The sequence below is a fragment of the Halichoerus grypus genome, chromosome 11 (assembly GCF_964656455.1).
Source record: "Halichoerus grypus chromosome 11, mHalGry1.hap1.1, whole genome shotgun sequence".
NCBI lineage: Eukaryota > Metazoa > Chordata > Mammalia > Carnivora > Phocidae > Halichoerus > Halichoerus grypus.
In genome coordinates this window covers 65154471-65731186 of record NC_135722.1, presented here as the reverse complement: position 1 = coordinate 65731186, position 576716 = coordinate 65154471, and the positions used below count along the sequence as shown (strand labels likewise).

The 576716-nt window shown below is 42.1% G+C and overlaps 3 protein-coding genes and 2 pseudogenes across 5 annotated transcripts; 2 read left to right on the top strand and 3 right to left on the bottom strand.

The window, feature by feature from the left end:
- Positions 1-175707: 175707 nt before the first annotated feature.
- Positions 175708-177214, bottom strand: LOC118541664 (hsc70-interacting protein pseudogene; annotated as a pseudogene).
- A 28269-nt stretch (positions 177215-205483) lies between these two features.
- On the bottom strand, positions 205484-470024 carry TMEM135 (transmembrane protein 135). 2 transcript variants are annotated; one of them, XM_078058656.1, is made up of 15 exons: positions 469242-470024; positions 441912-442039; positions 439275-439367; positions 422483-422516; positions 373212-373277; positions 299408-299454; positions 237833-237874; positions 226181-226327; positions 222988-223057; positions 219283-219450; positions 216540-216603; positions 215483-215559; positions 211149-211247; positions 210278-210345; positions 205484-208446 (listed from the first exon to the last, which is right to left on the bottom strand). In XM_078058656.1, exons 1-15 carry the CDS (start codon positions 469380-469382, stop codon positions 208314-208316), a joined length of 1377 nt encoding a protein of 458 aa, XP_077914782.1. In that variant the 5' UTR covers positions 469383-470024; the 3' UTR covers positions 205484-208313. The 2 variants fall into 2 exon arrangements, with proteins under 2 accessions (XP_077914782.1, XP_077914783.1); XM_078058657.1 differs by lacking the exons at positions 422483-422516; positions 439275-439367; positions 441912-442039.
- Positions 470025-470576: 552 nt separating this feature from the next.
- On the top strand, positions 470577-471243 carry LOC118547075 (cofilin-2 pseudogene; annotated as a pseudogene).
- Positions 471244-497963: 26720 nt separating this feature from the next.
- Positions 497964-535058, bottom strand: LOC118547070 (uncharacterized). The gene is made up of 5 exons (XM_078058658.1): positions 534946-535058; positions 534400-534486; positions 533089-533869; positions 532390-532517; positions 497964-502829 (listed from the first exon to the last, which is right to left on the bottom strand). The coding sequence occupies exons 3-5, from the start codon at positions 533091-533093 to the stop codon at positions 502450-502452; spliced, it is 513 nt and encodes a 170-aa protein (XP_077914784.1). The 5' UTR covers positions 533094-533869; positions 534400-534486; positions 534946-535058; the 3' UTR covers positions 497964-502449.
- A 128-nt stretch (positions 535059-535186) lies between these two features.
- On the top strand, positions 535187-544367 carry FZD4 (frizzled class receptor 4). 2 transcript variants are annotated; one of them, XM_036110224.2, is made up of 2 exons: positions 535187-535856; positions 537969-544367. In XM_036110224.2, the coding sequence occupies exons 1-2, from the start codon at positions 535572-535574 to the stop codon at positions 539295-539297; spliced, it is 1614 nt and encodes a 537-aa protein (XP_035966117.1). In that variant the 5' UTR covers positions 535187-535571; the 3' UTR covers positions 539298-544367. The 2 variants fall into 2 exon arrangements, with proteins under 2 accessions (XP_035966117.1, XP_077914781.1); XM_078058655.1 differs by lacking the exon at positions 535187-535856 and adding an exon at positions 535867-536309.
- The last annotated feature ends 32349 nt before the right edge of the window (positions 544368-576716 follow it).

Genomic DNA, 576716 nt, shown 5'->3' with positions numbered 1-576716 from the left:
TTGAGTTCAACAAAGATGATGCAGATGGCCTCAAGAGCAGCCTAATCCCAGAACTTGCACATCCCTTGTGGAAACATTGACATTTTCATTAACATTAGGAAACCACCAAATACATTAATCCTGTCCAACTCTGCTGAATGGGCTAGACTTGGCATATATCTAGCCAGAAAAGGGAGCCAGAGAAATAAGAATATACCAGGGCTGCTCAATCTCTAACATAAATATATTAATCAACTTATGGATATACTATAACCTTCCTTTTTTAGAAGTCAACTAGATTCAGGAATATGTCATTTTCAATGCTGTATTGGTTTAGGATATATGATTTTAAGATCTTCCAATGCTGTACTAAAATTTTTTTTTTTTTTGAGAGAGAGAGAGAGAACGCATGCGAGTGTGCATGAGCGGGGGCGGGGGTGGGGTGGCTGGGAGGGGCAGAGGGCCAGAGAGAATTTTAAGCAGGCTCCATGCCCAGCGAGGAGCCTGCCCGCAGGCCTCGATCTCACAACCCTGATGACCCAAGCTGAAATCAAGAGTTGGACGCTTAACCCACTGAGCCACCCAGGATGCCCAAGTGTATTAAAACATTTCAGTAAAATCATGGACTTTTTCTTTCATTTAAAAAAAAAAACTATATAAAATTGCATGAGTTTTCTTTATAATAAATACAACAATGAGTCACAAATTTGAAGCATTTAAATAGGCATTCTGGTTCCTTTTTTAACTTTCACATTAAACTTTTCAGTCATATTCACTCCAAATATATTTATGTTTTTAATACCAGTAATAATTAGACAAATCAAAACTTTGATTTTGATTCAGCTATTATCTGTAACTATTATTTATAATTAACTTTCTATGTCATTCTTTTTATACCTTCTATATGCCTGAACTTTAAGCATTTTCTGTTTTAAATAATTTTGTTCACATATAATAATGTAACTTGTTTTTGATACTGAGTGACTTAGGTGATTACAATATAATCAACAGAATAGAATATTTTAAGGCTTATCAATGTACTCAACTATTTTAAATCTAATTCATCTCTATTTATTGCCAGTCTTTTAGCATCGTTAATTATGGTTTTGCATGTACTGCTTTTCTCAAATCAAATAATTTAAGAAGATAAATGAAGAAAAAGACTGGACAAAGAAATTTGAAGCTGAATTATAAAGCACGGTAGAGTAATTAAACTCTTGAGAAGCACTACTGATACAAGAAATTTTGTGTCATAACTTGTAGTCAAGGTTATAACTTTTAGTCAAGGTTATTTTTATTCTTATGAGAAACAAACACAGAGCTTTGCATATACCTTTTTTTTAATGGTCAGAGATGGCATATAATTTATCTTTCCCTTCCTCAAGAAATAAGCAATACAGTGTTTTCTGTGTATTAGCTGCCCGATAAAGAAATGACTGTTGAGCGAATAAAGATAGATGATGTAATATTTAATCAATATTTGAGTTTCCTTTTAATCAATTCAGTGATTAAAAATGGACAGAACTCTGAAATTGATACTTAATGCATGTTTCTTTCTTTCTTTCTTTTTTTAATCCTTGTAGTCACCTAATTATCCATGTTGATTGGGGATATAGTTTCTGAAAATTTTAATCTAAACTATCTACTTTAGTTAGTAATTTTACAAAACTTTTACAACAGTGAAGTTGACTACTTTGAGTTTACATTCTCTGCCATTGTGGGGGTGAAATAGAGATGAATAATTTGCACTGTTTAATCTGTTCCTAAGTACTCAAGTATTGATGTTTTAAATGAAACTACACAATATATAAATATATACTTGTAAAAAATTTTTTAGTAATATATAAATAGAGAGTAAAAGGTTATGTTCTTTTCATGCATCTTAACCCATTCGACTTCATTAGGTAGCCTACTATCAAGGGTTTCAGATATTTCTTTTTGACCACTTTTTCATATGTATATAAACAACATTTTTACGTTTTCTCATTAATTATATTTCAGCATTGATATTTAATATAGATAATAATGTAACATTTAATCATTATTGAGATTATATCTATAGAATTCCTTCTTTTATTTGATGGTGTTTCTTATCAGGTCTTTCTATAGCAGACTAATCCAATAGTTGGTCTTGTAATCTTAAAGTTAAAAAAGAAAAGGTTCCCTTTGAACCTTTGCAGGAATAAGTTCCACATCAGTAAGTATTACAAAACAATAAGCAAATGTAATAATATTAGTAGCAGGCCAGTAATCTCAAGGCAAATTCAGGGGGGTTTTTTGTATGGTTTTTAAAAAATTTTTTTATTCTCGATGGTGAGATCAATTTTTTGTTTATGTTACTAGTGACAGAATAATTCATTCTATTTTTCTATTGTGATTTCTAATAACACTAGCAGTAAATAAAATGATAAAATAATTGGTAGAATTTCAGAATTAGAAGACATTCAGTCAGTCAATTATGAAGGTAATTTACTTCCAGGCTCTTGTTTAACAGACAACAAAATTGAACCCTAAAGTTAAATGATTTACTCCAGGTTGGTAGTGAAGTTATGACTGTGAATCATTCAAATCAAGAGTCTTTTCCACTGTAGCATGCACTGCCTTCAAGAAATATTTTAAAGATTTATTGAGTACTACATCTTTTATATTCCATTATGTTTACCAAATAAAAAAAGTGGGAAACAAAATAGTTTTCATTGTTTTCAGCTTAATAGAGACCGTAATGATATAGCACATGTACATATCAGATTTTATGTTGGTGTCAAATGGTGGGGTGTTCTTAAAGATTTCATAACTGTATAGAATGATAGGAATGAACATCAGCTGTAATTAAAAGTCTAATATGACAATATTTACTTGTGGGAATTTAATGCAATGTAGCTAAGATTAACAACATTTCAAATGTCAGTAAATGTGTTTTTAAGGGAAAACATGCAAAAAATGATAAATCACCTCACAGAGCTACAAACTCTTCAAAAAATGGTTTACTAGTGACATCTGCTGGTGTAATTTGGTAATAAAAATAAAAGTATCTCCTGGAAATAATCTCATGGAAATTAAGCGTGAGACAAAGAATCTTTGTGGGCAAATTGTTTTGTTTTTTTTTTAACTATCATTGACACTTACAATTTAAAAAAAAAATTGTGTTTGTGGGTTCCGCCTCTCATTGGCATTTGACCAAGTATATTATTCTAATAACAGTATTAAACTTTATACTTTCTTCTCCACAGTGTATAATTCCAGCCTGAACCTCTCTAATAAGTTGTGTATCACCTAAGTTGTTTGATATGGTGCTGCACTTTTTCCTCCTCCTCTTTCCTGAACCTTGCACATAACCTTGCAAATGTAGAGATTCAGTAACTACGATTGACTCTTACTAGATATTTATGCCATTTATAGGCTAACTAATAGAAAAGTCTGTGTGTACATGAGTTATAGGCATTATATTTATGCACGCTCAAAAATAAAAATGAGACTTTGTATTAGAGAACAATTTCTTTAGGAAGAGAAATGACTTTGTTTTTTGTTTTTTTTCCTATGGAACAGATTTTCTGCACTATAAAATAATAGAGAAATAAAATACACTCAGTCCCTGGGTATTTTCTCTATTGGCACTTATTTCCTAGATGATTGTACTGTGGATTTAAGTTCTACTTATAGATGAATCACCCCTCTTCCTTGACCCCCAAACCTGTACAGCAGCCACTTGTTTCATTAACATTTCCATTTGTAGGTAACAGTCATCTCAAACTTACCATGTCCGAAATAAAACTGATTTTCTCCTCAAACCTGTTCTTCCCGTAGTCTTCCTCACTTCAGTAAACAGACGTTTTATCCTTTTGCTTGCTCAAATCAAAAATATTTTAATAATTTGTAAATTTTCTCTTTCTCTTGTACCATCAAGGAATTCCACCAACTCTATTTTTGAAATACCTTTGGAGTCTTACCACTTTTCTCTACCTCTACCACTTAATGACCTAGTCAAGCCACAATCGTCTTTCCCCTCCTAATTCACCTCTTTGCTGGTTTTTTTTTTTTTTAAAGATTTTATTCATTTGAGAGACAGAGACAGAGCACAAACAGAGGGAGAGGCAGAGGGAGAGGGAGAAGCAGACTCCCCGCTGAGCTGGGAGCTGGGGCTCCATCCCAGGACCTGAGATCATGACCTGAGCTGAAGGCAGACGCTTAACCGCCTGAGCCACCCAGGCACCCCTCGCCTCTTTGCTGTTAACCTTGCCTTCCTGTGGTTTGTTTTCCAATGAGCAACCAAAGATTATCTTAAAATTTAAGACAGGTCTTTGTCACTCTTCTGCTGAGGTTTTGTTTTGGTTTTTTTTTTTTACCATGCCTAAAGGGCCCTACCAAGAACTTTGGACCACTCCTTCCCTCCTCCACTGTGACTGTGACCTCCTTTCCTACCACGGCTTCCCTCCCCTCTTTTGTTCCAGCTACAGTAATCTACTTTGCTGTTCTCCTTCAGTGCCACGAAAACTCCTAGTCAGGAGCTTTGTGCTTGCTCTTCCTTCAATCAGATACTCTTCCCTCCATCCTGTAAGGCTTCTGATCACATCATCAAATTTCACCTTCTTGGAGAGGCCCTTCTGGATTACACTACCTAAGATAAGAAGGCCCGACCACATCTGTTTCTCCTCTTCCCCTGCGTCGTGTTTTGCCATAGCACTTATCACCACCAGATATATTTACTTGTTTTCCTCGTACCTTTCCCTGGCCCAGAATGTCACCTGTATGGAAACAGAGATTCTGTATTGTCCGCTGTTACCTCCTTAGATCTGAAACTAGTGCTTACACATAGTAGGCATTCAGTCAGTATTTGTTGAGGAAATCAGTGAGCCTTAAGACGTGAATGTAGAAAGTAATTTGATTTGCATTATAATAACTGGATCTGTTAAATAGTGAGGCCCCTTCTAATGGGGTCTGTTCTGTATAAATCTTTCTGTGCATACCATACTTTTTACATTTAACTCAGATTACGATAGTGTTTCATAGTTAGGCTAAGGCTCAGACAATACTCTTGGTATCAAAATGCAGGGCGATATTATTATTTTAAAGATTCTTTTTAGGGGAATAATTACTTTTTTGTTCTTTTGACATAGACATCTGACCCTCAATTACATTAACAGACCTTATACACATGAATGGAAAGAAGAATAGCCCCTTTTGAATTCAGGCTAAGACTTTATCAATATGAAGTGCTTCCCACAGGGTTCTGCTGAAAGAACCAAACTTCCATCATAATGAAATTGCAAATTCATTTGTACATGCCCTTTTTTATTTGAAAGCTACTTTTTGATGTTTGGTCTGCAATTAGATTTATTGTTTAAGGTCACAAATATGCAATCCTGACTAGACCAAGTTGTCAGAATCCTTTATCTATTCAGCATTGCACAAAGATAAATGGCTATCTCTTAACAATAGCATACCAAAGCCAAAATTTGTTCCCACTTGTATATAATCTTTAATCAATCTGCTGCTTTCTGTTTTCCAGTCAGTAGACGCCTAGCCTAACCCGCTCACCACCCCACCTATCTAGAAATTGCCCAATTATGGGTTTTAAATTACTGAGAAACACTTCAGATGGAAAAAAGATAAGTTTAAGAATGTTAATGCTATAATTTTCTCATGCATATTTTTAGCTTAACATATGAATTCTTTTGCCTTTACCCTCATTCTGTGTGGGGTGAGTAATTACGTAGTATGTTAGCTAAATTCTGTGATTACATTTCTCACTGTTAACATGATCGCAAAGTAGATCATGTTTCTTAATTAAAATGAATTCTTAAGTGTTTTAAAAGATCTATGCACACGAATTAAATTCTTTTCTGAGATTCTGTGTGTCCCCCAGTAAAAATATCTACATTTAGACTTGTTCAGAAGGACTTCTTATATTTTTATGCATTTCCTTTGTGACCTTTCATATAAAAGGTATACTGAGAGAGTTGCCCAATTAGATTTGAGGCTGTACTTTTTATCCAAGAATATCCAGTGTCTAAAATTAACATACATTTGAGCATCATTGTATCACCAATCTCTATAGTTTCTCCAAAGGATTCTGATACTAGATATACAACAATTCTTTAGTAACTTGATCATACTTATAAAGCAGGCCATTAAGACTAGTATAGTAATGTCCCCATTTTAAAATCTTGTTTAAATATTTTTTGCAGATCTGAGAATCTTTTTTTAATTGTCATGCAGTTTGAACCTTCCCCCAGTTAAAAGGAATACACTATTTCAGAAGGAGGTATAAGAGAAAACCACCGTTTTTAAGTCAGAGGAACTTTTTTTTCCTGAATTCCGACTATTATTTATTTTGTGACCTCTTGGAAGTTGCCCGTTTTGGGGGAGGGGGCCTCTGCCCAGCTATAGAATAGAGAAATACTTATTCATAGAGGTGTGATATAATTAAATGAGACAACACATATAAAGTGCCCAAAACAATGCCCAGCAATAGTAAATACTCAATAAATATTATTTGAACTCCTGCCTCTGTGCCCTCCCCTTACCCCCACTCTGTTCCCGTTGCTATGTTATCCATTCTGATTGGGCTTACTCAAAAGTTAAAACTGTTGAACTAAACTTGAAGCCTTTTTGTGCCTGCCAGCTCTACATTGCTCTGCATTCACTGAATTAATAAGTAGGGAGAAGTCAGGACCTTGAATTGATCTATTCATAATACCCAGCAGGTGTATGTGGCCTTTTCTTCTCAACAATTTGCTCCCCCAGGGATTGGGTAAAATGAATATTCCACTCTGAGCCTTCATTTTAAGTCCACATGGAGCCCTTAGAAGATATACTTAAATCTCTCTTCCACCTGCAAATAGGAGAGTTGAGCCTTAAATTATGTTAATTTGACATAGGAAATTTTAATCATCCTGTGTAAGATGGCTTGCTTGTTTGTTGCATTTGTACTGCTCAGATCACTGTCCTAAAAGTTTCACCTTTTAAAAGTAATCTGTTTCAGGGGCGCCTGGGTGGCTCAGTCGTTAAGCATCTGCCTTCGGCTCAGGTCGATCCCAGGGTCCTGGGATTGAGCCCCACATCGGGCTCCCTGCTCGGCGGGAAGCCTGCTTCTCCCTCTCCCTCTCCCCCTGCTTGTGTTCCCTCTGTCGCTGTCTCTCTCTCTCTGTCAAATAAATAAATAAAATCTTTAAAAAAATAAAAAAATTTAAAAATAAAAGTCATCTGTTTCAGAATAAATTTTAATAGCTACTTAATATACTACTTTATATCTCAAAAATTGTTACTTTATCATAATTTTTATTGTTTTAGGTGCAAAGATGGTTTGAAAGGATTTACATTCTCTGCTCTTAGGTAAGTAGTTTATTTACCTTATGTTAAGAGAGAATTTGCAAGTTAACTTTTTCAAAAAGTAATATTATTGCGCATAATTACAATAGATGTTTATCGACTCAGTTTTCTAGCCCAAAATAATTGCAGGAGTCACAGTCACTTTTACGATATTTTATTAAAAGAGTCTAATTTATTGGATTTCTTTCCCCCTAAAAATCAGTCAATCAACAACTCTTTTTGGAGGTGCCTGGGTGGCTCAGTCGTTCAGCGTCTGCCTTCGGCTCAGGTCGTGATCCCAGGGTTCTGGGATCAAGCCCCACATCGGGCTCCCTGCTCAGCGGGAAGCCTGCTTCTCCCTCTCCCACTCCCCCTGCTTGTGTTCCCTCTCTCACTGTGTCTCTCTCTGTCAAATGAATAAGTGAAATCTTTGGAAAAAAAAAAAAATCAACAACTGCTTTTGGGACCTATTGTGTGCCTCATATCACTGGGTGTTAGGAAAGAATTAGAAGAACTCTCTCTTCAAGGAGCATTGGAAAAACAAAGCTACATGTGAATAATTACTGCAAAATTAAATACTGAATTGTGTGGTACCACATTATGGGCTTCATTAGGACAGGGCTCATGTCAGACACATTTTGAATCATAAGCTTCACTAGAGTCACTAGAATCTGCTTTTCACCCTGTATGCCATCTCTTGCCATAGTTATTGGCCGATAGTAGTAGATAGTGTAGAAAAGTTGGTTGGCAGCACTTCCATTGTATTTTACAGTTCACCAAGCATTTTCACATAGATTAGAAAATTTTCACAGCAGTTCTGTGAGATGGGTATTTTTATGCCCATGTGACATGAGGCTTAGAATACTTAACTAATTTAATGTCACACAGTGACTGCATATACTTACTTGAAACCTAATGCTCTTCCAGTTTGTATTATAAATGTTGCCTCTTTTATTCTCCTAAGTACATATAGTAGATGCTTAGTGAAGATTAGGTGTGGAGTATTTATTATAAATATAGGAGGGAAAAATTAGGGTAGCCTTCGGTATGCTAGAAGATTTCATATGACTGTCTTTTTTAGGTTATTTTGAGGATCAAATGAGTTAATGCATGAAAAGTGTTTAGAACTGTGCATGGCACATAGTGCTCAAGAAATGTTGGCTATTACTGTTATTATTATTCTTATGGGGGTAAGCCTTAAACTGCACTTGAAGGATAGCTTTAGAGAACTAGAAGGGAAGAGGAGGAACCTTCTGGGTAGAAGTGAATAATGTTAGCAAAAGTATGAAAATTATAAACATGAAATATGAGGTAAGAGTGGGAAAATCAACTTAATTGGTATGAAAAGCTTATTTTAGGGGTCATAATGTTTTGTGGGGTTTTTTGATTTTTTAAATGATGGTCAGAGCAGGGCCAGATTTTGGAAGACCTAAACAGAAAAAAAAGAAGACAAATTTGAATTTGATAAGATGGGCAGTAGAGAGCCACTAAAGGGTTTTGAGCAGGGTAGTTGACATTGTTTCAGAAAGATTAGTCTGGCCACAGTATTTGGGACAGACATTGTGAAAGAGAGAATCAGAAGGAAGAAAGATGAAGTGATAAGGACTGGGATTTGGCGACAGTGGAGGATTAAAGAGAAAGAGGCAAAGTTGAGACTGGTGTCGAAGGAAATGAAGACCTACTGATTGATATTTTCCTTCTTCCTCTTTCCCTCCAATCCTTGCTACGAGCCAAGTTTTGAAAACCTAAGTACATGAGAAAAGGTGCTATTAACAGAAAATCAGATGGTGTGCAAGGAAGCTAGTTTGGGAGGGGACAAATTGAGTCCCCTGTGTGAATAAGAGTATCTTTGGTTGTGGAAACTCTGTGGTAACAGTAACTAAGTCATAATACACAGTGGTAATTTTTTCATATTATATTTTTCATTGAAAGATCATGAAACATTTCAGAAAATAACTTTTTGTTGTTGTTGCATTGAATGTGAAGATTCTATGTTATGTCAAAAGTTTATAACAAAACCAAAAGTTGGTTTTCCTAAAGAGAAAACTTTGCCTTTTCCCGTGTCTCTCCATAGGCTCCCAGAATCCTTACAGAAACTCAAAATGTATCCGATATTTTTGTGTCTCTTCGTCAAATCCACTCAAAATAAGGGGCTGGATAACTATTTGCACTTAGAATTTACTCTGTATTATAGGAAAATATTCTGGAAAAAAATGGTTATTAATTCTTGCTAAGTTAGTAGAAGTTATGAGAACAGATAGAGTCAAGGATAGAGTCAAAGGCTGGGAACCAGTTCAGGAGCCTTACGGTATACCAAACCTGCATCAACATAGTTTAATACTTAGAAGTGTATAGGCAGCTTAGTGATTAAGAGCCCAGGCTTTAGAGTCAGACAGTTTTTTGGGTCCAAGTAATTGTTTTTGGATGTGGTCAAATGCTTTTTCATGCTAACTCTCACGGAAATGATGGCACCTACTTACTTCGTAGTGTTGCTATGAGGATTAAATGATTTAATCCTCTGTACTGTCCTGTCATATAGTAAATGTTCAGAAAATGCTCATTATTACTATATTTGATCATTCAGTATGTATTAATTAAATTTTTACTATGTGCCAGTCCCTGGGGTGTAATAGCAAAAGATGTATAGAGTCTCACAGACCCACAGTTTAATGGGGGATGCAAACTACTAATAAGGTGCTTCTGCTATTGGGGACTCATTGGGCTTTGATAGCACAAGGGAAGGATTGCTAACTCACTGCAGCTTGGGCGGGGACAGTTTCTCCAAGGAAGTGACCTCTAATCTGAGATGGTCAGTCCTGGCCAAAAGAGAAACAGTGTTATGAACAGTGTGAGAGAGATGATTTTATCTGTTCTAACATAGTTTTTGTCTTGTTTATAAAGAACAGTAGTACAGACCTTGAACTCTCCATGCACACCCATGATTAAGAACCAAATTCTTTTGGAATAACAGCTACTGAGACTGCACAGCTGCCACCTTGTGACAATCTCATTACATGCCCTTTATGATTTAATAAGCTAGATATTTTACCAAGTTTGTCCGAATGAGATGGGATACACTTGTTGATAGTAATAGCTTGTTTCACCTCTCTTTTCTGAGTGTTTACATTTTCTTATTCTATTTGTCATAGGTCCCATGTTCCAGAACCTTAGTGTAGTATTACTGATCCCTTGTTTTTGTCTGCATTTTATGGTATTTTCTGAAAGTTCAGCAGGTAGAGTTCTCTTAAGAAAGCTTAGTTATTCTTTATAAGAGCAATGACTCATAGTGAAGGTACAAACAGCAAAAATGGAAAACTAGTAAAGGATACTGATTGAATGACATCTAATGGTAGCAACTCTTTTTTTCTTTTCTTTTCTTTTCTTTTCTTTCTTTTCTTTCACATTGTCTGGGGAAAAAATACTCCAGTTTTGATGAGATAAGAATAGTGTCTTCTCCCAGATATTAGGTTTTTCAGAAGAGAAATAACTAGATTAGAATAATATTGAGTTTAAGGTTTTCTAATGAAATTATGTGAGAATGCATGGAATCTTGACCATTTTATGATTCTCAGTCTTTAGTTTCCTCCATTTCCCTGAATATCTTTATATGACCTAATATTGCATTGCAGCTATTTTATGACTCAAAGTGACATGAGATATAACTTTATACTGAAAAATGAGAACCTCATTCAATTGTAACTGTTAGTAGAATTTAGACAAAAAGATAGAATTTTTTGATCAACTAGTAGACCCAAGTAAATATTTCACCTGCTTTTTTGTTTGAAAAAACTTCAAGGTGTGTAATATCTTTAAAAAGTGGTAACTTAAGTTAAAAGGGTGCATCATAAAAGTGTTATGCTGTATTTTACTTGGTTAATTTGATTTTAAAATACGTGCATTGTTGGGAAGCTTGGGAAGATGGTGGAGTAGCAGGACCCTAAGTTCACCCCATCCCATGTTGACAACTAGATATCACTCACATCCGTGTAAATACGCTAGAGGGCAATCCAAAGATGGGCAGAACAAACTCCACAACTAAATGTAAAGAAGCTGCATCTGAGGGGGTGCCTGGGTGGCTCAGTCAGTTAAGTGTCTGCCTTCAGCTCAGGTCATGATCTCAGGGTCCTGGGATCAAGTGCCATGTCGGGCTCTCTGCTCAGTGGGGAGTTTGCTTCTCCCTCTCATTCTCCCTCTGTGCTTTCCCTCTCTCTTTTTCTCTCTCAAATAAATAAATGAACTCTTTAAAGAAAAAAAAAGCTGCATCTGAGAGGTTACCAAGGGTAGAAACAGTGGTTGGGAGCTGCCCACAGGAGGGAGGGAGCTACGGGTGTAGAGAGGGGAAAGAAAACAGTCTCTCACACTAGGGATCCCAAACCATAACATCTGGCTTTGAAAACCAGAGGGGCTGAATTCCATGAGTTTGTATAAATCACAGGATTTGGAGTCTGGAGCTTAAAAAGTCAGCTGACTCAGCACCGGGCAAGATGGGAGAGTGAGTGATAGCTGGATCCTGCCTTTAAAGATACAGCAGCCCATAGAGAGGCAACATAGAAATGACAGTTTGCATAGTGCCTGGGACAAACAAGAGGAAGATATGTTTATACTGATTTTGAGTGTGTTAGGGGACTTCTCTGGGAACAAAGGAGGTGGCAGGCACCATTTTCCTCCCCTGCTGCCCAGCATAAACACAGGGCCACCTGTGGGCAGCACTGCGCAGACACTTGCTACCTAACCTGCTAGCAGTGTGCCTTGCCCATGTGTTCTCCTGAGGACTGGCACACTCCAAGCATGCTGACCTCAGCCCTTAGCTCACCTGATGTCTTCTCAGAGCTCGCAGCCTGTGTCTCACTAACACCACAGAAAGCAAGCAAAGCCCACAACAGATACAGAGTCAATGAAGATGTCTGGACTGAAAGAAAAAGCGACTCAGACACAACACAAGCAACACAAACAGGAGATTCCCCTGAAGTGCCAGGTTCTGGTGAACAGGGGACACTATACTGCAGAGCAGTACAGGACCTCTTCTTCATGAAGCCATTACTTTCAAGAGCAGAAGGTGTAGCTGCTTTCCTAACAAAGAGAAACTGACACAGATAGACAAAATGAGGAAACAGAGGAATATGTCCCAAATGAAAAAACAGGACAAAATCACAGCAGGAGATTAAGTGAAACAGAAAAAAGTAAGATGTTTGATAAAGAATTTAAAGTAATGCTCATAAAGATAGTGGACTTCAGAAAAGCGTGGAGGACATCAGTGAAACTCTTGACAAAGAGATAAAAAATGGGTGCCTGGATGGCTCAGTCATTAAGTGCCTGCCTTCAGCTCAGGTCATGATCCCAGGGTCCTGGGATCGAGCCCTGCATCGGGCTCCCTGCTTGGCAGGAAGCCTGCTTCTCCCTCTCCCACTCCCCCTGCTTGTGTTCCCTCTCTTGCTGTGTCTCTGTCTGTCAAACAAATAAATAAATAAACTCTTTAAAAAAAAGAGAGAGATAAAAAATAACGTATCAGAGGTGAAGAACTCGATAAATGAAATTAAAAATACAATAGATGGAATAAATAAACAGTAGGCTACAGGAAGCAGAGGAGCCTGTAAGTGACCTGGAGGATAGAGTAATGGAAAGCAATCAAGCTGAACAGGTGAGAGACAAATAAATACTACATAATGAGAATAGACTTAGAAAATTCAGTGACTCCATCAAGCATAAGAGAGAAAGGGGGACAGAAAATGTATTTGAAGAAGTAATAGCTGAAAACTTCCCACATCATGGGAGGGAAACAGAGATCCTGATTCAGGGGCACAGAAATCCCCCTGTTAGGATTCAACCTAAGGAGGTACACACCAAGACACATAGTAATTAAAATGGTAAAAAATAGTGATAAACGAAGAATTTTATTTTATTTTATTTAAAGATTTTATTTATTCGACACAGAGAGAGAGAGAGCGAGAGCAGGAACACAAGCAGGGGGAGTAGGAGAGGGAGAAGCAGGCTTCCCGCCAGGCAGGGAGCCCGATGCAGGGCTCAATCCCAGGATCCTGGGATCATGACCTGAGCCAAAGGCTGACACTTAACGACCGAGCCACCCAGGTGCGCCAGGAAAGAATTTTAAAGATTGTAAAAAAAAAAAAAAGACGGTTACATATACAGGAAACCCCATAAGGCTATCAGCTGATTTTTCAGCAGAAACGTTGCAGACCAGAAGGGACTGGTATGATATATTGAAAGTGCTCAAAGGGAAAAATTGGAAGCCAAGAATATTCTATCCAGCAAGGCTGTCATTCACATTAGAAGGAATTTCCCAGACAAACAAAAGTTAAAAGAATTCATGACCACTAAACCAGCCCTACAAGAAATGCTAAGGGGGGCTTTGTAAGAGGAAAACAAAAATCATAAGTAAGAGTAAGAAAAAACAGGAAGTACAAAAACAACAAAAAAATAAGTATATCTATAAAAATCAGTCAAGAGAAGCACAAAATAAAAGGATGTAAAATATGATACCAAATATCTGAAATGTGGAGAGGAGAGGAGTAAAATTAAGCAACCATTAGCTGAACATAGACTGCTATATGGGGAAGATGTTATATATAAACCTAACGGTAACTAAAAGTCAAAAACAGTAATAAATTGAATGAGATCTTGCCATTTGCAAGGACGTGGATGGAACTGGAGGGTATTATGCTGAGCGAAATAAGTCAAACAGAGAAAGGTCGACGGTAGCTAAAGCAGGCTTTCTCTACACTGTTGTTTCTTCGAGTTCGAACGCTAGCGATTAGACTTCCAGGCAAAAGTGGGGCCGCAGTGCTAGCTTGATGAAACACATGGCGAGTCGTGTTGTGCCTTCTGCTGGGGCCTGAGTCTCACTCGCAAAAAGCTTTGGACTCCCTTGCAGGGCTCTCACGCACGCACACAACAAAATGCTTCCACCCTCTGGAGTGGCTGTTTTAGCTGAAGCATGGATTCTCTAGCAAGTTTTTCCTTCGAGTTAGGTGGTTGTCTTTAAGCCTGCACGCACACCCGGGGCAACGGTACTAGCCCCATAACCATGGTGTGAGCGGAGAGCTGCCTTGTGTACCGGCCTGTCCCTCCCCCGATTTTCCGAAATGGAACCCGTCCTCAGGCTCTCTCCCACAGTACACCCTAAACTGCTTCCTCCCACACAGAGGTCGACGGTACCTAAAGCACGGTTTCTCTAGTGTTGTTTCTCCGAGTTAGAATGCTAGCGATTAGACTTCCATGCAAAAGTGGGGCCGCAGTGCTAGCTTCATGAAACAAGTGGGGAGTCGTGTTCTGCTTTCTTCCGGGGCCTGAGTCTCACACAGAAAATGGTTTGGGACTCAGCTGCAGGGCGCTCACCCTTGCACACGGCAAAATGCGTCCACCCTCAGGATGGCTCTTTTAGCCGAAGCAGGAATTCTCTAAAGAGTTGTTCCCTTGAGTTAGGTGGTTGGCTTTAGGCCTGCAGGCACCCCCGGGGCAAGGGTGCTAGCATCAGAAACAAGAGGTGAGTTGAGAGCTCCCTTCCCCACCGGCCCGTTTCTCACTCCATTTCACGTATGGGACCCTTTCCCGGTCTCTCCTACAGGAGCACTGTAAAATTCCTCCGTCTTCAGGAACGGCAATGTTACAGAAAGGGCAGTAAGTATACACCATTGCTTCGTGGCCTTAGTAGCCTGGTAGGCGAAGGAGCTGCAGCTGGGATTCTTTACAGGCTTGTTCCTTCCAAGGCAGTGTTGAGCACGGAGCATTCCAAGCACACACGGAGCAGTAGTGTGAGCTTCAGGTAGCAAGATCTGAGTCCAGAGGTGCCTTCTGCCCGGAACGGTTTCTCCCTCGGTTTCACGTATGGAAACCGTTCCCCAGGCTCTCACCCACGGTACCCTGTATACTGCTTCCTCCGCCTGGAGGTCGACAGTAACTAAAGCACGATTTCTCTACACTGTTGTTTCTTTGAGTTAGAACGCTAGTGATGAGACTTCCATGCAAAAGTGGGGCCGCAGTGCTAGCTTGATGAAACACAGGGGGAGTCGTGTTCTGCCTTCTGCTGGGGCCTGAGTCTCACTCGCAAAGAGCTTTGGACTCCCTTGCAGGGCTCTCATGCACGCACACAACAAAATGCTTCCACCCTCAGGAGCGGCTGTTTTAGCTGAAGCATGGATTCTCCACCGAGTTTTGCCTTCGAGTTAGGCGGTTTTCATGAAGCCTGCACACACACACCCGGGGCAACGGTACTAGCCCCATAGCCATGGTGTGAGTTGAGAGCTGCCTTCTCTCCGGCCTGTCTCTCCCTCGATTTTACGAAACGGAACCTGTCCCCAGGCTCTCACCCACAGTACACCCTAAACTGCTTCCTCCCACACAGAGGTCGTCGGGAGCTAAAGCACGGTTTCTCTTCAGTGCTGTTTCTCCGAGTTAGAACGCTTGCTATAAATGTCCACAATAGCCAAACTGTGGAAAGAGCCAAGATGTCCATCAACAGATGAATGGATAAAGAAGATGTGGTATATAGATATATATATATATATATACACATACATACAATGGAATATTATGCAGCCATCAAAAAGAATGAGATCTTGCCATTTGCAACGACGTGGATGGAACTGGAGGGTATTATGCTGAGCGAAATAAGTCAAACAGAGAAAGACATGTATCATATGACCTCACTGATATGAGGAATTCTTAATCTCAGGAAACAAACTGAGGGTTGCTGGAGTGGGAGGTGGGGTGGGAGGGATGGGGTGACTGGGTGATGGACACTGGGGAGGGTATGCGTTCTGGTAAGCGCTGTGAATTGTGCAAGACTGTTGAATCTCAGATCTGTACCTCTGAAACAAATAATGCAATATATGTTAAGAAAGAAAAAAAGAAGAAGAAGAATGTAGCAGGAGGGGAAGAATGAAGGGGGAGAAATCAGAGGGGGAGAAGAACCATGAGAGACGATGGACTCTGAAAAACAAACTGAGGGTTCTAGAGGGGAGGGGGGTGGGAGGATGGGTTAGCCTGGTGATGGGTATTGAGGAGGGCACGTTCTGCATGGAGCACTGGGTGTTATGCACAAACAATGAATCATGGAACACTATATCTAAAACTACTGATGTAATGTATGGGGATTAACATAACAATAAAAAAATATAATAAAAAAAAAAAAGAACGCTTGCTATTAGACTTCCATGCAAAAGTGGGGCCGCAGTGCTAGCCTCAGGAAACAAGTGGGGAGTCGTGTTCTGCCTTCTGCCGGGGCCTGAGTCCCACACGGAAAATGGTTCTGGACTCACTTGCAGTGCGCTCACGCATGCACACAGCAAAATGCGTCCACCCTCCGGCATGGCGACTTTAGCCGAAGCAGGAATTCTCTACAGAGTTGTTCCTTTGAGTTAGGTGGTTGGCTTTAGGCCTGCAGGCACACCCGGGGCAAGGGTACCAGCCTCATAAACAAGAGGTGAGTTGAGAGCTGCCTTCCGCTCCGGCCTGCTTCTCACTCCATTTCACGTAGGGGACCCTTTCCCCGGGCTCTCATACACGAGCACTGTCAAATTCCCCTGGCCTCAGGAACGGCAATGTGAACTAAAGCGCAGTCACTCTATAGCATTGATTCTTGGTGTTAGTAGCCTGGTAACTAGGCATCCAGGCACGCAGGGTACAGCAGTGCTAATCTCCTCAAACAAGAGGTGAGTCCACAGCAGCCTTCCTTCCAGGCCTGCTTCTCACTCCGAGTTACGTTTAGGTTCCATTTCTCACGCTTTCACAAAAACACACAATAGATGAAGTGCACGCTCAGGAAGGGCGATCTTTGCTGAGGCACGGGTCCTCTGCATTTTTGTTCCTTTGCGTTGCGTGGATGACACTGAGGACTCCACGCACACACGGGAGAGCCGATCTAGTTTCCCGAAACAAGAGTTGAGTCGATAGCTGCCTCCTGCCCATGCTTATTTCTCCCTCGGAATTCTGCTGGGCCTCATTCCCCAGGTTTGCACTCAAGCAGAGTTGAAAATGCTGCCACCCTGTGGAGAGGCGAATGAGCTGAAGCTGGGATTCTTGACCGGCTTCTTTCTGCCAAATCAGTGTGGAGCACTTGGCATTCCTATGCACACATGGAGCGGTAGTGTTAGCTTCAGGTAACAAGAGCTGAGTCGAGAGGTGCCTTCTGGCCCGGACTTCTTCTCCCTCGGTCTCACGTAAGGAACCCGTTCCCCAGGCTCTCACCCACGGTAGCCTGGAAACTGCTTCCTCCCTCAGAGACGTGGATGGTAGCTAAAGCACGATTTCTCTACCGTGTTGTTTCTTCGAGTTAGAACACTAGCGATTAGACTTCCATGCGAAAGTGGGGCCGCAGTGCTAGCTTGATGAAACACATGGCGAGTCGTGTTCTGCCTTCTGCTGGGGCCTGAGTCTCACTCGCGAAAAGCTTTGGACTCCCTCGCAGGGCTCTCACGCACGCACACAACAAAATGCTTCCCCACCCTCTGGAGTGGCTGTTTTAGCTGAAGCATGGATTCTCTCCCAAGTTTTTCCTTCGAGTTAGGTGGTTGTCTTTAAGCCTGCACGCACACCCGGGGTAACGGTACTAGCCCCATAGCCATGGTATGAGTGGAGGGCTGCCTTGTGTACCGGCCTGTCTCTCCCCCGATTTTACGAAATGGAACCCGTCCCCAGGCTCTCACCCACAGTACACCCTATACTTCTTCCTCCCACAGAGGTCGACGGTAGCTAAAGCACGGTTTCTCTACAGTGTTGTTTCTCCGAGTTACAACGCTAGCGATTAGACTTCCATGCAAAAGTGGGGCCGCAGTGCTAACTTCACGAAACAAGTGGGGAGGCGTGTCCTCCCTTCTCCCGGGGCCTGAGTCTCACACGGAAAATGGTTTGGGACTCCATTGCACTTCTCTCACGCAGGCACACAGCAAAATGCTTCCAGCCTCAGGAATGCCTATGTTCGCTGAAGCAGGAATTCTCTGCAGAGTTGTTCCTTCGACTTAGGTGCTTGGCTTTAGGCCTGCAGGCACACCCGGGGCAACTGCACTAGCCTCGTAAACAAGAGGTGAGTTGACAGCTGCCTTCTGCACTGGCCTGTCTCTCCCTCGATTTTACCTGTGGAACCTGTCCCCAGGCTCTCACCCACAGTGCAGCGTAAACTGCTTTCTCACACAGAGAGGTCGACGGTAGCTAAAGCAGGCTTTCTCTACACTGTTGTTTCTTCGAGTTCGAACGCTAGCGATTAGACTTCCAGGCAAAAGTGGGGCCGCAGTGCTAGCTTGATGAAACACATGGCGAGTCGTGTTGTGCTTTCTGCTGGGGCCTGAGTCTCACTCGCAAAAAGCTTTGGACTCCCTTGCAGGGCTCTCACGCACGCACACAACAAAATGCTTCCACCCTCTGGAGTGGCTGTTTTAGCTGAAGCATGGATTCTCTAGCAAGTTTTTCCTTCGAGTTAGGTGGTTGTCTTTAAGCCTGCACGCACACCCGGGGCAACGGTACTAGCCCCATAACCATGGTGTGAGCGGAGAGCTGCCTTGTGTACCGGCCTGTCCCTCCCCCGATTTTCCGAAATGGAACCCGTCCTCAGGCTCTCTCCCACAGTACACCCTAAACTGCTTCCTCCCACACAGAGGTCGACGGTACCTAAAGCACGGTTTCTCTAGTGTTGTTTCTCCGAGTTAGAATGCTAGCGATTAGACTTCCATGCAAAAGTGGGGCCGCAGTGCTAGCTTCATGAAACAAGTGGGGAGTCGTGTTCTGCTTTCTTCCGGGGCCTGAGTCTCACACAGAAAATGGTTTGGGACTCAGCTGCAGGGCGCTCACCCTTGCACACGGCAAAATGCGTCCACCCTCAGGCATGGCTCTTTTAGCCGAAGCAGGAATTCTCTAAAGAGTTGTTCCCTTGAGTTAGGTGGTTGGCTTTAGGCCTGCAGGCACCCCCGGGGCAAGGGTGCTAGCATCAGAAACAAGAGGTGAGTTGAGAGCTCCCTTCCCCACCGGCCCGTTTCTCACTCCATTTCACGTATGGGACCCTTTCCCGGTCTCTCCTACAGGAGCACTGTAAAATTCCTCCGTCTTCAGGAACGGCAATGTTACAGAAAGGGCAGTAACTATACACCATTGCTTCGTGGCCTTAGTAGCCTGGTAGGCGAAGGAGCTGCAGCTGGGATTCTTTACAGGCTTGTTCCTTCCAAGGCAGTGTTGAGCACGGAGCATTCCAAGCACACACGGAGCAGTAGTGTGAGCTTCAGGTAGCAAGATCTGAGTCCAGAGGTGCCTTCTGCCCGGAACGGTTTCTCCCTCGGTTTCACGTATGGAAACCGTTCCCCAGGCTCTCACCCACGGTACCCTGTATACTGCTTCCTCCGCCTGGAGGTCGACAGTAACTAAAGCACGATTTCTCTACACTGTTGTTTCTTTGAGTTAGAACGCTAGTGATGAGACTTCCATGCAAAAGTGGGGCCGCAGTGCTAGCTTGATGAAACACAGGGGGAGTCGTGTTCTGCCTTCTGCTGGGGCCTGAGTCTCACTCGCAAAGAGCTTTGGACTCCCTTGCAGGGCTCTCATGCACGCACACAACAAAATGCTTCCACCCTCAGGAGCGGCTGTTTTAGCTGAAGCATGGATTCTCCACCGAGTTTTGCCTTCGAGTGAGGCGGTTTTCATGAAGCCTGCACACACACACCCGGGGCAACGGTACTAGCCCCATAGCCATGGTGTGAGTTGAGAGCTGCCTTCTCTCCGGCCTGTCTCTCCCTCGATTTTACGAAACGGAACCCGTCCCCAGGCTCTCACCCACAGTACACCCTAAACTGCTTCCTCCCACACAGAGGTCGTCGGGAGCTAAAGCACGGTTTCTCTTCAGTGCTGTTTCTCCGAGTTACAACGCTTGCTATTAATGTCCACAATAGCCAAACTGTGGAAAGAGCCAAGATGTCCATCAACAGATGAATGGATAAAGAAGATGTGGTATATAGATATATATATATACATACATACAATGGAATATTATGCAGCCATCAAAAGGAATGAGATCTTGCCATTTGCAACGACGTGGATGGAACTGGAGGGTATTATGCTGAGCGAAATAAGTCAAAGAGAGAAAGACATGTATCATATGACCTCACTGATATGAGGAATTCTTAATCTCAGGAAACAAACTGAGGGTTGCTGGAGTGGGAGGTGGGGTGGGAGGGATGGGGTGACTGGGTGATGGACACTGGGGAGGGTATGTGTTCTGGTTAGCGCTGTGAATTTTGCAAGACTGTTGAATCTCAGATCTGTACCTCTGAAACAAATAATGCAATATATGTTAAGAAAGAAAAAAAGAAGAAGAAGAATGTAGCAGGAGGGGAAGAATGAAGGGGGAGAAATCAGAGGGGGAGAAGAACCATGAGAGACGATGGACTCTGAAAAACAAACTGAGGGTTCTAGAGGGGAGGGGGGTGGGAGGATGGGTTAGCCTGGTGATGGGTATTGAGGAGGGCACGTTCTGCATGGAGCACTGGGTGTTATGCACAAACAATGAATCATGGAACACTATATCTAAAACTACTGATGTAATGTATGGGGATTAACATAACAATAAAAAAAATTAATAAAAAAAAAAAAGAACGCTTGCTATTAGACTTCCATGCAAAAGTGGGGCCGCAGTGCTAGCCTCAGGAAACAAGTGGGGAGTCGTGTTCTGCCTTCTGCCGGGGCCTGAGTCCCACACGGAAAATGGTTCTGGACTCACTTGCAGTGCGCTCACGCATGCACACAGCAAAATGCGTCCACCCTCCGGCATGGCGACTTTAGCCGAAGCAGGAATTCTCTACAGAGTTGTTCCTTTGAGTTAGGTGGTTGGCTTTAGGCCTGCAGGCACACCCGGGGCAAGGGTACCAGCCTCATAAACAAGAGGTGAGTTGAGAGCTGCCTTCCGCTCCGGCCTGCTTCTCACTCCATTTCACGTATGGGACCCTTTCCCCGGGCTCTCATACACGAGCACTGTCAAATTCCCCTGGCCTCAGGAACGGCAATGTGAACTAAAGCGCAGTCACTCTATAGCATTGATTCTTGGTGTTAGTAGCCTGGTAACTAGGCATCCAGGCACGCAGGGTACAGCAGTGCTAATCTCCTCAAACAAGAGGTGAGTCCACAGCAGCCTTCCTTCCAGGCCTGCTTCTCACTCCGAGTTACGTTTAGGTTCCATTTCTCACGCTTTCACAAAAACACACAATAGATGAAGTGCACGCTCAGGAAGGGCGATCTTTGCTGAGGCACGGGTCCTCTGCATTTTTGTTCCTTTGCGTTGCGTGGATGGCACTGAGGACTCCACGCACACACGGGAGAGCCGATCTAGTTTCCCGAAACAAGAGTTGAGTCGATAGCTGCCTCCTGCCCATGCTTATTTCTCCCTCGGAATTCTGCTGGGCCTCATTCCCCAGGTTTGCACTCAAGCAGAGTTGAAAATGCTGCCACCCTGTGGAGAGGCGAATGAGCTGAAGCTGGGATTCTTGACCGGCTTCTTTCTGCCAAATCAGTGTGGAGCACTTGGCATTCCTATGCACACATGGAGCGGTAGTGTTAGCTTCAGGTAACAAGAGCTGAGTCGAGAGGTGCCTTCTGGCCCGGACTTCTTCTCCCTCGGTCTCACGTAAGGAACCCGTTCCCCAGGCTCTCACCCACGGTAGCCTGGAAACTGCTTCCTCCCTCAGAGACGTGGATGGTAGCTAAAGCACGATTTCTCTACCGTGTTGTTTCTTCGAGTTAGAACACTAGCGATTAGACTTCCATGCGAAAGTGGGGCCGCAGTGCTAGCTTGATGAAACACATGGCGAGTCGTGTTCTGCCTTCTGCTGGGGCCTGAGTCTCACTCGCGAAAAGCTTTGGACTCCCTCGCAGGGCTCTCACGCACGCACACAACAAAATGCTTCCCCACCCTCTGGAGTGGCTGTTTTAGCTGAAGCATGGATTCTCTCCCAAGTTTTTCCTTCGAGTTAGGTGGTTGTCTTTAAGCCTGCACGCACACCCGGGGTAACGGTACTAGCCCCATAGCCATGGTATGAGTGGAGGGCTGCCTTGTGTACCGGCCTGTCTCTCCCCCGATTTTACGAAATGGAACCCGTCCCCAGGCTCTCACCCACAGTACACCCTATACTTCTTCCTCCCACAGAGGTCGACGGTAGCTAAAGCACGGTTTCTCTACAGTGTTGTTTCTCCGAGTTACAACGCTAGCGATTAGACTTCCATGCAAAAGTGGGGCCGCAGTGCTAACTTCACGAAACAAGTGGGGAGGCGTGTCCTCCCTTCTCCCGGGGCCTGAGTCTCACACGGAAAATGGTTTGGGACTCCATTGCACTTCTCTCACGCAGGCACACAGCAAAATGCTTCCAGCCTCAGGAATGCCTATGTTCGCTGAAGCAGGAATTCTCTGCAGAGTTGTTCCTTCGACTTAGGTGCTTGGCTTTAGGCCTGCAGGCACACCCGGGGCAACTGCACTAGCCTCGTAAACAAGAGGTGAGTTGACAGCTGCCTTCTGCACTGGCCTGTCTCTCCCTCGATTTTACCTGTGGAACCTGTCCCCAGGCTCTCACCCACAGTGCAGCGTAAACTGCTTTCTCACACAGAGAGGTCGACGGTAGCTAAAGCAGGCTTTCTCTACACTGTTGTTTCTTCGAGTTCGAACGCTAGCGATTAGACTTCCAGGCAAAAGTGGGGCCGCAGTGCTAGCTTGATGAAACACATGGCGAGTCGTGTTGTGCCTTCTGCTGGGGCCTGAGTCTCACTCGCAAAAAGCTTTGGACTCCCTTGCAGGGCTCTCACGCACGCACGCAACAAAATGCTTCCACCCTCTGGAGTGGCTGTTTTAGCTGAAGCATGGATTCTCTAGCAAGTTTTTCCTTCGAGTTAGGTGGTTGTCTTTAAGCCTGCACGCACACCCGGGGCAACGGTACTAGCCCCATAACCATGGTGTGAGCGGAGAGCTGCCTTGTGTACCGGCCTGTCCCTCCCCCGATTTTCCGAAATGGAACCCGTCCTCAGGCTCTCTCCCACAGTACACCCTAAACTGCTTCCTCCCACACAGAGGTCGACGGTACCTAAAGCACGGTTTCTCTAGTGTTGTTTCTCCGAGTTAGAATGCTAGCGATTAGACTTCCATGCAAAAGTGGGGCCGCAGTGCTAGCTTCATGAAACAAGTGGGGAGTCGTGTTCTGCTTTCTTCCGGGGCCTGAGTCTCACACAGAAAATGGTTTGGGACTCAGCTGCAGGGCGCTCACCCTTGCACACGGCAAAATGCGTCCACCCTCAGGCATGGCTCTTTTAGCCGAAGCAGGAATTCTCTAAAGAGTTGTTCCCTTGAGTTAGGTGGTTGGCTTTAGGCCTGCAGGCACCCCCGGGGCAAGGGTGCTAGCATCAGAAACAAGAGGTGAGTTGAGAGCTCCCTTCCCCACCGGCCCGTTTCTCACTCCATTTCACGTATGGGACCCTTTCCCGGTCTCTCCTACAGGAGCACTGTAAAATTCCTCCGTCTTCAGGAACGGCAATGTTACAGAAAGGGCAGTAAGTATACACCATTGCTTCGTGGCCTTAGTAGCCTGGTAGGCGAAGGAGCTGCAGCTGGGATTCTTTACAGGCTTGTTCCTTCCAAGGCAGTGTTGAGCACGGAGCATTCCAAGCACACACGGAGCAGTAGTGTGAGCTTCAGGTAGCAAGATCTGAGTCCAGAGGTGCCTTCTGCCCGGAACGGTTTCTCCCTCGGTTTCACGTATGGAAACCGTTCCCCAGGCTCTCACCCACGGTACCCTGTATACTGCTTCCTCCGCCTGGAGGTCGACAGTAACTAAAGCACGATTTCTCTACACTGTTGTTTCTTTGAGTTAGAACGCTAGTGATGAGACTTCCATGCAAAAGTGGGGCCGCAGTGCTAGCTTGATGAAACACAGGGGGAGTCGTGTTCTGCCTTCTGCTGGGGCCTGAGTCTCACTCGCAAAGAGCTTTGGACTCCCTTGCAGGGCTCTCATGCACGCACACAACAAAATGCTTCCACCCTCAGGAGCGGCTGTTTTAGCTGAAGCATGGATTCTCCACCGAGTTTTGCCTTCGAGTTAGGCGGTTTTCATGAAGCCTGCACACACACACCCGGGGCAACGGTACTAGCCCCATAGCCATGGTGTGAGTTGAGAGCTGCCTTCTCTCCGGCCTGTCTCTCCCTCGATTTTACGAAACGGAACCCGTCCCCAGGCTCTCACCCACAGTACACCCTAAACTGCTTCCTCCCACACAGAGGTCGTCGGGAGCTAAAGCACGGTTTCTCTTCAGTGCTGTTTCTCCGAGTTAGAACGCTTGCTATTAATGTCCACAATAGCCAAACTGTGGAAAGAGCCAAGATGTCCATCAACAGATGAATGGATAAAGAAGATGTGGTATATAGATATATATATATATACATACATACAATGGAATATTATGCAGCCATCAAAAGGAATGAGATCTTGCCATCTGCAACGACGTGGATGGAACTGGAGGGTATTATGCTGAGCGAAATAAGTCAAAGAGAGAAAGACATGTATCATATGACCTCACTGATATGAGGAATTCTTAATCTCAGGAAACAAACTGAGGGTTGCTGGAGTGGGAGGTGGGGTGGGAGGGATGGGGTGACTGGGTGATGGACACTGGGGAGGGTATGTGTTCTGGTAAGCGCTGTGAATTGTGCAAGACTGTTGAATCTCAGATCTGTACCTCTGAAACAAATAATGCAATATATGTTAAGAAAGAAATAAAGAAGAAGAAGAATGTAGCAGGAGGGGAAGAATGAAGGGGGAGAAATCGGAGGGGGAGAAGAACCATGAGAGACGATGGACTCTGAAAAACAAACTGAGGGTTCTAGAGGGGAGGGGGGTGGGAGGATGGGTTAGCCTGGTGATGGGTATTGAGGAGGGCACGTTCTGCATGGAGCACTGGGTGTTATGCACAAACAATGAATCATGGAACACTATATCTAAAACTACTGATGTAATGTATGGGGATTAACATAACAATTAAAAAATTTAATAAAAAAAAAAAAGAACGCTTGCTATTAGACTTCCATGCAAAAGTGGGGCCGCAGTGGTAGCCTCAGGAAACAAGTGGGGAGTCGTGTTCTGCCTTCTGCCGGGGCCTGAGTCCCACACGGAAAATGGTTCTGGACTCACTTGCAGTGCGCTCACGCATGCACACAGCAAAATGCGTCCACCCTCCGGCATGGCGACTTTAGCCGAAGCAGGAATTCTCTACAGAGTTGTTCCTTTGAGTTAGGTGGTTGGCTTTAGGCCTGCAGGCACACCCGGGGCAAGGGTACCAGCCTCATAAACAAGAGGTGAGTTGAGAGCTGCCTTCCGCTCCGGCCTGCTTCTCACTCCATTTCACGTATGGGACCCTTTCCCCGGGCTCTCATACACGAGCACTGTCAAATTCCCCTGGCCTCAGGAACGGCAATGTGAACTAAAGCGCAGTCACTCTATAGCATTGATTCTTGGTGTTAGGAGCCTGGTAACTAGGCATCCAGGCACACAGGGTACAGCAGTGCTAATCTCCTCAAACAAGAGGTGAGTCCACAGCAGCCTTCCTTCCAGGCCTGCTTCTCACTCCGAGTTACGTTTAGGTTCCATTTCTCACGCTTTCACAAAAACACACAATAGATGAAGTGCACGCTCAGGAAGGGCGATCTTTGCTGAGGCACGGGTCCTCTGCATTTTTGTTCCTTTGCGTTGGGTGGATGGCACTTCGGACTCCACGCACACACGGGAGAGCCGATCTAGTTTCCCGAAACAAGAGTTGAGTCGATAGCTGCCTCCTGCCCATGCTTATTTCTCCCTCGGAATTCTGCTGGGCCTCATTCCCCAGGTTTGCACTCAAGCAGAGTTGAAAATGCTGCCACCCTGTGGAGAGGCGAATGAGCTGAAGCTGGGATTCTTGACCGGCTTCTTTCTGCCAGATCAGTGTGGAGCACTTGGCATTCCTATGCACACATGGAGCGGTAGTGTTAGCTTCAGGTAACAAGAGCTGAGTCGAGAGGTGCCTTCTGGCCCGGACTTCTTCTCCCTCGGTCTCACGTAAGGAACCCGTTCCCCAGGCTCTCACCCACGGTAGCCTGGAAACTGCTTCCTCCCTCAGAGACGTGGATGGTAGCTAAAGCACGATTTCTCTACCGTGTTGTTTCTTCGAGTTAGAACACTAGCGATTAGACTTCCATGCGAAAGTGGGGCCGCAGTGCTAGCTTGATGAAACACATGGCGAGTCGTGTTCTGCCTTCTGCTGGGGCCTGAGTCTCACTCGCGAAAAGCTTTGGACTCCCTCGCAGGGCTCTCACGCACGCACACAACAAAATGCTTCCCCACCCTCTGGAGTGGCTGTTTTAGCTGAAGCATGGATTCTCTCCCAAGTTTTTCCTTCGAGTTAGGTGGTTGTCTTTAAGCCTGCACGCACACCCGGGGTAACGGTACTAGCCCCATAGCCATGGTATGAGTGGAGGGCTGCCTTGTGTACCGGCCTGTCTCTCCCCCGATTTTACGAAATGGAACCCGTCCCCAGGCTCTCACCCACAGTACACCCTATACTTCTTCCTCCCACAGAGGTCGACGGTAGCTAAAGCACGGTTTCTCTACAGTGTTGTTTCTCCGAGTTACAACGCTAGCGATTAGACTTCCATGCAAAAGTGGGGCCGCAGTGCTAACTTCACGAAACAAGTGGGGAGGCGTGTCCTCCCTTCTCCCGGGGCCTGAGTCTCACACGGAAAATGGTTTGGGACTCCATTGCACTTCTCTCACGCAGGCACACAGCAAAATGCTTCCAGCCTCAGGAATGCCTATGTTCGCTGAAGCAGGAATTCTCTGCAGAGTTGTTCCTTCGACTTAGGTGCTTGGCTTTAGGCCTGCAGGCACACCCGGGGCAACTGCACTAGCCTCGTAAACAAGAGGTGAGTTGACAGCTGCCTTCTGCACTGGCCTGTCTCTCCCTCGATTTTACCTGTGGAACCTGTCCCCAGGCTCTCACCCACAGTGCAGCGTAAACTGCTTTCTCACACAGAGAGGTCGACGGTAGCTAAAGCAGGCTTTCTCTACACTGTTGTTTCTTCGAGTTCGAACGCTAGCGATTAGACTTCCAGGCAAAAGTGGGGCCGCAGTGCTAGCTTGATGAAACACATGGCGAGTCGTGTTGTGCCTTCTGCTGGGGCCTGAGTCTCACTCGCAAAAAGCTTTGGACTCCCTTGCAGGGCTCTCACGCACGCACGCAACAAAATGCTTCCACCCTCTGGAGTGGCTGTTTTAGCTGAAGCATGGATTCTCTCCCAAGTTTTTCCTTCGAGTTAGGTGGTTGTCTTTAAGCCTGCACGCACACCCGGGGCAACGGTACTAGCCCCATAACCATGGTGTGAGCGGAGAGCTGCCTTGTGTACCGGCCTGTCCCTCCCCCGATTTTCCGAAATGGAACCCGTCCTTAGGCTCTCTCCCACAGTACACCCTAAACTGCTTCCTCCCACACAGAGGTCGACGGTACCTAAAGCACGGTTTCTCTAGTGTTGTTTCTCCGAGTTAGAATGCTAGCGATTAGACTTCCATGCAAAAGTGGGGCCGCAGTGCTAGCTTCATGAAACAAGTGGGGAGTCGTGTTCTGCTTTCTTCCGGGGCCTGAGTCTCACACAGAAAATGGTTTGGGACTCAGCTGCAGGGCGCTCACCCTTGCACACGGCAAAATGCGTCCACCCTCAGGCATGGCTCTTTTAGCCGAAGCAGGAATTCTCTAAAGAGTTGTTCCCTTGAGTTAGGTGGTTGGCTTTAGGCCTGCAGGCACCCCCGGGGCAAGGGTGCTAGCATCAGAAACAAGAGGTGAGTTGAGAGCTCCCTTCCCCACCGGCCCGTTTCTCACTCCATTTCACGTATGGGACCCTTTCCCGGTCTCTCCTACAGGAGCACTGTAAAATTCCTCCGTCTTCAGGAACGGCAATGTTACAGAAAGGGCAGTAACTATACACCATTGCTTCGTGGCCTTAGTAGCCTGGTAGGCGAAGGAGCTGCAGCTGGGATTCTTTACAGGCTTGTTCCTTCCAAGGCAGTGTTGAGCACGGAGCATTCCAAGCACACACGGAGCAGTAGTGTGAGCTTCAGGTAGCAAGATCTGAGTCCAGAGGTGCCTTCTGCCCGGAACGGTTTCTCCCTCGGTTTCACGTATGGAAACCGTTCCCCAGGCTCTCACCCACGGTACCCTGTATACTGCTTCCTCCGCCTGGAGGTCGACAGTAACTAAAGCACGATTTCTCTACACTGTTGTTTCTTTGAGTTAGAACGCTAGTGATGAGACTTCCATGCAAAAGTGGGGCCGCAGTGCTAGCTTGATGAAACACAGGGGGAGTCGTGTTCTGCCTTCTGCTGGGGCCTGAGTCTCACTCGCAAAGAGCTTTGGACTCCCTTGCAGGGCTCTCATGCACGCACACAACAAAATGCTTCCACCCTCAGGAGCGGCTGTTTTAGCTGAAGCATGGATTCTCCACCGAGTTTTGCCTTCGAGTTAGGCGGTTTTCATGAAGCCTGCACACACACACCCGGGGCAACGGTACTAGCCCCATAGCCATGGTGTGAGTTGAGAGCTGCCTTCTCTCCGGCCTGTCTCTCCCTCGATTTTACGAAACGGAACCCGTCCCCAGGCTCTCACCCACAGTACACCCTAAACTGCTTCCTCCCACACAGAGGTCGTCGGGAGCTAAAGCACGGTTTCTCTTCAGTGCTGTTTCTCCGAGTTAGAACGCTTGCTATTAATGTCCACAATAGCCAAACTGTGGAAAGAGCCAAGATGTCCATCAACAGATGAATGGATAAAGAAGATGTGGTATATAGATATATATATATACATACATACAATGGAATATTATGCAGCCATCAAAAGGAATGAGATCTTGCCATTTGCAACGACGTGGATGGAACTGGAGGGTATTATGCTGAGCGAAATAAGTCAAAGAGAGAAAGACATGTATCATATGACCTCACTGATATGAGGAATTCTTAATCTCAGGAAACAAACTGAGGGTTGCTGGAGTGGGAGGTGGGGTGGGAGGGATGGGGTGACTGGGTGATGGACACTGGGGAGGGTATGCGTTCTGGTAAGCGCTGTGAATTGTGCAAGACTGTTGAATCTCAGATCTGTACCTCTGAAACAAATAATGCAATATATGTTAAGAAAGAAAAAAAGAAGAAGAAGAATGTAGCAGGAGGGGAAGAATGAAGGGGGGAAAATCGGAGGGGGAGAAGAACCATGAGAGACGATGGACTCTGAAAAACAAACTGAGGGTTCTAGAGGGGAGGGGGGTGGGAGGATGGGTTAGCCTGGTGATGGGTATTGAGGAGGGCACGTTCTGCATGGAGCACTGGGTGTTATGCACAAACAATGAATCATGGAACACTATATCTAAAACTACTGATGTAATGTATGGGGATTAACATAACAATAAAAAAATATAATAAAAAAAAAAAAGAACGCTTGCTATTAGACTTCCATGCAAAAGTGGGGCCGCAGTGGTAGCCTCAGGAAACAAGTGGGGAGTCGTGTTCTGCCTTCTGCCGGGGCCTGAGTCCCACACGGAAAATGGTTCTGGACTCACTTGCAGTGCGCTCACGCATGCACACAGCAAAATGCGTCCACCCTCCGGCATGGCGACTTTAGCCGAAGCAGGAATTCTCTACAGAGTTGTTCCTTTGAGTTAGGTGGTTGGCTTTAGGCCTGCAGGCACACCCGGGGCAAGGGTACCAGCCTCATAAACAAGAGGTGAGTTGAGAGCTGCCTTCCGCTCCGGCCTGCTTCTCACTCCATTTCACGTATGGGACCCTTTCCCCGGGCTCTCATACACGAGCACTGTCAAATTCCCCTGGCCTCAGGAACGGCAAGGTGAACTAAAGCGCAGTCACTCTATAGCATTGATTCTTGGTGTTAGGAGCCTGGTAACTAGGCATCCAGGCACACAGGGTACAGCAGTGCTAATCTCCTCAAACAAGAGGTGAGTCCACAGCAGCCTTCCTTCCAGGCCTGCTTCTCACTCCGAGTTACGTTTAGGTTCCATTTCTCACGCTTTCACAAAAACACACAATAGATGAAGTGCACGCTCAGGAAGGGCGATCTTTGCTGAGGCACGGGTCCTCTGCATTTTTGTTCCTTTGCGTTGGGTGGATGGCACTTCGGACTCCACGCACACACGGGAGAGCCGATCTAGTTTCCCGAAACAAGAGTTGAGTCGATAGCTGCCTCCTGCCCATGCTTATTTCTCCCTCGGAATTCTGCTGGGCCTCATTCCCCAGGTTTGCACTCAAGCAGAGTTGAAAATGCTGCCACCCTGTGGAGAGGCGAATGAGCTGAAGCTGGGATTCTTGACCGGCTTCTTTCTGCCAGATCAGTGTGGAGCACTTGGCATTCCTATGCACACATGGAGCGGTAGTGTTAGCTTCAGGTAACAAGAGCTGAGTCGAGAGGTGCCTTCTGGCCCGGACTTCTTCTCCCTCGGTCTCACGTAAGGAACCCGTTCCCCAGGCTCTCACCCACGGTAGCCTGGAAACTGCTTCCTCCCTCAGAGACGTGGATGGTAGCTAAAGCACGATTTCTCTACCGTGTTGTTTCTTCGAGTTAGAACACTAGCGATTAGACTTCCATGCGAAAGTGGGGCCGCAGTGCTAGCTTGATGAAACACATGGCGAGTCGTGTTCTGCCTTCTGCTGGGGCCTGAGTCTCACTCGCGAAAAGCTTTGGACTCCCTCGCAGGGCTCTCACGCACGCACACAACAAAATGCTTCCCCACCCTCTGGAGTGGCTGTTTTAGCTGAAGCATGGATTCTCTCCCAAGTTTTTCCTTCGAGTTAGGTGGTTGTCTTTAAGCCTGCACGCACACCCGGGGTAACGGTACTAGCCCCATAGCCATGGTATGAGTGGAGGGCTGCCTTGTGTACCGGCCTGTCTCTCCCCCGATTTTACGAAATGGAACCCGTCCCCAGGCTCTCACCCACAGTACACCCTATACTTCTTCCTCCCACAGAGGTCGACGGTAGCTAAAGCACGGTTTCTCTACAGTGTTGTTTCTCCGAGTTACAACGCTAGCGATTAGACTTCCATGCAAAAGTGGGGCCGCAGTGCTAACTTCACGAAACAAGTGGGGAGGCGTGTCCTCCCTTCTCCCGGGGCCTGAGTCTCACACGGAAAATGGTTTGGGACTCCATTGCACTTCTCTCACGCAGGCACACAGCAAAATGCTTCCAGCCTCAGGAATGCCTATGTTCGCTGAAGCAGGAATTCTCTGCAGAGTTGTTCCTTCGACTTAGGTGCTTGGCTTTAGGCCTGCAGGCACACCCGGGGCAACTGCACTAGCCTCGTAAACAAGAGGTGAGTTGACAGCTGCCTTCTGCACTGGCCTGTCTCTCCCTCGATTTTACCTGTGGAACCTGTCCCCAGGCTCTCACCCACAGTGCAGCGTAAACTGCTTTCTCACACAGAGAGGTCGACGGTAGCTAAAGCAGGCTTTCTCTACACTGTTGTTTCTTCGAGTTCGAACGCTAGCGATTAGACTTCCAGGCAAAAGTGGGGCCGCAGTGCTAGCTTGATGAAACACATGGCGAGTCGTGTTGTGCTTTCTGCTGGGGCCTGAGTCTCACTCGCAAAAAGCTTTGGACTCCCTTGCAGGGCTCTCACGCACGCACGCAACAAAATGCTTCCACCCTCTGGAGTGGCTGTTTTAGCTGAAGCATGGATTCTCTAGCAAGTTTTTCCTTCGAGTTAGGTGGTTGTCTTTAAGCCTGCACGCACACCCGGGGCAACGGTACTAGCCCCATAACCATGGTGTGAGCGGAGAGCTGCCTTGTGTACCGGCCTGTCCCTCCCCCGATTTTCCGAAATGGAACCCGTCCTCAGGCTCTCTCCCACAGTACACCCTAAACTGCTTCCTCCCACACAGAGGTCGACGGTACCTAAAGCACGGTTTCTCTAGTGTTGTTTCTCCGAGTTAGAATGCTAGCGATTAGACTTCCATGCAAAAGTGGGGCCGCAGTGCTAGCTTCATGAAACAAGTGGGGAGTCGTGTTCTGCTTTCTTCCGGGGCCTGAGTCTCACACAGAAAATGGTTTGGGACTCAGCTGCAGGGCGCTCACCCTTGCACACGGCAAAATGCGTCCACCCTCAGGCATGGCTCTTTTAGCCGAAGCAGGAATTCTCTAAAGAGTTGTTCCCTTGAGTTAGGTGGTTGGCTTTAGGCCTGCAGGCACCCCCGGGGCAAGGGTGCTAGCATCAGAAACAAGAGGTGAGTTGAGAGCTCCCTTCCCCACCGGCCCGTTTCTCACTCCATTTCACGTATGGGACCCTTTCCCGGTCTCTCCTACAGGAGCACTGTAAAATTCCTCCGTCTTCAGGAACGGCAATGTTACAGAAAGGGCAGTAACTATACACCATTGCTTCGTGGCCTTAGTAGCCTGGTAGGCGAAGGAGCTGCAGCTGGGATTCTTTACAGGCTTGTTCCTTCCAAGGCAGTGTTGAGCACGGAGCATTCCAAGCACACACGGAGCAGTAGTGTGAGCTTCAGGTAGCAAGATCTGAGTCCAGAGGTGCCTTCTGCCCGGAACGGTTTCTCCCTCGGTTTCACGTATGGAAACCGTTCCCCAGGCTCTCACCCACGGTACCCTGTATACTGCTTCCTCCGCCTGGAGGTCGACAGTAACTAAAGCACGATTTCTCTACACTGTTGTTTCTTTGAGTTAGAACGCTAGTGATGAGACTTCCATGCAAAAGTGGGGCCGCAGTGCTAGCTTGATGAAACACAGGGGGAGTCGTGTTCTGCCTTCTGCTGGGGCCTGAGTCTCACTCGCAAAGAGCTTTGGACTCCCTTGCAGGGCTCTCATGCACGCACACAACAAAATGCTTCCACCCTCAGGAGCGGCTGTTTTAGCTGAAGCATGGATTCTCCACCGAGTTTTGCCTTCGAGTTAGGCGGTTTTCATGAAGCCTGCACACACACACCCGGGGCAACGGTACTAGCCCCATAGCCATGGTGTGAGTTGAGAGCTGCCTTCTCTCCGGCCTGTCTCTCCCTCGATTTTACGAAACGGAACCCGTCCCCAGGCTCTCACCCACAGTACACCCTAAACTGCTTCCTCCCACACAGAGGTCGTCGGGAGCTAAAGCACGGTTTCTCTTCAGTGCTGTTTCTCCGAGTTAGAACGCTTGCTATTAATGTCCACAATAGCCAAACTGTGGAAAGAGCCAAGATGTCCATCAACAGATGAATGGATAAAGAAGATGTGGTATATAGATATATATATATATACATACATACAATGGAATATTATGCAGCCATCAAAAGGAATGAGATCTTGCCATCTGCAACGACGTGGATGGAACTGGAGGGTATTATGCTGAGCGAAATAAGTCAAAGAGAGAAAGACATGTATCATATGACCTCACTGATATGAGGAATTCTTAATCTCAGGAAACAAACTGAGGGTTGCTGGAGTGGGAGGTGGGGTGGGAGGGATGGGGTGACTGGGTGATGGACACTGGGGAGGGTATGTGTTCTGGTAAGCGCTGTGAATTGTGCAAGACTGTTGAATCTCAGATCTGTACCTCTGAAACAAATAATGCAATATATGTTAAGAAAGAAATAAAGAAGAAGAAGAATGTAGCAGGAGGGGAAGAATGAAGGGGGAGAAATCGGAGGGGGAGAAGAACCATGAGAGACGATGGACTCTGAAAAACAAACTGAGGGTTCTAGAGGGGAGGGGGGTGGGAGGATGGGTTAGCCTGGTGATGGGTATTGAGGAGGGCACGTTCTGCATGGAGCACTGGGTGTTATGCACAAACAATGAATCATGGAACACTATATCTAAAACTACTGATGTAATGTATGGGGATTAACATAACAATTAAAAAATTTAATAAAAAAAAAAAAGAACGCTTGCTATTAGACTTCCATGCAAAAGTGGGGCCGCAGTGGTAGCCTCAGGAAACAAGTGGGGAGTCGTGTTCTGCCTTCTGCCGGGGCCTGAGTCCCACACGGAAAATGGTTCTGGACTCACTTGCAGTGCGCTCACGCATGCACACAGCAAAATGCGTCCACCCTCCGGCATGGCGACTTTAGCCGAAGCAGGAATTCTCTACAGAGTTGTTCCTTTGAGTTAGGTGGTTGGCTTTAGGCCTGCAGGCACACCCGGGGCAAGGGTACCAGCCTCATAAACAAGAGGTGAGTTGAGAGCTGCCTTCCGCTCCGGCCTGCTTCTCACTCCATTTCACGTATGGGACCCTTTCCCCGGGCTCTCATACACGAGCACTGTCAAATTCCCCTGGCCTCAGGAACGGCAATGTGAACTAAAGCGCAGTCACTCTATAGCATTGATTCTTGGTGTTAGGAGCCTGGTAACTAGGCATCCAGGCACACAGGGTACAGCAGTGCTAATCTCCTCAAACAAGAGGTGAGTCCACAGCAGCCTTCCTTCCAGGCCTGCTTCTCACTCCGAGTTACGTTTAGGTTCCATTTCTCACGCTTTCACAAAAACACACAATAGATGAAGTGCACGCTCAGGAAGGGCGATCTTTGCTGAGGCACGGGTCCTCTGCATTTTTGTTCCTTTGCGTTGGGTGGATGGCACTTCGGACTCCACGCACACACGGGAGAGCCGATCTAGTTTCCCGAAACAAGAGTTGAGTCGATAGCTGCCTCCTGCCCATGCTTATTTCTCCCTCGGAATTCTGCTGGGCCTCATTCCCCAGGTTTGCACTCAAGCAGAGTTGAAAATGCTGCCACCCTGTGGAGAGGCGAATGAGCTGAAGCTGGGATTCTTGACCGGCTTCTTTCTGCCAAATCAGTGTGGAGCACTTGGCATTCCTATGCACACATGGAGCGGTAGTGTTAGCTTCAGGTAACAAGAGCTGAGTCGAGAGGTGCCTTCTGGCCCGGACTTCTTCTCCCTCGGTCTCACGTAAGGAACCCGTTCCCCAGGCTCTCACCCACGGTAGCCTGGAAACTGCTTCCTCCCTCAGAGACGTGGATGGTAGCTAAAGCACGATTTCTCTACCGTGTTGTTTCTTCGAGTTAGAACACTAGCGATTAGACTTCCATGCGAAAGTGGGGCCGCAGTGCTAGCTTGATGAAACACATGGCGAGTCGTGTTCTGCCTTCTGCTGGGGCCTGAGTCTCACTCGCGAAAAGCTTTGGACTCCCTCGCAGGGCTCTCACGCACGCACACAACAAAATGCTTCCCCACCCTCTGGAGTGGCTGTTTTAGCTGAAGCATGGATTCTCTCCCAAGTTTTTCCTTCGAGTTAGGTGGTTGTCTTTAAGCCTGCACGCACACCCGGGGTAACGGTACTAGCCCCATAGCCATGGTATGAGTGGAGGGCTGCCTTGTGTACCGGCCTGTCTCTCCCCCGATTTTACGAAATGGAACCCGTCCCCAGGCTCTCACCCACAGTACACCCTATACTTCTTCCTCCCACAGAGGTCGACGGTAGCTAAAGCACGGTTTCTCTACAGTGTTGTTTCTCCGAGTTACAACGCTAGCGATTAGACTTCCATGCAAAAGTGGGGCCGCAGTGCTAACTTCACGAAACAAGTGGGGAGGCGTGTCCTCCCTTCTCCCGGGGCCTGAGTCTCACACGGAAAATGGTTTGGGACTCCATTGCACTTCTCTCACGCAGGCACACAGCAAAATGCTTCCAGCCTCAGGAATGCCTATGTTCGCTGAAGCAGGAATTCTCTGCAGAGTTGTTCCTTCGACTTAGGTGCTTGGCTTTAGGCCTGCAGGCACACCCGGGGCAACTGCACTAGCCTCGTAAACAAGAGGTGAGTTGACAGCTGCCTTCTGCACTGGCCTGTCTCTCCCTCGATTTTACCTGTGGAACCTGTCCCCAGGCTCTCACCCACAGTGCAGCGTAAACTGCTTTCTCACACAGAGAGGTCGACGGTAGCTAAAGCAGGCTTTCTCTACACTGTTGTTTCTTCGAGTTCGAACGCTAGCGATTAGACTTCCAGGCAAAAGTGGGGCCGCAGTGCTAGCTTGATGAAACACATGGCGAGTCGTGTTGTGCTTTCTGCTGGGGCCTGAGTCTCACTCGCAAAAAGCTTTGGACTCCCTTGCAGGGCTCTCACGCACGCACACAACAAAATGCTTCCACCCTCTGGAGTGGCTGTTTTAGCTGAAGCATGGATTCTCTAGCAAGTTTTTCCTTCGAGTTAGGTGGTTGTCTTTAAGCCTGCACGCACACCCGGGGCAACGGTACTAGCCCCATAACCATGGTGTGAGCGGAGAGCTGCCTTGTGTACCGGCCTGTCCCTCCCCCGATTTTCCGAAATGGAACCCGTCCTCAGGCTCTCTCCCACAGTACACCCTAAACTGCTTCCTCCCACACAGAGGTCGACGGTACCTAAAGCACGGTTTCTCTAGTGTTGTTTCTCCGAGTTAGAATGCTAGCGATTAGACTTCCATGCAAAAGTGGGGCCGCAGTGCTACCTTCATGAAACAAGTGGGGAGTCGTGTTCTGCTTTCTTCCGGGGCCTGAGTCTCACACAGAAAATGGTTTGGGACTCAGCTGCAGGGCGCTCACCCTTGCACACGGCAAAATGCGTCCACCCTCAGGCATGGCTCTTTTAGCCGAAGCAGGAATTCTCTAAAGAGTTGTTCCCTTGAGTTAGGTGGTTGGCTTTAGGCCTGCAGGCACCCCCGGGGCAAGGGTGCTAGCATCAGAAACAAGAGGTGAGTTGAGAGCTCCCTTCCCCACCGGCCCGTTTCTCACTCCATTTCACGTATGGGACCCTTTCCCGGTCTCTCCTACAGGAGCACTGTAAAATTCCTCCGTCTTCAGGAACGGCAATGTTACAGAAAGGGCAGTAACTATACACCATTGCTTCGTGGCCTTAGTAGCCTGGTAGGCGAAGGAGCTGCAGCTGGGATTCTTTACAGGCTTGTTCCTTCCAAGGCAGTGTTGAGCACGGAGCATTCCAAGCACACACGGAGCAGTAGTGTGAGCTTCAGGTAGCAAGATCTGAGTCCAGAGGTGCCTTCTGCCCGGAACGGTTTCTCCCTCGGTTTCACGTATGGAAACCGTTCCCCAGGCTCTCACCCACGGTACCCTGTATACTGCTTCCTCCGCCTGGAGGTCGACAGTAACTAAAGCACGATTTCTCTACACTGTTGTTTCTTTGAGTTAGAACGCTAGTGATGAGACTTCCATGCAAAAGTGGGGCCGCAGTGCTAGCTTGATGAAACACAGGGGGAGTCGTGTTCTGCCTTCTGCTGGGGCCTGAGTCTCACTCGCAAAGAGCTTTGGACTCCCTTGCAGGGCTCTCATGCACGCACACAACAAAATGCTTCCACCCTCAGGAGCGGCTGTTTTAGCTGAAGCATGGATTCTCCACCGAGTTTTGCCTTCGAGTTAGGCGGTTTTCATGAAGCCTGCACACACACACCCGGGGCAACGGTACTAGCCCCATAGCCATGGTGTGAGTTGAGAGCTGCCTTCTCTCCGGCCTGTCTCTCCCTCGATTTTACGAAACGGAACCCGTCCCCAGGCTCTCACCCACAGTACACCCTAAACTGCTTCCTCCCACACAGAGGTCGTCGGGAGCTAAAGCACGGTTTCTCTTCAGTGCTGTTTCTCCGAGTTAGAACGCTTGCTATTAATGTCCACAATAGCCAAACTGTGGAAAGAGCCAAGATGTCCATCAACAGATGAATGGATAAAGAAGATGTGGTATATAGATATATATATATATACATACATACAATGGAATATTATGCAGCCATCAAAAGGAATGAGATCTTGCCATCTGCAACGACGTGGATGGAACTGGAGGGTATTATGCTGAGCGAAATAAGTCAAAGAGAGAAAGACATGTATCATATGACCTCACTGATATGAGGAATTCTTAATCTCAGGAAACAAACTGAGGGTTGCTGGAGTGGGAGGTGGGGTGGGAGGGATGGGGTGACTGGGTGATGGACACTGGGGAGGGTATGTGTTCTGGTAAGCGCTGTGAATTGTGCAAGACTGTTGAATCTCAGATCTGTACCTCTGAAACAAATAATGCAATATATGTTAAGAAAGAAATAAAGAAGAAGAAGAATGTAGCAGGAGGGGAAGAATGAAGGGGGAGAAATCGGAGGGGGAGAAGAACCATGAGAGACGATGGACTCTGAAAAACAAACTGAGGGTTCTAGAGGGGAGGGGGGTGGGAGGATGGGTTAGCCTGGTGATGGGTATTGAGGAGGGCACGTTCTGCATGGAGCACTGGGTGTTATGCACAAACAATGAATCATGGAACACTATATCTAAAACTACTGATGTAATGTATGGGGATTAACATAACAATTAAAAAATTTAATAAAAAAAAAAAAGAACGCTTGCTATTAGACTTCCATGCAAAAGTGGGGCCGCAGTGGTAGCCTCAGGAAACAAGTGGGGAGTCGTGTTCTGCCTTCTGCCGGGGCCTGAGTCCCACACGGAAAATGGTTCTGGACTCACTTGCAGTGCGCTCACGCATGCACACAGCAAAATGCGTCCACCCTCCGGCATGGCGACTTTAGCCGAAGCAGGAATTCTCTACAGAGTTGTTCCTTTGAGTTAGGTGGTTGGCTTTAGGCCTGCAGGCACACCCGGGGCAAGGGTACCAGCCTCATAAACAAGAGGTGAGTTGAGAGCTGCCTTCCGCTCCGGCCTGCTTCTCACTCCATTTCACGTATGGGACCCTTTCCCCGGGCTCTCATACACGAGCACTGTCAAATTCCCCTGGCCTCAGGAACGGCAATGTGAACTAAAGCGCAGTCACTCTATAGCATTGATTCTTGGTGTTAGGAGCCTGGTAACTAGGCATCCAGGCACACAGGGTACAGCAGTGCTAATCTCCTCAAACAAGAGGTGAGTCCACAGCAGCCTTCCTTCCAGGCCTGCTTCTCACTCCGAGTTACGTTTAGGTTCCATTTCTCACGCTTTCACAAAAACACACAATAGATGAAGTGCACGCTCAGGAAGGGCGATCTTTGCTGAGGCACGGGTCCTCTGCATTTTTGTTCCTTTGCGTTGGGTGGATGGCACTTCGGACTCCACGCACACACGGGAGAGCCGATCTAGTTTCCCGAAACAAGAGTTGAGTCGATAGCTGCCTCCTGCCCATGCTTATTTCTCCCTCGGAATTCTGCTGGGCCTCATTCCCCAGGTTTGCACTCAAGCAGAGTTGAAAATGCTGCCACCCTGTGGAGAGGCGAATGAGCTGAAGCTGGGATTCTTGACCGGCTTCTTTCTGCCAGATCAGTGTGGAGCACTTGGCATTCCTATGCACACATGGAGCGGTAGTGTTAGCTTCAGGTAACAAGAGCTGAGTCGAGAGGTGCCTTCTGGCCCGGACTTCTTCTCCCTCGGTCTCACGTAAGGAACCCGTTCCCCAGGCTCTCACCCACGGTAGCCTGGAAACTGCTTCCTCCCTCAGAGACGTGGATGGTAGCTAAAGCACGATTTCTCTACCGTGTTGTTTCTTCGAGTTAGAACACTAGCGATTAGACTTCCATGCGAAAGTGGGGCCGCAGTGCTAGCTTGATGAAACACATGGCGAGTCGTGTTCTGCCTTCTGCTGGGGCCTGAGTCTCACTCGCGAAAAGCTTTGGACTCCCTCGCAGGGCTCTCACGCACGCACACAACAAAATGCTTCCCCACCCTCTGGAGTGGCTGTTTTAGCTGAAGCATGGATTCTCTCCCAAGTTTTTCCTTCGAGTTAGGTGGTTGTCTTTAAGCCTGCACGCACACCCGGGGTAACGGTACTAGCCCCATAGCCATGGTATGAGTGGAGGGCTGCCTTGTGTACCGGCCTGTCTCTCCCCCGATTTTACGAAATGGAACCCGTCCCCAGGCTCTCACCCACAGTACACCCTATACTTCTTCCTCCCACAGAGGTCGACGGTAGCTAAAGCACGGTTTCTCTACAGTGTTGTTTCTCCGAGTTACAACGCTAGCGATTAGACTTCCATGCAAAAGTGGGGCCGCAGTGCTAACTTCACGAAACAAGTGGGGAGGCGTGTCCTCCCTTCTCCCGGGGCCTGAGTCTCACACGGAAAATGGTTTGGGACTCCATTGCACTTCTCTCACGCAGGCACACAGCAAAATGCTTCCAGCCTCAGGAATGCCTATGTTCGCTGAAGCAGGAATTCTCTGCAGAGTTGTTCCTTCGACTTAGGTGCTTGGCTTTAGGCCTGCAGGCACACCCGGGGCAACTGCACTAGCCTCGTAAACAAGAGGTGAGTTGACAGCTGCCTTCTGCACTGGCCTGTCTCTCCCTCGATTTTACCTGTGGAACCTGTCCCCAGGCTCTCACCCACAGTGCAGCGTAAACTGCTTTCTCACACAGAGAGGTCGACGGTAGCTAAAGCAGGCTTTCTCTACACTGTTGTTTCTTCGAGTTCGAACGCTAGCGATTAGACTTCCAGGCAAAAGTGGGGCCGCAGTGCTAGCTTGATGAAACACATGGCGAGTCGTGTTGTGCTTTCTGCTGGGGCCTGAGTCTCACTCGCAAAAAGCTTTGGACTCCCTTGCAGGGCTCTCACGCACGCACACAACAAAATGCTTCCACCCTCTGGAGTGGCTGTTTTAGCTGAAGCATGGATTCTCTAGCAAGTTTTTCCTTCGAGTTAGGTGGTTGTCTTTAAGCCTGCACGCACACCCGGGGCAACGGTACTAGCCCCATAACCATGGTGTGAGCGGAGAGCTGCCTTGTGTACCGGCCTGTCCCTCCCCCGATTTTCCGAAATGGAACCCGTCCTCAGGCTCTCTCCCACAGTACACCCTAAACTGCTTCCTCCCACACAGAGGTCGACGGTACCTAAAGCACGGTTTCTCTAGTGTTGTTTCTCCGAGTTAGAATGCTAGCGATTAGACTTCCATGCAAAAGTGGGGCCGCAGTGCTACCTTCATGAAACAAGTGGGGAGTCGTGTTCTGCTTTCTTCCGGGGCCTGAGTCTCACACAGAAAATGGTTTGGGACTCAGCTGCAGGGCGCTCACCCTTGCACACGGCAAAATGCGTCCACCCTCAGGCATGGCTCTTTTAGCCGAAGCAGGAATTCTCTAAAGAGTTGTTCCCTTGAGTTAGGTGGTTGGCTTTAGGCCTGCAGGCACCCCCGGGGCAAGGGTGCTAGCATCAGAAACAAGAGGTGAGTTGAGAGCTCCCTTCCCCACCGGCCCGTTTCTCACTCCATTTCACGTATGGGACCCTTTCCCGGTCTCTCCTACAGGAGCACTGTAAAATTCCTCCGTCTTCAGGAACGGCAATGTTACAGAAAGGGCAGTAACTATACACCATTGCTTCGTGGCCTTAGTAGCCTGGTAGGCGAAGGAGCTGCAGCTGGGATTCTTTACAGGCTTGTTCCTTCCAAGGCAGTGTTGAGCACGGAGCATTCCAAGCACACACGGAGCAGTAGTGTGAGCTTCAGGTAGCAAGATCTGAGTCCAGAGGTGCCTTCTGCCCGGAACGGTTTCTCCCTCGGTTTCACGTATGGAAACCGTTCCCCAGGCTCTCACCCACGGTACCCTGTATACTGCTTCCTCCGCCTGGAGGTCGACAGTAACTAAAGCACGATTTCTCTACACTGTTGTTTCTTTGAGTTAGAACGCTAGTGATGAGACTTCCATGCAAAAGTGGGGCCGCAGTGCTAGCTTGATGAAACACAGGGGGAGTCGTGTTCTGCCTTCTGCTGGGGCCTGAGTCTCACTCGCAAAGAGCTTTGGACTCCCTTGCAGGGCTCTCATGCACGCACACAACAAAATGCTTCCACCCTCAGGAGCGGCTGTTTTAGCTGAAGCATGGATTCTCCACCGAGTTTTGCCTTCGAGTTAGGCGGTTTTCATGAAGCCTGCACACACACACCCGGGGCAACGGTACTAGCCCCATAGCCATGGTGTGAGTTGAGAGCTGCCTTCTCTCCGGCCTGTCTCTCCCTCGATTTTACGAAACGGAACCCGTCCCCAGGCTCTCACCCACAGTACACCCTAAACTGCTTCCTCCCACACAGAGGTCGTCGGGAGCTAAAGCACGGTTTCTCTTCAGTGCTGTTTCTCCGAGTTAGAACGCTTGCTATTAATGTCCACAATAGCCAAACTGTGGAAAGAGCCAAGATGTCCATCAACAGATGAATGGATAAAGAAGATGTGGTATATAGATATATATATATATACATACATACAATGGAATATTATGCAGCCATCAAAAGGAATGAGATCTTGCCATCTGCAACGACGTGGATGGAACTGGAGGGTATTATGCTGAGCGAAATAAGTCAAAGAGAGAAAGACATGTATCATATGACCTCACTGATATGAGGAATTCTTAATCTCAGGAAACAAACTGAGGGTTGCTGGAGTGGGAGGTGGGGTGGGAGGGATGGGGTGACTGGGTGATGGACACTGGGGAGGGTATGTGTTCTGGTAAGCGCTGTGAATTGTGCAAGACTGTTGAATCTCAGATCTGTACCTCTGAAACAAATAATGCAATATATGTTAAGAAAGAAATAAAGAAGAAGAAGAATGTAGCAGGAGGGGAAGAATGAAGGGGGAGAAATCGGAGGGGGAGAAGAACCATGAGAGACGATGGACTCTGAAAAACAAACTGAGGGTTCTAGAGGGGAGGGGGGTGGGAGGATGGGTTAGCCTGGTGATGGGTATTGAGGAGGGCACGTTCTGCATGGAGCACTGGGTGTTATGCACAAACAATGAATCATGGAACACTATATCTAAAACTACTGATGTAATGTATGGGGATTAACATAACAATTAAAAAATTTAATAAAAAAAAAAAAGAACGCTTGCTATTAGACTTCCATGCAAAAGTGGGGCCGCAGTGGTAGCCTCAGGAAACAAGTGGGGAGTCGTGTTCTGCCTTCTGCCGGGGCCTGAGTCCCACACGGAAAATGGTTCTGGACTCACTTGCAGTGCGCTCACGCATGCACACAGCAAAATGCGTCCACCCTCCGGCATGGCGACTTTAGCCGAAGCAGGAATTCTCTACAGAGTTGTTCCTTTGAGTTAGGTGGTTGGCTTTAGGCCTGCAGGCACACCCGGGGCAAGGGTACCAGCCTCATAAACAAGAGGTGAGTTGAGAGCTGCCTTCCGCTCCGGCCTGCTTCTCACTCCATTTCACGTATGGGACCCTTTCCCCGGGCTCTCATACACGAGCACTGTCAAATTCCCCTGGCCTCAGGAACGGCAATGTGAACTAAAGCGCAGTCACTCTATAGCATTGATTCTTGGTGTTAGGAGCCTGGTAACTAGGCATCCAGGCACACAGGGTACAGCAGTGCTAATCTCCTCAAACAAGAGGTGAGTCCACAGCAGCCTTCCTTCCAGGCCTGCTTCTCACTCCGAGTTACGTTTAGGTTCCATTTCTCACGCTTTCACAAAAACACACAATAGATGAAGTGCACGCTCAGGAAGGGCGATCTTTGCTGAGGCACGGGTCCTCTGCATTTTTGTTCCTTTGCGTTGGGTGGATGGCACTTCGGACTCCACGCACACACGGGAGAGCCGATCTAGTTTCCCGAAACAAGAGTTGAGTCGATAGCTGCCTCCTGCCCATGCTTATTTCTCCCTCGGAATTCTGCTGGGCCTCATTCCCCAGGTTTGCACTCAAGCAGAGTTGAAAATGCTGCCACCCTGTGGAGAGGCGAATGAGCTGAAGCTGGGATTCTTGACCGGCTTCTTTCTGCCAAATCAGTGTGGAGCACTTGGCATTCCTATGCACACATGGAGCGGTAGTGTTAGCTTCAGGTAACAAGAGCTGAGTCGAGAGGTGCCTTCTGGCCCGGACTTCTTCTCCCTCGGTCTCACGTAAGGAACCCGTTCCCCAGGCTCTCACCCACGGTAGCCTGGAAACTGCTTCCTCCCTCAGAGACGTGGATGGTAGCTAAAGCACGATTTCTCTACCGTGTTGTTTCTTCGAGTTAGAACACTAGCGATTAGACTTCCATGCGAAAGTGGGGCCGCAGTGCTAGCTTGATGAAACACATGGCGAGTCGTGTTCTGCCTTCTGCTGGGGCCTGAGTCTCACTCGCGAAAAGCTTTGGACTCCCTCGCAGGGCTCTCACGCACGCACACAACAAAATGCTTCCCCACCCTCTGGAGTGGCTGTTTTAGCTGAAGCATGGATTCTCTCCCAAGTTTTTCCTTCGAGTTAGGTGGTTGTCTTTAAGCCTGCACGCACACCCGGGGTAACGGTACTAGCCCCATAGCCATGGTATGAGTGGAGGGCTGCCTTGTGTACCGGCCTGTCTCTCCCCCGATTTTACGAAATGGAACCCGTCCCCAGGCTCTCACCCACAGTACACCCTATACTTCTTCCTCCCACAGAGGTCGACGGTAGCTAAAGCACGGTTTCTCTACAGTGTTGTTTCTCCGAGTTACAACGCTAGCGATTAGACTTCCATGCAAAAGTGGGGCCGCAGTGCTAACTTCACGAAACAAGTGGGGAGGCGTGTCCTCCCTTCTCCCGGGGCCTGAGTCTCACACGGAAAATGGTTTGGGACTCCATTGCACTTCTCTCACGCAGGCACACAGCAAAATGCTTCCAGCCTCAGGAATGCCTATGTTCGCTGAAGCAGGAATTCTCTGCAGAGTTGTTCCTTCGACTTAGGTGCTTGGCTTTAGGCCTGCAGGCACACCCGGGGCAACTGCACTAGCCTCGTAAACAAGAGGTGAGTTGACAGCTGCCTTCTGCACTGGCCTGTCTCTCCCTCGATTTTACCTGTGGAACCTGTCCCCAGGCTCTCACCCACAGTGCAGCGTAAACTGCTTTCTCACACAGAGAGGTCGACGGTAGCTAAAGCAGGCTTTCTCTACACTGTTGTTTCTTCGAGTTCGAACGCTAGCGATTAGACTTCCAGGCAAAAGTGGGGCCGCAGTGCTAGCTTGATGAAACACATGGCGAGTCGTGTTGTGCTTTCTGCTGGGGCCTGAGTCTCACTCGCAAAAAGCTTTGGACTCCCTTGCAGGGCTCTCACGCACGCACACAACAAAATGCTTCCACCCTCTGGAGTGGCTGTTTTAGCTGAAGCATGGATTCTCTAGCAAGTTTTTCCTTCGAGTTAGGTGGTTGTCTTTAAGCCTGCACGCACACCCGGGGCAACGGTACTAGCCCCATAACCATGGTGTGAGCGGAGAGCTGCCTTGTGTACCGGCCTGTCCCTCCCCCGATTTTCCGAAATGGAACCCGTCCTCAGGCTCTCTCCCACAGTACACCCTAAACTGCTTCCTCCCACACAGAGGTCGACGGTACCTAAAGCACGGTTTCTCTAGTGTTGTTTCTCCGAGTTAGAATGCTAGCGATTAGACTTCCATGCAAAAGTGGGGCCGCAGTGCTACCTTCATGAAACAAGTGGGGAGTCGTGTTCTGCTTTCTTCCGGGGCCTGAGTCTCACACAGAAAATGGTTTGGGACTCAGCTGCAGGGCGCTCACCCTTGCACACGGCAAAATGCGTCCACCCTCAGGCATGGCTCTTTTAGCCGAAGCAGGAATTCTCTAAAGAGTTGTTCCCTTGAGTTAGGTGGTTGGCTTTAGGCCTGCAGGCACCCCCGGGGCAAGGGTGCTAGCATCAGAAACAAGAGGTGAGTTGAGAGCTCCCTTCCCCACCGGCCCGTTTCTCACTCCATTTCACGTATGGGACCCTTTCCCGGTCTCTCCTACAGGAGCACTGTAAAATTCCTCCGTCTTCAGGAACGGCAATGTTACAGAAAGGGCAGTAACTATACACCATTGCTTCGTGGCCTTAGTAGCCTGGTAGGCGAAGGAGCTGCAGCTGGGATTCTTTACAGGCTTGTTCCTTCCAAGGCAGTGTTGAGCACGGAGCATTCCAAGCACACACGGAGCAGTAGTGTGAGCTTCAGGTAGCAAGATCTGAGTCCAGAGGTGCCTTCTGCCCGGAACGGTTTCTCCCTCGGTTTCACGTATGGAAACCGTTCCCCAGGCTCTCACCCACGGTACCCTGTATACTGCTTCCTCCGCCTGGAGGTCGACAGTAACTAAAGCACGATTTCTCTACACTGTTGTTTCTTTGAGTTAGAACGCTAGTGATGAGACTTCCATGCAAAAGTGGGGCCGCAGTGCTAGCTTGATGAAACACAGGGGGAGTCGTGTTCTGCCTTCTGCTGGGGCCTGAGTCTCACTCGCAAAGAGCTTTGGACTCCCTTGCAGGGCTCTCATGCACGCACACAACAAAATGCTTCCACCCTCAGGAGCGGCTGTTTTAGCTGAAGCATGGATTCTCCACCGAGTTTTGCCTTCGAGTGAGGCGGTTTTCATGAAGCCTGCACACACACACCCGGGGCAACGGTACTAGCCCCATAGCCATGGTGTGAGTTGAGAGCTGCCTTCTCTCCGGCCTGTCTCTCCCTCGATTTTACGAAACGGAACCCGTCCCCAGGCTCTCACCCACAGTACACCCTAAACTGCTTCCTCCCACACAGAGGTCGTCGGGAGCTAAAGCACGGTTTCTCTTCAGTGCTGTTTCTCCGAGTTAGAACGCTTGCTATTAATGTCCACAATAGCCAAACTGTGGAAAGAGCCAAGATGTCCATCAACAGATGAATGGATAAAGAAGATGTGGTATATAGATATATATATATATACATACATACAATGGAATATTATGCAGCCATCAAAAGGAATGAGATCTTGCCATCTGCAACGACGTGGATGGAACTGGAGGGTATTATGCTGAGCGAAATAAGTCAAAGAGAGAAAGACATGTATCATATGACCTCACTGATATGAGGAATTCTTAATCTCAGGAAACAAACTGAGGGTTGCTGGAGTGGGAGGTGGGGTGGGAGGGATGGGGTGACTGGGTGATGGACACTGGGGAGGGTATGTGTTCTGGTAAGCGCTGTGAATTGTGCAAGACTGTTGAATCTCAGATCTGTACCTCTGAAACAAATAATGCAATATATGTTAAGAAAGAAATAAAGAAGAAGAAGAATGTAGCAGGAGGGGAAGAATGAAGGGGGAGAAATCGGAGGGGGAGAAGAACCATGAGAGACGATGGACTCTGAAAAACAAACTGAGGGTTCTAGAGGGGAGGGGGGTGGGAGGATGGGTTAGCCTGGTGATGGGTATTGAGGAGGGCACGTTCTGCATGGAGCACTGGGTGTTATGCACAAACAATGAATCATGGAACACTATATCTAAAACTACTGATGTAATGTATGGGGATTAACATAACAATTAAAAAATTTAATAAAAAAAAAAAAGAACGCTTGCTATTAGACTTCCATGCAAAAGTGGGGCCGCAGTGGTAGCCTCAGGAAACAAGTGGGGAGTCGTGTTCTGCCTTCTGCCGGGGCCTGAGTCCCACACGGAAAATGGTTCTGGACTCACTTGCAGTGCGCTCACGCATGCACACAGCAAAATGCGTCCACCCTCCGGCATGGCGACTTTAGCCGAAGCAGGAATTCTCTACAGAGTTGTTCCTTTGAGTTAGGTGGTTGGCTTTAGGCCTGCAGGCACACCCGGGGCAAGGGTACCAGCCTCATAAACAAGAGGTGAGTTGAGAGCTGCCTTCCGCTCCGGCCTGCTTCTCACTCCATTTCACGTATGGGACCCTTTCCCCGGGCTCTCATACACGAGCACTGTCAAATTCCCCTGGCCTCAGGAACGGCAATGTGAACTAAAGCGCAGTCACTCTATAGCATTGATTCTTGGTGTTAGGAGCCTGGTAACTAGGCATCCAGGCACACAGGGTACAGCAGTGCTAATCTCCTCAAACAAGAGGTGAGTCCACAGCAGCCTTCCTTCCAGGCCTGCTTCTCACTCCGAGTTACGTTTAGGTTCCATTTCTCACGCTTTCACAAAAACACACAATAGATGAAGTGCACGCTCAGGAAGGGCGATCTTTGCTGAGGCACGGGTCCTCTGCATTTTTGTTCCTTTGCGTTGGGTGGATGGCACTTCGGACTCCACGCACACACGGGAGAGCCGATCTAGTTTCCCGAAACAAGAGTTGAGTCGATAGCTGCCTCCTGCCCATGCTTATTTCTCCCTCGGAATTCTGCTGGGCCTCATTCCCCAGGTTTGCACTCAAGCAGAGTTGAAAATGCTGCCACCCTGTGGAGAGGCGAATGAGCTGAAGCTGGGATTCTTGACCGGCTTCTTTCTGCCAAATCAGTGTGGAGCACTTGGCATTCCTATGCACACATGGAGCGGTAGTGTTAGCTTCAGGTAACAAGAGCTGAGTCGAGAGGTGCCTTCTGGCCCGGACTTCTTCTCCCTCGGTCTCACGTAAGGAACCCGTTCCCCAGGCTCTCACCCACGGTAGCCTGGAAACTGCTTCCTCCCTCAGAGACGTGGATGGTAGCTAAAGCACGATTTCTCTACCGTGTTGTTTCTTCGAGTTAGAACACTAGCGATTAGACTTCCATGCGAAAGTGGGGCCGCAGTGCTAGCTTGATGAAACACATGGCGAGTCGTGTTCTGCCTTCTGCTGGGGCCTGAGTCTCACTCGCGAAAAGCTTTGGACTCCCTCGCAGGGCTCTCACGCACGCACACAACAAAATGCTTCCCCACCCTCTGGAGTGGCTGTTTTAGCTGAAGCATGGATTCTCTCCCAAGTTTTTCCTTCGAGTTAGGTGGTTGTCTTTAAGCCTGCACGCACACCCGGGGTAACGGTACTAGCCCCATAGCCATGGTATGAGTGGAGGGCTGCCTTGTGTACCGGCCTGTCTCTCCCCCGATTTTACGAAATGGAACCCGTCCCCAGGCTCTCACCCACAGTACACCCTATACTTCTTCCTCCCACAGAGGTCGACGGTAGCTAAAGCACGGTTTCTCTACAGTGTTGTTTCTCCGAGTTACAACGCTAGCGATTAGACTTCCATGCAAAAGTGGGGCCGCAGTGCTAACTTCACGAAACAAGTGGGGAGGCGTGTCCTCCCTTCTCCCGGGGCCTGAGTCTCACACGGAAAATGGTTTGGGACTCCATTGCACTTCTCTCACGCAGGCACACAGCAAAATGCTTCCAGCCTCAGGAATGCCTATGTTCGCTGAAGCAGGAATTCTCTGCAGAGTTGTTCCTTCGACTTAGGTGCTTGGCTTTAGGCCTGCAGGCACACCCGGGGCAACTGCACTAGCCTCGTAAACAAGAGGTGAGTTGACAGCTGCCTTCTGCACTGGCCTGTCTCTCCCTCGATTTTACCTGTGGAACCTGTCCCCAGGCTCTCACCCACAGTGCAGCGTAAACTGCTTTCTCACACAGAGAGGTCGACGGTAGCTAAAGCAGGCTTTCTCTACACTGTTGTTTCTTCGAGTTCGAACGCTAGCGATTAGACTTCCAGGCAAAAGTGGGGCCGCAGTGCTAGCTTGATGAAACACATGGCGAGTCGTGTTGTGCTTTCTGCTGGGGCCTGAGTCTCACTCGCAAAAAGCTTTGGACTCCCTTGCAGGGCTCTCACGCACGCACACAACAAAATGCTTCCACCCTCTGGAGTGGCTGTTTTAGCTGAAGCATGGATTCTCTAGCAAGTTTTTCCTTCGAGTTAGGTGGTTGTCTTTAAGCCTGCACGCACACCCGGGGCAACGGTACTAGCCCCATAACCATGGTGTGAGCGGAGAGCTGCCTTGTGTACCGGCCTGTCCCTCCCCCGATTTTCCGAAATGGAACCCGTCCTCAGGCTCTCTCCCACAGTACACCCTAAACTGCTTCCTCCCACACAGAGGTCGACGGTACCTAAAGCACGGTTTCTCTAGTGTTGTTTCTCCGAGTTAGAATGCTAGCGATTAGACTTCCATGCAAAAGTGGGGCCGCAGTGCTAGCTTCATGAAACAAGTGGGGAGTCGTGTTCTGCTTTCTTCCGGGGCCTGAGTCTCACACAGAAAATGGTTTGGGACTCAGCTGCAGGGCGCTCACCCTTGCACACGGCAAAATGCGTCCACCCTCAGGCATGGCTCTTTTAGCCGAAGCAGGAATTCTCTAAAGAGTTGTTCCCTTGAGTTAGGTGGTTGGCTTTAGGCCTGCAGGCACCCCCGGGGCAAGGGTGCTAGCATCAGAAACAAGAGGTGAGTTGAGAGCTCCCTTCCCCACCGGCCCGTTTCTCACTCCATTTCACGTATGGGACCCTTTCCCGGTCTCTCCTACAGGAGCACTGTAAAATTCCTCCGTCTTCAGGAACGGCAATGTTACAGAAAGGGCAGTAACTATACACCATTGCTTCGTGGCCTTAGTAGCCTGGTAGGCGAAGGAGCTGCAGCTGGGATTCTTTACAGGCTTGTTCCTTCCAAGGCAGTGTTGAGCACGGAGCATTCCAAGCACACACGGAGCAGTAGTGTGAGCTTCAGGTAGCAAGATCTGAGTCCAGAGGTGCCTTCTGCCCGGAACGGTTTCTCCCTCGGTTTCACGTATGGAAACCGTTCCCCAGGCTCTCACCCACGGTACCCTGTATACTGCTTCCTCCGCCTGGAGGTCGACAGTAACTAAAGCACGATTTCTCTACACTGTTGTTTCTTTGAGTTAGAACGCTAGTGATGAGACTTCCATGCAAAAGTGGGGCCGCAGTGCTAGCTTGATGAAACACAGGGGGAGTCGTGTTCTGCCTTCTGCTGGGGCCTGAGTCTCACTCGCAAAGAGCTTTGGACTCCCTTGCAGGGCTCTCATGCACGCACACAACAAAATGCTTCCACCCTCAGGAGCGGCTGTTTTAGCTGAAGCATGGATTCTCCACCGAGTTTTGCCTTCGAGTTAGGCGGTATTCATGAAGCCTGCACACACACACCCGGGGCAACGGTACTAGCCCCATAGCCATGGTGTGAGTTGAGAGCTGCCTTCTCTCCGGCCTGTCTCTCCCTCGATTTTACGAAACGGAACCCGTCCCCAGGCTCTCACCCACAGTACACCCTAAACTGCTTCCTCCCACACAGAGGTCGTCGGGAGCTAAAGCACGGTTTCTCTTCAGTGCTGTTTCTCCGAGTTAGAACGCTTGCTATAAATGTCCACAATAGCCAAACTGTGGAAAGAGCCAAGATGTCCATCAACAGATGAATGGATAAAGAAGATGTGGTATATATATATATATATATATATATATATATATATATATACATACATACAATGGAATATTATGCAGCCATTAAAAGGAATGAGATCTTGCCATTTGCAACGACGTGGATGGAACTGGAGGGTATTATGCTGAGTGAAATAAGTCAAAGAGAGAAAGACATGTATCATATGACCTCACTGATATGAGGAATTCTTAATCTCAGGAAACAAACTGAGGGTTGCTGGAGTGGGAGGTGGGGTGGGAGGGATGGGGTGACTGGGTGATGGACACTGGGGAGGGTATGCGTTCTGGTAAGCGCTGTGAATTGTGCAAGACTGTTGAATCTCAGATCTGTACCTCTGAAACAAATAATGCAATATATGTTAAGAAAGAAAAAAAGAAGAAGAAGAATGTAGCAGGAGGGGAAGAATGAAGGGGGAGAAATCGGAGGGGGAGAAGAACCATGAGAGACGATGGACTCTGAAAAACAAACTGAGGGTTCTAGAGGGGAGGGGGGTGGGAGGATGGGTTAGCCTGGTGATGGGTATTGAGGAGGGCACGTTCTGCATGGAGCACTGGGTGTTATGCACAAACAATGAATCATGGAACACTATATCTAAAACTACTGATGTAATGTATGGGGATTAACATAACAATTAAAAAATTTAATAAAAAAAAAAAAGAACGCTTGCTATTAGACTTCCATGCAAAAGTGGGGCCGCAGTGGTAGCCTCAGGAAACAAGTGGGGAGTCGTGTTCTGCCTTCTGCCGGGGCCTGAGTCCCACACGGAAAATGGTTCTGGACTCACTTGCAGTGCGCTCACGCATGCACACAGCAAAATGCGTCCACCCTCCGGCATGGCGACTTTAGCCGAAGCAGGAATTCTCTACAGAGTTGTTCCTTTGAGTTAGGTGGTTGGCTTTAGGCCTGCAGGCACACCCGGGGCAAGGGTACCAGCCTCATAAACAAGAGGTGAGTTGAGAGCTGCCTTCCGCTCCGGCCTGCTTCTCACTCCATTTCACGTATGGGACCCTTTCCCCGGGCTCTCATACACGAGCACTGTCAAATTCCCCTGGCCTCAGGAACGGCAATGTGAACTAAAGCGCAGTCACTCTATAGCATTGATTCTTGGTGTTAGGAGCCTGGTAACTAGGCATCCAGGCACACAGGGTACAGCAGTGCTAATCTCCTCAAACAAGAGGTGAGTCCACAGCAGCCTTCCTTCCAGGCCTGCTTCTCACTCCGAGTTACGTTTAGGTTCCATTTCTCACGCTTTCACAAAAACACACAATAGATGAAGTGCACGCTCAGGAAGGGCGATCTTTGCTGAGGCACGGGTCCTCTGCATTTTTGTTCCTTTGCGTTGCGTGGATGGCACTGAGGACTCCACGCACACACGGGAGAGCCGATCTAGTTTCCCGAAACAAGAGTTGAGTCGATAGCTGCCTCCTGCCCATGCTTATTTCTCCCTCGGAATTCTGCTGGGCCTCATTCCCCAGGTTTGCACTCAAGCAGAGTTGAAAATGCTGCCACCCTGTGGAGAGGCGAATGAGCTGAAGCTGGGATTCTTGACCGGCTTCTTTCTGCCAAATCAGTGTGGAGCACTTGGCATTCCTATGCACACATGGAGCGGTAGTGTTAGCTTCAGGTAACAAGAGCTGAGTCGAGAGGTGCCTTCTGGCCCGGACTTCTTCTCCCTCGGTCTCACGTAAGGAACCCGTTCCCCAGGCTCTCACCCACGGTAGCCTGGAAACTGCTTCCTCCCTCAGAGACGTGGATGGTAGCTAAAGCACGATTTCTCTACCGTGTTGTTTCTTCGAGTTAGAACACTAGCGATTAGACTTCCATGCGAAAGTGGGGCCGCAGTGCTAGCTTGATGAAACACATGGCGAGTCGTGTTCTGCCTTCTGCTGGGGCCTGAGTCTCACTCGCGAAAAGCTTTGGACTCCCTCGCAGGGCTCTCACGCACGCACACAACAAAATGCTTCCCCACCCTCTGGAGTGGCTGTTTTAGCTGAAGCATGGATTCTCTCCCAAGTTTTTCCTTCGAGTTAGGTGGTTGGCTTTAAGCCTGCACGCACACCCGGGGTAACGGTACTAGCCCCATAGCCATGGTATGAGTGGAGGGCTGCCTTGTGTACCGGCCTGTCTCTCCCCCGATTTTACGAAATGGAACCCGTCCCCAGGCTCTCACCCACAGTACACCCTATACTTCTTCCTCCCACAGAGGTCGCCGGTAGCTAAAGCACGGTTTCTCTACAGTGTTGTTTCTCCGAGTTACAACGCTAGCGATTAGACTTCCATGCAAAAGTGGGGCCGCAGTGCTAACTTCACGAAACAAGTGGGGAGGCGTGTCCTCCCTTCTCCCGGGGCCTGAGTCTCACACGGAAAATGGTTTGGGACTCCATTGCACTTCTCTCACGCAGGCACACAGCAAAATGCTTCCAGCCTCAGGAATGCCTATGTTCGCTGAAGCAGGAATTCTCTGCAGAGTTGTTCCTTCGACTTAGGTGCTTGGCTTTAGGCCTGCAGGCACACCCGGGGCAACTGCACTAGCCTCGTAAACAAGAGGTGAGTTGACAGCTGCCTTCTGCACTGGCCTGTCTCTCCCTCGATTTTACCTGTGGAACCTGTCCCCAGGCTCTCACCCACAGTGCAGCGTAAACTGCTTTCTCACACAGAGAGGTCGACGGTAGCTAAAGCAGGCTTTCTCTACACTGTTGTTTCTTCGAGTTCGAACGCTAGCGATTAGACTTCCAGGCAAAAGTGGGGCCGCAGTGCTAGCTTGATGAAACACATGGCGAGTCGTGTTGTGCCTTCTGCTGGGGCCTGAGTCTCACTCGCAAAAAGCTTTGGACTCCCTTGCAGGGCTCTCACGCACGCACACAACAAAATGCTTCCACCCTCTGGAGTGGCTGTTTTAGCTGAAGCATGGATTCTCTAGCAAGTTTTTCCTTCGAGTTAGGTGGTTGTCTTTAAGCCTGCACGCACACCCGGGGCAACGGTACTAGCCCCATAACCATGGTGTGAGCGGAGAGCTGCCTTGTGTACCGGCCTGTCCCTCCCCCGATTTTCCGAAATGGAACCCGTCCTCAGGCTCTCTCCCACAGTACACCCTAAACTGCTTCCTCCCACACAGAGGTCGACGGTACCTAAAGCACGGTTTCTCTAGTGTTGTTTCTCCGAGTTAGAATGCTAGCGATTAGACTTCCATGCAAAAGTGGGGCCGCAGTGCTACCTTCATGAAACAAGTGGGGAGTCGTGTTCTGCTTTCTTCCGGGGCCTGAGTCTCACACAGAAAATGGTTTGGGACTCAGCTGCAGGGCGCTCACCCTTGCACACGGCAAAATGCGTCCACCCTCAGGCATGGCTCTTTTAGCCGAAGCAGGAATTCTCTAAAGAGTTGTTCCCTTGAGTTAGGTGGTTGGCTTTAGGCCTGCAGGCACCCCCGGGGCAAGGGTGCTAGCATCAGAAACAAGAGGTGAGTTGAGAGCTCCCTTCCCCACCGGCCCGTTTCTCACTCCATTTCACGTATGGGACCCTTTCCCGGTCTCTCCTACAGGAGCACTGTAAAATTCCTCCGTCTTCAGGAACGGCAATGTTACAGAAAGGGCAGTAAGTATACACCATTGCTTCGTGGCCTTAGTAGCCTGGTAGGCGAAGGAGCTGCAGCTGGGATTCTTTACAGGCTTGTTCCTTCCAAGGCAGTGTTGAGCACGGAGCATTCCAAGCACACACGGAGCAGTAGTGTGAGCTTCAGGTAGCAAGATCTGAGTCCAGAGGTGCCTTCTGCCCGGAACGGTTTCTCCCTCGGTTTCACGTATGGAAACCGTTCCCCAGGCTCTCACCCACGGTACCCTGTATACTGCTTCCTCCGCCTGGAGGTCGACAGTAACTAAAGCACGATTTCTCTACACTGTTGTTTCTTTGAGTTAGAACGCTAGTGATGAGACTTCCATGCAAAAGTGGGGCCGCAGTGCTAGCTTGATGAAACACAGGGGGAGTCGTGTTCTGCCTTCTGCTGGGGCCTGAGTCTCACTCGCAAAGAGCTTTGGACTCCCTTGCAGGGCTCTCATGCACGCACACAACAAAATGCTTCCACCCTCAGGAGCGGCTGTTTTAGCTGAAGCATGGATTCTCCACCGAGTTTTGCCTTCGAGTTAGGCGGTTTTCATGAAGCCTGCACACACACACCCGGGGCAACGGTACTAGCCCCATAGCCATGGTGTGAGTTGAGAGCTGCCTTCTCTCCGGCCTGTCTCTCCCTCGATTTTACGAAACGGAACCCGTCCCCAGGCTCTCACCCACAGTACACCCTAAACTGCTTCCTCCCACACAGAGGTCGTCGGGAGCTAAAGCACGGTTTCTCTTCAGTGCTGTTTCTCCGAGTTAGAACGCTTGCTATAAATGTCCACAATAGCCAAACTGTGGAAAGAGCCAAGATGTCCATCAACAGATGAATGGATAAAGAAGATGTGGTATATATATATATATATATATATATACATACATACAATGGAATATTATGCAGCCATTAAAAGGAATGAGATCTTGCCATTTGCAACGACGTGGATGGAACTGGAGGGTATTATGCTGAGTGAAATAAGTCAAACAGAGAAAGACATGTATCATATGACCTCACTGATATGAGGAATTCTTAATCTCAGGAAACAAACTGAGGGTTGCTGGAGTGGGAGGTGGGGTGGGAGGGATGGGGTGACTGGGTGATGGACACTGGGGAGGGTATGCGTTCTGGTAAGCGCTGTGAATTGTGCAAGACTGTTGAATCTCAGATCTGTACCTCTGAAACAAATAATGCAATATATGTTAAGAAAGAAAAAAAGAAGAAGAAGAATGTAGCAGGAGGGGAAGAATGAAGGGGGAGAAATCGGAGGGGGAGAAGAACCATGAGAGACGATGGACTCTGAAAAACAAACTGAGGGTTCTAGAGGGGAGGGGGGTGGGAGGATGGGTTAGCCTGGTGATGGGTATTGAGGAGGGCACGTTCTGCATGGAGCACTGGGTGTTATGCACAAACAATGAATCATGGAACACTATATCTAAAACTACTGATGTAATGTATGGGGATTAACATAACAATTAAAAAATTTAATAAAAAAAAAAAAGAACGCTTGCTATTAGATTTCCATGCAAAAGTGGGGCCGCAGTGCTAGCCTCAGGAAACAAGTGTGGAGTCGTGTTCTGCCTTCTGCCGGGGCCTGAGTCCCACACGGAAAATGGTTCTGGACTCACTTGCAGTGCGCTCACGCATGCACACAGCAAAATGCGTCCACCCTCCGGCATGGCGACTTTAGCCGAAGCAGGAATTCTCTACAGAGTTGTTCCTTTGAGTTAGGTGGTTGGCTTTAGGCCTGCAGGCACACCCGGGGCAAGGGTACCAGCCTCATAAACAAGAGGTGAGTTGAGAGCTGCCTTCCGCTCCGGCCTGCTTCTCACTCCATTTCACGTATGGGACCCTTTCCCCGGGCTCTCATACACGAGCACTGTCAAATTCCCCTGGCCTCAGGAACGGCAATGTGAACTAAAGCGCAGTCACTCTATAGCATTGATTCTTGGTGTTAGGAGCCTGGTAACTAGGCATCCAGGCACACAGGGTACAGCAGTGCTAATCTCCTCAAACAAGAGGTGAGTCCACAGCAGCCTTCCTTCCAGGCCTGCTTCTCACTCCGAGTTACGTTTAGGTTCCATTTCTCATGCTTTCACAAAAACACACAATAGATGAAGTGCACGCTCAGGAAGGGCGATCTTTGCTGAGGCACGGGTCCTCTGCATTTTTGTTCCTTGCGTTGCGTGGATGGCACTGAGGACTCCACGCACACACGGGAGAGCCGATCTAGTTTCCCGAAACAAGAGTTGAGTCGATAGCTGCCTCCTGCCCATGCTTATTTCTCCCTCGGAATTCTGCTGGGCCTCATTCCCCAGGTTTGCACTCAAGCAGAGTTGAAAATGCTGCCACCCTGTGGAGAGGCGAATGAGCTGAAGCTGGGATTCTTGACCGGCTTCTTTCTGCCAAATCAGTGTGGAGCGCTTGGCATTCCTATGCACACATGGAGCGGTAGTGTTAGCTTCAGGTAACAAGAGCTGAGTCGAGAGGTGCCTTCTGGCCCGGACTTCTTCTCCCTCGGTCTCACGTAAGGAACCCGTTCCCCAGGCTCTCACCCACGGTAGCCTGGAAACTGCTTCCTCCCTCAGAGACGTGGATGGTAGCTAAAGCACGATTTCTCTACCGTGTTGTTTCTTCGAGTTAGAACACTAGCGATTAGACTTCCATGCGAAAGTGGGGCCGCAGTGCTAGCTTGATGAAACACATGGCGAGTCGTGTTCTGCCTTCTGCTGGGGCCTGAGTCTCACTCGCGAAAAGCTTTGGACTCCCTCGCAGGGCTCTCACGCACGCACACAACAAAATGCTTCCCCACCCTCTGGAGTGGCTGTTTTAGCTGAAGCATGGATTCTCTCCCAAGTTTTTCCTTCGAGTTAGGTGGTTGTCTTTAAGCCTGCACGCACACCCGGGGTAACGGTACTAGCCCCATAGCCATGGTATGAGTGGAGGGCTGCCTTGTGTACCGGCCTGTCTCTCCCCCGATTTTACGAAATGGAACCCGTCCCCAGGCTCTCACCCACAGTACACCCTATACTTCTTCCTCCCACAGAGGTCGACGGTAGCTAAAGCACGGTTTCTCTACAGTGTTGTTTCTCCGAGTTACAACGCTAGCGATTAGACTTCCATGCAAAAGTGGGGCCGCAGTGCTAACTTCACGAAACAAGTGGGGAGGCGTGTCCTCCCTTCTCCCGGGGCCTGAGTCTCACACGGAAAATGGTTTGGGACTCCATTGCACTTCTCTCACGCAGGCACACAGCAAAATGCTTCCAGCCTCAGGAATGCCTATGTTCGCTGAAGCAGGAATTCTCTGCAGAGTTGTTCCTTCGACTTAGGTGCTTGGCTTTAGGCCTGCAGGCACACCCGGGGCAACTGCACTAGCCTCGTAAACAAGAGGTGAGTTGACAGCTGCCTTCTGCACTGGCCTGTCTCTCCCTCGATTTTACCTGTGGAACCTGTCCCCAGGCTCTCACCCACAGTGCAGCGTAAACTGCTTTCTCACACAGAGAGGTCGACGGTAGCTAAAGCAGGCTTTCTCTACACTGTTGTTTCTTCGAGTTCGAACGCTAGCGATTAGACTTCCAGGCAAAAGTGGGGCCGCAGTGCTAGCTTGATGAAACACATGGCGAGTCGTGTTGTGCCTTCTGCTGGGGCCTGAGTCTCACTCGCAAAAAGCTTTGGACTCCCTTGCAGGGCTCTCACGCACGCACACAACAAAATGCTTCCACCCTCTGGAGTGGCTGTTTTAGCTGAAGCATGGATTCTCTAGCAAGTTTTTCCTTCGAGTTAGGTGGTTGTCTTTAAGCCTGCACGCACACCCGGGGCAACGGTACTAGCCCCATAACCATGGTGTGAGCGGAGAGCTGCCTTGTGTACCGGCCTGTCCCTCCCCCGATTTTCCGAAATGGAACCCGTCCTCAGGCTCTCTCCCACAGTACACCCTAAACTGCTTCCTCCCACACAGAGGTCGACGGTACCTAAAGCACGGTTTCTCTAGTGTTGTTTCTCCAAGTTAGAATGCTAGCGATTAGACTTCCATGCAAAAGTGGGGCCGCAGTGCTAGCTTCATGAAACAAGTGGGGAGTCGTGTTCTGCTTTCTTCCGGGGCCTGAGTCTCACACAGAAAATGGTTTGGGACTCAGCTGCAGGGCGCTCACCCTTGCACACGGCAAAATGCGTCCACCCTCAGGCATGGCTCTTTTAGCCGAAGCAGGAATTCTCTAAAGAGTTGTTCCCTTGAGTTAGGTGGTTGGCTTTAGGCCTGCAGGCACCCCCGGGGCAAGGGTGCTAGCATCAGAAACAAGAGGTGAGTTGAGAGCTCCCTTCCCCACCGGCCCGTTTCTCACTCCATTTCACGTATGGGACCCTTTCCCGGTCTCTCCTACAGGAGCACTGTAAAATTCCTCCGTCTTCAGGAACGGCAATGTTACAGAAAGGGCAGTAACTATACACCATTGCTTCGTGGCCTTAGTAGCCTGGTAGGCGAAGGAGCTGCAGCTGGGATTCTTTACAGGCTTGTTCCTTCCAAGGCAGTGTTGAGCACGGAGCATTCCAAGCACACACGGAGCAGTAGTGTGAGCTTCAGGTAGCAAGATCTGAGTCCAGAGGTGCCTTCTGCCCGGAACGGTTTCTCCCTCGGTTTCACGTATGGAAACCGTTCCCCAGGCTCTCACCCACGGTACCCTGTATACTGCTTCCTCCGCCTGGAGGTCGACAGTAACTAAAGCACGATTTCTCTACACTGTTGTTTCTTTGAGTTAGAACGCTAGTGATGAGACTTCCATGCAAAAGTGGGGCCGCAGTGCTAGCTTGATGAAACACATGGCGAGTCGTGTTCTGCCTTCTGCTGGGGCCTGAGTCTCACTCGCGAAAAGCTTTGGACTCCCTCGCAGGGCTCTCACGCACGCACACAACAAAATGCTTCCCCACCCTCTGGAGTGGCTGTTTTAGCTGAAGCATGGATTCTCTCCCAAGTTTTTTCTTCGAGTTAGGTGGTTGTCTTTAAGCCTGCACGCACACCCGGGGTAACGGTACTAGCCCCATAGCCATGGTATGAGTGGAGGGCTGCCTTGTGTACCGGCCTGTCTCTCCCCCGATTTTACGAAATGGAACCCGTCCCCAGGCTCTCACCCACAGTACACCCTATACTTCTTCCTCCCACAGAGGTCGACGGTAGCTAAAGCACGGTTTCTCTACAGTGTTGTTTCTCCGAGTTACAACGCTAGCGATTAGACTTCCATGCAAAAGTGGGGCCGCAGTGCTAACTTCACGAAACAAGTGGGGAGGCGTGTCCTCCCTTCTCCCGGGGCCTGAGTCTCACACGGAAAATGGTTTGGGACTCCATTGCACTTCTCTCACGCAGGCACACAGCAAAATGCTTCCAGCCTCAGGAATGCCTATGTTCGCTGAAGCAGGAATTCTCTGCAGAGTTGTTCCTTCGACTTAGGTGCTTGGCTTTAGGCCTGCAGGCACACCCGGGGCAACTGCACTAGCCTCGTAAACAAGAGGTGAGTTGACAGCTGCCTTCTGCACTGGCCTGTCTCTCCCTCGATTTTACCTGTGGAACCTGTCCCCAGGCTCTCACCCACAGTGCAGCGTAAACTGCTTTCTCACACAGAGAGGTCGACGGTAGCTAAAGCAGGCTTTCTCTACACTGTTGTTTCTTCGAGTTCGAACGCTAGCGATTAGACTTCCAGGCAAAAGTGGGGCCGCAGTGCTAGCTTGATGAAACACATGGCGAGTCGTGTTGTGCCTTCTGCTGGGGCCTGAGTCTCACTCGCAAAAAGCTTTGGACTCCCTTGCAGGGCTCTCACGCACGCACACAACAAAATGCTTCCACCCTCTGGAGTGGCTGTTTTAGCTGAAGCATGGATTCTCTAGCAAGTTTTTCCTTCGAGTTAGGTGGTTGTCTTTAAGCCTGCACGCACACCCGGGGCAACGGTACTAGCCCCATAACCATGGTGTGAGCGGAGAGCTGCCTTGTGTACCGGCCTGTCCCTCCCCCGATTTTCCGAAATGGAACCCGTCCTCAGGCTCTCTCCCACAGTACACCCTAAACTGCTTCCTCCCACACAGAGGTCGACGGTACCTAAAGCACGGTTTCTCTAGTGTTGTTTCTCCGAGTTAGAATGCTAGCGATTAGACTTCCATGCAAAAGTGGGGCCGCAGTGCTAGCTTCATGAAACAAGTGGGGAGTCGTGTTCTGCTTTCTTCCGGGGCCTGAGTCTCACACAGAAAATGGTTTGGGACTCAGCTGCAGGGCGCTCACCCTTGCACACGGCAAAATGCGTCCACCCTCAGGCATGGCTCTTTTAGCCGAAGCAGGAATTCTCTAAAGAGTTGTTCCCTTGAGTTAGGTGGTTGGCTTTAGGCCTGCAGGCACCCCCGGGGCAAGGGTGCTAGCATCAGAAACAAGAGGTGAGTTGAGAGCTCCCTTCCCCACCGGCCCGTTTCTCACTCCATTTCACGTATGGGACCCTTTCCCGGTCTCTCCTACAGGAGCACTGTAAAATTCCTCCGTCTTCAGGAACGGCAATGTTACAGAAAGGGCAGTAACTATACACCATTGCTTCGTGGCCTTAGTAGCCTGGTAGGCGAAGGAGCTGCAGCTGGGATTCTTTACAGGCTTGTTCCTTCCAAGGCAGTGTTGAGCACGGAGCATTCCAAGCACACACGGAGCAGTAGTGTGAGCTTCAGGTAGCAAGATCTGAGTCCAGAGGTGCCTTCTGCCCGGAACGGTTTCTCCCTCGGTTTCACGTATGGAAACCGTTCCCCAGGCTCTCACCCACGGTACCCTGTATACTGCTTCCTCCGCCTGGAGGTCGACAGTAACTAAAGCACGATTTCTCTACACTGTTGTTTCTTTGAGTTAGAACGCTAGTGATGAGACTTCCATGCAAAAGTGGGGCCGCAGTGCTAGCTTGATGAAACACAGGGGGAGTCGTGTTCTGCCTTCTGCTGGGGCCTGAGTCTCACTCGCAAAGAGCTTTGGACTCCCTTGCAGGGCTCTCATGCACGCACACAACAAAATGCTTCCACCCTCAGGAGCGGCTGTTTTAGCTGAAGCATGGATTCTCCACCGAGTTTTGCCTTCGAGTGAGGCGGTTTTCATGAAGCCTGCACACACACACCCGGGGCAACGGTACTAGCCCCATAGCCATGGTGTGAGTTGAGAGCTGCCTTCTCTCCGGCCTGTCTCTCCCTCGATTTTACGAAACGGAACCCGTCCCCAGGCTCTCACCCACAGTACACCCTAAACTGCTTCCTCCCACACAGAGGTCGTCGGGAGCTAAAGCACGGTTTCTCTTCAGTGCTGTTTCTCCGAGTTAGAACGCTTGCTATTAATGTCCACAATAGCCAAACTGTGGAAAGAGCCAAGATGTCCATCAACAGATGAATGGATAAAGAAGATGTGGTATATAGATATATATATATATATATATATATATACATACATACATACAATGGAATATTATGCAGCCATCAAAAAGAATGAGATCTTGCCATTTGCAACGACGTGGATGGAACTGGAGGGTATTATGCTGAGCGAAATAAGTCAAACAGAGAAAGACATGTATCATATGACCTCACTGATATGAGGAATTCTTAATCTCAGGAAACAAACTGAGGGTTGCTGGAGTGGGAGGTGGGGTGGGAGGGATGGGGTGACTGGGTGATGGACACTGGGGAGGGTATGCGTTCTGGTAAGCGCTGTGAATGGTGCAAGACTGTTGAATCTCAGATCTGTACCTCTGAAACAAATAATGCAATATATGTTAAGAAAGAAAAAAAGAAGAAGAAGAATGTAGCAGGAGGGGAAGAATGAAGGGGGAGAAATCGGAGGGGGAGAAGAACCATGAGAGACGATGGACTCTGAAAAACAAACTGAGGGTTCTAGAGGGGAGGGGGGTGGGAGGATGGGTTAGCCTGGTGATGGGTATTGAGGAGGGCACGTTCTGCATGGAGCACTGGGTGTTATGCACAAACAATGAATCATGGAACACTATATCTAAAACTACTGATGTAATGTATGGGGATTAACATAACAATAAAAAAATTTAATAAAAAAAAAAAAAGAACGCTTGCTATTAGACTTCCATGCAAAAGTGGGGCCGCAGTGCTAGCCTCAGGAAACAAGTGGGGAGTCGTGTTCTGCCTTCTGCCGGGGCCTGAGTCCCACACGGAAAATGGTTCTGGACTCACTTGCAGTGCGCTCACGCATGCACACAGCAAAATGCGTCCACCCTCCGGCATGGCTACTTTAGCCGAAGCAGGAATTCTCTACAGAGTTGTTCCTTTGAGTTAGGTGGTTGGCTTTAGGCCTGCAGGCACACCCGGGGCAAGGGTACCAGCCTCATAAACAAGAGGTGAGTTGAGAGCTGCCTTCCGCTCCGGCCTGCTTCTCACTCCATTTCACGTAGGGGACCCTTTCCCCGGGCTCTCATACACGAGCACTGTCAAATTCCCCTGGCCTCAGGAACGGCAATGTGAACTAAAGCGCAGTCACTCTATAGCATTGATTCTTGGTGTTAGTAGCCTGGTAACTAGGCATCCAGGCACACAGGGTACAGCAGTGCTAATCTCCTCAAACAAGAGGTGAGTCCACAGCAGCCTTCCTTCCAGGCCTGCTTCTCACTCCGAGTTACGTTTAGGTTCCATTTCTCACGCTTTCACAAAAACACACAATAGATGAAGTGCACGCTCAGGAAGGGCGATCTTTGCTGAGGCACGGGTCCTCTGCATTTTTGTTCCTTTGCGTTGGGTGGATGGCACTTCAGACTCCACGCACACACGGGAGAGCCGATCTAGTTTCCCGAAACAAGAGTTGAGTCGATAGCTGCCTCCTGCCCATGCTTATTTCTCCCTCGGAATTCTGCTGGGCCTCATTCCCCAGGTTTGCACTCAAGCAGAGTTGAAAATGCTGCCACCCTGTGGAGAGGCGAATGAGCTGAAGCTGGGATTCTTGACCGGCTTCTTTCTGCCAAATCAGTGTGGAGCACTTGGCATTCCTATGCACACATGGAGCGGTAGTGTTAGCTTCAGGTAACAAGAGCTGAGTCGAGAGGTGCCTTCTGGCCCGGACTTCTTCTCCCTCGGTCTCACGTAAGGAACCCGTTCCCCAGGCTCTCACCCACGGTAGCCTGGAAACTGCTTCCTCCCTCAGAGACGTGGATGGTAGCTAAAGCACGATTTCTCTACCGTGTTGTTTCTTCGAGTTAGAACACTAGCGATTAGACTTCCATGCGAAAGTGGGGCCGCAGTGCTAGCTTGATGAAACACATGGCGAGTCGTGTTCTGCCTTCTGCTGGGGCCTGAGTCTCACTCGCGAAAAGCTTTGGACTCCCTCGCAGGGCTCCCACGCACGCACACAACAAAATGCTTCCCCACCCTCTGGAGTGGCTGTTTTAGCTGAAGCATGGATTCTCTCCCAAGTTTTTCCTTCGAGTTAGGTGGTTGTCTTTAAGCCTGCACGCACACCCGGGGTAACGGTACTAGCCCCATAGCCATGGTATGAGTGGAGGGCTGCCTTGTGTACCGGCCTGTCTCTCCCCCGATTTTACGAAATGGAACCCGTCCCCAGGCTCTCACCCACAGTACACCCTATACTTCTTCCTCCCACAGAGGTCGACGGTAGCTAAAGCACGGTTTCTCTACAGTGTTGTTTCTCCGAGTTACAACGCTAGCGATTAGACTTCCATGCAAAAGTGGGGCCGCAGTGCTAACTTCACGAAACAAGTGGGGAGGCGTGTCCTCCCTTCTCCCGGGGCCTGAGTCTCACACGGAAAATGGTTTGGGACTCCATTGCACTTCTCTCACGCAGGCACACAGCAAAATGCTTCCAGCCTCAGGAATGCCTATGTTCGCTGAAGCAGGAATTCTCTGCAGAGTTGTTCCTTCGACTTAGGTGCTTGGCTTTAGGCCTGCAGGCACACCCGGGGCAACTGCACTAGCCTCGTAAACAAGAGGTGAGTTGACAGCTGCCTTCTGCACTGGCCTGTCTCTCCCTCGATTTTACCTGTGGAACCTGTCCCCAGGCTCTCACCCACAGTGCAGCGTAAACTGCTTTCTCACACAGAGAGGTCGACGGTAGCTAAAGCAGGCTTTCTCTACACTGTTGTTTCTTCGAGTTCGAACGCTAGCGATTAGACTTCCAGGCAAAAGTGGGGCCGCAGTGCTAGCTTGATGAAACACATGGCGAGTCGTGTTGTGCCTTCTGCTGGGGCCTGAGTCTCACTCGCAAAAAGCTTTGGACTCCCTTGCAGGGCTCTCACGCACGCACACAACAAAATGCTTCCACCCTCTGGAGTGGCTGTTTTAGCTGAAGCATGGATTCTCTAGCAAGTTTTTCCTTCGAGTTAGGTGGTTGTCTTTAAGCCTGCACGCACACCCGGGGCAACGGTACTAGCCCCATAACCATGGTGTGAGCGGAGAGCTGCCTTGTGTACCGGCCTGTCCCTCCCCCGATTTTCCGAAATGGAACCCGTCCTCAGGCTCTCTCCCACAGTACACCCTAAACTGCTTCCTCCCACACAGAGGTCGACGGTACCTAAAGCACGGTTTCTCTAGTGTTGTTTCTCCGAGTTAGAATGCTAGCGATTAGACTTCCATGCAAAAGTGGGGCCGCAGTGCTAGCTTCATGAAACAAGTGGGGAGTCGTGTTCTGCTTTCTTCCGGGGCCTGAGTCTCACACAGAAAATGGTTTGGGACTCAGCTGCAGGGCGCTCACCCTTGCACACGGCAAAATGCGTCCACCCTCAGGCATGGCTCTTTTAGCCGAAGCAGGAATTCTCTAAAGAGTTGTTCCCTTGAGTTAGGTGGTTGGCTTTAGGCCTGCAGGCACCCCCGGGGCAAGGGTGCTAGCATCAGAAACAAGAGGTGAGTTGAGAGCTCCCTTCCCCACCGGCCCGTTTCTCACTCCATTTCACGTATGGGACCCTTTCCCGGTCTCTCCTACAGGAGCACTGTAAAATTCCTCCGTCTTCAGGAACGGCAATGTTACAGAAAGGGCAGTAACTATACACCATTGCTTCGTGGCCTTAGTAGCCTGGTAGGCGAAGGAGCTGCAGCTGGGATTCTTTACAGGCTTGTTCCTTCCAAGGCAGTGTTGAGCACGGAGCATTCCAAGCACACACGGAGCAGTAGTGTGAGCTTCAGGTAGCAAGATCTGAGTCCAGAGGTGCCTTCTGCCCGGAACGGTTTCTCCCTCGGTTTCACGTATGGAAACCGTTCCCCAGGCTCTCACCCACGGTACCCTGTATACTGCTTCCTCCGCCTGGAGGTCGACAGTAACTAAAGCACGATTTCTCTACACTGTTGTTTCTTTGAGTTAGAACGCTAGTGATGAGACTTCCATGCAAAAGTGGGGCCGCAGTGCTAGCTTGATGAAACACATGGCGAGTCGTGTTCTGCCTTCTGCTGGGGCCTGAGTCTCACTCGCGAAAAGCTTTGGACTCCCTCGCAGGGCTCTCACGCACGCACACAACAAAATGCTTCCCCACCCTCTGGAGTGGCTGTTTTAGCTGAAGCATGGATTCTCTCCCAAGTTTTTTCTTCGAGTTAGGTGGTTGTCTTTAAGCCTGCACGCACACCCGGGGTAACGGTACTAGCCCCATAGCCATGGTATGAGTGGAGGGCTGCCTTGTGTACCGGCCTGTCTCTCCCCCGATTTTACGAAATGGAACCCGTCCCCAGGCTCTCACCCACAGTACACCCTATACTTCTTCCTCCCACAGAGGTCGACGGTAGCTAAAGCACGGTTTCTCTACAGTGTTGTTTCTCCGAGTTACAACGCTAGCGATTAGACTTCCATGCAAAAGTGGGGCCGCAGTGCTAACTTCACGAAACAAGTGGGGAGGCGTGTCCTCCCTTCTCCCGGGGCCTGAGTCTCACACGGAAAATGGTTTGGGACTCCATTGCACTTCTCTCACGCAGGCACACAGCAAAATGCTTCCAGCCTCAGGAATGCCTATGTTCGCTGAAGCAGGAATTCTCTGCAGAGTTGTTCCTTCGACTTAGGTGCTTGGCTTTAGGCCTGCAGGCACACCCGGGGCAACTGCACTAGCCTCGTAAACAAGAGGTGAGTTGACAGCTGCCTTCTGCACTGGCCTGTCTCTCCCTCGATTTTACCTGTGGAACCTGTCCCCAGGCTCTCACCCACAGTGCAGCGTAAACTGCTTTCTCACACAGAGAGGTCGACGGTAGCTAAAGCAGGCTTTCTCTACACTGTTGTTTCTTCGAGTTCGAACGCTAGCGATTAGACTTCCAGGCAAAAGTGGGGCCGCAGTGCTAGCTTGATGAAACACATGGCGAGTCGTGTTGTGCCTTCTGCTGGGGCCTGAGTCTCACTCGCAAAAAGCTTTGGACTCCCTTGCAGGGCTCTCACGCACGCACACAACAAAATGCTTCCACCCTCTGGAGTGGCTGTTTTAGCTGAAGCATGGATTCTCTAGCAAGTTTTTCCTTCGAGTTAGGTGGTTGTCTTTAAGCCTGCACGCACACCCGGGGCAACGGTACTAGCCCCATAACCATGGTGTGAGCGGAGAGCTGCCTTGTGTACCGGCCTGTCCCTCCCCCGATTTTCCGAAATGGAACCCGTCCTCAGGCTCTCTCCCACAGTACACCCTAAACTGCTTCCTCCCACACAGAGGTCGACGGTACCTAAAGCACGGTTTCTCTAGTGTTGTTTCTCCGAGTTAGAATGCTAGCGATTAGACTTCCATGCAAAAGTGGGGCCGCAGTGCTAGCTTCATGAAACAAGTGGGGAGTCGTGTTCTGCTTTCTTCCGGGGCCTGAGTCTCACACAGAAAATGGTTTGGGACTCAGCTGCAGGGCGCTCACCCTTGCACACGGCAAAATGCGTCCACCCTCAGGCATGGCTCTTTTAGCCGAAGCAGGAATTCTCTAAAGAGTTGTTCCCTTGAGTTAGGTGGTTGGCTTTAGGCCTGCAGGCACCCCCGGGGCAAGGGTGCTAGCATCAGAAACAAGAGGTGAGTTGAGAGCTCCCTTCCCCACCGGCCCGTTTCTCACTCCATTTCACGTATGGGACCCTTTCCCGGTCTCTCCTACAGGAGCACTGTAAAATTCCTCCGTCTTCAGGAACGGCAATGTTACAGAAAGGGCAGTAACTATACACCATTGCTTCGTGGCCTTAGTAGCCTGGTAGGCGAAGGAGCTGCAGCTGGGATTCTTTACAGGCTTGTTCCTTCCAAGGCAGTGTTGAGCACGGAGCATTCCAAGCACACACGGAGCAGTAGTGTGAGCTTCAGGTAGCAAGATCTGAGTCCAGAGGTGCCTTCTGCCCGGAACGGTTTCTCCCTCGGTTTCACGTATGGAAACCGTTCCCCAGGCTCTCACCCACGGTACCCTGTATACTGCTTCCTCCGCCTGGAGGTCGACAGTAACTAAAGCACGATTTCTCTACACTGTTGTTTCTTTGAGTTAGAACGCTAGTGATGAGACTTCCATGCAAAAGTGGGGCCGCAGTGCTAGCTTGATGAAACACAGGGGGAGTCGTGTTCTGCCTTCTGCTGGGGCCTGAGTCTCACTCGCAAAGAGCTTTGGACTCCCTTGCAGGGCTCTCATGCACGCACACAACAAAATGCTTCCACCCTCAGGAGCGGCTGTTTTAGCTGAAGCATGGATTCTCCACCGAGTTTTGCCTTCGAGTGAGGCGGTTTTCATGAAGCCTGCACACACACACCCGGGGCAACGGTACTAGCCCCATAGCCATGGTGTGAGTTGAGAGCTGCCTTCTCTCCGGCCTGTCTCTCCCTCGATTTTACGAAACGGAACCCGTCCCCAGGCTCTCACCCACAGTACACCCTAAACTGCTTCCTCCCACACAGAGGTCGTCGGGAGCTAAAGCACGGTTTCTCTTCAGTGCTGTTTCTCCGAGTTAGAACGCTTGCTATTAATGTCCACAATAGCCAAACTGTGGAAAGAGCCAAGATGTCCATCAACAGATGAATGGATAAAGAAGATGTGGTATATAGATATATATATATATATATATATATATACATACATACATACAATGGAATATTATGCAGCCATCAAAAAGAATGAGATCTTGCCATTTGCAACGACGTGGATGGAACTGGAGGGTATTATGCTGAGCGAAATAAGTCAAACAGAGAAAGACATGTATCATATGACCTCACTGATATGAGGAATTCTTAATCTCAGGAAACAAACTGAGGGTTGCTGGAGTGGGAGGTGGGGTGGGAGGGATGGGGTGACTGGGTGATGGACACTGGGGAGGGTATGCGTTCTGGTAAGCGCTGTGAATGGTGCAAGACTGTTGAATCTCAGATCTGTACCTCTGAAACAAATAATGCAATATATGTTAAGAAAGAAAAAAAGAAGAAGAAGAATGTAGCAGGAGGGGAAGAATGAAGGGGGAGAAATCGGAGGGGGAGAAGAACCATGAGAGACGATGGACTCTGAAAAACAAACTGAGGGTTCTAGAGGGGAGGGGGGTGGGAGGATGGGTTAGCCTGGTGATGGGTATTGAGGAGGGCACGTTCTGCATGGAGCACTGGGTGTTATGCACAAACAATGAATCATGGAACACTATATCTAAAACTACTGATGTAATGTATGGGGATTAACATAACAATAAAAAAATTTAATAAAAAAAAAAAAAGAACGCTTGCTATTAGACTTCCATGCAAAAGTGGGGCCGCAGTGCTAGCCTCAGGAAACAAGTGGGGAGTCGTGTTCTGCCTTCTGCCGGGGCCTGAGTCCCACACGGAAAATGGTTCTGGACTCACTTGCAGTGCGCTCACGCATGCACACAGCAAAATGCGTCCACCCTCCGGCATGGCTACTTTAGCCGAAGCAGGAATTCTCTACAGAGTTGTTCCTTTGAGTTAGGTGGTTGGCTTTAGGCCTGCAGGCACACCCGGGGCAAGGGTACCAGCCTCATAAACAAGAGGTGAGTTGAGAGCTGCCTTCCGCTCCGGCCTGCTTCTCACTCCATTTCACGTAGGGGACCCTTTCCCCGGGCTCTCATACACGAGCACTGTCAAATTCCCCTGGCCTCAGGAACGGCAATGTGAACTAAAGCGCAGTCACTCTATAGCATTGATTCTTGGTGTTAGTAGCCTGGTAACTAGGCATCCAGGCACACAGGGTACAGCAGTGCTAATCTCCTCAAACAAGAGGTGAGTCCACAGCAGCCTTCCTTCCAGGCCTGCTTCTCACTCCGAGTTACGTTTAGGTTCCATTTCTCACGCTTTCACAAAAACACACAATAGATGAAGTGCACGCTCAGGAAGGGCGATCTTTGCTGAGGCACGGGTCCTCTGCATTTTTGTTCCTTTGCGTTGGGTGGATGGCACTTCAGACTCCACGCACACACGGGAGAGCCGATCTAGTTTCCCGAAACAAGAGTTGAGTCGATAGCTGCCTCCTGCCCATGCTTATTTCTCCCTCGGAATTCTGCTGGGCCTCATTCCCCAGGTTTGCACTCAAGCAGAGTTGAAAATGCTGCCACCCTGTGGAGAGGCGAATGAGCTGAAGCTGGGATTCTTGACCGGCTTCTTTCTGCCAAATCAGTGTGGAGCACTTGGCATTCCTATGCACACATGGAGCGGTAGTGTTAGCTTCAGGTAACAAGAGCTGAGTCGAGAGGTGCCTTCTGGCCCGGACTTCTTCTCCCTCGGTCTCACGTAAGGAACCCGTTCCCCAGGCTCTCACCCACGGTAGCCTGGAAACTGCTTCCTCCCTCAGAGACGTGGATGGTAGCTAAAGCACGATTTCTCTACCGTGTTGTTTCTTCGAGTTAGAACACTAGCGATTAGACTTCCATGCGAAAGTGGGGCCGCAGTGCTAGCTTGATGAAACACATGGCGAGTCGTGTTCTGCCTTCTGCTGGGGCCTGAGTCTCACTCGCGAAAAGCTTTGGACTCCCTCGCAGGGCTCCCACGCACGCACACAACAAAATGCTTCCCCACCCTCTGGAGTGGCTGTTTTAGCTGAAGCATGGATTCTCTCCCAAGTTTTTCCTTCGAGTTAGGTGGTTGTCTTTAAGCCTGCACGCACACCCGGGGTAACGGTACTAGCCCCATAGCCATGGTATGAGTGGAGGGCTGCCTTGTGTACCGGCCTGTCTCTCCCCCGATTTTACGAAATGGAACCCGTCCCCAGGCTCTCACCCACAGTACACCCTATACTTCTTCCTCCCACAGAGGTCGACGGTAGCTAAAGCACGGTTTCTCTACAGTGTTGTTTCTCCGAGTTACAACGCTAGCGATTAGACTTCCATGCAAAAGTGGGGCCGCAGTGCTAACTTCACGAAACAAGTGGGGAGGCGTGTCCTCCCTTCTCCCGGGGCCTGAGTCTCACACGGAAAATGGTTTGGGACTCCATTGCACTTCTCTCACGCAGGCACACAGCAAAATGCTTCCAGCCTCAGGAATGCCTATGTTCGCTGAAGCAGGAATTCTCTGCAGAGTTGTTCCTTCGACTTAGGTGCTTGGCTTTAGGCCTGCAGGCACACCCGGGGCAACTGCACTAGCCTCGTAAACAAGAGGTGAGTTGACAGCTGCCTTCTGCACTGGCCTGTCTCTCCCTCGATTTTACCTGTGGAACCTGTCCCCAGGCTCTCACCCACAGTGCAGCGTAAACTGCTTTCTCACACAGAGAGGTCGACGGTAGCTAAAGCAGGCTTTCTCTACACTGTTGTTTCTTCGAGTTCGAACGCTAGCGATTAGACTTCCAGGCAAAAGTGGGGCCGCAGTGCTAGCTTGATGAAACACATGGCGAGTCGTGTTGTGCCTTCTGCTGGGGCCTGAGTCTCACTCGCAAAAAGCTTTGGACTCCCTTGCAGGGCTCTCACGCACGCACACAACAAAATGCTTCCACCCTCTGGAGTGGCTGTTTTAGCTGAAGCATGGATTCTCTAGCAAGTTTTTCCTTCGAGTTAGGTGGTTGTCTTTAAGCCTGCACGCACACCCGGGGCAACGGTACTAGCCCCATAACCATGGTGTGAGCGGAGAGCTGCCTTGTGTACCGGCCTGTCCCTCCCCCGATTTTCCGAAATGGAACCCGTCCTCAGGCTCTCTCCCACAGTACACCCTAAACTGCTTCCTCCCACACAGAGGTCGACGGTACCTAAAGCACGGTTTCTCTAGTGTTGTTTCTCCGAGTTAGAATGCTAGCGATTAGACTTCCATGCAAAAGTGGGGCCGCAGTGCTAGCTTCATGAAACAAGTGGGGAGTCGTGTTCTGCTTTCTTCCGGGGCCTGAGTCTCACACAGAAAATGGTTTGGGACTCAGCTGCAGGGCGCTCACCCTTGCACACGGCAAAATGCGTCCACCCTCAGGCATGGCTCTTTTAGCCGAAGCAGGAATTCTCTAAAGAGTTGTTCCCTTGAGTTAGGTGGTTGGCTTTAGGCCTGCAGGCACCCCCGGGGCAAGGGTGCTAGCATCAGAAACAAGAGGTGAGTTGAGAGCTCCCTTCCCCACCGGCCCGTTTCTCACTCCATTTCACGTATGGGACCCTTTCCCGGTCTCTCCTACAGGAGCACTGTAAAATTCCTCCGTCTTCAGGAACGGCAATGTTACAGAAAGGGCAGTAAGTATACACCATTGCTTCGTGGCCTTAGTAGCCTGGTAGGCGAAGGAGCTGCAGCTGGGATTCTTTACAGGCTTGTTCCTTCCAAGGCAGTGTTGAGCACGGAGCATTCCAAGCACACACGGAGCAGTAGTGTGAGCTTCAGGTAGCAAGATCTGAGTCCAGAGGTGCCTTCTGCCCGGAACGGTTTCTCCCTCGGTTTCACGTATGGAAACCGTTCCCCAGGCTCTCACCCACGGTACCCTGTATACTGCTTCCTCCGCCTGGAGGTCGACAGTAACTAAAGCACGATTTCTCTACACTGTTGTTTCTTTGAGTTAGAACGCTAGTGATGAGACTTCCATGCAAAAGTGGGGCCGCAGTGCTAGCTTGATGAAACACAGGGGGAGTCGTGTTCTGCCTTCTGCTGGGGCCTGAGTCTCACTCGCAAAGAGCTTTGGACTCCCTTGCAGGGCTCTCATGCACGCACACAACAAAATGCTTCCACCCTCAGGAGCGGCTGTTTTAGCTGAAGCATGGATTCTCCACCGAGTTTTGCCTTCGAGTTAGGCGGTTTTCATGAAGCCTGCACACACACACCCGGGGCAACGGTACTAGCCCCATAGCCATGGTGTGAGTTGAGAGCTGCCTTCTCTCCGGCCTGTCTCTCCCTCGATTTTACGAAACGGAACCCGTCCCCAGGCTCTCACCCACAGTACACCCTAAACTGCTTCCTCCCACACAGAGGTCGTCGGGAGCTAAAGCACGGTTTCTCTTCAGTGCTGTTTCTCCGAGTTAGAACGCTTGCTATTAATGTCCACAATAGCCAAACTGTGGAAAGAGCCAAGATGTCCATCAACAGATGAATGGATAAAGAAGATGTGGTATATATATATATATATATATATATATATATATATATATATACATACATACATACAATGGAATATTATGCAGCCATCAAAAAGAATGAGATCTTGCCATTTGCAACGACGTGGATGGAACTGGAGGGTATTATGCTGAGCGAAATAAGTCAAACAGAGAAAGACATGTATCATATGACCTCACTGATATGAGGAATTCTTAATCTCAGGAAACAAACTGAGGGTTGCTGGAGTGGGAGGTGGGGTGGGAGGGATGGGGTGACTGGGTGATGGACACTGGGGAGGGTATGCGTTCTGGTAAGCGCTGTGAATGGTGCAAGACTGTTGAATCTCAGATCTGTACCTCTGAAACAAATAATGCAATATATGTTAAGAAAGAAAAAAAGAAGAAGAAGAATGTAGCAGGAGGGGAAGAATGAAGGGGGAGAAATCGGAGGGGGAGAAGAACCATGAGAGACGATGGACTCTGAAAAACAAACTGAGGGTTCTAGAGGGGAGGGGGGTGGGAGGATGGGTTAGCCTGGTGATGGGTATTGAGGAGGGCACGTTCTGCATGGAGCACTGGGTGTTATGCACAAACAATGAATCATGGAACACTATATCTAAAACTACTGATGTAATGTATGGGGATTAACATAACAATAAAAAAATTTAATAAAAAAAAAAAAAGAACGCTTGCTATTAGACTTCCATGCAAAAGTGGGGCCGCAGTGCTAGCCTCAGGAAACAAGTGGGGAGTCGTGTTCTGCCTTCTGCCGGGGCCTGAGTCCCACACGGAAAATGGTTCTGGACTCACTTGCAGTGCGCTCACGCATGCACACAGCAAAATGCGTCCACCCTCCGGCATGGCTACTTTAGCCGAAGCAGGAATTCTCTACAGAGTTGTTCCTTTGAGTTAGGTGGTTGGCTTTAGGCCTGCAGGCACACCCGGGGCAAGGGTACCAGCCTCATAAACAAGAGGTGAGTTGAGAGCTGCCTTCCGCTCCGGCCTGCTTCTCACTCCATTTCACGTAGGGGACCCTTTCCCCGGGCTCTCATACATGAGCACTGTCAAATTCCCCTGGCCTCAGGAACGGCAATGTGAACTAAAGCGCAGTCACTCTATAGCATTGATTCTTGGTGTTAGTAGCCTGGTAACTAGGCATCCAGGCACACAGGGTACAGCAGTGCTAATCTCCTCAAACAAGAGGTGAGTCCACAGCAGCCTTCCTTCCAGGCCTGCTTCTCACTCCGAGTTACGTTTAGGTTCCATTTCTCACGCTTTCACAAAAACACACAATAGATGAAGTGCACGCTCAGGAAGGGCGATCTTTGCTGAGGCACGGGTCCTCTGCATTTTTGTTCCTTTGCGTTGGGTGGATGGCACTTCAGACTCCACGCACACACGGGAGAGCCGATCTAGTTTCCCGAAACAAGAGTTGAGTCGATAGCTGCCTCCTGCCCATGCTTATTTCTCCCTCGGAATTCTGCTGGGCCTCATTCCCCAGGTTTGCACTCAAGCAGAGTTGAAAATGCTGCCACCCTGTGGAGAGGCGAATGAGCTGAAGCTGGGATTCTTGACCGGCTGCTTTCTGCCAAATCAGTGTGGAGCACTTGGCATTCCTATGCACACATGGAGCGGTAGTGTTAGCTTCAGGTAACAAGAGCTGAGTCGAGAGGTGCCTTCTGGCCCGGACTTCTTCTCCCTCGGTCTCACGTAAGGAACCCGTTCCCCAGGCTCTCACCCACGGTAGCCTGGAAACTGCTTCCTCCCTCAGAGACGTGGATGGTAGCTAAAGCACGATTTCTCTACCGTGTTGTTTCTTCGAGTTAGAACACTAGCGATTAGACTTCCATGCGAAAGTGGGGCCGCAGTGCTAGCTTGATGAAACACATGGCGAGTCGTGTTCTGCCTTCTGCTGGGGCCTGAGTCTCACTCGCGAAAAGCTTTGGACTCCCTCGCAGGGCTCTCACGCACGCACACAACAAAATGCTTCCCCACCCTCTGGAGTGGCTGTTTTAGCTGAAGCATGGATTCTCTCCCAAGTTTTTCCTTCGAGTTAGGTGGTTGTCTTTAAGCCTGCACGCACACCCGGGGTAACGGTACTAGCCCCATAGCCATGGTATGAGTGGAGGGCTGCCTTGTGTACCGGCCTGTCTCTCCCCCGATTTTACGAAATGGAACCCGTCCCCAGGCTCTCACCCACAGTACACCCTATACTTCTTCCTCCCACAGAGGTCGACGGTAGCTAAAGCACGGTTTCTCTACAGTGTTGTTTCTCCGAGTTACAACGCTAGCGATTAGACTTCCATGCAAAAGTGGGGCCGCAGTGCTAACTTCACGAAACAAGTGGGGAGGCGTGTCCTCCCTTCTCCCGGGGCCTGAGTCTCACACGGAAAATGGTTTGGGACTCCATTGCACTTCTCTCACGCAGGCACACAGCAAAATGCTTCCAGCCTCAGGAATGCCTATGTTCGCTGAAGCAGGAATTCTCTGCAGAGTTGTTCCTTCGACTTAGGTGCTTGGCTTTAGGCCTGCAGGCACACCCGGGGCAACTGCACTAGCCTCGTAAACAAGAGGTGAGTTGACAGCTGCCTTCTGCACTGGCCTGTCTCTCCCTCGATTTTACCTGTGGAACCTGTCCCCAGGCTCTCACCCACAGTGCAGCGTAAACTGCTTTCTCACACAGAGAGGTCGACGGTAGCTAAAGCAGGCTTTCTCTACACTGTTGTTTCTTCGAGTTCGAACGCTAGCGATTAGACTTCCAGGCAAAAGTGGGGCCGCAGTGCTAGCTTGATGAAACACATGGCGAGTCGTATTGTGCCTTCTGCTGGGGCCTGAGTCTCACTCGCAAAAAGCTTTGGACTCCCTTGCAGGGCTCTCACGCACGCACACAACAAAATGCTTCCACCCTCTGGAGTGGCTGTTTTAGCTGAAGCATGGATTCTCTAGCAAGTTTTTCCTTCGAGTTAGGTGGTTGTCTTTAAGCCTGCACGCACACCCGGGGCAACGGTACTAGCCCCATAACCATGGTGTGAGCGGAGAGCTGCCTTGTGTACCGGCCTGTTCCTCCCCCGATTTTCCGAAATGGAACCCGTCCTCAGGCTCTCACCCACAGTACACCCTAAACTGCTTCCTCCCACACAGAGGTCGACGGTACCTAAAGCACGGTTTCTCTACTGTTCTTTCTCCGAGTTAGAATGCTAGCGATTAGACTTCCATGCAAAAGTGGGGCCGCAGTGCTAGCTTCATGAAACAAGTGGGGAGTCGTGGTCTGCTTTCTTCCGGGGCCTGAGTCTCACACAGAAAATGGTTTGGGACTCAGCTGCAGGGCGCTCACCCTTGCACACGGCAAAATGCGTCCACCCTCAGGCATGGCTCTTTTAGCCGAAGCAGGAATTCTCTAAAGAGTTGTTCCCTTGAGTTAGGTGGTTGGCTTTAGGCCTGCAGGCACCCCCGGGGCAAGGGTGCTAGCATCAGAAACAAGAGGTGAGTTGAGATCTCCCTTCCACACCGGCCTGATTCTCACTCCATTTCCCGTATGGGACCCTTTCCCGGTCTCTCCTACAGGAGCACTGTAAAATTCCTCCGTCTTCAGGAACGGCAATGTTACAGAAAGGGCAGTAACTATACAGCATTGCTTCGTGGCCTTAGTAGCCTGGTAGGCGAAGGAGCTGCCGCTGGGATTCTTTACAGGCTTGTTCCTTCCAAGGCAGTGTTGAGCACGGAGCATTCCAAGCACACACGGAGCAGTAGTGTGAGCTTCAGGTAGCAAGATCTGAGTCCAGAGGTGCCTTCTGCCCGGAACGGTTTCTCCCTCGGTTTCACGTATGGAAACCGTTCCCCAGGCTCTCACCCACGGTACCCTGTATACTGCTTCCTCCGCCTGGAGGTCGACAGTAACTAAAGCACGATTTCTCTACACTGTTGTTTCTTTGAGTTAGAACGCTAGTGATGAGACTTCCATGCAAAAGTGGGGCCGCAGTGCTAGCTTGATGAAACACAGGGGGAGTCGTGTTCTGCCTTCTGCTGGGGCCTGAGTCTCACTCGCAAAGAGCTTTGGACTCCCTTGCAGGGCTCTCATGCACGCACACAACAAAATGCTTCCACCCTCAGGAGCGGCTGTTTTAGCTGAAGCATGGATTCTCCACCGAGTTTTGCCTTCGAGTTAGGCGGTTTTCATGAAGCCTGCACACACACACCCGGGGCAACGGTACTAGCCCCATAGCCATGGTGTGAGTTGAGAGCTGCCTTCTCTCCGGCCTGTCTCTCCCTCGATTTTATGAAACGGAACCCGTCCCCAGGCTCTCACCCACAGTACACCCTAAACTGCTTCCTCCCACACAGAGGTCGTCGGGAGCTAAAGCACGGTTTCTCTTCAGTGCTGTTTCTCCGAGTTAGAACGCTTGCTATAAATGTCCACAATAGCCAAACTGTGGAAAGAGCCAAGATGTCCATCAACAGATGAATGGATAAAGAAGATGTGGTATATATATATATATATATATATACATACATACAATGGAATATTATGCAGCCATTAAAAGGAATGAGATCTTGCCATTTGCAACGACGTGGATGGAACTGGAGGGTATTATGCTGAGTGAAATAAGTCAAACAGAGAAAGACATGTATCATATGACCTCACTGATATGAGGAATTCTTAATCTCAGGAAACAAACTGAGGGTTGCTGGAGTGGGAGGTGGGGTGGGAGGGATGGGGTGACTGGGTGATGGACACTGGGGAGGGTATGCGTTCTGGTAAGCGCTGTGAATTGTGCAAGACTGTTGAATCTCAGATCTGTACCTCTGAAACAAATAATGCAATATATGTTAAGAAAGAAAAAAAGAAGAAGAAGAATGTAGCAGGAGGGGAAGAATGAAGGGGGAGAAATCGGAGGGGGAGAAGAACCATGAGAGACGATGGACTGTGAAAAACAAACTGAGGGTTCTAGAGGGGAGGGGGGTGGGAGGATGGGTTAGCCTGGTGATGGGTATTGAGGAGGGCACGTTCTGCATGGAGCACTGGGTGTTATGCACAAACAATGAATCATGGAACACTATATCTAAAACTACTGATGTAATGTATGGGGATTAACATAACAATTAAAAAATTTAATAAAAAAAAAAAAGAACGCTTGCTATTAGACTTCCATGCAAAAGTGGGGCCGCAGTGCTAGCCTCAGGAAACAAGTGGGGAGTCGTGTTCTGCCTTCTGCCGGGGCCTGAGTCCCACACGGAAAATGGTTCTGGACTCACTTGCAGTGCGCTCACGCATGCACACAGCAAAATGCGTCCACCCTCCGGCATGGCGACTTTAGCCGAAGCAGGAATTCTCTACAGAGTTGTTCCTTTGAGTTAGGTGGTTGGCTTTAGGCCTGCAGGCACACCCGGGGCAAGGGTACCAGCCTCATAAACAAGAGGTGAGTTGAGAGCTGCCTTCCGCTCCGGCCTGCTTCTCACTCCATTTCACGTATGGGACCCTTTCCCCGGGCTCTCATACACGAGCACTGTCAAATTCCCCTGGCCTCAGGAACGGCAATGTGAACTAAAGCGCAGTCACTCTATAGCATTGATTCTTGGTGTTAGGAGCCTGGTAACTAGGCATCCAGGCACACAGGGTACAGCAGTGCTAATCTCCTCAAACAAGAGGTGAGTCCACAGCAGCCTTCCTTCCAGGCCTGCTTCTCACTCCGAGTTACGTTTAGGTTCCATTTCTCACGCTTTCACAAAAACACACAATAGATGAAGTGCACGCTCAGGAAGGGCGATCTTTGCTGAGGCACGGGTCCTCTGCATTTTTGTTCCTTTGCGTTGCGTGGATGGCACTGAGGACTCCACGCACACACGGGAGAGCCGATCTAGTTTCCCGAAACAAGAGTTGAGTCGATAGCTGCCTCCTGCCCATGCTTATTTCTCCCTCGGAATTCTGCTGGGCCTCATTCCCCAGGTTTGCACTCAAGCAGAGTTGAAAATGCTGCCACCCTGTGGAGAGGCGAATGAGCTGAAGCTGGGATTCTTGACCGGCTTCTTTCTGCCAAATCAGTGTGGAGCGCTTGGCATTCCTATGCACACATGGAGCGGTAGTGTTAGCTTCAGGTAACAAGAGCTGAGTCGAGAGGTGCCTTCTGGCCCGGACTTCTTCTCCCTCGGTCTCACGTAAGGAACCCGTTCCCCAGGCTCTCACCCACGGTAGCCTGGAAACTGCTTCCTCCCTCAGAGACGTGGATGGTAGCTAAAGCACGATTTCTCTACCGTGTTGTTTCTTCGAGTTAGAACACTAGCGATTAGACTTCCATGCGAAAGTGGGGCCGCAGTGCTAGCTTGATGAAACACATGGCGAGTCGTGTTCTGCCTTCTGCTGGGGCCTGAGTCTCACTCGCGAAAAGCTTTGGACTCCCTCGCAGGGCTCTCACGCACGCACACAACAAAATGCTTCCCCACCCTCTGGAGTGGCTGTTTTAGCTGAAGCATGGATTCTCTCCCAAGTTTTTCCTTCGAGTTAGGTGGTTGTCTTTAAGCCTGCACGCACACCCGGGGTAACGGTACTAGCCCCATAGCCATGGTATGAGTGGAGGGCTGCCTTGTGTACCGGCCTGTCTCTCCCCCGATTTTACGAAATGGAACCCGTCCCCAGGCTCTCACCCACAGTACACCCTATACTTCTTCCTCCCACAGAGGTCGACGGTAGCTAAAGCACGGTTTCTCTACAGTGTTGTTTCTCCGAGTTACAACGCTAGCGATTAGACTTCCATGCAAAAGTGGGGCCGCAGTGCTAACTTCACGAAACAAGTGGGGAGGCGTGTCCTCCCTTCTCCCGGGGCCTGAGTCTCACACGGAAAATGGTTTGGGACTCCATTGCACTTCTCTCACGCAGGCACACAGCAAAATGCTTCCAGCCTCAGGAATGCCTATGTTCGCTGAAGCAGGAATTCTCTGCAGAGTTGTTCCTTCGACTTAGGTGCTTGGCTTTAGGCCTGCAGGCACACCCGGGGCAACTGCACTAGCCTCGTAAACAAGAGGTGAGTTGACAGCTGCCTTCTGCACTGGCCTGTCTCTCCCTCGATTTTACCTGTGGAACCTGTCCCCAGGCTCTCACCCACAGTGCAGCGTAAACTGCTTTCTCACACAGAGAGGTCGACGGTAGCTAAAGCAGGCTTTCTCTACACTGTTGTTTCTTCGAGTTCGAACGCTAGCGATTAGACTTCCAGGCAAAAGTGGGGCCGCAGTGCTAGCTTGATGAAACACATGGCGAGTCGTGTTGTGCCTTCTGCTGGGGCCTGAGTCTCACTCGCAAAAAGCTTTGGACTCCCTTGCAGGGCTCTCACGCACGCACACAACAAAATGCTTCCACCCTCTGGAGTGGCTGTTTTAGCTGAAGCATGGATTCTCTAGCAAGTTTTTCCTTCGAGTTAGGTGGTTGTCTTTAAGCCTGCACGCACACCCGGGGCAACGGTACTAGCCCCATAACCATGGTGTGAGCGGAGAGCTGCCTTGTGTACCGGCCTGTCCCTCCCCCGATTTTCCGAAATGGAACCCGTCCTCAGGCTCTCTCCCACAGTACACCCTAAACTGCTTCCTCCCACACAGAGGTCGACGGTACCTAAAGCACGGTTTCTCTAGTGTTGTTTCTCCGAGTTAGAATGCTAGCGATTAGACTTCCATGCAAAAGTGGGGCCGCAGTGCTAGCTTCATGAAACAAGTGGGGAGTCGTGTTCTGCTTTCTTCCGGGGCCTGAGTCTCACACAGAAAATGGTTTGGGACTCAGCTGCAGGGCGCTCACCCTTGCACACGGCAAAATGCGTCCACCCTCAGGCATGGCTCTTTTAGCCGAAGCAGGAATTCTCTAAAGAGTTGTTCCCTTGAGTTAGGTGGTTGGCTTTAGGCCTGCAGGCACCCCCGGGGCAAGGGTGCTAGCATCAGAAACAAGAGGTGAGTTGAGAGCTCCCTTCCCCACCGGCCCGTTTCTCACTCCATTTCACGTATGGGACCCTTTCCCGGTCTCTCCTACAGGAGCACTGTAAAATTCCTCCGTCTTCAGGAACGGCAATGTTACAGAAAGGGCAGTAAGTATACACCATTGCTTCGTGGCCTTAGTAGCCTGGTAGGCGAAGGAGCTGCAGCTGGGATTCTTTACAGGCTTGTTCCTTCCAAGGCAGTGTTGAGCACGGAGCATTCCAAGCACACACGGAGCAGTAGTGTGAGCTTCAGGTAGCAAGATCTGAGTCCAGAGGTGCCTTCTGCCCGGAACGGTTTCTCCCTCGGTTTCACGTATGGAAACCGTTCCCCAGGCTCTCACCCACGGTACCCTGTATACTGCTTCCTCCGCCTGGAGGTCGACAGTAACTAAAGCACGATTTCTCTACACTGTTGTTTCTTTGAGTTAGAACGCTAGTGATGAGACTTCCATGCAAAAGTGGGGCCGCAGTGCTAGCTTGATGAAACACAGGGGGAGTCGTGTTCTGCCTTCTGCTGGGGCCTGAGTCTCACTCGCAAAGAGCTTTGGACTCCCTTGCAGGGCTCTCATGCACGCACACAACAAAATGCTTCCACCCTCAGGAGCGGCTGTTTTAGCTGAAGCATGGATTCTCCACCGAGTTTTGCCTTCGAGTTAGGCGGTTTTCATGAAGCCTGCACACACACACCCGGGGCAACGGTACTAGCCCCATAGCCATGGTGTGAGTTGAGAGCTGCCTTCTCTCCGGCCTGTCTCTCCCTCGATTTTACGAAACGGAACCCGTCCCCAGGCTCTCACCCACAGTACACCCTAAACTGCTTCCTCCCACACAGAGGTCGTCGGGAGCTAAAGCACGGTTTCTCTTCAGTGCTGTTTCTCCGAGTTAGAACGCTTGCTATAAATGTCCACAATAGCCAAACTGTGGAAAGAGCCAAGATGTCCATCAACAGATGAATGGATAAAGAAGATGTGGTATATATATATATATATATATATATACACATACATACAATGGAATATTATGCAGCCATCAAAAAGAATGAGATCTTGCCATTTGCAACGACGTGGATGGAACTGGAGGGTATTATGCTGAGCGAAATAAGTCAAACAGAGAAAGACATGTATCATATGACCTCACTGATATGAGGAATTCTTAATCTCAGGAAACAAACTGAGGGTTGCTGGAGTGGGAGGTGGGGTGGGAGGGATGGGGTGACTGGGTGATGGACACTGGGGAGGGTATGCGTTCTGGTAAGCGCTGTGAATGGTGCAAGACTGTTGAATCTCAGATCTGTACCTCTGAAACAAATAATGCAATATATGTTAAGAAAGAAAAAAAGAAGAAGAAGAATGTAGCAGGAGGGGAAGAATGAAGGGGGAGAAATCGGAGGGGGAGAAGAACCATGAGAGACGATGGACTCTGAAAAACAAACTGAGGGTTCTAGAGGGGAGGGGGGTGGGAGGATGGGTTAGCCTGGTGATGGGTATTGAGGAGGGCACGTTCTGCATGGAGCACTGGGTGTTATGCACAAACAATGAATCATGGAACACTATATCTAAAACTACTGATGTAATGTATGGGGATTAACATAACAATTAAAAAATTTAATAAAAAAAAAAAAGAACGCTTGCTATTAGACTTCCATGCAAAAGTGGGGCCGCAGTGCTAGCCTCAGGAAACAAGTGGGGAGTCGTGTTCTGCCTTCTGCCGGGGCCTGAGTCCCACACGGAAAATGGTTCTGGACTCACTTGCAGTGCGCTCACGCATGCACACAGCAAAATGCGTCCACCCTCCGGCATGGCGACTTTAGCCGAAGCAGGAATTCTCTACAGAGTTGTTCCTTTGAGTTAGGTGGTTGGCTTTAGGCCTGCAGGCACACCCGGGGCAAGGGTACCAGCCTCATAAACAAGAGGTGAGTTGAGAGCTGCCTTCCGCTCCGGCCTGCTTCTCACTCCATTTCACGTATGGGACCCTTTCCCCGGGCTCTCATACACGAGCACTGTCAAATTCCCCTGGCCTCAGGAACGGCAATGTGAACTAAAGCGCAGTCACTCTATAGCATTGATTCTTGGTGTTAGGAGCCTGGTAACTAGGCATCCAGGCACACAGGGTACAGCAGTGCTAATCTCCTCAAACAAGAGGTGAGTCCACAGCAGCCTTCCTTCCAGGCCTGCTTCTCACTCCGAGTTACGTTTAGGTTCCATTTCTCATGCTTTCACAAAAACACACAACAGATGAAGTGCACGCTCAGGAAGGGCGATCTTTGCTGAGGCACGGGTCCTCTGCATTTTTGTTCCTTGCGTTGCGTGGATGGCACTGAGGACTCCACGCACACACGGGAGAGCCGATCTAGTTTCCCGAAACAAGAGTTGAGTCGATAGCTGCCTCCTGCCCATGCTTATTTCTCCCTCGGAATTCTGCTGGGCCTCATTCCCCAGGTTTGCACTCAAGCAGAGTTGAAAATGCTGCCACCCTGTGGAGAGGCGAATGAGCTGAAGCTGGGATTCTTGACCGGCTTCTTTCTGCCAAATCAGTGTGGAGCACTTGGCATTCCTATGCACACATGGAGCGGTAGTGTTAGCTTCAGGTAACAAGAGCTGAGTCGAGAGGTGCCTTCTGGCCCGGACTTCTTCTCCCTCGGTCTCACGTAAGGAACCCGTTCCCCAGGCTCTCACCCACGGTAGCCTGGAAACTGCTTCCTCCCTCAGAGACGTGGATGGTAGCTAAAGCACGATTTCTCTACCGTGTTGTTTCTTCGAGTTAGAACACTAGCGATTAGACTTCCATGCGAAAGTGGGGCCGCAGTGCTAGCTTGATGAAACACATGGCGAGTCGTGTTCTGCCTTCTGCTGGGGCCTGAGTCTCACTCGCGAAAAGCTTTGGACTCCCTCGCAGGGCTCTCACGCACGCACACAACAAAATGCTTCCCCACCCTCTGGAGTGGCTGTTTTAGCTGAAGCATGGATTCTCTCCCAAGTTTTTCCTTCGAGTTAGGTGGTTGTCTTTAAGCCTGCACGCACACCCGGGGTAACGGTACTAGCCCCATAGCCATGGTATGAGTGGAGGGCTGCCTTGTGTACCGGCCTGTCTCTCCCCCGATTTTACGAAATGGAACCCGTCCCCAGGCTCTCACCCACAGTACACCCTATACTTCTTCCTCCCACAGAGGTCGACGGTAGCTAAAGCACGGTTTCTCTACAGTGTTGTTTCTCCGAGTTACAACGCTAGCGATTAGACTTCCATGCAAAAGTGGGGCCGCAGTGCTAACTTCACGAAACAAGTGGGGAGGCGTGTCCTCCCTTCTCCCGGGGCCTGAGTCTCACACGGAAAATGGTTTGGGACTCCATTGCACTTCTCTCACGCAGGCACACAGCAAAATGCTTCCAGCCTCAGGAATGCCTATGTTCGCTGAAGCAGGAATTCTCTGCAGAGTTGTTCCTTCGACTTAGGTGCTTGGCTTTAGGCCTGCAGGCACACCCGGGGCAACTGCACTAGCCTCGTAAACAAGAGGTGAGTTGACAGCTGCCTTCTGCACTGGCCTGTCTCTCCCTCGATTTTACCTGTGGAACCTGTCCCCAGGCTCTCACCCACAGTGCAGCGTAAACTGCTTTCTCACACAGAGAGGTCGACGGTAGCTAAAGCAGGCTTTCTCTACACTGTTGTTTCTTCGAGTTCGAACGCTAGCGATTAGACTTCCAGGCAAAAGTGGGGCCGCAGTGCTAGCTTGATGAAACACATGGCGAGTCGTGTTGTGCCTTCTGCTGGGGCCTGAGTCTCACTCGCAAAAAGCTTTGGACTCCCTTGCAGGGCTCTCACGCACGCACACAACAAAATGCTTCCACCCTCTGGAGTGGCTGTTTTAGCTGAAGCATGGATTCTCTAGCAAGTTTTTCCTTCGAGTTAGGTGGTTGTCTTTAAGCCTGCACGCACACCCGGGGCAACGGTACTAGCCCCATAACCATGGTGTGAGCGGAGAGCTGCCTTGTGTACCGGCCTGTCCCTCCCCCGATTTTCCGAAATGGAACCCGTCCTCAGGCTCTCTCCCACAGTACACCCTAAACTGCTTCCTCCCACACAGAGGTCGACGGTACCTAAAGCACGGTTTCTCTAGTGTTGTTTCTCCGAGTTAGAATGCTAGCGATTAGACTTCCATGCAAAAGTGGGGCCGCAGTGCTAGCTTCATGAAACAAGTGGGGAGTCGTGTTCTGCTTTCTTCCGGGGCCTGAGTCTCACACAGAAAATGGTTTGGGACTCAGCTGCAGGGCGCTCACCCTTGCACACGGCAAAATGCGTCCACCCTCAGGCATGGCTCTTTTAGCCGAAGCAGGAATTCTCTAAAGAGTTGTTCCCTTGAGTTAGGTGGTTGGCTTTAGGCCTGCAGGCACCCCCGGGGCAAGGGTGCTAGCATCAGAAACAAGAGGTGAGTTGAGAGCTCCCTTCCCCACCGGCCCGTTTCTCACTCCATTTCACGTATGGGACCCTTTCCCGGTCTCTCCTACAGGAGCACTGTAAAATTCCTCCGTCTTCAGGAACGGCAATGTTACAGAAAGGGCAGTAAGTATACACCATTGCTTCGTGGCCTTAGTAGCCTGGTAGGCGAAGGAGCTGCAGCTGGGATTCTTTACAGGCTTGTTCCTTCCAAGGCAGTGTTGAGCACGGAGCATTCCAAGCACACACGGAGCAGTAGTGTGAGCTTCAGGTAGCAAGATCTGAGTCCAGAGGTGCCTTCTGCCCGGAACGGTTTCTCCCTCGGTTTCACGTATGGAAACCGTTCCCCAGGCTCTCACCCACGGTACCCTGTATACTGCTTCCTCCGCCTGGAGGTCGACAGTAACTAAAGCACGATTTCTCTACACTGTTGTTTCTTTGAGTTAGAACGCTAGTGATGAGACTTCCATGCAAAAGTGGGGCCGCAGTGCTAGCTTGATGAAACACAGGGGGAGTCGTGTTCTGCCTTCTGCTGGGGCCTGAGTCTCACTCGCAAAGAGCTTTGGACTCCCTTGCAGGGCTCTCATGCACGCACACAACAAAATGCTTCCACCCTCAGGAGCGGCTGTTTTAGCTGAAGCATGGATTCTCCACCGAGTTTTGCCTTCGAGTGAGGCGGTTTTCATGAAGCCTGCACACACACACCCGGGGCAACGGTACTAGCCCCATAGCCATGGTGTGAGTTGAGAGCTGCCTTCTCTCCGGCCTGTCTCTCCCTCGATTTTACGAAACGGAACCCGTCCCCAGGCTCTCACGCACAGTACACCCTAAACTGCTTCCTCCCACACAGAGGTCGTCGGGAGCTAAAGCACGGTTTCTCTTCAGTGCTGTTTCTCCGAGTTAGAACGCTTGCTATTAATGTCCACAATAGCCAAACTGTGGAAAGAGCCAAGATGTCCATCAACAGATGAATGCATAAAGAAGATGTGGTATATAGATATATATATACATATATATATATATATATATATATACATACATACATACAATGGAATATTATGCAGCCATCAAAAAGAATGAGATCTTGCCATTTGCAACGACGTGGATGGAACTGGAGGGTATTATGCTGAGCGAAATAAGTCAAACAGAGAAAGACATGTATCATATGACCTCACTGATATGAGGAATTCTTAATCTCAGGAAACAAACTGAGGGTTGCTGGAGTGGGAGGTGGGGTGGGAGGGATGGGGTGACTGGGTGATGGACACTGGGGAGGGTATGCGTTCTGGTAAGCGCTGTGAATGGTGCAAGACTGTTGAATCTCAGATCTGTACCTCTGAAACAAATAATGCAATATATGTTAAGAAAGAAAAAAAGAAGAAGAAGAATGTAGCCGGAGGGGAAGAATGAAGGGGGAGAAATCGGAGGGGGAGAAGAACCATGAGAGATGATGGACTCTGAAAAACAAACTGAGGGTTCTAGAGGGGAGGGGGGTGGGAGGATGGGTTAGCCTGGTGATGGGTATTGAGGAGGGCACGTTCTGCATGGAGCACTGGGTGTTATGCACAAACAATGAATCATGGAACACTATATCTAAAACTACTGATGTAATGTATGGGGATTAACATAACAATAAAAAAATTTAATAAAAAAAAAAAGAACGCTTGCTATTAGACTTCCATGCAAAAGTGGGGCCGCAGTGCTAGCCTCAGGAAACAAGTGGGGAGTCGTGTTCTGCCTTCTGCCGGGGCCTGAGTCCCACACGGAAAATGGTTCTGGACTCACTTGCAGTGCGCTCACGCATGCACACAGCAAAATGCGTCCACCCTCCGGCATGGCGACTTTAGCCGAAGCAGGAATTCTCTACAGAGTTGTTCCTTTGAGTTAGGTGGTTGGCTTTAGGCCTGCAGGCACACCCGGGGCAAGGGTACCAGCCTCATAAACAAGAGGTGAGTTGAGAGCTGCCTTCCGCTCCGGCCTGCTTCTCACTCCATTTCACGTATGGGACCCTTTCCCCGGGCTCTCATACACGAGCACTGTCAAATTCCCCTGGCCTCAGGAACGGCAATGTGAACTAAAGCGCAGTCACTCTATAGCATTGATTCTTGGTGTTAGGAGCCTGGTAACTAGGCATCCAGGCACACAGGGTACAGCAGTGCTAATCTCCTCAAACAAGAGGTGAGTCCACAGCAGCCTTCCTTCCAGGCCTGCTTCTCACTCCGAGTTACGTTTAGGTTCCATTTCTCACGCTTTCACAAAAACACACAATAGATGAAGTGCACGCTCAGGAAGGGCGATCTTTGCTGAGGCACGGGTCCTCTGCATTTTTGTTCCTTTGCGTTGCGTGGATGGCACTGAGGACTCCACGCACACACGGGAGAGCCGATCTAGTTTCCCGAAACAAGAGTTGAGTCGATAGCTGCCTCCTGCCCATGCTTATTTCTCCCTCGGAATTCTGCTGGGCCTCATTCCCCAGGTTTGCACTCAAGCAGAGTTGAAAATGCTGCCACCCTGTGGAGAGGCGAATGAGCTGAAGCTGGGATTCTTGACCGGCTTCTTTCTGCCAAATCAGTGTGGAGCGCTTGGCATTCCTATGCACACATGGAGCGGTAGTGTTAGCTTCAGGTAACAAGAGCTGAGTCGAGAGGTGCCTTCTGGCCCGGACTTCTTCTCCCTCGGTCTCACGTAAGGAACCCGTTCCCCAGGCTCTCACCCACGGTAGCCTGGAAACTGCTTCCTCCCTCAGAGACGTGGATGGTAGCTAAAGCACGATTTCTCTACCGTGTTGTTTCTTCGAGTTAGAACACTAGCGATTAGACTTCCATGCGAAAGTGGGGCCGCAGTGCTAGCTTGATGAAACACATGGCGAGTCGTGTTCTGCCTTCTGCTGGGGCCTGAGTCTCACTCGCGAAAAGCTTTGGACTCCCTCGCAGGGCTCTCACGCACGCACACAACAAAATGCTTCCCCACCCTCTGGAGTGGCTGTTTTAGCTGAAGCATGGATTCTCTCCCAAGTTTTTCCTTCGAGTTAGGTGGTTGTCTTTAAGCCTGCACGCACACCCGGGGTAACGGTACTAGCCCCATAGCCATGGTATGAGTGGAGGGCTGCCTTGTGTACCGGCCTGTCTCTCCCCCGATTTTACGAAATGGAACCCGTCCCCAGGCTCTCACCCACAGTACACCCTATACTTCTTCCTCCCACAGAGGTCGACGGTAGCTAAAGCACGGTTTCTCTACAGTGTTGTTTCTCCGAGTTACAACGCTAGCGATTAGACTTCCATGCAAAAGTGGGGCCGCAGTGCTAACTTCACGAAACAAGTGGGGAGGCGTGTCCTCCCTTCTCCCGGGGCCTGAGTCTCACACGGAAAATGGTTTGGGACTCCATTGCACTTCTCTCACGCAGGCACACAGCAAAATGCTTCCAGCCTCAGGAATGCCTATGTTCGCTGAAGCAGGAATTCTCTGCAGAGTTGTTCCTTCGACTTAGGTGCTTGGCTTTAGGCCTGCAGGCACACCCGGGGCAACTGCACTAGCCTCGTAAACAAGAGGTGAGTTGACAGCTGCCTTCTGCACTGGCCTGTCTCTCCCTCGATTTTACCTGTGGAACCTGTCCCCAGGCTCTCACCCACAGTGCAGCGTAAACTGCTTTCTCACACAGAGAGGTCGACGGTAGCTAAAGCAGGCTTTCTCTACACTGTTGTTTCTTCGACTTCGAACGCTAGCGATTAGACTTCCAGGCAAAAGTGGGGCCGCAGTGCTAGCTTGATGAAACACATGGCGAGTCGTGTTGTGCCTTCTGCTGGGGCCTGAGTCTCACTCGCAAAAAGCTTTGGACTCCCTTGCAGGGCTCTCACGCACGCACACAACAAAATGCTTCCACCCTCTGGAGTGGCTGTTTTAGCTGAAGCATGGATTCTCTAGCAAGTTTTTCCTTCGAGTTAGGTGGTTGTCTTTAAGCCTGCACGCACACCCGGGGCAACGGTACTAGCCCCATAACCATGGTGTGAGCGGAGAGCTGCCTTGTGTACCGGCCTGTCCCTCCCCCGATTTTCCGAAATGGAACCCGTCCTCAGGCTCTCTCCCACAGTACACCCTAAACTGCTTCCTCCCACACAGAGGTCGACGGTACCTAAAGCACGGTTTCTCTAGTGTTGTTTCTCCGAGTTAGAATGCTAGCGATTAGACTTCCATGCAAAAGTGGGGCCGCAGTGCTAGCTTCATGAAACAAGTGGGGAGTCGTGTTCTGCTTTCTTCCGGGGCCTGAGTCTCACACAGAAAATGGTTTGGGACTCAGCTGCAGGGCGCTCACCCTTGCACACGGCAAAATGCGTCCACCCTCAGGCATGGCTCTTTTAGCCGAAGCAGGAATTCTCTAAAGAGTTGTTCCCTTGAGTTAGGTGGTTGGCTTTAGGCCTGCAGGCACCCCCGGGGCAAGGGTGCTAGCATCAGAAACAAGAGGTGAGTTGAGAGCTCCCTTCCCCACCGGCCCGTTTCTCACTCCATTTCACGTATGGGACCCTTTCCCGGTCTCTCCTACAGGAGCACTGTAAAATTCCTCCGTCTTCAGGAACGGCAATGTTACAGAAAGGGCAGTAAGTATACACCATTGCTTCGTGGCCTTAGTAGCCTGGTAGGCGAAGGAGCTGCAGCTGGGATTCTTTACAGGCTTGTTCCTTCCAAGGCAGTGTTGAGCACGGAGCATTCCAAGCACACACGGAGCAGTAGTGTGAGCTTCAGGTAGCAAGATCTGAGTCCAGAGGTGCCTTCTGCCCGGAACGGTTTCTCCCTCGGTTTCACGTATGGAAACCGTTCCCCAGGCTCTCACCCACGGTACCCTGTATACTGCTTCCTCCGCCTGGAGGTCGACAGTAACTAAAGCACGATTTCTCTACACTGTTGTTTCTTTGAGTTAGAACGCTAGTGATGAGACTTCCATGCAAAAGTGGGGCCGCAGTGCTAGCTTGATGAAACACAGGGGGAGTCGTGTTCTGCCTTCTGCTGGGGCCTGAGTCTCACTCGCAAAGAGCTTTGGACTCCCTTGCAGGGCTCTCATGCACGCACACAACAAAATGCTTCCACCCTCAGGAGCGGCTGTTTTAGCTGAAGCATGGATTCTCCACCGAGTTTTGCCTTCGAGTTAGGCGGTTTTCATGAAGCCTGCACACACACACCCGGGGCAACGGTACTAGCCCCATAGCCATGGTGTGAGTTGAGAGCTGCCTTCTCTCCGGCCTGTCTCTCCCTCGATTTTACGAAACGGAACCCGTCCCCAGGCTCTCACCCACAGTACACCCTAAACTGCTTCCTCCCACACAGAGGTCGTCGGGAGCTAAAGCACGGTTTCTCTTCAGTGCTGTTTCTCCGAGTTAGAACGCTTGCTATTAATGTCCACAATAGCCAAACTGTGGAAAGAGCCAAGATGTCCATCAACAGATGAATGGATAAAGAAGATGTGGTATATAGATATATATATATACATACATACAATGGAATATTATGCAGCCATCAAAAGGAATGAGATCTTGCCATTTGCAACGACGTGGATGGAACTGGAGGGTATTATGCTGAGCGAAATAAGTCAAACAGAGAAAGACATGTATCATATGACCTCACTGATATGAGGAATTCTTAATCTCAGGAAACAAACTGAGGGTTGCTGGAGTGGGAGGTGGGGTGGGAGGGATGGGGTGACTGGGTGATGGACACTGGGGAGGGTATGCGTTCTGGTAAGCGCTGTGAATTGTGCAAGACTGTTGAATCTCAGATCTGTACCTCTGAAACAAATAATGCAATATATGTTAAGAAAGAAAAAAAGAAGAAGAAGAATGTAGCAGGAGGGGAAGAATGAAGGGGGAGAAATCGGAGGGGGAGAAGAACCATGAGAGACGATGGACTCTGAAAAACAAACTGAGGGTTCTAGAGGGGAGGGGGTGGGAGGATGGGTTACCCTGGTGATGGGTATTGAGGAGGGCACGTTCTGCATGGAGCACTGGGTGTTATGCACAAACAATGAATCATGGAACACTATATCTAAAACTACTGATGTAATGTATGGGGATTAACATAACAATAAAAAAATTTAATAAAAAAAAAAAAGAATGCTTGCTATTAGACTTCCATGCAAAAGTGGGGCCGCAGTGCTAGCCTCAGGAAACAAGTGGGGAGTCGTGTTCTGCCTTCTGCCGGGGCCTGAGTCCCACACGGAAAATGGTTCTGGACTCACTTGCAGTGCGCTCACGCATGCACACAGCAAAATGCGTCCACCCTCCGGCATGGCGACTTTAGCCGAAGCAGGAATTCTCTACAGAGTTGTTCCTTTGAGTTAGGTGGTTGGCTTTAGGCCTGCAGGCACACCCGGGGCAAGGGTACCAGCCTCATAAACAAGAGGTGAGTTGAGAGCTGCCTTCCGCTCCGGCCTGCTTCTCACTCCATTTCACGTATGGGACCCTTTCCCCGGGCTCTCATACACGAGCACTGTCAAATTCCCCTGGCCTCAGGAACGGCAATGTGAACTAAAGCGCAGTCACTCTATAGCATTGATTCTTGGTGTTAGGAGCCTGGTAACTAGGCATCCAGGCACACAGGGTACAGCAGTGCTAATCTCCTCAAACAAGAGGTGAGTCCACAGCAGCCTTCCTTCCAGGCCTGCTTCTCACTCCGAGTTACGTTTAGGTTCCATTTCTCACGCTTTCACAAAAACACACAATAGATGAAGTGCACGCTCAGGAAGGGCGATCTTTGCTGAGGCACGGGTCCTCTGCATTTTTGTTCCTTTGCGTTGCGTGGATGGCACTTCGGACTACACGCACACACGGGAGAGCCGATCTAGTTTCCCGAAACAAGAGTTGAGTCGATAGCTGCCTCCTGCCCATGCTTATTTCTCCCTCGGAATTCTGCTGGGCCTCATTCCCCAGGTTTGCACTCAAGCAGAGTTGAAAATGCTGCCACCCTGTGGAGAGGCGAATGAGCTGAAGCTGGGATTCTTGACCGGCTGCTTTCTGCCAAATCAGTGTGGAGCACTTGGCATTCCTATGCACACATGGAGCGGTAGTGTTAGCTTCAGGTAACAAGAGCTGAGTCGAGAGGTGCCTTCTGGCCCGGACTTCTTCTCCCTCGGTCTCACGTAAGGAACCCGTTCCCCAGGCTCTCACCCACGGTAGCCTGGAAACTGCTTCCTCCCTCAGAGACGTGGATGGTAGCTAAAGCACGATTTCTCTACCGTGTTGTTTCTTCGAGTTAGAACACTAGCGATTAGACTTCCATGCGAAAGTGGGGCCGCAGTGCTAGCTTGATGAAACACATGGCGAGTCGTGTTCTGCCTTCTGCTGGGGCCTGAGTCTCACTCGCGAAAAGCTTTGGACTCCCTCGCAGGGCTCTCACGCACGCACACAACAAAATGCTTCCCCACCCTCTGGAGTGGCTGTTTTAGCTGAAGCATGGATTCTCTCCCAAGTTTTTCCTTCGAGTTAGGTGGTTGTCTTTAAGCCTGCACGCACACCCGGGGTAACGGTACTAGCCCCATAGCCATGGTATGAGTGGAGGGCTGCCTTGTGTACCGGCCTGTCTCTCCCCCGATTTTACGAAATGGAACCCGTCCCCAGGCTCTCACCCACAGTACACCCTATACTTCTTCCTCCCACAGAGGTCGACGGTAGCTAAAGCACGGTTTCTCTACAGTGTTGTTTCTCCGAGTTACAACGCTAGCGATTAGACTTCCATGCAAAAGTGGGGCCGCAGTGCTAACTTCACGAAACAAGTGGGGAGGCGTGTCCTCCCTTCTCCCGGGGCCTGAGTCTCACACGGAAAATGGTTTGGGACTCCATTGCACTTCTCTCACGCAGGCACACAGCAAAATGCTTCCAGCCTCAGGAATGCCTATGTTCGCTGAAGCAGGAATTCTCTGCAGAGTTGTTCCTTCGACTTAGGTGCTTGGCTTTAGGCCTGCAGGCACACCCGGGGCAACTGCACTAGCCTCGTAAACAAGAGGTGAGTTGACAGCTGCCTTCTGCACTGGCCTGTCTCTCCCTCGATTTTACCTGTGGAACCTGTCCCCAGGCTCTCACCCACAGTGCAGCGTAAACTGCTTTCTCACACAGAGAGGTCGACGGTAGCTAAAGCAGGCTTTCTCTACACTGTTGTTTCTTCGACTTCGAACGCTAGCGATTAGACTTCCAGGCAAAAGTGGGGCCGCAGTGCTAGCTTGATGAAACACATGGCGAGTCGTGTTGTGCCTTCTGCTGGGGCCTGAGTCTCACTCGCAAAAAGCTTTGGACTCCCTTGCAGGGCTCTCACGCACGCACACAACAAAATGCTTCCACCCTCTGGAGTGGCTGTTTTAGCTGAAGCATGGATTCTCTAGCAAGTTTTTCCTTCGAGTTAGGTGGTTGTCTTTAAGCCTGCACGCACACCCGGGGCAACGGTACTAGCCCCATAACCATGGTGTGAGCGGAGAGCTGCCTTGTGTACCGGCCTGTCCCTCCCCCGATTTTCCGAAATGGAACCCGTCCTCAGGCTCTCTCCCACAGTACACCCTAAACTGCTTCCTCCCACACAGAGGTCGACGGTACCTAAAGCACGGTTTCTCTAGTGTTGTTTCTCCGAGTTAGAATGCTAGCGATTAGACTTCCATGCAAAAGTGGGGCCGCAGTGCTAGCTTCATGAAACAAGTGGGGAGTCGTGTTCTGCTTTCTTCCGGGGCCTGAGTCTCACACAGAAAATGGTTTGGGACTCAGCTGCAGGGCGCTCACCCTTGCACACGGCAAAATGCGTCCACCCTCAGGCATGGCTCTTTTAGCCGAAGCAGGAATTCTCTAAAGAGTTGTTCCCTTGAGTTAGGTGGTTGGCTTTAGGCCTGCAGGCACCCCCGGGGCAAGGGTGCTAGCATCAGAAACAAGAGGTGAGTTGAGAGCTCCCTTCCCCACCGGCCCGTTTCTCACTCCATTTCACGTATGGGACCCTTTCCCGGTCTCTCCTACAGGAGCACTGTAAAATTCCTCCGTCTTCAGGAACGGCAATGTTACAGAAAGGGCAGTAAGTATACACCATTGCTTCGTGGCCTTAGTAGCCTGGTAGGCGAAGGAGCTGCAGCTGGGATTCTTTACAGGCTTGTTCCTTCCAAGGCAGTGTTGAGCACGGAGCATTCCAAGCACACACGGAGCAGTAGTGTGAGCTTCAGGTAGCAAGATCTGAGTCCAGAGGTGCCTTCTGCCCGGAACGGTTTCTCCCTCGGTTTCACGTATGGAAACCGTTCCCCAGGCTCTCACCCACGGTACCCTGTATACTGCTTCCTCCGCCTGGAGGTCGACAGTAACTAAAGCACGATTTCTCTACACTGTTGTTTCTTTGAGTTAGAACGCTAGTGATGAGACTTCCATGCAAAAGTGGGGCCGCAGTGCTAGCTTGATGAAACACAGGGGGAGTCGTGTTCTGCCTTCTGCTGGGGCCTGAGTCTCACTCGCAAAGAGCTTTGGACTCCCTTGCAGGGCTCTCATGCACGCACACAACAAAATGCTTCCACCCTCAGGAGCGGCTGTTTTAGCTGAAGCATGGATTCTCCACCGAGTTTTGCCTTCGAGTTAGGCGGTTTTCATGAAGCCTGCACACACACACCCGGGGCAACGGTACTAGCCCCATAGCCATGGTGTGAGTTGAGAGCTGCCTTCTCTCCGGCCTGTCTCTCCCTCGATTTTACGAAACGGAACCTGTCCCCAGGCTCTCACCCACAGTACACCCTAAACTGCTTCCTCCCACACAGAGGTCGTCGGGAGCTAAAGCACGGTTTCTCTTCAGTGCTGTTTCTCCGAGTTAGAACGCTTGCTATAAATGTCCACAATAGCCAAACTGTGGAAAGAGCCAAGATGTCCATCAACAGATGAATGGATAAAGAAGATGTGGTATATAGATATATATATATATATATATACACATACATACAATGGAATATTATGCAGCCATCAAAAAGAATGAGATCTTGCCATTTGCAACGACGTGGATGGAACTGGAGGGTATTATGCTGAGCGAAATAAGTCAAACAGAGAAAGACATGTATCATATGACCTCACTGATATGAGGAATTCTTAATCTCAGGAAACAAACTGAGGGTTGCTGGAGTGGGAGGTGGGGTGGGAGGGATGGGGTGACTGGGTGATGGACACTGGGGAGGGTATGCGTTCTGGTAAGCGCTGTGAATGGTGCAAGACTGTTGAATCTCAGATCTGTACCTCTGAAACAAATAATGCAATATATGTTAAGAAAGAAAAAAAGAAGAAGAAGAATGTAGCAGGAGGGGAAGAATGAAGGGGGAGAAATCGGAGGGGGAGAAGAACCATGAGAGACGATGGACTCTGAAAAACAAACTGAGGGTTCTAGAGGGGAGGGGGGTGGGAGGATGGGTTAGCCTGGTGATGGGTATTGAGGAGGGCACGTTCTGCATGGAGCACTGGGTGTTATGCACAAACAAGGAATCATGGAACACTATATCTAAAACTACTGATGTAATGTATGGGGATTAACATAACAATAAAAAAATTTAATAAAAAAAAAAAAAGAACGCTTGCTATTAGACTTCCATGCAAAAGTGGGGCCGCAGTGCTAGCCTCAGGAAACAAGTGGGGAGTCGTGTTCTGCCTTCTGCCGGGGCCTGAGTCCCACACGGAAAATGGTTCTGGACTCACTTGCAGTGCGCTCACGCATGCACACAGCAAAATGCGTCCACCCTCCGGCATGGCGACTTTAGCCGAAGCAGGAATTCTCTACAGAGTTGTTCCTTTGAGTTAGGTGGTTGGCTTTAGGCCTGCAGGCACACCCGGGGCAAGGGTACCAGCCTCATAAACAAGAGGTGAGTTGAGAGCTGCCTTCCGCTCCGGCCTGCTTCTCACTCCATTTCACGTAGGGGACCCTTTCCCCGGGCTCTCATACACGAGCACTGTCAAATTCCCCTGGCCTCAGGAACGGCAATGTGAACTAAAGCGCAGTCACTCTATATCATTGATTCTTGGTGTTAGTAGCCTGGTAACTAGGCATCCAGGCACACAGGGTACAGCAGTGCTAATCTCCTCAAACAAGAGGTGAGTCCACAGCAGCCTTCCTTCCAGGCCTGCTTCTCACTCCGAGTTACGTTTAGGTTCCATTTCTCACGCTTTCACAAAAACACACAATAGATGAAGTGCACGCTCAGGAAGGGCGATCTTTGCTGAGGCACGGGTCCTCTGCATTTTTGTTCCTTTGCGTTGGGTGGATGGCACTTCAGACTACACGCACACACGGGAGAGCCGATCTAGTTTCCCGAAACAAGAGTTGAGTCGATAGCTGCCTCCTGCCCATGCTTATTTCTCCCTCGGAATTCTGCTGGGCCTCATTCCCCAGGTTTGCACTCAAGCAGAGTTGAAAATGCTGCCACCCTGTGGAGAGGCGAATGAGCTGAAGCTGGGATTCTTGACCGGCTGCTTTCTGCCAAATCAGTGTGGAGCACTTGGCATTCCTATGCACACATGGAGCGGTAGTGTTAGCTTCAGGTAACAAGAGCTGAGTCGAGAGGTGCCTTCTGGCCCGGACTTCTTCTCCCTCGGTCTCACGTAAGGAACCCGTTCCCCAGGCTCTCACCCACGGTAGCCTGGAAACTGCTTCCTCCCTCAGAGACGTGGATGGTAGCTAAAGCACGATTTCTCTACCGTGTTGTTTCTTCGAGTTAGAACACTAGCGATTAGACTTCCATGCGAAAGTGGGGCCGCAGTGCTAGCTTGATGAAACACATGGCGAGTCGTGTTCTGCCTTCTGCTGGGGCCTGAGTCTCACTCGCGAAAAGCTTTGGACTCCCTCGCAGGGCTCTCACGCACGCACACAACAAAATGCTTCCCCACCCTCTGGAGTGGCTGTTTTAGCTGAAGCATGGATTCTCTCCCAAGTTTTTCCTTCGAGTTAGGTGGTTGTCTTTAAGCCTGCACGCACACCCGGGGTAACGGTACTAGCCCCATAGCCATGGTATGAGTGGAGGGCTGCCTTGTGTACCGGCCTGTCTCTCCCCCGATTTTACGAAATGGAACCCGTCCCCAGGCTCTCACCCACAGTACACCCTATACTTCTTCCTCCCACAGAGGTCGACGGTAGCTAAAGCACGGTTTCTCTACAGTGTTGTTTCTCCGAGTTACAACGCTAGCGATTAGACTTCCATGCAAAAGTGGGGCCGCAGTGCTAACTTCACGAAACAAGTGGGGAGGCGTGTCCTCCCTTCTCCCGGGGCCTGAGTCTCACACGGAAAATGGTTTGGGACTCCATTGCACTTCTCTCACGCAGGCACACAGCAAAATGCTTCCAGCCTCAGGAATGCCTATGTTCGCTGAAGCAGGAATTCTCTGCAGAGTTGTTCCTTCGACTTAGGTGCTTGGCTTTAGGCCTGCAGGCACACCCGGGGCAACTGCACTAGCCTCGTAAACAAGAGGTGAGTTGACAGCTGCCTTCTGCACTGGCCTGTCTCTCCCTCGATTTTACCTGTGGAACCTGTCCCCAGGCTCTCACCCACAGTGCAGCGTAAACTGCTTTCTCACACAGAGAGGTCGACGGTAGCTAAAGCAGGCTTTCTCTACACTGTTGTTTCTTCGAGTTCGAACGCTAGCGATTAGACTTCCAGGCAAAAGTGGGGCCGCAGTGCTAGCTTGATGAAACACATGGCGAGTCGTGTTGTGCCTTCTGCTGGGGCCTGAGTCTCACTCGCAAAAAGCTTTGGACTCCCTTGCAGGGCTCTCACGCACGCACACAACAAAATGCTTCCACCCTCTGGAGTGGCTGTTTTAGCTGAAGCATGGATTCTCTAGCAAGTTTTTCCTTCGAGTTAGGTGGTTGTCTTTAAGCCTGCACGCACACCCGGGGCAACGGTACTAGCCCCATAACCATGGTGTGAGCGGAGAGCTGCCTTGTGTACCGGCCTGTCCCTCCCCCGATTTTCCGAAATGGAACCCGTCCTCAGGCTCTCTCCCACAGTACACCCTAAACTGCTTCCTCCCACACAGAGGTCGACGGTACCTAAAGCACGGTTTCTCTAGTGTTGTTTCTCCGAGTTAGAATGCTAGCGATTAGACTTCCATGCAAAAGTGGGGCCGCAGTGCTAGCTTCATGAAACAAGTGGGGAGTCGTGTTCTGCTTTCTTCCGGGGCCTGAGTCTCACACAGAAAATGGTTTGGGACTCAGCTGCAGGGCGCTCACCCTTGCACACGGCAAAATGCGTCCACCCTCAGGCATGGCTCTTTTAGCCGAAGCAGGAATTCTCTAAAGAGTTGTTCCCTTGAGTTAGGTGGTTGGCTTTAGGCCTGCAGGCACCCCCGGGGCAAGGGTGCTAGCATCAGAAACAAGAGGTGAGTTGAGAGCTCCCTTCCCCACCGGCCCGTTTCTCACTCCATTTCACGTATGGGACCCTTTCCCGGTCTCTCCTACAGGAGCACTGTAAAATTCCTCCGTCTTCAGGAACGGCAATGTTACAGAAAGGGCAGTAACTATACACCATTGCTTCGTGGCCTTAGTAGCCTGGTAGGCGAAGGAGCTGCAGCTGGGATTCTTTACAGGCTTGTTCCTTCCAAGGCAGTGTTGAGCACGGAGCATTCCAAGCACACACGGAGCAGTAGTGTGAGCTTCAGGTAGCAAGATCTGAGTCCAGAGGTGCCTTCTGCCCGGAACGGTTTCTCCCTCGGTTTCACCTATGGAAACCGTTCCCCAGGCTCTCACCCACGGTACCCTGTATACTGCTTCCTCCGCCTGGAGGTCGACAGTAACTAAAGCACGATTTCTCTACACTGTTGTTTCTTTGAGTTAGAACGCTAGTGATGAGACTTCCATGCAAAAGTGGGGCCGCAGTGCTAGCTTGATGAAACACAGGGGGAGTCGTGTTCTGCCTTCTGCTGGGGCCTGAGTCTCACTCGCAAAGAGCTTTGGACTCCCTTGCAGGGCTCTCATGCACGCACACAACAAAATGCTTCCACCCTCAGGAGCGGCTGTTTTAGCTGAAGCATGGATTCTCCACCGAGTTTTGCCTTCGAGTTAGGCGGTTTTCATGAAGCCTGCACACACACACCCGGGGCAACGGTACTAGCCCCATAGCCATGGTGTGAGTTGAGAGCTGCCTTCTCTCCGGCCTGTCTCTCCCTCGATTTTACGAAACGGAACCCGTCCCCAGGCTCTCACCCACAGTACACCCTAAACTGCTTCCTCCCACACAGAGGTCGTCGGGAGCTAAAGCACGGTTTCTCTTCAGTGCTGTTTCTCCGAGTTAGAACGCTTGCTATAAATGTCCACAATAGCCAAACTGTGGAAAGAGCCAAGATGTCCATCAACAGATGAATGGATAAAGAAGATGTGGTATATATATATATATATATATATATATATATATATATATATACATACATACAATTGAATATTATGCAGCCATCAAAAGGAATGAGATCTTGCCATTTGCAACGACGTGGATGGAACTGGAGGGTATTATGCTGAGCGAAATAAGTCAAACAGAGAAAGACATGTATCATATGACCTCACTGATATGAGGAATTCTTAATCTCAGGAAACAAACTGAGGGTTGCTGGAGTGGGAGGTGGGGTGGGAGGGATGGGGTGACTGGGTGATGGACACTGGGGAGGGTATGCGTTCTGGTAAGCGCTGTGAATTGTGCAAGACTGTTGAATCTCAGATCTGTACCTCTGAAACAAATAATGCAATATATGTTAAGAAAGAAAAAAAGAAGAAGAAGAATGTAGCAGGAGGGGAAGAATGAAGGGGGAGAAATCGGAGGGGGAGAAGAACCATGAGAGACGATGGACTGTGAAAAACAAACTGAGGGTTCTAGAGGGGAGGGGGGTGGGAGGATGGGTTAGCCTGGTGATGGGTATTGAGGAGGGCACGTTCTGCATGGAGCACTGGGTGTTATGCACAAACAATGAATCATGGAACACTATATCTAAAACTACTGATGTAATGTATGGGGATTAACATAACAATAAAAAAATTTAATAAAAAAAAAAAAAGAACGCTTGCTATTAGACTTCCATGCAAAAGTGGGGCCGCAGTGCTAGCCTCAGGAAACAAGTGGGGAGTCGTGTTCTGCCTTCTGCCGGGGCCTGAGTCCCACACGGAAAATGGTTCTGGACTCACTTGCAGTGCGCTCACGCATGCACACAGCAAAATGCGTCCACCCTCCGGCATGGCGACTTTAGCCGAAGCAGGAATTCTCTACAGAGTTGTTCCTTTGAGTTAGGTGGTTGGCTTTAGGCCTGCAGGCACACCCGGGGCAAGGGTACCAGCCTCATAAACAAGAGGTGAGTTGAGAGCTGCCTTCCGCTCCGGCCTGCTTCTCACTCCATTTCACGTAGGGGACCCTTTCCCCGGGCTCTCATACACGAGCACTGTCAAATTCCCCTGGCCTCAGGAACGGCAATGTGAACTAAAGCGCAGTCACTCTATATCATTGATTCTTGGTGTTAGTAGCCTGGTAACTAGGCATCCAGGCACACAGGGTACAGCAGTGCTAATCTCCTCAAACAAGAGGTGAGTCCACAGCAGCCTTCCTTCCAGGCCTGCTTCTCACTCCGAGTTACGTTTAGGGTCCATTTCTCACGCTTTCACAAAAACACACAATAGATGAAGTGCACGCTCAGGAAGGGCGATCTTTGCTGAGGCACGGGTCCTCTGCATTTTTGTTCCTTTGCGTTGGGTGGATGGCACTTCAGACTACACGCACACACGGGAGAGCCGATCTAGTTTCCCGAAACAAGAGTTGAGTCGATAGCTGCCTCCTGCCCATGCTTATTTCTCCCTCGGAATTCTGCTGGGCCTCATTCCCCAGGTTTGCACTCAAGCAGAGTTGAAAATGCTGCCACCCTGTGGAGAGGCGAATGAGCTGAAGCTGGGATTCTTGACCGGCTGCTTTCTGCCAAATCAGTGTGGAGCACTTGGCATTCCTATGCACACATGGAGCGGTAGTGTTAGCTTCAGGTAACAAGAGCTGAGTCGAGAGGTGCCTTCTGGCCCGGACTTCTTCTCCCTCGGTCTCACGTAAGGAACCCGTTCCCCAGGCTCTCACCCACGGTAGCCTGGAAACTGCTTCCTCCCTCAGAGACGTGGATGGTAGCTAAAGCACGATTTCTCTACCGTGTTGTTTCTTCGAGTTAGAACACTAGCGATTAGACTTCCATGCGAAAGTGGGGCCGCAGTGCTAGCTTGATGAAACACATGGCGAGTCGTGTTCTGCCTTCTGCTGGGGCCTGAGTCTCACTCGCGAAAAGCTTTGGACTCCCTCGCAGGGCTCTCACGCACGCACACAACAAAATGCTTCCCCACCCTCTGGAGTGGCTGTTTTAGCTGAAGCATGGATTCTCTCCCAAGTTTTTCCTTCGAGTTAGGTGGTTGTCTTTAAGCCTGCACGCACACCCGGGGTAACGGTACTAGCCCCATAGCCATGGTATGAGTGGAGGGCTGCCTTGTGTACCGGCCTGTCTCTCCCCCGATTTTACGAAATGGAACCCGTCCCCAGGCTCTCACCCACAGTACACCCTATACTTCTTCCTCCCACAGAGGTCGACGGTAGCTAAAGCACGGTTTCTCTACAGTGTTGTTTCTCCGAGTTACAACGCTAGCGATTAGACTTCCATGCAAAAGTGGGGCCGCAGTGCTAACTTCACGAAACAAGTGGGGAGGCGTGTCCTCCCTTCTCCCGGGGCCTGAGTCTCACACGGAAAATGGTTTGGGACTCCATTGCACTTCTCTCACGCAGGCACACAGCAAAATGCTTCCAGCCTCAGGAATGCCTATGTTCGCTGAAGCAGGAATTCTCTGCAGAGTTGTTCCTTCGACTTAGGTGCTTGGCTTTAGGCCTGCAGGCACACCCGGGGCAACTGCACTAGCCTCGTAAACAAGAGGTGAGTTGACAGCTGCCTTCTGCACTGGCCTGTCTCTCCCTCGATTTTACCTGTGGAACCTGTCCCCAGGCTCTCACCCACAGTGCAGCGTAAACTGCTTTCTCACACAGAGAGGTCGACGGTAGCTAAAGCAGGCTTTCTCTACACTGTTGTTTCTTCGAGTTCGAACGCTAGCGATTAGACTTCCAGGCAAAAGTGGGGCCGCAGTGCTAGCTTGATGAAACACATGGCGAGTCGTGTTGTGCCTTCTGCTGGGGCCTGAGTCTCACTCGCAAAAAGCTTTGGACTCCCTTGCAGGGCTCTCACGCACGCACACAACAAAATGCTTCCACCCTCTGGAGTGGCTGTTTTAGCTGAAGCATGGATTCTCTAGCAAGTTTTTCCTTCGAGTTAGGTGGTTGTCTTTAAGCCTGCACGCACACCCGGGGCAACGGTACTAGCCCCATAACCATGGTGTGAGCGGAGAGCTGCCTTGTGTACCGGCCTGTCCCTCCCCCGATTTTCCGAAATGGAACCCGTCCTCAGGCTCTCTCCCACAGTACACCCTAAACTGCTTCCTCCCACACAGAGGTCGACGGTACCTAAAGCACGGTTTCTCTAGTGTTGTTTCTCCGAGTTAGAATGCTAGCGATTAGACTTCCATGCAAAAGTGGGGCCGCAGTGCTAGCTTCATGAAACAAGTGGGGAGTCGTGTTCTGCTTTCTTCCGGGGCCTGAGTCTCACACAGAAAATGGTTTGGGACTCAGCTGCAGGGCGCTCACCCTTGCACACGGCAAAATGCGTCCACCCTCAGGCATGGCTCTTTTAGCCGAAGCAGGAATTCTCTAAAGAGTTGTTCCCTTGAGTTAGGTGGTTGGCTTTAGGCCTGCAGGCACCCCCGGGGCAAGGGTGCTAGCATCAGAAACAAGAGGTGAGTTGAGAGCTCCCTTCCCCACCGGCCCGTTTCTCACTCCATTTCACGTATGGGACCCTTTCCCGGTCTCTCCTACAGGAGCACTGTAAAATTCCTCCGTCTTCAGGAACGGCAATGTTACAGAAAGGGCAGTAAGTATACACCATTGCTTCGTGGCCTTAGTAGCCTGGTAGGCGAAGGAGCTGCAGCTGGGATTCTTTACAGGCTTGTTCCTTCCAAGGCAGTGTTGAGCACGGAGCATTCCAAGCACACACGGAGCAGTAGTGTGAGCTTCAGGTAGCAAGATCTGAGTCCAGAGGTGCCTTCTGCCCGGAACGGTTTCTCCCTCGGTTTCACGTATGGAAACCGTTCCCCAGGCTCTCACCCACGGTACCCTGTATACTGCTTCCTCCGCCTGGAGGTCGACAGTAACTAAAGCACGATTTCTCTACACTGTTGTTTCTTTGAGTTAGAACGCTAGTGATGAGACTTCCATGCAAAAGTGGGGCCGCAGTGCTAGCTTGATGAAACACAGGGGGAGTCGTGTTCTGCCTTCTGCTGGGGCCTGAGTCTCACTCGCAAAGAGCTTTGGACTCCCTTGCAGGGCTCTCATGCACGCACACAACAAAATGCTTCCACCCTCAGGAGCGGCTGTTTTAGCTGAAGCATGGATTCTCCACCGAGTTTTGCCTTCGAGTTAGGCGGTTTTCATGAAGCCTGCACACACACACCCGGGGCAACGGTACTAGCCCCATAGCCATGGTGTGAGTTGAGAGCTGCCTTCTCTCCGGCCTGTCTCTCCCTCGATTTTACGAAACGGAACCTGTCCCCAGGCTCTCACCCACAGTACACCCTAAACTGCTTCCTCCCACACAGAGGTCGTCGGGAGCTAAAGCACGGTTTCTCTTCAGTGCTGTTTCTCCGAGTTAGAACGCTTGCTATAAATGTCCACAATAGCCAAACTGTGGAAAGAGCCAAGATGTCCATCAACAGATGAATGGATAAAGAAGATGTGGTATATAGATATATATATATATATATATACACATACATACAATGGAATATTATGCAGCCATCAAAAAGAATGAGATCTTGCCATTTGCAACGACGTGGATGGAACTGGAGGGTATTATGCTGAGCGAAATAAGTCAAACAGAGAAAGACATGTATCATATGACCTCACTGATATGAGGAATTCTTAATCTCAGGAAACAAACTGAGGGTTGCTGGAGTGGGAGGTGGGGTGGGAGGGATGGGGTGACTGGGTGATGGACACTGGGGAGGGTATGCGTTCTGGTAAGCGCTGTGAATGGTGCAAGACTGTTGAATCTCAGATCTGTACCTCTGAAACAAATAATGCAATATATGTTAAGAAAGAAAAAAAGAAGAAGAAGAATGTAGCAGGAGGGGAAGAATGAAGGGGGAGAAATCGGAGGGGGAGAAGAACCATGAGAGACGATGGACTCTGAAAAACAAACTGAGGGTTCTAGAGGGGAGGGGGGTGGGAGGATGGGTTAGCCTGGTGATGGGTATTGAGGAGGGCACGTTCTGCATGGAGCACTGGGTGTTATGCACAAACAAGGAATCATGGAACACTATATCTAAAACTACTGATGTAATGTATGGGGATTAACATAACAATAAAAAAATTTAATAAAAAAAAAAAAAGAACGCTTGCTATTAGACTTCCATGCAAAAGTGGGGCCGCAGTGCTAGCCTCAGGAAACAAGTGGGGAGTCGTGTTCTGCCTTCTGCCGGGGCCTGAGTCCCACACGGAAAATGGTTCTGGACTCACTTGCAGTGCGCTCACGCATGCACACAGCAAAATGCGTCCACCCTCCGGCATGGCGACTTTAGCCGAAGCAGGAATTCTCTACAGAGTTGTTCCTTTGAGTTAGGTGGTTGGCTTTAGGCCTGCAGGCACACCCGGGGCAAGGGTACCAGCCTCATAAACAAGAGGTGAGTTGAGAGCTGCCTTCCGCTCCGGCCTGCTTCTCACTCCATTTCACGTAGGGGACCCTTTCCCCGGGCTCTCATACACGAGCACTGTCAAATTCCCCTGGCCTCAGGAACGGCAATGTGAACTAAAGCGCAGTCACTCTATATCATTGATTCTTGGTGTTAGTAGCCTGGTAACTAGGCATCCAGGCACACAGGGTACAGCAGTGCTAATCTCCTCAAACAAGAGGTGAGTCCACAGCAGCCTTCCTTCCAGGCCTGCTTCTCACTCCGAGTTACGTTTAGGTTCCATTTCTCACGCTTTCACAAAAACACACAATAGATGAAGTGCACGCTCAGGAAGGGCGATCTTTGCTGAGGCACGGGTCCTCTGCATTTTTGTTCCTTTGCGTTGGGTGGATGGCACTTCAGACTACACGCACACACGGGAGAGCCGATCTAGTTTCCCGAAACAAGAGTTGAGTCGATAGCTGCCTCCTGCCCATGCTTATTTCTCCCTCGGAATTCTGCTGGGCCTCATTCCCCAGGTTTGCACTCAAGCAGAGTTGAAAATGCTGCCACCCTGTGGAGAGGCGAATGAGCTGAAGCTGGGATTCTTGACCGGCTGCTTTCTGCCAAATCAGTGTGGAGCACTTGGCATTCCTATGCACACATGGAGCGGTAGTGTTAGCTTCAGGTAACAAGAGCTGAGTCGAGAGGTGCCTTCTGGCCCGGACTTCTTCTCCCTCGGTCTCACGTAAGGAACCCGTTCCCCAGGCTCTCACCCACGGTAGCCTGGAAACTGCTTCCTCCCTCAGAGACGTGGATGGTAGCTAAAGCACGATTTCTCTACCGTGTTGTTTCTTCGAGTTAGAACACTAGCGATTAGACTTCCATGCGAAAGTGGGGCCGCAGTGCTAGCTTGATGAAACACATGGCGAGTCGTGTTCTGCCTTCTGCTGGGGCCTGAGTCTCACTCGCGAAAAGCTTTGGACTCCCTCGCAGGGCTCTCACGCACGCACACAACAAAATGCTTCCCCACCCTCTGGAGTGGCTGTTTTAGCTGAAGCATGGATTCTCTCCCAAGTTTTTCCTTCGAGTTAGGTGGTTGTCTTTAAGCCTGCACGCACACCCGGGGTAACGGTACTAGCCCCATAGCCATGGTATGAGTGGAGGGCTGCCTTGTGTACCGGCCTGTCTCTCCCCCGATTTTACGAAATGGAACCCGTCCCCAGGCTCTCACCCACAGTACACCCTATACTTCTTCCTCCCACAGAGGTCGACGGTAGCTAAAGCACGGTTTCTCTACAGTGTTGTTTCTCCGAGTTACAACGCTAGCGATTAGACTTCCATGCAAAAGTGGGGCCGCAGTGCTAACTTCACGAAACAAGTGGGGAGGCGTGTCCTCCCTTCTCCCGGGGCCTGAGTCTCACACGGAAAATGGTTTGGGACTCCATTGCACTTCTCTCACGCAGGCACACAGCAAAATGCTTCCAGCCTCAGGAATGCCTATGTTCGCTGAAGCAGGAATTCTCTGCAGAGTTGTTCCTTCGACTTAGGTGCTTGGCTTTAGGCCTGCAGGCACACCCGGGGCAACTGCACTAGCCTCGTAAACAAGAGGTGAGTTGACAGCTGCCTTCTGCACTGGCCTGTCTCTCCCTCGATTTTACCTGTGGAACCTGTCCCCAGGCTCTCACCCACAGTGCAGCGTAAACTGCTTTCTCACACAGAGAGGTCGACGGTAGCTAAAGCAGGCTTTCTCTACACTGTTGTTTCTTCGAGTTCGAACGCTAGCGATTAGACTTCCAGGCAAAAGTGGGGCCGCAGTGCTAGCTTGATGAAACACATGGCGAGTCGTGTTGTGCCTTCTGCTGGGGCCTGAGTCTCACTCGCAAAAAGCTTTGGACTCCCTTGCAGGGCTCTCACGCACGCACACAACAAAATGCTTCCACCCTCTGGAGTGGCTGTTTTAGCTGAAGCATGGATTCTCTAGCAAGTTTTTCCTTCGAGTTAGGTGGTTGTCTTTAAGCCTGCACGCACACCCGGGGCAACGGTACTAGCCCCATAACCATGGTGTGAGCGGAGAGCTGCCTTGTGTACCGGCCTGTCCCTCCCCCGATTTTCCGAAATGGAACCCGTCCTCAGGCTCTCTCCCACAGTACACCCTAAACTGCTTCCTCCCACACAGAGGTCGACGGTACCTAAAGCACGGTTTCTCTAGTGTTGTTTCTCCGAGTTAGAATGCTAGCGATTAGACTTCCATGCAAAAGTGGGGCCGCAGTGCTAGCTTCATGAAACAAGTGGGGAGTCGTGTTCTGCTTTCTTCCGGGGCCTGAGTCTCACACAGAAAATGGTTTGGGACTCAGCTGCAGGGCGCTCACCCTTGCACACGGCAAAATGCGTCCACCCTCAGGCATGGCTCTTTTAGCCGAAGCAGGAATTCTCTAAAGAGTTGTTCCCTTGAGTTAGGTGGTTGGCTTTAGGCCTGCAGGCACCCCCGGGGCAAGGGTGCTAGCATCAGAAACAAGAGGTGAGTTGAGAGCTCCCTTCCCCACCGGCCCGTTTCTCACTCCATTTCACGTATGGGACCCTTTCCCGGTCTCTCCTACAGGAGCACTGTAAAATTCCTCCGTCTTCAGGAACGGCAATGTTACAGAAAGGGCAGTAAGTATACACCATTGCTTCGTGGCCTTAGTAGCCTGGTAGGCGAAGGAGCTGCAGCTGGGATTCTTTACAGGCTTGTTCCTTCCAAGGCAGTGTTGAGCACGGAGCATTCCAAGCACACACGGAGCAGTAGTGTGAGCTTCAGGTAGCAAGATCTGAGTCCAGAGGTGCCTTCTGCCCGGAACGGTTTCTCCCTCGGTTTCACGTATGGAAACCGTTCCCCAGGCTCTCACCCACGGTACCCTGTATACTGCTTCCTCCGCCTGGAGGTCGACAGTAACTAAAGCACGATTTCTCTACACTGTTGTTTCTTTGAGTTAGAACGCTAGTGATGAGACTTCCATGCAAAAGTGGGGCCGCAGTGCTAGCTTGATGAAACACAGGGGGAGTCGTGTTCTGCCTTCTGCTGGGGCCTGAGTCTCACTCGCAAAGAGCTTTGGACTCCCTTGCAGGGCTCTCATGCACGCACACAACAAAATGCTTCCACCCTCAGGAGCGGCTGTTTTAGCTGAAGCATGGATTCTCCACCGAGTTTTGCCTTCGAGTTAGGCGGTTTTCATGAAGCCTGCACACACACACCCGGGGCAACGGTACTAGCCCCATAGCCATGGTGTGAGTTGAGAGCTGCCTTCTCTCCGGCCTGTCTCTCCCTCGATTTTACGAAACGGAACCTGTCCCCAGGCTCTCACCCACAGTACACCCTAAACTGCTTCCTCCCACACAGAGGTCGTCGGGAGCTAAAGCACGGTTTCTCTTCAGTGCTGTTTCTCCGAGTTAGAACGCTTGCTATAAATGTCCACAATAGCCAAACTGTGGAAAGAGCCAAGATGTCCATCAACAGATGAATGGATAAAGAAGATGTGGTATATAGATATATATATATATATATATATATACACATACATACAATGGAATATTATGCAGCCATCAAAAAGAATGAGATCTTGCCATTTGCAACGACGTGGATGGAACTGGAGGGTATTATGCTGAGCGAAATAAGTCAAACAGAGAAAGACATGTATCATATGACCTCACTGATATGAGGAATTCTTAATCTCAGGAAACAAACTGAGGGTTGCTGGAGTGGGAGGTGGGGTGGGAGGGATGGGGTGACTGGGTGATGGACACTGGGGAGGGTATGCGTTCTGGTAAGCGCTGTGAATGGTGCAAGACTGTTGAATCTCAGATCTGTACCTCTGAAACAAATAATGCAATATATGTTAAGAAAGAAAAAAAGAAGAAGAAGAATGTAGCAGGAGGGGAAGAATGAAGGGGGAGAAATCGGAGGGGGAGAAGAACCATGAGAGACGATGGACTCTGAAAAACAAACTGAGGGTTCTAGAGGGGAGGGGGGTGGGAGGATGGGTTAGCCTGGTGATGGGTATTGAGGAGGGCACGTTCTGCATGGAGCACTGGGTGTTATGCACAAACAAGGAATCATGGAACACTATATCTAAAACTACTGATGTAATGTATGGGGATTAACATAACAATAAAAAAATTTAATAAAAAAAAAAAAAGAACGCTTGCTATTAGACTTCCATGCAAAAGTGGGGCCGCAGTGCTAGCCTCAGGAAACAAGTGGGGAGTCGTGTTCTGCCTTCTGCCGGGGCCTGAGTCCCACACGGAAAATGGTTCTGGACTCACTTGCAGTGCGCTCACGCATGCACACAGCAAAATGCGTCCACCCTCCGGCATGGCGACTTTAGCCGAAGCAGGAATTCTCTACAGAGTTGTTCCTTTGAGTTAGGTGGTTGGCTTTAGGCCTGCAGGCACACCCGGGGCAAGGGTACCAGCCTCATAAACAAGAGGTGAGTTGAGAGCTGCCTTCCGCTCCGGCCTGCTTCTCACTCCATTTCACGTAGGGGACCCTTTCCCCGGGCTCTCATACACGAGCACTGTCAAATTCCCCTGGCCTCAGGAACGGCAATGTGAACTAAAGCGCAGTCACTCTATATCATTGATTCTTGGTGTTAGTAGCCTGGTAACTAGGCATCCAGGCACACAGGGTACAGCAGTGCTAATCTCCTCAAACAAGAGGTGAGTCCACAGCAGCCTTCCTTCCAGGCCTGCTTCTCACTCCGAGTTACGTTTAGGTTCCATTTCTCACGCTTTCACAAAAACACACAATAGATGAAGTGCACGCTCAGGAAGGGCGATCTTTGCTGAGGCACGGGTCCTCTGCATTTTTGTTCCTTTGCGTTGGGTGGATGGCACTTCAGACTACACGCACACACGGGAGAGCCGATCTAGTTTCCCGAAACAAGAGTTGAGTCGATAGCTGCCTCCTGCCCATGCTTATTTCTCCCTCGGAATTCTGCTGGGCCTCATTCCCCAGGTTTGCACTCAAGCAGAGTTGAAAATGCTGCCACCCTGTGGAGAGGCGAATGAGCTGAAGCTGGGATTCTTGACCGGCTGCTTTCTGCCAAATCAGTGTGGAGCACTTGGCATTCCTATGCACACATGGAGCGGTAGTGTTAGCTTCAGGTAACAAGAGCTGAGTCGAGAGGTGCCTTCTGGCCCGGACTTCTTCTCCCTCGGTCTCACGTAAGGAACCCGTTCCCCAGGCTCTCACCCACGGTAGCCTGGAAACTGCTTCCTCCCTCAGAGACGTGGATGGTAGCTAAAGCACGATTTCTCTACCGTGTTGTTTCTTCGAGTTAGAACACTAGCGATTAGACTTCCATGCGAAAGTGGGGCCGCAGTGCTAGCTTGATGAAACACATGGCGAGTCGTGTTCTGCCTTCTGCTGGGGCCTGAGTCTCACTCGCGAAAAGCTTTGGACTCCCTCGCAGGGCTCTCACGCACGCACACAACAAAATGCTTCCCCACCCTCTGGAGTGGCTGTTTTAGCTGAAGCATGGATTCTCTCCCAAGTTTTTCCTTCGAGTTAGGTGGTTGTCTTTAAGCCTGCACGCACACCCGGGGTAACGGTACTAGCCCCATAGCCATGGTATGAGTGGAGGGCTGCCTTGTGTACCGGCCTGTCTCTCCCCCGATTTTACGAAATGGAACCCGTCCCCAGGCTCTCACCCACAGTACACCCTATACTTCTTCCTCCCACAGAGGTCGACGGTAGCTAAAGCACGGTTTCTCTACAGTGTTGTTTCTCCGAGTTACAACGCTAGCGATTAGACTTCCATGCAAAAGTGGGGCCGCAGTGCTAACTTCACGAAACAAGTGGGGAGGCGTGTCCTCCCTTCTCCCGGGGCCTGAGTCTCACACGGAAAATGGTTTGGGACTCCATTGCACTTCTCTCACGCAGGCACACAGCAAAATGCTTCCAGCCTCAGGAATGCCTATGTTCGCTGAAGCAGGAATTCTCTGCAGAGTTGTTCCTTCGACTTAGGTGCTTGGCTTTAGGCCTGCAGGCACACCCGGGGCAACTGCACTAGCCTCGTAAACAAGAGGTGAGTTGACAGCTGCCTTCTGCACTGGCCTGTCTCTCCCTCGATTTTACCTGTGGAACCTGTCCCCAGGCTCTCACCCACAGTGCAGCGTAAACTGCTTTCTCACACAGAGAGGTCGACGGTAGCTAAAGCAGGCTTTCTCTACACTGTTGTTTCTTCGAGTTCGAACGCTAGCGATTAGACTTCCAGGCAAAAGTGGGGCCGCAGTGCTAGCTTGATGAAACACATGGCGAGTCGTGTTGTGCCTTCTGCTGGGGCCTGAGTCTCACTCGCAAAAAGCTTTGGACTCCCTTGCAGGGCTCTCACGCACGCACACAACAAAATGCTTCCACCCTCTGGAGTGGCTGTTTTAGCTGAAGCATGGATTCTCTAGCAAGTTTTTCCTTCGAGTTAGGTGGTTGTCTTTAAGCCTGCACGCACACCCGGGGCAACGGTACTAGCCCCATAACCATGGTGTGAGCGGAGAGCTGCCTTGTGTACCGGCCTGTCCCTCCCCCGATTTTCCGAAATGGAACCCGTCCTCAGGCTCTCTCCCACAGTACACCCTAAACTGCTTCCTCCCACACAGAGGTCGACGGTACCTAAAGCACGGTTTCTCTAGTGTTGTTTCTCCGAGTTAGAATGCTAGCGATTAGACTTCCATGCAAAAGTGGGGCCGCAGTGCTAGCTTCATGAAACAAGTGGGGAGTCGTGTTCTGCTTTCTTCCGGGGCCTGAGTCTCACACAGAAAATGGTTTGGGACTCAGCTGCAGGGCGCTCACCCTTGCACACGGCAAAATGCGTCCACCCTCAGGCATGGCTCTTTTAGCCGAAGCAGGAATTCTCTAAAGAGTTGTTCCCTTGAGTTAGGTGGTTGGCTTTAGGCCTGCAGGCACCCCCGGGGCAAGGGTGCTAGCATCAGAAACAAGAGGTGAGTTGAGAGCTCCCTTCCCCACCGGCCCGTTTCTCACTCCATTTCACGTATGGGACCCTTTCCCGGTCTCTCCTACAGGAGCACTGTAAAATTCCTCCGTCTTCAGGAACGGCAATGTTACAGAAAGGGCAGTAAGTATACACCATTGCTTCGTGGCCTTAGTAGCCTGGTAGGCGAAGGAGCTGCAGCTGGGATTCTTTACAGGCTTGTTCCTTCCAAGGCAGTGTTGAGCACGGAGCATTCCAAGCACACACGGAGCAGTAGTGTGAGCTTCAGGTAGCAAGATCTGAGTCCAGAGGTGCCTTCTGCCCGGAACGGTTTCTCCCTCGGTTTCACGTATGGAAACCGTTCCCCAGGCTCTCACCCACGGTACCCTGTATACTGCTTCCTCCGCCTGGAGGTCGACAGTAACTAAAGCACGATTTCTCTACACTGTTGTTTCTTTGAGTTAGAACGCTAGTGATGAGACTTCCATGCAAAAGTGGGGCCGCAGTGCTAGCTTGATGAAACACAGGGGGAGTCGTGTTCTGCCTTCTGCTGGGGCCTGAGTCTCACTCGCAAAGAGCTTTGGACTCCCTTGCAGGGCTCTCATGCACGCACACAACAAAATGCTTCCACCCTCAGGAGCGGCTGTTTTAGCTGAAGCATGGATTCTCCACCGAGTTTTGCCTTCGAGTTAGGCGGTTTTCATGAAGCCTGCACACACACACCCGGGGCAACGGTACTAGCCCCATAGCCATGGTGTGAGTTGAGAGCTGCCTTCTCTCCGGCCTGTCTCTCCCTCGATTTTACGAAACGGAACCTGTCCCCAGGCTCTCACCCACAGTACACCCTAAACTGCTTCCTCCCACACAGAGGTCGTCGGGAGCTAAAGCACGGTTTCTCTTCAGTGCTGTTTCTCCGAGTTAGAACGCTTGCTATAAATGTCCACAATAGCCAAACTGTGGAAAGAGCCAAGATGTCCATCAACAGATGAATGGATAAAGAAGATGTGGTATATAGATATATATATATATATATATATATACACATACATACAATGGAATATTATGCAGCCATCAAAAAGAATGAGATCTTGCCATTTGCAACGACGTGGATGGAACTGGAGGGTATTATGCTGAGCGAAATAAGTCAAACAGAGAAAGACATGTATCATATGACCTCACTGATATGAGGAATTCTTAATCTCAGGAAACAAACTGAGGGTTGCTGGAGTGGGAGGTGGGGTGGGAGGGATGGGGTGACTGGGTGATGGACACTGGGGAGGGTATGCGTTCTGGTAAGCGCTGTGAATGGTGCAAGACTGTTGAATCTCAGATCTGTACCTCTGAAACAAATAATGCAATATATGTTAAGAAAGAAAAAAAGAAGAAGAAGAATGTAGCAGGAGGGGAAGAATGAAGGGGGAGAAATCGGAGGGGGAGAAGAACCATGAGAGACGATGGACTCTGAAAAACAAACTGAGGGTTCTAGAGGGGAGGGGGGTGGGAGGATGGGTTAGCCTGGTGATGGGTATTGAGGAGGGCACGTTCTGCATGGAGCACTGGGTGTTATGCACAAACAAGGAATCATGGAACACTATATCTAAAACTACTGATGTAATGTATGGGGATTAACATAACAATAAAAAAATTTAATAAAAAAAAAAAAAGAACGCTTGCTATTAGACTTCCATGCAAAAGTGGGGCCGCAGTGCTAGCCTCAGGAAACAAGTGGGGAGTCGTGTTCTGCCTTCTGCCGGGGCCTGAGTCCCACACGGAAAATGGTTCTGGACTCACTTGCAGTGCGCTCACGCATGCACACAGCAAAATGCGTCCACCCTCCGGCATGGCGACTTTAGCCGAAGCAGGAATTCTCTACAGAGTTGTTCCTTTGAGTTAGGTGGTTGGCTTTAGGCCTGCAGGCACACCCGGGGCAAGGGTACCAGCCTCATAAACAAGAGGTGAGTTGAGAGCTGCCTTCCGCTCCGGCCTGCTTCTCACTCCATTTCACGTAGGGGACCCTTTCCCCGGGCTCTCATACACGAGCACTGTCAAATTCCCCTGGCCTCAGGAACGGCAATGTGAACTAAAGCGCAGTCACTCTATATCATTGATTCTTGGTGTTAGTAGCCTGGTAACTAGGCATCCAGGCACACAGGGTACAGCAGTGCTAATCTCCTCAAACAAGAGGTGAGTCCACAGCAGCCTTCCTTCCAGGCCTGCTTCTCACTCCGAGTTACGTTTAGGTTCCATTTCTCACGCTTTCACAAAAACACACAATAGATGAAGTGCACGCTCAGGAAGGGCGATCTTTGCTGAGGCACGGGTCCTCTGCATTTTTGTTCCTTTGCGTTGGGTGGATGGCACTTCAGACTACACGCACACACGGGAGAGCCGATCTAGTTTCCCGAAACAAGAGTTGAGTCGATAGCTGCCTCCTGCCCATGCTTATTTCTCCCTCGGAATTCTGCTGGGCCTCATTCCCCAGGTTTGCACTCAAGCAGAGTTGAAAATGCTGCCACCCTGTGGAGAGGCGAATGAGCTGAAGCTGGGATTCTTGACCGGCTGCTTTCTGCCAAATCAGTGTGGAGCACTTGGCATTCCTATGCACACATGGAGCGGTAGTGTTAGCTTCAGGTAACAAGAGCTGAGTCGAGAGGTGCCTTCTGGCCCGGACTTCTTCTCCCTCGGTCTCACGTAAGGAACCCGTTCCCCAGGCTCTCACCCACGGTAGCCTGGAAACTGCTTCCTCCCTCAGAGACGTGGATGGTAGCTAAAGCACGATTTCTCTACCGTGTTGTTTCTTCGAGTTAGAACACTAGCGATTAGACTTCCATGCGAAAGTGGGGCCGCAGTGCTAGCTTGATGAAACACATGGCGAGTCGTGTTCTGCCTTCTGCTGGGGCCTGAGTCTCACTCGCGAAAAGCTTTGGACTCCCTCGCAGGGCTCTCACGCACGCACACAACAAAATGCTTCCCCACCCTCTGGAGTGGCTGTTTTAGCTGAAGCATGGATTCTCTCCCAAGTTTTTCCTTCGAGTTAGGTGGTTGTCTTTAAGCCTGCACGCACACCCGGGGTAACGGTACTAGCCCCATAGCCATGGTATGAGTGGAGGGCTGCCTTGTGTACCGGCCTGTCTCTCCCCCGATTTTACGAAATGGAACCCGTCCCCAGGCTCTCACCCACAGTACACCCTATACTTCTTCCTCCCACAGAGGTCGACGGTAGCTAAAGCACGGTTTCTCTACAGTGTTGTTTCTCCGAGTTACAACGCTAGCGATTAGACTTCCATGCAAAAGTGGGGCCGCAGTGCTAACTTCACGAAACAAGTGGGGAGGCGTGTCCTCCCTTCTCCCGGGGCCTGAGTCTCACACGGAAAATGGTTTGGGACTCCATTGCACTTCTCTCACGCAGGCACACAGCAAAATGCTTCCAGCCTCAGGAATGCCTATGTTCGCTGAAGCAGGAATTCTCTGCAGAGTTGTTCCTTCGACTTAGGTGCTTGGCTTTAGGCCTGCAGGCACACCCGGGGCAACTGCACTAGCCTCGTAAACAAGAGGTGAGTTGACAGCTGCCTTCTGCACTGGCCTGTCTCTCCCTCGATTTTACCTGTGGAACCTGTCCCCAGGCTCTCACCCACAGTGCAGCGTAAACTGCTTTCTCACACAGAGAGGTCGACGGTAGCTAAAGCAGGCTTTCTCTACACTGTTGTTTCTTCGAGTTCGAACGCTAGCGATTAGACTTCCAGGCAAAAGTGGGGCCGCAGTGCTAGCTTGATGAAACACATGGCGAGTCGTGTTGTGCCTTCTGCTGGGGCCTGAGTCTCACTCGCAAAAAGCTTTGGACTCCCTTGCAGGGCTCTCACGCACGCACACAACAAAATGCTTCCACCCTCTGGAGTGGCTGTTTTAGCTGAAGCATGGATTCTCTAGCAAGTTTTTCCTTCGAGTTAGGTGGTTGTCTTTAAGCCTGCACGCACACCCGGGGCAACGGTACTAGCCCCATAACCATGGTGTGAGCGGAGAGCTGCCTTGTGTACCGGCCTGTCCCTCCCCCGATTTTCCGAAATGGAACCCGTCCTCAGGCTCTCTCCCACAGTACACCCTAAACTGCTTCCTCCCACACAGAGGTCGACGGTACCTAAAGCACGGTTTCTCTAGTGTTGTTTCTCCGAGTTAGAATGCTAGCGATTAGACTTCCATGCAAAAGTGGGGCCGCAGTGCTAGCTTCATGAAACAAGTGGGGAGTCGTGTTCTGCTTTCTTCCGGGGCCTGAGTCTCACACAGAAAATGGTTTGGGACTCAGCTGCAGGGCGCTCACCCTTGCACACGGCAAAATGCGTCCACCCTCAGGCATGGCTCTTTTAGCCGAAGCAGGAATTCTCTAAAGAGTTGTTCCCTTGAGTTAGGTGGTTGGCTTTAGGCCTGCAGGCACCCCCGGGGCAAGGGTGCTAGCATCAGAAACAAGAGGTGAGTTGAGAGCTCCCTTCCCCACCGGCCCGTTTCTCACTCCATTTCACGTATGGGACCCTTTCCCGGTCTCTCCTACAGGAGCACTGTAAAATTCCTCCGTCTTCAGGAACGGCAATGTTACAGAAAGGGCAGTAAGTATACACCATTGCTTCGTGGCCTTAGTAGCCTGGTAGGCGAAGGAGCTGCAGCTGGGATTCTTTACAGGCTTGTTCCTTCCAAGGCAGTGTTGAGCACGGAGCATTCCAAGCACACACGGAGCAGTAGTGTGAGCTTCAGGTAGCAAGATCTGAGTCCAGAGGTGCCTTCTGCCCGGAACGGTTTCTCCCTCGGTTTCACGTATGGAAACCGTTCCCCAGGCTCTCACCCACGGTACCCTGTATACTGCTTCCTCCGCCTGGAGGTCGACAGTAACTAAAGCACGATTTCTCTACACTGTTGTTTCTTTGAGTTAGAACGCTAGTGATGAGACTTCCATGCAAAAGTGGGGCCGCAGTGCTAGCTTGATGAAACACAGGGGGAGTCGTGTTCTGCCTTCTGCTGGGGCCTGAGTCTCACTCGCAAAGAGCTTTGGACTCCCTTGCAGGGCTCTCATGCACGCACACAACAAAATGCTTCCACCCTCAGGAGCGGCTGTTTTAGCTGAAGCATGGATTCTCCACCGAGTTTTGCCTTCGAGTTAGGCGGTTTTCATGAAGCCTGCACACACACACCCGGGGCAACGGTACTAGCCCCATAGCCATGGTGTGAGTTGAGAGCTGCCTTCTCTCCGGCCTGTCTCTCCCTCGATTTTACGAAACGGAACCTGTCCCCAGGCTCTCACCCACAGTACACCCTAAACTGCTTCCTCCCACACAGAGGTCGTCGGGAGCTAAAGCACGGTTTCTCTTCAGTGCTGTTTCTCCGAGTTAGAACGCTTGCTATAAATGTCCACAATAGCCAAACTGTGGAAAGAGCCAAGATGTCCATCAACAGATGAATGGATAAAGAAGATGTGGTATATAGATATATATATATATATATATATATACACATACATACAATGGAATATTATGCAGCCATCAAAAAGAATGAGATCTTGCCATTTGCAACGACGTGGATGGAACTGGAGGGTATTATGCTGAGCGAAATAAGTCAAACAGAGAAAGACATGTATCATATGACCTCACTGATATGAGGAATTCTTAATCTCAGGAAACAAACTGAGGGTTGCTGGAGTGGGAGGTGGGGTGGGAGGGATGGGGTGACTGGGTGATGGACACTGGGGAGGGTATGCGTTCTGGTAAGCGCTGTGAATGGTGCAAGACTGTTGAATCTCAGATCTGTACCTCTGAAACAAATAATGCAATATATGTTAAGAAAGAAAAAAAGAAGAAGAAGAATGTAGCAGGAGGGGAAGAATGAAGGGGGAGAAATCGGAGGGGGAGAAGAACCATGAGAGACGATGGACTCTGAAAAACAAACTGAGGGTTCTAGAGGGGAGGGGGGTGGGAGGATGGGTTAGCCTGGTGATGGGTATTGAGGAGGGCACGTTCTGCATGGAGCACTGGGTGTTATGCACAAACAAGGAATCATGGAACACTATATCTAAAACTACTGATGTAATGTATGGGGATTAACATAACAATAAAAAAATTTAATAAAAAAAAAAAAAGAACGCTTGCTATTAGACTTCCATGCAAAAGTGGGGCCGCAGTGCTAGCCTCAGGAAACAAGTGGGGAGTCGTGTTCTGCCTTCTGCCGGGGCCTGAGTCCCACACGGAAAATGGTTCTGGACTCACTTGCAGTGCGCTCACGCATGCACACAGCAAAATGCGTCCACCCTCCGGCATGGCGACTTTAGCCGAAGCAGGAATTCTCTACAGAGTTGTTCCTTTGAGTTAGGTGGTTGGCTTTAGGCCTGCAGGCACACCCGGGGCAAGGGTACCAGCCTCATAAACAAGAGGTGAGTTGAGAGCTGCCTTCCGCTCCGGCCTGCTTCTCACTCCATTTCACGTAGGGGACCCTTTCCCCGGGCTCTCATACACGAGCACTGTCAAATTCCCCTGGCCTCAGGAACGGCAATGTGAACTAAAGCGCAGTCACTCTATATCATTGATTCTTGGTGTTAGTAGCCTGGTAACTAGGCATCCAGGCACACAGGGTACAGCAGTGCTAATCTCCTCAAACAAGAGGTGAGTCCACAGCAGCCTTCCTTCCAGGCCTGCTTCTCACTCCGAGTTACGTTTAGGTTCCATTTCTCACGCTTTCACAAAAACACACAATAGATGAAGTGCACGCTCAGGAAGGGCGATCTTTGCTGAGGCACGGGTCCTCTGCATTTTTGTTCCTTTGCGTTGGGTGGATGGCACTTCAGACTACACGCACACACGGGAGAGCCGATCTAGTTTCCCGAAACAAGAGTTGAGTCGATAGCTGCCTCCTGCCCATGCTTATTTCTCCCTCGGAATTCTGCTGGGCCTCATTCCCCAGGTTTGCACTCAAGCAGAGTTGAAAATGCTGCCACCCTGTGGAGAGGCGAATGAGCTGAAGCTGGGATTCTTGACCGGCTGCTTTCTGCCAAATCAGTGTGGAGCACTTGGCATTCCTATGCACACATGGAGCGGTAGTGTTAGCTTCAGGTAACAAGAGCTGAGTCGAGAGGTGCCTTCTGGCCCGGACTTCTTCTCCCTCGGTCTCACGTAAGGAACCCGTTCCCCAGGCTCTCACCCACGGTAGCCTGGAAACTGCTTCCTCCCTCAGAGACGTGGATGGTAGCTAAAGCACGATTTCTCTACCGTGTTGTTTCTTCGAGTTAGAACACTAGCGATTAGACTTCCATGCGAAAGTGGGGCCGCAGTGCTAGCTTGATGAAACACATGGCGAGTCGTGTTCTGCCTTCTGCTGGGGCCTGAGTCTCACTCGCGAAAAGCTTTGGACTCCCTCGCAGGGCTCTCACGCACGCACACAACAAAATGCTTCCCCACCCTCTGGAGTGGCTGTTTTAGCTGAAGCATGGATTCTCTCCCAAGTTTTTCCTTCGAGTTAGGTGGTTGTCTTTAAGCCTGCACGCACACCCGGGGTAACGGTACTAGCCCCATAGCCATGGTATGAGTGGAGGGCTGCCTTGTGTACCGGCCTGTCTCTCCCCCGATTTTACGAAATGGAACCCGTCCCCAGGCTCTCACCCACAGTACACCCTATACTTCTTCCTCCCACAGAGGTCGACGGTAGCTAAAGCACGGTTTCTCTACAGTGTTGTTTCTCCGAGTTACAACGCTAGCGATTAGACTTCCATGCAAAAGTGGGGCCGCAGTGCTAACTTCACGAAACAAGTGGGGAGGCGTGTCCTCCCTTCTCCCGGGGCCTGAGTCTCACACGGAAAATGGTTTGGGACTCCATTGCACTTCTCTCACGCAGGCACACAGCAAAATGCTTCCAGCCTCAGGAATGCCTATGTTCGCTGAAGCAGGAATTCTCTGCAGAGTTGTTCCTTCGACTTAGGTGCTTGGCTTTAGGCCTGCAGGCACACCCGGGGCAACTGCACTAGCCTCGTAAACAAGAGGTGAGTTGACAGCTGCCTTCTGCACTGGCCTGTCTCTCCCTCGATTTTACCTGTGGAACCTGTCCCCAGGCTCTCACCCACAGTGCAGCGTAAACTGCTTTCTCACACAGAGAGGTCGACGGTAGCTAAAGCAGGCTTTCTCTACACTGTTGTTTCTTCGAGTTCGAACGCTAGCGATTAGACTTCCAGGCAAAAGTGGGGCCGCAGTGCTAGCTTGATGAAACACATGGCGAGTCGTGTTGTGCCTTCTGCTGGGGCCTGAGTCTCACTCGCAAAAAGCTTTGGACTCCCTTGCAGGGCTCTCACGCACGCACACAACAAAATGCTTCCACCCTCTGGAGTGGCTGTTTTAGCTGAAGCATGGATTCTCTAGCAAGTTTTTCCTTCGAGTTAGGTGGTTGTCTTTAAGCCTGCACGCACACCCGGGGCAACGGTACTAGCCCCATAACCATGGTGTGAGCGGAGAGCTGCCTTGTGTACCGGCCTGTCCCTCCCCCGATTTTCCGAAATGGAACCCGTCCTCAGGCTCTCTCCCACAGTACACCCTAAACTGCTTCCTCCCACACAGAGGTCGACGGTACCTAAAGCACGGTTTCTCTAGTGTTGTTTCTCCGAGTTAGAATGCTAGCGATTAGACTTCCATGCAAAAGTGGGGCCGCAGTGCTAGCTTCATGAAACAAGTGGGGAGTCGTGTTCTGCTTTCTTCCGGGGCCTGAGTCTCACACAGAAAATGGTTTGGGACTCAGCTGCAGGGCGCTCACCCTTGCACACGGCAAAATGCGTCCACCCTCAGGCATGGCTCTTTTAGCCGAAGCAGGAATTCTCTAAAGAGTTGTTCCCTTGAGTTAGGTGGTTGGCTTTAGGCCTGCAGGCACCCCCGGGGCAAGGGTGCTAGCATCAGAAACAAGAGGTGAGTTGAGAGCTCCCTTCCCCACCGGCCCGTTTCTCACTCCATTTCACGTATGGGACCCTTTCCCGGTCTCTCCTACAGGAGCACTGTAAAATTCCTCCGTCTTCAGGAACGGCAATGTTACAGAAAGGGCAGTAAGTATACACCATTGCTTCGTGGCCTTAGTAGCCTGGTAGGCGAAGGAGCTGCAGCTGGGATTCTTTACAGGCTTGTTCCTTCCAAGGCAGTGTTGAGCACGGAGCATTCCAAGCACACACGGAGCAGTAGTGTGAGCTTCAGGTAGCAAGATCTGAGTCCAGAGGTGCCTTCTGCCCGGAACGGTTTCTCCCTCGGTTTCACGTATGGAAACCGTTCCCCAGGCTCTCACCCACGGTACCCTGTATACTGCTTCCTCCGCCTGGAGGTCGACAGTAACTAAAGCACGATTTCTCTACACTGTTGTTTCTTTGAGTTAGAACGCTAGTGATGAGACTTCCATGCAAAAGTGGGGCCGCAGTGCTAGCTTGATGAAACACAGGGGGAGTCGTGTTCTGCCTTCTGCTGGGGCCTGAGTCTCACTCGCAAAGAGCTTTGGACTCCCTTGCAGGGCTCTCATGCACGCACACAACAAAATGCTTCCACCCTCAGGAGCGGCTGTTTTAGCTGAAGCATGGATTCTCCACCGAGTTTTGCCTTCGAGTTAGGCGGTTTTCATGAAGCCTGCACACACACACCCGGGGCAACGGTACTAGCCCCATAGCCATGGTGTGAGTTGAGAGCTGCCTTCTCTCCGGCCTGTCTCTCCCTCGATTTTACGAAACGGAACCTGTCCCCAGGCTCTCACCCACAGTACACCCTAAACTGCTTCCTCCCACACAGAGGTCGTCGGGAGCTAAAGCACGGTTTCTCTTCAGTGCTGTTTCTCCGAGTTAGAACGCTTGCTATAAATGTCCACAATAGCCAAACTGTGGAAAGAGCCAAGATGTCCATCAACAGATGAATGGATAAAGAAGATGTGGTATATAGATATATATATATATATATATATATACACATACATACAATGGAATATTATGCAGCCATCAAAAAGAATGAGATCTTGCCATTTGCAACGACGTGGATGGAACTGGAGGGTATTATGCTGAGCGAAATAAGTCAAACAGAGAAAGACATGTATCATATGACCTCACTGATATGAGGAATTCTTAATCTCAGGAAACAAACTGAGGGTTGCTGGAGTGGGAGGTGGGGTGGGAGGGATGGGGTGACTGGGTGATGGACACTGGGGAGGGTATGCGTTCTGGTAAGCGCTGTGAATGGTGCAAGACTGTTGAATCTCAGATCTGTACCTCTGAAACAAATAATGCAATATATGTTAAGAAAGAAAAAAAGAAGAAGAAGAATGTAGCAGGAGGGGAAGAATGAAGGGGGAGAAATCGGAGGGGGAGAAGAACCATGAGAGACGATGGACTCTGAAAAACAAACTGAGGGTTCTAGAGGGGAGGGGGGTGGGAGGATGGGTTAGCCTGGTGATGGGTATTGAGGAGGGCACGTTCTGCATGGAGCACTGGGTGTTATGCACAAACAATGAATCATGGAACACTATATCTAAAACTACTGATGTAATGTATGGGGATTAACATAACAATAAAAAAATTTAATAAAAAAAAAAAAAGAACGCTTGCTATTAGACTTCCATGCAAAAGTGGGGCCGCAGTGCTAGCCTCAGGAAACAAGTGGGGAGTCGTGTTCTGCCTTCTGCCGGGGCCTGAGTCCCACACGGAAAATGGTTCTGGACTCACTTGCAGTGCGCTCACGCATGCACACAGCAAAATGCGTCCACCCTCCGGCATGGCGACTTTAGCCGAAGCAGGAATTCTCTACAGAGTTGTTCCTTTGAGTTAGGTGGTTGGCTTTAGGCCTGCAGGCACACCCGGGGCAAGGGTACCAGCCTCATAAACAAGAGGTGAGTTGAGAGCTGCCTTCCGCTCCGGCCTGCTTCTCACTCCATTTCACGTAGGGGACCCTTTCCCCGGGCTCTCATACACGAGCACTGTCAAATTCCCCTGGCCTCAGGAACGGCAATGTGAACTAAAGCGCAGTCACTCTATATCATTGATTCTTGGTGTTAGGAGCCTGGTAACTAGGCATCCAGGCACACAGGGTACAGCAGTGCTAATCTCCTCAAACAAGAGGTGAGTCCACAGCAGCCTTCCTTCCAGGCCTGCTTCTCACTCCGAGTTACGTTTAGGTTCCATTTCTCACGCTTTCACAAAAACACACAATAGATGAAGTGCACGCTCAGGAAGGGCGATCTTTGCTGAGGCACGGGTCCTCTGCATTTTTGTTCCTTTGCGTTGGGTGGATGGCACTTCAGACTACACGCACACACGGGAGAGCCGATCTAGTTTCCCGAAACAAGAGTTGAGTCGATAGCTGCCTCCTGCCCATGCTTATTTCTCCCTCGGAATTCTGCTGGGCCTCATTCCCCAGGTTTGCACTCAAGCAGAGTTGAAAATGCTGCCACCCTGTGGAGAGGCGAATGAGCTGAAGCTGGGATTCTTGACCGGCTGCTTTCTGCCAAATCAGTGTGGAGCACTTGGCATTCCTATGCACACATGGAGCGGTAGTGTTAGCTTCAGGTAACAAGAGCTGAGTCGAGAGGTGCCTTCTGGCCCGGACTTCTTCTCCCTCGGTCTCACGTAAGGAACCCGTTCCCCAGGCTCTCACCCACGGTAGCCTGGAAACTGCTTCCTCCCTCAGAGACGTGGATGGTAGCTAAAGCACGATTTCTCTACCGTGTTGTTTCTTCGAGTTAGAACACTAGCGATTAGACTTCCATGCGAAAGTGGGGCCGCAGTGCTAGCTTGATGAAACACATGGCGAGTCGTGTTCTGCCTTCTGCTGGGGCCTGAGTCTCACTCGCGAAAAGCTTTGGACTCCCTCGCAGGGCTCTCACGCACGCACACAACAAAATGCTTCCCCACCCTCTGGAGTGGCTGTTTTAGCTGAAGCATGGATTCTCTCCCAAGTTTTTCCTTCGAGTTAGGTGGTTGTCTTTAAGCCTGCACGCACACCCGGGGTAACGGTACTAGCCCCATAGCCATGGTATGAGTGGAGGGCTGCCTTGTGTACCGGCCTGTCTCTCCCCCGATTTTACGAAATGGAACCCGTCCCCAGGCTCTCACCCACAGTACACCCTATACTTCTTCCTCCCACAGAGGTCGACGGTAGCTAAAGCACGGTTTCTCTACAGTGTTGTTTCTCCGAGTTACAACGCTAGCGATTAGACTTCCATGCAAAAGTGGGGCCGCAGTGCTAACTTCACGAAACAAGTGGGGAGGCGTGTCCTCCCTTCTCCCGGGGCCTGAGTCTCACACGGAAAATGGTTTGGGACTCCATTGCACTTCTCTCACGCAGGCACACAGCAAAATGCTTCCAGCCTCAGGAATGCCTATGTTCGCTGAAGCAGGAATTCTCTGCAGAGTTGTTCCTTCGACTTAGGTGCTTGGCTTTAGGCCTGCAGGCACACCCGGGGCAACTGCACTAGCCTCGTAAACAAGAGGTGAGTTGACAGCTGCCTTCTGCACTGGCCTGTCTCTCCCTCGATTTTACCTGTGGAACCTGTCCCCAGGCTCTCACCCACAGTGCAGCGTAAACTGCTTTCTCACACAGAGAGGTCGACGGTAGCTAAAGCAGGCTTTCTCTACACTGTTGTTTTTTCGAGTTCGAACGCTAGCGATTAGACTTCCAGGCAAAAGTGGGGCCGCAGTGCTAGCTTGATGAAACACATGGCGAGTCGTGTTGTGCCTTCTGCTGGGGCCTGAGTCTCACTCGCAAAAAGCTTTGGACTCCCTTGCAGGGCTCTCACGCACGCACACAACAAAATGCTTCCACCCTCTGGAGTGGCTGTTTTAGCTGAAGCATGGATTCTCTAGCAAGTTTTTCCTTCGAGTTAGGTGGTTGTCTTTAAGCCTGCACGCACACCCGGGGCAACGGTACTAGCCCCATAACCATGGTGTGAGCGGAGAGCTGCCTTGTGTACCGGCCTGTCCCTCCCCCGATTTTCCGAAATGGAACCCGTCCTCAGGCTCTCTCCCACAGTACACCCTAAACTGCTTCCTCCCACACAGAGGTCGACGGTACCTAAAGCACGGTTTCTCTAGTGTTGTTTCTCCGAGTTAGAATGCTAGCGATTAGACTTCCATGCAAAAGTGGGGCCGCAGTGCTAGCTTCATGAAACAAGTGGGGAGTCGTGTTCTGCTTTCTTCCGGGGCCTGAGTCTCACACAGAAAATGGTTTGGGACTCAGCTGCAGGGCGCTCACCCTTGCACACGGCAAAATGCGTCCACCCTCAGGCATGGCTCTTTTAGCCGAAGCAGGAATTCTCTAAAGAGTTGTTCCCTTGAGTTAGGTGGTTGGCTTTAGGCCTGCAGGCACCCCCGGGGCAAGGGTGCTAGCATCAGAAACAAGAGGTGAGTTGAGAGCTCCCTTCCCCACCGGCCCGTTTCTCACTCCATTTCACGTATGGGACCCTTTCCCGGTCTCTCCTACAGGAGCACTGTAAAATTCCTCCGTCTTCAGGAACGGCAATGTTACAGAAAGGGCAGTAAGTATACACCATTGCTTCGTGGCCTTAGTAGCCTGGTAGGCGAAGGAGCTGCAGCTGGGATTCTTTACAGGCTTGTTCCTTCCAAGGCAGTGTTGAGCACGGAGCATTCCAAGCACACACGGAGCAGTAGTGTGAGCTTCAGGTAGCAAGATCTGAGTCCAGAGGTGCCTTCTGCCCGGAACGGTTTCTCCCTCGGTTTCACGTATGGAAACCGTTCCCCAGGCTCTCACCCACGGTACCCTGTATACTGCTTCCTCCGCCTGGAGGTCGACAGTAACTAAAGCACGATTTCTCTACACTGTTGTTTCTTTGAGTTAGAACGCTAGTGATGAGACTTCCATGCAAAAGTGGGGCCGCAGTGCTAGCTTGATGAAACACAGGGGGAGTCGTGTTCTGCCTTCTGCTGGGGCCTGAGTCTCACTCGCAAAGAGCTTTGGACTCCCTTGCAGGGCTCTCATGCACGCACACAACAAAATGCTTCCACCCTCAGGAGCGGCTGTTTTAGCTGAAGCATGGATTCTCCACCGAGTTTTGCCTTCGAGTTAGGCGGTTTTCATGAAGCCTGCACACACACACCCGGGGCAACGGTACTAGCCCCATAGCCATGGTGTGAGTTGAGAGCTGCCTTCTCTCCGGCCTGTCTCTCCCTCGATTTTACGAAACGGAACCCGTCCCCAGGCTCTCACCCACAGTACACCCTAAACTGCTTCCTCCCACACAGAGGTCGTCGGGAGCTAAAGCACGGTTTCTCTTCAGTGCTGTTTCTCCGAGTTAGAACGCTTGCTATAAATGTCCACAATAGCCAAACTGTGGAAAGAGCCAAGATGTCCATCAACAGATGAATGGATAAAGAAGATGTGGTATATAGATATATATATATATATATATACACATACATACAATGGAATATTATGCAGCCATCAAAAAGAATGAGATCTTGCCATTTGCAACGACGTGGATGGAACTGGAGGGTATTATGCTGAGCGAAATAAGTCAAACAGAGAAAGACATGTATCATATGACCTCACTGATATGAGGAATTCTTAATCTCAGGAAACAAACTGAGGGTTGCTGGAGTGGGAGGTGGGGTGGGAGGGATGGGGTGACTGGGTGATGGACACTGGGGAGGGTATGCGTTCTGGTAAGCGCTGTGAATGGTGCAAGACTGTTGAATCTCAGATCTGTACCTCTGAAACAAATAATGCAATATATGTTAAGAAAGAAAAAAAGAAGAAGAAGAATGTAGCAGGAGGGGAAGAATGAAGGGGGAGAAATCGGAGGGGGAGAAGAACCATGAGAGACGATGGACTCTGAAAAACAAACTGAGGGTTCTAGAGGGGAGGGGGGTGGGAGGATGGGTTAGCCTGGTGATGGGTATTGAGGAGGGCACGTTCTGCATGGAGCACTGGGTGTTATGCACAAACAATGAATCATGGAACACTATATCTAAAACTACTGATGTAATGTATGGGGATTAACATAACAATTAAAAAATTTAATAAAAAAAAAAAAAGAACGCTTGCTATTAGACTTCCATGCAAAAGTGGGGCCGCAGTGCTAGCCTCAGGAAACAAGTGGGGAGTCGTGTTCTGCCTTCTGCCGGGGCCTGAGTCCCACACGGAAAATGGTTCTGGACTCACTTGCAGTGCGCTCACGCATGCACACAGCAAAATGCGTCCACCCTCCGGCATGGCGACTTTAGCCGAAGCAGGAATTCTCTACAGAGTTGTTCCTTTGAGTTAGGTGGTTGGCTTTAGGCCTGCAGGCACACCCGGGGCAAGGGTACCAGCCTCATAAACAAGAGGTGAGTTGAGAGCTGCCTTCCGCTCCGGCCTGCTTCTCACTCCATTTCACGTAGGGGACCCTTTCCCCGGGCTCTCATACACGAGCACTGTCAAATTCCCCTGGCCTCAGGAACGGCAATGTGAACTAAAGCGCAGTCACTCTATATCATTGATTCTTGGTGTTAGTAGCCTGGTAACTAGGCATCCAGGCACACAGGGTACAGCAGTGCTAATCTCCTCAAACAAGAGGTGAGTCCACAGCAGCCTTCCTTCCAGGCCTGCTTCTCACTCCGAGTTACGTTTAGGTTCCATTTCTCACGCTTTCACAAAAACATACAATAGATGAAGTGCACGCTCAGGAAGGGCGATCTTTGCTGAGGCACGGGTCCTCTGCATTTTTGTTCCTTTGCGTTGGGTGGATGGCACTTCAGACTACACGCACACACGGGAGAGCCGATCTAGTTTCCCGAAACAAGAGTTGAGTCGATAGCTGCCTCCTGCCCATGCTTATTTCTCCCTCGGAATTCTGCTGGGCCTCATTCCCCAGGTTTGCACTCAAGCAGAGTTGAAAATGCTGCCACCCTGTGGAGAGGCGAATGAGCTGAAGCTGGGATTCTTGACCGGCTGCTTTCTGCCAAATCAGTGTGGAGCACTTGGCATTCCTATGCACACATGGAGCGGTAGTGTTAGCTTCAGGTAACAAGAGCTGAGTCGAGAGGTGCCTTCTGGCCCGGACTTCTTCTCCCTCGGTCTCACGTAAGGAACCCGTTCCCCAGGCTCTCACCCACGGTAGCCTGGAAACTGCTTCCTCCCTCAGAGACGTGGATGGTAGCTAAAGCACGATTTCTCTACCGTGTTGTTTCTTCGAGTTAGAACACTAGCGATTAGACTTCCATGCGAAAGTGGGGCCGCAGTGCTAGCTTGATGAAACACATGGCGAGTCGTGTTCTGCCTTCTGCTGGGGCCTGAGTCTCACTCGCGAAAAGCTTTGGACTCCCTCGCAGGGCTCTCACGCACGCACACAACAAAATGCTTCCCCACCCTCTGGAGTGGCTGTTTTAGCTGAAGCATGGATTCTCTCCCAAGTTTTTCCTTCGAGTTAGGTGGTTGTCTTTAAGCCTGCACGCACACCCGGGGTAACGGTACTAGCCCCATAGCCATGGTATGAGTGGAGGGCTGCCTTGTGTACCGGCCTGTCTCTCCCCCGATTTTACGAAATGGAACCCGTCCCCAGGCTCTCACCCACAGTACACCCTATACTTCTTCCTCCCACAGAGGTCGACGGTAGCTAAAGCACGGTTTCTCTACAGTGTTGTTTCTCCGAGTTACAACGCTAGCGATTAGACTTCCATGCAAAAGTGGGGCCGCAGTGCTAACTTCACGAAACAAGTGGGGAGGCGTGTCCTCCCTTCTCCCGGGGCCTGAGTCTCACACGGAAAATGGTTTGGGACTCCATTGCACTTCTCTCACGCAGGCACACAGCAAAATGCTTCCAGCCTCAGGAATGCCTATGTTCGCTGAAGCAGGAATTCTCTGCAGAGTTGTTCCTTCGACTTAGGTGCTTGGCTTTAGGCCTGCAGGCACACCCGGGGCAACTGCACTAGCCTCGTAAACAAGAGGTGAGTTGACAGCTGCCTTCTGCACTGGCCTGTCTCTCCCTCGATTTTACCTGTGGAACCTGTCCCCAGGCTCTCACCCACAGTGCAGCGTAAACTGCTTTCTCACACAGAGAGGTCGACGGTAGCTAAAGCAGGCTTTCTCTACACTGTTGTTTCTTCGAGTTCGAACGCTAGCGATTAGACTTCCAGGCAAAAGTGGGGCCGCAGTGCTAGCTTGATGAAACACATGGCGAGTCGTGTTGTGCCTTCTGCTGGGGCCTGAGTCTCACTCGCAAAAAGCTTTGGACTCCCTTGCAGGGCTCTCACGCACGCACACAACAAAATGCTTCCACCCTCTGGAGTGGCTGTTTTAGCTGAAGCATGGATTCTCTAGCAAGTTTTTCCTTCGAGTTAGGTGGTTGTCTTTAAGCCTGCACGCACACCCGGGGCAACGGTACTAGCCCCATAACCATGGTGTGAGCGGAGAGCTGCCTTGTGTACCGGCCTGTCCCTCCCCCGATTTTCCGAAATGGAACCCGTCCTCAGGCTCTCTCCCACAGTACACCCTAAACTGCTTCCTCCCACACAGAGGTCGACGGTACCTAAAGCACGGTTTCTCTAGTGTTGTTTCTCCGAGTTAGAATGCTAGCGATTAGACTTCCATGCAAAAGTGGGGCCGCAGTGCTAGCTTCATGAAACAAGTGGGGAGTCGTGTTCTGCTTTCTTCCGGGGCCTGAGTCTCACACAGAAAATGGTTTGGGACTCAGCTGCAGGGCGCTCACCCTTGCACACGGCAAAATGCGTCCACCCTCAGGCATGGCTCTTTTAGCCGAAGCAGGAATTCTCTAAAGAGTTGTTCCCTTGAGTTAGGTGGTTGGCTTTAGGCCTGCAGGCACCCCCGGGGCAAGGGTGCTAGCATCAGAAACAAGAGGTGAGTTGAGAGCTCCCTTCCCCACCGGCCCGTTTCTCACTCCATTTCACGTATGGGACCCTTTCCCGGTCTCTCCTACAGGAGCACTGTAAAATTCCTCCGTCTTCAGGAACGGCAATGTTACAGAAAGGGCAGTAAGTATACACCATTGCTTCGTGGCCTTAGTAGCCTGGTAGGCGAAGGAGCTGCAGCTGGGATTCTTTACAGGCTTGTTCCTTCCAAGGCAGTGTTGAGCACGGAGCATTCCAAGCACACACGGAGCAGTAGTGTGAGCTTCAGGTAGCAAGATCTGAGTCCAGAGGTGCCTTCTGCCCGGAACGGTTTCTCCCTCGGTTTCACGTATGGAAACCGTTCCCCAGGCTCTCACCCACGGTACCCTGTATACTGCTTCCTCCGCCTGGAGGTCGACAGTAACTAAAGCACGATTTCTCTACACTGTTGTTTCTTTGAGTTAGAACGCTAGTGATGAGACTTCCATGCAAAAGTGGGGCCGCAGTGCTAGCTTGATGAAACACAGGGGGAGTCGTGTTCTGCCTTCTGCTGGGGCCTGAGTCTCACTCGCAAAGAGCTTTGGACTCCCTTGCAGGGCTCTCATGCACGCACACAACAAAATGCTTCCACCCTCAGGAGCGGCTGTTTTAGCTGAAGCATGGATTCTCCACCGAGTTTTGCCTTCGAGTTAGGCGGTTTTCATGAAGCCTGCACACACACACCCGGGGCAACGGTACTAGCCCCATAGCCATGGTGTGAGTTGAGAGCTGCCTTCTCTCCGGCCTGTCTCTCCCTCGATTTTACGAAACGGAACCCGTCCCCAGGCTCTCACCCACAGTACACCCTAAACTGCTTCCTCCCACACAGAGGTCGTCGGGAGCTAAAGCACGGTTTCTCTTCAGTGCTGTTTCTCCGAGTTAGAACGCTTGCTATAAATGTCCACAATAGCCAAACTGTGGAAAGAGCCAAGATGTCCATCAACAGATGAATGGATAAAGAAGATGTGGTATATAGATATATATATATATATATATACACATACATACAATGGAATATTATGCAGCCATCAAAAAGAATGAGATCTTGCCATTTGCAACGACGTGGATGGAACTGGAGGGTATTATGCTGAGCGAAATAAGTCAAACAGAGAAAGACATGTATCATATGACCTCACTGATATGAGGAATTCTTAATCTCAGGAAACAAACTGAGGGTTGCTGGAGTGGGAGGTGGGGTGGGAGGGATGGGGTGACTGGGTGATGGACACTGGGGAGGGTATGCGTTCTGGTAAGCGCTGTGAATGGTGCAAGACTGTTGAATCTCAGATCTGTACCTCTGAAACAAATAATGCAATATATGTTAAGAAAGAAAAAAAGAAGAAGAAGAATGTAGCAGGAGGGGAAGAATGAAGGGGGAGAAATCGGAGGGGGAGAAGAACCATGAGAGACGATGGACTCTGAAAAACAAACTGAGGGTTCTAGAGGGGAGGGGGGTGGGAGGATGGGTTAGCCTGGTGATGGGTATTGAGGAGGGCACGTTCTGCATGGAGCACTGGGTGTTATGCACAAACAATGAATCATGGAACACTATATCTAAAACTACTGATGTAATGTATGGGGATTAACATAACAATTAAAAAATTTAATAAAAAAAAAAAAAGAACGCTTGCTATTAGACTTCCATGCAAAAGTGGGGCCGCAGTGCTAGCCTCAGGAAACAAGTGGGGAGTCGTGTTCTGCCTTCTGCCGGGGCCTGAGTCCCACACGGAAAATGGTTCTGGACTCACTTGCAGTGCGCTCACGCATGCACACAGCAAAATGCGTCCACCCTCCGGCATGGCGACTTTAGCCGAAGCAGGAATTCTCTACAGAGTTGTTCCTTTGAGTTAGGTGGTTGGCTTTAGGCCTGCAGGCACACCCGGGGCAAGGGTACCAGCCTCATAAACAAGAGGTGAGTTGAGAGCTGCCTTCCGCTCCGGCCTGCTTCTCACTCCATTTCACGTAGGGGACCCTTTCCCCGGGCTCTCATACACGAGCACTGTCAAATTCCCCTGGCCTCAGGAACGGCAATGTGAACTAAAGCGCAGTCACTCTATATCATTGATTCTTGGTGTTAGTAGCCTGGTAACTAGGCATCCAGGCACACAGGGTACAGCAGTGCTAATCTCCTCAAACAAGAGGTGAGTCCACAGCAGCCTTCCTTCCAGGCCTGCTTCTCACTCCGAGTTACGTTTAGGTTCCATTTCTCACGCTTTCACAAAAACACACAATAGATGAAGTGCACGCTCAGGAAGGGCGATCTTTGCTGAGGCACGGGTCCTCTGCATTTTTGTTCCTTTGCGTTGCGTGGATGGCACTGAGGACTCCACGCACACACGGGAGAGCCGATCTAGTTTCCCGAAACAAGAGTTGAGTCGATAGCTGCCTCCTGCCCATGCTTATTTCTCCCTCGGAATTCTGCTGGGACTCATTCCCCAGGTTTGCACTCAAGCAGAGTTGAAAATGCTGCCACCCTGTGGAGAGGCGAATGAGCTGAAGCTGGGATTCTTGACCGGCTGCTTTCTGCCAAATCAGTGTGGAGCACTTGGCATTCCTATGCACACATGGAGCGGTAGTGTTAGCTTCAGGTAACAAGAGCTGAGTCGAGAGGTGCCTTCTGGCCCGGACTTCTTCTCCCTCGGTCTCACGTAAGGAACCCGTTCCCCAGGCTCTCACCCACGGTAGCCTGGAAACTGCTTCCTCCCTCAGAGACGTGGATGGTAGCTAAAGCACGATTTCTCTACCGTGTTGTTTCTTCGAGTTAGAACACTAGCGATTAGACTTCCATGCGAAAGTGGGGCCGCAGTGCTAGCTTGATGAAACACATGGCGAGTCGTGTTCTGCCTTCTGCTGGGGCCTGAGTCTCACTCGCGAAAAGCTTTGGACTCCCTCGCAGGGCTCTCACGCACGCACACAACAAAATGCTTCCCCACCCTCTGGAGTGGCTGTTTTAGCTGAAGCATGGATTCTCTCCCAAGTTTTTCCTTCGAGTTAGGTGGTTGTCTTTAAGCCTGCACGCACACCCGGGGTAACGGTACTAGCCCCATAGCCATGGTATGAGTGGAGGGCTGCCTTGTGTACCGGCCTGTCTCTCCCCCGATTTTACGAAATGGAACCCGTCCCCAGGCTCTCACCCACAGTACACCCTATACTTCTTCCTCCCACAGAGGTCGACGGTAGCTAAAGCACGGTTTCTCTACAGTGTTGTTTCTCCGAGTTACAACGCTAGCGATTAGACTTCCATGCAAAAGTGGGGCCGCAGTGCTAACTTCACGAAACAAGTGGGGAGGCGTGTCCTCCCTTCTCCCGGGGCCTGAGTCTCACACGGAAAATGGTTTGGGACTCCATTGCACTTCTCTCACGCAGGCACACAGCAAAATGCTTCCAGCCTCAGGAATGCCTATGTTCGCTGAAGCAGGAATTCTCTGCAGAGTTGTTCCTTCGACTTAGGTGCTTGGCTTTAGGCCTGCAGGCACACCCGGGGCAACTGCACTAGCCTCGTAAACAAGAGGTGAGTTGACAGCTGCCTTCTGCACTGGCCTGTCTCTCCCTCGATTTTACCTGTGGAACCTGTCCCCAGGCTCTCACCCACAGTGCAGCGTAAACTGCTTTCTCACACAGAGAGGTCGACGGTAGCTAAAGCAGGCTTTCTCTACACTGTTGTTTCTTCGAGTTCGAACGCTAGCGATTAGACTTCCAGGCAAAAGTGGGGCCGCAGTGCTAGCTTGATGAAACACATGGCGAGTCGTGTTGTGCCTTCTGCTGGGGCCTGAGTCTCACTCGCAAAAAGCTTTGGACTCCCTTGCAGGGCTCTCACGCACGCACACAACAAAATGCTTCCACCCTCTGGAGTGGCTGTTTTAGCTGAAGCATGGATTCTCTAGCAAGTTTTTCCTTCGAGTTAGGTGGTTGTCTTTAAGCCTGCACGCACACCCGGGGCAACGGTACTAGCCCCATAACCATGGTGTGAGCGGAGAGCTGCCTTGTGTACCGGCCTGTCCCTCCCCCGATTTTCCGAAATGGAACCCGTCCTCAGGCTCTCTCCCACAGTACACCCTAAACTGCTTCCTCCCACACAGAGGTCGACGGTACCTAAAGCACGGTTTCTCTAGTGTTGTTTCTCCGAGTTAGAATGCTAGCGATTAGACTTCCATGCAAAAGTGGGGCCGCAGTGCTAGCTTCATGAAACAAGTGGGGAGTCGTGTTCTGCTTTCTTCCGGGGCCTGAGTCTCACACAGAAAATGGTTTGGGACTCAGCTGCAGGGCGCTCACCCTTGCACACGGCAAAATGCGTCCACCCTCAGGCATGGCTCTTTTAGCCGAAGCAGGAATTCTCTAAAGAGTTGTTCCCTTGAGTTAGGTGGTTGGCTTTAGGCCTGCAGGCACCCCCGGGGCAAGGGTGCTAGCATCAGAAACAAGAGGTGAGTTGAGGGACGCCTGGGTGGCTTGGGACGCCTGGGTGGCTCAGTTGGTTAAGCGACTGCCTTCGGCTCAGGTCATGATCCTGGAGTCCCGGGATCGAGTCCCGCATCGGGCTCCCTGCTCGGCGGGGAGTCTGCTTCTCCCTCTGACCCTCCTCCCTGTCATGCTCTCTGTCTCTCGTTCTCTCTCTCTCAAATAAATAAATAAAATCAAAAAAAAAAAAAAAAAAAAAAAAAGAGGTGAGTTGAGAGCTCCCTTCCCCACCGGCCCGTTTCTCACTCCATTTCACGTATGGGACCCTTTCCCGGTCTCTCCTACAGGAGCACTGTAAAATTCCTCCGTCTTCAGGAACGGCAATGTTACAGAAAGGGCAGTAAGTATACACCATTGCTTCGTGGCCTTAGTAGCCTGGTAGGCGAAGGAGCTGCAGCTGGGATTCTTTACAGGCTTGTTCCTTCCAAGGCAGTGTTGAGCACGGAGCATTCCAAGCACACACGGAGCAGTAGTGTGAGCTTCAGGTAGCAAGATCTGAGTCCAGAGGTGCCTTCTGCCCGGAACGGTTTCTCCCTCGGTTTCACCTATGGAAACCGTTCCCCAGGCTCTCACCCACGGTACCCTGTATACTGCTTCCTCCGCCTGGAGGTCGACAGTAACTAAAGCACGATTTCTCTACACTGTTGTTTCTTTGAGTTAGAACGCTAGTGATGAGACTTCCATGCAAAAGTGGGGCCGCAGTGCTAGCTTGATGAAACACAGGGGGAGTCGTGTTCTGCCTTCTGCTGGGGCCTGAGTCTCACTCGCAAAGAGCTTTGGACTCCCTTGCAGGGCTCTCATGCACGCACACAACAAAATGCTTCCACCCTCAGGAGCGGCTGTTTTAGCTGAAGCATGGATTCTCCACCGAGTTTTGCCTTCGAGTTAGGCAGTTTTCATGAAGCCTGCACACACACACCCGGGGCAACGGTACTAGCCCCATAGCCATGGTGTGAGTTGAGAGCTGCCTTCTCTCCGGCCTGTCTCTCCCTCGATTTTACGAAACGGAACCCGTCCCCAGGCTCTCACCCACAGTACACCCTAAACTGCTTCCTCCCACACAGAGGTCGTCGGGAGCTAAAGCACGGTTTCTCTTCAGTGCTGTTTCTCCGAGTTAGAACGCTTGCTATTAATGTCCACAATAGCCAAACTGTGGAAAGAGCCAAGATGTCCATCAACAGATGAATGGATAAAGAAGATGTGGTATATAGATATATATATATATATATACATACATACATACAATGGAATATTATGCAGCCATCAAAAAGAATGAGATCTTGCCATTTGCAACGACGTGGATGGAACTGGAGGGTATTATGCTGAGCGAAATAAGTCAAACAGAGAAAGACATGTATCATATGACCTCACTGATATGAGGAATTCTTAATCTCAGGAAACAAACTGAGGGTTGCTGGAGTGGGAGGTGGGGTGGGAGGGATGGGGTGACTGGGTGATGGACACTGGGGAGGGTATGCGTTCTGGTAAGCGCTGTGAATGGTGCAAGACTGTTGAATCTCAGATCTGTACCTCTGAAACAAATAATGCAATATATGTTAAGAAAGAAAAAAGGAAGAAGAAGAATGTAGCAGGAGGGGAAGAATGAAGGGGGAGAAATCGGAGGGGGAGAAGAACCATGAGAGACGATGGACTCTGAAAAACAAACTGAGGGTTCTAGAGGGGAGGGGGGTGGGAGGATGGGTTAGCCTGGTGATGGGTATTGAGGAGGGCACGTTCTGCATGGAGCACTGGGTGTTACGCACAAACAATGAATCATGGAACACTATATCTAAAACTACTGATGTAATGTATGGGGATTAACATAACAATAAAAAAATTTAATAAAAAAAAAAAAGAACGCTTGCTATTAGACTTCCATGCAAAAGTGGGGCCACAGTGCTAGCCTCAGGAAACAAGTGGGGAGTCGTGTTCTGCCTTCTGCCGGGGCCTGAGTCCCACAAGGAAAATGGTTCTGGACTCACTTGCAGTGCGCTCACGCATGCACACAGCAAAATGCGTCCACCCTCCGGCATGGCGACTTTAGCCGAAGCAGGAATTCTCTACAGAGTTGTTCCTTTGAGTTAGGTGGTTGGCTTTAGGCCTGCAGGCACACCCGGGGCAAGGGTACCAGCCTCATAAACAAGAGGTGAGTTGAGAGCTGCCTTCCGCTCCGGCCTGCTTCTCACTCCATTTCACGTAGGGGACCCTTTCCCCGGGCTCTCATACACGAGCACTGTCAAATTCCCCTGGCCTCAGGAACGGCAATGTGAACTAAAGCGCAGTCACTCTATAGCATTGATTCTTGGTGTTAGTAGCCTGGTAACTAGGCATCCAGGCACACAGGGTACAGCAGTGCTAATCTCCTCAAAAAGAGGTGAGTCCACAGCAGCCTTCCTTCCAGGCCTGCTTCTCACTCCGAGTTACGTTTAGGTTCCATTTCTCACGCTTTCACAAAAACACACAATAGATGAAGTGCACGCTCAGGAAGGGCGATCTTTGCTGAGGCACGGGTCCTCTGCATTTTTGTTCCTTTGCGTTGCGTGGATGGCACTGAGGACTCCACGCACACACGGGAGAGCCGATCTAGTTTCCCGAAACAAGAGTTGAGTCGATAGCTGCCTCCTGCCCATGCTTATTTCTCCCTCGGAATTCTGCTGGGACTCATTCCCCAGGTTTGCACTCAAGCAGAGTTGAAAATGCTGCCACCCTGTGGAGAGGCGAATGAGCTGAAGCTGGGATTCTTGACCGGCTGCTTTCTGCCAAATCAGTGTGGAGCACTTGGCATTCCTATGCACACATGGAGCGGTAGTGTTAGCTTCAGGTAACAAGAGCTGAGTCGAGAGGTGCCTTCTGGCCCGGACTTCTTCTCCCTCGGTCTCACGTAAGGAACCCGTTCCCCAGGCTCTCACCCACGGTAGCCTGGAAACTGCTTCCTCCCTCAGAGACGTGGATGGTAGCTAAAGCACGATTTCTCTACCGTGTTGTTTCTTCGAGTTAGAACACTAGCGATTAGACTTCCATGCGAAAGTGGGGCCGCAGTGCTAGCTTGATGAAACACATGGCGAGTCGTGTTCTGCCTTCTGCTGGGGCCTGAGTCTCACTCGCGAAAAGCTTTGGACTCCCTCGCAGGGCTCTCACGCACGCACACAACAAAATGCTTCCCCACCCTCTGGAGTGGCTGTTTTAGCTGAAGCATGGATTCTCTCCCAAGTTTTTCCTTCGAGTTAGGTGGTTGTCTTTAAGCCTGCACGCACACCCGGGGTAACGGTACTAGCCCCATAGCCATGGTATGAGTGGAGGGCTGCCTTGTGTACCGGCCTGTCTCTCCCCCGATTTTACGAAATGGAACCCGTCCCCAGGCTCTCACCCACAGTACACCCTATACTTCTTCCTCCCACAGAGGTCGACGGTAGCTAAAGCACGGTTTCTCTACAGTGTTGTTTCTCCGAGTTACAACGCTAGCGATTAGACTTCCATGCAAAAGTGGGGCCGCAGTGCTAACTTCACGAAACAAGTGGGGAGGCGTGTCCTCCCTTCTCCCGGGGCCTGAGTCTCACACGGAAAATGGTTTGGGACTCCATTGCACTTCTCTCACGCAGGCACACAGCAAAATGCTTCCAGCCTCAGGAATGCCTATGTTCGCTGAAGCAGGAATTCTCTGCAGAGTTGTTCCTTCGACTTAGGTGCTTGGCTTTAGGCCTGCAGGCACACCCGGGGCAACTGCACTAGCCTCGTAAACAAGAGGTGAGTTGACAGCTGCCTTCTGCACTGGCCTGTCTCTCCCTCGATTTTACCTGTGGAACCTGTCCCCAGGCTCTCACCCACAGTGCAGCGTAAACTGCTTTCTCACACAGAGAGGTCGACGGTAGCTAAAGCAGGCTTTCTCTACACTGTTGTTTCTTCGACTTCGAACGCTAGCGATTAGACTTCCAGGCAAAAGTGGGGCCGCAGTGCTAGCTTGATGAAACACATGGCGAGTCGTGTTGTGCCTTCTGCTGGGGCCTGAGTCTCACTCGCAAAAAGCTTTGGACTCCCTTGCAGGGCTCTCACGCACGCACACAACAAAATGCTTCCACCCTCTGGAGTGGCTGTTTTAGCTGAAGCATGGATTCTCTAGCAAGTTTTTCCTTCGAGTTAGGTGGTTGTCTTTAAGCCTGCACGCACACCCGGGGCAACGGTACTAGCCCCATAACCATGGTGTGAGCGGAGAGCTGCCTTGTGTACCGGCCTGTCCCTCCCCCGATTTTCCGAAATGGAACCCGTCCTCAGGCTCTCTCCCACAGTACACCCTAAACTGCTTCCTCCCACACAGAGGTCGACGGTACCTAAAGCACGGTTTCTCTAGTGTTGTTTCTCCGAGTTAGAATGCTAGCGATTAGACTTCCATGCAAAAGTGGGGCCGCAGTGCTAGCTTCATGAAACAAGTGGGGAGTCGTGTTCTGCTTTCTTCCGGGGCCTGAGTCTCACACAGAAAATGGTTTGGGACTCAGCTGCAGGGCGCTCACCCTTGCACACGGCAAAATGCGTCCACCCTCAGGCATGGCTCTTTTAGCCGAAGCAGGAATTCTCTAAAGAGTTGTTCCCTTGAGTTAGGTGGTTGGCTTTAGGCCTGCAGGCACCCCCGGGGCAAGGGTGCTAGCATCAGAAACAAGAGGTGAGTTGAGAGCTCCCTTCCCCACCGGCCCGTTTCTCACTCCATTTCACGTATGGGACCCTTTCCCGGTCTCTCCTACAGGAGCACTGTAAAATTCCTCCGTCTTCAGGAACGGCAATGTTACAGAAAGGGCAGTAAGTATACACCATTGCTTCGTGGCCTTAGTAGCCTGGTAGGCGAAGGAGCTGCCGCTGGGATTCTTTACAGGCTTGTTCCTTCCAAGGCAGTGTTGAGCACGGAGCATTCCAAGCACACACGGAGCAGTAGTGTGAGCTTCAGGTAGCAAGATCTGAGTCCAGAGGTGCCTTCTGCCCGGAACGGTTTCTCCCTCGGTTTCACCTATGGAAACCGTTCCCCAGGCTCTCACCCACGGTACCCTGTATACTGCTTCCTCCGCCTGGAGGTCGACAGTAACTAAAGCACGATTTCTCTACACTGTTGTTTCTTTGAGTTAGAACGCTAGTGATGAGACTTCCATGCAAAAGTGGGGCCGCAGTGCTAGCTTGATGAAACACAGGGGGAGTCGTGTTCTGCCTTCTGCTGGGGCCTGAGTCTCACTCGCAAAGAGCTTTGGACTCCCTTGCAGGGCTCTCATGCACGCACACAACAAAATGCTTCCACCCTCAGGAGCGGCTGTTTTAGCTGAAGCATGGATTCTCCACCGAGTTTTGCCTTCGAGTTAGGCGGTTTTCATGAAGCCTGCACACACACACCCGGGGCAACGGTACTAGCCCCATAGCCATGGTGTGAGTTGAGAGCTGCCTTCTCTCCGGCCTGTCTCTCCCTCGATTTTACGAAACGGAACCCGTCCCCAGGCTCTCACCCACAGTACACCCTAAACTGCTTCCTCCCACACAGAGGTCGTCGGGAGCTAAAGCACGGTTTCTCTTCAGTGCTGTTTCTCCGAGTTAGAACGCTTGCTATTAATGTCCACAATAGCCAAACTGTGGAAAGAGCCAAGATGTCCATCAACAGATGAATGGATAAAGAAGATGTGGTATATAGATATATATATATATATATACATACATACATACATACAATGGAATATTATGCAGCCATCAAAAAGAATGAGATCTTGCCATTTGCAACGACGTGGATGGAACTGGAGGGTATTATGCTGAGCGAAATAAGTCAAACAGAGAAAGACATGTATCATATGACCTCACTGATATGAGGAATTCTTAATCTCAGGAAACAAACTGAGGGTTGCTGGAGTGGGAGGTGGGGTGGGAGGGATGGGGTGACTGGGTGATGGACACTGGGGAGGGTATGCGTTCTGGTAAGCGCTGTGAATTGTGCAAGACTGTTGAATCTCAGATCTGTACCTCTGAAACAAATAATGCAATATATGTTAAGAAAGAAAAAAAGAAGAAGAAGAATGTAGCAGGAGGGGAAGAATGAAGGGGGAGAAATCGGAGGGGGAGAAGAACCATGAGAGACGATGGACTCTGAAAAACAAACTGAGGGTTCTAGAGGGGAGGGGGGTGGGAGGATGGGTTAGCCTGGTGATGGGTATTGAGGAGGGCACGTTCTGCATGGAGCACTGGGTGTTATGCACAAACAATGAATCATGGAACACTATATCTAAAACTACTGATGTAATGTATGGGGATTAACATAACAATTAAAAAATTTAATAAAAAAAAAAAAAGAACGCTTGCTATTAGACTTCCATGCAAAAGTGGGGCCGCAGTGCTAGCCTCAGGAAACAAGTGGGGAGTCGTGTTCTGCCTTCTGCCGGGGCCTGAGTCCCACACGGAAAATGGTTCTGGACTCACTTGCAGTGCGCTCACGCATGCACACAGCAAAATGCGTCCACCCTCCGGCATGGCGACTTTAGCCGAAGCAGGAATTCTCTACAGAGTTGTTCCTTTGAGTTAGGTGGTTGGCTTTAGGCCTGCAGGCACACCCGGGGCAAGGGTACCAGCCTCATAAACAAGAGGTGAGTTGAGAGCTGCCTTCCGCTCCGGCCTGCTTCTCACTCCATTTCACGTATGGGACCCTTTCCCCGGGCTCTCATACACGAGCACTGTCAAATTCCCCTGGCCTCAGGAACGGCAAGGTGAACTAAAGCGCAGTCACTCTATAGCATTGATTCTTGGTGTTAGGAGCCTGGTAACTAGGCATCCAGGCACACAGGGTACAGCAGTGCTAATCTCCTCAAACAAGAGGTGAGTCCACAGCAGCCTTCCTTCCAGGCCTGCTTCTCACTCCGAGTTACGTTTAGGTTCCATTTCTCACGCTTTCACAAAAACACACAATAGATGAAGTGCACGCTCAGGAAGGGCGATCTTTGCTGAGGCACGGGTCCTCTGCATTTTTGTTCCTTTGCGTTGGGTGGATGGCACTTCGGACTACACGCACACACGGGAGAGCCGATCTAGTTTCCCGAAACAAGAGTTGAGTCGATAGCTGCCTCCTGCCCATGCTTATTTCTCCCTCGGAATTCTGCTGGGCCTCATTCCCCAGGTTTGCACTCAAGCAGAGTTGAAAATGCTGCCACCCTGTGGAGAGGCGAATGAGCTGAAGCTGGGATTCTTGACCGGCTGCTTTCTGCCAAATCAGTGTGGAGCACTTGGCATTCCTATGCACACATGGAGCGGTAGTGTTAGCTTCAGGTAACAAGAGCTGAGTCGAGAGGTGCCTTCTGGCCCGGACTTCTTCTCCCTCGGTCTCACGTAAGGAACCCGTTCCCCAGGCTCTCACCCACGGTAGCCTGGAAACTGCTTCCTCCCTCACAGACGTGGATGGTAGCTAAAGCACGATTTCTCTACCGTGTTGTTTCTTCGAGTTAGAACACTAGCGATTAGACTTCCATGCGAAAGTGGGGCCGCAGTGCTAGCTTGATGAAACACATGGCGAGTCGTGTTCTGCCTTCTGCTGGGGCCTGAGTCTCACTCGCGAAAAGCTTTGGACTCCCTCGCAGGGCTCTCACGCACGCACACAACAAAATGCTTCCCCACCCTCTGGAGTGGCTGTTTTAGCTGAAGCATGGATTCTCTCCCAAGTTTTTCCTTCGAGTTAGGTGGTTGTCTTTAAGCCTGCACGCACACCCGGGGTAACGGTAGTAGCCCCATAGCCATGGTATGAGTGGAGGGCTGCCTTGTGTACCGGCCTGTCTCTCCCCCGATTTTACGAAATGGAACCCGTCCCCAGGCTCTCACCCACAGTACACCCTATACTTCTTCCTCCCACAGAGGTCGCCGGTAGCTAAAGCACGGTTTCTCTACAGTGTTGTTTCTCCGAGTTACAACGCTAGCGATTAGACTTCCATGCAAAAGTGGGGCCGCAGTGCTAACTTCACGAAACAAGTGGGGAGGCGTGTCCTCCCTTCTCCCGGGGCCTGAGTCTCACACGGAAAATGGTTTGGGACTCCATTGCACTTCTCTCACGCAGGCACACAGCAAAATGCTTCCAGCCTCAGGAATGCCTATGTTCGCTGAAGCAGGAATTCTCTGCAGAGTTGTTCCTTCGACTTAGGTGCTTGGCTTTAGGCCTGCAGGCACACCCGGGGCAACTGCACTAGCCTCGTAAACAAGAGGTGAGTTGACAGCTGCCTTCTGCACTGGCCTGTCTCTCCCTCGATTTTACCTGTGGAACCTGTCCCCAGGCTCTCACCCACAGTGCAGCGTAAACTGCTTTCTCACACAGAGAGGTCGACGGTAGCTAAAGCAGGCTTTCTCTACACTGTTGTTTCTTCGAGTTCGAACGCTAGCGATTAGACTTCCAGGCAAAAGTGGGGCCGCAGTGCTAGCTTGATGAAACACATGGCGAGTCGTGTTGTGCCTTCTGCTGGGGCCTGAGTCTCACTCGCAAAAAGCTTTGGACTCCCTTGCAGGGCTCTCACGCACGCACACAACAAAATGCTTCCACCCTCTGGAGTGGCTGTTTTAGCTGAAGCATGGATTCTCTAGCAAGTTTTTCCTTCGAGTTAGGTGGTTGTCTTTAAGCCTGCACGCACACCCGGGGCAACGGTACTAGCCCCATAACCATGGTGTGAGCGGAGAGCTGCCTTGTGTACCGGCCTGTCCCTCCCCCGATTTTCCGAAATGGAACCCGTCCTCAGGCTCTCTCCCACAGTACACCCTAAACTGCTTCCTCCCACACAGAGGTCGACGGTACCTAAAGCACGGTTTCTCTAGTGTTGTTTCTCCGAGTTAGAATGCTAGCGATTAGACTTCCATGCAAAAGTGGGGCCGCAGTGCTAGCTTCATGAAACAAGTGGGGAGTCGTGTTCTGCTTTCTTCCGGGGCCTGAGTCTCACACAGAAAATGGTTTGGGACTCAGCTGCAGGGCGCTCACCCTTGCACACGGCAAAATGCGTCCACCCTCAGGCATGGCTCTTTTAGCCGAAGCAGGAATTCTCTAAAGAGTTGTTCCCTTGAGTTAGGTGGTTGGCTTTAGGCCTGCAGGCACCCCCGGGGCAAGGGTGCTAGCATCAGAAACAAGAGGTGAGTTGAGAGCTCCCTTCCCCACCGGCCCGTTTCTCACTCCATTTCACGTATGGGACCCTTTCCCGGTCTCTCCTACAGGAGCACTGTAAAATTCCTCCGTCTTCAGGAACGGCAATGTTACAGAAAGGGCAGTAAGTATACACCATTGCTTCGTGGCCTTAGTAGCCTGGTAGGCGAAGGAGCTGCCGCTGGGATTCTTTACAGGCTTGTTCCTTCCAAGGCAGTGTTGAGCACGGAGCATTCCAAGCACACACGGAGCAGTAGTGTGAGCTTCAGGTAGCAAGATCTGAGTCCAGAGGTGCCTTCTGCCCGGAACGGTTTCTCCCTCGGTTTCACCTATGGAAACCGTTCCCCAGGCTCTCACCCACGGTACCCTGTATACTGCTTCCTCCGCCTGGAGGTCGACAGTAACTAAAGCACGATTTCTCTACACTGTTGTTTCTTTGAGTTAGAACGCTAGTGATGAGACTTCCATGCAAAAGTGGGGCCGCAGTGCTAGCTTGATGAAACACAGGGGGAGTCGTGTTCTGCCTTCTGCTGGGGCCTGAGTCTCACTCGCAAAGAGCTTTGGACTCCCTTGCAGGGCTCTCATGCACGCACACAACAAAATGCTTCCACCCTCAGGAGCGGCTGTTTTAGCTGAAGCATGGATTCTCCACCGAGTTTTGCCTTCGAGTTAGGCGGTTTTCATGAAGCCTGCACACACACACCCGGGGCAACGGTACTAGCCCCATAGCCATGGTGTGAGTTGAGAGCTGCCTTCTCTCCGGCCTGTCTCTCCCTCGATTTTACGAAACGGAACCCGTCCCCAGGCTCTCACCCACAGTACACCCTAAACTGCTTCCTCCCACACAGAGGTCGTCGGGAGCTAAAGCACGGTTTCTCTTCAGTGCTGTTTCTCCGAGTTAGAACGCTTGCTATAAATGTCCACAATAGCCAAACTGTGGAAAGAGCCAAGATGTCCATCAACAGATGAATGGATAAAGAAGATGTGGTATATAGATATATATATATATATATATATATACACATACATACAATGGAATATTATGCAGCCATCAAAAAGAATGAGATCTTGCCATTTGCAACGACGTGGATGGAACTGGAGGGTATTATGCTGAGCGAAATAAGTCAAACAGAGAAAGACATGTATCATATGACCTCACTGATATGAGGAATTCTTAATCTCAGGAAACAAACTGAGGGTTGCTGGAGTGGGAGGTGGGGTGGGAGGAATGGGGTGACTGGGTGATGGACACTGGGGAGGGTATGCGTTCTGGTAAGCGCTGTGAATGGTGCAAGACTGTTGAATCTCAGATCTGTACCTCTGAAACAAATAATGCAATATATGTTAAGAAAGAAAAAAAGAAGAAGAAGAATGTAGCAGGAGGGGAAGAATGAAGGGGGAGAAATCGGAGGGGGAGAAGAACCATGAGAGACGATGGACTCTGAAAAACAAACTGAGGGTTCTAGAGGGGAGGGGGGTGGGAGGATGGGTAAGCCTGGTGATGGGTATTGAGGAGGGCACGTTCTGCATGGAGCACTGGGTGTTATGCACAAACAATGAATCATGGAACACTATATCTAAAACTACTGATGTAATGTATGGGGATTAACATAACAATAAAAAAATTTAATAAAAAAAAAAAAAGAACGCTTGCTATTAGACTTCCATGCAAAAGTGGGGCCGCAGTGCTAGCCTCAGGAAACAAGTGGGGAGTCGTGTTCTGCCTTCTGCCGGGGCCTGAGTCCCACACGGAAAATGGTTCTGGACTCACTTGCAGTGCGCTCACGCATGCACACAGCAAAATGCGTCCACCCTCCGGCATGGCGACTTTAGCCGAAGCAGGAATTCTCTACAGAGTTGTTCCTTTGAGTTAGGTGGTTGGCTTTAGGCCTGCAGGCACACCCGGGGCAAGGGTACCAGCCTCATAAACAAGAGGTGAGTTGAGAGCTGCCTTCCGCTCCGGCCTGCTTCTCACTCCATTTCACGTAGGGGACCCTTTCCCCGGGCTCTCATACACGAGCACTGTCAAATTCCCCTGGCCTCAGGAACGGCAATGTGAACTAAAGCGCAGTCACTCTATAGCATTGATTCTTGGTGTTAGTAGCCTGGTAACTAGGCATCCAGGCACACAGGGTACAGCAGTGCTAATCTCCTCAAACAAGAGGTGAGTCCACAGCAGCCTTCCTTCCAGGCCTGCTTCTCACTCCGAGTTACGTTTAGGTTCCATTTCTCACGCTTTCACAAAAACACACAATAGATGAAGTGCACGCTCAGGAAGGGCGATCTTTGCTGAGGCACGGGTCCTCTGCATTTTTGTTCCTTTGCGTTGCGTGGATGGCACTTCGGACTACACGCACACACGGGAGAGCCGATCTAGTTTCCCGAAACAAGAGTTGAGTCGATAGCTGCCTCCTGCCCATGCTTATTTCTCCCTCGGAATTCTGCTGGGCCTCATTCCCCAGGTTTGCACTCAAGCAGAGTTGAAAATGCTGCCACCCTGTGGAGAGGCGAATGAGCTGAAGCTGGGATTCTTGACCGGCTGCTTTCTGCCAAATCAGTGTGGAGCACTTGGCATTCCTATGCACACATGGAGCGGTAGTGTTAGCTTCAGGTAACAAGAGCTGAGTCGAGAGGTGCCTTCTGGCCCGGACTTCTTCTCCCTCGGTCTCACGTAAGGAACCCGTTCCCCAGGCTCTCACCCACGGTAGCCTGGAAACTGCTTCCTCCCTCAGAGACGTGGATGGTAGCTAAAGCACGATTTCTCTACCGTGTTGTTTCTTCGAGTTAGAACACTAGCGATTAGACTTCCATGCGAAAGTGGGGCCGCAGTGCTAGCTTGATGAAACACATGGCGAGTCGTGTTCTGCCTTCTGCTGGGGCCTGAGTCTCACTCGCGAAAAGCTTTGGACTCCCTCGCAGGGCTCTCACGCACGCACACAACAAAATGCTTCCCCACCCTCTGGAGTGGCTGTTTTAGCTGAAGCATGGATTCTCTCCCAAGTTTTTCCTTCGAGTTAGGTGGTTGTCTTTAAGCCTGCACGCACACCCGGGGTAACGGTACTAGCCCCATAGCCATGGTATGAGTGGAGGGCTGCCTTGTGTACCGGCCTGTCTCTCCCCCGATTTTACGAAATGGAACCCGTCCCCAGGCTCTCACCCACAGTACACCCTATACTTCTTCCTCCCACAGAGGTCGACGGTAGCTAAAGCACGGTTTCTCTACAGTGTTGTTTCTCCGAGTTACAACGCTAGCGATTAGACTTCCATGCAAAAGTGGGGCCGCAGTGCTAACTTCACGAAACAAGTGGGGAGGCGTGTCCTCCCTTCTCCCGGGGCCTGAGTCTCACACGGAAAATGGTTTGGGACTCCATTGCACTTCTCTCACGCAGGCACACAGCAAAATGCTTCCAGCCTCAGGAATGCCTATGTTCGCTGAAGCAGGAATTCTCTGCAGAGTTGTTCCTTCGACTTAGGTGCTTGGCTTTAGGCCTGCAGGCACACCCGGGGCAACTGCACTAGCCTCGTAAACAAGAGGTGAGTTGACAGCTGCCTTCTGCACTGGCCTGTCTCTCCCTCGATTTTACCTGTGGAACCTGTCCCCAGGCTCTCACCCACAGTGCAGCGTAAACTGCTTTCTCACACAGAGAGGTCGACGGTAGCTAAAGCAGGCTTTCTCTACACTGTTGTTTCTTCGACTTCGAACGCTAGCGATTAGACTTCCAGGCAAAAGTGGGGCCGCAGTGCTAGCTTGATGAAACACATGGCGAGTCGTGTTGTGCCTTCTGCTGGGGCCTGAGTCTCACTCGCAAAAAGCTTTGGACTCCCTTGCAGGGCTCTCACGCACGCACACAACAAAATGCTTCCACCCTCTGGAGTGGCTGTTTTAGCTGAAGCATGGATTCTCTAGCAAGTTTTTCCTTCGAGTTAGGTGGTTGTCTTTAAGCCTGCACGCACACCCGGGGCAACGGTACTAGCCCCATAACCATGGTGTGAGCGGAGAGCTGCCTTGTGTACCGGCCTGTCCCTCCCCCGATTTTCCAAAATGGAACCCGTCCTCAGGCTCTCTCCCACAGTACACCCTAAACTGCTTCCTCCCACACAGAGGTCGACGGTACCTAAAGCACGGTTTCTCTAGTGTTGTTTCTCCGAGTTAGAATGCTAGCGATTAGACTTCCATGCAAAAGTGGGGCCGCAGTGCTAGCTTCATGAAACAAGTGGGGAGTCGTGTTCTGCTTTCTTCCGGGGCCTGAGTCTCACACAGAAAATGGTTTGGGACTCAGCTGCAGGGCGCTCACCCTTGCACACGGCAAAATGCGTCCACCCTCAGGCATGGCTCTTTTAGCCGAAGCAGGAATTCTCTAAAGAGTTGTTCCCTTGAGTTAGGTTTTTGGCTTTAGGCCTGCAGGCACCCCCGGGGCAAGGGTGCTAGCATCAGAAACAAGAGGTGAGTTGAGAGCTCCCTTCCCCACCGGCCCGTTTCTCACTCCATTTCACGTATGGGACCCTTTCCCGGTCTCTCCTACAGGAGCACTGTAAAATTCCTCCGTCTTCAGGAACGGCAATGTTACAGAAAGGGCAGTAAGTATACACCATTGCTTCGTGGCCTTAGTAGCCTGGTAGGCGAAGGAGCTGCCGCTGGGATTCTTTACAGGCTTGTTCCTTCCAAGGCAGTGTTGAGCACGGAGCATTCCAAGCACACACGGAGCAGTAGTGTGAGCTTCAGGTAGCAAGATCTGAGTCCAGAGGTGCCTTCTGCCCGGAACGGTTTCTCCCTCGGTTTCACCTATGGAAACCGTTCCCCAGGCTCTCACCCACGGTACCCTGTATACTGCTTCCTCCGCCTGGAGGTCGACAGTAACTAAAGCACGATTTCTCTACACTGTTGTTTCTTTGAGTTAGAACGCTAGTGATGAGACTTCCATGCAAAAGTGGGGCCGCAGTGCTAGCTTGATGAAACACAGGGGGAGTCGTGTTCTGCCTTCTGCTGGGGCCTGAGTCTCACTCGCAAAGAGCTTTGGACTCCCTTGCAGGGCTCTCATGCACGCACACAACAAAATGCTTCCACCCTCAGGAGCGGCTGTTTTAGCTGAAGCATGGATTCTCCACCGAGTTTTGCCTTCGAGTTAGGCGGTTTTCATGAAGCCTGCACACACACACCCGGGGCAACGGTACTAGCCCCATAGCCATGGTGTGAGTTGAGAGCTGCCTTCTCTCCGGCCTGTCTCTCCCTCGATTTTACGAAACGGAACCCGTCCCCAGGCTCTCACCCACAGTACACCCTAAACTGCTTCCTCCCACACAGAGGTCGTCGGGAGCTAAAGCACGGTTTCTCTTCAGTGCTGTTTCTCCGAGTTAGAACGCTTGCTATAAATGTCCACAATAGCCAAACTGTGGAAAGAGCCAAGATGTCCATCAACAGATGAATGGATAAAGAAGATGTGGTATATAGATATATATATATATATATATATATACACATACATACAATGGAATATTATGCAGCCATCAAAAAGAATGAGATCTTGCCATTTGCAACGACGTGGATGGAACTGGAGGGTATTATGCTGAGCGAAATAAGTCAAAGAGAGAAAGACATGTATCATATGACCTCACTGATATGAGGAATTCTTAATCTCAGGAAACAAACTGAGGGTTGCTGGAGTGGGAGGTGGGGTGGGAGGGATGGGGTGACTGGGTGATGGACACTGGGGAGGGTATGCGTTCTGGTAAGCGCTGTGAATGGTGCAAGACTGTTGAATCTCAGATCTGTACCTCTGAAACAAATAATGCAATATATGTTAAGAAAGAAAAAAAGAAGAAGAAGAATGTAGCAGGAGGGGAAGAATGAAGGGGGAGAAATCGGAGGGGGAGAAGAACCATGAGAGACGATGGACTCTGAAAAACAAACTGAGGGTTCTAGAGGGGAGGGGGGTGGGAGGATGGGTTAGCCTGGTGATGGGTATTGAGGAGGGCACGTTCTGCATGGAGCACTGGGTGTTATGCACAAACAATGAATCATGGAACACTATATCTAAAACTACTGATGTAATGTATGGGGATTAACATAACAATTAAAAAATTTAATAAAAAAAAAAAAAGAACGCTTGCTATTAGACTTCCATGCAAAAGTGGGGCCGCAGTGCTAGCCTCAGGAAACAAGTGGGGAGTCGTGTTCTGCCTTCTGCCGGGGCCTGAGTCCCACACGGAAAATGGTTCTGGACTCACTTGCAGTGCGCTCACGCATGCACACAGCAAAATGCGTCCACCCTCCGGCATGGCGACTTTAGCCGAAGCAGGAATTCTCTACAGAGTTGTTCCTTTGAGTTAGGTGGTTGGCTTTAGGCCTGCAGGCACACCCGGGGCAAGGGTACCAGCCTCATAAACAAGAGGTGAGTTGAGAGCTGCCTTCCGCTCCGGCCTGCTTCTCACTCCATTTCACGTAGGGGACCCTTTCCCCGGGCTCTCATACACGAGCACTGTCAAATTCCCCTGGCCTCAGGAACGGCAATGTGAACTAAAGCGCAGTCACTCTATAGCATTGATTCTTGGTGTTAGTAGCCTGGTAACTAGGCATCCAGGCACACAGGGTACAGCAGTGCTAATCTCCTCAAACAAGAGGTGAGTCCACAGCAGCCTTCCTTCCAGGCCTGCTTCTCACTCCGAGTTACGTTTAGGTTCCATTTCTCACGCTTTCACAAAAACACACAATAGATGAAGTGCACGCTCAGGAAGGGCGATCTTTGCTGAGGCACGGGTCCTCTGCATTTTTGTTCCTTTGCGTTGGGTGGATGGCACTTCGGACTACACGCACACACGGGAGAGCCGATCTAGTTTCCCGAAACAAGAGTTGAGTCGATAGCTGCCTCCTGCCCATGCTTATTTCTCCCTCGGAATTCTGCTGGGCCTCATTCCCCAGGTTTGCACTCAAGCAGAGTTGAAAATGCTGCCACCCTGTGGAGAGGCGAATGAGCTGAAGCTGGGATTCTTGACCGGCTGCTTTCTGCCAAATCAGTGTGGAGCACTTGGCATTCCTATGCACACATGGAGCGGTAGTGTTAGCTTCAGGTAACAAGAGCTGAGTCGAGAGGTGCCTTCTGGCCCGGACTTCTTCTCCCTCGGTCTCACGTAAGGAACCCGTTCCCCAGGCTCTCACCCACGGTAGCCTGGAAACTGCTTCCTCCCTCAGAGACGTGGATGGTAGCTAAAGCACGATTTCTCTACCGTGTTGTTTCTTCGAGTTAGAACACTAGCGATTAGACTTCCATGCGAAAGTGGGGCCGCAGTGCTAGCTTGATGAAACACATGGCGAGTCGTGTTCTGCCTTCTGCTGGGGCCTGAGTCTCACTCGCGAAAAGCTTTGGACTCCCTCGCAGGGCTCTCACGCACGCACACAACAAAATGCTTCCCCACCCTCTGGAGTGGCTGTTTTAGCTGAAGCATGGATTCTCTCCCAAGTTTTTCCTTCGAGTTAGGTGGTTGTCTTTAAGCCTGCACGCACACCCGGGGTAACGGTACTAGCCCCATAGCCATGGTATGAGTGGAGGGCTGCCTTGTGTACCGGCCTGTCTCTCCCCCGATTTTACGAAATGGAACCCGTCCCCAGGCTCTCACCCACAGTACACCCTATACTTCTTCCTCCCACAGAGGTCGACGGTAGCTAAAGCACGGTTTCTCTACAGTGTTGTTTCTCCGAGTTACAACGCTAGCGATTAGACTTCCATGCAAAAGTGGGGCCGCAGTGCTAACTTCACGAAACAAGTGGGGAGGCGTGTCCTCCCTTCTCCCGGGGCCTGAGTCTCACACGGAAAATGGTTTGGGACTCCATTGCACTTCTCTCACGCAGGCACACAGCAAAATGCTTCCAGCCTCAGGAATGCCTATGTTCGCTGAAGCAGGAATTCTCTGCAGAGTTGTTCCTTCGACTTAGGTGCTTGGCTTTAGGCCTGCAGGCACACCCGGGGCAACTGCACTAGCCTCGTAAACAAGAGGTGAGTTGACAGCTGCCTTCTGCACTGGCCTGTCTCTCCCTCGATTTTACCTGTGGAACCTGTCCCCAGGCTCTCACCCACAGTGCAGCGTAAACTGCTTTCTCACACAGAGAGGTCGACGGTAGCTAAAGCAGGCTTTCTCTACACTGTTGTTTCTTCGACTTCGAACGCTAGCGATTAGACTTCCAGGCAAAAGTGGGGCCGCAGTGCTAGCTTGATGAAACACATGGCGAGTCGTGTTGTGCCTTCTGCTGGGGCCTGAGTCTCACTCGCAAAAAGCTTTGGACTCCCTTGCAGGGCTCTCACGCACGCACACAACAAAATGCTTCCACCCTCTGGAGTGGCTGTTTTAGCTGAAGCATGGATTCTCTAGCAAGTTTTTCCTTCGAGTTAGGTGGTTGTCTTTAAGCCTGCACGCACACCCGGGGCAACGGTACTAGCCCCATAACCATGGTGTGAGCGGAGAGCTGCCTTGTGTACCGGCCTGTCCCTCCCCCGATTTTCCGAAATGGAACCCGTCCTCAGGCTCTCACCCACAGTACACCCTAAACTGCTTCCTCCCACACAGAGGTCGACGGTACCTAAAGCACGGTTTCTCTAGTGTTGTTTCTCCGAGTTAGAATGCTAGCGATTAGACTTCCATGCAAAAGTGGGGCCGCAGTGCTAGCTTCATGAAACAAGTGGGGAGTCGTGTTCTGCTTTCTTCCGGGGCCTGAGTCTCACACAGAAAATGGTTTGGGACTCAGCTGCAGGGCGCTCACCCTTGCACACGGCAAAATGCGTCCACCCTCAGGCATGGCTCTTTTAGCCGAAGCAGGAATTCTCTAAAGAGTTGTTCCCTTGAGTTAGGTGGTTGGCTTTAGGCCTGCAGGCACCCCCGGGGCAAGGGTGCTAGCATCAGAAACAAGAGGTGAGTTGAGAGCTCCCTTCCCCACCGGCCCGTTTCTCACTCCATTTCACGTATGGGACCCTTTCCCGGTCTCTCCTACAGGAGCACTGTAAAATTCCTCCGTCTTCAGGAACGGCAATGTTACAGAAAGGGCAGTAAGTATACACCATTGCTTCGTGGCCTTAGTAGCCTGGTAGGCGAAGGAGCTGCCGCTGGGATTCTTTACAGGCTTGTTCCTTCCAAGGCAGTGTTGAGCACGGAGCATTCCAAGCACACACGGAGCAGTAGTGTGAGCTTCAGGTAGCAAGATCTGAGTCCAGAGGTGCCTTCTGCCCGGAACGGTTTCTCCCTCGGTTTCACCTATGGAAACCGTTCCCCAGGCTCTCACCCACGGTACCCTGTATACTGCTTCCTCCGCCTGGAGGTCGACAGTAACTAAAGCACGATTTCTCTACACTGTTGTTTCTTTGAGTTAGAACGCTAGTGATGAGACTTCCATGCAAAAGTGGGGCCGCAGTGCTAGCTTGATGAAACACAGGGGGAGTCGTGTTCTGCCTTCTGCTGGGGCCTGAGTCTCACTCGCAAAGAGCTTTGGACTCCCTTGCAGGGCTCTCATGCACGCACACAACAAAATGCTTCCACCCTCAGGAGCGGCTGTTTTAGCTGAAGCATGGATTCTCCACCGAGTTTTGCCTTCGAGTTAGGCGGTTTTCATGAAGCCTGCACACACACACCCGGGGCAACGGTACTAGCCCCATAGCCATGGTGTGAGTTGAGAGCTGCCTTCTCTCCGGCCTGTCTCTCCCTCGATTTTACGAAACGGAACCCGTCCCCAGGCTCTCACCCACAGTACACCCTAAACTGCTTCCTCCCACACAGAGGTCGTCGGGAGCTAAAGCACGGTTTCTCTTCAGTGCTGTTTCTCCGAGTTAGAACGCTTGCTATAAATGTCCACAATAGCCAAACTGTGGAAAGAGCCAAGATGTCCATCAACAGATGAATGGATAAAGAAGATGTGGTATATAGATATATATATATATATATATATATATATACACATACATACAATGGAATATTATGCAGCCATCAAAAAGAATGAGATCTTGCCATTTGCAACGACGTGGATGGAACTGGAGGGTATTATGCTGAGCGAAATAAGTCAAAGAGAGAAAGACATGTATCATATGACCTCACTGATATGAGGAATTCTTAATCTCAGGAAACAAACTGAGGGTTGCTGGAGTGGGAGGTGGGGTGGGAGGGATGGGGTGACTGGGTGATGGACACTGGGGAGGGTATGCGTTCTGGTAAGCGCTGTGAATGGTGCAAGACTGTTGAATCTCAGATCTGTACCTCTGAAACAAATAATGCAATATATGTTAAGAAAGAAAAAAAGAAGAAGAAGAATGTAGCAGGAGGGGAAGAATGAAGGGGGAGAAATCGGAGGGGGAGAAGAACCATGAGAGACGATGGACTCTGAAAAACAAACTGAGGGTTCTAGAGGGGAGGGGGGTGGGAGGATGGGTTAGCCTGGTGATGGGTATTGAGGAGGGCACGTTCTGCATGGAGCACTGGGTGTTATGCACAAACAATGAATCATGGAACACTATATCTAAAACTACTGATGTAATGTATGGGGATTAACATAACAATTAAAAAATTTAATAAAAAAAAAAAAAGAACGCTTGCTATTAGACTTCCATGCAAAAGTGGGGCCGCAGTGCTAGCCTCAGGAAACAAGTGGGGAGTCGTGTTCTGCCTTCTGCCGGGGCCTGAGTCCCACACGGAAAATGGTTCTGGACTCACTTGCAGTGCGCTCACGCATGCACACAGCAAAATGCGTCCACCCTCCGGCATGGCGACTTTAGCCGAAGCAGGAATTCTCTACAGAGTTGTTCCTTTGAGTTAGGTGGTTGGCTTTAGGCCTGCAGGCACACCCGGGGCAAGGGTACCAGCCTCATAAACAAGAGGTGAGTTGAGAGCTGCCTTCCGCTCCGGCCTGCTTCTCACTCCATTTCACGTAGGGGACCCTTTCCCCGGGCTCTCATACACGAGCACTGTCAAATTCCCCTGGCCTCAGGAACGGCAATGTGAACTAAAGCGCAGTCACTCTATAGCATTGATTCTTGGTGTTAGTAGCCTGGTAACTAGGCATCCAGGCACACAGGGTACAGCAGTGCTAATCTCCTCAAACAAGAGGTGAGTCCACAGCAGCCTTCCTTCCAGGCCTGCTTCTCACTCCGAGTTACGTTTAGGTTCCATTTCTCACGCTTTCACAAAAACACACAATAGATGAAGTGCACGCTCAGGAAGGGCGATCTTTGCTGAGGCACGGGTCCTCTGCATTTTTGTTCCTTTGCGTTGGGTGGATGGCACTTCGGACTACACGCACACACGGGAGAGCCGATCTAGTTTCCCGAAACAAGAGTTGAGTCGATAGCTGCCTCCTGCCCATGCTTATTTCTCCCTCGGAATTCTGCTGGGCCTCATTCCCCAGGTTTGCACTCAAGCAGAGTTGAAAATGCTGCCACCCTGTGGAGAGGCGAATGAGCTGAAGCTGGGATTCTTGACCGGCTGCTTTCTGCCAAATCAGTGTGGAGCACTTGGCATTCCTATGCACACATGGAGCGGTAGTGTTAGCTTCAGGTAACAAGAGCTGAGTCGAGAGGTGCCTTCTGGCCCGGACTTCTTCTCCCTCGGTCTCACGTAAGGAACCCGTTCCCCAGGCTCTCACCCACGGTAGCCTGGAAACTGCTTCCTCCCTCAGAGACGTGGATGGTAGCTAAAGCACGATTTCTCTACCGTGTTGTTTCTTCGAGTTAGAACACTAGCGATTAGACTTCCATGCGAAAGTGGGGCCGCAGTGCTAGCTTGATGAAACACATGGCGAGTCGTGTTCTGCCTTCTGCTGGGGCCTGAGTCTCACTCGCGAAAAGCTTTGGACTCCCTCGCAGGGCTCTCACGCACGCACACAACAAAATGCTTCCCCACCCTCTGGAGTGGCTGTTTTAGCTGAAGCATGGATTCTCTCCCAAGTTTTTCCTTCGAGTTAGGTGGTTGTCTTTAAGCCTGCACGCACACCCGGGGTAACGGTACTAGCCCCATAGCCATGGTATGAGTGGAGGGCTGCCTTGTGTACCGGCCTGTCTCTCCCCCGATTTTACGAAATGGAACCCGTCCCCAGGCTCTCACCCACAGTACACCCTATACTTCTTCCTCCCACAGAGGTCGACGGTAGCTAAAGCACGGTTTCTCTACAGTGTTGTTTCTCCGAGTTACAACGCTAGCGATTAGACTTCCATGCAAAAGTGGGGCCGCAGTGCTAACTTCACGAAACAAGTGGGGAGGCGTGTCCTCCCTTCTCCCGGGGCCTGAGTCTCACACGGAAAATGGTTTGGGACTCCATTGCACTTCTCTCACGCAGGCACACAGCAAAATGCTTCCAGCCTCAGGAATGCCTATGTTCGCTGAAGCAGGAATTCTCTGCAGAGTTGTTCCTTCGACTTAGGTGCTTGGCTTTAGGCCTGCAGGCACACCCGGGGCAACTGCACTAGCCTCGTAAACAAGAGGTGAGTTGACAGCTGCCTTCTGCACTGGCCTGTCTCTCCCTCGATTTTACCTGTGGAACCTGTCCCCAGGCTCTCACCCACAGTGCAGCGTAAACTGCTTTCTCACACAGAGAGGTCGACGGTAGCTAAAGCAGGCTTTCTCTACACTGTTGTTTCTTCGACTTCGAACGCTAGCGATTAGACTTCCAGGCAAAAGTGGGGCCGCAGTGCTAGCTTGATGAAACACATGGCGAGTCGTGTTGTGCCTTCTGCTGGGGCCTGAGTCTCACTCGCAAAAAGCTTTGGACTCCCTTGCAGGGCTCTCACGCACGCACACAACAAAATGCTTCCACCCTCTGGAGTGGCTGTTTTAGCTGAAGCATGGATTCTCTAGCAAGTTTTTCCTTCGAGTTAGGTGGTTGTCTTTAAGCCTGCACGCACACCCGGGGCAACGGTACTAGCCCCATAACCATGGTGTGAGCGGAGAGCTGCCTTGTGTACCGGCCTGTCCCTCCCCCGATTTTCCGAAATGGAACCCGTCCTCAGGCTCTCACCCACAGTACACCCTAAACTGCTTCCTCCCACACAGAGGTCGACGGTACCTAAAGCACGGTTTCTCTAGTGTTGTTTCTCCGAGTTAGAATGCTAGCGATTAGACTTCCATGCAAAAGTGGGGCCGCAGTGCTAGCTTCATGAAACAAGTGGGGAGTCGTGTTCTGCTTTCTTCCGGGGCCTGAGTCTCACACAGAAAATGGTTTGGGACTCAGCTGCAGGGCGCTCACCCTTGCACACGGCAAAATGCGTCCACCCTCAGGCATGGCTCTTTTAGCCGAAGCAGGAATTCTCTAAAGAGTTGTTCCCTTGAGTTAGGTGGTTGGCTTTAGGCCTGCAGGCACCCCCGGGGCAAGGGTGCTAGCATCAGAAACAAGAGGTGAGTTGAGAGCTCCCTTCCCCACCGGCCCGTTTCTCACTCCATTTCACGTATGGGACCCTTTCCCGGTCTCTCCTACAGGAGCACTGTAAAATTCCTCCGTCTTCAGGAACGGCAATGTTACAGAAAGGGCAGTAAGTATACACCATTGCTTCGTGGCCTTAGTAGCCTGGTAGGCGAAGGAGCTGCCGCTGGGATTCTTTACAGGCTTGTTCCTTCCAAGGCAGTGTTGAGCACGGAGCATTCCAAGCACATACGGAGCAGTAGTGTGAGCTTCAGGTAGCAAGATCTGAGTCCAGAGGTGCCTTCTGCCCGGAACGGTTTCTCCCTCGGTTTCACCTATGGAAACCGTTCCCCAGGCTCTCACCCACGGTACCCTGTATACTGCTTCCTCCGCCTGGAGGTCGACAGTAACTAAAGCACGATTTCTCTACACTGTTGTTTCTTTGAGTTAGAACGCTAGTGATGAGACTTCCATGCAAAAGTGGGGCCGCAGTGCTAGCTTGATGAAACACAGGGGGAGTCGTGTTCTGCCTTCTGCTGGGGCCTGAGTCTCACTCGCAAAGAGCTTTGGACTCCCTTGCAGGGCTCTCATGCACGCACACAACAAAATGCTTCCACCCTCAGGAGCGGCTGTTTTAGCTGAAGCATGGATTCTCCACCGAGTTTTGCCTTCGAGTTAGGCGGTTTTCATGAAGCCTGCACACACACACCCGGGGCAACGGTACTAGCCCCATAGCCATGGTGTGAGTTGAGAGCTGCCTTCTCTCCGGCCTGTCTCTCCCTCGATTTTACGAAACGGAACCCGTCCCCAGGCTCTCACCCACAGTACACCCTAAACTGCTTCCTCCCACACAGAGGTCGTCGGGAGCTAAAGCACGGTTTCTCTTCAGTGCTGTTTCTCCGAGTTAGAACGCTTGCTATAAATGTCCACAATAGCCAAACTGTGGAAAGAGCCAAGATGTCCATCAACAGATGAATGGATAAAGAAGATGTGGTATATAGATATATATATATATATATATATATATACACATACATACAATGGAATATTATGCAGCCATCAAAAAGAATGAGATCTTGCCATTTGCAACGACGTGGATGGAACTGGAGGGTATTATGCTGAGCGAAATAAGTCAAAGAGAGAAAGACATGTATCATATGACCTCACTGATATGAGGAATTCTTAATCTCAGGAAACAAACTGAGGGTTGCTGGAGTGGGAGGTGGGGTGGGAGGGATGGGGTGACTGGGTGATGGACACTGGGGAGGGTATGCGTTCTGGTAAGCGCTGTGAATGGTGCAAGACTGTTGAATCTCAGATCTGTACCTCTGAAACAAATAATGCAATATATGTTAAGAAAGAAAAAAAGAAGAAGAAGAATGTAGCAGGAGGGGAGGAATGAAGGGGGAGAAATCGGAGGGGGAGAAGAACCATGAGAGACGATGGACTCTGAAAAACAAACTGAGGGTTCTAGAGGGGAGGGGGGTGGGAGGATGGGTTAGCCTGGTGATGGGTATTGAGGAGGGCACGTTCTGCATGGAGCACTGGGTGTTATGCACAAACAATGAATCATGGAACACTATATCTAAAACTACTGATGTAATGTATGGGGATTAACATAACAATTAAAAAATTTAATAAAAAAAAAAAAAGAACGCTTGCTATTAGACTTCCATGCAAAAGTGGGGCCGCAGTGCTAGCCTCAGGAAACAAGTGGGGAGTCGTGTTCTGCCTTCTGCCGGGGCCTGAGTCCCACACGGAAAATGGTTCTGGACTCACTTGCAGTGCGCTCACGCATGCACACAGCAAAATGCGTCCACCCTCCGGCATGGCGACTTTAGCCGAAGCAGGAATTCTCTACAGAGTTGTTCCTTTGAGTTAGGTGGTTGGCTTTAGGCCTGCAGGCACACCCGGGGCAAGGGTACCAGCCTCATAAACAAGAGGTGAGTTGAGAGCTGCCTTCCGCTCCGGCCTGCTTCTCACTCCATTTCACGTAGGGGACCCTTTCCCCGGGCTCTCATACACGAGCACTGTCAAATTCCCCTGGCCTCAGGAACGGCAATGTGAACTAAAGCGCAGTCACTCTATAGCATTGATTCTTGGTGTTAGTAGCCTGGTAACTAGGCATCCAGGCACACAGGGTACAGCAGTGCTAATCTCCTCAAACAAGAGGTGAGTCCACAGCAGCCTTCCTTCCAGGCCTGCTTCTCACTCCGAGTTACGTTTAGGTTCCATTTCTCACGCTTTCACAAAAACACACAATAGATGAAGTGCACGCTCAGGAAGGGCGATCTTTGCTGAGGCACGGGTCCTCTGCATTTTTGTTCCTTTGCGTTGCGTGGATGGCACTTCGGACTACACGCACACACGGGAGAGCCGATCTAGTTTCCCGAAACAAGAGTTGAGTCGATAGCTGCCTCCTGCCCATGCTTATTTCTCCCTCGGAATTCTGCTGGGCCTCATTCCCCAGGTTTGCACTCAAGCAGAGTTGAAAATGCTGCCACCCTGTGGAGAGGCGAATGAGCTGAAGCTGGGATTCTTGACCGGCTGCTTTCTGCCAAATCAGTGTGGAGCACTTGGCATTCCTATGCACACATGGAGCGGTAGTGTTAGCTTCAGGTAACAAGAGCTGAGTCGAGAGGTGCCTTCTGGCCCGGACTTCTTCTCCCTCGGTCTCACGTAAGGAACCCGTTCCCCAGGCTCTCACCCACGGTAGCCTGGAAACTGCTTCCTCCCTCAGAGACGTGGATGGTAGCTAAAGCACGATTTCTCTACCGTGTTGTTTCTTCGAGTTAGAACACTAGCGATTAGACTTCCATGCGAAAGTGGGGCCGCAGTGCTAGCTTGATGAAACACATGGCGAGTCGTGTTCTGCCTTCTGCTGGGGCCTGAGTCTCACTCGCGAAAAGCTTTGGACTCCCTCGCAGGGCTCTCACGCACGCACACAACAAAATGCTTCCCCACCCTCTGGAGTGGCTGTTTTAGCTGAAGCATGGATTCTCTCCCAAGTTTTTCCTTCGAGTTAGGTGGTTGTCTTTAAGCCTGCACGCACACCCGGGGTAACGGTACTAGCCCCATAGCCATGGTATGAGTGGAGGGCTGCCTTGTGTACCGGCCTGTCTCTCCCCCGATTTTACGAAATGGAACCCGTCCCCAGGCTCTCACCCACAGTACACCCTATACTTCTTCCTCCCACAGAGGTCGACGGTAGCTAAAGCACGGTTTCTCTACAGTGTTGTTTCTCCGAGTTACAACGCTAGCGATTAGACTTCCATGCAAAAGTGGGGCCGCAGTGCTAACTTCACGAAACAAGTGGGGAGGCGTGTCCTCCCTTCTCCCGGGGCCTGAGTCTCACACGGAAAATGGTTTGGGACTCCATTGCACTTCTCTCACGCAGGCACACAGCAAAATGCTTCCAGCCTCAGGAATGCCTATGTTCGCTGAAGCAGGAATTCTCTGCAGAGTTGTTCCTTCGACTTAGGTGCTTGGCTTTAGGCCTGCAGGCACACCCGGGGCAACTGCACTAGCCTCGTAAACAAGAGGTGAGTTGACAGCTGCCTTCTGCACTGGCCTGTCTCTCCCTCGATTTTACCTGTGGAACCTGTCCCCAGGCTCTCACCCACAGTGCAGCGTAAACTGCTTTCTCACACAGAGAGGTCGACGGTAGCTAAAGCAGGCTTTCTCTACACTGTTGTTTCTTCGAGTTCGAACGCTAGCGATTAGACTTCCAGGCAAAAGTGGGGCCGCAGTGCTAGCTTGATGAAACACATGGCGAGTCGTGTTGTGCCTTCTGCTGGGGCCTGAGTCTCACTCGCAAAAAGCTTTGGACTCCCTTGCAGGGCTCTCACGCACGCACACAACAAAATGCTTCCACCCTCTGGAGTGGCTGTTTTAGCTGAAGCATGGATTCTCTAGCAAGTTTTTCCTTCGAGTTAGGTGGTTGTCTTTAAGCCTGCACGCACACCCGGGGCAACGGTACTAGCCCCATAACCATGGTGTGAGCGGAGAGCTGCCTTGTGTACCGGCCTGTCCCTCCCCCGATTTTCCGAAATGGAACCCGTCCTCAGGCTCTCACCCACAGTACACCCTAAACTGCTTCCTCCCACACAGAGGTCGACGGTACCTAAAGCACGGTTTCTCTACTGTTCTTTCTCCGAGTTAGAATGCTAGCGATTAGACTTCCATGCAAAAGTGGGGCCGCAGTGCTAGCTTCATGAAACAAGTGGGGAGTCGTGTTCTGCTTTCTTCCGGGGCCTGAGTCTCACACAGAAAATGGTTTGGGACTCAGCTGCAGGGCGCTCACCCTTGCACACGGCAAAATGCGTCCACCCTCAGGCATGGCTCTTTTAGCCGAAGCAGGAATTCTCTAAAGAGTTGTTCCCTTGAGTTAGGTGGTTGGCTTTAGGCCTGCAGGCACCCCCGGGGCAAGGGTGCTAGCATCAGAAACAAGAGGTGAGTTGAGATCTCCCTTCCACACCGGCCTGTTTCTCACTCCATTTCACGTATGGGACCCTTTCCCGGTCTCTCCTACAGGAGCACTGTAAAATTCCTCCGTCTTCAGGAACGGCAATGTTACAGAAAGGGCAGTAACTATACAGCATTGCTTCGTGGCCTTAGTAGCCTGGTAGGCGAAGGAGCTGCAGCTGGGATTCTTTACAGGCTTGTTCCTTCCAAGGCAGTGTTGAGCACGGAGCATTCCAAGCACACACGGAGCAGTAGTGTGAGCTTCAGGTAGCAAGATCTGAGTCCAGAGGTGCCTTCTGCCCGGAACGGTTTCTCCCTCGGTTTCACGTATGGAAACCGTTCCCCAGGCTCTCACCCACGGTACCCTGTATACTGCTTCCTCCGCCTGGAGGTCGACAGTAACTAAAGCACGATTTCTCTACACTGTTGTTTCTTTGAGTTAGAACGCTAGTGATGAGACTTCCATGCAAAAGTGGGGCCGCAGTGCTAGCTTGATGAAACACAGGGGGAGTCGTGTTCTGCCTTCTGCTGGGGCCTGAGTCTCACTCGCAAAGAGCTTTGGACTCCCTTGCAGGGCTCTCATGCACGCACACAACAAAATGCTTCCACCCTCAGGAGTGGCTGTTTTAGCTGAAGCATGGATTCTCCACCGAGTTTTGCCTTCGAGTTAGGCGGTTTTCATGAAGCCTGCACACACACACCCGGGGCAACGGTACTAGCCCCATAGCCATGGTGTGAGTTGAGAGCTGCCTTCTCTCCGGCCTGTCTCTCCCTCGATTTTACGAAACGGAACCCGTCCCCAGGCTCTCACCCACAGTACACCCTAAACTGCTTCCTCCCACACAGAGGTCGTCGGGAGCTAAAGCACGGTTTCTCTTCAGTGCTGTTTCTCCGAGTTAGAACGCTTGCCATTAATGTCCACAATAGCCAAACTGTGGAAAGAGCCAAGATGTCCATCAACAGATGAATGGATAAAGAAGATGTGGTATATAGATAGATATATATATATATATACATACATACAATGGAATATTATGCAGCCATCAAAAGGAATGAGATCTTGCCATTTGCAACGACGTGGATGGAACTGGAGGGTATTATGCTGAGCGAAATAAGTCAAAGAGAGAAAGACATGTATCATATGACCTCACTGATATGAGGAATTCTTAATCTCAGGAAACAAACTGAGGGTTGCTGGAGTGGGAGGTGGGGTGGGAGGGATGGGGTGACTGGGTGATGGACACTGGGACGGGTATGTGTTCTGGTAAGCGCTGTGAATTGTGCAAGACTGTTGAATCTCAGATCTGTACCTCTGAAACAAATAATGCAATATATGTTAAGAAAGAAAAAAAGAAGAAGAAGAATGTAGCAGGAGGGGAAGAATGAAGGGGGAGAAATCGGAGGGGGAGAAGAACCATGAGAGACGATGGACTCTGAAAAACAAACTGAGGGTTCTAGAGCGGAGGGGGGTGGGAGGATGGGTTAGCCTGGTGATGGGTATTGAGGAGGGCACGTTCTGCATGGAGCACTGGGTGTTATGCACAAACAATGAATCATGGAACACTATATGTAAAACTACTGATGTAATGTATGGGGATTAACATAACAATAAAAAAATTTAATAGAAAGAAAAAAAGAACGCTTGCTATTAGACTTCCATGCAAAAGTGGGGCCGCAGTGCTAGCCTCAGGAAACAAGTGGGGAGTCGTGTTCTGCCTTCTGCCGGGGCCTGAGTCCCACACGAAAATGGTTCTGGAATCACTTGCAGTGCGCTCACGCATGCACACAGCAAAATGCGTCCACCCTCCGACATGGCTACTGTAGCCGAAGCAGGAATTCTCTACAGAGTTGTTCCTTTGAGTTAGGTGGTTGGCTTTAGGCTTGCAGGCACACCCGGGGCAAGGGTACCAGCCTCATAAACAAGAGGTGAGTTGAGAGCTGCCTTCCGCTCCGGCCTGCTTCTCACTCCATTTCACGTATGGGACCCTTTCCCCGGGCTCTCATACAGAGCACTGTCAAATTCCCCTGGCCTCAGGAACGGCAATGTGAACTAAAGCGCAGTCACTCTATAGCATTGATTCTTGGTGTTAGTAGCCTGGTAACTAGGCATCCAGGCACGCAGGGTACAGCAGTGCTAATCTCCTCAAATAAGAGGTGAGTCCACAGCAGCCTTCCTTCCAGGCCTGCTTCGCACTCCGAGTTACGTTTAGGTTCCATTTCTCACGCTTTCACAAAAACACACAATAGATGAAGTGCACGCTCAGGAAGGGCGATCTTTGCTGAGGCACGGGTCCTCTGCATTTTTGTTCCTTTGCGTTGGGTGGATGGCACTTCGGACTACACGCACACACGGGAGAGCCGATCTAGTTTCCCGAAACAAGAGTTGAGTCGATAGCTGCCTCCTGCCCATGCTTATTTCTCCCTCGGAATTCTGCTGGGACTCATTCCCCAGGTTTGCACTCAAGCAGAGTTGAAAATGCTGCCACCCTGTGGAGAGGCGAATGAGCTGAAGCTGGGATTCTTGACCGGCTGCTTTCTGCCAAATCAGTGTGGAGCACTTGGCATTCCTATGCACACATGGAGCGGTAGTGTTAGCTTCAGGTAACAAGAGCTGAGTCGAGAGGTGCCTTCTGGCCCGGACTTCTTCTCCCTCGGTCTCACGTAAGGAACCCGTGCCCCAGGCTCTCACCCACGGTAGCCTGGAAACTGCTTCCTCCCTCAGAGACGTGGATGGTAGCTAAAGCACGATTTCTCTACCGTGTTGTTTCTTCGAGTTAGAACGCTAGCGATTAGACTTCCTTGCGAAAGTGGGGCCGCAGTGCTAGCTTGATGAAACACATGGCGAGTCGTGTTCTGCCTTCTGCTGGGGCCTGAGTCTCACTCGCAAAAAGATTTGGACTCCCTCGCAGGGCTCTCACGCACGCACACAACAAAATGCTTCCCCACCCTCTGGAGTGGCTGTTTTAGCTGAAGCATGGATTCTCTCCCAAGTTTTTCCTTCGAGTTAGGTGGTTGTCTTTAAGCCTGCACGCACACCCGGGGTAACGGTACTAGCCCCATAGCCATGGTATGAGTGGAGGGCTGCCTTGTGTACCGGCCTGTCTCTCCCCCGATTTTACGAAATGGAACCCGTCCCCAGGCTCTCACCCACAGTACACCCTATACTTCTTCCTCCCACAGAGGTCGACGGTAGCTAAAGCACGGTTTCTCTACAGTGTTGTTTCTCCGAGTTACAACGCTAGCGATTAGACTTCCATGCAAAAGTGGGGCCGCAGTGCTAACTTCACGAAACAAGTGGGGAGGCGTGTCCTCCCTTCTCCCGGGGCCTGAGTCACACGGAAAATGGTTTGGGACTCCATTGCACTTCTCTCACGCAGGCACACAGCAAAATGCTTCCAGCCTCAGGAATGCCTATGTTCGCTGAAGCAGGAATTCTCTGCAGAGTTGTTCCTTCGACTTAGGTGCTTGGCTTTAGGCCTGAAGGCACACCCGGGGCAACGGTACTAGCCTCGTAAACAAGAGGTGAGTTGACAGCTGCCTTCTGCACTGGCCTGTCTCTCCCTCGATTTTACCTGTGGAACCTGTCCCCAGGCTCTCACCCACAGTGCAGCGTAAACTGCTTTCTCACACAGAGAGATCGACGCTAGCTGAAGCACGGTTTCTCTACACTGTTGGTTCTTCGAGTTTGAACACTAGCGATTAGACTTCCAGGCAAAAGTGGGGCCGCAGTGCTAGCTTGATGAAACACATGGCGAGTCGTGTTGTGCCTTCTGCTGGGGCCTGAGTCTCACTCGCAAAAAGCTTTGGACTCCCTTGCAGGGCTCTCACGCACGCACACAACAAAATGCTTCCACCCTCTGGAGTGGCTGTTTTAGCTGAAGCATGGATTCTCTAGCAAGTTTTTCCTTCGAGTTAGGTGGTTGTCTTTAAGCCTGCACGCACACCCGGGGCAACGGTACTAGCCCCATAACCAGGGTGTGAGCGGAGAGGTGCCTTGTGTACCGGTCTGTCCCTCCCCCGATTTTCCGAAATGGAACCCGTCCTCAGGCTCTCACCCACAGTACACCCTAAACTGCTTCCTCCCACACAGAGGTCGACGGTACCTAAAGCACGGTTTCTCTAGTGTTGTTTCTCCGAGTTAGAATGCTAGCGATTAGACTTCCATGCAAAAGTGGGGCCGCAGTGCTACCTTCATGAAACAAGTGGGGAGGCGTGTTCTGCTTTCTTCCGGGGCCTGAGTCTCACACAGAAAATGGTTTGGGACTCAGCTGCAGGGCCCTCACCCTTGCACACGGCAAAATGCGTCCACCCTCAGGCATGGCTCTTTTAGCCGAAGCAGGAATTCTCTGCAGAGTTGTTCCTTCGACTTAGGTGCTTGGCTTTAGGCCTGCAGGCACACCTGGGGCAACGGTACCTGCCTCGTAAACAAGAGGTGAGTTGACAGCTGCCTTCTGCACTGGCCTGTCTCTCCCTCGATTTTACCTGTGGAACCTGTCCCCAGGCTCTCACCCACAGTGCAGCGTAAACTGCTTTCTCACACAGAGAGGTCGACGGTCGCTAAAGCACGTTTTCTCTACACTGTTGTTTCTTCGAGTTTGAACGCTAGCGATTAGACTTCCAGGCAAAAGTGGGGCCGCAGTGCTGGCTTGATGAAACACATGGCGAGTCGTGTTCTGCCTTCTGCTGGGGCCTGAGTCTCACTCGCAAAAAGCTTTGGACTCCCTTGCAGGGCTCTCACGCACGCACACAACAAAATGCTTCCATCCTCTGGAGTGGCTGTTTTAGCTGAAGCATGGATTCTCTAGCAAGTTTTTCCTTCGAGTTAGGTGGTTGTCTTTAAGCCTGCACGCACACCCGGGGCAACGGTACTAGCCCCATAACCATGGTGTGAGCGGAGAGCTGCCTTGTGTACCGGCCTGTCCCTCCCCCGATTTTCCGAAATGGAACCCGTCCTCAGGCTCTCACCCACAGTACACCCTAAACTGCTTCCTCCCACACAGAGGTCGACGGTACCTAAAGCACGGTTTCTCTAGTGTTGTTTCTCCGAGTTAGAATGCTAGCGATTAGACTTCCATGCAAAAGTGGGGCCGCAGTGCTAGCTTCATGAAACAAGTGGGGAGTCGTGTTCTGCCTTCTGCCGGGGCCTGAGTCCCACACGGAAAATGGTTCTGGACTCACTTGCAGTGCGCTCACGCATGCACACAGCAAAATGCGTCCACCCTCCAGCATGGCTACTTTAGCCGAAGCAGGAATTCTCTACAGAGTTTTTCCCTTGAGTTAGGTGGTTGTGCTAAGGCCTGCAGGCACACCCGGGGAAAGGGTACTAGCCTCAGAAACAAGAGGTGAGTTGAGAGCTGCCTTCCGCTCCGGCCTGTTTCTCACTCCATTTCACGTATGGGACCCTTTCCCCGGTCTCTCATACACGAGCACTGTCAAATTCCTCTGGCTTCAGGAACAGCAATGTTAACTAAAGCGCAGTTACTCTATAGCACTGATTCTTGGTGTTAGTAGCCTGGTAACTAGGCATCCAGGCACACAGGGTACAGCAGTGCTAATCTCCTCAAACAAGAGGTGAGTCCTCAGTAGCCATCCTTACAGGCCTGCTTCTCACTCCGAGTTACATTTAGGTTCCATTTCTCATGCTTTCACAAAAACACACAATAGATGAAGTGCACGCTCAGGATGGTCGATCCTTGCTGAGGCACGGGTTCTCTGCACTTTTGTTCCTTTGCGTTGGGTGGATGGCACTTAGGACTACACGCACACACGGGAGAGCCGATCTAGTTTCCCGAAACAAGAGTTGAATCGATAGTTGCCTTCTGCCCATGCTTATTTCTCTCTCGGAATTCTGCTGGGACTCATTCCCCAGGTTTGCACTCAAGCAGAGTTGAAAATGATGCCACCCTGTGGAGAGGCGTGGTTGTGAGTGGTCCCATGTCTTTCTAGGTTACTAGCTGACTGGTCTGGCCCTGACCGGTCCGAAATCACCTTTGCATTCAGAAGCAGGAAATGGGAAAGCTCAGGGCCCACAACCGTGGCAAGGTTAGGGTTTCCTTCTGGAAGACGGTATGGTTCCATTGGATGGCCATTCGCAGTCCTACCCCGAGGGCAGAGCTGAGGGCTAGCATCAGAGCCAGAGGCTCTGGCTTCTGGTTGGCCTCAGGCAATGCTCATAGGGTTGTGGACTTGTGGGATTCTCCATAAAATCATGCGCCCAGCATACATCCTGAGGCTACAGGTTGCACGTAAAACCTTCTGGTTTCCTGCTTGATTAACCTGGCATTGTGCATTCAGAACTGGGTTTGTCGCTTGGACAGGGCCGCACCCATGCTAGGGTTAGGGTTTCATTTTGGAAGGAGTAAGGGTTTTGGTGGACGTTCCGAGTCCTGCCTGAGGACTGAGCTGAGGGCTACCATCAGGGGGATGCTCTGCTTTCCTCCTTGGCATCAGGGGGATGCTCCTCCAGGTGCTGAGATTTCGGTTTCTTGCTAGAACCCTGCTGTGCCAGAATATCCCGAGGGGTGCAAGGGGCTCAGTTTCCTAAAGTGTTCCTTCCTGATTAGTCTGACGTTGGTCATGTGGCCCAGTCCCACCGTGCATTCATACTTACGGTTGATTGGGGCGGCGCCAGGGCTAGAGTTAGAATTTCACTCCGGGAGAATGTGGGCGCCTTTTAGATGGCAGAGCGGAATTCTGTCCTGACGACAGAATGCAGGGCAAGCATCACCATGGAATGGGATGCGTTCTCCACATCTTTGTCCTCAGTGTTAAGGGTATGGCAGTGTCTTTATACATACAATGTATGTCTACATACATTGGAGAAAGCTCTCTTCTAGAAAGAAGATGTTAGTGGAATGAAGGTTTCTCAACAGTGCTGTTTTAGGGAACAAACCTGAGCCGAAGGCAGTCGTTTAATTAACAGAGCCACCCAGGCGCCCTGTCACACATACATTCGTAAAGGCTCTCTTCAGGAAAGAAGATGTTAGTGGAAAGAGGGTTTCTCGACAGTGCTTTTGATAGGAGATACAAACGTATGGCACCTTCCTTATGCCGTCACACAGACTTTTGAAAAATGCTTCTAGCTACAGCAAGGCAATGTTAGGTGATAGACGTTTCTCTACCGGGTTTTTCTTAGAGTTGAGTATAATGGTACTCTCCTTATGCTGCCACACAGACTTTGAAAACGCTTCCCTTTTCGTGAAACGAGCCCTTTGCTGCAACTTGCATTCTAGACAAGCTTGTTCCTCTGAGTTAAGCACGTGGCACGTTTCTAAGGAATCCAAACGCCCATTTGAAAAAGCTAGGGTTAGGCTTTCGTTCCGGGAGACCATATGCAGTCCATCTGATGCCAGTTCGGAGACCTGCCTGAGGGCTGAACTAGCGTCAGGGTGAGGCTCTGGCTGCCTGCTGGGCACCAGTGGGATGCCTGTACAGTGGCTGACATTTCAACTTTTTGCCTGTATCCTGCTCCCAGCAACATGCCAGGGTGTAGGTGTGTGTGTGTCTGTGTGTGCGACAAGTTGTATGGCTTCATTCTGTATTTTTGGCTGATTGTTCCTGGACCACTCTTGGGTCCCAAATCGCGTCTGCTTCAGACAGAGCTTTCTGGACAGGTAAGGCCAGGGCCGTGCCTAGGGTTAGAGTGAGATTCCAGAAGATGGTAGTCACCTAACTGATGGCAGTGTGGAGACCTGCCCTGAGAGCTGAGTCGAGGGATAGCATGAGCGTGAGCCTGCACCTTCAGGCTTGGGCTTAGGGGAATGCTGATTAGCGGATTTGGGTCTTGGGGTTTTCGGTGAAATGAACGCTTTCACGAGACAACCCGCGGGGATAAGTGGCACGTCTTCTTGCTCTACTCCTAGCTGATTGGTCTGGCACTGATCAGGTCTCCAAAATCATTTGTGCGTTCAGCACCAGGAAATGGGCACGGTCAGGGCCAGCACATCCAAGCTCGGGCCAATTAGGTAATGGGCACGTCTTCCTTCTGTTTTCCTGCCTGGTGTCTCTGGCACTGACCAGGCCTCTACCATCATGCGTGCAGTCAGAAATAGGGCGCGGGCGTGGTCGGGCCCACATCCATGCTAGGGGTAGGGCTTCTTTCCGGAAGACGGTAGGGTTCCATTTGATGGCAGTTCGGAGTCCTGCCCGAAGGTTGGAACTGGAGGGATAGCATCAGGTTGAGGATCTGGCTCCCGGTTGGGCCTCAGGTGAATGCTCCTAGTGTTGTGGAGTTTGAGGCTTTCGGGTACAATCATGCACCCTCGAGACAGTTCCAGAGGTACAAGTGGCACGTATTCCTTTTATGGTTTTGCCTCATTGATCTGGCATTGACCCGGTCTCCAAAGAGCGTCTGTGTATTGACAACTAGGGCTGGGGTCTGGCCAGGGCCACATCCATGCTAGGCTCAAGGGTTTGTTCTGGGAGATGGTAGGGTTCGATTTGAGGACGGTGCGGAGATCTGCCTTGAGGACTGACCTGGGGGCTAGCTCGCACTTCCGGTTTGGCCGGAGGGGCATGCTCATCGTGTTGTGGCCTTTTAGGTTTCGAGTAAAACACATGCTCCCAGGAGACATCCCGAGGATGCAAGTGGCAGGTCTTCCTTCGGGGTTGCGGCCTGATGCTTCTGGCACTGACCAGGTGTCCAAGATCCTTTGGGCTCCCAGACCTACGGTTGGGGCATGGTCAGGGCCACGTTCGTGCTAGGCTTAGGGTCTCATGCCACAAGACGTTAGGTTTCAAAACCATGGCCGTTCCGAGTCCTGCCCTGGGGCTGAGCTGAGACCTAACGTCAGAGTCACGCTCTGCCTTCCGGGCTTGGCTCAGGAGGATGCACATAGTGCTGCTGCTGAATTTTAAGCTTTTCAACAAAGCGTGCTTTCAAGGGACAATGCGGGGTGGTTGTGAGTGGTCCCACGTCTTTCTATGTTACTAGCTGACTAGTCTGGCCCTGACCGGTCCGAAATCACCTTTGCATTCAGAAGCAGGAAATGGGAAAGCTCAGGGCCCACAACCATGCCAGGTGCTGAGATTTCGGTTTCTTGCTAGAACCCTGCTGTGCCAGAACAGCCCGAGGGGTGCCAGGGGCTCAGTTTCCTAAAGTGTTCCTTCCTGATTAGTCTGACGTTGGTCACGTGGCGCAGACCCACCGTACCTTCATACTTACGGTTGGTTGGGGTGGCGCCAGAGTTAGAGTTAGAATTTCACTCCGGGAGAACGTGGGCGCCATTTAGATGGCAGAGCGGAATTCTGTCCTGACGACAGAATGCAGGGCGAGCATCCACCATGGAATGCAATGCATTCTCCACAACTTTGTCCTCAGTGTTAAGGGTATGGCAGTGTCTTTATGCAGTCACACATACATTGGAGAAAGCTCTCTTCAAGAAAGAAGATGTTAGTCGAATGAAGGTTTCTCAACAGTGCTGTTTTAGGGAACAAACCCGAGCCGAAGGCAGTCGCTTAACCAACGGACCCACCCAGGCGCCCCGTCACACATACATTCGTAAAGGCTCTCTTCAGGAAAGAAGATGTTAGTGGAATGAGGGTTTCTCAACAGTGTTTTTGGTAGGAGATACAAACGTATGGCACCTTCGTTATGCTGTCACACAGACTTTTGAAAAATGCTTCTAGCTACAGCAAGGTAATGTTAGCTGATAGACGTTTTTCTACTGGTTTTTTTCTTAGAGTTGAGTATAACGGTACTCTCCTTATGCTGCCACACAGACTTTGAAAACGCTTCCCTCTTGTGAAATGAGCCGTTAGCTGCAACTTTCATTCTAGACAAGCTTGGTCCTCCGAGTTAAGCACGTGGCACTTTTCTTACAAAACCAAACGCCCATTCGAAAAAGCTAGGGTTAGGCTTTCATTCCGGGAGACCATATGCAGTCCATCTGATGCTGGTTCGGAGACCTGCCCTGGGCCTGAACTAGTATCAGGGTGAGGCTCTGGCTGCCTGCTGGGCACCAGTGGGATGCCTGTACAGTGGCTGACATTTCAACTTTTTGCCTGTATCCTGCTCCCAGCAACATGCCATGGTGTAGGTGTGTGTGTGTCTGTGTGTGTGACAAGTTGTATGGCTTCATTCTGTATTTTTGGCTGATTGTTCCTGGACCACTCTTGGGTCCCAAATCGCGTCGGCTTCAGAGCTTTCTGGACAGGTAAGGCCAGGGCCGTGCCTAGGGTTAGAGTGAGATTCCGGAAGATGGTAGTCACCTAACTGATGGCAGTGTGGAGACCTGCCCTGAGAGCTGAGTCGAGGGATAGCATGAGCGTGAGCCTGCGCCTTCAGGCTTGGGCTTAGGGGAATGCTGATTAGCGGATTTGGGTCTTGGGGTTTTCGGTGAAATGAACGCTTTCACGAGACAACCCGCGGGGATAAGTGGCACGTCTTCTTGCTCTACTCCTAGCTGATTGGTCTGGCACTGACCAGGTCTCCAAAATCATTTGTGCGTTCAGCACCAGGAAATGGGCACGGTCAGGGCCAGCACATCCAAGCTCAGGCCAATTAGGTAATGTGGCACGTCTTCCTTCTGTTTTCCTGCCTGGTGTCTCTGGCACTGACCAGGCCTCTACCATCATGTGTGCAGTCAGAAATAGGGCGCGGGCGTGGTCGGGCCCACATCCATGCTAGGGGTAGGGCTTCTTTCCGGAAGACGGTAGGGTTCCATTTGATGGCAGTTCGGAGTCCTGCCCGAAGGTTGGAACTGGAGGGATAGCATCAGGTTGAGGATCTGGCTCCCGGTTGGGCCTCAGGTGAATGCTCCTAGTGTTGTGGAGTTTGAGGCTTTCGGGTACAATCATGCACCCTCGAGACAGTTCCAGAGGTACAAGTGGCACGTATTCCTTTTATGGTTTTGCCTAATTGATCTGGCATTGACCCGGTCTCCAAAGAGCGTCTGTGCATTGACAACTAGGGCTGGGGTCTGGCCAGGGCCACATCCATGCTAGGCTCAAGGGTTTGTTCTGGGAGATGGTAGGGTTCGATTTAAGGATGGTGCGGAGATCTGCCTTGAGGACTGACCTGGGGGCTAGCTCGCGCTTCCGGTTTGGCCAGTGGGCCATGCTCATCGTGTTGCGGCCTTTTAGGTTTCGAGTAAAACACATGCTCCCAGGAGACATCCCGAGGATGCAAGTGGCAGGTCTTCCTTCGGGGTTGCGGCCTGATGCTTCTGGCACTGACCAGGTGTCCAAGATCCTTTGGGCTCCCAGACCTACGTTTGGGGCATGGTCTGGGCCACGTTCGTGCTAGGGTTTGGGTCTCATGCCATAAGACGTTATGTTTCAAAACCATGGCCATTCGGAGTCCTGCCCTCTGGCTGAGCTGAGACCTAACGTCAGAGTCACGCTCTGCCTTCTCGGCTTGGCTCAGGAGGATGCACATAGTGCTGCTGCTGAATTTTAAGCTTTTCAACAAACCGTGCTTTCAAGGGACAACGCGGGGTGGTTGTGAGTGGTCCCACGTCTTTCTAGGTTACTAGCTGACTAGTCTGGCCCTGACCAGTCCGAAATCACCTTTGCATTCAGAAGCAGGAGATGGGAAAGGTCAGGGCCCACAACTGTGCCAGGGTTAGGGTTTCCTTCTGGAAGACAGTAGGGTTCCATTGGATGGCGGTTCGCAGTCTTACCCTGAGGGCAGAGCTGAGGGCTAGCATTTGAGCCAGAGGCTCTGGCTTCTTTTTGGCCTCAGGCAATGCTCATAGGGTTGTGGACTTGTGGGATTCTCCATAAAATCATGCGCCCAGCATACATCCTGAGGCTACAGGTTGCACGTAAAGCCTTCTGGTTTCTTGCTTGATTACCCTGGCATTGTGCATTCAGAACTGGGTTTGTCGCTTGGACAGGGCCGCACCCATGCTAGGGTTAGGGTTTCGTTTTGGAAGGAGCAAGGGTCGATTTGGTGGCCGTTCCGAGTCCTGCCTGAGGACTGAGCTGAGGGCGACCATCAGGGGGAGGCTCTGCTTTCCGCCTTGTCCTCAGGGGGATGCTCTTCCAGGTGCTGAGATTTCGGTTTCTTGCTAAAACCCTGCTGTGCCAGAACAGCCCGAGGGGTGCCAGGGGCTCAGTTTCCTAAAGTGTTCCTTCCTGATTAGTCTGACGTTGGTCACGTGGCCCAGACCCACTGTACCTTCAGACTTAGGGTTGGTTGGGGCGTCGCCAGGGCTAGTGTTAGAATTTTACTCCGGGAAACCTGAGTGCCTTTTTTTTTTTCCGGTTTGAAACCATACTTTATTTTTAATGTAGCCAGAAATCAAATAACTATATATTTTTAAGCAGAAAAAACTCCTTTCCTTCTTATATCATTGTTAGCACAAGAAAAGACACTTCTGGTTTAGAAATGATACTGAGTTTCTATGAAAATGAATGTACTTTTTATTTGTGGAACTTAAAAGCACAGGACACATTTTCAGAAGACCAATTTTACTTTTACCCACTTATGGTAATATTTGCAATGTTAGAATGTACTTAATATATAATTAAGTAAATCAAATAGGAACCCAAAAGGAACTGGTCTTCTTGAGTTATTCACAGCACACATTAGAATATCTGAGAGAGAACACACATTAATAACAACAAAAAAAACCACTTGCAAGCTCAAATGCAAGTTTATGTGCTGAGTATTTTTAAAGGGTTTAAAAAGCATGCTCAGTTAGCATACAGCCTCTTCTCACTCATAAAACAGATGCATTTCTATCTGCTTGTGTACAGCAAAAGGTTAGAACCTGAATCAACCTACTTATGACTTCAGAAATGTGCTACTTCAAAAATGTATTCCATGGAATTTTTTTCACTGCTCCTACCACTGAGTCTTCAAAATAAGCAAAGTACAGAGGGTCTCATCCCTACCCTTGAAACTGTTTTTAAACACCAGCACTTTAAATTGAAAGACAGGCAGGACCCTAGCAATTCCTGTTACAGTGCCTGGACTTAGTCTTAATTATTAATGTTAAGAGTTGAATGTACGACAGAAAATCTATCATTTCTTTATCTTTGGTGGAGAAGGAGGGAGACAAAGTAGAGGTGGGGGATATGGTGCAGTATTTAGGAGCTAAACAGGAGCACAACTCATCAACCCCGAAATGAAGAACCATGGATCTCATCAATTTTATAATTCATGTTGGATCAAGAAGTTTGGTTCCCCTCTATGTATATCAATGAATTCAAACCTCATACTCTCCAAACTACGAAGATGAATAATGTAAGATAAACTCCAACTGCAACAGTATTTCCCAAGTAGAGAACTGAACACCAAAGGGAATCCCTCCTTCCAACATCTTTTGACATGGTAAGATTTCACCAAAGTAGAAACCTATAATTTAAATATGAAATCGCTTGGCCAAGTAAGAAACTACAGCTGTTATGGGTATTACCTTACATAATCACTATATTACATATTAAACCCAGCATGACATATACTTGCACAATTATGCTGTGAATGATACAGTAGTGATGAAGCCAGTGAAAAAGGACTACCTTTAGCCCAAAAAGAGTATGGGGGGGAAGGCAAGTGAAAACAAGTAGAAAGCACACGAAGAGATGGCTATTTTCTGACCAGGAAGGTCACTCTAAACACAGAAATATAAAAAGAAAAGTATTCCCTTATTTCCCCTATGTGGAAATAATGCAAACATTTATTTTCTCTATCAGACAAGAACACAGCTAAGTAATCCAATTCTACTGCAGCATTATAAAAATCATCCCTTCACCACAGTGTAAGATTTAAATGCATCTGCACAAGGGTAAGAGGAGTAAGGTTGCTGCTGCCCTGCCAAGCACTTCCGGTCCCTACCCAGGTCCTACTGCAATACTGGTTGTCCCAGTGGTTTTATCCAAATAAATTGTGTTTAAAAAATAAAGCATTTAAGAAGACAAGTCAAAATGCATCAGAAACCATATCTCCAACTCAAACTTCATCTATTTAAATGTTGTATTTGCCTCCCACTAATAAACCTTTATTTCACTCAAACTGAGCAATAAATCTTCCACACTGAAGTATCTTCCTTGCCCAATTAATCCAAAGGAAAAAAACTGAAATGATTAGTAAAGAAAAATGTAGGGACTAACACACCCTTTTAATATGTTTTTAAATATTTTTAAGGTTTAAAAGTGTTTAAAGTTTGTAATTCCTAGTAGGAAAACATTATCTGAATGACTACCCTAATGGCAAACCACTATAGAATATTTCAGTTGCATGTGGGACAGAGGGGTAGGGATTCTCTTCACAGCACCCCAGCTTTCTTCATGAGAAGGTCAGAGGTACACTGGTTTGTATTATTGCGACATCCATTAGGTGATCGTTGCTTTTCCTTCAGCAAGGGCTTTATTTGTCAGAAGGGCATTATTATGCTTGACCTCCAAATCTGGCTGACAATTTACTGATGAGATTCTTAACCTTTGGATTGCTCTGATATTTTGACATATTCACTGGGTTCTGGGCCACATCCTGGAAGGCCACCATAACTTCTGGATCCTGCATGGCTGCGAGAACCTCTGGATCACTAAGAATTTCATTGAGCCCAGGCATTCCTGCCATTCCAGGCATCCCCCCTGCCATTCCAGGCATTCCTCCAGGAAAATTACCAGGCATTCCACCAGGAAAGCCACCTGGGAAAGAGCCATACTGAGCTCCTGATTGTCGTCTGGCTTCTTCCTCCCTCTGGGCTCTCTCATGTTCTTCCCGAGCCTTCTTAACCCTTTCTATTCTTTCTTTGATCTCTCGCTCTTCACGTTTTCGCTCATACTTTCTCTGATGTTCAGCAATTTTCTGGGCCCTCGGTTGAACTTCTTTCAGCATTGCACTAGCATCTTCATCGTAATCCAGTTTACAAGCAAGGGCAAGATCATGTGCTGCTTCTTCCCAATGGCCCAGAAGTCTGTGTGCTTTCCCTCGCCACTTATAAGGCTGAGCTGAATCAGGATTTATTTCAATAGCTCTGTCAGAGTCTCGAATGGCAGCATTTGGCTTCTGTAATTTGATGAAGACACTGGCTCTCTTGGCATACAGAATGGCCAAGCGAAGATTCAGTTTGATGGCATCTGTGAACAAGTCAATGGTTTTCTGTAGTTCACCATCATTTAGGGCATCAATGGCAGCCACTTTTTTATCATTTGCCTGATCCATCATTTCCTCGGTTATCTCTACATTTTCATCTCCCATTTCTTGAGGGGCATCAGTATCTGGTTCAATCACACCTTCATTGTCAATTTCTAGATCACTTTCCTCACTTGATGGTTCGTCTGTCTTTATGTTTTCCTCCGCCTTCTTACTATCTGTTTTTTCTTCCTTGATATTGTCTTCTGATTTAGTTTTATGAGTGGCAGGTGGGATTTTACCCCACATGCTCTCCACCCACTCCCGCAGGAAGCGCATTTCCTCGGTGTGCAGAACGCTCGGATCCTGCTTACACATTTTCACGAAGGCCCGAAGTTCGCTCACTTTGCGGGGGTCCATGGTCCGGAGGCGGTGAAAGGCGGCAGGCGTGGCTGAGGTTGCGGCCCGATTCCAAGCCCGGGTACTAGCTCAGCGTGATCGTGTGGAAGGGGCCGTTGAGTGCCATTTTGATGGCAGAGTGGAATTCTATCCTGATGACAGAATGCAGGGCGAGCATCATCATGGAACGCGATGCGTTCTCCACATCTTTGTCCTCAGTGTTAAGGGTATGGCAGTGTCTTTATGCAGTCACACATACATTGGAAAAAGCTCTCTTCAAGAATGAAGATGTTAGTGGAATGAAGGTTTCTCTACAGTGCTGTTTTAGGGAACAAACCCGAGCCGAAGGCAGTCGCTTAACCAACGGAGCCACCTAGGCGCCCTGTCACACAAACATTCGTAAAGGCTCTCTTCAGGAAAGAAGATGTTAGTGGAATGAGGGTTTCTCAACAGTGCTTTTGGTAGGAGATACAAACGTATGGCACCTTCCTTATGCCGTCACACAGACTTTTGAAAAATGCTTCTAGCTACAGCAAGGTAATGTTAGTTGATAGACGTTTCTCTACCGGGTTTTTTCTTAGAGTTGAGTATAATGGTACTCTCCTTATGCTGCCACACAGACTTTGAAAACGCTTCCCTCTTGTGAAATGAGCCGTTAGCTGCAACTTGCATTCTAGACAAGCTTGTTCCTCCGAGTTAAGCATGTGGCACGTTTCTTACGAAACCAAACGCCCATTCGAAAAAGCTAGGGTTAGGCTTTCGTTCTGGGAGACCATATGCAGTCCATCTGATGCCAGTTCGGAGACCTGCCCTGAGGGCTGAACTAGCATCAGGATGAGGCTCTGGCTGCCTGCTGGGCACCAGTGGGATGCCTGTACCGTGGCTGACATTTCAACTTTTCGCCTGTATCCTGCTCCCAGCAACATGCCAGGGTGTAGGTGTGTGTGTGTGTGTGTGTGTGTGTGTGACAAGTTGTATGGCTTCATTCTGTATTTTTGGCTGATTCTTCCTGGACCACTCTTGTGTCCCAAATCGCGTCTGCTTCAGACAGAGCTTTCTGGACAGGTAAGGCCAGGGCCGTGCCTAGGGTTAGAGTGAGATTCCGGAAGATGATAGTCACCTAACTGATGGCAGTGTGGAGACCTGCCCTGAGAGCTGAGTCGAGGGATAGCATTAGCGTGAGCCTGCGCCTTCAGGCTTGGGCTCAGGGGAATGCTGACTAGTGGAGTTGGGTCTTGGGGTTTTCGGGGAAATGAACGCTTTCACGAGACAACCCGCGGGCATAAGTGGCACGTCTCCTTGCTCTACTCCTAGCTGATTGGTCTGGCACTGACCAGGTCTCCAAAATCATTTGTACGTTCAGCACCAGGAAATGGGCACGGTCAGGGCCAGCACATCCAAGCTCGGGCCAATTAGGTAATGTGGCACGTCTTCCTTCTGTTTTCCTGCCTGGTGTCTCTGGCACTGACCAGGCCTCTACCATCATGCGTGCAGTCAGAAATAGGGCGCGGGCGTGGTCGGGCTCAAATCCATGCTAGGGGTAGGGCTTTTTTCCGGAAGACAGTAGGGTTCCATTTGATGGTAGTTCGGAGTCCTGCCCGAAGTTTGGAACTTGAGGGATAGCATCAGGTTGAGGATCTGGCACCCGGTTGGGCCTCAGGTGAATGCTCCTAGTGTTGTGGAGTTTGAGGCTTTCGGGTACAATCATGCACCCTCGAGACAGTTCCAGAGGTACAAGTGGCACGTATTCCTTTTATGGTTTTGCCTAATTGATCTGGCATTGACCCGGTCTCCAAAGAGCGTCTGTGCATTGACAACTAGGGCTGGGGTCTGGCCAGGGCCACATCCATGCTAGGCTCAGGGGTTTGTTCTGGGAGATGGTAGGGTTCGATTTGAGGATGGTGCGGAGATCTGCCTTGAGGACTGACCTGGGGGCTAGCTCACGCTTCCAGTTTGGCTGGAGGGCCATGCTCATCGTGTTTCGGCCTTTTAGGTTTCGAGTAAAACACATGCTCCCAGGAGACATCCCGAGGATGCAAGTGGCAGGTCTTCCTTCGGGGTTGCGGCCTGATGCTTCTGGCACTGACCAGGTGTCCAAGATCCTTTGGGCTCCCAGACCTACGTTTGGGGCATGGTCAGGGGCACGTTCGTGCTAGGTTAGGGTCTCATGCCACAAGACGTTAGGTTTCAAAACCATGGCCGTTCGGAGTCCTGCCCTCTGGCTGAGCTGAGACCTAACGTCAGAGTCACGCTCTGCCTTCTCGGCTTGGCTCAGGAGGATGCACATAGTGCTGCTGCTGAATTTTAAGCTTTTCAACAAACCGTGCTTTCAAGGGACAACGCGGGGTGGTTGTGAGCGGTCCCAAGTCTTTCTAGGTTACTAGCTGTCTAGTCTGGCCCTGACCAGTCTGAAATCACCTTTGCATTCAGAACCAGGAAATGGGAAAGGTCAGGGCCCACAACCGTGCCAGGGTTAGGGTTTCCTTCTGGAAGACGGTAGGGTTCCATTGGATGGCCGTTCGCAGTCCTACCCAGAGGGCAGAGCTGAGGGCTAGCATCAGAGCCAGAGGCTCTGGTTTCTGGTTGGCCTCAGGGGAATGTTCATAGGGTTGTGGGCTTGTGGGATTCTCCGTAAAATCATGCGCCCAGCATACATCCTGAGGCTACAGGTTGCACGTAAAACCTTCTGGTTTCCTGCTGGATTACCCTGGCATTATGCATTCAGAACTGGGTTTGTCGCTTGGACAGGGCCGCACCCATGCTAAGGTTAGGGTTTCTTTTTCGAAGGAGCAAGGGTCGATTTGGTGGCCGTTCCGAGTCCTGCCTGAGGACTGAGCTGAGGGCGACCATCAGGGGGATGCTCTGCTTTCCTCCTTGGCATCAGGGGGATGCTCTTCCAGGTGCTGAGATTTCGGTTTCTTGCTAGAACCCTGCTGTGCCAGAACATCCCCAGGGGTGCCAGGGGCTCAGTTTCCTAAAGTGTTCCTTCCTGATTAGTCTGACTTTGGTCACGTGGCCCAGACCCACTGTACCTTCAGACTTGGGGCGTTCCAGGGCTAGAGTTAGAATTTCACTCCGGGAGACGTCAGTGCCATTTTGATGGCAGAGCGGAATTCTGTCCTGACGATAGAATGCAGGCCGAGCATCATCATGGAATGTGATGCGTTCTCCACATCTTTGTCCTCAGTGTTAAGGGTATGGCAGTGTCTTTATGCAGTCACACATACATTGGAGAAAGCTCTCTTCAAGAAAGAAGATGTTAGTGGAATGAAGGTTTCTCTACAGTGCTGTTTTAGGGAACAAACCCGAGCCGAAGGCAGTCGCTTAACCAACGGAGCCACCCAGGCGCCCCGTCACACAAACATTCGTAAAGGCTCTCTTCAGGAAAGAAGTTAGTGGAATGAGGGTTTCTCAACAGTGCTTTTGGTAGGAGATACAAACGTATGGCAACTTCCTTATGCTGTCACACAGACTTTTGAAAAATGCTTCTAGCTACAGCAAGGTAATGTTAGCTGATAGACGTTTTTCTACTGGTTTTTTTCTTAGAGTTGAGTATAATGGTACTCTCCTTATGCTGCCACACAGACTTTGAAAACGTTTCTCTCTTCGTGAAACAAGCCTTTAGTTGCAACTTGCATTCTACGCAGGCTTGTTTTTCTGAGGTAAGCACGTGGCACTTTTCTTACGAAACCAAACGCAAATCGAAAAAGCTAGGGTTAGGCTTTCGTTCCGGGAGACCATATGCAGTCCATCTGATGCCGGTTTGGAGACCTGCCCTGAGGGCTGAACTAGCATCAGGATGAGGCTCTGGCTGCCTGCTGGGCACCAGTGGGATGCCTGTACAGTGGCTGACATTTCAACTTTTCGCCTGTATCCTGCTCTCTAGCAACATGCCAGGGTGTATGTGTGTGTGTGTGTGTGTGTGTGTGTGTGACAAGTTGTATGGCTTCATTCTGTATTTTTGGCTGATTCTTCCTGGACCACTCTTGTGTCCCAAATCGCGTCTGCTTCAGACAGAGCTTTCTGGACAGGTAAGGCCAGGGCCATGCCTAGGGTTAGAGTGAGATTCCGGAAGATGATAGTCACCTAACTGATGGCAGTGTGGAGACCTGCCCTGAGAGCTGAGTCGAGGGATAGCATTAGCGTGAGCCTGCGCCTTCAGGCTTGGGCTCAGGGGAATGCTGATTAGCGGAGTTGGGTCTTGGGGTTTTCGGGGAAATGAACGCTTTCACGAGACAACCCGCGGGGATAAGTGGCACGTCTTCTTGCTCTACTCCTAGCTGATTGGTCTGGCACTGACCAGGTCTCCAAAATCATTTGTGCGTTCAGCACCAGGAAATGGGCACGGTCAGGGCCAGCACATCCAAGCTCGGGCCAATTAGGTAATGTGGCACGTCTTCCTTCTGTTTTCCTGCCTGGTGTCTCTGGCACTGACCAGGCCTCTACCATCATGCGTGCAGTCAGAAATAGGGCGCGGGCGTGGTCGGGCCCACATCCATGCTAGGGGTAGGGCTTTCTTCCAGAAGACGGTAGGGTTCCATTTGATGGGAATTCGGAGTCCTGCCCGGAGGGTGGAACTTGAGGGACAACATCAGGGTGAGGATCTGGCTCGTGGTTTGGCCTCAGGTGAATGCTCCTAGTGTTGTGGAGTTTGAGGCTTTCGGGTACAATCATGCTCCCTCGAGACAGTTCCAGAGGTACAAGTGGCACGTATTCCTTTTGTGTTTTTGCCTAATTACTCTGGCCTTGACTCGGTCTCCAAAGAGCGTCTGTGCATTCAGAAGTAGGGCTGGGGTCTGGCCAGGCCACATCCATGCTAGGCTCAGGGGTTTGTTCTGGGAGATGGTAGGGTTCGATTTGAGGACGGTGCGGAGACCTGCCTTGAGGACTGACCTGGGGCCTAGCTTCAGGGCGAAGCTCGCGCTTCCGGTTTGGCCGGAGGGGCATGCTCATCGTGTTGCGGCCTTTTAGGTTTTGAGTAAAACTCATGCTCCCAGGAGACATCCCGAGGGTGCAAGTGACAGGTATTCCTTCGGGGTTGCAGCCTGATGCTTCTGGCACTACCCAGGTCTCCAAGATCATTTGTGCTTTCAGACCTACTGTTGGGGCATATCAGGGCCAGGTTCACGCTAGGTTTAGGGGTACAGGTTCAAATCTCACGTGCTCAAACTCCAAATCTCTGGAAACATTATCCAAATCTCATGAGATCTCGTGCTAACCCGCTGAGATGCAGGGGCAAATATCGGGTCATTTCCATGGAAATCTCTGGACATCTTGGGACAGGTGAAAATCTCACGTTATCGAATTCCAAATACCAGGAAATCTCATCTAAATCTCCCTAGATGTCCTGCCCAGTTCTGGAAATCCAAGTGCAAACACCGTCGATTGTAGGACTAAATGTCAGGAGAACTCGTGCAAATCTCGATAGATTTCCGTCTGCATTACCAGAATCCAGGTGCGAATCCTACGAGATTTCAGTCCAACTATCGAAGGGAATTCATCCATATCGTCAGGGAGACCCAAATCTCAGAATCTTGTTTCTAACTCAGGATCTCAGGAGACATCATCCAAATCTTGCGAGATCTCACACAAACCCACTGAGATGCAGGGGCATATCTCAGTCATTTCCATGGAAATCCTGGGACATCTCGGAACCAGTAGAGAGATACAGGTGCAAATCTCACGTGATCGAATTCCAAATACAAGGAAACCTCATCAAAATCTCGGGAGATCTCCCGCCCCGTTATGGAGATCCAAGGTATAACCCCGCCCATTCTCAGTCCAATTCTCGGAAGAACTCATCCAAATCTCCAGATGTCATGGTCTCAGTCACTGAGATCCTCGGGCAAATCCTGGTAGAATTCCATCCATATATTGAGGGAAATTCCTCCAAATCCTGTTAGATCGTGGGTCCAGTCATGGAGACCCAGGTTTCAGTCTCTTGTTTCTAACTCAAAATCTCAGGAGACCTCATCCAATCTCGCAAGGTCTCGCTGATACCCAGTGAGATGCAGGGGCAAATATCCCGTGATATCAGTCAAAATCTAGATCTTGGGACCAGTAGAGAGATACATCCATAATTTTCATGTGATCAAATCCCAAATATCGCGAAATCTCACCTAAACCCCAAAAGATCTTCCACCCAGTTGCGGAGTCACAAGGTCACATCTCACCCATTCTCCACCCAAATCTCTGGAGAACTCATCCAAGTCCCCAGATCTCTGTCTCAGTCACTGAGATCCAGGGGCAAATCTGTGAGATTTCAGTCCAAATATCGAAGGGAATTCATTTAATCCTGTTAGATAGCAGGTCCAGTCAGGGAGATCCAATATCAGTGTGTCCTTTATAACTCAAAAAATTGGGAGACCTCATCCAAATCTCGGGAGATCTTCTGCATACCCAGTGAGGTTCAGGGGTAAATTTTGCGTGATTTTCGTCAAATCCTAAGGGATCTCAGGACCAGTAGAGAGATACAGGTGCAAATCTCACATGCTCGAATTCCAAATCTTGGGAAATTCATCTAAATCTCGCGAGATCTTGCGCAAACCCACTGAGTTGCAGGGGCAAGTCTTGGGTCATTTCCGTCAAAGTCTGGGACATCTCTGGACCAGTAGAGAGATACAGGTGAAAATCTCATGTTATTGAACTCCAAATACTAGAAAATCTCAACTAAATCTCCAAGATGTCCCACCCAGTTACGAGATCCAAGTGCCTACCCTGCCAATTCTCTGAATAAATCTCGGGTGAACTGGTGCAAATCTCGAGAGATCTTGGTCTGCGTTACCAGAATCCAGGGGCCAAACCTACATGATTTCAGCCCAACTATTGAAGGGAATTCATCCATATCGTCTAATATCACGGGTCCTGTTAGGGAAACCAAGACTCAGACTCTTGTTTCTAACTCAGAATCTTGGTAGACCTCATCCAAATCTCACGAGATCTCATGCAAACCCACTGAGATGCAGGGGCAAATCTCAGGTCATTTCTGTGGAAATTTTGGGACTTCTCAGGACCAGTAGAGAGATACAGGTGAAAATCTCATGGGATCCAATTCCAAATACCAGGAAATCTCATCTAAATCTCCAAGATGTCCCACCCAGTTACGCAGATCCAATTGCATACCCCGCCGATTCTCCGACTAACTCGGGAGAACTGGTGCAAATCTCGAGAGATGTCAGTGTGCATAACCAGAATCCAGGGGCCATTCCTCCAGTTTTCAGTCCAACTATCGAAGGAATTCAATCCATAGCATCTAAGATCGTGGGTCCAGCCAGGGAGACCCAAGTGTCAGACTCTTGTTTCTAACTCAAAATCTCCATAGTCCTCTTGCAAATCTCGCGAGATTTCGCTCATACCCAGTGAGATGCAGAGGCAAATCTGGTGTGATTTCTGGCAAAAAACTGGGACAACTCAGGACCAGTAGAGAGATAAAAGGGGAAATCTCATGTGATTGAATTCCAAATATCGGGAAATCTCATCTAAATCTCCAGATGTCCCACCCAGTTACAGATATCCAAGGGCAAACCTGGCCCATTCTCTGACCAAATCTCAGGAGAACTCGTGCCATTCTCCAGAGATCTCTGTGTGAGTTACCAGGATCCTGGAGCAAATCCTGCGAGATTTCAGTCCTACTATTGAATGGAATTCATCCAAATCGTCTTAGATCGCGGGTCCATCCAGGGAGAACCAAGTGTCAGAATCTTGTTTCTAACTCAAAATCTTGGCAGACCTCATGCAATTCTCACAAACCCTCGCTCATAGCCACTGAGATGCAGGGGCAAATCTTGAGTGATTTCTGTTGAAATCCTGAGAGATCTCGGGACGAGTACAGAGATACAAGTGGAATACTCCCATGATGGAATTCCAAATCCGGGATACCTCATCCAAATCTCGTGAGATCTCGCTCATACCAAGTGAGATGCAGGGGTAAATCTCGCATGATTTCTGTCAAAATCCTGGGAGATCTTAGGACCAGTAGAGAGATACAGGTCAAATCTCACGTGATCAAACTCCAAATCTCAGGAAACCTTATCACAATCTCACGAGATCTCACGCAAACTGAGTGAGATGCAGGGGCAAATCTTGGGTGATTTCCATCAAAAACTGGGACATCTCGGGACCAGTAGAGAGATACAGGTGCAAATCTCACGGGATCGAATTCCAAATTCCAGGAAATCTCATCTAAATCTCCAAGATGTCCCACCCAGTTACGCAGATCCGTGTGCATACCCCGCTGATTCTCTGACTAAATATCGGAAGAACTGGTGCAAATCTCGGGAGATTTTGGTCTGCGTTACCAAATCCAGGGGGCAAACTTACGTGATTTCAGTCCAACTATCGAAAGGAATTCATCCATCTCGTCTAAGACCAAGGGTCCTGTCAGGGAAACTAAGACTCATACTCTTGTTTCTAACTCAGAATCTCGGTAGACCTCATCCAAAATATGCGAGATCTCACGCAAACCCACTGAGATGCAGGGGCAAATCTCAGGTCATTTCCGTGGAAATCCTGGGACATCTCAGGACCAGTAGAGAGATACAGGTGAAAATCTCACGGGATCGAATTCCAAATACCAGAATCTCATATAAATCTCCCAAAATATCCCACCCAGTTATGGAAATCCAAGGGCAAACACAGATGATTCAAGGCCAAAATCCGGGAGAACTCATGCAAATCTCGAGAGATCTCCGTCTGTGTTACCAGAATCCAAGAGCGAATCCTACGAGATTTCAGTCCAAGTATCAAAGGGAATTCATCCAGATCGTCTAAGATCACAGGTCCAGTCAGGGAGACCCAAGTCTCAGACTCCTGTTTCTAACTCAGGATCTCGGTAGACCTCATCCAAATCTCGCGAGAACTTGTGCAAACCCACTGAGATACAGGGGCAAATCTCGGGTCATTTCCATGGAAATCTTGGGACTTCTCGGGACCAGTAGAGAGATAAAAGGGGAAATCTCATGTGATTGAATTCCAAATATCGGGAAACCTCACCGAAATCTCGTGAGATCTTGTGCCTGGTTACTCAGATCCAAGGGACAATCTTGCACATTCTAAGTCCAAATCTCGGGAGAACTCAGCCAAATGTCTAGACCATTCACCCTCCGTCTTTGGGAGTCAAAGGCAAATCCTGCGAGATTACAGTCCAAATATCGAAGGAAATTCATCCAAATCCTGTTAGATCACGGGTCCAGTCAGGGAGACCCAAGAGTCTGTCTCTTGTTTCTAACTCAAAATCTTGGGAGACCGCATCCAAATCTCGCGAGATCTCATGCATACCCAGTGAGATGCAGGGGCAAATTTCGCCTGATTTCCGTCCAAATCTTGGGAGATCTCAGGACTAGTAATGAGAGACAGTGGCGAATCTCACATAAACAAGCTCCAAATCTCAGGGAACCAAAACGAAATCTCGTGAGATCTCGCACCCAGTTACTGAGATCTAATGGCCAATCTTACACATTCTAAGTCCAAATCTTGGGGGAACTCAGCCAAATCTCCAGAGCAATCAGCCTCCATCAGTGAGAATCAAAGGGAAATCCTGTGAGATTTCAGGCCAAATATGGGGTGAACTCATCCAAATCCTGTGAGATCCCGTGTCTAGTTAGGGAAGCCCAGGGCAGGTTTCTTGCCCTCGAACTCCAAATCTCCGCAGATGGCATCCAATCTCGTGAGTTCTCGCACATACGCTCTAAGGTGCAGGGGCAAATCTTGCATGATTTCCGTCCAAATCTTGGGAGAGCGGGACCAGTAGTGAGATAGCAGTACAAATATCCTGTAGTCGAACTCCAGAACTTGGGAAAACTCATTGAAATCTCATGAGATCTGGCATGCAGGTCCTGAGATCCAAGGGCCAATCTCGCAGATTCTGCGTCCAAATATCGGGAGAACTCACCCATATTTCATGAGATTTCTGGCCCTGGCAGTGATACCTAAGGGCAGACTCACGTGAAGGAATCCAAATTTTGGTTGAACACATCCTAATCTCGTGTGATCTCCATCCAAACTTGGGAGATCCCAGGGCCAGTAGTGGGATGGAGGGGGAAATCTCACGTAAGTGAACTCCACATCTTGGGAAAGCTCATCAAAATCACATGAGACCTTGTGCACACATAGTGAGTGGTAGGGGCAAATCTCTTGTGATCTCAGTCCAAAACTCGGGAGATCTCAGGACCAGTAGAGAGATACCTGTGCAAATCTCACGTCATCAAATGGCATATCTCGTGCAAACACATCAAAATCTCATGAGATCTCATGCCCAGTTACTGGGATCCAAAGGGAATCCTCGCACATTTTAAGTGCAAATCTTGGGAGACCTCATCCAAATCTCGTCAGATTTCGGGTCCTGTCAGTGATACTCAGGTGCAAGAGTTGCGTGACCGAGTGCAACCTTTGTTTGAACTTATCCAAATCTCATGAGATCTATGACCCTGTCAGTGAGATCCAGGGTGTCATCTCATGTGATTTCAATATAGAGCTCAGGAGAACTTACCCCAATACCGTGAGATCTCAGGCTCTATACCAACATCCTGAATCACAAGTTATATGAGTTCAGTCAAATCTCCCAATAACTCATCCAACTCTCATGAAACTTCAGACCCTGTCAGTTATACAAAAGGGCAAGACTCACGTGAACAGGTCCAAACATTGTTTGAAATCATCCAAGTCTTGTAAGATCTCAGGCTCTGTCAGTGAAATCCAGGGTGACGTCTCAGGTGATTTCAGTACAGAACTCAGGAGAACACATCCAAATGTTCTGAGATCTTGCACATATCCAGGGATGTGCAGGGGTAATCTCCCATGATCTCTGTCCAAAACTTCGGAGATCTCAGGGCCTGCTGTGTGATAGAGGGGCACATCTCACGTGATTGAACTGCAAATCTCGGGAAACCTCATTGAAATCTCGTGAGATCTCACACCCTTTCATTGAGATCTAAGGGCCAATCTTACACATTCTAAGTCTAAATCTCAGGAGAACTCAGCCAAATCTCCAGAGCACTCAGCCTCCATCATTTCTTACTCAAAATCTCAGGAGACTGCATCCAAATCTTGCAAGATCTCATGCATACCCAGTGAGATGCAGGGGCAAATCTCGCTTGATTTCCATCCAAATCTTGGGAGATCTCGTGACCTATATTGAGATACAGGGGAAATCTCACGTAAACGAACTCCAAATTTTGGGAAACCAAAACGAAACCTCCTGAGATCCCACGCCTAGTTACTGAGATCCAAGGGCTAATCTCACACATTCTAAGTCCAAATATCAGGAGAACTCTTCCAAATCTGCAGAGCACTCGGTCTTCATCAGGGAGAGCCAACAGGAAATCCTGCGAGATTTCAGTCCAAATATTGAGGGAACTCATCCAAATCCTTTGAGATCTCAGGTCCATTCAGGGAGCCCCAAGGGCAGGTTTCTTGCCGTTGAACTCCAAATCTCTGCAGGTGGCATCCAAATATCCTGAGTTCTCCCATATAGCCTGTGAGGTGTATGCTATGAATGAGATGCACTCTGAACTGGGTACTCTGACAGCCAGGGTAAATGCAGCAGCAGAACAAATTAGTGACCTAGAAGATAAGGTTATAGAAAGGAAAGGAAGAATTTAGGGATAGCCAGCTACTGGGTCATGAGATTAGACTTTGAACAATGACACCATGAGACCCTCCACTGTCAGAATTATTGGGATCATTGTGAGGATGGAGAGAGAGAAAGGGCCACAAGATATGTTTAAGCAAATCATAGCTGAGAATTTCCTTAATCTGGAGAAGGAAGAAAACATTCGAATCCAAGAAGCAGAGAGGACCCCTTCCATAATCAATAAAAACAGATCAACACCCTGACATGTAATAGTGAAGCTTGAAAATCTTAAAGCCAAGGAAACCATCCTGAGAGCAGCTAGGAGGAAGAGATGTCTTATGTATAGAGGGAAGAACATGAAAATAATATCAGACCTGTCCACAGAGACCTGGCAAACCAGAAACTGCGGGCAGGACATATTCAGAGTACCAAATGAAAAGAACATGCAGCCAAGAATACTTTACCCAGCAACACTGTCATTCAAAATGGATGGAGAGATACAGAGCTCTCAGAACAGAAACTGAAAGAATATGTGACCACCAAGGCAGCCGTGCAAGAAATATTTAGGGTAATTCCATAAATGAAGAGAAGGTCCAAGAGTCATATAGACCAGAAAGAAACAGAAAACCTACAGGCAATAAAATGGCACCAAAATTATCTTTCAGTAGTTACTCAATGTGAACAGGCTGAATGCTCCCATCAAGGGACACAGGGTTTCCAATTGCATAAAAAATCAGGACCCATCCATATGCTGACTACAAGAGACTCATTTTGAACCTATAGACACCACCAGATTTAAAGGAAATGGATGGAGAAAAACTTACCATGCCAACGGACCTGAAAAGAAAGCTGGTGCAGCAATTCTCATATCACACAATTTAGATTTTAAACCAGACTGTAGTAAGAGACGTAGAGGGACTCTATCTCATACTTAGAGGGTTTAACCAACAAGAAAACCTAACAATTGTAAATATCTACACCCCCAACGTGGGAGCAGCCAACTACGTAAATGAACTAATAACCAAAATAGAGAATCATATTGATGATAATACATTAGTAGTAGGAGACAGAAACACTCCAGTAACAGCAATAGACAGATCATCTAAGCAGAATGTCAACCAAGAAACAATAACTCTGAAGAACACGTTGGACCAGAGGGACTTCGTAGTTATATACAGAGCATCCCATTCTAAAACAACAGTATACTTATTCTTCCCAAGTGCACATGGAACTTTCTCCAGAATAGACCACACACTGGGTCACAAATCAGGTCTCAACCGATACCAAAAGATTGAGATTATTAGCTGCATAATTTCAGACCACAATGCTTTGAAACTGGAATTCAACCACAAGAAAAATTTGGAAAGAACATAAACATTTGGAGGTTAAAAACCTCCTGCTAAAGAATGAATTGGTCAACCAGGAAATTAAAGAACTTAAACAATTCATTGAAATTAAAGAGATTGTAAACACATTGTTTTAAAATCTGTGGGATATATAGCCATCCAAGCATCTGTCAAATAATTAGGAAAATCTTAAATGCACAAGCTAACCTTACACCTAAAGGACCTGGAGAGAGAACAGCAAATGAGGCCTAAACCAAGCAGCAGAAAGGAAATAATAAAGATTAGAGCAACAATTAATGAAATAAAAACTAGAGAAACAGAACAGATCAGCGAAACTAGAAGCTGGATCATTGAAAGAATTAATAAGTTCCATAAATTGCTGGGCAGACACATCCAAAAGAAAAAGGTAAGGATCCAATTAAAGTCATGAGTGAAAGGAGAGAGATCATGACTAATACCAAGGAAATAGAAACAATTATTAGAAATTATTACCAGTCTATATGCCAACAAATTAAGCAATCTGGAAGAAATTGACGCCTTCCTGGAAATTTATAAACTACCAAGACAGAAACAGTAAGACAGAGACACTCTGAATAGACCAATAACCAGCACTTGAAGCAGTAATCAAAAAACCTCCAAAAAAACAAGATTCCAGGGCCAAAGAGCTTCTCAGGGGACCTCTACCAAATAATTAAGGAGGAAATCATACCATTTCTACTGAAGCTGTTTTAAAAGACAAGAACGGAACGAAAACTTCCAAACTCATTCTATCAGATTTGACTGTCTGGCTGACTGAGCTTGAAGTCTGCCAAGATTTGGACTGAGATCACTGGAGATTTGACCCTGGTTCTCCCTCCTGGGCCCATGATCTCACGAGATTTGAAGAGCTCCCCTGAGATTTGGACTTACAATCGATGAGGTTTGCTATAGGATCTCCCTGTCTGGGCCCAAGATGTCAGTAGATACGGATGTGTTCTCCCATGTTTTTACTTAGATGAAGCCAGAGTTGCCCCTGGAGCTCACTGACAGGGCCCTAGGTGTCACGAGAATGTGATGAGTTTTCCCGAAATTTGGACTGAGATCACGTGAGGTTTGACCCGAGATCATGCACACTGCTCCCGAGATCTCACAAGATTCCAAAGAGGTCTCCCGAGATTTGGACTTAGAAAACGTGAGATTGCCCTTGTATCTCGCTGACTGGGCCCGAGGTCTCACGAGATTTGGATGAGTTTTCCCAAGATTTGGGCTGAGATCATATGAGATATGTCCCTGGATCTCAGCACAGGACCTGAGATCTTGTGAGATTTGGATGAGTTCTCCTGAGATGGGTGGACTTCTTCACGGGGATTGTCTACTAGATATTACAGACAGGGAGGTCCTGCAATCTCATGAGATTGGGATCAGTTTTTCTGAGATTTGCACTGAGCTCATGGGAGATTTGACCCTGGATCTTGCTGAAAGGCCCTGAGATCCCATGAAGTTAAAATGCATTTCCCGAGATTTGGACTCTGATCATGAGAGATTTGACCTTGGATCTCGCTGACTGGGCTCAAGGTCTCAGGAGATTTGCATGAGTTCTCCCGAGATTTGGAGTTAGATGAAGCCAGATTAGCCCCTCCAGCTTGTTGACTGAGCCCGAGTTCTCAAGAGTTTTGCATGAATTTCCCCAAGATTTGGGCTGAGATCATGTGAGATTTGGCCCTGGATCTCGCTGACTGGGCCCGAGCGCTCATGAGACTTGGATGAGGTATTCTGAGATTTGACTGACCACAAGTTAGCTGTGACCCCAGGCCTAAGGTCTGACATGATTTGGATGAGTTCTCCAAGATTTGGACGGAGATCACGTGACATTTGACCCTGGTTCTCCCTGCTGGACCCAAGATCTCATGAGATTTGTACCAGTTCTTCTGCAATTTGGACCGAGATCATGGGAAATTTGTCCCTGGATCTTGTTGACAGGCCCTGAGATCTTCTAAGATTAGAATGAATTTTTGAAATACTTGGACTTTGATCATGTGAGAATTGACCTTGGATCTCGCTGACTGAGCTTGATATCTCAGGAGATTCAGATGAGTTCTCCTGAGATTTGGAGTTAGATTACAAGAGACTTTCCCCTGGATCTCACTGACTGGACCCGAGATCTAACAGGATTTGGATGAGTTCTCCTGGGATTTGGACTGAAATCATGTGACATTTTCCACTCAATCTGGTTGACTGACCCTGAGTGTTCATAAGATTTGGATGACTTCTTCAGAGATTTAGACTTAGAATACGCTCAATTTGCCCTTGGATCTCAGCAATTGCACATGAGATCTCACGAGTTTTCAATGCGTTTTCTTGAGCTTTGGAGTTAGATTTCGTGAGATTTGCACCTGTAAATCCCTCCTGGTCCTGAGATCTTACCAGAGTTGGGATATTTGTCCTGAGATATGAACTAAGATCACATACAATTGCACCCTGGATCTCACCAACTGGGCATGAAATATCACGAGATTGGATGAGTTCAGCTGAGATTTGGAATGAGATCACATGAGATCTGACCCCAGATCTGGCTGAAATTTGATGCATTTTCCCGAGATTTGCCCTTGGATTTCGCTGGCAGGACTTAAGCTCTCACAAGATGTGGAGTTGTGGAATTGGGTGTTGGGCATTAAGGAGGGCAGGTATATGGTGAGCACTGCCTGATAATTTTTTGAACACTACATCTTGAACTAATGATGTAATATAAGTTGGCTTAGTGAATTTATATAAAAATAAAGTGAAAAAAAAGAAAAATGTTTTAATTGTGCTAACTACATGGCACTTTCTTTACCCTTCCTCAAATACTAGGAACTCTTTTGGTATATATATTAAAAAAAAGATCTGGGGCGCTTCGGTGGCTCAGTTGTTCAACATCTGCCTTCAGCTTAGGTCATGATCCTAGTGTCCTGGGATCGAGCCCCGCATCAGGCTCCATGCTCAGTGGGAAGCCTTCTTCTCCCTCTCCCATTTGCCCCTGCTTGTGTTCCCTCTCTCGCTATCTTCCTCTCTGTCAAAATAAATAAAATCTTTTTTTTATCTTAAAAGACTAAAAAAGATGTTATTGAAAGACGTTTTATACAAACACTGATTTCATTGATTTACATTCTGGTGCATTCCTTATGATTCCACACATAACTTTTGAAGAAACTTCTTGATTCGTGAGAAAAGATTTTAGTTGGAAAATGGTTAGTACACAGAATTTTTTCATTCAGTTCAATATGGCCAGTTCCTTAGCCTTCCACACATACACTGAAAACATCTATTTTCATCACAGAAGACGTTAGTTAAAAGTGTTTTCTACATCCATTTCTTTCATTGAGTTGAGTAGATAACACTTTTTTATTCTTCCATGCATATATTTGAAAACGCTGATACTGCATGAAAGAAGATGTTAGTTGAAAGACACATTCCACACAGTTTTATATCCAGGAGATAAATGTATGCCACTCTCTTTATGCTTCCACAGTTACATTTCAAAATGATTATTACCTTGAAAGATCTTCTTTGAAAGAGGATTGCTAAAGAGTGTTGTTTCAATGAGTTAAGTGAGTGGCACAGTCCCTATGTTTCCACACCCACATTTGAAAAGACTTCTATCTTCATGAAAGAAGTAGTGAGTACAAATATGGTTTCTACACTGTGTTATTTCAATGAGTTTGGTGTATGGCACTTTCCTTAGGCTAGCACATACCACTGAAAAGCTTCTATCTTCATGAAAGGAGGGGTTATTTGAAAGATGCTTTCTACTGGCCATTTGTATGTCTTCTTTGGAGAAATGTCTGCTCATGTGCTGCCCATTTCTTGACTGGATTAGTTGTTTTCTGGGTGTTGAGTTTGACATGTTCTTTATAGATCTTGGATATTAGCCCTTTATCTGATAAGACATTTGCAAGTATCTTCTCCCATTTTGTAGATTGTCTTTTGATTTTGTTGACTGTTTTCCTTGCTGTGCAAAAGCATCTTATCTTGATGAAGTCCCAATAGTTCATTTTTTATTTTGTTTCCCTTGCCATTGGAGATGTGTAGCAAGAAGCTGCTGTGATCGAGGTCAGAGAGTTTGCTTCCTGTGTTCTCTAGGATTATGAAAAATGTTCAACATCACTTGGCATCAGGGAATTGCTGACATACCACCTCACACTGAGATACCATCTCACACTGGTCAGAGATGCCACCTCACGCAGGTCAGAATAACTAAAATGAACAAGACAAGAATCAATAGATGGTGGCGAGGATGCAAGGAAAGAACGCTTCTACACTGTTCATGGAAATGCAAACCGGTACAACCACTCTGGAAAACAGTATGGAGGATTCTCAAAAAAATTAAAAATAGAGCTAACCTATGATCCAGCTATTGTACTACTAAGTATTTATTCAGAGGATACACATATTGTGACCTTAAGGGGCACATGGACCCCAATGTTTATAGCAGCAAAGTCCACAATAGCCAATCTATGGAAAGAGCCCAGATGTCCTTCAAGAGATGAATGGATCAGGTGCCTGGATGGCTCAGTTGGTTAAGTGACTGCCTTCAGCTCAGGTCATGATCCTGGAGTCCCAGGATTGAGCCCCGCATTGGGCTCCTGGCTCAGCAGGGATTCTACTTCTCCCTCTGACACTCTCCCCTCTCATGCTTTCTCTCTCTCTCAAATAAATAAATAAAATCTTAAAAAAAATAGATGAATGGATCGAGGAGATGTGATATCTAGGAAGAATGCAGGCCTACTGATGACAAGGATCCCAAGTGCAGGGCATGGGTATTTAATTTTTCCTGAGTCAGACTGCTTGTTAGGAGATTTTGCTAGTCACCTCTTTCTTAACATTATCCCATTCTCATCTCTAGTGAGGAACTTTGGCCTTCCGTGGATACATTTCCACCGTTTTGCTCTTTTCTCAAACTAAGTTCACTCTGGGAGCCATCCAGATCCAGTGTCTCAGAGTCATATCCTCTACTTTAAATGAAGTAATTCCAGCTGGGTCCTTCTGACTGTGGGACAGACTGGGCACAGTGACCCTTGTCAGGTGCTTTCAGAACTATGTTGACTCTAGGAGGCCTAAGATATTTGAAGGTGCCCAGCAGATAATGTGTGTGTAGGCTTGGCCCGATTTTTAGAAGGACCTGGCCACATTTCTTGCGTAAAAGGGAGTGAAGTTACACATTTAATTCACAGATGTATCCTATTCCCAATTTATTTACTTTTTAAAAGGTTTTATTTATTTAATTTTAAAGAGAGAGAGAGAGTACAAGCGGTGGGAGCTTCAGGCAGAGGGAGAAGCAGGTTCCCCACTGAGCAGGGAGTATCTAGTGAGCTCAGGAGGTGCCCTTTCAAGGAATATTGCCCCAGAGCCTTCATCCAAATACTTGAGCATCAGCTGGGAACACCAAGCTTACTAGCTGAATCACTGCAGCCTCTTATCCATTCATGGGAAGGGTAATTTTAAAAAGCCTACAACAGATTTCCCTCTCTTTCTGAAGAAAGAATGCAGAGTTCTTGCTGACAGGGATCCCAGGTGTAGGCAGTGGAGGTTTCCCTTAACCCAAACCCATAGTTGTTACTCCTTCCATGGAATGAGAATCAGGTTGCTAAGAGATGTCCTAGTGACTTCAATGAAGCCGTTTTGTGATTTTCATTTCTAATAAATAAATTTGGCCCAACATGTATCCATTTCCATTCTCTTGTTCTTTATCTAGGCTCACACGGTGGGCCATTCAGATCCAGTGTCTCAGAGCACCATCCTCTGCTTTAACCTGGGAAGTCTGGACGATATCTTGTGACTGTGGGGAAGTGTCATCCACAGGGCCCTCTTGAAATTTGGTTTTAGAACTGTAGTGATATCAGGAAACGTAATGCATTTGAAGGTTGCAAGCAGTGAATGTGTGTGTAGGTTTGTCCAGAGGATTTTAGAGTGTGCCGACCTCATTTTTTGGGTAAGGGGAAAATTTTAGAAATCTCATTACAGATTAATCTCCCTCGATTTTAATTGTGGATTACCAGCCCTGCTCATATATATACATTCCTATACTCTTGTTGATATTCTTTTTTTTTTTTGATAAAGTGTTCAATATTTCATTAGTTGAGTACATCACCCAGTGCTCTTTATATCATGTGCCCTATTTAATGCCCATCACCCAGTTACCACATCTCCCTACCCAACACCCTTTCTGCAACCCTCACTTTGTTTCCCGGAGTCAAGTCTCATAAGGTTTGTCTCCCTCTCTGATTTCTTCCCATTCAGTTCCCCCCACCCCTAATTTCCTCTGCACCATTTCTAATGTTCCACATATGAGTGAAAGCATATGATATTTATCGTTCTCTGATGGACCTTAGCATAATCCCGCCTGTTCCATCCATGTCGCTGCAAATGGTAGGTATCCATCCTTTCTGATGGCTAATATTCCATTGTGTATAAGAACCGTAACTTCTTTATCCCTTCATCTGTTGAAGGACATCTCGGCTCCTTCCAGTTTGGATATTGTGGACATTGATGCTATGAACATTGGGGTGCATGTGCCCCTTCTTTTGACGAGATTTATCTTTAAGATAAATGCCTAGTAGCACAATTCCTGGGTCATACGGTAGCTCTATTTTTAACATCTTGAGGAAACTCCATACTGTTTTCCAGAGTGGCTGTATCAGCTTGCATTCCCAACAACAGTGTAGAAGTGTTCTCCTTGTATTTTGGGTGTTGAGTTAGAGAAGTTCTTTGTAAATCTTGGCTACCAGTCCTTTATGTGAAATATCATTTGACAATATCTGCTCTGATTCCATGGGTTGCCTTTCAGTTTTTTTGATTATTTCCTTTGCTGTGCAAAAGCTTTTTATCTTGATGAAGTCCCAATAGTTCCTTTTTTGTTTTTCCCTCCCCCTACCTTTAGAGATGCACTTTGCAAGATGTTGCCTTGTCCAAGGTCAAAGAGGTTGCTGCCTGTGTCCTCCTCTAGGATTTTAATGGTGCAAGAGATCACATTTATAATTGCACCAAAAGCCATAAAGACACCTAGGAATAAGCCTAACCCAAAATATAATGGATTTGTACTCTAGAATCTGCAGAACACTGATGAAAGAAATTGAGGAAGACAAAGAGATGGAGAAATATTCCATGTTCATGAATTGCCAGAGTAATTATTGTTAAAATGTCTATGCTTTCCAGAGCAGTCTACACATTCAATGCACCCCCAGTCAATACACCATCGACATTCTTCACAGAGTTGAAACAATCCTAAAATGTGTATGGAAACAAAAAACACCCAAATCGCCAGTAGTATTGTACAGAAAAAGACACATAGATCAACGGAAGAGAATAGACAGCCCAGAAATGGACCCTTAACTCTATGGTCAACGAATCTTCGACAGAGCACTAAAGAATAGCCAATGGAATATTGTCTTATTCTCAATTCTCTTCAATAAACGTTGCTGGGAAAATTGGACAGCCACATGCCGAAGAATGAATCTGGACCATTCTCTTACACATTACACAAAGATGCACTCAAAATGGATGAAAGACCTCAATGTGAGACAGAAAACCATCAAAATCCTAGAGGAGAACACAGGTCATAAGCTCTTCAACCTCGGCTGCATCAACTTCTTGCAAGACACATCTCTAAAGGCAAGGGAAACAAAAGCAAAAATGAACTATTGGGACTTCAAGATAAAAAGCTTTTGCACAGCAAAGAAAACAACAGTCAACAAAACTAAAAGGCAACCTACAGAATCGGAGCAGGTATTTGCAAATGACATCAGATCTACATGGAACTTCTCAAACTGAACACCCAAAAAATCCAGTCAAGAAAAGGGCAGAAGACATGAACAGACACTTCTCCAAATAAAACATACAAGTTGCCAACAGACACTTGAAAACATGCTCCACATCACTTGCCATCAGATACCACCTTACACCAGTCAGAATGGCTTAAATTAACACAAGAGCGAACAACAAACGTTAGCAAGGATGTGGAGAAAGGGAAACGCTCTTACACTGTTGGGAATGCAAGCTGGTACAGACACGCTGGAAAACAGTATGGAGGTTCCTCGAGACTTTAAAAATAGAGCTCCCTTACGACCTGGCAAGTGCACTACTAGATAATTACCTTAAATTTGCAGATGTTGTGAAAAGAAGGGACACATGCACCCCAATTTTCATAGATAGCATCCACATAGCGTCCACAATAGCCAAACTGTGGAAGGACCCGAGACGTCCTTTAACGGATGAAAGTATAACGAAAATTTGGTTCATTGGTGGTCCATTTGGTCCATTTGGTGAAATATTACTCAGACCATTGGCAGCGATATAGATAGAACTGGAGGGTATTATGCTAAATGAAATAAGTCATTCAGAGAATGACAATTATATGGGGTCCCTAATATGTGGAATATAAGGAATGGTGCAGAGGACAACAGGAAAAGGGAGGGAAACCTCAATGGGAAGAAACCAAAGAAGGAGAAAAGCCATGACACCTATCCTCTTTAGTCCGGGAAACAAACAGGCTTGTGCAAAGGGAGGTGGGTGGGTGGGGCGGGATTGGGTAACTGGATAATAAGCTTATTAAGGAAGGCACGTGATGAGATAGATGAGCAGTGGGTGTAATACACAAGCAGAGATTCTTTGAACCTTTATCGAAACTAGTGATGTACTATGTGTTGGCTAATTGAATGTAAATTTTAAAAAGGGAAAGAAGACGTTAGTTCAAAGACTTTCTATACAGTGTTCTTTTCTAGAGTTAAGTATTTGGCACTTTCCCTGAGCTTCCACATGTAAATTTTTGAAAACGCTATTACCTTCATGAAACAAGATGAAGGTTGAAAAGTTGCATTCAGCAGAGCCTTGTTTCTCGGAGTTAAATATGTCACTTTCCTTACGCTTTCACGCATACTTTTATAAAAACGTTTCTATCTTCATGAAAGATGTTAGTTGAAAGTTGCATTCTACGCAGACTTGTTTCTCAGAGTCAAGCGTACGAACTCTCCTTATGCTTTCACACACAATTTTTGAAAATATTTCTATCTTCCTGAAGGAAGATGTACGTTGAAAGACAGTTTCCATACAGTGATCATTCTTAGGGAACTATATGACACTTTTCTTATACTTCCACATGGGCATTTAAAAGTGCTTCTGTCTTCAGGGAAGAAGATATTATTTGAAAGATGGTTCCTCCAAGATGTTTGAGTGGAATGTTAAAGTCTCCCACAATTAAGGTATTAGCAATATGATTCTTTATTTTGGGTATTAATTGGTTTATGTAATTGGCTGCACCTATGTTGGGGCATAGATATTTACAATTGTTAGATTTTCTTGTTGGATAGACCTTTTTAAGTATAGTAAGGTGTCCTTCCACATCTCTTACACTAAGTCTGGCTAAGGAGGTTATCCCCCAGAGACAAAGAGACAGCCTTAAAGTGTTGAAAGCTTGGAAAAGCCCCCAGGGAACATGCCTGTATATTCAGATGTCCATCTCCTGAGCTCATTGTCCTGAGACTTTTTGATATTTGGCTATATACCTGGAGAGATTTGGCCCGAAATCTCATGAGATTTGGGTCAAGATGTCAGGAGATGTGGCCTGAGAACCTGCGAGCATACCCCATGATTTCCTGCGATCAGGAAAAGGGACGAGGTGGCTTCATTCTGTGGGTGGCGAGTTCAAACAAACTGTCCTGAATTGCCAAAAGGTTGAGAAAACGTCTAGGGAGTCCTCCTGTGTGTTCAGATGAGTCAGCTCCAAGGCCTGTTGTCTCTTCCTGAATATACATCCCTCCTGTTGCTATGGCTTCCTAGATAGTGTCAATGTGGGACCTGGAGGGACATTTATCCTATTTCAGTGCTCCACATTGGCCCCCACATCACCGAGGATGATGAACGTGGAGAAGTGAGACAATTTGTATATTTTTGCTGTTGGCGTCTGGGGGGCGTTTGTAGCATGCCAGGCCAATCCAACACAGGGGTCCCATTCCAGGAATTACCCAGGGCTACCAATGATGCAGCCCTTGCCTCGCGTCTAGGGAGTTTCCACCCCTGCCAAGTTCCCCAGAGATTTCCCTCCAGATCTCGTGAGACCACTGGAGTTTCTTTTTCCCAAAATGTCCAGACTGTTAAGAGATTGTGCTAGCCACTTCATTCTCAATATTATCCCACTGACGTCTTCATGAGGCACTTTGGCTCTCTTTGTGGCCTTTTCCTTTTATTTGCTATTTTTAAAAATTGATTTGATCTAGGGGGCAATTCAGAAAAAGTAAATCAGAACCGTATTTTCTGCTTTCATCTTGGGAGTCTGGCAGAGTTCTTCAGACTGTGGAATACCTTGGAGCACAGGGCCCTGTGACGTTGTTTCAGAAGTCTGTGGACATCATGAAACCTAGGACATTTAAAAGTGCCCACCAGAGAATATGTGTAAGTTGGGCTATAGGTTATGGAAGGGAGCTGGTGTCATTCCTGGGGCAAGGAGAAATTAATTTAGACATACCCATCCCAAATTTATTTGGTTCCCATTTAAAATGTAGGACTTTTTGTTCTTCTTGAAGCAATTAAAGAACATTGCCTCCATGTGTAAATTTTCATCTCTGTGCTCTTTTATTCAAACTAAGTTCTTCCTCAAAGCATTGAATGCCAGTATTCCTAAAGTAATATTTTCTGATTTAAACTGGAGAATCCGAGTAAGTCCTTGGACTCTGAGACAGGTTGGTGTCACAGGGCCTCTTATAATTTGGCTTCAGAACATTGTTGACATCAGGGAGGCTAGGGCCTTTGAAAGACTTCAAAATTTGTGTGTAGGCTCGGGCAGATGTTTAGAGGAGCTTGCCTCATTTCTCGGGCAAGGGGAGATTAACTTAGACATCTCACTCCCAGGTAACTTTCATTTTCACTTCACTTGTTCCTTGACGCCACTTCCATCCTCTTGCTGTTTTTGTAGCTAGCTTGGTTCCCATTTAGGTGATACGGTTGGCATCACACAACACCCAGTGTTGGTGGCATGTGCCTACTCGGATCCTGTGCTATGTGAGAGCAATACGTGTCTGATAGCGAAAAGGAAAGTTTCCCCCTTTTGCCTCTGAGAGCTAGGTTCTTGTCCTGCTCTTTTAAATGCTGTGATTGGTAGCCAGCTTGTCTCCCTCCCCCCTGGATGACGGATGCATTCATTCTGAAGAGCAGACAGTTCACAAATGTACAGAATTTTCCAAGACCTATTCAGGGTAAAAAGCTCTCTTTCAAGGAACACTGCTCCAGTGCCCATTTCCAAACACATCATCAGGTGGGAGAACCAATCTGCTAAATCTCTTCTGGTTTTCTTTCCACTGATGGAAAAGCAGGAGAAACATCCCAAACCAGCAGTTTGCCCTCTCTTGGTGAAGGAATAATGAAGGACTCTTGCTTACCTGGCTCCCAGGTGTAGCCAGTGGAGGTTTCCCATTGCCCAAGCCAACAGGCCGTTTTTATTCTTGAAACTGCCAGCTTGCTACGAGACTTTCCTAGACACTTCATTCTCAACATGATTTCATTCTCATCACTAAGAAAGTCCTTCATTTCCACTCTGTCCACTTCCATTGCTTTTCTTTTTTCCAAACTAGGTTCTCCAGCATAAAGGCATCACAGTCAGTCAGGGGAGGGAGGCAGCCTGGTTACCCAGCAACACATCAACCCAAGGCAGTCACACAACAAGCTCAAGGACAAAAAGGCCGTTTTTTGGGGGGGAAGACAATAATATTCTCATTTCGCATAGGACCAGAGAGGAATTCACCAGTAATCCCTAGAGGCTGGCTGTGAGTAAAAGCACCTCCCAGCCTATATGTGATCTAAGTCTTGGATCAGCAAGAAAATCAGCAATAGTATAGGAATGTATGTAAGCAGGGCCTGTGATCTACATTTAAAATTGTAGTGGGATAAATCTGTAATGAGATGTCTAATTTTTCCCCTTTACCCAAAAAATTGAGGCCAGCATCTTCTACAATCCACTGGAAAAAGCCTACACACAAACATTCTCTGCGGGAATCTTCAAATCCCTATGACTCCTCATGTGAACATAGGTCTGAAGCTACATTTTAAGGGGGCCCTATGGCGAACACTTCCCTAGGCACAAGGAATCTTCCAGCATTCCCATTTTAAAGCAGAGGATATTGCTCTGAGACACTGGATCTGAAAGAGGTCCACAGGGTGAACCTAGACAGAAAAAGAACAAGAGGATGGAAAAGCTGGGCCAATTGTGTTTATTCGAGATGAGATGAGACATGATGTTTTGATTGAAGTGACTAGGACAATCTCCTAGCAACCTAGTTCTCATTCCCAGGAAGGAGAAACCACTGGGGGCTTGGGTGAAGGGAAACCTCCATTGCTTACACCTATTAGCCCTGTCAACCAGAACCCTGCATTCTTCATTCAGTAAGAGAGGGAAATCTGGTGCTACCTTTTTTTAATTGTCCATCCCATGAGTGGATAGAGGATGCAGTGATTCAGGTATAGTAGCTTTCGACTTGCAGCTGATGCTCAAGTGTTTGGATGTAGGCCTTGGTGCAATATTCCTTGAAAGGGTACTTCCTGAGCTCACAAGATCTTCTAGCATGCAGCATAGTGGTGAAGTTTTCTTCAGGAGGCCATCTCAAGCTCAAGGAGAGGAAGCCCACCTTTCCTTTGGGATATTAGATGTGGTTGCTTGCACTTAGCACAGGACTAACTGAAGTAAGAAGTCACAACCAATCCTTGGGTGCTGGCTCTGTGGATAAAATCCCCATTCCCACGTATAAAACAACCCTTAAGAAACATGAGCAAGGGGATGGAAGTGGCTACAAGGAAGAACAAAAAATCTACATTAAAATTGGGAGTAGAATACATCTGTGAATGAATTGTGTTTCCTGTTACCAAAGTAACGAAACCAGCTCCTTCTGAAAACCTCGGACCAAGCCTTACACACAAACGTTATCTGCTGGGCACCTTCAAATATCTTAGGGCGAGGCTCGCGCTTCTGGTTTGGCCTGAGGGGCATGCTCATTGTGTTGCGGCCTTTTAGGTTTTGAGTAATACTCATGCTCCCAGGAGACATCCCAAGGCTACAAGTGGCATGTATTCCTTTGGGGTTGCTGCCTGATGATTCTGGCACTGACCAGGTCTCCAAGATCATTTGTGCTTTCAGACCTATGGTTGGGGCATGATCAGGGCCACGTTCGTGCTATGGTTAGGGTCTCATGCCACAAGAGGTTAGGTTTCAAAACCATGGCCGTTTGGAGTCCTGCCCTAGGGCTGAGCTGAGACCTAGCGTCAGAGTCACGCTCTGCCTTCCGGGCTTGGCTCAGGGGCATGCACATAGTGCTGCTGCTGAATTTTAAGCTTTTCAATACACCGTGCTTTCAAGGGACAACCCGGGGTGGTTGTGAGTGGCACCACGTCCTTTTGGGTTCCTAGCTGACTACTCTGGCACTGACCTGGTCTCTGAAATCACCTTTGCATTCAGAACCAGGAAATGGGAAAGGTCAGGGCCTAAAACCGTGCCAGGATTAGGGTTTCGTTCCGGTAGACGGTAGGGTTCCATTGGATGGCCGTTTGCAGTCCTACCCCGAGGGCAGAGCTGAGGGCTAGCATCAGAGCCAGAGGCTCTGGCTTCTGGTTGGCCTCAGGGGAATGCTCATAGGGTTGTGGACTTGTGGGATTCTCCGTAAAATCATGCGCCCAGCATACATCCTGAGGATACAGGTGGCACGTAATTCCTCCTGGTTTCCTGCTTGATTACTCTGGCATTGACCGGGTCCCCCAAATCATTTGTGCATTCAGAACTGGGGTTATCGCTTGGACAGGGCCGCACCCATGCTAGGGTTAGGGTTTCGTTTTGGAAGGAGCAAGGGTCGATTTGGTGGCCGTTCCAAGTCCTGCCTGAGGGCTGAGCTGAGAGCTAGCATCAGGGGGAGGCTCTGCTTTCCTCCTTGGCATCAGGGGGGATGCTCCTCCAGGTGCTGAGATTTCGGTTCCTTGCTAGAACCCTGCTCTGCCAAAACATCCCGAGGGGTGCAAGGGGCTCAGTTTCCTTAAGTGTTCCTTCTTGATTATTCTGGCTTTGGTCACATGTCCAGATCCATTGTATCCTCAGACTTATGGTTGGGGCATAGCCAGGGCCTCAGCCAAGGCTAGGGTTAGAATTTCACTCCTGGAGTAGATGGGCACCATTAATGGCAGGGTGGAATTTTGTTCCAACGACAGAATGGAGGGCGATCATCATCACGGAACGAGATGTTAGTAGAAAGGTGCGTTCTCCACATCTTTATCCTCAGTGTTAAGGGTATGGCAATTTCTTTATGCATTCACACATACATTTGAAAGCGCTCCTATACTCCTAGAACAAAATATTAATTGAATGCGTTATTCTACGCACACTTGTTTCTTAATGTGGATGGCAATTTCCTTATTTTTCCACACACAGTTTTGAAAACACTTCTATCTTCATGAATCAAGTTGTGATTGAAAGTTGGGTTGTCTACAGACTTATCAGAGTTAAGTACATGGTACTTTCCTTATGCTTTCTCACACACTTGAAAACGCTTCTACATTCAGGAAAGAAGAGTTGAAAGATGGTTTCTGTATAATGTTGATTTTTTAGGGTTATGTATGTGGCACTTTCCTTTTGCTTCCATGGGTACTTTTGAAAAAGGTTCTATCTTCATCAAACAAGAGGTTACTTGTAAGGTGCCTTCTACACAGACTTGTTTTTCAGAGTCAAGTATATGCATAGCCCTTTCCTTTTGCTTTCACACACACTTTTGAAAATGCTTCTTTCTTCTGGAATGAAGATGTAAGGTGAAATACATTTCTCCACAGTGTTGTTTCTTAAGTTTATGGCCCCTTCCTTATGCTTCCACACATATGTTTGACAATGCTTCTCTCTTCTTGTAACGTTATTTGAAAGTTTCATATTCCGAGACTTGTCTCTCAGAGTTAAGGACATGGCCCTTTCCTTACACTGTCACACGTAGATTTGAAACTGTTCCATCATCATGAAACAAGATGTTAGTATACAGTTGCATTCACCAGACTTGTATCTCAGAGTTAAGGGTATGGCACGTTCCTTATGCATCCACACATACATTTGAAAACGCTCTCTTCAGAAAAGATGTTAGTAGAATTACAGTTTCTCAACAGTGCTTTTTCTAAGAGTATTTCTAATGAAATACTTCATTTTCTAAGATATAGGTTTTTTTTTTTAAGATTTTATTTATTTGAGAGAGAGAGCGCCTGAGCTGGGGGAGGGGCAGAGGGGCAGAGGGCCAAGCAGACACCCTGCTCAGTGGGGAGCCCAATCCCAGGACCCCAAGATCATGACCTGGGCCTAAGGCACTGAGCCACTCTGGTGCCCCATAGCCACACTTTACATACTTGGTTGTCAAGGGACATTTCTATCACTGCAGAAAGTTCTATGCAACAGTGCTATGCATGATCTGACAGAAGGGGGAATTCAGTACTTCACAAATCAGAAACACAACAGCAGTAGAGCCGAAAGGTCTCATTTATTACTGAACCAACCTACTGGTGCAGAGGCATAGTAACAGAGAAAAATCATTTCCCTGATAAAACATGTCTATGGCTAGGTAGGAAGGATGTTGTTTACAGAGTGACAGAACACATGATCTTCACACAGCTTAATTAAATATGTGGTGCCAATTAGGTGTGTCATCTCATCATGTGTGACACCTTACAGACCCAGCTTGGTTCTTCTCCAGTGCCTCTTCTTGGAGTTGTACCTGATTTTATTACCAGTTTTCATCCAAAACCACTGGGGAATGGGACAATTCTGCTTTTGTTTCTTGGACAGAATCGCTTGATTCTGAAAGTCTTGTGAGAAGATATGGCAAGAAACAGCCACACACAGCCGGATTGCAGCAAAAAAAAGTCTAAGAGATATGTTTATGCACCTTCCTTATGCTTTCCCACAGACTTTTGAAAATGCTTCTATCTATAGGAAAGTTGTTAGTTGACAGACGGTTTCTCTACCATGTTTTTTCTTAGAGTTAAGTATATGGTACTCTCCTTATGCTTCAGTCAGTCAAACTGCAGTCAGTTCTGGTGGAAACTTACCATCGGCAGGATATCTTCAGTGTATAAATGGACTAAAAAACATGTTTTGGAAAGGACATGTATTTGACTTTATTTATGGTGCCAAGTTGTCAATTGATACCTGATTGGTTAGAGGTAGAAAGATACTCATTTTGATTGTCTTCAGGAACACGGACAGTCTCTTTTTGTTTTCTGAAACAGCTACACTTTGCAGGCTGCCTCAATGAAATCAAATCAGACTTCTCTTTTCACCATGGCAAATTAGTTGACTATTCACTCAAGCTATATGTTCATCACTGTATTCTGCTTCATGATGGTTATTTCATTTTACATTTTATATTTAAAAAATGACTATAGTTTGAGAAAAAAGTAAATCATAGAAATGTACCTTTTGACAGTAAAATTTTACTAAACAATCTCATCAAATTTCAGTAGGATTTGTCTTTCAACATCATAGCCTTTTTAATGTTAATGACAACAGTAACTTACAAATTAAAATGTTTTTCTTTTAAGCAGACAGGATAAATAATATAAACATAATTTCTAAATAAAGAAAATGAGGGGCAGGGGCAGTGCTTTCTTCACTGCTATAATATTTCATTTTTAAAAGTAAACACAATACTAATCGTCATTTTGATTCCAGTGAATAAAAAGTTAAAACTTAATTTATTAATGAATTTTGAAGTCTGAAACCAAAACGATGCCTTAACAGTGTTGTCTAATAGACAAGTCAATTCCAAAAAGTTAATCACAATGCAGAAATTTGACCTAATTAAAGTGGCTCTCTCTGTTACCATGGTACCAGAGTCTGTCGTTTTGTTGGGTTTCAATTTGCCATTACCAACCAAGGACAGGATTACACGTAAATAGAAATATACAGGGCTTGATGAAATGGAATATGGAGGATTAAGCATTTTTAAAGTCTGGGTTATAATCCTTGTTGCAACACAGGTTCTACTGTATAATTAATTTACAATGGCCCAAAACTTTTCAGCATCAAAAGGATATTAAAAAAATATACCATCATCCCTATTTGTTATATTAACTGTAGACATCATAACCAATTAAGCCTTTTATTAATTTAGAAAAGTATAACTTTTCCCTGAAAAACTCTAAAGAGTAATCATATTTTAATCACAGCTGTCCTGAACTCATAATCAACAGTGACTACATTCTGTCACTTCTTTATTCTAACAGGAATAAAAATGGTGACAATAAATTTTTGAAAAGAGGCTACAGAACCTGAATCCCATTAGTGATGAAATGGACTTTTTAACAACCACCAGATTCTTATATTGTTTGTAGTTGTAAAATATCCATTGTGTAGGTGGAACAGTTGAGAGGGAACAAAATGACAAACTTGCCAAAACTATTTTTGATCCCTTCTAAATCTACAATGGGAGACAACCTTAGCCATGAAGAATTCCGTCCTTATAAATGAAAACAAATACTATAAACCCACAAGAGATTTAGAAGGAACCTCATTTGCTTTTAAATATTCAAGTGTAATGCTTCTGCAAAAGATTAAAACATACATTTTGACTGTATCAGGTATGTCAATTTCCATTTACCTCCAACCTGCCATTAGTACAGAGGTTCACTGGGCTGCCAGACAGCCCAACTCATCATGGGAGAGAGATGAAGGTATCAGTAAAAGAAGACATGGATACCACGGCATTTATTCAAACAGCATAAGACCCGTCTTTGCATCCCTGAAGTAAGAATGGCCACTTTTTCAATTAAATTGCTTTATACTAAAGCAGCATTATCTGTGAAGAGTTACTTCATATCCATACATTTAACTACTATAGTTACCAATTCAAAAGTAAAAAAAAAATACAGACCAAATCCATGTACCCGTGATCCTAACACATAGAAATATTCTTAGTTTTAACCAAGAATTACATTGGAATGAACTAAAAACATCTTTTAAAATAATTTTAAGTATACTCTTATTTGTTACTACATTTCTACATAGATTATTTAAGGTTGCTTGTGGACATAACTTAATCAATAATATAGCATCATGTCAACCACTACAGCGACCCAGAATCAGGTTCTGGCTATGGAAGGGCGCTTAATTATTAAGCAACACCTTCCTAAAAAGCTTCTGTACTTCTGATTGGTAAGAAAAACAAAGAGCATCTCTCATTGAAATAACACTGAAGTTCAAGCTCAAGACTCCATCTTTGTGATTCAACATAATTAACTCTTCAGAAGAAAATAATGAAACATTAGGTCACATTAATAAATTACAGTCATCTTCAAGAAAACTCGATGGGCAACTCTGGTGTTACAGTCGTATATCTTGGATCCAACCTAGGGATAAAATCCTGAAAGTGTTTAGATGCACCAGTACCAAAAACATCAAGGACTTTTCGGTTCATGACAGCAAATCTGCAAAACAGAGGACACAGTGAACAAGTATTTAATGAAGTTCATAAAATAAGATGCTTCACTTGACATGTCTTTCATGGAATGGGAAAACACAAAAGATTGACATGACAAAAGACTCAACGGCAGATTCAAAATTCATACTGATCCTCTACCTCAAGACTACTGTCTCATATTTTCTTTAAAGAGATAATAATCCCCAGACCTGAAACCCCAGAGACCCTCAGGAGCCCCTCTCAAGTTCTTTCCACTAGATTATGTCAAATAGAAAAACAGGTTCATTATAATTTTTCTGATGAACGAAATCACAGGAAATAAATAAATGACTGAGCTTAATGTTACCAATGAGGCAAAGGTATTAAATGTAAATTTCTTTCATAATTGACATTTTGATGCCTCACAATCCACAGAAAACACATCCAAATGTGCAAGCCATGATTAAAGGGAAAACAGCATATAGGTTTTCAAATTTCTAATAGACACAACAAAGCAAAAGCATACCCTCGTTTTATCCATCACCTAACTTAAAAGATAAAAAAAAAAAAAAATTAAAAAGACACATATTGAGCTAATGTGCAGGAGGAACCTGTGTCTCTATGCCTGATCCCAAGCATTTCTTCTGGGGAGAGGAATGAATTTAGTTTTGAGCCCTTGGCCATCGTCACTACTCCAAGAACAATAAATGTAACTTTCAGTGCCTTTCCAAAGTAAGTTCCCTTCCAAAATAATCAACTGGTTAAGCTCATTAATGGGCAAAAAACTAAATGACACAGAAATAGGAAATTAACTAATAGTAACATTAAAGGACACACAGAAATCGTGGCTAAGAGGAAGAATGCTGCAGCCAGACTGCCTGGCTCATATCCCACAGCGCCTTCATCTGCTGTGTGACTCTGGCAAGCTAGCTCACCTCTCTGTGCACCTCAGCTGACTCCCATATAAAATCAGGATCTTAAAAGTACTTATCTCATAGAGCTATTTTAAGGATTAAACACATATGCATGTACCCCTGTGTTGTATGGGTATGTGTGGGTATCTTAAAACCATATCTGGGACACAGTAAGCACTATACAACTGTTTGCTATTAAAACTATGAATGATAGTAATATTAATAACAGCTGCAATTTAGTGCTTACTAGGTGCTAAGTGCTATTACAAACATCTCGATTTTCCCACAACCATACAAAGAATATATTACTGTTTCCAGTAGAGAGAGAGAAACGGAGGCTCATGAGGGTAAACAACTTTCCCATGAGTGACACAGCTAAAGGTTATCAGAGCCAGAGTCAAACCTAAGTCTGTCTGACTCCAAAGTCCACAGTCTCTGAGGTCAAGCTGCATCCCAAAGAATTAGATTAACATCAGAAAATGCTAACAAAAACAATGAAGGACAGAATAATAAAGGCAGAGGAAATTATGCTTATAATATCAAGAAAGAATAGGATTATTTTTCCCCAAATGGAAATCATTTAATTATTTAGGCAAGATTTCTAATAAATTTGCTTAGTAAGTATTTTTAATCAAAAAGAAGAGATCAAAAACTTTAAAAGTGAGACACAAGTGTGTTATTTAGCAACTAATGAGTTTTCAGATCAATACAGCATTTTCCTACAACATTTAAAATATCTAAAATAATATAGGGAAAAGAAAAGTCAAATAATGTTCACTAAAACAAGGCCCCACGTCATTCTTGTTAAGTTGGTCATATTTGCTTTATACCTAAGAGGACTACTTTACCACTGAAAGAATATTCCCTCAAAAAGATGGAAAGATTCAAAATCTGTTTTGTGGCAACTGCTCGTTTTCTATGGTCAGTTACGTCTCTGTCACTTACTTGCCCTTGGTGAGCCTTAAAAGGAACTTCCAGTAAGACGGCCGCAAGGTCTGAACTTCCATGACAGCCTAAGGTTAGAACATTCAGTTTGAGAATTCTTTTAGTCAATAGGAAATATGATTATTTGTATTAGGCAACAGAGCATTTTTATCTCTTATTTTTATTGCTCATTGTATTTTAAAAACAACAGTGATGATGATACAAAAATATGTATTTAGGTTTAAGTTGATTAACTATCGAGAATCTTTGTAAATATGCCCTCAAATAAGAATACTGCTTATGAAATAATAATTCAGTTAAGCTATTATTATTAGGAAAGCATTTACTGAATACTCATTAGAGAGCTGGCACTTCACTAGTTATAATGAGTTTATCAACCTGGCAGCATTACTCTGAAAAAGTGCAAATGAAAGTGTTTCCCCAAATTTTGCAACAGCCCTAAAACCATTAACATCAATAATGATGATTACAGAATTTAAAGAAATTGAACAATGCTTCTAATAAACTAGACTCTACCCCCATCTTTACTGCCTAATACTGGGGAAATGCAATTATTCTTATTTATGCTCATGGTATCTTCCTTCTTCTAGAAGTTTAATTAAACTGGGCATTCTAGCCAAGGTACTAGAGCAATCATTTACCTATAAATTGCACTCTATTTAAACATAAAAATTATTGTGTTCAGAAAACATGAGTTGGCCCGTTAACATGTTTAATGATTTGAAACTTGCAAGCTATCTTGGTAAAAAAAATTAAAATAAAAAATAAAATATAACCAATAGAAATGTTCCCAGGCCTTTATTTCCCCCCATTGGTTTAATGTACAGATATAGAAATAATTTTATTTCTCATTTCAAAAAGCTATACTTACTGCCTGGAAGCAAATTGCTGTAGAGATGGAATAGATGATAGTATCTGCATGGGGAAAATAGGGAACCTTTCCTGCTTCAATGCCTTTGAAATACATTGTCTGGAAGGAAAAACAAATATAATCCAAGATTTATTAAAAAAAAAAAATCACACACACACACAACTTTAAATAGCATTAACAATACAGTGGAGCAATATACTCACTCCCTGTCTACAACTATTTTTTCTACCTTCCAAATACTAATTATCCTTTCAGAGCTCAAATTACAGGTCGTATCTTCCATGACAGAGTTAAGTGTCAGCCCTTTCCTTCCCGCATTCCCTCACCCAAAACCTGAGGTACCAGTAATAATACTTACCTGTGAAATTCAGTAACTTTTTATTGCTCCTTCTTTTATATCATTTATTCTTCAATGCTTTTTGTATAATGCTTTTGTATAATGCTCAGGTCCTCCCTTCCCTGCTACATATATTCACTTATTCACTCACTCACTCATTCATTCAACATTTAATTAACTACATGCTGGGCACTAAGCTAGGAGCTTGGGATTTAAAAATGAACACAATAACATCTAAGTTGGTGCATAACAGAAATAACTAATGCACTTAGATGTATAACTATGTATATATATTTATTGTGTATATATATATATATTTTTGGCCCCTCTGAGGAGGGAGCAAACTACTCAGTCTAGGACAAAGGATCAAAGAGAATTTCAGAAATGACTACATTTGAGTAGTGCTTCTCAAACCACCTGCAGTGAAGAAACATTTTTTTTTTTTTAAATTCCAGTTGTCATGGCTTGATGCTTTTATAATGCAGTAAAAATAAATTACTAGAAAAATAAATTTTAAAAATACAAAATTGAACCAAATTTTCACTCTTATATTCAAAAGACAAATTACTCTGTCAAGTTGCTATATAAGCTTCCAAATGCTTGTTCTCAATTTCTATACTTATCTCATCCTGAACTGATAACAAAGAGTTCCTGGACTAGCGCAAGTCTGCTGACTACGCTTCTAATAGTGTTGCCTCCTAAGAGGCACAAGAGAGAAAAAGCAGGGGTAATAAGCTGGGTGAAAGCACATGGTACATATGGGGAAGGACCAGCCAATTTACATGGATAGAACATGGAGTAATTCATGGCAATGGTTTCTCTGAAACATGGGAAAGCTAAAGCAGAACTCATAAGAAAAGTGGAAAACCATGTTACAATCAGGTGGAGGAAGGTTCAAGAAGACATGGGTGGTCCATGAATGAAAGAACATGAAATAATTTTTCACCAAAAAAGTTGTCTATACAGCTGGTTTTTTTATTTAAAATTCATTATATAATAACAGCATTTTAATAAAAAATTAACTTCAATCTGTAAGATAATGTACAAAGAGTTATAATCTACTTAGGAAGGAACATATACATGGGCCACTATTTTGAAAATACTATACAGTATATTACAAGGTACGGGTATATTGTGTATTCATGTTGACAAAAATGAAATTCAGATGTGGTAGAATGGTATCATAGAAACATGTGAAACGGGTATCTCTTGATATATGGAATAACTGTTTTCCTAATTTCTTATAATAAAATTTATCTGTTGAACCAGATTCTAAGTTAACGAAGGGGGGTACCATATCCTATACTTCTATATGCTTATCAGCACCTAGTACAGTAATGGGAACATAATAAATATTCAATAAATACATCTTGGAAATAATTTTTTCCAAGAAAAAAGTTGTCTAGTCAGCTGACTTTTATTTAATATTCATTATTATAGTAATGCATTTTAATATAAAATTAACTTCAATCATAGAAAAATGATTGCCTATTACACCACAGTCATTAATTCCACAAAGGACACAGTAAGTTTAAATTTGTAATTTTCTGGGGCACCTGGGTGGCTCAGTCGTTAAGCATCTGCCTTCGGCTCAGGTCATGATGCCAGGGTCCTGGAATTGAGCCCCACATCGGGCTCCCTGTTTGGTGGGAAGCCTGCTTCTCCCTCTCCCATTCCCCCTGCTTGTGTTCCCTCTCTCGCTGTGTCTCTGTCAAATAAATAAAAAAATCTTAAAAAAATTAATAAATTTGTAATTTTCTGAATTAAAAAAAAATTCTTATCAGCATACTTTTTACCCAGTTTCTTTTGCCAAGATCAAATACGGCCTGTTGATATAAGAAAACAGCTACGCCACCACTTGGCTTAAAAAACTCTAGCCATTTAGGGAAGAAGCAGCTATAAAACACATTTTTTACAAACTAGATCTTGATATTGGATTTGGGATATGTTCTTTCTCTCACTCTCCTTTTCCTCTCCATTAGCAAGCCTTGTCAAATCTATCTCCTAAACATACAGCAAATTTGTGTATTTCTCTCCATCTCTACAAGCCACCATCTCCTGCTTGAGACTAACTGTTCTCCCAGCCTCCAATCTTGCCTCTAGTCTATTCCTTATATAATGGCAGAATGTTTTTGTCTTCTTAAAACGCGAATTAAATAATTTCATTTCCATGATTAAAACTCTCCAAGGACTTCCAATTGCACTGAGAAAAATATCAAACTCTCTCTCTCTCTCTCTCTCTCACACACACACACACACACACACACACACACACTTGAATAAAGCAAATATGTAATTCCCTTAATGTCATTAGGGACACAGATTTTCAGTGAGGTAAAATTTTTAGAAAATCAAACAAGTTAAATAAAAATCTGCAATCTTAACTTTTAATTGGAAATATCAATATGCTCATTATTTTCTCTTTCTCTAAAAAAAGGGTGTTGGGGGAGGGAAGGATTCTCTAGCTCTGTTCACTGGAAAGGCCAAGAAACCTTGGCTAGCTGGGGATCAAGAAACTTCTAGCACCCAAATTGAAGCCTCTAAATACCATTTCCCACCAAAAGAAACTAGTGGTTATTGGAGAAAAGGTTGATTCTGTGCCTGGGGCAGGAAATGTCCAAGATGAGCCTGGAACATCTCGTTTTATCACAAAGCAAGAAAGCTACCAGAGATATAGGCATTATGTAAAAAAGAAACAGGAGCAACTTGCAGAGGCTCTCATGGTCAAAATTAGGGCAATGACTGCAATAACTGGGTCAAAACAAACCAAATATGTTAAAATTCACATCTTCATAATGACACCTGAAAATAAAGACTCATAGGTCAATTTTGCAGAATGCTAGAAACTAATTCATTCTGAACACCAGGAAATAAAGAGAAGTAATCAAGCATTTTATTTTCACTTTGTGAGCAAACTATTTCAGAGTAACCAGTTGAAAAGGGAAAGTTCTTTTTAAAAAGAATTCCCACTAATAAGTACTAACAAGAAACAATTGACCATTTTGCAACTCTCAATGAAATAATAAACCCTGGCAATGATTATTAATGGCTGCTAAAACAGTTAAGTGAAAGCCTAATAGGGAGTCTTATGTTAGCTCTATTTTTTTTTAATATTTATATTAGCTCTATTAACACTGAGCCCACTGATCAATCTTAGCATCACAAAAAGGTAGACAACCAGACATTTCTGTGCTTCCTAATACGATGCAATGGGAATTCATACACACAGTAATTGTGAGCTATTTCTGTCCCCCTCCACCTCCTAAAAATTGAACCTGAATTGCTTAAGCCTCTAGATCTAATTAGTAATTTACAGGAAATATGTGGGTTAAAGAAACATGTTAACACCACCAGTAAGGAGACAATCCGCAAAATCCAGAATGTGGGAATTCCACAGAACTAATAACCTAGATCTTTAACAAATAAATGGCAAGGAAAAGAAAGAGGTGGGGAAGGAGAGTTGCTATTAAGAGACTTTGGATCCAATTAAAACAGAGATTGCAAAAAGACATCTGTTTGACAATCAGTGAGAATATAAGCTCTAACTGTATACATACTAATATTAAAGAATTATGAGGTTTTTTAAATATATGAAAATGGTAATTTGATTATACTTTGGTAGTACTATTGATCTGTTTGTTTTTAAGGAGTCTTTAATCCTGAGTTGGAAGAAGTGAGATATGTCTGGGATTTGCTTCAAAAAAATTCAGTACTTCTGAGGTTGGGGCAGTCGAGATGGAATGAGATTGGTCAAATGCTATTAACTGTTGAAGCTGTATAATGGGTACATGAGGGTTAGTTACTTTATTCTTTCTACACTTGTATATATTTGAAAACAAAACACATAAAGAAAGAAGAAAAAATGGGAGAACTGACTTTGTAAATACTTTTATAAAACTGACTTGCTCTTGTAAATTGGGATATATATTTGCTGCTAAACCAGCTAGAAAAGCTCTATATCCTTTGGAAATATACATACATAGAAATGTTTGCTTACCTCCACCAATTTGGAAGCTAAATACATGGAAATTGTTGTACTTTTATAAAACATCATTGATACTCCTGCCAAAAATCCTGAAACAACAAATAAAGCAAAACATCAAATCTTGAAGTATTTGTTAGTTAAGTCACTCAGAAATGTCAATTCACTTAAAGTAAGACAGAATTGATCTGCAGCGCTGCCTTTTGTTATACAAAATCAAGGACAGGAATAGACTTGACATTAAAATGTGGTGAGTTTATGGGTATCATATATTTTTAAATTAAGAAATGGACCTTCAGAGTTAGGAACACACAATTCTAATATACATATTAAAATAAACTTTACATTCTAAATTTAACTTTAAAAACAACAGTTGTCCTGACAAATATAATGATTTTCAAAAATAATTTTTAAAGTCTACTGATATCATTTCTAAGTGGAAATATTTATTAATCTATTCTTTTAACAGCTCAAATTACTTTTAGTGCTATCATCACACTTCTCTCCATAGTAGTGTCTTTGTTCTATAAATGGAAGACCAAGGCAGGGGGAGGCCTGAAATACTGCTAGCAGGTATATTGCTAATAAATATCTGAAAATTGTCAATTTAACTTAAGTAGCATGTATGTTGCAACTTGTAGAAAATGTTAATCTTACGTTTTAATTTTTATGAAATTATTTAAGTTTCTAAAAAATAAAAAATATATTTTATTAAACTGTATGTCACATGCCCATGGCAAAAACAGAATACTTTGAGAAATAGAACTGCCTTTCCATTAGTCACAAAGTTTTTAAGTTTTATGTTCTATTATGACACATTCCCCAGGATTTCTGGCCTGTAGCAGGGCAGATACCCAAATCACTATACTGCCAATTCAAAACACCTGATGGCAAGAATGCCTTGGTAGGTTAAACTTTGCAAATATAAAATGTTTGGACTAGTGCCTCAATAGAGACTGTATTCCAGAGAAAGAGAGTTACATAGAAATCAGATGAATTTGGAAACTATTTCTGCATCATTCTTGCCACTGATTGATACAATAATAATAACTCTGTTTTATCATTGCTTTACCAGCTATAATAGCATGCAGTTCATCATCCAGGTTTCTGACCCAGCGCAGGAAGCAACTAGTACCCTGTATCAAGAAGAAAATGCAATGACTTCAGTTGTTTCATTTCTAGAAAAGGTGCATGTAACATCTATAATGAGTGAGTCACTAGCTGACTGTGGAGGCAAATTGGTGATCCTATCTAACTCAAACTAAATACATGATTGGGAAAATTATCAACAATAACCTACTATAAAGTTATTGTTCTGCATAGACTCTATTAAGAAATTATACATAATATTTTTGCTGTCATGGTTTTTCAAAATGAAAGCATAAATTCTACCTTGCCTAGATGTAGAATCACTCCCACTCTAACAAGGAGAAAAGTTGGGTAAACTACAAATCTAAGCCAGAATTCTATCCTCAGAGAAAATATTTTTCAATATGAAGATGAAATAAAGACTTTTTGAGTGGATAAACACTGAGAAAATTCATCACCTACAGACCTACATTATCAGAAATGTTAAAGGTCGTTTTGCAGGCCAAAGGAATATAATACCAGTTTAGATCTGTAAAAAGAAATGAGGAGCTCTGAAGATGGCAAAATGAAGATAAATTTAGAAGACATTTTTTAATGTTGTCTATTTCTATAAAAATAAATTAACTCTAAATCAGTGGTCAGAAAACTATGGCCCACTAGCCAAATCTGACCTGTCACCTGTTTTTGTATGGTTCATGAGCTAAGAATGTTTTTATACTTCTCGATGGATGAAATAAATAAAAGAATAATATGCTGTGACAGGTCAAAATCTTATGAGATTCTAATTAAAGTCTGATAAAGTTTTGTTAGAATATAGCTATGCTCGTTGATTTATATATTGTCTATGGCTGCTTTCACACTACAACTGCAGAGCTGAGTAGCCGTGACAGAGACCAAATACTGTCCGTAAAGTTTAAAACACTTATAATCTGGCCCTTTACAGAAAACGTTTTCTGACTCCTGGTCTAAAACAAAAATGGTAACAATGTATCGGGGGGGTTATAACACATGAAAAGATAAATGTATACCACAAAGGATGAGAAGGAGGAATCTGAAGTATAGTGTTGTAAGATTCTTACACTATACATGAAGTGGTATAATATTTGAAAAAATTGACTGATGGATTTAAAATGTTTATTATAAATGTTAAGGCATTCACTAAATTTAAAAAGAGGTATAAATAGTAAGCCAAACGTGAAGAATGAATACAAAAAATATTAAAAATTAATAAAAATAAAATATAGAAATTAAAAAAAAAATCCAGGAGGCAGAAAAAGAAAAAAAGGGGGGGAACAAATACAAAACAACTAGCAAGAAGTTAGCTTTAAACTAAGCCATATCAAAAAGTACATTAAATGTTAACAGTCTAAACATACCAATTAATAGAGATTATCAAACTGTATAAAAAAGGAAGAACCAAATACATGTCATCTAAAAGAAATCAACCTTTAAATTGAAGACACGGAAAGATTGAAGTAAAATAATAGAAAAACTATATATCAAATATAATCAATATCTTGCTCTGAGATATGCTGGATGGTGGAGAATAACCAACCTGGGATAAAAATGTTGGAGACAATCGACATGTAACACTTAAGAGTTTATGTTAAGAATAAATACAAACTCTATGACAGGAGAAATGAAAAAGAAAATGAATATAAACATAACTGCCAATATTCTGTCCTATTAACTCTTGTGTATTCAAACACATCAGTAATGTTTCCTAGTCACACCATATTGAAAATACTTTCAATATTAGTAATATTTCATAACAAGTAATTAACTATAGTTTGTCATTTGTTACTCCTGTTCTCCTGTCCATTTCAAAATACTTCCCCCATACCTACCTTTTATAAGTAAACTTTTACATAAAATGATACATAACTATCTTACCCAAAATGACTCCAGAATTCAAGTTTCCCAGCATTAATTTTTTTTAGTTTAAGAACAAATGTGTGTATATGCATACAATTACCCTTAGTCAACACATTTTACCATCTGGAATCTACATTTAGATTTAGAATCTAAATTTTTGATGGTTAATAAAAGGTAATATGATTTATATATGAGTGACTCCCATTAAAACACCATTACTTAAAATTTCAGAGTACTGTGTCATGGATGATCCCTACATAAGTGTTTAGGTGTGCACTTATACTCGTGTGGGTATGTTTATAGGAACATACAGAAAGGGATGGAAGAATGTTCACTATGGTTCTTTGGGAGAGTGCAGTAGGAATAGTGAGTAGGACAAAGAAAAATCATAAGTCATTGCTTATATAAGTTACAAAAGAAAATGTTTACTGGCTCAAGTGTTGAGATCAGCTAGAAGGGTCTGAAATATGTTTAAATTAATAAGCAGGCAGCAAGTATGATTAAGAAATATAAACAGACCAGAAATATTAATACCATTTTTGATGTTAGAAATATCAAAAAGTTCGTATTTTTTCAGTATCTACATTATTGAAAAAAAAAGTCTTTGAGAATCTTTAATATTATGTATAAATGCAAATATGTCTACACTTTCAAGCACATTAAGTAATATTTTAAAAGAAGAAATTTCTCCAACCTCAATTCCTAATATGTTGTGTATATTTGGAGACGTTATTTATGAATACAACAGAAAGAAGTATTTAAAAAATGATAGATGGGTAAAGGCCGTATCTCATTCTAATAATAGCCATGTTATTTATTTCCCATTTTCCTCCCTCTTCGGAAAGCCTTACCTTGTATATACTAACAAAAGAGCCCAGAAAAGCTCCGAGCTGGAAATTTTCTTTATTGTAGAAGAGAGAAAATAGCCGGGATGGCTGTGTAAACAGATGCCTGAATGCAGAGGGGATTCTGAGGCAGCACTGGATCAAGTATCCCACGCTAAACATTCTGATGAAACCCTAGAGAAAATTGGGATAAATTCTGATTTACACCCAAATTTCTAAGTCCGTCAGATATAAATTTTACTGTCGCAGAATCAAAACAGAATTCCAAATAAATAAATAACCCCAGTTTATATCAAAGTATTTTCAAAATTAAGCCTTAAAGACCTCAATTTTAAAACAATTACCTTAAAATAAGAGTAAAATTTTTCAGTGACTATACTTCATCTTTGTTTTTCAAAAACTTGAAAGGCTCACAAGCACTGGCCAAGCTTGTCTATGCACCAAACTTCCATTTCTTGACATTTTGTTAACATTGTTAACATAGGATTTAAAATTCCTAAACCATAACTGAATTTTAGGAACAAAAGCACTGAAATTCCAAAAAAAAAAAAAATGCTTTTCAGAAATTTTAACAGAGAACTCTTCTTAATCATTACTATAAATAGGAATTCTTTTGACAGAAAAATAATTTTATTTTTAGACCTTTAATATCAATTTTTTAAATGATCAGGTTAAAAGAATTCTCCAGGAAAAAAATATAATTATACCTAGGTTTTTATTTCTATGCTCAACAGTGTCAGGCTAAAACATCTCTAAGAAATGGTAGCTTTAAAGTATACTAAACAAAACTCGAAAAAGCAAATCCACTACAAAGGCATACTTGCTGCCAACATTTTTCCATATTACCTGCAACTATCTATAGGGCAAAAGGGAACAGAGAGGATGACTACTGTTGGTCAATTTCATTTCAGTATTTAGGGTAATGAAGTTTAAATGTCACTTCATACTGAGAGGCTGAAAAATTCCAATTAGCACAAAAGCTAATGTTATATAAAAGAACAGTAGTTCACATGATTCAACCAATACATTGTAATACCAGTCTCCCATCCTCCTCCTCTCTCACCACCAGTGGGATGGAAAAATGTCTACATGCCTGCTAAGTTCCAAAGGTCAGGTTTGTATCTTCCAGAGAGCAGCCTTCTTTTTTAGAAAAAAACTGAATTACTATGAAGAAACATTCATTAATTTACCTGAAACTATTTAACACCTGGTTAAAACATGAAAATTAAATTGTCTGACCAATCAGCATAAATTACCATGCATTTGCTTAACTGAAACTGCCCAGTATATGTTTAATGCATGAAGTGTTCACACTTCATCTTGCCATTAATAATCTTAACAATATTAATCTAAAGATTCAAGGATCACATCCTGTTCAATCTTTCCATGCTATTTTCAAGAGATCCATTCATCCTTCCATCCATTCACCCTTTCACGTATTCAGAAAACATTCACTGAAGGCCTCTCATGTGCCAACCACTACACTAGATGCTGGGGACAGAGTGGTGAAGAGGACACAAAATTTTTGCCTTCATGGAGCTTCACGCTCATTAGAGAAAGAGCAAATAAGTAAGTACATAAAATAATTACAGATTACAGTTAAGTGTTGTGCAGGAAATAAGACTCTAGGAGGCAAATAAGAGGCAGCCGATATTAAATTAGGTGGTAAGGGAAAGTGAAAGAGGATGTGACATTTAAACAGAAAAGAGAAGGAGCTAGCATGAGAAAAACATTTCAGATAGCTTGGGCAGAAAGCACAAAGACAAAACAGAGATTGGCACTTACGAGGAACCAACAAAAAGTATGAATGGAGCATAGTGAGCTGCAGGGAAGGCTAATTCATACGAATATTTACTCAGGGATGTGATTTAACATGTGGTATAACTGAGCTGTTAGGATAATGAGGTGCACTGTCAAAGTATTTTACTATATTTGTAGCGTAAATTCCTCACCTACAGGTCTCCAAATAATTTTACATTCATGGACAATATTCCAATTTATACATAAATTGCCAAGTTTATAGGACTGGTACACATTTTGATACAATGACTAGATGTTTTCCTTCCTCAGTAATTCTCCTTTTCTCATATAATTTTTTTTTAAATATCACTTGCCCTCTTTCCAAACTTTCTCAAATACCTCCGATTTAATCAGAATAGTTCTCTTAGTTCCCCTCCTGAAGTCTCCCCTTAAATCAGAATTACGTCCATTTGGAGGGCATAACTCCTGCCTGGGAGCTGGCAGATCTTGAGGGCTGCCATCAACATTGCTGCCCGCCCCCCCGCCATTGTACAAGTGGGGCAGGAAATCAGATTTGGAAGGAGTGTTTCAGAAACCACTGCACAAATGAAAAAATACTGCTTTAACCTCTGCTCATATCTTCAGGGACTCTAAGGTAAGTGTTAGCTTGGGTATATGCCACCATCAATATTAGACCACAGGCATTCACATTCAGAAGCAAAATGTGACACAGTCCCTCTTCCTCAGAGTGACTGCTGGGAGGCTGTCTTTTGGGGGTGCTGTACAACTTCCCATCACCAACTGAGTGGGGATCAGATATTATAAAGGAAGAACATAAACTTTTTAAAGCATCAGGATTGTGACAGACAAAACTAGAGAATTTGTGGCAGGTGGTGCCACCTGCACCAGACTAACTGCAATGAAAATGACTTCCTCCCCAGAGGTGGTGGTGATGGAGGATGGAAGGACGGCAGGCACAGAACGGGGGACGGGTGTGAGCAGAGACATTCTAGTACACAAATCTACTAGGGAGGGAGGAATTTCTGCCAGTGGGCACAGCTAACTTCCTTCATGTAGAGTAACTGTTGAACATGCTCCAGTAACCTCCATGCCTTCAAAAATGTAACAGCTTTACAAGTCCAACACCAAATGCCACTGTATCAGATTGCGCACAGGGTATGTGTATGACTGCTGATCCACTAGTAGACAGCATACCCCAGGGACCTTGTTCTAGCACGCATTCTAATGAGAACACATTACAACATATAAATTTTAATAACTTTATTTTTCTGTCTTTTTTGCTGTTGTTGCTTCACCTTCTCTTCTACTTTAAAAGTTTTACACTGATTTTTTTATACAATTTTATTTATTTGAGACAGAAAGAGAGAACATGAGCAGGGGAGGGGGCAGAGGGAGAGGAAGGGCAAGAAGCAGACTCCCCCTGAGCAGGGAGCCCGAAACGGGGCTTGATCCCAGGACCCTGGGATCATGACCTGAGCTGAAGGCAGACACTTAACCGACTGAGTCACACAGGCACCCCTTCACTAACTTTTAAATAAGCGAATTTTAAAATTAATTAACCAAGGATCTGGTAAATGAATACTAAAAGCTAAATTGTTATCTATTTTTCACAAATTTCTCATTCTTCAAGTCAAATGCAAAGAATGATAGCAATTACTGTCTATTTTTCCATTTACTTTGAAATCATGCTTTAATTCAAAAGTTATTTCTATATGGGGCACGCCTGGGTGGCTCAGCCAGTTGAGTGTCTGACTTTGGCTCAGATCATGATCTCAGGTCCTGGATTAAGCCCAGCATCTGGCTCTGTGCTCAGTGGGGAGTCTACTTGTCCCTCTCCCTCTGCCTCTCCCCCCACTCATGTTTTTTCTCTCTCTCAAATAAATACAATCTTTAAAAAGTTATTTCTATATATATTCCCCATGGCTAACAGTGATACTTTTATATACTTACTTTAATGCAATAAGAGATGCAATTATCTTCATAGTGTTTGCAACACCTATGCCTTGGTCCATGCTTACATCTGAAATAAGACAAAAATAATAAATGATGTGTATGTGTGTAGATGTGCTTAACACTCTCTAACCAAAAAAGCAGAAAACATTACCTACTTGTTTCTAAATGCATACATCTTTTGGTTTCTTAGGACATAAAAAAGCAAAGATAACAGATTTTTTTTTCTTTTCAGTTCACCATTTGACACAGTGCATAAAATATGTGACTGCAGTCAAAATACTTAAATGCAGAACAGAAAAAACATTGGTAAATATTTGTGACTAAATATGAAAAATATGTAATATATTATCTCTATACTCTGCCAAATCTTTTGGAAGCTTTAAGTTGCTTACTGTAGAGTATAACGGTCATAAGTCACCCATGAAGTCAGTACTTGAGCAACAATCATAATGAGAAAGTGCTCAGGTTACAGGAATTTATACTTAATTATATTTGAAAGAAAACATCTGGAAAAGAAACATGATACGGTATTAGAATTCAAAATTCAGTTTTTAAAATAAATAGAGTAATAGATCATGTGGGAATTCAAAAGTAGGTTATTTGTGATTTAAATGCAAACCACTTGGTCCTCTGGTGTTTAGTAAATGTTTCTGCTGGGGGGGCTACTGTTCAAGACACATAGATTTTTAATTATTTGGTATGCTGACTCCAGGACTATATTGAGGCGTAAAAAAGTAAGTAAAATATCTAACAGGGGTCTGGCTCTCCCCCTTTCTCTATGAAGTGTTCATGTTCCAAAATGAGTAGTCTTTGTAATTCTTGCAGACTGCAGTTAATTAATTATCTCATGGTTGGAACACATTAAGTTTCTTGTTTGTAACAATAATGTGTAGAGTGATATTCTGGCTCCACACCTCTTTAATTCCATTTGCAAACTGATTAGCAAAACCCTTTCGGAAATCCAATTCTGCACCACAGCTGGCATATACGTGTAGCCCTTCACAGACAAGGGGGACGGCAGGGATTCCTGCTGCCCGTAGCCCTTATGTCATCAGGATGATGGGACATATCTGGCCATGTGAAGTTGAGGGATTAAAGCTGGGACCTAAAAGAGGTAAATCAGAGAGGGGTGGCCATGTGTAAACCATCACTCTTCATACTTCTAAGTGTCCTCTTCAAAGGCATTCCTCAGCCAGTGCTACTGGAACTACACAGAAATCGTTAAACTCTCTTTGCTAGTGAAGTTCAATTCTGGTATCAGCTATACTGTCATTTAATCTTCCCTCAGTCTGTTATTAAAACTTCTCAAAACCTGGACTCCCCATCTCCTGTCTTCTCTGCTCTGCTTAGGTATTACCCTGCATCTGCTTCCACAGCAGTGGACTCACGGAGGCAAGTCTGACAAGTTCTGCCATGACCTGATTAGTTCTGATACCCAAGGCATCATTCACCCACATAATACATTCTCTGCATTCCCGTCTCCGCATTCCCCTCTGATTCATGGTGACATGATTTCCATGAATAGGGATTCCTTGTCTCTTTTCTTCACTGAGGTGATCAGTAACTATTTTGAACTTGCTTAAGAATTAAGAAGTTCATTACCAATCTCACTAGTGGCTATTTACCCAAAAATTACAAAACACTAATTCAAACGGACATATGCATCTCTATGTTTATTGCAACATTATTTACAATAGCCAAATTATGGAAGCAGCCCATTTCAATCAATGAATGGATAAAGAAGAGGTGGTATACACACACACACACACACACACACACACACACACAGTAATATTCAACCGTATTACTCATATGTGGAATTTAGGAAACAAATGAGCAAAGGGAAAAAAAAAGAGAGAAACTAATCAAGAAACAGACTCTTAACTACAGAGAACAAACTGCTGATTATCAGAGGGGAGGTAGTTAGGGATATGGGTGAAACAGGTGATGGGGATTAAGGAGTGCACTTATCATGATAAAAAAAAGGATATACATAAATTTTTTTAAAAAGTTTACTACCACAATTATTCCTGCCATCTGTTATTCCTTCCCTCCCTCTTACCTTCTGTATGTGCTGTATACTAAAATGAAGACAAAGTCTTTAAATACAGTAAAAATTTTGAGCACCTACTCTGTGCTCATGTACGTGAGGCAACTCACATGTTATTTCATTTAATGGACGCAACACTCCATAACAGAGATCATTAACCCAAGTTAACAGATGAGGACTTTAGGGTCCAGAGTGGTTAAATCACTTGCCCAAAGTCACAAAGCCAGCAGGGGTGAAATGAGAGTCTAAGGTCTGATTTATTGGCTTCAGCTTCCCATAACTGATCCCTAACTTTCTATATTGGCTATTCATTCAACACTCTCTAAAATATCACTACAAAGATTATTTTTATTAACTGATGTTCTAATTTTAAATCACTAAATTTTCTATTAATTATAGATGTATTTTAATATTATATAGAAGTATAATTCCTCTACTTGAAATAGCCCAGTGATGGGTATTAAGGAGGGCACATATTGCGTGGAGCTCTGGATGTTATACAAAAACAATGGATCGTGGATCACTACATCAAAAACTAATGATGTATTGTATGGTGACTAACATAACAACAACAAAAAAAGGACAAAGTTAAAAAAAAAACCCAAAAAAACCAAATACTATTTGTATGAAATTCAGACTTCTTTGTATAATATACAAATAAAGATGTTTTATTCCATTTCCAAAGCCCTGAAAATTTCTACTCTTACAAAAAACATTTATGTAAGGTTTGCTCCTTATTATTCCTCTACCTTCTTGAATGTGCCCCAGAACTTTTGTTTCTCCTTTCCACATTTGGAATATTTGATTAGCACATATTAACCTGTTTCCTAAAGTTCCCCATTCTAGCCTCCTACAACTGTGTCTAGTTTGACATAGAAAACTATTACAAGTTCATATAAATCTATTCTAAAGGCATATGTTGGTCTATAGTCCAGACAAAAATAATAAATAACACTGACTTGCCATTATGTGCCTTTTATAAAACTCTATGCACTGTTTCTGGTAAAAAAAAAAAAAAAAAAAGATAGATATGATATATATGTATATCATTACTGAAAAGAAAATAAAACACCTTGGCAAAGTACAAATATCATATAAAACAGTAACACAGTGTGCTAAATATCAAGATAAAAAACTTACACTGAATCCACAAGTTTCCTGATTAGAGCAATTATATTCAATCTTCTTGGCTTTTCTTCATGTTTCTCTGTCTTTTGTTCCACTTTTGCATATGCTGCTTCTGGTGAATAAGAATGTGTGGGAATTTCTTCCTTCCCTACAATAAACCTAAAGAAAAGAGCACAATGTGAGGCATTTTCACCTTTAAAAAATAAAAGGAAAAAGACAATAAGGAAAAAAAACCCATCCTGATTCTGTTAATATACAAATACATTTTGGAGAGTACCTTATCATTTGAAATAATGTTTTTCAAAATTTAAATAAAATCTTATCCTTTATAAGAAAATGCTGACAGCCATTTCTTTAATAATGCAATAAATTCTTCTATTAAGTTTTCTATTTTAGTTCCAGCATAGTTAACATACAGTGTTATATTAGTTTCAGGTGCATAATACACTGACTCAACATTATTCAGTGTTTATCAAGATAAGTGTACTATTAATCTCCTTCACCTATTTCACCCATCCCCCACCCACCTACCCTCTGGTAACCATCAGTTCTCTGTAGTTAAGAGTCTATTTCTTCGTTTGTCTCTCTCTCTCATTTTTTTTCCTTTGCTCATTTGTTTTGTTTCCTAAATTCCACATATGAGGAAAATAATACGGTATTTGTCCTTCTCTAGCTGGCTTATTTTGCTTAGCATTATACTCTTTAGCTCATCCATGTTGTTGCAAATGGCAAGATTTTATTCTTTTTTGTGGCTCAATATTCCATTGTGTGTATATGTGTATGTGTGTGTGTGTATAAAACCTCTTCTTTATCCTATTGATGGACACTTGGGCTGCTTCCATAATTTAGCTATTGTAAATAATGCTGCAATAAACAGAGGGTACACGTAGTGTCTCTGTGAATTAGTGTTTCTGTATTTTTTGGGTAAATACCCAGTACTGTGAGTACTAGGTTGTAGGGTAGTTCCATTTTCAACTTTCTGGGGAATCCCCATACTGTTTTCCAGCATGGCTGCATTAGTTTGCATTCCCACAAATAGTGCAAGAGGGTTCCTATTTCTCCACATCCTTGCCAACACCTGTTGTTTCCTGTGTTGTTGATTTTAGCCATTCTGCCAGGTGTGAGGTGATAGCTCATTGCAGTTTTGCTTTGCAGTTCCCTGATGATCACTGATGGTGAGTATCTTTTCATGTGTCCGTTGGACATCTGGATGTCTTCTTTGGAGAAATGTTCGTTCATCTTGTCTGCTCATTTTTAAATTGAATTAGTTGTTTTTCAGGCATCGAGTTATAGAAGTTCTTTATAATTCTGGATACTAACCCTTTATCAGATATGTCATTTGCAAATATCTTTTCCCATCCCATAGGCCGTCTTTTAGTTTTGTTGATTATTACCTTTGCTGTGCAGAAGCTTTTTATTTGATGTAGTCCCAATAGTTTTATTTTTGCTTTTGCTTCCCTTGCCTCAGGAGACATCTCTAGAAAAAAGTTGCTATGTCCGATATCAGAGAAGTTACTGCCTGTGCTCTCTTCTAGGATTTTTACGGTTTTATGTCTCACATTTAGGTCCTTAATCCATTTGGAATTTAGCTTTGTGTATGGTGTAAGCCAGTGGGCCAGTTTCATTCTTTTGCATGTTGCTGTCCACTTTTCTCAACACCATTTGTTGAAGAGGCTGTCTTTTTCCCACTGGATATTCTTTCCTGCTTTGTCGAAGATTAACTGACCATATAATTGTGAGTTTACCTCTGGTTTTCTATTCTGTTCCATTGATCTATATGCCTATTTTTGTGCTAGTACCATGCTTGTTTTGATTACTAAAGCTTTGTAGTATAAGTTGAAGTCTGGAATTGTGACATCTCCAACTTTGCTTTTCTTTTTCAAAATTGCTCTGGCTATTCGGGGTCTTTGTGGTTCCATACAAATTTTAGGATTCTTTGTTCCAGTTCTGTGAAAAATGTTGTTGGTATTTTGATAGGGATAACATTAAATCTGTAGATTGTATACATTTGTGTAATATGGACACTTTTACAATATTTGTTCTTCCAATCCATGAGCACAGATTATCTTTCCACTTGTTTGTGTAGAAACAGCAACATCTTTTATCAATGTTTATAAATACTGTTTATAAATATATAAACTATATATAATATATATATAAAATATAAACTATAAAACATTGATAAAAGATAATTTATATATTTTTACACAAGTCTTTCACCTCCTTGGTTAAGTTTATTCCTAGATATTTTATTACCTTTGGTGCAATTGTAAATGGAATTGCTTTCTTAATTTCTCTTTCTGTTGCTTATTAGTATATAAAAATACCATGAATTTCTATATGTTGATTTGGTATCATGCAATCTTACTGAATTCATTTATCAGTTCTAATAGCTTTTTGGTGGAGTCTTTAAGGTTTTCCATATATAGTATCATGTCATCTGCACATAGAAAAAGTTTTACTTCTTCCTTCCTCTTTTCTGATCACTGTGGCTAGGACTTCCAGTACTACGTTAAATATGAGTGGTGAGAGTGGACATCCTTGTCTTGTTCCTGACCTTAGGGGAAATGCTCTCGGTTTTTCACCATTGAATATTATGTTAGCTGTGGATTTTTCATTTATGGCTTTTATGATGTTGAGGTGTTCCCTCTAATCCCACTTTGCTGAGGGTTTTTATCATGAATGGATGTTTTATATTCTAAAATGCTTTTTCTGCATCCATTAAAATGATCATTTGGTTTTTATTCCTTCTTTTATTGATGTGATGAATCACATTGATTGACTTGTGAATACTGAACCACCCTTGCACCCCAGGAATAAATTCCACTTGATTCTGGTGAATGAATTTTTAATGTATTGTTGGGTTCAGTTTGCTAGTATTTTGTTGAAAATTTTTGCATCTATGTTCAGAAAGAGATATTGGCCTGTATTTCTCTTTTTTTGTAGTGTCTTTATCTAGCTTTGGTATCAGGGTAATGTTGGCTTCATAGAATAAATTAAGAAGTTTTCCTTTTCTATTTTTTGGAATAGTTTGAGAACAGGTGTTAACTCTTCTTTAAATGTTTGGTAGAATCCCCTTGTGAAACCATCTGGTCCTGGACTTTTGTTTGCTGGGACATAGGTTAACATTCTCCTACAATCTTTTTGATTTCTGTGCTTCGGTTGTTACTTCTCCCCTTTCATTTCTAATTTTATTTACTTGAGTCCTCTCTCTCTTTTTATGAATCTGGCTAAAGGCTTATGATTTTGTTGATTTTTCAAAGAACTGGCTCCTGGTTTCACTGATTTGTTCTATTGTTTTTTTAGTTTCTACTTTATTTCTGCTCTAATCTTTATTATTTCCTACCTTCTACTGGCTTGTGGCTTTGTTTGTTGTTCTTTCTCTAGTTCCTTTAGATGTAAGGTTAGATTGGTTGTTTATTTAGGATTTTTCTTGCTTCTTGAGGTAGGCCTATATTGCTATAAACTTCCCTCTTAGAACAGCTTTTGCTATATCCCAGATTTTGGACTATTGTGTTTGCATTTTCATTTCTCTCCATGTATTTTTTATTTCCTCTTTGATTTCTTGATTTACTCATTCATTGTTTAGTAGTATGTTATTTAACCTCCATGTATTTATGTGCTTTTCATGTTTTTTCTTGTGCTTGATTTCTAGTTTCATACCATTGTGGTCAGAAAAGATGTATTTTTATAACTTCAATTTTTCTGAATTTGTTGAGACTTGTTTTGTGGCCTAATATGTGATCTATTCTGGAGAATGCTCCATGTACATTTGAAAAGAATGTGTATTCTGCTGTCTTAGGATGGAATGTTCTGACTATATCTGTTAGATCCATCTGGGCCAATATGTCATTCAAAACCACTGTTTCTTTGTTGATTTTGTTTGAATGATCTGTCTATTGATGTAAGTGAAGTGTTGAAGTACCCTACTATTATTGTATTACTATTGATCATTTTCTTTATGTTTGTTATTAACTGCTTTATGTATTTATTTGGGTGCTCCCAAGGTGGATTCATAAATATTTACAATTTTTATATCTTCTTGTTGGATTGTATTGTTTATGATCATACAGTGTCCTTTGTCCCTTTTTACAGTCCTTGTATGAAAGTCTATTTTGTCGATATAACTTGCTACTCAGGCTACCTTTTCACTTCCATTTGCATGATAGATGTTTCTCTATCCCTTCACTTTCAGTCTGCATATGTCCTTAGGTCTGAAATGAGTCTCTGGCAGGCAGCATGTAGATGGGTCTTGCTTTTTTATCCATTCTGTCATCATGTGCCATGATTGGAGCATTTAGTCCATGTACATTCAAAGTAATTATTGATATGTATGTATTTATTGCCATTTTGTTACTTGACTTATGGTTATTTTGATAGTTCCTCTCTGTTCCTTTCTTCTCTTGCTCTCTTCTTTCATGATTTGTTGGCTTTCTTTAGCAAAATATTTGGATTCCTTATTTTTTTTTTTTAATTTATTACTGTTTTTTTTAATTTTTTTATTGTTATGTTAATCCCCATACATTACATCAGTAGTTTTAGATATAGTGTTCCATGATTCATTGTTTGTGCATAACACCCAGTGCTCCATGCAGAACGTGCCCTCCTCAATACCCATCACCAGGCTAACCCATCCTCCCACCCCCCTCCCCTCTAGAACCCTCAGTTTGTTTTTCAGAGTCCATCGTCTCTCATGGTTCTTCTCCCCCTCCGATTTCTCCCCCTTCATTCTTCCCCTCCTGCTACATTCTTCTTCTTCGTTTTTTCTTTCTTAACATATATTGCATTATTTGTTTCAGAGGTACAGATCTGAGATTCAACAGTCTTGCACAATTCACAGCGCTTACCAGAACACATACCCTCCCCAGTGTCCATCACCCAGTCACTCCATCCCTCCCACCCCACCACCCACTCCAGCAACCCTCAGTTTGTTTCCTGAGATTAAGAATTCCTCATATCAGTGAGGTCATATGATACATGTCTTTCTCTGTTTGACTTATTTCGCTCAGCATAATACCCTCCAGTTCCATCCACGTCGTTGCAAATGGCAAGATCTCATTCAAGTTATTACTGTTTTTGACTTTTAGTTACCGTTAGGTTTATATATAACATCTTCCGCATATAGCAGTCTATGTTCAGCTAATGGTTGCTTAATTTTACTCCTCTCCTCTCCACATTTCAGATATTTGGTATCATATTTTACATCCTTTTATTTTGTGCTTCTCTTGACTGATTTTTATAGATATACTTATTTTTTTGTTGTTTTTGTACTTCCTGTTTTTTCTTACTCTTACTTATGATTTTTGTTTTCCTCTTACAAAGCCCCCCTTAGCATTTCTTGTAGGGCTGGTTTAGTGGTCATGAATTCTTTTAACTTTTGTTTGTCTGGGAAATTCCTTCTAATCTGAATGACAGCCTTGCTGGATAGAATATTCTTGGCTTCCAATTTTTCCCTTTGAGCACTTTCAATATATCATACCAGTCCCTTCTGGTCTGCAACGTTTCTGCTGAAAAATCAGCTGATAGCCTTATGGGGTTTCCTGTATATGTAACCATCTTTTTTTTTTTTTTTACAATCTTTAAAATTCTTTCCTGGCGCACCTGGGTGGCTCGGTCGTTAAGTGTCAGCCTTTGGCTCAGGTCATGATCCCAGGATCCTGGGATTGAGCCCTGCATCGGGCTCCCTGCCTGGCGGGAAGCCTGCTTCTCCCTCTCCTACTCCCCCTGCTTGTGTTCCTGCTCTCGCTCTCTCTCTCTCTGTGTCGAATAAATAAAATCTTTAAATAAAATAAAATAAAATTCTTCGTTTATCACTATTTTTTACCATTTTAATTACTATGTGTCTTGGTGTGTACCTCCTTAGGTTGAATCCTAACAGGGGGATTTCTGTGCCCCTGAATCAGGATCTCTGTTTCCCTCCCATGATGTGGGAAGTTTTCAGCTATTACTTCTTCAAATACATTTTCTGTCCCCCTTTCTCTCTTATGCTTGATGGAGTCACTGAATTTTCTAAGTCTATTCTCATTATGTAGTATTTATTTGTCTCTCACCTGTTCAGCTTGATTGCTTTCCATTACTCTATCCTCCAGGTCACTTACAGGCTCCTCTGCTTCCTGTAGCCTACTGTTTATTTATTCCATCTATTGTATTTTTAATTTCATTTATCGAGTTCTTCACCTCTGATACGTTATTTTTTATCTCTCTCTTTTTTTTAAAGAGTTTATTTATTTATTTGTTTGACAGACAGAGACACAGCAAGAGAGGGAACACAAGCAGGGGGAGTGGGAGAGGGAGAAGCAGGCTTCCTGCCAAGCAGGGAGCCCGATGCAGGGCTCGATCCCAGGACCCTGGGATCATGACCTGAGCTGAAGGCAGGCACTTAATGACTGAGCCATCCAGGCACCCATTTTTTATCTCTTTGTCAAGAGTTTCACTGATGTCCTCCACGCTTTTCTGAAGTCCACTATCTTTATGAGCATTACTTTAAATTCTTTATCAAACATCTTACTTTTTTCTGTTTCACTTAATCTCCTGCTGTGATTTTGTCCTGTTTTTTCATTTGGGACATATTCCTCTGTTTCCTCATTTTGTCTATCTGTGTCAGTTTCTCTTTGTTAGGAAAGCAGCTACACCTTCTGCTCTTGAAAGTAATGGCTTCATGAAGAAGAGGTCCTGTACTGCTCTGCAGTATAGTGTCCCCTGTTCACCAGAACCTGGCACTTCAGGGGAATCTCCTGTTTGTGTTGCTTGTGTTGTGTCTGAGTCGCTTTTTCTTTCAGTCCAGACATCTTCATTGACTCTGTATCTGTTGTGGGCTTTGCTTGCTTTCTGTGGTGTTAGTGAGACACAGGCTGCGAGCTCTGAGAAGACATCAGGTGAGCTAAGGGCTGAGGTCAGCATGCTTGGAGTGTGCCAGTCCTCAGGAGAACACATGGGCAAGGCACACTGCTAGCAGGTTAGGTAGCAAGTGTCTGCGCAGTGCTGCCCACAGGTGGCCCTGTGTTTATGCTGGGCAGCAGGGGAGGAAAATGGTGCCTGCCACCTCCTTTGTTCCCAGAGAAGTCCCCTAACACACTCAAAATCAGTATAAACATATCTTCCTCTTGTTTGTCCCAGGCACTATGCAAACTGTCATTTCTATGTTGCCTCTCTATGGGCTGCTGTATCTTTAAAGGCAGGATCCAGCTATCACTCACTCTCCCATCTTGCCCGGTGCTGAGTCAGCTGACTTTTTAAGCTCCAGACTCCAAATCCTGTGATTTATACAAACTCATGGAATTCAGCCCCTCTGGTTTTCAAAGCCAGATGTTATGGTTTGGGATCCCTAGTGTGAGAGACTGTTTTCTTTCCCCTCTCTACACCCGTAGCTCCCTCCCTCCTGTGGGCAGCTCCCAACCACTGTTTCTACCCTTGGTAACCTCTCAGATGCAGCTTTTTTTTTCTTTAAAGAGTTCATTTATTTATTTGAGAGAGAAAAAGAGAGAGGGAAAGCACAGAGGGAGAATGAGAGGGAGAAGCAAACTCCCCACTGAGCAGAGAGCCCGACATGGCACTTGATCCCAGGACCCTGAGATCATGACCTGAGCTGAAGGCAGACACTTAACTGACTGAGCCACCCAGGCACCCCCTCAGATGCAGCTTCTTTACATTTAGTTGTGGAGTTTGTTCTGCCCATCTTTGGATTGCCCTCTAGCGTATTTACACGGATGTGAGTGATATCTAGTTGTCAACATGGGATGGGGTGAACTTAGGGTCCTGCTACTCCACCATCTTCCCAAGCTTCCCAACAATGCACGTATTTTAAAATCAAATTAACCAAGTAAAATACAGCATAACACTTTTATGATGCACCCTTTTAACTTAAGTTACCACTTTTTAAAGATATTACACACCTTGAAGTTTTTTCAAACAAAAAAGCAGGTGAAATATTTACTTGGGTCTACTAGTTGATCAAAAAATTCTATTTTTTTGTCTAAATTCTACTAACAGTTACAATTGAATGAGGTTCTCATTTTTCAGTATAAAGTTATATCTCATGTCACTTTGAGTCATAAAATAGCTGCAATGCAATATTAGGTCATATAAAGATATTCAGGGAAATGGAGGAAACTAAAGACTGAGAATCATAAAATGGTCAAGATTCCATGCATTCTCACATAATTTCATTAGAAAACCTTAAACTCAATATTATTCTAATCTAGTTATTTCTCTTCTGAAAAACCTAATATCTGGGAGAAGACACTATTCTTATCTCATCAAAACTGGAGTATTTTTTCCCCAGACAATGTGAAAGAAAAGAAAGAAAAGAAAAGAAAAGAAAAGAAAAAAAGAGTTGCTACCATTAGATGTCATTCAATCAGTATCCTTTACTAGTTTTCCATTTTTGCTGTTTGTACCTTCACTATGAGTCATTGCTCTTATAAAGAATAACTAAGCTTTCTTAAGAGAACTCTACCTGCTGAACTTTCAGAAAATACCATAAAATGCAGACAAAAACAAGGGATCAGTAATACTACACTAAGGTTCTGGAACATGGGACCTATGACAAATAGAATAAGAAAATGTAAACACTCAGAAAAGAGAGGTGAAACAAGCTATTACTATCAACAAGTGTATCCCATCTCATTCGGACAAACTTGGTAAAATATCTAGCTTATTAAATCATAAAGGGCATGTAATGAGATTGTCACAAGGTGGCAGCTGTGCAGTCTCAGTAGCTGTTATTCCAAAAGAATTTGGTTCTTAATCATGGGTGTGCATGGAGAGTTCAAGGTCTGTACTACTGTTCTTTATAAACAAGACAAAAACTATGTTAGAACAGATAAAATCATCTCTCTCACACTGTTCATAACACTGTTTCTCTTTTGGCCAGGACTGACCATCTCAGATTAGAGGTCACTTCCTTGGAGAAACTGTCCCCGCCCAAGCTGCAGTGAGTTAGCAATCCTTCCCTTGTGCTATCAAAGCCCAATGAGTCCCCAATAGCAGAAGCACCTTATTAGTAGTTTGCATCCCCCATTAAACTGTGGGTCTGTGAGACTCTATACATCTTTTGCTATTACACCCCAGGGACTGGCACATAGTAAAAATTTAATTAATACATACTGAATGATCAAATATAGTAATAATGAGCATTTTCTGAACATTTACTATATGACAGGACAGTACAGAGGATTAAATCATTTAATCCTCATAGCAACACTACGAAGTAAGTAGGTGCCATCATTTCCGTGAGAGTTAGCATGAAAAAGCATTTGACCACATCCAAAAACAATTACTTGGACCCAAAAAACTGTCTGACTCTAAAGCCTGGGCTCTTAATCACTAAGCTGCCTATACACTTCTAAGTATTAAACTATGTTGATGCAGGTTTGGTATACCGTAAGGCTCCTGAACTGGTTCCCAGCCTTTGACTCTATCCTTGACTCTATCTGTTCTCATAACTTCTACTAACTTAGCAAGAATTAATAACCATTTTTTTCCAGAATATTTTCCTATAATACAGAGTAAATTCTAAGTGCAAATAGTTATCCAGCCCCTTATTTTGAGTGGATTTGACGAAGAGACACAAAAATATCGGATACATTTTGAGTTTCTGTAAGGATTCTGGGAGCCTATGGAGAGACACGGGAAAAGGCAAAGTTTTCTCTTTAGGAAAACCAACTTTTGGTTTTGTTATAAACTTTTGACATAACATAGAATCTTCACATTCAATGCAACAACAACAAAAAGTTATTTTCTGAAATGTTTCATGATCTTTCAATGAAAAATATAATATGAAAAAATTACCACTGTGTATTATGACTTAGTTACTGTTACCACAGAGTTTCCACAACCAAAGATACTCTTATTCACACAGGGGACTCAATTTGTCCCCTCCCAAACTAGCTTCCTTGCACACCATCTGATTTTCTGTTAATAGCACCTTTTCTCATGTACTTAGGTTTTCAAAACTTGGCTCGTAGCAAGGATTGGAGGGAAAGAGGAAGAAGGAAAATATCAATCAGTAGGTCTTCATTTCCTTCGACACCAGTCTCAACTTTGCCTCTTTCTCTTTAATCCTCCACTGTCGCCAAATCCCAGTCCTTATCACTTCATCTTTCTTCCTTCTGATTCTCTCTTTCACAATGTCTGTCCCAAATACTGTGGCCAGACTAATCTTTCTGAAACAATGTCAACTACCCTGCTCAAAACCCTTTAGTGGCTCTCTACTGCCCATCTTATCAAATTCAAATTTGTCTTCTTTTTTTTCTGTTTAGGTCTTCCAAAATCTGGCCCTGCTCTGACCATCATTTAAAAAATCAAAAAACCCCACAAAACATTATGACCCCTAAAATAAGCTTTTCATACCAATTAAGTTGATTTTCCCACTCTTACCTCATATTTCATGTTTATAATTTTCATACTTTTGCTAACATTATTCACTTCTACCCAGAAGGTTCCTCCTCTTCCCTTCTAGTTCTCTAAAGCTATCCTTCAAGTGCAGTTTAAGGCTTACCCCCATAAGAATAATAATAACAGTAATAGCCAACATTTCTTGAGCACTATGTGCCATGCACAGTTCTAAACACTTTTCATGCATTAACTCATTTGATCCTCAAAATAACCTAAAAAAGACAGTCATATGAAATCTTCTAGCATACCGAAGGCTACCCTAATTTTTCCCTCCTATATTTATAATAAATACTCCACACCTAATCTTCACTAAGCATCTACTATATGTACTTAGGAGAATAAAAGAGGCAACATTTATAATACAAACTGGAAGAGCATTAGGTTTCAAGTAAGTATATGCAGTCACTGTGTGACATTAAATTAGTTAAGTATTCTAAGCCTCATGTCACATGGGCATAAAAATACCCATCTCACAGAACTGCTGTGAAAATTTTCTAATCTATGTGAAAATGCTTGGTGAACTGTAAAATACAATGGAAGTGCTGCCAACCAACTTTTCTACACTATCTACTACTATCGGCCAATAACTATGGCAAGAGATGGCATACAGGGTGAAAAGCAGATTCTAGTGACTCTAGTGAAGCTTATGATTCAAAATGTGTCTGACATGAGCCCTGTCCTAATGAAGCCCATAATGTGGTACCACACAATTCAGTATTTAATTTTGCAGTAATTATTCACATGTAGCTTTGTTTTTCCAATGCTCCTTGAAGAGAGAGTTCTTCTAATTCTTTCCTAACACCCAGTGATATGAGGCACACAATAGGTCCCAAAAGCAGTTGTTGATTTTTTTTTTTTTCCAAAGATTTCACTTATTCATTTGACAGAGAGAGACACAGTGAGAGAGGGAACACAAGCAGGGGGAGTGGGAGAGGGAGAAGCAGGCTTCCCGCTGAGCAGGGAGCCCGATGTGGGGCTTGATCCCAGAACCCTGGGATCACGACCTGAGCCGAAGGCAGACGCTGAACGACTGAGCCACCCAGGCACCTCCAAAAAGAGTTGTTGATTGACTGATTTTTAGGGGGAAAGAAATCCAATAAATTAGACTCTTTTAATAAAATATCGTAAAAGTGACTGTGACTCCTGCAATTATTTTGGGCTAGAAAACTGAGTCGATAAACATCTATTGTAATTATGCGCAATAATATTACTTTTTGAAAAAGTTAACTTGCAAATTCTCTCTTAACATAAGGTAAATAAACTACTTACCTAAGAGCAGAGAATGTAAATCCTTTCAAACCATCTTTGCACCTAAAACAATAAAAATTATGATAAAGTAACAATTTTTGAGATATAAAGTAGTATATTAAGTAGCTATTAAAATTTATTCTGAAACAGATGACTTTTATTTTTAAATTTTTTTATTTTTTTAAAGATTTTATTTATTTATTTGACAGAGAGAGAGAGACAGCGACAGAGGGAACACAAGCAGGGGGAGAGGGAGAGGGAGAAGCAGGCTTCCCGCCGAGCAGGGAGCCCGATGTGGGGCTCAATCCCAGGACCCTGGGATCGACCTGAGCCGAAGGCAGATGCTTAACGACTGAGCCACCCAGGCGCCCCTGAAACAGATTACTTTTAAAAGGTGAAACTTTTAGGACAGTGATCTGAGCAGTACAAATGCAACAAACAAGCAAGCCATCTTACACAGGATGATTAAAATTTCCTATGTCAAATTAACATAATTTAAGGCTCAACTCTCCTATTTGCAGGTGGAAGAGAGATTTAAGTATATCTTCTAAGGGCTCCATGTGGACTTAAAATGAAGGCTCAGAGTGGAATATTCATTTTACCCAATCCCTGGGGGAGCAAATTGTTGAGAAGAAAAGGCCACATACACCTGCTGGGTATTATGAATAGATCAATTCAAGGTCCTGACTTCTCCCTACTTATTAATTCAGTGAATGCAGAGCAATGTAGAGCTGGCAGGCACAAAAAGGCTTCAAGTTTAGTTCAACAGTTTTAACTTTTGAGTAAGCCCAATCAGAATGGATAACATAGCAACGGGAACAGAGTGGGGGTAAGGGGAGGGCACAGAGGCAGGAGTTCAAATAATATTTATTGAGTATTTACTATTGCTGGGCATTGTTTTGGGCACTTTATATGTGTTGTCTCATTTAATTATATCACACCTCTATGAATAAGTATTTCTCTATTCTATAGCTGGGCAGAGGCCCCCTCCCCCAAAACGGGCAACTTCCAAGAGGTCACAAAATAAATAATAGTCGGAATTCAGGAAAAAAAAGTTCCTCTGACTTAAAAACGGTGGTTTTCTCTTATACCTCCTTCTGAAATAGTGTATTCCTTTTAACTGGGGGAAGGTTCAAACTGCATGACAATTAAAAAAAGATTCTCAGATCTGCAAAAAATATTTAAACAAGATTTTAAAATGGGGACATTACTATACTAGTCTTAATGGCCTGCTTTATAAGTATGATCAAGTTACTAAAGAATTGTTGTATATCTAGTATCAGAATCCTTTGGAGAAACTATAGAGATTGGTGATACAATGATGCTCAAATGTATGTTAATTTTAGACACTGGATATTCTTGGATAAAAAGTACAGCCTCAAATCTAATTGGGCAACTCTCTCAGTATACCTTTTATATGAAAGGTCACAAAGGAAATGCATAAAAATATAAGAAGTCCTTCTGAACAAGTCTAAATGTAGATATTTTTACTGGGGGACACACAGAATCTCAGAAAAGAATTTAATTCGTGTGCATAGATCTTTTAAAACACTTAAGAATTCATTTTAATTAAGAAACATGATCTACTTTGCGATCATGTTAACAGTGAGAAATGTAATCACAGAATTTAGCTAACATACTACGTAATTACTCACCCCACACAGAATGAGGGTAAAGGCAAAAGAATTCATATGTTAAGCTAAAAATATGCATGAGAAAATTATAGCATTAACATTCTTAAACTTATCTTTTTTCCATCTGAAGTGTTTCTCAGTAATTTAAAACCCATAATTGGGCAATTTCTAGATAGGTGGGGTGGTGAGCGGGTTAGGCTAGGCGTCTACTGACTGGAAAACAGAAAGCAGCAGATTGATTAAAGATTATATACAAGTGGGAACAAATTTTGGCTTTGGTATGCTATTGTTAAGAGATAGCCATTTATCTTTGTGCAATGCTGAATAGATAAAGGATTCTGACAACTTGGTCTAGTCAGGATTGCATATTTGTGACCTTAAACAATAAATCTAATTGCAGACCAAACATCAAAAAGTAGCTTTCAAATAAAAAAGGGCATGTACAAATGAATTTGCAATTTCATTATGATGGAAGTTTGGTTCTTTCAGCAGAACCCTGTGGGAAGCACTTCATATTGATAAAGTCTTAGCCTGAATTCAAAAGGGGCTATTCTTCTTTCCATTCATGTGTATAAGGTCTGTTAATGTAATTGAGGGTCAGATGTCTATGTCAAAAGAACAAAAAAGTAATTATTCCCCTAAAAAGAATCTTTAAAATAATAATATCGCCCTGCATTTTGATACCAAGAGTATTGTCTGAGCCTTAGCCTAACTATGAAACACTATCGTAATCTGAGTTAAATGTAAAAAGTATGGTATGCACAGAAAGATTTATACAGAACAGACCCCATTAGAAGGGGCCTCACTATTTAACAGATCCAGTTATTATAATGCAAATCAAATTACTTTCTACATTCACGTCTTAAGGCTCACTGATTTCCTCAACAAATACTGACTGAATGCCTACTATGTGTAAGCACTAGTTTCAGATCTAAGGAGGTAACAGCGGACAATACAGAATCTCTGTTTCCATACAGGTGACATTCTGGGCCAGGGAAAGGTACGAGGAAAACAAGTAAATATATCTGGTGGTGATAAGTGCTATGGCAAAACACGACGCAGGGGAAGAGGAGAAACAGATGTGGTCGGGCCTTCTTATCTTAGGTAGTGTAATCCAGAAGGGCCTCTCCAAGAAGGTGAAATTTGATGATGTGATCAGAAGCCTTACAGGATGGAGGGAAGAGTATCTGATTGAAGGAAGAGCAAGCACAAAGCTCCTGACTAGGAGTTTTCGTGGCACTGAAGGAGAACAGCAAAGTAGATTACTGTAGCTGGAACAAAAGAGGGGAGGGAAGCCGTGGTAGGAAAGGAGGTCACAGTCACAGTGGAGGAGGGAAGGAGTGGTCCAAAGTTCTTGGTAGGGCCCTTTAGGCATGGTAAAAAAAAAAAACCAAAACAAAACCTCAGCAGAAGAGTGACGAAGACCTGTCTTAAATTTTAAGATAATCTTTGGTTGCTCATTGGAAAACAAACCACAGGAAGGCAAGGTTAACAGCAAAGAGGCGAGGGGTGCCTGGGTGGCTCAGGCGGTTAAGCGTCTGCCTTCAGCTCAGGTCATGATCTCAGGTCCTGGGATGGAGCCCCAGCTCCCAGCTCAGCGGGGAGTCTGCTTCTCCCTCTCCCTCTGCCTCTCCCTCTGTTTGTGCTCTGTCTCTGTCTCTCAAATGAATAAAATCTTTAAAAAAAAAAACAAACCAGCAAAGAGGTGAATTAGGAGGGGAAAGACGATTGTGGCTTGACTAGGTCATTAAGTGGTAGAGGTAGAGAAAAGTGGTAAGACTCCAAAGGTATTTCAAAAATAGAGTTGGTGGAATTCCTTGATGGTACAAGAGAAAGAGAAAATTTACAAATTATTAAAATATTTTTGATTTGAGCAAGCAAAAGGATAAAACGTCCGTTTACTGAAGTGAGGAAGACTACGGGAAGAACAGGTTTGAGGAGAAAATCAGTTTTATTTCGGACATGGTAAGTTTGAGATGACTGTTACCTACAAATGGAAATGTTAATGAAACAAGTGGCTGCTGTACAGGTTTGGGGGTCAAGGAAGAGGGGTGATTCATCTATAAGTAGAACTTAAATCCACAGTACAATCATCTAGGAAATAAGTGCCAATAGAGAAAATACCCAGGGACTGAGTGTATTTTATTTCTCTATTATTTTATAGTGCAGAAAATCTGTTCCATAGGAAAAAAAACAAAAAACAAAGTCATTTCTCTTCCTAAAGAAATTGTTCTCTAATACAAAGTCTCATTTTTATTTTTGAGCGTGCATAAATATAATGCCTATAACTCATGTACACACAGACTTTTCTATTAGTTAGCCTATAAATGGCATAAATATCTAGTAAGAGTCAATCGTAGTTACTGAATCTCTACATTTGCAAGGTTATGTGCAAGGTTCAGGAAAGAGGAGGAGGAAAAAGTGCAGCACCATATCAAACAACTTAGGTGATACACAACTTATTAGAGAGGTTCAGGCTGGAATTATACACTGTGGAGAAGAAAGTATAAAGTTTAATACTGTTATTAGAATAATATACTTGGTCAAATGCCAATGAGAGGCGGAACCCACAAACACAATTTTTTTTTTAAATTGTAAGTGTCAATGATAGTTAAAAAAAAAACAAAACAATTTGCCCACAAAGATTCTTTGTCTCACGCTTAATTTCCATGAGATTATTTCCAGGAGATACTTTTATTTTTATTACCAAATTACACCAGCAGATGTCACTAGTAAACCATTTTTTGAAGAGTTTGTAGCTCTGTGAGGTGATTTATCATTTTTTGCATGTTTTCCCTTAAAAACACATTTACTGACATTTGAAATGTTGTTAATCTTAGCTACATTGCATTAAATTCCCACAAGTAAATATTGTCATATTAGACTTTTAATTACAGCTGATGTTCATTCCTATCATTCTATACAGTTATGAAATCTTTAAGAACACCCCACCATTTGACACCAACATAAAATCTGATATGTACATGTGCTATATCATTACGGTCTCTATTAAGCTGAAAACAATGAAAACTATTTTGTTTCCCACTTTTTTTATTTGGTAAACATAATGGAATATAAAAGATGTAGTACTCAATAAATCTTTAAAATATTTCTTGAAGGCAGTGCATGCTACAGTGGAAAAGACTCTTGATTTGAATGATTCACAGTCATAACTTCACTACCAACCTGGAGTAAATCATTTAACTTTAGGGTTCAATTTTGTTGTCTGTTAAACAAGAGCCTGGAAGTAAATTACCTTCATAATTGACTGACTGAATGTCTTCTAATTCTGAAATTCTACCAATTATTTTATCATTTTATTTACTGCTAGTGTTATTAGAAATCACAATAGAAAAATAGAATGAATTATTCTGTCACTAGTAACATAAACAAAAAATTGATCTCACCATCGAGAATAAAAAAATTTTTTAAAAACCATACAAAAAACCCCCCTGAATTTGCCTTGAGATTACTGGCCTGCTACTAATATTATTACATTTGCTTATTGTTTTGTAATACTTACTGATGTGGAACTTATTCCTGCAAAGGTTCAAAGGGAACCTTTTCTTTTTTAACTTTAAGATTACAAGACCAACTATTGGATTAGTCTGCTATAGAAAGACCTGATAAGAAACACCATCAAATAAAAGAAGGAATTCTATAGATATAATCTCAATAATGATTAAATGTTACATTATTATCTATATTAAATATCAATGCTGAAATATAATTAATGAGAAAACGTAAAAATGTTGTTTATATACATATGAAAAAGTGGTCAAAAAGAAATATCTGAAACCCTTGATAGTAGGCTACCTAATGAAGTCGAATGGGTTAAGATGCATGAAAAGAACATAACCTTTTACTCTCTATTTATATATTACTAAAAAATTTTTTACAAGTATATATTTATATATTGTGTAGTTTCATTTAAAACATCAATACTTGAGTACTTAGGAACAGATTAAACAGTGCAAATTATTCATCTCTATTTCACCCCCACAATGGCAGAGAATGTAAACTCAAAGTAGTCAACTTCACTGTTGTAAAAGTTTTGTAAAATTACTAACTAAAGTAGATAGTTTAGATTAAAATTTTCAGAAACTATATCCCCAATCAACATGGATAATTAGGTGACTACAAGGATTAAAAAAAGAAAGAAAGAAAGAAACATGCATTAAGTATCAATTTCAGAGTTCTGTCCATTTTTAATCACTGAATTGATTAAAAGGAAACTCAAATATTGATTAAATATTACATCATCTATCTTTATTCGCTCAACAGTCATTTCTTTATCGGGCAGCTAATACACAGAAAACACTGTATTGCTTATTTCTTGAGGAAGGGAAAGATAAATTATATGCCATCTCTGACCATTAAAAAAAAGGTATATGCAAAGCTCTGTGTTTGTTTCTCATAAGAATAAAAATAACCTTGACTAAAAGTTATAACCTTGACTACAAGTTATGACACAAAATTTCTTGTATCAGTAGTGCTTCTCAAGAGTTTAATTACTCTACCGTGCTTTATAATTCAGCTTCAAATTTCTTTGTCCAGTCTTTTTCTTCATTTATCTTCTTAAATTATTTGATTTGAGAAAAGCAGTACATGCAAAACCATAATTAACGATGCTAAAAGACTGGCAATAAATAGAGATGAATTAGATTTAAAATAGTTGAGTACATTGATAAGCCTTAAAATATTCTATTCTGTTGATTATATTGTAATCACCTAAGTCACTCAGTATCAAAAACAAGTTACATTATTATATGTGAACAAAATTATTTAAAACAGAAAATGCTTAAAGTTCAGGCATATAGAAGGTATAAAAAGAATGACATAGAAAGTTAATTATAAATAATAGTTACAGATAATAGCTGAATCAAAATCAAAGTTTTGATTTGTCTAATTATTACTGGTATTAAAAACATAAATATATTTGGAGTGAATATGACTGAAAAGTTTAATGTGAAAGTTAAAAAAGGAACCAGAATGCCTATTTAAATGCTTCAAATTTGTGACTCATTGTTGTATTTATTATAAAGAAAACTCATGCAATTTTATATAGTTTTTTTTTTTAAATGAAAGAAAAAGTCCATGATTTTACTGAAATGTTTTAATACACTTGGGCATCCTGGGTGGCTCAGTGGGTTAAGCGTCCAACTCTTGATTTCAGCTTGGGTCATCAGGGTTGTGAGATCGAGGCCTGCGGGCAGGCTCCTCGCTGGGCATGGAGCCTGCTTAAAATTCTCTCTGGCCCTCTGCCCCTCCCAGCCACCCCACCCCCGCCCCCGCTCATGCACACTCGCATGCGTTCTCTCTCTCTCTCAAAAAAAAAAAAAATTTTAGTACAGCATTGGAAGATCTTAAAATCATATATCCTAAACCAATACAGCATTGAAAATGACATATTCCTGAATCTAGTTGACTTCTAAAAAAGGAAGGTTATAGTATATCCATAAGTTGATTAATATATTTATGTTAGAGATTGAGCAGCCCTGGTATATTCTTATTTCTCTGGCTCCCTTTTCTGGCTAGATATATGCCAAGTCTAGCCCATTCAGCAGAGTTGGACAGGATTAATGTATTTGGTGGTTTCCTAATGTTAATGAAAATGTCAATGTTTCCACAAGGGATGTGCAAGTTCTGGGATTAGGCTGCTCTTGAGGCCATCTGCATCATCTTTGTTGAACTCAACTTAAAGTTAAATTTTTCTTATTTTGTTTTGAAAACTCACATAAAAGAATAAACCACTTTTTCTAATTAATTTTCCTAATCCATTTTCAAGTGTAGAAACTCATCTAAGTACTCAGTTATAAATTAGTAACTGAAACTTGATCAACAACTATAGAATTTTGGTTGACACCTGTTTATCATAAGAATAACAAAAAAAGATCGACATGGAATTAATTCCAGCCTTTTGTTTTCGTTTTGTTTAAAAAAACAAACAAACAAAAAAAACACTTCACTGTCTTAATCACATAGCATGCTCCAATAGCTTAAATCAACAATTTCAATTTACTACTCAGAACTTGGGGTGCTCAATTAAAATACATTCATTGCTTACATACACACAAGAGACTTTTTCTCTTAGATCTAATATTATTTGACTAATAGACTGAGAGAGCTCAGTTTCAGTCTGCATATGGCACTGTATATGAGAAAGCAAAATAACTAATGTTATGTTCCTATCTTAAGAACCTCATACAAAAATCTGAAGTCGGAATAGCAACAAATCAAGAAATTTGAGGACGATTATTTTCTTTGCTTCATGAACACATTATATATCTTCAAACTAATTTTCAACTGGATTTCTTTAAATATAAGTGAATTCTCCAAGAGCATCAAAAATGTTATTTTTGATTCTGGCAAATATTTTACAGTACTTTATTTCATATGGAATGGAACATTGGTGTTTAGCTTTGTTCTCAAGAACCTAAGGGACGTTACTGAAGCAGGCAGCAGTTACGGGTAATCAAGTGTGTTTGTAAGTCCCCAGATGATTATTGTGCACTTTTTCTGGTGTGTCCTAAATATGAACCAAGAATCACCTACAGAATGTTTCTAAAAGAAATGCTAATTAGGATGAATTTCCCTCCCAAAATGAAACAGTAATAGCAATACTAGTCAAGCTTTAAAATACTTGTAAAAGGAGTAGATTTGAGTTGTATTGGACCTAACATGAAAGGCCTGTTTGCAGTTGCTGAGGAAATGGCATGTGTTTAGACCTGACAAATTAACTAGAGGCAAAAGCCAAATTTAAGATCAAAATGGTGTTTTATGTAAATCCAAGGAAAAACTTTGCAAGTTCCTTAAGATCATGGCATTGCAATAGCCACAAATTATTTACATTAAACAGAATTATAACCACAATTCTGAACCAATCCATTTTTTAAAGACTTCAAGACTGGCAAGTATTTTCATTTTTTCTCCCTCCCATAATGGTTGTAAAAGATTAAAACAAATGTTTTCAATTATACAGAATCTTTGAATCAACATTAATTTGTTTTCAAATGCATGTTGGTATCTATGTCATTAAAATAATAATGGCAATTGGTTTTCATACTGAACAAAATAAGCAGCTATTTGAAACTATAACATTAGGCCATGCTTTTTCATAAGTTTATGCTTATTCAGTATCAAAGTTCAAATCTAAAAATAAAATACGCCATCTATAGGTAATGGAGTAAAAACAAAATTTTGGAAGCTTTTAGAAAACTATTTTCTGATTGAGCACTACAGAGTATCCTAACTCTAAAAGAAATACATTTATTTCAAATACTGCAGCGTACTTCATGCATCTCAAAGATTATGAACTTAATTTGTGGTATGTATAATAGAAATTGGGCAAGTTAACACATACCGGAATTTTGTTGGCCGAAAGTATTAGAAAAATGGAATACTGGAACCTGAGAGAATTATATTTTACAAATTAAGAAACCAAGGCCCAAAGAGGTTAAGTGATCTCCCTGAAAACAGTTTGTTCCTAGACACCCTCACACAACACTAAAATCATTCTACATCCCAGTCAACTCCCTTTCTGCCTGCTGAGGTCTCCCTGTGGAGGAGAAATACCACAGAGAAGCAGTGGGACCTTGGGCCATAGAAAAGAAACCACAAAACATGTGAACACAGAGAGCAATGCTCTTCCAACTAGTTCTATGCAAAGACTTTACACAGGACTGAAGCGCATGGAACCAATTTCCATTTCCTCACTTCCACATGTCTCCTAGCTAAACCTGACGTACTGGGGAGTGTCCTTTGGTCAAGACTCCATGCTGGCCTCTCTCACCCACTTCCTCTTCGACAATAGCTATTATTCACAGCAGTCTCTCCAGGACTTCCTGGACAATCATAAGGCCTACCCTTGGTATTAATTTGCCACCTTTAGCAACAAAAACTCCCAAAGCACCTCAATGTAAACATGAATACAAAAAACAGTACTGAACTGAAGCTTCACTGTGTTTCATTACAGACCAAGTTAGAAACTGGACTTCTGAAAGAGACTCTCCTTTATCTGTCTCTCAGTAGCGAACTCTATTAGTGTTACGTTCAGATGCATTTCACACTTTCTCACCTCTCTCATTTTGGTCATCCGTGGTCCTTCCATATGCAATGACCTCTTTAACTACCCTCCTTTTTTGAGAGAATTCCTACTAAGTCCATCAGGATGGCATTTTCTCCCACAATCAGATGTGACTGTTTCTTTCTCAAATTCCCTTTGCTCTTTGTATATTTTTAACACCTTTTATTTGAATCTGACTAATATGATAGTCATTTCCATGGTTATCTAATCCACTCTACCAAATTTAGGGTTTCTTACGACATTTTGTGTGTCCATATTCCACAAATCAAAGGAGCATTTTACAGAGTTTACTTCTTTATTAATGAAGTTGGGAAATATTCCGCATTTTGTTGCTGTAATATTTATTAAGTAATTAGAGTATCCAGGAATATGAATTCACGGGCTGTATCAGGAAAGGTGAGTTCTCAAAGTGCGGGCTCTGAAGCACCTCAGCATCTGATGGTAACTTGTTAGAAATGCAAATTCTTGGTCCCCACCCCAGACCTACTGAATTCAGAAACTCTAAGGGGCCCAACAGTGTAAAACCTGTACAATCGCCTTTTAACAGAATCTTCACGTGATTCTAATGCATGCTCAAGTTGGACAACCACTGGGTGAGGTTATGTTGCCGTAATAAAATTTCAATGGCTTTCAACATTTTTTTTTCTTGCTCATGTTACATGTCAAACAAGGGTTGGCAATGGCTCGTCTTATAGGTCATTTTTATTTCAGACGTTAGGGTGAGGAAGAAGCATCTATCAGATCTGCTGGTTGTCAGAGCAGAGAAGAAAAGAGAATATAGGACACTATGTTCTGACTCAAAACTTCTGCTCATAAGTAAACATAAATCATTTCCACTCTTATTTTATTAGTCAAGGCAAAGCTAAGGCCTGGCATGAGGCCAATAGGATAGGGAGGAGCAGCAAAGGTTTCTGAACAATAACACAGTCTACCATACGGGCCAGGTATATTATTCTTGAAGATCAATTGTATTTGTTTATTACATTTAAGGAAATTCAAAGCACAATTCCCCCTTTCCTCCCAAATCCTACCATCATTTAGTCTTTTTCACAGTAACTTTAATATCTCACTTTAAATAATCCTAAAATCTTTTGGTATTGGTTTCAGAAATAGGCTTATCTAAAACATACTAATTAGTATTTTACATATATGCATAAACGTGTGTGTGTGTATGTGTTCTAGGCTCCATTTTTTCCTATTTATTAAAGCATTCAGGAAGTTAACATTGTTCAATTATGTATCCCAAGTGCCTACAGCAATGCATAACATATTAGTCACTCAAAAGATATATGTTGAAAGAGAGAAATTTTTATCTGTGTAGTAACTGATAACATCATACTTCATATATTTCTAATTGGGTACCAACTTTTTTGGATTCTTTTTTTTAACAGCAATTCTAGAGTTTGGGGGTTTTTCACATTCAGTTTCTAAAGAAATTTGTGTATATTTTTTGAGAAACTTTTTAAAAAAGATTTTATTTATTTTGAGAGAAAGAGAGAGAGAGAGCACGAGCAATGGAGAGGGGCAGAGGGGGAGGGAGAAGCAGACTCCCCGCTGAGGAGGGAGCCTGACCTGGGGCTCGATTCCATGACTCCGGGATCAACACCTGAGCCAAAGGCAGATGCATAGCTGACTGAGCCACCCAGGTGCCCAGAAATTTGTATATGTTTAAATTAGCTACCCTGACACTTATTAACAACTTCCAATGATTGTCCTTAATATCAATTTGTATTAATTTTTTATACTGATAATTTGGCATGAATTTATATAGACATAAATATGCATAAGTAAGTCTAAAATATGAGTCGCTCATCTTTTTTTTAATGTTTTTTTTTTTTTTTTAAGTAGGCTCAATACCCAACATGGGGTTTGAAATCATGACCCTGAGATCAAGAGTTGCATGCTCTATAGATTGAACCAGCCAGGTGCCCCTAGAGCTATTTTAAATACCTCAAATGCAATGTAAGTGACTGTAATGTAAAACTATCAAGTCTAAAAGGCAGGACTGGGACGCTGATATAGTTAGCTTGTTAATTGACTAGGATCTGTACCTGAGTAAAAAAAGTAAGACCATAAAGTTTGTAGATTGGGGCATTATTCACACTCATTCATCATTCATTCACTTATTCACACATTCAATATTTCACAAATATTTACTCTGAGTTGACTATGTACCAGGCAGGTTGCCAAGTGCTGGGAATAGCTATTTTCCCTGTTTTCCAGAAGTTCACCATCCAGTGGGGTATACATATAAGTGAAAAGTGCTACAATATTACAGAAAGTGTATCAATATAAGGGACACAGTGTTTATAGGAGCACAAAGGAAGGGTGCCTAACCTTGGCTTTGTCATGGAAGGCTAGCCAGAAAAATGACATATTTAAGGTGGTATGTAAAGGAAGAAGGGGAAGAAGAAAGCAGGGAGAGACAGTATCTATAAGATTTAGAGAAAAGAGAACATTGAGTATTTTGGGAACTGAGGAAGTTTAATGTAACTGGAGCCTGGAGACAAGGAAGCAGAGTGGAGGGAGACTGGCACAGGCCAGACCACCCCAAATTGAGTTTGAAATTTACCTATAAGGCAAAAGGCCCTATGCTCCACAAGAATGACATGACCAGATTTGTGTTTAACAATGATATTCCAAGTGGAGTTTTCAGGACCTACTACTGAATCTCATCTCATTATTTACTTCTAAATTAATCTAATTTAGTAATATTTGTTTAAACTTTGTAACATGTCAACTTACAAACTGAATTCTGTTGAAAGCAACAGATATTAAAGCCATCTAAAAACTTACATTGTTCTTTAAGATAATAGATTAAACCACACATCAACTTTAAGACAGATTTTTAATATCTTTTGATAGATTAACAAATTAGTTTAAAAATAATAACTCCTTTCAAAACCACAACTAAATACAGACATAAAGTATGAAACTTAATGACACTATAAAATCAAGGTCATGGGGCGCCTGGGTGGCTCAGTCAGTTGGGCGTCTGCCTTCGGCTCAGGTCATGATCCCAGAGTCCTGGGATCGAGCCTCGCATCGGGCTCTGTGCTCAGCAGGGAGCCTGCTTCTCCCTCTCCCTCTGCCTGCCTGTCTGCCTGCTTGTGATCTCTTTCTCTCTCTCTCTGTCAAATAAATAAATAAAATCTTTTAAAAAAATAAATAAATAAAATCAAGGTCATTAACACTAGCTGTTGCAGTAAACAAGCCAAAAAATCTCAGTGCTTTAACATAATGAAGACCGATTACTTGCTTGTCACCATCCAAGTAGGAATTCATCTAGACTGTCTCTGCCTCAGAGAGTAACCTCATTTCTGGCAACCATAATGGAGTTCTAGATATTGCTCTGTGTGTATATGATTAATAAAGTCACATCATTTATTGTGGGAACAGGGAAGGATGATGAAAACTAAGACTACCAATGAGTCATTTCAGACGAAGTTATATACTTTTGTGTAACTAACACCCTATCCAGAGAACTATGAAGCAATCCTTATTCTTCTACACATTCATTTGTTTGTCCCACAATTATTAAGCACTGAGGCAGCAGAGTTAAAAGGGGAGGGCTACAGAATCAGACAAGCAAGTTGTATAAATCCTGTGTCTGTTTACAGGTAAAATGCAAAAAAATAGCACCAACTTCATATAATTATTATACTAAGTGCTCAATATCACCTATTACTACTGCTTCTGTTATTACTGTGAAGTTACAAACTACAAAGGTGAGTGTATGGTAGTTCCTGTCCTCAGTAGTGGGAGGACTATAAAGAAAATGTAATAATCCCTACCCATGTCAAACTCATCAGCTTAAACCTTAAGTTGAAAGATCGAGCCACGAATAGCAAGAGGAAATTGGACAGCATCTGCCAGGACATTAACACCATTATCTAAAAGGTCCAACATTACAGCCCTCCCTCCAAAGATACAAAGATATAATCACGTTATAACCTAATTATTTACACATCTGGGACAATACATATGACATACACTGTCAAATGAAAAGTTGACTGGACCTGGAAAGGATTCCACAGACATATGAATGCGTAAACTGTGGCATATAAGGGAACATTACTCAGCAGTGAAAAAAAACGAACTGGTGATATACTCAACAGAACAGATGAATCTCAAAAAAATGTGGAGGAGAAGCCAGACCCAACACTGTATACTGTGTGATTCTACTTATATGAAATTCTAGGGAAAGAATCTCATTTATAGTGACAGGAAGCAGATCGGCATTTCCCTGGTACCAGGGATGGGGTAAGGGTAGGAAGTGACTGCAAAACTGAATGCACAAGAGAACTTGTAGAGACTAATGATTAAATCACTTGACCTCAGAGGGCTTCCGTTTCCTCAAATGTAAAATCACATAGTATGACTTCCCGTAAGAGCACTGCTGTAGGACATAGAGTTAGGTCTGAAACAGAGAAGGTGCTCAATACATTGTTACTGCCTGGGATTTTGTTGGTGGTCTTTTGGGAGGAGACGGGGAAAGCGCCAGAGGGTTTGAGCATCATAACACATAGCTTTCTAAACACAGGATTAAATGCCTGCAATTAAAGAGTTATAAAAATCTCAAAACTACTCACTGAACACAGAATTTGTCATCCTTTAGGCATTATAATTTTAAGATGACAAAACCAGCAAATCAACCTCAGGGAGGGAAATGAGTGACAAAAGACAGAAAAGATGGAGCACTAGGGGAGGGTGTGGAGGAGAAGGGGCTCCTGAAGTCTTCTTAATCCCTTCTAAGAGGATCTCATGGGAAATCCTAAGTTTGATGGCTCTTACCAGCCTTAGAACTCCACTTCTGCAAATATTTTGGGGGGACTGAGTTGAGTAATGGAGGGAAGAAAAAGGGACTGTTTGCAGGGATACCCTGATATTTTTTGAGAAACTTTAGAAAGGGATGTTTTACTTTCCCCCAAGCTTTATTAAAAGTAAAATTCTACACAGATAAAAAACTAAAATAAAAAGGTTTTAATTCATCAAACTACTTGGAAAAATGAAGTTTTTTTTTAACACACACACAAAACACAATGAATTTATATGCAAACAGTCTTCTTTACCTCAAAAACAAAAACCAACCCTATCTGACCAGCCTGAATGAGGAACAAGCAGTTTTGCAACACAGTTCAGTAAACAAACAGTAAAGCCATCTGGAAGGTATTTCTGAGATATCAATCATGTGGCATTGATAATTTAGAAATGCAAGAGAAAGGAAAGACAGCTATTCTTACTTGAGCAGTGTTTCACTTACTGGAGCCAACAACATTAATGACTTAGAATGGTCTTAAGGTTATCATGAATTTCGACAGAAATGACTGGTTCATCTACAAATAGGTCGAGAGATATATATGTTCTGCTATAGTGAGAGGTTAACTCTTTTCTTTCTAGTGAACATTCTTCTCCCAGTTTAGACTCCATAATTAATTTATGATAAGCCAGAGTCTGAGATTCTCATTTTTAGTTCTGGCTCTTTGACTAAACAGTTACAAAACCTTAAACAGAAACATACTGAGATTCTCAGCCTTAGTTTCTCCAAGTATAAAATGAAAGGACTGAATTGAACGGTCCTTCAGATTCTGCAAAACTTAAAAATTCTGATGCAAATTATCCACAAATTTTTATGATTTGCTCAAACCTGATACAGTCCCAGTTTGATTCTAGGTTTCGAAGTAAAACCAAAGTAAAAAACCAAATCAATACCAAGTTTGTATGAGGTGCACTGGAACATATTCTAGAGACCACTGAAGATACCTTCTTTGTTCTAAGTAGAAAAAATATTGTATAATTAACACTCTACCCAAAGTAAAAAAACTTCTAATACCAACTAAATAGTCAAATGGTCAAAATCATATTTTACCTTCAAGGGCTTATCTATTTCTGTATTAGTCCATCATATTTCCATATGTGGAAATTATCTGAGCTCTGTTGAATTAAGTACTATAGCAAATAACCAGGGTATACCGCTTACAGTACCATCTACATTTTTTATAAGCTGACTTTCTGCAACATACTCTTGCTTTTACCAGTTTTGAAAGGTGAAACATTCATGTGCAACATTTTACAGGAAAATATTGTAGAGTATTTAATGTGTATATAATCTAATATTTAGCAAGAAAATATCTCAGAACATTTAACAAACCTCCACTGGGAAATGTTTAAGAATATATTAAAAAGCTGACAAGATTTATATACACACACAGTTTTAGGATTACCTATGTTCTGCTTTAAAGATGGCAAAACTGATGTATGGGCACACCTAAGTAATTCTAATTACATCTGAATTCCCTCCTAAATACCATCCTAGCTAATGTCTGTTCCTTATAGTTTTTTTATTTTCCTTCGCATATGTAAACTGAGATGCTGGGGAGTCAAAAGCAGTAACAGTATTTAAAAATGCAGAAAGTACTTTCTTTTCAGTGCTACATGATTAGGGGGCCCTGTGGAGCTTGGTAGTAGGGGAAAATGGGAGGAAAACTTTAAAATCCAAACTAGCTTGGCTTTTCTCACTATGAGACTCTAACTTGGTGAAAAATGTATTTTGTCTTCCAACAAGTTTGTATGTGTGGGCTATATTTTAGGTTTTCAGTATCCTGCCAGACAAATACTTAATACACAGAGTGGTTTTTTTTTTTTTTAATTTTTGGTAACAGTGTATCAACACTCCACATTCTTAGAGTTAGTCCAGTACCCTTTCCTAGAACATATAGTCACCCAACAGCCAAGTGGCTAATAGGCAGGCTTTGGCCTTAAGGAGCCTGTATCGGTTGCTAGAACTTAAAGATGGGAATTTACTTTGACTTCAAGCCATGCCTTGTTCTGCATCTCATTTTTGTAGAAGAAAGGGAAGGAAATTCAAGCTTCAGAGGCAAAATTCCAAGAGGCTAAAGAGGAGGGAGAATTAAGTGAAAGTACAAAAGACAATCACACAGTAGGATAAAAGAATTATAATATTCTGGTATTTAGTTTGAAATAAAATTACCCAATGTAATAATAACACTTCACATAACTTTCTTTTTTAAGTAGAAAAATTGTAGAGGTCTGAACGTGGAGATAAGAGCTTCTCAAATATTCATTCATGTAAATGAAAGAGAAAATGAAGAAGAAAGAGGTTAAGGGTTATTTGTTCTAGAAATACAACAGATGCCTCTTTTCTCCTTAAGGGAAAAAAGATTTCTTTAGAAACCTGTGCACTTAGAAATCATATTTTATAAATGTCTTGTCCGGCCTTCTTTAGTATGAGAACATGGACTTGAAAATACGGTATTTCTTTCTCAAGAGTCCATTCACTCCTGCCACAAATTCTACACTGGAGTCCATAGAGCACATTTGCCATAAGACTTCGAAAGCACAAAGTATCCGGCATCTTTTGGCCGTTCCAAAAACGAAGTCAGCAAGTCAGGAGGGAAGAATGGACTGGTGGAACCTAAGAGACATGTATGGGGTAGAACACGAGGGAGCTAATAAGCAGAAAAGCATGGACAGAGAGGAAAGCTTTGAGGGAAGCACGCAGATTGTTATAAGCCACATTTGTGAAGACATTTCAAGTGAGTCTGGAGTTAGCCCTGAAAGGCACAGCATAATTCACAAATTTACAATTACCATTTTAGCTTTGCCTACCCGTAACGGAAGTAGCTGGCTGAAGAGTGAGAGCCAGGTCCTAAGGGAATGTGGGAAAGAAAACCAGACACTGAGAGGGTTTCACTTTGAGTGCTGAGCAGCTTTCAGACCTGAAAGTTCTGTTGGCATTTTTAGCTCGGGAAAGGAAGGCCTTCTGCATTACCACCACCCTCCTTCCACCCACTCTAAAGACCGGTCTAGAGATCTATGTTTCCCAAAACAGTACAAAATTCATTTCATAAATATCGTATCTGGTATCCTTGTTTAAAAACACTCAAATTTCATTTAGTTTCACTAGTACACTGGAGACCAACTCTATCTACATTGTTAGCATAGAACTCAAGCACCCAAAGTAAATAGTGCTTACCAAACAATGGTCTGGGGTGGGGGGGAATGCAGATAAACAATAAGGAGAGACTTGAATTACTTGAAAGCAAGTTACTTAATGGCCTGGCCCGAAGTTCCTTTCTCTATAAGATAGGAGGAAAAAACAAAACTCCCTTAAAAAATTGTAGTGAACATGAAATAAAATGAGGTAACATAAAATCATCTATCAAGAGCAGTGCCTGGCACATGATAAGTATTCAGTATGTGTTGGGTTCTCCCTTCACCTAGGGTCTTGTATTCTTCAATATGTGGTGCTCTCCCTTCCCCCACTCTTGGTATTTGGAACTTTTCTCTCAATCTATGATCTCGGCTATTAAAAATCTACATGCAAATCCCAAGTGATGCTTTCATTTTGTGAGCAATAAGATATTTGCTCTATTTTTCCTTTATAACCATAGTTTCTTAGAAGGACTAAAGATCGTGGAAACACAAATATCAATGGATGAGAGAAAGAGAAGACCTAAAATAATAATAGGAGTAAATAGCAAGGAATAAAGGACACTAGGAAAGGACAGTACCCTTGAAGTCGAATGCTGTCAAGAAGGTTAAAAGGAAAATATTTCTGAATAAGAACATGGGTAAGTGGTAACAATATTTACATAATGTTTTATTTGAGCCTCATAATATCCATTTTACAGATAAAAAGATTGAGGTTTAGGAAGACAATTGTCTTGTCTAGGATTGTTAAGTTAGTAAGTTATTAGATGAGGAACCAGAATTAGAATCTAAGACTTTTCACTCTAAATCCTATATTCATTCATTCTATTATCCATTCTAGACCTAATGAAGACAGAACTCAAACTCTGAGAAGTCAAAAGTTTTGGATGGAAAAATGCGATCACTAGATAAAATCAATAAATGTGAGGTTTTTAACAATAAAATGATGAAGAAAGGCATGATAACAGCTTACCAGGTAGAAAGATCCAACTTCAGAAATGAGAAAATTTAGGCATAATAAAAAGTTTAAAGGTGAAATTCTCCAAAGCGAAGAAGTTTGGTTTATGCCCTGAGAAACAGAAAGGATTTTCCAAGAGCTCTACATTCCAAAGTAACATACTGTAAAAGTCCTCAATAGAGACAGCAATATCATAATAATCAAAAATAAAATGACGGCTCCATAGTCAATCAGGACATCAATCAGAATCACCACAATGCTGGGAACAGAAGGATCCATAGAGATCATCTCTAGTCTTATATCTGCTAAAGTATCACTGTCCAACAGAAATATAATGCAAGCTATGTGTATATAATTTTAAATCTGCTAATGGCCATATATTAAAAAGAAAAGTGAAAGATGAGAAATTAATTTCAATAATATATTTTACATAACCCAATATATCTAAGATATATCATATCAACAAATAATCAACATAAAAGAATTATTAGTGAGATATTTACACCTTTTTCTGCACTAAGTCTTCAAAATCTAGTGTGTGCTTTATACTTATAGTACACTAAATTTGGACTAGCCCCATTTCAAGTGCTCAAGAGCCATATGTGGCTGGTGGCTACCATACAGAACAATGAACTTCTACATAATCACAAAAGTAACGACAGCCTGCGTATGTTAAGTGACTTTCTAAAGATTAAAATTAATACTGTGATAATAGAATGTGAGATACAACTTTCTTCTCTTCATTGATATTAGAACCATGAAAACCTCATAGAAATCCATACTAAGTTAATGTGACCATACGGTAGTTCAGGGGGTGGTTATTGATCAATTGAACCCAGTAAGATTATGATTACAGACATATATTTTTAGTGCTGGTATATAATTTTCAAGGGGGGCTTTTCTTCTAAGGATTATAGTCAACAAGGAAACAATCACAAATGACCTTTCTAAAAAGTAAGCTGATAAGTAACCTGATATAGTGTCATGAGAAGTATATTATAACTGGGACTTCACATAAAAACAGAATTGAGATTTTTACAGATGCTCTCTCAGGTATGTATGATCTGAATATGATAAAACTGAAAGCTTATCTACAAAAAACCAACAACTTTTGAAAGTCAACAGAAATCTGTAGTCTTAAGAATAATGATGGCCAATACCTTTCCAGAAAATGTTATTGTGTAGAACTTTTAACATTTGTAGCATTATGAAGGAAGATATGCAACTCTGCTTTAATAATAAACAGAAGAGTCTGACAAGTCATGTAAGTCAAAACTATATGTTTGAAACTGCTTACATTTTGGTGAAAAAAATAAGAAGGCAAGAATTCATGCAAAAAATTCGGGTATGATAAATCATATGGTAAATATGAATAGAAGTTTGTCTCTTCACATTATTAGAGGTTATAATTTCTGAATCAGAAGCACTAAGGAAATGTTCTTTTGATATATACTGTGGCACTTTTCTTGGAGTGAATTCTGATTTGATTAATTGAAATTAGAAAAGCACAAGTAATTAAAAAAAACCCTTCCTTCCTTAAAACTAGCCATTTTTTGGCTGGGTGATAGACATTGGGGAGGGTATGTGCTATGGTGAGTGCTGTGAATTGTGTAAGACTGTTGAATCACAGACCTGTACCTCTGAAACAAATAATACATTACATGTTAAAAAAAAGAAGAAGATAGTAGGAAGGGAAAAATGAAGGGGGGAAAATCAAAGGGGGAGACGAACCATGAGAGACTATGGACTCTGAGAAACAAACCGAGGGTTCAAGAGGGGAGGGGGGTGGAGGGATGGGTTAGCCTGGTGATGGGTATTAAAGAGGGCACGTACTGAATGGAGCACTGGGTGTTATATGCAAACAATGAATCATGGAGGGCGCCTGGGTGGCTCAGTCGTTAAGCGTCTGCCTTCGGCTCAGGTCATGATCCCGGGGTCCCGGGATCGAGTCCCACATCGGGCTCCCTGCTCGGCGGGAAGCCTGCTTCTCCCTCTCCCACTCCCCCTGCTTGTGTTCCTGCTCTCGCTATCTCTCTCTCTGTCAAATAAATAAAATCTTTAAAAATAAAAAAAAAAAAAAAAAAAAAAAACAATGAATCATGGAACACTACATCAAAAACTAATGACATAATGGTGATTAACATAACATAACAAAATAAAAAACTAGCCATTTTTACAAGCAAATTTTGGAATCTATAATTCTATCAGTGTAACAAATTGAAGCTTAAATACCGATTTTTAACATGAAAATCTAAGTAAAATTCTTCGAAACTTAGAAAAACAAAGAATTTAAACTGCTTAAGAAAGACTAGGAAAGGGGGGCCTGGGTGGCTCTGTTGTTAAGCATCTGCCTTTGGCTCAGGTCATGGTCCCAGGGTCCTGGGATCGAGCCCCACATCGGGCTCCCTGCTCGGCGGGAAGCCTGTTTCTCCCTCTCCCACTCCCCTTCCTTGTGTTCCCTCTCTCGCTGTGTCTCTCTCTCTGTCAAATAAATAAAATCTTAAAAAAAAAAAAAGAAAGACTAGGAGAGGCATCTAACCAGAACTGCCTTTTCAATCTAGATGCTCTATGAAACCTAGACTTCTAAGAGAAAAACCTCAAACAGCTGGAATCCAGCTTAGATACACAAAATAAATCATTTCTGACTGAAAATTCACTCTCAAAAGCTCTAATCAGGTTTCCACAAGCAACAAAACAAAACAAAGAACATCAATAACACTAGTAAACTGGGTTTACTAATTGTGCAGCAACAAAAAAAACACAATAGAAAAGAGGAGACAGAAAAGAATTCCTTGTTAAATCCATGATCATCCATCCAGTACCTTTGACCCTTAAGGTCAGAATTTGTTCCTAATACACTCTTGAAATAAAGATGTAGAAGGTTTTCTCATTCTAATTCAAATCCTCAGGTCACTTATTGAAAACTTAAGTCATCTAAAATGTGATAGTTGATAGAGTGTGTATAAATGACAAAGTCATATAAATATTCATACTTAGGCCATCTTTAGAAAAAAGTAGGTGTACTTAATCTCCCCTGAAAATAAATAAGACTTTACTATAGCTACCCTGTGTTCCAAAGCACACTGTCTTACAGGGAAATAAGAATATGGATCATGACATTTAGTTTCATATATTGTTTTTTTAAATGTATATCATGCAAAATATTCTCTACTTTCATGAAAACTTTTTATGTATTACCAAAAGCAATAAAGAGATCCAAGCTGTAAATAAAACAAGAAATAAGTAACGATCAGAAGCTTACTACTACCTTCAGTTGGGGGGGGGGGGGAACAAAACTTTTCCAATGAAATGTTTTTCCTCCAAAATACTTTGTTTTTCTTTTTCTGTATAATAAAACTCCCATAACTCCATGTGAAATCAGACATAGCATGTCTTCCACTCTTTAAAGGGGGGTGGACAAGAGAGAGGGAGAATTAGAAAGGAACTTCCCTCTGATCATTTAGAACTCTCTCAGTTCAATAATCAATCTTCTCTTACATACCTAAATAAATGACACAAAGTGATAATTTTTTCATCCACTCCCTTCCCATGTAGGGACAAGAAGCCCAATTAAAAAACACTGCTTAGCAATGTCCACAATAGCCAAACTATGGAAAGAGCCAAGATGTCCATCAACAGATGAATGGATAAAGAAGATGTGGTATATATATATATATATATATATATATATATATATATATATACACAATGGAATATTATGCAGCCATCAAAAGGAATGAAATCTTGTCATTTGCAACAACATGGATGGAACTGGAAGGTATTATGCTGAGTGAAACAAGTCAATCAGAGAAAGACATGTATCGTATGACCTCACTGATATGAGGAATTCTTAATCTCAGGAAACAAACTGAGGGTTGCTGGAGTGGTGGGGGGTGGGAGGGATGGGGCGGCTGGGTGATAGACATTGGGGAGGGTATGTGCTATGGTGAGTGCTGTGAAGTGTGTAAGACTGTTGAATCACAGACCTGTACCTCCGAAACAAATAACACAATATATGTTTAAAAAAAAAAAAAAAAGAAGAAGATAGCAGGAAGGGAAAAATAAAGAGGGGGAAAATCGGAGGGCGGACGAACCATGAGAGACGATGGACTCTGAGAAACAAACTGAGGGTTCTAGAGGGGAGGGGGGTAGGAGGATGGGTTAGCCTGGTGATGGGTATTAAAGAAGGCATGTGTTGAATGGAGCACTGGGTATTAACCACACACAATGAATCATGGAACACTACATCAAAAACTAATGATGTAATGTATGGTGATTAACATAACAGTACAAAAAAAAAGTACTGCTTTTTATTAACCTGTTAATAACATATTTTATGTGAATATATAATCAGACTTCACTAGTCACTTTATGGAAGAGTTTTACTCTAAAGGAAAACTACAGCAATTATGACTTGTGCCCGCCACAATTTGCTTTTTGTGTTACTCTCACCATATGCTATGAGTGCCCCCAAAATCCCCATTCTACTCTTTTTCAATCCTTCTCCTCACCTGTGTCTGTTATTTAAATTTTCAGTCCAGGGCACCTGGGTGGCTCAGTCAGTTAAGCATCTGCCTTCGGCTCAGGTCATGATCCCAGGGTCCTGGGATGGAGCTCCAGCATTGGGTTCCCAGCTCAGTGGAGAGTCCGCTTCTCCCTTTCCCTCCGCCCCTCCCCCACTCATGCTCCCACTCTCTCCCTTTCCCTCCATCTCTGGCCCTCCCAAATAGATAAATATTTTTAAAAAAATGAATTTTCAGTCCAAAATGTTCTGATAAAATCAGTGTAAAAGACCAGTAGGAAAGGATGTGGATACCAAGGATGGTGTCTCGCAGGCTGCTGGATACTTACCCAATATCCATTCTCCCTTTCTAAGTAACAGAAATCATTGTCTAGTTATGCTGTTATCCAGAACAAAAGACCACAATTCCCAGCCTGTATGGCCATATGACTGAATTCTAAATAATGAAATGAGAGCAAAAGTATTAGTGGGGCTTTGTTTAAAGAAAGCTGAATCTGATAGAAGTGGTCCATTTTTTTCTTTTTTCACTATTCATCTCCCTTCTGGCCTGTAAGACAGACACAGTGGCTGGAGTTCCAGCTGCCATCCTAGTATAGGAAGTGATCTCAGGAATGAAATACACTCACAAGGCTGATGAAACAGATAGTGGGTCCAGACACAATGACTATGGCGTTGCCATATCAGCCCTGCACTGCCCACCTCGTGTCCTCTTTTATGTAAGAAATAAACTTCTCTCACAAAGTTTAAGCCACTGTATTTTGGGTTCTTCAGTCTTAAACACTGAATCCTAAGTAATCCACAGGGACTAAAAAATAAGAAAGAAAATGTAAAAGTTTTATTTTTTCATGGGCCATATTCTTCCCGATATCACATAAAGTGATTTAGCATAATGGTTAATATCACAGACTGGATTCAAACAGCTGGGTCCAAGTCCTGGCTCTGCCACTTACCAACAGGTTAGTTTATCCTCTCTGTACCTCAGTTTACCCATCTGTAAAAGTGGGATGATGATAATAATGGGACTACCCCCATAGGATTGTTTTGAGTATCAATTAATACATGTAAAGTACTTTAACAACACTTGGCACAATATAAGTGTTATATCTATGTTAGCTACATGATTACCTCTGTAGATACTTTTAATAACAACAAATAGCCTTGATTATAAATTTATATTTCTTTTTTTTTTTTTTTTTTTTTAAAGATTTTATTTATTTATTCATGAGAGACAGAGAGAGACAGAGACAGAGGCAGAGGGAGAAGCAGGCTCCCCGTGGAGCAGGGAGCCCGATGCGGGACTCGATCCCAGGACCCCGGGATCATGACCTGAGCCGAAGGCAGACGCTCAACCGACTGAGCCACCCAGGTGTCCCATAAATTTATATTTCAATACTAAATGGATTTGAGGAAATTGCTCAACACAAGGAGATTTTCTCAAACATATACCAAGTCCAACACTGGAAGATGGGTGCAGCCAAATATATCTGCTTAGTAAGAGAAGATTTATTTCACTGGGAAATTTTTAAAAAGTATTTCCAAGAAAGGATAATGACATCATTCAATGAGAAAACAATTTTTTAATTTTACCACTTAGTAGGTTAAATGAATCATTAAAGAAAAAGCAATTTTTATTGTATCTTGGTAATTTATAAGCATGATCATATGATCATTAACTCAAAGAATATTAAACCTAGAAGCATTTTCTTTAAACAGCATGAGACACTGAGGAAAATTTAATTCCAACAGGTGCATAATCAGTTTACCACATTTACAAATAGAATACTACAGTCCTTAAACAGTAGATGTTTCATTTGATTTATAAATTTTGCACTGACATCACCCATCGTTCTGATAATTTCTCTTACCCATCCTAGTACTCTTGACCTCATCTCTTTAATGGTGAGATTATTAAAGTCCATCTGTATAGGCATACTCCATTCCAAACACCAATACACATGAAAACCAAAAGGAGTAAGCACGTAATATTGGTGTTTCAATCAACTTTATTACTAAATCACCTTTCACTGAGTACCGACTACCTGTGTTTTGTCCTATAATATTAACTCCATCTTGAAAAGGTTCGGTGTGTATGTGTATTTTTGTTTTTTTGCCTCCTCCAGTGAAAAGTAGCTGTTCCTTAGAGACATATATGCCCTGTAGCCATCTCAGATGAAGGCTATTTGTTTACTAATCACATTCTTCCTTGTTCTCTATTTCTAGCTTTACACCATTTATCTCTGATTCTTTAGTAAAGACCCTGATCACTTGAGGCTCATGCCATTCAGTCATACCACCCCCTCTGCCTCTGCATCACTGTTGTATCTACTAATCTCTTGTCATTCTTCCATATTCATCAAAGGCTTTGGAACTTAACTCAGTCTTCTCTGCATTCCAAATCTTTCCATTATTCTGAGTGACTTCCGTATCCACATGTGTGATCCATGTAGTCCTCTGGCCTTCTCGATTCCATTAAGTAACTCCACGTCAGCTCAGCCATTTACTTCCACAATTATCATAATCTTGCCATCCTAACTGTTCTTGAATCGTTTATTCAAGCAGTCCATCTTATTACTTCCAATTGTCTTGATGAACTACTCTCACCATGAAGATCCGTCTCTTAAGAGACTTCCAATTCATTAGCTGTGTAGTGCTTCCCACCTATCAATGCTTTCTTCTTCACTATCCTCCTAATCTAGTTTAAATTCCATGATCCTAGGAAACATTCTATTACTCTAAACTCCTTTCCCATTCAGTTTTTGCATCGCCTCCATTGGCAAAACTGCAACCATCGTGAAACTAACTACTTTCTCCGTAAATATAATGAAGCTGGTATGTGCTGCTAGGGAAAACCACAAAGCAAAATATAATCACCATGCTCAACGGATCCTGAATATGGCCCAGCAATCCTATCATTTTTTCTCCGATCTATACAAAACAAGTATTTCAAATCCTCCAAATTCTGACCCTACCTTCTACTTTACTGAGAAACACAGAGGTTCACAGACATGACTTTTCAATGAAAAGTGGAAGACATTCATGCCTGACAGTTTCTGCTTTGCACCATTTTCTTTTCCTTCCCTCCTACCATTAGACAGCAGTTAAAGCTATGAACATGAGATAGCTATTTATAGTGAGAATTCAGAGAGAGATAAGAAGAGAGTTTAGAACCAGTCTTTGAAGAATTCTAAGATTTGATGGCTGAGTAGAGGAGAATGAAGCTTCAAATCAAGGTATAAATTTTGCACTAAAAACAAGTCAGCTACATTTTGTGTCTTTGTTTATGCAGTCATACATACATACACACACTCATATTTATACAAGAAACTGGTTTTGAAGGCAAATATAACTCTAGTGTTTTCCAACAATATTAAACATTAGCCCTTTGGCAGATGAAATTTGGAAATGTTATCATTGCTGAGGTCCAAAAAAATCTTTTCCCCTGTGGAAATGAAATAATCTCCTTGACAGAATTTTACTAGCCAAGGGTGGTGGGGAGAAACATGAAATTATTACCCTTTGTAGACATAAAACTTTCTAGCTGGAATAAAGATAGCTCTTGCTCATCAAGAGCATATGTAGATTTAAGATCCTTAACTATAAACAGTAGGCTTCAGGCCTGGGTGGTCTGTGTTATTTCCAATAATATATAAATTGGCTTATCCTCAAAATAAATATTTCCTTTTTCATTACTGAGTCATGGAAGAGATTCAATCTTTGTTTAAAAAAGAAAGGTTTTCAATAAAGTCTTTTAGATATAAGTCCATATATTCAATAGATAGTTCAGGATACTATTCTTCATTAAATGCATATGAAAAGATCTTAACTGATTTTCTCAGTACCTCAAGAACACTCAGTAAACTGGGAAGATGCTTAATGAGAAATGAATCCTCCCCATGCATTTAATGATCACTGATATTTTTTGCATAGTGTTTAATAATAAGCTATGATTCGGGGGATGAAATGAACATCAAAATACCCCGTATTCCTGTTTTTATCTCAGAGATAACTTATTACTATATTATTTGGCATAACATACAAGCCCCCTAAAGACTATTTTTAAACGAACATGTCTTTCATTTTCTTTAAATTTTATATCAAAATGACAGCTGATTAGGTTAAATGTGTCTTTAAGAGAATATTTAAATATTTTATAAATGATGCATATGAATTATTTTAAAGCCTTCAGATCCTTATCAAACTTTGGTCTAAAAATAAGGAAAAGTAGCATATAAATGAAAGGAAGTACATTTCCTTTTTCTTTTTTTTTGAAAAAGAGTAGAAGAGGGGAAAACACTGAGGAGTAACATACTCCATTTATGTACAATATGGCAAAATGGCTCCATGAAACCATCCACAGAATTGTTTTTCTCTTTCACAATGAAAAGAGTCCAGTATTCTTCATGCATGATAGGAACTCGGTCTGACTCATTCAGGATTTGTTTCCATACCTGCCTAATGAGTTGGCCAGAATATATTCTAAAGTCATAACAAAGACATATCATCAGTGTGTAAAGATTCCAAAATCATCATGACCAGATGTGTAGGACTGAAAATCTTGGCTTCTGGCTGGGTTTCTCACAGTTGGTCTATAAAATGAGAATTAAATACTATTTGTTCTAGCTCTAAATTTCCTCCTTCTAAAAGAGCTGATCTAAGTGTGAAACACTTTCTCTATGAAAAGTTAATGAACATTATGAGGAAATGTGTGAGCTGCAACTGGCTGTTTTCCAGACGGGTACACATATACTCAGATGTTCACTCAGCTCTTATATAACCCAATACTCAGACCTGCAGCTGTGGAATACTAACACTACTTTATAACAGTAATTATATAGTACCCTATATAATTAATATGATACTTTTTATTTTATTATCTAAATGATAAAAAATTTCACCTTCGATTCTCTTAGTTTTTCTAATAACTGAAAATTTGTGACAAACACCATAGCCATCTTTTAATTATAAAAATCTTTATTGTATTGGGATAACATAGGCAGAAAAAAGCTACACATTTTTAATAATGAGGAAGCTAAGATTCATCTTGAGTTTGAATCCAAACATTCATTATGCTAGTATTACTGGATGCATTAAACTAAGTCTAAATAAATAGAAATCTAATATGTTGGGAGAGGAAGGCACATTTTAAATAAAAACGATACTATTTTGTAAAAAGAATAATGGGAGGGACACCTGGGTGGCTCAGATGGTTAAGCGTCTGCCTTCGGCTCAGGTCACGATCCCGGAGTCCTGGGATCGAGTCCCGCATCGGGCTCCCTGTTAGGCAGGGAGCCTGCTTCTCCCTCTGCTGCTGCCTCTCTCTATCTCTCTCTCTGACTCTCATGAATAAATAAATAAAACAAACAAACAAAAATTAAAGAATTAAAAAAAAAGAATAACGGGAAATAAAGAATACATGCCATCTTTAAATTATTCTAGTTAAAATACGAAAACAGGATTTTCTTTTCTTCCCTGTTGTAAGACAGTACTAGCCAGGAGCCAGGAGCGTGCAATACAGGAAACCTTTCATGTACTTGTGGAAAACTTCACTTCAGAGTTGTAATTTAAACATTAGTAATTGTGCTTTATAAAACAAATATTTTATCAACCCAGGGACGTGTCCACTCAGGAAGAGTGTGTGATTTCTATCATAAACTTCATAAAGGATGGTCCTTTTTCATACTTGTGTCACTCCTTATTCTGCTTATTATTGAACAAAATTCTGGGGTGTAACATACCTTTAAAACAATGAATTGAGGAGGAGGAGCAAGATGGTGGAGGAGTAGGAGACCTAAATTTCGTCTGGACCCAGGAATTCAGCTAGATAGGGATCAAACCATTCTGAACACCTAGAACTCAACAGGAGACCGAAGAAAAGAATAGCAGCAACTCTCTGAACAGAAAAGCAGCCACTTTCTGGAAGGTAGGACATGCGGAGAAGTGAATCCGAGGCGATATTGGGGAAGATAGATGGCGGGGAGGGGGCCTCCGTTGGCCGCTACCGGCAAATGATAGAGCAGCAGAGCACAAAATCGGAACTTCTAGAAGTCAGCTCCGCTGACAGATGTCGCTCCAGTGGCTAAGCGGGGGGTGGAACCCTCGCTGGGACAGTGTGGTCTCAGGACCTTTGGGGTCACAGAAAGACCGGGGGTGCCTGAGTGTGGCAGGGCTCCCAGGTGTCAGAGCAGGGAAGCTGGCTGCAGAGACGGAGCCGAGGAGCGCGCTCTCAGCTCGGGGTTGCCATAAACGGTGATCCGCAGCACAGTCGGGCCACTGCTCCTCCAGCACGGACCCAACAAGCAGCAGATCTGGGGAGACTCCCTAGCGTGCTGCAGGGATCTGCTGGGTTTGGAGACTCCAGATGGGGTCATGTGCCAGCAGAGATAGAAACACTCGGTCACAGGCCGGGTGAGCATGGAGTGCGGCGGGAGACCGGGGAGACGGGAGTGATTGACTGCTTTTCTCTGGGGGCTCACTGAGGAGTGGGCCCTGAGTTCTCAGCTCCTCCGGGGCAGAGATTGGGAGGCCGCCATTTTCACTCTCGTCCTCCAAAGCTGTACAGAAAGCTTGCAGGGAACAAAAGCTCCCGAGAGTAAACCCAAGCAGATTACTTAGCCCGGACCCGGCAAGGGCGGGGCAATTCTGCCTCAGGCAAAGACATTTGGGAACCACAGCAACAGGCCCCTCCCCCAGAAGATTAGCAAGAACAGCCAGCCAAGACCAAGTTTACCATCAATGAAAACGGCAGAACTCCAGGGCTAGGGGAATACTGCACATAGAATGCATGGCTTTTTTCCCATGATTCTTCAGTCTGAATTTCAAAGTTAATTTTTTTCTTAACTTTTTCTTTTTTTTTTTGAATTTTTCTTCTTCCCTTTTTCAACCAACATCTTATCAATGCCTTTTTAAAAAATCTTTTTTATTTTTCATTTTTAAGTCATATTCTATCCCTTCATAGTAGTTAACCTTATTTTTGATGTATATATATATCAAAAATGATCTAAGTGTGAAACACTTTCTCTATGAAAAGTTAATGAACATTATGAGGAAATGTGTGAGCTGCAACTGGCTGTTTTCCAGACGGGTATATATAAGTTGTTCTCTTTTTAAAATTTTGGGATACAGTCTCTTCTAACAGACCAAAATATACCCTAAATCTCTAGTGTATGGCTTTGTGCTAGTCTCCTGCCTGATGACATTCTCTCCTTTTTTTTTTTTAAAAGATCCTCTTCTTTCTTTTTTCAACCAACTTCTTATCTTATCAATTCCTTTTATAAAATTTTTGATAATTTTCATCTTTACAGTCATATTCCATCCCTTCATTGTATTTACCCTTATTTTTGTACATATATAAGGTTTTCTTTCGTTAAAATTTTGGGACGCACTTTCTTCTAACAGACCAAAATACGCCCAAAATCTAGTGTGTGGCACTGATCTATGCACCAGCCTGATCATATTTGATCATATTCTGGTTTTTTTTTGTTTCTTTGTTGGTTGGTTGGTTTATATCTTTTTCTTTTTTCTTTCTTTCCCTTTTTTCCCCCCGGTTTCAGGTCCCTTCCGATTTGTTTAGCGTGTATTTTTCTGGGGTTGTTGTTACCCTGTTAGCATAGTGTTCTCTCATTCATCTATTCTCCTCTGGACAAAATGACAAGACAGGAAAAAATCACCTCAAAAAAAAAAAAAAAAAACAAGAGGCAGTACTGACTGCCAGGGACCTAATCAATACGGACATTAGTAAGATGTCAGAACTAGAGTTCAGAATGACGATTTTAAAGATACTAGCTGGGCTTGAAAAAAGCATGGAAGATATTAGAGAAAACCCTTTCTGGAGAAATAAAAGAACTAAAATCTAACCAAGTCAAAATCAAAAAGGCTATTAATGAGGTGCAATAAAAAATGGAGGCTCTAACTGCTAGGATAAAGGAGGCAGAAGAGAAAATTAGTGATATAGAAGACCAAATGATGAAAAATAAAGAAGCTGAGAAAAAGATAAACAACTACTGGATCACAAGGGCAGAATTCGAGAGGTAAGTGATACCATAAGACAAAACAATATTAGAATAATTGGGATCCCAGAAGAAGAAGAAAGAGACAGAGGGGCAGAAGGTATATTGGAGCAAATTATAGCAGAGAACTTCCCTAATTTGGGGAAGGAAACAGGCATCAAAATCCAGGAGGCTCAGAGAACTCCCCTCAAAATCAATAAAAATAGGTCAACACCCTGACATCTAATAGTAAAACTTATGAGTCTCAGAGACAAAGAGAAAATCCTGAAAGCAGCTCAAGAGAAGAGATCTGTAACCTATAATGGTAGAAACATTAGATTGGCAACAGACCTATCTACAGAGACCTGGCAGGCCACAAAGGACTGGCATGATATATTCAGAGCACTAAATGAGAAAAATATGCAGCCAAGAATACTATATCCAGCTAGGCTGTCATTGAAAATAGAAGGAGAGATAAAAAGCTTCCAGGACAAACAAAAACTAAAGGAATTTGCAAACACGAAACCAACCCTACAAGAAATATTGAAAGGGGTCCCCTAAGCAAAGAGAGAGCCTAAAAGTAACATAGACCAGAAAGGAACACAAACAATATACAGTAACAGTCACCTTAGAGGCAATACAATGGCACTAAATTCATATCTTTCAATAGTTACCCTGAATGTATATGGGCTAAATGACCCAATCAAAACACACACGGTATGAGACTGGATAAAAAAACAAGACCCATCGATATGCTGTCTGCAAGAGACTCATTTTAGACCGAAAGACACCCCCAGATTGAAAGTGAGGGGGTGGAAAACCATTTACCATGCTAATGGACACCAAAAGAAAGCTGGGGTGGCAATCCTTATATCAGACAAATTAGATTTTAAACCAAAGCCTGTAATAAGAGATGAGGAAGGACACTATATCCTACTTAAAGGGTCTATCCAACAAGAAGATCTAACAATTGTAAATATCTATGCCCCTAACATGGGAGCAGACAATTATATAAGCCAATTAATAACAAAAGCAGAGAAACACATCGACAACAATACAATAATACTGGGGGACTTTAACACCCCCCTCACTGAAATGGACAGATCATCTAAGCAAAAGATCAACAAGGAAACAAAGACTTTAAATGACACACTGGACCAAATGGACTTCACAGACATATTCAGAACATTCCATCCCAAAGCAACAGAATACACATTCTTCTCTAGTGCCCATGAAACATTCTCCAGAACAGATCACATCCTAGGTCACAAATCAGGTCTCAACCGGTACCAAAAGATTGGGATCATTCCCTGCATATTTTCAGATCATAATGCTTTGAAACTAGAACTCAATAACAAGAGGAGAGTCGGAAAGAACTCAAATACGTGGAGGCTAAAGAGCATCCTACTAAAGAATGAATGGGTCAACCAGGAAATTAAAGGAGAATTTAAAAAATTCATGGAAACCAATGAAAATGAAAACACAACTGTTCAAAATCTTTGGATGCAGCAAAGGCAGTCCTAAGAGGAAAGTATATAGCAATACGAGCCTTTCTCAAGAAACAAGGTCTCAAATATACAACCTAACCCTACACCTAAAGGAGCTGGAGAAAGAACAGCAAATAAAGCTTAAAATCAGCAGAAGAAGAGAAATAATAAAGATCAGAGCAGAAATCAATGAAATAGAAACCAAAAGAACAGGAGAACAGATCAACGAAACTAGGAGCTGGTTCTTTGAAAGAATTAACAAGATTGATAAACCCCTGGCCAGACTTTCAAAAAGAAAAGAGAAATGACCCAAATCAACAAAATCATGAATGAAAGCAGAGAGATTATTATAAGAACATATTATGAGAACATATTATAAGAACATATTATTATAAGAACATATTATGAGCAACTATATGCCAGCAAATTAGATAATCTAGAAGAAATGAATGCATTCCTAGAGATGTATCAACTACCCAAACTGAAGCAGTAAGAAATAGAAAACCTGAACAGACCTATAACCACTAAGGAAATTGAAGTAGTCATCAAAAATCTCCCAAAAAACAAAGCCCAGAGCCAGATGGCTTCCCAGGGAAATTCTACCGAACATTTAAAGAAGAATTAATACCTATTCTTCTGAAACTGTTCCAAAAAATAGAAATGGAAGGAAAACTTCCAAACTCGTTTTATGAGGCCACTGTTACCTTGATCCCAAAACCAGACAACGACCCCATCAAAAAAGAGAATTACAGACCAATATCCTTGATGAATATGGATGCAAAAATTCTCACCAAAATACTAACCAATAGGATCCAACAGTACATTAAAAGGATTATTCACCACAACCAAGTGGGATTTATCCCTGGGCTGCAAGGTTGGTTCAACATCTGCAAATCAATCAGTGTGATACCATGCATTAATAAAAGAAAGAACAAGAACCATATGATCCTCTCAGTAGATGCAGAAAAAGCATTTGACAAAGTACAACATCCTTTCTTGATCAAAACTCTTCAGAGTATAGGGAGAGAAGGTACATAACTCAAAATCATAAAATCCATCTATGAAAAACCCACAGCCAATATCATTCTAAATGGGGAAAAACTGAGAGCTTTCCCCCTAAGGTCAGGAACACAGCAGGATGTCCACTATCACCACTGCTACTCAACATAGTATTAGAAGTCCTAGCCACAGCAATCAGACAACAAAAAGAAATCAAAGGCATCCGAATCGGCAAAGAAGAAGTCAAACTCTCACTCTTTGCAGATGATATGATACTTTATGTGGAAAACACAAAAGACTCCACCCCAAAACTGCTAGAATTCATACAGGAATTCAGTCAAGTGGCAGGATATAAAATCAATGCACAGAAATCAGTGGCATTCCTATACACCATCAACAAGAAAGAAAGAGAAATTAAGGAGTCGATCCCATTTACAATTGCACCCAAAACCATAAGATACCTAGGAATAAATCTAACCAAAGAGGCAAAGGATCTGTACTCAGAAAACTGTAAAATACTCATGAAAGAAATTGGGGAAGACATAAAGTAATGGAAAAACGTTCCATGCTCATGGATTGGAAGAACAAATATTGTGAAGATGTCAATGCTACCTAGAGCAATCTACACATACAATGCAATCCCTATCAAAATACCATCCACTTTTTTCAAAGAAATGGAACAAATAATCCTCAAATTTGTATGGAACCAGAAAAGACCCCGAATAGCCAGAGGAATGTTGAAAAGCAAAGCAAAGCTGGTGGCATCACAATTCCGGACTTCAAGCTCTATTACAAAGCTGTCATCATCAAGACAGTATGCTACTGGCACAAAAACAGACACATAGATCAATGGAACAGAATAGAGAGCCCAGAAATGGACCCTCAACTCTATGGTCAACTAATCTTTGACAAAGCAGGGAAGAATGTCCAATGGCAAAAAGACAGTCTCTTCAACATGGTGTTGGGAAAATTGGATAGCCACATGCAGAAGAATGAAACTGGACCATTTCCTTACACCACACACAAAAATAGACTCCAAATGGTTGAAAGACCTCAATGTGAGACAGGAGTCCATCAGAATGCTAATGGAGAACACAGGCAGGAACTTCTTCCTCGAAACATCGCCAAAGGCAAGGGAAGCAAGGGCAAAAATGAGCTTTGGGACTTCATCAAGATGAAAACCTTTTGCACAGCAAAAGAAACAGTCAACAAAACCAAAAGACAACCGACAGAATGGGAGAAGATATTTGCAAATGACATATCAGATCAAGGGCTAGTATCCAAAATCTATAAAGAACTTATCAAACTCAACACCCAAAGAACAAAGAATCCAATCAAGAAATGGGCAGAAGACATGAACAGACATTTTTCCAAAGAAGACATCCAAATGGCCAACAGACACATGAAAAAGTGTTCAATATCGCTTGGCATCAGGGAAATCCAAATCAAAACCTCAATGAGATACCACCTCACACCAGTCAGAATGGCTAAAATTAACAAGTCAGGAAACGACAGATGCTGGCGTGGATGCGGAGAAAGCGGAACCCTCCTACACTGTTGGTGGGAATGCAAGCTGGTGCAGCCACTCTGGAAAACAGTATGGAGGTTCCTCAAAAAGTTGAAAATAGAGCTACCATAAGACCCAGCAATTGCACTACTGGGTATTTACCCCAAAGATACAAATGTAGGGATGTGAAGGGGTACGTGCACCCCGATGTTTATAGCAGCAATGTCCACAATAGCCAAACTATGGAAAGAGCCAAGATGTCCATCAACAGATGAATGGATAAAGAAGATATGGTGTATGTGTGTATATATATATACAATGGAATATTATGCAGCCATCAAAAGGAATGAAATCTTGCCATTTCGAACGACGTGGATGGAAGTGGAGGGTATTATGCTGAGCATTTCAAAATAAGTCAATCAGGGAAAGACATGTATCATATGACCTCACTGATATGAGGAATTCTTAATCTCAGGAAATAAACTGAGGGTTGCTGGAGTGGTTGGGGGTGGGAGGGATGGGGTGGCTGGGTGATAGACACTGCGGAGGGTATGTGTTATGGTGAGTGCTGTGAATTGTGTAAGACTGTTGAATCACAGACCTGTACCTCTGAAACAAATAATACATTATATGTTAAAAAAAAAAAGAAGATAGCATGAGGGGAAGAATGAAGGGGGGGAAATCGGATGGGGAGATGAACCATGAGAGACAATGGACTCTGAAAAACAAACTGACGGTTCTAGAGGGGAGGGGGGTGGGAGGATGGGTTAGCCTGGTGATGGGTATTAAGGAGGGCACGTTCTGCATGGAGCACTGGGTGTTATACACAAACAATGAATCATGGAACACTATATCAAAAATTAATGATGCAATGTACGGTGATTAACATAACATAATAAAGAAAAACAGAAAAAAAAAAAGAAGATAGCAGGAAGGGAAAATGAAGAGGGGGAAATCGGAGGGGGAGACAAACCATGAGAGACTATGGACTCTGAGAAACAAACTGAGGGTTCTAGAGGGGAGGGAGTGGGGGGATGGATTAGCCTGGTGATTGGTATTAAAGAGGGCACATACTGAATGGAGCACTGGGTGTTATACACAAACAATGAATCATGGAACACTACATCAAAAACTAATGATGCAATGTATGGTGATTAACATAATAAAAAACACAATGAATTGATAATTAGCATTTTTTTATAGTATTTCAAATGAATGAAAATTCTGGATACTACACTGTCATATAGTATACTAATCAAAAGTAGCGTTAGTTACGAACTACACATTCTGAAGGAAATTCAATTCTTAGGTGGTATGAAATGATAATGAAGAATATAATAAGACTACTCAAACATAAAGCAAGACTATTCCTAAAACTAAACTAGAATTTTTTTTTTAAAGATTTTATTTATTTATTTGAGAGAAAGAGAGAGTGAGAGAGAGCACAAGCAGGGGTAGCGGCAGGCAGCGGGAGAAGCAGGCTCCCTGCCGAGCACAGAGCCCGATTCAGGACTCCATCCCAGGACTCTGGGATCATGATCTGAGCTGAAGGCAGACGCTTAACTGACTGAGCACCCAAGCATCCCTAGAATTTGTTTCTAAACTGTTTCTAACATTGGCATTAGCCACCGAAGATGTTTCAATTATGTATCACTAAATCTACAAATTTTGTCAGTTCTACAGAATCAATAATGTATACAGTCTCCTGACATAGATTACGATAAATCTGCAATTTGCAATTGCAACCTCTGCTGCAGTTTCAGATGTATATTGCCTCTCTTCTCACGTGGCAACAATATTCAGAAAGCCCTAAACAGGGAATCAAGATTTTTTTCAAAATGTAAGACAATGGACAAAACAGGGTACGATATGGGAAATTTGTTTCATCAACAACCTTTTTTTTTTTTTTTTAAGATTTTATTTATTTATTTGACAGAGAGTGAGAGAGCACAAGCAGGAGAAGCAGCAGGCAGAGGGAGAGGGAGAAGCAGGCTCCCTGCTGAACTTCAGAGAGCCCGATGCGGGGCTCGATCCCAGGACCCTGGGATCATGACCTGAGCTGAAGGCAGCTGCTCAACTGACTGAGCCATCCAGGCGCCCCTCATCAACAACCTTTTATTATCAGACGGGCACAAAGCAAACAGCGTTCTGACGATTTAATTTAATAGAAAGTTTCTAGACTAACACCTGTTCATATAGGCAAGTCAAGAAATAATATTTCTATATTCAATATGCAGTCTATATGTATAAGTATGAGCATGATAAATACGCTGCTGGATAATTAAAGAATAAATTGAATCTAACCTACCATTTACTGAGGGCCTATACTATACACAGAAATGAAGACCTATTTTAACAGGTATTTGGTAGTCCTCTAGAATTAAAAAAAGAGTTCATGCCCCTCAAGAACTCATAGTCTAGTGAGTTTTATGTGATATTACAGAAAATAAAAGGATTTTATAAACGCTACTACTCACAAGAAAAGGAATAGTATCACTCCTTTCTAAAAACATGTAGAAAAAGGAAGGTCTTAATAATGCATCAGCACCACCTTTCACAACAAATGCAGTTAACAGGAGAGCATAGGAACTCCCATATTTTTAGCACCTTCTAAATTACAGTCACAGAGCTAAATATTGAATATGCTATTCCATAATACATTAGCTCATATCTTTACATCATCAGGCGGCATTACCCTGCCCATTTCATGGGTAAGAAAACAAAACCAAAAGAATTATAGAACTTGCTCGAGATGAAGCAGCCAGAACAAGTGGTGCACATTCTCACTCAACCCCCAAAGCATGTAAAGCAGATGCTTAAATAGGCAATCATGCTAGCAATGCAAGTGGCAGCAACTATTATGAAATACCATTAATCTGAATCTACAGTTCCTAACCTTTTATCTTTCGCTCAGGACCTGTGGTGTTCAGTGGTGTTAAACAGCTACTCTTGCTGCTATCAGGCATGGGGTCCTCCACACTAAATGAAACCCAGAGGCTTTCTACTGCCTAACAATATACCCCACCCCCATGTTATACTTATTAAGAATGTAACTTCTAGATTCCAACGTTCCTTTTAAGCACTACATTCTTATAAAATATAGTCTGTGTTTTCAAAGGCCACGATGTTCAAGATCAATTTTGCATTAATGAACAATCATAAACAATTTGTGTTTTCTAAAGGTCAAATCTTCATTTACAACAAGTAAAGATTTTGCTTCATTCACATAAAAACTACACACGATTTCTGAGTAGTTCTGTATCATTCGGGACATGGTTTGACAGCAGTAAGGAACTATGCCCCAATCTCAGTGGCATAATACAGTAAGTTTATTTCTAGCTCATGCTGCAAGCTCAGCAGGAGGAGCTCTGTTCAATGTAGTCAGGAACCCAGGCTGATGGGTCCTCTCTATCTTGACATGTATTTCTTCTATCAGAAAGATAGGAATAGGGGTGCCTGGGTGGCTCAGCCAGTTGAGCAGCTGCCTTCGGCTTGGGTCATGGTCCTGGGGTCCTGGGATCGAGCCCCCGTCTGGCTCTCTGCTCGGCGGAGAGCCTGCTTCTCCCTCTCCCTCTGCCTGCCACTCTGCCTACTTGTGCTCTCTCTCTGTCGAATAAATAAATAAAATCTTAAAAAAAAAAAAAAGGAAAGACAGGAATGGGGATATGGCAACTGATACATGAATTCTTAAAGCTTCTGCCTGGAAGTGACATACATAAATCACATTCATTCACATCCATTTGGCCCAATCTAGTCACATTTAGCTTCAAGGGTCAGTAAAGTACATGCCTACCATGTAACCCAAGGTCGGGGGAGAAATTTGGAAATATTTAGTGATTAGCACTAACAACTATTACAAAATTTAACAGATATTTTCTCAAACTAAAATATCTTTTTCCTTCACAGAAGTGGCACAATCCCCACAAATTTACTGAGTATTTACTATGTGTCAGGCACTGAACGAGGCCTTATCAGAACTGTCTCTAATCTTCAGTACAATCAGCAAAGAAGAAATTATTGGTATTTTATGAATAAATAAATAGGCTCCAGGAGATTAAGTAAATTATTCAAGGTTGCACACAACCAGTGAATGGTAAAAGTGGAATCTGAATCCAGAGTAGTCTAATTCTAAAGCCTGCTCATTCCACTACGAAATTGCCAACTGTATGTTCAAAAGGCAGTCAAAAAGAGAGAGAGAGGGAGAAAGAGAGTTTAAGGTTACATTTTCCCCCATCCTAACTCAAACTAAAACATCAGGATGGATGATCTAAAATCACTGATAGAAATATAAACAGTGGAAAAGAGAAGCCAATTGCCAAGACTTCATTTCCAAGATGTTTTCTTTAAAGGGGGAAAAAATCAGAAGTCACTTGGCATACAAATGCACTAATACAAATAAATATGTCTGTGAGAAATTTCAAAGAAAAAAACCTTCTTTCATCTGGTATTAGTGAAAAGCAGTAAGTCATATTCTTTTCATAAAGAGCTCAATTAACTTGTGAATTGTTGTCTACATCCCTACATCCTGACAGTTGAAAAAAGAGTTGATAATCTCTTTATCAAAGAAACAGAAAGAACAAAAGACTAAATAACATTCTGAAAAGTGAAAAATGTTCATAGTTTTGGCCTGCTAGGGCAAGCTATCAAAAAAAAAAAAATCAAAATTAACTTTTAGATATTTTAAAAGAAAGAACAAAAAGCAAACCATGCAATAGGTATGCATAATACCAAATTAAATCTGGGATGAACGACAATAATTGTTGGATAATCTTTTCCAATGAAATGAAAGAAAAAGGTATTACCACATAGGTGGCAACCAAAGCCAATCTATCCTCACAAGAGAATCTAATGTGTTTGGTGTTCGAAAATATAGTACTTGTTGTAACACCATTTAAAGTCTATTGCAAATAAAATAAAAACCCAATATAAACATCCCAAATCTTCAGACAAAAGCTCTGTAACAAATGCTCTCCTTTCATGAAATGTACTAAGCCTACAGAGTCAGATTAAATCAAGCCTGAACAGAACTTCTCTACTGTCAATAGGATATTAGTTCTTTTTTAACATTTGCAAAAGTACAAAAGGCTAAAGCGACAGACATCTTTAACATAAGCTCCTCTAAACTTAACTCGGAATGTTTCACTTAAAAGCCTGAGGTAACACAACATGTCAAATATTTATTTATTTGTTTTGTGCATTTGAACACTGACTCCCAAAACCTTTCATGTTACAAGGCTGATGTTTGGAATTTTTTTTCTTTCTACATGCTGAGACTATAATTTACTTGAAGAATGTATTTTATGCATGAGGAGTTTGGATAAATATGCCATATTTTATATACATTTAAAATAATGTCAGGATGAAGAAACTAAATTGTTTTTCAACACCACTAGAGAGACAAAGAGATTGTGTGTGTGCATGCATTGCCTCAAAAGACTTGTGACAGATAAAGAAAAACATTTGAAAACATGAATAATTGGAAGACTTCTTGGTCATCTCTCTGGATTTGAATTCCAGCTCTACATTTGATAGGACTGCCTCATTTTTGTTGATTCAGTTTCCTCATCTGTAAAACAGGGCTACAAATAACATTTCTGAAAGCTCTTTTGAGGAAAATAATGTACATAAAATGTTTAACATAGTCCCTGGCACATAGCAGGGGCTCAGTAAATGTTAGCTACTGCAGCTACCACTGTACTGATTATCTTTTTAAAGGACAGATCAAATTTTCACAAAACATCTTCTTCCTCTTTTGAAATCTGATGGTGTTCAAATGTCTATTCTCTCATTTGGCACCTAACATATAAACCATTTACTTTCTGCTAGTACATATCTGCAACAATCACCAATTACCTCATGCTCCCCACGTATGCTGAAATCACAGAAATCCTTGTGCTCTAACCAGTGAATGACCATATGAAGTGATGCCCTAAGATTGGATTTAATAATGGATTTGGGTAAGGTAACAATTGCAATAATAAGAGTTAACATTTACTGACTAATTACTACATACAAGGTATTGTTCTAACAACTCATTCAATCCTAGCAATAATCCTAATCCCATTTTAACAAAGCAAAGAAATGAGGCAAAAGAAAGATAATCGGTCCAACATCACACAAAGTGGTATCCAAATCCAAGCAACAGACTCCAATTCCTGAGCAGGATCCTAGTCTCTCAGGTGAGACCAGACCATTATAAAAAGACTTATAAATACCTGAGTTTAGACTTTACTCTGAGGGCAAAAAATTCACTGAATGGCTTTAAACTGGAAGCACAGGATCAGAATACTCTCTGGTTATAGTTTGGAAATGAACTGGACAGGTGAGACAAGAGACGCGTGGAAACCTATAAGAAGGCAGTTGTGGTACCAAGGCAAAGGAAGCCTTGATCAAGGAGGAGAGCAGCAACAGTGGGCATGGAGAGAGTCTCAGGGATTTGACATTTATTAAAGAGGCAAAATAGATAATTCTTGGTGACTGACGATATCGTAGTAATTGAAAAGGAGAAGTTTGGGATGGTGGCCAAATTTCCAACTGGGGCCAACGGGGTAGGTGGCATTTCCGTTTATTGCAATCAACACTTGATGAAAAACAGAGTTTAGGGTAGAAGAGGTTAGGGGAGGGGTTGAGACAGTGACAATATGTTCAATTTGAGAAAAATTTATTTTGAGGGGCAGCGAGATAACTAAGCAAGCAGCTCAGGAGAGATCTGAGACACAGATATAGATTAGGGGGTCGTCAGTATATACATGGTAACTGAACCCAGAGAAATGTGTAAGAGTACCCACAGAGAGTATGAAGAGTAAGAAAAGGTGAGGTCCTAGAAAAGAATATTGAATACAAGAACACTTAAGGATGGTAGAAGTAAGAGAGGGACAAAAAGAGGATGGAGGAGTGACTAGACAAAGAGGAAAAACATGATTTCAGGGAAACTAAGGAGAATGTTTTAAGGGATGACACATGGACAACAATGTTGTAACCAGTTGAGAGACCTGATAAGAACATAAACGTGCCTGGGAGATTTAGTTACAGGGTGTCTTTGATGATCTCAGCGAAATGAATCTCAGAAGCATAGTATGTGGAAATCAGATTACAGCGGCACAGAAGAAGGCCAAACAGCAAGTATGGGCAAATGATTTGAGAAATTTGGCTATACAAAGGAAGAAAGAAATAAGGTACTAACTGGAAGAAACAAGGGGCAAGAAAGGGTTCTTTTCCTCTCCTTGTCCCTCCCTTTCTTTTTAACAGGTAAACACTGTTCTAAGCATTCCAACTTTAGTCTAAGTCTTTCCTGATACTATCAACTCTATCTGCATTACTGTCCTCATCACCAACCTCTTAACCTCCTGTGTTTAAATTCCACTAATCTTTCAAGGCCTGGATAAGATGCTACCTGTTAGTGAAACATTCACTACACTTACTAACTGAAACTAATCACAGTACCCTTCCTGTTTGTTGCACTTTGTTTATGACACGGGTAGGATACTGTACACGCTATAGTAAAGTAATTGATGTACAAATGTCTTTGTCCATTTGAGCTGCTTCAACAAAATGCCATAGTCTTAGTAGCTTATAAACAATAGAAACTTACTGCTCATAGTTCTAGAGGCTAAGAAGTCCAAGATCAAGGCACCAGTGTCTGGTAAGATTCAGTGTGTGGTGAGAACCAGTTTCCTGGTGTGTGGGATGGCACTTTCTTGCAGTGTCTTCACATGGCAAAAGGACCAAAGTATCTCTCTTGGGCCTGTTTTATAAGGACACTGATCCCATTCATGAGGGTTCCACCTGCATAGCCTAATCACCACCAAAAGGCCCCTCCTTCTATACCATCACCTGGAAGGTTAGAATTTTAATATATGAATCTGAAGGGGGACACAAACATCCAGACCATGGCAACAAGTATCATCTCTGCTGGCAAACCGTGAATCTTTTTTAACTACCAAAGTGCTGCACATAGAAATATTCAATAAATATTTCTTGAATGAACAAAACTCAACCATCAATAATATATGTTGTTATTACTTCAGCAGATGATGGGGGCGAGGGAGGAAGAGAGGAATATAACAGATCTGAGAACACATCACCAATCCAAACTCCTACCACCTGGTCTGTGATGATAAGGGGAGCCGGAGGCATTGTGAACTTAGGAAAAAAAAACCTCTCACGTCCTATTTTCTACAGGGACACTGTAGTGTAGCGCAGAGCTTCCCAATGGGTGGGCCTGCCACAAATAACTGACCAGTATCACTAGGTACTAAATCCTTCTTTACTCTGACTTGACTCAGTGGGATCCAGGGAGAGACCTCTAGGTTATCCATCATCTCCAGGTCAGTTGCCTCCAGTTGTAAGCAGCCTAGCCATTTCCCCCACCATGCTGTAAACACACGCACATTTTCTAGGTATGACATGATGTGGAAAAGACTGCAAGTACTGGTGTGGTCACATAGGTAAGAAAATGAGAACAGGCTCTGAGATTAAAGAGACCTTAAAGCAAACCTCATCTCTGTTTATTTCTAGTTCTATAATCCTTGGCAAGTTACTTGGCCTCTCAAAGCCTCAGTTCCCTCACGTGGAATATGGAGAAGATAATAGTACCTACCCTAGTGTATAGTGGGTACTAGGAAGGATTAACCCAATACTGTTTAAACACAATGCCTGACACATAATAAGCATTCAGTAAATACTAGCTAGCTATAATTATTTCATCTTTCATCAGAGTGTCACCATCCACAGCCCTCTCCAACTGCCAAAGAGGGACAAAATGGCTCAGATGCTCTGGCGGACACTGACTAGTAGGGTGGATTTTTTAAGTCACGGGAACTTTGTATACTATTTACATGTAAAGTTCCTATTAATATATGACTCCTTCAAAGCTGATAAAACTTAAATATCTGTTCCTCAGATTCACAATATTTGTCTCTTTCACTAGTGTGTTGATAGCCCTTGCCATAAACATTTAAAATTTCTTCCACTCATGTTGCAGGCCAAGAAATCAGACTTTCTGCACTATTTCCTATATGAGAATATAGAAGGTTCTACTTAGGGTACATTAGTCACACGCCACAAAACTGGGCACTGAAATAAGGCATGCTGTGCCCAAAGTGTGACCTGTATAATGACTCCCACCTTGTAGATGACCACTCACAGGGTAGACTTCACTGACAGGTGGAAAAAAAAAAAAAGAAAAAGAAGGGAAATTATGCTGAAAAGAAGAGATAGGCTGAATTTAAACAAAAAGTTCACAGCCAAAAAAAAGAGGGGGAGGGCCCCTGGGTGGTTCAGTTGGTTAAGTGTCTACCTTGGGCTCACTCAGGTCATGATCCCAGGGTGCTGGGATCCCTGCTCAGCAGGGGAAGGGGTCTTCTTCTCCCTCTACCCCTCCCTCTGCTCATGTTCTCTCTCTCGCACTCTCTCTCAAATAAATAAATAAAATCTTAAAAAAAAAGTTCAACAGCCAAGAGAGGGAATCTAGTCAGATTTGCAGGGTTAGAAATGGGGCAGGAGGTCAAGATCTAAATATTATTAACCCATAAAAACAGTTAAACCCAAAGGAATTATGATTTGGAAAGAATAGTTTTAGACAAGACAGAACATTTTACAAGGTGGGTGTGATCAGCCTAATATCCATTTAATTCATTTCTGGAGAGGAAACATTTGGTTCTTGAAGAGAAATGAAGCAGAGCAGAATTAGAACTAAATTCAGTAAGCTAAAAGATGAGACTTGTGAGATGTTCTATACACACAATAAAATTCTAGCCACTCTCTTTTATGACAACAGCTGTTAGTAACATTCCAATTTCTGCTTTACGTCAAAGTTTCATATTTCAATTGTAGCTTATTATTACTGTAGCCAATTTGATCTGAAAACCAAGAATGTAAAACCTGTCTTCTACAACCTAGTTTCAGACTTATGAAATTTCAAGTAGTTCAGAGCTTTAAAAAATAACAATCTCTTTTTATAAATCTCTTTGGAAATCTAGTCAGTCATTTTTCAACAAAATAAACTTTAATGCTACAAGTAAAATAATGTTCTCAAAGGTAATAAATACAGAATAAAGTTTAATATGTTTCTGAGTTCCTACATGAAATTAATATAACTTACCTTTAGAAGATTAAATGTAAGTGACAACTGACTATATGCACTGGCCTTAAGGCTGCAACTATATTGCAGAAATTAAAACTGAAGTCCTTAAAATGTACCAACTGCTGTTTAATACATATCTCTTTACATTTCATAAAAACATATTCATGATAAAATTTCAGAGATGATTATAAATATATACTAATGTATAGTTTCTTCGTTTTAAGAAATTAGTAATAAGGCATAAGGAGGAGTAACATAAATTTAATTCCATTCTAAAATGCCATTCACAGACACATTTGTCACACTTAAAATGACATGATGGATATTTAATGGTAAGTGCCATAAAGCAATTCTAGTTATTTCCTTGACAATATATAATAAAGTAAAAAACAAAAAGACTGAAAGAGAAACGGTGGAGATGGGGAGGGTCAGAGGCAGGGAGGAAGATAGGGAAAGGGAGAGAGGCTGAAACACAAAGACAGAAAGCATAGCCATCTGACTACAAAGGAGCTTTTCTCCTTTCTGGTTTAAAATCTAGTCACAAGAAAGGAGTTCCAAGGATTTCTAATGGCAATTATCAGAAATATTATTTCAAACAGAAAGATTAATAATCCCATGAGATGGTATTTCTGTTATAGTTAAAACTATTTCATACACAAACCCAAAATATGCATTAAGAAAATTGTGACCAAACTTTTACCTTCCTTAATTTCTAGGTCTTTCCGTTTAATTTCAGCTTTCCTCTCAAAACGTGCTTTCCATTACATTGTACATTTAAGAGTACAAAAACAGCTGAATCTTTTGCCATGTTTCTCACATAAATTTCTAAATATTCAACTGTTTTGAAATGATTTATGGTATTTAAAGCAAATTTTTCAAAATTCTACTTCTACCTCTGCCCTAATTGCTGACTGAGCTAAGACAAGTCACAAAAATCCTCAGAGATTCTGTTTCCTCAACAGAAATTACATAATCTCTAATTTGCTCCCTACTCTAAAAATCTATGATCCTCTGAAACATTAAGTATTGGTATTATTCACTTTAAAGGAAAACACTTTTGTTTATGGAATTTTGCAACATATCAAATGAATTTAAAATAACACTGAATCAGCACATAATCCATGAATTCTTAAATTCAGTTATTTTTAGGCTAAATAAGCATCAAGATCTATGTCAAGTATATAAATTGATTCCTACAGTGAAAGTATGACTGAAGTTTGGCTCTACTAGGATAAATAAGCCCCCCGCCCCCACCACCACCAACAAAAAAAAAAGGGTAACGGCCAAATTTTGAGGGCTTTAAAGCATAGAAAAAAATCCTGAAAGAATGGAAAAGAAGCCAGGATGATGATATTGCAGAGGTAAAAGGTGTAGGATCAGAAGTTAGTATGTTTTAAATGTGCTCCTTACTGTAAAAAATTATCTAACCTCCATTTAGGAGACTACATTAAATAAGACAAATTTATCTTGGCGTCTCTATTTTCTCTCTGTAAAACATTCTAATATTCACATTGACTGCTCAGAAATAAAAACACCACTCTCAAATATGACTGCATACACATCTGTTCACACTAGCTGAGTTATATGCCTGTCAAAAATCGGTTGTGTTTGTCCCCAGATGTGTTGATGTCATTTATATTTATTAATGTAATTATGTAACTGACCTACACATTACATAAACCAAAAAGGATTAAATTTTTTTTTCCATGGAAACTGAGTTGAATGCTTTGGAAAGACAACACCTTATAAGTATGGTTTATACAACAAAAACAACTCAGGACCCCAGCTAGGGAACTCATACTTGAAGAAAATGCCTTGGTAAATGAGCGAATATAGATGTGTGCTAATAAAGCACTTAAGATATACACGTACAAACATTTTGGAGAATGCGTTAGTGAAAACAAACCTCATTCCACTGCCCTGAGGGCGGCTTTCCTTGCATAGCTTTTGTCTCTTCAGCGTGGGCATCAGAATGAACACATGAGGAGAAGAACTGCCCTAACTGACCCACAGACCTGCAGCATGACACAGAGCTGGCCCGGTCAACTTGCTTGTTACATGCTATGCTCTGTAGATGCCAGCTAAAACTGGGATAATAAATTAAAGTAAAATACACAATGAATGCTAAAAGAAGTTGATATTGAGAAAAATGTAAGAGAGAGAAGGAGAAACTTAATAATCACTAAGCATCCAAAGTGAGTATATGAATACCTGTTTTCTATTTCATCTAAGAAAAGGACTTGGATAAGCCCATTTCCCCTTGTTAGAGACATTTAGGATATTTGGGGAAAATGTCCTGACTCTATATATTGTCAACTACTAGAATGGGTTGCCAAGAGAGGCAGTGAGATTATAAAGTCTTGGATTTTTTTTTTTTTTTCATTTTAATTTTATAATTTGTTTCTTGAGGTGACTTACAGATGTGCCGCTCAAGATGTGATCCCAGGGCCAGCAGCACTAGCATCACCTGGGAACTTCCTGGAAATGCAGAAGCTAAGATCCCACCCCAGACCAACTGAATCATCATCTGCATTTCAATAAAATCTCCCAGTGATCTGTATGCACATACAAGTTTGAGAATTTCCTTATAGCTTTTACATCAGACATCTGAATTTGTAATAATTCATTTTATACCTCTTGAGCATTAGTAAGTGTGTACTTCGGAATCAGTAAAAAGGAATACCTCATTTAACAACAAAACCTTTCTTTTTCATCCTTATTGGAACTATTTTATTTCTGCTCTTCTAAAGAATAATTTAAAAGAACACTATTTCACCAGGTCAATATTCTTTTAAGGTGAAAGCCATATCAGTCCAACTCATATCCATTCACACAGTTGTTCCTATCATTAGAATGTAATAGAAAATTATAAGGGATATAAGCTAAAATCCAAAAGAAAGAGTCAATAACTTTAGTTAAGCGATCAAAAACTTTAATGACTGTAAGTCTTAGGACTCAAGTAATTTCAACAAGGTTGGCTTGCTATAACAAATTTCCCTACATGTTTCATACCAGAAGTTGCTAGTGATTTTAAAAGGTGAGGGGAGTCTCCTCTTCTATAAGAATCCCTGAAAATATCTTAAAATGACACCCTGCAAGAAGGGTTTGTACAAAATATTACAATTGGTACAATTACAATTGGTACAATTGAGAATTATCCAATTCCAAAAGCATCTTTTTAACACTCAAGCAAGAAACATAAGATAAAATAGCAATTGTGCTCCTATTACTAGAGCTTGATGTTTCTGTGATAGAAGACATTAACTCTGATAAGCTCAACTGCTTTCCATTATCAGATTCTGAATATTATTCTTGTTCTGAATGTGCTTTAAGGAGCTTAAAACTGTAAGAATTACATACTCCATTTTAGTGAACAAACAAATCACCTCAGAAAGCATTCCAAGGTAGCTTGGATTCAGAGGACCCGGGCTGCCACAAGCAACTTAATTCTCTAAGGCCTGGGAACCCAAAGTTATGTTTTCCTCTTCCTTTTATTTTGCGTTTTAGGATGACGGGAACACGATAAACAGCCAGCCCTCAGTCACCATCCAGGCCCCACCAGTACAAAGAGGCTTTGTGATTGACAAGAGCATATAAAAAAGGGAGGAGGAGACCCACTTTTTTCTTCCTCTAGGGAAGACTATGGCTGAAATTTTAGAACTTAAAAGCTTCTCCCGTTTCGACCAGCTCACCTTGCAGGTAAACACCTTCCTGGTTCAGTGACTCAATCACAAATTAGAGACAGAATCTGTGCTGAAAACTGATAATGGTGGAAAAATATTCTTTTACTGTAACTTTCAGCTCAGTGCAGCTGTAACGTACTTCCTCCCCCAGGAAGCCCTGTCACTAAACCCGTGCAGCACGAAAAATAAGCCTTCATGAGTGGAGATTTTATTTGACATTTTAAGGATACAGATTGGAATAAATCCAAATATTTCCAATTTTTGCTGTGACTTTTTAAAAAATGTCTAGAATAGATCATGAAAGAAAAAGAATTGATGATACATGACATAAATACTAATATAATTTCCTTCTATGCCCTTCCATTCAATTCAATAATTTTCTACGGCAAGGACAGCGATTTAAAACATCTCCCTCAAAATAAAAGGACACTACAGCAAAATTCTTCTTCAATATATAATCAAATATAATCTATGAAATACATATTCAAAATATAATCAAGTCATGAACTAATAATTTCTTTTGCCAAAGACTATAATTTAATTTTCATTCAAACTAAATTGGGATGTATTAGCAATGCACTTTCTAGGTATTTAAAGAACATCCTCGTGATCAGTCTTTAAATGGCAATCCATGACTTTTCACTTTGATAAGCAAGACTTATATATAGAGTCAGGACATTTTCCCCAAATATCCTAAATGTCTCTAACAAGGGGAAATGGGCTTACCCAAGTCCTTTTCTTAGATGAAATAGAAAACAGGTATTCATATACTCACTTTGGATGCTTAGCGATTATTAAGTTTCTTTTTCTCTCTCTTACATTTTTCTCAATATCAACTTCTTTTAGCATTCATTGTGTATTTTACTTTAATTTATTATCCCAGTTTTAGCTGTCATCTACGGAGCATAGCATGTAATAAGCAAGTTGACTGGGCCAGCTCTGTGTCATGCTGCAGGTCTGCGGGTCAGTTAGGGCAGTTCTTCTCCTCATGTGTTCATTCTGATGCCTATAAGTCATCAGACTTATATTTAAGAATATTTTCACTAAACGCCTGTTTCATATAAATAACTTTATCTCATCCTTCATCTTGTTTTCCTCCAATTAATAAATACTTTTGATATTGTACCATATCTGCATGTATTTCTGAAATTAGTCTTTGTTGGCAAGCCTATAAACCTTTTTTTAAACTGCACTTTTCAAACGCTACTACCAAGTAAAAAATTTAACATCCTAACTCAGAAATATCAAAAAACGAATTTCAGCACAATGTTGTATTAACAATCTTATATACACTTGAGACTTCTATGGCAGCTTCCTCTTTTGTTTTCCTTCTAATTCCAAAGTGTAGTGTCTCATAACCAAGAGCATACATATCCTAAACTGCAGTTCTGACAATTCTGGAAAGAGAGCTGATAAGCCCTACAGGGCACGTGCATGTTCTTCATTCTGTCATTCTCCAAGGGAACACTCCTTCAAATACACCTGAGAAAAAGAGAAGTCTCCTGATGTTCTGTTTCAGTGTACGCCTATGTGCCCACAAAAACGAGTAGCATCCCTGAGAGGCAGCAACCAGTGGGATATCTGATGGTGGTAACACAAGAAACACCATGCCTCTGTGCAACAAAGGTTTGTTTCCAGTTCAGATTTTTTAATAACATGCTAATTGATATAATTTACATAATATACAAATCACTATTTAAAATGCAACATTCAGTGATTTTTATAGTCCCAGCCTTGTGTACCCATCATCACAATTACTTTAAGAACATTTTCATCACCATTAAAAAAATACTCATTTGTAGTCATTCCCCATTCCCTGCAAGTCCCCTAGTCATAGGCAATGCAAATCTACTTTCTATCTCTATGGATTTGCCTATTCTGGACATATCATATAAATGGAATCATAGACTACATGAATGATCTTTACAGCTCAGACTTAAATAATAAAAATAGCTAACATTTATTGAGTGTGTAAAATATGACAGTCATTTAATTCTTTTATTTGACAGAGAGACAGAGACAGTGAGAGAGGTAACACAAGCAGGGGGAGAGAGAGAGGGAGAAGCAGGCTTCCTGCAGAGCAGGGAGCCCGATGCGGGGCTTGATCCCTGAGCTGAAGGCAGACGCTTAAGGACTGAACCACCCAGGTGCCTCAACAGTCATTTAATTCTTATAATAATCCCATGAGGTAAGTACTATTACTATTCCCACTTTAAGATGAGAAAGCTGATGCACAGAGAGGCTAAGTAGCTTAGGTAAGATCACAAAACAAGTTAGATGAAGTGAAGATTTGAACGTAACGCAGCCTGGCTCCACAGTTCACGCTCTTAACCAACTCTGCTACACTACAGTGCCCCTTACTTACCTCTAAGCAAACTCACACGGTTGAAAACAACAGAAACAAAGTCAGGCTTGAAAAAAACATAGTGAGTTATCATAACCAATAAAATAAGCAATTAACTGCTTCAAATTTGTACATCTGTATCAGCAAAGTCTAAGAACTTTCTGTGATTAGTAGTAATTCTCCTTAAACAAGAAGATGATAGCACACAGAAGAGGATTCCCCGGACTTGAAAGAATAGAAGCTTGGAATCATTATTTTAGTCATGTTCAGATTATTAAGAGTTATCACCAGTTTCTTTTAGTGAAGAACTGAAGACTGGTGTCAGAATCCTTTCTACCGCTTCTAATAATTTGTTGTGTGCACCTGGGCAAGTGGATGTGAGTATAAGTGTGTGTAATTCAAGAGAAGGCTTGCTGCTTAGACTAATCACAGAAAGTTCCTAGTCTTTTCTAATGCAGATATGCCAACAAAAGGCATTTCATCATCCAGCAACATGATATGATCTCATTTGAGAAGTATATCTATGTAGAAGATGTGGAAGGAGAGAGGAAATGAGGAGGGGGGAAGAAAAGGAATAAGGAAGGAAGGGAAAGCAGAAGGCAGAGGGAGAGAAGGCAGGCAGGTGGAGAGGAAAGACAAAGACATAGCAAATGGCCAATAAGGATATACACAAAGGTAGCAGTTATTCTCTGAAAGATTTTGTTTGGTATTTTTCTACAATGAACAAAATATATACATATATGTATTTTACAAAAAAATCAATATAATCTTAATTTGAGGCTATTTGTCCTCTAATGTGTTTTACAAAATTCTGGCTATTTTTCTAATTCACAAGGCATCAGTTCTCATTATAGAGTTAGTTTTATCATTCTTCTTTACTCATCATAATTCCCAAATTTAAAAATCTCTCTAGGCATTATATCATAACTCAACCAAAAAAAGCCAAAAGGTAATTCTTAAAAGTATCTGCAATTACTTCTGTATCGTCTCTTCACAGCTAAATCGCTTCAAGCTTCTATATTTATCATTTATAAATTATATTCAATTCCAAATAATTTTAATCTCATATTTTCAAAACCATTATATTTATATCTCAAGCCCAAATGAAATGGAGTAAGTTATAATTACGACTATGGTGTATAGGTGTGTAAGTTTGCATAGCTGGAATCCCTGGTTTTGGCTAATACTATAGATCTTCTATTGTATACAGTAGAGTGGTGTTTGGGTTAAGAATGAATAATAAATTTAATTCAAAGGAGTTTATAATTTCAGACTTCATTTAAAAGACTCCTATTAAAAGACTTTCCTTTAAGGGAAAGGAAGCTTACATGGAGACAGTAGTTGGCCTACACCTCAGGGTAGCAAGCAGGTCTGCAAGCCAATTTTTGTAATGGACACCTGAAATATTAACGCATTACATTAGAAAGTGGAAAAGCCCTTCCCAGTTGTCTTAGTTCAAGCTAGTATAACAAAATACTAGACACTGGATGGCTTACAAACAACGGAAATCTGTTTCTCACGGCTCTTGGGGCTGGGAAGTCCAAGGCCATGGGTGCCAGCCTACTCAGTGCCTGGTGCAGCCCACCTCCTCATGGACAGAGGCTTCTCCCTGTAACCTCCTATGGCAGAGGAGAGCACGGGCGCTCTCCTCAGCCCCTTTTATACAAGAAGATGATATACCAGCAAATTCTGGGAAAATACTGGCTTTTAACTACACGGAAGATACACAAAAATGAATGTAGATTCTTCCAATACAAATGGCCACTCTAGCAACATAACTTAGGCCTCCTCTTAACCTACTGCTTCTAGCAATTGTTTCCTCTTCCTTATTCCTCCCCTTCTCTATCATTCCCACCTCTACAGGCAAGAGATGAAATAGTCAACTGTGTGAAAACAGGGTCAAGTGCACGGTAGCTGTTTGAAAAATGACAAAAAAAGTGCTGCAGACACTTTCAGGAATCACCTATGGCTTTATTCTGTTGAGTTATGATAGAATATGATGCAATATGATGCCCAGAGAGATTTGGAACGTGGAGTGAAAAGGATACCCTATTTGGCTCCATTCTTTTTTTTTTAAGTTTTTATTTTAATTCCAGTTAGTTAACATACAGTGTTGCATTACTTTTAGGTGTATGTGTAGTGATTCAACAATTCCATACATCACCGGGTGCTCATCACAACAAGTTGCACTCCTTAATCCCCATAACCTTGGTTGGTTCCATTCTTTAGATTTTTTTTAAACCAATTTCCAATGGATGGACTAGCAACTAGTTAAGAGTAAGGCTGGCAACAGAAAGACACAGCCAAATCTTGCTGCTCTGGGAATCTGGGGCCAATACACTTCCTTCCTCCTCACTCTCCTCCCTACCCACCTACCCCAACCCCCACAGCGCCCATCTACCCTATACTTCCAAGACCCCTTCTTCTCTAGCCCCACTTACTGTGCTGCCCCAACACCCCTCCAGTCAGATGGCATCAGAGTAGGGAATAGGGAGGAGAAGAAAGAAAAAGGAAGACAAGTAAAAGGAAAGTCCCAGGTTAAACCATAATCCCACTCTTTTGGCTCTTAAATTTGCGGTATTAGCCTGTTTTTGTTTGTTTGTTTGTTTTAAGATTATTTATTTCGGGGTGGGAGGGAGAGAATCTTTAGCAGACTCCTCACAGAGCACGAGCCCAATGCGGGGCTCTATCTCACGACCTTGAAATCATGACCTGAGCCAAAACCAAGGGTCGGATGCTTAACCACCTGAGCCACCCAGGCGCCACTGTTTCATTTTGCTTTTAACCACTCTCTTCCTGAGAGGTCTAATTCTGTTCTTCTATCCCCTCATTTCCCGTCTCCTATGCTCTGAGCTCTTGCTCTGACAGGGGACGCTGTGGAATAGCTCAAGAACTGGGTAATTTCCAATCCTTTTGCTTTAGCTCTAACATATTGGAAATAAATATATTTTCCCAAAAATATATTATCATAAATATTATTTGTTTCTATAGTACTACTGGCACTATACTCCAAGTACATTTTATGGATTCATTTATAGGTTAATTTTAAAGGATTAGCTTGGAAACTTAAATATCATTTAAAAAATATTTTCTTGGGGATATCTGTTCTAAATTCTCATAACTATAGGGATACTTTTATGGATGAAAAATTTAAAAAGAAACCAAAGAAATAATTTACCAAAGCCACAGAATTAGTAAGTGGTAAGAGCCAAAACCTAAAGAGAGGTCTGTTCGAACGTGAGGCACTGAAGACTATACAATTTCCATTATACCATGGAACCTCCAAAAACACATCTATGTTTTTCATTAAGAAAATGAAAATTCTGAAAAGCTAAAAATTTTACTCAATCATTAGATATTTTAAACTCAGTATCATTTATTCAAACATTTACCAGGTACTCTTTTACTCAAACCATCTCCAGCAATAATCACCAATGCTAATAAACTATGACTGACATCATCAGGGAAAAAAAAATGTATCTACATTATTTCAAGAATTCACCACTAATGTTAGAACTTTATCATATTATTTCTCTTACTTATGAATATTTGATTTGCTGAGACTTCTGTTAAGGTAACAGATTCTTACACCCAAGAGTGATTTTTTGTTGCTCAAAACAGAAATGCTTTATTAAAATCTTCTGTGAATTGTCATTTCCAAAACAAAAACATTTTCATTTCTCCTAAATACTTAAGAAGAATTATTTATAAGAATTATTCTTCTGTTAATAAAATAAATACAAGTGTAGAACTTGGAACAAATGACTTCTTATGCATGACATAGCTATTAACTACTATTAAATTCTAGCTACATTGTATCTTACAGATTCAATAAAAAATAAATACAACTATATAGTGCCAACTTGATTTAGGTGAAAAGTGCTAACATAAGTTAAAATTGTTTTAGTAAAAAAAAAAAGATAAGCATAATTATGGTTTATCCTTTATTGTAACTGCAAACTGCCATCTTGATTCACAGAGGCTCCAACATCCAGTGGAACCTGAGAACTACTAGAACAAGCCTACTGGCATGTTAACAGTGTAAACTCTTCACTGACTTAGTAACATGTCATCACTTCTTGAACTTCGACATCAATAAAAATAAATAAAATATTTACATTTAGAAAACCACCCAAAAATGCATTTTTATTCTTGAAAATAAAACTGCAAAGACAACTGACCACTTCTAATGTGACTGTGTGCCACGAAGTCTGTAAGAAGTTGCATTTTAAGTTGATAGTATTTCTCCAAACAATATTTCTCTTTGCTTTCTACTAAAAAACAACAAACATTTATATTAGATATAAAATGTTTGAGCAATTTCTTTATTGAGGCACAGTATTTCAAAGGCTGATAGGCAAAAAGTGAAAACAGATTTGCCACAACTTCCATCCATAGATGGAGTATATTCACCACATGGGCAGACTAATTCTCTACCTCCCCCAAAAAGAAAGTCAGATTACAGTCATTTGACTTGATAATAAGCTCTGCATTGTCAGACACAGTGATTTACAAAATTTTGAACCTATGTTTTCTCACCTTTTCAACTTGCTTTGAGGAAAGCAACAGTCCTGAGGATCTCTACCTTTATCTTTGCATAGGACAGATTTTGCATTCTTGGTAAGCTCCCTAGTTAGTTGCCATTTATGAAAGTACCTCAGTTCACCTGCATATATCTTCTGAGGAATGTTGGTTTCCCAAGCCCATGTCAATTTTTATCAACAAGTTAATTAACTTGTAATTAATACCTTTTAAGAATGACAATGAATTTAGGAAGCCAAAGACCTAAGATTTTTCTATTTACTACCTCTTCTATATTTATCAATCCTCTTCCACTTAAACAGTATGTTCAAGGCTTTTAAAAGGAACTTCAATTTCCTCATAATTATCTAACATGATCTCTATCAGACAAATAGGTTTAACAATCTAGCTATCTCTGTTGACATTCTGGACTGCATTTTAGACCATTTCTCTTCTCTTTCCTATTTCCCCAACTTGTTAATCTCTCCTGCTTGTGCAACCTTCTTTTACTCACTTAAACTTTCCCATAGTCTAGTCTCTCTTGCCTAAAAAAAATAAACTAAGAAGGAATCCAAAAGAAAACCTTACTCCTATAACAACTTGCCCTTTCTCCGCTCAAACTTTGAGTTTATTATACTCATTCCGCTTCCTCAGCTCACACCTTTTTTGCATTTATTAAAAAAAATTTTCCTAACTTTCCTCAAAAAATAATTGACAAAATTAATTGTATATATTTAAAGTGAACATCATGTCACATTTCTCAATCTACTATCCCAATTCAGCAACAAAAATTTCTCTAGCTGGTTACCACTGACAACCAGGTTGCTAGAGCAAATGAACATTTTTAGCCCTTACCTTAATGAATACATTTACAGCATTAACACTAAAGATAATGCCCTCATTCTTGAAATCCTCCATTTTAATTAACTTTCTTTCCTTGTTTACAGACAATAATCACTACTCATAACTCTACTTCTGCTAAAGTAATAATCACTGAGCAAGGTGCTCACCTGTATTAGCTCAGTGTTTTTTCACACTGCTGGTAGTTCAAAGCAGCTTTTTAAATAAAACAAATTAGAATAAAAAATATCCAAATGTATTCCATGTAGTAAGGTTAAGTATTATTCTGGAAAATTTATGTGTGTGTGTGTGTGTAGTTCTTATTTTGGGTCATACTCAAAAAAGTTTGAAAGACACTGTGCTAATTTAATCACCAGAAGCCGACCTATGAGGTCCATATAATAATTTATACTTTTTAATAAAGAAAAAACTAAGCATACAGAAGTTGTATAATTTGTCTGTACTCAACCAATTGGTGTGACAATCAAGCATAGCCTCTATTTATGTCCTAATCTCCAAATACCCAAGTGATATACATTTATATCTCTTAATGTGAGTGTCTTAAATGCACTTCAATCTCAGTAATTGCAAAACCTGTACTCAATTTCCATACATTTTCTAATTTGCTAATTTTCTAATTTCCAGTGTTTTTCTCTTCTTCATCCAAGCATCAATACTCATATCTCATATAGATCCACTCTTTACTATGTTTATTATTTATTATTACCATAATAACCTTCAGTCACGCCCCCACCATTTTCTTCCAGGATAACTGCAACAGTATCCTCCCATTAACTGCCATTATGCCCCCTACAAGCCCCCAATTCACTCTCTGCTTTGCTGGAAGAAATCTCTTCAAAATACAAACCTCATTAGGGCAAACTCTCCTAATCCTGAAGTAAAACTTTTAAAGTTCAAATGCTATATATAATTTTCTAGACTGGATTTCTGTGTAGTTTTAGGCAGTACTTTAAAAAATAGAACCTAATTGATATTTAAAGGGCTTTTGTTAAAATCAATAATTGTCGAAAGACCCAGATCAAAAGTTCTTTACTTGCTGTTAAAGTCACTTCAAAGATACTAGGTTCCGTTTACATTAGGAGATTCAAGGACAATCACAAATGTCTTTCACTCAAAAATGCAGACAGCCAATGAATAGTGTCATTTTATTTTCTTAAAAACAAAATACATCCATTATCTTGAGACTAATGAAACAGTTTATTATTTGTACCTTCACAGAGACTTGACCAGAATTCATCCATGGCAGGCATCAATACTATTTCTAAATAATGTTTTAAACACAACAACAATCAACTTTAATTTGCACTAGATTCTAAATAAAAATACGTTTTTCAATGTTTATAGCAGATTAAGTTATGTCTCCTGTGAATCAGTCATACACAGTCCATAGATTATCTGCTATGACAACAAGTCTGAGCCTTTCAATCTACATGTTTAAACAAACTGTTGGATTTGTTGCTGCCTTTGCAAAGGCAGGTGGAAAGAATTTCTAGCTAGGTACTCACCAGGATGGGATCAAAGCTGTCATGATATGCTTTATGATACTATTTTAAATTAAATTATTAAAGAAAAGTGAAACTGAATTATTTCACTTTTCTAAACTATGTGTTCTCCATACACAGATACCTAATGTTGAAATAAAACCAATAAATAAATTGTTTAAAAGTATAGCATGTTTCATTGTTTTTTGTTAGCAGGATTATGTGTATTAGTTTTGGCATGCTGTTTGTGTTGTTGTTGATTCTCTCCTTTGCTTTTCAGTTAAAAAAATGAAAGAGCTAATGGTTCAAAAGAGACTCATTTCTTCTCTCCACATGACTGTTGGAAAGATCCTAATAAAGCCTGAATCAACAACTATAATAAATCCTTGACTTAAAAAAAAAAAAAAAAAGTTGCTTTACCCATAAGTATACATTTAGAAGTTAAAAAAAAAATGTGCTTTAAAGGTATGCATGAGAAGAAATATTCTACCAAATTTTCAACTATGATTTCTGCTTCATAGTGACAGACATGCTCTAAGACGAAGTTATGACAACAACATACAAAATAATAACATGATTGAACAATGGAAGCAGAATCATTATGAAGAATGCCCACTGGGGGGTTGTACAGAAAGACTTCTTTCAAAATATCTTCAAAATATTGTACCCCAGTTCTTAACAGAATCCACAGCATATGTTGGTATCAACAGACACCTGGATGGATGGATGGCCAGCTGGCTAAGAACTAGAACTCTCTTCACGTTCCTCAACCCACGCCTCTGAAGTTTTCTTAGAATTCTATCTGAATGTAAGCCTTATTTCTGATGTACAGATTGAAAATCAAGATCACTGTGTATGAGAAAATGCATGTGAAAAGAAAACTGTACCTATTAAAAAATAACAAAAGAACTACTCAAAAGTAAGATGTTTTCATTACACATTTTAATAGCCATGATTTTAATACTAAGAACACTGCATTACTTTTTAAGTAAATTCATACTATAACCATCACATCCTATATGTCACTTTTAGAAAATACTTATAGAACTACTTCCTCAAGTTCTTACTCTAAATAAATAAAATTGGCACATTTCCTCTCTATTGAAAGGGGGTCTCATTTCCCTTTTTCCCACTTATAGGTTAGGATAAAAACACAAACTTATTAATTTCTAACATAAAATGATTCCCTTATCCTCTCTTCTCAAAGGAAATTAGTATAAATGGAAACCTAGGGACAATATCATTTGATATTTACCTATTTTAAGCAATTAGAATTAAAATTGTTAATAAATGGAAAAAATATGACCTCAAATATCTGTATATTAAACTGAGTTTTAAGAATAAAATATTTTAATGCAATTAGACTCGCTAACTGCTATGTACAATGTTGTTTGTTCATTCCAAACACAGGCCAGAGTTCAGACAAACATGTAACATTGTTTTGTTTGATTGTAGTACTTTATAAATGGTTTTATTTTACCATTTGCCAAACCTCTTTTGTTGAGTTATTCAAACTAACTTCTGCCAAGAACACTAGGAATTTGGTGATAGTGCTTCTTTTAGGAGAAAACAAGCCCTTTCCTCAGAAAACTGAAAATGTTTATCTTGGCACTAAAACCTTGTATTGAGCCTTCTGGAAAGTATTTTAAAATGTTGTTTTTAACCTAGACTTTGTGACTGAAACAGGAAAAGGCTTCATAGCTCTACACCAAAATACATATTTATAGGGCTGATTTTCTTTCTACACCAAAAATACTACGTTGATGGCAGCAGTTTTCAAAGTATGATTTCTGAGGACCAAGCTAAAACTTGGGCATTATCACGATATTCAACATACAATTTGTTTTTTAAACCTCAAAAACTGACGACTAAGAAATGCTAACTGTTGATCAAATACACTGTCTTTAAGTGTCAGACTGGAAGGACTGTTGCATTTAACTATCTGCTTTTGGGAATTTTCACAAAAAGAAAATTTACTTGATATTGTATTTTCCTCCTGTACATGTCAACAGAAGATAGGTTTCTAAGTTTTTCTCTTTTTTATATTTTCCCCACTAGGTAAGCTTTACCTTCAGACTAGATAGACATAAAGATCAACCATGTGAACTTTTTACATATTGTCCTAATAATGTATCTGAATACAATATACAATTTTTGGAAATTGATGAAATGATATAGTCATTGTCCCTAACTCCTATACCTGACCCATAAATTGTTAAAATATAAGAAAGAGACCATATGGTAGACACCCCTAAATTGTTAAAATATAAGAAAGAGACCATATGGTAGCTCAAACAATTTCACAAAGACCCCCGGAGAGCTGCAATGATTTTTCAGTCATTAATAACTGACAAAAAATATTATGCACCCATTACCAATACTTTACAAATCAAGTTCTCCCTACCTTGAAATCTGATCCATTTTTCCCTTCTAATGGCCTGGCTGTCCCTTTACAAGAATAACAGCAGCAGCATCACTTTAAATGTGCATGTAAAATTTTGGATAAAGTCATAGTAAGTTAAAATCCTATCATTGTGCTTATCAAATATTTATTAGGATGTTCTGGCAGGAAATTGTTTTAAAATTCTGGTATGGTTGAATTGTCTGATTTAGGTAAAAAGAAAAAAATTAAGATATCTATCAAATATATCTTATTAAAATCTGTAACTGCTTTGGTCAATCAAGTACAAATTTTAATTTTAAAAGTTTGGTCCTTCCTATTGTGATTGAATTCTGCCTATATCCAGAAAAATCAAGAAAAGTCTATTCAAATTAGTGTAATAAGACTGAAATAAATGGGAATTACTGGTATCACTGACAATAAAGGTTAGGAAGGAATTGACTCTTCCCAATCCAAAATCCTCTTCCTGTACTGCTATGGCTATAGAACGATGGTATCCTTTTCATTGGCCTTGAAATCTTGAGCCATCCTAACACTGCTCCACAGGCCTCACAGTTTCAATGTCAATGAGAAATACAACTCTGACATTATGGACTAATTTAATATTTTAAAGACAATTATTAATGTGCTAGGTTACCTTGGCAGAAGATTTAGATTAAGCCCTACCATCACTTTTTTCTTATTTAAATTTATTTAAATTTCTTATTTAAATTTAAAATGTTGACTTAAATTGATTTAAAATGTTGGAGAGTGGAAAATATCTAAAATCAGGTCCACAAAAAACAAAAACTCACTTATCAGTATTTAAGATTATTAATTTATATATTCAGCTTTCCAAGATGAACCTGTAAGGAGAATATGAAAAACAAACAAACAAACAAAACAAATCTTTTTTCCCTCTCTTCTATCCACTAAGAAGCAGTGATTTATCTCTAACAATCCTAGAGGAAGGAAACAAAAACAAAACAAAACCTCGTGCTACTTGTGAGAAATAATTATTTAGGGAACAACATTAGTTACATGGCTGATTTAAAAAACACAAAGGAACCCTATTTTTTCTATTAAAATAAATAGGTATAACAGGACATACCTGAAAAAGAACATGTACATGGCAGCTGTGATGCAGAACAAAAGGACCTACAACAAGGAGAAAATATATTACTTGCAAAAGAACACTGACATCATTTGTGTATCTTTCTTTTTCTAAATTTTAATTCCAGTATAGTTACCATACAGTGTTATATTAGTTTCAAGAGTACAAGATAATGATTCACCAATTCCATACATCGTGGGGTACTTATCAGGACAAGTGTACCCTTTAATCCACATCCCCCCACGCACCTCCCCTCTGGTAACCATCAGTTTGTTTTCTATAGTTAAGAGTCTGTTTCTTGGTTTGTCTCTCCTCTCTTTTTTTTTCCCTTTACTTGTTTTGTTTCTTAAATCCCACATGTGAGTGAAATCATATGGTATTTGTCTTTCTCTGACTGACTTATTTCACTTAGCATTATACTCTCTAGCTCCACCCATGTTGTTGCATCATTGTGTCTTATAAAAGCAAAATACCCACTATTAAATCTTGTGCCTGATTTAAAGATGTGAAAACTAGTCATACACGTGTCATATTCTCTACCTTTCATATAAACCATATTAAGGCAATAATGAGTCTGTACACACACATATAAATAAAATTACATACATTTTACATTATGTAGTATAAAATATGTATATATATTACTATATGTATATATGTATACAGATTAGGTAGAAGGGTAACATGGTTCAAAAAGGATCAATTTTTTAAATAATCTAAAAATGCCTGAAAAAGCAAGTAACTTAAGAACAAAGACAATGGCTCTTATATAATGAAGTCAGCAAATAAATCATAAGCATATTAACTGTTATACCAAGATGACCAGATTTTTTTCAAACCTAAAATACAGTTCAGTTGTCAACCAATTCTAATCAATAAGAAAAACTCCTAAAAATATAATCATCCTTTGTGGGATATGGACTAGCTATAAAAAAATCCTCTAAAAACAGGCATCCGAATATAGTAAACCTAACTTTAAAAGCTCCCCTCAAACATATCACACTAAATACAACAAAATAAAATGTATATGGAGGGGTGCCTAGGTGGCTCAGTCAGTTAAGCATCTGACTTGATTTTGGCTCAGGTCATGATCTCAGTGTTGCGAGATCAAGCCCCACGTCCAGCTCCACACTGGGTATGGAGCCCGCCTAACATTCTCCCTCTCCCTCTGCCCCTTCCCCGCTACTCTCCTAAAAAAAAAAAAAAAAAGGTATATATGGAAAGAATCCAGAATCCAAGTCCTGACCAAAAGCTTAGTTGTGCCAACAGAGTGGATCTCCATAAGTTGTTTTAAATCACTGAAAAACAAGTTGTAAAATGTGTTCTTATGTTAACAACAGTGTAAACTAGACATGACTGTCAATGGCCTCACATCATAGACAAATGACAAATGGACAATCTTTAACTGTAAATGGCTGACCACAAAGCGCACCAAAAATGAATATTGTGCAAAACAGTGTTTTGTTACTTCCAACACAAATAATTTCTAGTCAACTTAAGGGAAGTCTAATAGTTTTGCTATTACAAATTAAGTTTGACAAGTTTGCCACCTTGGCTTAAGATAAGCACTATAAACATAACCTGAATGGCTTAGAAATCTATAAACCTACAAACCAAAAGAAAGTATCAATTACTACAAAACAAATATTTTTATTACTTATTATACAGAAAATATATAAAATCTTTTTCTATATGTAAAGTATATAAAATTTTTTCTAATAAGCACACACACACAATCTTCTGTCCTCCTCGCTCCTTCCTTTCCTCTCTCCTTTCCATTACCTTTAAAAATACCCTATCAATGATGTGTAAGGTTCATATCACTGCTTTTGACAACATAACTTAAAGCATATGGAATGATTTTCAATTATTGATTAACCAATTAAAAATTAGAGTCCAATTGAGTTTATTTACTGGTTATAATTTGCCAGCCAATGACCCAGATCACGAACCTCAATTTGTATTTCCCTATCATTTTATCCCTTTGGGCAAAGCCATCCTTCCTAGATGTTCAATGTTTCATTCCTTCCCTGACCTAGTCATTTTCCCCTTTGCAGACCTATTCACAAACCTCTCTAGAAGTGTCCCACAAATCTTTCCCACACCCTCTAACTTCTCTAAGGAAAATTTCCTTAGTCTCTTTCCCTCAAAATGTTGCTATGCTCTAACCTAATATGCTAAACCTATCGATACTCATGTTAAACTAACATTTATCTCTGCAAATAATACATCTGAAACTGGGAAAAAGTACAATGTTTAAGATCTCAATCTTTAGAGTATGGCAGATCTGGGTTTGAATCTAGTTGTATGTGACTTTCAAAGCCTTACTTAATTTCCTAAGCCTTAGATCCCTTGTCTGTAAAGTGAGAATTTCATCTCACTTTGAACTGCTGGGAAGATTCAATGAGACGATAATTGTTAGAGGTGTTCAGCAAACTGTTTTAACTTTGTTTTGTTACTTATAGAAGTGATCTAGATACGAAAAACGTCACCTAGACACCTAAGTCTGGAAAGTTTCTATTAAACAGACAGACCTTTCAAAATCTCTCAAATTCAAGAGATGAAAATCTGTACAAATGGGGTGGGGGGGAGGAGAATCTAAAGGATATTAATGTATAATTGATCATTTCATTTAACAGGTATTTACTGAATGCCTATTATGTGCTGGGCACTGTTCGAGAACTTACAACAGTACACAAAATGCACAAACTCCTTGCCCTAAAGAAAGCTATCTTTTAGTTAGGTAAAAGAAGATATTAAAGGAAAAGATAGTGGTTGCAGTTTTGGAGAAAAACAAAGCAGGATAAGGAAATAAATGCAGGAGAATAGGGGTTGTTGTTTTATACAAAGTAGTCAAGGATGCAGAGACTTGGTACAGACATTGAGGAAATGAGAGATAAGTGAGGGGACTATATCAACAGAACCATGGGAAGGTTCTGATTCTTATTATGAAAGGTATTCAGTATTGTGTTAAAGATGCTACAGAAAGGATTGAAATTTGAGTGACCTAGTGTTTCAAATTTTTTTTAATTGTGCTAATTTACTATACATCTTGACTTTCAAAAAAATGTTTTTTCAAATAAATGTAAATCTGTAGGTAAATAAAGAAGAGTATTTTCTCTGTGTTTCAAATTACAAAATTTTAAAGCTAAAAAGAACTTAGGTCCACCTAAGTTTCACTTTTGGTTTCATTAATGTTCTCTATCGTTTTTCTGTTTTCTATTTCATTGATTTCACCTTGATCTTTATTAGTTCCTTTTTCTGTTTGCTTTGGATTTCATTTGCTTTTGTTTTCCTATTTTTTTAAAGACAAAAATTTAGGCCATTGATCTAGATTTTTTTTTTAAATATAGGTATATAATGCTATTAATATCTTCCTAAGATCTGCTGTACCTGTATCCTGATAATTTTGATAAGTTCGTTATTCATTTTTATTCATTCAAAATACTTTCAAATTTTGCTTTTGCTTACCTCTGTGATACATGACTTACTTAGAAGTATGTTTAGTTTCCAAATATTTGGGGATTTTAAGTGACCTTTCTGTTGTTACTGACTTCTTATTTGATTCCATTATGGTCAGAAAATACTTTATATGAGTTGATTATTTCTAAATTTATCAGGACTTATTTTGTGTCCCAAAACATATCAGAATATGTTCCATATATTTGGTAAATATCCATGTGTATTTTTTTTTTTTTTATGTAACCTCTACACTCAACATGGGGCTCAAACTCACAATGCTAAGATCAAGAGTTGCATGCTCCTCAGACTGAGCCAGCCAGGCAACCCCCCACCCCAATGTGCATTTTATTTTTTTAAGATTTTATTTATTTATTTGAGAGAGCACAAAAGTGAGAGAGATTACAGAGGAAGAGGGAGAAGCAGACTCCCTGCCGAGCAGAGCCAGATGTGGGATCATGACCTGAGCCGAAGGCAGACACTTAACCGACTGAGCCACACAAGCGCCCCCCAATGCGCATTTTAAAAGAATGTGCCTTCTACTGTTGCTGAGAGAGATATCTATCGATTAGGTTGTTCAAATCTTCTGTATCCCTAATTGTCTACTTGTTCAATCAATTATTGAGAAAAGTTATCAAAATGTCCTGCTATAATTGTGGAGTTGTCTCCACCATCTCTCCTTGCAGTTCTATCAGTTTTTCCTTGGTGTATTCTGAAGCTCTGTTTTTAGGAACATAAATATTTAGAATTATGTCCACTTTATCATGATGAAATTACCTTATCTCTGATAATATCCCTTGTTCTGAAATCTATTTTGTCTGTAACTCCAGATTTCTTTTGATACTATTAGTTGTCCATTCTTTTACTTTTAACTGATTGGGTCTTTATATTAGAAGTTCATGTGTGTAGGCATTCTTGTTGTTTCTTGTTTTACATGCTATCTGAAATCCTCCATCTCTTCATTGGCATTGAGTGTTCATATTTAACATGACTACTGGTAAGTTCAAAATTAAATCTATCATCTTGGTATTTATTTTTCTATTGTTTCTCATTTGTGTTCTTTTTCTGCCTTTTCTGGATTAACTATTTTTTATGATTCCATTTTCTCTCCTTTGTTGGCTTATTTTAGTGTTTGCTTTAGGGTTTATAGTATAGATTTTTAAATTGATAGTCTCCATTCAAGGGATATTATACTACTTAATATATAATATGGAACTTTACAATAGGATACTTCCATTCCTCCTCTTCTGCCCTTTGTGCTATTATTGTCATCTATCATACTTTAACCTATATTACAAAATGACTACATTTTAATATTTTTTCTTTAAAAACATAGATCTAAAATAATTTCCTTTATTTTTAAAGACTTTTGCAGGGTGTAGATTTCTAGGTTGATGGATTTTATTTCAGTAGTTAGCTCAACAAATGTCACTCCAATATCTTTGTACAATTTGATTATGATGTGCCTTGGAGTAGTCTTCTTCTTGTTTCTTCTACTATGGTTTCATTAAATTTCTTGGACCTGTGGGTTTACAATTTTCACCAAATTTGAAAAATTTTTCAGTCATAATTACATTAATTTTTTTCTTTCCCCCTTTTCTTCTTTAGGAATTCAAATTAATATACAGTAGGTCCCCTGAAGTTGTCCCACAACTAATGTTCTGTTTACTTTGTAAAAAAAAAAAAAATCTCTTTACTCTCTCTGTTTTATTTTGGGTTGCTTCTATTATTATGTCTTCAAGTTCACCAATATTTTCTTCTGCAATGTGTGTCATTAATGCCATTCAGTAGATTTTCCATCTTACACTGTGTAATTATCATCTCTAGAAGTTTGATTTAGATTTTTTCCCTATTTTCCATATCTCTAACTTTTTGAAACTATGGAATTCAGTTATAATAACTCTTTTTAATGTCCTTGCCTACTAACTCTAACAGCTTTGTCAGTTTGGGTTTGGTATTGACATATTTATTGTCTCATTATGGGTCAAATTTTCTTGTTTCTTACTGCATGCCTGGTAATTTTGATTGGCTATCAGACATTCTGAATTTTATCTTGGTGAGTGCTCGATATTTCTGTATTCTCATAGATCTTGAGCTTTGTTCAGGGACACAGTTATTTGGAAACAGTTTGATCACTTAAGGACTTGCTCTTAAGATATTTTAGGAGGGAGCAGAGTAGTGCTCAATTTAGAGCCAATTACTCCCCATTAACTGAGATAAGACCCTTATGTGTACTTTACCCAAAGCCACGTGAATCTTGAGATTTTTCCAGTCTGGCTAGTAGAAACAAGACACTATTCCTGCTGCTATCTGAAAGGCAAGCACTCAAGTAAGGACCTCAAATCCTTTCAGGTTGTTCTTTCCTTGACCTGGGGCATTTCCCGCAGGTACTTGTCCTAATCATTAGGCAAGCAGCTAAGCACTTTTCTCTCTAGTCTTCTGTTCTATGAACTCTATCCAGCATTGTCTTCTCTCACTCTCCACTCTGTTTCTTCAACTCAGAAAGTCCTTGACCTTGTCTGAATGCCTCCTCTTTGATCCAAGCCTTGAAACTCCCGCAAGCGGGAAGCTAGCATACTCTACTCGTAGGGTTCATTTCATTTGTTTCCCTGCTCTCAGGGACCTCTCTGCCCTTTGGTGTCTTATAACCAAGACCTTGAAACCACTGTTTCATCTGTTGCACAGGGTTTGACTGTTACAGCTGTAGGAGTAAGGATTACTGTGATCAACCGGTAACTGTTACTACATCAAGGACAGAAGCAGAGTGTAGTTAAATTTAAATTATTTACAATTATATAACATTAAAATTTAGTTCCTCACTCACACTAGTCCTATTTCACGTAACCAACAGCCACATGTAGTTGTGGATACTATAACAGAAGAGATACAGAATAGATCTATAATTGCAAAAAATTCTATTAGAACTATCTGGCTAATGAGTGGTATTTCCACTGTGCATTGTGGTGTTATGTAGCACGTAAAATATTCTAACTTTGGGGGCGCCTGGGTGGCTCAGTTGGTTAAGCAACTGCCTTCGGCTAGGGTCATGATCCTGGAGTCCCGGGATTGAGTCCCGCATCGGGCTCCCTGCTCGGCGGAGAGTCTGCTTCTCCCTCTGACCCTCCTCCCTCTCATGCTCTCTGTCTCTGATTCTTTCTCTCTCAAATAAATAAATAAAATCTTTAAAAAAAAAAAAAAATATTCTAACTTTGGCTGTAGATATCTGCATACATCTATTTTTATACTTTATGCTTTTATGTGTAAATTGACACAAAACTTATAATCATACCACTTAATTTACTCATTTGTAGAAACAATACAATACCATCTATTACATATATTGTAAGGATTAAATAAGATAACATACATAAAGCCTAAAAGAATTACTAGTACATCAAAGATGCTCAATGAATAGTAACTCTGACAACAAATACTTTCTCTGTAATTCTCTTCCATTTCACAACCATTACACAACATACTTAAAAAGGATAATTTTCCAATTGCTTTTTTTACTTTAATTTTAACATTTTTTAACTCAAAAAGTAATATAGGGCATGCTACAACATGGATGAACCTCAAAAATATTATTTAACTGAAAGAAGCTAGTTATAAATGACCACATGTTGTATGATACCATTTATATGAATTCCAGAAGAGACAAATCTATTTACAGAAAGTAGAGTAATGGATGTCTAGAGCTAGGGAAGTGAGGTGTGATAGCAACTGTTTGCTAATGGTACAAAGTTTCTTCTGAGGGTGATGAAAAGTTTCTAAAATTAGATTGTATGGATAGATGCAGAACTCTATAAATACACTAAAACTCACATAATTAACTTTCAACTGGCAAATTTTACAGCATGTAAATTACATGTCAAAAACTATTCAAGCTGATTTTTACAAAGTAATGCATATACACAATAAAAACAAAACTGCAAACTGAATAACAAAAATACAGTGAAAAGAAAGTCCCCTCCTATTCCAGGTCTCTGATATCTTGTCTGTGCACACATTTGTATATATATACCTAATAAAGGCATTGTTTTATACTTTCCTTTCTAATTTTACACACACACACACACACACACACACACACACACACCCCATATGGAAATGCTGACATTTTTAAAAACAGTATATGAATAGATATTTAGAGTGGGTGGAGCCAGAAAATACTGAATACCAAAGTATATTTTGCAAACATGTGCACTTATATCTCTTGAGATAAATTCTTAGACCTGAATTCACTGCATTTAGGGCTAGGTGCATTTTTAATTTTGATTTATTCCCATCACCCACATATGAAAGCACTTATTTCCTTACACTACCTATTTTCCCATACCCAGTTTGTGTTTTATCAAACTATTTATTCTTGCCAATCTGGATGCATGAAAGAAGCGATAGCTCATATTATAGTTGCATTTTTCTTGTAAGTGAAACTGAGCCTCCCAGATTTATAAACATTTTTGTTTGTTTTTAGGTCATTTGGTTTAACTCTTTTCATATCCTTTGCCTATTTTTGGATTGTTGATCTGTTAGAAACCATTTATATTTTTTGAAACTGCATATACTTACATGAAAACATAGAATTTATTTCATTATTATCGATTTGCACCAAGAATATGAATAACCGGTTAAATAAAAGTAATCATGGAAAGGAAATCTCATAATGTCCAATGCCAAAAGAACATTTTAAGCCAAGACTATACACAAAGTATAACAAACAATGTAAAAGTAAAGTTCATTCAGCTGAAAAGTAGTTTCTTCCAGAATGCCTTTTTAGGAAGTGATAGATTCACAATACACCATTTCCTGCTATCGAGCTTTACAAAACTTGCAGAAAAAAAATTGTACTATTACTCTTTTCACTATGTCATGTGGAATTATATGAAAACTATCCCTCTCAAGGCTCTAACAAAGAAAAAACAGTACCACAATATATGAATACTTTAAAATCCTAAAAATAACCAGGAATATTAAAAATGTGAATATAGCCCAATGTGAACATGTCCTGGAAAAGAAACCTCAAAATGGTTAAAACACATATCCTGAAGTCATTTTAGAGCCTACTAGAGACCTAAACAGATGGCACATTTAACTACTTCCTACCACAGAGCTCTCCTGCTTTTCTTTAACATACTCGATTAAATGTTCTTTGTCCCTGATCACTCCTTCTTGAGTGTGTCCAAAGACAATGACGCCCTTTGCTGCCTGGCCTTCGTTACTCATCAAGCCCATTTCCCCCATATTCATTGAGCCCTCTTCTTCCATGACACAAATAAATACTGAAATCTCACTTCTGTTTCTGTAAAAGAAGCAACAAACTCCCCTTGCCCATGTGTGCTTTAGTCATACTTCAGCCAAGCAGCCCATTCACAAAAGTTGATCTGGTGTGTCTATGTGTTTCTGAACACTTTGTGACTTAGCAAGTCTGTAAGAGAGAGCTATACAGAGGTAAGCTCCAGACGATCAGGAGCCCACATGATCTTTGGGTGAAAAAGAACAGATAAAGAAGCACACAGGTTCTCACCTTTATTTATATATTTATTCAGTACTTGCTATATTGCCAGCATATTATGGAAACAAAACTACATAATTATGGATACCTGTTGCCCTTATGAGGCCAGTCTAGTGGAAATGCAGGCACATTAACAAATCATTCCAATATGATATGTGAGGGCAGAATATTTACACTTCACCCTTCAAGAGGTACTCACCAAAACATCTGATTATGTTATTATTGTAATTATTCGACATATTTAGGTAATGCTTTTTGGCTATCTATATACCTTTTTTTATGTCTCCACCAGAACTTACTTAGAACACAAAGTCCCAAAGGACAGTCTCTATTTCACCTAATTCCATACATGGATAGATTTTTGATATATAAGGCTTTTGATAATGATATTAGTTTCTATTTATAGAATCCATCTTTCAAAAAACTAAATAGTACTTCTATTCATACACTTTTTAAAAGGCTGAACTTTAGACTCTAAGCATTTTTTCACTTTTCTGCAAACACAGATCACTGCATGGCCTCTTGGGAGAAACCACTCTTACTGGATGAATGAGTGTTATCATAACTTGCAGTGTATACATTTTGACTTTGAACACACAACTTATCATTATCACAATATTGATTGGCTTTAGACAATGCATAGTTTTAAACAGTGCTATTCTCAAGTTAAATAGCTATGTATTGCTTCATAATTTTTAAAAATCCTTATGTAATTAAAATCTCCCTTAACACACAGTCCACCTTTTTAATCTGTCCCTTTGTTTTAGATTGGCAGTTTTACTTAATGATTTTTTAAAAATTTCCCTTCCTTGATAAAACAAATACAGGAACAGTATAAAACACCCTATGGGGAGTTTTAGAGTCACAAATGCCAGAGTAGAGGTAAGAAAAAAGTCTTGGTTCTCCAGATTAAGACTAAAAACTTGATCAAATCACTTCAATTTTTTAAACCTTAACTTTTTCATCTTTAAAAGAAGTTAATCTCTAGGATTCTTCAGAACTCCAAAATTCCATGACTCCCTACGTCAATTTTTTTCACCATACAAGAAATTATTTCAAAGCAAACCATCACTAATATACTAGGAGACAAATCCCAGAATATTTATATATATTGGGCAATTTAAAGTATTTGCACTGAGTATAAGAAATTACACTAAATATGACCAAAATTTGGGCCTAGTCTCTTCCTTGCATTGCTGACTATTCTTGATTTATACCTTCAAGGTCAGCAAACAAAGTCTGTCAACACATTAACCTTGAAATTTTTCAGTTGTGAACGAATTATGTTAGATAGTGGCTGGGAAGTATAGCCTATATGATATCCTCCTGTCCTTTTATGGCTAAGTGAGTAAACTGTACTTTGTTTTCCATAAAAATGAAACAATGTAAAGTATACAACTATGAAAAATTTCAGTACACGGTAATTACACAACTTGCAAGTTAATTCCTTATAACAACAAAATGTTAATTCTCCTAAAGTAAATAGCTTTAAACAACTATTTAAAAGACCAAAGATAAGATTTATACATAGAAACATTTAGTGCTTATTTAAAAAATTTTTTAAATGTAATGGTCAGGTAAAAGCCAAGATGTGAATTCATTCACTGAACAAAATATTCATTGAAAGCATACTCTCTGGTCTATAAATACCAATTAGACATTATCGTTCATACACCCACAACACTTTATTCGCATCTCAATTATGATCAGGTAAAGGAAATGCAGTTTATTGGAAGTAAAGTTTGGCCACTGACCTACATTTAAAAGTTATCAAGATACTCAGCTGCTTCTTTTTTTCCCCATACCCATTTCTCTATTGTATGGTCATTTCACTAGTCACTAACATTCATTAAAAATGCAATTCAAAACAAACAGGAAAAGAACTAAGTGTGAAAAGGAAGCCAAAAGAAATCATGGATGAGCTTAAAGATGCAAAGTTAGTAAAGGTAACTCAAGACAATCAAAAGGACCAGAAAACAAGGAGAAAGAAGAAAGGAGAGGAATAAAACAGATAATTAACTGCTATTGATTAACAGTGCCAGGTACTATAAAAGATATTTTTAAAATATTATCTTTAATCCTAACAACAGCTCTTCAAGGTAGGTTTTTATTACTCCCCTTTTAAGTGGGCTCAGAAGATAAATTACTCACCTAAAATCACAGAATATTTAGTGGCTGAACTAAGACTCAAAGCCAAGACTATTCCGATTTCAAAGTCAAGGCTTTCAATTACACTCCTCTGCCTCTAGAAAATACTTTATTCTTATTAATGTTGATTGAGTGGTTACAGTGCTTCCATGGGAGGAATAACCCCCATAATGCTTCCAATGTATTATTTTTTTTAACCAGTGTCTGTCATTTTTTTTTACAAAGGGAGGGGAATTTTTTCATAGTTCCATATATTAATAATTACAATAACAATGCACCAACAACATCAATTGCTGATGTTACTGAGCTTGCTGCATGTCACAGGCAGTATTAGGTGCTTGACATATATTACCTTATGTAATCCTCAAAATAGCCCTGCAATGTAGGGATTATTATCCTTACTTCAGGGAAGATGTTTAGAGAGACATGGATAGTTATGAAATTGAGGCAGGTTTAGAAACCAAGTGTGATTCTAAAACCCCTGAGCTGTCATGGATTTCTCTCAAAGATTCCTTTAAAAAACCACCATTAAAGTATTACAGTTTATAAATTTCATTCAACTTAATTATGAAACATCTCTTCTTTTCATGCACAGCAAATAAAATAGAAAGTTAAGGTATAGGCTCTGTGTGAAAGAACTCACTATTTACATAATGAACCAGATTTAAGAAAAGCAAAGATGACAAGAATATTCCATAAGCCTCAAAATTTCTATGAAATATTTATTCTAGTAAAGAAAAACACATCTAAAAAATATATTTTCCAATTTCTAAAATAACTAATTTAAATATTATAATTAAAAAAAGAAAAAAAACCTAAAACCTTCCTTGTTTATATATTAAGTGAGATGAGAAAAAAGTGACATGAGCCAGTTTTCCAGTATGTTTACATAGCTATGTAAGGAACCATTCTTTATCCTAATGCTGCCAAACATGTTACTTTTACAATTCAGAAAAAAACAACACAGAAAAGCTCACATGTCATTCAGCACATGGAGGAGAAAGATTTTATATGGACTCAGAGCAAAGTTAAAGCTGAAAAAATATTGTGTTTTCAGCATGGCAAAGTAGACAAGTCACCTAAGTGAAACCTCATTATTATAAGTAGACAATTTGTAGTACGTTAGTTATTTTCAACCAAATGGTGGTATTCCCATTAACCCCAAATAAGAAACAGGCTTGGGGTGATAAGGTGTTTTTCCCTCAGAGACATTACAAAAATAAGAGCTCCCAGATTAGAGAGGTCATAGCAAGGCCACATACAAATAGCACATGGCAATATGGCAATTCAGATTTTTATTATTTGATAAAGGTAGGAAAGACCATTAGAGTGAGGGTTATTATAATACTAAGGCAGCCAGTAAGACAGCACTCACTACTTCACCAAAAAACACTGTGCTGTGGACCAAAAGCCAACAGCTGCCCACCAGCTGGGTTCCAAATATTTTAGGTGTCCACTGGGAACCAACTCAATCCCAAAGCATAATCCCCCCCAAAACAGCCATCAACAATAAGTAAAAGGATATGTAATCTCTTTACTGTTGTTTTAAACACAGCAGATGGGTAATTTTACTCATGCATTGGTATAATAAAATATCATTTACTTCTCCCAAATAGTATACCCCGTACCCATTCTTTGGGTATATGCTCATTCCAGAATTCATTTGAGAAAAACCTTCCTTGATTAGGCACGGCATTGCTCGTATCTGTCTTCGTTCTCACTATTTCTATCCAGCTGCTGATTCCTCTCTGCATACTACCATTTCTTCAGCAGGAAAGGTTCAGAACTAATGGGCTGTTTTGTTTTTTGTTTCCTAATGAACATTTAAAAAATCTTAAAGCACAATGTAGTGAGCATTACCTCTACAAAAAAAAAAAAAAAAAAAAAAAGGCGAGGGTGGGGTGGGGTATAGAATGTGCTTGAAATCTGAATCAGATGAACTGTAGAAGACTTTTCAATCATCTCCTCCAAACTGAATCTACACATAAGATTTTTCCTTTTGAGCTTCCTATGCTTATTTCATCATGGAAACACAACAGATCAAGGCCTCTCAGTTATGTTGGGTTAACTAACTTTAAGAAAACTTCATTTTCTGTGTTGTTTTTTTCCTCCCTAGTCAGCAAGACAGATTCAGTACCTAGTTTATCACTAAGAGACACAATAATATGGGAATGTATGCTTTAAAAATACCTACAAAAGCATCTTAACAGTTTGAACAGAAAAGAGAATGATAAATGAATTAAAAAAAAATCACTACCAATATCTTCTGAAATCCAAAGTCAACTTTGTTCAGTATTTATGGGTCTAGGGCAATGAGAAGAAACTTAAATGCTTATCTGCTCTTGTTCCAACAGTAAAAATGGATTAAGATTAAAGAGATAAAAATCTAGTACAAAATGAAGTTTACATCCAGTATTAGCTATTAGTTATGGATTACAAAATGATTTTAAAAACAGAGATTTAAGAGAGAGAGGGGCAGAAGGTATACTGGAGCAAATTATAGCAGAGAACTTCCATAATTTGGGGAAGGAAACAGGCATCAAAATCCAGGAGGCACAGAGAACCCCTCTCAAAATCAATAAAAATAGGTCAACACCCCAACATCTAATAGTAAAACTTACGAGTCTCAGAGACAAAGAAAAAGTCCTGAAAGCAGCTCGGGAGAAGAGATCTGTAACCTACAATGGTAGAAACATTAGATTGGCAACAGACCTATCCACAGAGACCTGGCAGGCCACAAAGGACTGGCATGATATATTCAGAGCACTAAACGAGAAAAATATGCAGCCAAGAATACTATATCCAGCTAGGCTGTCATTGAAAATAGAAGGAGAGATAAAAAGCTTCCAGGACAAACAAAAACTAAAGAAATTTGCAAACACGAAACCAGCCCTACAAGAAATCTTGAAAGGGGTCCTCTAAGCAAAGAGAGAGCCTAAAAACAACACAGACCAGAAAGGAACACAGACAATATACAGTAACAGTCACCTTACAGCCAATACAATGGCACTAAATTCATATCTTTCAATAGTTACCCTGAATGTAAATGAGCTAAATGCCCCAATCAAAAGACACAGGCTATCAGATTGGATTAAAAAACAAGACCCATCGATATGCTGTCTGCAAGAGACTCATTTTAGACCCAAAGACACCCCCAGATTGAAAGTGAGGGGGTGGAAAACCATTTACCATGCTAATGGACACCAAAAGCAAGCTGGGGTATTAGAAGTCCTAGCCACAGCAATCAGACAACAAAAAGAAATCAAAGGCATCCGAATCGGCAAAGAAGTCAAACTCTCACTCTTTGCAGATGATATGATACTTTATGTGGAAAACCCAAAAGACTCCACCCCAAAACTGCTAGAACTCATACAGGAATTCAGTCAAGTGGCAGGATATAAAATCAATGCACAGAAATCAGTGGCATTCCTATACACCATCAACAAGGAAGGAGAAATTAAGGAGTCGATCCCATTTACAATTGCACCCAAAACCATAAGATACCTAGGAATAAATCTAACCAAAGAGGCAAAGGATCTGTACTCAGAAAACTATAAAATACTCATGAAAGAAACTGAGGAAGACACAAAGAAATGGAAAAATGTTCCATGCTCATGGATTGGAAGAACAAATATTGTGAAGATGTCAATGTTACCTAGAGCAATCTACACATTCAATGCAATCCCCATCAAAATACCATCCACTTTTTTCAAAGAAATGGAACAAATAATCCTAAAATTTGTATGGAACCAGAAAAGACCCCGAATAGCCAGAGGAATGTTGAAAAAGAAAAGCAAAGCTGGCGCATCACAATTCCGGACTTCCAGCTCTATTACAAAGCTGTCATCATCAAGACAGTACGGTACTGGCACAAAAACAGACACATAGATCAATGGAACAGAATAGAGAGTCCAGAAATGGACCCTCAACTCTATGGTCAACTCATCTTTGACAAAGCAGGAAAGAATGTCCAATGGAAAAAAGACAGTCTCTTCAACAAATGGTGTTGGGAAAATTGGACAGCCACATGCAGAAGAATGAAACTGGACCATTTCCTTACACCACACACAAAAATAGACTCCAAATGGTTGAAAGACCTCAATGTGAGACAGGAGTCCATCAAAATGCTAAAGGAGAATACAGGCAGCAACCTCTTCGACCTCAGCTGCCACAACTTCTTCCTAGAAACACTGCCAAAGGCAAGGGAAGCAAGGGCAAAAATGAACTATTGGGACTTCATCATGAAACTGGACCACTTCCTTACACCACACACAAAAATAGACTCCAAATGGTTGAAAGACCTCAATGTGAGACAGGAGTCCATCAAAATCCTAAAGGAGAACACAGGCAGCAACCTCTTCGACCTCAGCCACAGCAACTTCTTCCTCGAAACATTGCCAAAGGCAAGGGAAGCAAGGGCAAAAATGAACTCTTGGGACTTCATCAAGATGAAAACCTTTTGCACAGCAAAAGAAACAGTCAACAAAACCAAAAGACAACCGACAGAATGGGAGAAGATATTTGCAAATGACATATCAGATCAAGGGCTAGTATCCAAAATCTATAAAGAACTTATCAAACTCAACACCCAAAGAACAAAGAATCCAATCAAGAAATGGGCAGAAGACACGAACAGACATTTTTCCAAAGAAGACATCCAAATGGCCAACAGACACATGAAAAAGTGCTCAACATTGCTTGGCATCAGGGAAATCCAAATCAAAACCTCAATGAGATACCACCTCACACCAGTCAGAATGGCTAAAATTAACAAGTCAGGGGGGCGCCTGGGTGGCTCAGTCGCTAAGCGTCTGCCTTCGGCTCAGGTCATGATCCCAGGGTCCTGGGATCGAGCCCCACATCGGGCTCCCTGCTCCGCGGGAAGCCTGCTTCTCCCTTTCCCACTCCCCCTGCTTGTGTTCCCTCTCTCGCTGTGTCTCTCTCTATCAAATAAATAAATAAAATCTTTAAAAAAATAAAAATAAAAATAAAAATAAAAAAAAAAATAAAATTAACAAGTCAGGAAACAACAGATGTTGGCGGGGATGCGGAGAAAGCGGAACCCTCCTACACTGTTGGTGGGAATGCAAGCTGGTGCAACCACTCTGGAAAACAGTATGGAGGTTCCTCAGAAAGTTGAAAATAGAGCTACCATACGATCCAGCAATTGCAATACTGGGTATTTACCCCAAAGATACAAATGTAGGGATCCGAAGGGGTACGTGCACTCTGATGTTTATAGCAGCAATGTCCACAATAGCCAAACTGTGGAAAGAGCCAAGATGTCCATTAACAGATGAATGGATAAAGAAGATGTGGTATAATATACAATGGAATATTATGCAGCCATCAAAAGGAATGAGATCTTGCCATTTGCAACGACGTGGATGGAACTGGAGGGTGTTATACTGAGCGAAATAAGTCAATCAGAGAAAGATATGTATCATATGACCTCACTGATATGAGGAATTCTTAATCTCAGGAAACAAACTGAGGGTTGCTGGAGTGGGGGCTGGGGTGGGAGGGATGGGGTGGCTGGGTGATACACATTGGGGAGGGTATGTGCTATGGTGAGCGCTGTGAATTGTGCAAGACTGTTGAATTACAGATCTGTACCTCTGAAACAAATAATGCAATATATGTTAAGTTAAAAAAAAGAAGAAGGAGATAGCAGGAGCGGAAGAATGAAGGGGGGGAATTGGAGGGGGAGAGGAACCATGAGAGACGATGGACTCTGAAAAACAAACCGAGGGTTCTAGAGGGGAGGGGGTGGGAGGATGGGTTAGCCTGGTGATGGGTATTAAAGAGGGCACATTCTGCATGGAGCACTGGGTGTTATGCACAAACAATGAATCATGGAACACTACATCAAAAACTAATGATGTAATGTATGGTGATTAACGTAACAATAAAAAACTTAAAAAAAAGAGAGAGAGAGATTTATATGGGTGCCTGGGTGGCTCAGTCGTTAAGTGTCTGCCTTCGGCTCAGGTCATGATCCCAGGGTCCTGGGATCGAGCCCCGCATCGGGCTCCCTGCTCCACGGGAAGTCTGCCTCTCCCTCTCCCACTCCCCCTGCTTGTGCTCCCTCTCTCGCTGTGTTTCTCTCTGTCAAATAAAAAATTAAATCTTTAAAAAAAAAAATTTTTTTAATTAATTAAAAAAATAATAAGTCAAAAGAGAGATTTATAGAGCAGGCTTCACCTCTATCATGGAAAGCTCTACCTTGCCTTGTATTCCAGTTGCATGTGGTCAAGACCTTGAATGAAATTTGTGTACAGGCAGTTTCAAGGATGAATCTGTAACATATGACCTAAAATGCAGGCAGGAAGTGTGTTTCTGTCTACCATTCAAAACCACCACTTTAGGCACTAATATCTGGGTATCTTTGTACATTACTCTTACAGTGCTGATGTCAGTACTGTGTACATATGTAGACATGTATGTGTATGTGTTTGTGGAAAGACAGAGGGAGATGGGTACATAGGTTGGTTTATATGCACAACTCCTCTTCAGAATCAAGAGTATTCCCGGGACACCTGGGTGGCTCAGTCGTTAAGTGTCTGCCTTCGGCTCAGGTCATGATCCCGGGGTCCTGGGATTGAGCCCCGCATTGGGCTCCCTGCTCCACGGGAAGCCTGCTTCTCCCTCTCCCACTCCCCCTGCTTGTGTTCCTTCTCTCACTGTTTCTCTATCAAATAAATAAATGAAAATCTTTAAAAAAAAAATAAAAAAAAAAAAAAAAGGAGAGTATTCCCTACACTTTCCAAATAAACTCAAAATAACATACCTGCAAATGTGAGTACAGTCTAAACTTGGAAAAACCTCCACCTTGTTTTTTTTCTCTCCATCTTAACTTGCTTTTTCCTAATTCCTACACCTGAGGAATTATGAGACTAGGAGCCTTCAGGATGAAGAATGTGATCCTCATATGGTATTTTAGTCCCTCAATTATGTTCACAACCTGATAATCATCTACTCCTATGGAAACTGTCATGAAAGGAAAAATAAGTTTTGTTTTTTCTTCTCAACTATTTTTCCCAAAAGATGTCATTAACAGGCATGGGAAGAGTTGAACAAAGGTTTTTTAAACCTTTTCACAATAGCATTCTTTATGTTCTCACAGTCTTTTTTAGCAGCAATTAGCATAGCTGCAGTTTTAGTTTACTTTTCTCTAGCATATTACATTTATTTAATAATCCCCAAAATTTGAATTTATACTTACTCTAGGTTATATTCCAAAGTAATACCTTGAAAATGCAGATTATTGAACATATAGACATGTGGGACATAGAATTCATGGTTAAGAACAACAACAACGAAAACATTCACTTAAATTATAGACTTACTTATTTCTCTCATCCGACTCAGATTTTTTGAGGTGGCTATTTTTAAAGATATCTTACAGTTTAGTTAGAGCCTTTTCAAAATAAAATTCTACAAATTATGCACAAAGACATCCCTGGGATATGTCTAAAACACCATGTCTAAATACCATTGTTGTCTCCACCTACACAGTTAGAATGAGATGAATAAGCAGTGTATCAGCAGAGCAGAACGACCTAATATTGTCATGCTGGGAAGATGATTAGGAGTGAAACAGAGTAATACCCTAAAAAATAAGTCTTCACAACACGCAAAGCACTTCAAAACTGATATGACTTGGGCTTCTCGGTCTTCAAAATTTAATTAGTAACAATAAACCAAACTAATTGGGAGTAGAAACTGCAAAATTCTAAGGAGCATTTCTAAAATGTAATTTTCTTAGTGTATTAAATATAGGGCATGGCAAAAATGAAGTATGCATGTATGTTGGCCAAAATTTTCACATGGAAATTCTGTCATAACAACAAATAGTCTGATTAATATTTTAGTAGAAAAGGCCCCTAAGGAAAGCAGGTGGTTCCTGGTACACACAGTCTCAGTGTCTGAATTATCCTAAGTGTACATTCCTTCATCTTAAACAAGCTAGGAGCTGAAGTATAAACTGGCATTTGTGGAAACATGATTTCATTATTACGAAAGTGAAAAAGGGTACAATGACCAGTTTTTAAGTGAAAAATAAACATTAAAATATTGGTAATTACTCTGCTTTAAAATTTTCATTGGAAATAGACTTCCATATATATTGAGACCTAGCTGAGCAACAAATAAATTCTTCAACTAAATATACGCATTATTTAGGAGTGAGTACAGTATATGAAGGACCAGAAGAAAACTTTTCCCATTATCTATAACAATAAGGTGACATTTGAATTTCATTTTGGATTGTTAGGTCACCAAACTACAAATCAAAGCATTTTATTTATATCAACTAAATTTCAACACAAAACTATTGCCTGATTATCCCATTTCTGCATACATATGTAAATAAAGCTGATGGTCAGCTAACCTTCAAAAGTTAAACGATCTGTACCCAAGTGATTGTAGATCATTCTTAGTATTAATAATTTCTAGTACTCAAATTGCTTTCACTGATATTTTAATCTGAGTTGCTAGCTCTAATTAGTTTCATATACATGCATGTAATTATTTCTAATGTCTTGTTTGAATTTTTAATCATTTTGAATAGATATTAGACAAGAATCCCATTGTCTTACTTTAATAAAGTATTTACATATAATCTGTGTGAATGACAACCTGTAAATTTTACAGCCCTGTGAGTAGACAACTGTCATCTTGAAAGGATCCAGCAGAATCACCACAAATTTTGAGCGGAGAAAAAGAGATTCAGGTATCATCACCAATTAAGAGAAGGGCACCAAATCAATATTAGTAGGTATATTCATTTTTCTCTTATCTAGGTAAAAGAGAACAGATGTTGAAGAAAAAGGGCCCAAGGGAGCTAAGTTTGATGAGATCAAGAATCATTAGAGAGGACAGGCCCAGAAGGATGGTACAGAGGCAGACCTTACAGAAACATGTGAGCAATGGAATTGACAATGTAAAGGGCAGGGCAAGAAGCTGTTGAAAATAATTGTTTCCTACTTCCCACTTCTGCCTAAGACCAGCATTAGCTGGACTAATCATCACTTCAGACCCAGACCAGTCTCAAAAATCAAATGGACCACCATCTAAATCACTCACTCTGCCAATCCCTAGAACCAAATCCCAGAGTTTCTCCCCTTGGCGCTAGTGACAATTCTTTGTTGTTAGGGGCTGAGACGTGGGAGGCTGTCCTGTGCACTGTGGATGTTTAGCAGCATCTCTGGCCTTTACCCACCAGATGATAATGGCACCCCCGACACCAGTGAGGACAACCAAAAATGTCTCCAACATTACCAACTATCTCTGGGATGGTGTTCAAAATTGCCCCCTGCTGAAACCAGTCAGCTGACCTAGACGAAGCCTACAGATTTTTTAGGTGGACCTCTCATACAATCCTAAGCACTGATAAAACTCTGAGAACTATCTAATCTGACCAGTTCTCTGCTACATGAGTCCCTTCTGTGATGACCATAAAAAATCATTATATAGCTTTTGCTTAATAATCTCCTAGAATGAAAAACTCTCAACTTTGCCAGGCAACCAGATCCATTTTTCGGACAGTTCTATTTGAAAATGCTTCCTCAACGCTGTACTGAAGTCTACCTTCTCTAAATTACACCTGTAATTTCTAGTTCAAAAAAAAAAAATCTTCCACAAAACCTGTCCTTCAAGGATGATAACCTCCTACCTACCTTCATCCCTTTGTGGGTCAGAACTACAAGGGACACTTTCAATCAATATTTTAGGTACTCAACTGTCAAGGAGTCACCCAAGCTATTCCATGGAGGAAGAGAGTAATTAGACTATTTTTCAGCTCCAGACAGGTCCAGCCCTGGATCACATATGCACTTATAGCAACATTTATAAACCCCCTTTTTTTTCTCATTTAAGCTTTCATATCCTCAAAAATACACCTATAACTTATGGAATAACTTTTTTTCTTTTCTAATTATTTCCTTTTCATTTAAATAGCATTCAATTCCCGATAAAGTTTTAAATTCTTTAAAGAAAAAGATCTACTCCCTCACTGGTGGGCTAAATGATATATATTCCTGGGACACCTGGGTGGCTCAGTTGGTTAAGCGACTGCCTTCTGCTCAGGTCATGATCCCAGGCTCCTGGGATTGAGCCCCACGTCGGGCTCCCTGCTCAGCGGGGAGCCTGCTTCTCCCTCTCCCTCTGCCTGCTTGTGCTTGCTCTCTGTCAAATGAATAAAATATTTTTAAAAAATGATATATATTCCTTAAACATACTAAGACTCTTCATTTTGCTGTTTTACTGTATTCACTGCTTTCTCAGATGTAAGTTAGTCCTTAATTTTGTATAATTTCATTTTCTGTGTAATTGGTGCTCTGAACTTGGGACTGCTAAATTTCTAGAATATGTTTTTAAAGTGTCTGATAAAACTAAAGCATACAACTTCCCCATTCAGAAAATATATCTTAGAAATGGCTTAAGGCAAAAGTATTTTCATAAAGCTTTAAGTCATTTGTGTTTTAACTGTATAATTAACCTCACATATCCAAAACTCAGCTGGTCAATAAGTCTAATTACCTAAAATGGCACTTTTGTTTTTTAAGCAAAGAAACTGTTCAAATAAAATCAAATCTGTAAAAACCTTTATAAGTAAAATAAGTTAAGTGTAGAAATGCTCTGCCTAAGATACTGCTCTGTCTCCCATACCATGCTACAGAGTAGTTCTTGAGAGGCTCTGCAAAACTCTAGAAATATGTGAAGAATATCGTAGGAAACACTATCTTGGCACATAGTTTGAGGAAAAAAAAAAAGTTCAGAGCCTGAAAGAGATGCCACAACTAGCATTTACTTGATTTATAGTAAATTACCTCTTGTCCTTTCTCACAGTATGTCTGTTTCTTAATTTACATGTCATTCTAGAAATGTGGGTTAAGTGGTCTCAAAAACATAGTAGCAAATTCATAGAACGGAAAGGTAAGAGACTGGGATGCTAGAGGAAGGCATAAAAATAATAATGATGTAATAGGTCAAAGCAAAAGCAAAATAGGAAATTGGTTAAGAATGTTATATTGTTTGCAAAGTCAGCCACAACAATTTCTCCCATCCCTATGTGCATGCCCACTTGCAATCTGTCTTTGCTGCTCTGTTCTTTAGAGTTAAAGACAGAGAGAGAGACTAGTTTCCCTCCCTTTCTGGGTTGGCCCTATGATTTGCTTTCATCAACAGAATATAGAAAAGTGACACTGTGTGACTCCTAAACCAAGGCTCCAGTATCACCTCTTGGAACCTTGAGATCACTGTGTAAAGAAGCCAAAGCTAACCAACCTGAGGGTGAGAGACCAGGGAGACAGAGAAGCGAATGCCTAGCTCAACATCATCTAAGACCACAAAGCACCAGAAGATTAGAGTTGTGTGAGTGATCCCAAGAGAGACCAGCAGAACTGCCTGGCTAAGCCCAGATGAAATTGCTGGTGCACAGAATTATAAGCAAATAAAATTGCTGCTGTTTTGAAGCCACTAAGTTTTGGGGAGGTTCACTATACAGCAACAGATAATAAGTAAACTAAGCTCAAAATTATAGTCATCTGGAGATCATTTAGTGTAGAATAAAGAACTCTACCCAATCTGATAGGTCTGAAGTGTATAAATATTATGGGATTATAAACTATTTCATATTAATAAAGAACAATTTAAGTTGTTTATTATGTTCTAGTTAAGAAATATGTGACACCTTTTAGAAACAATTTAATCTAGGATGATTTGAAATATTTTAATGAATCCAAAATGTATAGAAAACTTGGGTTTTTGCATTACTAAATACCAATGAATTGTTGGTTTTATATATATGATAGAAATTATAATAAGTAATAGAATAAAATTCTTTAGCACCTATATTTCCTTATATATTCCATCAGTGTTGAATAGGAAGTCAATTATGGATATATAAAACCTGGAACATACTTTTTATGACCTAATAAAGATGCATATTTTGGCAGCTAACACATCTTTATCCAATTCTTTATTCAAAAGGTTGGCTGCAAAATATCTTAGAATCATTCAATTGTTGCAGCAGCTGAAACTCTGCATAAGTGACCCATAGCTTCAGTCTTTCCTTCCTATAACATTCCATAGTGATGTAATATAAGGGAAAATGTTTTAAATACTTAAAATAAGACCATTTAATTAAGCAAACACTGTAATTACTAGTGTGTATATATATATATATATATATATATATATATTTTTTTTTTTTTGGCCTCATAACCTGGTGTTATAGCCAAAAGAAAACACCAAAAAAAAAAAAAAAAGTGTTATAGAGTCTGAACTACATAGGTAGTATGTTTTTCTTAAAGAACACTCTCCTTCACATGATGACCTACAGCACAGCCTACCAAGAAGTAACTTTCCAATATAGGTATTCTGTGAATAAGACACAAGCATACCTACCACCAATCCTACTAAGTCAACGGAAGTTTGAATACAGGCTGGTTTTTCACTGGCAAAACATCTGGAGAAGATCACCTAGTGGCCCCACCGATCCCTAGCAGGACTGCATTACATTGAGAATTCACCAGTCTAGAACAGAAGTTCTCAACCTTTTTGTGTGCTCAGAGCACTTTGGAATTAAGAAATTAAGACTCAGAGTAACACCAAAGTCAGCCATGGCTACAACTACTACTACAATAGACCAACAGATCAGTTTCCATAAAAGAATTCATTTTCTGTCTCATTTTAAGGATCTAAAACTCTGTTTTCCAACATCACATCATTATGGAATGCTATGGGAAGGAAAGACTGAAGTAAAGTTCACTTATACAGACTTTTTGCTGCTGAACTGAACAGCTAGGAGGTCTTTTTAAGTCACCATTTAGAAGAGGATAATAGATGTGTTACCAGCCTAAATATGTATCTTTATTAGGTCATTAAAGAGCATGTTCCACAAAAACAAAACAAAACACACACACAAGAATGAATAAAGAGGTGTGTAGAAACTTTTGGATTTGACAGATAGGTTTATGACACTGTTTGTGGCAATGAATTCACAGCTGTATACATATCTCCAAACTCATCAAGTTGTATACATTAAATATGTACAGCTTTTGGTATGTCAATCATACCTCAAAAAAGTTGTCCTTCTAAAAAGAAGTGTATTCTATATTTTATATGTCCACAATTGACCTCCTAGTCAACACTGAATATTCATTCTACTCACCCATTCCACAAAAATTTACTGAAAACATACTACCATGCTGGAGATCCAGTAGAGAACAACAGATATAGTATCTACGTTTGGAAGCCTGAAAGTTCCCCTTTTGTAGAATCTCTTGAGTATAAATGGATACTCCTCTAACTGTAGAGATCAAGTTCTCCAACGGCCCAGAAATCTTTCTTTGGTGCTGGCTTCTCATCACACTCTAGGTATCTCAGGTTTTATCACTGTATGATTCATTAAGGTCAATGTTCTGCCATATGATGTCACAAGAGAACTGTATAGTTGCAACAACAATAAAAGTTTATATTTACTAAAATTTGGCAGCACACCTTCCATGGACACTTTGGAGAGGCACCAGTTTGACTCTCAGCAGGCAAAGAAATCTGATTGCTTAGCATACAAAGAGACCATTTTACAAATGCTTACTGACATTCATCAAACTATCATATACCGCTCTAGCCAAAATGTAGTTTATAAATTTATAATATAAAACTTAACTGCCAAAGCAACAATAAGTTCTAAGGCTCTTATTAATGAATACTCTCCTAAACATAAGCTCCTTAAGAAGCCAGATTATAACCAGATTTACTGGTGAACAAAGCATCAGAACAAGATGAGTTAATTGAGGTTTCAATATATAGTGATGTCAAGCCAAAAAAACAAAAAACAAACAAAGAAACCCACCAACTCCATTAAATCAGGAGAAATACATCGATCAAACACAGGACATTTATACTCCCAGGCCATGGCATTCTCTCTACTAAACTGGCACTGCTAATCTTTGATCTACAACTCCTAGTTCTCCCTTGCTTAAATGACCAACACCCTCTGTAATTTACAAAGTCCTCCTTTAGAATTATCGTTATATTCAATTATATTTCAGCCAAATTTTATTCTGACCTAGGAACCATCCTGACCCTTAAGAGGAATCACATATCTCTGCTTTAATCCATCCATTTACAATTGGGGCAAGAGATATTCACAGTTACTACCATTTACCAGCAAGAAAGAAAAATACAGAAGAGCTAAAGTGGGTAGTATTAAAGTAATTAGACAAGAAAGCCTTTAGACTGAGGTGGCTCTATGCCTTAGCAACCTTCATAAGCAAGCCAAAACCTAAGCTAGAATAAATTCCTGTAAATTCCTCAAGGTTAAGAAACTGAAACCTAAGAACAACCAATCACAACAACCAACAAACTAGGTTTTCCCAAATAAGGCACCCAATTAAGCTATAGCCAATCAAGTAATTTCCTTGCATTGCTTCCACTTCTGCTGTAGAAAAGCCTTTCCCTGCACCTGTCCACAGAGCACTCCCAACCACTTTCAGTTTCGTGTTGCCCAATTAAAATTTTCATTTGCTCAAATAAACTCTCCTAAATTTTACTATCTTTTTTTTTTTTTTAAAGATTTTATTTATTTGACAGAGAGAGGGAGCGAGAGAGGGAACATAAGCAGGGGGAGTGGGAGAGGGAGAAGCAGGTTTCCCGCTGAGCAGAGAGCCTGATGCGGGGCTCGATCCCCGGACCCTGGGATCATGACCTGAGCCGAAGGCCCATGCTTAATGACTGAGCCACCCAGGCGCCCCTCTCCATTTATCTTTTAATAGTTCAAAACCGAACAACGTCTGCACATTTTACTAAAAAAACAATGACTTTTAGTCATTAGTTGTACTACCTGTTACTATTCACTACCAGGTATTGGGTGTTTGCTATGTATCAAGCCTTATTCTTTATACATGGATAGACAGATGTATAATATCTGATTTTGTCCTCTTAATAAATCATGAGTGTATATCACTATGCTCATTTTACATGAGAAGATAATACTAAAAAAGTTAATAAACATGCCCAAGATCTCACAGCTCTGAAGTCAAAGAACCCTTTCTTTACCTATTTACTACCTGCTATACTACCTCAAGAGAATTTCAATGCTTTATACTTGGTGATCTTCACAAACAAGGGCTCAACAGGAAGGAGTGGCTTAAAAACAGATCTCTTTAGTTGTTCTGTCTTCCCAAACTCCATCTCCCAATCAACTAAGTTAGCTTTAAAGGAATAAAGAGAAGAGAATGCACACTAACTCAAGAGAGTGAATGGGTGAGGGTACCATTCTGTAATGGCTCTTGCAGCTTCCTCAATTCTACAGATGTCCTTACTTTCTGTGTTTTCCTCCTAATTCTCTTCAATATACTTTTTACTCTCTAGACCTCACTAAGTCCATGACAATAGGATGCCTGGGGACAGAAGACCAGGGATAGAGAACTTAGCAACAGCAATGACAGCTCTGCTTTTAAAATCTTCCACGAAATAGGCATATATGAAAAGTACATAGTTATGTGATGGTAATAAACAGTATATTTATAGGAAATACCAAAATCCAATTTCATTAAAAATTTAATACTCCAAGAGGCAGTGTGTTGTTTTGCAAAGTACTAAGGCTCTGAAGTCCTTATTGTGTGTGACCCTGGGCAACTGAGACAGCATCTCTGAGCCTCAGTTTTTTATTTGTAAAAATAGGGCTAAGAATGCATACCTTTTGAGCTATTTGAGAACTTAATGAAGTAATAAATGCATGTGAGGCATTTAGCACATCACTTGGCACAGTGACGAGGGTCAATAAATGGTGGTGATTACTGTTACTATAGCCTGGAAAATTTATGCTTTCAATTAAGTAAACAATGTTACCTAATGACAAATCATTAAACTAGAAACATGTGGTCTTTGAATCCCCAGCAAGAGATCTAAGGACACCTGGAAAGTCTCCTGAAACTATTTCAGGTACAGCAAAGATCACAGGGAATCAGAGAACAAGAGCCATAAGGTAAGAGGATCACAGCAAAACTTCCAAGGGCAATATAAAAGTAGAATTATTAATTTCACCACCCTAGGTAAAACTTTAAAATATTTTAAAACATAAAACTTGGTGCTGCTTTCAGAGTCTGTCCCAAGCATTTAATGTCCTAAAACATATCTGCTGAGCTACAATTACTAAAAAGTTTCCTACCACCCTTTGCTCATCCTTTACCCTAGCATTCTGTGCCATACGAATCATCAATAAATTTAATCAGAAAAATCCCTAAGAGTGATAGCTAGCTACTACTTTGGTAGGTATACTGTCTCATCATGCCTTGCCTAGATCAAATGCATGTCTTTGTAATTTTCAACGTTACAGGGAGAGAGGAGAGAGGGAGAGAGAATTTTCATTAACCTTACCTTTAAGTGGACTATTCTGACCAACACAGGTTCTAACATACATACTAAAACCAAAAAATATATATATATTAAAGTAAAGAATCCAGGCATGAAGATAATTTCAAGTTTAGTCATCCATTGCAACAACATATAAACAAGACTAAAATGAAAATAAAATCCCCAAAATAATGGTTCCGGCTAGAATACTTTTTAAACTATTAGTATCCTGCCAAAACACCTTTAAAGATTAAACTTGTACAGACTAAACTTTTTATTCTGATTAACTACACTATATGTATGTAATAAATATTCTCAAACTAATATTAAATGTGAATATTCCTAACATATGTTTCTGATTATCCTCTTAGCAACACTACCACAGGTTACATTATGGATACTTTAGAAAAATTTGCCCTCACTGTGTGATTTGTTTTTATATTATTTTATTTAATAAATCTTCATCTCTGAACAATTATGAAAGTAATCTGAACCGTGAGATAGGAAGAAAAGAGCATAACATTTAAAAATTCCTGTATGAGTTAAATGTACCATCATTTGCCTTTCTGTAGTCCTGGAGTAATTTGAGATTAATTATAACAAATTTTCACAATTCTCAATTTTTATCCACTATATACAGACATGTATCACCAGCATTACTGAATACTAAGTCACAACATTTCACACAAATGACTACATATTACTCTCAGATGCAGTTTCTGAAGTTTTGCCAACAATCTGGAACACAGTATGGACTTTTCAAACCAGATGCACATCATTTCCTCACTTTATGAAATGTTACTACAAAAATGTGTTTCAATAAAAGTATTACAAAATGAATTACATTTTAAATGACTAGAACAGTAGTTCACAATCATCTGTGCAAACGTTAAGTGACCGGTTAGGCCTAGTGATAAAAAAGAAAAATGAAGATTTATTATAATTAGTAAGAAAGTGAATCCCCATGTCTATCCTATCAAGCCTATCTGCCTTGGGGTGCCTGGGTAGCTCAATCAGTTAAGGGTCTGACTTCGGCTCATATCATGAGCTCAGGGTCCTGGGATCGAGCCCAGCATCAGGCTCTCTGCTCAGCAGGGAGCCTGCTTCTCCCTCTCTCTTTGCCCCTCCCCCCACTCATGCTATCTCTCTTTTCTTTCTCAAATAAATAAAATCTTAAAAAAAAAAAAAAGCCTATCTGCCAAAGAGGTTATGTCTGTGAGAGGAGACAAAGACCCACCAAGGCACTCACTATTTTTCCTATTCTCCAGTTCCCCACTCTTTTGATCAGCAGCATGTTGAGAAACAATGAGGGGCAGAGTATGGGATATGGACTCAGGACAAGGAAGGGACACAGAATATGAACAAAATCTAACAAATTACTATGCTCAGCCAACTTTTAGGTCTGAAAAATAAGAGACTGCCTCTTATTCATCTGTATCTCCCCAAGACCTACATTAGTATCATAAATGTTAAGTAATTAACTGATATTTTTTCAAAATCTGACTGTAACATCACTTGCTGTATCAAACTTTCAAAGAATATCAAAGTTTCACATAAACTGTGGTATTAAATTATGTCCCACTACAGAAATGGCAATGACTCCATTCTACTCCAGTCTCTAATCCCTCCCAAGTATTAGTTTTCATACTAAAATATCTATGCTATCCAACAACATCTAGATAACGACAAATACCTTCTAGCTGGCTTCTTGGTATTCACTTCTCCCAACCCATAGTAAATTGACAGACATGTCTTTCCTAATGCACCATTTTCATCATACCATTCTTACTCAAATATCTACAGTAGGTCTTCATTGCTTATTGAAAATCCAAAGCCACCATTCCATCAAACAATCTTGGAACTATCCCATCCCACTTCACACTATTCCTTAAAACAACCCTATGTTTCAACCATGTTCCCATATCTTCCTTACAACTTATCTCCACACCTATTTTTTTCCATCTATGTAACTTCTCATTTCTTCTGAGGCTCACAGACACCATTTCTTTCAGTAGCATACAAAGAATATAGATGACATTGTCTCTGACTTTTGCCATAGACAAAACTAGCAAAAATTATTTTAATTCAACAATTAGCATTAAATAATAAATATTGATTTAAAATACATAAGTGCTCACAGAACGTACATTCCATACTGTCTGAGAGTTTCATGGAGAAGGTAGAGCAGAACAGGTAGAACTCAGAAAAGAACTACAAAAGGGCATTTCAGATAGAAGAAACAACATGAATAAAGAATAGTTATAGAAACAAGTATTATATTGTACTTTGTAGGAAAGCAGTAGGAAGAAAAGTTGAATACACAAGAAAGGAACAAATTATAGATGGTCTTAAATACTAGGCCAAAGGGCCTGGGTTTGATGGGTCATTGAATACTGAATATGAATATTCAATCCATCCATTCATAGAACAAAGATTGGCCACATAAACCTATCATAGATTCATAAGGGACTTTCAGAAAGAGGCCAAAAACAAAATGAGTAAGAAAAACAAAAAGCAAGGGAAAAGACCTCCCAGATTAACTACAGTAATTGAGTCAAAAGAGGACAAGCATCCAGAAATGAGTAATGGCTGTGAAGCTAGAGAGAAAAGGATAATTCTAAAAATTATTTGAATGAGAAGAACCTAGAAAAGACTATATAGAGGAGAAAAGGAAAAGAAAGAATAAAGGCAAAAATATTTTATTTGGGAAGACAGTATAACAAGGCATAGTTTTTTGTTTTTGTTTTTTTAAAGATTTTATTTATTTGACAGAGAGAGACAGCGAGAGAGGGAACACAAGCAGGGGGAGTGGGAGAGGGAGAAGCAGGCTTCCCGCTGAGCAGGGAGCCCGATATGGGGGGCTCAATCCCAGGACCCTGGGATCATGACCTGAGCCGAAGGCAGACGCTTAACAACTGAGCCACACAGGCGCCCCAAGGCACAGTTAAGAGATTCACTCTGGAGTCATTCTACCAACACCTGACTGGGAGAAAAATTCTACATAGGTCTTTCAAGTTGCTGCATGTCTTACAAAAGAGGCACTCACATTTTGTTCTAGACTGTCTTTCAAGGATGTCTGTGTACACTGAACAACTTTGGAAGATACAGTTTTTTGCTCTGGAGCAAAACGGTATGCTTATGCCCATGATAAAATATTTGGGTTCCCCAGACTCAGAGTTTTCTGCTTGTCATGCAATCTACTGTGTTTGCAGGTGTCACATGGTGCTCTTCACTTCACCCTAGAACAACTAGGGCTCCAGAAACCATCACAAGAAAATAACGATATTCCGTCCACTGCTATTGTTCTTATAGTCTTTTGTCTCTGAACAGGAATCTCATGAAACCAAGGCAGGCTAATTTGTTAGCCTGAAGGTAGGGTAAAATCTCTGACTCTTTATAATTCTTGACAACATCCTACTTATCAAGAGTGTGGCATTTAGTTGATTTTAAGCCACTGTTTTCTGTAAAATGAAAATAACAATAGCATCTACTTCACAGGTTATCAACATTAAACTAAATGAGAAAATCCATATAACTAAATTAGCACAATGCTTGACACCAAATATCATTATTACATGTAATATGTTACACACACACACATCTGCATAATATAAAAGTATTATTTTTTAAAGATACATGTGTGGTTTGCCACTTGTCCCTCAAAAGTCATACAGATTAATAAAACTGCAAACTACTGAAGGGGAAATGATATAAACACTTTTATAAAACTTTCTTTAAAATAAAAACCAAAAGGATGCATGCATATTTATGTGTAAGGGATGTTTTTAAATCTCCTATGTCTAAGAAAATGTAATCACAAGACAGATTCCATTATAGTACTATGCATGTGTAATGGTCATTAAAATAAAGTTCTTGCATGGCTTAATATAAATTCAATATTAATATATTTTAGCAAACTAAAATTTTTCAGTGTAGTAATTATATATGTAATTTTTTCAAATATCAGTTTTTTGAAAACATGAGGGGAAAAAGGCACATTATACATAAACCTAAATTATTCTCACATTTCCCAAAGTAGGAACTTTCATAATGTACAGCTGACATTAGCTGTCATCATATGATAAAATTAACTCCTTCAAGTAGCAGATGTCTTAACAATGACCTAAACAATTAGCATGTTAAATTCATTGACTGCATCAGGAAAGATATTTAATTTACAAGATTACAAAAGGATGAAAGCCCGGACAAACTCTGTGCTATATAAAATCTTAAAGTTAGTGAAATTTAAACTGCATCTACTAACACTCTAGTTAAAACCTTAATAAAATGGCAATATATACTATACAGACTCATTACATTTTCTTTTCCCAATGCAGTTTATTTTCCATACAAAAAAGAATGCTAATGGATAGAATGTGAAAGATGTAAAAAGACAGTATTTTTAATAAAAATTTAGTTGCACTTAAAATTCCAACATATCAGATTTTATTTATGTTAACATATTCCTTCTCTAAGGATGAAACAGCAGCAACAAGACCTTCTGGGATTCAATTCCTGAATTTATAATTCCTAGCAATGTGATATTAGAAAACCTATTTAACTTCTCTGTACCTCAGTTTCCTCATGTGCAAACAGAATAATTGTGCTTTACTTAAGAAGAATGAGAATTAAAACGGAATTTTTTTTAAAACAACAGCACTAACATATTAAGCTTCTTCCATTCCTAAAAGCTAAACTAATACAATGGAATATTATTCAGCACTAAAAAAAAAAAAAGAGCTATCAAGCCACAGTAAGACATGATGGAACCTTAAATGCATATTACTAAAAATAAAATAAAAATTAATTAATTAGTTTAAAAACCATTTTGCATATTACTAAGCAAAAGAAGCTGAAAAGCTACACACCATCTGATTTCATCTATATGACATTCTAGAAAAGGCAAAGAGACTATAAAATGATCAGTGGTTGCCAGAGGTTTGCGGGGAAGAAGGGATGGATAGATAGAACACAGGGGATTTTTTTTTTTTTTTTGATTTTTTTTTTTTTTTTTTTAAGATTTTATTTATTTGTGAGAGAGAGAATGAGAGACAGAGAGCATGAGAGGGAGGAGGGTCAGAGGGAGAAGCAGACTCCCTGCCGAGCAGGGAGCCCGATGCGGGACTCGATCCCGGGACTCCAGGATCATGACCTGAGCCGAAGGCAGTCGCTTAACCAACTGAGCCACCCAGGCGCCCCCAGAACACGGGATTTTTAAGGCAATGAAACTTTGTGTTACACTATAATGGCAGTCATTATAGATTTGTCATAACCCATAGAAGGAACAAGAGTGAACTCTGAAGTAAAGTCTGGACTTCAGTTGGTAATGATGTGTCCATGTAGGTTCTTCAATTGTAACAAATTTACTACTCTGGTGGGGTATGCTGATAAGAAGGGAGGCTTAGAGAGGGAGAGGTAATAGGAGAATCCTTCATACTTTCCTCTCAACTTTGTTGTGAACCTAAAACTTCTCTAAAAAATAAAGTCTATTAATATTAAAAAAAAACCTAAAATAAATCATAAAATGACTTATACACTATAAAGCATTATATAATGTTGATCATCTTGAATTAATTCTAAGATTACCAAAAACCTAACAAGATTATTCAAATATCCAGTTAGGTTACTTTCCAAATAATAACATTTTTGTACGTATGTAGACAAAGCCTAAAGCCCTGTGAATGCCCATATGAATTATAATATTTAGGTGGATAAGCTATTTCCTATTAAAAATAAAATTAGCTCTCATCTCATAAATTAAAACCATTGTTTCACTTCTGTAAAATAATTATCAAGTCGAGAATTACAAATTATTTTAATTTACTCATATTTTAATGAGGAGTTTATAACAAGTATTAATGAGACTTAAAGAAGGACAAGTTACATTGAGGATTAAAGTGAAATTCCATTATAAGTAGACAGGCTCAAGGAAAGAATTCAGAGGGTAACAGTGGCAAACTTCTCTCCTGGCTTTACAAACCCAAGCTCTTTCTTCCCTCTACTCACTCACTTAGGCTTAGGCTAGTTTTCTCAAATGCAGGTTTCTCGCTGAGAAATCTGCAGGCATCCATCTCATTCCCAACAAGCTCAATAATTATTAAATACTACTACTATCTGCTCAGTTGAGTAAATTATTGTCCATTCAAGTTCACAGTCAGTAGTTCCAAAGTGAATGCTTCTATATAAAACAGAGCTCTGAGTAGAGGTCACAGCTTTCTGTGTTTACAGCTTCACCACACAATTAATCTTGCAGCTGCACTTGATTAGTTTTTGACATGAATGCACTGTCGCAGAGAGGTCAATACAAGGAGGTTTCCATCCTCTTGATACTCTCTCTAACCTATGCCATTCAGAAACATTAAACCACTTGTAATAGCATTGCACAAGGAGTTCCCCAGTGTCTGCACTCTAAGAAAGTTCTCTGTGGTCAGTGCTGCATTCTCTAGACTGCAAAAGGTAGTCTGAACATGTCCTTCTTTGTGAGAAGCTTTTTGAAAAAGCAAAAGTTCATTTTTGTGCAAGCATCAGCCCAAAGTTCCAATGAGGATATCAGATCTTTTTAGCAGAAACAGAACTGAAAAAATAAGGATAATGACTGCAAACTTAGGATTTGAGGTTAAGTTCTTCTCCCTCTAAATATAAATCACTAATCTGTCTTCATTAAAACAGAAATCATGATAAAAGGTCATTCACACCAATTATGTTAATATGACACAGACATGGATGAATATAAGAAAAGTGATACATGTATATGAAGTCATTCAAGTACTGAATTATGAATTAATTTTCCCAAAAGGTAGAAAAAAAATATATAGTTCACACAAATACATATATATGCACACACTTCTTTTTTTACACCACAGCTTGTGAAAACTGGTGGTTTTATCCAAACAAAAATGTTGACAGAAAGTATCAATCACACTATAGAGTAACATTAGAATGGGAAAAAAAATTAAAAATTATATATACACATATATGATATACATACACAAAGGCAATTACACACAGAGAAAGCATACATGTTGTAAGTATATTTCTCTCATAAAATTAGTCTGTTTGTAAAGTGGCAGAACTGTACACCCATAGGTAGGATATGCCTAATTGCAGAGAAAAGCTTGTTTCTATGAACAAGGAGCAATAGCTTGAAAACAATTCTACAGTTAAAAAAAAATCTTATAAAAAAAATTAATTTTTACAAAGTAAATAAATAATAATTTCATGCCCAAGTCACCACGTTTGTTGTCAAACATGGCATAACTTTGTGTGATCCTTATCAATTTGCAATATCCCTGCTGAGTGCCTTTAGGGCAGGATCTGTAAAAATTGCCTTATGCCTTCCATTCCACTGGTGTAGGCTTTGAGTGGAAACTTAATCAGCTAGGGGAGACACACTACCATAGACTTGATACATTATGACTGTTAATTAACACTCTTGAACTAATAAGGTGATGTAGTTAGAAGGACTTCTAACACCATTACTAACTTAAAAAATTTACTTTTGGGATGTGGGGTTGTGCATAAAAAAAAATACTATCATAAAAGAATTTGTTTAGAAGACATATACAGCTACTGTTCAAAATCTAACCAATAAAATAAAATCCTTTGGAAATGCCAAAACAATTATTAGGAATCTCAAGAGAAACATTTACTTATTTCTTAAAAACTTCTTGGATAATTTCAGTTTGCAATCAATGAGTGGAATCTAATTTAAATTAACAAGGGACATATACTAATCTAAAGTCATACAGAACACATCAAGTTTAACTCTGGTTGATCTCTAGTGCTTTTTATGGCTATTTTAGTTCTGCATCATGCAAAACATTCACATAAGGTAAAACTAGGAGTTATAATACACAAGGCCATCCTAAGAGCTTATTATTGTTTTTCATCTACCCTGTACATGAAATAAGCAACTCTTAATTTATTACGAAATAACCAAAAACCTCAGCTTATCAAAATCTTTCTTCTAACACTCCATTCTCCCTGCCATGCCAGCTTCCTCAGCCTCTGCAAGGCACTCAGGGTGGGGGACAGCAGAACTAAGACAACCAGTTGGAACCCCAGTGTTCCCAGAGGGCCTAATGCCAAGGGACAATGGGTCCAGCACTGTCTCTGGAACTCGGGCCCCAAACACAGCCCCATGGCATCTGCCAGATGGCTGTGAAAAGTGAGCTAAGCAGGCCCCTTATCTGTACATAGTGACCAGGGCAGGAGATGACTGGCCAGTATAGCAACTGCCTCTCTGTACTGAGCACAGGCTGTTTTCTCTGTACCCTGTAAATATTGGATCAATGAATGAATCAAACTCTCCTAAGGGGTGAAAAAATTCTTTCTCCTAACATATGATATATCCTCATTTAAATATCTTCTATATTTCCTATCCTCAAGTACATACTATAAATTCCATTTCTAAAGATAGCTAAAAAAAAAAAAAATAAAGATAGCTGAAGACAAATTAGGTATACTTAGTAGAAGGCAGAATTTCTTTAGAAGAACACATCTTATCACTATCTCCTCAAAAAAAGAGGTCAAAATCTTCATTTGAATTTTCTTCTCAAATTGTGAATCTTTTTTGTCAAGGAAAATGGGAATGGCAGCTAAAGAAAGACAAAAGTTAAGAGTGAAAATATTCTCAAACATGTGATTCTGTTATAGAATAATCAGCATGACTCACATTGAATGCAAACCTCAGTGCTTATCTAGGATTTATTTCTATTTCCCAGCCCAATAACTTGTCTTTAATTGAGGAGCTTTCCTATTTTTTCAGTATAGGCCATTCATATCATGTTTTCAAATATTCATAAAATTGAACCTAGAGGGAATTATGTTTCAAAATGAGCAGTAGCAAAAACTTTAATGCTGATGTTAATTTCCTTTATATTAAACAGCTGTACTTACCCAAGGTCTTTGAAATGAAAAAAAGCTCTGATATGGCAATAAAAAGTGGAATCTCCAGAAGTGAATTTATAAATCCACAAGAATTACTAATAAATATCTAAACTTGTATATTCTCGGGAAATTAAGACCTTTCCAAATTCTGTAATTTGGAAATTTTTTAAACTTTACCTTCTATTACATTCCTACACAACCTCCAATAAAACAGATTTACTGAAGTTCCCAAATTTTTTTGTTCTTTTTCTATTCCAAATTTCTTCAAAATACTGAAAAAAGCATAAAGTTTAGAATTAAAAACAATTAAATTTATCACTCTATCCCCAAATCAAAATGCTACTCTATTATTGCACTAATTAAGGTTGGCCTTACAATTTCTTTTTTCTTACAATTTCTTACAATTACAATTTCTTATATATCTGGTGCTCTTCAAACTAGACTTGAGGTCCTAGGAGAACAAGGACAGTGACTTACTAATTTTTGCATGCCCTATATATTTTAATCAGTTCTACATCTACCTATATGCCAATTGTAATTTAATATGTTATATTTACATACCACACTACAGAGCATTTTTAACAAATAATTTTCCTATTATAGTCAGGTTTCTAAGATACTTATGTCCTTCAACAGTCAAAAATGTCTGCCAGCCGACAATGGCTGTTATCAAACCCATTGTTCACTCTTAAAAGGAGGGAAGACAAGAGAGAAGGCAGATAAGGGAAGGGGAGGAAGGGCGAGAGGAGGTTCCTTGGTTTGTGAGATAGAGATAGTTATCTGGTCATACCTATACTTATTCTGGGCACCCTAGAGGTCAAGTCAGTAAATACCTTGAAGGCAGAAACCATGTCTTTTAATTTAGTTGTGTACAGAATTTAGTACAGAATAATACATACTTTGATGCATTAGCAAATATAAAAACTAGAAGGGCCAGATAAAAATCAAAATATGTTCTGGTTTTTAAATATTTAAATAATATCAATTTCTCAATCCATCCTCAGAATACTGCCTTTGATTTTGCTCTGCCAATTATAAACATGTTGAAAAAGTGTAAAAACTTGAAAGTGGTATATCATCTTTAAAGTTATTATTTTTAGCTATTTATATTCTGCTGATACTATAAAAAACTTCTTACACATTAGTTTGGTCAGAAATAATCAGACGTGGATCAAGATCCCAGAACATTGCACTGCAATCCATTCCAAGAAGCCGTCTATTAGCACATGGGTTATCATTTAAAAGTTTGTTTTTAAATTAATTTTGGAGAAATATTAATATTACTCTATGTTAGGTCCCAATAAACTTTTGAGAACAAGCCTTAGAATCTAACAACTTTTAAAACATTTTTTATAGTGTAAAAGTATTGTGTCAAGAAGGTGATGTGGGGACCACATGTATCTTTAGCAGAGTGACATGCAAAGAAACAGATATGAGAGCAGCTCCAAGAAAGCTTCTGTCCTTAGCATGGCTCTAACCATCTTTTGATGTATACTGACAACAAACATTTCATTTTCTGAATGAAAGCTATCTTTCCCTATTCCCAGACCAAAACTGCGATGACTACTTACTCCCCAGAATGCGGGGAGAAGATAACTCAGTAACAGTAGAGGCTGTCTTCCCACTGCCACCATCTGTAACTCTTAAAGATTTTGGGGTAGCAGTAAGGCTGGGTCTGCAAAAATGCAGTCTTGAAATTCATAAATTCTGATATTAAGTAACTGTTAATAACACATGAGGTATCTGAACCAGGCTTCCATATCCAAGCATAAGGAATCTTTTCTGAAGGCTGATCAAGACGCCCCTTTCTTTATACTCCCATGGTATTTGGTATATACTTCCATTATAGCACCAAATATTTTTTGCATTATGAGCCTTGTATGAGCAAAAAATCCCTAGTGGCCTAGCTAAGTAAAAGACATTCAAAATTCACTGAATGAATTTACAAAACTAGGCACTCAGTCATACGTTCTCCATTTCTAAGCATCTTTTTAGAACTTGTTTCCACTCCTTTTACTTGTCCCCACCAATTGCTATGGTGCCTGAACAAAGCAGATGTTTAATCATCATTTGTTCATTCACTGGAGGGGGAAAAAAAAAGGAAGAGAAAAAGATGGGGGAGGGAAGAAAGAGGAGAAAAACAACAGAGGAAAGGGAGGGAGAAAGGAAATGAAGGAAAAGAAGGAAGGAAAGGATAAAAGGAAGGAACCAACTAACCAAGTTCAATTATTTAGATGTTTTGAACATGGAAAGTCACATTAACTTCTTTGTTGTTTTTGTTTTGTTCTGTTTTCTTTTTCTCTAGCATATTCTAATGGTTTTCAAGGGTTCCCAAGATTCCCACTCCAGTACACCAGCTTCTAAATAAATTCAGATCAAAAAGAAGTATCCCAATAAAAATGCATAACGAAACAAAATAAAAATGGATTCTGAGATAGAATTAATTTGTGCTTTGTTAACTGTTTTCCAAATAAATAAAATGTCAAATTCCTTCCCTGATAATATACAAATTTTTAAAAATTTTGTAACTTTTTCATTCTAATTAGCATGGTATTTATCCAGATAAATAGATTTGGATTTGCAAGAAATACTTCAAATAATTAAACATGAAAAACCACACATAAAAAGACCACACTGACCACAAATAAATGAAAATAATGAAAACTACTGATTTTTAGAATTGTTAAGTACTATCATTAAGAAACCTATCTCATCAATAGCACAAATTTAGCAAATTTCACTTGCTAACTCAGAAAGAGAACTACAGGTTACTGTTTCCTTCCTTGATTCTGATACAGGAATAGTGTTTTCCAACACAAAGGAACTTAGTGTATTTTTCCTTTCATAATACTTAACAACACTCTGTATAAATGCTGTGTACATTTTACCATTTACGCTGAGTTGGAATTTCTTGCATTTAAATTAAAAGAATGCATAACCATGTAGATATTGCACCTTCGGTTTATAACAGGAAATTTCTAAAAAGAGTAAGAATATTTTTAAAAAAGAGTTAGAATATTTAATTTTGTTTGTCTGAAGTAAAAAATAGCCTAAACCTGAAAATACTTTATTTCCTTTTTCTGGTATCCAAATAAACTCAGCTCAGGTTTCTTAGGAAACATTAACTTGCTTCATCAATAGCCCCTCAATGTTCCAAAACTTAAATTTAAAAAACCCATATTTAACATTAGATAATGTACATTATAAAAACATGAATCTATTCATAAAGTAATTTCAATTCCTTTTTGGATAGTAATTTTCAAAAACAATTCTCAGTATTTTTTAAGGCCTACTAAAAGTAGACACAGCATTTATCCCACTTGTAGGATTATGCATTAAAGTATAAAAGTTCAGGTTTCACTGAAAATTTCACTCAGTCTGGGCTCTCTCTTATCAGAAAGTCAGGAAATACTGAATAAGTGGCCAGATTGTGCACAATTATATTTGGAATCTACTTCCTGACAACTCTGAAAAGATCTTCCCGTAAAACTAAGCCTCAATGTCAGGCTCCCTGCACCAAATTCCATAAAAATAATGGTCCCAACTGTGCACCAAAGAAAAAGAAAACATTCTAATAGCCAGGCATCTAAATCTGACATAATCAAATTACAACAATTTTTAGGCTAGAAAGACTGGCATATCCTAAAATAATCCAACATACAGTGGATTTCTGTGACTTTATCATTCTTTTTATTTCCTCAGCATTTGTACCAAGTTAACTAAGTTAACTACAGTGAAAAGAAAAAAAAAAAAATCTGTTAAATGATATGTAATTTTAATAACCATTTTAAGTATCCCAAAAGTTACAATATGAGCATACCTGCAATTATGTAATCAAATATTTAACTTAATTTCTGAATATTTCACCACTGAAGTTGATGAAAGTTACAGACCACTTTTTAGTGCAAAATACCCAAATAATTTCCCAATAAAACTGTCACAAATACTATTTTCACATGATTTTATTCCCTCAACTAAAATCATGAAGGGAGATTTTTTAAAGTGGTTTGTTTTCTTTCATAATGCTAGCCAACAGAATGGTATCATTTCAAACACGTTTATAGCTGCTGTAAAACAGTCTTGCCCAAATACTGAAAATTGTTTTATAATGCTACCATAACAAGCAAATGCCGTATTTCTGAAATATCTCAAATTTTACTCATTGTTCTTAACATGGAACATCAACACTAGGAGGCAGACTCCCAGAAACTGCAGGCTGAAAATAACAGACATGCAAAAATAATTTTCACTTGTGTGCAGTGGGGAAATAACTTTTTCAATGTTAGTGACTGGAATTTATCATTCTTGGCAGTAGCAGCACATGCAAGAAAAGAAGAGAAAGAAGAAAGGGGAGAAGGACGAAGTAAAGACAGACATTTCATGGTAAATAAATCACCTAAGTTCGGTTAGCTGGATTTTCATTTGGTATTCTGCAAAGAATACTCATGTTTCTAGGTAAAATATAATTCAGATTTTAATAAGCTTCCTTCAAATAACACACAACTAGGACTTAATTTTTAATATATGTTTCACACTCTAATAAAAAGGCATGCTTTGTTTAGAAAAAACAAAATGTATACATACTTTTAAAGGTTAGAAAACAGAATCCAACATTAAATGGCAGATGCATACATCTCTTTAGGAAGAAGATGTAATTCATCTATTTTGATGCTATGCGAAAGCTAAAATTATGACACAGCATCAAGAAATTAGCCAGACACTTAAAAATTTTCTAAAAAACAATACCACATCACACGCAGCTTGTTAGATACTTCAATACTGAAAGAGGGATAGATTTGTTCACAGTTAACGGTCATTGACTTAAATGAGAGCTCTAAGCACACTAGGTTAGATTTTTCTTTCTCTCTTTACTTCCATACTCGTGACAACAGTGACTTCAAAGATAATTCTGGAGGGTTGACAGAGGATGTGAAGGGCAACAGGAATCTTGCTCAATGTAGTACACTGGGAATAAAAGGCCATCGTTTTGACTTAAGTTTCATGGCTGCCTTGATTTGTATATTTTATGACAAATTTTCCACTACACATAAATATACTGATATTATTATTGGTGTTCATATTATTTATTACTATTGGCATTGATATTATTATTCTTTAAGTAGGTCGAACTATAAAATGTAGAGGAAAGTAAATAGCTCCAAAGAAGATTTGATATAACTGTAACAGAATTTTTGAAGTCTTTGTCCACTAAATCATTTAAGAGATTTCTTTTGTAATTTGCAGAATGGTACATAGGTAGCTGGACTAAGATACTGCAGAGTTTAGCATGGTGGACAGTGCTTTTTAAGTTCAACCACAGCTGCTAGTATTTTGTTGATTTTGAGAATACGTGCGAGAAACAGTAGCTTTCTCTGTAGCTCTCTTCACTCAATGAAGACCTACATTTACCGATCTTTTTTTTTTTTTAACCTTGAACAGGGAAAGTATTGCCTTTTATGTGAAGCCAAAAAAGGTTCCTATTTCATTAAATGCTCTAGAAGTAAAAGCCATTAAAAGACTTAAAATTCATACAACAGCATACGCTTGAAAATGTGTTCAGCTGATTCAAAACAGACATTTTATGAAGATTTTAAAATAATTAGCATAAATACCATAATTTGAACATCACTACACTAACTCTTCCTTCTAGTAAGTGAAAAAAGCAGAAATAACAATACTATGTTTTACCACAACAATATTTCATCATTTTCCATAGCAATGCTTCAATACACACAAATCAAATAGAAATTTATTGGGTATTTACTATATCCTAGATACTAGGGCCAGCAAAAATTCAGAACAAGTATAATATATAATTCTCACTAGTGAACACTTAAGACATAAAAATGAAAAAATTGAAGAAAAATAAAAGAAAGAAAACTGAGTTCTTATTTCTTTTTCTGATTACACAATGAAAAGAGAATTCAGTTCATCTTAATGTCATAACCACAAAATTAAAAGCTAAACAGTATTTCATGGGTACTCAGTAACAATTATTTCTCCCCAAAAAAGGGGGTAATTTCCAATTGTTAGTACCAAACTAAAATAATTTTGGTATCTGGAGTCCCATTAATGTCAGCTCTAAGGAAAAAATAAATGGGAAAATAAAAGAGAAAAAACCTGAAAAAATTATATAAATTACAAGGAAAAGTATATTATAAGGAAAAGGATAAAAATTAACAGGCTAAACTACTGAATGATCCATATCTTCATTTCCAGAAAAACTGAAGACAAAATGATTTTATAAATTTCGCTTATAATTTTCAGACATCTCTCAAATATTTCTTCAATCAGATCTTACTACCACTGTCCTAGTTTAGAATCTGCTAGATATAAGCTCCTCCTCAAGAGCAAGTACCAAGTCATCTCCACTGTTGTATGTCACCCAATTCTAACTTAGTGATGGACTACAATATCTAAGAAAAAAAGGAATGAGTTAACAAAGAATGGAAACCTAACAACCAACCTATTTATTAAAAACACTGTCATGTGTTTCATTCACACAATCATTTTTTTTTTTTTAAAGATTTTATTTATTTGACAGAGAGAGACACAGCGAGAGAGGGAAAAGCGGGGGAGTGGGAGAGGGAGAAGCAGGCCTCCCGCAGAGCAGGGAGCCTGATGTGGGGCTCGATCCCAGGACCCTGGGTTCATGACCTGAGCCGAAGGCAGATGCTTAATGACTGAGCCACCCAGATGCCCCTTACAATCACATTCTTACCAACATGTAAACTGATTTTATAAAGAAACAAACTCAAGGAACATTGTTTGAGAAGAGATCTAAAAACAAATTCAAATCACTATATAAAGTAACATGGGATAGTAGTATGATGAATTGACTGATGTCGTCAAATAGCATACACGATACAAAAAAAGTAGATACATGGTTTTTTTGAAAACTCTTAAATTCACTCATATTTACCTAACTAGTAATGCCTTCATCTGTAAGTTAAAAAACAAATATGTGTAAGACAAGTGTACTTCTCTTTAAAGAAATATTTCTGATGTTTACCTGTATATAAAATATATAAGTATGCAATAACATTTTTACTTTATTTTCATTGGTTTATAGTATAAAAACAAAAGATATGGACTTCTAATTCTAAGTATAAATTTGCTTTCAGAAACTATCTTAAAAAATACTGAAATTGGGACCAGAAATGGTTTTAATATAGACAAAGTCTACATAAATCAAATATGAAAAAAATAGAAGAAGTAGTTACACAGCTCCCAACAAAAGGTGGCTCAGGCCCAGACAATTTCTCAGGAGAATTCAAGCATACTTTTAAAAACTGTAAACACCTAAATGATACTTGAAACTATTCCAAAAACATAAAAACATAAGAAAAACTTCCAAGTTACTTCTGTAAAGGGAGTATAACACCCATTGTGAAACCTTAAAAAACAACTTCATGAAGAACAAACTACAGTACATCTCATTTATTAACATTGTGCAAAAATCCCAAACAACAGACTCATAGCACATTTAAAAAAATCATATATCATAACCATAACCATAATATCATGACCATAATATTGTGGCTTTAAAATACACTGCATAATTTCTTCATACTCCACCTTTTCGAAAGGTAGAACTTAATTTCCCTCCTTTTAAGTGTTGGCTGTACTTAATGATTCACTTCTAACGAACAGAATGTGGCAAAAGAGATGGTGGATGGTGTGTGACTTAGGAAATGAGGACAGACAAGACTGTGGCTTCCTCTTTGCTTCTCTCAAACACTCTGGGGAGTGTTAGGGTACGTTTTTTGGCAAATCTTTGCAATTCCAAAAGATTTCCAAGTATTTAGATGTGATTGTCTAAGAGTCAGTTTCAAGTATTCCAATTACTAAAATACCACCAAAAAGAAAAAACTAAGAAAAAGTTTGCTTGATTCTTGTTAAGAATACACATTCCTCCCACCCCACCCTCTCCCTCACCCAATACCACTTACAGCCACTACTTCTCTTTTAACCAGATGGTTCTCTATTTTCCTTGGCATTATCTGTGATAATCCTCAGAGACAGCAGGCAAAGATAAATTGGAATTAGGCAGTGACAGTACTTTACTTCACCAAGATGGTGTTTATGTTTATCAGGGAGTAGTAAGAGCTTTGAAGTCTGGAGAATATCTGTAAACTAGCAAGAAAGTCAACTTTGGACCTATTTGACAAGGTTATGAAATAAAGTGAATGAGATTTTTGTAAGACAGCTCTCTTAGGAATCAGGAGATTGAAATATATTAAAATAAAGTTACTTGCTTGGCATGATTGAATTAAAAAAGAAAATCTGGATCTGCTGCTCTATTGTTGGCCTTTCAAAATGATTTTTTTAAACCTTAATAGCAATCTCAGGATGCATATTTCTCAGTCCCATAAATATTTCTGTCAAACAAATATCCATTGAGATGTTCTATCTGCCATCCTTAATCACTATACAAACTCTTAACATGCTCATAATGATTACTATGTGGCTGAGAATGCATGGGATTCCTAGAAGGGAAGCGTGAGGAAGGTCATGAGTATGGCTGGTATATTACAGGTAATAATCCCATGCATGGGATTGGTAAACCTTTAGAAAGCATGCCACCATTCAATAATAAGGCTTTTAAAAAAAAGAACATTTTTCTACTTTATGCAACCATGGAAAGACTATATTGCATTGGGAAATGTAAATTTTAAATAATTCAAAAAATGACAAAGACAGTCTCTGCCCTTTGGGAACTGAGGAAGCTAAAAGGATAACATACAAAAAAAACAATTAAGAAAATTACGAAATCAAGGAAAAGTGCCTAGCATGAAATAGAATACTGAGGGAAATGTATATTTAAAAAGTTAAAACTTAAGCTAGAAGGTATATAAAATCTATGTGTGTCTAATTCTACAAATAGAGCTTGCATTTGCATTAAAATTTATTTTATGTAGTGGTGGCTTCTGCAGCAAATTTCCATTCATAATATAGTCTTTATAGGATGGTCATGAGATTTATTTGAATTCCCTGGGCAAACTACAAAGAGGCATCAGAATATAATGCCAAATAAAAATATTTTAAAAGATGGGGAATAGCACAGGGTGGCAGTTAACCAAGATTCACAATTGCCCATAAAAGTATTTCACAAAAGCAACAATTTATCTTCCCAGGCAGGTGAGAGCCGACCATGTTTGGAAAAAAATACCATTAAATAAGACTTGACTTCTTCAAATTTAAAATTTTGGAACTTTTTCCATGAATACATTCCCTTCATGAACTTAACAGAATAAATGAATGTCCTGTATTCCAATCCTGGACTGTAAGTCAACCTAAATCAACAAATCCTGATTAAGAAGGATGGAAGGTTCTGTGGGAAAAAAAAACAAACCAGAAGTAGAAGATACAGACTCAACCCTGCAGAGTATAATATCCTCTAGGGAAAAGGTGGGGGGGGGAAGCAAATGAGACTAGAAATTTAAGGGGCGCCTGGCTGGCTCAGTCAGTTGAGCGTGTGACTCTTGATTTCAGCTCAGGTCGTGGCCTTAGGGTCATGAAATCGAGCCCCACATCGAGTTCCTTGCTCAGCACAGAATCTGATTGAGATTCTCTCCCTCTCCCTCTGCCCCTCCCTCCGCTTGCACTAGCACTCTCTCTAAAATAAACAGTCTTTTAAAAAGAAGACTAGAAATTTTAAAAAGAAAAAATCTATTAAGCTACATCAACTTATGTTTTATTTTTATTTATTTGTCAGAGAGAGAGAAAGCACAAGCAAGGGGAGTGGCAGAGGGAGAGGTAGAAGCAGGCTCCCACTAAGCAAGGAGCCTGAGGCAGGGCTCGATCCCAGAACCCTGGGATCACGACCTGACCAGAAGGCAGACACTTAACCAGACTGAGTCACCCAGGTGCTCCCAACTCAAGTTTTGAAAATATGTTATCATGCTATCTTGTTTTTCATCTTTCATCTTCTAAGACCTCAAAATTGGTATAAATTTTAAAAATACCAATGTTAACAAAAGTGATGTCATTTGGATGCTCCAGCATGAACTGATTCACATTTAAACAGAAAAATACTGAAGTAACAACGAGTTTTCCAAATACCAAGAAACTTTACCACTGTTACACTTTCTCATTTCTTCAGCGAAATCTCTATTGCCTGTGTTCTTTGTCAGCTGCTAATAAGTCACACGTCAGAGAAACAATTCAGGAAAACTAAAAAGCAGGTTAGAATGAAAAAGGGTGAAAATAGTGACTTTTTTGACTTATAAAAAAGGCCAAAGATTAAAGTGCCACTGTTAGCAAAGTGTGAGGAAAAGAACATTCTCATAATGTATGCTGGGATATAAAGCAGTTCTAACTTCTGTGAAGGCAATTTGGCCATATCAGTCAGTATTTTAAATGTGCACACCCTTTCACCCAGCAATTTTTTCTGCAGAAATCTGTCCAACATAGGAATAAACAAAAGTACCTAAGAATATATGCTCAATGATGCTCATTCTACCATTAGAGAAATAAATTATTGAAAGCAACCCAAATGTTCAATGCTAAAAAGAATGAGTAAATAAACGATGGCATATCTAAACTACACAATATTTATACAATTATAAATTGGATTGACACATGTACCAATTAGAAAGATGTTCCTGATCTACTTTTATGTGAAAAAGGTAATATGCAGAATGTATATGATCCCATTTTTATTATAAAGTACATACAAATATATATAGTCTTTTTCTATGCTCATATAGAATGGATGCTTATATTTGTGAATGAAGATGAAACAGTAACGAAAGATGTATCACACTGCTACCAGTGGTTAATCCAGAGGGTGAGAATGAAAAAGAGTGAAAAGAGGGGACATTCATTTTTTACTTTATACATTTCTATAGAGTCTGAAAGTGTCAAATAGCATACATTACTTTTAGAGTTTTTCTACTAAACCCAATGGTAACATTAAAAGACTCAGGATAAGGAGAAGTAGAAAGTGATTAAAAACAAAATAAAACAGAATACAGAATGCTGGGCCATAACAGTTTTTCTTCAGATTGACTTCAAATCAGTTCAATTAACCTAGAGAAATTCCATGACTTTTTTTTTTTTTTTTAATAAAAGCCTCTGTATGAGATTGGGGGTGGAGCATGAACAAAAAGATGACTGTGCAAAGCACATGGGCTTCCCTTTCTACAGCCCTCTAAAGAAACAGACAACTGAACACCACGTAGTTATCCACCAATTTTCACCATCACAACAAAGAGGAGTCTGTGATGATGCTCCTTCTCCCTGTTCAACTCTGAACTCGTAGCTGAAAATGCTGAATAACCTTATTTAGCACAATATCCTGTAGCATAAACACAAAGCGCTCTTTCTAAACAAAGTCAGATATAGACATTAACTGAGTCTCGAAGTATAATATAGTCTAAGAAGGTTTAACTTTGAAAGATTGGCAAGTAAACAGCCTCTAGCCAGGCATAAGTAACATTCTGTGTTAAATGAATGAATGGTAAAGGAATCTGACTTTGTTTATTTTACCACAAACAATAAGAAGCTGTTGAAACAGCATGGTGACTAGACCTTTTTTTTCAGTTTTACAGTTTGGTTAAAAAATGCTCCAATCTTTGAAATCTAAAGTTGTAAAATACCATCAAAAGACTCTCAGTAGTCAAAGTATTGTAAGTGTAATGCAAATCAAATGGTGCTCCGCGTACACGCAAGTGCATGCAGAGACACACACCACAGAACATGTCTCAGGTCTTCTTACTGTGATCACTTACAAGAGACCACATTCTGACTGGGCTCAGAGAGGGTGGTTTGAGGGATCCTTGGTGGTTAAGGTCAAGCTCTGTAAGATCCCCAAAACCCAGGGGAGGGTTATATTGAGTTCAACAGGATCTCTTAGATTTAGCAGTTCCAACCCAACCACAACACTTTATGACAGACAGTAACCATTTTCTCCATTCTCTGTTTTCATTCACGTGAACACATTAATCAGAATCTGGCCTCAGGTACTCCATTCTGTCCCTGCCTGGCCCCTCTAACTTACTGTTTTACCTCAGAGACTTTCTGTGAAGTATTTCTATGTCACCTCTGACATATAAATTCAAGCTAAATCTCTGTGAGAAATAAACTGTAAGAGTTTTATTAATGAACCCTTACTGGGTTTGACATAGCTCATTTTGAGACACAAACCAAACACTGACATTTCTAAACATTTAAAATCTCAAAATCAGAAAAAGTTGGAGAACCCAACAGGAAAAAATATGTTTTCAGAGATTTTATTTATTCATTTTAGGGGCGGAGGGACAGACGGAGAGGGAGAGAGAGACTCAAGCAGACTCTGCACTGAGCGCAGAGCCCGAGGGTGGGGGGCGCCCTGAGATCACAACCTGAGCCAAAACCAAGACTCAGATGCTTAACCAACTGTGCCACCCAGGCACCCCAGGATAAAATCTCCTTAACTAATCATATAAGCACTTAGTCAAACTATTATTTTGGCCAAGATTTATTTAATTATAAACCATGAAAACAAAGTATCCTTAATACTAATCACAATAAAAACCACACTTTCTAGTATATCATCTTTAATAATGTTTAATAATGTTTAAATATTGTAAGTTTTTTTATCCTTAATTTTTCCTTTCTCTTGTTTGATAAAATAACTTCCCATTCACTCCTACATCAATTTTAAGTCTAAAAGTGGTATATCACTGAGTGAAAAATATTAATTATAAATCAGATAACTTACAAATTATGGCGTTTCACAAATAAAAATCATAATTTCATAAATCTTTGTTTTCCTACTTATAAAATGGAAATAATTATTTATAAGTGTATTTATAAAGCTAAATGAGTATTATAATGCTAATCACTCAAATTCTACATCACAAAAATTTAACCATCTTTACAGATGAACTTTATTATAACAGAAATTCCTAGGGAGAGAAAATAAATCTCAGACTGCTGACTTCAACAGTATACAAATCTTAAAAAATGATTCACTCATATATTCTATACAATCAAAACTGTGTAAGTCAAATGAAAATTTTAATTCATGGGGAGGAATTAGTTTGAAAGATAAAAACATTAACCACGGGTGCTTAGAGAAATGGTTGACTCCCACTGGGCCAGAAAATGTACAAAATGAACATCTTATCAGAACACTACTAAGGTTACATGAAAAGGATTCAGAAACCAACCTGTAGAGGCTTATACTGCCAAAAAAGGAACAATCTGACCATGAAAAAGGATAAGGATATCTACAATGGATTGAAACACATAAAATCTGTTTAAATCTATGACTTTATAACAATCACTTTTAAAATCTCATTACCCATTTTTGGAGCTGGTTTCTAGGAAATTAAAGTGAGATGGATGAAGGTAACCGACCAATTAAAACAATTTAAGATTTATTAACCAATTGGAATGTTATTTGCATTCTCACTTTAACAAACGAGAGAGGTGACTGGGGAAATATGAACAGTGAAGTACATTGTGTGAATAATGAAAAACATCTGAGTGAGGTAAATGACACTGTGTTTATATTTTTTAAAGGGGAGTCCTTATCTTTTAAGTGATACATACTAAAAATATTTACAGACTCAATCACATGATTATGAAATTTGCTTCAAAATTATTGAGGGGAGCTAATAGGAAAGTGGGTGGGGATATGGATAAAAGATATGAGCAATCAGTGTATAATTATCAAAGCTGGAAGACACCTACTCTTTCTTGTTTATGTTTAAAATATCCCATAATAAAAAGAAAAAAAATTTTTTTAAAGATTTTATTTATTTGACAGAGACACAGCGAGAGAGGGAACACAAGTGAGGGAGAGGGAGAAGCAAGGCTTCCTGCCGAGCAGGGAGCCCGATGTGGGGCTCGATCCCAGGACCCCGGGATCATGACCGGAGCCGAAGGCAGACGCTTAACGACTGAGCCACCCAGGCGTCCCAATAAAAAGAAATTTTTATTGGAAAATCCTTTTATGGGATACCTGGGTGGCTCAGTTAGTTAAGCGTCTGCCTTCGGCTCAGGTCATGATCCCAGGGTCCTGGGATCGAGCCCCGCATCGGGCTCCTTGCTCAGCGAGGGGGGGGCCTGCTTCTCCCCCTCCCTCTGCCTGCCGCTCTCCCTGCTTGTGCGCTCTGTCTCTCTGACAAATAAATAAAATCTTAAAAAAAAAAAAGAAAGAAAAGAAAATCCTTTTATAATGTAACATGGTATCCTAAATTTTTTATTTATCCAAGAGGTTATCTGGCCACTGGGTTTTCATAAAAAGAAGTAAACCAATGTGTATTAATACTTCTGTCGGGTATTTTAAAATCTTATAAATCAATGTTTACTCGCAAGTGTTTAACAACATCAACCTTTCAGTGAGCATTTGAAAGAGCAGTTCAACTACCTCCATTTTGACCTCAGTCTATTCTTTCCAATTGATTCAGTTCTTTCCAGCTCATCTCTTCACTCAGGCAAAAGGCCTTACAGGCAAAGCATGCCCTGATGGGAACCGAAACTACCCCTCAAGCAGTAACCACTGTCCTGAACCAGCAAGACACATGATTGACCCCAAGACAATGACCTACCTGACCTTTCCTGCCCAACTGCTGTACCCAGCGACCTTTGTCCCACATTTTCCTTCTATAAACCCAGAAGTCTGTTCCGCACTTTGGAGACAGTCTTTGAGACATTAGTCCACTGTCTTCCTGGTGTCGGAGTCACTGAAATAAATTCCTTTATTTCACCACCACTCATCTCTCTGTCTTTGGACTTTGTCAGAGGCAAGTGGCTGAACCTGGTCTGTTTGGGATCACTGGCTCCGGATATCACCCTTGGGCCCCCATTATACATATACCACATCCCAGCCGTTGGAATTCAATATAGAAAGTAATACACAAAATAAACATGATAACTTCATTATATGTAATGTCCCTTATATAACACAAGAATATTTAAGAAAGAGAAAGAGGGGAGCATCTAACACTATGAAACATACTTAACACAATTTGTCATGTCTATAGTTTTTGAAACTTACTTAGCATTAGAAATTTCTTCATTTACTATGGACTAGTTTTTAGGAATTTTCTAAAAACCATTCTGAATTGCTGATTTTTAAAAACTGAAAGTAATCAGGAACTATAAAGTTCTTATCTAGAAGCCATTCTGTCAGGCAAAACTATACATTAATTCCTCACTATGCATTTTTCAAAAAGCAACATTTAAAGACATACCCTACTACTGAAAATTGAAAACTTTGTTAAGCTAAAAAATAAATAACTAACCCAATTATGGAGGTAATACCAAATAGAAAGTTAATCTGAAATTAAACTGCCCTATACAATGTATACATGATATTCATGTAACTATTCTTTAATTTTTCCCATCAGTGTTTTTGGATTACAGATAATTCACAAATAAATTTTGGGGGGAAAAGTTTCAATTTCTCCTAAATAATTTTCGAAAATAACAAAATAACTGTGACACAAAGTCTTTTTTGAATTTAAAAAGTTCTAAAATATTTGAAAGATACATTGCAAAATTTTCGACTTAGAGAATGTTCACTAAACATGCTCTTAGAACAAAAAAAGATTAGGATTAACTGAACTCTGTTGGGATTTTTAAACAATACTGTTAATACAGAAATAGCATTCAAAAAATATGTGATTTGCATGTTTCGCTATCAGTGCATACATTTCAACTATACAAACAAATCCATCAGTAAAACAGTTTACTTTTATCAGATGATTTCATTGTAACGTCCTTTTTTTAAAAAGTGCTCTGGAATTAAAAACAGTAAGAGCTAAATCTTATTTGCCTTTAACTTTACCATAGACTATGGAGGAAACAAACAAAATTTTAATGATTACTGAACCATGCCAACTGAAAAGAAACATCAGTCATTTAGACAGCTACAATTCAAATACAATAGAGCTTTTAGCTTCCAGCAATTGCTTTCTTTCCTTGCCCTTTCTCAACCTCAGCTCTATAGAACTATTAGAATTAAAGGTAATTAAACCCTGGTAGGTCATGTGTATGTGATGGAGGAAATTTCCATCAAATACCACAGTAAAAATCAAGTATTAATTTTACTTACATTCTATATGAAAGAAAACTATTTAACAAACAAACAAAAAAATCACATTTCAAATACTTAACACTAAATATTCAAGATAAATTAAAGGAAACCCCAATGAAATGAGATGCAAAGAGCAGGGGCCATGTCTTATTTATCATTACATTTCCCTATGTCTAGAACACAGTTCAAAAGAAATATTTCCTAAAGCCAATCTGATCTTCATTAAGTAAATAATCAGTAAGCAGAAAGTGATGCAAAGTACCTTCACAAATTCCCATCACATTAATGTTAAAATCCACCGTTTTGGGGCGCCTGGGTGGCTAAGTCACTGAGCAGATGTCTTAGGCTCAGGTCATGATCCCAGGGTCCTGGGATCAAGTCCTGCGTTGGGCTCCCTGCTCTGCGGGAAGCCTGCTTCTCCCTCTCCCACTCCCTCTGCTTGTGTACCCTCTCTCACTGTGTCTCTCTGTCAAATAAATAAATAAAATCTTAAAAAAAAAAAAATCCACCGTTTTAATAAGCAAATACCCAAAAATAGAAAAGCAAACAGAAATACTATCTGACACAGCCCTACATGTGGGAGATTTAAGTAGATTTAAATTTCTGCACACAACTCTCTCTCATCACCTACAATTCACAGCACTCTGATCAAGGTGCTATCATTTTTATCATTTTATCGCAACAGGTATGTGGCAATTACTATAGGCTATATCGAACAATCTTCCACCCAGTCATAAGTCTAAGCAATGAACAAGAAACTGTAACTTAAACAAACATACATACAAGAGGACTTCCATTTTTAGTCTGCTCCTCTTAATTTACCTTCAGTTTGTCTTCCATTAACTCACTGACTGTAAATTGGAATTCCGTAACTAAGCGTTATACAGAATACAAAGGGAAAGCAGATACAAAAACCATCCTTGAAGAGCTTAAATCTAGCAGGAAACCTAAGGCAAGTAACTAAGTAACAAATGTTAATGCAGGAAATACTAAAGGTTTTTATAGAGTACAAATACAGTGCTGTGATATTTCAGAGAAAGAAAAAAATGACTTCCAGCTGGGGAAATCAAAGCATGCTTCACAAAGGAGGTAACAATTGTGATGGGTCTCACTTGAAGAATGAGTGGGATTGGAATATGAGAAATGGAAGAAATAGGATTGGGCACATAGTTTGTTTTCAACAAATATTTACTTGCTTTTGAATCTTTCATTGTCTTTTGGCATGGCACAGGCTAGATACCACCATCTGCCTTTCAGTGGTCTGTGAGGTAAGGAAACATCTTGATTCCGTTTTCATTGGCAGTGGTGATGGTCATAGGCTACAATGTCCAGGTTTTAGCCTCCCCAGACTGTTGCACAGCCTCAGCAACACAAGAAAAGGAAAACACCTTCATATGGTCTTACCATAATTCTTTGGGAGCAACTGGTCTCACCACGTTGAGTACATTTGATTTGTTTAAAATGTTAATTTATATCTGTACCTTAGTAATAAACCATGTTTATGAAAACTATAGAAAATAATATATACCCAGTATATAAGCTGACTTTCTTTTCAAGGGTTTTCTTCTACTTAATATTTAGGTGAAAATGCAACGCAATGGTTTAAAAAAAAAAAAAAAACAACTAACTGCCAAAACAGCTTTGACAAAACCCATGCAAACCAAAAGTAAAAACAGCTTTTAAGACAGCAGAATCTATATTTTTAAAACACAAGATAACACTTTAGGATAGCTGTCAGAGCAATAAGATCTGGAGCTAAAAGGTCACTAGCTGAGAATTCTTATTTGAGTCTGTAGACCTCAACCTAATCCACTTGAGCAGTGAACAAGAACTATAACTTAAACACACACACAAGAATGCACTTTGGTTTATTTTCCTCCTCCTAATTTGAACACAGAATAAAAAAAAAAAAATAGCCTATAGGTCACAAAATGTACACTGTATATTCCTACTATTAACAGGAAATACAGGGGTGCCTGAGTGGCTCAGTCGGTTAAGCAGCTGCCTTCAGCTCAGGTCATGATCCCAGGGTCCTGGGATCGAGCCCCGCATTGGACTCTCTGTTCAGCGGGGAGCCTACTTCTCCCTCTCCCTTGGCTTGCTGCTTCCCCTGCTTGTGCTCTCTCACTGTCAAATAAATAAATAAAATCTTTAAAAAAAAAACAGGAAATACAAAACATACATACATTTCCTTTTGGCATGTAAACTTGGAAAGTTTGCATGGAAAAGCAATAAATAAAACTTCATTTTAATACTCTTAAATATCATTACATATTCAAAATTCTGTTCTGGTTTTTATTTTTGGCAAATATTTTCAACTTCTTTCTTGGGCTTTATTAGAAATACTAAGGCTTATCTCTCTCCCATTTCAAATACACTCCATGTTACCAATCCTGTCTTAAAGAAAAAAAAATTGGACGCTTTGTTCAAAAGAAAACTGAATATTTCAACATCATATAGAAATAATGAGTACAAGGACTCAATCCTCCTTAAAGAATCTGAGGGACTTCCAGTTTGCGGTTCCACACATAAAGAACTTGGAAGTCACCACTCCATGCTAACAAGTAAAAAGCTGTTCAACAAACTGAAAAACCAACAACTCTTCTTGGATCCATAAGAGGTGAGGACACAGGGCAAACCACTAGCCCCAAAACTGGAGAAACAGACTGGCGAATACAGGGAGGCACGGCTCACCTCAGCAGAGACTCAGGAGTGGAAACCACAGGAACCAGCACTGGGGTAGGAAAACCTGTAATTGACTAAATTGCTGGAGGCTCTGTGTGAACAAGCATGAGAGTTAAAAACTCCTGGGGACCCCACTCATGGCAGGAGGAGGGCTCACACTTTTGTGAGTTTTACCTCCACAAGCTTGACCGGGTTCTCACAGTAAATATCAGACAAAAATCCCCTAGTGCTTCTAAGCAGAGGGAAGGGAAAAAGAGCCATTTTGAAAGAAGCCAGAGAACTCTGTTCTTAACAAGGCCTACCCTCAGGAGAAACTAGTTACCCAGAGCCTATCTTGCTGGGTTATTATGAGAGCCTAACTGATGATATAGGGGATGAGAAACACCCAACTCCAGCCCACATTAGCCCTCCTGTCCCACCTAAGGGAACTGAAAAAAAATGAGAAACACCTGTGAAGCTCACAGTCCAGCGGCACAGGCTCACTAGAAGAACAAATCATAGGACAACAGAATGTTTCACCTGCTCCCACACTTCATCACCACATTACTGAAGTCTTATTTGAGCAGTTCCTTTTACCTCGGACATCATGTCCGGCTATCAAGAAACATTACAAAACATACTAGAAAGCAAACAAATTTGAAGCTACAAAGCAAACATCAGAACCAGACATGGCACAGATGTCAGAATCAGCAGACAAGAAATTTAAAACAATTGTGATTAACATGCTAAGGGCTCTAATGGACAAAGTGGACAGCATGCAAAAACAGATGGGCAATGTAAGCAGAAAGCTAGAAATCCTAAGGAAAAAAAAAAAGAAATGCTAGAGATAAGAAACACTGTAACAAAAATGAAGAATGCCTTTGATTGGCTTATTAGTAGACTGGACATGGCTAAGAATCTCTGAACCTGAGGATGCATCAGTAGAAACCTCTAAAACTGGGGTGCCTGGCTGGTTTACTCTGTAGAGCATGCGACTCTTGATCTCAGAGTTTTGAGTTCGAGCCCCATGTTGGGTATAGAGATTACTTAAAAATAAAATCTTAAAAAAAAAAAAAGAAACCTCTAAAACTGAAAAGTAAAGAAAACAATGACTGAAAGAAACAGAACAGAATATCTGAGGACTGTGGACAACTACAAAAGGTGTAATGTATATGTTATAGGAATACCAGAAGGGGAAGAAAAAAACGTAACAGAAGAAATATTTGAAACAATTAACCGAAAATTTCCTAAATTAATCTGACACAAAAGACTTAGCAAGCTCAAAAATCACTAAGTAGGATAAATACCAAAAGAAAAACTACACCTAGGCATATCATTTTGAAACTAGAGAACATAAAGGTTAAAAAAAAAAAAAATCCTGGAAGAAAACAAAGGAAATAATCTGTAGAACCAGCCTCTTTAATTATGCTCCTTAATCTTCAACAGTCCAGAGAAATGATAAGAACCAGAGTATTCTTAATGGTATTATTTCAATACACATTTTTTTGTCATTTTAACTTTATCTTTTCATTTACATACAATAAAACTTATTCTTTATGGTGTACAGTTCCATGGGTTTTGAAAAATGCACAGAATTTTGTCAACGGGGAGCCTGCTTCTCCCTCTGCCTGCCACTCCCCCTCTTGTGCTCTCTCTCTCTCTCTGACAAATAAATAAAATATTAATAAGTAAATAAATAAATAAAAATTTTTAAACTTTTACTTTCCAAAAGTACTGTTTACAAAAATAGAAAGACCACAGACTGGGAAAAAATTTTTTTTCCAAATCATATATTTAATAAGAGATTTGTATCTAGAATTTTTAAAAAATCACCTCCTGCAACTCAATAATGAGAAACAAACCCAATGAAAAAATGGGAAAAATATTCTAATAGACATTTCTTCAAAGATATACAAATGACTAATAAGTACACAAAAAGATGCCCAACATCATTAGTCATTAGGGAAATGCAAATTGCAACCATGAGATACCACCACATACTTCTAGAATGGCTATAATTAAAAAGACTGATAATACCAAATTTTGGCAATGATGTTGATAAACTGGACTCCTTGTCCACTGCCCCTGGGAATGTAACATGGCACAGGCACTTTTTCTTAAAGAGTTACCCAGATGACCTAGCAATTCCAATCTTAGTTATCAACCCAAGAGACATACAAACATATGTCAACACAAAGATACTCACAGAAGTATTATTTATAATAGCCCAAACCTGGAAATAATCCAAATCTTCATTAACTGGTTAATAGGTAAACAAAATATTATCTATGCAATGGAATACTATTCAATTATGAAAAAGAAAAATCTGATATGGATAAACCCCAAAAACATGCTAAGTGAAAGAAGTCATGTATATGAAATTTTCAGAAAAAACAAATCTATAGAGGCTATCCTATAAAGAACAAATCTGGTCTCTGTTCCCAGTTTCTGGTACACAACTTCAAAAATCCTTGGAATTTCCTGAAGATAGGAGTGTCTGTTATGCTAATGAGGTGATTCACAGTGATAGATTTAGGGTCAGGGCTGATCACCAGAAAGACTAACCACATCATTTAATACACATCCTCTCTTTTCTGATCGGACACATCCCTACTAACCCACAAATAATACTTGTCACTAGATAGCAAATTCACCTATTGACAATACAGCCAACAGTCAACAAAGAAAGAAAAAAGATGTACAAACAAAACGATACATATTATATTGGTCATATATGTGTGTATAAAATTACATTTCTTTGGCAAGTCAAAGAGTTTAAATTACTTGTTGGTGATCTCACCCCAACATTTTACACAAAATTCCTTTAGTATGCTTTGTACAAAAGAATATTTTCCGTGTATCTAAAGACTTTATATTTATAATAGAGCCTGCCTTTTCTAATGCATTCAACCACATTTAGCTCTATAACCAAGGTAGGGAAGTTTAAGTTCAGTGGATTGGGGAAGGGGAGGTAGCTGGGACTGGCTTTACCCATGTGGAAATAATTGTTTTCCTGGCCTAAAGCTCTTCCTATTAGGATCAAAACAAACTGATGTTATCTTAAGAGCCCTTCCAATTTTTGAAAAATAAAACCTAAGTGTTCCATACTTAGCCAGATATTGTCCAGATACTGTTTGTTTTGTTTAAGGAGAAAATTATGGCACATTTATTTTTGTATTTAAATTAAAAGCAGAGTTCCTATTATGAAGAAAATAAGGGCACTTGAACAGATAATCATCTCGGTATAGAAAGGCTCATGCAGAGTTGGTATAGACAAGGCCACCAAGCTTAAACGTTGTGATCTGATATTTTTAAAACCTCAGCATAGCTCCTGGCCTTCTTTGTCTGCATCAGAATTTTCCAAATAAACTCTGTTCACCAGGAGTACGTAACAGTGCCACAGCATATAACATGATGAGCCACTTAAAGGAGATTTAGTGACAAAGATAAAATATTCCAGCAAGAATAAAAGACAAGTTCTGAAGCTCAATGTTTTATGATGTAATTCTGGCATGGGTTCTGAACTTTCCAAGCACCTGCCAAAATATAACATGCTGTTTTGATTCATGGAATTAGAAAACTGAAAAAAACCATATATATATATATATATATATATATATACACACATATACACACACACACACACACACTCACACATACACTCACATACACACACACACAAACACACACCGAGATGCTACATAAACCAGTCTTCTGCTTCTGCCAGTTCAATATCTAAACCACCCAGATTGATGGCAGTTAAGAAGCCTTTTTTTAAATGAGCAAGATAGCAATCCCACAACCTCTTTGAAGCCTCTGAATGTTTCATCACCCTAAAGTAATGTCCACTGGCTTCAGCTGTCTCCAACTTTCTGTTCTGCTTTCAAAACTCATTTCTTCCCACCTCATTAGAGAAAGCTTTGGGACTTCCCTGCATTACGTTGCTTGTTATAAATACTCTTTGAGTCCTAACCTTTCTCTCTAGATCATTTTCCATATTTATTTCTTCTCTCCTTTTCTAAAGGATGCTAACCATTTTCCCTATATGCTTTTTTTAAAAGCTATACTGCTTGAAAGGAAGAAACATAGTAACTTTTCTAGGCTAAATTCTAACAGATCATTTGTATGGCTTGTCAATAAAGATACAATTTGGAAATCACTCCCAGAAGAAAAAAACAATAAACTTGAAAGAGTTATTCAGGAACATTCTAGAATGGTCAGAATTCTTTTCTTTTTTTTTTTTCCTTAGATGATATGGGGATATGGGAGGAAGCTAATCAAGTTAACAAAGACTATATTTCAAATGGCAATGGACATGTATAAAGCACCTTAATATTTTCTTCCTGTTAAAATACAGTTCATAAATCAGAGGTCTTCTTGCAGAAGAGATAAGCCAATTTTCCTTGACAGGATCAACTGAACCTTAATCTGCACTTCTGCAAAGTCAGGGTCTCACCATTCACAGTGGACCTTTTGTACCACTAAGACTTGAAATTATCAAAACTAAGTTTCCAATATGTAATGACTTTACCCTGTTATTCTAATAGAATTCTTAGGTTTATTGGTGAATTTTGGCTTTTCTACCATCACACTTCCTCCTGCTATGTTTATTCTATGTGTGGAAACAAAATCATGATCAGCAGAATGTGGCTGAGTAGGAGACTTCAAGTCTGTAACTAAACATATATTCTGTATATTAATAAACTACTGGCACGAGACAACTGAGAGCACTGGCAATATAGGCTGACCAAAATATTTTATTTTTTTAAAAATTTTATTATGTTATGTTAGTCAGCATACAATACATCATTGGTTTTTGATGTAGTGGTCCACGATCCATTGTTTTCGTATAACACCCAGTGCTCCATGCAGTACGTGCCCTCCTTAATACCCATCACCGGGCTAACCAATCCCCCCTTCCCCCTCCCCTCTAAAACCCTGTTTGTTTCTCAGAGTCCATAGTCTCTCATGGTTCATCTCTCCCTCCAATTCCCCCCCCCCCATTTTTCCCTTCCTTCTCCTAATGTCCTCCATGCTATTCCTTATGTTCCACAAATAAGTGAAACCATATGATAATTGACTTTCTCTGCTTGACTTATTTCACTTAGCATAATCTCCTCCAGTCCCACCCATGTTGATGTAAAAGTTGGGTATTCATCCTTTCTGATGGCTGAGTAATATTCCACTGTATATATGGACCACATCTTCTTTATCCATTCATCTGTTGAAGGGCATCTCGGCTCTTTCCACAGTTTGGCTATTGCAGACATTGCTGCTATGAACATTGGGGTGCATATGGCCCTTCTTTTCACTACATCTGTGTCTTTGGGGTAAATCCCCAGGAGTGCAATTCCTGCATCATAGGGTAGCTCTATTTTTAAATTTTTGAGGCACCTCCACACTGTTTTCCAAAGTGGCTGTACCAACTTGCATTCCCAACAGTGTAAGAGGGTTCCCCTTTCTCCACAACCTCTCAAACATTTGTTGTTTCTTTCCCTGTCCATTTTTGCCACTCTAACTGGTGTAAGGTGGTATCTCAATGTGGTTTTGATTTGGATTTCCCTGATGGCTAATGATGATGAACATTTTTTCATGTGTCTGTTAGCCATTTGTATGTCTTCTTCAGAGAAGTGTCTTTTCATATCTTCTGCCCACTTTTTGACTTGATTATTTGTTTTTTGGGTGTTGAGTTTCAGAAGTTCTTTATAGATCTTGGATACCAGCCCTTTATCTGTAGTGTCATTTGCAAGTATCTTCTCCCATTCTGTGGCTTGCCTCTTTGTTTTGTTGACTGTTTCCTTTGCTGTGCAGAAGCTTTTTATCTTGATGAAGTCCCAAAAGTTCATTTTTGCTTTTGTTTCACTAGCTTTTGGAGATGTATCTTGAAAGAAGTTGCTGTGGGTGATGTCAAAGAGGTTACTGCCTATGTTCTCCTGTAGGATTTTGATGGATTCCGGTCTCACATTGAGGTCTTTCATCCACTTTGAGTTTATCTTTGTGAATGGTGTTAGAGAATGGTCAAGTTTCATTCTTCTCCATATGGCTGTCCAATTTTCCCAGCACCATTTATTGAGGAGACTGTCTTTTTTCCATTGCATGTTTTTTCCTGCTTTGTCAAAGATTATTTGACCATAGAGTTGAGGGTCCATATCTGGGCTCTCTATTCTGTTCCATTGGTCTATATGTCTGTTTTTGTGCCAGTACCATGCTGTCTTGGTGATCACGGCTTTGTAATATAGCTTGAAATCGGGCAACGTGATGCCCCCAACTTTTGTTTTTCTTTTTCAACATTTCCTTGGTGATTCGGGATCTTTTCTGATTCCATACAAATTTTAGGATTGTTTGTTCCAGCACTTTGAAAAATGTCATTGGAATTTTGATCGGGATGGCATTGAAGGTATAGATTGCTCTGGGTAGCATAGACATTTTAACAATGTTTATTCTTCCGATCCATGAGCATGGAATATTTTTCCATTTTTTTGTGTCTTCTTCAACTTCTTTCATGAGTGTTTTGTAGTTCCTAGAGTATAGATCCTTTACCTCTTTGGTTAGGTTTATTCAGAGGTATCTTATGGTTTTTGGTGCTATTGTAAATGGAATCGTTTCTCTAATTTCTCTTTCTACAGTTGCGTTGTTAGTGTATAAGAAAGCAACTGATTTCTGTGCATTGATTTTGTATCCTGTCACATTACTGAATTGCTGTATGAGTTCTAGTAATTTGGGGGTGGAGTCTTTTGGGTTTTCCACATAAAGTATCATGTCGTCTGCGAAAAGAGAGAGTTTGACTTCTTCTTTGCCAATTTGAATAACTTTTATTTCTTTTTGTTGTCTGATTGCTGTTGCTAGGACTTCTAGTACTATGTTGAACAATAGCGGCGAGAGTGGGCATCCTTGAATGTTCCTGATCTTAAGGGAAAGGCTCTCAGCTTTTCCCCACTGAGGATGATATTCGCTGTGGGTTTTTCATAGATGGATTTTATGAACTTGAGGAATGTTCCCTCTATCCCTATACTCTGGAGAGTTTTAATCAGGAAAAGATGTATTTTGTCAAATGCTTTTTCTGCATCAATTGAGAGGACCATATGGGTCTTCTCCCTCCTCTTATTAATGTGTTCTATCACATGGATTGATTTGCGAATGTTGAACCACCCTTGCATCCCGGGGATAAATCCCACTTGGTCATGGTGGGTGATCCTTTTAATGTATTCTTGGATCCTATTAGCTAGGATTTTGTTGAGGATTTTGGAATCCATATTCATCAGGGATATCGGTCTGAAATTCTCCTTTTTTATGCGGTCTTTGCCTGGTTTGGGGATTAAGGTAATCCTGGCCTCACAGAATGAGTTTGGAAGTTTTCCTTCTATTTTTTGAAACAGCTTCAGTAGAATAGGTATTATTTCTTCTTTGAATGTTTGGTAGAATTCCCCAGGGAATCCATCAGGCCCTGGACTCTTGTTTTTTGGGAGGTTTTTGATCACTGCTTCAATCTCGTTACTGATTATTGGCCTATTCAGGTTGTCAATTTCTTCCTGTTTCAGTCTTGGCAGCTTATAGGTTTCCAGGAAGGTCTCCATTTCATCCAGATTGCTCAGTTTATTGGCATATAGTTGTTGATAATAATTTCTAATAATTGTTTCTATTTCCTCGGTGTTAGTCGTGATCTCTCCCCTTTCATTCATAAGTTTATTAATTTGGGTCCTTTCTCTTTTCTTTAGGATAAGTCTGGCCAGTGGTTTATCGATCTTATTAATTCTTTCAAAGAACCAACTTCTAGTTTCGTTGATCTGATCTACTGTGTTTCTGGTTTTTAATTCATTGATTTCTGCTCTAATTACTTCTCTTCTAATGTGTGGCTTAGGCATCGTTTGTTGCTTTTTCTCTAGTTCTTTAAGGTGTAGAGTTAGTTGGTAAATTCGGGATTTTTCTATTTTTTTGAGTGAGGCTTGGATGGCTATGTATTTCCCCCTTAGGACCACCTTTGCAGTATCCCATAGGTTTTGGACTGATGTGCTTTCATTCTCATTGATTTCCATGAATTGTTTAAGTTCTCCTTTGATTTCCTGGTTGACCCAAACATTCTTGAGCAGAGTGGTCTTTAGCTTCCAAGTGTTTGAATTTCTGCCAAATTTTTTCTTGTGATGGAGTTCCAGTTTTACAGCATTGTGGTCTGAGAATATGCAGGGAATAATCTCAATCTTTTGGTATCGGTTGAGACCTGATTTGTGACCCAGTATATGGTCTATTCTGGAGAAAGTTCCATTGCACTTGAGAAGGATGAGTATTCTGTTGTTTTAGGGTGGAATGTTCTGTAAATATCTATGAGGTCCATCTGGTCCAATGTATCATTCAAAGCTCTTGTTTCCTTGTTGATTTTCTGCTTAGATGATCTGTCCATTGCTGAGAGTGGAGTATTGAGGTCTCCTACAATTAACGTATTGTTATCAATATGACTCTTTATTTTGGAAAACAGTTGGCTTATGTAGATGGCTGCTCCCATGTTGGGGGCATAGATACTTAAAATTGTTAGATCTTCTTGTTGGATAGACCCTTTAAGTATGATATAGTGTCCTTCTGTGTCTCTTATTACAGACTTTAGTTTAAAATCTAATTTGTCTGATATAAGAATTGCTACCCCAGCTTTCTTTTGAGGTCCACTGGCATGGAAGACGGATCTCCATCCCTTCACTTTCAGTCTGGATGTATCTTTAGGTTCAGAATGAGTCTCTTTTTTATTTTTTATTTTTTTTAATTTTTCTTTCCTGCTTTGTCAAAGATGAGTTCACCATAGAGTTGAGGGTCCATTTCTTGGCTCTCTATTCTGTTCCATTGATCTATGTGTCTGTTTTTGCGCCAGTACCATACTGTCTTGATGATGACAGCTTTGTAATAGAGCTGGAAGTCCGGAATTGTGATGCCCCCAGCTTTGCTTTTCTTTTTCAACATTCCTCTGGCTATTCGGGGTCTTTTCTGGTTCCATACAAATTTTAGGATTATTTGTTCCATTTCTTTGAAAAAAGTGGATGGTATTTTGATAGGGATTGCATTGAATGTGTAGATAGCTCTAGGTAGCATTGACATCTTCACAATATTTGTTCTTCCAATCCATGAGCATGGAACGTTTTTCCATTTCTTTGTGTCTTCCTCAATTTCTTTTATGAGTATTTTATAGTTTTCTGAGTACAGATCCTTTGCCTCTTTGGTTAGATTTATTCCTAGGTATCTTATGGTTTTGGGTGCAATTGTAAATGGGATCGACTCCTTAATTTCTCTTTCTTCTGTCTTGTTGTTGGTGTATAGGAATGCCACTGACTTTTGTGTATTGATTTTATATCCTGACACTTTACTGAATTCCTATATGAGTTCTAGCAGTTTGGGGTGGAGTCTTTGGGGTTTTCCACATAAAGTGTCATATCATCTGCAAAGAGTGAGAGTTTGACTTCTTCTTTGCTGATTTGGATGCCTTTGATTTCTTTTTGTTGTCTGATTGCTGTGGCTAGGACTTCTAATACTATGTTGAATAGCAGTGGTGATAGTGGACATCCCTGCTGCGTTCCTGACCTTAGGGGAAAAGCTCTCAGTTTTTCCCCATTTAGAATGATATTCGCTGTGGGTTTTTCATAGATGGCTTTTATGATATTGAGGTAGGTACTCTCTATGCCTATACTCTGAAGAGTTTTGATCAAGAAAGGATGTTGTACTTTGTCAAATGCTTTTTCTGCATCTATTGAGAGGATCATATGATTCTTGTTCTTTCTTTTGTTAATGTATTGTATCACGTTGATTGATTTGCAGATGTTGAACCAACCTTGCAGCCCAGAGATAAATCCCACTTGGTCGTGGTGAAGAATCCTTTTAATGTACTGTTGGATCCTATTGGCTAGTGTTTTGGTGACAATTTTTGCATCCATGTTCATCAGGGATATTGGTCTGTAATTCTCCTTTTTGATGGGGTCTTTGTCTGGTTTTGGGATCAAGGTAATGGTGGCCTCATAAAATGAGTTTGGAAGTTTTCCTTCCATTTCTATTTTTTGGAACAGTTTCAGAAGAATAGGTATTAATTCTTCTTGAAATGTTTGGTAGAATTCCCCTGGGAAGCCATCTGGCCCTGGGCTTTTGTTTTTTGGGAGATTTTTGATGACTGCTTCAATTTTCTTAGTGGTTATAGGTCTGTTCAGGTTTTCCATTTCTTCCTGCTTCAGTTTTGGTAGTTGATACATCTCTAGGAATGCATCCGTTTCTTCCAGGTTATCTAATTTGCTGGCATAGAGTTGCTCATAATATGTTCTTATAATTGTTTGTATTTCTTTGGTGTTGGTTGTGATCTCTCCTCTTTCATTCATGATTTTGTTGATTTGGGTCCTTTCTCTTTTCTTTTTGATAAGTCTGGCCAGGGGCTTATCAATCTTGTTAATTCTTTCAAAGAACCAGCTCCTAGTTTCGTTGATCTGTTCTCCTGTTCTTTTGGTTTCTATTTCATTGATTTCTGCTCTGATCTTTATTATTTCTCTTCTCCTGCTGGGTTTAGGCTTTATTTGCTGTTCTTTCTCCAGCTCCTTTAGGTGTAGGGTTAGGTTGTGTACTTGAGACCTTTCTTGTTTCTTGAGAAAGGCTTGTATTGCTATATACTTTCCTCTTAGGACTGCCTTTGCTGCATCCCAAAGATTTTGAATAGTTGTGTTTTCATTTTCATTGGTTTCCATGAATTTTTTTAATTCTTCTTTAATTTCCTGGTTGACCCATTCATTCTTTAGTAGGATGCTCTTTAGCCTCCATGTATTTGAGTTCTTTCTGACTTTCCTCTTGTGATTGAGTTCTAGTTTCAAAGCATTGTGGTCCAAAAATAGGCAGGGAATGATCCCAATCTTTTGGTACCGGTTGAGACCTGATTTATGACCTAGGATGTGATCGATTCTGGAGTCAGAATGAGTCTCTTGTAGACAGCATATGGATGGGTCCTGTCTTTTTATCCAATCTGCAGCCCTGTGCCGTTTTATGGGAGCATTTAGGCCATTCACGTTGAGATAGATTATTGAAAGATATGAATTAATTGTCATCATGTTGCCTGTGAAGACGTTGTTTTTATAGATTGTCCCTGTAAATTTCTGTTGTATATCACTTGGGGTCTTTCTCCTTTTATAGAACCCCCCTTAATATTTCTCGCAGGGCCGGCTTAGTGGTCACATATTCTTTCAGTTTCTGCCAGTCTTGGAAGCTCTGCATCTCTCCATCCATTCTAAATGAAAGCCTTGCTGGATAAAGCATTCTTGGCTGCATGTTCTTCTCATTTAGTACCCTGAATATGTCTTTTTAGGCCTTTCTGGCTTGCCAGTTCTCTGTGGATAGGTCTGACGTTATTCTGATGTTCCTCCCTCTGTACGTAAGGAATCTCTTCCCCCTAACTGCCCTTAAGAGGGTTTCCTTGGTTCTAAGATTTGCAAGTTTTACTATTACATGCCGGGGTGTTGGCCTGTTTTCCTTGATCTTGGGAGGGGTCCTCTCTGCCTCTAGGACGTGAATGTTTGTTTCATTCCCCAGATTAGGGAAGTTCTCAGCTACGATTTGCTCAAACACATCTTCTAGTCCTCTCCACTCCCTCCGGGATTCCAATTATTCTGACATTGGAATGCTTCATTGTGTCACTTATTTCTCTGATTCTATTTTCATGGATTCTGAGTTGTTTTTCCCTGCCTCCTCTTTTCCCTTTTTATCTATTATATTGTCTTCCAGGCCGCTTATTCTCTCTTCTGCCTCAGTCACCCTAGCTGTTAGATTATCTAGATTGGATTGGATCTCATTGATAGCATTTTTAAGTTCTACCAATTCACCTTTTATTTCTGCCCTTAGAGACTCTATGTTGCCATTAATTGATTTCTCCATTCTAGCCATTGTCTTCACAATTGCTAGCCTGAATTCCATCTCCGACATCTTGGTTATATCTGCATGCATTTATAAATCTGCAGCGTAAGTCATAATCTCTGAGTCTTTTCTATTTTGGGGGCTCCTCCTCCCTAGTCATTCTGTCGATGGGTGTTTGAGGGAATGTATAGAGTCCAAATTATTGACCAGAACCCAAGCAAGGTGCACCTGTTTTCTTGGGACCTTAGGGTTGCTGGCCTCTTGTTTTCCCAGCCTGTCTTCTGCAGGAGGGGCCTGCCCTGCTGTTACTCAGGCAACCCTGTTTGGGCGGAGTTGCCCTGCCCACCTGTGGTGAGGGATGGGCTCAGCGGGAATCAGTTTTGGGGGCTTTTGTTGTCTGGCGGCTTTCCGCGTCTCTTCCCCGAGTCAGAGCAGAAGAGACCGTTTCCAACCCTCTGCCTCAGAGCAGAGAGATCGCAGTCTGTTCTTCAGTGAGCTCTCCAGGCCACACCGTCTCCTTTTCTGTCCGTGCTGCTATAAACTGCAGTGGCCTGGGTTGTGCGCCCCTCCGCAGCGTTCCCAGTCCTGCCTCCAGGTTGGGGCACATCTCTGCCCTGTGTGCTTCTAAAACCGCCAGCCGCTCCCAGTTCACGCACGCGACCCCGCCGCTCCGGTTTCCGTCCCGGGGGCTGCAGTTCTCAGGCGCAACCCCGCCGCTCTGGGTTTCCGCCCCGGGGGCTGCCCTAAATTCCTTTCCCCACCGCTACCGGTCTGCAAGTCTGTGCCCGGTCCCCAGCGCGCGAGGCTGTAGCTCACCGGCAGTGTAGAATCCCTACGGCCGGCCAGGCACCCTCCCGCTGCCGTTTATCCTCCAATATCTGCCCGCGGAATCACGGCTCCCCGCTTTGTACCTCAAAACCAACCGCCTGCGATACTCTGTTTGTAGAGATGCAGATCTCCTTACATCTCAGGCTGGTTTCGTGGGTGCTCAGAGTGGTCTGGTAGATACCCAGCTCAATTCCGGGGACCAACTGAAATAGGGTCCCCTACTCCTCTGCCATCTTTCCTCCCTCTGGCTGACCAAAATATTTAAAGTCTGTCTTTCATTACCAATTCTCAGTTCACACACTGTTATAAATAACCACAGTCCAATAATCTCCATATACTCACAGTAATATAGAAAATGCTCAATCGTATTTAATTAAATAAAAAAGTTATCAGTGTACCTGGATGGCTCAGTCAGTTAAGCATCTGACTTGATTTCAGCTCAGGTCATGATCTCTGGGTCATGAGATTGAGCCCTGCCTCAGGCTCTGCACTGGGCATGAAGCCTGCTTAAGATTTTCTCTCTCTCTCTCTCTCCCCCTCTGCCCCTCTCCCCACCCCACCCCCACTCTCTCGCTCTTAAAAAAAAAAAAGTTACAATTTAGGATAGGCTAAATTCTAATAGGGTTACATTGTGCCAGATATTGTGCTAACTGCTTTATACATATTATCTCATTGGTTTCTTACAAAGTAATGCACCAAGTGGATGCATTTATCCCTATTTACAGAAGAACACACTGAGTAGTAAGGTCATAAGTGGCAAGTTATGGACTCAGCCACTAGACTATATATAAAGCTTCCTCAGAGCAGAAACCATGTTAGTTTTATTACAACCCAGCACCTAGTATAGTGCCTGACACTCAATTAATATTTAGGGAAGAAAAGGAAGGGAAGGGACACTAGTGCCATGTGTCAGATCTGTCTTTAAGATGCTCTCAATAAATATTTATTCATTTGATCAGATTTTACAAGCCACTAGTTCCTGGCATTCACTGGGCACCAGGCCACAGACTTCACTATTTGAAATACTAACACTTTGCTTATTAAAGACTGAACATAGTTCCTTAGGTGGTATTAAAAGAGAAATAGTAAAAACAAATAAAATATTTAAGAAAAAAATAAATGCAATTGTAAAAATATAAATGTATGAAAGCTTACTTCTAGATTTCTTTATATAAAGAATTTTCATTCACAAAGAAGAAAAAATACTTAAAGTATTAGACTGAATTGAATACAATTTTTAACAATTTCAACAATGTTGGAAATGTATCTTAATATCTGAATAATCAGTAACTTTGTGAACAAGACTGAATATCAAATATGTAAATTTCAGTCTCTTCAAATAGTCAATTCATGAAAAAATTTGATGTCAAAAAAATATATCATTGTATTACAAATTTCATCATTTTGAAATAACATAGCCCCAGTATTTATTATACATATAAATCTGCATTTATGGTTATACTTATCTTAAACTGACAGTTGATTAAATCGAAATGGTATTTGCCACATAAGTTCTAAATAACTCTATTACTGGTTCATCAGACATATACTAAGATCCTTATTACGTGTTAGGCAGTTGCTAAGCCTGAAGAAACAGAAATCCATACCAAAGAGTTCCTACCCTTACTGCAGGAATTATACTAAAACAAAATATTCTCTATTAGTTATGTAAAGCATGTTCCAGAAAGGTAAAAAAAGTTTCCATTCTAAAAAAACATGCAGAATACCTAATACCACACAGTGATATAAAACAAAACTAGATACTGGGTCAAATCACCTATACTTCTTTCCAAAAGAGCCACAAACCATGCTGCTGTGTTCTGCTTTATATATAAAAATCTTTAAATACACTTCAAACTCCTTGCTATGTCTTCATCTGTTTCGTCTTAAATTGTGTGTTCCTTGGGTTCAGACGTAAGAGTGAAAAATACTTCTTTAAAATAATTTACAGCAGTGGCTAGGCATTAAAATTAGTAGATTTTAGTAGCTCTGTATAATAGATAAGTAGTTCTAGAATAGGTTAGTAAATCTAAATAAATATAGATACTGGAGCCTTAAGCTAGACCCAATGGACAAAGTCTTTGGGGATGGAGCCCATGCACCTAAATTTTATACAGCTCCATGGGCAGTTCTCATGTATAGTAAAGGCTAAAAGAACCACATTTTTAAAAATGGGGGGGTGGCATCTGGGTGTCTAAGTCGGTTAAGCATCGAACTCTTGATTTCAGCTCAGGTCTTGATCTCAGGGTCGTGAGTTCAAGCCCTGAGTTGTGCTCCACGCTGGGTGTAGAGTCTACTTAAAAAAAGGGTGGGGGGCTGGCAAGGGGGGGTATACAAACCTGTGTAAAGCAGAAAATGTTAAAGCTATATAAGACCTTAAAGATCAACTAATCAATTCATTTTCTAAAGTACAAATCTGAAATTGTGAGAAGTTAAGTAAAATGTCCAAGACTGCATAGTTATCAAAGCCAGGAAGAGAACTCACATGGACTAGCGAGAACTCACATGGACTAGCATGCAGACTAGTGCCCTTTCCAGCACACAAAGCTGGCTATTCCACTTGGGAGGGAGATAAAGTACTAATTCTTGATTCATTAGCTTAATCAATATAAGCATTCATATAGTAAATTCTCAGGGAAATGTGAATTAAAAAAAACCAACAACTATAGCTGACCCTTGAACAACGTGGAGGTTAGGACACCAACCCCCAGCACAGTCAAAAATCTGCATATAACTTTTGACTCCCCCAAAACTTAACTCTAATAGTCCACAGCTCATTGCAAGGCTTGTAACATAGTCAATTAACAATATTTGTATGCTGTAAGTTTTAAAAAAAATTCTACCCAAAAAAACTGCTTCCTAACCTATGTAATTTAATTAAGATAAAAAAGATCCAGCCCACATACAAGAGTGTACAAAGAACATATCAACATGGTTAGACATTTAGTGACTAAACAGAACTGTGAAGGGTCAGTATTTTTCTCCATTCATTTTAAACCACATATTTCTCTATACAAAAGAAGAGGGAACACTGATAATCAGAATGCATTAAAAAAATTATGGCTGATTACATAATCTTAGAGGTCTTAGCTACTCTGCTATTTTTCAGTTGTCAAGCTATAGGATAACTGAATAATTAGAAAACTTTAGGTAAGTGAATTAAATTGAGGGATATTATACTGTATAGTGGAATGAATGGGTGTTAAGAGTCAGACTGGCGCTCAGATCCTAGCTCTCCCATTTCCTAGCTGTTTGATCACAGGCAAAATGTTTAAATCCTCTGAGCCGCATTTTACCTATAAAATGAGACTAATAATTTCCCCCTTGCAGAGTTGTGATGAAGATATTAAAAAAGATAATGTGTCACTCCTTTGCTTATCCTCCAATGATTCACTGTAACTTATAAAGTCAGTTTCAAACTCCTTCAAAAACTATCTGCTTATTTTCTGAGAGAGGAATCATGTTTTCTGGTCTCAACATTTCTTAAAACATCCAAGTAGAAATGCCCAATAACACAAAGTATAGGCTTAGAGTCAGAACACAGGGAAGGGTAGATAAGCAAAGTTCAGTGTAATCGTGCAACCAGTCAATAACGTACTCAAAGACTGATCTTTTCGTAATTTGGATATGCCAGTCTTTATTCTTCCTACTTGATAGCATTGTCATGGAGTTATTTCTTAATCTCTGCTTAACAGAAATTTTCACAGTAATGGGTTAGAACAATTTTTTAAGTGCCCTAGGACAAGTAAACTGCTTACCCTTCTCCTCCCTTAGCATTTCATAAATTTTCCACTATGACAAATATGGTGATTTCAGCTTCTGTTTAAATAATCCATTAAATTGTTAACCTTTTAGTTTTTCTCCTACTCCCAAATGAATTCTCTATTGTTGCCTTGATACTAAAATTTAGCACATTCCAAGGGGAATCTGGGCTCTAGTTACTTCCAGACTCAATAGAACTAAAGCATTTTCTACTCTCTACCAGATTTTTTTTCCAGGTATTCATGCAATTGTTTCCTCAACTGGAGAGTAAGCACCTCTAAAGGCAAGAACCATGTTATATCATCTATTTCCATAGCACTTAGCCCAGCAGCTCCAAAAATCTATGCCACTTGTATATACACATATTTAGTAATATCTTTGTTTTGTTTTGTCTTAATTTTATATTTTCCAAGTCAAATAATTAAATTAAAACTATTTTGTAGCCTATCCTAACTACCATTTACTGAATACTTACTACACGTCACTGTATTTTTTAAACTACAAAATATTGTATTTTATCAACTCTAACATATGAGAGACTTATAAGAAATCTCACAATTACTATGAGGTATCACTGATTAGAAAACACATACCATTTTCAGAGATCTTAAAATGTAAAAGAAAAAATGTGCATCTTAACAGTTTTAACCTCACTTTAGAAACTGAAAGTCACAGAGTGCTTAATAACTCTGTCCAAGAGGTGCCTGCGTGGCTCAGCTGGTTGGGCGTCTGCCTTCGGCTGGGGTCATGATCTCAGGATCCTGGGATCGAACACCGCATTGGGCTCCCTGCTCAGCAGGGAGTCTGCTTCTCCCTCTCCCTCTGCCCACCCCCCAGCTTGAGCATGTACACTCTCTCTCTCTCTCAAGTAAATAAATAAATAAAATCTTAAAAAAAGAAAAACAAAAACAAAATAACCTCTGTCCAACATTAATACCTCTTAATGAGGTTAGTAACCTGTGGCAATCCCCAGTAACTGGTAACTGGGAGGAAGAAATGGATCAAAAGCCAGCTTTTTTAACTACTTCCTCTCCATTATATAAAATATGTACATATCCAATGTGTTGATATGCTCAAAAGATTACTTTTAAAACTGTCTTGCATACATTTCCCCAACCTTCTACAACAGAAAATAAAGTTCAAAAATGCATTGCCCCCCCCAAAAGAAAATACATAGCAATTACTAAAATCTGAAATTCATTTTGACATATTCTAGGCAGACTAATATGTCTGACTTTATTAATGGGAATATTTTTCTTCTCAAAATGGCACCACATACTGCAGTTTGTTGAGAATACAAAGGGATCAGTTAAGTCTTTTTCATAGACAAAATATATATTACAAGTTAATTCCAAAGTGCCTTGTCAATATACAATTCAACATTTAAGAGTATATGATTTCCAAATGATTGTACATTTTCACCTAACAAGCAGATATAGCAATCGATAAAATTTATAATCATACAATAATACAATTTCAGTTAACTCCTCAGATATTCAGTCACTTCTACTAAATATTTAGGTTACTGAATTATAAATACTACATTAAATAACACAGAATTTAATTCTAGAATAAGGAACTATTCTATATTTTATCCTTAAGTATTTGCTAGTAGAATAGAAAAAGGAACATGGCAACGTGACATCATATTCAACCTCAACTTAAGTATGTCTTAGTGAGAAAGTGAATTAAGAAAAGGCAGACAGAGTGGTAATCAGGCTGGTAATAATTCTGGAATGAAAATTTATTTCAGTAGTAGGATTTTTTTAAGAATTGGTAGGAGCATTTAGAAAAGTGAAAACTTAGAATCTTAAGTGAGCCTCAACTATAAAACAAACAGACTAAATTCCATTTCTCCCACCTTCTCTCTCTTGTTTCTCTCTCTGTGATAAATGTCAACATTACAAATTATTTTATCCTAAGAAAGAAGTATCAGATCTGTAGAACACAGAATAAAAAGAAAGGAAAAAGCACAGGATTATTTTCAGTAAATATATATATATATATGCAGAAGTTATTATTAAGTAAATTGTCATCTTCTTTTAAGAGTAAAAGCAATTGGTAACCAAATATTAAAAGAGTTAGCAATTTGCTTTCAACCCAAGATCTGGTTCCAATATGACCTAACTAAAACAGATTTATAGGTCAGATTCACTCAGTATTATGTATATCATGTATTTCTCAATTTGTTATATAAAGTATCACAGAATTCACTACATTTTATGTTCTAAAAACAGCATACTATGAAATAAATAATATTTATGTCAAAATTCTCATCTTACTTCTCCATTTCTTAATGTTGTGATGGTTCCTCTTGCTACTGCCATTCTAAATAGTGTTTCTGTGGCCTGTGAATTAAAAAAGCAAAAATACATCATTCATAATCTGTACTCAATTGTATACCCCCTCCAAACTGTAAAAAACATTCATTCCTATTACATTTCCAGCAACTTCTAGAGAAGCATCAATAAGTCACAATAAGAGCTACATGATCTCCATCATATTTCAGAAATATCATTTTCAGAACCTCTTACTTAATGACATTAAAGACCTCAAACAGAACTGTTTCGAAGGTTATTTTGATCTGCTGGTATTCAACCATGTCTACAGAGTTTCAAATTAGTACACTTAGATAAATTTAAACCTTAGTTTGATTAATGAAGATTAAGTAAAAAGCTAGTACTTGGATTCAATTCAGAAATTATCATTTATTCTGATTTTTTAGTTTCAAGTTCAGTTCAAATCACTTGACTGCTACTGAAATACTGACAGAAGATGAAGTAATTCACTGATTCCATATATAAAATAACACCCCCCCAAAATTATTGCTTTCTATATACTAACAATGAACAATCCTAAAAGGAAATTAACAATTCTAAATAAGCTTAACTAACAAAGCAAAAGATTTAGTTGTTCACTGAAAACTACACACACTACTAAAAGAGATAATGGAACACATAAATAAATGGAAAGGCATCCTGTGTTCATGAACTGGAAGACAACTGTTAAGAAGTCAACACCACTGGGGTGCCTGGGTGGCTCAGTTGTTAAGCGTCTGCCTTCAGCTCAGGTCATGATCCCAGTATCCTGGGATCAAGCCCCACATTGGGCTCCCTGGTCAGCCAGGAGCCTGCTTCTTCCTCTCCCACTCCCCCTGCTTGTGTTCCCTCTCTAGCTGTGTCTGTCAAGTAAATAAAATCTTTAAAAAAAAAAAAAAGAAGTCAACACCACCAAAAATGATCTGTAGGGTCAATGTGAATCCTACCAAAATCCCAATGACTTTTTCAACAGAAATACAAAAATCCATCCTAAAATTCACACAGAACCCAAAGGACTCCAAATAGCCAAAACAATCTTGAAAAAGAAGAACAAAGTTAAAAGACTCACACTTCCTGATTTCAAAACTTATATCAAAGCTATGGTAATCAGTGTGGTACTGTCACAGACAAACATATAGGTCAATGAAATAGAATAGACAGCCCAAAAATAAACCTTAGCATACATCACCTAATGACATTCAATAAGGATACCAAAACCATTCAATGGGGGAAAGGACAATTTTTTAAAGAAAATATCCACAAGCAAAAGAATGAAGTGGACCCTTACCTTATACCACATACAAAAATTAACTCAAAAGGAATCAAGAGCCTAAATATAAGAGCTAAAACTATAAACTCTTAGAAGAGATAATAAGGGAATAGCTTGATGATTCAGTGTCTCGTGAGGACCTATTTCCTGGTTCCTGGATGGCTGGAAGCAAAAAGAAGCAAGCTCTTTCTCTACTCTCATAAGGGCACTAATCCCATTGGTGAAGGCTCCTCATCTAGTTTGAATTACCTCCCACTGAGGGGTGGGGTTTTGACGTGAATCTGGGGGCAACAAAAACATTCAGTCCATGAAAAGGTATTCCAGTCAGACGGGGCAAGAAATACAAAGGCCAGTAGGTGAGATCATGCTTGGCATGGACAAAGATGAGCGAGATAGCCAGTGAGGCCAAAAGAAAAAGGTTTCTTGAGACTGTGGTTGGGAAGAGAGGATACAAGTTCGTCTGTTCAATACGTGCTTCTAGTTTTTAACCTGGTCCAAGAAGAATGCATTTCCAACCTTCACTAATAGAAAATAGAATTCAAAGGATGCTCTGCAAAACATAAATTTTAAAGAATTAGTAATTCAAAAAAATGAACAATAGAAAAGGGCAATCCTAAATTTAAAAACTGAATGCACCTCTAAAGAAATCCAAAGGGTGGGAGGGTTGGAAACCTGGAGGAAAATGGAATAAAACTGATATATGTGTATGAACTTAGTGTGACCGGTGTAATATAAACAGCAGTGTAAACACATTAATATAGATATAAGGAAATAAATAACAGAAGAAATACGTAAAAGGTTGCAAGTGGTTGCCGCTGGGTTGTGGAAATCATGCATCAGAAGAGGTAAAGAAGAGCACTGCTCTTTTTCCATTAGCTTCGCAGCATGCTATTTGACTGTTTACACTACATAGACATCCTTAATCAAAACTTTTTTTTTTAGCTTTTAAAGGTTGATTTTAAGTAAATCAAGAGTGTCCAATTTTGCAAAGAGGTCAAATACTTTACAATTTCAATCGAGTGGTGCCTATAAGAATAAAGTCGAGGACTGAATAAAAGGATATAAAGGCAAACAGTGTACGCAAACTCTTTCAAAAAGTTTGACAATAAAGGTAAGAAATGACAATGAGTTGTTGCCAGAAAGAACAGGGTTGAGAGAAAATTGAGGACAGTATACTTTTAGGATAGAAGAGATTTAAACAAGTTTTTAGAGGCTAAGTAGAAGTCAGTCAGGTGGAAGAAGTTTAGACACAGGGAGGAAAATGGATCCTGACAGAAGGGGATTCCTGTGGAAGACAGGATCAAGAGCACACAGCAATCTGTCAGCTACGTTAAAAGGGAGAAGGTACAAATATAGGGAAATGCTTTCCCTCTCCCTCCCTCTGCTCTTCGCCCTCCCCTCTACCCTCTTCCCCCACACTCCCAACCTACCAGACAGGATAATCCTCTGAGAATGACAAAGATACTGACTGAAAGAAAGATGAGGGTTAGAGTAACAGTAAAAGCAAAGCAGAAGGTAATGGAACTGCCAAGCAATACGAAAAGCCCAACTAAGGCTCAAAGTCATACATCTTTGTTGTCACAAAGCTACACAGTTACAGAATTAGAAAGCTAAGAAGACTGCAGTTTAGAAATTATCAAGGAAAAGTAAGCAACCCTAGACAGGATAGGAATTAAAAAGTAACAACTTTCATTTCAACTTCATTGGGAAAATATAGCATGTAATTTATCCATAAAAGCAAAATTTTTCTAACATTTTCTAAATGAGAAGAGCAATCTTGAGAACACCCCTATACATACACACACACACCCCAGAAAAGGGGGAGGGGGTGGGTGGATATCTACACACTAAGTTAGAAAATAAAAAATCTTTTAGAGCAAACGCTGCTAAATTTACGATATGAATATAATTCCAATTCATAATTCACTGAGAGAGTTAAAATAGGCCATTGATGGAAAAGGAAAGGGGTTAGTCACATACCCATACAAAAAAACAGATTTATAATGAATGATTTTGCTATGACAAATGAACTTTACTAAAGCCTATAGAACTAGATGTTGAAAGATCTATTCACAGAAATTGTTACTGAAGGAAAAAAATTTCTCACCAATGATGTATTTGCATTTTTTCTATTCTTAATGATATGTACATTAAATTACATCTTTCATCTTCCTATCTTCCTATTTCGTTTTAAACCTTATTTAATCTAGTGATCTGATTAACAGTATTCATCTAGGTCAGGTTAGCTACTGTATATATTTGAGAAGCAAAAGGTGACAGGCAGAGGCAGCAAGCACTTGGGATAAAGTATGCAACAACTTCTCTAAACCAGATCAAATGATTTGCTTTTTTGTGTCTCAAAAACCTGAGGTAGTGTGAAGATCTAATTCTTCTTCTGCACTTTCTCCAGTAGAAGAATACCAAATTCAATCTTTTGTTTCCAACTAAATTGATTTATTTCATCAGCTCTTTCCACCAACGTTTTCAAGGATGTCTCATTCTAACAGCACTCTGTCAATTCAGCTCAGCTTCCTTTGATTCTATAGGGAAGCACTGGAGTGTACAACATTCTTTTGACCTCTACTAGAGAGATTGCTTTTAATTTACTTGTACCCAAATAATGTCTAACAAGTGTCAAAAACAATGAGATACAGGGCTATCTCTTAGCATTTGTAAACTGACCACCAGCAAATTATTCATTGAAATTTCCTTCTCCTTGAGTTTTGATAACAATTAAAACGACTACTACAAAAACATTCATTAAACATTTTCCGTCAGTGGCAGGGTAAAAAACATCTATAGGTCCTTATTTAAAAATAGGTTACCAAGAGAGACTGCTTTTTTAAGAGTGTTAGATAAAAGAGACTTAGGAGACATGAAATCTAGATGTAATAAATGCAAAGTTCTGGCTTGGATCCTTGTGTTTGTCTGTGTATGTGTGCAAATTGAAAAAGAGCCAGGATTTATAATGTGTTGATAACAGCAGTAGTCTCTGGATGTTTTCCTTTTTCTTTACTTTCTAACATTCTACTATATATACATACACATACACATACACACACACACACACACACACACACACACACATACACACATACTTTTGGTAATAATAAAAAGGAAACAAAAAAAAGTAATTTTTGCCACACTAAAAGATTAAACAGATTTAAAACAGAATTTTGGAACAATGTAAATGCTATAACACAAGCAGTATTATACTGAGTAGCACCTAGAGTGAAGATAACCAAAATTCAATAGAGACTCATGCTTTATAGTCTAATAATTTTTCATTCAATAACCAACACAAAGTAAGCAAAATTAAGAAGAAATATATCTATTAAATATATATCTATTAAATATATATCTATTTAAAGTATATAAATATACTTTACCTTGAAAAGCAGTATAATAGCTTTAAAGCATCATATTACAGTAAGACTTCAGTACATTAATTTAATTTGAAGTTTACTGATATAAATACAAAAGTTGTATTTAGCAGGCATTTACTTCCTATTAATTAAGCAACTGGAATTCTAGTTATCTTATTTCCACTATTTGCAATCTGGGCAACTTCAGGCAGATCATTTAAACTCTTCAAGCTCTGACCTCCTCTGTAAAAAAGGTAACAGCTAATATCAACCCATCTTCTTGTGTTGGTTAATGCAGGTGTTAACATATGTGAAAAGCTCAGTAAAGGGCTAGCTAAATACAAAACAGTGAATCCAAGATCTAGCTTAGAACAGCACTTTTGCAATGAAAAGATGTTTAAGAAATACTAATTTTGATTTTTTAAATGTAAAAATAAAAATTGGACTAATGAAAGACTAAATATGAATGAGCCTTAATCATACCTGTGAATCTAAAGAACAAAAAATCTATGTCAAAGAGTCACGGCACTTACTGTTCTGTGAATATCTCTTGATTGTCCTGGTTTGCCAACTAAACAGAGAGATCCTGGAGGGCATGAATTCAATCTTTTATTTATGTATTCCCAGCACCTTGTGCTATGTATGATAATTAGCATAAAGATTAAGAAAAGCAGGTTTTAGAAACAGATTGTTGAGTTCAAATTCTAGCTTTGCCATTTGTAAACGTATGATCTTGGACAAGCAACTTCACTTCTTTGAGCTCAACTTCATCATTAGCAAAATAAAGATAATAATGGTACATTACTGAAGGAAAACTTTCATGTGCTCAATAAATGATCATTTTGTTACTATTAATATCTCACAAGAAATGCAGAATTCCAATTCTACCTTAAAAAATCAGTCATCAATTGCAATTAAAAATGCAATTAAAAACCACATCAGATGGCAATTAAAAATGCACTATATAAAACAGTCAACCACAATTAACACATTATGCCAGATGGTCATTTATTTATGCTAAAATTCTTGACAGGATAACCAGAAAGCAGAAAACTTACATTATTTCAAGATTAATTTAGCAAAAGTCTCAGAAATCAGGCAAAATTTATTCCCGGGCTCTTTATCCTAGCCATAGAAAAAAAAAAAGATTTAAACACTGAGGTTTTCAAGCCCCAGGTATTTTCCTTCTTATGATGATAAAAGTACAAAATAAAAAAACAGAAAACCTGAGCATTAGCTATCTGCTTCTCACAAAAGAAGAGGGGGCCCAAGTGAGCCACCGAATGTGTAGGGAATTAATCCCTGACTGTTCAGGGGGTTTTCTGTCTTTGCTGTCTCTTGACTCTGGCCCAAAGATAAGCCCGTTATAAGATGAAGCATCCGCAGTACAGGTAGTTAACACTGGAAAAGAAATGCTGCTTTTCTGGCCAAAGGCATATGGAAAGGGATCCTCTCCTTTAGTGCAAAGATAAAAGGAAAAATACCCATTATATTTTTCACTCTCTTCTCTAGCTACTCTGTCCTAAAAGCATGCCCTGTTCGGTGTGTGCAGCTATGACAGTGGTGCAGGCAGCTATAATGCCAAGAAAAACCCTGTCCTTCTGGACACAGGACCAGGAAAAGGAGGCCCAGTGAGGCAGAGAATACAGGGGTAATCCCAGAAAGGAAGAGCTAGAAAAGGCAGATCCTCTAACTGAATCTGTGTTTGAACTGGCACAAAGACAGGGTTCACCCCAAATCAGTGTTAAGCCCTGAACAGACCCAAGCAGCAAAGCAAAGGCTTTGAGAGGAGAACTACAATTAAAATACCACCCAGGTACTAGCATGACCCATGAGTGGTGCACAGAGAGGACAGACCCAAAGCCTCTCAGGAAAGATACTGAACATACAACTACTTGGACCTACTGCCCACTGAAGATGAAACAGAATTTGCAGTCCACACCAAACTGGTTGACTGCTTACTACTAACAATAATGGCAGCCAACAACAAATCAACCCTCTCCAGAGGATTTTAACAGGACCCAGAGTTTCCCAACATGATATTCAAAACATCCTGGATCAATCTAAAAGTACTCAACTTGCAAAGAACAAAAAAATCATGACTACTTCTCAAAGGAAAGACAATCAGATGTTGAAATTACCAGACAAAGCCTAAAAAGCACCTATTAACTATGTTCCATGAGGTGAGGTTATTACACACACTTACTATGAATGGAAAGAGAAGTTCTCAGCAGAGAAATAGAAACTATTTTTAAAAATGGAAATTCTGAAACTTAAAAATATGATATGTAAAATGAAAAATTCAGTAAATGAAGGCTCTCCAACAGAGTGGAGATGAAAAAGGAAAGAATCAGTGAACTTAAAGATGAATCTATAAAACTTATCCATTCTACATAACAGAGACCAAAAAAGATTGAAAAAAAATTAACAGAGCCCCCCAGAAACTTGTGGGAGAAGAGCAAAAGATCTGGCATTTGTTTTACCAGAGATCCAGAAAGAGAGGAAAAACAGATTAATATTGAGAAAATATTTGAAGACATAATGTCTGTAAACTTCCCAAATTTGGTAAAAGGCATACATTTACAGATTCAAGAAAGTCAGTCAATGAACCCCAAGTAAAAAACTCAAATAAAACCATACCTAGACACATTATAAACAAAATGCTGAAATCCATGTATTTTTTTAAATCTTGAAAGTAGCCCCTAAAAAGTACCCATACTTATTACATATAGTAGAACAACTATTAGATGATTATGGGTTTGCCATCAGAAGCCATGAAAATGAGATAGAGAACATCTTTAAAGTTTTGGGACCAAAAAACCCCTATCAACCCAGAATTCTATATCCAGCAAAAATATCCTTCAGGAATGAAAGCAAAATTAAGACATTCTCATATGAAAGACACTAAGAGAATCTGTTGCCAGCAGAATTGTTCTAAAGGAAACGCTAAAGACATTTCTATAGGTTGAAGAGAAATAATCCTAGAAGGAAACATTAAACCTTATGAATGAAGAGAACCAATAGAAATAGTAACATCTGAGTAAATGTAAAAGCCTGTATTTCTTCTTTTAAGATCTTTAAAATATGTATGACTGTTGAAAAAATAATATTGTCTGATGGAGTTTCCAATATATGTAGATGTAATATATATGAGCAATATTACATCAGAGGGGGAGAGTAAAGCGGCCTATGTCATTGTAAACCTTCATTTTACCAGAAGTGGTAAAATACTGATTTAAGTAGATGGTGAAAGATTAAGCATGTACATTATAATCACCAATGGAACCACTAAAAACTAATACATAGAGATATAGCCAAAAAGCCAATAGACAAATTTAAATGGAACAGTTAAAAGTATAATCTAAGGAATCCAAGAAAAGAGGAATAAAGAAGCAAAAAAGAGATGGCAACCAAAAAACAAAGAAGACATGGGGGAAAAGTAGTCTTTTCAACCAATGGAAACTGAACAACTGACTTTCTAAACAGAAATATATGAGCCTTGACCCATACCATACTCCATACACAAAAATGAATTCCAAATGGAACACAGACTTAAATATTGGTGCTCAAACCATAAAGATTCTAGAAAAAAACACTGGAAGTCAACTGAAAACACTTGATTTGGGCAAAAATAAGTTACATAAGGAAAAAAAGAATAAAACATTAAAGAAAAAACTCATTATGACAGATTGTACTGTCCAAAGAAAGTCACACCAATATATATCTTATACCACATGTACTTCTTAAAATGTGACATCGACTCTCCTACATATTTCATTTGTTCCCTCCCCTTGGACCTGGGACCTTTTAAAATATCTTTGTATCTGTAACCTAATGAGGCAGAAGTGATGCTGATTTTAAAGCTAAATCATAAAAGGCAAAATGGCTTCTGTATGGTGTTCTCACTTTGTATATGTGCCTTTGGGGCCCTGAGCATGTAAGAAGTCCAACTACCTTGAAGCCACCATGCTAGAAAAACTATAGAGAAATAGAGAGACATGCCCTAGCTATTCCAATATACAACTCTTCAAGTATTCCAAGCCCAGGTGTCATTCATGTGAGTGAATCTGCCCTTAGCTTTCAAGCTGCACCAGCCATGTCAAGTAGAGCAGAAATGGGTCTATTCTGGGTGAGCCCTTCCCAAACTGCAGATTCATGGAAAGTAAATACTACTGTCATTTTTAGTCACTAAATTTTGAGTGGTTTGTTAAGCAGCATCAGACAATGATACATTGATAAAATATGCTTCATCAAAATTAAAAGCCTTTTGCTCTTTGAAAGATTCAATTGAGAAAATGAAAAAGCAAACCACAGCCTCAATACCTGTATATATACATACCTAACAAAGCACTTGCATTCAGAATATATAAATAACTCATACAAATCAAAAATAAGACACAAACCAAAAAATGTTAAATGATCAAGATTTCAAAAGATACTTCATCAAAAAGAAAAATAGATATATCAACATATACATAATATATGCATGCATATACACACAGACATATACTTGTGAATGGACAAAAAGCCAATAAAAAATGTTCAACATCATAGTCCTTAGGGCAATGCAAACTAAAACCACAATGAGGTACCACAACACGTGCGTCAGATGGCTAAAAGTAAAAAGAATGACAATGCCAAGTTATAGTGGGAATATGGAGCTACCGGAACTCTCACACGTTACTGGTAGAAATACAAAATGGTACAGTCACTTTAAAAAGCAGCTGGGCAGTTTCCTATAAAGTTAAACATAAACTTACCATAAGACCGAGCAATTCTAACCCTTGGTATCTACCCAAGAAAAATGAAAACATATGTTCATTTATATGAATTGTAGAAAAGCCAAAATTAGAGTGACAAAGAGCAGATTAGTGATTGCTTGGGGCCTGGGACCTGAGGGGGAGGGAACTTACTGCAAAGGGAATTTTTAGGGAGAGAGAACTATTCTGTATCTTAATTAGGGTTTTAGTCACATGACTATAAACATCTATCAAAACTCATCAAACTTTGTACTTAAAACAGGTGAAGGTCATTAAATATAAAGCTGGTTAAAAAAAAAAAGAAGAATGCACACCTGCCTCCCTCCCCAAAGCTGTTCTCAACTAATTGGTAACTTAATTCCGACCAACCATTAGGAAAAACCTGGATACCACCTTGATGGAAATTATTTTTTGAAAGGATATTTATATGCTTTAGTTGCATATTTCATCTTAAATTCATATAAACTGAGGGCAGAGGTAGAGGTTGACCAAAGCAGAAGAAAAGTGGCAATAATACTCTAGCCAACAGTAAATTCAAGACATGAATAATCTAGGACAAATAAGACTAATATGAGTCTGCACTCATAGGAAGACTGAGGGAACCAAGAAGAGTAAATTGGTATGAAAACTCTGCATTCCATAGAAAATTCTACATATGCTACCAATAATGGTGTACTTAACTTAGTATTACATGTAAAAAATTGAGCAATCAGCAAACAAACATCACCAATCTCATCTTCACATACAGGTGAGCATTTGTGTACCTGTGTTTCCAACCACCATTTGCCCAATCAGAAACTTGAGTAATCTCTGATTCTTTCTGTTCTTTCACCAATGTATAATACTTTACATAAGTAATAGTTATTATAGTACTATACTTAAAATAATTATTATTGTATACTTCATATAGTAATTACTTATTCAGCTAAAATTCTCACTAGACTATAGGTTGTATTTCACTCATCATTAAACCTCTAGCACCAGCACCTGAGAAACACTCAATAAATGGTGAATAAATGCAAGAACCAACAGCTAATGAATAAGTAGTTGTTTGGAATAGATCAAGTAAGAGCTTATTTATTGATAGTTTGAGGGTTTATGCTTTACCACAGTGTGAACAAATATGTTCTAAACTGTATTATAACAATTTTAAATGCTGAAAGTATAACTCATTAGCCTGTCATGTTAATGAAATCAACTTGATCTTTTTACACATCATAAATGTCATAATCTGTTTCCATTCAGTACACAGGAAATATGCATTACATATGGAGACAATGGACCTTAGCAGTGGTTTTAAGGGTTATGAAGAATGTTACTTCTGTTTATAGATGTGGGTTGGTAAGTTATCCAGGAATTTAAACAATAAGCAGATGGTTTGTTTCCAAACTGATAGCAGTCATCTGGCTCTAAAGAAGAGTGTATTTTTGTAAATATATGTTCTGTCATGTTCTATCCAGTGTGACATGATGAAATAACGTACCTGTTTTTCCTCTTTGAACATAATAAAACTTAAGAAAAGCATGTGTTTTTCCCCCCATAATGTTATCTTCTTAGACTCAGAGTCAAAACAAACTAACAAAGGATAACAAATAACACAAATGCTTAAGTTTAGACTTCCATTCTATTTCATAACAATAGAGTTGAGTCACTCTTTCAGCTGAGTTTTCTTAACCATGAAATGGTGATAATACCAAATATTATAACTAAGAGCCTGTTTAACTTCAAATTAGATCTAAATTTCACCTTTCATTTAATTAGCATATAAAATATTTTTAAGTAGGCAAGTATAGTATATGTAATAAATAATTATTAGACAACTATATAACATCCCTCCCCTTCACTTCTTTCCTCTGTTCTAGCAAATGCTGATTTTCTTTTTCTTTTATTTATTTTTTTTTTTAGAGAGGGAGAGAGCGAAGGAGAGAGAGAGCACAGGGGAAAGGGGCAGAGGGCAAGGGAGAGAGAATCTTAAACAGGCTCCAGGCCCAGCGCAGAGCCCAATGCAGAACCCCATACAGGGCCCTACAGAGCCAGAAGAAGAGCCTGAAGCAAAGAGTCAGAAGCTTAACCGACTGAGCCACCCAGGCATCCCTTTTTCTTTTAAGTAGGCTCCACACCCAGCCTGGAGCCCAAAGCGGGGCTTGAACTCACAACCCTAAGATCAAGACTCGAGCTGAGATCAAGACCTGAGCTAAGCTAAGAGTCAGACACCCAGCCAACTGAGCCACCCAGGTGCCCCAAATGCTGATTTTCTTTAGGTTATCCACATTTTTTTTTTTTTAAGATTTTTATTTATTTGAGAGAGGACATGAGCAGGGAGGAGGAGCAGAGGGACAGAGAGAGAGAAGGAAGAAGACTCCCTGCTGAGGGGGAAGCCCAGAGCTGGGGCTCGATCCCAGGACCTGGAGATCCAGACCCAAGCCTAAGGCAGATGCTCAACCGACTGAGCCCAGGCGCCCCTCCACCTTTTCTTTTTTATAAAGCTTTGGTTTAATTAAATCAACAATGTTAATCCCATTCCTCTTGCCAGTGATTTTCTTAGATATAGGCATATAACACCAGAGATAAAGAAAGCCATTTCATAATAATAAAGGAGCCCATTAATGCAGAAGACATAAACTTAAATGTTTATGAATCTAAAAACAGAGATTCAAAATACATGAGTCAAAAATATATGACTACATGGATAAATAAGACAAATTCACAACTACAGTCAGAAATATATCCCTCTACAATAACTGATGGAGAAGCAGAGAGAAAATCAAGATATGACCCTGGAAAAATACCATCAATTAACTTAACCTATTTTTATAGACCTCTGCACTAAACAAAAGCAGAACAAACATTCTTTTTAGACCCATAAAAAAAAATTTCCCAATATAGACTATAATATGGAGGAAAAAAAAGAGAGAAGGGTCATATTACAAATTTTTCAGAAATTAAAAGGACAATCAGGGAATATATAAACAATTTTATGCCAATTAATTTAACAACATAAGAGAAATAAAAAATTGCTTGAAAGACACAAACTACCAAAGCTCACACAAAAAGAAGTATAGCCTAAATAAACCAATGTTTCTACAAGAAATTGAAAGAGTAGTTAAGTATCTTCCCACAAAGGAAATTCCTGATCCATATGGCTTCACTGATAAATTCATACCAACATCTAAGAAAGAACTAATTCGAATTCTATACATACCCTTCCAGAAATTTGAAAAGGAGGGAATGGAATGCTTCTTAACTCAAAAAGGGCAGTGTTACCCTGACAGCAAAACCAGACAAAGACATTACAAGAAAACTACAGACCAATATGCCCCATGAACATCAATATAAATATGCTTAACAAAATGTGAATAGATTGAACCAACAATATACAAAAGGAAAAACATGTCAAGTGGGATTTATTCCAGGATGCAAGGTTTATTTAACACTCAAACATCAAGCAATGTAATTCACCATACTAAACTGAAAAAGACAACCACATGATCATCTCTATAGCTATGGGAAAGACATCTGACATAATCAAAAATCTATTCCTGATAATAAAAACTTTCATAAAAACTAGGAATGAAAGGGAATTTTCTCAAATGGAAAAAGGGCATTGAAAAAAAAAAAACTATAGCTAACATATTTAAGGGTGAAAAGACTGAATATATTTCTCCTAAGATCAGGAACAAGGCAAGATGTCAGCTTGATTTCTATTCAGTGTAGTAGTGGAAGTCCTAGCCAGTGCAGTAATGCAAGGAAAAGAAATAAAAGGCATCCAGATTAGGAAAGAAGAAGTAAATTTTTCTCTTTTTTTTAGATGACATTCTAATAATGGCTAAAATCAATAAACAACAACTTTTCCATTCTAGAAAAGGCAAAACTATAAAGACAGTGAAAAGACCAGTGGTTGCCAAGGAACAGAGAACAGGTAAAACACAGGGGGTTTTTAGGGCAGTGAAACTATTCTATATGATACTGTACTGGTGGATATATCATATTATGCATTCATCAAAATCCTTGGAATTGTAAAACAGGAAGTGTATACCCTAATGTAAACTATAGGCTTTAGTGTTTTAGTTAATAACAACGTAACATTATAGGTTCATCAGTTGTAACAACTGTGCCATACTTATGCAAGATGTTAATAATAGGGAAAAGGAAAAGGGGAGATTATGGGAACTATCTACACTTCCTGCTCAATTTTTCTATAAACCTAAAAATAGTCTGAAAATTAAGTCTAATTTTATATTTTTAAAAGATTTTATTTATTCATTTGTCAGAGAGAGAGAGCAGTAGCAGGGGGAGCAGGAGAGGGAGAGAGAGAAGCAGGCTCCCCACTGAGCAAGGAGCCCGATGTGGGACTCGATCCCAGGACCCTGGGATCATGACCTGAGCCGAAGGTAGACGCTTAACCGACTGAGCCACCCAGGTGTCCCATTAAGTCTAATTTTAAAAAGTATATATGTACAACCTAAAAAGACAAAAGAAAATGGAAGGTCATATACCAAAGTTAAAAAATAAAATAAAAATTCAAACAAAGCATATAAATTAGAAATAGCACCTTTTATACAACCAAATTAATTTAATAAATAGAAAAAAATGGGTGGAGTTAGAAGACAACCTGAATATAACCCATTTAAAACATCTAATAGCTATTCACTCCATGCCAGAATACTCAGAATCATTAACAATGACTGTAATACCCAGATGCACAGTCCGATTCTATAGGCTATGCAAAGAACAGTAAAGAAAAAAGGAGCACAAATGGAAAAACGAAATGTGAATATGGAAGGCCTTCTTTTTCCATGATGTCAGGATTTCAGTCATATGATTTCCAAAATATTAATAGAACATTACTTTCAAAGAGTTGTGTCTCAATTTCCAATCTGTTCACCCAACTCCTCCCCCCAAAAATAATTTCTTTTTTTTTTTCTATTTTTCTATTAATTGTATGTCCTCCATCATCACTATCATCACCATCATGGAATTTATTGACAAGCACAAAAGCAAAAAACCAATGAACCAAAGACAGCAAAATAGAAAGATCTAAATAGCCTGAGTTCTTGATTACATCACAGAATCTTGGAACTGCTACTCTTCAGACTCCTTGTAATTTACTTTAAAAAATAAATACACTTACATCTTAATTGTCTTGTAGGTTGGTATCCAGCTACTTGCATCCAAATAAATTTAGCCCAGTGAAGAACTTGCCTCAGAATTTGTGAAGATAAAAATCTTTATCTTGGAGTGGAACTCCACATTTATCACTTCTTACATATTTGGGGTCTAGTAGTCTGGAGAGTTATGAACTAGTTTCCCAAATATTTATATTTTATTAAGTTGGGGCTCAGTTTTTCCAAAGAAAGAATGTAAACAGTTTTATATTATTTATGACAAAGAGTAAAGAGCATGTAAAACTAAACTCTGCCGATAGTACAAACTTTGCTGTTCCTTTCAACTATGGCTGTACCACTAATAAGGTTTTTTTTTTAAGTAGAAGTTATAAATTACAAAACCAGAAAGATGTAAGAAAGCCTCAGGTATTAACAATGTTAAACTGTAATACTAAGAAAAATAAACTTAAAGCGGCTTAATTTCCAAATAGAAAATAGCATGAGTATTTGGAAGAAATAAATATTGGAGTTTCTCAGAACCAACCTGAAGCTTTTATGCCACTTAGTATTCCAGGATATGAATATACAATTTATTTATCTATTCAATTGCTGGTGGATCCCCGAGTTGAACTGAGTTTTTGTAATTATGAACACGCTGCTCTAAACATTCCTTTTGGTTTCCGATGGTACACACAAGTTAAAAAATTCTCTAGTCCATATTTAAGAATGAATTGAGTTGTAGAATGTGTGTATGTTCAAATTGATTTAAGAGTACAAAACTGTTTTCCAAAGTGGTTGTACTAATTTGTACTCCACTAGCAACAGATAGCAGTTCTCATTATTTCTTAATATTTTCTCAGGGTTAACAAAAGAAAGTTTATCAAGTCTCCTGAAACATCTAAAGAAATTTCCGAAGTAAAATTCTTCATTTCTTCAATAAATGATTACTGATTACCTACTTAATGGTACCATGTGATGGTAACTCAGTAATCAAAAGCATTTTCTTAGCTTTCTCTTGGTAGCAAAAAAAAAAAATCATAGATACTTGCTCTGCTAAAAACTGTCTTACTTACTTTAAGTTATAAAAATCTACAAGAAAAAGAGTATTCAGAGAGTTGAAACAGCTGGAGCAAAGATCTAGAGTCAGCAGAGCAAAAGGTCTGAAGGAAGTATGTAAACACACATATGCTACACATGCAATCATGCATTCTAACATGCATGCACACACGTGCACCATTAAGACTAAGAAAAAAGGTGCCATCAAAGTGTAGAGGGGGTATGGTCTTGTTTTCCAGCTCTAATATTCTTTTTTTTTTTAAAGATTTTATTTATTTATTTGACAGAGAGAGAGGCAGCGAGAGAGGGAACACAAGCAAGGGGAATGTGAGAGGGAGAAGCAGGCTTCCCGCGGAGCAGGGAGCCCGATGCGGGGCTCGATCCCAGGACCCTGGGATCATGACCTGAGCCGAAGGCAGACGCTTAACAACTGAGCCACCCAGGTGCCCCCAGCTCTAATATTCTTAACAGGTCATTATAAAAGGTTAGAAGCCAAGAGTTTCACTACACTATACAACGATATCTAGAACAATCTTTGTTATCTATGTAACCCATTCAAAGAGTAACTGAGACTAGACACAATAAAGCCAAAGTGAGACTCTAGATCCAGCATGACCAAATAAAGCACCTATTTGCCTAAAAGGATTTAAGAGATGTTGAAAGTCCCTCTCACCTCCAAAACAGATCTTCATTTCCTCTCACCGTGCCTGAAACCACATTTGCATTACTGTATTGTGTTGGACATTCAGGACTTTTCATTCGTTAACAAATATTTGCATTAAGTTGCAAATATCTCTGGACACAGGAAACATAAAAAATTAGCTGACAAGGACAGATAACTGAAGGAAAACAGAAATAGGAACAGAGCTGCTGAAAAAGAAGGTGGGAGAGTACCAAACAAAAAAATGTGCCTACCTCGTCATTTTACCACCATCTTGCCCTAACATCAACAGGAAAAAACAACATCACTGCCGTCTTTGAAAATTTCACCTACTGAAGACCAATATCCTAAATTGGCATAAAGTTTCATTTGGGTTTATTTATTTATTATTATAACTTTCTAGTATGCTTTACCAAATGATACTCATTTCTAACTGTATTAATGTTATCATACATGTTTGATTCCATGCATAACAAAATGGGAGAAAGAACTGGGGATAAAAACAGAGAAACTCATAAAAAGGAACAGTGACGTTTCAGATACTGAAATGCCAGTGCCCCAAAACCTGGAGGCCATGAGTCTTGATTAGTCCCCAGAAAAGCCTGCTTATGGAGACTGTGTGGCTGGCACCCCTGGAGCAAGTAACTTGGAATGAATGGAGGCCTTAGTATTTTGTATTAATTGAAGTAAGACATTTAAGAATCTGGCACTTCAACTAGTTAGTTCACACTAATTGAACACAATGCTAAACATTATCCTCAGACACCAAACTAAAATATTTAACAACCTATAAACAGTGCCTCAATATTGAATTCTTTGTCTTATTTAAGTGGAAAGGAACCAGATTACCTTGTTATGCCTTTAACAAAGTAAACAGGAGTTGGAAAAAATCCAAAATTGCTCAATCAATGTTACTTTCTAACAGGCTCAGGCTGTTAATAAATATATCGTAAATGAACTTAGCCTTTTTTATCTACACTTGTATGGGTGTTCTTAATAAGAATGTAATAGATCCCAATTCTTAATCATTCCCCTAATTCCACAATTTCTCACCATTTCCTGTACTTGTTTGCCTCTCCTGTGGACTTTTATTTCCATCATAAATTACTCTAATAAGAAGTCAGAATGCAAACATAAATTTTATAAACACATACAGTATATATGCCTATTTAGTAATTAAAGCCAGCCTCCTTTAAATGTAATGCTTCCTTTCTAGCACTTCCAAATATGCACAGGCTATACTTTGTAGGGACTCTATTTTATAAGCAATTTTTAACACCAAAAATGGAAAACATGTCTTTTTAAAAACATCAGATTCATAATGGTACAATCAATGAGGCCCTTTCTCCCACAAGTGTGTGTGTATATATACATAGTGTGCTATATGAAAAAAAAAAAAGAAAGAAAAGGGCATAGCACTTCTAAATCTATACACTGTTAGCAAGGACTAAATTTCCTTCTTAAAAAAAAAAGCTAAAGAATACAGTATAATAAATTTTTTTGCTAGAAAGTTAAATAATGTAACTGTTTTAGTTATGGTCATTTAAATTTTCATTATTAATGAAAGGATAAATAACTATCAACAACTGTTAAGTAAAATATTTTAAAATTAAGATAAAATTTTTTGATGCTACATAAATGTAAAAATATACAGAGTCCAGACTCCAAAGGGACAACCACAAAAATTAAGTTTCAAAAGCCTAGTGATAAAGATATGAATTATAGGGCGCCTGGGTGGCTCAGTTGGTTAAGCGACTGCCTTCGGCTCAGGTCATGATCCTGGAGTCCCTGGATCGAGTCCCGCATCGGGCTCCCTGCTCAGCGGGGAGTCTGCTTCTCCCTCTGACCCCCCCCCCTCATGTGCTCTCTCTCTCTCATTCTCTCTGTCTCAAATAAATAAATAAAATCTTTAAAAAAAAAAAAAAAAAAAAAAGATATGAATTATACTTACTTTTCAAAGCAATCAATAAAGATTTATATTGATCCTGTGAATTAAAATTTTCTGTATTTGCACAGCACTTTAAAATTAACAAGTCACTTTCATATAAATATTCTAATTTAAATGATCATTTCTAACTGAAATAAAATAAAAAGATAAATACATAAACAAAATAAAATGGTTACCTTTCATCTGGAACAGGGGCTTCAACCTTTTTTGCATCATGACTCCTAAGATGGCTGACTTAACACTCCCATGGGTATTCCCAAGATTATGGGTAATTAATGTCACGCTAGCTATAATTCACTCCTTTGTCTTCCACTCAAGAAAGTATTTCAGGATGCAATTCAAGGAAAGTTATGTTATTTAAAGAGATAAACAGAATATTTTCACTAGCACAAGTAAAAAGTTCCCAGAGCATGCCTCACAGATCTCAATACATACTATTTCTTCATAGCTTTGTTGAAAACAACCAATCAAAGAGACAGGGCAGGTAAGAACAGCCCTGAGAGAGAAGGTATATGTAATATGCTTACTACAAATTTTACTTTGGTAAAAGAGTAAAACAAATTAGTAGAAATTTTAGAGGCTATACTAAAATGAACTGTAAAAGTTTAATCAAATCAATTTTACATGACATTTAAATTTTCTGGAGCTCCTAAAATCTGCTATGATAGCCTGAGAACTGACCCCAATGCTTCCAATACTGTTGCCCATCTCCCCTACAATTACTTCTTCCCAAATAAGCTAGAATAACTGTTTGAAAAGGCAAATCATCAGATCACTCTTTTGTTTAAAAGTCTTCAATGGCTTTCCATTAAACATAAAATGAAAACAAGGACCTAAAAATGACCTGTCCTTTGCCTACTTTTCCAAACTCAGTTCATATCATTCTGTCCAGCCTTAACAGTCGTCTGGGCTACAAAGCAAACGTACCAAGGTTGCTCCCATCTAGGGACCTTATTTATTTTCTGTTCACTCTCCCTGAATACTCTTTCAAAAGATGGTCTCAAGATCTGGCTCATTAGAATACAAATATGACTAAAAGAAAATCTCAGCTCTGGAACAGCGTACCAGGGTAATAACAGAGAAGAGAAGCAGAAGAGGAATGGAGAAAGGAGGGAAGAAAGAGAGAAGACAGAAAAGAAGGGAGGGAGTGTGCAAGGAAAAGACACTGCTACTACAGAATCACAAACTAAGTTCCATAGGAGAACAAAGGAGAATATAACCTGCTCTAGAGGAAAGATTTCTAACTGAGATGTGTCACTCTCTTAGGTACATAACCAGGAAATAACAATGACACGTAACATGTATTACATGGGGATTATTCTATTTGACCCTCTATACCACAAAGGAGTCCCGTGAATGAGTATGATACAAAAGATGTCACTGATAAAACTGACAAAATGCCCACCTTGCTATGGTCATTTGATCCAGGATCAGATACACTATGCCCAAACTAGGCCAATCAGATTCACCCCAAAAGGATTTCAGGGTAAAGGCAAAGGGGAAAGGGGAGAGGTGAGACGTTGGAGCTGAATCACCATAGTGATAGTGTCATATTTAAAAAAAAGGGCCCACTGGGGCGCCCAGGTGGCTCAGTCATTAAGTGTCTGCCTTTGGCTCAGGTCATGATTCCAGAGTCCTGGGATCGAGTCCTACACTGGGCTCCTTGCTCAGTGGGGAGCCTGCTTCTTCCTCTCCCACTCCCCCTCCTTGTATTCCCTCTCTCTCTGTCTCTCACTCTGTCAAATAAATAAATACAATCTTAAAAAAAAAAAAAAAGGTGGGGCACACTGCTGAGTTCTCTGTAGCTGCTCTGGTTCGTCTTTTCTGAAACTTGACTGTTTAGCATTTCCCTGAATTCTGTGAGCAATCTCAATGTCTTTCCCTTAATCCCTATTTTTGTCTTAAGCTAACTGAATTGTTTTCGGTTATCAAAGCAAATATAATAGATATATATGAAACACTGTGAATGTGCAATCAACTTAGTGAAGAGCTAAAGGAGATTAAGGATTTGGGATCTATTCCAAGGAGTAGTGCAGGAAGAAAAAAATATTAGTGTCATTCACTTTCAGGTGCAGATTCAAATCCCAGACTATTTGCTACCTATACATATGAGCATGAATAAGTAATTGAACAATGTTCTCAGTCCATTTCCTGACCTGCTGATAAGAATAACATCTGCTTTACAGTGTTGTCTGAAGATTAGACAAGATAAAGGATGTCAAAATACTCAGCAAAATGTCTGGGAGATAGTAGGAACTCAATGAATGTTAATTTTCACCTTGTTTTCCAATAAGAATAAGATGTTCAGAGAATAAATGAAAAGCCAACTCTGGCTAGAGCAGAGGTTAACAAATATAGCCAGGGGCCAAATCCACACTACCACCTGTTTTGCATGCCCCACGAGCTAAGAATGGTTTTCATATTTTAAATAGAGACATGGTCTGAATATTGCCCCACAAAAAGGTATGTTGAAATCATAAGCATTGGTACCTGTGAATGTGACCTTATTTTGAGGGAGGGCCACTGCAGATGTAATCAAAGTGATGTCATACTGAATTAGGGTGAGCACCAAATCCAATGCCTACTGGTCTATAAGAGAAAGGAAACAGAGATTTGGAAACAGAAACACACATACAGGGAAGAAAGCCATTTGACAATGGAGGCAGAGACTTAAATGACTCAGTTAAGGCAAGGTCTGCCAAGAATTACCAGGAACCTCCTGAAGCTGGAAGAGATAAGGAAGGATTCTTCCCCAGAGAATTCAGAGTCTTCCAACACCTTAATTTCAAGTTTCTAGTTTCCAGAACTGTGTGAAAACTATTGTCTTAAGCCACCCAGTTTGTGGCCATTTGTTATGGCAGCCTAAAGAAAGTAAATAAAATTGGGTTTTTTTTCATCAAAAGAATAGTATTTCCTAACACGCGAAAGCTGTAAAAATTCAAATTTCAGTGTTCTTAAATAAGTTTTATTAGAGAGTACTACCACATCTATTTGTTTACATATTGTCTATGGCTGCTTTTGTCCTATATTGGCAAAACTAAACAGTTACTACATAGATCATATAGTCCACAAAGCCAGAAATATTTACTATCTGACTCCATATGCAAAGTTTCCCAATCCCTGACCTTAAGCATTAATGCCTAAGACACAAGTAGTAAAGTTCTCAAACAAATCTGTACCAGTGAGAGATGACTAAGTAGTAGCTGCAAAGATTAAAGACCTAAGTGAAGAAACAAAAAATCTAGGGATTTTTATCATCAAAATATGGCATAAAGTTTTCATATAAATCAGGACTTAGCAAAAGACTAACAAAACACAAAAGTGCCAGGCAAGAATAGTCTGATATGTCTTATTTTGTGAAATAAGTTAAAAGACATTAGTTGTTGTTATGGAGAAGATGGGTATCATGGAAGGATATGGAATAAGACTATTAATTTGCTTTATTATGCATCACAAGATAGGCAGAAAACATCCAATAGAGGTCTCTTGAAAATAGTATCAAATGGAATTGAAAAAAATGACTTAAAAATTCAGACATAGATTGACATACCCTAGGCTTCTCTTTCCAGCCTAAATGCTAATTCTAAGTAAAACCATTTGTTGACTAAACATTCTAAAAACCTCTAAACTGAGATTTCCGGGCAAGATGGTGGAGGAGTAGGAGACCTGGATTTCATCTGGTCCCAGGAATGCAGCTGGATAGGAATCAAACCATTCTGAACACCTACGAACTCAACAGGAGATCGAAGAAAAGAATAGCAACAACTCTCTGAACAGAAAAGTGACCACTTTCTGGAAGGTAGGACGTGCGGAGAAGTGAATCCGAGGCGTTATTCGGGAGGATAGACGGCGAGGGAGGGGGCCTCCGTCGGCCGCTTCTGGCAAGTGATAGAGCCGTGGAGCACAAAATCGGAACTTTTAGAAGTCAGCTCCGCTGAGGGACGTCACTCTGGTGGCGAAGCGGGGGGTGGAACCCTCGCGGGACAGTGTGGTCTCAGGACCCTCGGGGTCACAGAAAGATGGGGGTGCCTAAATGCGGCAGAGCTCCCAGGTATCGGAGCGGGGAAGCCGGCTGCAGAAACGGAGCCGAGGAGCGGGCTCTCAGCTCGGGGTTGCAATAAACCGTGAACCGCAGCACACTCGGGCCACTGCTCCTCCAGCAGGGACACAACAAGTGGCAGATCCGGGGAGACTCCTCTTCCTCCCCTGGGAGGAGCAGCGTGGGAGCGCACCGCAGGGATCTGCTGGGTTTGGAGACTCCACACAGGGTCGGCTACCAGAGATAGAAACAATCGGTCACAGGCCGGTGAGCAAGGAGTGGGGCCGGAGACCAGGGAGACGGGAGTGACTGACTGCTTTTCTCTGCGGGCACACTGAGGAATGGGGCCCCGAGTTCTCGGCTCCTCCGGGGGGTAGACTGGGAGGCCGCCATTTTCACTCTTGTCCTCCAAAGCTGTACGGAAAGCTTGCAGGGAACAAAAGCTCCGGAGAGCAAACCCGAGCAGATTACTTAGCCCAGACCCAGCAAGGGCGGGGCAATTCCACCTCAGGCAAAGACATTTGGGAACCACAGCAACAGGCCCCTCCCACAGAAGATCAGCAAGAACAGCCAGCCAAGACCAAGTTTACCATCAATGAGAACGGTAGAACTCCAGCGCTAGGGGAATACTGCACATAGAATTCATGGCTTTTTTCCCATGATACTTTAGTCCTTCTAAGTTAATTTTTTTTTTTGAATTTTTCTTTTTCCCTTTTCAACCAACATCTTATCAATCCATTTTTTAGAAACCATTTTTATTTTTCATTTCTGTCCTTTCATAGTAGTTACCCTTATTTTTGGCATATATATATAAGTTGGTCTCTTTAAAATTTTGAGATACAGTTTCTTCTAACAGATCAAAATATACCCTAAATCTCTAGTGTATGGCTTCGTTCTAGTCTCCTGCCTGATCACATTCTCTCCCTTTTTTTTCCTTTTTTTTTTTAAATCCTCTTGTTTCTTTTTTCAAACAAATTCTTATCTTATCAATTCCTTTTATAAAAGTTTTTATAATTTTAATCTTTACAGAAGTAGTCCATCCCTTCACCGTATTAACCCTTATTTTTGTACATATATAAGTTTTCCGTTCTTTAAAATTTTGGGAGGCACTTTCTTCTAACAGACCAAAATACACCCAAAATCTAGTGTGTGGCACTGATCTATGCACCACCCTGATCATATTTGATCATATTCTGGGTTTTTTTTGTTTTTATCTTTTTCTTTTTCTTTTTTCTTTCTTTCCCTTTCTTTTCCCCCAGTTTCAGGTCTCTTCTGATTTGTTTAGTGTATATTTTTCTGGGGTTGTTCTTACCCTGTTAGCATTTTGTTCTCTCATTCATCTACCCTCCTCTAGACAAAATGACAAGACGGAAAAAATCACCTCAAAAAAAAGAACAAGAGGCAGTACCGACTGCCAGGGACTTACTCAATACGGACATTAGTATGATGTCAGAACTAGAGTTCAGAATGATGATTTTAAAGACACTAGCTGGGCTTGAAAAAACCATGGAAGTTATTAGAGAAACCCTTTCTGGAGAAATAAAAGAACTAAAATCTAACCAAGTCGAAATCAAAAAGGCTATTAATGAAGTGAAATAAAAAATGGGGGGCGATAACTGCTAGGATAAATGAGGCAGAAGAAAGAATCAGTGAGATAGAAGACCAAATGATGGAAAATAAAGAAGCTGAGAAAAAGAGAGATAAACAACTACTCAATCACGAGGGCAGAATTCGAGAGATAAGCGATACCATAAGACGAAACAACATTAGAATAATTGGAATCCCAGAAGAAGAAGACAGAGAGAGAGGGGCAGAAGGTATACTGGAGCAAATTACAGCAGACAACTTCCCTAATGTGGGGAAGGAAACAGGCATCAAATTCCAGGAGGCACAGAGAACCCCTCTCAAAATCAATAAAAGTAGGTCAACACCCCAACATCTAATAGTAAAACTTACGAGTCTCAGAGACAAAGAGAAAATCCTGAAAGCAGCTCAAGAGAAGAGATCTGTAACCTACAATGGTAGAAACATTAGATTGGTAACAGACCTATTCACAGAGACCTGGCAGGCCAGAAAGGACTGGCATGATATATCCAGAGCACTAAATGAGAAAAATATGCAGCCAAGAACACTATATCCAGCTAGGCTGTCATTGAAAACTGAAGGAGAGATAAAAAGCTTCCAGGACAAACAAAAACTAAAGGACTTTGCAAACATGAAACCAGCCCTACAAGAAATATTGAAAGGGGTCCTCTAAGCAAAGAGAGTGCCTAAAAGTAACATAGCCCAGAAAGGAACACAGACAATACACAGTAATAGTCACCTTACAGGCAATACAGTGGCACTAAATTCATATCTTTCAATAGTTACCCTGAATGTAAATGGGCTAAATGGCCCAATCAAAAGACACAGGCTATCAGATTGGATAAAAAAACAAGACCCATCAATATGCTGTCTGCAAGAGACTCATTTTAGACCGAAAGACACCCCCAGATTGAAAGTGAGGGGGTGGAAAACCATTTACCATGCTAATGGACACCAAAAGAAAGCTGAGGTGGCAATCCTTATATCAGACAAATTAGATTTTAAACCAAAGCCTGTAATAAGAGATGAGGAAGGACACTATATCCTACTTAAAGGGTCTATCCAACAAGAAGATCTAACAATTGTAAATATCTATGCCCCTAACATGGGAGCAGACAATTATATAAGCCAATTAATAACAAAAGCAGAGAAACACATCTACAACAATACAATAATACTGGGGGACTTTAACACCCCCCTCACTGAAATGGACAGATCATCTAAGCAAAAGATCAACAAGGAAACAAAGACTTTAAATGACACACTGGACCAAATGGACTTCACAGACATATTCAGAACATTCCATCCCAAAGCAACAGAATACACATTCTTCTCTAGTGCCCATGAAACATTCTCCAGAACAGATCACATCCTAGGTCACAAATCAGGTCTCAACCGGTACCAAAAGATTGGGATCATTCCCTGCATATTTTCAGATCATAATGCTTTGAAACTAGAACTCAATAACAAGAGGAGAGTCGGAAAGAACTCAAATACGTGGAGGCTAAAGAGCATCCTACTAAAGAATGAATGGGTCAACCAGGAAATTAAAGAAGAATTTAAAAAATTCATGGAAACAAATGAAAATGAAAACACAGCTGTTCAAAATCTTTGGGATACAGCAAAGGCAGTCCTAAGAGGAAAGTATATAGCAATACAAGCCTTTCTCAAGAAACAAGAAAGGTCTCAAGTACACAACCTAACCCTACACCTAAAGGAGCTGGAGAAAGAACAGCTAATAAAGCCTAAACCCAGCAGGAGAAGAGAAGTAATAACGATCAGAGCGGAAATCAATGAAATAGAAACCAAAAGAACAGTAGAACAGATCAACAAAAGTAGGAGCTGGTTCTTTGAAAGAATTAAAAAGACTGATAAACCCCTGGCCAGACTTATCAAAAAGAAAAGAGAAAGGACCCAAATCAACAAAATCATGAATGAAAGAGGAGAGATCACAACCAACACCAAAGAAATACAAACAATTATAAGAACATATTATGAGCAACTATATGCCAGCAAATAGATAATCTGGAAGAAATGGATGCATTCCTAGAGATGTATCAACTACCAAAACTGAATCGGGAAGAAATAGGAAACCTGAACAGACCTATAACCACTAAGGAAATTGAAGCAATCATCAAAAATCTCCCAACAAACAAAAGCCCAGAGCCAGATGGCTTCCCGGGGGAATTCTACCAAACATTTAAAGATGAATTAATACCTATTCTTCTGAAACTGTTCCAAAAAATAGAAATGGAAGGAAAACTTCCAAACTCATTTTATGAGGCCATTACCTTGATCCCAAAACAAGACAAAGACCCCATCAAAAAGGAGAATTACAGACCAATATCCTTGATGAACATGGATGCAAAATTTCTCACCATAATACTAGCCAACAGGATACAACAGTACATTAAAAGGATTATTCACCACGACCAAGTGGGATTTATCCCTGGGCTGCAAGGTTGGTTCAACATTTGCAAATCAATCAAAATGATACAATACATTAACAAAAGAAAGAACAAGAATCATATGATCCTCTCAATAGATGCAGAAAAAGCATTTGACAAAGTACAGCATCCTTTCTTGATCAAAACTGTTCAGAGTATAGGGATAGAGGGTACATACCTCAATATCATAAAAGCCATCTTTGAAAAACCCACAGCCAATATCATTCTCAATGGGGAAACACTGAGAGCTTTCTCCCTAAGGTCAGGAACGCGCAAGAGATGTCCACTATCACCACTGCTATTCAACATAGTATTAGAAGTCCTAGCCACAGCAATCAGACAACAAAAAGAAATCAAAGGCATCCGAATTGGCAAAGAAGAAGTCAAACTCTCACTCTTTGCAGATGATATGATACTTTATGTGGAAACCCCAAAGACTCCACCCCCAAAACTGCTAGAACTCATACAGGAATTCAGTCAAGTGGCAGGATATAAAATCAATGCACAGAAATCAGTGGCATTCCTATACACCAACAAGACAGAAGAAAGAGATATTAAGGAGTCGATCCCATTTACAATTGCACCCAAAACCATGAGATACCTAGGAATAAATCTAACCAAAGAGGCAAAGGATCTGTACTCAGAAAACTATAAAATACTCATGAAAGAAATTGAGGAAGACACAAAGAAATGGAAAAATGTTCCATGCTCATGGACTGGGAGAACAAATATTGTGAAGATGTCAATGCTACCTAGAGCAATCTACACATTCAATGCAATCCCTATCAAAATACCATCCACTTTTTTCAAAGAAATGGAACAAATAATCCTAAAATTTGTATGGAACCAGAAAAGACCCCGAATAGCCAGAGGAATGCCGAAAAAGAAAAGCAAAGCTGGCGGCATCACAATTCCAGACTGCCAGCTCTATTACAAAGCTGTCATCATCAAGACAGTACGGTACTGGCACAAAAACAGACACACAGATCAATGGAACAGAATAGAGAGCCCAGAAATGAACCCTCAACTCTATGGTCAACTAATCTTTGACAAAGCAGGAAAGAATGTCCAATGGCAAAAAGACAGTCTCTTCAACAAATGGTGTTGGGAAAATTGGACAGCCACATGCAGAAGAATGAAACTGGACCATTTCCTTACACCACACACAAAAATAGACTCCAAATGGTTGAAAGACCTCAATATGAGACAGGAGTCCATCAAAATGCTAAAGGAGATCAAGGCAGCAACCTCTTTGACCTCAGCCACAGCAACTTCTTCCTAGAAACATCGCCAAAGGCAAGGGAAGCAAGGGCAAAAATGAACTATTGGGACCTCATCAAGATAAAAAGCTTTTGCACAGCAAAAGAAACAGTCAACAAAACCAAAAGACAACCGACAGAATGGGAGAAGATATTTGCAAATGACATATCAGATAAAGGGCTAGTATCCAAAATCTATAAAGAACGTCTTAAACTCAACATCCAAAGAACAAATGATCCAATGAAGAAATGGGCAGAAGACATGAACAGACATTTTTCCAACGAAGACATCCAAATGGCCAACAGACACATGAAAAAGTGCTCAACATCGCTCAGCATCAGGGAAATCCAAATCAAAACCTCAATGAGATATCACCTCACACCAGTCAGAATGGCTAAAATTAACAAGTCAGGAAACGACAGATGTTGGCGGGGATGCGGAGAAAGGGGAACCCTCCTACACTGTTGGTGGGAATGCAAGCTGGTGCAGCCACTCTGGAAAACAGTATGCAGGTTCCTCAGAAAGTTGAAAATAGAGCTACCCTACGATCCAGCAATTGCACTACTGGGTACTTACCCCAAAGATACAAATGTAGGGATCTGAATGGGTACATGCACCCCGATGTTTATAGCAGCAATGTCCACCATAGCCAAACTGTGGAAAGAGCCAAGATGTCCATCGACAGACGAATGGATAAAGAAGATGTGGTATATATATACAATGGAATATTATGCAGCCATCAAAAGGAATGAGATCTTGCCATTTGCAACCATGTGGATGGAACTGCAGGGTATTATGCTGTGCGAAATAAGTCAATAAAAGAAAGACATGTATCATATGACCTCACTGATATGAGGAATTCTTAATCTCAGGAAACAAACTGAGGGTTGCTGGAGTGGTGGGGGGTGGGAGGGATGGGGTGGCTGGGTGATAGACATTGGGGAGGGTATGTGCTATGGTGAGTGCTGTGAATTGTGGAAGACTGTTGAATCACAGATCTGTACCTCTGAAACAAATAATACAATATATGTTAAAAAAAAAAAAAAAAAGATAGGAGGGGAAGAATGAAGGGTGGGGAATCGGAGGGGGAGAGGAACCATGAGAGACAATGGACTCTGAAAAACAAACTGAGGGTTCTACAGGGGAGGGAGGTGGGAGGATGGGTTAGCCTGGTGATGGGTATTAAAGAGGGCACATTCTGCATGGAGCACTGGGTGTTATACACAAACAATGAATCATGGAACACTACATCAAAAACTAATGATGTAATGTATGGTGATTAACATAACAACAAAAAAATTAAAAAAAAGAATAAAGATTTCCTGCAATCCATAAAAATAAATAAATAAATAAATAAATACCTCTAAACTGGCCATCTATCCCTACTATATCCCATCCGTAAGAGAACTTTCAGAATGACTGTCATAAAATACAAAGTGCGATCATGCTGTGGAATTTTTATAGTTTTTTTAGTTAATTTTTTATATTTTTATTATATAATTTTTTAATATATTATGTATACTCCTATGCTCAATATACAATGTTCTTCAAAATTAGACTCCAGGGGCGCCTGGGTGGCTCAGTTGTTAAGCATCTGCCTTTGGCTCAGGTCACGATCCCAGGGTCCTAGGATCGAGTCCCACATCGAGCTCCCTGCTCGGCAGGAGGCCTGCTTCTCCCTCTCCCACTCTCCCTTCTTGTGCTCCTTCTCTCGCTATCTCTGTCTGTCAAATAAATAAATAAAATTAAAAAAAAAAAAAAATTAGACTCCAATCCCCATTCAGTCCCATTTTACACCACTCCTCAATATTCCAAAAGTTTCTCCTATATTGAACATTGTCATATACACACCTATAACACCCTACGCTTCCCTTTTTATAATACCCATTATGATTTTAATTATTTGTTTATTCTTCCACATTAAACTGAATTTTATGATAGAAGCATGTCTGTCAAGGTTCACTATGATATACACAGCACTCAACACAGTGCCTGGTATATAGGTGCAAAATAAATATAAGTTGAATGAATAAATTAACAAAGGATGACTAAATACACCAGGCCAATTTTAATCTTCATTTTTGTGCACACAATGCTCCCTTCTGCCAAGAATTCCCTTTGTCTTGCTTATTTGTACTCATCCTTCAAATGCAGCGTCCTCAGTAAAACCCTTCCTTATATTTCCTGGCAAATTGTTCCATCCTTTATCCACATCACTAACATAATATTTACCATATCACGGTGTAAGGTATCTAGTTGCCAGTACTTATGCTTCATTGTACCTCGAGTTTCTCAAGGACAAGAACTATGTTTTGTTAGTCATTGTTTTCCCCAACACTTAGCCCAACATACGGAATATGTGAGAAGTGAAAATATATTTGCTAAGTGTATAAATTAAGATTATCTTAAAAATTTAAGACAAAAAAAAATTTAAGACAAAAAAGTTCTAAACCACAGAACACTGTACATTTAAGTATTTTCTCCATTAAGAAGTTAGTTTCAGGGGCGCCTGGGTGGCTCAGTAAGCAACTGCCTTCGGCTCAGGTCATAATCCTGGAGTCCCAGGATCGAGTCCTGCATTGAGCCTGCTTCTCCCTCTGACCCTCCCCCCTCATGTGCTCTCTCTCTCATTCTCTCTCTCAAATAAATAAAATCTTAAAAAAAAGAAGTTAGTTTGAATAATATATTGAACAGTGCTTTAAACAACTATGATTGCATATTTTAGTTAAAATAAAATTTAGAGATTAATTAAATATCATCTCATGTTGCAAATTATTTTATTATAGAAATAATATAGCCCCACAATAAGACTGGAAAATAGAATAAAACCTGAAATTCTTTTTCACCAACATTCCCATTTCAGACATATTAACTATAATTAAGCCATTTAGTATTTTTCAAATGAATCTTTTTGGTTCTTTATCTAACATTTATACATATACAGATAATGTATGTGTTTGTGCACATATGCTATAAATCTTAGAAGATATAAATCATTAATTTATACCAGTCCTATTAAGACAGTTCAACTTAAATGCATCCAAAATAAATGTCATAGTTTAATTGTAATTTTCTAATATCTGGAATCAATTAGTTCACGAAAGTTTCAAGAAGGCCACCCAGTAATAAACACAAAATAAATTGTGTCTGCTGTCCTGTTAGTGATAATTTTTTATTGCTACCTCAGTTTCAGATGTCAGAGTAATGACTTCCATATTCTGATTAAAATGCAAATTGAAGCCATATGTTAGAAAAGGTTAGGCTTTCAGTATCACTGTTCTCTGACTTAAAGCACAATAAAAGTATGTTTATAAAGGCTAATAATTATCCAGATGAATTATACCAATTCTAGATGTAGAAATATGTACTTTTACATTGTAAACTATGTCAATACATGCAGTTGTAGCACAGAAATTAGCAGCTACTGTCATATATATATCATTGGCCAGAGGTGGGTCAAAACTATAAAACAATAACAGAATGGATCTTTACTGATTTTCCTCAATAGTAAAAATTGAAAAGTGATTTTATAAACCCATTTTTTTTTTTAAGATTTTATTTACTTATTTGACAGAGAGAGAGACAGAGAGGGAACACAAGCAGGGGGTTGTGGGAGAGGGAGAAGCAGGCCTCCTGCCGAGCAGGGAGCCCAATGCAGGGCTTGATCCCAGGACCCTGGGATCATGACCTGTGCTGAAGGCAGACGCTTAACGACTGAGCCACCCAGGAGCCCCTATAAGCCTATTTTTAATCTTCAGACTTGCTAAAGTAACTAAAATTATCTTTAATCTATATTCTAATAAGATAAATGAAAAGTAAACAATATATTTTATTTTGCTGTGTTAAATACACTAAATTCTACATAAATCAACTTAATGTTTAATGAGTTTCTAAGACTATGCCACAAGTTTCCCAAAGATGATCTTAGATTGTGATTCCAAACTGACCAGCCCAATGATAAATTCATATATTATAGGCTCTACTCTTTTTCTTTTTTACTTGTGACATTAAATTAAAATTGCTATGTACAGAAAACTTTCTTTTATTTTAGAAAGCAAAATTATAAACAGTACTCCCCAAAAAAACTGAATCATGAATATTCTACTCAAGAGTAAATATTTCTAAATTTAATTATCTACCTTACCTAATATCAGCTAGATGTAAAAAATTAATAGAAAAGTCAATGCCAGCTAAGTCATTAAATTACACAATTTATAGACCTCAAAGGTAGTAAACTCAATGTAAATAGAGTTCAGTTGCATAAGTATAAAAGTGAAGGTGACTATAAAAGTGTTTACTGAAATAAAGAGGGACTGGCATGAGGTAGGGTAGGGATAAACCACAGTTCTCAAGACAAATAAAATCACTTTAATTTACCTTAAAAAATGTCCCACTTGAAATATGGAGACAGAAATCTTTAAAGAGTAAAGTCACTAAAGTCATTTCCAATGCAGAGAAAAAGAAATCTATAAACTAAAGTGATGTAGAATTATTAAGAAGGTGTAAGTTGGGGAAGGAGGGTGGGGGAATGGGGTAACTGGGTGATGGACATTAAGGAGGGCATGTGATGTAATGAACATTGGGTATTATGTAAGACTGATGAATCGCTGATCACTACCTCTGAAACTAATAATACATTATATATTAATTGAATTTAAATAAAATTTTAAAAAAGGAGGTATAAGTCAGAGAGGACACATACCATATGATTTCACTTATACATGGAACCTAAAAAACAAAACAAATGAATAAACAAACAAACAAAAAGCAGAACCAGACCCACAGATACAGAGAACAAACTCTTGGTCAGCAGAAGGAAGGGAGGATGGGCAAAATGGGTGAAGGGGAGTGGCAGATACAGGCTTCAAGTTATGGAAAGAATAAGTAACAGGGATAAAAGGCACAGCATAGGGAACACATTCAATGGTATTGTAATAGCCTTATATGGTGACAGATGGAAGCTACACTTGTGGTTAGCATAGCACAACCTATATAGACTTACAGAATCACTATGTTGGTAAGCCCAAAACTAATGTAACATTGTGTATCAACTATACTTCAATAAAAACAAACATACATATATACATGCATACATTCATTTAAAAATTTTTTGAAAGGATATTAATAAAATGTCACAGGCTTTTCGCATTACTATGAATTCTTTTAAATAAAATAATGGGCAGTGTGTTCTTAACGATCTGGCTTATAAAAAATCTCTTAAAATTAAACAAATTTCTTTAATACATTTTTTAAACTACAATATAAATTATTTCATTTAGTGTTTAATCAGTCCCCTTTTTAAACAAATTAGTTACCAGAGTTTCTCTTACAGAGCTCAAGATTGCATGTTTCTCCAAAATTCTCTGTATATACTGCTTTTGTTTGGGTTCAAAGATAATAAAGGTGACTATGCATGAATTTTCTGGTATACAATCAGTGCTCTATTTTAGATGTCTGTTTTTCTAGCTATGTGCAGGACTAGCTAGTTTGCCAAAGTTTATGTTGTAAAAGTAATATGCCATTACAAGTACTGTATCCTTGGTTAACTAATCTGTACAGTTACTTCCAGGCCCTGAACAGATATGTCCCTCAGTTCACAATCAGCCTCAGTATTGTTTCTTTTTCCCTTCTTATTTACAGTAGTCTGTAATACATAGAAAACCAGCCTGTAATACATAGAAAAACAGCCTAAGTGTTATACTTTAGTTCCTGATTCACACATAATATAACTCAACATACAATTCATTCTTGTCAGTATCATGGACACTATTCAAAAAGCAATCTCAGCCCTCTGGACTAAGTCTAATATACTGGCTGGTGGAATGATGATTTCATTTTCTATCCTTAGATTTATTTATTTAAAAATAAAAAAAATTTTTTAAAAAGGACTTTGAGAGGTCCATAATATCTAAGAGTAATTAAAACCAAAAACTCACAAGGAGAATTTTGGTCAACTTAAAACAAGGACAAACCTTTAGAGTAAATAATGAGGAAACAGTCTAATTGGTACCAAAATTTAAAAAAATAAATTTCAAAACTTTCTTCAGCTGTTAACGGACAGGTCCATACTTCTTAGTGATTCATTTTTTTCATAAATATTAATTTTAAGGGGCTTCATGAAATGCCATATCTTGTAAAAGACCTGCAATTTCATTTTCCAGTGATTTGTACTGAACTCGCATCAAACTATCAAATGTCTGTGACACAGGACATCATCTAGAGAATGCTAAGGACAATGACATCTTAACCTAACAAAGCTGTTTAAAGATTAGTGAATATTTTGCATTGTATTAATTTTGGCTATACAATACATCCCAATAGCAGTGACCCTGATAATGATAACTCCCAACCCATAAGCACACACGTGAGTAAAAATAATAATAAAATAAAATAAAAAAGAGGGAGAAAAAAACAAGCAAAGTCAGAGAAATGACATAAACGTGAATACTTCTAGTGCTGTTCAACTAGCAACTCAAAATGTACTTTAACTATTCATAATTTTAGTTATTCAACTGGGTTATCATGATAAATCTACATAATATGCTTATACATTTATTTTTTATCCAGCTTTATTGAGATATAATAGAAATATAATATTTTTTAAGTTTAAGGTGTACAATGTGATGACTTCATACATGTATATATTGCAAAATGACTACCACAATAAGGTTAGTTAACATCTCCATTACCTAACATAATTATCTTTTCTTTAATGGTAAGAACATTTACTATCTACTACCTTAGCAACTCTGAAGTATATAATACAATATTGTCAACTATAATCACAATGCTATACATTAAAACCCCAGAACTTATTAATTTGTATCCACTGACCAGCATCTCTCCAATCTCCTCTACCCCCATCCCAGCTCATGGCAACCACCCTTCTACTCTGTTTCCATATCATCTGCTTTTTTAGATTCCACATATAAGGGAAATCATAAAGTATTCATCTTTCTTTTACTTATTTCACTTAATAACACCCTGAATATCTGACCCAGTTATTCCAAATGGCAGGATTTCCTTCTCTTTTACGACTGAATAATATTCCACTGCGTGTGTGTGTGTGTGTGTGTGTGTGTGTGTGTGTGTATACACACCACATTTTCTTTATTCATTCATTCATTGAGAGACACATAAGTTCTTTAAATGTCGTGGCTCTGGCCAATAATGCTGCAATGAACACAGGAGTGCAGATGTATCTTCAAGATAATTATTCATTTTTCTTCAGATACATACTCACAAGTACAATTGCTGGACCACTTGGTAGCTCTGTTTTTAATTTTTTGAGGAAGATCCATTCTGTTTTTCACAGTGGTTGTACCAATTTACATTCCTACCAACAATGTACAACTGTTCCCTTTTCTCCATATCATCATCAATTTATCTCTTGTCTTCTTGATAATGGCCTTTCTAGCAGGTGGGAGGTGATACCTAACTCTGGTTTTGATTTGCATTCCCCTGACAATTAGGGATGCTGAGCATTATTTTGGGTACCTGTTGGCCACTATATGTCTTCCTTGGAATAGTGTCTATTTAAGTCCTCTGCCAAACTTTAATCAGGTATTTTTTTTGATATCTGGTTGTACGAATGCCTTATATGTATTTTTGATATAAACTCCTTATAATCAGATGTATGGTTTACAAATAGAGAAATAAAAGAATCCCATTTACGACTGCATCAAAAACAATGAAATACCCAGGAAGAAATTTAACCAGAGAGGTAAAAAACTTGTATTATGAAAACTATAATACATTGATGAAAGAAATTGAAGGCAACACAATAAATGAAAAAATATACCATGCTCACAGACTGGAAAAATTAATACTATTATAATGTCCATACTACCCAAAGCAATCCACAGATTCAATGCAATCCCTATCAAAATATAAATAGTGTTTTTCACATAACTAGAACCAAAAATCCTAAAATCTGTATGGAACCAAAAAAGACCCCAAAAAGCCAAAGCAGTCCTGAGATCTCAAAAAGAATAAAGCCAGATTTATCATAATCCTAGATTTCAAGATATACTACAAAGCTATAGTAATCACAAGTGTATGGTACTGGCACAAAAGGAGGCACATAGATCAACAGAACAGAATTGAGAGCCCAGAACTAAATCCACATATATATATATATAGTGAATTAATCCTTGACAAAGGAGAGAGGAATATACAATGGGTAAAAGACATTCTCTTCCATAAACGGTGCTGGGTAAACTGGACAGCTACATGCAAAAGAATGAAACTGGCTCACTTTCTTATCCATAAAAATAAACTCAAAATGGATTAAAACCCTAAATGTAAGACCAGAAGCCATAAAATCCCTAAAAGAAAACATAGGCAGTAATCTCTTGGACATCAACCTTAGCAGTATTTTTTCTGGATCTGTCTATTCTGGCAAAGGGCACAAAAGCAAAATAAACATTTGGGATCATATCAAACTAAAAAGCTTTTGCACAGTGAAGGAAACCATCAGCAAAACAAAAAGGCAGACTACTGAAGAGGAGAAGATATTTGCAATTGATATATCCAATAAGGGGTTAACATCCAAAATATATAATGAACTCATAAAACTCAGCATCAAAAAATAACAATAATAATCTGATTTTAAAATGTGCAGAGGACCTGAATAGGCATTTCTCCAAAGAAGACATACAGATGGCCAACAGACACATGAAAAGATGTTCAACATCACTAATCATTAGGGAAATGCAAATCTTAGTCTCACCTCATACTAGTCAGAATGGCTCATATCAGAAAGACAAGAAATAACAAGTGTCGGCAAAGATATGGAAAAAAGGAAACCCTTGTGTAGTGTTGGTAGTACTATAAATTAGTGCAGCCACCCTGAAAAACAGTATGGAGGTTCCTCAAGAAAGTAAAAACAGAAGCACCATATAACCCATTAATTCCACTTCTGGGTATTTCCTAGAAGAAAATGAAAATACCAATTTGAAAAGATACGTGCACCTCTGTGTCTATTACAGTGTTATTTACAATAGTCGCAATATGGAAGCAACTAAAGTGTCCACTGATAGATAAGTGGATAAAGGAGATGGGGTATATACACAGGATGGAATATTACTCAGCCATAAAAAAGAATGAAATCTTGCTCTTCGTGACAATATGGACCTAGAGGGTATTATGCTAAGTGAAATAAGCCAGACAGAAAAAGTCAAATACCAAACGATTTCACTTATATGTGGACTCTCCAAAACAAAACAAATGAACAAACAAAAAACAACAACAAAAAAGAGGGACAGACTTATAAATACAGAGAACAAATTGATGGTTGCCAAAGGGAAGGGACAGGCAAAATGGGTGAAGAATTAAGAGTTACAAAATTCCAGTTATAAAATAAATAAGTCAGAGGGATGAAAAAAATAGCATACAGAATACAGTCAATAACACTGTAATGTACTTATCATGGTTGAATATTTCATAATTTATATAATGTTGAATTACTATGTCGTATAGTTGAAATTAATTTAATATCATATGTCAACTATACTTCAACTAAAAAAAAAATTTAAATATGCTGGCCTCATTGAATGATTATCACTTCTCTTCAACTCTCTGATATAGTTTGAGTAGAACTGGTATTATTTCTTCTTTAAATATTTTAGTACACCTCACCAGCAAAGCTATCGAGGTCTGGTATTTTCTTTGGGAAAAGGTTTTTAACTACAAATCCAATTTCTTTAATAAATACAAGGATGATCATATTATCTATTTCTTCTTGAGTGAATTCTGGTGGTTTGTATGTTTCAAGAAATGAAACCATTTCATCTAAGTTGTCAAATATATGGACTTAACCTTGTTGAAAATATCAATGATTATTGTACTTATAATACCTGTATATTGTATATTGATATCACTTCTCTCATTCCTGATATTAGTAATTTGTATCTTCTATCTTCTTTTTCTGATCAGTCTGGCCAGAGATCTATCAATTTTATTCATTTTCTCAAAGAACTAGCTTTGGGTATATTTTTTTCTTTGGTTTTCATAGTTCTCTTCACTTATTTCCAAAAAACTAATATTTATTTCCTTACTTCTGTTTTCTTTGGGTTTAACTGCTCTTCTTTTTCTAATTTCTTAAAGTAGAAACTGAAGTCATTGATTCAAGACCTTTCTTCTTTTTCTAAACAGACATTTAGTGCTATAAATCCCCTCTAAGTAGGCAGTAAATATATACCACAAAGTTTGATATGTTATGTTTGCTTTTTTGTTCAGATCAAAACACTTTCTAGTTTCTCTTCTGTTATCTTCTGAAGTACATTTCTTTCCAAATATTTGTGGATTTTCTAGTATCTTTTACTCGTTTCAAATTTAATTACACTGTGGCCCAACAACAAATTGTATAACTTGAATCTTTTGAGACTTATTTTGCAGTCCAGAATATGGTCAATCTTAATAGCACTTGAAAATAATGTACATTCTGTTGTTGGATAGAGAATTCTAAAAATATCAACTATATCAAGTTAGTTAATAGTGTTATTTAACACTTCTATAAGCTTAATGATTTTCTTTTGACCATGCCTATCAATTATTAAGAGAAGAATGTTGTAGGCTCCAAGTATAATTGTGAATCTGTGTATTTCTCATTGCAGTTCTGTCAGTTTTTGCTTTATTTATTTTGAAGCTTTCTTATTAGGGGCATAAACATTTAGGATTATTATATCCCAAATAGCATAAAAACCTTACATCACACTTTAATTCTTTCCTCTTGAACTTTTTACTACTGTTGCTATACTTTACTTTTACATATGCTATAATCCTCACAAACTACACTGCTATTATTTTTACAATTATAATTTTAAAGAGATACATGTATAAGAAAATTATTTTTTATATTTACCTACCTATGTAGTTACCATTTCCAGTGATCTTCATTTCTTTGTGTAGACCTAGATTTCCAACTGTTACCATCTTCCTGAATACTTCTTGACAACCTTCAACATTTCCTCTACTACAGGTCTGCTGAAGATGAATTCCTTCAGGTCTGTATGTCTGAAAAAGTCTTTATCTTTGTTTTTTAAAAATATTTTTCTAGGGGCGCCTGGGTGGCTCAGTCAGTTAAGCCTCTGATGGCTGATTTTGGCTCAGGTCATGATCTCAGGGTCCTGAGATAGAGCCCCACACTGGGCTCCACACTCAGCACAGAATCTGCTTGTCCCTCTCCCTCTGCTCCTTCCCCTGCTCGCTCTCTCTTTCTCTCAAATAAATAAATAAATAATAAATAAAAGAATCTTCAAAAATATTTTTCTAGGTATACAACTCTAGGTTGACAGCTCCTTTTCTTCAGTTCTTTAAAGATGTTGCTTAACTGTCTTCTGGTCTGTATTATTCCCAATGAGAGATTTGCTGTCATCATCTGTGTTCTTCAGTATAAAATGTTTCTCTTTTCTTTGGATGCTTTCAAGATTTTTTCTTTATCACTGGGTTAAATGACTATAATATGGTTAGTTTCCTTCCTGTGGCCAGGGTGCTTGAGGTTCATTAAGCTTCTTGGATATGACGGTTTAGTTTTCATCAAGTTTGAGACATTTTCATTCATTATTTCTCCAAATGCTTTTACTGACCCTCCCCCCCCACAGAGACTTCTGTATGCATATCAGGCCAATTCAAGTTGTCCTATTAGATCACTAATACTCTGTTCATATTTTTTATTTTCTCTTGGTGTTTCATTCTGGATAACTTCTATTGCTATGGCTTCAGGTTCACTAATCTTTTCTGCAAGGTCTGACATGCCATTAATCCTACCCTGTGTATTTTTCATCTCAGATGTTACAGCTTTCATCTCTAGAAGTTTAATTTGGATCTTTTTTATACCTTCCGTATCTGCTTAACATGTTCAGTATTTCTCCTAGCTTCTTGAGTATTTGGAATACAGTAATAACTACTGGGGACACCTGGGTGGCTCAGTCAGTTAAGCGGCTGCCTTCAGCTCAGGTCATGATCCCAGCGTCCTGGGATTGAGCCCCACATCAGGCTCTTTGCTCAGCGGAGAGCCTGCTTCTCCCTCTCCCTCTGCCTGCCTGCCACTCCCCCTGCTTGTGCTCTCTATCTCTCTCTCTGTGTCGAATAAATAAATAAATAAATCTTAAAAAAAAATAATAACTACTGTTTTGATGTCTTTGTCTACTAATTCTATCATAGGTATCACTTCTGAGTTGGTTTCATATGATTGATTTCTCTCATCATTATTGGCCATTTCCCTAATTCTTTTCATGCCTGGTAATTTTTCATTGTATGCCAGACACTGTGATTTTTACCTTATTGACTGTTGTATATTTTTGTTTTCCCATAATTTTCTTTAGATTTATTTTGGGATGCAGTCATTTAGAAACAGGTCCTTTCATGTCTTGCTGTTTTGTTGTGGTGGTGGTGGTGGTGGTGGTGATTTTAGTTGGGCTCAGAGCAGTATTTAGTCTAGGGCTAATTTTGCCCCATTCTGAGGTAAAATCCTTTTAATGCTTCTAATGACTTATAATGCTTCTAATTTTTCACAATGCCTTGCAAATTACGAAATTTTCCACTCTTAATGGTGGAAACAGTAATCATTCCTAACCCTGCATGAGCTCAGAGGATTTTTTTTCCCTCTAATGAGTTTGGCTGGTTCTTTCCCCAACCTCAGTAGATTCCTCACATGAATGCACCAATCAGAACTAACTCACTATTTGCTGGGATCCTCTGCACATCTCTGGAGCTCTCTACCTTTCTCCTCTCCTACCTGCAAAACTCTGGCCACCTTGTCTCCTTGGACTCCTGGCTATATCTTGTCAACTCTGGGACACAGTCAGGCTCAGCTTCAGTTTTACATCCCTTCTCCATGGCCTAGAAATGCTCTCCAGGTATTAAGCCAAAGCAATCACAGGGCTCATCTTGCTAGTTTCCAATCTTTCAGGGATCATTATTCTTCACTACTTAATGTACAATGTTTTGAAAACCCTTATTTCTTTTATTTTGTCAGGTTTTTTTTGTTGTTGTTTCAGGAAGAAGGGTAAATCTATTCCCTGTTACTCCAATTTAGCCTGCACCAGAAGTCATCTTTTATTTTAAACATAGTAAACATATAAGTTTTATAACCTTTTCAGATAATCCCAATATACACAGTCTCTGCTGGTCTGTTTTGTTGCTTATTGTTTCTGCCAGATCTTGATCTTGGTGCCTTGTTTTCTTAAGTGCCTGATTATTTCTGACTACCAAAAAAAAATATGAAGAAGGACTTCTGCTTCTAGGAAGATCCAGTATGCACCTTTTCCTTATTCCTCCCACTAATTACAACTAAAAACACTGGACATTAGATATAAAACAAACATTAAAGACTGAAAATTGAAAAGAGAGCAGACCGTCTACAAATCTTATAATCCAAAGAATGACATGGTGGTGAGTAGCCTTATATATCTCAGTCTTAGAGCTGAAGAAGACTGGCAAACTGGAAATGATAATAAGCACAGACAAAAATCTACTCTATCTTGCTAAAGGACCAAGATAAAGGCAGTCTATCAAAACACAAACTTTTGGACAATAACCAACCTACTCCAGCCAAACACGACAAAAAACAAAAACAAAACAAAAAAACCCCACAAAAAAACAAAAACACAAAAAAAGGAAACAAAAAAAAAACCCTGTGGCCCAACCCCCACCAGCAATGACCAAATGACCACCCTCACAAAGCTATAACAGGGTACTCTAACACCCCCAATAAGGAAGAGTCAGAGAATACCAATACCAAGTACAGTCAGAGAATACCAAATACCAAGACTTTCATCCCCACTGGCTGATAACTAGGCTTCTGCTTCCCTACCCCCACCTCGGGGTGTCAGCAGAGACCATGCCCACCCAGTAGTAAAGAGGAGCTACAGCCCCCTTCACGGGTCAATGAAAGCCAAATGCTTATTATATGGGTTGTTTTTGTAACTTGTATTTTCCTTTCTTATATACTGCTTTCCTTTGTCTCTTTTATTTATATTCTTTGTAAAATTCTGCTTCACATCTTCTTTTAGATTTACTTATTTTTATTAGTTGTCCTTTGCATTTGTCTCTTTCAATTTTCTAATATATATTTTATATTATCTTTCTCAAGCAAACAGAAAACAAAGTCCTATGAAGACTAGTTATGATAATAAGCTATACCCAGAGAGAAATTACACTCTTTTCTCCTTTGGTCTAACTGACCTTGTAGTAGTACTCCAAGTCATTTATAGCAGAGTCCCTAATAGTTTCAAAGTTCAACATCCAACCCTAAAATCCCTAAGATGATTAAATAAATTATTTAAATAGAAACACAAGACAAGGAAGCACAAGACAAAACTCTCTCCTACCTCCAAATGAACTACTAGAATAATGGTATTTCTCACAGTCTAAGACATTCTATCCTTTTACCAGAAAGTACATGATCTAAAAATCCATCTTCTCCAATTTTATCTATGCACACCCAGAAAAATTCACAAAACAGTCATGTACAAAGATGTTCATCACCACACTGTGATGTTGAGAAATTGTAAGCAATTTGGATATCCACTGCTGGAAGAATGAACAAGTAAAATGTAGTGTCTGAAATATTGTAAAATTAGATAGTGATGATAGATGCTCAATTTTGTGAATATACAAAAACCACTGGATTATAAACTTTAAAGGGGTAAATTTTATGGTATATGATTTACATCTTTAAAAAAACCATTATAGAACATATACAGGGGATGAATATTCTGGCACACCATGCAGCAGTCAAAAGCAACGCATTGGAAGTACATAACACAACACACATAGGTACTGAAAATATGGGGCGCCTGGGTGGCTCACTTGGTTAAGCAGCGGCCTTCGGCTCAGGTCATGGTCTGAAGGTCCTGGGATCCAGCCCCACAACAGGCTCCCTGCTCAGCGAGGAGTCTGCCTCTTCCTCTCCCTTTGCCCCTCCCCCTGCTCGTGCTCACTCGCCACTCACTCTCTCTCAAATAAATAAAATCTTTAGAAAAAAAAAAAGAAAGAAAATATGGTGTCAATTTCAAAGTAAATACCATATCTTGAAAATATAGTTTTAAGGAAGAAATAGAAAACCTGAAGAGACCCATAACCAACAAGGAAATTGAAGCAGTAATCAAAAACCTCTCAACAAACAAGAGTCCAGGGCCAGATGGCTTCCCAGGGGAACTCTACCAATAATTAAAGAAGAACTAATACCTATTCTTCTGAGGCTATTTCAAAAAATAGAAATGGAAGGAAAACTTCCAAACTCGATCTATGAAGCCAGCATTACCTTGATCCCAAAACCAGACAAAGACCCCACCAAAAAAGGAGAATTACAGACCAACATCCTTGATGAACATGGATGCCAAACCTCTCACCAAGATACTAGCCAATAGGATCCAACAGTAGATTAAAAGGATTATTCACCACGACCAAGTAGAATTTATTCCCGGGTTGTAAGGGTGGTTCAACATCTGCAAATCAATCAACGTGATACATCACGTTAACAAAAGAAAGGAGAAGAACCATATGAACCTCTTAATTGATGCAGAAAAAGCATATGACAAAATATTTAATAACATACTCAATAATAAATAAAAATAAAAATAAATAAAAAATAAAAATAAAATACTCCATTAATCCTTTCTTGATTAAAACTCTCTACAGTATATGGATAGAGGGAACATACCTCAGTATCATAAAAGCCATAAACAAAAAGCCCACAGCAAATATCATTCTCAATGGGGAAAAACTGAGAGCTCTCCTCCTAAGGTCAGGAACACGGCAGGGATGTCCACTCTTACCACTCTCACCACTATGTTGTTCAACATAGTACTAGAAGTCCTAGCCTCAGCATTCAGACAACAAAAAGAAATAAAAGGCATTCAAACTGGCAAAGAAGTCAAACTCTCACTCTTCACAGACGACATGATACTCTACATGGAAAACCCGTAAGACTCCACACCAAAATTGTTAGAACTCATACAGGAAGGAATACAAAGGAATGTACTAGTTCAGGAACTCAGCTGAGGACAGATCCAATTACTCCTCTGTTTATTTCCTGTGGGAAAACAAGGTCATTTGGTTGGCTTAAAGGACTTGGGTCTTAGGGCTAATGGAAGGAGGGAAATAAGAACAGATATAAAGATCGTTCCCTCTCATCTTTGCCATTTTAAATAGTATTTGCTCCCAATCTACATTCATTCAATAATTATTTATTGAGCATATACTATATGCTAAGCACTATTTGCAGATACTAGAGATATGTCAGTGAACAAGCAAGAGTCCTCGCCCTTAAGCAGCTTATACACAGTGAGGGGAAAAAAGACAACAAACAAAACAATTTCAGTACTTATAAATGCCACGAAAAAAGACAGGATTACAAATTACAGAGTAGAGAAGTGAGGGCAAGTTGTTTAACTGTGATGGTAAGAAAGGGCTTTCTCAGCAGGTGACAATGGGTCAACTATATAAGGAGGAGATGCTAGCCAAGAAATTTAGGGAAATAGATTTCCAAACAAAAAGAAAAGCAAATGCTAAGGCTGGAAAAGAACAAGCTTCAAGTGTTCAAGAGACAGAAAGAAAGCCAGTGTAAAGAATGAGAAGAAAAAGTAGAAGTCAGAGCCTTGTAAGCCACAGTAAGGCATTTGAATTTTATTTGGTGTATAGTGGGAAGGGAAGGTTTTTCTGAGTTTTAAGCAGAAGATCAACATGCTGTAATCTGTATTTCCAATGACTCTGACTTCCACATATGGAAGAGAGACTACAGGAAGACAAGAGTGGAAAAATGCAAACCAGTGAGGCTATTAAGGTAGCTCAGGAAAGAGATGTTAGGGCTTGTACTACGGTTATAACCGTGGAGATGGCGGGTCACTTTAAGATCCAGAATATATTTTAGAAGTAGAGTAAGATGTCCTACTGGATTGAACTAAGAGTATAAAGAGAAGAAGAGTTAGAACTCTAAGTTTCTGGCCTGAGCAACTGGATGAATGGTTGATGTCATATGCTGCAGAGGGAAGGCTTAGGGGAGCAATTTGAGAAAGGGTGTTTATAATTGTTTTCTGTAATACTTTCAGTTTCTTTTTTTTTTTAGTATTTTTTTAATTATGTTATGTTAATCACCATACATTACATCATCCGTTTTTGATGTAGTATTCCATGATTCATTGTTTGCCTATAACACCCAGTGCTCCATGCAGTACGTGCCTTCTTTAATACCCATCACCAGGCTAATTCATCCCCCCATCCCCCTCCCCTCTAGAACCCTCAGTTTGTTTCTCAGAGTCCATAGTCTCTCATGGTTCATCTCCCTCTCCGATTTCCCCCCCTTCATTTTCCCCTTCTTGCTATCTTCTTCTTTTTTTTTAACATATAATGTATTATTTGTTTCAGAGGTACAGGTCTGTGATTCAATAGTCTTACACAATTCAGTTTCTTTCTTTCAAGTTCATCTGTCAAATTTCTCCAACTAGTTTACAATCCATTTTGTATTTCTTTTGTATCCTCATGTGCCTAGCACAGTACTGATATATAATAAATAGGTGCTAAATCTACTTAAATTGAAGTGGCCTTACAAGAAAATATATGAATCAACATTTTCAAACCTTGTTTGAAAAATCAAATATAGATGTTTTAATCACAGACACTGCATGTTTAAAATTAAAACACAAATGCTAGAAGCAGGCCTACTAAATATATACTTACAATTTTAAAACGCATGCATTGTTGAATGCTTGATTGCATAAATTAAATTGCAGAGAAAAGTTTTCAAAAGGACCTATATAGGAAGATTTTTAAATGTCATAAATTATAATTAAACTAAACATAAATGACCTACACCTAACATCACATTTTAAATAACTGTTAGCAGTATACAATGAATTTTGAAAGACTAGGACCCTGTCATTGTCACAACCAACATAATAAAGGGAAATTATATCAATGCAAACTTTTATGTGTTCTCTTTTAAATGATACTGTGGCAAAGTTGAATCTAAGCATCTGGTGTTCTTGTAGGTAACTGGTTCTAGTATATTAGCCCCAAGAAAACATTTCCATAATTTTAGAGCCATATCTTGGGCAGAAGCCAGAGAAAACATTTAATTCTTTATTTTATACCTTGTCTATACATTTCATATATTTTGCCTATTAACAACTAGTTCTCTATCAATTCTAAAAAGCTAAAAAACTATACTATTTTTAAATTGTACACTTTTCCTTCCAAAATTGCTAACAAACACATAACAAAAAAACACTCTCAGACGGGTAGTAATTCAATTGCCTTAAGTTTGTAATTATTAAAACTGCTAGTTAATCTTTAAGGCTATAAACTACTGATCTAATAACTGAGACTTGCCAGGGCTTACTGACAGATTTCATAGGTAATAAGTGTAACTATAAGGGAGACCAGAAAAGATCTTTTAATAATTACAAAAGCACGAATAGAAATGCCTTTATTTAGACTATCTGGCTCTTCACCTGTTCCCTACAACACTAACACAAACACAACTAGCAAAATGTATACTCAAAATTGCATAGTAGAAACACTATACTGTTTTCTGTTTTGAGACAACTATCAATACAAAAAACCAGAAATGAGGTTTATTTCCACTAGTTTACATATTTCTCTCCCCAGTAAAGTAGAAGGTCCCCCAGAAGCAGAAACTATATGACCTTGTTTATTTTAATGACTCCAATTTCACTTACAGTGTCTAACACAGTAGATGCTCAATGGTTCTTATCCCTTTTTGGTTCATAAACCTTGACCCCAGCTTGGCAATCCCTGGAAAGGCAAGAATTTTGTCCTGTGGTCACCAATGACATATCTCCAAGATGGAGCTGCCTCTAAGTCCCCTCCTTTCTTCAAGGTTCAAGTCCCATGTAATTCATAAAACTTTCTGATTGCTCCTACCCAAAGCTAACTTCCTTTTCTAAAGTTCGAAAGACTACATTTCACATATTTGACATGAACACACTATCTTGGACTATTACTTACCTATTCATTTTAAATGCAGATCTAGGTATACCTGTACTCTCAACTAAATTAATTTTGAGGACAGAATAATGGCTTATATTTGTGTCCCAATACCTAAGCAAAGTGCTGTGCATGCAATAAGTATTTACTAATAAAAATAAAGACAAAGATAATAAAGATAATATGAAGCCAGTTCTGCATATTCTTCTATCTTGTACTCTTTCAAAGGCATGCCAATGCCTTTGAAATTTTCTGGTTAAAATGACTAAGGACCAATAACTATCACAGCCAAAAATAACAAGATGATATTGTTACTAACCAAACAGTTATTATTTCATTGTCTCCCAACATTTTGAGGGGGGCTGTGCATTTATGTGTATGTATGAAACCAACCCACTCTCATGAAGATATAAGAAGTGGAAAGGTAGGCGTACACCCTCCAAAAAATGATTACTTAATATCATGAGCAATAAAAACTATACAGCACAGTAACAAAAGATGTCACAAAATAATATGTCCCCAATATTTTAAAAAGGGTATATAATATGTAATGTGAATGTGCATCTCTGTTTGTGTATTTATGTATGTACACTGGAGGAGAAGGAAGGGAATAAAAAACATTAAAATGGCAGTAATTACTACATGGTAAAATTACGGATGATTTTTACTTTCTTTTTTTATGCTCTTCTGTACTTTCCAAATCAGAAATACATACATAAATACAATAAATAATTTTAAAATAAAAGCTCCTATCATTTAGAAATATTGTTGTTGATATTATAAGCCAACAACTTTAACTTAGTCTAATAACCAATACAATCAAGTTCTAGAACAAAGTTATTTCTTAAAGCTGAATTCGGTCTCTGAAAATATTTAAATCTTTACCTACTCTGCACCAACTACTCTCTTACTAAAGAAAGTTTTATAGTAACAGAATAAACAAAAGGCCCTATTTAGATTAAGAAAATTAAGCTTATTAGGTTATCATTGGTATACCAAGAATATATTATGTATAAGTTCACTTTCCTTTAAACATAGTGAAAATCTATGTTTAAAAGGCCTTTGATCTCATTAAAATTTTGTGGTTAATGATTAAAATATCCTTAATAAAGGATCAAAATTAAGTTTTGTTTCTTCTCATAAAAGAAAGGTTCTCTCTCTTGACTACAGTAAATATCAACATCAATATAATTTTGATACTACTATAGTTTTGTAAGATATTACTACAGGGGAAACAGAGTGTATATGAGATCTCTTTATTATTTCTTACAGCTGCATATGAATCTATGTATGATTCCTTCAATAAAAGGCTTATTCTTAAAAAATACAATATATTAAGGGCAATCTCCAACATTGATTATATCAAACAAAGTCAAAAATCATTTCTCCAGGAATTAACAACCTAAACCAGGCAAGACACACAAAAAAAGTTTGTGAAACTTTACTTAGAATTTAAAGTTAAGTATATAAATACAGATAGTATTTGTGTATTAAAGTACATACCATGTGGTAATATAGAAAAGCATGTTCATGGTTAAAGAAAAGAAAACACATTAAAACTCAAATCCATTCTAGTATTATGCAGAAATATTTTTAAGTATCTTGAAAAAGTGAGAAGAGCAGCACCCACAATAGTTTGGTGTCACTATTATGGTTCTCACAGCATGCTATTATTTATATTCCAGTCCTTTTCAAACATTATTATTTCTACTGTGACTTCTTCACTAGGCAGCAAACTCCATTAAGTATAAGAACTATCTCCATCCTGTCTATCAGCAGACAGGACAGTAATGGACATATGGTAAGTGCAGAGCAAAAATTTAATATTTTATACCTGAAATGAGTTTCTAAATAGAACTCTGAACTATATTCCCTTGTTAGAGAATTCAAGAACCTCTTCTCAGACAATTTTTTCTTAGTTGAATTTTTCAATGTTGCCTATTAATTCTATTAAACAACTTTAAATATTTTTCATGTAAATACATTTTTTAAAGATTTTATTTATTTACTTGACAGAGAGAGAGATAACGAGAGCAGGAACACAGGCAGGGGGAGTGGGAGAGGAAGAAGCAGGCTTCCCGCCAAGCACGGAGCCCGATGCGGGGTTTGATCCCAGGACCCTGGGATCATGCCCTGAGCCGAAGGCAGACGCTTAACGACTGAGCCACCCAGGAGCCCCTGTAAATACATTTTTAAATAATGAACTTGGCAATGAAAATTATATAATCTTGATTATATATTTACCATAAAGAATATCAGACTAGACAACACTGATTTCATTCCTATAAACTTCGAAATTTAGAAGACCAGATAATTATGTTATTAAATATACTCAGTGTTTGGAGATAGGACCAATGTTGTTCTAAGGTCCAAGAATAATGACATCATAAAAGCTCATCCTTAAATCATTTTCCCAAAAGAAATGGCAAGAGAAGCGGAGTATGAAATGAAATTGAAGATATGGAGAAAGAGATACATAGAGATATATATCCTATCAAAGATGAAGATCTACGCTTAAAGAAAAAAACAGTCATGAAGGGCACAGGCAGGTAATCACTTACTCCTGAAATAAATGGAAATAAGTCACATATGACAGGAATAAACTAGATGGCATCAAGGCTCTTTTAAACATTTAAGACTATCCTTCAAAACAGAGACAGAAGATCTTCTGAAATTTCAGTAGCTTTCCTTTCCTTTTTTTTTTTTTTAAGGGAACTCCATTTAAAAAAGAAAGATAAAAAAGCACATGGGAAAACTTCAAAAGAAACAAAAGAAAAGGAATTACTTACCAAATTGGCCATATAAATTGTGAGCAGCCCTCTCCTGCAAATAATTTTAAAAAGAGATAGAGTGAGATTAAGCATCAATTTGACTTAATAATCACTTCATTATTTTTTTAGAAATCAAAACGATTATCAGGAGGAGTTGAGAAAAAGGGCAGATTATACTGAAGTAAGTTTTCAGTACCCTAACAATTGGATCTAAATAGATTCTAAAAGTCATTCTGTTCAGTAGTCATTAAACATTCTATTTAGTGGTCATTAATTGAAATTATTTAAAATTACTCTTGCCTTGTAATTGTTAACTAGATTTACTGTAGTGATCATTTCACAATATATACCATTACTGAATGATTATGTTGTACACTTGAAACTAATATAATGTTATGTGTCAATTATATCTTTATTTTAAAAATTACTATTTCATTATCATTATGTATTAATAGGAAAAACAGTATCATTTGCCATTAGTCTACATTTATGCTAGAGAATTCTAAATTTAATAAAGAACCTAAAGAACTCATCTTGCCAAAATGTCAAGCTCAAGGCCAAAACAATGCACATTTATTGCAAAAAAAAAAAAAAATCAGGTATTCTATTTATTTTACACATAATGCAACTGTTTATTAGATGTCCTTACAAATCATACTAAATCACCTTGTTTTTAACTTCATTAAGTGAGAAGTTAGGCACTAAGTGAACTTTCTAATGCCAAAAGACAAATGAAAGTTCGATTAACATTCACTTTACAGAGAAACTGCATATTTATCAAACTAATGAAAATTAAGGTAGAAACTCAAAGGATAATTTTATGCCCTTAATCACTTCATTTAACTTATACTGCATGTAAAACCATGAATGAAGTACAACCTATTCTTTAGGAAAGAAGTCTTTAATGTTTTAAGAGTTTAAGGGCAGTATTAAAATAATTTTATAAAAACTTTGACGGGGCGCCTGGGTGGCTCAGTCAGTTAAGCGTCTGCCTTCGGCTCAGGTCATGATCCTCGAGTCCCAGGATCGAGCCCCATGTCTGGCTCCCTGCTCAGTGGGGAGTCTGCTTCTCCCTTGCCCTCTGCCCCTCCCCCTGCTCCTTCTCTCTCTGTTTCTCTCTCACTCACGCTCTCAAATAAATGAAAATTATAAAAACATATTTGGAGTTTCAATTTCAAACATTTCTAGTACTTAAAAAAAAACTTTGTAAATAAAAAAGTACCAATATCAAATCATTTTCACTTAAATTTCATGCCATGTCTTCATATTAACATTGTCAATGAAATCTTGAAGTCAGATCCAGTCATATATATAATCTGGATTATTCACTACTTAAAATGGCTTAATAAGATTTCTAATACCACTAAGCCACATGGAGGCAGTATAATTTAACTGAACAACTGAAATTTGAATATCAGGGTTTCATTTAACTTTAATTCTCTGGTACTCTGTAATTTAATTTTGTCATTAAAATGAGGGTCGCCTGGGTGGCTCAGTAGGTTAAGCATCTGCCTTTGGCTCAGGTCATGATCCCAGGATCCTGGGATCAAGCCCTGCATCAGGCTCCTTGCTCAGCAAGGAGCCTACGTCTCCCTCTGCCTGTCGCTTCCCCTGCTGTGCTCTCTCTTTCTCTCTTTGTGAAATAAATAAAATCTTAAAAAAAAATAAAAATAAAATGAGGAACAAGACTAGTTACCTAACTTACATTTTTAAACATAAAAACTATTTAAGGAAAAAAACATACATTTATCACCAACATATAAACATAATGTTGGACCTACTCTGGTTAAAAGGGGGAAGGAGATCTAGGCAAACCCAGGGAACCAAACCCTGCAGGCAATGACCCTGCTCAGCAGGTCCTAACACACCTCAGCAAAACAACAGAATTCTAATGCTCCTCTAAAAAATAATTTAAAAATCACTGATAGGATGACCTTTTAGCTTTCTTGTCTATGATTTGTACAAATGAATTAAAATTGTTCTTATTAAGCTTTACCAATCTTATCAGTTCCTACCAAATTCTAAACCAAAGATATTCTACTAGTACTTATTTTAAGTAAATTATATGAAGAAAAATTAGGGTAACATCAACATCCAAGAGTCACACGCACACAGAAAACTTAAATCCTTCTCAAGTGATACCTATTCTTACCAAAAGCTGGTTACATATGAAGAAAAAAACAATACACTTAATCACAAAACCAAAACAAAAGTGTCTCTGCAATTTCAGTGGTAGTGCCCGATTATACATTTCCTTATGAAATGAACTAATGTATTTGTTCCACTAATCTATTTCCATCTCTAAAATTCAACAAATTTTCTACCTGATAATATAAATGTTTATCTTTAACTACCAGGCAAAGATTATCTTGTTTACCTTCACATTTTCACACACCTGCTATAGTACCTGTCATCTAATAGGCCTTAAACAAATGGTTATGGAATTACCAGACAAAGTGTTACTAGGAACCCAGCCCTATAAAAAGGAACAGACTAGAGACATATAGTATGTTATAGAAATATAATCACAAAAGATAGCCATTAAACAGGAGGGAAAATTAGTGATATCAATTTATTAGCAAGCAAAGATGTGATCAGATTATTTTACATTTGCATAAAATTTAATAATCTACAAAGTATAATCAATACTTGAAATCAGATTTTATCCTCTTAATAGTGTTATTAAGTATAATGTAGATACTTTATCCTTACTCTACGGAAAACCGAGAATCAGAAAAGTTAAGTGATTTCCTTACAAATACAAAAGTAGCAAAGACAAGTTGGAATTAGGAGTCCGTTTCATGTCCTTTTTTTTTTTAAAGATTTTATTTATTTATTTGACAGAGAGAGACACAGCGAGAGAGGGAACACAAGCAGGGGGAGTGGGAGAGGGAGAAGCAGGCTTCCCGCTGAGCAGGGAGCCCGATGCGGGGCTCCATCCCAGGACCCTGGGATCATGACCTGAGCCGAAGGCAGATGCTTAACGACTGAGCCACCCAGTTTCATGTTCTTTCCAAAGCACTGCTTCAATGGCAGATAATCTGTCCCTTACTAACTTACCTTTATATTCTGCAATGACTTGTTTAATACAATATCCTAACAGGCTTCTGTGCTTTGAGAATGAGTAAAGCCCTGACACATTCTTGCTACTGGGAAAAAGCAGAGGATGTATTGTTATTGAATTACATCCTATCCTGGTCTTGAGTTTCAATTTATTGTTTTAAATAATGAAGAAGAGCACCTCCTTCCCAGCTTTATCTGAATTCCACCCCAGAACTAATAGCCTCAAGAATGAAAAAACAGTATCTGTAGAGGGCATAATGTGCTGTATTATATAGCAGACTCTTCTTGGCAGGTTTCCCTGGTGTGCCGTCTTCAACCTCAGCTCCAATGTCAATTTGGTAGGTGTAGAATATCAGAATATTGATTTATTTTATCACTTCTCCAGGGATGTTCTGTATCACAAGAAACTGGTAAGTCAATTAAATGCCATTTTATTATTTACCACTTGACTATCTCTAGCTGAGGACAAACAGGTCACTCCCTTCTTAGTTGAGTAAATTCTCTGCGGAAACCAAGTTACCTATTAAAATACTACTACAACAGTGATGGGGAAGGAGGTGCCAATAAGAACAAAAGGTGGCCTAGGCCTAACTAGGAAGGGCTAGGGCCAAGAAGAACAATAGCGTTTTAAATTTCACAGAAGACTGTGATTCCCATTCTTTTGGGAATCACTGGATAGAGAGATAGGTGAAGCTCAGTGAACCACAAATAAACTTTTTTTTTTTTTTTTTTTGATACGGGAAGGGGTGAAGCTCTTCAACTTGCATGCAAAATTTAAGGGGCTGTGCACAGCAAGGGGTACTACCTAAAAAGGTATTAAGAACCACTGTTTAAGAACTCTGTGTAATAAGAGTATCATTATTCCCACAGGAAAATGCTAAAATAATTATATTTTCTTAACACCTCAGTAGATTAAAAGGTATCCTTATACTCTGCTGAAATTCTAAATTTTATTATCTTCTAACAACATTATTGTATCTAATTAGATGGACAATAATGTTTCTTTTCTTTTTCTGGAAACCCTAATGTATATATTCTTTGGCTAACCTTCTGAAACTCTGAATGACACTATATGTAACACATTTCATAACTAAGGTTATTAGGGAGTATAGCAGGCATGGTATAACTTCTAAATTCTAAATGTTTATATATTCTTTCTCCTTCTCTCTCTCTCCCTCTCTCTCTATATATGTTTTGTGTTCTACAAAAAAGCAGAAATTACAGATTAAAGAAAAACAAAGTGGAAGGTCCCAACAATTGTAATGGCTTACTAAGAGATACTACTTAATCATCTCAGAAAGTCTTTCAAGACAGAATAAATTTTCATCTCCCAGAATGTTTTAGAACAGTAAAAAAAATAATGCCTTAAAGTACAGGAACAGATAAAATAAGAGCAAGAGTTCATGATCATATACTGTTATATACAGGAGATAAAACAGAGTAAACTTTTCAGAAGACAACAAGGTAATTTAAATTTTCTTCCTGTGAAGATAACATGACACTGAAACATGAATATGTCAAGAATTTATAAGCCAAATTCATGGTATTTTATTCACATATTATAGAGTTCATTTATTCTGGTCATATCTGCCTAGGAGTTTCATAACTACAACAGTATAATTTAACAATTCAAACCATGAGTATGCTTAGAATAAGTATGCAATTTGGGTATTTTAATCCATGCCCATGTTTGAGTACCCCACAGTTTTAATTTATCTAAACTAATACTAAATATCAAAGCAAATTCCACAGCAATTCTACAAGACAAAATCCATCAAAACAACTTTCTGAACCACAAACAAAGCACTTCCTAGAAAAAGGAAGAGAAGACTAGTTCTTAACAGCCCACCTAGGGATAAACTAGATGTTACCAATGCTTACTGCTGAGTTACTATGATCACAGTTCTTTGTGGCACAAATTTTTTAAGCAACCCTGGAAACAACTTCAAAGTTTTCTCAGAATCCCACAGTGATACGATTAAGATTTAAGTAAATTGCCCTCTTACAAGGTGTCAGGAACTAGCTGGCAAAGCATGCCTAATTCTGTAAAGGGAGGGAGGGAGACTGGGAAAGATGGATGGATGGATGGATGGATTGGAGAGAGGGAGGAAAAAAGTAGGAAGGAAAGAAAGTTAAACCAGTATAGATGAAGACATACTTATGAAGATAGATATATCTTTACTTATGTATCTGTACATATGCACATTATATATATGTGTATGTGTTCATAACTACACTGTATGTTCTTACCTCATTAAATGCTTTGGAAAAACTGGTTACACAATTGAGTACAAAATATATAATCTCTGAGTAAAGATTTCATTATTAAATTAAGTTTTAGAGATTTAAAAATTAGAACTACCACTACTTGCTAATTTGAAAAAAAACACTGCTAACCTTCCATATTCTGTATCTTCCACTCTATTACTGCTTTTTTTTTTTTTTAAGATTTTATTTATTTTTTGACAGAGAGAGAGGCAGCAATAGAGGGAACACAAGCAGGGGGAGTGGGAGAGGGAGAAGCAGGCTTCCCGCTGAACAGGGAGCCTGATGCGGGGCTCGATCCCAGGGCCCTGGGATCATGACCTGAGCCGAAGGCAGACGCTTAACAACTGAGCCACCCAGGTGCCCCTCTATTACTGATTTTATTAAAAAGTATTAAAAAAAAAAAAATTAAAAAGTATTAACTGTACACATATCACAATGGACAACTTAAATGTTGCTGTTTCCCACTTTCTACCCTCAGAATTCTTCTTATTCTGGGTTTTTACATTATAATCTTCTCACATAGCCTCAATGACCACCTTTAAGAAGAAAACTTCCAATCTTACTTTTACGACTATCACGCTTCTCCTGAATCTAGACTCATACTTCAAGCGGCCTACTGGCTGTCTCCACCAACATATCATTGATTTTCTTCATGAATTAAAGGCATAATTATATATTCCTTTTCCTTAAAGTAAAAACTATAATATTAAAAAAACTTCACTTTAGGGGCTAGGTGTGATATATATAACTTCAACCTCTGTAAGGTATATATAATCTAGTAAGGGATCTTGATATTTAATGGAATCTTAATAAAAATTTGTGGTAAGTAAAAAATACTTTTTCGAAGCAAACAATTAACTTTTACATAATTTCAGATAAACATAGACCACACTTGGTATTATTTTTAAATAAGATACATTATAAAGCAACTTGTAAAAAGATAAGGCAAAAAGATTTGCTTTCCTATGTTTTAAAGTTAACTCCCAAAAATTTTTTTTAATCTCCTTTTTAAAAAAAATAAGCCACTACCTTCTAGATAATACTAAAAGACTAAAATTTAAAGGTTTTAATTAGATCCCAAACCAGGATTTGTGCTTGCTATACATAACACACATAAATCCCCCCACCCAAAAAAAAGTACTAGCAAGCTATTTCCAGGATTAACTACATCACCTAATAAACAACAGAACTAAATCAACACATATTACCAAGGGTTCGACTACTTAACAATCACATCAAGGTAAGGATCAATTTTTCTTCAGAAACCACGTGATAATCCTTATTAAAAAGCTACATTTAAAATTTTGATTAGGTTACAATACATTAACAAAAGAAAGAACAAGAATCATATGATCCTCTCAATAGATGCAGAAAAAGCATTTGACAAAGTACAGCATCCTTTCTTGATGAAAACTCTTCAGAGTATAGGCATAGAGGGTACATACCTCAATATCATAAAAGCCATCTATGAAAAACCCACAGCCAATATCATTCTCAATGGGGAAAAACTGAGAGCTTTCTCCCTAAGGTCAGGAACGCGCAAGGGATGTCCACTATCACCACTGCTATTCAACACAGTATTAGAAGTCCTAGCCACAGCAATCAGACAACAAAAAGAAATCAAAGGCATCCGAATCGGCAAAGAAGTCAAACTCTCACTCTTTGCAGATGATATGATACTTTATGTGGAAAACCCAAAAGACTCCACCCCAAAACTGCTAGAACTCATACAGGAATTCAGTCAAGTGGCAGGATATAAAATCAATGCACAGAAATCAGTGGCATTCCTATACAACGAGACAGAAGAAAGAGAAATTAAGGAGTCGATCCCATTTACAACTGCACCCAAAACCATGAGATACCCAGGAATAAATCTAACCAAAGCGGCAAAGGATCTGTACTCAGAAAACTATAAAATACTCATGAAAGAAACTGAGGAAGAAACAAAGAAATGGAAAAACGTTCCATGCTCATGGATTGGAAGAACAAATATTGTGAAGATGTCAATGCTACCTAGAGCAATCTACACATTCAATGTAATCCCTATCAAAATACCATCCACTTTTTTCAAAGAAATGGAACAAATAATCCTAAAATTTGTATGGAACCAGAAAAGACCCCGAATAGCCAGAGGCATGCCGAAAAAGCAAAGCAAAGCAAAGCTGGGGGCATCACAATTCCGGACTTCCAGCTCTATTACAAAGCTGTCATCATCAAGACAGTATGGTACTGGCACAAAAACAGACACACAGATCAATGGAACAGAATAGAGAGCCCAGAAATGGACCCTCAACTCTATGGTCAACTAATCTTTGACAAAGCAGGGAAGAATGTCCAATGGAAAAAAGACAGTCTCTTCAAAAATGGTGTTGGGAAAATTGGACAGCCACATGCAGAAGAATGAAACTGGACCATTTCCTTACACCACACACAAAAATAGACTCAAAATCGTTGAAAGACCTAAATGTGAGACATGAGTCCATCAAAATGCTAAAGGAGAATACAGGCAGCAACCTCTTCGACCTCAGCCGCAGCAACTTCTTCCTAGAAACATCGCCAAAGGCAAGGGAAACAAGGGCAAAAATGAACTATTGGGACCTCATCAAGATGAAAAGCTTTTGCACAGCAAAAGAAACAGTCAACAAAACCAAAAGACAACCGACAGAATGGGAGAAGATATTTGCAAATGACATATCAGATAAAGGGCTAGTATCCAAAATCTATAAAGAACTTCTTAAACTCAACACCCAAAGAACAAAGAATCCAATCAAGAAATGGGCAGAAGACATGAACGGACATTTTTCCAAAGAAGACATCCAAATGGCCAAAAGACACATGAAAAAGTGCTCAACATCGCTCGACATCAGGGAAATCCAAATCAAAACATCAATGAGATACCACCTCACACCAGTCAGAATGGCTAAAATTAATAAGTCAGGAAACGACAGATATTGGCAGGGATGCGGAGAAAGGGGAACCCTCCTACACTGTTGGTGGGAATGCAAGCTGGTGCAGCCACTCTGGAAAACAGTATGCAGGTTCTTCAAAAAGTTGAAAATAGAGCTACCCTATGATCCAGCAATTGCACTACTGGGTAATCTACCCCAAAGATACAAATGTAGTGATCCAAAGGGGTACGTGCACCCCAATGTTTATAGCAGCAATGTCCACAATAGCCAAACTGTGGAAAGAGCCAAGATGTCCATTGACAGATGAATGGATAAAGAAGATGTGGTATATATATACAATGGAATATTATGCAGCCATCAAAAGGAATGAGATCTTGCCATTTGCAACGACGTGGATGGAACTGGAGGGTATTATGCTGAGCGAAATAAGTCAATCAGAGAAAGACATGTATCATATGACCTCACCGATATGAGGAATTCTTAATCTCAGGAAACAAACTGAGGGTTGCTGGAGTGGTGGGGGGTGGGAGGGATGGGGTAGCTGGGTGATAGACATCGGGGAGGGCATGTGCTATGGTGAGTGCTGTGAACTGTGCAAGACTGTTGATTCACAGATCTGTACCTCTGAAACAAATAATACAATATATGTTAAAAAAAAAAAAAAGAAGATAGCAGGAGGGGAAGAATGAAGGGGGGGAAATCGGAGGGGGAGACGAACCATGAGAGACGATGGACTCTGAAAAACAAACTGAGGGTTCTAGAGGGGAGGGGGGTGGGAGGATGGGTTAGCCTGGTGATGGGTATTAAAGAGGGCCCACATTGCATGGAGCACTGGGTGTTATACACAAACAATGAATCATGGAACACTACATCAAAAACTAATGATGTATGGTGATTAACATAACAATAAAAAATTAAAAATTTTTTGATTAGGTTAAAGCACTCCAATTAATATTCAGAACAGATCATAATGTATCACTACCTACAAATTTTCTGTGAATATCTAATGTCTATGGATAAAACACAAGTGCAATAGCTCACTTAAAAGAAATGAAAGCAGAATGCTTTAAAACAAAAGTTCAGTACCAAAAGTAAAAAGAGAACAGGAAATAAAATAGTAACTAAGATCCAAGTTATCACCTCACTTCCAAGTAACCTCTTTGTGCCTTAAAAAGTTATAGCTTTTGATATCAATAGTACAATTTTACTTTGGTATTTAAACACATGTTTATCTTCAAAGAAATGTTTGATTTTTTTAACCAATTATAAAAAAATAAGACCTAGACTAATATATCAAGAGAAAAGAACTGAGCACTCAACAACACACACATATATATAAATTGGTATATGACATATATATAAATTGGTTACAAATCCACGGAGAAAGAATGGACAATTGAATCCCTGGTGCCAGAGAAAGTGACTATTTGCCAGCCAAAAAAAAAAAAGGGGGGGGGCAGGATGGGGAGCAGGGCAAAAGAGATCCTATGGCAAGCAGCCTCTAATATGGACCTAAACACATTTCCACGTTTTACAAGGGATGAACATATTAACACTAAGAAGCTCTAAAGTTAAAGATATCTATTGTAGTCCTTAGAGCAAGCACTAGAAAAAGAAAAACAAAAAAATACTAGAAAATGGACTGAAAAAAAAAATGTCTTCTTCCAGTTTCCAGTTTCTGTCCAAGGAGCTCAGAAGTCATCACTTAGTCTTAACATCAAGTAAAAAGCTGAGGAAGCCGGAAACACAACTCTTCTTAGATCCATAAGAGAAGCAAGGTCACCCTGCAAACTATTGCCTCCAAAACTGAAGAGATGATAAATAGATACAGAGAATCACAGTTTACCAGAGCAGAAACCAGCTGAAACCTCAAAGAGAATAAGAGCCAGGAGAGGAAAACCTAAACGGAAAAATAGTAGGAGGCTCCGTGGGACAAGTCTGAAGAGTGAAAAACTCCAGGGGGACTCAGTCATAGGGGGACCCTCACACCCTTGTGAGTTTTACCTCTGGGAGCTTAACTAAGGTCCCACGGTAAATACCAGGGGGAAAGCCCCTTGTGCTTCCAAGTAGGGGGAGTCAAAAAGGAACCATTTTTTTTAACATAAGCCACAGCACTCAGTTCTTAACAAGGCCTGCCTTTGGTAGAAGCTAGTTAACAGAGCCTGATCTACTAGGGTATGATGAGAGCCTAACTGACATGGGGAAGGGAAATACCCAACTCCAGCCAGCTTTAGAATTCCACATGGAAGAAAGCAAAATATCCAACTTCAGCACACTCTAACCATCCTGGCCCCACCTAAGAGGAAAAGAAAAACTGAGAAATACTTGTGAAGTTCACAGTCTAGAGACAGAGGCTCACTGAAAGACTGAGGCCTAACCACAGTACTATAGAACAGTTTCCTTCCCCCCCACACCCCCACACTTCACCCCCACATTACTAAAGGCTATTCCAGCAATTCTTTTCACCTGGTGCATCATGTCCGGCTATCAAGAAAAAAATTACAAGGCACACCAAAATGCAAAAAACACAATCTGAAGAGACAGAGCAAGCATCATAATCAGACACAGCAGAGATGTTGGAATTATCAGACCAGGAATTTAAAATTAAAACAATGATTAATATGCTAAGGACCCTAATGGATAAAGTAGATAGCATGTAGGAACAGATGAGCAAGGTAAGCAGAGAGATGAAAATCCTAAGAACCACAAAGAAAAGGAACTACAGCAGAAATGAAGAATGCCTTTGATGTAATCACTAGTAGACTGGACACAGCTGAGGAAAGAATCTCTGAGCTACAGGATCTATCACAAGAATCCCTGGAAACTGTAAAACAAAAAGACCAGACACTGGGAAAAAAAAACCCAATACAGAATATCCAACACCTGTGCAACAACTGCAAAAGGTATAATAACATCCACATAACAGGAATAGATGAAGGAGCAGAAAGAATGAAACAGAAGAAATATTCAAAGCAATCACGACTGAGAATTTTCCTAAATCAATGTCAGACACCAAACCACAAATTAAGAAAGCTCAGAAAATACCAAGCAGGATAAATGCCAAAAATAAAAACAAAAAGCAACACCTAGGAATATCTGACTAAAACTACAGAAAATCAAACATAAAGAAAAACCCTGAAAGAAGCCAGAGGGAAAAAACCACCTTACCTATAGAGGAACAAAGGTAATTGAATCCAACTTCTCCTGAGAAACCATGCAAACAAGAGAGTGGAGTGAAATATTTAGTGTTGAGAGGGGAAAAAAAAACCCACAAAAAACACCAACCTAGAATTCCATACCCTGAGAAATCATCCTTCAAAAGTGAAGGACAAACAAAGATTTCACCAGACAAAAATTGAGAATACTTGTTGCCAGTGGACCGGCTCTGCAAGAAATGTTAAATGTTCTCTAAGAAAGAAAACAATACAGATCAGAAACTCACCTACATAAACAAAGGTGGAACATTAAAGAAAAAATAAGTGAAGGTAAAATAAAAAATTTTATTTTTCTTACTCTTACTTGATCTAATAGATAACAGTTCTTTCAAAATAATAATGTAACAATGTAATAAAAGCAACAATGTAATTGATTGTGTGTGCTTATGTGTATATATATATATGGTGTGTGTGTGATGCATGCTTATATATAAGTGAATGACAGCAATGATATAAGGGACAGGAAGAAGGAATTAGAAAGATATTGTTATTGTAAGGTACACTCACTACCTATGAAGGGGTATACTGTTATTTGATAGTAGCCTAGGCTTAGTTGTAAATGTATATTATAAAACTAGGGCAACCACTAAAAAGTTAAAAAAAAAAAAGTATAACTGATATACTAAGAAAGGAGAGAAAATGGAACCACATAAAATATTCAGTTAAAACCACAAAAAGCAGAAGAGTAGAAGATAGAAAATGAAAACAAAGAACAACAAAGAGAAAACAGTAATGAATGTAGTAAATATTAATCCAAGTATATCAATAATCACTTTGAATGTCAATAGTCTAACTATGCCAATTAAAACACAGAGATTGTCAGAGTTGATCAAAAACATGACCCAATTATATATTGTCTACAAGAAATCACTATACAGACACCTGCAGATTAAAATAAAAAAGTACATGAAGAAATGCTCTACACCATATACCAGCAAGGAAATATAAATTAAAACAATCAGATCCTACCACATACCTATTAGAATGGCCAGAATACAGAACACTGACAACACTTAAATGCTGGTGAGGATGTGGAGCCACAGGATTCTCATTCATTGCTGGAGGGTATGCAAACTGGTACAGCCACTTTGGGTAACTGTTTGGCGGTTTCTTATAAAATTAAACATACTCTTAATATATGATACAGCAATCATAACCCTTGGTAATTACCCAAAGGGGCTGAAAACTTATATCCACACAAAAACCCACGCACGGATATTTATAGCAGTTTTACTCGTAACTGTCAAAACTTGGAAGCAACAAGTTGTCCTTCAGTAGGGTAGAACACAGCTTGTGGTGCATCCAGACAGTGGAATATTATTCAGCACTAAAAAGAAATAACCTATCAAGCCATGTACAGGCATGGACAAAACTTAAATGCATATTACTAAGTAAAAAAAGCCAATCGGAAAAGCTTACATACTGTATGATTTTAACTATACAACGGTCTGAAAAAGGTAAAACTGTAAGAGAGTAAAAAGGTGACTAGTTACCAGGGGCTAGGGGGAGGGTGGAATGAATAGCCAAGCACAGAGGATTCTCAGGACAGTGAAATTACTCTGCGTGATACTGTAATGATCAAGACAGGTCAATGTAAAAACTGGTGACTATGAATAAGGGCCATAGTCTAGCTGACAATAATGTCAATTTCCTGGTTTCATATTATACTACAGTTACATAAGATGCTATCATTGGAGGGAAACTGGGTTAAGGTTTCAAGTGGCTCTATGTACTATTTGTGTAATTTTCCATGACTCTATAATCATGTCAAAGTTAAGAGCAAAAAAAAATATAATAAAACAGACCACATAGTGACAATCATAATAAAAATAACATAAAATCATATGGCAGAACTAAACCAAATATATCTGTTGTATAAATAAATGTATATGGACTGAACTTGTATATCAAAATAAAATGATTTTTTCAGATTGGCTCTCCAAATATAACCCAAGTTTATGTGGCATGTAAGATAGACGCATCAAGTGTTTCAGGAAGATGAAGACATACTAGGCAAATGCAAGCAAGAAGAAAGAAAGATAACTAAAAATTTGGAATTCAAGCCAAAATACATGAAATGAAATAAAGAACACACTTTTTAATGCTAGAAATTGCACCTCAAATTAAAGATACAACCTAAAACCATATCCAATAGCATAGATCTTATGGCTAACCTTTGAACTCCCAATGAAAGACAATGTACTTTTTTTTCAAATGTTCAAAAAAAGTCACAAAAATTGAGCATAAATTCAGCCACAAGGAAAACCTTATTGAGTTTTATACAGAGAAAATACTATGAACAACATTCTCAGATAAGAATGCAATAAAACTGGAAATTAATAACAAAAGGGCCTTCCATCTTCTTAAGCTCTCTACTAAATAATTCTTATATTACAAGAGAAATACAAACTAAAATTGCAGAATTTCTAGAAAATGATGATAATGAAAGTACTACATATCAGAACCTATGGGCTATAAATAAAGCACTTATCAAAAGAAAATTCTGCCTTAAATACTTATATCAATAAAACTTAATGAAAAGAAATAAGCAACAAATGAAAAGGTTTCTAAAAGAAAAGCAAGTTAATCAAAAGAAAGTAGAAGGAAGGGGGAAAAAATAAAAACAAGAATTAAGAAACCAAAAAAGAGAAGTAATAAATAAGATGATTTGTTGGAAAAAAAAAAATCAATAAAATTACTAGCTAACTTAATAAAAAAGGGAAATAGCACAATCACACAAAATAAATAACAAATTGAAAAATAACCATTGAAAACATAAAATTCAATCAAATCATAAGACTACTTGGTACAACTCCATGTAAATATAAAAATCTTTATAAAATAAATACTTTCTGGGAAATAGAACTTTCTAGCTATTAGAGAAGTTACTGAACGTCCTTATTGAGCTCAAAGTTTAAACAGATCAATTACATAGAGGAAACTGATAACTTTTCCTAAGAACTACCACCCCCAGAAGAGTCACCATGCCCAGGTTTTACAGAGAAATGGGCCAAATACTCAAAGGCCCGAAAATTCATGGCTACTTAAACTACTCCAGAGCAAGAAAAAAAGAAGGAAAACTTCTGAACTATTTTATGAAGTAAATGACACTCAAACCTGATAAAGAAAACAGAAAGACACACACTCAAACACACAATTACTAGCCAATCCACAAATAATGGTATCATAATCAACTCAGGTTCACTCCAGCAAAGCGAGGGCTATGGAATGTCAAGAAATCCATTCAGCTCACTCCCTCAAAATAATAGGTTTACTGAAAAGATCTGGTGATTATCGCTTTAATCACATATTCAAACTTGGAACTACTTAGAACTATGGACCTCCTGATGGCTTCAGCATCATCTATGATGTATATGCTTACCAAAAGTGTTCAATCATAATATAATCAAGTCTTCAACCCAAACTTCAGTTTACAGGGAATACGCAAGTTAAGTGAACCAATCAAACAATTCCATGAGGAAAAAATTCAGACAAAACCAGAAAAGTTTTACACACAAGACAACTGGCCTGATCACATCAATAAATCAATGTCATGTGGGGAAAGTGGGAAGATTAAGCTAGATTAAAAGAAAATAAGGAAATATAACACTATACTAGAGTGTGGTTCAAAAAAAACCAGCGATAAAAACATTCTAGGACACTATGGACTAGATGGTATTAGGGAATGACTTAATTTTCTTACATGTGATAATAGTATTGTAATTACACAGAAAAATATCCTTATTTTAAAATATGCATGCTGAAGTATTTAGAAGTGTCATGATGTTTACAATGGTTCACACACCACACACACAACCACACAAACATATAATCACTTACAAATAAGTAAAAACAGCAAAATGTTAACAACTGTTGACTCTAGGTGGTTACACAGGTGTTCAATTTCAACATTTTCTGTTGAAAAGTAGGCAAATAACTTCAAAATGCTCTTATTACTCAAGTGCTAAAAATAAATAAATCAGAGCAAACTTGGTTTAAACATCTTTAAAGTTTCACGTATGAGTTACATATTTTGAAATCATATTCTAAAACAAGTGTTCACATTTTTAAATGAATCAGGAAGTTAATAATCAGAAGAATAACTTTCTCATTCCTTATGGGCAAAAACCAATAATAACAGTTAACACGTAACATTTACTATGTGTCAGGCACTGTTCTAAGCACTTTTACATACATTAATTCCTTTAATTGTCTGGACAGACATGTGACTAGATTATCACTGTCTCCATTTTCAGGTAAGGAATAAGCCACAACACAATAAGTGACAGAGTCAGCTGCCCCAGCCAGAAAATACAGCTCCAGAATCCACACTCCTAATACACAATACTATTCTACACGGTACTATCAGGTGGGACAACCTATGTTTCTAGCAATACTGACTTGATGATGCTGGAGTAATAATATCCCTTGATTTTAGTAATATTAATAATCCAACCATATTATGATACAAGCAAAGAACCAAAAGTTTAGACACCAAAAATTTAGACACCATTACATTACTTAAACAAGAGGCATTAAAAGTGACTTCAGGTGGTTTAAGTAAATATTTGGTTATCTGATAAAATCTATCTATACTTTTACTATGGGATCAGTGATTATAATGAATATCTTCATAAACTGGATGATGACCCAATCTCGGTTAATACATGACCCCTTGATTAAAACATGACCCAATCTTGACTCTCTGGGATAAAGATGGAACCAAAGCAGGTCCCAGCGATGAAAATAATTATTTACGAGATGGTAAAATTCTTTTAGGCAAAAGCTTTACCTTCAACTATTTACCTGGCTGAATAATTTACATAATAGTTTGTAGCATTTTATAGAAATCTTATTATGTCACATGAAACATTTTCTGGTTTATATAAACGAAAATATTTTTTTAAATGAGAAGATACCTTAAAAATAATAACTGATTTAACAGAGGTCACTCAATGAGCTTGAAGCAAATTACAGATGTAGATGACAAGAGAAAACTACCATTAATTTTCTTAGGTGGGATAGTGGTATTGTGGTTATGGAAAAGATCTTTAATTAGATTTGTGCATGCCATGTCTTAGGCACATTCAAGAAGTCTCTAATACTTTAGTAAACAAAGGCCAAAGGGTATTATTATTCTATAAAGTCAATCTTTATATTTTTACAGGCTTAATAAACATAGATAATAATATTAAGACAAAATTAAATTTTCCATCAAATATTTGCAAGACTAAAAACATATGTGAAAATATTTTTCATCCCTGGACTACAATAAATAGTAAGTTAAAATAAACTTACTTGGGGTGGAGGACAGTAAATCAGTTCTACTAAATATGTAGATATATAAAACTTTACCTGCTTTTTCTTTCAATTAGAATGGCCACATAAGATGCTGGCAAAGCGGCACCAAAGCCAGGACTCCAAGAGTAGAATTTTCCAAGTATCTTCCTGAAATTCAAATTTGGAATGTTTGTATGAAATTTCTATTTGGTTATTTCAGTTATTACGAATAGAAATTCCCCCTTCTCAGTCCACCCTCTACCTAATGTCCCACAGTACCTCAAATTCAACATGTCCATAACCAAACTCATTAGCTCTCTTCTCTATCCCCATGAATTTGCTTTCTCTCCTCTATTTTCCTAGGTGAATGGGATCAACACCTACCTACCCACTCATGTGTGACGCTTTGAGATATCCTTAGCTTCTCCTTTTCCCCCACACATTAAATCGTTCCCTTAAATTTTTCCATACACAATTTCTCTCTCAAATTCCTCTCCAACCTGCCACCCCTGCCTCAGTTAAGTCCCTCACCATCTCCTATTCTAGTTATAACAGCAAACTAATAGGTATCTCTCCTTCCAATAATTTAGTCAGTCATATTCATTCACACATTCCCTGGATCCAATGTTACTCACTATGCAAATCCTCTATGTTCTCAGTTGCCTTATCTATCAAATGGGAACAATAATAGTACCTATCTCATACAGTTATGAGAACTACATGAGATATTTCCTAGCACCATGCACAGCACATAGAAAGTGTGAGGAAAATGTTAGCTGTTATGATTACTATTACTACTATTACTATTATTACTACTACTATTTTTTAACACATGATAAATATTCAACAAATGTCTCCCCTTCTTTGCTTCTACAACCCTTGATAACTTTTCCTTACAGTACTTATGTATTTTATATTTTTTAGTTTTGTGTGTATATATTATTTTTCACTTACTAGAATATGTCCCTTGAAAATAAGAACCTACAAAGTGTCTCACACACTATAAATGGCCATTAGCTGATTGGGTTTTTAAAGAGACCAAAAAGTGGTGACTGGGTGGCTCAGTCGGGTAAGCATCTGCCTTCAGCTCAGGTCATGATCCCAGAGTTCTGGGATCAAGTCCCCCATCAGGCTCCCTGCTCCATGGGGAGTCTGCTTCTCCTTCTCCCTCTCCCTCTGCAGCTCCCCCTGCTTATGCTCTCTCACTCTCTCTCTCTCTCAAATAAATAAATATCTTAAACAAAAAAAAGACCAAAAACAGATATTTGGAAACATTAGAAAGATTATTTTTTTCCTTTCAAAGACTATTATGTTCCTAAGAAAGGGAGAAGCAGCACACAGAATTTGCAAAAAGTGATGTGAACAAAGTTGGCCGATTGCTAAATAACACATTATAAGAAAAATGTATGTACATACACATAAGGATTAAGAATCACTGATGAAATGGTATTTTTTTTTTTCTAACTGAAGCTTAGCTTTAGAAGAATTAGAAAACCAACAGAGCATATATAACATGGGTATTTCTAAAATGAACATCAGAAACCCTCGGCCTGAGAAAACCAGAAGTGATTTTCCCTCCAACATAAAATCTATAAAGGCCTTAAGAAGTTACTGAATGTAAAAATTAAAGAAAAATAACTCAAGGAGTCAGTTATAGGAGTAACACAGATGTTTTTATAAGTATTGAAACTATAAACCCAATAAGTGTTTTCCATTTCCACAAGTTAACCAAACAGGTTCACAGAACATAAAGAAATATGCTACAATAGCAATTTATGATTATTGCAATATTTTAAGACCTAATTATCTTATAACTTTATTTTTAGTGTGTGAGCAAGTATTAGAAACTTTCCAGAGAACATATGATAGAGTTTCTTACACACATTTTCAAGTCAAGTTTAAAGGCATGATTTTCTCAATAGTATAAACCTTATCAATTATTTTCTGCATAATTTAAAAGTTTATAAATATTAATGTATTGAGGGAAAAAAACTGTAAAAGACATATGAAAATTATCTTTTTAACTGTAGTTAATGTATACCTACAGAACTACTCTGAGCAACACTAATATGAGAAAAATATAAATTTAGTATTTTAATTTGACCATTTTAACAAAAACACTAGTTTGGATTTTCAACAATCACTAGGGAAAAAGATAAGTAAACACATAATAAACATGTTAGGTGTATCATAGAACTAAAAACTGAATTCCATAATCATAGGAAGCATGAGACACAGGTAATCAAAAGACTTAATCAGGACCAAAAGTTTCATCAATAGGATATGCCAGAAGTTAATTTACTGTTTTACATATAAACACGAGCATTTTATAGTCCTTTTGAAGTCTATTCGCTGCATGTGGACCTCACCTATACCATGGATGGGTGCTTTGAATTCCTGATCCATGAAATTGAAAAGCTAAGAAAGCATAATCAACAACTTGGTAAATATAGTAAGCCTCAAAAAATGCACGATCCACCAAAACACTTTTGCTATATAATCACTGCAATAATTTAAAGTTTATATGACATCTTTAGGCCAAGAGGCCCACAACTCCTCATTTCACAAGCTTTCTTTGAGATAAATAAATGTCTTTGATGGAGAAAAAAATATACAAGCAGTGACCTGCACAACATTTATAAAAACATCCATTTGTTTCAGTTTCAACAAAGGAATCTGTATTAATCTCCAGTGGTGATTATGAGTACCAACCTTAAAATGCAAAAGAAAGCCATATACAAGGCCCCATTAGCAGTCAGAAATGAAGCAGATTGTAGGATCTCAGGGAGTAGTTTGTGTAAATAATAGTCTAATTTTCGTTTCCGGAGAATTGCTGCAATCTGGAAAGAGAAAGGCTTTTTTGTTTAATTCAACCAATTTTTCCCACTTAAATTAGCTCTTAGGTGAAAGGTACTGAATAATAGCATATATTTTAAAAATTAAGTTAAAACTGGTATTTTACTGGTTCCTCTATAAAAATACAATTTCTGGGACAGAAAAGAAGACACTTAAATTTACTGAAGATAGGGGCGCCTGGGTGGCTCAGTTGGTTAAGCGACTGCCTTCGGCTCAGGTCATGATCCTGGAGTCCCCAGATCGAGTCCCGCATCGGGCTCCCTGCTCAGCAGGGAGTCTGCTTCTCCCTCTCCCGCTCCCCCCCCCCTTGTGCTCTCTCTCTCTCTCACTCTCTCTCTCAAATACATAAAATAAAATCTTTAAAAAAAAAAAATTTACTGAAGATATAATGGGTAAATTATACACCAAGAAATTACAACATGGGTCATAAAGAATAACTTCCAAATGGTAAATATTTGTAATAACTTGAAAACAGGTTTAAACTGAATAATGGAATACATTTTTAAATGGAAAAAAAAAAGCACAATTCAAATAGAAATTGAATGCCAAAACAAAAATATTTTACAGATATTATCAGCCTGGATATTAGAAAAACTCGGTGACAGACACCAAAGAAATTCATTCAGCTATTCAAACATGACTACTGTGTGACAAAACCATGCTATGAATACAAAATGTAAAAAATAAAATTAATGATTTCTGGCCCACTGGAGCCCATTAAAAAAAAAAAAAAGGCCTGAAAAACAAAGATTGAGAATCTAGTCTATTATGGGTTGGTACCACAATGTTACCAGAACACGGAAACAGGAACAAGTTCCTATGCAGAGAATGTACACAGAATCCTGTACAGAAGTTTGTCACAAAAAGATTTCATAAAGATATCACCCGATGAGTCTTCATGACTTATCTTTTAAATTTAGATTGAAAATGTATTTGTTTTTAGTGTTTTTTTGTATGTGAACTCCGAATTTAAAAGAAAGGTTTTAGGACTAAAACAAACAAAAAAAGCTCTGAAATAAGTTAACAATGATATTTAAAAATCAAGACCTAAGTCTTTAAGTATTTATCGAGTACACTATTAATGTTATAGGATATAAACAGAATATGAATTATAACATGGTATGATAAGATATGGATAAAGATATTCAAGAATGATTAAGTGTTAATAATACAATACAAAGTACCTTGGAAGTTTATCAGAGTTAATTTAATATACGTGTAGGCAGCAGTTTCATTGCAAAAGGGATATGAGCTATTTTTGGAAAAACAGAATTTTCACAGGCCACAGGGAAAAAATATTTTTCCATCATGATAAAACAATGTATCAAAGGAACAAAAGTTAAAACCACATAATTAGCGAATAAGGTAGGAGGTGTAAGAAAGGGCAGGACTGACTTGAAAGAAGACTAGAAAACTCTCTATTCACTCCCACATATCAATTTTCCTAAGGTCCACGATCAACAAATCCAATGGCCTCTTCTCAGTTCTTTTCTTACTCCACCCTTCTCAAACCTCTGAAACTGACCATCTCCTACTTCATTCAATTAAACAAACTGTTATTAAGTATTATGCCATACACAGGAAAAACAATGAATATCTAATCTCTGCCATCAAGGAACATAAAAGTTGACAAGGAAACAGACACATAAACAAGAAATTCTAATACGGTGTAATGCGAGACTAGAGAAAAAAGAAACTGCTATAGAAATATATATTAGGGAATTACTAAAAGGAGATGGGACTGGGCAGGTGATGATGTCTGAATGATATCACTGAATTTTCTAAGACAAATCTTGACAAATAGGTGGAATTTTGACCGGAGAGGTTTCTGTAGTTTCCGTGACAATGCATTCTTTTCATTTTCCCATTGTATCCCTAAATCCTTTTCCTTTGTTAGCATTTCTTCCTCAGATTGCTACTCATTCCAAATATGCTCTCTCCCATGGCTTCATCTACCATCTCAAAGTAGTAATTATAACTCCAACCTCATCCCTAAATTCTTAATCCATCCTTCTAATATCTACTGGACGTATCAAGAAATATGTACCACAGTTATTTAAAAAATCAGCATGTCCAAAGTGGAACTCATTATATTTCTCCAAAATGCTTTTACTTATGAGTTTCCCACCTTATTACATCCACCCAATTACTCAGGAACAAAATGCTGGTGTCATTTTCAATCACTCCCTGATCCTCAACCATCTCATCAGTTCTTTTTTTTTTTTTTTTTTAAAGACTTTTTATTTTTAAGTTAATCTCCACACCCAATGTGGGGCTCAAACCTACAATCCCATGATCGAGTCACAAACTCCACCAACTAAGCCAGCCAGGCATCCCAACCATACCATCAGTTCTAATGGTCTCCTAGTATCTTCAGGTTTTGGAATGTAATGTCTCTTTCATTTTAGACTTAATAGTGGGCAGAATCTGCTACTCTGTTATATATTCAAGTAGATACCAAAAAAGAACCACCCCCCCAAAAAACAAGTCCCGCTGTTCCTAGAAAGGAAGAAACAAAATTATCCCTATTTTCAAATAACTTGATTGTCTAACATAGAAAAATAGAAAATCTCAAACAATATACAAAATAAAAACAAACCAACAAAACCCAACCTCCTAGAATTAATAAGGCAGTTCAACAAGGACACAGGACACAGATAAACATACAAAAATCATTTGTAGGGGTGCATGGATGGCTCAGTCGGTTAGGCGTCTGCCTTCAGCTTAGGTCCTCCAGGTCCTGAGATTAAGCCCCACATTGGGCTTCCTGCTCAGTGGGGCGTCTGCTTCTCTCTCTCTCTCCCTCTGCCCCTCCCCACTGCTTGTTCCCTCTCTCTCTCACAAATAAATTCTTTTTTTAAAAAAATCATTTATACAAGAACAATCACCATATGGATACCAAAATTAAAAATACAGTAGCATTTATAAATCATCAAAAAAATAAAACACTTAGAGAAAAATCTACCTGTATAGGATTTGTATGCTGAAAACTACACAATGCTGATGAAAGAGAGCAAAGACAGAGTAAATAAATGTTTTGGACTAGAAGACTCAGCATGTCAATTCTCCCCAAAGTGACACAATTTCTATCACAATCTCTGAAAGATTTCTGCAGATAGATATAGGCAAGATTATCCTGAAATTTATACAGAAAAACAAAGAGATTATAAGAACTAAAACAACTTTGAAAAAGAATAAAGTGAGTAAGTCTACCCAATTTTAAGACTTATTATATTCATAGAGCAATTGGGCTTTGTGTTATTGGCAGAGAAATACACAAATAGGTTAATGAAATAGAATAGAGAACCTAGAAATAGACCCACACAAATACTTCCAACTAAGGACTTTTCAACAAATGGTGCTAGAGCAACTGGATATCCACAGGACAGACAATAAAAAATAAAAATGAAAAACAACCTTAACCTAAGTCTCAAAATTCACACAAAATTTAATTCAAAATGCATTATAGACATAAATGTAAAACATAACACTACAAAAGTTTAAGGAAAAAAAAATCAGAGAAAATCTTAGGGATTTAAGGCTAGGCAAAGAGTTCTTAGACATGAGACCAAAAGCATAATGTATAAAAGGAAAATCTGTACATTACACTTCATAATTAAAACTTTTTCTCTTTGGGGCGCCTGGGTGGCTCAGTTGTTAAGCATCTGCCTTTGGCTCAGGTCATGATCCCAGGGTCCTGGGATCGAGCCCCACATCTGGCTCCTGGCTCAGTGGGGAGCCTGCTTCTCCCTCTCCCACTCCCCCTGCTTGTGTTCCCTCTCTCGCTGTGTCTCTCTCTGTCAAATAAATAAATAAAATCTTAAAAAAAAAAACAAAAACCTTTTTCTCTTTGAAAGATGTGTAAGAATATAAAAAGACTAGCTACAGAATGGGAGAGAATACTTGTAAACTACATATCCAGCAGAGGACTAGTACCTAGAATATATAAGGAAATCTCAAAACTCAACAGTAAAAAAGTAATGCAACTAAAAAGTGGCAAAGATATGAACAGACATTTCATTGAAGATGCACAAATGGCAGACAAGCACACTAGCCATTAAGGAAATGCAAATTAAAACTACAATGAGCTATCACTACACAAACATCAGAATGGCTAAAATTTAAAAATACTGGAAACACCAAATTCTGGCAAGAAGGCAGAGAAACTGGATCACTCATGTATTACTAGGGAGAATGCAAAGTGGTGTAGTCATTCTGGAAAGCAGTTTGGCAGTTTCCTGAAAAAATAAACAAGCAACTATCATATGACCCAGCAACTACAGTCCAGGGTGTTTATCCTAGAGAAATGAAAATGTATGTTCACACAAAATCTGGGCACAAATGTTTAGAGCAGTTTTTTTATATAGTAGTCAAAAACCAGAAACAATCCATATGTCTTTCAAGAAGTGACTGGTTAAAAAAATGGTGGAGTGTCCATACAAGAGAATAGTACTTAGCTATGAAAAAGAATACATGAGTGATACATGAAAAAATCTTGATAAATCTCCTAAAAAATATGAGTAAAAAAGCCAATCCCAAAACACTGTATAATGCATGATTTCATTTATGTAACATTCTTGAAATGACAAAATTATGGAAATGAAGAATAAAGTAATGTTGGCCAGGTATGTGGGAGGGAAGTGGGTATTGCTATAAAAGGGCAACCTCAGGGATCCTTTTGGTGATGGAGACGTTCTGTATCTTGACTACATCAATGATAATATTTTGGTTGTGATATTTTACTATCATTTTGCAAGATGATACCACTGGGAGAAACCAAATAAAAAATACAGGAAATCTCTCTCCATTATTTCTTTTAACTGTATGAGAATCTGCAATCATCTCAAAATAAAAAGTTCAATTAAAAAAAAAAAAGCAGTTATCCACATGGTCAATAGGTAAACGAAATATGCTCATCATCATTAGTCTTCATTGAACAAAGAATTAGCACTACACACACATAAGAATGACTAAAATAAAAAGAACTGATAATGCAAAGTACTGATGCGAATGAAAAAACTGGAACTTTCATACATAGCTGGTGGGAATATAAAACTGAAGAGTTTCTTTACTATCTAATGAAATTAAATGTATACTCACTCTATGATCCAGCAATTCCTCTCCTAGGTATACATACTCAGAAGAAATAAGTGCTTATTTCCACCAAAAGTCATATTCATAGCACTATCTGTAATTACAAATACTGCCAAACACTATCCATTAACAATCAAGTGGATAAATTGTATATATTTGCATTACTGGTATACCAAACTGTACAGTCTATTCTGAGAAACAGGGAAAATCTTACACAAAACGTGAGAAATAACCTAGGACCTTATCATCACTGTGCTCTAATCCAGAGCTTCCAACCAGGGTTTACAAGTGGCCAAAATAATGATCCTCTCAACAGTTTGGGTAGTCAGACCTAGTAGGTAACAGAGCACAGTAATAAACATCTCAGTTTTCCCTAGTGTGGCACACAATTATTATTCCTAGGTATGCTACAGTGTTAAAAAAAGGTTAGGAAACACTGATCTCACCAAATAATGTGACAGTAATTGTACATACCATGTAGTAAGAGCACATGTACATGTATATAAAATCATTATCAGACATCCACAGGCACCTTCATAAACATATTTTTATAGCAAAAATATGTTGTAATGTTCATAAGTTTTGACCAAGAAATTCCACACTAATTAATCTCTTATGAATTTTCCAAATACACTTATATTTAGCTAAATACAGGTACATAATAGCACTATGATTAAAATATAAGCCTTTATTTATTTTAGTTATATAATCTAGTTTTAGAAGACTACTTAATGACCAGGAAAAAATAAATCAAAATATACAAAGTGAAAATGCAGACTACAAAACAGTATTTTTTAATGAACATATGGAACAAATATGAGAATGTTGTGCACTGGTCATCTCTGGTTGTGGCAAAAGATTATTTTAATCTTCTTTTTGCTTAGGAGTATTTTCCAGACATCTACAATAAGCATATGATGTATGTGTAAAATTGGTGGGAGATGAACAAGTATGAGAAAATGAGGATTATTATAGAAAAAAGAATCTGAACAAGAGACAGAAATAAATACCCCATGATGGAGTACAAAGTAATCATGAGATAATCATGAGATACAATTTTTAATTTTAGCTCTACAACTAATTGCCATGAAAGATCCTTGTTTAGATGTAATTCTTTAGACTTCAGTTTCCTCATTTATTAAAGAGATTGAATTAAATGACACAGGAGTGACATCAGCCAAATAGCAGAATAGCAGTTTCTAGCACTTAACCTCTTGCAGAAACATCAATTTGAATAACTACCCATGCATGAAAATACCTTCACAAAAGCTAAGGATTCCAGATGAAAGATTACAACACTGGATGGAACATAGAAATAAGAAAAGACACACTGAAAACGGTAGGAAAGACAATCTCATATTCTGTGTACTACCCGACCTCCGAGTCCAGGCAACCCAGTGTGGAGAGAGACACCCACCCAATAAAAGAAGAGTGAAGTGAGCATCCAACTTCACCACAAATCTTGGAACCAGGCCTGCCCTAGTGAAGTCAGGCACAAGGCCAACCCACGCAAACTATAGACTCAGACTCAAGACCCATCCCAGCACTAGGCTAACTCCCAAGAAACCAGGCTCTAAAGTTGTTCCAGGGACCCAAGCTTCAGGCCCAACACCAACGTCCAAGCCACAAGGCCTACCCACATAGGCCCAAGCACAAGGCCCACACCAGTGAACCTAGGCTCTAGATTCACCCCTAAACACCAGACCAACCTGCCTGAAGGCTCCAATAGCAAACCCATGCACAGACTTGACCAAAAAACCTACCCAAAATCTCTGGACAGTCTGCACGGTGAAGGGCTTTCACTGCAGGAGCCAGAGTTTGGAGACTGGAAATGATGCCTACTTCTTCAAATGCACACACACCAAAAGGAAGCCACAAGGAATACAAATAATCAGGAAAACAAAGAAACAAAATAAAACACCAGTATCCAACCCTAAAAAAACAGAGATCTATGAACTGCCAAAGAATTCAAAACTGTCATCTTAAAAAACCTCAGTAAACTACAATAGAACACAGACAACTAAATGAAATCAGGAAAATAATACATGACCAAAATGAGTTCAACAAAGATGAAAACTACAGAAAGAAAGAAAGAAAGAAAGAAAGAAAGAAAGAAAGAAAGAAAGAAAGAAAGAGGGAGGAAAAGAGGAGGAAGGGAGGGAGGGAGGGAGGGAGGGAGGAAGGAAGGAAGGAAGGGAGGGAGGGAGGAAGGGGAAACAGAAAAAAATTCTGGAGCTGAAGAAAACAATGACAAAACTAAAAAAAATTCCATAGTTAGCTTTAACAACAGACTAGGTGGAGCTGAAGAAAGAATCACTGAGGTCAAAGACAGGTCATTTGAAATTACCCAGGTGGAGAAACAAAAAGAAAAAATATTGAAAAAGAGTGAAAAAAGTCTATGACAATTATGGAAAACAAGTCAAATAAATAAGCATTTGGGAATCCCAGAACGAGTAGAGAAAGAGAAAAAAACCAGAAACCTTACTTAAGGAAACAATGACTGAAAACTTCCCTAATTTAGAGAAGGAAACAGACATTCAGAACCATGTAGCCCAAAGAACCCCAACTGTATTAACTATAAAGAGATTTACACCTAGATATATCAATCAAATTCTCAAAGGTCAAAGAGAAATTTATTTTAATCCCAGTATAGTTACCATACAGTGTTATATTAATTTCACATGTACAATAAAGTGACTCAATGATTCTATATATTACTCAGTGCTCATCATGATAAGTGTACCAAAGAGAGAATTCTGAAAGCAGTAAGAGAAAAGCCAATCATTGTATACAAAGGAACCCCAAAAGAATAAGTGAATTTCTTAGCAGTATTCTTGTAGGCCAGAAGAGAATGGGATGATATATTCAAACTGCTGAAAGAAAAAAACTGCCAACCAGGAATACTTTACTTGCCAAAGCTGTCCTTCAGAACCTGAGATAAAAACTTTCACAAAAAAACAAAAGCTAAGAGAGAACATCACCACTAGAACTGCATTACAGGAAATACAGAAGACAGTTCCTCAAGCTGAAATGAAAAGATATTAATTAGTATCATAAAAACCTGTGAAAATATAAAACTCACTGGTGAAGATAATGCACAGTCAAATTCATACAAATATATAGTCAGGTATTTTAATATTGTCATGGTGCTGTGACAGTACCAATTCAAAAGTACTGACAGTACTAACTCTAAAATAAAGGTCAAAAGATAAAGTATTTAAAATAACTATAGCTATAATAATATATTAACAGATACATAATACAAAAAGATTGTGATTACAAAAACATAAAATGGGGATGGGAAGTAAAGGGTAGAGTTTTTGTATGTGATTGAAGCTATCAGCTTAAGATAGACTGTTTATAAATATGTTTTATATTAGCCACATGGTAACCACAAAGCAAAAGCCTATAGTTGATACAGGAAAAATAAAGAAATCAAAGCATGCCACCACAAAAAAAATCAACTCAAAGAAAAGCAGCAAGAGAGGAACAAAGGAACTACAAAATAGTCAGAAAACAATGAACAAAATAGCAACAGTAAGTACTTCCTATTAATAATCATTTTAAATGTAAACTCACTAAATAATCCTATCAAAAACAAAGAGTGGCTAAATGGATTAAAAAATAATAATAATAAAATTAAATTAAAAAACAAACAAGACCCAACAAAATGCTGCCTACAAAAGACTCATTTAGCTTTAAGGATATACCTAAGTTGAAAGTAAAGGAATGGAAAAAAGATACTCCATGCAAATGGTAACCAAAAGAGTAAAGGGGTGACTATACCTATACAAGACAGGATAGAATTTAATTAAATCAAAAACTGTAACAAGACACAGAGATGGTCAATGATAAAGAGGTCAATTCATCAAGAAGACATAACAATTGTAAATATATATGCATCCAACATTAGAATACCTAAATATATAAAGTAAATATTAACAGAACTGAAGGGAAAAATAGAAAGCAACACAGTAATAGCAGGGGACTTTATTATCCCACTCTCAACAATAGATAGGTCATCCAGACAGAGAAACAATAAGGAAACAGCAGATTTGAACAATATAGACCAAATGTACCTAACAGACATATATAGACCATTCCATCCAACAAGAACAGAATAAACATTCTTTTCCAGCCACGTGGAACATTCTAAAGGATAGATCATATGTTAGGCCACAAAACAAGTCCATAAAAATTTTGAGAAGATTGAAATCATATCAAGTATCTTTTCTGACCACAATGGTATGGGACAAAATTAGAAAAAAATAGAAAATTCATAAATATGTATAAATTAAATAACACACTCATGAAAAACCAATGCGTTGAAGAAAATGAAAAGGGAAATAAAAAAATACCTTATGACAAATGATAAGGGAAACACAACATATCCAAACTTTTGGGATGTAGCAAAAGCAATTCTAAGAGGGAAGGTTATAGCCATAAGTGCCTATATAGAGAAAAAAGAAAGATCTCAAATAAAAAACCTAACTTTACACCCCCAAGAAACCAAAAAGAAAAAACTAAACAAAAAGGTAGCAGAAGGAAGAAAATAATCAGGATCATAGCAGAAATAAATGAAATACAGACTAGAAAAGCAATATACAAAAATCAATGAAACTAAAAGGTTTTTTTGGAAAAGATAAAATTGATAAGCCTTTAGCTACACTTAGAAAAAAAGAGAGGGCGCCTGGGTGGCTCAGTTGGTTGGGCGACTGCCTTCGGCTCAGGTCATGATCCTGGAGTCCCGGGATCGAGTCCCGCATCAGGCTCCCTGCTCAGCGGGGAGTCTGCTTCTCCCTCTCCCGCTACCCCCTCTTGTGCTCTCTCTCTCTCTCTCTCTCTCAAATAAATAAATAAAATCTTTAAAAAAAAGAGAGAGAAAACTCAAATAAATAAAATTATAAATGAAAGAGAGAACATTACAACTGATAGCACAAAAATACAAAGGACCAAAAGAGACTATTCTGAGCAATTATACACCTGCAAACTGCACCTAGAAGAAATGGAAAAACTCCTAGAAACACATAACCAGTCTCTTCAACAAATGGTGTTGGGAACACTGGACAGCCATATGTAAAAGAATGAAACTGAGCCACTTTCTTATACCACACACAAAAATAAATTCAAAGTGGTTTAAAGTTCCACGCATACGTGGAATTTAAGAAATGAACAAAGGGATAAACAAAAGAAACGAGCAAAGGAATAAAGAGAGAAAAAGAGACAAACCAAGAAACAGACTCTTAACTATAGAGAACAAACTGATGGTTACCAGAGGGGAGATAGGTGGGAGAGGGTTAAATAGGTGATGGGGATTAAGGAGTGTACATGTTGTGATGAGCACCAGGTGTTGTATGGAAGTGTCAAATCAATATATTGTACACCTGAAACTAACATTACACCGTATGTTAACTAACTGGAATTTAAATAAAAACTTAAAAAAAAAAAAAAAAGGACCTGATAGACATTTCTGAAAAGAAGATACACAAAATATTTGGCCAACAAGTATAGAAAAAGATCTTCAATACCACTAATCATCAGGGAAATGAAAATTACATCACAATGAGATAGCACTGTGCACCTGTCATAATGGCTCTTATCAAAAAGACAAAAGATGGTTAAGTGTTGCTAAAGGAGTGGAGAGAAGGGAATCCTTGTACACTGTTGGTGGGAATGTAAATTTGTATGGAAAACCCTGTGGAGGTCCTCAAAAAATTAAAAAATAGAACTACCATATGATTCAACAATCCCACCTCTGGGTACATATCCAAAAGTAAATGAAATCAGTATCCTGAAGAGATATCTGCACTCCCGTGTTCTTTATAGCACCACTCACAAGAGCCAAGATATCAAATCAAGCTAAGTGTCCATCAATAGATAAATGGTTAAAGAAAATGTGGTATATTTATATAATGGAACATGACTAAGCCTTAAAAAAGAGGGAAATTCTGTCATTTGTGACATGGATGAACCTGGAGGACATTACATTAAGTGAAATAAGCCAGGCACAGAAGGACAAATACTGCCTGATCTCACTTACACGTGGATTCTAAAAATGACAAACTCAGAAAAGCAGAGTAGAATGGTTGTTACCAGTGGCTATGGAGGTAGGGGGAAATGGGATGATGGTCAAAGGATACAAAAGTTGCAATTACGTAGGACAAATAAATCTACAGATCTAATGTACAGCATAATGACCATTATTAATAACATGATACTGAATACTGGAAACATGCTAAAAAAGTAGATTTCAGATGCTCTCATCAATGTGAGGAGATGATATGTTAATCAGTTTGACCGTAGTAATTATTTCACTTGGTGTATATACATATATCAAATCATCGTGTTGAAAAATACTATGTATATCAAAACATCCTGTTGAAAGATAAAAATTAAAGGTCAACACTGAAAACAAGTATTTCAAAGAGTTCTTTTTTCCCTACTTTTAAAATTGTATCTTTTTTAAAAATAAATGGTACTGGAGGAACTGGGTATCTGTGTAGAACAAAACATTAACCTTGATCTCTGCCTCATACTATACACAAAAATTAGTTTAAGATGAATCAAGATGACTAAATTTGAAGATTATATAAACAGTAAAGTATCTAGAAAAAATACAGGAGAATATCTTTATGAATATTCCTCTGTCAAAAAAACAGAGGGAGCATTAAGGACAGGTCATGAAAAAAAAAAAAAAGGATAGTTCATGAAGGACAAGTATGGTAACCAACCTGACTAACACAAAGGCTATACACTGAAGTGTGGTGCAAAATTATAATTATGGGTTCCCAATTTAGGAGTTTCTCTTTATAAAAATATCACTATTAAACATCTATCAGACCTATATGCATTTAATCTTACTTATATTCCTTTGTCTGTTTCCCTATGTGATTAATGCAGCATATTTATCATAGAGATGGTTGACTAGTATTCGGATTACAGTCTATGGCCATGGAACAGAACAAAGCTAATTGGTCCTCAAGGTGGCTAACTCCATGATCTTAGCCTTATTAGCACCAAACTCCAATTCAGCAGTCTTTCTTAGCCCCGACGCTTAATCACTAACTCTTCTAGAAGACTATTTCTAGAGGGGCTGACAAATCTCGTTCCTTTGGGAAATAAGAATTCTTCACAATAAGGGTGCCTGGGTGGCTCAGCTGGTTAAGCGTCTGCCTTCAGCTCAGGTCATGATCTCGGGGTCCTAGGATGGAGTCCTCCATCGGGCTCCCTGCTCAGCGGGGGGCCTGCTTATCCCTCTCCCCTTGCTCCTCCCCCCAGCTCATGTTCTCTCTCTGTCAAATAGATAAATAAAATCTTTAAAAAAAAAAGAATTCTTCACAATAACAAAGAGTTGGTTTCATGTTTTATGTATTTAATCCTTCTTTAAGTAATCACTAGCAAATAATGATTTATTTAAAGCAGGGTCTCTCAACCTTGACACTATCAACATTGGGGGCCAGGTTATTTGCTGTTGTGGAGGACTGTCCTATATATTAGAAGTTGTTTAGAGCATCCCTTGTCTTCTATTTTCTAAATGCCAGCAGCATACTCAGCTGTGACAACTAAAAATGTCTGCAGGAATTGCCAAATGTCTCCTAGAAGGCAAAACTACCCCATACTGAGAACTACTTTAAAGAAAACAGCGTAATGAATTTATATTTGTTAAATATTTTACTAACAGAATATTTAGTTTCTTAATTTAACAAATACTATGTGGCAGGTTACTGCTCTAAACACCATACAAATGTTAACTCACTTAGTCTTCACAGCAATCTATAAGATGGGCATGATCATTATCCCCTTTCATAAGAAAACACAGGCACAAAGAGATCACGTTGCCCAAAGTCACATAACAAATTAAGTAACCGAACAGGGACTGAACTCAAGGAAGTGGCTTCAGAGTCCATGCTCTTAACCGCCAGACCTGATGTTGAAGTCAGACTATCCTAAATGAGGACAAGTATCATTGAGCCACAGTGCATGTTACAAATAGAAAGTTATGACTTGCTATTCCCTACAGGAGTTCAGGCTGCCCATCCTGAAAGAAAAAAATACAAAAATATAGGGAAAACACAACTGAAATTTATAAATAACCTAATAGGATATTCATAAATTTGATATATATAGATACCAGTGACCAAACCTGGGGGAAGACTAAATTAGGCACGATGATGGCTCCAGAGGTAGAAACTACATTCCCAGTCTACAAGAGCAAAAGATGAAAGACAATGGAAACACAACATTAATACCACTACAACAGTAAGTAAAAAGAACTAATCCCAACAGAGGAAAATAGCACCAGCCACTTGTCAATTAACGTTACTCTCTTTTCTTTCTTCCAATATGTCAGTACTTTTTAAATAAGATGACAAATATAAAGTACCCAGCAGAGTAACTAGCACATAGTAGGCATCTTAAAATGTTAGTTTCTTCACTCTGCACACTTCCTGCCCCAACCCCAGTTCCTTTTTGTGTTGTGCAGGTTTAAGTATTTTGCAGAGATTTCTGTCTCTAGTAATTAAGATGTCTGAAAAAAATAAATGGCAATTAAGAACTCAGTTACACCTCATGTCCTCATCTTGCCTTCTCTTATAACAGGATTGTCAGTAAGCCCTGTTGCTCAACTACAGATCCCAACAGTTAAAATCAGAAATAAACAAGACTGATTAATTCATGCTCTAACTAAAACCCATTGTGTTATTTCTTATCACACTTTCTTGAGTCACCAAGGAAGACATTTTGTAATGACTGGAACATTCCAACCACCAGACAGACCAGAAAAGCCCTGATAGCAACAGAATGCCTAGGACACCACACCCCACCCATCCCCTTCCCTGCCCAGGGTCACTACTGAATACAGGCTGACCCCAACCCATGATCACATGCTCTCCGTCCGCTCTCCTGCACATACCCGCCCCCCCAACCTCTCTCCATAAATCTCTAGGTGTGGCCAGAGAGGTTGGTTGTTTAGGCTTGAGCCTGACACCTCCCTCCCAGTGCCAGCACCCAAAATAATTTCTCCCTTTCTCTTTTCCAAACCCTCATCTCTTGAGTTCTTGGCTCAACCTGGAGCTGTGCTCTCGATTTGTCCAGACCCCTCAAGATTCCCCAGGATGGAACAGTTGGCTGGGCAGTGCACCAGGGCTTCCCCATTCATTTCCTGACTTAGCGAATGTAACAGAGCCATTGGTAACAGGATCAGTAGATGTTAGAGGAGTGTTCACTATAACCTAACTGTTACATAGTCAGGAAAGCCGTACTGTGTCACTATTCAGAGAAGTTATGTGGTCCTCATGAGAATCAAAACTAAATCGCATTTTCATAGCACCAACAGATTGAAAATAAAATACAGAACTTCGATGAACAGAACTAGACTGGGATATTCATCTATAGTCAGAAGACTTCCTATATTTTTTCTCTAACAAATTTCAAAACCTTTTGTAAAAATAAGACCTCGGGGTGCCTGGGTGGCTCAGTCCATTGAACGGCTGACTCAGTTTCAGCTCAGGTCATGATCTCACAGTCAAGAGATGAGCTCTGTGCTCAGCGGGGAATTTGTCCCCCCCCTGCCCCCCGCTCATGCACACAAGAGCTCTCTCTCTCTCTCCAAGATAAATAAATCTTTACAATAAATAAATAGGGACACCTAGGTGGCTCAGTTGGTTAAGCGTCTGCCTTCGGCTCAGGTCAAGATCCCAGGGTCCTGGGATCAAGTCCCGCATCAGGCTCCCTGCTCAGTGGGGAGCCTGCTTCTCCCTTTCTCTCTCCCTCTGCCTCTCTCCGTGCTTGTGCTCTCGCATGCTCTCTCTTGCTCGCTCTCTCTCTCTCTCTGACAAATAAATAAAATCTTTTAACAAATAGATAAATATAAAAAATAAGACCTCACTTTTAAAAATATTTAGAATAAAGGAGGTAGAATTACTTTATTGTCACAAATTTATACTGCATGTACTGGTTAATTATGTGTCAACTTGAGTGGACCACAGACTGCCCAGTTACTTGGCCAAACATCATTCTGGGTGTGGCTGTGAGGGTGTTTCTAGATAAGATGAACATTTTCAGTAGACTGAGTAAAGCAGATTCCTAAGGTGGGTGGGCCTCATCCAATGAACTGAAGACCTGAATAGAACCAAACAGTTCAGTACAGGGAACTCCTGCCTGCCTGCCTTCAAGCAGGGACATTAGTCTTTTTCCACTTTTGGACTCAGGAGGAAACATCCCCTCCTCTTGGGTCTCAAGCCTGATGAGGGCTTTCAAACTGGAACTTACACCATAGGCTCTCCTGTGTCTCCAGCTTACCAACTGTAGATCCAGGGACTTCTCAGCCTCCGTAATTGTGTGAGCCAATTCCTTTTAATAAGTCTGTGTGTGTGTGTGTGTGTGTGTGTGTGTGTGTGTGTACATATACACATAACATTCCCTTTTGGTTATGTGTTTCTGGAAAACCCTGACAAATACATTACATTTAAATCACTTCCAAAATCTTTACTTTCTAGGTTAAAACTATAAGCTATAAAAACCGAATCTAAATATCGAAAACAAAAAGACAAGAAACCAAGTATCACAGACTGACATTTACATTATCTTTTTACAGTTTTCAAAGTTTTTACACATGAGCTATCTCATAGGATTCCCACTGCAAGTCACAAAGTAATTAAGGCAGGATTATCATCTCTTTATAGATGAGGAAACTGAGGGTCACACTATAAATCAGCAAACAAAACAAAAAGTCATATCTTGTACTTTACACCCAATGCATACACATGTTGCCTCATCAGGTACAGATAGCCAGCTTATTTAAAAAAAAAACAAAAACAAAACTAGGACAACTTTGTTAACAACATATGCTGGAGAATACAAGCAAATCTTCAAAAGTTTTCCTTAGCTACTTACTATAAAGCCTCCCTATAATTACCATCAAGCTTTAGTGATGATCATTAAGCCTTATATCTTTACTCTCAATAAAAGGGTTACAATCAAATATATATGGAAGTTGACATTGGCTTTAAAGATAAACTTGAATATATACTTTAGATATGATATTGAGAAAAATATGATCACAAACAAGACTCAGATTAAGCCCTACATACATTATACCCATGTTCCGAACCAAGTAATATTAATATTTTTGATAATGTACAGAGTCTTGAGAACACACACCTGTTACTTCCACTTACTGATACAACTTACCACGTAATACTATAATCTTAAACCAAAACATTTTTCATACCCTATCATCTCCTGCATATTGAACTACAAATATCATGGACTCTAATAGGAAATACCTTAATTAATGCAGAAAACTTCTAACAGTACATTTCTCATTGAAGAACTTTATTCAGATGAAAAATAGAAAGAATGTACATATATTCCAGTCTCTCCAATAAGAATATTGAGTATACTGAATTGAATCCTTAAAACAGAATTAAAAATCTCAAGCCAGAGAAACAGGGACAATCTGAGCCAGAGAAGAAATCACAGATATCGGGATTATGCAGGCTAAATACCAAGTGCCCTACCGTTTGTTCATATATTAAATCCCAGTCACAGAAGACAAAGCCATTCTCCAAAAGTTTAAACTGCACTTGTACTCACATATTTGCTAAAACTCACTCATGCTGAAGCCTTAATAATTAGCCCTGCAACTACTTGCTGGATATAACATCCCTTACTATTTTTTTTTTTTTTTTTTTTGATGGGATAACCCTGATCATCTACCTGAACCAGAAAAAAAACTTAACCACAAATTTAACCATGAGAAAAAAAGAAGAGCACAGAAAAAGAAAGCTTTAAAAAGATGCTTAACTTCCCAGATCTCACAATTTTGTCTTAAACATCCTTGATTTACCTTTAGATGAGTGAGGACAAATAGCTTTTCTAACATTTGCAATGACATTTGTAATCTTTTGTAACTGAAAACTTCTGACTACCTTATTTATAAAATACAGATTTTATTATAAAAGAGGTTCAATCTCAGTAAATCTAGTAATCAAAGTATTTGTACGTATTATAATTGCCTTTGGCTTCCAGTTTAAATAAGGGCCATAGTCAAAAGGAAAAAAATCAAATTCTTGGCCAGGATACTGGATTTAAGAAAATCATTAAATACTCTCTGTAAAGTAATTGCTTCTTATTTCTCTCAGTTTCATGGTAAAATTTGGGTTTTGTGCCATAAATGTTAACCCTAATACATACATACTTAATATATATTCATATATTCAGGAAAGCTTTCCAAACCCACCATATTAGAAGGGGTCGTCCTCTTGTAACACTCTCTAGAAACACCCTGTACTTCTTAATAGCAGTTAGCAGCTTCTTATCACAGTTGAAAGCATTTTTTGTATATTTCTTTTACATTTATGTTCCCCGTTAACTGTAATGTCCAAGTACATCTTGTTCCCCCATGACTGTATTTCTGACACATTGTAGGGAATCTGTAATATTTGAAATCAAAGTAGGAAAGCAAGAGTGGGAGAAAATGAAGACTCGGTAAATACAGTTACACTAACACTGGATGGGCTCCAAATGGAACTATGAGCACACTCTGAAATTCAGTCTGATCCTGATTACAACTCAGCGTCCCCTGTGCTTGAGAGTTTCTGAGACACAGGTCTGAAAAAAAAGGTCCCACCTCTACTTTCTGCAAGGTTGAGAAATCATGACGGGAACAAACCCGCTTCTTACTGCCAATTGATACAAAGGTATTCTTTAGGGCAACTCCCAAACTGGACAAATCATAATCCAAACTGCCAAGATCTAGTTAGAATCAAGAAACCAATGCAACCTGACACATGTAGTAAGTCAAAAGACTATACAAAATATAAATGGTAATAAGTTGAAAACACTGTAAATTCGGCATTCTTATAAAAGAAACCTGCTCAAATCTAATGATATTTGATCTAGCATTCTTCCTTCTTTTCGCACTTTTCTTCCACACATAAATTCATTTTACTGAATATTTTCCAGTGCAGCTAAAAGCAGAATTACTTAAAATCTGCTTTCATTCACTTCAATTATTAATTCTCCTCAGGTATAATTATGAGGAAAGAGACCATCATATACAGTCTGCAATATCAATGGACAATACTAATTTGATTCACCAATAAATCAGGCTCATTAAATGAATACTTTTTAACTATACTCCTTGTTTCCCAAGATGAAACAGACTTGTATTAAACACGAAGGAAAAAATACACACAAAAAATCTCAAATGACAACACTCTTTGAGAGGAGATCAATTAGTAGAAAAGAAGCTAAAATGAGTGATAAACCAAGAGACAATTTTAAAGTTTGATCTCATGTCAAGATTCAAACAAATCTTTAATATGATACTCTGCTATGATAAAATATCTTAAGACCCCTAATCATCAAAGCATCAACTAACATTACACATTACTATGTGGCTAGTACAGTCCTCAGGGATATAAACATACTTCCCATCACCATACCATGCAAGTAATGCAAGAAATTGTACCAACCTGTTCTGAAAAGACTCTCCAAAAACTTTTTATTTAGCTCTTTGTTAAGCAGTCACTTCAATTAATTCCCCTTCCCTAATTATCACCTAGCACAGTACCTGTTAGTCAATTAATATTTGATGAGCATATTATAAATCTGTTATCAAAATCCTACCACATTTTTTAATCCCTTTTTTAGGGATATGTTTGTGCTTCAGCCTTTCAATCCAGGTTGTCTCGTCATAATCAATAAAAGCAATTACTTATATGTATATTGCTTATACACAAATAGGCAAGATATTTTTCTCTCAAAGTCAAAACTCATAAAAAGAGGAAGTCTCCTGTATTAGTTCACTCCTTAGAAATGTTCATTTTTTGACAATCTGTTGTCAAATTTTAAGATATTCCTCAGAAAGCAAGAGCTCTCTATTCTATATAGAAAAACTTAGATTCAAAAATATAAATCATGTAATTGTATCTGGGTGGAGGTGAATAAACAAAAAAGGAAAATGGTATGATATGTAATCAAACAAGCAACAGCCAGATCACATAAGATTCTGTAGGCCATGATAAAGCTTGCACATTAATTGAGATGGAAAACCACTGGAGAGTTCTGTGCAGAAGAATGACAAGTAAGGATTTATATTTTTTAAAAATATGACATAAGGGGGCGCCTGGGTGGCTCAGTTGGCTAAGCATCTGCCTTCAGCTTAGGTCATGATCCCGGGGTCATGGGATCAAGTCCCGCATCGGGCTCCCTGCTCAGAGGGGAGCCTGCTTCCCCCTCTCCCTCTGCCCCTCCCCCCAGCTCACGCTCTCTCTCTCTCTCTCTCTCTCTCTCTCTCTCTCTCAAATAAATAAAATCTTTAAAAAAAAAATAGGAGGTGGATATTTTACCCCCATTTTTTGATGAGAATACTGGGGTTCAAATATGTTAAGAACCTTGTCAACATCACAAAGCTAATAAGTGGCAGCACTGAGATTCAATCCCATGCTCTTCGCACCTCTCAATACTTCCCAAAACTCCCTGCTCAAGATTTCTCTGCAACATTCTCTTTTCAACCTCTTCATACCTCTGACTGCTTCTTTCATTTTTTTCCCTCTACTCCAAAAACAAGCATTCCTCAGACTGTCTTCTCTTTCTAAACTCTCTCCCTTGTTGACCTACCATAATTCAACTCTCATCTCTATTCTTATGACATCTTAATCTAAATCTCTAGCCCCATCTTCTCTCTAGATTAGCAACTCAACATTTCTCAATGCTTCCTGGTCATTCTCCAGTCATATATTGCACTAGTAGCTAAAACCCAATATGGCCCCAAAGCAATCCAGCATAACTCAATGAAAATACTTTCTCCAAAGCACTACCTCCTACACATCCCAATAAACAAGGCTTAAAAGTGTATAGTGTCATTTGATTCTTTCCCCTACTTTACAGTGGCTCCCTCCCTTCTCCAGGTGGGTTTCTCTCTCTACCAAAATATATTATTTTATTGAAGAGGAGAAACTTTCCTAGAGAGAGGACCACTCCTTCTGATGTAAAGAGAATTTTCTAACGAAGATGCAAAAGTAAGTAATGCTGACGTTGAAATACGCACATTAAGGGTTTGAAGGCTGTTTAAGTTTTTTTAAATCAACCAAATATCTGTTTTAATAAGAATCTACTGACTCAGAACCATGAACAGTAATGGATCATAATTACTTAGGTCCTATATTCCAATATTTATTAATTTTTATCCCTGATCTATGATAACTGAAGAGGCAAACAACAGTAAAGCAGATATGGCCAGCTACACTGAGAGAGTTGCTACAGGAAAGGGTGAGATGAGGAGTGTTTAGTAAGTCTTCAACTTTCAACTGAAAATGATGTGCTGGAAGTGCACTTTGCACTCCACAGAGATCAGTCAACAAGTCACATATTAGAAACAAATTCAAGGAACTCAAAATGTCATGTTGAAAAATAGGAAAATTCCTAACGTAAGTGCTTATTTTTTTAAAAGATTTTATTTTATTATTTGACAGAGAGAGAGACACACACAAGCGAGAGAGGGAACACAAGCAGGGGGAGTGGGAGAGAGAGAAGCAGGCTTCCTGCCGAGCAGGGAGCCCGATATCGGGCTCGATTCCAGGACCCTGGGATCATGACCCGAGACGAAGGCAGATGTTTAATGACTGAGCCACCCAGGTGCCCCGTAAGTGCTTATTTTTAAAAAGACCAAATGACTGTTACTGTTGGTTTAACAACAAGTTATGTAAAAATCATCATTTATTTATTGAATAGACAGATAAAGGGAGTCCCTTACCTCCGCCCCCTAAACTAGGCTTCAGACAAAATTTAAAGAGGAATTAGTTAATACGTTTACAAATTCCATGATCAAATTCCATGATCAAATTACAAATTCCATGACCATCTCCAATGGTCAAATAATCCAAACAGCTACTCTCAGCAGTTTGTATTCTGCCATGACTTTTTCTCTTTTTTAAAGTTAAAAACAAAAACGAATGGCCTATTATCAAGAACTTTGAAATCTAATGGGACACCTGGGTGGCTCAGTCGGTTAAATGTCTACCTTAGGCTCAGGTCATGATCCCAGGGTCCTGGGATTGAGCCCCTGCATCGGGCTCCCTGCTTAGCGGGGAGTCTACTCCCTTTGCCTGTCGCTCCCCCTGCTTGTGCGCTCTCTCTCTCTCTCTCTCTCTCTCGCTGACAAATAAAATCTTAAAAAAAAAAAAAGAACTTTGAAAAGTCTCATTGCTGGTCTCCTTTGCTCTAGAAAACCTGCTCAACCACCGCCCTTACAAACTCCCTCTACACTATGTGCCAGCAGCACTTTACATACTATGCCTCATTTAATCTTCACAAAGATCTCCCAAGGAAAAATTTACCATTTCTCCAATACTGCAGACACAGAAATAGAGGCTTAGAGTGGTTGGGTAATTTGTCTGAGGTAACCCAGCTAATAAGGAATGAGCTGCAATTCTAACATGGGCAATTTGATCCCAGAGTCCAGGATCCTGCCTGTAAGCCACACTAAATACAAAAATCTGAACAGCCTCCTACAAGTAGAGTCAAGCTTTGGAAGTTTTCTAGAATTACCTTTTTTTCTATAAAATAAAACTGTGTGAGAACATTTAAAAAAAGTCCACCTTAATGAACAGATTTCTTCCGTCAGTGGTTTCCAAGCCTTTTCAACTAACTAGAGACTGTCCATAAATTGTTTTTTTTTATTTCTAAGAATTCCAACTCTTGCTTAAATGTTTATTCAGTTTAGACGTGATGAACTGAGAATCAGTTAATATGGCTCAAAGGGAATCAATATTCTATAAATATTTTTGTACTCTGAAGAAGGGTATAAACATCTGAAGGTCAATGAAAAGGCAGGTTTTTTTTTTTTTTTAAAGGCAGGTTTTTAAATCATTCCTTCCCAAAAGTGCAAAAGGTTCTACTTTGCCATCAGCTACCTGTAAATGCCAGTACCCTAACCTGGAGGTCCTCAAGAAAGGCACCGAGGAAAAGCATAATTAAGAAAGGTCTTAGAACCACCTGAGTGAGTTAAGTGAGCAAGTCTTCCTTCTTAAAGAAGAGACCTAAGAACTTGAACAGCATAGAATCCATCCCCCTAAATGGGTAAATGTGTATTCTAAATTTGTATTCTAAATTACGGAGGGCACTAGCTTTCATTAATTTTAGTGACAGCCTAGGGTTTAAACAGTTTAACAACTGTTTCCTGTGTGTGTGTATGTGTGTGTATGTGGAAAGGGGTACCGCTTGTTGTGAGATGTGTGGTAATAACTAACATTCAAGAAATGAAATATAACTTCCTGAAATACATTTCTGGTACATGCATAAATTCTTAGCATATATTACAGTACACACAGGATTCTTTAAAAAAAATACATGAAGTGAATTGATGATGACTGATGTTTTTTAAAAACTATAAAAACACAAAGATTCACTATTAAAAGGAATAGTCCACATATATTTCAATATGGTTTAAGCATTAGAAGGTGAATACTAAGAACTGTAGATACGAAAAGGGAAAAGAAGCAAGAGAGCAGTAGATATGAAAGGAATAAAAGGAATCAGTTTAGTACAACACACACGGTAATATTAAAATGAAAAGTAGAGAGATAAAACCCAGTTTATAGGCTCCAAAAAATACTCTTGATTAAAATTTCCCCCAAATCAGCTTCCCTTCAACATTTCTCCTTTTCTATCAATGATGGCAACAGCATCAGTCAGATTTAAAGTCCTCGAAGCAGAAACAAGTCCTCACACTACCCCAATACTCAGTCTCTAAGTCCTATTCATTCTTCCTATGAAATACCTATCTTATGAAATGCCTCTCTCGTAAGATGCCTCTAAAGCTGCCCTTCCATTCTCTCGTGCTGCCAAGTATCTCCTTACTCCTGAACTATTCATGAGTTCATTCATTCACATTTGTGCTCATTCAGACACTTAACTAAGCACTTATTGAAGTACTGTGCTAATTCTGAATCCAAACCACCACCCTAACAGGACACAGAACATATGCACTGTTTTAGTAACAGCAGCACTTTATTGGGGCCCTGCTATGTGATAGCTGCTATTCCTACACACTATTATCCCACCTAAGTCCTCAAAACAGCCCCAAGAGATGAGTATAATTATTTTCTGCAAAGCAAGGAGACTAAGGCTCAAAGAGGTGAGGTAATTTTCCTAAAATCACATTGCAAGTAAGTTGCAGAGAGGGATTCCATGGGAACTGGCTCTTTCTACCCCTTAGTGAATCCCCTGCATCAACTCCTAAATAGTCTTTCCAATCCAGTCCACCCAGTGCTATCAGATTCATCATCTCAAAAGCCACCATTTTGTACTTGTAACCCCTTTGCTCAAAAAAATCTCTATGGCTCCTTTAGCCTGACCTCCAGTATGACTCTGAGTAAAAAAAAAAACAAAAAACAAAAAAAAAGCCCTAGAACTGAATCCTGTCTCTCCCTTACTAGCTCTTAATCTGGGAAGTCACTTAATCTCTCTAGCCTTCAGCTTTCTTACCTATGTAATACCTATGAAATGTGGATAATAAAAACGGAGTTGTATAAGGATTAAAGAAGATAAAATACGTAAAGGTCTAAGTTACTAAGTATTCAATAAATAGGAGTTGTTATAGCTCATAACTCCTGTACACAAAACTTCTATTTTAGCCAACCAATATACATATTGCTTCACTTACAAAACCACTTAGATTTCTGCTCAATTCACATTATTCTCCCTCCTCTCCATTAAGAATAAGTATTCTAGAGGCGCCTGGGTGGCTCAGTCGTTGGGCATCTGCCTTCAGCTCAGGTCATGATCCCGGGGTCTTGGGACTGAGCCCTGTGTCCGGCTCCCTGCTCAGCGGGAAGCCTGCTTCTCCCTCTCCCACTCCCCCTGCTTGTATTCCCTCTCTCACTGTCTCTCTCTCTGTCAAATAGATAAATAAAATCTTAAAAAAAAAAAAATAAGTATTTTACAAAAGTCTCCTACAAGAATCAATGTCTGTCCCTCCTTATCTTCATAGCCCAACTCAAATGCTACATCTGCCAAAAAGCCTTGCCTTAACCATCTTCAGTGAACTTTAGATCTAACTTAAATGTCACTGGGGTAAGAGGGAAGAAAAAATGCCTAATTCTTCAAGACCTACTTTGAGCCAGGAAAATATGTGATACATCTTCAATGCATTCTTTCACTTAATTCTCAGAGACAGACAAAGTAACATGGACAAACAGCTAGTAACTAATGGAGCTGAGATTCAAATTCAGATGTCCTTGATCCCTTTTAAAGCCCACTTCTTCCCATACCACCTTTTATCTTGGCACTGGAGGTTACATATTTAATCAACAACTATCCAACACTGACAAAGAGTACAGTGTTCCTATTTGCTCTAAGTAGCCCCAGCCACACATACAAACATAACTGAAACAAAACTGTCATGAAATAATGCTTATCCTTAGTGCCTGCAATGGACTCTCATTTTTTCTATTCTCTTCTATTTCACTCAAAATAAAACATTGGTGGGGGCACCTGGATGGCTCAGTCATTTAAGCGATTGACTTTTGATCTTGGCTCAGGTCTTGATCTCAGGGTTGTGCGATCAGCCCAGGCACAGAGCCTGCTTAAGATTCTCTCTCTCCCTCTGCCCTCCGTGCCCTCTCAAGGACTCTCTCTCTTAAAAGAAAGAAAATAAATGAATAAATAAATGTAATAATAAAACCTTGGTCAGTTCCCATTAATTTTATTTTTTTTTTAAGGTTTATTTATTTTAGAGAAAGAGAGCATGGTGCGGAGGGCAGAGGGAGAGAGAAACTCAAGCTCTGTGCTGAGTGCAGAGCCAAACATGGGGCTCGATCTCACAACCTTGAAATCACCACCTGAGTTAAAACCAAGAGTCCGACGCTTAACCAACTGGGCCACCCAGGCGCCCCTCCCCCCAGTTTTATTTCACAACCACTCTTTAGCAGCAACCCAAAGTCTAAAATACACAGCTATAAGGGGCACAGGGCCAAGTAAGATGAAGAATTTATCCTCAAGAAGTATTTAGTTGGAGATACAACAGTGAATCGCAAACTTTTCCTGACCCCTGGCCCCACCCTACCTGTTGTAAAAGAACCCCTGTTCCTATTGCTCCCTTGAACTTCTCTATCATGGAACATAACCAATAAATTGTCTAGGCTGTAGATATGACAAAAATCGGGCACTCAACAAATAGTTGTTAAATGAATGAATGAGACACATTAAAAGTACAGTGGATTTTCAGAGGGAGAAATTAGACAGCATAAATTCTCTCCCCACCTACATCATAATCCCCTAAGAGCAGGAACAATCTTGATGTATTTTTTTGACTACATCAAGAGCTCAATATTGTTTGTAGATGTTCTGTTTAAAAAATACTGAGCTACAGACTAGCCACATTCATGTGGAAAATCAGATGAACATGGATCTTTGCCAAAGAAAATCAAGGGAGAAATGTCCAGCTCCAGTAATAATTTTATTATTAGCTTCTATTTTAGATCCTTCCTATTCAAAGTGTGACTCTTGATCCAACAGCATCAATATTGCCTGACAGTTTGTTAGAAATGCAGAATCTCAGGCCCCACCCAGACCTACTGAATCAGAAACTCTCATTTTCACATGATCCCAGGGTGTGAGGGGGTGGAGGTCTTAAGTTTGAAAAGCATGGGTCTATAGGGTAAAAATGAAACTGATTTCTGCAAGCTCAGAGAAAGTTACCAAGTTCTTCTTTCTTATCTCTGTAATAAACAATCAGACTTTTCAAGAAGTACCACAAATATGGCCATGACACACTTTCTGGCATATTAGGCTACAAATCCAAATTACTACTCAGTGAGAAGTAAGAACTGACCATCCATTGAAAATTCAATGAAACCCTTAGGAAACATACAAAATGTATGATCTCTCCCTTCTTAGGGCACACACTCTACTGGGCAAGAAAATGAGAGGATGAACTTCAACGGTCAAGTATCAAGGACAAGGTTATAAAAAAAAAAGATGCTGGTGAGAACATTTAAGAATGTTTTATTTAAGGGCGCCTGGGTGGCTCAGTTGGTTAAGCGACTGCCTTCGGCTCAGGTCATGATCCCGGAGTCCCAGGATCGAGTCCCGCATCGGGCTCCCTGCTCGGCAGGGAGTCTGCTTCTCCCTCTGACCCTCCTCCCTCTCATGCTCTCTGTCTCTCATTCTCTCTCTCTCAAGTAAATAAATAAAATCTTTAAAAAAAAAAAAAAAAAAGATTTAAAAAAAGAATGTTTTATTTAAGAATAAACTTCTTTTGGGGCACCTGGCTGGCTTAGTAGAGCATGGGACTCTCGAGCTCAGGGTCGTGAGTTTAAGCCCCACCTTGAGCATGGAGCCTACTTAAAAAAAAAAAAAAGAACACATTTCTTTTAACAGTTCTCAGTGATACATACACGTATTTACAAATATTCTCTACTCAAAACTCCAAACAAATTGCTTAGGTGACCTAAAGTCAGGTCTTTTAATCACCTTCACTGACTCAGTCTGGAATCATCCTTTAAATCAGCACCCAAAATCTCAACCAGAAGTCTACTCTTTGAACCTGCAAGAACACTTGCAAAACCCTCAAGCCACAATACTATCATCCCAAACTAAGACAAGATCTGAGCCCACAGGGATTTGCTGTCAAATATGCCCTTAAACAAAAAACAAAAAAATGGAGGGGGGTTATAGAGGGACTTAGATGAGGAAAGACTGCAGGGCATTTCTCCTCGCCTCGCTGACCTACAAACTCCTCTCAATCATAATGCAAGAGAGAGGAAAAGTACCGCAGTTCCCTTAATTCACAATTTTAAGTGTCCTAACTTAATCTTGAAGTTGGGAGCCCACCCCCTTCTCATCCACAGGCATTCAGTTGACAGCTCAACCTCAAGTTCCCCTCCCCCTTCTCCGCCCAATGTAGCATGTGAGATTTCCGCCCCTTTCGACCTCCACCATGCCCCCCCGCCCAAAAAACCGTCTGGTCCCTCCAAATGAGAACCCGACACAGAACGAGTTGCCCAGGCCGCTCGGAAGCACGACTACACTCCCTGGCCCATCCTCCACACTAAACTCGCCGAGGGAGGAGCTGATGGATCTCACCAAGTACAGGGGAGCGTAGATCTTCAGGGACTCCTCCAGGGCGCCCCTGGTGATCTGCACGAAGGAGACCCCGCAGGAAGGGTGCCAAGTGTGGCCGATCTCGTAGCAGTTATGAGGGATGGACTTGCTGAGAGCCGCCATGACGGGGAGTCGCACGGAGGGGCAGCGAGGGGGTGAGCCGAAGCACCGGCGGGAGCGGGGCGGGAGGGTGCAGAACAAGCGCCCAACCGCAGCCAGCGCGCCAGGCCCGCCGCTCCAGGTGCAGAATGGAGGGGAAAGGTCACGCGAGCAGGGTTACTCTGGGCCAAAGTCCTCGGATGTTGAGCCCTCGGCGTATCGCAGCTCGAGGGGGCGGAGCGCGCACCGAGGAGGCGGGGAGAGGCGGAGCGTGCGCGCGCCCGCCCCCCGGAGCCCGGCGCGGCGCGTGGAGCGGAAGGGCTAAGAGCGCGGCTCGGGGACGCGCCCGTCTCCCCACAGCCCACGTCAGCCCCTAGCTGGAGCGCGAGCCCTGCAGCGGGTACGCAATGGTAGGTGACTTGGGTCACATTGTACTCCAGTCTCTGTCATCTCAAAGCCCGGCCAAGTAGAACCGAGGGCTGTGGAAGAAGGAGATGAGATGTCTTTGTTGGGAGCTGGTGGAGGAAGATGGTGGCCAGAAGAGAGCCTGGACAACTGTCCTCCTCAGAACTGCCAGCTCCCCTTCCCTAGAGTGCCCGGTAATAAATGGCTAAGGCTTCCTGCTGTTAGCGACCGCACTGCTCCCGACTGCTGCGCTTTCGAAGTTCTGTGGTGTCTGAGAAGCTTCAAAAATCTATTAGCCAAGTTTATACACTTCCGGTGTGGTGAAAGGGCAGTAGATCATCCTGTCCAAATCCTGGGCCCCTGAGCGGTTCTTTCTACGGTATCCAGGACAAGTGCTTATCAGCCAAATGGTGCACACACTAGAGGGGGCAGTGGTCTCACACCTGATAGCGTGGCCATCAGTTGGCATAACAACGGACCTGTGTGACCTATGAATCATTTAACCTCCCTAAATGTCAGTTTCCTCACCTATAATAACCCAGTGTCTTTGGAATTCTAAATTCTATACTTTCTTAAAGCAGGAGCTTACTACCTTTAGAGGAATCCCGTTCTAATCTAGCCTTCATTCATTCCACAAGGTTTTACTGAGCACATAACTACTTCTCCAAGCACTGTTCTAAACTCTGTAGATTCAGATGTGAACAGAAGGGTCAAAGTTTTGGCCCGCTCCTCCTTCTCCTCCCACTCCCACCAAGCCTGAGCTGCTGCTGCAATCCCTGGCATTATGGTTTCTGGCATTGCTAATAAATGATGATGTCAACAAAGTTGTTAAGGAAATCGTCTACACAGGAGGAGATCCAAAAAAAGAAAGCAGTTCTCTTCTGTTTAAGCAAGGGCAAAAGAAATAATTGTAGAGAAAGCAAAGCAGATCTTGGTGGGTGACACTAATGATACTGTAGAGGACCCCTACACATCTTTTGTGAAGTTGCTATCTCTGAATGATTGCCACTTTGCTTTGTATGATACCACATTCACAACAAGAGTCTAAGAAAGAAGACGTGGTATTGAAATTATGGGGTCCTGAAAGTGCACCTTTACAAAGGGCGATGATTTATGCTTGCTCTAAAGATGCCATTAAAGGGCGCCTGGGTGGCTCAGTCGGTTAAGTGTCTGCCTTTGGCTCAGGTCATTCCTGGGATCTAGCCCCGCATCGGGCTCCCTGCTCTGTGGGAAGGCTGCTTCTCACTCTTCCTCTGCCTGCCGCTCTCCCTGCTTGTGCATGCTCTCTCTCTCTCTCTCTCTCTCTCTCTCTGTCAAATAAATAAATAAATAAATCTCTAAAGATGCCATTGAAAAGAAATTTACAGGTATTAAACATAAGTGGGAAATAAATGGTATGGACGATATTAAGGACTATTCCTCACTTGAAAAGAAACTGAGAAGCAACAGAGTAGTCTCACTTAAAGGAAAACCCTTATAACATGACAGTCAAATGCCATCTGGATGTCAGGGAACTTCCACTTCTTCATTTCAGTCAATAAGAATAGTGTTAGGTTTTGTTCTGTTTTGTCCCCTTCTCAATGGACCCTTCTAAACCAATGAATGACAGAAATATCATTCATTTAAGCAGCCTATCAGTGATTGCTATTAGGCTGTTTCAAACTGTTACTTTTACACAGAACCCAAGGACTGCCTTCCCATCATATTTTAGCCAAAACAACTAGCTATATGCCTCCCTTGCAGCAAGGACTACAATGAATGGGATTGTCAATGTGAATAACTTAGAATACTGCAAAGGGTAAGCTAATTCAATGTACTGAAAGTATTATCCACTTGTCAGAGGGTAAACTTTATTCAGTATTATTTATAGTTGCACTTGATTGCAGTTCTGTGAGGCTCCAGCATTCTTACACCTCACCTTCCTTGGCAAGTCTAATTTATGACATGGCAGGAGGGATATAACACCATGCATCGAAAGCACTTTTTTTTTGATGAATTCAACACCCCACTCCAAGGAGGATTGCCAATTAAGTTGTGTTAACTGGGTCGTCAACTTATCCTGGTACCCAGTGTTCATTCTTCTTAAAAGGAACAGCTGTTATTGCTGCCTTTTTGTTTTCCATTAAGTGTACAGTACTGAATGAGGGTAACAGTTTTATTTATCATGTGAGTCTTACAACACTAAAGATATTTTGAATATCAGTCATGATGGCAATTTCTGTATAAAAGAACCTCAAATGGAACATTATTTTTAACACCAAACTCCCCATTGTCACAAAAATGGCCACACTGCAATAAAAATTATAGCATATCACAAAAAGGGGGGGCAAATTTTCTATTTTCATAAAGCTAGCACTCTAGGGGTGAAGATGAAAATAGGCAAGGAGACTAAACAAGATAATGGGTGTAACTGGTGTAATAATAATTATAGGACAGTATAAATAAGATAATATAAGATAGTTAAAAGAAAATCAAAGAGGAATGCTCATTGGTGAAAAGCCTAAAATAACAGTGGTAAAAAGATAAAAGCTTCTCCCTCTCTCTCTCTTTCTCTCTCTCAGGTAAACATTAGCAGTCCTAGACTAAGACAGTGGCTCCCTAACCATCAGGGAGCTCAGACTCCTGACATGTTCTGCCAAATTTACCTGTGCTTTCCAGCCTGCCTTACAAGATAGCTGCTCCATCTTGAGCCATGACATCCACATGACAGCGAGGAAGGCCAGCAAAAGAGGAAGAGAGGACACACTTCCTCTCTTTAAAAAAAAACTTCCCAGAAGACCTATGCAAATTACTTCTTACATTCCATTTGCCAGAGCTTAGTCACATGGCCACACTAAGTGGCAAAAGAAGCTGGGAAATGAGGCTTTTTCTATTGGTTGGATAATGCCCTGCTAACACGTAGGGTTTATTACTGAGCAAAATGGAAAGAACAGATACAGGGTGGGGGACAACAAGCAGTGTCTGCCATTGTTCTGTGCCTCTAGCTACTCAAATTTCTGGGCACATTGTTCTTCCCACAGATAAACATACCCTCCCCTTCCCAAGGGGGCCAACCTAAAGTCCCGTGCAGTTACCCATCCTATTCAAAGTCCAGGATCTTTCCCAGGAACAAGTACAGCTCTCCTGATCAGGTATCTCCCGGCTTCACATACCCCATCTACAATGGTGGCACAGGAAAAAGATAATCACAATTTTTTTTTAAATTTCCAATTCAAAATATGACAGGATCAGAAACACAGCATAAAACTTATCCACAAAAATTACAGGAATAGGAATTTTAAATTATAGGAATTTTAATAATCCATCCCTGAAAATCTGATGGTGAGCAGGAAAATGCTAAATAGGGGCCTATTTTTAACAGGGATAAAAATAAAATGTATTACACATCAATCGCAGAATTCCTAAAATGTATTTAAAATAAAGTAAAATGCCAAATATAAGTAATAAACTATTGTGTTGGTATGTACAATCCTGAAAAAATGGCATCCTAATCACCAGTTCATACAGTTGCTAACTCTCAGTTGCTTTCGAATACAATAGCACATGTAGTCTGCCTGCATAATGATAAGCATTATGTTTACCATGTAGCACAACAAATACATACCAATAGCTAAGGAAATTTTTAAATTACAACTAAAAACAGGCAATTTCTTTTAATTGTTAAAAGGAGATGAAGCTTGAAGATACTTAAGAAGGAAAGAACAGGGGCGCCTGGGTGGCTCAGCCGTTAAGCGTCTGCCTTCGGCTCAGGTCATGATCCCAGGGTCCTGGGATCGAGTCCCACATCGGGCTCCCTGCTCGGCGGGAAGCCTGCTTCTCCCTCTCCCACTCCCCCTGCTTGTGTTCCTGCTCTCGCTATCTCCCTCTCTGTCAAATAAATAAATAAAATCTTTCAAAGAAGGAAAGAACACAGTTATGGTCACAGGTGCCAAAGATGAGAGTGCTGGTGAGTTGGATGGTGGAGGGCAATTTCAGGCAACTGTCAGATTCAAAGGAATGGAAAGGGTATTCTCTATCTTTGCTGGTGCTGCTGGAGAGACTCTAGAACAGGGAGGCATTGATAAATTCTCAAGGAGGATCATCTGTGCTTCAGAATAAAAAAAAAATCGCAAAATAGAGCAGTTCTCAGTAAACCTGTAGTTCACATTTGTAAATTTCTTCATAAGGTATTGTAAGACATGTGTTTTAAAAGAAAGATTTCTCATCATGCCACCATTAAGTTTAAGGGTAATGTTACACGTATTATCTACATGAGCCGTTTATTCTTTTAGGCTCCCTAGGAGCAGTGGTTGGCTGGATACTCTCTTGTGCCTTCATTGTTGCTTCTTTTCCATAAAAACGGCTTTAGGGTTCATCAACCAGGTGAAGCAAAGCATTCCTTCAAAGTAGAAGCACAGTGAATGAAGGAAACTAATTTGGAAATTTGCAGCTAAAGTCAAAGGCTTTGAAGACATGCCAGGCTGAAAATTGTTGCTTTTGCAAGATTCTGCCTTTGAAGATGTCCATAAAAAAGAATGGAAGAGCTCTTATGATTTCAGGCGGAGGATTTAGCAACACTGAGTTGGTCAGCTTTACAGCAGTCATTGTAGAGATGTGTATCAGGCATAAATACAATGACAAAGCATGGCTCAAACTAAGTATGACTCTGTGGTGTCTCTTAATTCCAGCAATATTCAGATACACATTCCCTTTGTTGATACCAGGCAAGCTTTTCAAAATAGTTACATATGATTCTGATTTTCTAACAATTTTGTTTACAACAGAATTTCGCATTTTTCTTCACATCATCTTATTTAAAATATTATATTCCGTCCTTAAGGTAAAAATATAAGTTTTTGCCATATAAACATTGAAAGCTATTGTGTGGAGCGATCCTTACACTCTTTCAGTCCAAGCAGATACTGCTTCTGCCAACATAATTCTCTAAAAATTTGGAAGATTCTAAAAAAATAAAATAAAATAAAAATTTGGAAGATTCTTATGCTCATGTTCCCTCTCTCACTGTCTCTCTGTCAAAAAAATAAAATAAAATAAATTAAAAAAAAAGATTCTTATATATCAGATTATAACCACCCCATTAAAAAAGCCACACCCACAAATCTCTTGGAGACAGCCGCTTTCCATCTTGAGCCAAGAGTCAGAAAGCTGTTTGAAAATGTCCTTAAAATACTGGAAGCCCTTTTATCAAGCTAAGAGGGTCTAGGAGAACAATCAGATATTTCTACAGTCTTACAGCTGCACCCTGGATTTAACCTTGGCCTTAAAACAATTCCTTACTTTCAGAATCGTTTACCATCTGGAGAGGCTCAGAATAAAAAACAGCTTTATTTTTGAACCCAAAGATCCTAGGTTCTTTGTATTTCCTCGAAATTCTGCTTAAAAATTGAATAGTTCTTTTTATTTCATCTCTGTCTTACCACACATAGTTTTTTTAAAAATCAATTAGTCCTTTCAACATTCTGCCTAGAAATGTGCACCAAATGTCCTATAATTTAGCAGGCAACAGTGTTGCTAAACTTTCCTCTACTACGTAACGGAGATCACTTTTCTCCAGCCTCTGATAAGAAGTTGTGCTCTGTCCTTCAAGCCTTCAAGAATGCCACAAAATGCTCTCAAATAACCTTACAAAATATTCAGGTACACTGTCTATAAGATTCCCATTCTCTCTATGAGTTTGATGATGTCATCAGAACTTGTATACTATGGCTAAGGACTCCATCCTCCCCTACTTCGATCTCTTACCACTCCCACTGCAGAATTTGAAAGTAAGAGACTTAAGATTGTTCTTTGATAGGAAAAACACACAATCTACACATACTAGGAGTAGGTATGTAAAAGGAATGCCTCAGAGGCCAGCCACATCATCTAAAAAGTTAGACTGAATGCAATAACATGCCTAAAAAGAAAAGGTGAAGGATTGAAACCAAAAAAGGTGAAGGATTGAAACCAAAAAAGAGGCAATTCAGGCCATGCCTAAGGGAGTGGAAACTGTAGTTCAGGGACCTCGGGTATTCTGGACCCACTGGCAAACTATCTTTACTGCGAAATGGATTCACAAGTGCTTTCAGAAGGATGTCATTGAACATTTGATTCAACCAACTAATGCCCTTTTTCTGAGCACAGGTGCACCAAGCAAACTTTTATCATGGTTTGATTTCCCATGCAGGTCTGTGAGAGAAAGGGCTTGATCATGGCAACACAGACACGCTAGTTTGTAGAAGAGGGCTTTTTTTTCCTCCCCGTAATTTAATAACTTGACATTTTGATTTATACATTCATTTATAACCTTATTTTGTGTCACTTAGCCTATGAGAGACAGAGCCTCCCCTGGTGTGCTGAAAAACCAGGTTTCTAAACTCGGCAGTTTGTGGGTGACAAATCCTGTATTAATCAAGAAAGATTAGGATGTGCTGAGATAACAAATATGCCTCTAAATCTCAGGGGATTAAAATAAGAAAGTTTTGTTTTGTGCTCACACGAAGTCCAAAGCAGGCTGGCCAGCAATTCAGGGCAACTTTCCTCCAAGTAGTGATTCAAGGTTAAATGTTCCTCCATCTTTATTGGGCCTTCAATAGTTGCTTCTTTCTTTCTTTTTTTTTTCTTTCTTTCTTTCTTCTTTCTTTCTTTCTTTCTTTCTTTCTTTCTTTCTTCTTTCTTTCTTTCTTCTTTCTTTCTTCTTTCTTTCGCTTGTTTGATCTTTTTGTGCATAATTTTTAGTTGTTGTACATAGTAATGTACAAAAATTTAAGTGTACCGCTTGATGCATTTTTACATTTGCCATCACTCCTGAGACACCTATCCAGAAGAAAAGCTTTTCCCTCACACCAGAAGGCTTTCTGGTGCCCACTCCCAGTTAATACACCTATGAACAGAGGTAACTACTATTCTGGCTTCTATTACTATAGTTTCATTTTGCCTTTTCCTCAAATTTACATTAGTAGAGGCAAACATTATATTTTTTGGTGTCTGGGTTTCTTTCACTCAAGAGTTTGTGCATGTTGGTGCATGTGTTTGTAGTTCATTCATTTTTTCATTGTTGTATAATATTCTATTGCATGAATACAGCACAGTTTTTCCATTCTAGGACATTTGGATTATGTCCAATGACTCAATGTCCAATGACTCACTCATGTCCAGGACTCAAAATGGTTTATATTACTATTGCTTACATCCATTTCCGGAACCTATTTACATGTCCCCAGTCTAACTTGAAGGAAGGATGGGAAATGGAGTCTTCCTGTGGGACCCGGAAAAGAAGATGAAATGAGATTTGCTATGTATCTACCACTGTCTCTGCCACAAACACCAACTCCAGTGTCAGGCTACCTGTGAGACAACCAGCTAATCTTAGTTGATTCTCCTTCACCCTGTGGACTGCATGACCCTTCTTTTTCAAATATTCATTTGTGCAACTATATATATTCATATGTGTACAACTATACACCTTGTTTTAAATGAACAAATGCAAACTGATCATCATCACTTACTGCACGGGACTGATTATTTGTGTCCCTCCAAAATTTGTATGTTGAAATTCTAACCCCCAATGTGATGGTTTTAGGAGGTGGGGCCTCTGGGAGATGATCAGATCATGAGGTGGAGCCCTTGGAAAAAGGGATTAGTGCCCTTATAAAAGACTCCAAGGAGCTCTCTTGCCCCCGCTGCCCCATGAGAACACTGCCAGAAGGCACCAAATATGAACCAGTAAGTGGGTGCTCACCAGATACCAGATCAGCTGGGGCCTTCATCCTGGAGTCCCTAGTTTCTAGAACTCCAAGAAATAAATATTTACTGTTTAAGCCATCCAGTCTATGGTATTTTTGTTATAGGAGCCCAAAAGGACTAAGACACATTTAAATTTTTAGTAAAACTCCTTCTCACTGTAAGCTCTTTGAAGGCAAGATCTACTTTGGATTCTTCTTTACTATATTCTGTACTACATAGCACGGCACCTTGAACACAGAACACATTTAATAAAATATTGAATGAATGAATAAATGAAGACCTTGGTGGGAGAAATTAAAGGAAAAGCCAGACCAAAATATTGAGTACTTATAATTTCTTTTTTTTTTTTAAGATTTTATTTATTTATTGGAGAGAGAGAAAATGAGAGAGAGCACATGAGAGGGGGGAGGGTCAGAGGGAGAAGTAGACTCCCCGCCGAGCAGGGAGCCCGATGCAGGACGCGATCCAGGGACTCCAGGATCATGACCTGAGCCGAAGGCAGTCGCTTAACCAACTGAGCCACCCAGGCGCCCCGAGTACTTATAATTTCTTATTTATTTCCTTATTTGTTTTGGGTTTACTTCCGTAGCTCCCCATTAAACTTTCAGTTCCTTGGAGGTAGAATCCATTCCCTATTTGTCATTTTCATAATGTCTTCTGCACCTAGCATACTCATGTGAAAATGTAACCTTTTGAGGGAAGAAATTACTGACTCCCACACAGAAATTTTTGGGGTGCCTGGGTGGCTCAGTCAGTCAAGCGTCTGCCTTTGGCTCAAGTCATGATCCCAGGGTCCTGGGATTGAGTCCCGCATCGGGCTCCCTGCTCAGTGGGAAGTCTGCTTCTCCTTCTGTCCTTCCCTCTGCTCATGCTCTCTCTCTCTCATACACACACTCTCTCTCTCTCAAATAAATAAAATATTAAAAAAAATAAGAAATTTTGGGGCGCCTGGGTGGCTCAGTCTTTAAGCATCTGCCTTCGGCTCAGGTCGTGATCCCAGGGTCCTGGGATCAAGTTCTGCGTCGGGCTCCCTGCTCAGCGGGAAGCCTGCTTCTCCCTCTCCTACTCCCCCTGCTTGTGTTCCCTCTCTCGCTGTGTCTCTCTCTGTCAAATAAATAAATAAAGTCTTTAAAAAAAAAAAAAAAGAAAAGAAAGAAATTTTGGTTTAGCACTCCAGTCTATAGTTTCTAGAAATGGCCTTTTATACTTTTTTAAATATGAGGACAATATTAGTCTGACCTCAAGCTTCTGGTCCTCTCAAACTATCCATGAGCACACAAAACTACCCATATGCTCCATAATTCTGCAATATTTACAAGTTACTCTAGTTCAATGATATAATTTACTTGAGCCTAGACACTTGAATTCATGGAAAATAGCTACATTCTTATTGTCTTGGGCTTCAATTATCCTTAATTTTATTCTTTCTAATAAATGATAACTATTTTTGATAGAAAATATAAAAGCAAAAGAGGAGTTAATCACTTTGTGTTCTGCCTATCATCCATGTAGATTACACTATTTGCCCCCAAGCACAGCTTCTACTCCTTGTCCTATCTGAGGCCAAACTTGGCCATTATATCCTATTTGGCCATTATATCCTATTTGTTGACCATAATGAGACTCAAACAATTGTTCATTCTGGGATTTAGCTACATCTGGAGAGTTCTTGCAGCTACTTGCGTGTGTCCTTCCTTGAAGACGTACAACTTTTTCTAACTTTTCACAAGTCCTTTGAAAATCTATGCAGGACATGGAGTAGCAGCATTTTATTTTTCTTTGTGAAGGTTCTACTGCTTTTCTTTTAAACCATATTTTGTGAAACTCTGGCACTCAAAAACCCCTGCAAGTGCTTTGAAGACAAGGACGATCTCTTCTATTTGTGTGTCAGATACGCTCGTAGCAGGTTGTCGATGTAATCTTTTAAAATAAATGCTATTGCTTGCCTCTCTGCAATTGATATCACCCATTTGCAAAATGGAGATACATTTTTGCTTAAAGTAATTGAGAAAATTAATATATGTCAAATACATTAAGTTCTTCAAAACTGCCATTTCCTCCAAAATAGATGCAGTGTTTTTAGTTCCTGACCCAGTATCTAGTACATAGGCACACTCAAGTATCTGCTGAATTAGTAAAGTACAATTTAAAATATACCTTCAGGGGCGCCTGGGTGGCTCAGTTGGTTAAGCCACTGCCTTTGGCTCAGGTCATGATCCTGGAGTCCCTGGATCGAGTCCTGCATCGGGCTCCCTGCTCAGGGGGGAGCCTGCTTCTCCCTCTGACCCTCCCCCCTCTCATGCTCTCTCTCTCTATCTCATTCTCTCTCTCAAATAAATAAATAAAATCTTAAAAAAATAAAATAAAATAAAATAAAATATACCTTCATAGGGGTGCCTTGATGGCTCAGTTGGTTAAGCCTCCAACTCTTGCTCTCAGCTCAGGTCTCGATCTCAGGGTCGTCAGTTCAAGCCCTGCATTGGGCTCCGTGCTGGGCATAGAGCCTTCTTAAAAATAAAATAAAATAGGGGCACCTTGGTGGCTCAGTCGGGTAAGTGGCTGATTCTTGATTTTGGCTCAGGTCATGATCTCAGGGTCCTGGTGTTGGGCTCCACACTAAGCGGGGAGTCTGCTTCAGGATTCTCTCTCTCTCTCTCTCCCTCTGCCCCTCTCCCCCTAAAATAAATAAACAAATCTTTAAAAATAAGTAAAATAGATAAAATAAAATAAAATATAACTTTATAGCTAAACTTCTGTAGTTAGCATTCGATAGTTATAATCTCACTTGAAGATTCAAATAATGAGTCATTTGTATTTTTTTCTCTTTCTATACTTTTAATACCCATTTTCCCAAAATCTTAAATACATGCCTAAACCTGCTCAGCAATTACATTCTTATATATTACAAATATTACAAATTCTAAGATAACACAGATACTTTTTATCCAGGATCTTATCACCCTGCCTATACAAGTCAGTGTTCCACAGTAGTTAGGATCAAGTCCAAAGGCAGAGGGTTTCCTCATTAAGATTACCTTGTAAAAGGTAAAGTTATCCTCTCCTGCTATCTTAAGAATGAAGGGGGGAAATTGGAGGGGGAGACGAACCATGAGAGACTATGGACTCTGAGAAACAAACTGAGGGTTCTAGAGGGGAGGAGGGTGGGGGGATGGGTTAGCCTGGTGATGGGTATTAAGGAGGGCACATTCTGCATGGAGCACTGGGTGTTATACGCAAACAATGAATCATGAAACACTACATCAAAAAAAAAAAAAAAGAGTATGTGTAGAAAAGAGGTAGCAAGGAATGGAGTGAGCTAGGAAGAAGTGGGGAGGAACATTGCAGGACGAGTAACCATATATCTTGCCTTTTATTATATTTATTTGTAAACTTAAGTTTCCTATATTTCTATACCATAGTACCCTAAGAGTGTGTCCTCCTTGTAATTGGATCTTGAATAGTAGTTCCCAGTGAGACTTTTGCTCAAATGTTTGATGGCAGATATTAAATTGTCATCTCCCAATATCTGAAATAAAACAATCTTTGCACTTGAAAAAAAATAAAAAATGAAAGATAAAGTTATCTGCAAGGACTTATTTGATGCTCTGCTCTTAGTAGAATAAGACCTAACTAAATAGTTGAAGAGTTACTAAATCTCTTTGGATTAGTTTGTGATCAATTTTGGAAATGTATTTTTTTCACATAGTCTGAACGACAAAACCATCTGTCATATGTTCTCAAAGTAATGTTTATTTTCTGTCTCTTTTCTAAAAAAATTCACAACCAAATTCTCTCCATTTTGTGTCTATTCTCATGTTTGAAGATTTCCTTCCTTAAGATAGTGCATCTCAGATACTTGTAGTCTGACTATAAATTAGTAATATTTTTAGAAGTCATTTCGGCAGGACCTATGAACATTTTGAATACACACATACTCTTTCACCTAGCAATCCTGATTCGAGGCCTTTATTCTACAGAAATAATGACAAAAAAATTTCTCCATCATTATCTATAAGAACACAAATACTAAAAATAATCTAACTGTCCATGCTAGGAACATGACAAATAAATAAATTATGGTACATCCAGATTGTGGAATGTGGGTAGTAAAAAGGGCAAGGTAGATCTGCATATATCGACACTGAAGGATGTTCATGACATTCCAGTGAATGAGGAAAAAAATCCACAGACTCTTTCATATAGAGCAAGTTCATTGTTTAAAGAATAAAAGATATTTTGTATATATGTATTTGTGTATATATTTATCTAGGCATTGAAAAAGGTGTATGAGAATACACAACAAGTAAAGGCATTGGGATAGAGCTCGTTCACTTTTTATTTTACATATACTATATTATTTAATTTTTTTCTAATTAGTACACATTATGCTTGCAATCTAACACTTCCTTCTGGATTTTTTGTTTCTTGCTAGAGTTTGTTTTAGGGCATGAGTGCTAATTGTTGTAAATCTTCTTAAGTCTAAAAAACAGCATTATTTTACCCTCTTTCCACCTCAAACTACTCATAATTTGGTTATGAAGAAAATTATAAATTCAAAGTATATTTCTCCTGAGTATCCTAAAAATATTTCTCCATTGTTTCTTGCATAGCACTGTTAATTACATATTCAGTGTTATTTGATTCTTTTTTTCTTTTTTTTGGTAGGTTGTCTTTCTACTCTAGTTTTTAGGGTCTTCTCTTTATCACTGATGTTTTACTGTATGTTTCTAGTTATGTTTATTTCATTTTTTTGTATTATTCTGCTAGAATTTAGTGAACTATTTTAATCTGAAGTTATCATGTCCTTTTTCAATTCTAAAAAATTAAAGTATCACAGTTCCTCTGTTCTGGGGAAATCTCGGAAATTTCCTGGAAATTCTATTAGTGTTTTTAACTTGGGGTCTGTTGATAGAATTCAGGGAAGTCCATGAACTTGGATGAAAAGACAATTTCATTTTATTAACCTCTAACTGAAATAAAATATCTTCCATCATTTGCATGGAGGCAATACACCACAGTATTTGTGACATTATCACCAATAGAAATCACAGATATTTTCATATCATATTATAATTGTAGCAGATATGTCAAAAATCATAGTAAACTATCAAATCTTCTTATTTAATTTAATATGTTAATATATCACAAAATTTTAATATTTTGATACTGCATTTCAATATAATTGATGTCTTTTATAATCTTATATATTTTATTTTATACATTTAAAGGTAATATTCTGGGAAGGTGCTATGATCTGAATGCTTATGTCTCCCCAAATTCATTTGTTAAAATTTTAAGGCCCAGTGTGATGGTATTAGCAGATGGCGTCTTTGGGAAGAGCTTAGGTCATGAGTGTGGAGCCCTCATGAATGGGATTAGTGCCCTTATAAAAGAGACCCCAGAGAGCTCTCTTACCCCTTCCACCAGATGGGGACACAGCAGGAAGGTACCAGCTAGGAATTAGGAGAGGACTCTCACCAGAACCATGTGGGCACCTTGATCTTGGATTTCCAAGCCTTCAGAGCTGTGAGAAAGATTTCTGTTATAAGCTACGGAGTCTGTGGTATTTTGTTATAGCAGCCCAATCAGACTTAAGGCAGAAGGGATCCACAGTATTCACTAAGCTGCTGAAGAGATCCATGGCACAACACATTTTTAAAACATCTGCGTTAGAACAATGATAAGATCTCCGTAACTCCAATGCCTTTTAGCTTCTCTTCCAGTTTCAGTCTTTCCATCTCCTCATATCTTTGTTTAAATGAGAGAGAAGTAGAAGGCCTCCAGTCAGGGCAGCACATGACCAAGAGCAATAGCTTTGAGATGGCAGGAGCCTCAGCTCCCTGCTCTGGTTTCTCATTTGATCACAGCTTCTGATCCAAAGAAAGTTCCTTCCTTGTTTTTGAATATTTACTAATCTATTGTTTATGAGTCCTACAATTTTGGTGAGAGAGGGAGAAATGATCAGTATGTACTCCATCTGCTATCTTAAAGCTGGGATGTACGTATTCATTTGCATTTAGAAAAAGAAGGAGAGGCAATGCTACATTCTTTCCCCTTCTGTTTTTGTTATTATTATTATTATTTACAATATATAATATCATTAGAATGAGCTCTTACAAGGCTATTTTACAAGTGAGAAAACTGAGGGAGGTACAGGATAATCATTGATTCAAAGTCATGTAACTAGTTAATAATAGGGCTGGGACTAGAACTCAGGTCTCCTGGCTTCTCTCGAGTTTGCTCTTTTGAGTTATCTTAGGACTCATCTCTTTCCTTTCCAGAAGCTAATGGTGCTGATGTTATAAACCATGGTCTAAAAAAATCATTGTATTATTTGTTATGGTACATGTGGTTCTATCTGCCTAAGACACTTTCAGTCATTTAGTCAACAAATATTCTAGAACATTTGATGTGTGCCCAGTGCTGAGGCATACAACAATGAACAGGCATACAACAACGAACAGGACCCAGTCCTTACCCATGTGGTTTTTACAGTTCATCTAGTAAGAAGGGGATCTGTAGTATCAATCAAATATTGAATTCCCCTCCCCTTCTTTTGGTGACCCTCTACCCATCTTTCAAGAAGTTTTCTAGAGTTAGTTGCTCTTTTCAGTGCTTCTGCAACACATAGTTCACACCCCTATTATAAACTGAGAATAAGCTTTTTATTTTAATATTTTAGTTAACCGTTTCCTGCCAACCCACTCACCTCTATCCCTTAACCGGGTGGTAAGGAACTTGAGGGCAGCTTTGTTCATTCATCTTGATAGCAACTTCAGGACCTAGCACAGTGCCTCGCACACAGTAGGCAATAAAAATTTGAATGAACGGAACTGAAGTGGAGAAAAAGGAATGGGAAGTTCTCTATGACTCCTTTTTCTGTATACTGTATATATTTATTATACCATGTTTTTAAAATTAAAAGTGGCACCCCCCATTGATAATGTTGAAGTTCATGATTGGCAAAATCCATTTTTATTGTTTGGGCTAGTGGCCAATATAAATAGAAATAGATGTGAGCACCTGCCAGCTATTGTTAATTATAGAATCCTAAAGTCTATTCAGAAACGTATGGAGAAAATCCACCTTTTGCTTCAATTTATCTGAGTTAACAATCTCCACCACCTACACCCACTAAAATCCACACCTCCAAATTAATTTAATTCTGCATGACCTATGACTACAGAAATTGAATCCCTAAAGAATCTCAATTTCACAATTTGGCTAACTCTAATTACCTTACCTTTATGAAATTCTTTTTGAATGACTGTTTTGACAAGCCAGGCATCTAAGGTTCAAGGAAAATAAATCAAAATTCGTTCCATATTGGGGCGCCTGGGTGGCTCAGTTGATTAAGCGACTGCCTTCGGCTCAGGTCATGATCCTGGAGTCCCTGGATCGAGTCCCGCATCGGGCTCCCTGCTCGGCAGGGAGTCTGCTTTGCCCTCTGACCTTATCCCCTCTCATGTGTTCTCTCTCATTCTCTCTCTCTCAAATAAATAAATAAAATCTTTAAAAAAAAAAAAATTCGTTACATATTTATGTGGCAGGGGAAGGGCTGTGTCCTCTGAATGGAGGAAGCAGTTTCTCTTTTACCCTCACCTCACAGCTTGGACTCCCCAGTGAGTGAGACCCTTGCAAAGAGCAGAGACCTCTGGAGGTAGACAACCATATAGCACTTGTAACTAGAGCCCCGACAAAAATGAGCCTGAGATTTTTGAAGGCTGGGGTAGGCAGAGTGGTTTCAACATTGTAATTTGAGATCTTCAAGTAGTTTTTCAAGAAGTAGAAATTTTCATCCATCTCGATGCAGATTCATCCTTGGTTTGGGGAAAATTATCTAAATGGACAGGATTAGATATACTAACGTTGAACCAGAACTTTTTCTGGAATGGAAGTTTGACAATGTGACTCCAGAGATCTCAACTTTTCTGCATAATCATATTAAAAGTTACCTTTATTATGAGCAGAGCTGCATCTCTGTAATTTACGATACCTTTGGAGAAATATTTCCTTTCAGGTGTGGGTGTAGACACCCCCAGTCTATATGGTGTTGTTTATTTTAGTTGAGGTATTTGTACTGCCTGTTAAAAAGCTTCTCACAGGAGATTGGGAGTAAAGACTTTAGGGACTACCGGGAAGCTACAGTTCTGGTTTTTTACCTCATGTGGATAAAATGTCATAAAAAGAAATGAGGAGAGTTGCTGGCGAAGTCAGCTAAGCATCGGACACTTGGTTTCAGCTCAGGTCAGGCTCCATGCTCAGTGCAGAGTCTGCTTGAGATTCTCTCTCTCCCTCTCCCTCTGCCCCTCTCCCCACTCCCTCTCTCTCCATCTCTCTCTCATCAATAAAATCTAAAAAAAAAAAAAAAAGAAATGGGACTGGGTGAGGCTAAGTCCGAAAAGACTGGCTTGCTATTATCTCACAGGTGCTAATACTCAAACACAGATTGGGAAAGGTAGTCCACTGGATTTTTTGCTTTTATGTGATGATCTCACAGAGGCCATTGGAATGGACCTGATACCATGAGTGGGGAGGGCTGGGGTTTCCTCAGAGTGGGGAGGTGGCTTGAGACCACAGAGACCACAGGGAGAAATGTGTTCTCCTCCTGGGCTTCTGGACATTGGGGCCTGGACTTGCAGGAGGGCCAACTCTCTGGAGGTCACCCCCAAGGGGAAAATATGTGCAGACCCTACCAGATGGTCTAAACCTGGGAACTCGGCTGGAAGGCACCTCCAGGGTCCAAGACAACTCACGTGTTGGCTTGTGGACACAGAGCACTCAGAATTCACAGCCATCTTTAAGTTTGTCAGTTTTATAATTCCTTCCTCTTATCCTTAATCATTCTGTAAAATTTTGCTAAACATTACAGCCTAGTCCCTGTCATGATGTGGGAAATTAAAGGGTCTGTGTCCTCCTTTGGGAACATTTAGTGAAGGGAAGAAAAGCCTTCTCTTGAGGCCAGCATAGCTGTGGTGGCTTCAATTGTGGAGTTGTAGGAGGTGAGAGGCGATGGGGGGTGGGGGCGGGGATCTGTGATGAGCAATCTAGAACCACAGAGGTGGCTGAACAGTATGGATTTGTGGAATGCGTGAGCAGCTGGGAAGTGCAAAGGCCTACTTGTGGAGGAGTCTCATAAAAAATGAAACTTCCTGTCATCAGATAAGATGAAAGTTGGAGCCACAGTAATTTGGACGTTACGAGGTAAACCTGACCTCATTGTTAATCACAGTCTGGTGAGGTCTGGGAGACTGGGTACATATGTCTGGAATGCACTATAAAATGTAGTCCTTGTATCTCAGTAACCTGTTTAACATAAGTTTGCAGAATACAAAAGCAGGCCTAACATGGGTTCCCAACCAAATCTGTGGACATGATATTGATCACATTCTGTTTTAGCCACTTGTTCGTCATCATGTACCGGATGCCCGCCTGTGCCAAGCAGTACGGTAGAAACCAAAGCAGAGCCACTGAAATGTCACTGGTATAAACTACTCCTTCATGTTCAAGGTAGAATTATGATCACACATCCAACTCTTCTTTTTTTTTTTTTTTTTAAAGATTTATTTATTTATTTGAGAGAGCGAGAATGAGAGAGAGTACATGAGAGGGGGGAGGGTCAGAGGGAGAAGCAGACTCCCTGCTGAGCAGGGAGCCCGATGCGGGACTCGATCCCGGGACTCCAGGATCATGACCTGAGCCGAAGGCAGTCGCTTAACCAACTGAGCCACCCAGGCGCCCACATCCAACTCTTCTAATTAAAGAAAAAATGACTCGAGCCCCCTCGTGCTAGATTAGTGTGGAATCTGGTGTCGCTTTCTTAGGGTCCCTTTGCCCTCTTCTGGATCTTCTAAGAACCCCGGAAGCTATACACTAACCCTTTAGGAGGTGCATCTGACTTCCCCTTCAGGCTAACATATGCTCTGATTTACAAACATCCACATGATTCCTTGAGGCCTCAAGGTGTTGCTGTCGAAAGTTAGTCCCCTGACTGGCGGCCTGGTTTTCCTGCTGGTCCAGTTCCCTGCACAGCCCAGCGCGGTACCTCCACGAACACTCCACGCTCTTGACGCTACAATCAATAGAGAATAGTCCTTGCCAGATTTCCCGGTCTGCAGCCCTTAGTGCTCAGTGCTCTCCATCCCGCACCACCATTCTCCTCCAGCCCCACCAGTGGTCATAAGACACTCCACTCACATCAGCTCAGGTGTCAGCCCTGCATACACTGTGAGACCACTGCATGCCAGTCGCTGGGAGCCCACCAGAGGCCGGCTCACTTTCCTTTCCAACCGTGCTATTTGCATCCTCTGCCAGACAACAGGCCCTTTCATGCCCTCAGCTAGAGTGACTACCTAGGAGGTCTCCAGGGCTCCCACTCCCCTGCTAGCAGCTTTGTTGACCTCTAAAGACGGAAGGTCTTTCCTTGGCAATAGGATTTAGAAAGATTGCTCTGGCCACCTTCCTTAATGCACAAATACCCTTCACAACTTTGATCCTAAACTGACACACCTTGCATGCCTTGGACAGAAGGTTCAGGGATGAATTGTAATATTTCGCAAACTTCTCTGAACCTAAAAGCTACTTATCATAAATAAGGATATCCAGGCTTTACTTCTGGAGATTCTGATCTGGTGGGCTTTAGGTTGGACCTAGGAATCTGCATTTTCCCCAACATTCTCATATGACAAAGAAGTTCACGTGAGGATGGAAAGCCCAAGTGAATAAGGATCCACACCCTTTAACCCAGTAGTTTCTAATACTGAACCTAAGACCACCTTTTGATCTGTGGACTTACCTGGGATTTCTCTTTTTTAATTTGGAAATAATCTCACATTTACAGAAAAGTTTCAAGAAGACTACAAATAATTTCTTTTTTTCTGAACCACTCAAGAGTTAGTTGTTAACCTGGTGCCCTAGCATTCTCAAATACTTCAGTATTTCCTACAAACAAGGACATTCTCTCACATAACCAAAGAAAACCCATCAAAATGAGGAAAGTGAACATTAATATGTTGTTACCTTCTAATCCTCAGATCCCATTCACATTTGTGAATTGTTTCCCAAACATCCTTTCAAGTAAAAGAAGAGTATAGAATCCTGTGTAGTGTTTATGACATGTATCTTCATTCCCTTACTCTGAAAACTCAAGTCTTTCCTTGATTTTTATGACCTTGACATTTAAAGAGTACAGGTCATTTATTTTGTAGAATCACCCTCAAGTTGTCTGAAGCTTTCTCATGATTTGATTGATGCCGGCTCTGGGCCTCTGAAAGGAACATCAAAGAAGCGATGCCATGTTCCTCTCACCGCATCCCATCAGGTGGCCCATGATTTTGATTTGTCCCATCCCTGGTGATGAGTATTTTGATCACTTGATTAAAATGGTGTCTGCCAGTCTTGTCCACTATGAAGTCATTCTTTTTCCTCTCTGTAATTAATACGTTTTTATGGGAGAGAAATTGAAGATTATGTAAATATCCAGTTCCTTACCAAACTTGCCATTTTTTCATTTCTTTCTATCAATATATATTGATGGATTCCTATTTTATCCAATGGGTTAGAACTCATTATTTTGATGTTCAAACTGTCCCAGGTATGGCCAGTGGGAGCTCCTTCAAGCCGGATCCTGTGTTCTTTAGATATGTCCCCGTATTCTTCGAGCACTCCTTTTTGGTTTTTTTTTGGTACAAGATATCCAGATTCATTTTTTACTTTCACTGCCCCAGCATGGAAATCAGACAATCCTGCAAAGAACTCCATTTCCTTACAGAAATCAAGATGCTCTGTATGCTCCTTGTTACTGGGGTGAAGCTGCTCCCAAGTCCTTCAAGTGAAGAGAGCTAAGATGTGTGCATGTGTAATATTAAGGTATACATATACACACAGAGATATATATGTATAAATGTACACATATACACACAAATAATTGTACATACATACACACATATATATTCATACATATTTGCACATACACACTATTTACATCTATATTTCTGTATCTATTTCTATCTTGAAAACCACAAAAGCCTCCAATGACAATCTGACACCGTAGGATTCATCCTAGTTTTCTCCTGTTCCATATTTGTAAGCGTCTGACAGTAAGAGACTTCCCATCAATAAATGTGTTTATTTACTAGTTTCTTCTTACCCCCAGGGTAAGGGGAACTTAAGTAAGAAGGAGGTGCTTATTTAAGGTAAGAACAGGTAAAACCCTTCCTACGCCTCTGGGACTCTGACACTTCATCCAAGCAGGAAGATGCTGCACGGAAATACCACCCTTCATCTTGCTTGGACACCCCATGGGGATGCCCATCTGACTCTGTCAGGCTCTGTTGCTCCTTCCCAGGCCAACACTGCATCATCCTCTGTGTGACTGCCCTTCTCACTCCGCTGTGGCTCTGATATCCATACCACATCACCCTCCCACCCAGGGACACTATTCATCCAGCTTAGGCTTTATCACCCCACCCTGGGGCTCCATCCCCTCACCACTATGGATATCTACCTTGTCCAGTTAACGGCGTTGGACTGAATTGTTCAAGAAAGAAAACAACGGGAAGAGGAGGGGAAAGAGGTAGAGGAAGAATCATCTGGGAGATCTGCATTGAGAAGAGCTACAGTGGAACATCAGTAGCTGTGTTTTTAAATGCTTCCTCAAGAGATTGTGATAATGGCCATGTTTGGGCTCCATTGGATTTACAACTCTTACACTAGGAAAGGCTGAGGAAACCAACCCTTTTAACTAAATATTTACTAAGTGCTGTTCATTATATTAACTCTTGAGACAGCTATGCAGAAAATAAGCTACTATCCCTGCCCTGAGGAGCTGACAATCCAGAAGAGGAGACAGAGGTTGAAGCATGGAGCTAGCATAGATGGAGTAACTTGTGGAAATGGGGATAGGTGTAAATGCTATGGGAGCAAAGTGGATATTAGGAACTCTATCTGGGGAGTTGGAGAAAACTGCGTTTTAAAGGATGAACAGAAGTTTCCCAGGAGAAGAGGAGGAGGGAATTTGTAGCAGAAGGAACTGCTTATTTAAGGTAAGAACAGGTAAAAGCTGGGATTGTTATTAAACACGAGAACCTGCCAGGAACATTATCATTTGGGTTGGGATGTGAGTTAGTTGTTCAGATCAGTCAACACGGTGTTACATGTAGGTCCATTAAAACAGCCAGTCACTCTTTTGAGGGCAATATCAAGAAACATGGTCATAATCCTACATGAGCCAATTTGTTTGTTAGAAAAATCAATAATGCCAATATAGAAAAATTTAAATATTCTAGGGACCATACAGTGTAGAAAATTAAAATCCCCACCTGCATCTCCATCTCCCAGAAATATTCCATCTCCCAGACTTAACCACAGCAATAATTTAGTATATTTTCCTCATGATTTTTCCTGTGCACACATTACCAATTACATGTGGATATATCTACATTTTTCCCCAACATAGAACTTAGGATATTTACCACTTAAACTTGCTATTTTTAATTTAACATTTCTTGGATAGCCTTCCATATTAGTTCATAGAATTTTACTTAGTTCTTTTTAAGAATATATTATTTTATTGTAATCATTTTTCTTTATGTTTATTTACACACTACATGAATAAAATGTCAATGTAAAAAAGGGATAGATGGACATCAATGGTGTGCTGTTACCCCCATGTATTCACACTTCCTTTCTCAGAGGTAACCATTGTTGTCTCTTGGCATATGTCCTACTTGTTCTTTATACACTTATATACACACACTCACACGTGTGCATTGGGGGTGGGTTTTCTTTTTCATAAATGGGATACGTTTCAGGAATTGTCAAATTTCGAAGGCTGAAAGAATACACAAGAAGGACTGCAACCGGTCCATCATTCCCGGCCTTTTTTCCCAAAGCCCTCCAATCTCACTTGTACTCTAGCCACTGCAAACATATCATGGGCAATGGGAGCCGAGCCACATTAAAGAAGGAGGTGCATCAGTAAGATCCCCCCGGGGACAGCACTCTTCTCTTGTGGCTTTCGCATTACAAAACAGAGCTGAGGAGAAACAGATGGAAGGGAGAGGAGAGTAAGGGAAACATGATGGGCCCCTTGGGACCCTAAGTGTCTGGGGCTTTAGATTTAGATACAGTTCTCACTAGGGCTCTAGACTGCTTTGCCTCTCGTCGCCAGAGGGACAGAGTTTGAAGCATGTAAGATCTTGGAAAATGTGCAACTGAGCAAGGTCTAATCATCAGTGATTGGAAGAGAAATGTGCAATAAGAGCCAACTGGGATTGAATTCAAAGGCGTTTTGAAAGTTTGCTTCAGTGAGTTAGAATTGCAGCCTTTTGCCCCAAATTTCTCCACAAATATTCTATAGGTATTTTTTAAGCCCCAGAGCCCTTCACTAATGTGAAGGCAATTTTATGTATATCTAATTGTAGATTGTTTGCTAACTCTTGAGCAAGAAATGATCTCTAAATCCCCTCGTGTCTACTGATATTTCAAGGTAAGAGAACGCTCTGGAATCCTTCCCATTTTCCAAATGTAATATTTTCCAAAATAAATGTTGGAGTAACTGCATGGTTGATACCATGTGAACATTTTAATTCACACAATAATATTCTGGAGTTTATGGAAGCTTGGCCTCTTTCCAGGAGGTTTGAAAGTCCAAAAGTTGGCTGTTTGTTCTCAGTGGGAGAAAAGGTGGAGAATGTGGTTCAGGATTGGTAAATTGGAGAGGAAGTCACAGCCTGAATGGCATTAAGTAGGGAAAAGTGCAGTGCCATCTTCCATGGGAGTAAAGCCAGTTGCACAAAGGGGAAGGACTGGTTACCATTAAAGGCTTCAAAATTAGGGCCTTGGAGGAGAGTTGAAAGGGAAAGTTAACAACCCCTTGTTTCTCTTCCTCTTCTAGAAGATGGAGCTGTTGTAATGAGATCCAGGTGCAGCCCTGCGATATCAGAGATCCCCATCCTTGTCTGTTTAGAAGCCCCCCAAACCTTCGATGTTTGTGGTTCAAATGCCTCCTCTTCCAAGGAGCCTGCCCTGATGGCCAGATTGCAGTCATCAGATGACATCACACTGTCAAGATAACCTATTTCCTCATCCTTTTCCCCATAGCCTGTGAGCTTCTTGAGATCAGGATGTGAAAGGCACACAATAATTATGTGCTGAATATTGACTGAATGAACTTCTCTGGCTGGAAATAATCCCCCTCCTCTGGGCTCTCTTGGTACTTTACACTTACCTCACTCATGTAATTTTTTTCACATTCTACCTTGTACTCTCATCTCTGTACATTTTAGCTCCATTATCAGAGTCAGATTTTTTCTACAAGGAAAATGAGATAATGCATGTAAAGTATTTGTGCCATATCTGCTGAGTAAATGATAGCTATTATTACTTGTGTAATGAGTGTAATTCTAGAGAAGCAGAAAATAGATCTTATTTTTAAAAAAAACAAACTTCAGAAAATCACTTTGAAACAGATCTCTGTTTTGCAAAAGTCACTTGAGTTGCCTTTCTCAATTATACAACTACAAGAGACCTACTGCCTTGGGAGAAGGTAGGATGTCTTAGTCTTGAAATATCCATTCTTTCTCATTCCTCTTGAATAGAAACCTGCGGCTGGGGTTAGGTAGGAAAGTTGGTGCTGAGTTGCACAACACCAGGGGGCACCATTCATACTGTAATCTGTTGTGATGGATGTAAATACTCCAAATTTGGAGATGTGCTCCAAGGGATACTCTTCCTTCTGAATACAATATAAATGGTGTCCCTGGAATTGCACAAGGAGGCAGCCCTAGGAAGAAGAGAGGAAAGGGTCTTTGACCTTTTTTCTTTAAGTTCAAGGCTATTGGACCACAGATGGATTGGGTGGTGCTCACTGAGATCTGTTGGCAGGAAAGAAGATGAAGGGCCCCAGAGAGGGATTTGCCATAAGAAAGTACTCTCTTTGGAGGGCTGGGCCCAACAGAGGTTTCTGAGTGACGATGCCATTGAGATACAGGGACAGAACATGCTGAATGTGTACTAAGTGAGCTGAGGAGCTGGACCTTGAGGGCAAACCTTGGTGCCTCATGCAGCCAGGGCAGGATCTGGACCAGCAATAGTACTGCCTCAGCAGTGGACTATGAAGGAGCAACAAGGACCCAGTATGGCAGAAAGAGAACTAAGAAGCCTTTGGATTGATCAGCTCCCCAGTTTTCTTTCAACCTGGCTGTTGGAAGTGGGTAATGACCTTTTGGATTGAGAAAATGTTTTGAATTCTTGAATAATTCAAGGGAGAGTGATATTGGACTTTCTGCTAATGAAGACATAAGAGGTAGAACAGTTAACTGAAGAAATTAAGGAGATGTGATTAGATTTGGATTTTCAGATGGTAAAATATCTTCCTTTTCATCATCATCAGCTAGCTTTAGACACTCAGAGCATCTGCCACATAGGTGGCACATAATGGGCAATGCATGAGACCAAGGGACCTCCGGAAGTCTATTTTCTCAATAAAATTGAGAATTCAGGTCTTTCTAGATTGAATCTGGAGTGAAACCAGAGTCCCAGTGTGAAACAGACTCCCAGGCCAACTCGAGAATGGACCTGAATCCCCACAGGGACACTGTAATCAAAATACCTTTCTGGACCGCCTCCAGTAGAGGTCAGAGACACCGAGGTGAATCTGGAACTCTCCCCCTCTTTGTGTTTCACCTGTTGCTTTTTCTCAAGCATCCAAGAAGTTGAGGTTGGTGTCTCATTGGCATTTCAGGTGAATTCACTGCTCTGTGTGATGCGTGCTCATCACATATTAATGATTGGCCAGGTAGCTGGCTGAGTGCAAAGGTTTGATGTTGAAAGAACTGGATTAGTTCATTATCAGCTGATTCCAGACATGAGATCAGAGTAACAATTCAAGGAAATCAGTTCCTTATGATTTTATGTGCATGACTTTTCCGATTAAAAACCTAAATCTAACATTTCAGAAGAAACATTCCACTTATAATTTTATAACCAGATAAAAGTGTCCCCTAGCTTCACATTCTCTTCCGGCCCCAGTGAGGTAGTCAAGATCTTAGGCTTTGGGTCAGTCAGTGCTAGGTTTGAATCCTGTTTTTGCAACCTATTAGCTGGGTGATCTTCAGCAACTCAACATCTAAAGTATGTTTCTGGTGTATAAAAGGGGATTATAATTACACACAGTTCATAAAATGAAATGAGAAATTATATGTCAGGCACTGTGCTGAATAAATTAATAAGTGCTGAATAAATGTCACTATTAGTATTTCCTTTATCACCAAATTCCTCTCTGCTTCCTTTTTCTCCTTTCTTCGTGTTCACACATGAACCCACTGCAATCCGCTGCCCATGCTCCACACACCCTGGATGTTGTGTTAAAGATCTTCAATGGTCTTCTCACTGCCAAGCCAATGAATACTTCTCACTGTTGCCTCTGCTTTCTCTGGAGGATTTGACATCACCAGACGCTCTCTTCTTTTTGGAATTTTCTCCCCTCTTGGTTTCCATGGCAATCCATTCTCCTGATTGTTCTGATGCACCTCAACATCTCCCAACCTTCTTAGCTGGCTTCTTCCTGTGCTGATCCACCCTTATACGTTACCATTTGTAGATTTAATCCTTTACCTGTTTCCTTTTCACCTCGCACACTAGTCCCTTGACTTCAACTGTGATCAATAACCTAAATACCCTTACTTACATTTATATTGACACTTCTATCTACGTGAATTTTTGACATTTTACCTGATGCCTGGATTTCCCTTGGGAACCTCAACCTAGTGTATATAAAGTAGAATGTGTCCTCTGCCACCCAAACCAGCTCCTTTTCCTGTAGTTCTTCTCCTGTTAGCAGTATTATGATTCCCCAGTCATTCAAGCAAGCTGATTTTGTCTGTGACTTCTCCTCTTCTCTCACCCCACCCCACCCCAGTATCCAACCATTCTATTATTCTACTCCTACACAGCTCTCAACTCTACCCTTTTTTTTTTAAAGATTTTATTTATTTATTTGAGAGAGAATGAGATAGAGAGAGAGCATGAGAGGGGGGAGGGTCAGAGGGAGAAGCAGACTCCCTGCTCAGCAGGGAGCCCGATGTGGGACTTGATCCCGGGACTCCAGGATCATGACCTGAGCCGAAGGCAGTCGCTTAACCAACTGAGCCACCCAGGTGCCCCTCTACCCTTTCTTCTCCATCCTCACTGCCACAACTTTGATTCAGGCCATCGTTACCTCTTGCCCAAATAGTGCAGTAACATTCTAAATTTTAGCTGCCATTTTGTTTCTAAAATACAAATATCATCATGTCACTTACTTGCTAAAATCCTTTACAGACTTCACCCTCAAAACTGGAGAGACCAGAGTCAGGCTGCTAGACAAAAACAATAAGAGTAATTTTCTTTTTCAAAATGAGAGCAGATTCAAGGTCATCTCTATGGCAACCTTGTACTCACTTGTATTCTAATAGGCTTTCTTAAGTAGAAAAGAAAGAAATGGAGCTAGAACCAGCACCTTGGAATTCATGTCAGCCTGGGACTGCCCACGGGAACTGTTCACGTGAACAACATTCACCACGTGTGTTGGGGAATAAAGGTTGAGAACTGCTGGCCTGTGTTCCAATGATCACCAATTTCCAAGATTTCTTCCTCTGCTTTGCTAGTTCATATGCTTGCTGAGTTCAGTGCTCAGGGATGACAGGGGCCTGCTGGTGACTCATGATAAATAAATAGCACACGAGACTAAAAACAGACACCAGAATGATAATTTAATAATCTTCAATGAGCAACGAAACTGTCAAATAGATTAAAATATCAGTGTTATATTGAGGGATGCTTTTGCTCCTTGTTATTAAGCTGCACAGCAAGCCTAATTATAATCATAATGATTGCTTTGTGAGCCTGACTAAAAAATTCGGTTACATCTTTCTCACGGTAAGAATGAGGCTGCTGGTGGAACTGGAAATTGGGAATCTCCTGTATCTATCGCCACTGTAGGAAGAGCCTTGTCATTAGACCTGGAAATAATTCAAAGTTTATCTCCAGCAAGGGCATTTCACCCCCTGGGGCAATATTGAGATGGGAAACAGTCACATTTGCTGCTTAGACTCTTGCTCTGTGGTTTGCAACTGAACGATCTCTCTCAGAGTTGTAACTTTTTTCTGTCAATCAAGTTACAGTCCAATTTGGGAACTTTCCTATCTCTAGGTGATTCTTCATTTCTGCTCTTATTCATTGACGTTAGGGTTTCAGTATCACGTGGGTGGTTTATTTTACAGGTTTCCAATTTCTTGGACTTACTATAGACCTTAAGTTCCAACAACCAGTACTGACGACCAGAATGGAGGAGTTGATCCTTCGCGGAGGTGACCGAAGGTGTCACAGAAGTGACAAATGAGTTGATTCATAAAGGATGGGTAGGGGTTTTCCAAGTGAAGTGACGCACATTTACAAAAAGACAAAGAGGCTTACAAAAGCATGATATGTTCTGGGAATGCTCAGAAATTTGGTATGGTTGTTTTGATAGAGTAGGAAGTGATAAGAGAGGAAACAGGTCACAGGGTCAGGATCAGATTGGAGAGCCTCGTGTACCATGATAGGTCATGGGTATTCAACACGGCCATTATGGACCCCAATGAAAAGTCTAATGCCCACCCAACCCCAATATAAGAAAAAGCATTCCTTTCTGTTCTCTTTTACATAGTGAGCAGGGTAAGTGAGCGTGTTCATGCTTAGATAAGGTTTTTGGGAGGAAGGTTTTTGATCTTCTACAGCAGAAGCAAGCTTACCACAGAACGAGCACTGGGCATATGGCCTGGCCATAGGAGGCACTCAACAAATCCTAGTTGAATGAACCATTGGATAAATGGATGGACAGATGAATGAATGGGTGGAGAGATGGCAGATGCCTTTTTAATGGAGATAAGTAGTTTCCAAAGCTGTAGAGTTGCTAGTGGGTACTTCAATAAATATATACATCAAAGGCAGCTATGATTTGAGGCCAAACAAGTCACAATCAGGAATGGGGATGGAGGTGGCAGCAGCCTCCAGTCCCTTGTTACCTCAGTGCTGCCTTGACTGTTTCCTCTTGGGCTCCTGGCCCATGATGCTCAGCAGTGCCCCCCCTCCACCACGCCTCAGAGAACCCACATTCACATTGCCCTGAATTGACCACACTACCTAATTTCATCTCATTTTGACCTCTGATTTCCAGACTTGCTCCTTTCTTAAAAAAGGCTTCTATCCTTTCTCTCTTGGCCAGGAATGGTCCTTTATTACAAAAATCTATATTATGAATCCTAAACTGTGTATAACTGCAAAGGTCATGGCCATTTTGGTAGAGAATTGCCGCAAAACGTTCACAATAATAAACATAAAGTGTCCTACTTCTCTAGCCCTTTTTTATTTGAGAGGATGTCAGTCCCTTTGTGTGAAAGGAATCAAGCCCCAGAGAAAAACCAGTTATTATTATTATTTTTTTTACAAAGGACAGAAAGTAAACAAATCGTTTTATTAAGCCACTGATAGAGCAATGCACTCTTCGTCTTCCAAGCTATTTTGCTGGAGTGTGTAGTGAGCATTCCAGGTATATGTTTACACTAAATTCCAGTTCAACATGAATTCAAACAAAAAGAAAGATCAAATATTTGGAATGTCTTCTGCAGATTACTTTTGTGGTTAATAGACAAAGGTGACCGTCAGCAAGCTTAATAGAAAGGAAGTATTTCTGAAGCAACATTGGGGAATGTTGCAGAATCAGTCCACACTCAATTCTACTAAACCCCTCAGGCATTTACTGAATCCTGCTGCATACAAGATGTCATCCTAGGCATTGGTGGGGTGGAGTACAAAGAGAAATACGGGCAGGATTAAGGCACTCTATGGCTAACATTCTATTGGAGGAGAAACTACAAGACAGGCAGTGATAAGTTATGCGTTAGCTCTTTCTTAGCATCAAGTGAGAGAAAAATCCCATTCAAATGGACTTAAACAAACAAACAAAAATTATTAGTTCATGTAATGAAAAGGCAAGAAGTGTTGGGCTTAAATGAGGCTTGATCTAAGTACTCATTGGGACCCCAACTCTCTCCACCTTTTGGATCTGTTCTCCCAAGTGTAGGCTTCACTTGCAGAGTTTATGTGAAGGAAAGATGGCTTCCCACAGCTCCAGGTCTGTCTTCACCCAGATAGAAGTCTAACAGAAAATAGGACTTCTCTTCCAAAACAGGGTGATATAAGTTTCAGATGTGAATTGCAGTGGCTTGGATTTGTTTGCAAGCTTCTCCCTAAACTTTTCACAGTGGCTACAGGGATGCCATGTTCTAATTGTTGAAGACTGTGTGAATTGCCCAGCCCTGGGGACAAGGCTGGAGTCAGCACCTGCCAAAGCAAGTGGACCAAGGTTGAGAGAATGGATGAATCCTCAAAGGAAAAAAATCAGAGTTCTATTACCAGAAAAAGGAGAAATTATTTAAAAAAAAACTACAACAGAGGAATAAACATTGTATGATGGGAGGATGGGGTACAGATATATTCTGACTTTAAGGGTCTATGAAGTAGGATCAAGAAGAGAAAGAGAGTTCACATCTCTTCCTATTCTGAGAATCTGTGATTATGGGGATTGCCCTAAAACACACAGCTATTATAAATGTTGGCAGTGTGATCGAGTGCCTGAGTTCTTTCTGACTCTGATGTCAAACAGGTTGGGGTGTGAGACCCAGATCTGCCCCTCACATGACGTTGGGTTTTAAAGCCTGTTTACATGTATAATATAGGGTAATAACAGTCCCTACCTCATAAGACTTTACAAGGATTAAATGTGATGTTTATTACAACATGCACATGTTGAGACGAGATCCCCAAATCTTGAGAGAGTATATATCTTTACCACATCATCTTCCACTTCCTTTTCAGCCCACTGAAGTTAGGGTTCCTCCTCACCATACCAATTAAACTTCTCTTACCAAGGCTATGAATGACCTCTTAATGGCTAAAGCCAGTGGATAATTCTTAGCCTTTATTTGATTTGCCTTCTGTATAATACTAATCCTCTTGATCACTGCTCTCTCCTTCTTGAAAATCTTTAATCAATTTTCTTCCATTACTTTTCTGTCTTTTTTAATAAAGATTTTAATTATTTTTTTGAGAGAGAGAGAGAGTACCATTGGGAGAAGAGGCAGAGGGAGAGGAAGAAGCAGACTTCCCGCTGACCAGGTAGCCCGATGCGGAACTCAATCCCAGGATCCTGGGATCATGACCTGAGCTGAAGGCAGACACTTAACCAACTGAGCCACCCAGGCGCCCTCCTTATTTTTTTTTAAATTTTCTTTCCATCTCTATCATCTTTCCTCCTTGGTATTCTTCTCTGGATCCTCTTCCTCTGCCCACACCTTAGATTCTGGGTTTTCTGGGGGTTTCTTTGTTCTTACAGTAGGTAGAGATTATAATCATGACTGACCAGTGTCTTCTGAATAGCCTTTCTATGTTAGGGGAAATTCCCGTATTTCAGTTGCAAATTTTCCAATGTAGTAGTCTGTCTCCTTTGCAATAAGGCTGCAGACACACAATCTTCCTACATCAATCAGTTCAAACTATGTGAGACTTCACGAGTCTCCTTCATTATTACTCTCCAGTTTCCCCATCTACTCAAGCTCTAAGCAACTATGAATCTACCTTCTATCTCTACAGATGTGCCTATTTTGTATGTTTCATATAAATGGAATCACACAATATGTGAACTTATTTCACTGAGCATGTTTTCAAGGTTCACCTGTGTTGTAGCCTATATCATACTTGATTCCTTTGTATAACCAAGGAATATTCCATTGTATAGATGTATCATATTTTGTTTATCCATATATCAGTTGGCGGACATTTGGGTTATGGCAATTTCTATTATTACTACTTCTGTTTTGTTTTAGAGATAAGGAAACTAAATCTCAGGGAAGTAACCTGTCTGCTAGAAAGGGACAGAACTGAGATGCACACAAACCCAGGTGTATCTGATGCTTTAATTCCTACTCTTAACCGCAACACCCCTGCCTCTGACCATGCTATACAGATTTGTAGAGGCCACATAAAAGTAGACGAAGCAGGCCCCTACAATTCTCATTGGAAATCTTCTTCGGAACATGACTGAAATTTCATCCTGAAAAGCAAGTAGGTACAACTATCCAAGAAACTTTTAAAAAATAAGCAATTTTTTAAAACAGGAAAAGAGACTGTAGCTCTAACAGATTCTAAAACAATATAAATCTACAATAATTAAATATTAATAGACAGCACTTCCATAGCACTTACTATAAGCCTCTAAGAACAGTTCTAAGTGCTTTACATATATTACCTAATTTTTAATTTTATTTTGTTTTTGCTAAGTAGGCTCCATGCCCAGTGTGGAGCCCAACATGGAGCTTGAACTCACGACCCCGAGATCAAGACCTGAGCTGAAATCAGGAGTCAGATGCTTAACTGACTGAGCCACCCAGGCACCCCAGTATATTACCAAATTTAATCATCATAGCAACTGTGTGAGTTGCATGTACATTAGTGTCCCCATTTTGCACATGAGAAAATTGAGGTGCTGTGAGTTTAAGTAACTTGACCCACATTGTAGAGCTGGTGGGTGGTAGAGCTGGTATTTGAGTTCAGGAAGTCTCACTCTAGATTTTTCGGTCTTAATCACTACCCTCCTGAGCCAAACAAACAAACATAATCAAAGCAAACAAAGAAAAGAATGGTTATCCAATATCTGGGAGGAAGGCTATTTAAGTGTCAAAGTCACAAAAGATAACGTGAAGTTAAAAAGCAATACATTGAAGTACAAAAAATGTTATTCTGTATCCTAAACAAACCAAAATGAAATGGAAAACAACAAATGAAAAGATGGTATTTATAGTATATATGTAAGATAAGAATTAATGCACATGAAAATTAACAAGAAAACTATTCAAGGACCAAATGAAGATGGGGAAAAAGGATATAAATAGATGATGATGTCCAAGAAGAAACACTTACTTGAGAAAAAATACTTAACCTCATAAATAATGGAAGAAATGCAAGTTACACCTCTGATGATTTTTTTTTTCCTATCAAGTAAGAAAACTATACAATATCAAAGGAGACTATCTAGTTTTGGTTAGGGTGAAATATACTGGCGTTCTCTAACATGCTGACACAAGCATAAGCTGGTAGAAACTTTCTATCAAATCGTCCTGTGATATAAGCCAAGAACTTAAATATTCCTATCATTTGATCTCTCCTGGGAATCCAGCCTAAGGAAAGAATTAAACATATAGAAAAGACCTTATGCTCAATGGCATTCATGACAATTCAGATGAAAAGTACTGGAACCCATGTAAATACCTAACAATGAGGAAACAGTGAAACAAATTAATCAATGATACATATTATGCTACTATGGAAATTTTATTTATCCAAGAATGGAAAAAATCAGGGAAATATTCCTATTCTATTTTTAAATTTAAAAAAAGCCAGAATACAAATTTATACTTATTGCAAAACGTATATAATCACAACTATTGAAGAAGTAACCTAGTAAAAGACTTAAAGCAAGACCTATCAAATATGCTAAATCGTTAAGGAATTTTTTTTCTTTCCACTTTTTGTTTTTTTGCCAGATTTTCTAATAATGAGCACTGATTCACTTTATAATGGGAAGAAATAAAAATAAACCTTGCTTTTAAAAAACAGCTAATGGGTTGTGTTATGTGTGGAGCTGAGTGCTCCCAATTACGCGGGGCCTCTCGCGGACACAGCTATCTGACCCAGGGGAATGGTGTGCACCGATCTCTTTGAAGCACCAGCTCTGGAGATAATCCCGCATTGACCTGCAGGCTTGCTGATTTGCTAGCAAGGCCAGATAAGGAATTCTAAACACAGAAGGAAACTACAGAGCCACTGGCTGGTCTGCATCAGGAGAGCCCAATCAGTGCTTTTTTGTTGTTGTTGTTCCCTCTGGTCAGCGGCCCTGAAAGAAGGCGAGATTACATTGGAGCTTTTGCTCTCTGTCCAGGACGCCAGGCTCCACCACTTCAAGAGCTGAGGTGCGCAGCTCTGGCAGTTGAGGAATGCCTGGCTGGAGAGATGGACGAAAATGACACCCTGTGGTGAAGGACGCAGATACAATCTCCAAACAAAGATACTTGTTCAGCTTAACAGTTTCCTCAGTCTGAGGAGCAAATAGAAACCTCCAGGAAGAGGGAATCACAGGTGGGTAGGAGTCCAGGGGAAGGCCGAGGAGCTCGATGAATTCTTCGTCCTGTTCTTCATTCTTTGCTTTGCCGGTTATTAACTGAGCGTGGAGGATAAGCCGGATGTGGCCCCTCATCGGTTTTGCTTCTAGACTCATACGAGAGACAAAGAGGCAGACAATTAGGTCCAGTGCACAGAAGGCTATGGCTGTGATATCAGGGGGCATTGTCAACTAATGGAGGAAGGCCTTCTGGAGAAAGACGACTCCAAAGTCAGTCCTCAGAAGTGGAGTTAGCTTGATGAGGGTGAAGGGGGTGGGGGAGAAGAAGGGTCTTCCAGGCTAAAGAAATGGCTAATTCCTGCAAGCAAGAGAGGTGGAGAGCATTTGAGGAAGCCTAAGATTTCTGGAATGGAAGATGGGAAGAAGGGACGTGGTATCTCCCGGTTCCCCTTAGATTGAGTTGTGGAGAAAAGGAGAGGAAAAAAGAAGAAACACGGATTTGTGAAAGCCCTCTTTTTCGTCGTCTCAAAGCTTTGCCCTTTTCCTTTGTCCCAGAGTATGCTGTTCTTGGCTCTTGTACTCCTCATGCTCTTGTTTCCAGGCAGAGGAAATGAAGGGACAGAGGCAGCCCAAGTTTGAAGCCCGAGCTTGACATGGATGCTGTGGCCACAAACAAATGACATTGGCCGGCCAGGCCAAAGGTGACTCCTGCTGCCCTTAAATACCACAACTGCAATCACTTTCAGTTCCAAGGGGCCAAGGGTGGGGGCAGGGATGTCATTCTGTCATTCTGTCTACGTTGACTGCACAGTGGGTATCCACTGATGTAATTAACAGCCTCACCGGGGACATAATATATGCAACCATGAATGGCATATATTTACTTGGTGTGAGACATTATGGAGTAGGGGGTATGACAAACAAATGTATTGAGCCCTCATTACGTGATAGGCACTATGTCAAGTGCTGGGGAGAAAAGATGAGAAAAACCTATCTAAAGTAGATCAGGGTCTATCAGCTTGTGTATACGCGTAGTTGAAAGAGAATCAGATGGGAAATGAGTATTAAAATACAATTTAAGGGGCGCCTGGGTGGCTCGGTCGGTTAAGCATCTGCCTTCGGCTCAGGTCATGATCCCAGGGTCCTGGGATCGAGTCCCACATCAGGCTCCTGGCTCAGTGGAGCAGGGGTGGGCGGCTGCTTCTTCCTCTCCTCTGCCTGCCACTCCCCCTGCTTGTGATTGCTCTCTCTCTGTCAAATAAATTAAATCTTTGAAAAAAATACAATTTAAAAGTAAATGCTTAATTATCTTGCGAACCTATTAAGATAGATCCATTGGCCCTCTGCCCTTTTGTACAACTCATTTAAGAACTGAATTGAATAACAGGTGAGTATCTCACAGCTCCTTCACAGATGGGAAAACTCACAAAAACAGGATATGATCAGAAAACCATGAATTCAGAGAGCCCTTAGTTGAACTTGGACCGTACTCATTCAACTTGAGTCCTTGGGCAGTTTACTTCCCTTTCTGGTCTTCAATCTCCTCATCTAAAACAAGTAACAGTGGCTGTGTCTGGAAGATAATGTTAGTGGCCTACCCAATGACAGTGTCCTCTTCTTGTTGCTCTTGAGGCTCTCCCAGTTTTGTTTTCAGAAGAGAAGTGCCTAACCTAGGTGATGGCTCATGAGTGGCTTATGGCAGAAATTGGTAAACGTTTCTGCAGAAGGGCAGATAGTAAATAATTAGACTTGGCAGACCCTTGACTCTTTGCCACAACTCTGCCGCTGTTGCATGAAAACAGCCAGAGACGGTACATAAATGAATGTGTGTGGCTGTGTTGAGACCACACTTTATTTACAAAAACAGGCTGTGGTCCAGATTTGGTTGTTGTTTGCCCATCTGTAGTCTAAGGGCACCTGACAGTTCTATTCTGATTTTCTCCAGCTCTTCTGCAACTAAAGGTATCCATGCAATCCAGTTTTGACCAATGATACCTATGTAGAAGTCTCATGAGCAGGTTTCTAGGAAAGTTTCTGCTTTCCTGATAAAATGGAGACTAATGTGGCTGGCCCTGTACTTCCCTCTTAATTCTACCTTGAATGTGGAAGTGATATCTGGAGCTGAGGCAGCCATCTGGCAATTAAGAGACGACAAGCATAAGACTGAATGTCAACTTGCTAAGGTTAATGATGCAGAAAAAGGAACTAGTTGTCATCACTAGATGTCATCACTGAGAAGCTGAATCGATGCCAGCATCACCTACTGCACTACTTAATTTTTTAAGTCACTGTAGTTAGCTTTTCTGCATTTTGCAGTGAATACTATTTTTAAGTAATTTCAATGTATCACAGGCTTACTGTGAATATGAGATGGGATTAATATACAAATCACATAGTAGATGCTCAAAAAAAATGATGGTTCTCTTCACAGTTCATTTCCCAGAGAATTGATATCATTCCCTCTGGGTTCAGTATTGTTAACACTTTGCACAAGGCCCTTTTAAGAATAAGTCACCTAGGATGGAATATTTTTTCAGAGCCATCTCTGGTTTCACTCCAATTTTAATTTTCCGAGGCCTCAGAGAGACTAGGAAAGGGAAGGACTAGAAAGAATATCTAGTTTAGCAGGAGCCTGACATGAGAAGATCCCAGTTAATTGTTAAACAAATTGGAGAAACAATCCTTCCCTAGGAACTCTTAATGAAAGGGTCCTTCCACATACCCGTCCCCAGCTGCACGCCTGCCTGCCTGCCTGCCCCTGACTTCAGATGTGAAGCTAGGAAGCGTGTAGTGTGCCTGGAGTCATGCGTGGCTCACAGGAGACCCTCCATGATGCTATTCGAAGTTCCCTTCCTCTCTTTGCCAGGCCTGGCACCCTCGCAGTCTTAGTTTATTAAAGTATCAGGCTCAGTATGCAAGGAAGCCCCATGAAGAAGACACCTGAGCCTGAAGGAGGAGGACAGGTTAGAGAATAATTAGTCCAAGGACTGGGAGCAAGAAGAAACAGGGGTTTAGGGGCGCCTGGGTGGCTCAGTCGTCAAGCGTCTGCCTTTGGCTCAGGTCATGATCCCAGAGTCCTGGGATCAAGCCCCTCATCGGGCTCCCTGCTCAGAGGGAAGCCTGCTTCTCCCTCGCCCACTCCCCCTGCTTGTGTTCCCTCTCTCACTGTGTCTCTCTCTGTCAAATAAATAAATAAAATCTTAAAAAAAAAAAAAAAAAGAAACAGGGGTTTAGAAATGTTAAGGGTCAAGCAGTTCAGAAACAAGTTTCTGAGAATCAAGTGTCTGGGATCTCTTTCTCTTAAAATAGTGCTCTGTGTGTATGTGCGTGTGTGTGTGTGTGAGCGTGTGTGCACCTCAGCTGAAAGTACCCATGCAGAGACGCAGTATCCCAGCAATGTTTGCGAAAGTACGGGTCAATGCGCAGGTGGATGGATGGATGGCTCCTTAGAGGCAGGACTGGCTATGTGAGTGATGCACAGCAGTGGTCTGGCCTGGCCTGGCTTTCTGAGAACTTTTCAAATTCTTGGTCTCAGCTACTCAATTCTTCTGTTATAGAGTGGAAGCAGCCACAGACAATATGTAAAGGAACTCCTAGAGATGTGTCCCCATAAAACCTTACTTACAGAATCAGGTGATGGTCTGGATTTGGCCCACGGGTCACAGTTTCGCCTGCCCCTGCTCTCTACTTTGTCTGTATCTGGGACAGCGCCTCCTGGGACTACAGCAGCCATATTGCTACCCGCCTGAGGAGGGAGACGGTGGGCGCCAGATAAAGGAACCTGGTCCATTGGCAGAAACCGCTAACCCCGATACACCTGGAACCCATCCTCACTCTGTTTCCTATCTTGTGAGATAGGTGATTTCCTTTTTATTCTGTCCACTTGAGTGGGTTTTCTCTGGTGGCCAAGAGCATCCTAGCTACCAGACTTCCCTAGAGGAAATGCTCCCTCATGTCTGTTTCCCTCACTAGCTTATGGTGGAATAGGAAATGTACTGAGGGCTGAAAGCAGTAGGAGAAAGAAGGAAAAAAGAAATGCCTCCTTACTGAAGCCTTGTCTAAACAAAAATCCACTTTAATTTAGGAGATTTTTAAATCCTTTAGGAATTGCTACACTGCCAAACACCCTGAACTATCACTTCTCTGTTACAGTAGTGTCCAGAGAGCTTTGGAGATGATTGGGATATGGCTCCTGCCCTTGTTTCGTGGGCAAACTTCACTGAGTTGTTCATTTATAGTGTCCTTCATCTGTCTCTTTGTTTCTTATGTATGGATTTTACCTCTACCAATTTAGAGAGATGCTCTTTCATGGTAGGGAACTTTTTGTAGCTCTGACAAAATTGGGCACCTAACAGTATGCAACATATGCATTAACTGAATTTTTGAAGGGGTATTTTCATGAACATATTACAGAAATAAGAACCATTGGTAGGCATTTTAAGCAGCCCCAATCTGATTTAAGCTACCTATTGCAAAAAAAAAAAAAAAAAATTGTATTGAGTCTATCTGGGAAATGTTTTAAAATTCAGCTAATTTTGAACTCTTGGTTCATTCTTTCCCTCGGGGGGAATATTTTCCCTGCAATGGAACTTGTATAGTATGAACTTGTCCTGCAGGAACAGTCTTTTAGCACGTGGTTGTTCCTATCAGCGTATCACAATAGGCATGGGTTTACCCCTCTTTTCCTGAAATTAACAAGACATTTATTGTTATGTATGAATATCAAAAATTGGCCAGTAACTTTGGGGCAGTTTTCAAACACAGTTGAGTAAAATACAAAAGACTAGTAGGTAAGGAGAAATTAGATTATTATGGGAAACAAGAAAAAAGAAGAGAAAAGAACAGTCTAGTTTAAACGTGCCTTCCTTACAGCCTCTATGCAATGAAATGTGGTAATTTGATCCCCATTGATTTTTTGCACTAGTAAATAGCCCCAAATTGCCTTTTGTATGAATTATGTTATAAGAAATGTGTAATTTTATCAGAGAGAGTGCTTGAAGGTGGTCTTAAAAAAAAACCATAGGGATCTTTTTAAAATTGAGATGCCTATAGAGTGTAAGCGCCTTTTAAAAAAAATTACATATTTATTTTCCTGACTGTGCAAATAATATGCACATACTGTTGAAAGTCCAAAGAAAAAACTAAAAATTATGCATATGCTCAAAATCCAAAGATAACCACCATCTTCCTCTCTCTCTCTCTCTCTCTCTGTCTCACACACACACACACACACACAGAAAAAGATCAATCTATTTTAAGGTCTATGGATAAGATCACATCGTTCATCATAAACTTTCTCCTAAACCATTAAGAATTTTTCATTAAGATTTGTAGATGATCTTTCATTTTATTTTTCAGTACATTATATCCTCCCCCTCCATTTTAGTTTAGAAGATATTCATGACATTTAAAAAGAACTTTTAGATATAAATTATTCACAATCTTATTAGTTTAGTACAACTACTCTTTTTTCCTACATTTTCCCTTTCAGAGCTGAAGCTATTTTGTATTCTATTACATAGTAAATATCTCTGAATTTGATCATGGAACCCCTTCTTCAGAGAATATTTTATGGTAGTGGTTCTCAAAGTGCGTGCCCTGGACCAACAGCAGTGTCATTTGGGAATGCTGTTGGAAATGTAAATTGTCAGGCTCCACCCTGGACCTACTGAATCAGAAACTGGGAGGTGGGGGTGGGGGTGGCGGGGTGGGGAGGGAAGGGGCAATCTGTATTTTTTTACAAGCTATCCAGGCATTTCTGATGCTCACTAGAGTCTGAGAACCACTGTCCTATGGGATCAACAATCTGCATGCAGAACACCCTTTGGGAAACAATTTGCAAAATTGCATTTCTGACTAGTCTCTATATTTCCTGGAAGGAAGATAAAAATTGCTGGTTGCCCCTGTTCCCTCATGGGTAGAATAAGGATATTCACTGCCTCCCGGGATAAGGATTGAACAGGATAATTAGTAAAAGTGTTTTGTAAACTAGGTGGTAAAGTGATATATAGATATTAGTTATCGTTATGGTGACCTTGAATTTCAGCTGAAGGATTTATATCACTAAGCTCTGGGGAAAGCCAAGTGGAATGTGGACACAGATGGTCCTTAACTTTCACATATTCAAGTTTTCTACAAGTCGATTTTCACACATTATCTATGCCACCCCTAAAATGCCTTTCCCACACCAAATCGGGAATTTCCTACACTTGCAATTTAATGAGCAATTTGAAGTATCCCATGGCTGCACCACCTGCCAACCCACAGCTCTGCTTTGGCAGGGTCACATCTTTTCCTATTTCACAGTTTTTGTGCATATTTTATTGCACTCAGCCATTATGATTTACAAAGAAAACAGGAGGAAAACAGTAAGCAACACAGTACTCAGCCATGTTTAGTTTTTCTTCCATTTCTCTGGCAGTCTTAGGCTGTGATTGTTTGGGTTTTTTGTTTGATGCATGGGATAACCTCTCAAATATCTCCTACTGACACAAATTTGTATTTCTTTCAAGTTCTCCTCTGCTCCCAGAGTTATTTCTGCTTCCTCTGGTCGTTTGTTCTTCTTGTTCCTTCTTAGTCTTGACATCTGGTGATCCCCAGATGCCTGGGAATCCCTAGTTGTCTATTCATATTTTTATGATTTGGGGTACTGGCATGGGATCCCTCTACAGCTGCTGGCCCTTGTTTCCCCCCATGGGTTCTCCCTGAAAAGGCAGGGTGGCTGTGATCTTCACTTAAGACCTTGACCAAGAGACCCCACTCCAGGGACTTGGACATGGAGAAGACAGGCTGAAGACACCTTACTCTCTCGGCTCTCACCTCCTGCTCTCGTTGCCTGGCACTGTTGGACTTCAATGAATTTTTCACCTCAGCAAAGATGACTTAGATATTTTATTCCTTCTGAGTCCATTTTGGAATTTTTTATTTATCTCTCTTAGCCCTCTATCCCTCTCCCCACCCCCCACATCACTATCCCTCTCCACACTATTTGAAGGGATATTCTCTTAGGGGTTTTATCTCAGGGTTTAAGCTGCTGCTGCTACTAGCCATGATGGTGCTGGTGGTGGGGTCAAAGACATGACTGGCTTTGCTACTCTGAAGGCTGGTCTGTAATTAATTATATTGTCATTAATGATCCCAATAATTAAGTATCTCAGAGCCCCCTACTGCTCTTGACTTGTAGTCATCCTAACTCTGAGCTGGGAGTTTCTTTTAACCTTTTTCTTTCTTTTTTTTTTTTTTTAATATTTTTTTTTTATTTTTTTATTGTTATGTTAATCCCCATACATTACATCAGTAGTTTTAGATATAGTGTTCCATGATTCATTGTTTGTGCATAACACCCAGTGCTCCATGCAGAACGTGCCCTCCTCAATACCCATCACCAGGCTAACCCATCCTCCCATCCCCCTCCCCTCTAGAACCCTCAGTTTGTTTTTCAGAGTCCATCGTCTCTCATCTAACCTTTTTCTTTCTGCTCTGATCTATTTTTTATAGATTTCTCTAGAACGGTAGTTCTCCAGTTATGGTGCCCGAGCCAACAGCATCAGCAAAACCTGGGGACTTGTTAGAAATGCAAATTGTTTATCCATAAGACCGCTGATGAGCATTTGGTGGTTTCTAGATTTTTGACTATTACAAATAAAGCTACTGTGAATATTGTTGTACAGATGTTTCTGTGGACATATTTTTTCATTTCTATTGGGTAAATACCTAGAAGTAGAAATGTAGGACAAATCCAATCTGACGCAATCCAAGAATTCTTCATAGCTATGATCCACTAATGGTACAGTGTTATGGATTTATTCTTTTTATGGTTGCCAGATAAAATGCAGTAAGTCCAAAATACTTCATTTAGGGCATATTTCTACTAAAAAATTATTCTTTGTTTACCTAAAATCCATATTTAACTGGGTGTCCTATATTTTTCAATTTTTTTTTGCTAAATATGCCCACCCTAATTCCTTTTTATTATCATGTATGTTATTTTAAGACCTTTGGAAGGTAGAAGGAACAAGATTTACTTGTATGATCATTCCATCCTCTTAATCCAAGATAGAAACTTGGCAGAAAACTAATAGCCTCATAATCCATTTATTAGTCTGTTCATTCCAATGCAAAATATGCTGCCCAAACCAGTGAAAATTTATCATCAGAAAGTCCTCCTTCCTAACACGAAATCAATATCTTATGTCTGCAAAATGTCATTTCAAGTAGGCTAGGAGCAGAATTTGAAGTAAAAAATTACATTAGATAAGAAATTCTATGGCCTGTCACAATTCCAGACTTCAAGCTCTATTACAAAGCTGTCATCATTAAGACAGTGTGGTACTGGCACAAAAACAGACACATACATCAGTGGAACAGAATAGAGAGCCCAGAAATGGACTCTCAACTCTATGGTCAACTAATCTTTGACAAAGCAGGGAAGAATGTCCAATGGAAAAAAGACAGTCTCTTCAACAAATGGTGTTGGGAAAATTGGACGGCCACATACAGAAGAATGAAACTGGACCAATTCCTTACACCACACACAAAAATAGACTCAAAATGGATGAAAGACCTAAATGTGAGACAGGAATCCATCAAAATCCTTGAGGAGATCACAGGCAGCAACCTCTTCGACCTCAGCCGCAGCAACTTCTTCCTAGAAACATAGCCAAAGGCAAGGGAAGCAAGGGCAAAAATGAACTATTGGGACTTCATCAAGATAAAAAGCTTTTGCACAGCAAAAGAAACAGTCAACAAAACCAAAGACAACCAACAGAATGGGAGAAGATATTTGCAAATGACATATCAGATAAAGGGCTAGTATCCAAAATCTATAGAGAACTTATCAAACTCAACACCCAAAGAACAAAGGATCCAATCAAGAAATGGGCAGAAGACATGAACAGACATTTTTCCAAAGAAGACATCCAAATGGCCAACAGACACATGAAAAAGTGTTCAACATCTCTCGGCATCAGGGAAATACAAATCAAAACCACAATGAGATACAACCTCACATCAGTCAGAATGGCTAAAATTAACAAGTCAAGAAATGACAGATGTTGGCGAGGATGCGGAGAAAGGGGAACCCTCCTACACTGTTGGTGGGAATGCAAGCTGGTGCAGCCACTCTGGAAAACAGTATGGAGGTTCCTCAAAAAGTTGAAAATAGAGCTACCATAAGACCCAGCAATTGCACTACTGGGTATTTACACCAAAGATACAAATGTAGTGATCCAAAGGGGTATGTGCAGCCCAATGTTTATAGCAGCAATGTCCACAATAGCTAAACTATGGAAAGAGCTAAGATGTCCATCAACAGATGAATGGATAAAGAAGGTGTGGTATATATATACAATGGAATATTATGCAGCCATAAAAAAAATGAAATCTTGCCATTTGCAACGATGTGGATGGAACTAGAGGGTATTACGCTAAGCAAAATAAGTCAATCAGACAAAGACAGGTATCATATGATCTCACTGATATGAGGAATTTGAGAAACAAGACAGAGGACCATAGGGGAAGGGAGGAAAAAATGAAACAAGATGAAACCAGAGAGGTAGAGAAACCATAAGAGACTCTTAATCTCAGGAAACAAACTGAAGGTTGCTGGAGTGGAGAGGGGTGGGAGGGATGGGGTGGCTGGGTGATGGACACTGGGGTGGGTATGTGCTATGGTGAGCGCTGTGAATTGTGTAAGACTGTTGAATCACAGACCTGTACCTCTGAAACAAATAATACAATATATGTTTTAAAAAAAGAAGAAGATAGTAGGAAGGGAAAAATGAAGTGGGGGAATCAGAGGGGGAGATGAACCATGAAAGACTGTGGACTCTGAGAAACAAACTGAGGGTTTTGGGGGGGGTGGGTTAGCCCAGGGATGGGTATTAAGGAGGGCACGTATTGCATGCACCACTGGGTGTTATACACAAACAATGAATCATGGAACACTACATCAAAAACTAATGATGTAATGTATGGTGACTAACATAACATAATAAAATAAAATTTAAAAAAAGAAATTCTATTGCCTGTATTTAATGTTTAATTTGTGTTTTGAACATTTTTAATAATCACATATATTGTATTAACATTCAGGTTTCTATTTTCAATCCAAGATTAAAACATTTATAACATCTACTAGGGACATTATCTTTTTTTTTTTTTTTTTTTAGCTCTTGAGGATAAAATTCCCCACATAACACGTAAGGCTATTGCTTGATTTTCATATATTAAACTTTTCATGTACGTTTTCAGAGACTCATTAAACACAAAAATAGACCTGCCTCCAAAAAAATGTAATGGGCAGAAAAAAAAAACTTAGATGTAACCATTAGACCCTTGGGCTAGAAAAAGAAATATCTAGGTGTTTTATGAGCTTTCTAGCAAGCTTAACCAATTTTGTTTCCCTACCATTTTCTTTTTGTTTTACCAGATAAAGCATGCTGGTGTCGTTAGTTCTCCCTTAGCAGTTATGGATATTATGAGATTATTATACATCCTGCCTATGAATATTTTGGACTCCAGTTTCTTTGTCCTGTAATTTTTAAAATATGGGCTCCTTCTACCCCACTGCTTTGGTACAATCTCTTGTGGTGAGTTAGAGGAAGGACACCAGCCTGGCTTTGAGGCTTCTGGCAGAACATTAGTCTTGTGTGGCTGTGGTTACCACTAGGTTATTGCTGAGAAATCATGTCAAAGGCCTATGCATTAAATACTGTTAGTGGTTTTAGTCCATTCATTGTTCCCATTTGAATAAAATAAAAACTCTTGTGCAACAGGATTTCTGGGGGTGGTGGGAAAAGCTTTAGGTTCAATAAAGGCCAGGTTGCTCTCTGCGTAGACTGGATTTACTTCTGTTTTACTCAGCCATTCTCTAAACAGGCAAGAGAAATTCTGTCTCTAAATGTTCTACATGGTTTTCATATCTGGTAGAAACATTAAGGATAATGATAATAATAATCAGAATGTACCATATACCAGGTTAGGTACTAGTGTAAAAACTTAGCATGTCTACCTTGCTTGATAAGAGTCATAATCACAACCAGTATCATTTATAAGTCCCATCTCTAAGCCAGGTGCTTCACCTACATTATTCTATCTCCACAACACCTTTCTGAGAGAGGTGCTTAGAGATCGGGGAATAAAGGCACTGACAGTTAAGAAGTATGTCCAAGATTACACAGGCGGTAAATCACAGAACTGGGATTTAAATGCAGACTCTTGGGCCTTTTTCATATAATGCAGTCGAATTGATTTTTATACTTAAAAAAGCACTTGGTCACTTATTACTTTATTTCACTTTGACAAGAAGATAGTAGTATCTCCACGTTAAAAGTAAGGAAAATGAGACACGAAGAGGGTCAACGGCTTGCCCAACTTCACACCTGAACGGCAGAGTTGGTCCAGAGTCCCCATTTCTGGCCATTAATGCGATACCTTTGCTGCTGTTCACCCACCCAATGACCGGGTGAGTTCACGTTAAGAGAGCACAGTTTTAATCCCTGCACTCCAAACAAACCTTAAGAGGGTCATCATCCTTGAATTCCTTGAAACCATTGTTTTACACCTAGTCTAATCACGGTAAGGAAATAGGCAGTTGTTTAAATATCCAAGAACCCAAAGTGCCTTAGTTTGTGCCAGCAAACATTGATCTTCAAAGATAGAGTTCTCAAGAGTTTTACATTCCAAACCACACTTCCCAATAAAAATGATCCTCCAGAGCAAGTTCCAAAGTAAGCTCCAGGCCTGGATCCCAGGCCATGAGTTCTATGGGAGGGCGTCATCCACAACCCACCAGAAATTTGGCACGTTGTTTAGACAACCCGTCTCCATCAAGCTGCCTTTGATGGCAAAGCCAGATGGGCTTCTCTGGGCACCAGCTGACCTCCTCCTGCTCACCTTCACGGGGCTCTCCTCTTCGGTCGCCCTTTCCCCTCCAGCTCCTAGAGCCCTGCACAAATGCTCCTCTTTGTCAAGAAGATACATTGACTCAAATGATCAGATAACTATGCTGATCATTTTTCTTGGCCAATCAATGCTGTGTCACTTCAGGTCTCTAGAAAATTTCCTCCAACTACTTGACAGCCTTATCCACTTACAGAGTTCTTAAAACCTAGATGCAGGTTGAGCCCAGATTCTAATTTCAAATCTCCGTTGGCTCGCACTTGGGATATGTTCTGTCTTCCATCTCCAGCTGGCCCACTGTCATGCCCTTTCCTCTGGAACGAAGACTTCCCCACATTCATCTCCACATTCCTCACACTTACACTAGTGGAATTTATAGCTTGCTAACTCAGCCTTGCCCCAAAGAGCAAGCAAAGGGGAATTTGGTTCAGGGCCCGCCTGCTAGGCAGAAAATAGTCAAAGTTCCAATTTTTGACCCTTTTGCCCAAATTTTCCCTCCTGTGCCCTTTCCCCATTTGAAAGACTTGCCTTCTAGAGGTCTCTGCTTAACATTTTCAGCACCCAGCACTTGACTTGAACACTGCCTTGTTAAGTTTCAGAAAAAAAAAAGGCCTACAGAAAGTTTATGGAATCAGACTCTTTTCCTGCTCCGAAGTATTCCTCAGCAGTCTAGTAGGAGGTGTTTTTGAAAGATGCGTAGACTCTTGCAGGCCATCTCAGTGTCCTTAGGTTAATCACTGCCCATGAAATGACCTGTGAAATTGGGTAAATTTCTACTCCACCGCACTGAATGGTAGCGTGGATGACCCTAAGAGCCCCCCTGACTCCTTAGAGTTCTCAAAAGCAACTTAAACAAAGAGAAGACCTCATCGACTCAGGGTCCCCTCAGCCATTTCCTCTTTTACAGAAAGCAGACACTTGGACTCATTTACTCATTCATTCAACAAACATTTTTTTTGTGCCCCGGCTCAGGGCCAAGGATGAGTTATGCTGAGGGTACACCAGGGAAACACAAAATAACAATAATCCCTCCTTTCAAAGAGGCCCAGAGCCTCAGGAGGGACTCACGCCTCAAGCCCCATTTCTATTTCGGGTGGCTTGACCCCTCCTGACCTCCTGACAAACTACTGAGGGCTGGGAAAGAATTGCCCCCCTCTTCTCATTTAATCCCTCATCCCCTTTGGCAGGGGGAGTGAAGTAGAGACTGATTGGGTACAAGCTCCCCTTCCTTCCTCGTGTTCATCATTTCTTAACCTCTAGTCATCTCAGTTACCTTGTCCATAAAAGAGTAGGTACTATTTCTTGTCTACTTTGTAGCGGTGTTAAGATGACTAAGAATCACATAAGTGAAGTGCCTGGCACAGAGCGATTGCTTGAAAAACAATGGCAGCTATTTTCATAAGAAATGGAAAGAGGTACAGTAATTGTCCCATAAGTCATAGCTATTAATATGGTAGTTCTTTGTCCTCAATCCAAAACTCCAAGGGCTGATCCATCAAGGTGAGGCTTAACGGATGGCGGTGGAGGATTAGTTTTCCCTGGCTCCTTTCTCAGCCTGCATCAGGCAAACCCTGTTTGTACAAGCCTTTCTGTTCTGTCCTCAGGAGCTCCGGGTGTCTCTGCTCCTCAGGAGCTCAGGGTGTCTCGGCTCCTCAGGCAGGCCACGTTCTACCTGCAGAAGCTTCCTGTGCAGCCAGGGGTCAAGCAGTTGGCAAAGTCAAGCCAGCCAGCTGCCGTGAAGTGATACGTCTGAAGGAAATCCTGGGTCAGTCCTGCAAGGGAGTTGTAAACTGCAGCCCGGATTAACCCAGGCTATTCATCAGTGTGTCTCAGCTGCTCATCCTCTTGGCTGGCTGGGCAACCGGGCAAGAACTCTAGGACCACCACTCCCCAGGGCCCAGAATGGCCAGAGGGAACAGTGGGGATTCCTGATCTGGACAAGTTCTCTTTCCCAGAAAAGGGATTAAGCGTGCCCTGACAAAATTCACTCTTCCATCATTCTTTCCTGGGGAGTGAAGTGGGTGAGAAAAGAGACCTGAACCACTCATTCCTTCCCCCCTTAAAATTCCCTTCAAACCACTCCATGCATTTTGCATCTGAACAAGCCATCTATGGATCTACTGCCATCAGATGGGTCTGTGTTCTTGGTAAAATGAGGATAATGCCAACCGTAGAGGGTTGCAGTAAGAAGTAAATGAGAGATCACACGTGAAAGCACTTACCCAACTGTGTGGTCTGTGATGAGTACAGAATGCATGCTAGGATTGCCTTTTTCTGAAGAATTGTGTAAGGAAGTATTGCACAGGGTGAGGAAAACAAGCCCACATGTCTCTCTCAGAGCTCTCTCGCTGTAGAGGTGACCAAAACCTGACTCAAAGTCGATTAGAAGAAAAATAAAAGGAATTCACTGGCTCATGGAATTCGTAGGTGTGCCTAGACCTTGAGGCTCAAAGGAGGTTTTCAGGGCTCTTTTTCTATCTCTCTTAGCTGGCTCTGCTTAGCTCTAATTCTCTTTGCTGTTGGCCTCATTCTCTCCTGCCACAAACAGCCTCTCTCCATGTGGGAAGGAAGACAGCCATGGAAATCATGATCCAAAAGGAAGAGGCACACGTTCTCTCCCAGTGTCCACGTTTTAAATCTCATGGCACGACTTTGGCCTTTTGTGGGTCACGTGCCCCTTCCTTGGACCAGGAGTCAACAAACTATGACCCACAGGCCAAATCTAGCCTACCTCCTGCTTTTGGACAGTGTGTCCAAAATGCTGTTGTCATTTTTAAGTGGGAAAAAAAAGCACAAAAGAAAGATAATATTTTCTAATACCTGTAAATTATATGAAATTCAAATTTTAGTGCCCATAAATTTCAGTTTTACTAGACACACCGCAGCCATTCATTTACATATTGTTTATGTCTATTTTCCTCTACAACAGAAGTGGAGTAGTGGTAACAGAGAAAAGATTGGCCCACAAAACCTAAAATATTGCTATCTGCTCTTTACAGAAAAATTGTGCTGACCTTGCCCTAGACCAGTCATGGTAAACAAGAAGACAGGACACTCTGATTGGATCTGAATCATGCGCCCACACCTAGGAGACAGACAAGGTAAGATAAGTAGTAATACTTTATACTTGTTGAGCACTTAGAGTTGAAGCAATGTTATTAGCACTTCATTTGTATTAGTTTACTTAGTCTTTATAATAACTTTTATTATCCCCATGCAATAGACAAAAATACTAAGGCACAGAAAGGTTAAGGAGTCTGTCCAGAATGACATAGCAAATAAGTGGTAGAGCTGAGATTTGAACCAAGCCATTTGGCTCCAGAGGTCACACACTGGCCACTGTTCAGGTCTCTTCTAGCCAAACAATGTGGGACGGGGAGTAGGACAGTTTTGAGGGTAAAGAGGGGTGTGGGGGAAAAGAAACAACAGATAACCGTAACAATATCAGATCACTATGGGTTCGAAAAACTTGTACTTAACTTCCTAGAACCTCAGTGTTTTTTTGCTTTTTTGTTTTGTTTTGTTTTGATCTAGTGTGAAGTGGTGTGAGATCTGCCCTTTGGGGTGGTAGTCATGGTGTTTGCTTACATTCATGGATTACTTACTTCGGGCTAATCCTAAGTACTTTGTGGATGTTGTCTCATTGAGGAAGCCAAAGCTTTGACAGGTTACACAGGTTGCCCAGGGGTGCACGGCATCCTGATGAGAAGACAGGTCTGTCTGACGCAAGGGCCTGGGCACATAGCCATTACACCACACTGCCTCCCATCCCAGAGGATGAAGACAGATCAGCTCTCGAGCGGACATAGTAGAGAGCCTGACACATTGTAGGCACTCCATTCAGGTTAGTTTCTTCTCTTCCTCTTTCCTGACTTTTCCTATTCACATAATGGAGAGGTGTATGAGCAAGGAATCCATATGTACCCTTTGGAAGAACACTTAAAGTAAAATAAAAAAAAATCTCCCTTTAATCAGTCTTGCTGTCAAAAAGGCAGAGCAAAAATAGTAAAGGTTCAGAGAAGGGCAGTGAAAATAATGTGTGGCATGCATGGCAGAAGAGCATGCCATGAAAAGAGGCATTCCAAACCCGGGGATCATTTCATTTGGAAGGGCAAGCTCCCAGAGGCACAGTGTTTACAGTATCACAAGCTGACGACAGGTATAGGAAACGCTAATCAGGACCTGGTATTTACTTTTCCCCCAAAATACAAGAACCAGACTGTTTAACGCATTGTATAATAGCCGTGTCACCTTCCACTTTGGAACACTATCAAAGTGAGCTCTACCCTCCCTTCCTACTGACTGTGGTGCCAAGCCACACCTCCAGCCCCAATCAGTACACAAGACACTGCGCTCTACACGTACTATTCAGCATCGAGGTTTCTAGCTGGAAGGTGTTTTGGGGCCAGGTAGATCAGCCTCCTGTGTTATACACGAAGTGCAAGCCCAGTAAGGTGAAATGGTTTGTCCAAATCTGCAGGGTGAGCTCATGGCATGTCTAGATTTAGCTGGGCCTTGCGACCGGTCAGAGGAACTGGACTGAGGTCCTGGCCAGACCTAGATGACCTTCCTGAGACTCAGTATCCTCATTTCTAACGTGGGTGGAAGATCAAATCGTGAAAGTACCCTAATGCTCAGTTTAGTATATCGCGGCTTACTGCTCAGTTTAGCACTTTTTCCTCTGTCCGTTCTGCTCCTTCGAATAGCCTTACGTAGGAAAAAGAGCGCAATGCTGGACTCTTGAAAAAAATTGGAAGATGCAGCACCCCCTCCCCCTCTTGACTTCCCCCCACCAACAATGAAGTCCAAACTTCAAAAGAAACACACTCGCAAATGGTGGCCAGTCTCAGAGGCCTTTCCCGGAGTGGAACCCTGCGGTCAGATACTGGCCAGGGCAATCCTTGAACAACTTGGTTACAATCCAAGCCTGTTTTCAGTGGGGAATAAAGTTCATGTTTTGGAGACAGTATCCTTGACTTTTTTATCCTGTTATTCAAATATTTCCTAATAATCTTCGGCATTTATACACTCAAGAGACCTTGAAGGAAAAGGATGCAGGGCTCCAGTCTTTTTTCCTTCCTTTTGCTAATGAATAGATGTTTTCTTTCTGAATTCACTGGCCCTATCACCCTATTTTTTTTAACACTCAAATAACCCTCCAAGCAAGAGGTCAACTAGCAAATGGGTAAGTTACCAAGTTTTGGTTTGGACTTACGCTATGAGTGCCTTTTCAACATGAAAAACCTAAGTGGAGAGGAATTGAAATTTGAGCAAATACATACATAACGCATCAATTAGTTGGAATAAGTGTGGGTGTTTCTGGTGCCACCTATTGGTCATACTGTAAGACTGACTATATGCAGTATGATTGGTCCTGCAAATGAATACCAAATGGAATTTATGCTGTAGCAGTACCGGTTAGAAATTTCAGCAGGTCAGCTGAATGTCAAAAGAGGGTGACTGTTGCTTGAACATCATCTTTAGTCACAGCTACTTGGAAGTGTAAGACTATTTTACTATGTGGTTTTTGCCTTGGTTTATTCACCGATTACATGTTTAGAGAGAAATACATAATGAGGCATAATCTCTGGGAACTCTGAGATTAATTAACCAATACTCACAGATTCAAATGATTTTTGTGTCTTGTGATTCAGAACTGGTGTTGGTGCCCTGCCCAGATCCCTTTACCAGCCAGCGCACCAGGCAGTTTCCCCGAGCTGCTGGGAAGTTGGCTAATCCAACGAACAGCTACCCCCTTCTCTGGAGAATTGCCCTTGGCCAGGAGGGAGCCACCTTGACCAGGAGACTACGTGCACACGTACACATTCATGTGGCCTCCACAACCAGTGGCCAATAGCTGACTGTCTTGGAGGCACAAAAGACCAGCCCTCCTAACCTTAAGGCAACACTAACCCTGTGGTGCAATTTGTTGCTCCAGAGCTCCCCATGGGATAAAGCCGAAGCCAAATTCTTGCTTAGCCCCCCTTCCCTGTCCTGTGTGGTTTCTCCTTGAAAACACTCCGTAAATCACTTGAACACAACTCATCTCAGGCTCTGCTTCCAAGGAAGCTGACCTAAGACAAGAACTATCCCATGGAAAGCCATATCTGTGATGATGGAAGAAATCATGAGAGCAAAATAGCCCTTCGGGTCTATGAGTGTGGTTTTCCCAACATGCTCGAGTGGCTAAACAAAGCGACTCTTCTCCATAGGCGGTAGGTCCCAGACTAAACAGCAGCAGTGATATTGCACTGTGGGACCATGGACCTGTGTGATGATATAAAATATATCCTTGAAATGGCACTATGCCTGCGTTTTCTGAGAAATGCATTTAGTTTCAAAATAGTACATCCGTGCTGGCATTAGACCTAGTGCTCCCAGGCGTAATGAAGAATGACCTGGAACCGGAGCACTTGAGGCCTTTCACATTTCTGCATCTTCTGGAGGAGCCAGGACTTTTTGGCTTGTGCCAAAGGAGAGTGTTGGGGAAAGGAGAAGGCTCTGCAGGGGATAGTTCTGGAAATCTCCTAAGAATGGGTGGCTGATTAAATCGGGTTCTGCCTGCCGAAGTTCCAGCTGGTTCTCCAGAAGTCGTCGTGGCCAGTAAGAAGAAGCTGGAAGGGTAGGGACTGGTCAGGCCTGGGTTTGAATGCTCCTCCTACTTACTAACTCAGTTTCCTCATCTACAGAATGGGGAACCTAATATTCACTCCCTCAAGTTTTTGGGGGGTGGGGGAAGTAGAAATAGTGTCAGGTTAGCACCTGGCATACGTTAGCCAGTGAATACAAGGCAGCTACTTTTCTGCACTCAGGCAGTAGCATCTACCGATCAGCCTAGCCTCTCTCACTAATTAGGGTGATATTTTGGCCTTATTTATTTATTTATTTACTTATTTACTTATTTATTCAACTTGTTTCAAACAAGTCGGGAAAAGGAGGCTGTTTATTTAGAGCTCTACTGGCCCCCCCCCAAGAGCTATTTTAATTTAATTTTAATTTTTTTATTAATCCTCAGATTATTATGATCCTCACATAATGTAAGGCCATCCTGTATGCTTGAGCAAACTGTACAGTGTTCAGATGTGCCCCACTGTGGGTAAGCAGGGCTAAAATCTAGCCTTCTTCCTCTCCCCAAGCCATCAACCCCACAGGTAGTGTCCACCAGGAGGTGATACTTTACTAGTTCTCATAGAAACTGGGCTAGAAGCAGCCCTGACATTGTATAAGCCCTTTGTTCAAGGTTAGATCCCCAGAGGGGACCACGAGGACCCCCCCTGAAGAGAAGACCTGAGCATCATGCTCTCTAGACCCACTTTCTCCCACCTATATGCCTGACCCTCACAAATAAAAGCCTGACAAAGATATTTTAGGCCATAGTAATTACCTGCCAGGGGTCTCCTCAAAATATGGTGCCTAGCTCAGATGTCCCCATATCATAATATGGTAGGGTCTGAAAAATTACCAACACCATCACCTGGGGTACTTGATGGAAAATGCAATATCCTGAGCCATACACCTGACCTTCTAGATTCTACAATCTCTAGAGATTAAATTAGGGAACAGCTGTTGAGATATGATTAGTTTCTTCCTCACAGGCTTGCTGACCATAAAGAAGGCTTCCTTGGTCAAGGATTCCCTTCATTAACAAAGTCTACAGAAGAGTCATGGTGAAGAGTTGAATGTTCCCTAAAAAGGCTCTTCCTCTTAGAAGAAGCCCAAAGATAAAAAAAAGCCATAGGCTTCCCTTTCCTCGATAACCTCCTTCCACTCCATATCCAATTCCCCCAACACATACATAATATTATCTCTCTTAGGGCTCTTCCTTCTCTCTCTCTTTCTTGTTTCTGGTTGCTGGTATATAGAACATATCCCCCAGCAAGCAGAGGCAACTTGGTGATGGCTATCCTTAAAATTCTTGTTTACTTTTTAGAATCACATCTAGCATTTTCTATTGCTCTTCCTAGAGTCCTGGGTTACCCAAGACCTTCCAAGCAACCTAACTGTATCCTTGGTGGCAATCCTAACAGTCAGGGACTGTCCATATGATGAGTTGTTAAGTTAATGATACCTTCAATACAGCATAGGTTTCACATAATGGTAGTTAATATATGAGCACATCACTTTCAACATAAGGTTCACCCATTGGAGAACCAAACTGACCTGTTCTATAACCAACAACTATACTACAAGGTACACATCTAGAATTGTGTCAAGTTTACCTTGCCCAGTTCCTACAATGATAAGAGAACATTAAGGAAGAACTAATTCATTAAAAGATAGGGTCTAAAAAACATTCAACACCTATGCTAGGAGCTAAAGCTAGAGATAAATCAAATGTGTCACAATCTTCATGAAATTCAGCCTAGTAGAAGAATGCCTATGGAAGCATTCTGTGGCAGACAGACTATACCACTTAAGGGATTATCATTATTAACAAAAGAGTCTTGTACTATAACTTAGATGCTGAGAAGAAAAGTAGTATTTACTGACCACCATTGAATTTTCACAAAGATCCTACTGCTTGGTTGCTGGGTCAGTTATGATGCCTCCTGGTGCAAGACATAGGAAACCCAGCTAAAACTGATGTAAACAAGAAGAAAACTGTATTATCTCAACCACAAGTCAAGATGTAAAGATTACTGGGGTTGATTAACTCAGTAGCTCACTCATAACTGCAAGAACCCAAGTTCTTTCTGTCCCTCTGCTCTCTCATTGTATTAGGGTTCTTCAGAAAAACAGAACCAATAGGATATATATACAGTTACACACACACATACATATACACTTATGCACATATACAACACATACCTATGTACACACATATACTTAAAGAGATTTATTATAACAAATTGGGTATAGAGGCTGACTAGTCCCAAGATCTGGAGGGTAAGTTGGTAAGCTGGAGACCCAAGAGAGCTGATGGTGTAGTTTCAGTCTGAAGGCTGGCAGGCTCAAGACCCAGGAAAGAACCAATAGTTCAGTTAGTGTCCAAAGGCAGAAACAAAACAATGCCCCAGCTTGAAGGCAGGAAGGCAGGAGGAATTTCCCCATTTCAGGGGAGGGCTGGCCTTTTTATTCTATTTAGGCCTTCAACTGATTGGATGAGGCCCACCCACATTAGGGAGAGCAATCTGCTTTACACGGTTTACTGATTTAATTGTTAAACACATCCAAAAATCCTCACAGAAACACTCAGAATAATGTTTAACCAAAAACCTAAACACACTGTGGCCCAATCAAGTTGACACATTAAATTTAATCATATATTCATCTTCAGCATTTGACCCAAATCCTTGTTGGTATGACAGCAACACTTCCAGTTATCACATCCTTACACAACATCCAAAAGCTGGAGTAAGAAAAGCTGGGTACTTTCAGAAAGCTCCTCTTCTTAAGAAAGCACTTGATACCCTGATACATTGTTGTTAGGAAGGAAGAAAGGTTTGGATTGGGCACGTAGGGGCTGGGGGAAGCTACTGGCTCAACAAACAACGTCTTCCATAATTTCTATTATCCCATTTTAAAGATATGAACACTGAGACTCAGAAAGATTGATTTGGTCAGCATCACAAACCTAGTAAACTGTCAAGCACGAAGTTCAATCAGATCTTTCTGTCTCTAATTTGCTTGCTCTATTTGCAGGTCTATTTGTAAATATTTCTAACTCCACCTGTACCGTAACCTTGGGTGAGTGCCTTATTCCCTCCAAATCTTCATTTCTATCACTGAGAAATAGACATAACAACAGTCCTTACCTTTTAGAGTATCATTTAACTTAGTGTATGTAAACTTTCATTATTACAGATCTTCCTTGACTTATGATGGGGTTATATGCTGATAAACCCGTCATAAGTTGAAAATATCATTAAGTCAAAAATGCATTTAATCTACTAAACATCATGGCTTAGCCTCGCCTATCTTCAAGGTGCTCAGAATACTTATATTAGCCTACAGTTGGGCAAAATCATCTAACACAAAGCCTATTCCTATTTTATAATAAATGCTGAATTATCTCACATGATTGATTGAATACTGTACTGAAAGCGAAAAATAGAATGCTTGTATGGGTACAGAATGGTTGTAAGTATATGCGTTGTTTACCCTCGTAAGCTGTGACTTGCCGCCACTGCCCAACATCATGAGAGAGGATCATCCCCCCATATTGCTAGCCTGAAGAAAGATCAAAACTCAAAGTTCAAAGTACGGTTTTTCCTGAGTGTGTATTGCTTTTGCACATTGTAAAATCATACTTATAAGTTGAACCATTGTTAAGTTACAGACTGTCTGTATTTGCTGTATTTGCTGCCCCACCACAGTATACAGTATACTGTACAACTGTAGGGGGCACTATTCACCTAGAATATACTATGAATTATTCCCGCTGGAGTTTCACCATAGCTTACTAAGAGGTACAGAAAACTTACCTCTAGAATGAGAAATGGAGAATTCTTGGGTTTAAGTAGTACAGCACTGGCAAGTTTTAACTCAATGCCACAACAAACAGGTGAAGGAAAGCTAACAGAATTTTCCAAGCCCAATGGTAAGGACCTTCATATATGTATCTCATTAATTCTCACAAAAGCCCTACAATGATAAAGAAATTTTGTTATGCTTTTGTTTTTCCTGTAGAGAGTTACCATGGTAGGTTTTAATTCTAAGAAAGAAACAGAATTTCCTGATTTCCTTGCTGGAAGATACTGTCAGTCATTCAACACTCTTTCCTGGGGCTCACTGTATTTCTGTGTTCTACCTGCCAAGGCTTCAGCATGATGCAATAAGTACTGATCTGTGAAGTCAGAGGCCTGGGTTCTCTAGGCTTACTCTGTGTCTAGCTAACAGTATCAAAGTGGACAATTAACATTTCCTTTTCCCTCTGTATCCACAATTATCTGCAAATGAGGTGATGAGGTAAGATTCTTTGGTTTCTAAGAATTTCTTTTTTCCTTTTTTTAGAGAGAGAGAGTGCACACACTCTTGCACGCTAGAGTTGGGGGGAGGGTGGAGAGGGTCAGAGGCAGAGGGAGAGAGAGAATCTTAAGCAGGCTCCATGCCCAGTGCAGAGCCCATCGCGGGGCTCAATCTCACAACCCTGAGATCATGACCTAAGCTGAAATCAAGAATCAGATGTTTAAGTGGCTGAGCCACCCAGGTACCCCTCCAAGAGTGGTTTCTAAGGGCCTAGTTATACTGAGCAATCTATCACCCAGCTCTCTGTATATGCAGACTGAACCCTCAGGTCTGATTAGTAGGTCTGCTGCTATTTACCCAAATAATCCTGGTTTGCTAAGGAGGTGGAAGGAAGACAGTGTGATGTGGTGGGAAGAGTCCTAAAGGTAGGGTAAAGGATATCTAGTGCTAACTCTGTCTTGGAGAAGTCATCTGCACCCACTGGGTCTCAGCTTCTTTTTCTGTTAAGTGGGGTTCTGCAAAAGATGATCTAGAAGTTTTCTTCCAGGTCTGTGGTAGTCTAACAGATGCTATCAGATGCTACTGTTCCTTTGCATGTGTCTGAAAATTGTTTTCTTAAAATGTGTCCTTGTTCTTGTTTTAGAACAGAAATGAAACCCCAGGTATAGATTCTTTTTTTTTTTTTTAAGATTTTATTTATTTATTTGACAGAGAGACAGGAGAGAGGGACTACAAGCAGGGGGAGTGGGAGAGGGAGAAGCAGGCTCCCTGCAGAGCAGGGAGCCCAATGCGGGGCTCGATTCCAGGACCCTGGGATCATGACCTGAGCCAAAGGCAGACACTTAACAACTGAGCCACCCAGGCGCCCCTCAGGTATAGATTCTTGAAGGCAAAAGAGATAATGGGAAAAAACAAAGGTAGGAAGGCCTAAAATCTAGTCAAATTCTTGAAACTAAAAAATTGAGGGCTACTCAGATGTCCATCAACAGACGAACGGATAAATAAGATCTGGTAATATATATATACAATGGAACACGACTCAGCCATCAAAAAAAATCTTGCCATTTGCAATGATGTGGATGGAACTAGAGGGTATTATGCTAAGCGAAATAAGTCAATCAGAGAAAGACAATTATCATATGCTCTCACTCATATGTGGAATTTAATAAACAAAACAGAGGATCATAGGGGAAGAGAGGAAAAAATAAAACAAGATGAAATCAGAGAGGGAGACAAACCATAAGAGACTCTTAATCATAGGAAACAAACTGAGGGTTGCTGGAGGAGAGGGCGGTGGGGGATGGGGAAACTGGGTGATGGACATTAAGGAGGGCACATGATATAATGAACACTGGGTATAAGACTGATGAAGCACTGGCCTCCACCTCTGAAACTAATAATATATTATATGTTAATTAATTGAATTTAAATTTTAAAAAAATTAGAAAAAACATTTTAAGAAGTTGAGGGCTGCTGAAGGAAAAACAGATAAAATGGAAATTCCCAGGATGTGATAAATGAGTGATCTTTAATGTCTGCCCTGTTTGGGGGAGCAATTTCTGTTACTTTAGCAATACACACTGTAAGAACTCAAGAAATGGTTGCTGACTGATTAAATTTACTATAATGATTAGGCAGGGAACCAGCTGATTATCAAAGGTTCCTTGTAGTTCTAGTATCCTATGATACATTTTGCTGAATTATAACACAGGTCTGCCTGACCCCACAGCCTGAGCTCTTGACCATTAGGCATCCTACTTTAGACAGCTTCATTGCCTCCACAAGTTGGAATTCAGCGTTCTCAGTGACTGTTTCCTCACCTTAAAATGGGGAGAATAATAGTAGGTACTGCATAGGTTTGTTTACTTAACAAATATTTACTGAGTACCTGCTGGGCACCAGGGACATCTTAGTGAATCAGACAGTTAAGACCCTGTGCTTGTGGAGATTCTTTCTAGATAGGAGAGAGAGAAAATTAACAAATAAGCAAGTGAATAATCAAGACAGTGACAGACATTAGTAAGTGCTGTGAAGGAAATAAAACAGGGCTAAGGAGTGACTGCAGGGAAGGATGAAACAGGAGTGTTGGAGAAGACGTCTCAGAGAAAAAGACATTTGTTAGGAAGGAGCAGCCCTGGGAAGATGGGGGAGAATATGATAATGGCATTCTATGCAGAGGAAAGACTACAGACCCTACAGCAAGAAGTAGCTGGGCATGTTTTAGGAATAGAGGGAAGGTCAATGTAGCTGGAGTGTGGTGAGCAAGGCAGGGGTGTGACCAAAGGTGAGGGAAGATGGCCAGATCTTACAGGACTTTGTAGGCCAGATAAATTTTCTTCCAATGGCAATGGGAGACCACTGACGAGTTTCCAGCAGTTTCAGAGAGGAGCATGATCTGTGGAAGCTGGTTTGAAAGCATCCCTGTTTGCCACGTAGAGAAGAGATTGTCAATGAGCAGTGGTGGAGAGAGGCCTGTCAGAAGACAGCTGTCCACGTGAGAGCTGATGGGGACTGGACAGTTTGTGGTGGTGGAGATAGAGAGTAGAGAGAAATAATTCAAATTTAGGATATCTTCTGGAAGGCATGTGGATTAAATGAGGTAATCTATACAAAACACCTCACAAAGTGCCTGACAGAGGGGCTCAATTAAGTGCTTGCTGTAAATAATACAGCCTGGTGTAGCAGGCCAGTCACAATTCCATAAGTCAAAGAGAAATCTGCCAAATACTTAGATCACAGAGCAGGTTAGCAAACTGGTTCAAGCACTCATTATTTATGTGCCACTTGGGAAAGTCACATTTGGGGCCTCAGTTTCCCCAATTATAAAATGAGAAGTGGGCCAAATGAACTCTAAGGCAGCTTCCAGAGCTAACATCCTCCAAATCTTTTTGATGGCATATATCATCAGGGTTTGCTCGGAGAAGCAGAGTCACTGTGAGTGAGATAGAACAAGGAATTTATAGCAAGGAGTAGACCTTACAAAACTGTGGAAACCAGTGAAGTACTCTATGCAACGCATTGCCTCTGTGCCTGGTGTTGGGCCCAAAGTCATGATAGATCAGCCAACCCTGCAATCAAGAAGGAAAGTGAGGCACAAAGTTTGGGAAGTCAAGGGCAAACTGGAACACACAGGGATAAACCGGATGCCAAGTCTGTCTAACCATCTCTAATCTTGATGCAGGTGATCTGCAGAAGCTAGAGCCCTTAACCATGGAGCTACTCATGCACCTAGCCCAAGACTCAGAGCAGATGAAGGCGGAGTTCATGCAGGTCCAAGTGCTGCCCCTGCCAATAAGTGAGCCAGCCGACTCAATGTCATGAACTGCCACTGTGCCTGGCACCCAGCTGTGACTTTCAGAATAGAAAACACGGCTTTGCTTCCACCTCTCCAGTCTTGTGCCAATTTCTCTTGTGGCCAATCCCAATCTGGAGCCATGCAGGGAAGGGAATTCTAGCAAATGAGTTCCATTGCAGCTAAATTGACAATAAAGAGCTACCAGAATCCACTCCTTGTCAACTTGGCATTCATACACACCTTTGAAAACCATACGTAACTGTTAAATAAAGACAATAGCAAAATCATGCTTCCACTTAACATGACCCAATGGTCCCTCATGCAACTGAAAACATTCTATCCTTCTCTCAAAGGGAGGATATAAGGTCCCTTTATGCACCTTTGGGTGATATTCATTCTTTTTCTAGCTGAGTCACCCTCTCCTTTGGAGGTAAGGGCTTTGGGAGGTGATTAGGTCATGAGAGCGGAGCCCTTATAAAAGAGACCCCAGGGAGTCCCCTCATCCCTTCTGCCCTGGAAGACACAGCAAAGAGACAGCCATCTAGGAACCAGGAAATGGGCTCTTATTAACACTGAATCTGCTGGTGCCTTGATCTTGGAGCTCTTAGTATTCAGAACCATGAGAAATAAATGTCTATTTATAAGCCAGCCAGTGTATGGTATTGTTATAGCAGCCCAAATGGACTAAGATAGGCATAAAACAATAACCATCATGGATTTTGTGTGTCAGGAATTTGGAAAAAGCACAGCAAGTGTGGTTCTTCTATGCCCCACAATGTCTGGGTTGAGATGACTCAAACAGCTGGGGGTAGGAACCCCTGGGACCAGAGAATCTACTTCCAAGATTCATTCATACTTCTGGTGCTCAGCCTGGGGTGGCTGAAGGAGAGGCTCATCTGGCACGATCAACTGGAAAACGGGCACGGTGGTCTCAAGGTAGCTGGACTACTTATAGGGCTGCTCAGAGCTCCAAAGCAAATTTCCCAGCAAATAATCTGCATGGCCTTTTATGACATAGCTTTGGAAGTCACCTGGTGTCACTTACACTATTTTATTGGTTGAAGAAGTCACAAGCCCTCCCAAATTCAAGGGGAGGAAATATAAACTCTGCCCTTCAATGGGAGGAATGTCAAAGAACTTGAGGCTATGTTTTAAAACCACCACCTGACACCTTGTCTAGTCTAGTTCATGTTTATCCACAGCAGGTGGCTAGTTCACACTTTTTCATTATTTAGCATTATTTTTATTACTGTTCATTTCTCACCTGTATCAACTGATGAGAATGCTGCCTGTGAGAGATATTATTACAGGTGCTTTCCCTTCCATGCTTCCCTGGGTTTCTTGGAAAGTCACACACCCCTCATAGCTAGACTCACATTTCAATTGTTCTACAAACTTACTACTTACAGGTGATCTCCTGACTTATTATAACTCTTTGGCTAGATACTCCTGCACATATGGCCTATATGATTCCTAATGCCTTCAGGTGACAATATTGAGATCAGTGATCAATTAGCCAGTGAACAGTGATAAGAAAATATCTTGGGCTGATTCATGAAGTTTAGAAACAGGCTTCTGAATCAAACAACAATTCTAGCCAAGACATTTTTCTACCTTAAAATATTTAAGAATCTGCAGAGAAAAACAGAAAAGGAAGATAAGTGATTGGCAAATCCTCCGAACTGTGAAGAAAGCAGAAAGCTATCTTGTAGGCGTGGCCTGTAGAGTAGACTTGACCATCATTCCGGAACCAGTTGGGTTGCATTTTGATGGCCTCCTATACCCAGAACATAATGAAGGCTCTCTTTTTCTGAAGAATTAGAGCACTTATAGCCTGAACTATTCATTTATTTATTCAACAAGCATCTATCGAGTGCTGCGGACAGGCCCGGTAGTGTCTCCTTTGCTGTTCAGGAACACAATGGTGAGGTAGACACAGCCTCTGACCTTGAAGGACTGTGAAAGGGATCAAAACCAAGCCAAACCAAAACCAATTCCGAAACAAAAACCCAAATTTATAATGAGTAAGGGAGCTCAAGAAAAAGCACTTAATTATAAATAAGTTTCACTGTGGGTCTCGTGTCTTAGTCTCCTCTAATGTGACTGTAAGCTCGTTGGAGGCAGGAACCACATTCTAATGCCTCCATACCTCCCAGGACACTGCTCAGTAACATGTCCACAAGAACTTATCACTAAACATTTGCTACTGGTTTGACTGACAGATACTGAAATGAAATGAAGTTGCAGAGGTACAAAGTGTGTTAGCAGTATTTTTTGCCTCCTGCGCAGGTTCACAGTTGCCCATCTGTATATTAAACCATCACCACCAACAAATAAGAATGTTCTCTGTACCATCTTATGCTCGGTAGGAGGAACAACAGGGCTTTGATTCCTTGACATTCAAGAGCTCTCTGGTGACTTGATTCTTCCCCAGCTAGTGGTGCAAGTGATAAGAAGGCAGGGGTTTGGCTCTGCCGCTTTAGAGCCGTTACTGAACCTCTTGGGGCCTGTGATTCCTCAACTTTGAGCGAGATTAGGGTTCCCTCCTGCTTTACTCAGGACACATGTTTTTGTTTCATAACTAGTTTGGGTGCAAAGGGAGATGTAGCACCCAGACCATCTATAAACTGATGGGATGTGACCTGGCTTCTCCCCATGCTTCTCTTATTCCACGATAAATTCCCAGTCCTTATGAGGTTTTGGTCCCAGTGAATTTTCCCCTCAAAAACCAAACAGGATAATAATGAACCATTTTCTTGCATTTTCTATCAAGACCGCTCTTTGTGAGTTCTAAATGTTCTGTCCATATTCAAAGAAGCTGGTTTCTTCATGAGTGGTTGGAATAAGACTTCTCTTGGAAGCTACTGAATATGGATTAGTTGGATTGTTTCGCAGGAAATAAAAAGCAGGCTCTGGGGTGACTACTTCAGTACTTAATTGGGTTAGCAAAGAACTGCAAATGAGAGGTTTTCCTTAGGAGGGAAAGGATGTTTACGGCCCCCCACCCCCTTAGGTGGTGGATTTTTAACCTAAACCCTAGTGTTCAAATGCAGCCTTTAATTTAGAAACCATTACAAGAATCTATTAGAGCAGAAAATGTCAGGTTGAAAAATTAACACATCACAGGAGTTAATTAGAACCCAGCCTCTCATTAGATGCAAATAGAGAGCCCTCCAACTGGCCTGCTGAAGTCACATTTGTTGTAGCTCCAAAGTGGCTGCCTCCTTCCTACTCAGAGAGTGGACAGAGGAAGCTGTCCAGGCCCTCAGGCCAGAGCCACTAGGGGCCCACAGCCTGCCCTTTAGGTTAATGGAAGGTTCCATTCCCCTGTCCCCATCTTCTGCTCCTCTCCTAAATGCTCTGCCTATCACAGGGCGGAGAGCCCTTGGTGTGGAACTCCCTCAGGGAAGTGTTTTCTGCAACAAAGACAAACATGCCAGGCCTGTCACTGGGAGCAGACTGGCGACTGTGTAAACCGCTCTGTGAGAGGAGAGGCTGAGGGGCTTCGGGCCATTCAGACTGAGCTCTAAGTCGTGGTCTTTGTTTTCTTTCCACATGCAGACTGAAATGTGACTCCCCTGGCTTTCTTTTCTGGAAAATACCTGCGATGAGTTCCATGCCGGGGAAAGAAAAGCTGTTGACAGGAAAAGCTTCTGCCCGGGGAAGGGGCTTCTTCCAGCGTTCTCCAAGGAGACAGTGCTTCGAGCAAGCCAGGGCAGGGACGCCGGGGCTAGGAAGAAAAAGTCCAGATGGCAAAAGGGGCATCTCTAACCAGGGATTAGGCAAAGCGCACACAGTTTCCTCTGTGAGAACAGTACCATGCCCATAAACAGGCACACGTCTGAGTCCCCTGTCACTTACTGTGTGATCTTGAACAAATTGCTTAACCCCTCAAAACATCAGTTTTCTCAAGCTGCTGAGTGAAATAAATGAGATAATGCACGGAAAGCATGTAACCCAGTCTCCGGCCCAGAGTAAGGGTTCTATGGAAGTTCTTGGTTGTTGCTCTGATAATAGTATCGCTTCCCTCAACACTGATGGTGTAGCCTCTTTGTGCCAGGCCCTGTGCTGCTCCTTGACCTCGGGGAGTTCATCCTTCAATAAACCATGCACATGTACCGTCAGTACACGGCAAGCCTTCCTCCCCTTCCTGCAAATGCGTCAGGAGAAGTGCCCATTGCACACTAACTCTGCTTTGTTGAGTAGCTCAGAATCCTGCAGGCCATCCACCTCTGCACAGCTCTGTAACCTCAGCTACCTCCACCCTCAATTTACCTACAATTCTCTCTCTATGTACTTACCACATTGAGTTAGAGTTGTCTGTTCCTTCTTTGTCTCCTCCTGTGAGTTCCTAGAGGGTGGGGATCATCTATTCATTGGATTCATTCATCTCATCATTTATTCATCTCTGTGGGCCTATGGTCTCCTGCATTACTCAGCACAGTCAAACGGAAGAGTCAACCCTACTCCTGAGTATGTAGACTTCCAGCTGGGAATATTTCTAGGGAAAAAACCCTGCCTCCCATCTTTGAGGGGCCCCTTTGGGCCCTGGTTTGGTTGGTCTTCCATTTTCTTTTCTTTTCTTTTTTTTAGGAAAGGTCTTCCATTTTCTAACTATTACTTTGGTTCTAGCCTCAGTTTCGTCATCTCTTTAAGAGGCTAATAGAGTCTCCTTTTCTGGGAGGTTGTGATGATGGCGGGAGACAAAGCAGCTTTTCTGTGCCCAACACAGTTCTAGGTACAGAGCCAAAAACCAAAACAAGTTGATTCCATTCTTGCCCTCAGCCAAGTCTAGTTGCCAGTATATGAAAATTAAAGCTATAAGGCAAAATAGGAGCACCACAGGAGTGGAACAGATATCCTTCCAACTTGTATCCAGCCTCTGCCATCTGCCAGACTTGGCTGAAATAGAGGACACAAACATGCATACAAACCTGGTCCCTGTCACCAAGGCCCAGGAAAACCTTGGCAAGTGTTGGTCAAAAAGATCTCAAGAAGAGAGTAGAAGGCTCTTTATCCAGATCTTCAGACCTGGGCTGCAAGGAGATGTCTTTGGGATCTGGCTGGAAAGCAGGAGGTCACCTCACAACGACAAAAACCAAGTTATTTGGCACTTACTTTGTATGTGCCAAACACTGTGCTAAATGATTTAGGGGTATTCTCTCATTTAACTCTTAGAACAACTGTGTGGGGTAGACATGAATTTCCTTATTTTACAGATGGCCCATTTGAAGCTCAGAGAGGCACAGAAGCTTCACCACAGTCAAGCAGTAAGTAAATGGCTTAGAAATCCACCTGCTGAGTGTTTCACTGGTCTGACTGGAAAGGGAAAGAGTGAACTAGCACAAACCTCCACCCGAGGGGTGGGCAGTGGGGAGAGGGAGGGCTGGGAATGTGGGGGGGGGGCGGGGGCGGGGAACTGGACCAAAACAGCGGTCGCATGATCCCGAGACCTCCAGGGCCCTTCGCAGCAGCAGAATAAGTTAGAGATGCAGGCTGCAGGGGAGGGATGCCCGGGAGGCTGGGGGAGGGTACCCTCGGTGGTTGTGCGCCTTCTTCGCCTCCTGTGCACAGGTCAAGCCTCTCCCCTCCCGCCCTCTCACCCTCCCAACCTTATTTAGAAACCGTGTCCTCGACACAGGAAGGGCGGCGGGCCGAGAAGCACGGAGCGTCCCGGTCTCATTTCCTTTTGAATCCCCCTGTGGAATTTCATTTCATACGGTGAGGAAATCGGAGCGCGAGACCTTCGGCTGGTCGGCTGCTCCGGGGCGCCTCCCCCACTCGCGGTTGGAGACAGGCAGCTCCCGGGCGCAGGTCGGGCCGAGTCTGGGGGCGGGGAGACGCGGCCCGGCTCCAACCCAAGCAAGTTAGCAGTGAAAATAGCTGCGAGCTTGCGTTGTACCAGGCACCGGGCTAAGCGTTTCACGCATTACCTCTAATCCTCCCAAGTCTCTTTACGGATGAGGAAACTGACGCCGAGAGGTTGAGCAATTTGCTCAAGGTCACACAGCCAGGATTTAAAGCCACAGTCTTTGCAAATCTAAAGCCCGTGTTCTTTGTGTACGTTTCTCTGCCTGATAGGTAGGTAGCCACGGGCCGAGGTGACAGCCGGAAGAGTGGAATGAAAGGGAGTCGACTGATCTGGGAGCATTTCTCACCTGGAAGAGGAGGGGGCAGGCTGGTCCGGCGGGAGCAACTCGGCTCCATCCCCGCCTGGCTCCCGAGCGCCGCGAACCGGGTGGGAGGAAAGTGAGAGCCGGGAAGCCGGGCGGGGCGCTCCGGGAGGGAGAGAGGGAGGGGCGGGGCAGGGGGGCTGGCGGGCGGGCGGGGGCCTGACCCTTCCAGCGGCAGAGCGGCCCCGCCCCTCGCTGCCCACGGCGCCCGGCCATTGGAGAGGCGCGCTGTCCGTCCCGCCCCGCCACCGCCCAGCGAACCTCTAGCGCCGCGGAGGGCTCGGGCGGTGAGAGCGGCGCGGCGCTGGGTGCTGGCGGGTTTCGCCGAGAGGCAGAGCGGACGGGGCCGGCGCCGGGTTGGGGGCTCGCCGCCTGTAGCCATGCCCCTCGCAGTCTGTCCTTCGGCCCTGGCCACGGGCGTCTAATATCCCACACAGTCGCGCCCAGCTGCCAGAGACCCGGCCGCTGCCCCTTCTTCGCCCTTGGCGCCTTATCACACTCCCTTCCCGGGAGTTGGGAGCAGCGCGGGCAACCGGCGCCCCGGTGCAAACTGGGGGTGTCTGCTGGACGCCCCCCCGCCGCCGCCGCCGCCGCTGCCCCCGGCTCTGGCCATGGCCTGGCGGGGCGCAGTGCCGAGCGTCCTGGGGGCGCCCGGGGGCGTCGATCTCAGTCTGCGGCTGCTGCTGCCGTTGCTGCTGCTCCTGGAGCCAGCGCGGGGCTTCGGGGACGAGGAGGAGCGGCGCTGCGACCCCATCCGCATCTCCATGTGCCAGAACCTGGGCTACAACGTGACCAAGATGCCCAACCTGGTGGGGCACGAGCTGCAGACAGACGCCGAGCTGCAGCTGACAACTTTCACGCCGCTCATCCAGTACGGCTGCTCCAGCCAGCTGCAGGTGGGCGCCCCCACCCCCACCCCTGGCGGGACGGGACCCCTTGGGCGGGGACGCCCAGACTAACTCCATGAAGCCCTTGCCAAGCCAAGCCCCCTGCCCCCTTCCAAGGCTGAAGGGTAAAACTATCCTGGAAAAGTGATTTCCACCCCCACCCCCACTTTTCTGTCCCTTCTCAGGGACTGGAAGCCAAAACGTTGTGTAAGTCGTCTGGCCTGCGAAAGAACCCACTCTTACACCCCGCCCTTCCGTTTTTCTCCCCTGCTCACCCGTGTCTGGCCAAGCCCCTAACCCCAGTGGAGCTGAGGGTTATCTTTGCCAAGGATTCTGGCCGCCGCTGCTCGGTGGGCGAGTCCGCAGCAGGGCAGCCAGCTGCAACTAAGACTTGGAAGGAGAGATAAGGAGCCGGGAACTTCTCCTCCCTCTCCGACCTCCTTTCTCCCCCATATTTTGGAGGTGGGTTATTAAATGAAACCCCACTGCTTCGTTTTCTGCGGAGTGGCCCCTCCTCGCGTCGTCCTGCATGACTTTAGAGGTCATGCAGGAAGGAATGGTTGGGTGGCTTGAGATCATTTTGGATCCTCAGGGTTGAGGGCAGATTTAGGATTTGGTGGGGAGAAAACACAGCTTGGGGAAAAGGTGATAGAGTGTGGTCAAGCTCCAGGAAGGTATTTTGTATATTAGAAGATTTTTTTTTTCAGTCGTTAAAAATTTTAAAGCTTCTGTAATGATAGAGAAAATGCTCAGCCTACAATAGGTGAAGAAATAATTTGCATATACAGGGTGATTATAATCTTACAAAACCAACAACCAATTCACTTTTTAAAAAAGGAACTGAAAGAGATTTTTTAAAAAGGGTTAGCACTGGTTGTGTTTTGGTTAGTGAGGCGATGAGTGAGTTTTAGAAATTTAGACAGGAGAGAACTTGGGAAAAAAAATAGAGGGTAGTTGTCCAGGCTGAAAGCTTCAGAAATCCGTGGTTCTGGTTGTAACTTCTGAGAGATAAGAAACAGGCAGGCAGCTTACTTAGGTGCGTGTTTTTACATAGGTCATTTTAAAAGTTGGACTGTGGTTTCAGAAAGATGGTTGGGATTAGACCTCTTGCTGCTGAAATGTCCCTTCGGAGTTTTCAGAACTTTAGAACTAGGTTATAAAAGCTTAAGAAATGATCCTCTAGCTCTCAGTTTGGAAACAGCACATATCCTGACATCAGTGGCAATTTTGTTGGAGAAACAGCTTTTGCAGGGATATATATTTTTAATTACATGTATCCTGGGGAAGCAGCCAAGCTGTTTTGAAGGACAGGACTGGATCCCTTTACATGCTGGAAAATAGTTACTTGTAACTCTAGACTTCATAGACAACATCTGTAAGGAGCCAAGCCGACTGTTTATCAATGCTGCAAGAATTGAGGACAGCAACTGGACTCTCCCCTGCTGGTACTGCAGTTCCAGGGACTTCACATTTATATTTTCCTATTGTGCTTCATTATTATTCATTGAGGAAACCTGGCCAAACAAAGCCCTGGTGACCAGAGACCTCAACCTGCATCCCATCCTTGGGTCTACTAGTGTCTCAATTAGGACATTTTCTGTTTCAGTATGGGACTGATTAAAAAAAATTTAGGGGATAAAGTAAAGTAGAGAAAAGAGAGAATATTAATAGGAGAAAAGCCGGACCTACATTTTTTTTTTAACATTTATTTTTATGGTGATAAAGAAATGAGGACAAAAATAAATCACCCCATCACTGGAATGACTCAGTCATTCAATTAGTCTGTTCAGCTCTTTCAAAGGGAGACGCAAAGTCAAGTCTTAAGGTTTATTTTCTTAAGCATTATGCAAAAAAGGGATTATGTAATCCTTTAGGTCCTTTTAATATATTTATTTATTTATGTTCTGCGGGAAAGGATTGCTAGAACCCAAAGAAGCAAAGTGTGCAAGCAACGGATTTTTTAGGCACCCTAGTCTGAGGTCGGAGTAAGCAGTCAGAGTCCCTATAGCTGGTTAAAAGTCGGTATGTACTTTGCCTGGAAGCATTCAACTCCGCTTCGTGCAAGCATTTGGTCAGACTTCCAAGTCATTGTTTTCTTTGTTCATTTCATTACTTTTCCAGTTCTTCCTTTGTTCGGTTTATGTGCCAATGTGCACAGAGAAGATCAACATCCCCATCGGTCCATGCGGCGGCATGTGTCTTTCAGTCAAGAGGCGCTGTGAACCCGTCCTGAAGGAATTTGGGTTTGCCTGGCCAGAGAGCCTGAACTGCAGCAAATTCCCACCCCAGAATGACCACAACCACATGTGCATGGAAGGGCCAGGTGATGAGGAGGTGCCGTTACCTCACAAAACCCCCATGCAGCCTGGGGAAGAGTGCCACTCCGTAGGCACCAACTCGGATCAGTACATCTGGGTGAAAAGGAGCCTGAACTGTGTTCTCAAGTGTGGCTATGATGCTGGCTTGTATAGCCGCTCGGCCAAAGAGTTCACGGACATCTGGATGGCCGTGTGGGCCAGCCTGTGCTTCATCTCCACCGCCTTCACGGTGCTCACCTTCCTGATCGATTCCTCCAGGTTTTCCTACCCTGAGCGCCCCATCATATTTCTCAGTATGTGCTATAATATTTATAGCATTGCTTATATTGTCAGGCTGACCGTGGGCCGGGAAAGGATATCCTGCGATTTTGAAGAGGCAGCAGAACCTGTTCTCATCCAAGAAGGACTTAAGAACACAGGATGTGCAATCATTTTCTTGCTGATGTACTTTTTTGGAATGGCCAGCTCCATCTGGTGGGTTATTCTGACACTCACTTGGTTTTTGGCAGCGGGACTCAAATGGGGTCATGAGGCCATTGAGATGCACAGCTCTTATTTCCACATTGCCGCCTGGGCCATTCCTGCTGTGAAAACCATTGTCATCTTGATTATGAGACTGGTGGATGCGGATGAACTGACTGGCCTGTGCTACGTCGGGAATCAAAACCTTGATGCCCTCACGGGCTTTGTGGTGGCTCCCCTCTTCACTTACTTGGTGATCGGAACTCTGTTCATTGCGGCCGGTTTAGTGGCCTTGTTCAAAATTCGGTCCAATCTGCAAAAGGATGGGACAAAGACGGACAAGTTGGAAAGGCTGATGGTCAAGATCGGGGTCTTCTCAGTCCTGTACACGGTGCCTGCCACCTGTGTGATTGCCTGTTATTTCTATGAAATCTCCAACTGGGCGCTCTTCCGGTATTCTGCAGATGACTCCAATATGGCAGTGGAAATGTTGAAAATTTTTATGTCTTTGCTGGTGGGCATCACTTCAGGCATGTGGATTTGGTCTGCCAAAACTCTGCACACCTGGCAGAAGTGTTCTAACAGATTGGTGAATTCTGGGAAGGTAAAGAGAGAAAAGCGGGGGAATGGTTGGGTGAAGCCTGGGAAAGGCAATGAAACTGTGGTATAAGGCTAACTGGGCTCCACGCTTTCCAAATTTTGAAGGCATTGGGGCGGGCGGGGGGGAATGCTAGCATTTTGGTGCAAGTGCGACTAAAAGTTTCCTGCAGTGAATCTCAGTTTGAGCAGACTGGCAACACTTAAGTGACCCCTGTAAGCCACCACCACCTGCCCCCCCCCCCCCACTCCCCAGCATCATAAAAGGATTTTGCTGCAGACTTTGGAATGATCCAAAATGGAAAAGCCAGTTAGAGGCTTTCAAAGCTGTGAAAAATCAAAACATTGATCACTTTAGCAGTTTGCAGCTTGGAGTGTGGAGGTCCTGCCTAGATTCCAGGAGGGTCCAGGGCGAAGCTGCTTTTCCCTGCAGAGTGAGATCTGAGCTGTGAGTAGGTAACTCGCAGGGAGAAAGATTAACTTTTTTAACCCTTAAAATCTTAAATACTAACTGGGTCTTTCAGATAGCAAAGCAATCTATAAACACTGGAGACACGGGGTTCAGACAAGTGTTACAAGAATTTTATAGTTGGGCTGATCTAACATAAACATTTTCTGTGGTGCGCAGTCTGCTGTTTAGAACTTTGTGGATTGCTCTCCCAAGAGGTGGTGTCAGAATCTTTCAGTGCCTTTGTCCTAAGACAGAACTGTTTGAAAAAACAAAGTACCGTACAAACACACATAAGGTGTCCAGTGGATTTTTCTTCTCTCTCTTCCTCTTAAATTTCAACATCCCTGTTCTAGGCTGCTGCTGTTTTCTTCATTTTACATTAATGACTCAAAATAGGTATTTTTATAGGATTTTTTTTGCACTGCAGCATGCCTAATGAGGGGGAAAGTAAGGGTGATTCACTTTCTGACAATCATTTAATTCAGAGGAAAATGAGATTTATCAAGTTGAGTTACCTTACCGACCCGGAGACCTATTGCATTGAGCAATGGGGACTTAATATATTTTACTTTGTGTGATTGCATCTATGCAGACGCCAGTCTGGAAGAGCTAAAATGTTAAGTTTCTTGGCAACTTTGCGTTCACACAGATTAGCTGTGTAATTTGTGTGTGTCAATTACAATTAAAAGCACATTCTTGCACCATGACATAATAGTATACTCAACTGACTTTAAAACTATGGTCAGCTTGCATTCTCAGAATGATAGTGCCTTTCTTTCCTTTAGCATAAGAATGTTATCAGTCTAGTCTACTACCCACAATGAAGACTTTTCTGTTTTGTAGAGAAAACTAAGGACAGCTAATCCAACTACTTGGTGCATAATTGTTTCCTAGTAATTGGCAACGGCTCCTTATAAGATTTCATTGGAGGCAGTGTGGCCTGGAGTATTTATATGGTGCTTAATGAATCTCCAGAATTCCAGCCAGGAGCTTGATTGGTTAGTAGGGAATAAAGTGTAGACCATATGAAATGAACTGCAAACTCTTAACAGCACAGGTCTTAATTGCCTTTTGCAGGGGTATCCAGAGCTTTTAAAATTTATGCTTTATGTTCCTCACAATGGGGTACCCCCCTAGCAGCCTCTCAAAAAGTTGCAATTCTTTTAAAATTGTAACTGGACTCTCTCAACCTGCCTTAGGCCTTCTAATCACCAGCTCTCTGGGACAAATTGTTGACAATGTCACAGGTTGCTCTCCTTGTAGCTCATACCTATCTTTGCTTCAGCAGCTACTTTGCAATGACTCATTTATTTATTCATGCCCCACCCCACCCCCCTTTTAAAAACAGGTAGGAAAACTCTTTTATCGCCTTTCTTTGTGGAAAAACATTTCCAGGGACTCAAATTCCCGAATAGGTGGTCAGATTCTGGAAATACGCGTGTCCTTTTCTGTCTTTTTTGAGTTTTATGTCCGTGGTTTGACACTTTCCTTTCTTCTTTGTTTTTGGGGGCTCCTGAGCCGTCTGAGGTGAAGATGCATATAAGGTCTGTTGTGTCTTTTGGGAGGGAAAGTCTCGGGGCTTTGAGGACAGATGCTAACTGGGCACGGGTGGTCCCTGGTGTGTGTGTGAGCCGAGCCCGAGTACCTTGGCTGGACTCTGGGTCAGGGTTCCAGGAGCATGAGAAATGATCCCCAGAAGGACCAGTTGAACTCCATCTGAGACTACGTCTCCTCTGAAATACAAAATGTGAACTCCCTGTGCTGCTTGCAGACAGTTCCCAGAGCTGGCCAGGGCCCTGGAGCATGCACCCAGGGGCAGAGCCTGCCCTTACTCACGCTCCACTCAGCGTCTTGGGAGTTGTGCTGAGACTCCGGCCCAGGAAAGGGAAGAAGGACGGTACAGTGGGGCACTGGCCTTGCTGTGCGACTGTAGGGCTTTGTCACAGGCACGGAGTAGGTGCTCAATATTTGTGAATAATGAAATAATAATAAGAGTACTTAGGTGAACCTCTACACCCACGTTCTGGAGCTAGTGCTCCGACAATTCTCTGGGTTTATAGCATGTCTCTTCTGCAAATCTCTGGCCTTCCCAGGGGAAAGTATATTTGATCAGAAGTGGCCATCGGTGCAGCCTGGATTAGTAGCCCTAGCTATCAGGGCTGTGGGCCTTTCCTTTCACATTCCAGACAATGGAGAGTGTTTACGGTTTCAGGAAAAGAGCTTTGTGGCTGAGGTCAGTTACCAGTTACCTTGACACGACTCCATCACCTCTTAAGTTGCTATTTGTTTAAAAAAAAAAAAAGTCAATTATTAGCACATTTATTGAGTGTCCACTCTGTGTAAAGCCCTGTGTTAGGCACCTCAGGGGACATCGAGGAGTACAAAGCTCTCTTCTTCTCAATGACCTAAACTGAGGGTGCTCCTGGGTCTGCTGAATTTTGCTGTTGGTTTTGGGGAAGGAGGACGGGCCTCTGAATGTTCATCCGTTTTACTGTCTCCCGTCCCATAAACCGCTTCCTGGGTCTTTCTGCCTTTACTGTCTCTCTCAGCCCTCCCCACAATTCCCTGCTAGTCAGTTACAGGGGTTTTGACAGAAGGCCTCAGCCCTGTTTCATGACCACCTCTGTGGAGATCACCGAGGAAAACTACGAACACTGGCTGAAAGGATGTGAGCTCCCACACCTCATGTGGCTGTGGGGACAGGCCGTGCAGGGCTTAGGGTGTTCCATGTGACTTGCACAGGGGAATTTGAGGACATCTTGCAAGGGAAAAGGTTAGGGCTGGGGTTTTTCTTGAAATCTAGAATAAGTAGGGATGATTGGAGCTTCCCACAAAATGCCTTGGCCTCTGGAGATTTTATTCAGCGGGGCCTAAGGGAACCCCTGTCCACCCTCTGCTCTGGCAAACCCCTCTTTCTCTTCCTTTGTAAAGGCCACCATTCAGGGCAGAGGAACATGAGGTAGGGTGGAACTGGCCAGAACCATCTGGTTGAGCTACTTGGTTGATTCATATCCTTTTTCCTCCCATTTCCTGATCTCTGAGACGGCTTCTGAGCTGGCAGCTTGCTCCGGGTCCTGAAACCAGAGAAGGGGGTGACACTGTTTATTTCCCTGAGATGCTCCCTGACTTTCCCCTCCCCAGTCACTCCCTCACCTGCACCCTGAAACCCAGAATCAGGGACACTTCTGTGTTGAGGTTCTGAATTGTGACTTTACCAGCACCCTGAGCTCTTGTCTTCTCTGCCCCCCCCCCCACCCCCAAGCCTCCCGGTCACTGAATTCAGGGCTTACTGTGTTAGCAACCAAGTCGGGACCCGAGGACATGGAGGAGCTCGACAGCTTCAGCCCTGGCGCGCAGACTCAGTTTACAGGGATGTCACCAGGCTGGTGCAGTCTGTGGCTTCTGGGGAGGTGGCCCCAGCAGCAGTCCGCGGGGAGAGCCACAGGGCACAGACTTTGGAAGGAGCCCCCCTACGTCCTGAATTTCATTCTGTGATGGGAGAGATTGGAGGGAGTTGCCTTTCCAGCCAATTATGTCCAGTCACTGGACTCTAATGGTTCCTGGTATTCTTTTATTGTATTTGGGTTCAGAGTCCTCCTCTGGGTTTGTATAATGCCTGGCGAAGGACCCAGGTTATCATTTTTCCTCTGGGCCTAGGTCATAGATCTTGGAATCTCCTAGAAGAGCATTTTGCTCCTACCGAGGATCAGATACCAGAACCTTAAATAATGGATTTTGTTTCCCTGTGGCCTGCTCAGGGCTCTCTGCTGCTGCAGCTTGCCATGCGCTGTGCGGTCACGGCACCCTGGCTCTCACCAAGAGGGAAGTGAACCCTGACCCTCCCCAACAGGCCGCTTCCCTTTGGGCGGCCCATTTGCCCTGTAGCAGCCTGTTCCTGTTTCTGATTTACCTATTTCCCTTCTTCTTCTTTGCACCAGCGAATTCCCTGTATTTGCCCAGGCAGTTCGGAGAGGGCCTGTTTGGGGTCCTCTGTGAGCCATGTCCTCCGGGCTTTGGTGGCCCCTGATCCCCTGCAATATTCAGGATCTGATCACTGTCATCTCAGAAGGGCTTCTGAGAAGAGGGGCAGGAGCAGTTCTGCTCTCCGAGGGCTGGTCCATCTTCTCCCCCAGGATGTGCTCCTCTCCGTGTCCTGCTCATGGGCTCGGGCCCCAACTTGGTTGTGCACTTTGGGAGAGGGAGGCTGCTCTCTCGCTCTCTCTCCAGTGGGGCATCTAGGTGGTTCAGAATTTTTTCCTACCTCACAGGGATGTTGTGAGACTTTCAAAGGTCTGAGGATGAAGGCCCCTTGAGCTCTTTGCAGGAAGGGTGGAATAACTATCAAGTGTGACGTGTGACAAGATGAACTGGGCCTTGGCCTGCTTGTGCAGCAGGCAGGCTGGTGCCCTGTGGCCTGTCCTTGGGCCCCCGCGCCGCCCTGCAGCTCCAGCCACCTTGAGGCCAACCCTGGGGGCTTTCAGATGTTCGACATACAGGTACCAGGCAAAGCCCTGCTACACGTGCCCTGATGAATTGCTGAACGTCAAAGGAAGTGGACCCTGCTTTTAAGGATGTACAACGTGTGTCTGCATTGATGTCTGTACTGTAAATTTCTAATTTATCACTGTACAAAAAAAAACAACTTTGCTATTTAATTTTTGTATTAAAGGAAAATAAAGTTTTGTTTATTAACTGGTCTGAGATGTGGCGTGTTCCTGGAGGAATATCATAGTTCCCAGGAAGCACACATTCCCAGCAGTGAGAAATCGAGAATTTGGTCTGCAGGGCAGATTGGGAGCCTCTTTCTGAGAGCCTCTTTGTTTCTTTTTTGCTGGTGCTATTTTTCCCCTCTGGGATTTCTCCTGGGTCAGCAAACCCCTGAGGTCCAAGGTCAACAGAATTTATCACTACTGTGGTCATCAGTATCACTCAAATGGTCACATGATGCTTTGGAGGTAACCATAGTTCCCAAGCTGTCATCCATGACACCTCTTTTTGGCATTTCCACTATGGGTGGCCATTTTTAATATTCTTTCCAAGCACCTTTGACTTAATCTGGTGGCTTGAAAAAGTTTTTCCTATCACCACTAGAGCTTCAGGGGTCTTTAAAAGGGGCGAGGGGAATTTTTTTTTTTTAACATTTTCATTAAATTTTTTTTCCTGGCTACCCAGTGGTCATTTTTGTATAATAGACATGGGAATATGTCGTATCAGTCAACCAGGATGATGACTTCTTTCGTTAATTTTATAAATTGGGTGGTCTATGTCTCCATATCCAGAAGTCATCAGACAAAGCAAATTTAAAGCCATTATCAGGACACTGTCCTGGAAGCAAATAATAAGGACACACAGACACAGATGAAAGGGGAACCACGGCCATTGGAGATGTCTGCTGTGGCCCAGAAGAGACCATCAGCCCTCTTGGTTTGCCTTTAAATTACTTTCCACACCCTGGTTTCACCTGAATACCACCCTGTTTGGTGTAAGGAAAAAGTCCAGGGAAGAAGGATCTGTAATACTATTCTCCTTCACTGCAGATTGCTATTGTACTTGTATCTGAAACCATAAATGAAGGGAGGTATGTAATTTAAATTCTCTTCCCTGGAAGACAGGCTGTGTTTCTCATTTCACTACCTACTCATTAAGTAGTTATGAAGTTGAGGAAAAGTCAACACAATCTGGAATGAATTCATAATTGCACTTGTAGGAACACTTTCCATATGAAAATACTTTTATACTTACATGATTTCATCTTATTCTCATGGCATCTTTAAAGTAAGCAGGGCAGGCATTGTCTTGTTTAAGGAAGAACTGAAACTTCGGGCAAGGGACTCGCCTAGGGAGGTAGCAGGTTGGACATCCTGGTCTTCTCACGCCCGGCCCATGGATTTTTGTTGTTGTCTTACACACAGTGTGGTGAGTGTGTGTATTCACGCAAAAGACATGTTGAAGTCCTATCCCCTTGTACCTGTGAATATGGACTTGTTTGGAAATAGGGTCTTTGCAGACGTAATCAGGTTAAAATGAGCTCACACTACATTTGGGTGGGTGCTCACTCAATGACTAGTGTCCTTATAGTAAGGGGGCAGTTTGGACACAGACACTGAGAGCAGAGATGGCCTTGTGAAGGCAGAGGCAGAGATGAGGGTGATGCAGCTGCCGGCCAGGCCGGAAACCCCAAGGATTTTCAGCCTCCCGAAAGCTAGGAGGGAAGCAAGAACGATTCTTCCTCAGAACCTCCAATGGCAGCCAGCCCTGCCGACACCTTGACTGCAGACCTGTAGCCTCCATACCTGCACGAGAATACATCTCTGGGTCTGAAGCCACCCGGTTTGTGACCATTGGTTATGGCAGCCCTAGGAAACGAAAACCTACTGGATTCCTTGGATTCCTTCAACCACTGCAAACAGTTTGGTGGGAATGGGTAAATGTTTTGTCAGGCAACTCTCTCAATAATGAGACCTGGCCATGAGCTTCTGTTGTTTAAGGATTATGTAGCATAAATCACTGGGATAAGTTTCTTTATCTGCAAACTGGACACCTCTAGAATCAACTCCATGATCCCTGACACTCAACTGACTTAAGCTGGTCTTGGCTGGTCTCCCACCCACCCACCCCCAATGGGAGCTCTGTGTGCAGGGCCAGGACCTTGACTGGAATGTGGCCCAAGGGTTTTTAGCATTTCTGTCCTGAGAACTGATTTTTTCTTTCCCATTTTAGCTTTCACATGCGATCACAATTTTAAAGTTGAGCTCACTCTTGACTAGAGAGGTCAGCCTCGGCTTCCTGTCTTCAGAGGTTCTGTGGACAGAAACAAATCATGCTTGGAGAAGGCTGTCATCCTCTCCTCAGTTTTCCTTCCCAGGGCAGCAGGGTTGGAGGAATGGGACCATCTCGCTAAATGTTGTGAAAATGTTGGACATGAAAAGGTGTATTCCAAAAGGCTTTCGAAATGGGCCTTGGCCCCATCTGAAATTCCTAAAATCACCCTGTCCTCTTTCTCAGTTCATTCTCAGGCTAAGAGAATGCATGCATTCACCTGCCCTCACGCAAAGGATTCCAACGTCTCACTCCCAGGAGAGAGAATAAAAATTAAAATTTACTACATTTAACCTCAGTGTCCTGATGCTCATTAGCCTCCTGTGTGGTTTCCTCTAAGCGCCTGATCCTGTTTTCACCCAAGGACGTGCCTAATCTCTTGGTGAGCCCACCTTATCAGTGCCTTTCTTTCTAACAGATGAAGTGATTGGCTATCGAAGTTTTCTAAAATGCCCGAGGGTTGCATCATTTCACATGATAGGAGGCAAATGGGTCGAGTATAAAACCATGAGATGGAATTGATAAATCACATAGAACAATTTGTCCACGCTTTCCCTCTCACTCCCTTGCTTTTTCATAGGTGTTTCCCTTTGCCTAGAATGCCCCTTCCATCTTTCCTCAACCAGGGAAAGTTGTGCCTGTTCTTCATCCAAGACTCGAGTCTTGAGTCATCTCTTCTGGGAAGACTTCCTTGACTCTCCTCCTTACACTTCTGGCCTTTCCTTCTTACCATAGTCTAAGCCTCTGGGAGCCTTCACGGCACTGTTTATAATGGTCTCCTCATGTGTCCATCTCGTCACTGGACTGATATCCCTGAGGATGACTCTGGGTGCCCAAAGGTGCCTGCCTGTGTGCCCTCGGGGCCTGGTGCTAGCCGTGCCTGACACAGGGCATGAGTCTCAGGAATGTCTATGGAAAGAAGGCTGGAGGGAGGCAGGGCTTTTAGGTAGGCGAACGGGGGGGGGGGGGGGGGTTGGTGACAAACATAACCAGCATAGGAAAGAAATCAGAGCTAACAATAAGAGCCATCACATAGGTAAGACTTTCTGGAAAGATGCTCTGGCAAAATTCTCAAAGAAAATTCTCTACTCTCAAAGACAGGTTTGAGAATGATCACCTACCCCTGTGTTGCTTATTGTTAGTTGTCTTTCTTCCCTTCTTTTTTCCTCCTTCCCCTCCCGAACAACATTTGCTGCGAGCCTACTGTTTGTAGAATATGGGCCAGGCTGGGGAAGGGGGAGATGGAGTGCTTGTAAAAAGCCGCAAAAAGACAAGGTCCAACTCAGAGTCCAAAAGTGCAGATGACAAAACAGAGAAAGAATTCAGCTGTTATTAACAAGCTTAAAACTCCAAACCTGGAAAAACAAATCCTCTACTGCTTAGTAAATATTTGTTGAATAGCTGAATGAGGGCCCATCATGCACCAGCCACGGTCCTCGGAGGGCACTGTAGGGGACACCAAGATAAGTAAGATACCACGTCTCCCTCCAGAAGTTCATTGGCTGCACCGCACGTCCTGGTCTATCCCTACCTGCTAAAGGATCAGTGCTCCTCTTCCTAGCTCATTTACTATGTAATTTCTCCCTAACCGAAGTCCCAGGACCTTGCTGGTTTTGCTCAGAAAGAACAGCTTCTGAGCACCGAGCACAATGGGAAAACGTTCTTCAAACTGTTGTCATGTCATCATTCAATCGCGAAAATGACACCTCTGCCTCAATAGGTAAATGTGTAGGGAGGCAGGGGGAAGAGGAGAAAGGAAGGGGTGGACCCCAGAGACCACCACTCTTAGGATTTGGTCTGCTCATCACAACCACCCGCTGATTTCAGTATGTAAAAAATAAAACATAAAAACGTACTCATGAGGGGCACCTGGGTGGCTCAGTCTGTTAGGCGTCTGCCTTCGGCTCAGGTCATGATCCCAGGGTCCTGGGATCGAGCCCCGAATCGGGCTCCCTGCTCCGCGGGGAGTCTCCTTCTCCCTCTGCTTGCAGCTCCCCTTGCTTATATTCTTTCTCTCTAAGAAATAAAATCTTTAAAAAACAAAACCAGAACGTACTCGAGACGTGCCGCTGAAGGCACTGAATCATCAGAACCACCTGCACCTGAGCATCTTTTCTAGCAGCCATGTTAATTTGGAATATTTGCTCTGAATGGGTGGCTGCGTAGGGGGGTGTGCCTTGTGTCCTCCAAGCCCGTTCCCTTGCTTCTCTCATGTCATAATTCTATAAATCCAAAGAGACTATTCTGTAGAAGTTTAAAAAAGCATGTGGTCAATCCCCATTTCCTCGTTTACGCAGAATGAGAGGAATAAATGTGCGAATCAACGCGCTGAGAAGAGTGGCCTGTTCGGGGTGCGGGCGGCCAGTGCTCAGAGGAATTGGAACCGGAGATTCTTGGAGTGGGAGGGAAGGTGGCCAGAGGCCAAGTTAGGAAAGGCCTGGGAGGCCGTGCCGTACCCCGCGCCCCCGCGCCGGGCACAGTGTGAGGGCAGGGAGGGCTCCGGTCCACGTCGGTAGTTCCACACAGCTCACCCTGGCTGCCGCAGGGGCGGGGGCTGGAGCCCGGGCAGACGCCGGGCAGAGGCCGGCCGACCAGTTTGGACGAGAAACCACGAAGGCCTGAGGGAGGGTGGTCGCAGAGGGATGGAAAGGCCAGGGCGACGTTCAGAGAAACCACAACACGCGGCGTCCTCCACGGCCCTGTTCTACGAGCCGAATCTTCGCTTTCTGGGCTGGGGGTGTCTCAAGGCCAGAAGCTTTCTGTTTGCTCTGCGCACCTGATCCCGCACCCTCCCTGCATTGTGAGCCACCAGCCGCAGAGAAATGACCACCCGCACCAAAGGGCCTCCGCAATTTGCAAAACACTGCCCAGGCGGCCCCGGGGGGAGCTGGGCTTTTCCTTGAATGAGGCTCCTTCCCTGGAAGGGCCCGGGTCGGCAGGACACCATTTGCAGGGCGCTGGAAGGAACAGGGAGCTTGTGTCTGGTTGTTCCTATCGGGCCGAGGGGCCCCACCACCTCTTCTGGACTCAGAGTTTCCTATCAAGACACACTTCCTAGAATAGCTGATACAAAGCCATAGGAAGGGCTGAATTTAGGACAAACTTAATCCCCAGTCATGTCCTTCCATCTAGATTTTATTTCTTGACACAGTTTTCTTTGCGGCTAGTCTGCACGGCCTAACCAGATCCACGGAAAAAGATATCACGGGCACACATTTTTCCTAGTCTTTTTCCTTTTCAGTGAGAAATTCTGTATAACATTTTCCATAAGTAAAAGAGAGAACCACTTCCTAGCTTTTTTTTTTTTTTTTTACAAGAACAGACCTTCCTTTTGGATTTACATCAGCATTTAGCTAACTTCCTGAACACTTCACCCATTTCCTGAACTTATTCTGAGGAAGGAAAAACATCCTCCTTCAGAAATAAATGCAAATAATCGCAGAGATTATTTTTATTAAATAAATAGTGTAAATGCAATGGAATTTCCTGCGCAATATACGTTTACTATGGGTATTTCAACAAAATCTGTGGCGAGCCTGTAGGAACCATCTTATTTACAGATAGTCTGAGGAATTCTAACCATTATGTAGCTACTCCAGAGATAAGTTCTGAACATTTGCCGTTTGTGTTCTTGTTAAAAAGCATTTTTTGCTGAAAAAGTCTGAACGCTAGGGGGAATTGTTTTCTTTAGGTCTGCAATTTTGAAGCTTTCTTGCTTTTAAAACGGGGTTTTCATGACATCTAGTGGTGATCAAGGGAATGACATCTTCAGGGCGGAGGATCTACTCCAATGAGTGTCCCAGTAATTAAGATTTTTCTTGTTTCTGCCTTTGCTTGGGAGAAAACACACCCCTTCCAAGGACTTCTTAGCCCATACTGCCCAGGAATCCTGAGAAGTGGTGACAAGGAAACAGCAACCGTTATGCGTTTCTGGAGATGTTCTCTTCTCTTGATTAACATTTCTTCTGAGGCAGCCCACCACCTAAGGCTAACCTGGTTCAATTTTAAGAATGAACAAAAAATGTGAGACCTTGCAGAGGAAACACATCATACATTGAGCTGGGATCAGGTTTTTAAATTTTTTTAATTTTTAAAATGAAAGTACTTTCTCTGTGACAAGGCCTCCTCCCCTTCAGCCGTCTTTTAGTGGAGAAGAACCATCCTTTTCTGGTGAATAAATCTCATTGGCGTCTTAGAGATCTATTTTAGGCTGCCTGCCCATCATTTTTGAATGCTTTCCAGGGCCCTTCTTATGTTCTCTAGTGTTTGGCAGTGGTTGATTTTTATGGAGAGGTGATAGGGATCTGAGAGAGGCTGCTTGCCCCTCATCCCTACCCCATCCCTGCCCGGCAGAAGTCCGTGCCCTCCTCGTAGTGTCCCCAAGAAGAGACACCTTCATCCATCACTCCGGCTGACATTTTTCCAAGGTCCAAGGCCCCAGAAGCCAGTCTCTTCCAGCACCACCTCCCACGTCTTCCTCAGACAGAGCCTATGTTCTAGCCAATCCCACCCACTTGTTCCTCATCCTTCTCTGCCTCCCCATGTGTCCGTCCCCTCAGCTAGAAGACTCTTTCCCTGCATGGCCCAGAGCCCATTCTTCAAGACCCTGTTATAGGAGTTTTCTCTCCCGGGCCATCTCCAGGAGCTGGTATGATCCAAGCAAGCAGAGCCGATGGTGTCCTTCCATATGTCAGCTCTCAGCCTAATTCAAACGTCTGTAATTACACACGTTCTGTTATATTCTGTTGTTGCTATGTGTCTCTCCTCTAGATGTCTGTGAGCCTCTCGAGGACACGAACTGTTCTTATCCCCAACACCTTGGCTTGTCAGGTGCTCCCCGAATGTTCACTAAGGTCCTGACATCAGCCATCTGTGGTTCTAGAATGTCCCACGTGGCAACAATGTTTTGGCAGGTGCACATTAGGAGTGGGACAACTACTTCAAGGGAGAGTTGATGATCAGGGGAGTGAGTCCTGGGAACCGTACAGAGCCTTTTATTATCCCAAATGACCTCGGTCTTCACCCTCTCCGAGGAATAAGACAATTTCATAAAAATAGTCTCTAAATTTCTGCAATCCTAGGTTCTGTAATTGGGGAAACTAGGCTCTAAAATGGGTTTTTAAAAAAATCTGGAGTCAGTGCAGGGAGTCTATAATTGTATGCAAAATACTTATGTACACATGTGTCCTTTTTCTGTAGAGATGGTCCATATTTTCATAGATGGGTCTATGATTTCAGAAGATTAAAAACCACTGATTCAGAATTGCTGACCAAAAGGGCAATCATAATCTCTGCTGGGTCCATAGGAGCAGACATACCTTGAATGCTTCAGGAGAGAGGCTTATAAACCAGCGTATACAGAGTCCTGGTTGCTTTTTCCCCACTGCCCTTCGTTAGAGCACACCTACAGGTCTGCCCTACAGTTTTTTTTTTTTTTTTTTTTTTTTTTAAGATTTTATTTATTTATTAGAGAGCGAGCGAGAGAGAAACAGCATGAGAGAGGAGAGGGTCAGAGGGAGAAGCAGGCTCCCCGCTGAGCCGGGAGCCCGATGTGGGACTCGATCCCAGGACCCTGGGATCATGACCTGAGCCGAAGGCAGTCGCTTAACCAACTGAGCCACCCAGGCGCCCTGCCCTACAGTTTTAACAAGAGAGGCTAAGAGGCTTTGGCTGTGTTCTGTTTGTGCTGCATTGATGAGTCCCTCCTCGGGGCGCCTGGGTGGCTCAGTCAGTTAAGCGTCTGCCTTCGGCTCAGGTCATGATCCCAGGGTCCTGGGATTGAGCCCCGCATCAGGCTCCTTGCTCAGCGGGAAGCCTGCTTCTCCCTCTCCCACTCCCCCTGCTTGTGTTCCCTCTCTCACTGTCTCTCTCTCTGTCAAATAAATAAATAAAATCTTAAAAAAAAAAAAAATGAGTCCCTCCTCAGGTTCTAAATGTAAAGTGAGGGTGTGATCAGAACCCTTGTCAGCCCAAGATGATCTATCTTTCCCCACACAGAAAAATGTTCCTTCTCTGGGAAAGCTACTGCACAGAGCCCCCAAGTTCTGACCAAGTGATCCATGCTGAGCCCTCTGGGTGACATCAGGAAGTGTGCACATGAAGCATGACCATTGGAAAATTCTGTCACTGAGGTCTGGGCCTCCAGTTACTATGATGCTTTTGCTCCTTGGGAGATGCTATTTGCAAAGTAAATTGTAGCTGGCAGGGCAGACTTCATGGGTGTGTGACCTGGACAGGTGTCCAGGGCCCCATGCTTAGAAAGGCCCTCTGCTTTATTTAATGCTCTACTGTACTGTCCTGAAATTCTTAATAATTTCTGAACAAATGGCCCCATATTTTTACTTTGCACTTGTTTCCACAAATTACGTTGCCAGTCCCGAGTTGCTGCATATACCTGAAGCAGTACCACATAGTGGAAAGAACACAAGCCTTGAAGTTGATAGTTGGGGGTTCAAATCCCAGTTCTGTAACTTCCCAGCTGTGTGAGCTGGGTGTGAGTAGATTCCTTAACCTCTCTGAGCTTCGGTGTTCTTTCTTTTTTTTTTTTTGAAGATTTCATTTATTTATTTGACAGAGAGAGAGACAGTGAGAGAGGGAACACAAGCAGGGGGAGGGGAGAGGGAGAAGCAGGCTTCCCCCGGAGCAGGGAGCCCGATGCGGGGCTTGATCCCAGGACCCTGGGATCATGACCTGAGTGGAAGGAAGACGCTTAACGACTGAGCCACCCAGGCGCCCCTGAGCTTCGGTGTTCTTATATCTAAAGTATCCAAAATGGTGATCATTATATCTAACTTTTATAATTGTTGGGGCAATTAAACAGTATGTAATGTAGTAATTGGTAATGGTTTATAATAACAATGATTATTTGAAAATAACTAAGTCAAGGAAGAATAAAATACATTAGTGTGAAAGGCAGATCAAAACAAAACAAATAAAGTCACACATAGACTTTTAAAGCTGGGTCAAGTTGTTTCCACCTTTGTCCTTCCATTGCACTTTGCACAGAGTACCAGTAGAATACTTAAAAATATTATTTTCCTTTATTATGCATATTTTCCCCAATTAAACTCTGAGGCCCCTTGAGCCTAGGGGTTTATCTATCCTTTAAAAAATATTTTCAGGGCCGCCTGGGTGGCTCAGTTGGTTGGGCATCTATCTTCAGCTCAAGTCATGATCCCAGGGTCCGGGGATCGAGCCCTTTGTCCGGCTCCCTGCTCAGCAGGGTAGTCTGCTTCTCCCTCTCCCTCAGCCCCTGCTCTCTCCCTCACTCTGTCTCTCAAATAAATAAATAAAATCTTTAAAAAAATTAAAAAAAATATTTTCAGTTCCTTGCATAAGGCCTGTCCCAGATAGATGTTTAGTAAGTATTTGTTGAAAGAATAAACTAATGTATTAGGTCATTTTATAGTTGAGGAAGTGAGGCCCAGAGAAGTGAAATGAGTTGCACGAGCTCACAAGGCTCGTCCTTGGCAAAGCCGGAACTGTAGTCCCCTTTGTTTGTTTAGAAGGGATTGCCTGGGGGACTGTGTGGACCCAGCCCTTGGCGCTATTAGACACTGTCTTTGTTGCTTGCTGAGTTGCAATTATCAAATTATCTGGTAAACGTTTGAGCCTTTTGAGCAAGTATATATTTATTTATTTATTTGGAGCAAAAAATCGGAGGGAAAGACCAGCCACTGAACCAGAATATACTTGAGACTATCCCAGGGAACTTCTGGAGACAGCAATCCATCAGATCACCTTTCCTGAGCTCACAATTCTGGGGCAGCTCAGGCTCCCCTCTTCCCTTCCCCAAGTGCTTCCATTCATGAGATTCTCTTCTGTGATGCTGATGTCCTGGGTGTGATTGATTACCTGCTCCTATCTTGGGGACCTGAGAGTGACCTTCTAGATGCATTTGTAAGGAACCAGCTTGAAAACAAAAACAAAAACCTGAAGACATCCTCTGGTTGGCCTGAGATAAGGGGGCCTTAGGGTCTTTTTTCATTAGCCTGGCAAAACAATCCAAACGGTAAAAATCCATAAGAAAATATTCTGCTTCCAGGGACTTAAAAGACGCTTGCTCTGCTCGTGTTTCACCCACCCCGTCAACATGAGACCATCCCTGTGTAGGAAAAAATAAGTGTGCTTGTGGGAGGAGAGGAAGGGAGGAAAGAAGAGAAAACAAGGAGAGAAACAGAGAAAGGGAGGAGGGAGGAGCGGTGGAAAGCCAGGGAAAACGTGAAGAGCTAGACAAAAACAGAGAGAGACTGCATATACTTGGACAGTGATGGGGGACTGATGTTTACCCGCAGAATCCCAGGAGGCCAAATCAAATCATGAGCGTGAGTCAGTGCAAATCCCTTTGTTAAGCCCAACTGGTGCAATAATAAATTCTTGTGCGGGGCAGGAGAGGGGCGTGGGGTCCAGTGAAAGGGTCTGGGTTTGAGTTTTCGTTCGGATGCTAATTTGTTGTATGAACACGGACACGTTACTTCAAATCCTGGGTCTCAGTTTTCTCATCCAGAAGTGGGGGAAACAGATGAAATAAAACATACGAAAGTAATTTGAAAAAAGAGTGTGAGGCAAGCAAACACAGTCTCAAATTTACACTCAAGCTAGATCCATTCCCCTTAAATCAAAACAGACTTCAGGGCGCCTCCAGCTCTGCTTCTCATGGGCTCAGGAAAGTTTTCTACCTTGGGTTTTTTAAATAAATAAATACATAATCCAGTGATCTCGTCACATCATTACGAACTCATTCCGAATCATGGATACAACTTGGAAATCATACTATAAAAGGAACAAGGCATACGGTTTACCCACCGGCGCTCAACAAATGTACTCAAGTGGAAAGGGCAGGTCTGGTTAGCAGTGCGGTCTGGCTCAGACGCTGGCTCTGCCGTCACGTGCCGCATGGCCATGGGCAAGATCCTCAGCCACCCAACCTCACTCCTGCCACTTCAGATGCAAAACACCTCCCTCCCCGTGTTGCCGCCACAGGGGCATCTGTTAGAGCCTCTGCCTCTGCTGACCCCCCACTGTACCCTCAGTCCTGGAATGCAGTGGATAGAAAATGTGTGGTTCTTTTTCCTCTCTGTTCTCTTCTTCACTCTTCTCTCCTCATCCCCACTCCCACGTGTGCAGGTGTCTTCCCATTGCCCCCAAAGTAAAGCTTTGGATCTGAGTGTCTGAGAAACTGCTTGAGAGTGTTTCTATGAAGACATGAGATGGGACATGAAACCACTATTTTATGATTGTGTGTTTGTCTGGGGTGTCAGCAGTGAAAGCAGATTCCAGGTAACTTACATAGAAGGGAATTTGCTGAAGGGCTATTGGAGGATAGAAATGGGTAGAAGTTAAGGGAGATTCTTGTGCTAGGCAGGAAGCAGTGGGGGTACAGTGAAAAATCTAGGTTTGAGTTTTGGCCTGGATGATAATTTATCATGTGAACATGGACACGTCATTTTAAGTCCCAGGACTCAGTTTTCCAATCCAGAAGTGGCAAATCAGAGGGCAAGGCCAAAGGAGTCACAGTAATGGTGTCTTGGTGGGAGTATTGGGTCAGCATGCCAACTTTTGAACAAATGACTTTTGCTACTTTTGAACAAATGACTTCCAGCTGTCTCCATGGATAACCACCAACCACATCCATGCTCTTGTATTGCTCCCCTGAGGCTCCCAGTTCAAGGGAATACCACTGGGTGGGCTAATCCCAAGTCAGTTACCCATCATCAGATTTTGCCAAGGCCAAGGGGGTGTGTGTGTGTGTGTGTGTGTGTGTGTGTGTGTGTGAGAGAGAGAGAGAGAGAGAGAGAGAGAAGCAGGGAGAGAGAGAGAGATCCTGTCTACTTTCAATGTGGAAGATGGGTCCTACCTCACACTAGGAGAAACTACAACAGAGATCAATTCTTAGAAAGAGAGGGGGATTAGGTGACAGATACTACATAATAAAAATATGGCAAATGCCCACTGTAGCTCTGAAGAGGATCTTCTAACCTCTTCTGGAGGTCATGGAATCTGACTCGTGCAGGGATGGCTCCTCTTCATGGACAAAGGGCCCAAAGACAGCACAGGGCATTCAGCGTCTGTTGGTGCAGGTAGGAAGGAGCCAGCCATGTCTGCTCATTCAAAGTGGTTTTGGGAGAGAAAAATCAAAAAGAAATGCAAGCAAATAATTAGGGATTTATTAACATTGAAAAAAGCACATAAAAAAAGTTGCGTTCGGTTAAATGGTGAGTAGCCAGTTCTTCTGATGGCTTTTGACTGGTTTCCCCACAGCTGTTTCTCTAAACCTGTCTGCACTCAGAGGCAGCCCATGTGTATTTCCCACACACTCTCAGCTCCCAGCGAACTCTCCTGAACCGTGGGTGGCCATGTCACTGATCGTTATGGTCCCTGCCTCAGGAACTGACAGCCTGCTTCCTTTTCTCGGTATCCTTCAAACCCTAATGATTCAAAAAATAAATTCAAGACTCAAGCCCAGGAGCTAAATGCATTTTTTTTTGTTTGGAAAGCCCAGTTTTTAGTAGAAAATTATCCTTGGCAAGGCAGCTCTGTACCCTGCCCCCCACCTCTCCCCACACTACTTTATTCGTTTTAAAATTTTTTTGAATATTTTATTTTTAAGTAACCTCTCTACCCAATGTGGGACTCGAACCTACAACCCCGAGTTCAAGAGATGCACGAGCCACTGACTGAGCCAGCCAGGCGCCACCACTGCTTTATTTTTGCCTCAAGATCAAGTATTCTGATGAATCGCAGCAGCCTCTGGATCCATTTCCTGCCAAATGGTGACAGACCAACAAGAAAATCATGATTAACAGCCCACAAGCCCTTCACTGCAAATAAACAGGACTGCCTCGGGCAATCAGATGTCCCACGTTCACCTCCAGAATTTGATATGGGTTAAGTTTGACTAAATCCTCACTTTTGCACAGGGCTTCACAGTATGTATAGAGCTTTATGGTTTGCATGGACCTTCATAGTTTGCCATCTTCTACACATTACTTTACTTGATCCCCATGATAGGGCATCAGGCGACCATGACCTTTCTCCTGGATTATTATAAACACCTCCTACCTTTCTCTTTTTTTTTTTTTTTTTTTAAAGATTTTATTTATTTATTTGAGAGAGAGAGAATGAGAGACAGAGAGCATGAGAGGGAGGAGGGTCAGAGGGAGAAGCAGACTCCCTGCCGAGCAGGGAGCCCGATGCGGGACTCGATCCAGGGACTCCAGGATCATGACCTGAGCCGAAGGCAGTTGCTTAACCAACTGAGCCACCCAGGCGCCCCATCACCTCCTACCTTTCTCAATGACCACTATTTCTTTCCTTTCCCTTCCTTCCTTCTTTCTTTCCTTCCTTCCTTCCTTCCTTCCTTCCTTCCTTCCTTCCTTCTCTCTTTCTTCTTCTTCTTACTGAGATATATGATACACTTAACATAGAATGAAAAGCATAAATCTCAGCTGTTCACTTTGATGAGTTTTGACAGTTGCACACACTGTGTAACTGCCATTTACAACAAGAAATAAAACATTTCCATCGCCCCAGAACATTCCCTCATTTTTCCAGTCAATTTCCCTCTCCCCCCCAGGCAGCTACTTCCTGATATCTATCACTATGGGTTATTTTTTCTGTACCTGGATTTCATTTCATGTCAATAGATTCATATGGTGTATGCATTTCTGTCCTTTTTTTCCCCCACAGATTTAAGAATCATTTGTGTTGTGTCTGTCAGGAGTCCCTTCCTTCATATTGCCGAATAGTATGCCAGTGTATAAATACACCACAATTTGCTTAGAAATTCATCTTTTGATAGAGATTTGTAGGGTTTGGGGAGATCATTTTTGCTCTTACCAATATGGCTGCTATAAAAATTCTTGTGCAAATACTTCTGTGAACATATGTTTTCATTTAACTTGGATAAATACCTAAGAATGAAATTGCCAGGTCATAGGGTAGGTGTATGTTTAACTTTAGAAGAAACCACCAGATAGTGCTCCAAAGCGGCTTCTCAGATATATGGGTTGTCAACATCCACTCTTGCTTCCCCCAGTCATTTCTCCTCAGAGGCTCCAGAGCAATCTATTCAAAACATAACCTTGATTCCATCACTTTCCTGCTTAAACTCGATGGCTTCCTACTGCCCTTCGGATAAAGTCCAAGTTTTTTAACATAGCTTGCATACTTTGGCTCCTCGCTGTGTCTTTAGCTCCCACGTGCCAGTCCCCCTACCCCTCGTGTCTGCAGTGCAGCTGTATGGGGTATCTTTCCATTCCTTGCAGATGAAGCCCCTTCCCTCCTCAGAGCTTTTGTACACGGGGTCCTTTTTCCTGGACAGCCCTCGTTCACTCATTTGCCCCTTTGCCTATTTCTCTGTCAAGTTTCATTTTAAAAAAGTGACTTCCTCAGGGTCTTCCTCTGCTGGCCAGGTCTGTACCCTGTCACCTACGCCCGAAGCGTCCTGTCCTCTGGCTTTGTGCTCACAGCGCTGCTGTTATTTTTAAATTATGTGTATTTGTTTCCATTTTTGAATGGGTTATACATTCATGAGGTTCAAACATTCTCAAAAGATTTTCAGCAAAAAGTTGTATTCCTACCCCTTTCCCCTTTGCCTGGGTTCCCACCTATATATATATATATATTTAAGATTTTATTTATTTATTCGACAGAGGGTACAAGCACAAGCAGGGGAGAGGCAGAGGGAGAGGGAGAAGCAGGCTCCCTGCTGAGCAGGGAGCCTGATGCGGGGCTTGATCCCAGGACTCTGAAACGATGATCTGAGCTGAAAGCAGACGCTTAACCGACTGAGCCACCCAGGTGACACCCCCCCCCACCTATATTTCTTTAAAAACCCAAACCACTTATATTGGTTTTAAAAGTCTTTCCAGAGATTTTTTTAAATGCCTATAGAAGATTTTACACACACACACACACACACACGCACTATACTAATTATTAGCATTACTATTACTAATACTATCACATGATTTCGTCATATTAGTGTATAACTATTTCTAATCCTATTCGTATTACTATACTATAATGAGTATTACTCTACATGGCTACATTATTCATATAACTGTACTATCACCTAGCATTACGTTAGTACACTCTACACCCTGTCCTGCACTTTGCTTTTTCTGCTCACCAACATGCCTGGGCAATTTTCCATTTTAGACCTTAGAGAGCTTCTACATTTTCTGTCACCGGTGCTCACTGTTTCACTCTCTGGCTGATCCAAGGCCACTCTGAGGGCCACTGAAGTCATTTTTAATCTGTTGCTATTACAAACAGTGTTGCAATGATGATAATCATATGCATACGTTACTTTTTATGAGTGTGAGAACATCTGAAGGATAATTTCTCAGAAACAAATTGCTGGTACAAAGAGTATATGAGCTTGTATTTTAACAAATTTTGGCACAGTGTTGTACCACTTTGTATTCCCACCCACAATGTATCAGCATAAATGTTTCCCCTTGGCCTCACCCATATGTGTTGCAGAACATTTGGACATTTGGCAATCTGAGAACAGAACAATATTATCTCAGCAGAGTTAGTTTTACTTTGCATTTCTTACTTAAGAAAAGAAGCATCTAGTAGGCTTCATTGTATTTTTGACTACTTAGCACAGTGCCTGGCATGTGGTAGATATCCAAGTACATTTACTGATACAATAACAGGCATCTGTATTATATAGTAATCTATAACGTCTCATGTGCTATATACGTATGTCTTAGGTATTAACATACAATATGCATAGGTATTATACACTAATATGTAGATTTGTTTAATGGATGAAGAAACGATTGATGATCAAAGAGCTTCAGGCGAAGAGATTTAGGACACACAGCTTGTAAGTGGAGACTTTCTGCAGGAGATAGTCTGCTTTCTATCAGTGCAGCGCCAACATTTCTAGGCCAGTCCAGAGAGAGGAAAAGGAGGTATCACTGAAAAGAGGAAAGTACAATCTTAGCTCCGCCTTGCTCTTAGTGTTACTGTTGAAGTCATTTTTTGTAATTAAAAAAATTTTTTTTAATTATTTGAGAGAGAGAGAGGGAGAATGCGACAGAGATAGTGAGAGAGAGCATGAGCGGGGAGGAGAGGGAGAAGCAGGTTTCCTGCTGAGCAGTGAGCCTGACGTGGGGCTCAATCCCAGGACCCTGGGATCATGACCTGAGCCGAAGGCAGACGCTTAATCGACGGAGCCACCCAGGCGCCCCTGTTGAAGTCCTTTTTTATATATGATATGTATTCATTCTCTTTAATGCTAACTAGAGAATACCCAGCTCAAGGCCAACTTCTGGGGCCTCACTGCTTGTTTTGTTAAGAACATGCCGTGAGGGTGAATTGGACCTGGGTAAGAATCTCAGCTCTGACATTAGCTGCGAGATTGTCCTCTCCTAAGATGCAACTGCCTGGACAACATGTACCTACCTCTAACAGGAATGTTGAGGCTTCTGCTCAGCCTGATTCTCTCCCTCCAATGAGTCTCCTCCCTCTTTGGACCTGGTGACCCCAGGAGCCTGGCAGAGCTGATTGGACCCGGGGTGGGCTGACCCATGTTAGGTCAGTCAGAATCTCAGAGGCATGTGGGCCTAGGACCCAGAGGTGCTGCTAATTCTTGGTCTGGGCAGTGGGGTGAGACCATGACTGGGTGGGCCTCTTTTTGACTGCATGTGGAGTTTGAGAGGACCCTCTCCTTTCTCTGCCTCATTTCAGAGCCAACTGAGGGATGGACAAGGGAAGAGCAATATATCAGCTTTTTGCAGATAAACCTGGCTTAGTGTGGCATTGCTGAACCCCACAGTGAGATAGACTTTTTGTAGGCAGCCCTAAATAGCCGGAGGCTGCGTCACAAAGATGGAGGAAGGGAGACTGGGGGCCTTCTGGAGGCTTTCAGAGAAGAAAGGGGAGGGAAAGGGCTCAGCTATGAGTGCCTGGTTCTTTTCCCAAATTCATGACCAAAGGCTGGAAGTGTAACCCTAATGAAGTCCTTATACTTGAAAACAAGGAAGGTCACCCTAACACGGGGGTAGGGAGAGAAGTCAGAACAAGAGACAACTCCTTCCGGAGAAGCAGGTCCCTTTGTCTGCACTCTGACGTCCTGACCTCTGCTTCTAGTCTCCCTCGGGAAGCCCAGCCACACTTCTTACCCTTACATTCTCTCAGATACAGCACAATCTTTATAATCAGATGTCTCCCTTTATTTAAATTCTTTCACATGGTCCTGTTACTGATAACCAGGATTCTGAGTCACACAACTGTTGTGAGGTTTAAATAGAAAAATGAAGAGAGGGCACCTTAACACAGTGGACTAACACATGTTTAGGTTTACAGATACGGACACAGATAATAGGTGGGGGAGGCATGGGGCCAAGTTTCAAGCCTCAGTCGGTCAATTCATTTCTGCTTTGAACATGACACCAAACAAACCCCGAAGTCTAGAAGTTTCGACTTGAAGGTCAAAGAGCCATAAAAAGTAGTCTTTTTGCTGTGAAAACATTGCTGAAGACATGTGTGAAGACATGGGAAAACTGTGTGGGGCGGTAGCTGGGGCCAGATACACTTGAGTGGCAATTCAGGCTCCAACACCCACTAGCTGAGAAGGCTTACGGAATTCATCACCTCTGGGAATCTGAATTTCCTCAATTTCAAGAGAAAAACTTCATTTGTGTGGTTGTCGTAAGTACTGTGTTCCTGGCACATAGTGAGTGCTCAGTAAATGGGAGGTAATAGTGTAATATTCTTGATATTCCCAAGAAGGGTCAACCTTTCTGATAATAAGAGCTACCTGCCTCAGCATGTTTCCCTTTTTGCCTGGAGTTCAGAATCAAACTTAAAAAACGCAGTCATGACAACCTCATTGCCATTAAAGCTGTCATGTCATAAACCCCTTTTTCTGGCTCTTGCTATTCAACCACTGAAGCTTATTGACCAATGAGAAGAAGCTTATCAACCTGAGCAGGGCATTCGTATATATATGTGTGTGTACACACACGCTCACAAGCTTCAGTTAAACAGCGATTTTTCAAGACAATTCCCACTTGGGTGATTGCCTGCCAAGAGAAAATGTGTATCATTTTTTCAGTTCAGCATCCAGGGGCTCTGCAAACGAGTCCAAGAGAAATTTAATCTTGGTGTACATAACAGAAACGGGGCAGCCAGCCAGCAAACTTGGGTTTTATGTTTTAAGAAAAATGGAGAGAAATGCAATGTGCTCTTTGTCATGTGATGTCTAGGGTGATGGAGTGTGGCCCTACTGAGCTAAGGGCTAACCCCAGGAAAAGGACAGGGGTACCTTGGTGGGTTGTGCTAAAGGACGGTCTTTGAGGGATCAGTTTCCTTGGGTGACTTAAAGGCTGCAGTAAAGGGTACCTGGGTGGCTCAGTCATTAAGTGTCTGCCTTCCACTCAGGTCATGATCCCAGGGTCCTGGGATCGAGCCCCACATCAGGCTCCCTGCTCAGTGGGAAGCCTGCTTCTCCCTCTCCTACTCTCCCTGCTTGTGTTCCCTCTCTCGCTGTCTCTCTCTCTGGAAAGGCTGCAGAAAACGCCAAGGAATGAAACACTGAGCTTCAGCATCCAGGTTGTTGGTGCTAAAAGTGTCACAGATCAGAAGCTGCTAAGGATGGAGTGCAGGGAGTGGGGAGATGGAGGGGTTATGAAGGCAAGAGGGAAGCTGGGAGATGAGCTGGGGCCAGATCACGGAAAGGAGATTACACCTTCCCCTCGGAATTGTGGGGAGCCTTTGGACCATTTTAAACAACAGTATTGTCTTTCCTACTCTTCAACGTCGACTGAACTAGGAGGCAGGAATTATTATCATGTAACTACTATGACAATGCTTGGAGGTCAATTTTATTACTTTTCTTCTCCAATTGAGTAAACTGAGACTCACAGGGTAACTCAATTGCCCAGGATTACCCCGCAGGTGGAGCCAACACTTGAACCTGAGTATTGGAGCCTTCAGGCCCAGTGACTGCATTTTCCAGTTTGGCTTCAAGGCAAAAGCATTATCTTATTTATTGATCTGTGTTTTTCTAGCTCTCCCTACTTAGTCCCAGCTCTCCAAAAGTCAGTTGAGTCTGGGGAGTTGAAAAAGTCAAACATGACCTGGCCTTTTATTTATTTATTTTTTAAAGTCCACCAGGCTCTAGAAATGGCTGTAGGAGCTCACAAATTAAGTGCACATTGAGGCCAGAGGCCCCTTTCTCCCCTTCTGAGCATATTCCCTTTCCCAGGCCAGTCTCTGGGAGAGGAATTTTGCCCATGGGAGCTGTCTCAGGTGCCGACTGCTCCCTCTGACCTTTCCTTGCCTCCCTACCACATTCTTGCATCTCAATCAGAACTGGTCAATGTTTCACTCCCCCAGCTGCCCTCCCCGCCAGATCTTCTGAGGCTGGTGAACAATTAACCTCCAGCAGCTCTTGATCTTCTCTCCCCGGAAGCCTGCCAGCACTTAACTGCTGGGTGTCAATGATCTACCAAACCTGACAGGTCCCGGGTGTCCTCTCTGGTCTCCCAGGAGCCACACATTTTTACAATGATTCTGACGATATAAGATTCTTCCAGACAAGGAAATACATCTTGGGGAACAACAGAGCCCAAACACCTGCATTAACTCCTGAGTCACGTTTTCTGTTGGAAATTCCTACAAAGAACCAGAGAAGAGGGAGGAAGATTCTAGTCTAGCTCTAGCCAGCTGGCCTCAGCCAAGACTCTTCACTTGTGCAGGTCTTCTCTTCTTCATTTACAAAACGAGCGTCATTCTCCCCTCACACTTTTATACGGATTAAATGGCAATGTGTGCAAAACTCTAACCCATGGTAGCAATTTAATAAGTATTCATACTTAAGAAATTGTAGCCTAGGGCACCTGGGTAGCTCAATCGGTTAAATGTCTGCCTTTGGTTCATGATCCCGGGGTCCTGGGATCGAGTTCCGAGTCAGGCTCCCTGCTCAGTGGGGAGTCTGCTTCTTTCTCTCCCTCTGCCACTTTCCATGCTTGTGCTCTCTCTTTTGCTCACTCTCTCTCTCTCACAAATAAATAAAAAATCTTAAAAAAAAAAAAAAAACTGTAGCCTCAAGTTGATCAAATCATAGAATGCTTCAACTGGAAAGGGCCTCATGGAGCTTGTACATCTTTTACCGAGAGGGAAGTCTGGCATGTATCCAATGATCTCTCAGCAAGTAAGGGGTCTATAGTCTAGCTCAGCTCTGTCTAGTAGAAATCCAACATATAAATCATACATGTAATTTAGACGATTCTAGCAATCATGTTTTAAAAAGTAAAAGGAAACAGGAGAAATTAACTTTAATAACATACTTTACTTAATTCAGTATACACAAATATATTATCATTTTATGTAAGCAATATAAAAACTATTAATGAAATATTTTACTTTTTTGTACTAAACCTTCAAAATCTGGTGTGTATTGTACACTTACTGCACAATCAACTCAGACTAGCCACATTTCAAGTGCTTGATAGCTATGCATGACTAGTAACTACATTATTGGGCAGTGCAGGTCTAGTTGAATTAAAGACAGCAAATATTTTGTGCACCTGTCATGTGCCAGGCACTCTGTTAGATGCAGGGAGATGAGGAACAAACAGCAGGGGATTAGGGGGACAGCTTTGGAAACCACAATCATAATCCAAGGCTGGGAGTCCTTCCCCCTCTAGGCTGCTGGATTACTCATCTGTTTGGTTGAGCAAGTCCAGAAGAAAATTCTCTTGGGAAAATATCGATACCTCTAGGGCATTTTCCTCTGCTTAGGTATCAGAGGATAGAAAAGCATTTATGGGACCACCTTAGATGGGACCAAGGGCAAGTCCTCCACTGGAACAGGATGAACGCAGATAGGCTGGCTGATTTTTGAGATGGGAAGTTTCTGTAGTTTTTTTTTTTAATTGCTTCTATGTTAATTTCTCAGGGAAATAGCAGGTATATACTTTTACATATATGCCCAAGAGAAAGAAAAACATATGTCTACTCAAAAACTTGTATGTGAATGTTTAAGGATTAATCATAAGAGCCAAAGTGGAAACATCCCAAATGTCCATCAACTGATGAGCAGAATATAGCATGTGGTATATCTATGCAAGGGACATTTCTTCAACAATAAAAAGGAAAGAAGTACTGACTCATGCCACAATAGGGAATAATCTTGAAAACATTATGCTAAGTGAAAGAAGCCAGTCACCACGAAAGATCACATATTATATGACTCTACTTATATGAAATGTCAAGAATAGGCAAATCTAGAGAGACAGCAAGTCTGTTAGTGGTTGCCTAAGGCTGAGATGGGGCTAGGGGGAAATAGGATGTGACAATTGATGGGTATAGGTTTCTTTTTGGGTGATGAAAATGTTCTAAGATTGATTGTGCTGATGACTGCACAACTCTGAATATACCAAGAAACATTGCATTTAAACTTTAAATGGGTGGATTGTATGGTATGTGAATTACATCTCAATAAAGCTGTTAAAAAAGAAAAAAAAAAGAAAAGCACTTATGTGTACTGAGCTGCTCTTACGTCCCAGGCGTTGCGCTCTGCACTCAACAGGTTGGATTTACTTCTCGTAGTGACTGTGTGGGGATAGTATTTTGTCCATTTTAAAGAAAAGGAAATAAAGGCTTGGAGAAGTTAAATAATTTGTCCAAGAGTCTTACAGTTTATCATAGGTGAACCTAGGGCTCGGTCTCAGAAAGCAGGCATCTTTAACTTGGTCATTGTCACCCCATGGGGATGTAAGAGAGATGAATGTTCATTGACCATTACTATTTTGGCCTATTCATAAACATTCCCAAAGCTTCTTGAATTAAGTGACTGAGGTTTATTTATTTATTTTTTTAAAGATTCACTTATATACTTTTAGAGAGAGAGCACAAGATGCGGGTGGGGGCAGAAGGAGAGGGGAATCCTGAAGCAGACTCCCCGCTGAGCGCAGAGAAGGAGGCAGGGTTTCATCCCAGGACCTTGAGATCCTACCTGAGCCGAAATCAAGAGTCAGGCACTTAACCACTTAACCAGCTGAGCCACCAAGGCGTCCCTGGAGGTTTATTTTGATAACAACTTCCCATCCCAGGGAAGTTCCCCCTGCCTGAAGCTTCTTTCAACTCAGTTCCTCTCAGCTGCTGGGAACCACTCTGTGCCTCAGAGGCCTCAAGTTGAAAAGGGTGTCAGGCTCAAGTTTATCTCAAGGAGGGTTTACCTCATTTCTCTAACCTGAGCATGTTGCCCACAGCTTCCCTTTGCCAGTGTGCTGAGGAGCCGGGCCAGGAATGGCTTTTTCTTTCCCACAGCCTGGACGGCTCTGCCTCTGGTTCCTGCTGCCGTCACTTGGGACCTGTGTATGCTGGTTAATAAAAGCCCCCAGAACGTGAATACACACCAAGCTGGAGCATGGGCTATGGCAGCTACAATATTTCCCGAAAGAATGTCAACTGCCCTGAGGGTCACAGATAAGAAGCTTGTAAACTCAGAATAATCAAGAGGAATACAATATTCTGATCAAGTTCATCAGTGTGATTTAATGGGGAAATCTCCCTTTAGAGGAGAGTAGACAGCGTGTTGGGGGGTGGTACCAATTCCTAGACAAGAGTGATACTTTGCATCAAGAAACAAATCAAAATTAGACCACATCCTAAAACATAGAGCATATGACACCCTGTGGGGCTTGCCTGGCTGAACTTGAACTAGATTGAGGGAAGGATTTTTAAAAAACCCTCAAAACTACAGGTTTATTCTGTCATTTGAAATAATGTATTTACTTATATTTCATTCAGTCAACAAATACTTTTTTAATTGCCCACTAGGCACTGTACTAACCATTATACATACAAGTTTGAAGAGAGTAAAGATGGATCTACCCATATCGGGGATTTTCAGTCTAGCAGGAAGCAGATGGGAAGAAGAAAAATACCAGGGAAAGGCACCCAACCTTCTGGTGCCAGAAGCTAAGACCCTAATAGTTGAGAAGTCTGGATTTCAGAAGTCATGTGTGGATATGCAAATTTTGGAGCCGATCCATGATATTTAAAACCATGGGAATGAATGAGATTCCCTAGGTAGGAGAAAAAAAAGGTTCAGGACTGAGCACCAACGGATATTGATAGTTCTCGAGGGGTGGGCTAGGAGGAGCTGACAAGGGAGAGGGCGAAGGGGAGGAGCAGAGAGTCAACTTTGGTGTGAAGAGTGCCTCACCATGCCTAACGGCTGCTGGGAGACAAAGTAAGCCAGCAACAACAAAGGAGGGTTGTTTGGATATGGTGTCCTGGTGACATCGGTTAGTCATTGAGGGGTTTGGGTGAAGTTTAAATAAGAAGCGGGGTTGTGAGGACAGAGCAAGAAGTTTGCTCTTTTGGAAAGTTTGGCCAAAATAGGCAGCTGAGAAATATAGTGATAGCTAGAAGGGGAATCCCTTGGGTTGGTCAAGAACATTTTGGGTTTTGATCTCAGAGAGGGCATAGAGATGATGTTTTTGTGTCCACGGTCACCCTGTTCCTTCTTCCTGGAGTGTCTCTCTGGCAAATTTCTAGCTATTCCGTAAGGTCCAGATTTAAGTGTGCTGTCATCTGTCAAACATTTTCCCCAGGCCCATGTAGATGTCTGTCTTGAGCCCCCAAGCCATTCTGTATGCATGTTGTCTTCCTTATCTGACTGCATGGTAATGGAAACTTTTTCTGTCTCTCTTCTTCATTAGACAAAAACGATGTCCTTGAAGCGTATGGGCTGTGTCTTCTCAAACTTGTGTCATGAGCACAGGTAGGTGCTTAGAAGTTGGCACTTGGAAGATATCCATTAAATATTTGACAAATGAATAAGTAAACGAATGAATAAACTAACCATGAGTTTGGAAGCAGTTTGAGTGGCAACTATAGGGTATGAATGGAAAAATGAAGGTACAGAGCAGTTTGGAGTTTGATAATTTCACAAAGTCGGAGGAGCACCTGCAAAAACCATCAAATCTCCGGCCTGACCCTGTTCACTGTTCCCAGGTCCCTGCCAGCCCGCAAGACACCAGCAGCTGAAACCCTCCCATTCACATCAAGCCTCAAACTTCACCACAGACGCAGAGACCTTGGGTATGGGTGGCCGGCCAGGGATGGGGGGGGCGGGGGGGACTTGGCTTCCTGCAGATGGAAAGCATCAGGCTGTGGGCTAGAAAAACTGAAGCTCAAGGGGTCCACAAGGTGTCACTGTTGATCCTCGGTTTAAAAAAACTGATTTGGGCAGGGACTTTAGAAAGCTTTTAAAAGCACTTACTTTGCAGATGAAGAAACTCAGGCACAGAGAGGTAAATATATTTTAACTAAGCTCACATAACAAGTTAGTGGCAGAACAATTCACAGAATCCAAGTCCCTTAACTTTGGAGCCAACATAACTACCTTCTCCCACTGCTCTTAGAGGGGCATTTAAAGATGAGGACCCAGCAGTCTCTACAATCATTCACTCAAGACAGTGGCTCTAGATTGGAAATAGACTAGAGAAAAAATGGAGAAAGAAAAGAGAATGAAGAAAAGCCCCCAGCTTTCACCTTCACATGTGCTGTATTCAAAGTGTCCGGGTTAGATACCGTCGCCGACAATGAGAGCACAGCTCACAGGCCTCCGTCTGCGGCGGGGTTTGAAGAGCTGAATAGAAAGTCTCAGGTAATGGATTTCATCCTTTTTATGGCTTCAGCTTAAAAAGGGTCTGGTTCCCAAGGAAAACAAGAAGCCAAGTTGCTTCAGCAAAGAATTACTGAAACCTAAGTAGGAACTAGATACAAACATTTGCTGGATAGGACAAGGATACATTTCTGGGCCCTGCTGTTCAGGGAATGGGAGGCTTCAGGGCAGAAGAGCCTTTGTGAGCCAGTGACCCCGAGACCAGGCATTTATCCCCGTGTCTGGAAAGAACCACGTAGCCGAGGAGTCCCGAGGGAGGGACTCTGGCCTCCCGTCCAGGTGTCCCATGAAGTCGCTCCCATGCTCCTTGGCCTGACTGCCACCAGCCCCTTCTGCTCCCTGTGTGACTTCTACTGGAGTCTCCTTTTCTTGCCTCCCAGGTAACATTTTTTTTTTTAATTAAAAGAGCTTTATTATTTACTTAGGTAATAAAATTAATATGAGCCCATGACAAAAATTCAAGTACCAAGTAGCAGAAAGAAGAAAAGGAAAGATCCATAATCCTTCCATTCAGAAATAATTGCTGTGAACAGCAGTTGGCCTGCAGAGCACCTACCCGGTGTGTGAGGTCCCGGGTTCAGAGCCAGGAAATGACACCCACCCATCTGACCTCTCCCAGAGCTTACATTCTAGTGGGGAGTGGGGGGGGGGGAGATATCAGTCAATTTTAAAAAGAAGTGAAACATATAGGATGTCAGATTGTAGTAAGCACTATGAACACAAATAAACCAGAGAAGGGGATGGGGACTGAAAGTAGGATATTTATTTATTTAGATTTATTTATTTGAGAGAGAGAGTGAGAGTGGGGGCGGGGGGCAGGGAAGAGGGGCAGAGGGGGAGAGAGAGACTCTGAAGCAGACTCCCTGCTGAGTGTGGAGCCTGATGTGGGGCTCGAGCTCACGACCCTGAGATCATGACCTGAGCCAAAAGCAAGAGTCTGACACTTAACTGACTGAGCCACCCAGGCACCCGAAACTAGGATATTTAGAAAGAAACATTTGAACAAGGACCTGAAGCAGATGAGGGAGCAAACCATGTGGACATCTGAAGAAAGACTTTCCTTTACCTTCTATTTTCTGTGCACATATAATAATGCAATGATAGCATAAGCAATGTATGACTACATCCTCAATGTGAAAGACTTCAAACGACACAGGAATATGTGAGTACCAAGAGTCCATCCTTTTCACCACCCTATCACCTCCTCCCTCCAAGTAAACACTTTGACAATGGGGCGTTCCCCACCTGAACTTTGTCTCTGCGTTTATGTCCGTTTCTGTATATCTCATGCACGCGTTTAGCTTTATTTCCTACATAAATGAGATTATTCTTTGTGAAAGTGAAGCCTTTTTCTTTTCAGCAGACAGGCTCTTCTTCTTCTTTTTTTTTTTCCTTCAATTCTCTCTTTTATTTTATTATGTTATGTTAGTCACCATACATCATTAGTTTTTGATGTAGTGTTCCACGATTGTTTTCGTATAACCCCCAGTGCTCCATGCAGTACATGCCCTCCTTAATACCCATCACCAGGCTAACCAACCCCCCTTCCCCCTCCCCTCTAAAACCCTGTTTGTTTCTCAGAGTCCATAGTCTCTCATGGTTCATCTCTCCCTCCGATTACGCCCCCTTCATTTTTCCCTTCCTTCTCCTAGTGTCCTCCATGCTATTCTTTATGTTCCACAAATAAGTGAAACCATATGATAATTGACTTTCTCTGCTTGACTTATTTCACTTAGCATAATCTCCTCCAATCCCATCCACATTGATGTAAAAGTTGGGTATTCATCCTTTCTGATGGCTGAGTAACATTCCATTGTATATATGGACCACATCTTCTTTATCCATTCATCTGTTGAAGGGCATCTCAGCTCTTTCCACAGTTTGGCTATTGCGGACATTGCTGCTATGAACACTGGGGTGCATATGGCTCTTCTTTTCACTATGTCTGTGTCTTTGGGGTAAATACCCAGGAGTGCAATTGCTGGGTCATAGGGTAGCTCTATTTTTAAATTTTTGAGGCACCTCCACACTGTTTTCTAAAGTGGCTGTACCAACTTGCATTCCACCAACAGTGTAAGAGGGTTCCCTTTTCTCCACAACCTCTCCAACATTTGTTGTTTCTTGCCTTGTCAATTTTCGCCATTCTAACTGGTTTTCTCAATGTGGTTTTGATTTGAATTTCCCTGATGGCTAATGATGATGAATATTTTTTCATGTGTCTGTTAGCCATTGGTATGTCTTCTTTGGAGAAGTGTCTGTTCATCTCTTCTGCCCATTTTTTGACTTGATTATTTGTTTTTTCAGGGTTGAGTTTGAGAAGTTCTTTATAGATTGTGGATACCAGCCCTTTATCTGTAGTGTCATTTGCAAATATCTTCTCCCATTCTGTGGGTTGCCTCTTTGTTTTGTTACTGTTTCCTTTGCTGTGCAGAAGCTTTTTATCTTGATGAAGTCCCAAAAGTTCATTTTTGCTTTTGTTTCACTAGCCTTTGGAGATGAATCTTGAAAGAAGTTGCTGTGGGTGATGTCAAAGAGGTTACTGCCTGTGTTCTCCTGTAGGATTTTGATGGATTCCTGTCTCACATTGAAGTCTTTCATCCATTTTGAGTTTATCTTTGTGTATGGTGTTAGAGAACGGTTGAGTTTCACTCTTCTGTATATAGCTGTCCAATTTTCCCAGCACCATTTATTGAAGGACTACCTTTTTTCCATTGCATATTTTTTCCTGCTTTGTCAAAGATTATTTGACCATAGAGTTGAGGGTCCATATCTGGGCTCTCTATTCCGTTCCATTGGTCTATATGTCTGTTTTTGTGCCAGTACCATACTGTCTTGGTGATAACTGCTTTGTAATATAGCTTGAAATCGGGCAATGTGATGCCCCCAGCTTTGTTTTTCTTTTTCAACATTTCCTTGGTGATTTGGGGTCTTTTCTGATTCCATACAAACTTTAGGATTGTTTATTCCAGCACTTTGAAAAATGTCATTGGAATTTTGATCGGGATGGCATTGAAGGTATAGATTGCTCTGGGTAGCACAGACATTTTAACAATGTTTATTCTTCCAATCCATGAGCATGGAATGTTTTTCCATCTTTTTGTGTCTTCTTCAATTTCTTTCATTATTGTTCTGTAGTTCCTAGAGTATAGATCCTTTACCTCTTTGGTTAGGTTTATTCCGAGGTATCTTATGGTTTTTGGTGCTATTGTAAATGGAATCGTTTCTCTAATTTCTCTTTCTACAGTTGCATTTGTTAGTGTATAAGAAAGCAGCTGATTTCTGTGCATTGATTTTGTAACCTGCCACATTACTGAATTGCTGTATGAGTTCTAGTATTTGGGGGTGGAGTCTTTTGGATTTTCCACATAAAGCATTATGTCATCTGCGAAGAGAGAGAGTTTGACTTCTTTGCCAATTTGAATACCTTCTTAATGTTTTCTAAACTTCAGAGGTCTAGGAGAACTATGGCCCATACTACTAAAATGAAATTGAGTGTGGGTGGAGGTTTCACTTCCTCCCCTGGGCTATTAATCTAGTATTCACTGCATTAAATTATACTAATTTGTTTCTGCCTCTGTCTCTTGTCCTGGACACTGAGTTCTTTGTGGTCAGGGGTTCTGTCTTGTCATCCCTGACTTTCCAGGGCCTGTACAATGCCTAGCATATGGTGGGCATCTGGTAAATGAATGGGCAGTTAATTGCACTTGTATACATTACCCGAGAAGACCTCCAACATTGGATGGGATAGAGGCTGAGATCGATGTTATGGTCTGTCCTAACAGGAGCCAATTTATTCTCCACTGAAAAATCTGTGTCACTGTTGGATACAGGGACTGTGGATACAGCCAGGATGACTGTGGTCAGGTCATTCAGATCATGAAGTCCAATGTTAGCATTAGAAATAAAAGACCAACTAAAGAGAACTAACTTTCACTCCCTTTGCCAAAAGAAATGGGCATTTAGTGAGTACACAAATATGCTAAGCATTTTATAACACATTCATCATTCAAGGCAGAAAACAATGAGTTTTAGTTTGCAGATGAGTAAAACCACAAATCAGAGGTTAATATGGATATGATGTGGGCCCATTAAAGTGTCACTATCCAGATTTTCTTAACATTTCCCCATATTTGTTTTAGATTGGGTTTTTTTTGGGGGGGGGCCTGGGTGATGCAGTCAGTCAAGCGTTGGACTCTTGGTTTCAGCTCAGGTTGTGATCTCAGGGTCATGAGATCAAGCCCACCTCAAGCTCCGCACTCAGCAGGAGTCCGCTTGAGATTCTCTCTCCCTCTCCCTCTGCACCCTCCCACTCGTGCTCTCTCTCTAATAAAAAATAAATAAATCTTTAAAAAATAGATTTTTTTTTCCAAAAAAATGAACCAATAAATATACCCTGGAGGGCCATATTCACGAATTCCATTGCCAACACTGGATGAGATAATTTAAAAGTCACTTAATGGAACTTCATCACTTAGTCGACAGACATTAATTGAGCCCAGGCGCTGGGCTAGGCCCTATGGATACAGAAAGGAATGATACATAGTCCCTGCCCAAAGGGACCCCACTTTTTAAGGGGAGAGGCGTGACAGATACAAAAGGTTTTACAGTTGAGAAACTGAGGCTCAGGGATGGAGGTGACTCTTCCAAGGGACAAAGCCAGGTTTGGAGGCCAGGGGCTAAGTGAAGCTGTCTTCAGGGAGGACCCTATAGCACGTCCCTGCCCAGTGACAGCAGGCTGGACCCTTACTGGAGGCGGCTCCTCTCTGAGTGGTGCCAGCTACGCAGCAGAGCTGGTCTGATACAATCAAGCCGAGTCTGTGAGAAACATGCACGGGTGTTTGCTCTCTCTTCACTAACCATCTTTTTGCTGCAAAGAATTAAATTCTTTCCTGGTGACACACATTTCCTGTCAGGATGAGGCACACCCAGTTGAAACACCCAAATTAAATGAAGAAAAATCCTTTTAATTCCTCTAGGTACACACTTTTGGGTTCCACTGGATTGTTGCCATTTTCCCAGGGGCCAAGCCAGATGTGGATTTGGGGCACAGCAAACAAGAACAATATACTAATAAGGGTAACAATCACAGTGACATTAAAACATCCACCATTTATTATCTCTAATTCCCATGTTCTGTAAAAGCAATTCATTCTCACAGAAAACTCAGAAAATGGCAAACAAATTTGTGTGCTTTTTGGTAAAAACAAAACCAAATCTGTAATTTCCTAGTCCAAACAACTACTGTTAACATTTTGATATAAATACTTTCTTTTTAAAAATATATGTACTTTATATCCTGCTCTGTTCATATAACTTTATACGGTAAGTATTACCCCACTAATTACGCTCTTTAAAACATAATTCAAATGATATATAACATTCTGTTATGCAGTTGCTCTGTGGTTGATCAATCTATTGTTTGACATTTAATTTCCCTCCCTCTCCCCACCCAAGTTTTGGTTAGTATATTATTACAACTCTTCTTTTTTCTTAAGATTTTATTTTTAAGTAATCTCTACACCAGTGTGGGGCTTGAACTTACAACCCCAAGATCAAGAGTTCCATGCTCTACTGACTGAGCCAGCCAGGTACCCCTATTTACAACTCTAAGCAGACACTTGCCTCACTGAGAGACACCACTGGTCTCTTTCCTTATATTATCTTATTTCCTCACCTTGAGCCTCCAGAGTGAGTAGTACAGAATTTTAGAAATGAAGGAATTGGGATTTAAAGAGGGTAAGGAGCCATCCCAAGGTCAGAGTCAGGTTTGGAACCAGGTCTCTCTAAATCCTGAGCCAGCCATCTGGGTGTGCTTGGCTCTCTCTACGCCACTGCTGCCGTGAGCTTTCTGTCTTCCCAGAGCATCATTGCCTACGATGGAAGAATGTTCTTGTACTTGCCTTTGTCCAAAGTCTTAATCCTGGTCTCACTCTTTTCATGTCCCCATGGATATCCTGGTCCCTTAATGAGATTCAAGACTTTCGAATTAAACCCTCTCCATTTGGAAGTTCCCAGGCAGCTGGGCTGATGCGATTGATGGTTCCCAACTGCTGCGCCATGTGTTCTCGGCGTCCCTCGCTCTCAGCTATTCTCAGATAGGCAGGCTGTGAGGCTAATCATGTCTCCACAGTGTAAAACTGAATCCTGATATACTCACTAAAGCCCTCATGTTTCCTTGGGCCCCATTTAGATTCCCATTTATATTCTCAACAATTTTCAAGATCAGAGGTGGCCTCAGCAACTCAGCACATTTTAAACAGGATGCTAAACTTGAAAAAAATACATTGAATTCAAACCTGTCTTTTGAATTCTGGTCTCATATAGCCAACAGTCTAATTGACATCCTTTCTCAGATATTTTGAAACTTGCCACATCCATATCAGAATTCTTGGTGTTGGCCGTCTCACCCGTAGCCATCCTCTGCCTCCTGCTCAGTTCACAGAACCTTGATTTTGTTTGGGGACAATGTGCCCAGAGCAGGGCTTGAACCAAGATTGGTCCAAGTCCATCACAGTGATCTCAGCCCCATCGTAGAGTACTCCCGTTCCTGGCCTCCAGCAAGGGGAGCTCAGTGAGATTTAAAGGAAGTCTGCTAGAGAGTTCCTAGACACAAAGGGTCTTCAAAAGAAAAGGAAGGCTGTCTTAGACACTTCTTATGCAGCACTTGAAGTCATTGGGGCCTCGCCTCTTACTCCAGCCATCCCTTGGGCCTCAGTTACTTGCAATATTCTACCAGCTTCCCACTGGTGCAACTTCAGCCCACAGCTGAGTGCCGAGTGCTCTCTGCCCTGGGGCTCCCCACCTATCCAGCCACCACCCTGGTCCAAGATAGCATCATCTCCCTCTTGAACTTTTACAACAGCTTCCTCATTGATCTCCTCCTTCCAACTCCTGCCCCTTCCCTGATACATCAAAGCAAGAGTGATTTTAAAAAATATAACCTGATTCATGCTAATTCCCTACTTCAAACCTTTTGAGGACTTGGCATTATACTTTGAGCAAAATCCAAACTCCTTACCATGGCCTGCAAGACCTTGCATGATATGGCCAACTGCCCCATCTCCAGCCTTTGCTTATCTCAATTTTCCCTTGCCAGAGTGGCCCCCTGGGTCTTACATGTTTGGAGCCTTCCCAGTACAGATCCTTCTGCCTGGTACACTCTTCCCTAAGGCTCCCCATGGCCAGATCCCTTTTGTCAACCAGGTGCCAGTTTTAATGTCTCCTCTTAGAGTAAGGCCTTCCTTACCACCCAGGGTTAAGTAATCCCACATGATTCTTTTTGTTTTCTTCATAGCACTTAGGGCAAGTTGCAATTATATATTTATTTGTTTCTTCACCCATTAATCTGCCTGGTAAGGTTAGAATCTTTTACGGAAAAGTCCAGATTTTTATTCTCCACCAAATACCCAGGTCCTTGTACAATGCCTGTCTTTGAATGTGTACTCAATAAATATTTGTTGAGTGAATGAATTGTGATAATAACAATACCAGTTTCCATTGAATGAGCTCCTTGTTTTTTGTGTTCAAATCCTGACTCTGCCATTTATTAGCTCTGTGAA

What these genes read in the sequence shown, in the direction of transcription:
- TMEM135 (XM_078058656.1), bottom strand. Translation starts at nt 469,382, where the DNA reads ATGGCGGCTCTCAGCAAGTCCATCCCTCATAACTGCTACGAGATCGGC. An exon ending in ACTGCATGCTATTATAGCTG is followed by an intron (nt 215,560 to 216,539) that starts GTAAAGCAATGA and finishes TTGTTGTTTCAG; the next exon opens with GATTTTTGGCAGGAGTATCA. An exon ending in TAGCTTCCAAATTGGTGGAG is followed by an intron (nt 211,248 to 215,482) that starts GTAAGCAAACAT and finishes TTTTCCTTCCAG; the next exon opens with ACAATGTATTTCAAAGGCAT.
- LOC118547070 (XM_078058658.1), bottom strand. An exon ending in CGGCATGGAACTCATCGCAG is followed by an intron (nt 502,830 to 532,389) that starts GTATTTTCCAGA and finishes GTATGAGTCTAG; the next exon opens with AAGCAAAACCGATGAGGGGC.
- FZD4 (XM_036110224.2), top strand. Translation starts at nt 535,572, where the DNA reads ATGGCCTGGCGGGGCGCAGTGCCGAGCGTCCTGGGGGCGCCCGGGGGC. An exon ending in GCTGCTCCAGCCAGCTGCAG is followed by an intron (nt 535,857 to 537,968) that starts GTGGGCGCCCCC and finishes TTACTTTTCCAG; the next exon opens with TTCTTCCTTTGTTCGGTTTA.